Source organism: Paroedura picta, chromosome 5 (genome assembly GCF_049243985.1).
Source record: "Paroedura picta isolate Pp20150507F chromosome 5, Ppicta_v3.0, whole genome shotgun sequence".
NCBI classification, from domain to species: Eukaryota; Metazoa; Chordata; class Lepidosauria; order Squamata; family Gekkonidae; genus Paroedura; species Paroedura picta.
The window spans coordinates 12,275,220-12,845,826 of record NC_135373.1 but is presented as its reverse complement, the minus strand read 5'-3'; the positions used below and the strand labels follow the sequence as shown (position 1 = coordinate 12,845,826).

The following is a 570,607-nucleotide window of genomic DNA, read 5'->3' as shown; positions in this document are numbered from 1 at the left end:
GACTAGAGCCTAGATACTGGTGCTACCGGACCCCAGCCTAGAATCTGGGGCTCAAGAGAATTTTCTCTTCTTGCCCAGAACTATTTGGAGACACAGCCATTGTCAGCTGGGTTTATTTTCTCTTCTTGCTCTTGAGATTCAGCTGACGGGTCCTTTCAGCTTAGATCCTGATGCTACCAGTCCCCAGCCTAGATTTTGGTACCACTGACTCCAGGCGAGATTCGGGTGTTACTTGACTCGAGCATAAATTCTGGTACTACTGGACCCGTATCCAGCTTTGCTAAGTCAGAATACTAACGGAGGGGGACTGACTTCAGCCCTCCACAGCCTTGTCTTTTGCAGTTATCCAGTTCAGAAACCAGAAGAGCATGGGAAGCTGTCGCTGCCAAGGAACGCCATCCCAGCAGCCGCTGCCCCCTTCCCACGTGCGCACCTGTTCCTGCGGAGGTGAGCGGAACTCCCGGGTGCGGCGAGCCGTCTCCGCGGCCGACATGGTGAACGCCTGCATGAGGGTGTTGTAGCGCTGCCGCTGGTTGGTCTGCAGGTTGTCCATATAGCACTCCGAGAAGGCGATGATGGCTTCCACCCGGTGCTGCAGCTCCCGGTCACAGAAGAACTGCAGAAGGTGGCACATCTGCAGAGAGGAGGAAGAGCAGGAGAGAAGGGTGAATGGACACGGCCCTCCACCAGAAGCAGGAAATAATCTTCCCCCCTTAATAAAACAGTGAGGGCGGTTGGGGTGGGCTGAGTCTGGGATCAAAATCGCCGGATTGGCCCCTTGCCTCCAGACTAACAAGCGGAAAGGCCACTCCAGTTGTCAGTCCACCTCAATGGCCTAATCGAGCGGCACGCAAAGTGCGCCTTCCGATTCCCCCTTGGACCCACCCACACCACAGAGCCACCATTCTCCCCGGCCTCGCCCCCCCCTTTGCCGCCACGGCACTGGCCGCACTCCCTCCTGCTCTTCGCCCGCTTCCCAGGAGACACTCACGCCACTTCACGCCGACGCCCGCTGCCCTCCAAAGTATACCGCCCTCGGCACAGCTGGCAGATCAGAATCGCCAGCTGCGGCCACCAGCCACCACCTGCTGCCTTCCAGACACCCTCCAGTTCGCCGCCCCCATCAAACACTGCGACCCAGATGGCTCCGTCCACTGGGTCCGCCTCCCCGGGGCAGAGGCTGCTGGAGAACGGCTCGCCGCTCAGAGCAGGCAGGGGATGCACGCCTGGGTCCTTGGCCTGCCCCGACGCCTCCGCTCTCCCCTCCACGCCCACGCCAATGCACGGCCCTTACCCTCCCCTGCCCAATAAACACCTGCCAAGCCTTGGAGATGCCGCGTCAGGACTTTTGGGGTAGAGAGGAGGACTGGCAGGAGGGCTGCCCGGGGGCCGGGGGGAGGAAAGGGGGTGCTAGTGCCCATTCTAGTCACTCCATAAAAGCTGCTTGATCGGGGGGAGGGGGAGTCCTGCCTCTCCAGAGTCCATCTGATCTGTTTCTGAGGAGAGCTGTGTTGCTCTGCAACAGAAGAGTTGGATCCAAGTCCAGCAGAACCTTAGATACTGGCAAGATTTTACCACAAAGTTCCCAAGTCAGAATGGAGATCTCTCCTCTCCCAGCCAGGAGGTGGCAGGGGAGTTGCAAAGAAGGAGCTCAGGCTGCAGAGGGACCGTGACAAATGGAATCTGCTTGCTTCTGCCCTGCTCTAATCAAGCTGGTTACATTCTGCCTTGTACCTCCTGCACCCTCACTCCTTTCTTTGCAACACCTTTCCCACATCTTGATTGACTAATAAGGATCCATTCATATCTGATGAAGGGAGTTTTAATTCTCAGGAGACCATACCTGCAAGATGTTGGGTCTGAGGTGCTATGGGATTCAAGTCTAGCTTTTCTGTCTGATCTGTGCTTGGCTGGACTCAGGTCTCCATGTTATTTGCTGAGGTTCCTTCCTCCACCTGTATCTCTCAAAATGTCAGCTCAATTGAACTCCCTCATTTCCTCTGCCACCTTTACATTGACCCTCAGTTCTATGGCTCATTAATCTCACTGCTCTGGATGTATATCAGCTGGTTTTTGCGTTGTGCCTTTCAAGGTTTCCAGAGCTCTTCTGCAGAGGCTGCCACCAGGTTCTGCTCCATAGCTGCCAATCAGCTGGCCAGTGGGGGGACTTACCAGTACAAATAGGAAGGCCCAGATCACACAGGAAGTGATGACATCACAACATTGACTTCTGGGTGACACTCTGGTATTTGGGCAGAAACTCTATGGTAGGAACCAGTTTTACTGCAGAGTTGTTGCCCAAATATCAGAGCGTTGCTCAGAAGTCTCTTCCTATGTGGCACCAACAACATGGCTTGGGCCTTTCTTCTTTCTCCTCGTTAAAGAATCATAGAGTTGGAAAGGACTTCCAAGTTGAATTAATTTCAACCCATTGGTTCTGGTATGTCCCTCTGGGGCAAGAGAGAACATCTTGTACATGACAGCCCTTCAAGTATTTGAAGATGGTTATCACCTCTCAGTCACCTCCTCTCCAGGCTAAACAGACCAAGCTCCCCCAACCTTTCTTCATATGTCTTGGTCTCCAAAATCCTCACTGGACAAGCTCCAGTTTCTCTACATCTTTCTTCAGCTATGGTGCCCAAAACTGAACACAGTTCTCCAAGTGAGGTCTTACCAGAGCGGAGTAAAGCGGTAACATCACCTTGCATGATCTGGACACTATACGTTTTTAATACAGCCTAAAATCCCATTTGGCTTTTTAGCCACTGAGTCACACTGCTGACTCATGTTCAGTGTCTGGTCTACTAAGACCCTCAGATCCTTTTCAAACGTACTCCTGACAAGACAAATCTCACCCATCTAGTGATGCATATCGTATAGTGATGCATGGCCTGAGCTCTGGGGAGGGCAGTATATAAATAAATAAATGAATGAATGAATGAATGAATGAATGAATGAATGAATGAATGAATGAATGAATGAATGAATGAATGAATTATATGATTTTCCTTCCTAAATGCAGAACTGTACATTTATCACTACTGAAATTCATTTTATTCATTTAAGCCCTAACAGTAATAGGATTCATACTGCATTTTACCAACTTGTCAATAGGAATATCATGTGGTACGTTATCCTCATCCCCGACCAGATGCTAGGGGGACCTGGCACACCTACTGCCCTTTCTGCATTAGAAACTCCTCTTCCTTCTTTACTACAGTCTTTTAATCTGCCATCTCAAAACTTTGCAACCACACCCTTCTTGGCTGCACTCCCGCACCAACTCAATTTTCTTCCCTCTCCTCCTTTCCCCTTCCATTTGTGCTGGCTGAGTTTAAATTTTAAGCCTGCAGAAGAGGAGGAGGAGAGAGTTGTTTTTTATACCCCACCTTTTCACTGCTTAAAGGAGTCTGAAAGTGGCTTTCAATTGCCTTCTCTTCCTCTCCCCAAAACAGACACCCTGTGAGGTAGATGGGACTGACAGAGCTTTGCGAGAACTGCTTTGTGAGAGCAGCTTCTAACAGGGCTGTGTCAAGCCCAAGGTCACCCAGCTGGCTGCATGTAGATGAGCGGGGAATGCAACCTGGCTCGCCAGATTAGAAGCCACCACTCTTAATCATGCAGAGAGATTGAGAGAGAAAGAGGGAGAGACTCTCTTGTTATCTCTCTCTCTAATAGTAAACTGGCTGGCTTGTACAACAAATCACAAAAACCGCTAAACTGGGACACCTGCAGACACTCTCATGCTCTGAGGATTCTCTCCACTGGTAGACAGAAAAATATGACTTCTTACGTTTAACAAAAAGAAAAAGAAAAAAAAAACACCACCCCGAAGCATCCTGATGAGGAATAAATATGCTTCAAGAAGCAGGGAATATTGAGGGTAGCTAGGGGACAAAGAGAGGGCGGACCTGGAACTCTGTGGACTCAAAGCCCTGAACACAAGTGGGAGATTTTGTGGGGGGGATTACCAAACTGTTTTCCCCCATGATTCCTGGAATCCCCCCTATTATTTACTGTACTGCACACTGAGCAATTTCAGGCACTTCTCAAACAACATCTAGTGGTGGGAGCCAGGATTCCTGCACAAGGTGCCTCCTCCCTGCCTGGGACGCATTGGCACTTGCGTTCGCATTGACTCCCTTTTCAGAAGCATGGTCGGTGGACAGCCCACTCTTTGGGAACTGGACAGCTTGCTCTTTTGGCCCACGGGTTTGGAAATGGGAAGAGCCCCAAAGAGGAGGTGAATGGTCAGGGCAGGAAAGGACCCACAGCCAGTGTTTTACCTGCAACTTGACAGACTCCGGCAGAGTCATCTGCAACAGACCTTCCTCCAAGACCTCCTTGTCCTCCTTGTCTTCTGCCTCCCCAGCTTCGATGGCTTTCAGCTCCCTCATGTCTCCTTCCTCGGCTTCCTCTTTCTGCCCCCCTCCTGCCTCTTTCTCAGCCCCTTCTTCCTCTTCCTCTTCCTCCTCCTCTTCCTCCGCAGGCACCTCTTCTTCTTCTTCTTCGCCGGCCTCGGGTGTCTCCTGCTCCTCCTCCTTGGACTCACTGAACACATTGGGCTCGATCATCTTGAGGATGTGGCGGACATCCTCGTCCTCAAAGACGCCCATGATGAGGAGGGTGCAGGTCAGCTTGAGGACCGGCACAAACTGGAACTCCACACTGCCCCCCACGGGGTCACGGGTGTGCTGCCCGCCGTCTTGGACAGCTTCTGTCAGCATGGTGATCGCCTTGACCTTCAGGGCATCCAAGGGGATGGATGGGCTCAGCTGGTACAGCTCGGAGTTGGTGCTGATGAAGCAAGTGTCCGCAAAGTGCAGGGGAGGGCGCAGGCAAGCACTCATGCCCACGCCGGGCAGGCCGGGCTTCTTACTGCCGTCTGGGAAGAGCTTGATGGTCTTGGTCTCCTCCGTCATGGGGACAATGAACTCACTGTTCATCATCAGCCGAGAGCGCTTGGCTGACTCCAGGTGCATGCCGATCAGCAGGTCGTAGTAGCCACTGCGCAGAAAGCCTGGCAGGTGGTTGCTCTCAATGGTGTACAGCAGCTGCGACTCATCCACGTGGCTGCACAGGGCATGCGCCACCCGGTTGTTGCCCAGGGCGCAGACGGCACAGTAGAGTTTCAGGGTGTGTGAATGGAACTTCAGGAGGTCCAACCGTTCGGACAGCTCCAGGATATCGATGCACCTGGAGGAGAGGTGGGCAGGAAAAGACTTGAGGTTAGGGGGAAATAGGGGGCTGGATGTCTCACAGCAAGGGTACGAGCCACCAAAGGCAAAACTTCATCCTCTGGGATGCCTCCAGGGTTGCTATGGGAAGCCTCAGTGCCAAATGCCACCAGCCATTTATTTAGTTATTTTATGTCATTATACTAGAAATAAAGCTTGTAACTGATACAATGGGCGCTAGAAGGGGGGAGGGGGTGACTTCCCCCTTGGGCCAGGAAGCCCTCCAGCTGTCTCGGCCCAAGGGGGAAGGGAAGGGCTTCCCACATCTCCTAACCGGGCTTCCCCTACCCCCAGGCCCTCCCCCCCCCCCACTGCCACGGCCCAGTGAAGCCTTGGGAGTTGCTTGCGCGGCCCTCCGAGGCTTTGCCAGGCTACATCAGGCAAGGTCCTCTCCCCCTCTCATCATCAAAGGCCTTCCGTGGACTGGTGAAGTCTTGGGGGCCGCTTGCCCAGCCCTCCAAGGCTTCGGTGGTCTGCAGCAGGCAACCGCCTTGCCCTCTCTGCCCCCTGGCCTGCCCCTCCCACTGGGAGGCCCACTTACCTTTGGCTCCATCATCGTCCAGGGGCAAACTGGTGTCAGTGTCACCAGATTGCCCCTGGCCAGGTGGGAGGGGGCCCAAAGTCCAGAGAAAGTCCAGAGGGTCCAACGTCCACTCTCTGCCCAGCTACCCCTTACCTTTTTATTTATACAGCGAAAGCAGCAGGAGTCTCTTTCTTTCTTTTCTTGAATGTGGGGAGGGAGAGGAAGATTGGAGACAGCAGCCTCACAGGGGGAAATAAATCCAAGAGGCAAATCTCTGCTGAGAGAAGTTAGGACTCCTGAACTGCAGTCACTTTAAGACAAGCCTTGCAACCAGGAACCAGGAAGTCTTTGAACTGATGCCCTGGCCAATCAGGGAAGAATGCTTTGCTACAAGGCACGAGCAGGAGGTTAATTCTCAAAAAGCAGAAATCTGCACACTTACTGATGGCAATTTTTCAAATATCAAGGCTTATATCAACTTCTGGATATTGCAGGGGAAAGTAGGATCACTTTGGATCAATCATGCATGTTGCAGAGGGAAAATTTAAAGTGCCTAAAATCAAAATGGAAATTGAATTCAGTGTAGACTGGAGGTGTTTATTCAAGCTGGCAGTGGGTAAAAAGCCCCATGAAGACTACACCCTATTCTTTTAAATCAGGGTAACCAAGGAGGTGACGCAGGTCCGCTCTCAGAGACTGCCTAGCATGCCAGGGCTCATTCTACTCAGCTCTCTTCCTGCGGGAAGTTGTTGGCAGGAGACTCACCGACTCTCTTCAGGGATGTGGAGGGCCATCATAATATTTGCATCAGTACACTCCACCATCCATCCGTGCCGGTCGCTGACGCGTCCCACATCCACATTCAGGAAATCATTCGGCATGCGACTCCAGGTCATGGGGGTTAGCATCTGGATGACGAGCCTGGGCGGGCTCTGCGGCTCTGCGTTCTTCCGCTCGCTGCGGAACATGGCCGCTGAGATTGGCATGATGTTCTGTCGGGAGAGGAAAGGAGAGAGAAGAGCATCACTCCGAAAAGCCTGTCTGAGAGCTTTCCGCTGTTTCAATGGGCTAAGCACTCTATGGGGGGGGGGGGGGGGTGCCGCTTACCTTTAGCTTGCCCAGTTCAAACTGGACCACATTCTGGCTTGTGGGAAGGGTGAAGACGGCGGGAAACAGCTTGGTGTTTGGTTCCACCTGGGTGGTTGGCAGACGAGAAAGCACAATAGAGACATATAAAAGGAGGCCTACGGTCTCAAAAAAGGAGACTTCTCAGGGGCATAGCCTCTCTCCCTTTCATAGGGCGCTGGAAAAATTTCACGCATGCCAAGTGTCTCTGGTCTACAGATAACAGTTCCCCTGGAGAAAATGGCTGCTTTGGAGGGTGGAGCCTTTGCCATCACATCCCTGTTGACCTCTCTCCCCTCGCCCAAAGAGCAAGGCTTAGGTTTTGACCTTCAGGGCCATTTGTGGTCTAGGCCCAGCGTATCTGTGGGACTACCTAACTCCTTATGCCTCTTGCAGAGCCTTGAACTTTGAGAGTTCAGTTGGCGATCCCTGGCCCGCGTGAAGCACGCCTGGCCTCGACCAGGGCCACGGCCTTCTCGGTTCTGGCCCCTGCCCGATGGAATGAGCTCTTAGAGGAGCCTGATGGAACTCACACCATTTCACGGGGCCTGCGACCAGGCATTTGGTTGAGGCCAGGGTAAGGAGGATCTTGGCCCTCCTCTAAGTACCAACCCTGAGAAATATGGCTGTAGAAGGGAATTTTGAGGAGTGGGGGTGGGGGTGAGATTGTTTTTTGTTTTATATTGCCTTATTTTTAATGTATACTCCTATTGTTAACTATTGTGAGATTGCTGGTCCAGGAGCAGTGGTCTATAAATGTGATAAACAAATAAATAGGCAGAGCTAGAAATTCACAAGACATTTATTTATACTCTGCCTTTCCTCTTAACGGTTACTCGAAGCTGCTCCTACTGTTCTCCTGCTTCTCAGTTTTATCCTCACAACAACCTTGTGAGGTAGGCTAGGCTGAGAGAGTGTGACATACTCCAGGTCACCCAGGGTTCAAAGCTGGGTCTTCCAAATCCCAGTCTGGCACAAAATGCACTACACTACACTCGCTCTCCACACAGAAATAAACCAACTTAAACTGTAATGGTTTCTCATGAGGCGGACTTCCATTTTGTAAGGATGCTGAGACAGGTCGTGTTTAGCAAGTTCTCATAACGATCCCTCAAATTCAGCCATCCCAGGCTAAAGAAATCAAACTGGCGTCCACCATGCCATCATCAGTTAAAGCACGGGAATGGCTCAACTATATATTATGATCTCTCCTGATCTTAAACTTTATTTTCCCCCCTTTTTGCAAATGCAGCCTCTGGGAGTTGCTTCCTGAAGAGGGAAAACAACCCACGGAGAGAAGCATATTTAACTCTTTCCTTTTTTGTGGTTTCCTTGCCAGGAAAAGCTACCCGGGATCTGTATTTATGGCTCATGGGGGAAGCTCATAGGTTGCTTGAAGCAGCGCAAAGAAGTTTTTTTCAGGTGAGAAAAGAGCAGGGGAAGAAAGGGTTAAAGTCTCCCCACCCCCTTTCTCCCACACTGCCAATCTCCTTGTTGCCCAGACAATTCCAAAGGCTGCAGTTTGCTTTAAAACATGTTTCACTTAAAAACAGAGGAAACATTAACATATATTTAAACCCTTTAGGACAGGGGTCCCCAACGTGATGCCCATGGGCACCATGGCACCTGCCAAGTGTTTTTTGGAAAGTGGGTGAGGCCAGGGTGGGCTTTTGCCCAACACAGGACTTCTGACTAGCTGTGCAGTTTTTTGTTTTTTTTAATGTCACTTTGGCAGCAGCTGCCACCTTAGCAAAAGCATCTTCACTGTCAGACTGAAGGTCAGCTGAGGCAGCCCCTTTTTTTAGTAGCGTCCAGCATATTGCGTCAGAATTCCAAATGTGTGTAAAAGCTGAAAAAGTTTGGGGAGCCCTGCTTCAGGCAGGTGCATGCCAACAGCATCCTTCTCCTTCTCATAATCGTGAAGGTGGAGAAACCAGTCCTGCCTTCCCATCAATAAGGCTTTGCATCTCACCTGGAAGAAGGTGTTGACTTCCTTCCCATTGGCTGTGAAGGTCATCAGTCCCGTCGCCAGGTCAACGAGGCAGCCAATCACCAGGTCCACGGTGCTGACCCGGGTCTGCTGGGTACTACTGACAAAATCCCCTCCCCAGACCATGTAGCAGTTGCTTCTCTTGATGCTGTCGAAGAGACGGAGGGCTGAAAACGCCCCTCAATAGCATCTTTCATCAGGTGATAACATCTCTCCTCCACCTTTTACCTCACTGCTTTCATACATGCTCAGAAGCTCAGGCACACTGCTTTCATACATGCTCAGAAGCTCAGGCACACTGCTTTCATACATGCTCAGAAGCTCAGGCACACACCACAAGTTTTAGCAGCCATGGAGAAAGAGACTTACACTTGATAAATGGACATCTTCTATCTATTCCATTTTCATTGAGCTTATTATTTATAGAAAATTTTTTCCTATCTCACTGCCTGCATTTTCTAATGTATCAAGTGTATGTTGAGGATTAGACCTCTGAGGATGAGGTCAGAATACATGAGGTCTATCATTGCAGGTGCATGCACTGTGATTTCAGTTATTGGACTATGGGCTCTGTGTATGTTCTTAACTTTTTAACTTTCTAAACTGTGCACAATATATGTTAATTTAATTTGTATATTTATAGTTTGTGGACACCTAAACTCTTGGTTCCTAACTACGGGTTGACTAGTTTTCCTGTTTTTTTGTAACACTATCCCCTTTTTGATTTTCTTTTGTTCCCACCAGTCCATCTCCAGCCTTGGCTCCATCTTACTGTACTTCTAGTTAGGCACCGCACAGTCATAGTTAGGGTTGCCAACCTCCAGGTGGTAGCTGGAGCTCTCCTGGGATTACCTCTGATCAGTTCTCCAAGAGAAACGGGCTGCTTTGGACGGCAGACTTTAGGGCATTTTTCTCTGCTGAATTCCATCTGCTCCCCAAACCCCGCCCTCCTCAGGCTCCACCCCCAAATCTCCAGATATTTTCCAAATCAGAGCTGGCAACCCTTTCCATAGAACTGCAAGGTGCTGCCAAACACACTCACCTGTCGTGGATGTTTCCCTTGTCGTCACCCATGGTGACAGTGACGTTGCGCACCTTGGTGAGGTCAAAATTAACATCATGCTGGTGGTAATCAGGTGTGACCCAGCCCACCCAGACGCAGGTAGGCTCCTGGCCTGCAAAGATCCGGACTGAATAGTAATACTACAAAGGATGGGGGGAGATGGAAAGAGAGGGAGAGGAAAGAAATAAATTGTTATAATTTAGATTACAGATTACAGAATATCTTTATTGGCATAATAATGATCAAAAAATAGAAGATAAAATGGTAGAGCCAAAGTAATACAATTAAGTGATATGTACAATCTTTCAATAACATATATAAATATTATAAGAAGGCTGTATTGTGATGTGCAGTCTACAGTGGGCTCACAGAGTTTTGTTTTTAGCTACTACAGAGTTCAGATATGAGCAATTCACCCTTTGTATTGTTAACAATACCTTGGCTACTTCTCGGATAATGTCAGGATCACTTTCACCCAGCATTCTATGCATTGTGTCCTTCTCGTCTACACTAGTAGATTTCAATTTTCTCCAATATTTAACGAGTGATTTTTGCAAGTGGAGAAATCTAGGGCACTCCATCAGCAGGTGATATAAAGTGTCAGGTCCACCACAGCCAAGAAGACACAATCTTTCCGCAAAGGGAATGTCCAAAAGGCGGGGTCTGGATACACTGGAGGGAAAGATATTTAGCCGCGCCAGAATAAATGCTCTTCTAAGAGAACTATCATACAATACTCCTAAATATGCAGAGAAAGATCTATATCTGAAAGATGTGAGCCTTTGGGGAGGGTGGTATATAAATGTGAATAAATGTGAATAAATGCGAATAAATAAATAAATATATACGGGGAGGATTCCCCAGTGTTGAGGGAAACAGGTGCTGTTAGATGTTGAGCTCAGTGTCTGTGCATCTATATCCTCCATTCTCTGTGTTATTTGCCTCATGATTGTTCCTTCGTCTTGGGCAACTAGTAGACGGATATCCAGTATGATGCACTGCAGTTTCCCTGGTATCTTCTTGTTTACAGCCTCCCAAAAAAAGGGGTCAGGTAGCAGAGTAAGGAGTTTGGTGCTGCATGAAAGTGTATTTTGACCCAATACCAAAATATATTTAGAATCATTGAATCATAGAATCATGGAATCATGGAATCATAGAGTTGGAAGGGGCCACACAGGCCATCTAGTCCAACCCCCTGCTCAACGCAGGATCAGCCCTAAGCATCCTAAAGCATCCAAGAAAAGTGTGTATCCAACCTTTGCTTGAAGACTGCCAGTGAGGGGGAGCTCACCACCTCCTTAGGCAGCCTATCCCACTGCTGAACTACTCTGACTGTGAAAAACTTTTTCCTGATATCTAGCCTATATCGTTGTACTTGTAGTTTAAACCCATTACTGCGTGTCCTCTCCTCTGCAGCCAACAGGAACAGCATCCTGCCCTCCTCCAAGTGACAACCTTTCAAATACTTAAAGAGGGCTATCATGTCCCCTCTCAACCTCCTTTTCTCCAGGCTGAACATTCCCAAGTCCCTCAACCTATCTTCATAGGGCTTGGTCCCTTGCTCCCAGATCATCCTTGTCGCTCTCCTCTGTACCCTTTCAATTTTATCTACGTCCTTCTTATCCACGTCCTTTTATCCACATCCATAGCCAGGCTCGAGTTTCAAGAGTTTGTTGGCCAAGCTCTGCTGCAAACTTGACATTTGCAACACAATTTGATAATTCAACAGTTTTCTAAAGAACGAAATTGTTATGATAAACATGGACGGTTTCAAAGAATCCAAGATCCTCTAAGGCAGGGGGGTCCTCAACCTTTTTGAGCCTGTGGGCACCTTTAGAGTTTTGGGAGGGGGTGATGAGTGCCACTCCACAATGGCTGCCACAGGAGATGGAAACAAATACAGCATGGCTGCCTCAGGAGAATGAATCCCTCCTCATAGAAGAACGAAACTTAGAAGGGGAAATTAGGAATCATTAGAATTAAGGAAAAACTGTACAGTTCTGGCCACCGTATTTCAAAAAGAACCTTGCAGAGCTGGAAAAAATCCAGAAGAGGGCAACCAAGATTATTAGGAAGTTGGACCATCTTCCCTATGGGGAAAGGCTGAACTGGGAGCTTTCAGTTTAGAAAAGAGATGACTAAGGGGAGACATGAGAAAGTTTTATTAAATTAGGCTACCGTGGTGGTGTTCATGATGATCTCAGGATCGTCTCGGTCATCGGGAACCACCTCTTCCTCCAGGCGAGGCACTGTGGGCACCACGGGAGGTGGGGTGATGAACGTGGTTGCCTTCTTGGCTTTGAACAGGAAGCTGGAGGAGAAGCACAGAAGAGCAAGTGCAATCAGAAAGTGCTGGGCCCAAAATATCCAACTTAGTTACACTTATTTAGAAATAAGCACTAATAAACTCAGTGTAACTGACTTTCAAAAGTCAGGCATGGGATTGAGTGGGGGGAGCCAAACCCCAATGGGGGCCTGAGAATCGCCCTGGTTTGGCATCTTTCCCCTTGCTTCAGGGGTTTAATAAATCGGCAGACATACCTCCAAAAAACAAGCAAAACGTGATGTTTCTATGTTACTCAGAAGTGGCATCAGGATGTTGGTGATGTTGGGGACAGGAGAGGGGGAAAACACTCTGGAAGCAAATTCCACCATAGAGTTTTCCACAAAAACCAGAGTGTTGCCTCTGTGTCACTTCTGGGTGATGTAGAAACATCATGGTTTTTCCAGGCTTCTTCCCTCTCCACTCCTGGTAAGTCCCCCACATCCACTGCTGACTAGTCTGAGGGACCTGGGCTGGTTCTGCACTTAGTACTTTGTTTTTTCAGTTGTTGCTTTTGCTGAATTCAGATTGATTTGAACCCAGATCTTCCTCCTTCCTATTCCCTGAATTGAAACAGAAAGTGTCCTGTATTTGATTGGGGAAGCTCAGAGTGGGAACGGGAGTAGTGGTCACGAATCTGCTTGTTTATGTTTCTTTTCCTGTAACAAGGGGGGTCGGCATTAAAGGATAATGCTTTATTTCTTGACTTTTGACTCTGAGCCAGACAAGCTGGCGGAGGAGCCAGGCTGCTTGTTTCTCTCTTTTCCTGAAAGGGGGTGGGGGAGACAGCAGCAGCCTCACACAAACCAAGGCAAATCTCTGCTGAAATAAGTGTGGGCTTCTGGAACATAGTCAATTTTAAAAAGGGCAAAAATAAGTCTTGGGAGGGAAGACGTGCAAGTCTTTGAACTGATGCCCAGCCAATCAGGGACAGATTGCTTTGCTACGTCAGCATTGGAGGAAGTTAATATGGCAAAACACATTTAATACTGAGGGGTTTCAAAAACAGGTAGCTCAAATATAGCTGCTTATATCCACTTCTGGATATCATGGGGGAAAGGCAGGGTCACCATGGATCAATCATGGATGTTGCAGAGGGAAAATTTAAAGCACTCAAAATCAAAATGGAAATTGAAGAAGAAGAAAAGTTGGTTCTTATATGCTGCTTTTCTTTACCCAAAGGCTTCCATTCGTCTTCCCTTTCCTCTCCCCACAACAGACACCCTGTGGGGTGGGTGAGGCTGAGAGAGCCCTGATATTCCTGCTCGGTCAGAACAGTTTTATCAGTGCCGTGACGAGCCCAAGGTCACCCATCTGGCTGCATGTGGGGGAGTGCCAAATCAAACCCGGCATGCCAGATGAGAAGTCCGCACTCCTAACCACTACAATACAAAACCACTTCACTGAATACAGTGAAGAGGAGCAGGGTTTATTTGGGCTGGGAGAGGATAAAAAGCCCCATACAGACTCAACCCTGGTTATCCTAGAAATATGAATTGGGCCTTGAATATCTTATAGTGCGGTGCTTTTCTTTCCATAGTGCCACCGGGACATGTGTGCATCATGAAAGATGCATGATATTTCAAAATCACCCTCCTTCCCCGTAGTTTAAATGTAATTTTATACATTCAGTTTTGAACAAAACATATTATTCATTCAGGTGGGTTGCCATGTTGATCTGAAGAAGCAGAACAAGATTTGAGTCCAGTCTGGCACCTTTAAAACAACAGTTTTATTCAAGGTGTGAGCTTTTGTGTACATGCACACTTCCTCAGCGAATGGAACAGAAATTATAAGTATTATACACACATACATATACACACAACAATATATAAAAATCTTGACATTTTTATTCCCTCTACTGTTTTCAAACTGGTAAAATGATTTCGTTATTATTAATTTATTATTAAATTTATAATTTAATTCATATTTTTGTTGAAAATAACACTGTCAATAATTTACCTAATATAGTATTAAAACCTTAAAAACCATAACAAGTTTAAAGATCGATCGTGCCAGCTTTCCCACTACTTCTGGTGGCTTCCATTTCATTGTTTGAAGAAGTGCGCCTGGACACGAAAACCCACACCTTGCACAAAAGTTCTGTGGTTTTAATGGTGACGCTTGACTCAAACTTTGTTATATTAGTATTCAGTTACTGTAAAGGATCCTGGAGTTCTTTCCAGACTGGGGCCAGGACCTGTGAAGAGAACGGCTCCCGAAATGGATGGGGACCGACTGTCAGGAACCAACCAGTTGAGACCCAGCAAACTCATGCAACAGACCTCACTCTCGAGCTTCAGGTTGCAGCTTTAAGCAAAAGTCTTTATTTGGAGAACCAAGACAGGGATCAGCACATTGTGTAAGCTCTTAGACAGGAATCTTGACAGAGATGCCGGGAAAGGGGCTTGCATAGAATATATACCTTGGATTAGGGAGGGGGAACAAAGAGATTTTGGCGCCCAACCCTACTCTAGAATTCCCCCCAGGAAGATTCATCTGCCCCCTTCTGCAGTCATCTTCTGCCAGCTGTGGAGATCTTGTTTCATTTGGCTTTCCCTTAATGTTCCCTCCTTCCTACCCAACATTGGGTAGGAAGTCTTCAAGCAAAGGTTGGATACACACTTTTCTTGGATGCTTTAGGATGCTCTGGGCTGATCCTGCGTTGAGCAGGGGGTTGGACTAGATGGCCTGTGTGGCCCCTTCCAACTCTATGATTCTGTGATTCTATTCCTATGCTTTGTATGGAGGATATGGATGGACTTTCTGTTGTAAGGAGGTGACTTGGAGAGCAGGGTTGTTGCTGCATATTTATTCAGTCAATTTGACCCATAAAGATAAAACTAAAAGCCATAAAAGTAATAACAACAATAATAACAACAATAATAACAACAACAACAACAATAATAATAATAACAATAGGGATAGGATATATAAATATTGTTTATAAAGGTATTAGAATAGTAACACAAATTTAAAAGAAAAGAGAATCAAAAAAACATTTCCTGGATGGTCATATTCTCAGATATATGGGGGGAAATAAGAGTATTAGTTACAGAAATGAAAAATCAACTTGTTCACACCATTAACTCTTATGGACAGACATCTTGATAAAATCTTATTCTGGTAGAGATATAGTGGAATTTTACTACCATATGGGAGATGTTTGGGTCTTTATCCCTTAACAAGAATTAAAATATCACTATTATTAGGACTAAAGCTGAATTTCTGGTATGTGACAGCAAATGGTAGAATTAAACTATTCCTGATATAACAGGGACAATACAGATTCTGTGAACAAGTAAATAAGAAGTAAATAAATACAAATAGATCTTTACCCGCTGCACCACTTACCCTCGTTTGGTCTTGCTCTTTTCTGTGGAGGAGTCCTTTTCGTTCTCCACTTTGGGGGGCTCCTTGGGGGGCTCTTTCGGGGTGCCAGGCGGAGGAGGGCCCTGCTTCTCCTTCTCGGCCTCCTCGGCCTCTTTTCGGCTAGCCGTTTTCTTCAGCTGCTCAAACTCCGAGTCGAGGTCGACATCCTTGACCTCTTCTTCCGGGATGGTGAGGGCACGGGTGAGAGGCGTGGTGCCCGCCGTGATCTTGAACTTCTCGTGGAACTCCACAGGCATGCTGAGGCGCAGGAAGAGGAGCTCCACCACCGCGTTCTGGGAGCCGAAAGTCCGGTGGGTCAACTTGAGGCATGGTGGGTTGTCTACGGTGCCATCAATCCGTGATACCTGCCAGCGAAAGGGAGAAATACAAGGAATTTCTGTATGGAGGTGTAAATGCGGGTGGCTTCCTGCTGGCAAACACAGGATGGTAAATATCGCATCTGCAGCCCTCCTCATGGGGAGACCCCTCTCGCGTTTTCCCTCTGCTCCGTCGCAGCTTTTTGCCTCCTGACGAGGCTGCAATGGAAAACAAGGCAAATTTCTCCCTCCTCTCCTTGGCTTGACAATCACAGCAAGCCACCAATCATAGCACAGCAGTTCTCAAGGGGACTGAAACTTTCTCCCCACCCCCCAGCCCCCAATTTTTTTTTAAAGTCACTTCCACATTGCTATGCAGCACTGCCATAACACAGATGCATCTTTAATAAAATCCACATTGCCCCATTTCTTTTAGGAATGGGGGATAGGAAGGAGATTTTATTATTGCACCACCATGTTGTGATGGTTTTAAGTCTTTTAATGGGAGTTTTAATGGGGTTTTAAGACATTGTAAGCCGCCATGAGCCATTTGGGAGTGGCGGGAAATAATAATAATAATAATAATAATAATAATAATAATAATAATAATAATAATAATAATAACAACAACAACAACAACAACAATAATAATAACAACAACAACAACAACAATAACAATAACAATAACAATAACAACGATAACAACAATAACAACAACAACAATAAATGCCAGAACGATACAACATCCCCCCCCCACCCTTTGGGGGATTTATATTTTTTGTGCTTTTTTTGCAGCATCTCAGAAATCCACCCTAAAAGAAATACTTTTGGGTAGATTTCTGAGATGCTGCATATTGTTCCTGGAGCCCAAAAGGGCATTAAGTGATGATTGTAGGCTTTAAAACAAGTTGTTCAGACCCCTGTAAGATCGGCAAAAGGCAACCAGATCACCCGTCTTCCCCCCCGCCCGTTCCAGGTTATTTCCTACCTCCAGAAGACACAAACAGGACTGTTTTTGCCTGCCCCAGTTGTGAGAAGGCTGGACAGGTAGCTAAAGCCCAAAAAGACATTTTAAGCTAATGGAAGGCTTAAAAACAAGCTGCGTTGACCGCCCTGTAGGATTGGGGGAGCCCACCCCCCTCTTTCTACATTCATTTCCCACTTCCAGAAAATGTAAACAGGACTGTTCTTGCCTGCCCCAGTTGTGAGAAGGCAGGAGCGAGGGCAGGGCAAAGCTGCTGAGACTATTGTGTGTGTTTCCCTCCATACAGTCATTTCCCTGGTGGCACACTGGTGGCTCACCGGTGGTTTGAGCTATTTAGGGTGGTAAATCCACTTTCCTGAATTTACCGCATCATGCTTTAGAAATGGTGAAATTGCGAGCCACCTACTAAATTGCCTTGGGCTGTTGCCGACGTCATGTGGAAGGGCCTGAATATGCTGCCAACATTCGGAGGCTGCCCAGCTACATTTTGCATGTGCAGAAATGCCCACAGAGTTATGGCAGGTGAGGGCTGGTGTGAGGGTGCACTATTTCCCCGGCTCTTCCTGATCTTGCATAAGGAGGGTTGACCTGCTCTGGGGGCCATTCCGCACGACTTTAATATAGCACTAGCCTTACATTTTGTTTTCGCCACTAAAACTACGTTCCGCATGACGTCGTGAGCAATCTGCAACACTCCTGCAACACTAGCGCCAAAATCGCTTCGTTGTAGCGATTTCCGGGGAATTGGGAAAAGTGGATTCACCCTCAGAAAATAGCTACACTCCTGCCAACAACCTGCAACACTTGCGAAAAAGACCTGTGCGTTCTCAATGTAGCAGCTGCAGCAAAGTCCCTCCCCCTGGCTCTCTCCTCCGAACTTCTGGCAAACCAGACTGGCCTTGGATTCTGTTTTTTGAGGTGGGGTGGGGCATCATCTGGGCATGAAGTTGGGGTATTTGTGGTGGGCAGGTAGCTGTGAGTTTCCTGCACTCTGCAGGGGATTGGACTAGATTACCCTGGAGGGCCCTTTCAATTCTATGACTCTGATACTATGAAGTAACAAGATCTGAACAAACAATTAACATAGACCTGTGTCTGTATGCAATTAAACAATTCATTCACCCAGCGAGACTTCTCCGGCTACAGCCCCTCCAGAAGTGCTTTAAAGCTCTCCTAAGTCCCCAAGCACAAGACAGCCCCCTGTTTGCCATTTCCCTTTAATTTTGGCCAAAAATTGCGCCCGTGCGAAGGGGGGGTTTCCACTTGGGGGAGCGTGGTAACGACGAATCACCAGCTCACACGCCAGCCAGCTAGATAGGTCTCTCCATTGCAACAAATCAATGCATATTCGTTGCAACATGTGTGTGTGTGTGTGTTTTTTTAAACCTGCGTTTAAAGAGAAAGGGGCTTTTTGGGAGCATTATAACAACCGCCCATTGGCTGTTCCATTTGATTGACGGCCAGGGGCGGGAACAAGCACAGAAAAAAATTGCTTCCTTTCTAGTGATTCCTGCGAGACCGGAAACCTGTGGGGAACAAATGAAACACTACTGGATTCCACTACAAATGAAGGTATGCGGAACACCGAGATTCCACTATTTAAAATAGCGTTTCCACTTTGTGAAAGCAATTGGCAACATTGTTCCTTGTGCGGAATGGCCCTGGGTTGAGAAAGACCTGGAGATTTTGTGAGTAGAGTTTGAGAAGGGCAGGGTTTGGGGAGGGGAGGGAATTCAATGGGGTATAAATCCATCTTCTAAAGCAGGCATTTTCTCCAGGGCTGTTCTCTGTTGCCTGGAGATCAGTGGGAATCCCAGTAGATCTCCAGAACATCACTTGGATGTTCTGCTCAGTGTATAACTACAAACAGTCCCAATTTTTGTTTATTCTCACTTGGATGTTGGCAGCTCTACTCAGCAGCCTCTTTCTTTGACAATGAGACGCGAGGAATCAGAAGCTGCCCCAGTGGAATGCATGCCTAAGCAGCTGGATTTAGAGGCAGAAGAGGCAAAGGAAGCATCAAGGGATGAGGATGGTTCTTTCTGGCAGGGGGCAAAAGGACAGAAAACAGTTTGTTTCTCACTTCTGGGGTCTTCTGCGCCATATTTGTAGACGAAAATAAGATTTACAGCTCAGGAGAGGCAAAGAGGCAGAGAATCACTGGGCTATTAGCAGAGCATCACTCAGCCTTGGCTCCCAACACAGAGCTGGTGCAGGACCAAGGGCTTGATGAGTGAAGCACACCTGGGCTTCAGTGATTAAACTGATAAAGGCAAAGATAGGAGGCAAAGCCAATCTGTACAGCTTTTGCAACCTCTGCTCTGGTTTCCAACTCTCTTGGTAAAACAGAGTATTACTATATTGTATTTATTTGTAAGGAGAGGTCATTCCTGATACCTGTCTTGCCTGTAGACATTGAATCCTGGTCCTCTCTACTTCCTTGGTCAAAACACTTGGCTCCCTGAGCTGTGGTGAACTGTGGCTAATCCTGCTTTCTTCTTTACCTTGTGATCTTGCAATTGCCTCTGGGCCTCCCAGAAACCCCCAAGCAGAATTAAAGCGTCAGACACCGGCCTGAACTTGACAGCTGATTTATTATTCTTGCTTGCATACGTTCTGAAGACTGACAGCAAACACCAGGCGTAGCCTTGAATGCGACACCTACACAGGCATGGGAATGCAAACCAGGGTGTAGTCTGCAAGGGGCTTTATACCACTTCCAGCTTGAATAAATCCATCCCATCTATACTGAATTAAATTTAAATTTTGATTTGGGGCGCTTTAAATTTTCTCTTTGCAACATACATGACTGGTCCAGAGTGACCCTACCTTTCCCATGCAATATCCAGAAATTGATATAACCCTCGATATTTGAAAACCCGCCATCAGAAAATATGCAGATTTCTGCTTTTCGCTAATTAACTTCCTTCTCCATGCCTGGTAGCAAGGCAGTCTTCCTTGATTGGCCAGGGTGTCAGTTCAAAGACTTCCCAGTTACCAGTTACAAGGCTTGTCTTAAAGCGACAGCACTCCAGAAGCCCTAACTTCTCTAAGCAGAGATTTGCCTGTTGGATTTATTTCCCCCTGTGAGGCTGCTTTTTCCAATCCTCTCTCCCCCTCCCTTGTTCAAGAAAAGAAAGAGACTCCTGCTGCACTTGGTTCTCCTCCCTGCTCTGAGCTTTCCCAATCAAGTGCAGAACACTTTCTGTTTAATTGGGGGGGGGGGGTAGAGGAAGACCCAAGTTCAAATCAATCTGAATTCAGCAGGATCCACAATGAAAAAAAAACAAATTAAGTGCAGAATTAGCCCAGGACTACTGAGGGCCATTGGGCTTTCCAGCCCAGAACTGGAGATGGGACCCAAAGCCCCTCCTCTAGTTCTCTCGCTTCCATTTCCCAGAACTTAGGAGAAAACATAAAAGAAGACCAGATCTCTCCCCATTATTAATGTACACTCAGAGTTCACATACAATGGGGACTGGAATTTTGGAACTGTGCATTCCGTGACTTTCTGAGAGAAGCAAATAACTCAGTTTGAAAGTTTATCAGGGTCCCCTGACTGGTAAAGTCAGTAGTAGTGAGCGACCTTCCCTCAAAAAGAGCTCACTCAACTGCTGTTGACCTTCCCTGTTGACCGGGGGTGCTCAAGGTTCCCACAGCAAAAACTGAGGTGAAGTTCCCAAACCCTCAGTGTTATGCTCAGCAAGCAACCCTATCCCCCCAAAAAGTCTACCCTCTTTGTCTCGAGGGTTCATGGCCAATCCTTCCCCTTACTTAGGGTCCTCAGCTCTGAGTTGGGAAATTGCTAGAAATGTTGGGAGTGGAGCCTGGGGAAGGCAGGGTTTGGGAAGGGGACGAATCTTGGCCAGGTATGATGCCACAGAGTCCACCCTCCAAAGCAGTCATTTTCACCAGGGCAACCTATCTTGATAGCCTGGAGATCAACTCTAACGGCAGGAGAACTCCAGGTGCCCCCTGGAGCTTGGCAACCGCATCCTGATCCCCTTCCAAACAACCCCTTGGCAACCAAGGTCCTGATCCCCTTCCAAACATTCCTTTTGGATTCGGATCATAGGATCATAGAGTTGGGTCATAAAGGCCATCTAGTCCAACCCCCTGCTCAACGCAGGATCAGCCCTAACCATCCTAAAGCATCCAAGAAAAGTGTGTATCCAACCTTTGCTTGAAGACTGCCAGTGAGGGGGAGCTCACCACCTCCTTAGGCAGCCTATTCCACTGCTGAACTACTCTGACTGTGAAAATTTTTTTCCTGATATCTAGCCTATATCGTTGTACTTGAAGTTTAAACCCATTACTGCGTGTCCTCTCCTCTGCAGCCAACAGAAACAGCATCCTGCCCTCCTCCAAGTGACAACCTTTCAAATACTTAAAGAGGGCTATCATGTCCCCTCTCAACCTCCTTTTCTCCAGGCTGAACATTCCCAAGTCCCTCAACCTATCTTCATAGGGCTTGGTCCCTTGGCCGCAGATCATCTTCGTCGCTCTCCTCTATACTCTTTCAATTTTATCTACGTCCTTCTTGAAGTGAGGCCTCCAGAACTGCACACAGTACTCCAGGCGTGGTCTGACCAGTGTAAAATGGAACTATGACATTTTGTGATTTTGATGTGATGCCCCTGTTGATACAGCCCAAAATGGCATTCGCCTTTTTTACCGCTGCATCACACTGCCTGCTCATGTTTAGCTTACAATCCACAAGTACAATCCAACGTCTCGTTCACACACAGTATTACCTAGAAGCGTATCCCCCATCCAGTAGGCATGCTTTTCATTTTTCTGGCCCAGATGCAGAACTTTACACTTATCTTTATTAAATTGCATCTTGTTCTCATTTGCCCATTTTTCCATTGTGTTCAGATCTCGTTGAACTCTGTCTCTATCTTCCGGAGTATTTGCCAGTCTTCCCAATTTGGTGTCATTTGAAGACTTGATGAGTATTCCCTCCACCCCCTCGTCTAGATCATTAATATATATGTTAAAAAGTACCGGGCCGAGCACCGAACCCTGAGGTACCCCGCTACTCGCCTCTCTCCAGTCTGATGAAACACCATTGACAACAACTCTTTGAGTGCGGTTCTCTAACCAATTCCCTATCCACCTAACTATCTGAAAATCCAGATTGCAGTCCTTCAACTTATCCATCAGAACATCATGGGGAACCTTGTCAAAAGCTTTACTAAAATCCAAGTAAACGGCATCAACCAAATTTCCACAATCCAGCAAACCTGTCACTTGGTCAAAAAAGGAAACCAGGTTGGTCTGACAGGATTCCTCACAAACAAATCCACCTAAGTCTCCCTCTCTTCACACACCCGTCTTACAACCTTCCCCAAAGCCCCCTTCCCTTTCTATTGATTTTGGATATTTCTGTTCTCCCTCTTCAGACTCCTACCCAAGGCAGCTTACCATGGAAACAATGAAGCAATATGAAAGGCATGAAAAAAGCATTAAAACTAGCCATGAAACAGAGCAGGCCATTAAATGGCTGCTACAGTAAAACCCCTAATTGAAAGCCTAGGTTAAAAAGAGGAGTTCTGGCTTGGGGCCTAAAGAAAGTTCTGTCAGCCCACGCATCCATTAGACGTATTATTTTCCTCTGCGTAATTGGCATCTCCGTTTGGGCACTGTGTAATATGGGAGGAAAATCACCGATCCATTTTCCTTCACAAACACTTTTCTCCCTCATAAACATTATTACAGATTTTTTTTGGAGGAGGGGTGTTGCCAATCTCCAGGAGCTGTCTGGAGATTGTAGGGGATTACAAATGATCTCCAGGCAACGGAGATCAGTTCACCTGGAGAAAATGGCCCCTTAGGAAGGTAGACTCGATGGTATTACAGCCTGTTGAAGTCCCTCCCTTCCCCAAACCCTCCGCAGGCTCCCCCCCCCCCAAATGTTCAGGTATTTCCCAGCCTGGAGCTGACAACCCTAATAGGGAGGGTTGTCCCCCAGTGAGGCCTGGGGATCCCCTGGAATTACATCTTATCTCCAGACTACAGAGATTATTTTCCCTGCAGAAAATGGCTGCTCTATGGAACTGCATCCCACAAAGATCCCTGCCCACCCCTTGATCCACCCCCAACTCTCCAGGACTTTCTTATCCTGCAGATGGCGCCCTACCCTACCCTACCCCCATCCCCTCTCTATGGCCAGAGGACCCTGTCAACCATTCATTCATTCATTCATTCATTCATTCATTCATTCATTCATTCATTCATTCATTCATTCCATTTGTATACTACCCTCCCCTGAGGCTCGTGTGTGTATGTTATTGTTGTGTATGTTATATGTGTGTGAGTTATTGTTGGCAACTTCGAACTGGGAAATTGGTGGTGGAGGAAAGGCAGTGTTTGGGGAAGGTGAGGAAAACTGCACCCATGCATGAACAGTGCTCTAGCGTCTACCCCAGCCTTTCTAAACTTTTTGATGTGGAGCACATCTTCTGGCGTGTCTTGTCAAACAGAAATGCTGACGGATGAGACGTCCGTTGTCCCGCCCACGAAGTACGGCAGAAGATGGAGGGCATGCCCAGCAGCTATGCTGGCCCCTGGGGCCTGGGCAGCTGTTGCTCAAGCCGCTGGGGCCAAGGCAGCGGCTGCCCTACCTCCAAGGTATTCGAAAGGGTTGCACTGGCCCCTGGGGCCTGGAAAGCTGCTGCACAACCTGCAGGGGCCGAGGCAGCAAGGGAGGAACAGGTAAGTGGGAGGGGGGTGGGGAAGGGAGTGAGTGAGTGCGGCCACATGTACTCGCGCGTGTAGAGGCTTGTGGTAATTGTAGCCCATGGACATCTGGAGAGCCACAGTTTGGCTGCCCCAACTCTAGGGGAACTGATCTCTGTCAGGAAATCCCAAGGCCCCATCCGGAGGCTGGCAACCCTTGTGAGAGTGCCAGGCTCCTTTATGGCTCAGCCTCTGCCCAAACATTTTCCCCAAGCTGTTTTCCTGTGACTTGGTGCCCAAACTCTTGGCCTCCTGTTACCTCGTAGTGGGGGTGCTCTGGAGGCACCAGGGCAAACTGAGGCAGGCTCTTGCTGAACCACATGGTGATGTCCCGCTTCATGTTGATGGCGAAGGGCTCGAAGCCTTCCTGCAGGCCGCATATGGTGAAGTAGCGGAGGCTGCTGACATCCTGGCCCAAGTTGAGCCGCCCAACTTGCGACAGGCCCAGGCTGCAAACTGGGATGAAGCCTGCGAGGGACAGAGAGAGGGAATCATGTTTTAAAAACCCTATCTAGCACTGCCAACCTCCATGCGGCCTGAGAAAATCCCACGAGAGACAGACGATAGGAGAAAATGTAGATTGTATTATAGTTTGTTCTGACTCAAGAGTCTTTATGCAAAAACTTCCAAGTGTGTTCAGACTAGTAAATCCTTCCAAATGTCTCCTGCTGGTGATCAGCATTTAACAGGGCTGAACAGCAGGGAGTTAATGCCTAGAGGGAAGGGAAGCATTAACTCGAGTTCAGGGTTTCTCAACCAGGGTTTCATGAAGCCCTGTGGATTCTTGTTCGCCCTGGTTTTCCTGAATGGGTGGGAGTGGATCAATGCATTTTAAAAATTTACTAAACATTTATTAGGTCATATGGCCCTATCATGTTGACCTGCCCCCTCCATCTCAAAATGGCCAGTGAAGGGCCTGGAGGGGATGGGTCCTGGGTGGGCATGTCCTCAGCTAGGCTCCCCAACCATATTTTGGACACTTCTGGGGGTTCTCGGAGCCTGAAGAATGTTTCAGCTGCTTCTCAACAGTAAAAAAGTTCAGAAAGGTTCAACTCTTCTGAAACGGTAAGAGGGTTTTTTTGATGTTGCATCTATTGTTTAATTGCATACAGACATAGGTCTATGTTAATTGTTTGTTCAGATATTGTTACTTCATACTATCATAGAGTCATAGAGTTGAAAGGGCCCTCCAGGGTAACCTAGTCCAATCCCCTGCAGAATGCAGGAAACTCACAGCTACCTGCCCACCACAGATACCACAACTTCATGCCCAGATGATGCCTCACCCCACCCCAAAAAACAGAATCCAAGGCCAGTCTGGCTTGGAGGAAATTCACCTCCAGACCCCAACGTGGCAATCAGCATTTCCCTGGGCATGCAAGAAAGGGTCACAAAAGCCAAGCTCGGGCACAATTCCTTTTGCCTACCCTCTTACAATTTGCCTAAATTCACAAAATCAGCATTTTTGGGAGGTGGACATCTAGCCTCTGTTTAAAAACTTCCAAAGACTTGCCACCAACACCCTCTAGATCAGTGGTTCCCATCCTTTTTATCACCAGGGACCGATCAACGCTTGACAGTTTTACTGAGGCCCAGGGGGGTAGTCTTTTGCTGAGGGACATTGCTGCTGCCACCTGAGCCCCTGCTCCACTTGCTTTCCCACCAGCACCCCTGACTTCCCGCTACCCACTGGGGGGCACTGCCTGCAGCAGCTGTACAGTGCCATGCCAAGGGGGAGCTCCAGCCATGGCAGCCGCCGGAGAGCACCAAAGGTGAGCCAATGGCAGAGTGTCAGGGCAGCCCCTGAGGGAGCAGCCGGGGAGGAGGACAAGGAGGAGCCACAGCCCGGTACCAACTGATCCATGGACTGGTACCGGTCCCCGGACCGGGGGTTGAGGACCACTGCTCTAGATATCAAATACTAGAGTCTAGTAAAGAGTGAAACAAGTAGTCACAATAGGTGATAGTAGAGGTTCCTGGGCCAGAATTCTGACTTGCCAGAGAGGTGATGAACCTGCATCAAGGCAACTCCCCTAGCAGTGGGAAACACACTCCGCTTGACCCATGGGTTGGATCTGAAATGCAATGTGCATTTTCCATTTCAAATTGGTAAACGCCATGTCCAGGAAACCAAAATGGAAAGGGGACCCTTATGGGTTACGAATGCAAAAAAGGCCTTTTCGGTCCTGGCCCCGACCTGCTGGAATGAGCTCCCGAAAGAGCTGCGGGCCCTGCGGGAACTTTCAACGTTCCGCAGGGCCTGCAAGACGAAGCTCTTCGGCCAGGCTTTTGGTTGAGGCCGGGCAGCAAGGGAGATCCGCCCCCCCCCCACTCACAAATGTGGCGGTTGCGTGTGCATTCAGCCCCCACTTTTTTTCCTTCCTTTTAGTGGGGTTATAGAAATTGGGTTAGTTGCATGAACCTGGCCGCCATTCTTGTCTTTCCTTGTGCTGATTGGTGTACTGTGTTTTATTGTTCTTGTTACTGTTTTTAGGGGATTGTTTTTATGTGACCCGCCTCGAGCCTCCGGGGGGAGGCGGGATATAAATTAAAGGATAATAATGATGATGATGATGATGATGATGATGATGATGATGTGCTGATGGCCCCAAGTACAGTTAGCATCTTCTCCTGCATCAAATGAGCACCCTGGCTAGTGTGTATGCTTAGGGTGCTTGGTGATGACCGTTGAATGCAACTGAGAACATTGTTTAATTTATCAGACCCACATAGTAGGTGCAATGTGAAATCAGCAGAAAGCACATTGAGGTTCCTCAATCATGTAGATAACAGAGACATAAATAAAGGGCCTGGCTGTATTTCAATATAGCCTCAAAGAACTTGGGTCCACCATGGCCAGTCCACAGGCTGGTTGTGGAGTCATGAGTGAGCATAAAGGGCCACTGTTGTTGATTAATGCATATGACATAATCAGGGGCCTGTTCTGTAGTCCTGAGATTTGAGAGTCTAAACCAGGGGCAGTCAAACTGCAGCCCTCCAGATGTCCATGGACTACAATTCCCATCAGCCCCTGCCATCATTCACTGGCAGGGGCTGATGGGAATTGCAGTCCATGGTCATCTGGAGGGCCGCAGTTTGACTCTAAACTCATGTGCTGAACAGGCAACTAGTCTGACCAAATATTGAACCATTGCTGAGGAATTCCAAGGTATGGGGGACAGCACAGTGGTGACCCCTCCCAGCAACTGGATGTGTTCTAGGGGTAGAATGTAAGGCTGCCAGTCAAGAGACCAGCTCCAACTCCCACTCTGCTACCAACATTTGCAGGGAGAGTGTTCCTTAATGTGGTTATACCCCACATGGATGTCCTGTGGGGCAGAAGTAGGCTAGTATGGTAGAGACATTTGGGGTATCGTGCAAATAGTTTCAGTAGATGGAGATCCCTTAAAGTCTCTATTTTTTCTTTCCCTTGTTCTTGGAATCCATATAGATCCATAATTCCGTACACAAACGGAAATAATCTCAGAGTGCCCATGAAGAATGGAGAAGCATGCCTGAACACTAAAATAGAATCAAAATGTGCCAGGAAAGTTGTTCTAGTAGTCAGTCATGGAAACCCATCAACTATGCAGCCTGGAGTATGCTACTACCGTTGCAAATAACCTAGTTGCAGATGCTAGGCAAAAATCAATGAGTTATGAACACACCAAAGCATTGTGCCGCTGAATGCTTACACCACCAGAGGCCTTGAAGCCATAAATCTCCTGATAAAGGAGATATTGCTGATGACATTTTGAAGTCCTGGACCTCTCTAGTCAGTAGGTTATCTAGGATCCAGAGTAGGTTCATTGACTATTCTCTTTAAAAGGTAAAGGTATCCCCTGTGTAAGCACCAGGTCATGTCTGACCCTTGGGGTGACGCCCTCTAGCGTTTTCATGGCAGACTCAATACGGGGTGGTTTGCCAGTGCCTTCCCCAGTCATTACCGTTTACCCCCCAGCAAGCTGGGTACTCATTTTACCGACCTCGGAAGGATGGAAGGCTGAGTCAACCTTAAGCCGGTTGCTGGGATTGAACTCCCAGCCTCATGGGCAAAGCTTTCAATTGGCTGCCTTACCACTCTGCGCCACAAGAGGCTCTTATTCTCTTTAGGATTACTATTATAATATATATATATATGCATTAATATATATGCATATAAAAAGTATATGTTTAATGAACACAGCCCTGTGTGGGAGTATGGCTGTCAGTTCATCAATTAACAATGATGACTGGTCAAAAAAGGGTAATCCAAATACTCTGCCTTATTGTTTCCTCAACCTGGGAGTGAGAGGGTAAGCTTTCAGAATGGAGCCACAATACTGGGCATGATTAACTCCATTTCCCAAAGAAAAAAGGAGGGGAGGGGGAAAAGAGACAGATCCAACATCCAACATAATGAGTTCAGCTCTGGGATGCTTAATTTAATATAATTTATTATATTCTATCCTTTCCACTTATGCATCCCATTTTGTAAAGCAGATGTGAATGCATGTTAAGTAAGAGCCTTTATCGACAGAGGGCTAATTATACCCTTGGGGGTATAAAAACACCAATAATTTACGGCACGAGTGTCAAGCTGTGTAGAAAACAAAGTGAGATGCAGAGTCTTTGCCTCTAGAAAAAAACAGTTCCTAGGCTGTGACAGATCCTCAGCCAGGCAGCTACAACAAAATTGACTTACAAAAGGCAATGGCCCCTAACCAATTGTAGTCTCTGCATCACACCTCCCTCCCAATGTGTCCTGGGCATTGAGAATGGGGGTTGCACCTAGCTTCAGACCTAGTGCTATATGCCAGTGTGGGGGTGTGCATTACTACACCCTGAGGTTTCCCCACACTCATGACCGACCCTGGGCAGCATGTTTTACATAACGCCTTCACTCATGCGAGCGTGCTGGGGCAAAAATCCCAGGCAGTGACCAAGTATGCACTTATAATGCTGTATTCCAGTAGCTTCCGTTATGATACTGTCCAGTTGCATCCCCACCATACTTAGAAAGCCAGGGGGCAAAGTGTTTAGAATGCACATGGTGCACAAGAGACCCTCAGCAACGGTAGCCCTGGCTGTAGAGCTTGCCCTGTAGCCCCCAGCAGTCTGCCGAGGCGCCCAGCGTTACGCACTGAGTCAGGTACTCACCAGCGGCGCTCAGTCTGGTTGCCCAGATGGCAGCATCCCGCCCCAGGGTGGGCGGGCCCCAGGGCTTGGGCTGGGCATGGTGAGAAGTACCCATCAGCGGCATCTGGCCCTGGTGCTCGTTAATAACATTCAGGCGTGAGGCTCGGCAGGCATGGGCCCCAACGGCGGCTGCATGCAGCAGGATGCACCCACTGCCGGTGCTCATCCACAGCGCCCGGCAATGGCAGCACAGACAGAGCTTGGCAGCTGCGGTGCCCAGAGCTGGATCATGGCGGGATGGACCCGAATGTGGCACTCGCCGCTGCTCAGCTCACTGGCAGGGCCTGACCCCAAGTGGGCCAACACGGCTGCTTGTTCGTCCCTTGAGCTCTCTCTCAGTGTGGCTCAGGGGCCCCAGACCCACTCCCAGAGAGCTTGCAGGGAAGCCACTCGCTCTTCCCTCGCATTGGGAGGCAATTTTGTGTAAGAGTGAGTAAAGTAAAATCAAAACAGGTCGCATCAATGAACTCAACAACTATAGAAATCTCCTTCAAGTCCTAAATCCTTGTTTCCTGACTCCATCCACTTAGGCCAAGCTTTTTCAACCAGGGTTTCCCGAATGAGCGAGAGTTAATTTATTTTAATATATTTTTTAACTTTGTCAAACGTATATCAGGAAATAGGACCATATATGGTCATGTCAGCCTGCCCCTCCCCAATGGCCAATGATGGGCCTGGAGGGGGTGGGAAGGGGAGGAGCCTCGGGTGGGCGTGCACACAGCTATGCTTCCCAACCACATTCTGCACCGTCACACCACTTCTGGAGTTTTTCAAAGCATGAACAATGTCTCAGGGGTTTCTCAATAGTCAAAAAGTTGAGAACGGCTGTTCCAAATCCTGTTCCAACTTTCCTTCATTCAAGATTAACCATCCTGCACCCAATGAACAAGGAAGAAAATCCGTGTATCTGTGTGTGTATCTTGAACGTACCGTCTCCAATCTCAATTTCTTTGAAGGCCAGTTCTGACCCCGAGTCACTGATCAGCATCTCTCCGTTGAGGGTGAACATGATGTTATTGTCAATGAAGTCTATCATGCAGCCAACCACGTCACCTGACTGCCAGGGGCGACCGAAGGGCTCACTACCTATGTGCCAGCGTTGGCCCTGGAAAGGGGGACGAGAGTACAACATTTAACCAATGGTCGCTAAAAAGGGGAAGTACATAGGGTCAGTAACACTGGAAAACATGGCCAAAGAGGGGCCTCCAGATTAAGGGGACATCAGCCAGTTTTCCCCAACTCACCCGGTGCCCATTGAAAACATAGGACAACTCATCTGCTCCGAGTTCCACGTCAGGCCGGACGTTGGGTCTCGCCCATCCCACACGCATCTCTCCAGTGGTGACTGCCTCAAATTCAAAGTACCACTTGCCCGACTTCACTGCATAGAATTGTTCTGCCCGGAAGATGCGCACCTTCTCCGATCGCACCTTGGTCAGATCTTGACCGGCTGTGTCCAAAGAAACCAGAAAGAGTGAGACAGTGGGCTTGTCTACAGACTGGCCTCACTCCTCATTGAATGCACTCCATTCTCAGTAAAGCCAAACTTCACGTTCAGATTGACCACAAGATAGATTCATAGAATCATAGAGTTGGAAGGGGCCACACAGGCAATCTAACCCTGCTCAATGCAGAATCAGCCTAAAGCATCCAGGATAACTATCTGTTCAGCTGCTGCTTAAAGACTGCCAGTGATGTCACCACCTCCTTAACCAATTCCACTGTGGATTTTTTGCTGATATCTAGCCGATATCATTCTACATGTACTTTAAACTCATTACTGCAGGTTGTATCCTCTGCTGCCAAATGAAACCTTTCCCTGCCCTTCTCTAAGTGACAACCTTTCAAAGGCTTCAAGACAGTAATCCCTTCCCCTCTCAACCTCCTCTTCTCCAGGCTGAGCATTCCCAAGTCCCTCGGCCTTTCCTCGGCTTGGTCCCCAGGCCCCGGATCATCCTCATTCTTCTCCTCTGGACCCTCTCCATTTTGTCAAGAGCAGGGTTCCCCAGCATGGACCTTCAAAGTGTTTTCTGAAAGGGGGTGGGGCTAGGTATGAAGTTTGTCCAGCAGGGTTTCTGACTGGCCACTGGAGCTTTATCTGGCTGTGGAGATTTTTCAAAATGTTCCTTTGGCATCCGCTGCCATCACAGCACCGGAATCTTCGCCATGTCACTGAAGGTAAACTGTGGCGAGATCAGCTTTTGCACCAGCCATTTTAGAACAGCCATTTTGGTGCTGTGGCCACCATCAGATGGGTTCTCCATCTTTGGAAATTTTTAAGCGGAGCTGGATAGCCATCTGACGTAGAGGCGGATTCTGTGGAGGTTCAAGAGGGTGGCAGGTGACAGTGGAGGAGCGAAAGGGTTGTGAGTGTCCTGCATAGTGCAGCGGGGTGGACCCCAGAGGTCCCAATTCTGTGATTCTATGATTCTACACTGCACCAAAATTCCAAAACTGTTTGTTGTGCTATTTCAGACCCTGTAAGCAGAAATCACTTCTAAATAAAATGAGTAGCTAATGAGTACGAGCTAATGATGATGTATTTCTCATCTAGCTTTTATACTCATGCTGTATTGGGTATTTTGATTTTGTTTCTGCAATTATGATGTAGTTTTTATACATATGATGTTGTGCAAGGAATTTACTTAGTAGAGGGGTGTCATACCAGAATTTTATTTTGCCAATTAAAAACAATTATGCTGGACTCTTATGGGTCAATGACCGCATCAATAAAATACTGGTTATCTCAGTCCACTGGTAGGGGTCACACCATTGATTCTCCCTGCCTACGGAACCTCACTGTGGGGAGAGAGGAATTCTAAGGTAAGGCCTCTTTTAAAATGAGTTAATGTAAGCATAGGACAGTCCTGCATACTGAGAGCTTACTATTACCTCGCAAAGCTAGTTTTATAAGTGCATCACATTGAGGAAACTTTCAGTCCTCCCCTTCAAGTGGTACAGGCCAGTGTAAGGACAGGCTAGCTTACCTCTAGATTCCACCCCCATCATCTTAAGGACAGCCTAGCTCACATCTAATTACCCCCAACACAAACACTCAAACGGCATGTCAGGCCTCCCCTGGAAGGATCTGTGATAACATCTAACAGCACAGTCTCTTCCTGCCCCGTCACAACAATCAACACTGGGCCAAATGGTCAAATCTACATATCTTTTCTATTGCCAACCAGAAGACCTCAAAAATGCCTTGTTGGATATAAAGGGAAGGGTTGCTTAGAACGAAGGCCTCATTCTCACATATCCTAATTTCCATCGGGAGGAATCCTGCTAGAGAACTACATTTAACCCGAACCTCACCCATCTCCCGGCTGTGAGGGGAGACAGGATTAGACAAGGTCTTCCTTTACTTTCTGTCACACAGTGTTTCTGTACTGATTCCCTGATCTGTGCTTATTTAACTCTGGAATGATCTTTTAAGTAAATCCTTTTTCTTTATCAGCCGTCTGGTCTCAGCATGGTTATTAGCCCTCTGCAACCGGTAGAACCCACGGAGGTTGAAGGGGACCTCTACAGGCAGCAAGAGTCCTGTGCGATGTGCCTGATCGCGTAACCCAGCCTGGTTCTGCTGGTGAAGAGGGCAGAAAGAGCAGGGGAGAGGCAGGACAAGACTCACTCGTTTCCTGGTCTGGTGGCTCGATGTTGTATCCATAGCCAATCAGGGTGCGCACTGCCTCACGCAAGCTGTCTCGGTTGGTTTTCTTGGTCCGCTCGTCCAGCAGGCTATAAGGCACCAGGCGGGGGTTGCGCTTGTTTTTGATGTCCTGAGAGGCCCAAGAGGGAGAGGAATGCAAATGCTCACATATGCGGGGCAAATCAAACATCACAGAGCACAATGTTCCTGGACAGAAAGCAAAGGGTCCCCAACTGGCATCATGGTATCCGCCAATTATTTTCTTCGTGCCCACCAAGTGTTTTGAGAAAGCGGGCAGGGCTCAGTGGCTCCCTGGTCTGCAAAGGTGCCACTGGAGGTGCAATTGGTCGTGCAGATTTTAAAAAACAGCACTGGTGGCACAACTGCTCCCACAGCAGCCATTTTGTGACAGGCTCCACCTTCTGTGCCGGCCATTTTGCAGCTGTGCCCATCACAGAATTCCAAAGGAGCCAGCAGGCTGAGAAAGGCTGTGGATGTCCCAATCCTGGGGACGCAGTTGCAAAAATTCCTTAAGACAAATATGCAGGCGTTCCAGGCATTGGGGAAACTGAAGGCATTCTTATTAGGACAAGGCAATCCGGGACAACCGATAGGCATAACTGAGGATGGGAAACAAAAAGAAACTTGGCTTGTTATACCCTCGGAACCCACACCCCTCGGAACCCAAATTCAGGTGGGAAGTCTGCTTTCCCAGGGGAACCACGTTTATAATATTTTTTTTTAATTTGTCAAACAGGATGTCAAAACAGGAGAGTGTGTCTATCTCACACCCTGGTGCAAGAGCCAAGGCAGGATTGTGATGCTTTCCAAAGGGGAACTGAGAAGAGTCTACAGGGTCTCTTTGAAGGTTAAAGTGAGGAGGGAGGAAGGGGTCCTTCAAAAGGCCACAGAACAGCCAGGCCAGCTGCCAGATGGGAGAAAACATCCAAGTTAGCATGGGCCAGGCATGGCCCATGACCGGGGCCCCCTACAGTAGGGTATTCCCTCTCTGTGTCTGGCTCATACTTCCCTCTCTGCCTTAGACCATAAGATCTCAGTTTTCAGCTCAGTCCTCTAATATCAGACTCCTCTTTCTTCCCAGTCTATGCATGCACCAGGCTTGGCCCACCATCACCCACTTGACCTTATCTTTGTGTTCAGCACTGTCCCCTCTGGAATCCAGTACCTGCACAGCGCTGTAAGTCCACCCCTGCTGGACACGGTCTCTTGCCCAGACATTGTGCCCATTCTCAGCCAGCTTGTCTACCAGGGTATTCTGGGCTGGAGTCAGTTTGACGTGGTTGAGATCCAGTGGCGCCGGCTTGTAGCCATTGGACATCATATATCTGTCAGAGAGGAGGTCAAAGCTGGATTTTATCACATCTCAGAAGGCATATTCATTGCCCACTCATATCTACTTCGTGGGGGTGTGCCAAAGAAAACTGTATTATGTATTGAAACTACATAATATTGGCGGTATTGAGAGTTGGTAAGCAATCGAGAATGCCAAATTTTTCAGCTGCATAAACCCAAGGCATTTAAAGGGCTCACTGGCACCTTTTCTAGTGACCCGTGCAGATTTGATTGGCTGTGCATATTTTTAAAAACATCGCTTTGGCAAGAAACTGAAACACAACACAAGGATCTTCTCAGTATGATGGAAGGTAAGCTGTGGTGGCTGTTTTGTGTCTGGCTTTGCCTACTGTGGTAGCTATTTTGTGGACATGCCGACCACAATGCCAGAATTCCAAAGGTGCACACAGGCTCAAAAATGTTGGGGAACCCTGACCTACTATCTGGTCCTTTTAGCCGAAGAGACTGGGGATTGAACCTGGAACCTTCTGCATGCCAAGCAGCTGCTCTACCACTGAGTCATGGCACTTCCAATGAGATAAAAGAACACTCTCTGCATCTACAGATTGGAGCAAGAGCATCAGCAAGCTTGGTTCCATCTACAATAAAAGTTGATATCATTTTATGTATTGACTAGTAGTAAAGCCCGCTGCATTCTGTAATGCAATGGTCGCTAGCTCATGGTTTGGTGTGGGTTTAGTGCCACACTTAGAAGCTGGCAACCCTAAGAAGAGGTCTCTCTGTGCACAGCAGTTTTGACCCTAGTCAGGTTTATGGTAGTGTGGAATTCCAGAACATGAACCTACACCAATTTAGCAACCTTATCTCCTCTCTGCATTGTTTTCTTGATCTGAAATAGGTCAGGGGGTGCTATGTGGCTGGTTAGGTGGCAGAGAGCCAGTTTGGTGTAGTGGTTAGGAGTGCGGACTTCTAATCTGGCGAGCCGGGTTCGATTCTGCGCTCCCCCACATGCATCCAGCTGGGTGACCTTGGGCTCGCCACGGCACTGATAAAATTGTTCTGACCGAGCAGTGATATCAGGGCTCTCTCAGCCTCACCCACCCCACAGGGTGTCTGTTGTGGGGAGAGGAATGTGAAGGCGACTGTAAGCCGCTTTGAGCCTCCTTCGGGTAGGGAAAAGCGGCATATAAGAACCAACTCTTCTTCTTCTTCTTCTTCTTCTAAAGAGGCATTATATACTTTTGAAGCCCCACTTCCAAACTTCAAGGAATATGTTCAGCCAACCTCCAGGTGGGTCCTGGAGATATCCTGGAATTGCTGCTCATCTCCAGACTATAAAGATCAGCTGCCCAGGCAGAAATGGCGGCTTTGGAGGGGTGACTCTGCAGCATTGTATCCCACTGAGGTTTAGGGAGGCCAGCATCCAGGTGGGTCTGGGGATCCCCTGGAAGTACAGCTCATCTCCAGGCATTTAGGCTGAATGGAAAGCTCCCCCCCATGCACCCCTTCAGAAGGAATGCATGTGGACCCAGACACCCCTTGGCTAGCACAGTCTGTTGCCCGGCTGGTGATGTCTGCTCTTCTGAAGCCTGAGGCCTACTGATGGCAACTGCAGTCCCTGTTGTTGTCTGCAAGGCCAAGTCATTGCCTAATAAAAGTGGATCACCTAGTCCCCCCCCCCAAAGCCTCACTGTCTACTTTCCTGTAAAGCTGAAATTCTGGGTCACTTATGCCTTTGATTTACTGATTTTTATTTACCAGGCCAAGCTTGAGAAAAGTCACTTCAGTTCCTGTGTCTCTCCAGCCCTTTACTTGTTCACCATTTGCAGTTTCAGGCTGTAAATATTCTTTATTTAGATCTTCCTGAACTTTCCAGACTTGCACGACTCATGCTGGTCTGTCTGTTTTGCCTCCTGTACCACCATGCTTAGATCCTAATAAAGAGCGGACTGAACTCCCCTGTGCCGGGCTTCCTTCGAACCCACGGATTTAATGTGTAAAGCATAGCTTTAAAAGGGCCAACTCTGTTGGCCAGAACCAGAGTACTTACGTTTTGGGTAGCTTTGTCTTCTTGAGGTTTTCTTCAGCTTTCTCATCTGCCATTCCCACGTGGCAGCCCAAAGCAAGCAGGGTCCTGGTTGGAGCACGGAAAAGGTTAAATAAGCTCTTGCAGCAGCCTCAGAGCCACTCCTGGGGCACCTGTCTGTGGCCAGCTCTCAGTCAAGGAAGGTGCAAAGCCATTTGATTCCTGAGGATAATCCCACTGTTTTATCAGGATGCAAAATGCATCTTATCTCAAAGGAGTAAAAACACAGTCACCTTAATGACAGCCTTCTGTTTATACTATGACTTGATTCACAGATCCACCCTGCCCCTGCAGTTCCACTTGCCTTTATGGACTTTATTGTTGCCAAGGCATTATCGCCAAGGGTAAAGGGTGTATTAAGCAATGAAGCATATGCCATTCAGGTATCTTTGGCTCCCACAAAGAGACTGGATCATTTCCCTTCTTGACGAGACAATGGAGCTACCACCAATTTAAATTGACCCCCAATCACTCCTGTATGCTCCAGGGCTTTCCCATAGTCCACTCACTTGAGTGTCTCTCCCGACATCTGCAGGTTGTAATTGCGTTCTGGTTCGGGCAGGCTGTGGAAATCTAGCAAACATGGATGCAAACGTTTGTTGTCGTCCCGAATCTGAAAGGGGAGGGAGAAGCACAGATTCTGGTTCAGGTACCCCTGAAAACCTGATCTCTCACTTCCAGTGAGTTAAGACTGACATGGGATTCTGGTTTGGGGTTGGGGGGGGGATCATCTGGGCATGGAATGGGGTCACTGTGGGTGGGCAGGTATTTTCACAGTCAGAGTAGTTCAGCAGTGCGATGGCCTGCCTAAGGCAGTGCTGAGCTCCCCTTCACTGGCAATCTTTAAGTAGCGGCTAGACAGATATGTATCATGGATTCTTTAGGCTGATCCTGCACTGAGTAGAGGGTTGGACTAGATGGCCTTACAACTCTATGATGCTATGAGGGAGGGGCATTCATTCATATTTTTCACCTACAAGGGGCAGAAAAACTCACCAGCCCATATGTCCATCCTTGCTCAATGCGCGTCAAGGCCCAAAGTTCATGGATATTCTCCGCCAACTTCTCACGGATCCGTTCAAGATGGGGTGGCAAAACAATCTGCAAAGAAGCAAAGAATAATGGTTTAACGGGAGGAATACCCTAAAAAAGATTCCTGCCTGCTGAATATTTATGCTGAAGAAAAGAATCCATAAGACTGAACAATAAAGTACTTTAAAAATTGTAAAGATACTTGTATTTATTGCAAATAAAGGAGTAACTAAAAAGAGTCCCTAGATATAGTACCTGTTTTCAGTTACATGATTAAATGTACATGTGGACTTGGTTACATGGGTATTTCCACAAGACCTCTTAAAAGTCAGAATGATTGTTGTTATTGTTGTTGTTGTTGTATTTCTTGGCTGCCACTCTCGGCAAGCCAACTCGTGGTGGGTTACAGCATAAAAACTCTACAATAATCCCATTAAAAAACCTATTAAAGAAATACAAAACACAATATTAGAAAAGCAACCTGGCGGAAAACCCTCAATCCATCCCAGGTATTCCTGCCCCCATGGGGTTCTAGCAGGCGACGTAGCTTCCTAAGGGGGGGGGGCGACCAGATCTTCCTCTTGCCAGACCTGGCGGAAGACCTCCATCTGCAGGCCCTGTGGAACATTTGTCCAGAATTCGCAATGGTATACAAGAGGCCCTGTTAATGACCCACTGGACGATTTAACTTTTGTTCACATTGAAATTGTTACTTCTGGTCACTTTTGTTCTAGGATGTAACCACTGAGGAAGGTTTCCATTTTGAAAATGGGTACTATACCAAGGAACTCTTTTTAGTTACTCCTTTAACTGATATAAATACAAACATCTTTACAATTTTTAAGTACTTAATAGTTCAGCCTTTTGGATTCCTTTCTTTCAGCTTGTCTCTCGAAGAATAGATGGTACTGGACTCTGCTGAATATTTATGCCTGACCCTTGTTCAATATGTTATCAAGAGATGACAATGAGAAAGCCCTCAACTTTTCTGCAAGCACAAGACATAGGACAAGTTGGATAAGAGACTAGCCATGCCAATTTATTGTAGGAGAAATGTTATTTGTTACACTAGAATATTTATTGTGTCAGAAACTTTGGTGACTCACAGCCTTCTTCATCAGATGCACTAAACTTTACCTGTTAATTGGCAGAAATATATATACACACAATACAAAAAGAAAAATGTGAAGGGATATAAATACAAAGGGCAGTCTGAAGGACAAGCAGTCCAGGATTTAGGGATGTGACAATACTTTATGGACCACAGATGAAAACAAGATCTGGTCAAAAAAGCAAAACGATTCAGTCGAGTGGGACTAGTTAAATTTATTTATTTAATTATTTATTTATTTAATTATTTACTTAGGGTAAATAACTTATTTACTTAGGGTAATAACTTAAATTATTTATTTAGGGCGGTTTACAGAAAACAGGAAGAGATACAATTAACATATGGTAACAGGTAACAGTAATAAAAATATAACAATACTCAAAATACTCAAATACTCAAAATACCACAGAAATACCACTTCCCAAGAGCCCTCCCCCTGAGCCTCCCTCCTATGTGAACTGCAGTTCTGCCCAAACCACTAGGCTACCAGTATGCGCTAATATAATGTTCTCCATGTTTTTCTATTGTACTACTGTAGTTATATTGTTAAATTGAGTTATCTGTATCATTTCTGTTTCGTGTGAACCGCCCTGAGCCTTCAGGGAGTATACAAATATAATAAACAAACAAACAGAAGTCCATAGTTTCAGTGGGTAAAGAAAATATACACACACATCCATCCAGATCATCTCTAAAATGTGCAGGAGTTTTAAAATGGCCTAAACCAGAGGCACACATTCCTACCGTGCCAAATTGGTTCAAATGTAGCCCACCCTACACCTGTCTTCCAAATCCACCTTCCTACCCTTTGTGCCTGCTTGCTATGGCACTGAGCCACCTCACCTGGATGGTGTCAACGGGGTATGGGGTGAAGGCTGTGTGGGACAAAGACTGGGTAGGACCTAGAAGATTCCGGAACCCGTTGAAGTCATGTTTGTACTCCTTGATGGGCTCCACACGCATCTTTTCGCGGGGTAAAAGGGCTTCATAGCAGGGGGCGTATCCTGGAGGGGGCAGGAACTTGAAGTCCCCGTGACGGCCCCCCAGGAGGAATCGCACCCTGGCAGAGGAAAAGAAAGTCAAACACTAATATGGGTTGTAATCACGCCATCCAGCAGATGCACTGATCAGCAGTAACTTTCCTAGGTTACTTTGTTCCATCAGGCCCTGATTAGTTTCCAAAATCTAGCATTCTGATTCATTGGGATTTGTTTGTGAATGCCTTCCTTGTCCAAACCCTCCCCAATTCTGCACAAGCTCTTTTGTCCAAGATGGTCTTGTGAGGTTTCTCACTTCACTGGAGTCCTCCTGCTCCCTGCTGGCCCTTCCTCTGACTGCTCAGGTGAGCAGTGGGGGGCAGATGTTGAAGGAAATGGCAGGAGTGTTCTCCCAACACCATTTGGCCACTTCCAGCATGACTCAGAAATGACATCACAGTGTGAGGCAAGACTTTTGCCTTTGCTGCTGACACAATGACATCACTTCCAAGTCATGCCAGAATTGACATCATTCAACCAGGCAAGGGTTGTTTCTCTTTGTTGTCAGCTATGGACTGGTGCCTTGGCAAGTCACCCTCTGCTACCACCTGTTTAACTACCCTCAATGTTGCATCTGTAAAGCCAATGCCAAAAAGCATCCACCAGCACAGCCCAAATTTTAGGCCCACAACCCTGTTGAAGCAGGAAGCCACCACATCAAATGCAGCCCTATCAGGGGCCTAGCTGATGGCACACTATGTTGCCTGTGAAGGATTTCGGAAACAAGGACCTTGTCAAAGCAAAAGCTGACTCTCCATGTTTGCTGTAGGTGCTTTCAAAGGAAAAAACATATTGCCTTGATTGTTATGATTCATTTCCTATTGTAATGTGAGCCACAGCTTCGATTAGTGGAATTAAGCCAAGTTTGAAAGGCTGAACTCCCTCTTCCTTCCCTGTACAGCCCTGAGGCAAATTGAGGCTGAACAACCCGCTAATTTATACCTTGTAGATGGACGGAAATGCGCAAATCCCATTTTGTTTTTCCCTGTCTCTTTTCCACCCTACCCTTGCCCATCCAGAGTTGAGCTTACTTGATACCAGCAGAGAAGCTGACCACGGGGAAGAAGAGTCCATCCAAGTTAAAGTTCTCAAACATGCCTTGGACGGGGAAGCCATTGATGCGGAAGGAAATGCTGGGCACACTCAGGTCCAGGCAGCAGCTCACCACGTCATCCGCTCCTAGCATGTGCTCCCCAGGGGAAGCCACGGGGCGAGCCACACGGCCTGCACCAAAGAAAGATGCAGCAAGGAATTAAAACAGGGCGGGAAAGCTTGGGCTGTCTCCCTAAGGACCAACTACACAAAGACCACAGAGACCTAAGAAGCCAATGGCGGGGTTCTTTTCACAAATTAAAAATGTGCATGTGCTTTGCCTTAAGAAGAGCAAAGTTCGGCAATGCATTTTGAATCTGCAGTTTGTGCCTCTTGGAGGTGGAAAGTGCTATCCCGTAGCGGCTGATTTATGGTGACCCTGCTGGGTTTTCAAGTCAAGAGAGTGGTGGTTTGTCATTGCCAACTTCTGCATGGCGACCCTCAACTGCCCTGGTGGTCTCCCATCCAAATGCCAACCAGGGACCACCCTGCTTAGCACCTGAGATCTGAAGAGATTGAGCTAGCCTGGGCATTCAACTCACAGCTTGTTCCTCCTAATTTATGCATCATTTATTCAGCTTTTTAAAACTTTTAGCTTTTACAAAATAGATTGCATTTCCGCCGGTTACTCAGTTGCCCTGATTGGTTTCAAAGATTCGGCCAATCTTTGCCTGCCTACCTCAAAGTCTCACTTAGACATGTACCTGACCAGAGGTGCAATCCATCAAAGGCGAAGGAGTAGAGGTCGTCCCCGACACCATTGCCTCCCCAGCCTTCCCCGCCCCCAGGGTAGGGGCTGTAGCCTTCGGTCATGGCCCAGCCAACTCGCAAATGGGTCGCCTGGGCAGACATGAATGGTTCCACGTAGTCAACCATCAGCTCGTAGTACCACTTCTTGTACTGGGTGGAGCCCTCGTGCGTGCCCAGAAAGATGTTGGGGCGCATGCTGTCAAAAACAAGGGAGGTGTTAGAAGAGGCAATTGGCTCCTTTCATCACATGTGCTGGGCATGCAATTGTGTTAAAAAGTATTGGATAAGAATCCATGAAGTAATGGGGGGAAAATAAAAAATAGGTTCCCTTTATGTTCCATATTTTGTTGTTAAGGACCTTTTCTTTCCTGCCTGAAATGCCAAAGAATTCTTCTTTCATGCAGCTACAGCAGCTAGACTTTCAGTGGCCCAAAAACGGAAGCAAGATTTGCCTGGTGAAGACACAGAAGATCAGGGAGTTCTCAGCCACGGCAGAACTAACTAATTTAGTAAACATCCGAAGAATTTTATTAACATTGGAATTGTTTCTTAGAATTTCAAAGTAATTAACATATTTTGCCTGTCTGTTGTATTAATATGGTTGTTAATAAATAACAGGTTACTGTATCTGTAAGAAATATTAAGGGAGAATCTCACTGGGGTAAGAGAGAGGCCTTGTCTATCATAACTCTTTTCTATACTTTAAGAAAATAAAGTATACTAAACTAAAATTATATATATAAAGAATAAGCAAGAGCTGTGGTGTGCACGATTTAACAGCATTAGAAGAATATCTTACAAGAGGCATCAGGGGAAGATGTGTAGTTAGCATATTTAGATTAAGAACTTTCTTATATTTCCTTGATTGGCTCAATTGGGAAGTTGCAGGTCCTCTGAGCACATTTCCTGCCTGCTTTCCCATCAAAATGAACACAAGCAAAACATAGGCTCATGGTACCTTCTAACAACCCTGACTGGCCTCCAGTGAATGCCAATCCTTGAGTGAACCGATGAATTAAAAGTCAGTAAGTCTCCTGGATCTGACAACCTCCCAGCTGAGATTTTGGAGAGAAAAAAAAATCTCTTTCTGATGGTCTCTTCCACTGGCCAATTAATTTGCTCTAATAGATCATTTTGGAATAATTCCAGACTGATGGCTTAATTAAATAATTATTCCAATCTTCAAAAAAGGGCAATCCAAACCTGTCTGAAAATTTCCGCCCATTCCATAGTTGGTAAACTTTATGCCAAACATCTTGAGCGAGATCTCACTTCATGGATGCATTCTTCTGGAATTATTGGTCGAGAACAAACTGGATTTACCAAAGGGAAATCTGCTTTGGATCACTGTTTGGTTCTGTCTTCCCGAGCTGGAACTATATGAATCTGGAACTATATGTAGCATTCATGTATCTGAAAAATGCCTTTGACTTCACCCCAAGGGAGGACTTATGGGTAAAACTGAAGTTTTCTAATATTGACACACATTTATTATTCCTTCTTTTCATACCGGCACTTTGTGTCAAATTAAATTTCTTCCCAGGGCCATCTGACTGCTGAATTGCCAGTCACCAAAGGTGTGAAGCAGGGATGCGTTCTCGCTTCACATCTTTTAAATTTGTATTCGTCTGATTTGGCCCAGAATTTTAATTCTATTAATGGGCATCCTCCAAAGGTGGATTTCCATCCAACACCCTTGCGATTACATGCAGACGACACAGCCATTCTCTCCTATTCAAGAGTGGACTGTTTCCATTCATATTTCCAAAACATTTCCTTATTGATTAACTATCTGAAATCTAAGGTTTTGGTTTTCTCTGCTTCATGAGGGGATAACCATAATGGAATCTTATCAATTAATTTTTCCTATATTTCATCCATACCTTGTGTAAAGCAGATCTCGAAATATGTTGCCCAAAATGTTTATTAAATTTTCCTTTACCATACCGTATATAAACATGCCAACCAAAAGTCTGATCCTATCCCTCTAAATGCAAAAGTCTTTTGATTATTTAAAATTATCCAGTCTTTTAATCAGTCAGTCAGTCAGTCAGTCAGTCAGTCAGTCAGTCACCTTTTATTGGCATAGAATATGTATAAGACATATAAAATAGGGTCTAAAATTCAACAAAATAATAAAATAGGCCATGGGGTTACATAACCAAACAGATCTTAAAATGATAAAATAAACTATAAAAGATAAAATACAAGGCAGGCAGCACATTATAAAAGCATCTTAGTTAAAACTCTGGCAACTAAAATGGTTACCTCTGGGTCTTTGTCAGAGAGCAGAAATTGCAAGGTCATAGATTTACTTACAGAAGGCTTGTTTCCCAGCAAAGCAACAAAGCTGTCATCCCGACACTGCTCATATAAGGGGCAATCTAACAAAATGTGTGAGACAGAGTCAGGGCAGCCAGAACCACACGGACAGAGTCTCGCATGGTATGGGATATGGTGGAATCTTCCCTCTAAGACCTTTGAGGGGAAAGCATTCATTCGTGCCAGGAGAAAAGCTCTTCTCAGGGGTGGGACATCAAGGAGATGCAAATATGTAGGCATAATATTTCTCTGCATAATGATGCCAAAGAATGCTGCTGAGCAGACTCGAGGCTGGGTAGGTATGAGTTCTTGTTGCTCATGTATTCTCTGTTTAATAATTCTCTGTATACATGTTGCTCATGTATTCTCTGTTTAATAATCCGGAAGATACATTTTTCTTCCAGAGGTAGTAGGGAGTTCAGATCAATGCCAATGGAGACTAATTTTTGTTCAATAGCCTGGAACCATCGAAATTTAAGAGGGTCACTTTTTAGACAAGTTAAAAGGCTGCCAGTTTCTACTCTAAAATAGAGTCTGACCCAAAATTTAGCTATCCAGGCCCTTGTCTCTACCCTAATTTGGCCAGTCTTTTAATCAAGTCAAAGCTATCACTTCAAAAAATAATTTGGGTACTTTTAGGCCACCCCTTTATACATGATCGCAAAGATCTTTCATTTTAATCCTGGCCCTATGTCCTTGCCAAATACAATTGGCTACATCTTGTTGCCAGGTAGTTAATATTTTATTCAACTTTAGAATAGGCAGGTTCTGAAATAGAAATAAGGTTTGTGGCAGTATGTTCAGCTTTATAGTCAAAATTCTACCCAACAATGATAAATGTAAAATTTTCCATCATGCCATATCTTTTTAAAGATCCACCCACATCTTAAAATAATTATTTTGAAAAAGGGTCAGATTAGTGCTACTGACTTAATCCCAAAGTACTACCCTGAAACCTGATTTCTCTTGGAGTACTTTCTGATAATTTAAGGTAATATCCTTAACAATAAGTTTAGACTCCTCATTATTAACTTTTAAACCAGATATTTTACCAAATTCCTCCAGCTTATTATTTAAAAACTCAATACTCTCATCTGGGTCTTCCAAAATTATCAACAGGTCATCAGCATAGGCTTTAATTTTGTATTCTTCCTTTCGTATCTTTTAAACCACGTACGCGTCTCTCTAATATGTTTAATTACTACTTTCAAAATTAAAATAAAAAATAAATCGGACAAAGGATAGCCTTGTCTTGTACCTCTACAAATGTTATAGTTTGGAGTAACTTCCCCATTTATTATTAGGCTAGCCAAACATTCTTCACATATTTGTGTCATGTACTTTATAAAATTATCCCCACAATCCACTTGTTGCAGCACTTTAAACATAATATTCCAATTTACTGCATCAAAAACTTATTTAATATCCAAAAAAAGCAATGCCAATTGCTTATCGGGATGATTGTAGTAATAACATTGATCAGTATCATCATATTATCTTTTATTTTATTTCCTGGAAGAAATCCAGCTTGATCCTCGTGTATTAAATATTCCAAAATCTTTTTCAATCTGGATACCAGTATTGAAATAAAAAGCTTATAATCAAGTTTTAGTAACAAAATATGTCTAAATTCATTAATTTATTTTTCTGATTTATTTTTCTGATTAATATAATGTTTACTTCTTTCCATGAGTTTGGAATTCTTTTATTCTTTATTGTATTAAATAGCCTACATAAGATAAGAGATAAAGTCTCAGAAAAGCATTTGTAATATTTAGCCATAAAACCATCAGGTCCTGATGCTTTCCCCATTTTCAGTGTTGTTATTGAAGTTTGTAGTTCTGGTGGGGTAAAGTCATTATTCAGTTTTTTTTTATATTCCTTGTTCAGCCTATTGAATAATTTATTATTGAGACATTCATTGTGTTCTAAATTCTTAACTTCCACCTTTTGATAAAATAACTTGGAATAATATTCCTGAAGTTTAATTTTAATTTTAAAGCTCTCTTCAATAATTTCAGTCCCATCCCTGATTTTGTCTATCCATTTTTTCTTGGCATGATTTCTTAAATTCTGGGCTAATAGCTTACCAGGTTTATCAGCAAATTCTAAATATTTTTGTTTTGTCAAAGTAATTTGTTTAATTCGTAGGTCAAAATTAAATCTACCTGGTGTGGACTAGAAGTGATATTCTTAAACACCAGGTAGAAAATAGATTTCATTTAGAGGCTTTTTTCATTAATTTTACATTTCTTTTAATCTTCTGAAGTTCCTATAATTCTAGCTCTCTAATCTTTTTCTTTCTAACATTATGTGCAATCATAATGCCTCTTATATATATTTTACTGGCATCCCAAACTATATTATCTTCAATTACTTTATCCAAATTATTATTTTTATTTTTTAATTATAAGGTTCCCAGAAGGCTGAATTCTGCTCCTAGTTTTGTACTGTTCCTCTGTTTTATCAGGAAATGAGAATAAAACCTGGTAAAATACCAACCTTGTAACATAATTGATGAGTTTGGTCTGGAGGAGAAGTTCCCTCCCTGGGAGCAGGTTTTCGGTGATGAGGTTTTGGTTGGAACGGACAGCCACACCGTTACAGACACACAAAGAGCAGAGGACGTCCAGGACCTGATGAAGGAAGGAGGGAAGGGATGCTACAATGTAAGACCAAAAGTGGCACATTTAAAGTAGGGGATAGAGAAAGAAAGGAAAAGGTACCAATCAGAGGAACACTGATCTAGCTGCTGGGTTCCCAATGTCTTGAGACTGTGACAACCTTTAGAATACTAAAGCAATATGGTGAGCACAGCCACAAAATGACCACCTCAGGAGGTGGAGCCAAACTCAAAAGGGCTGAGGCATCTTGGCTTGGGAGGGGTAGCAAACACAACCAAAGACAGAAACAGAATACAGGACGATCTTGATAGGCTCGAGAGGTGGGATAAACTGAATAAAATGAAGTTCAATAGGGACAAATGTAAAGTTATGCATTTAGGTAGGAAAAACCAAATACACCAATATAAGATGGGGGAGGCTTGTCTTGGCAGTAGCATGTGCGAAAAGGATCTAGAAGTCTTAGTAGACCATACATCGAGCATGAGTCAGCAGTGTGACTCAGTGGCTAAAAAGGCAAATGGGATCAAAAAGAGTATCATGTCCAGATTACAGGAGGTGATGATACCACTTTAGTCTGTTCTGGGATGAAATTAAATCTCTCTTGCCCCAGAGGGACAGACCAGAACGAATGGGGTGAAATTAATTAATTCAAAAGAAATTCCATCTATACATCAGGAACACCCTGACAGTCAGAGCAGTTTCTCAGTGGAACAGGCTTCCTCGAGAAGTGGTGGGTTCTCCGTCTTTTGAGATTTTTAAACAGAGGTTGGATAGCCATCTGATGGAGAGGCTGATTCTGTGAAGGCTCAAAGGGGGGGCAGGTTACAGTGGATTTGCAATAGGTTTGTGAATGTCCTGCATAGTGCAGGGGGTTGGACTAGATGACCCACGAGGTACCTTCCCTCTGTTATTCTATGATTCTATGATTTAGACATTTCTGTTAGGAAAAGAGTTGGGAGGGCAGGTAGAATATGCATGGTTCACCATACCTTGTGATTGCGCCCATGTTTGTCCAAGAGTGAGATGATAGATTTGATGTGGTTCTCCTGAATTATGTTTAGCACTTCCGGGCTTTCAATGAGGACACAGTATAAAACCTCCAGGATGCCTGGAGAAGAAGACTGAGTAAGAAACAGTATTCATCTCCCTTCTTGTCGGATCAGACCAACAGGACCACAGTGGCCAACCAAGATGCCTTGGTCTGCAACCAAGGCACAGAGCCTGAATCCTCCCCTTATTTTCACTGACCCAGCAACCATCTCTGTTCACAGGCATACTGCCACTCAACACGGAGGTTCTATTTAGCCATCAAAAATAAATGGAATCTCTGTTAGGCAGTCTCTCCACCACCCCTTCAGACTGCATGGCTCAATTAGAATGGTATTGTAATCATCTTAGTTGTTGACTGAATTTTTAAATTCTAATCTGCTCTCAGTCCCAGTGAGAAAGATGGAATAGACATGAAAATTAAACAATAACAATGAAATTATTATTATTGTATTATAATAATAAGTATTGTAACAACTTTAATTTATGTTTATTTTTACATTTATCTTCCTCCTTCCCCATTGGCTTAATCCAGTGTACTGTGTTTTTATTATGTATAGTACAATGGTCTTTCTCACTTGGTTTATAATTCTGAACCATCCTTGAGTTTCAACTAGGGAGGCAGACCATAAAGGAAGTCAAAGAAATAAAATAATAATTGATCATTGTAAATCCTTGATGAAAATTGTAAATCCCTCATTCCCTTTTCAAATTAGTGATCGTCTTGTGGCTGTAAGTTCCACAGCTACTTATATGCTTTTCTCTTGTTTGCCCTGAATTTGCTACCCTTCTTTTATGATGATGGTGATTAGATTTATAGACTGCCCCTCTCTGTTAGCAGGCTCAGGGTGGTTTACAAAATAGTTAAAAATATAATGGTCAAAATTTAAAACATCCTACAATTAAAACTCCCAAGCCAAACCCCCTCCCCCACCCCACCCCACCCTAACCGTCTTCCATCTGGCCTATAGACTGGCTGTTGGCCAGGAAAAAATATCCAGCCAAGAAGAGAAAAGGCGGGGGGGGGGGGGGGACCTGGAGAGTAGAGGTAGGAAGGCCACATTATGGCAGAATAGAGTCATCTTACATGCCCTGTGGAACTGAGATAGCCTCACCAGGGCCCTAACCTCAGATGACAACTCTCTCCACCAGGCTGGGGCCAGGACCAAAAAAGTTCTGCTCATGGTTGACGCCCCAAGGATCTCTTTGGGGCCAGAGATTACCAACAACTTGGTGAATTCAGTGTTATCCGAGGGGAGAGAGACGGTCCCTCAGATACACAGGACCCAGACAGCTACTCAGATTCTAGCAACATCAGAGCTGCAGCTCAGTGGTAGAGTATCTGATTGGCACACAAAAGGTCCCAAGCTCAATAATGGCATCTCCGGTTAAAGGACCTGGCAGCAAATTATGTGAACGCAGCTTGAGACTCTGGAGAGCTGCTGCCAGTCTGAGTGGATGAACAAGTTGCCCGTCATGCACCCCCAGTTTCCCTGCCGCTCACCAGAGGAGGCCTCCAGCCGGTCCAACTTGCTGACCAGCCAATCCAGATTGTTGGAGAAGAGAGCGCAGTTGGAACGATTCCCGCGGATGAGTGAGGCTGCACAACAGGACACAAGAGGGAAGCCAGAAGAGGTGGTGGAGACAGTGGTTAACATCTGAGCAGGGACAGTGGCAAAGTTTCTCTTGGACACGATCCTGATTTTTATGGCTATGCATGTTTTCATAGAATGCATAGCACCCTGTGAGGACACCACACACTGTAGTTATCCCTTGGGCTCTTCGCCGCTCCTGAGTTTCATTCAGTGGCCAAAAGACCAGGGAAACAAATAAAGAGAGCAGGTATTTACTAAGTTAATAACATCTATGTGCTTCACATTAGGTTCATCAGGGAGACAAAGAAATGTTAAATATGTAGGAGTTATTAATTTTACAAATATCTACTTTCTTTTATTGCACCACTGGTCTTTTGCCTCCTTTTTAACTTGGAGATTAATCTGGCCATTTTGTTTTCTACCTGAATTCTACTCCAAGTGTAAACATGGAGGGTCCTCTCACTCCCTGCTACACTTCCAAGACACCCTTTTTGGCCTACAGATCTGAGGAATTCAATCGGGAATGCATCGTTTGTGCAAGGTACGGACAAATCCAGACCAAACCAGGATTAGAATCAATCCTTCTTTCTTTCAGCTGTGGAAGAGATTTCTGCCTGCAGGGTTGGGGGGTGGGATGGGGACAACTTCTCCCCACCAGAAGAAGCAACACAGCTGCCTGTTCTGTACAGACCACCCACCCACTTTGAAACACTCCACTATTAGGACACCCTCCTCCTCTACCAATGGGGAATCTAATGCCCACCCCGTTTCCCCAGCCTTCTGGCTGCAAGAGCAATTCACTTGTAACTCGCTGAAGGCAGCTCCCCCACCCCACCCTGCCCCCCAAAAGCGGTCGTGCTAGAGCCCCACTCTTGGCCCACATACCGAGCAGCTCATACAGCAGGTTCACAATCTCCTTCCAGGACTCGGCCGCTTCCTCTCCCGCATACTCCGCAAAATGTGCGGCGGTACTGTACACGTTGAGGCGGTCGATGCAGTTCAGGACGAGTGTGATCATGCCCTGCAAGAAGCCAGAGAGGGGCTCAGATCTGGGGATCGAGACAGTGGGTCTCCTTCCTCATTCCCCCCAGCCCAGCCCGCCCACGGCGAGACCCACATAGGTAACTCAACTGGCCCAAAGCAGGTTAAATAGTGACTCGCTAAGTTATTTTCAACAGGCTATCCTTTTCTAACATTTAGTCATTCATTCATTCGGCTTATAGACCACCCCTCACTTGACGCCTCGGGGTGGTATACACAGAACATAAAAATACATTAAAACATTTGCAACCATTTAAAGTTAAAAACAATGAAATATAATCTTTAAAGCGCTCCTAAGGAGCGGTATAAATAAAAGACCTGAGCTCAGAGCTCACCTCCTCCTGGAAGAGATTTTGCCTGTTCTTCAGTGACCGGAGCTTCGTCTGTTTCTCCTCGTGCTGCAGCTCTTCTTCGGGGTGCTGGAAGTAGTTGATCAGGTCCTGCAAGCTGAGAATCATCCCATCGATGGGAAGGGTCACGGGGGTGCTTGACTTGGACTTCCCGCTCAGTGTGTCCAGGCCCCTGGATTGGGGGGGGGGAGAAAAGGGGAGCAGTGGTGAGCAGGGGGACACGGGGGACGCTCAATGGATTCAGAGGTAGCAAGAGGTAGCAGGAGGTAGCAGGAGGCTGACCCCCAACCCACATGGTCAGCCTCTAGAACAGGGGTAGACAAACTGCGGCCCTCCAGATGTCCATGGACTACAATTCCCATGAGCCCCTGCATTTGCTGGCAGGGGCTCATGGGAATTGTAGTCCATGAACACCTGGAGGGCCACAGTTTGACTACCCCCACTCTAGACAGAGATATTGTCAGTAGCACAAAGCCCCCGCTCACTGCTAGACCAGTGGCCCCCGATTTGGCACTCATGGGGGCAACGGTGCCCACCAAATGTTTCTGAAGAGTGGATGTGGGGGTTTCAGCAAGGAGTGCTTTTGACCTGAGTGAGCAGATTTTCGTTTAAAAAGCTGCTTTGTAATCAGCTGCCACCACAGCATCAGGCGTCACTGAGAGCTTGCAGATAAGCAGTGTATATATGAAAACAACATTTTAAAGAAGTGTGTACACTTTAGAAGGCATCCTGTTAAACCGAGGTTACGATTACAGATCTACAAAGCCTCATTCCCTTACCATTTGCAGTTGGCTCTGCCTCCCACAGCAGCCGTTTTGCAGTGGTGCCGACCACACTGGGTCAGAATCCCGAGGGCATCTGTGGGCTGTAAAAGGCTGGGGACCCCTAGGCTAGACCCAGAGAGCTTCCCCCTCACCCCCCTCTTCCTTTTGCCTTGATCCTTCTTCTGTTCCAAGAGCCACTCTCAATATAACCCACCTCACAGGGTTGTTGTGAGGATAAGGAGGAGAGGAGATCCATGTCAACCACTCTGGGGTCCCTTTGGGGAGCAAACCAGGGTACAAATGAATTAAATAATGTAACACCATCTTGTCTTATTGTGTCTTATTGTATTCTATTGTTATGTTTATTTTATTAGAGTAGAATTTAGGGATTCTTTTTGTTATAAGGTTTTATGTACGATGTTTTATATATATGCTGTAAACCGCCACGAGCCAGTTCACTGGGAGCAGCAATCTAGAAATCAAATTATAAATTTATTTGTTTGTTTATAACTTGATTTCTCTTCTCGTCTAACCAATGCCTCCAATATCCCCTCTTATGAGAAGTCAAGATTAGGCTTTCTTCCACAGCAATAATATGTTGGCATCATGGAATATTCATGCACAATAGAGCAGCTGATGGCCAAGGGGTGAGAGAGCATAGCACCAGCAGGCCCCAGCCAACAGTTGGGTCTTAGCTTCTTGATCTACGCAGAAGGATGACGTGCAACTCAAATGAACTAAATCAGAGTCCAGGAGCACCTTTAAGACCAACAAAGATTTATTCAAGCACCCTTTGGGTGCTTGCACTCGAAAGCTCACGCCTTGAATAAATCTTTGTTGGTCTTAAAGATGCCCCTGGACTCTGATTTTATTCTACTACTTCAGACCAACACGGCTACTCATTGAATCCACTGAACTAAATTTCTCATCTTCCCAAGAGCTGGATTTGCTTCAGACCCACTTGATGAATTGGTTGTAGAGGCCAGAAGTGCTGTAAATCATGCGGGCAGCTTGTGATTCCTCGTGTTGGCAGCGGGTCAACGAAAGCGCATCATCCATATGTCCTTCTTGGTGCAATATGGCCTGTGAGGGTGGCAGATAGACCGACCGACAGATAAGCACTAAGCAAGACTTAATCGTAAGATCCAAACAGCTTCTTTTCATTGAGATTTATAAAATAAGATTATAAGCTTAAAAACTACAATACTAGAGAACAGGGGGAAATGGGGGGGGCTTGGTTAGAACCATAAATTAAGTGATGTTTTTACTTTACTTATATTTGTCATAGATAAAAGCGGAAGTCTTCACTTTTTCTCTTTTAGTAGTATAGTTTTAATCCTTTCTGTTTAAAAAAGATCCCAACAATTTCAAAACTGGGGGCTCAGCCTCTTACTGTCTGCAATGGGGGTCTCAACATGCTGCCCACCAAGTGCTCTTTAAAAGCGGGCAAGGCCCAGCAAGGTTTCCGATTGGCTACTGGAAAGTTCATTGGCTGTGCAAATTTCTTTAACCATTGCTCTGCCAGCAGCTGCCACCACAATACAAGGATCTCCACCACAGGGATGGCTTGAGGTCCATTTGGGAGCGGCTCTACTTCTCGTGGCAGCCATTTTGCAGCAGCACCCAACACACTGTATCCAAATTCTAAAGGCGTCCAGAGGCCCAAAAAGGTTGGGGGAAACTGAACTGTACCATGGACACAAACAGGGTGACCAACCCTCCAGGTTTGACGTGAAGATCACCCTGAATTACAACCAGGCTCCAGACTGAAGCACTTTGCTCACATGCTGAAAATGACTTGATTTGGAGGGTAAACTATAGAATCATGACCTTCAGAGGTTCCTCTCCTCGCCCAACCCTGCTCTTTCTAGGCTCCATCCCCAAATTATCCACGTATTTCCCAACCAGGAGTTGGCAACTCTAGCTGCAAATGAGTGCAGGGAACTGCTGCTCTGTTCTCTGCTGGACTGCACTGCCCCCACTGCTGGTGGCCACAGGAGGTATTGCAGTTATAAACAGTACTGCAGTGGTCCCCAACCTTTCCGAGGCTGGGGACCGGCAGGGCATCGGGCCGCGCCCATGCGGACTGCGCCTGCTCATCGGGCCACGCCCGCGGGCCGCGCCCCCCACGGGCCACGCCCGCACATCGGGCCGCACCCGCGGGCCGCGCCCGCATGGGCCACGCCCGCGCATCGGGCCACGCCCGCGCATCGGGCCGCGCCCGCACGGCCGTGCGGCCCGGCCCTGATTCCCTCTCCCCACCCTCCCACAGTAAGAAGCTTCCCGAGCCGCAAGCTTGCGGCCTGGGAAGTTTTTTACTGCGGGGGGAGGGGCGGGGAGAGGGAGAGGGAGCCGCGGCCCGGCGCCATGGCCTTCACGGCCCGGCACCGGGCCGCGGCCCGCAGATTGGGGACCACTGCAGTCCTGGGATCAGGGGATGCAAAGGGTGAACTGGGTTCCAGTTAGTCTGGTGAAGCTGGCCACACTCCTCCCTCTGAGCTGCCTCGTAGGACAGCTTGGCTGCAGGACGACCGGCCAGCCATGGACTCACCCTTCTCTTCACCAGTCCGAGGCGTAATGCCTTGGCATCAGCTGCTGCGTAAGTCACCCAGAGGCCACTGTCGACATGCTGCACGAAGCACATGGACTCGCCATACTTGATCTCAGGGGCTCCCATTCCTTCCACATCTCGCTTCGGAGCTTCATGCAGTTTTTCCTAAAAGGATGAGAAGGCCAAGTAGATGGACTTGGAACAACGCAAGGTAGGGGTGGCCAAATGGTGGCTCTCCAGATGTCCAAGGACTACAATTCCCATAAGCCCCTGCCAGCACTGACAATGGGTGCAATTAGGCACGAAGAAGAGATATGAAGTGCCGCCTCCTTTGTCCCAGGCCAAACACTAACTACTGCAGGACATGTAAAGAATTCCACACAATTGCCTCCACAGCCTCTTCCGCTTTGCCTTGTATAAGCCAAGACTCTTTTGCATCTTGGGGAATGGAAAAAAGAGCATTTTTGTACCCTATATGGCAGGGGTAGTCAAACTGCGGCCCTCCAGATGTCCATGGACTACAATTCCCAGGAGCCCCTGCCAGCATTCGCAACACCCACCAAATGATTTTAGAAAATGGAGGGCCATGCTGGGCTTTTCTCATTCGTTCTTTTATGAGCCACTCGAGATCTGACCGCTTGTGGTGATTACAATATTGATGCAGCTGCAGTAGCCACCACAATGGCCATTTCTATAAAGCAGTCAAATGCACTCTTGGGCTGTAGCAACAGAGGCATCACAGCCAAATCACAAGTCGTCATAGTCCTGCTGCAGACCGCATTGGTCAGACCCCACCTAGAGTCCTGGGTGCAATTCTGGAGTAAAGGTAAAGGTATCCCCTGTGCAAGCACCGAGTCATGTCTGACCCTTGTGGTGACGCCCTCTAGCATTTTCATGGCAGACTCAATACGGGGTGGTTTGCCAGTGCCTTCCCCAGTCATTACCGTTTACCCCCCAGCAAGCTGGGTACTCATTTTACCGACCTCGGAAGGATGGAAGGCTGAGTCAACCTTGAGCCGGCTGCTGGGATTGAACTCCCAACCTCATGGGCAAAGCTTTCAGACAGCTGCCTTACCACTCTGCGCCACAAGAGGCTCAGACCTCACTTCAAAAAGGATATGGACAAAATGAAGAGGGTTCGGAGGAGAGCCTGGGGACCAAACCCTAGGAGGAAAGGCTGAGGGGAATGTCCAGCCTGGAGAAGAGGAGGCTAAGGGGACATGATGGCTCTCTTGAAATATTTGAAAGGCCGTCTCTTAGAGGAGGGCCGGGAGCAGTTCCTGTTGGCAGCAGAGGAGAGGACCCGCAGTAATGACTTTAAACTGTTTAGAATAATATCGGTTAAATATCAGGGGGGAAATCTCACAGTCCGAATAGTTCAGCAGTGGAATAGGCTGCCCAAGGTAGTGGTTAGCTTCTTTTCACTGGTGGTCCTCAAGCAGTGGCTGGACAGATGCTTGAGGCTTATCCTGCATGGAGCAGGGGATGGGACTAGATGGCTTGTGTGGCCCCTTCCCACTCTAGGATTCTAAGAGTCCTAGTTCAGCAGTGGGATGGGCTACCTGAAGAGGTGGGGAGCTCCCCCTCAATCATAGAATCATAGAGTTGGAAGGGGCCATTCAGGCCATCTAGTCCAACCCCCTGCTCAACGCAGGATCAGCCCTAAGCATCCTAAAGCATCCAAGAAAAGTGTGCATCCAACCTTTGCTTGAAGACTGCCAGTGATAGTCTTCAAGCAGCAGTGATAGTCTTCAAGCATCCTTATCCTGGATGCTTGACGCTGATCCTGCATGGAGCAGGGGGTGGGACTGGATGGCCTGGATGACCACTTCTCACTCTAGGATTCTATGAGTATAGTCCAGCAGTGGAAAGGGCTGCCTAGGGAGGTGGGGAGCTCCCCCTCACTGGCAGTCTTCAAGCAGCAGCTGGACAGATACTTATCCTGGATTCTTGAGACTGATCCTGCATTGAGCAGGGGGTGGGACTAAGGGCCATTCCACACAAAGGTCAATGTGGCTAAATCTGTGCGCTATTGAAAAGCACTGCAGGCAAAAGCGGCAGGTCTCAATAACGCACACAGCTGTTTCTAGCGAAAAAAGGCTCTCCCACTAGCGCTGTCCTCGTAACGCACAAGTTTCCCGTCTCGCCAAAATTGCAATAGGGGAGGCAATATTTTTCCACGCTTCCTCCCGTCCCTTAACAGCCAATTAACTGTTGTGTTCGTGCTTCCCTTTAAGAACTCTTTTTTTAAAAAACCAAAAATACCTGTAGCAACACATATTCGTTCCTTCAATGTATCTCAAAGACCTTTTCCGCAGGCGTAGGAGCTGGCGCTTAATCGTTTACAGGCTCCTCGAGTTAAAAAAAAAAAATCCCGCCCCCCATGGGCGAGATTTGTGGCCGAAATTATGGGCAGTGTCGAACAAGGGGCTGTATTGTGCTTAGGAACTTTAAAGACACTTGCAGTAGGGAGCTTTGTTTAACTTTTAATCACTTCTGTGGTTTAGCCGGAGAAGCCTCTGAGAAGCCTCGCTCGTTCGTTGCTTTCCCAGTCTAAGGGGAAAAAATGGCGATTGCTTCGCCAGAAGTTTGGCGTCGAGAACGGGGGAGGGACTTTCTTTCTACCGCTACATTGAGAACGCACATGTCTTTTGCTGATGTGTTGCAGCTTGTGCACAGAAGTGTAGCGGTTTTCTCAGGGGGAATCCACTTTTCTGGATTTCCCGTAAAGCGCTACAACGAAGCGCTTTTTGCGGGAGTGTTGCAGGAGTTTTGCAGATTGTGTGCAACATCATGCAGAACCTTGAATTAGTAGCATTTACCAAAGGTAAGACTTCTGCTACATTTAAGTCGTGCGGAATGGCCCTAGATGGCCTCTATGGCTCCTCCCTATAATTCTATTATCTCTCATTCCTCTTTCCCATTGTACTTTTAAATATCCCCCCTTCTTCTCCTACACTTGGGGTTCCCATGTGAGGCTGGCTCCGCTTTCGATGGCAGCCATTTTTTAGCTACTCTCACCACCCCCTAGCAGATTTCTAATGGTGTGCACAGGCTCCCAAAAGATCAGGGGACCTCTAGACCCCAAAGTAGAGAAGCCTTTCTCACCTTGGAGATACGGAAGCTAAACGCCGTTGCCTTGGTGTTGGCCTTTTCTGCATCCACTACGACCAGACCCTTCTCCTCGGTCAGTGCCAAGTAGTGGCCAGTGGTGACATGACGGACCCGGAAGGGTTGGCCCCACTTCATGTGGCTGCCACTCCAGCTGTCAGGATAAAAAGGAGGCCTGTTACTCTCAGAAATACGGTACATCACTGGTTTCTAGAGCTGTCCCTCCCTGATGTTATCCACAACCGACAAGTCAGGCACTGCACCCCCAGTTGCAAAACTCACAGATGCCAATATTGGTGCGTGGCAGACCTGTAGTGTGTATGATTCAAAAGCATATAAAGAATATTCAAAAGGGACAAAAGAAAAATAAAGGAAATTGGATGGCTGTTGAATAAATTCTTCCAAACTCAAAATATTCTCCAAATTATATATTCCAATGTCACGAGTAATCAAAAAAATGGGTTCCTAGGTAATAAATCTGTTTTCAAGAAGCTTCCTCAGTGATCACTCCTTGGTATATGGAAGGCTTATCACTTTAGTAATTAATTTCATGATACCACTTAGGCAATAGCTCAAAATGTCATGGAGGCTGTTCTAGGGTTGGGCACTTTGGCGCCCAAAGCAGCCGGTCTCTCCAGTGCAGCCAGTGCCTCCCCCCCTCCCTCTGCGGTGCAGTGCTGGCTGCACCGGGAGAGGCCGGCCGCTTTGGGTGCCAAAGTGCCCAACCCTACTCTGTTCCTTTGAGCCTCCCCAATATCATTTGATTGACGTCAGTGACAACATCTATTAGCCTTCAGAACCGGCTTTCCCATTCTGATATGCCCATTAACCTCCTCATGGACAGTCCTGATCTGACTCCTCTGAGGGGTCATGATTGAAATGTTACAGTTAACCGTTCAGCAGTGATTAATCAAATGTTCAATTGTTGTTGTCGAGGTCAATCAGGTTGTTGTCTCTTAAGATCAAAACAGACAATGGCTTCAGGTCGTAGGTTAGCTTCAGCCAATAGCTTCAGGATCGATAACGTATAGATCTTATCTTCCACACTTTGCACACCTGTTTCCAATCTCACTCTAGCATTTGAAATGCATTTGGGGAGGTGGATGATCTTCCTTAGAAATGCTGGCTCCACCCTTTCCAGTAGAACAACACTAGATCTTGGGGCTCTCAAAAGGAGCCATATAGCAGCTGAGAAAGTATCTTGGTTCTGTAGAGCTCTAGGGCAGCTGGCACAAAATATCTTCCCTTCGTTCGATAGAATTTGACAATGTTGTTAGCCGATCTTTGGGCTTGCTCAGCAGCATATTGAAAGAGAGCAGTCCTGGCACATGAAGATTGTAATACAGCTCCCAGGTACTTGAACCTACTGACTTCTTCGATTTTATAGTCGCCTAGTTTCCAAAATTTTGAATGAGACTGTTGTACTGTTGAGGGTGTGGTTACCAAACTTATATTGGATTTGTAACACAATTTTCATGTTCTCTATAAACTGTCCTGAGCCGCAAGGGAGGGTGACAGCTAAATGTAATAAATAAACAGATAAACAAATAGCCCCCTCCTGTTTCCTGACTGGCTCATTTGAGGACTGAGCACATCCCTTCCCTGCTGGCCTCCAGAAAGACTGAACAAATGCTGAAAAACAGATAGTTCGCTAGGACTGTCTCTCCTCCCTCTACACCACATTTGCTTCTCTGCACAATAAAATGATTTTATTCTTTTTTGCATATTTAGACTTTGCCAACAGCTGAGCTAACACGAAGTTAGAAAGCAGACCAGACGCTTGACCTACCTGATGCGCAGGGGCTCCAAGCGCCAGAGAGAACGCGCCTGAGAACAGACAGCTCCACCTTCGTAGTTCACCACCCTGCAGAAGGAGAGGGAAAGGAAAGAGATCCGGAGAGATGCCACAGCAAGCAAAGAACATGGGAACCACCACCCAATTGTGCTGCCCAACTGCTTCCGACTTGCAACAACCCTATAAACTGACAGTTCCGATCTGGAAGGGCCAAAGTAGCTGTCAGAAGCTAAGTAGAGCTGGCCCTGGCTAGCATTTGGGTGGGAGACCAGCAAGGAAGTTCAGGGTTGCTACGCAGAGGCAGGCCAGGGCAAACCACCTGTCTGTCTGTATCTGCCCTGACCTAGATGGCCCAGGCTATCCCATCTCGGACGTGAAACAGATAATGAGTCAACAAAATGAGAGTCCAGTAGCACAGAATCATAGAATAACAAAGTTGGAACGGACCTCATAGGTCATCTAGTCCAACCCCCCGCAGTATGCAGGACACTCACATCCCAATCGCTCATCCACTGTAACCTGCCACCTCCTTAAACCTTCACAGAATCAGCCTCTCCATCAGATGGCTATCTAGCCTCTGCTTAAAGATTTCCAAAGATGGAGAACCCACCACCTCCCAAGGAAGCCTGTTCCACTGAGGAACCGCTCGAACTGTCAGGAACTTCTTCTGGATGTTTAGATGGAATTTCTTTTGAATTAATTTCATCTCGTTAGTTCTGGTCCATCCCACTGGGGCAAGAGAGAACAATTCTGCTCCCTCCTCTATATGGCACCCTTTTAAGTATTTGGCTATCAGATCCCCTCTCAATCCTCTCTTCTCCAGCTAAACAGAACAAGCTCTCACAACCTTTCTTCATATGTCTTGGTCTCCAAACCCCACACCATCTTTGCTGCCCTCCTCTGGACACGCTCCAGTTTGCCAACATCCCTCTTCAACTGGGGTGCCCAAAACTGAACACAGGACTCCAAGTGAGGCCGAACCAGAGCAGAGTAAAGCGGTACCATCACCTCCCGTGATCTGGACATGATACTCATTTGAAACAGCCCAAAATCCCATTTAAGACCTACAAAGATTAATTCAAGGCATGAGCTTTCAAGTGCAAGCACTCTGCCATCATGATAGTGGGAATATAAAGCAAGTTAATTCTGTTAAATTAGTAAACTGTGTCACACATACACCCATATGATAATTCTTTGCCAAAACAGCCAATAAGTCCCCTCAAATTAAGATGTAGTTCACAAAAACATAAGCAAAATAAAACTGTCTGTCAGTGATCAACGGCTCCCACCCCACCATTTGCTGCTGGCCGCATCTGTCTCCATCGAAGTGTGAAACATTCCTGCCAGTGAAATGCTGTGCTGGCAACTATCCCATCCCAAGACCAGGGAGTTAAACTCAAAATTCCATTACATATCACTACCATCACCTTACATTGTCCCAAATAAAATAAATTGTGATGAATGTGGATTCATGAGTTAAACAAGGTTAACATGCATAGTGAGATTAAAAAAACCTATGTCCTTGTCTCTAGACTGTGATTTTCTGAGGCATCAATGACCTCATTCCAAATCCTTGACATATGTTCCCCAATATGCAATTTTATGGGTCTAGTACTTTTACCAATGTAATATTTACCACATATATGTTTTAGAATGTACAGTTTTTTGTATAACAGTTGGTATGTTCTGATATAGATAAATGAAAATGAATGGTTGTGAAACAACTTGTTTATGAAGGTCAGTTCTATGCAGTTTCATCTCTTACTCCTTTTGCAGTGTTGATTGCATAACACCAAGTGCTGGAATGGATGAGCCACTGGCCTGAACCTACATGGATTCTCTCCTGTTCTTAAAAGCCTTCCAGCTCTGCAAAGCTGGAGTACACGAAACCCACCTGCGCTGCTCTTCATTCTGGTCCGTGGTGGAGATGGTAAGGCATTCGTCCATGTGCCCGTGGAATAGACGCATGACGTGCCCACCGGTCACATATCCTGCCCAGATAAGAAAAACAAGTGACTCCAATGCAATGCTTGACATGGGAGCATGAGAGAGCTGTGTATGGGGTGAATAACTGGCAGGGGGCAGGAGGGGCTTGTGGCCAGCAAAGCTTCTGATTAGCCACTGAAAATGACCCTGGAGGACACTCTGCTCTTGGTGGAATGAGCTCCTGGAAGATCTCGGGGGCCCTGACGGAGCTGGCTCTGTTCCAGAGGGCCTGCAAGATGGAGCTCTTCCACCAGGCATTTGGTTGGTGCCCAGCCATGGGCATAGATGTCATTTTGGGACCCTCCACTAACCTAAGACATTCCTCTGCCGGTTAGATGATAAAATCATGGAGACAGTGGTGAAGTGTACCTATTTGCTTGTATTAATTCTGCAGAACAATGCTATTGGTTTCTTTTAATTTTTATAGTATGGTTTTAACGTTAGCATACTAATTTAAACTTGTTGTGAGCTGCCATGGGCCAGTGAGTGGCGGGATATAAACTGAATGAATGACTGTGCAATGTCATTCATTTTCCTTTGTCAGTGGCAATGCTTCACTAGGTGACTAAAGGCAAGCTGCAGCAGCAACAATGTGGCTGGTTCGACCCTTTGTGGCAGCCATTTTGTGGCATTTATGGCAAGCATTTTGTGACTGTGCCCACCATGAAGGTTCAGAATCCCAGTGGTGCCAGCTGGCTGAAAAAGGTTGGGGACACCTGGTCTATACCGTTTATGTAGCCGTGGCAGCAGACATATGAACCTGGGGATGGGAGGAAGTTTTGCTAGGGGAACCTGCAACAGGAGCCAGCAAAATTCACTCCCTTCCCAGGGGGAAGCAAAAATGGCAAGAATCAGATTACTTGGGAGTTATGCACAAAATGGGTCCTTTGGCCTCTCAGAAGCTGTAAAATATGTGGGTTTGTAGAAAGAACACCAGGCTGCTTGGAAAACGAACGGCTCTTTATTGGTGATCTCAGCAGCAAGTACATGCTGAAGGACACAACAAGACTGAAAACCCCTGAGAAAACCCCAACTTATATACATGCTACAGACAAAAGACTCTCCTGTGGCTGAGCCCAACTGGATCGGATGCACTTGATTGATTTAAAGGGATTGGCTCCCACAGCAGGGGAATCTCACAACACATTAGCTGGTTTTGCATCATATCGGATCCTGCCTCAAACCTCAAGCTTGGTCCTTGGCAGATCTGCATGCACAACACCCCTCCCCCCTTAGATAGTCACTTAGGAGATGGTGGACAAAGTCCTGCAGATAGCAGGGTGTTGTGCCAGCCCGTGGGGACACGGATCCAGCTGCTGTGTGATGGTGGCCGGGATCCAGTTGGGGCCATTGCTGTAGTTCCGGACGTATACTGGGTCATCTGAGATGAAAGTGTGGGGCACAAGGGAGGCCTCTTGGCGTGTTGACTGGGTAGCATCATTGTCCGGCTGCAACCTGTCCAGGAGGGTGCAGAGTCTCCAGCTCATCAGCAGTTCTGCTGGGCTCTTCCCTGTTGCAGGAATGCCATTGTGTGCTGGTGCACCAGGAAACAGCCCTTGTGGGTTGACAACTCAGCTTGCCAGGCAATGTAGGGTGAAAAACCTGAGTCCTATTTGCTGCTAGGCCACCCCCTTAACATTCAGTTGAGCAGCTGGGAGATGAGGTGGTCCTTGGCGGAGTAAGCAGGAATGTCCACAGAGTGCAGCAGGGGCTGCGGGAGCCAGTCGAGTAGCAGTGCCTCAGTAGCTGGGGCATGATCCGCGTTGACCTGAAGCAGTGGCAGGAGACTGAGTGCATTGACATGTTCAATGGATTTTCTGGGTCAGTGCACAAGGCTGAAATCATAGCCACGGAGGAAGACGGACCACCGCAGCATCCGTAGGGAGGGAATCCATGATAATTGACATCCATGGTAAAAAGGCTGAGCAGCGGTTTGTGGTCCATTATGACGGTAAACAGGCAGCCATAGAGATAGTCATGGAACTTTTTTATTCTGAATATTCTGTTAATTTGCATGTAGTTGTACTCAGCAGAAAATAAGGTCCATTACTAGAATGACAATGGAGCCTCTCGCCCCTCTGGCATGCGGTGGCTCAGGACAGCACCAATTCTGTGTTGGGAAGAGTCACAAGTGAGGACAACTTCCTAAGACTTCTCGAAGGGCATCAGCATGCTGTCTGAAGGGATGAGGGATTTGACAGCCTGAAGGCAGACTGTTGCATGGGCCCCAGACCCAGGGCATCTTCTTACTGAGGAGCTGATGCAGAGGCTCTGTGACGGTGGCCTTGTTGGGCATGAAGGCAAAATGGTAAAAGTTCAGAAGGCCCAGGAAGGTTTGCAGATCGTATCTAGACGTCAGCGGTGGCGTGTTCTGGATGGCCGTCCCCTTGTCTGTGGTTGGGTGGATTCCCACAACGGCGATGAGAAACCGCAGGAACTCCACCGATGGAACACCAAGACGACATTTCTCTCGCTGCACCTTTATGCCAGCTGCCTTGAAGCAGTGCAGGACCTCTCGGAGACAGTCAGTGCGCTTGGGGACTGTGTTCTCCGCAAGCAAAACGTCATCAAATTAGGGAATGACCCTTTAGGAGATCTTCCATCGAGTTTTGGAAGATCCCTGGTGCAAGCTGACACCAAATTGCAGGCACCTGACCCAAAACCCCCCCTATAGGAGACAACTGTCTGGGCCTCAGCCAATGCGTCTTCAATAGGCAGCTGGGTAAGCTTGGGCAAGGTTAACTTTGGCAAAGACCTTGCCCCTGCCAGGGACACTAAAAGGTGGCTAATCAGCCACTGGGTGAAAGCGCTGTTGCAGCACCCTGTTCAGCAGGCACTTCCAGCACATGGAGCTCTTCCGCCAGGCATTCGGTTGAGACCAGCCATAACCAACAACGTCTGAAGGGCCCCTGCTCCCTCCCTCCCAGAACTCCATCAACACGCTCTGGACCTGCTGCACTGTTATAATTATCAGTTATTAATACTATTGTTACAGTTATTTATATGCTATGGATTGTTTCATGTATTGTTTAGATGTTTTATGTAAACCACCCTGAACCTTCGGAGAGGGCGATATATAAATAATAAAATAAAATAAAATAAAATAAAATAAAATAAAATAAAATAAAATAAAATAAAATAAAATAAAATAAAATAAAATAAAATAAAATAAAATAAAATAGTCCGCACAGATGCGGACATCCCCATTTGGCTTGATGGGGGTTACAATTGGGGTCTCCCAATGCACATTCGGAACTAGCTCAGGAGACCCTGTGCCAGAAGCTTGTCAAGCTCCTAGTCCATGCAAGGCTTTAAAGTGAAGGGAACCTTCTTGGCTTCAAGGAGGATGTGCATCATCTGCGGGTGAAGAGCCAGGGCAACCAGCGGACCCGTGTAACGGTCAGGAAAGTTGTCAAAAACATGTGGAAACTCGCCACAAACACCCTCTAAGGATGTGGCCTGGAGCTGATGGATCCTGCTGATGGTGATCCCAAGCAGCTCAACCCCGTTAAGGCTGAGGAGACTGGTGCACTCCCCCTCAACAATGACCAGTGGCAAATGGCCTCAAAAATTCTTAAAGTAATCATGAAAATTGCCCACATCTTGTATGGAAATGAGGCCACCCCGATAGTCCTTGACTATGTAGTCCAAAGGTTTGAAAGGGGGACCCCCATCTGGGCACACATTTGAGGGTCGAGCTTGAAATGAAGGACAGTGAGGGCCCAGTGTCCAATTCCATGGAATAGGGAGCCCCCTCTGTGGTCACCAACAGATTAATCTTCTTCTTGGGGCCATTCTGCATGGAATTGATGAATACCGTATGGGCGCTGGTCTTCAAACGCTGTCAGTGGCTCGATGCGGCAGGATCACGCTGTGAAGTTAAAGTTGTTTTCCCCGTTGATCCCCTTGGTGGGAAGCATCCCTGGTGGATTATTGCTAGAACACAGTGGCAAGATGTGAACGGCACACTTGGGTTATGTGCCACTTTGAAGGACAGGCAAATGGCCTCGCAGAACTTGCATGTGCTCTGCGCATGCTATGCCCCACAGGTCCTGATTTGGCTGCTGGAAAACAACAAGGACGTGCAGCAGTACGACCCACTTTGTCCGCATCTTCCTCGGAATCCTCAACACCCTCATGGTGGACTGCAGCGATTGGGCGTACTGTCTGGAAGTGCCGGGGCAACACATGGCCTCAGGTGGCCCTGGCACGGCAAGCAGCGGCTTTGGCACTGGCGTTTTCCTACAATGCATCTTTGAATGTCAGCCCTTTCTTTGCACAGAACCGGCGCTGGGTATACTCATCATGGAAGCCTCAGATGAATCCGTCTCGGATGTTGGAAAAATGGCAATCTCAAGCAAGGTTGAGGGCAGCAGCAGTAAAGTCAGTGAGAGACTCCAGTTGGATGCATTGGAAAAATTTGTGACCGCTGTCGATTTTTCCCAGCTGGGAACTGCAGAGTTCCTAAAGGCACAGGAGAATCTCGTCCACGTCCACAGTGTCCACGTCATCCAGCATGGAGGTCTTGTGCGAGGCCGTAGGTATCTGGCCCACACAAACTCAGAAACACCAACTGTTTCCTGGCTCTTTGGTGATGCCGTCGGCCACGAGGTAATGGCAGGATTGCCTCTCATGGACTGCCAGCTGAGATTGAAGGGCTCGATCCGGCCAAGGGTAGCCACAGAATTCATTTGCCGGATTTACACTCTGGGCAGCATGTTCAGGAATTGGACAGTCCTTTCCCTCGAGGTCGGACACCAAATGAATGATGATCCCTACCTAGCTGGCGGCTTGTGGCCTCTTGGCGGCAGGGTTCCGCTCCAGTGACTGAGCAGCTGTGGGAGATTGCTTACCAGGATTTCATTCCTAGCATCGCCATCCCACCTTCTTCGCCAGCGTAAAATATGTGGGTTCGTAAGAAGAACACCAGACTACCTGACAAACAAATGGCTCTTTATTGGTGATCTCAGCAGGGAGAACATGTTAGAGGAAGCAACAAGAAGACCGAAAACCTCCGAGAAAACCCCAACTTATATACATACAACAAACAAATGAATCTCTAGCAGCTGAACCCAGTGGCTCAGATGCGCTTGGTTGATTTTAAAGGATTGGTTCCCATAGCGGGGAAAGCTCGCAGCACATTGGCTGGTTTTGCATTGGGCTGGATCCTGCCTCAGACCTCAAGCTCGGCCCTCAGCAGATCCACATACACAACAGAAGCCTTGTAAATACTTAACACATTTCTCTCTCTCTCTCTCTCTCTCTCTCTCTCTCTCTCTCTCTCATGGGACAAGGTTTGGGAATTACTGAGTGGGCAGGGGGGAGCCTGTTCTTCTTCACACATCATCTTTTCGGTGCTTTTATGGGTGTGTCCAACTGCAGTTTTGGTCAGACTACCAAAAGGAGATTTCTTCTGTTTTTCTGTATACAATGCAGCGATTGGCTCCTTACCACGTCTTACTATTGGTGATCTGGACACGGCAAGGAAGATGCATATATATGTCAACCCTGTGGGATTTGCCATGTTTGATACAATCCTATTTGGTCTGATTCCTTGCCTCTAGGATGGCACCCTGTTGCAATGTTTGTGGTATCGATCCAACCTCTTTTGTTTAGAGTAAGGCAGCAGCCATCCAGTCCTGGGATTCTCATGCATAGCTCACTTCTCCTGGTCGGTTCCCTGGCCCTCTGGCCAGACCCCTCGCTTTGCACCCCTTCAATAGCTCTCGTTATCTTGGACAGCCTGGCTGCTCCTGCTGCCTACTGAAGTCCTCTCCCCCAGGGAATGACCACCCCCACCCACGGCCTGAGAGGGCACCACCCCACCGGTCATCTGCAGCTCAGGGTAAAGCTATGCCTTGTGGGGAGTGGGGCTATATAGAGCCCGAACCCAGGGTCTTTCCTCAGTTTGAGCAAGGAGTGTGTATGTTGCTGCTCCAATGCTATCCAATAAAGGAGGCTGATTTCACAATCATGAGCCTCGTTGGTGTCTACGGGGGGCAATCCTCACATTATACAGTCACTACTTTACTTCTACTGTATTCAACCAGGGACCACAGTGAGAGAGACAGAGGCCATGCCAGTTCCTGCTTAGCTCTGGGTCACAGTGGATAGGGCTACAATTTCAACAGGGTCCTTTTCACTATCTGACAGAATGTAATAGAAGCTAATATTTTACCATTTGTGTTTGCATAGCTAAGCCTGACCACTGAAGAAGGTAGTTGTGCCGAAACATGTCTGATCTAGGCCACTGGGTCCCTGTTTGCTAATTCTCGAACTGATTGTACATGTGAGGCTAATACTGAGGCCTGTTGGTGTTTTTAGCCTTTACAAATAAACACATGTACTTTCATATATTATAACATTTCTAGTTTTTTAATTGGTTTTTGAGCAGGCATGGGGAGCTGGTTCTTCCGACAACCAGTTTCAAAAAGGTTGAGGCTCCCAGAGGGTCCAGAGTACGGGGCTAGGGGTGGGGGGTGGGAGTGCAGTATAATCACACACCTTCTTCACAGCCCGAGCAGATGGGATTCATGTTCCACAGTGTCTGCATGAAGGAGGCGTCTGCTTGGAGCTCTCCGCTGGCCGTAGACAGGTGCTGGAGGACGATAAAGAAACTGGTGAGAAGAAGGAAATTGGGGGAATGACTGTGTGTGTGTGGGGGGGGGGATCATGGGATTCAGTATACAATCAGGGCTCTAGATATGTAGCCACAGGTCTCTCGATCCATATTGGTCTGGCTTCCATCCTGGCCCTGGGGTGGAAATGCTGTTGGTCGCCCTGGTGGATGAACTCCAGCTGGATCAGGGTAGAATCATAGAATCATAGAGTTGGAAGGGCCATACAGGCCATCTAGTCCAACCCCCTGCTCTACGCAGGATCAGCCCTAAGCATCCTAAAGCAATTAGCAGATGGGCATTCTCATAATGTAAGACCTGTCAGCCACCTTTGATGTGTTCAACCACGAGTTATTGGCCCACCACCTCGCCGGTACAGGAATACGGGGTACAGCTCTTTGCTGGTTACACTTCTTCCTCCAAAACTGAACCTAGAGGGTTGTAGTGGGGAATGCGCTGCTGCACCCCTGTCAGCTCCCTTGTGGAGTTCCTCAGGGGGTGATGCTCTCCCCCACTCTTTTCAACATCTTCATGCGCCCTCTAGCTCAGCTGATCTGGAGTTTCAGATTGGGTTGCCATCAGTAAGTGGATGACACCCAGCTCTACATCCTCATGGACAGCTGCCCAGACTCCCCCCCTCCAGAACCATTTGTCAGATGATGGGTAAGAAGCTCAGCCACGTTAGCAATACCTCAGCTGCCTTTGTCTTTCTGATTGGGGTCAATGAGAAAAGGGATAAACAATTAAGTTCTGGGGCTAAATCTGACAAGTGGGAAAGAACACAGCTTGATGGGGCAGAGATGCTCTGAAAGCTTCATTGGCAAGGTATGCTTTCCTGAGATGGCCAATACCTTCACTCACACACAAGCACGCGCATACTCACCAGGTACCTCTCAGAAGAGACGCTGACGAGGATGAGGTCATCACCTACCCGCACCTTCTCCCCTTCTGAGCGCTGCTTGGAGGCGGGGTGGATGGTCCACCAACAGGCTTCCCCTGGAAATGGCAGAGAAAGGATGGATGGCTGTGAGCATGTAGAGGAAGCACACAACGAGGCAAACAGCCCCATGGAAAAGCATGTCTCCCTACTCAACCAAGCCCTACACGGCTGTGATTGTGTGCATGCCATAGTTCTACAGAAGCGCTGCTCATAGTGTCGGGTGAAGAGAATGCTAGTTTTCATTGTTTGTAAGAGTCACAGAACAATAAACTAAAAGGAAGGCAAAAACTCACATTATAAGGATCTTTGGGCTTTCCACATTCTCTTTTTACTTGCTTGTAAGTCCCTGCATGGGTTTTGCCTCCTCTATGGGTCAATTTGATATTAGACCGGTTTATGTCCTGCATACCTCTCTGCAGTTTTAAACTACAGGTTTTTTACCAGGCACTATTATTAAGGCCTGTTGTAACAGCAGGCTCTAGAAAACTGAGGCAATGTTCCTCCCAGGGATGCCAGCGGGCAGAAGGGAAGGCAGTGAGTGAACATGCCAAGGCAGTTGATCATAGGGCTGCCCCAGCACTGTCTGGGGATAGGAGTTTGTGCCCCTGGGCCTCTGGAGCCCTGAGTCAGCTCCATGATGGACGCACTCTCGGGCATGACACCCTTTTAAGGATCCATTCCATCCCTCCCCCTCCCCCCCCTCTCTCTGTGAATTATGCCCGCACTCTTCATTGGCAGCAGGGGAGAGGAATCCTGGAAGCTTACGATAGGAGTGAGGAAGGTGCAGGTGCTGAAGAAACAGGAATTTACCAGCAAGAAAATGAGATGGCGGAAAAGCCCTTTGCCTAGTTTGAGAGAAACAATAACTTTTGATTCAGACCATGAAGGCAGCAGAGATTCCACACTATGATGATGATGATGATTGGATTTGTTACCCGCTGCTATTGGCAAACCGTCTTGTGGCAGGTTACAGAATAAAACCCCACATAAAACAATCATATAACCCTATTAAAATATAACACAAACCCTGGCAGCAAAAATATTCCCACCCCACAACAAGTAATCTCCTCATGGTCCGCCATGGAGGCATCAGTGGATGGTGATGGTTCAACCCGGTGATGGTGTGACCTAATGTAGACTCTCCTGGAGTCTCTCCTGACCTTCCGTGCCATGGCCTCGACCATAAACCTGGTAGAAGAGCTCCATTTCACAAGCCATGCGGGATGCAGCAAGCTCCTGCAGGGCCCTCAGCTCTTCTGGGAGCTCATTCCAGCAGGTTGGGGTCAAGGCTAGGCAGGCTTCCCAGGGGCCAGGAACCACCAGCAAGTTGGAACGCACAGAGGCCTGCAGGGGGCATAGGGCAAGTGACCTCTCAGATATGTGGGTCCCAGACCACAAAAGCCTTAAAGGTCAAAACCACCACTTTGAACTTAATCCGGACTAGTAACCAATGCAGCTGCCGCAGCACAGGCTGGATATGAGCCCTCCGAGATGTTCCTGGGAGGACCCTGGCTGTCGCATTTTGCACCAGATGCAATCTCCGGGCCAGAGGACCCATAGAGATGTTAAACGAAGTAGGGGAGAGTACCGCCCGCTGTGGGACCCCACAAAGGAGTTGGAAGGGACTAAAGATCTTGTTAATAGCAGCACACAAGGCATTTGCTACAGCTTCTTTAGAGACTGAATAGAATTTGGGTAGATTCAAATGAGTAGCCGTGTCCAGTAGCACCTTTAAGAACAAAAAAGATTTATTCAAGGTGTGAGCTTTCGAGTGCAAACATGCTTCCGGTGCTTCCACTCGAAAGTTCACGCCTTGAATAAATCTTTGTTGGTCCTAAAGGTGCTACTGGACTCTGATTTTATTGTAGAATTTGGGTGTGAACCCAGCAAGTCCTGGGGATTTGGTTTTGGTAAAATGCTTAATCACTTTAAAAATGTCTTGAAAATGTATGGATTCATTCATTATTTATTTGGTGCTTAGTTTATCCTCTCTTTTTTTGGTATTTAAAAAAAAAAATCTTTAACCTGATTCAGATCTGGATTTTGTGAGGAGCAGAAGTAGAAAGGGTTGTCATATCACGTGGGGACCTCCTGGAGATATTCATAGGTAGTTTGCAGCAATCTCATTGTTATTTTAGAAAGCAAGTTTCTAGTCCATAAGCCTAAAAAGATTTGCCTGAAAATGTTTCAGGTGGGTAGCTTTGTTAGTCTGTAGTAACTAAACAAAATTAGAATCCAGTAGCATCTTACAGACCAACAAACCTTTTCCAATAATAATAATAATAATAATAATAATAATAATAATAATAATAATAATAATAATAATAATAATATCTGACAAAATGAGATTTGACTCACAGAAGTTTAAACCCTGAAAAAATGTGTTGGTCTCTACAGGACTCCAGTTTTGGGCTGAAGTGTATGTGGGCTAGTCCTGCTGAAACACTGGAAGACATCAGGAGAATAAGAATCTCAACAATTGGAAGTAGAATTTTCGGTCTGGCCATAGATCCTTGCCTGTCTCCATGAATAGCAGAGACATAAAATAATATGCAAAATAACAGAAAGCTTGCTCAGTTTGCATAATTTATGCAGATTGCAGAATTCCAGTTTAGTTGGTACAGCAGTTCACTTGTCAGGATGCAGAATTCGGGGGGGGGGGGGGGGCTTCCTTCCCAAATCCAGCTATGGGCACTACCATCCTAGGGCCTTTTTCAGTGCTGAGACTGGAATTCAGGATGAATTCTTTCCGCGCCCGGCCACCACTTCCATGGCTTTCCCACATACCGGTTGCATCCTCCTGAAGGCCCACGTCAAAGGCAAGCTTATCGGTCAAGGAACGGGATGTGGTTAGGCAGCTTAAGTACTGAAAGATGAGGAAGGAAAGAACACCAAGAAAGATTCTTTGAAATTCTTAAAAGAGAAGGAAAAATACCCTTAAAGCTTTCTCTGAAAATCTGCAGGTTAAACAAACACACAATTATCTAAATGTATCTAAGTAGTCATAATAGCCTGAAATGATAGCCATGCTGTCCCAGAACATGTGCAAAGTACAAATTGAAGAAGGAGGATCTGGTTTTTTTGTACCCTGCTTTTTACTAACTGAAGGAGTCTCAAAGTGGCTTGCAATTGCCTACCCTTCCTCTCCCCAAAAAGCACACTCTGACCATTTCCACACTGGGAGATTCATTGCCTTGGCTCCTGTGCAGGAGAACTAATTTGGGCCAAATGCTCCCCCATGTGGGAGCAGGAAGAGTTAGAACACCCTGCCCTGGCTCAAACTCAAGCCTGCAGCCCAGCACGAACCCTCCAGTGCAGAAACAGCCCCTGTGAGGCAGGTGGGGCTGAGAGAACTCTGATTCCCAGTGTCAGGGGGAACCATCAGGAGAAGGCCTCTCTGCCCTGTCATTGGCCCACTCTGTGACACAGGATGCTGGACTAGATGGACCCCTGGTCTGATTCAGTTTTCTCAAGTTCATATTTTCCTAACTCCATTTGTAAGGGACCCCATTTCTGTACTGCTCCCTCAGAAACTTCTGCTGTACCCTATTGCTTTATTTCTACACCAGTTTTTTGTTTGTTTGTTTGTTTGGCTTTTTTTGCCAAGGGTCCCTGGAGTGAGCAGCTGTGCCGGCTTTATAGCTGGGTTGGAGCTAGCTACTTGAATCTGAGAGCGGTTGTAATTCCCAGAGATCTCAAGGTGCCACCTGGAGGCTGGCAACCCTGTGTGCCAGGGGAGCTTTACTGAAGAAAGACTGCTTCTGCTAAGAGACTCTGGGTCTAATCCAACATGACAGTTCCTCTGCTCCACAGTCACTCCTCCACAGTCTCTGAACACTAAACTCTCCCTGATCAGGGGCCATCAGCATTTAGTGCAGACACGCACTGTACTAAAAGAGCAGCTGATACACACACTCACACACACAGCCTTTAGAGGAATTTTGGCACAGATGGAAAGTGCAGCCAGCATCGCCCCACCCCGAATGACCTCAGCTCCTTGACTTAGAACTTAAATAGGGACTCCAGAACGCCTCTCAGCTCTTTCGGCGTTTGACACCTTCTTGGCCGAGAGGCTGCCCACCTCCTCAAGCCCCGTTCGGGATTCTTTGCGGTTTCCGCATCCTTGGAGGAGAACATCTGATACATGGTTGAAAATAAATCTGCTTGGCTCCAGGATGGAGACATTAAAAAATATATAGGGCTCAGTCAGAGCTGTGGGGCAGCACCGGTCCTGAATGCTCTCCTGAGACGTCCACCTGCCATGCTCCCCACTCTTAGTGTCCAAACCATCCCGATGTGTCCTTTCCCCCTGCGGCGTACCCAAAGACGCCCACCCGCACCCTTGCTTCCTCCTCACCATGCCGCTGTGGGAATGCCGGAGGAGAATAGCGTGTCCGTAGAGCAGAGTCCGATGACCACCGCCTTGTGAAGACTGAAAACGATAAAGAGGGACACAAGTCATGCTGTGCATCCAACCACCCCTCTTGCAGAGTGCCTAGTAATATGCCTCCCTCCCTGTGAACCCCCCCACAACAAGGCAAGCAGCCGATTCCTTCCTTTTAGGAGGTCAGGAAATGTACTTTTCAGTGCCGCAAGGGGTTCCATGCTTCATGGTCGCTGATGCAGACACTCACGGGGAAATAACGGCCCGTCGACCACCTACGGTGACTCGGGTTTGGCCCATGCAAACCGACTCCATCGCCGCGAGTTTAAAGTGGATGTTAAGAATTGGCCCAGGAACATCCCAGAAAGAGCGTGAGGAACAGGCAGAGACAGGCCAACACTTTATCCCACAACTGCACCTGATGCGTGGGAATGTTCTCCTCAGAGCTGGTGGGGACAATGCAGCAAGAAGGCTTTCCAAATGAGTGCACACGCATGCTGTGAAATGTTACCCCTTGGAAAAGAGTTGGCTGAATACATCCAATGAGCCAGAGGAGAAGGAGCTGGGGTTTTTATACCACACTTTTCACTACTCGAAGGAGTCCCAAAGCAGCTTACAAATCACCTTTCCCTTCTTCTCTCCACAACAGACACCCTGAGGTAGGTGACGCTGAGAGAACTGTGAAAGGACTGCTCTGTGAGAAGAGCTCTTATTAGGACTGTGACTAGCCCAAGGTCACCCAGCTGGCTGCATGGGGAGGAGGAGTGAGGAATCAAACCCGGCTCTCCAGATTACAGGCCACCACTCTTAACCACGACACCACGTTGACCTCCAAGGGCTCTGCTGGTAAGTCTTCTTCCAGGCACTTTCTTCCATGGGACTGAAGCAGGGGCAGAGAAGAAGAAGAGCTGCCCCACGTAGGGCAGATGATTATTGGCCTCAGAAGGCCAACTATACAGATCTTTGAAGATGGATGACCCAGACATGTCAGGAGGAGACTGTACTTGGTGGGCTTCCCTTTCGCCACACACAGAGATTATTGGCCAAAGCCAAAAAAACAGAACGGCATATTCTGGCTTCATCACATGGCCTACTCCTGCAGCTCATCAAGGTAGTGTATTAAATACACCTGTAGTGTATTAAAGCAGGACTGATGCCACGGGAATACGTCCTGGGGTGTTTACTAGGGTTGCCAACTTCCAGGTGGCACCTGGAGATCTCCCATTATTAATATCGGCCTCCAGATGACAAAGAGCAGTTCCTCAGAAAGAAATGGCTGCTTTGGAGCCGAGGATGTCCTCCGGCAGCTGCACTGGCTGCCAATTGTATTCCGGGTCAAGTCCAATGCTCTGGAGTTAACCTTTAAGGCTATACATAGCCTGGACCCTGCATGTCTACGGACTGCCTCTCCAAACACATCCCCAGAAGAGCCCTGCACTCAGTCTATGCATATAGGCTTGTGGTCCCCGATCCCAAAGAAAATTAGCAGGCCCAGACCAGAACCAGGGCCTTCAGGGCCTCGGCTCCAGCATGGCAGAATGAGCTCCCAGAAAACATCAGGGCTCTGCCAGAGCTCAGTGAGTTCTGCAGGGCCTGTAAAACGGAGCTCTTCCACCAGGCCTACAGTCAAGACCAGTAGAACAGTCAGCATCAGTATCTACCTGGCTTCCCTCCAGTATGCCAACCCACCCTGGGTTCTGGTTCTACACCCAGAGGCAGGTTTTAGAATCGATTTCAGATTTGTTAACTGTGATTTTAATGTATTGTTGAATTTGCATTGTTCACCGTCCTGAGTCTGTTCGAGCAGAGAGGGCGCTCTATAAATGTAAATAAAATTAAAAAGGTCTCACACCAAACCCCATCCTCGCCAAACTCCAAGGGCCCTCCCCCAAGTCTCCAGGTATTTCCCAGCCCAGAGATGGCAGCCCTAGCAGGCATATGTTCAGCAGGTAGACCACTGAGATATACATGGGCATCAGTGCATTGGTCACATTCCTACAGTCAATATGATCATATTTACCCAGGCGACCATTACGGCAGGATTACAATCATCGTTGCTCATGTATGTCTGCCATGCGACGCGCCATCAGCACTTACTCCATGGCATTTTACGTACCTGTGGTCATTACATGGTCACGAGAGAGACCATCTTACCATGGACATATGTACGGCCATCCATGATTACTGCCATGTATAGGATCATACATGGGAGCATACTATAGGATTGAAATTCCTTTTTCGCCTTCCTAAATTCAAACTGGAGGCCCATTACACAAGGCAGATAAAACATTTTACTTTGGGGGTGTCAGAAATTTGGCCAGTGTACTTTATTTCTGACACCCCCGAAGTAGGGGCTCAAGGGAATGGTAGGTAGTCCATAGACATCTGGAGAGCCACAGTTTGGCCAACCTGCTGTAATCACGCTTGGTGCAAAGATGCAGCGGAGTCTGATTGACCGAAACAGGTCTACTGGGCAGCACAAGTGGTGACAGCTATACAGCAAATCCAGAGTCCAGTGGCATCTTTAAGGCCAACAAAGATTTATTCAAGGCATGAGCTTTTGAGTGACTCAGACTGTTTGTTTGCAAGCCTCGATTTGTTCTCTGGGAATTATTGTCAGGTGCATCTTACAGCAGCACTGACGTCCACATCACTGCAACGCAAGCTGCCAACAAATACAGGCATTTTGAGCAAACAGTTACAAGCTTCTGAGCCTGCCCAATGGAGAGGCAAATAACTCTAACAACCTAAACAAACGCCTTAATAGCAGATCACATGTGGTCCATATTAACACATGGTAGAAAAATAAGAAAAGCTGTTTTTTTTATAGCCCACTTTTGACTACTCAGAGGAGTATCAAAGTGGCTTATAAAAGCCACTTTTCTTCCTCACGGACACCCTGTGAGGCATGTGTTGAGAGAGCTCTGAGAGAACTGCTCTGCAAGGCCAGCTCTAAGAGAACTATGACTGACCCAAGGTCACCCAGTTCGCGGCATATGGAAGAGTGGAAAATTCAGCCCAGTTCTCCAGATTAGAGGCCGCTGCTCATATCCTTTACGCCATGCTGGCTCTCAGTAGATATGATGGTCACTGCAGAGAACCACAGTATTTTATTTGGGCTGCAGAAACAGCCCCAGAAGCAACCAGGCCGAGTTTCTTATTTATTTATGAACTTTCTTCACTGCTCTTTGTCCACAGCGCTCAGGGCAGAGTACACGGGATAACTGCATTTTATAATGTCTTAGCACACATCCCATGGTAAAGCTGCTTCCAGTCAAGATTTCATGGGCATCCTCTAGGGAGGGCACATGATCATCATACAGCATGCTACATTCTGGGATCATTAGAACACCACTTCCTCTTTAGAAGTACGACACATATCACCTTGTAAGAAGGACCACCCACATTCCCAAGCAGTGCTCCAACTGGGGGGAGGGGGGGTGTAAGGCCAAAGACAGCCAGCAGGAGAGCCAAACCTGAAGGCAGCATTGCAGGGTGGAATGGAGGCCCATGGCTGCCCACCAAGCCCCAATAACCTCTGCAACCTCGTGGTGCCCCAAGACCACGTTCACTTCCAAACCCCAGGTGGGAACATACGCACCAATGTGGGGGGAGGCCCTCCACTGTTCACATTCAGGAACCATGCAATGGAGGAGACAGTGGACGGGGTGGAAGGAAGCAGTCACGGCCAAGGATGGAGAGTTCAAGTGAGAGAGGAAAGATGCTGGTGAGATGGGGTGAAGGAAACACAACTCGGGGGACAAAAGGATGTGGAAGATTATTAGGGAAAAAGGAAACGGGGTTTCCACCAGGTTTTTGTCTAGGGAGAAGGGACCTGCCTTTGTTTCTCGCTAGCTTCCCTTCCAGTGATGGTCCCCCCAATTCTTAACCAATCAACTCTTTCATACTTTAATGAGAAATCCATACAGAAGTGTAGGGCAGTGTAGGATTTGACCCTGTGAGAGTAGAAAGATGAGCATGCGATGCTGGGTTTCTCCACATTCTTGTTTTCATTGCTTGTAAGTTCATGTTTATTCAAGGGCGCCCTGAGGCTCATGAGAACTATAGTCCATGGACATCTAGAGAGCTACAGTTTGGCCACCCCTGCACTAATATTACATCTGTTCTTGTTCAGCATATCTCCCATCAGATTTAAAAAGCAGGATTTTATGCTGGACATAACCCAATGTAATGTTGAATTGGCCAACAGAGGCAGCAAAACCCATGCTGAACAGGGGGGGGGGGGGGGAACCTAAAGAAACAGGAATTTATAAGCAAAGAAAATGAGAATGGGGGGATGCCCATCGATTGGTACCCCAGTTCGACATGTTTTGGGACTGCCTTGAAGGCAGGAATAAGACAAGCCACTAAGCATAGCACTGCAGAACAGAGGCTGAATAGTTGAGAGGAACCTGAGGTGAAATTATAGTTCTTGCATAAAACTCTTTTCTCACAATGGGCCTAAGTTTCCTTTCTCCTTTAACAGGGATCAGCAATGTTTTCAAGCCTGTTGGCACCTTCAGAATTCTCACTCAGGGCGGCAGGAGCAACTCCAAAATGGCTGCTGTAAGAGGCGGAGCCAGCCACAAAATGGTAGTGTGGTCATGCATAACTCTAATTGTAACATCTCAACGTTTCAGGCAGAAGCTCACCTTAACAGAATGAACATCCTGTTCACAAATATTTTCTTGCACGCACACAGCTTCACTGCATGACCAAAGGTAAGATCTTTGGGCTGTGGTGGCAACTACTGCCGAAACAACTTTAAAATAATCTGCACAGCCAATCAAATCCTCAATGGCCAATCAGGAGTCTTGCTAAGCATCTGGCCCCACCCACTTTCTGAAACACCTGGTAGTCACCAGGAAAGGAGTCAGAGGGTGCCATGGGCATTCGGTTGGGACCCCCAGCCATGCCAGTAGAAAAAGGCGATTACTGGATTTAAAAAAATGTATTCATTTGATGACAGCCCCTGAACTAGACAGGCTAAAAGCATAACAAAAAGTCGGCCATCTTAACTAGTGGACAATGGTCCACTGGGGATTTCTAATGACACCCAAAGTGCCTTAAACAGAGAGGTGAAAAGGTGGGTTCTGCCCCCTTATATCCCTGTCGAATGCTCTGAACCTTCAGAAATCTGTGGAGGTGGAAATCCCCGGGAGCAGGAGAGGAGATGGGTGCAAACACACCAAAAACATGGCACGGAGAGGAGGAGCCGAGAAGGGAACAGGTGTGGGTGGGGTCACGACAGCGAAATCAGCACCTACCCACTTGTCCAAGTCAACACCCTAGAGGGCCAGCCAGCGGAACAGAGAAGCCAAAGAGGAAAGAAGAGGAAGAAAAGATGAAAGCAACATGGGGAATAGGAGGGCAGCTGGGCTCCCCTGCCCCTATTGGCATCCTGGCAACACAGCCCCTTGCCTACTCACCCATACCTCCTTCAGCACTCCCCTTTAAAAGGGGGGCCCTGCCTGACCCTCTCCCCCCCCCCCTGCGCTCCCTGCAGGGACATGGAAATCTCCTTAGGAGGAGTTGAGGGAGACCTCCTGAGATCTTTCTTTGTGTCCCTGGCCACTGGGTGATAGGCAGGTGTTTGGCAGGTGTAGCTTTCCACAGCACAGAGAGGAAGCCTGGATGATCAGAATGCAATCTGGGGAGAAATCTTTCAAAGGGACGCCAGCATCATCCATATTCCTAGTGGCTACTGCTCCTCCACTTTGCACAGCAGCAGAATTGCCAGATGTTAGCAAGGCGCAGCAATACACACATATCAGGGCCGTGAAAAGCTACAGCTGCTGATCCTATGAAAGGCACATACAGCCTAGGTCAGCCAGCCACCAGACTGGCCACTGTAAACAAGATGGGGCTATGGATATCCTCAGGCTGCAACATGGATCAAAAGAGGGATCAAAATTAAAATTGCATGTTTCTTCTCCCCCTCCCCCATGAGTCCTTTTCCCCACCAGCAGGAGATACAGAGATTTAGCAATCAAAATGTCTCTCCAACATCTACTTGTCAACCTGCTGTCTAGACACAGACTTTGATCCTGCCCCCTCCTCTCCAAGATCAAGGTGGTATGAAAAGTAGCCTGATACTACTTTATGTCGACAACAGTCCTGCAAAGCAGGTTGGGCCGAGCAAGAGCCACTGCCCTCAGCTCACCCTCTGAGCTTTGTGGCTGAGATGGGGCATTTGAACCCAGACCTCAGCCCAACTCTCCAATCACAGGCCATTCAGGCTCTGGACAGAGCCGGTAAAATGTGGGGGAGTGGATTGTCAAACAATAACATCAAATGGGCCTCCCCCAGACATTCTCCCCCCCCCCCATGGAGAATGTCCTCCAACAGGGTCACTGGAACACTGCTGAGTTGTTGAGATTTTAATATTCTGATTTATTTATTGTTCTTAAGTTTTGAATACTCATGTTTATTGATGTAATGTAGATTTTACCCCGCCCAGAGCCACATGGGAGGAAGGGATATAAATTTTAAAAAATAATTAAAAACAGTTCTCCTAGCCATCTAAGCTCCCAATATTTTCTGCCCCAAGACAATTTTGGAGCTGTAATTCCCACCATGTGTGTGGTTTACGGGCCCACATTGTGACGGACAAAGGACACAATCTTATCATCTGGGAATGTGAGGGGAAAAACACCTCTGTTTGGGCACAGTTCCTGCCAGTTGTCTTCCCTCAGGACAGCCCACCCACTTTGCTCCCCCTAGGCAGATTCAAAGGCTGCCTTCCTTACCTCCACACCCACCTCTACAGTGTTTGCTAGCATCTCCTGCAGGGCTCGGACGGACAAGGACTGTTCCAGGCTGAAGCAACAGATAGCCAGATCTGGGGGGACTTTCTGTGGGGGAAAGAAGGAACAAATTAGTCTGTGATTGGGGTCCCGGCTGCTGAGGGAGGTGGGAGGGGAGGTCGCGAGAAGAGAATGCTTCTTCCTGTAATGCAAAGCGGAGCTTTAGAAATCACTGCCATAGGCCGTAGTGACACAGCCACTGACTCAGTGGTGGTGGAAAGCACTAACAAGTCTCATCTCACTTACAGCGACTCTGTAGGTAGAGTTTTCAAGGAAAAGGGACATTCAGAGGTGGTTTTCCATTCCCTAGCTAGATGGAACCTCCATAGTCAGAGGTGGCTTATATCTGAACACCTGCATCTAGCAAGCAGCAGCAGCTGATCTCGGCTTCTGCTCATGGCCCTTCCAGGGCATCTGTTTGGCCACTGTAAGAAACAAGATGGGCCTGGACGGATCCTAGGAGGCTCTTCCATCACTCTATCTCCCAACACGTACAATGGATTCAGTGGACCCATCAAAGGAACAGAAGCATTTCAGTGCAATCAACAGCATAGAAGAGGAGTACTCTGCTGCCACAATGACTACTGGTGTAAGAATTACTGTTTGGGGCTGCAGGTTTAAACCTTCTCAATGACTCTCATTGTGCCGTAGCACTCAGGATGACTATTAGAATGGCTGTGGCTCAGTGACAGAGCATTTACCTGGCATGCAGAACGTCCTGGATTCAATCTGGGACCTGCATAGCTGAGGGACCACCTCTCTGAATATGTCCCCCGGAGGGCTCTTCATTCAACTATCCCCAACCAGCTGATGGCCCCAGCCCCAAAGAGGTGTGCTTGGCCTCGACCAGCCGGTGGAATGAGTTGCTGTCTGAGGTGCAAGCCCTTACACAGCTCCCAAAGGTCCAGAGGGCACGCATGACGGCACTCTTCCACAAGGCATTGCATTGAGGACAGAGTCCTCCATCATCATCTAATGGTGCACCCAGCCAAGTCCCCATTATCCTCCATTTTGTGCCTGACCAGTAATTGTGAACATTTAATTGCCAGGCTATAGGGGCGTTGGAGACAGATATATGAATTGGGTTTAATGTATTTTTTAAATTTTAAACTTTGCATGGGTTTTTTAATCTTGCTAACACAAGCCGCCCCAAGCCCATCTGGAGAGGGCCGGCATACAAATCGAAGTATAAATAAATAAGTGAATAAATAAATGAAATCTCCAGTTAAAAGATCAGTTAGTTGGTAGTGTAGACCGTGCAGAGCTGCTGATCATACTGACCTTGATGGACGAAGGGTCTGATTTTCTGTGCCAAGAAGTCACCTTCTTGGCACAGAAAACCCAGGTTATAAATTTCCTACTAGCACCTCCCCCCCCCCCCCCCGGTTGGTTCAGGCCAGATTTGGCTATGGGCCAGCTTGACCATGGGAATTGGTTTCCTTTCTGGCACCGCATACCTGAGCATTGGTGGTAGGTTCTAGGAAGCATAGCCGGTTCCCGAAGCCTTCGGCAGAAAGACATAACTTCAGCTGTTCCTTCTGGATTGTGGCTGAGCACTGGAGGACCACTTCGTCTTCCTGAGGGAGAAAAAGAAGGACTCAGAATCGTACAAAAGAAAGGCCAGGCCCACTGGATCGCCTCCTCTCACATGGTGGAATATTTTATACCCCAAATCGTTCCTGATATCCTGTCGGCCTCTTCTTGATAAAGGGTCAAGCACATATCCTGCCACACCATCCAACACACCAGACACAAGTAATATGTGAAATGCTCAGGAAAAAGAGCCATTGAGATGTCAATCATATTACTCGGGCTCTCACACACAAACATTGCAGTCTGCTCGACCTGCGACTAATGATTAAACTACACATTACATAAGGGAGGGGTGGCCAAACTGTGGCTCGCCAGATGGCCATGGACTACAATTCCCATGAGCCCCTGCCAGCTGGCCATGCTGGTGAAGGCTCATGGGAATTGTAGCCCATGGAAGGGAGTGAAGGCCAAAAGCGCCTCCCTCCCTCTAAATTGGGCTTCCAGGACACTTGGAAACGTTCATTCCCTGACATTGCAACCATCTGCAAATTGGCCCCAGTCAGGCCAGAGACACCCCAACGCGTTTCATGTCAGAGGTGATGTGTTACTATAACCATTCCAGGAAGCTTTGGACATGTTCCCCCCCCCCCCGTGGGAGACTGGTGGGAGGTCACCCAGAAATGGGGGGCCTGGGAATTCTCTGTCTGAAGTAGGGATGCCAGCCTGGGGACCCCTTGGCATTACACCAGGTCTACAGACGACAGAGTTCCCCTGGAGAAAATGGGTGGTTTGGATAGTCAACTCCGTGGCCTTGTTCCCTACTGAGGTCCCTACCCTCTCCGGGCTCCATCCCCAAATCTCCATGAGTTCCCCAACCAGGCTGTGGCTGGGGGTGGATGGGACTGGGTAACCCTACTCCCGGGTCCCTCAAAACCTGGAACTGGGCCTGACCCTCAACTCTTTAAAAAGCCCTATTATACAGCTTTTGCCATACAAATAGTTGACCACAATCCCTTCCAGCAGCCACCTCTCAATTTGCACTGCAGTCCAGACCATGCAAGATTCGGCACACTTTCCTGCTCAAAAAGAAGATTCTGGAACCCACTGGCCCCTCAGCCCCCTCCCCAGCCCAGGAGGGAGGGAACAGATCCCTATGAATGACGGGCAGAAGCAGGTGGACTTCGCAACTTGTTTATGTCCCGGCTAGAGTCCAGAGGGGGACAGAGAACTGCCTGTCCAGGTACTGTGGGGAGTGGGTTGCTTTGCAGAGCTCAAAGGGAGCCGAGTGGGCCCAGGCGTCTTTCAGCAACCCCTCCCTGTTCAGGAGGTTATTTTGATGCAGGGAAGAACATGGCTGTAAAATGGAAGTTTCAGGAGGTAGATGTATTATTCTGCAGTGAAAAAGCAAGATTCAAGTCCAGGGCACTATAGAGGCTGACCAGATTTTTGTGGCATAAGCTTTTGAGAGCAGAAGCTTGCTTCGTCAAGTATCAGGAGGTTGAATCTTAAAATCTTATACATCCCCAAATCCTCTTGGTTTCTAAGGTGTGATTGCACACAAAATCTACAATTGTAGGATTGTCTGGTAGCCAAGCATAAGATGTTTGGAGGTAGTTTGAAGAAGAAGAGTTGGTTCTTATATGCCGCTTTTCTCTAACCGAAGGAGTCTCAAAGCGGCTTACAGTCGCCTTCCCACAACAGACACCCTGTGAGGGAGGGGAGGCTGAGAGAGCCCAGATATTCCTGCCTGGTCAGAACAGCTTTATCAGTGCTGTGGCGAGCCCAAGGTCACCCAGCTGGCTCTGCATGTGGGGGAGCGCAGAATCGAACCCGGCTCGCCAGATTAGAAGTCCGCACTCCTAACCACTACACCAAACTGGCTCTCTTTGCCATTGCCTGTCGCCGTGTCATGATCCTAGTTTTCCTTGGAGGTCTCCCATCCAAATACAAATCTTCTTAGCTTTCAAGATCTGATGAGATCAGCATTCCTGGACTATCACTACTGGAGGAAAAGGCCCAGGCTATCCCCATTGGGGAAAAAGGTATACATAAAATAAAAAATAATATAAAGACGCTTCTTCAGAACCACCAGTTAACCCTTTGCCACTTAGAGAGCCAGTTTGGTGTAGTGGTTAGGAGTGCGGACTTCTAATCTGGTGAGCCGTATTTGATTCCACGCTCCCCCACATGCAGCCAGCTGGGTGACCTTGGGCTCGCCACGGCACTGATAAAACTCTTCTTCTTCTTCTTCTTCTTCTTCTTCTTCTTCTTCTTCTTCTTCTTCTTCTTCTTCTTAGGCCTTCCAAATTCATTCATAGAAAGCGAGCCTCAAAGCATCTATTTGATACTTCTTAGAGAGAGTTTACAAGAGAGACTGAAAAGAGATTTCTTATAGAGAGGTAACTAATCTTCAAAAATTCTTCCCCATTGCTATCATAAGACCAAAGAGAGGTCCTAACAATTTTTCTTTTCTTTTTGTACCGTGTCTTTGACTATCAGGGCAGGGGATGAATTTATGTGCAAAATCAATGGACAAATTGCAGACTCCAATTTCTTTGGCTAGAAACCACAGTAGGATTTAAAAGGCACATAGCAACAGAATCCCTATGCCCCGTAACAATCTGGTGACACCTAGGGTTGGGAACTCCAGGTTCAGAAATAACTGGACTTATGAGGGTGGTGCCTGGGGGTGCTGGGTTCAGGGAGCAGAGAGACCCTGGGTAGAATAACAAAAATAGAGTCCAATAGCACCTTTAAGATCAACAAAGATTTATTTAAGGCGTGAGCTTTCGAGTGCATGCACTTGAAAGCTCATGTCTTGAATAAATCTTTGTTGGTTTTAAAGGGACTATTGGATTCTATTTTTGTTGTGCTACCTCAGACCAACATGGCTACCCACTTGAATCTATCCTGATTAGAATAGAACACCATGCAGTACACCTTTCAGAGCAGCCACTTCCTCCAGGAGGCACATAATGAAGAAGAAGAAGAAGAAGAAGAAGTCGCCTTCCCATTCCTCTCCCCACAACAGACACCCTGTGGGGTGGGAGAGGCTGAGAGAACCCTGATATCACTGCTCGGTCAGAACTGTTTTATCAGTGTCGTGGCGAGCCCAAGGTCACCTGCATGTGGGGGAATGCAAAATAGAACCTGTTATACCCTGTTACCTCTGTTATAATTAACTAGATTTAAAGTCCATTTTATCTTGAAATAAAATGGGCGCTAGAGTCGGGCCCCCGCTCCCGAGTCCCAAAGGCCTCTGTTTACCTGGGACTGGGGTGCGGCAGGTCAGGGCGGTGGGGCGCGCCGTCCGTGGGTGCGCAGAGGCCTGTATATTCCCGGGGTCCCGTAGCGTGGCAGGCTTGTGGCGGCGCGGCTTCATGTTGGGCAATGGCGGGCGAGTAGCGGTGTGCGGGGGCGGTTGGAGAGCGTCCACGAGCCGTGGCAGGGCAGAGGCGGTCTGGGATGTGCGTTGGCGAGGTTGGGCCAGTCGGGTGATGGCAGGCAGTGGTCTGCTGATGGCCGGTTGGGGTTCCGGGGAGTGGGAGGGGAACAACACATGCTCCGGATCCGGCGCATGTGTGGTCTCTTGAGTTCCTGGGGGGGGGAGGCAGCCACGCATGCGCGGGATTCAGTACATGCATGCGCGGGATTCAGCACATGCATGGCTCAGTGTGTTCGCGCGGCCTGCCGGCGCTGTTGGAGTGTATTGGAGCGTGGCGGGGGAGACTGGGCCAGTGTTCGAGGGGGTGAGTAAGGGGTGGTGGGGCGAAGGTTGGTGTGGGGGGGGTAGGGTTTGGAGGGGTGAAGTGTGGCGGGGTGGGGGGTGGTTGTTGTGGGGTGTGTCGGCGCGGGTCGGGACGGAGGAGGGGTGGATGTGCAGGAGTGTCGGTCGTTGCGTGGTGGTTGCTGGTGCGGGGAAGGTCGGGGGAAGGGGGGATGTGGGGGGTGTCAGGGGAGGGTGGGGGTTGAAGGGGTGGCGGTAACGCGTGGGCGGCGGCTGACCTGAGTCTTGCGGCGGCGGCAAGGTTCTTGCGGCGGCGGGAGGCGGCAGGTAGCTGGGAGGCAGCGAGGGATCCAGGCGAGTCGTAAGCAGCCCCCAGGCGAAGTGTCGAGGGTGTGCAGCTGGAAAGGAGCAGGGACGCGGCGTCGAGGACGCGGCGTCCCTGCTCGTTTCACGGCAAGTTGGGAGGGTGCGCGGCTGGAAAGGAGCAGGGACGCCACGTCGAAGACGCGGCGTCCCTGCTCCTTTCCCTGCATCGAAGCGCAGTCTGTGGCAGCCAAGGAGGCAATCCAGGATTGACACTCAGAGGGTTTTTATCCCAGACAGAGCCCGCCCTGACTCCTCCCAACTTGCCCTTACTCTTTTATTTAATAACCGCGGAGCGGTTTACAGATGTTACTGTTATTGTGAAAATCTGTGTTCCATGTACCGTTTTTTACGTTTTATGTAAATTAATTAATTAATTCCGGGAGAACTCCACCTCAGTCAGGAGGTTGACAGCTGATTTTTTTTTAAGGTACTCATCTCCATTTCCATCTTGCATATACTGGCCCCATGCTCTGGCGATTTTCACTGGATGTTCATGGCTTCCTTGCCTGAGAAAGGAAGCCTGACAGGGAGGAAAGAGGGCTCAACTGCCTTTCAATACCACCAAATGATTCTTGTTGGCTTCTTTTGCCCCAGTCTTGTATGTGCCATTTCCTCTCTAATGCCGCATGTGCAAATATCCGTAGAATCATGCACTAACATGATGCTTCTGAATAAGCAGCCGTCACAGCCATCCTGTTGATGGACACAACAGGAGGCAGAAAACTGGAGTCCATGGCCAGCTGGCCAGCTTCACAATGCATGATTACGGGAAGGGCGGAACTCACGGGCATTACTTTTAGTTGAACAAACCTGATTTAAACAAGCGTGCCTGTGGCCAAAACTCCCCACACAGTGCTTTGTTAACACGCCGAAGGAAGCGTTCCAAAAAGCAAATGGTTCATTGAAAAGGCAAATGAACATGCTGTGGAGATCCATTAGCTAGGAGCCTTCTCGATGGAGTCTCCCGGCCTTCCTTTATGCCAATGTGTGAACATTCCCATAATGTGCTTTTATTTAAACAAGAATGGCATTCAAGGGTGAAGGTAGCAAGAAAATGCATCCCCCTCAGCTTTAGAAATGGGGGAACAGGGTTCAACGTGTTCCTCGTGCCCCCTCCAATTTCTGGAAAGGTCTTGGCACCAGCTTGCTAAATTTACGATGGGGGAAAGCATTGCTGGTCCCCACGCCCACACGCTGCTTAAAGGGCTGCTCGGTTTGGATTAAAGCGTGGGCCAGGCCAGGAACGATTTCAGTAATAATAATAATAATAATAATAATTTCTTCCATGCTTTTCAGAGGAACTCTCCACAGCTAAGGCTTTCTCCACATGTTTCCCATCACCCCAGCATTCAGGCAGGCCTGAGGCGGCCATTTTGGGAGCCATTTTAAAAGCAGCGATTTATCAGGGGATTGGTTTTATTATTACACTTTGGCCAGCAAGGGCAAATAAATCTTGATTTTCTGCCTCAGATGCTAAAATATGCGGGCCTTTATCATCTGCTTGTTACTGCATCCCTGCAGTTGTGTGTGGTGTACACGCCTGAAAGTGCACACGTGAATGTGCTTTGACACATTGCCTCAAAATAAAATGTTGTTGGTCTTAAAAGGTGCCACTGGATTCAACCTTTGCCTCAACTAAAAGCTCTCTTGTGCCTTTAAATTACCTTCCAATTAGGGATGCCAGCCTCCAGGTGGGACATGGGGATCCCCTGGAATTACAGCTCATCTCCAGACTAAAGAGATCCATCCCCTTGGAGAAAATGGCTGCTTTGGAGGGGGGACTCCACAGCATTCGACTCCAATGAGGTCCCTCCCTGCCCCAAGTCCCGCCCACTCCTGGCTCCACCCCCAAAGCCTCCAGGTGCTTCCCAACCCCGAGCTGGCACCCCTCCTTGAAGCCCACAGCTGAGGCCTGAGGTCTCACACTGCTGATGCTTTGTTTCTATTCTGGAGAGAAAGCAATGAGTCAAGGCCGACATTTCCTGCCAGGGTGACACCTTTCTAATTCAGCCAGAAACCACCAGGAATCGTAACTTTTCACCAAAATGCAGAGCATTTCCCACAATTTTTCTTTTATAGTCCATAATTTTCTCTTATTGGCTTTGTTTCCTACCTCAGCTAACAACCGCCCACTTCACAGAAATTTTAGCAAAACAAAGTTTGAGTCCAGGGGTACCTTTAAGACCACAAACACTCAAAACCCAGAATTAAACTTTTTTGGTCTTAAACGTGCCACTAGACTCAAATTTTGTTCAATTACTTCAGAAATACCGGAAGATGGATTTGGAGAGAGTAGGGCTAAGGAGGGGGAGGACCTTAGAAGGGCACACCGTCCCTCTGTGAAGCCAGGTCATCAGGCTCCCCATATGCCCCATATGCCAGGACGGCGTGGGGGGGGAGGGTTAATGTCGCTGCCATGGGTGGCTGAATTGCTTGTTGTAAGGGGATTTATTATGGGTTTTCATCTGGATTGTTACCTGTCACGAAATACTGCGTGGAAGTGGAGGGGCATAAATTAAATGAATGAATGAATGAATGAATGAATAATTTAGTTCACCTCCTAAAGCAGCCATTTTCTCTAGGAAGAAGAGCAATAAATATTTCAAATAAATATCAGGGGATCTCCCGCTCCCACCTGGAGGTTGGTAACCCTACTTGCAGAACAGGTAGCCATTAACAGGTAATGCTTTCCCCCAACTTGGGGACAGTGAGGTTCAAGACCCAGGGCCTGCCTCCCTTGAATGGTCCCAGCATAGTCTTGGCCTTAAATTTGGGGGAAACTGGGTTCCAATATTAAAATTCAGGCCTAAACTTATCGTGTAACCTTGGACACCACAGCCTCCTCAAAGGAGAAGTCTACCTGCCTAGGTCTTCTTGAATCAATAATGAAGGAGAATATTGTGTGAAGGACAAGATGTATGGTTACCCTCTCTGGATTGGCAATTATCTGGAGACTTTGGGGCTGGAGCCAGGAGTGGGCAGGATATGGGGCAGGGACGGACCTCAGTGGAGCTATGAAATCAACCCTCCAAAGTGGCCATTTTCTCCAAGCGAACTGATCTCTGTAGCTTTATGCTCCACTTTGTACCCTGTAGCTGAAAATGCCTCTGTAGCTTTGTATGCTGAAAATGTGTCTGAGCACGTGCAGAGACAAAATGCCTCTGAGCTTGTGCAGAGACCTCCCATCCATGGGCAACCAAAGTCAAATTACCCAAAGACAAGGGATCAAAAAGGGCAGGCATTTCCAGATTGCGTTTGTGCCTCGGGGTTGGAATATTTCTTTAAAGTGCTTTTACAAGAGATAAAGATTACTGTGCATTGTAAGCAAACTGCTGCATCAGTGAATGATAGCAGTCAAGATCAGCAGGCCTGAAACTCCTCAGCAGTGACATCCTGCAGCCGCCATCAATCAAGGGCACAGAAGCATGACAGAGCAGGAACAATTCCAGAAACAAACAAGAGAAAGGGCAGGTTGGCGAAAGAACACCAGAGATGAACCTCAGGGGCCTCTGGTGCACACCCAAGTGACTCAGAAATCAATCGGGAAAGAGAACGCGGCATCCGTGACACAACCCTCCCTTCAGCTGCTGCTTTTTGGCAAGAGGCGCTGCTGAGAATCGCCACGCAGCCAAGAATTCCTAATCCAGGGGGAAGGGGTGCCCGGGGAGCTGGAGCTGGTCCCAGCTTCTAGAAGCAAGTTTTAGATTTGTTCTACAAATGTCAGTTTGGAAGTTATCATCTGCCTGAGAATGGGTGGCCCTTTGGTTTCAGGGATGCCAGGGATTTCAGGGATGCCAGCTCCGGGCTGGGAAATCCCTAGAGATTTGCGGTGTGGCGTCTAAGAAGGGCAGGGTCTGTGGAGGGGGGCAGTTCAGTGGGATTTAACGCCACAGTCCATGGGAGAACTCATCTACATTGCCTGGAGGTCAGTTGCAGTCCCAGGAGATCTCCAGCCACCACCTGGAGAATGGCAACCCCATTTAAACAAATCTTTGCAAAGAACATTTGTGACCTAGGTCAGGTTCACTCATGGAGGGGAAAGAGGTGGTAAAGAAGTGGCAGGGTTCACTGTACCACTGGAAGGCAGGCAGGCAAGCTGACAGAGAGACAGACAGACATGGGTGGATGGCTGGGTAGGTGGATATTTCCGGTTTATAGCATTCTTCCCCACCCCTTCATTTTAGCCTGGCCAAAACAACCTAGTTGGGTAGGCTGGGAGAGCTGATTGACCCAAAGTCACCCATGAGCTGCCCAGGCAGAGCGGGGATGCCACTTGAGTCTTTCCGCGTGTAGTTTGAGCACAGTAACCACCATCATGCTGTCTTCTGCAAATTAAGAAAATCCACACGAAATACTTGTGAGCCTTCCAAAATATTGTCTTCCTTGAGACTTCGGGGCAGACTATTCTTCCACCACACCCTCCCATAGGTGTGAACCAGACCTCAAGGTAAGGGTTGCTAACGTGCAAGTGAGGGCTGGAAGACCCCCTACGGTTACATCTCAAACAACCTGCTGGAGACCTGCATCGGTTACATCTCAAACATTAAAGGAACCATTGAAAGAAAGATACCATCCAAAGAATGGAAACCCCCTTCAATGATCGAGTTAATTGGCGGATACAAAGGTAACTCTAAAACGTTTTAACTGTTTTAGGAAACTTTTAATGTTATTTATGACTATTTCACTAACTGATGTTACCTACTTTGAGCCTCATGGGTAGGGCAGGGGAGAAAAATGAAGATTTTGATGATGATGATTTGATCTCCAGGCAACAGAGCTCAGTTTCCCTGGGGGGAATGGTTCCTTGGGAAGCTGGGCTCTGTGCTGGGATACTCTGTTAAAGTCCCAGCCCTTCCCAGGCTCTGTCCCCAAAACCTCCAGAGCAGGCAATGCTACCTCAAACTGAACGTAATTCCAGATTTTTTCTAGAATTGGAAGACATACAGATGCATCCTTTTTCTGGAATTGGAAGACATACAGATGCATCCTTTCAAGGATGACAGAAGGAGGAGGAGGGAGAAAATAAGAGTTAAGACCCCCTCTGCCCAGTTAAGAATCACAGAATCATAGAGTTGGAAGGGGCCATACAAGCCATTTAGTCCAACCCCCTGCTCAACGCAAGATCCGCCCAAAGCATCCTAAAGCATCCAGGAAAAGTGTGTATCCAACCTTTGCTTGAAGACTGCCAGTGAGGGGGAGCTCACCACCTCCTTAGGCAGCCTATTCCACAAAGATTAACCCACAAAGATTAACTGGGACAGATTTCTAACCACAATAAAACCTGTAGGCAATTATTTGTGCCTATCTAACCTTGCAGCCTTGTTATTTTACCCAGGCAAAGACAGAGCGTTGTGATTTAGGGCAGGGGTCCCCAACAGTTTTAAATCCGCAGGCCCCTCTGGAATTCTGGAGCCGCCGCAAAATGGCGCCTCAGGAAGTGGAGCCAGCCGCTCAATGGCGTCCACAGTTTCCCTTCCACCGTGAAGATTGTTAGGCTGCGAGGGCCACTGCCGCCAAAGCAACATTTCCAAAAATCTTCACAGCAAATCAAATCAATGGCTAATTGGAAGCCTTGCTGGGCAACACCCCCCCCCCCCAAAGCCCCACTGCCAAACACTTTCTAAAAACACTAAGTTGGGGGTCTCCAAATTAGGGGATTCCTGGTTTAAATCATACAGCCTCAAACTCCCTCCATGAATCAGGGGACATGGGCACAGCCTTCAGTGTCTGTGTTGGGAGGAGTAATATTTTTGAACTATATTTATTTAGCACATTCTTCCTTCCAAGCTCAAGATGGCAAGCATGATTCTTCCCCTTCCACTCTTTGTGCACAACAACCCTAAAAGGTAGGTTCAGGTGAGCAAGAGTTAGGGATGCCAGTCCGGGGGGGTGGGGGTGGAGATTCCCCAGAATTACAGAAAATCTCCAGGTGACAAAGATCAGTTCCCCTGGAGAAAGTGGCCGTTTTGGAGGGTGGCCTCCATAGCATTATTCTTCACTGACGTCCCTCCCCACCCCCTCCAGTTTCAGAAAGCAATTAAACGTCTTTTGTGCTTTTAACCAGCACAACTTTGCGAAGGCCTTCACTGTCCCACGGAAGCCCACACAAGGGCTGCAAACCTTCAGGAGGGGCCTGCAACAGAGATCAGTAGGCCTGGGGAAAATAGCTGTTTGGACAGTGGACTCCACAGCGTCCCACCTTGCTGGCGTCCATCCTGCAGACCACACTGCCCTCAAATCTCCACAAATTTCCCAACCAGAGCTGACAGACCTAGGTGCTAGGGATGCCAGCCTCCAGGCAGGGCCTAGGGATCCCCTGGAATTATAGCTCACTTCCTGGCTACAGAGCTCAGTTCCCCTGGAGAGAAGGGCTGCTTGGGAGGGGGGACTCTAGGGCATTGCACCCCACTGAAGTCCCATCTTTCCCAGGCTCCACTCCCAAATCTCCAGGTGTTTCTACCCCCCTCTCTTGCCAGCAGCCGTGTGGGGGGGTGCTAGGCATCCTACTAGGTCTTAGAAACCCGTGCATGCCCCCACAACCTCCTCCTCCTCCGAAGAATTAAAAAGCCAGGACTTCTAAGACTTCTTCACAAAAGGAGGTGAAAGGAGCTGCCTCCTTTGGAGTCCTTTGCTGGAAGAGCAGCTGCCCTCCCCCACAATCTTTCTGTCTGTTAATGAGCCTTCTTGCCAGCCACAAGGTGGGGGGGGGGGGCGAGAGCTGGGCCTTAATGGTGTCTGGGGGAGGTGAAATACAAGTTGTCATTCTTCTCGTTCCACCGATTCCAGACTGCCTGGCGAGCATGTCAAAAGGGTTGTGGCTGGCTCTGGGGAGGGGCAGCTGCTTGAAATGGGAATATATTGCTGCCTCTGGGGAACAGGCAAGCCACTTTCAGAGATGCAGAGAAGAGTGGCCTACACTTGAGGTGCTTCTTGGGAAGGTGGACCTGGCCAGCATTGATACTGTCACCAACTCCTTCCACGAGTTACCAAGGCAAATTTGTCAAGAGAGAGAAAAGAAGCCCAGTTCAGAATGGTATCAGCTGAGAAGACAGGATTTGGGAGAGAGCATGGATCAGGAGCACCTGAGCACCTTTACCTTTGGAAAGACTGCAGTTCAACCCCTGGTGCTACTAGCTCCAGGTTTGGAAATACCAGGAGATTTGGAGGGGTGGGGGGTTGACCTTGAGTAAAGTGACCAGAATTAAGGGAACCTAAGGCGGGACACAGCACCGTGGTACATTTGGGAAACACAGTGGGAAGCGGAGCAAATGCCCCAAATGTGGCCACCTTAAGCTTGAGGAAGGTGGGATTTGGGGAACGGAGGGGCTTCCATGGGGTATATAGCCATACAGCAGGGGTAGTCCAACTGCAGCCCTCCAGATGTCCATGGACTACAGTTCCCATGAGCCCCTGCCAGCATGGACATCTGGAGGGCCGCAGTTGGACTACCCCTGCCATACAGCCATCTTCCAGAAATCCCAGGATTACAGCTGAGATCCAGACTACACTACTTTGTTGGGTGGATTCTATGGCATTATACTCCATGGAATTCCCCTCTTCCCTAAACCCCACCCTCCTCAGGGTCCACTTCCAAATCCCCTGGAGTTTCCCAACCTGAATCTGGCCACCCTAGGAACAGTCTTGCCCGTTCTAAATCACCTTCAGATGTGCTTTCTGCCTTCAGCGGATGAGAACATTAGAGAATCCACGTTGGATCAGGCCAATGGCCCATGCAGCCCACCACTCTGTGTCATACAGATGCCAGTCCCCAAATCCTGCCCACTCCCAGCTCTGCCCCCCCTCCCCCGTCTCCAGTTTCTTGGGACCCAGAGCTTACAACCCTGGTCTGCATAGCGACTCCAGGGCCGTCAAGAAACCCTGGCTGAGAAAGTCTGTACTACGTCGTATTTTATGTATTGTTGATTGAAAATTTTTATTTTCTTCCTTACAGCATTAAAGCAGCTTAAGGCAACAAACACATCAACAAAACACATTAAAAATAGAAAACGCAATCACTGCTTAAGACTGCAAGTGAACTTTAACAAATGCAGTCCTAGAATCAAAGAATAATAGAGTTGGAAGAGACCTCATAGGTCATCTAGTGCAACCCCCTGCACTATGCAGGACACTCACATCCCAATCGCTCATCCACTGTAACCTGCCACCCCTTTGCCTTCACAGAATCAGCCTCTCTGTCCGATCCAGCCTCTGTCCGATCCAGCCTCTGCTTAAAGATTTCCAAAGATGGAGAACCTAACACCTCCCGAGGAAGCCTGCCACCCCCCTTGAGCCTTCACAGAATCAGCCTGTCCATCAGATGGCTATCCAGCCTCTGTTTAAAAATCTCCAAAGATGGAGAACCCACCCCCCCCCGAGAAAGCCTGTTCCACTGAGAAACCGCTCTAACTGTCAGGAACTTCTTCCGGATATTTAGACGGAATTTCTTTTGAATTCATTTCATCCCATTCGTTCTGGTCTGTCCCTCCAGGGCAAGAGAGAACAACTCTGCTCCATCCTCTACATGGCAGCCTTTTAAATACTTGAAGATGGCGATCAGATCCCCTCTCAGTTGTCTCCTCTCCGGGCTAAACAGACCAAGCTCCCCCAACCTTCCTAAATGAAACCCTCTTCAACTTCCTTCTGAGAATCAACACTGAGGGGGTTGGGCGCACTGTCCCAAAGGTAAGCTGCTGGCTTAACTGAGGGAGAGGAAGGACACCTGTGATCTTAATTCCTAGGCAGGAAGCCACTTCCAATATAAAGGGTGATTTGCAAGCATCTGAAGACCTTTGCCTAGCGTTCTAAACCATTGCCAAGGGACACCTCTCCGTTCTTTACTGCGTTAAAACTGCAAACACATTTTATCACTGGCACTGAGAAAGAATTACTTTTAACATATGTGACAATAATAAGTCTCAAAGTGTTTTTAAAAGGGTGGCCACTCTGGGCTTACCCCTCCTCGCCTACTGTGGTGGTTCTTATGCAGACACAACAAAGCACTCTGCTCGGAGAATGGAGTTGTGCCGCTCCTCCACCCCAGTCAAAGATGATGATGATGATGATGATGATTTGTTGATTGATTGATTGCTTTGATTTGATTTGATTTGATTTGTATGACCACCGCTCTCGGAAACCGGCTCGTGGCAGTTCACAATATTTTAATACAAATACAGTACATTAAAACCATTAAAATTCCCCATGAAAACCCTATAAACAATGACTCAGTCATAATGATGGCGATTAAGAAAAAACTATTCCCATACAGGCCTACTGGATGAGCGGATGGATAATTGGGCATCAGGTGGAACGTTCGGGGGAACCAGGCCAGTCTAATAACGGCCTCCCCCTCCAGAGAGAGGGGCTCGATCTTAGCCCCGGGCCATCACCCGGCCTTAGACAAACGCCTGGCGGAAGAGCTCCGTTTTGCAGGCCCTGCAGAACTCAGAAAGCTCCGACAGGGCCCACGGCTCTTCAAGGAGCTCATTCCACCAGGCAGGGGCCAGGACCGAAAAGGCCCTGGCCCTTGCCGAGGCCAGGCGTGCCCCCCGAGGGTTGCTCCACAGACCAATGCAGACAAAACAGGCAGACTCCTACAAGGATGGATAACCGGCATGGCATGGAGGTGACTGTTGGACCCATCTGGGAGACCCAAGTTCCGACCCCCCAGCTGCCACTGCAGCTTGCTGGATAACCTTTGGACGGCTGTGCACTCAGCCAAGCATACCTCACAGGGCTGTTGTAAAGGCAACATGGAGAAGGGGAGAAGTATGTACGGCAATTTGGATGCTGTCCTGACTGAGGAATTCTGTCAAGGCTCTCTCAGCCTCACCTACCTCCCAGGGTGCCTGTTGTGGAGAAAGGAAGGGAAGGCAATTATAAGCCACTTTGGGACTCCTTTGGGCAGTGAAAAGTAAGGTATAACAACCAACTATTCTTCTATGAGAAAGAAAAATGGAGTATAAATAAAATAAGTAAATAAATAATCTCAGGGTCATTGGAGGCCTGCTCTCTCACCTGGGCAGGGCCACAACCTCGTCATGGATTCACATGGAAACTCAGTTGCCCTGCTGTAAAATGGGCACAATGCGGCCGATCTCACTGAGCTTTGGCAGGAGCATGATGCAGTGCCACCGTCCCCCCTGCCTCCATGCCACCCACCTGACCTCCTCAGTGCAGCCCGCCTGCCGCATCCCTTCCCAGAGGTCGGGTTTCACAGCCAAGGCCTATTTCTGCCCGTGGAATGTGCTGCCTCAGGTCTCTGAAAGGCTTACGGAGCCCGGATTTGGGGAGCGGCCTCTTGACAAAGCTCTCCCAGACCTGCAAGCTGAAGGCTGCCGTTATATCAATAGAGTTTATGCTACAACTTTGAGTTGGATGAACACTAAAATATTGGAGACTTTGGGGGGGGACCAGGAGTGGGTGGGATCTGGGGCGGGAGGGATCCCAATGGAGTATCATGCTATAGTCTGCCCTCCCAAGCAGCCATTTTATCCAGGGGAACTGGAGATTAGCTATAAAACCGGAACATCCCTAACCACAGTTACTTTGGCTTTACTTTCTCCCATTCATCTTTTTTGGGTGTATTTTTTGCATTACCCCTCTTGTCCCCTGTACTTGGGCATCCTGTGTGTGTGATCCTGCCCATTGTGGCAGCCATTTTGTATCTGACTCTGCCTCCTGCAGCTGCCATTTTGCTGGCTGTGTCCACCACCCGTGTTAGAATTCCCACAAGCTCAAAAGGTTTGGAGATCCCTGTCCAAAAGTACTGGTCTTTGGAAAGGATAATTTAGGTTAGCAGACGGAGGCCACACAGCATCCCTTGCCATTTTTATTTATTTGCTTCAGTTTTGACCCATCTTCCCTTCCAACTGGGACCCCAAAGCAGTTTCTCTGCTCCTCCATTTTTATCCTCACACCAGCCCTATGAGGTAGATTTCACCATGACTATGGGACTGGTCCATGGTAACTCAGGAAATTTCCATGGCAGAGGGAGGATTTGAACCTTGGGCTCCAGAGCCTAGTCCAGCACACCAATGCTGGATCTCTCTCAGCTGTTTGAAAGTTTACAGGCACCCTCTGTTTTCCCCGGTGGGGCAAATAATAGTTCCCAGTGGGCTATTCAAATGTAAGGGTTTTTTTCTAAAAAGAAGAAGAGTTGATTTTCATACCCTGCTTTTCTCTGCCCTAAGGAGGATCAAAGGGGCTTACAATCACCTACCTCTCCCCTCCCCGCAACAGACAACCTGTGACATAGGCGAGATTGGGAGAGCTCTGAGAGAACTGTGACTTGCCCAAGTTCACCCAGCTGGCTGCAAGTGGAGGAACAGTGGGGAAATCAAGCCCCATTTTCCAGGTTACAAGCCACCACTCTTAAGCACAACACCACGTTTTATAAAGAGGGTTAATTGCCCTACCATATCCCCTCAGCCCAAATCCACAGGCCCTGTGATGTTGATCCATTTAAGAATATTGAGGAGATGCATTCATGGACCCCAGATGTTGCTTGACTTGGTGTGAGACCAAAGACTGGCCCAATATCCCAGTGGAGTCTAATGGAGTGTAACTTCCAGAGCAGTTATTTTCTCCAGCAAAACTGTTCTCTCAGAACAATGGTGGGTTCCTTTTATCTCTTGCTCTTCTGTGCAATTTAAAGTAGTTAAGAATGGAGTGGATCTGCTAGGACTGTCTCCCTAGACAAAAGAACATCTTTAGTTGAAACAACATACATAGTACTCCCTTCTTCCTTTCAAAAGCACAACAACCGTATAAGGTAGGCTGTACCAGGAGGCAACATCAGAGGAATGCCCCAGCCTCTGTGCCCTGTTGTTGACCCTTCAGAGGAACTGGTATGAGTAAGACAGGATGCTGGACTGGATGGGCCACTGGTCTGAATCATAGAGTTGGAAGGGATCTCCTGGGTCATCTAGTCCAACCCCCTGCACTATGCAGGACATTCACATCTCAATCGCTCATCTACTGTCACCTGCCACCCCCCTTGAGCCTTCACAGAATCAGCCTCTCCGTCAGATGGCTCTCCAGCCTCTGTTTAAAAATTTCCAAAGATGGAGAACCCACCACCTCCCGAGGAAGCCTGTTCCACTGAGAAACCGCTCTGTCAGGAACTTCTTCCGGATATTTAGATAGAATTTCTTTTGAATTAGTTTCATCCCATTCATTCTGGTCTGTCCCTCTGGGGCAAGAGAGAACAACTCTGCTCCTTCCTCTATATGGCAGCCTTTTAAATACTTGAAGATGGTTATCAGATCCCCTCTCAGTCATCTCCTCTCCAGGCTAAACAGACGGAGCTCCCCCAACCTTTCTTCACATGTCTTGGTCTCCAAACCCTTCACCATCTTTGTTGCCCTCCTCGGGACACGTTCCAGTTTGTCAACATCCCTTTTCAACTGTGATGTTCTTATGAAGGCCTCAGCCTCTGTGCCCTGTGGCTGGCCCTCTAGAGGAACTAGCCGGCCTCTGTGTAATACAGCAGGCGTAGTCAACCTGTGGTCCTCCAGATGTCCATGGACTACAATTTCCATGAGCCCCTGCCAGCAAACTCTGGCAGGGGCTCATGGGAATTGTAGTCCATGGACATCTGGAGGACCACAGGTTGACTACCCCTGTAATACAGGATGCTGGACTGGGTGGACCCTCACTGGTTTGATCCAGCAGGTCTCTTCTGATGTTTTTATGACGGCCTCGGCCTCTATGTCCTGTTGCAAGACCTCTAAAGGAACTGGCAGGCTGCTGTGTGAGACAGGAGGCTGGACTGGAGGGACCCCTGGTCTGATCCAGCAGGGCTCTTCTTATGTCTTTACGAGTATTGAGCATTGCAAAAGCCTTAAGACTTCTTAAAAGAAACATTTCACACAAAGCCACTAAATCCCCAGCTTGGCATCCATGAAAGCCAATCCCCCAAACAAGGAAAAACTTACTGACTTTGTATTTTTCCCCCCTTTAAACAAATCCTTCTGGCTTCACTTGTTAAGGAGACACAGGCGGCTTAAAATAGGAAACATCTCTCCACGAGGAATAGCTCGCTATTCGAGGTTTCCGAAAAAGCAATTAGGTAGGCAGCAGCCTTTGCAGCTCCCCCCACCCCACCCCCCACTTGGTCCAGGGAAGCACCTTCCAGAAATGGAGCACGAGGACAGAGCTGCAAACAGTCAAGCAGGCAAACTGCTCTCTCAGGGAGTGACTTCTTAGGAAAAAAGGGGGGCTGGGGAAAAGTTGGGGGTAACAGAGAAAGCAGCCCCCCCCTTTTGTCCCCTTATCCCCCCAGTCTAGGTCAACGCCCTCCCCGCTCATCCCCCTTTGCCCGCCTGCATTGCGGGCTGGGGGAGAGGGGGGGAGAGGGGTATTTTTGGAGACAGCACCTGTTCGAAGCATTCCTGCCATGTCTGGGTAAGCACATAGCTCAGAGCCGAACTGGGGGGGGGGGGGACTTGCTGACAGAGACGGTCTCCCATTGAGCAGGGCTCAAACAAGCCTTTTAGGCCCAACCGCAGAGGAGTCGGCTGTCCCCAAGAACTCCCACGGAGGCAGCATGCCCTGGGCCCCTTCTCCGGCCAAGTAGCCGAGCAACTGCTTGAGGAGGCAGAAGGCACTGATGTTCCACAGGGACTCAGCTCCCTCCTGGGCAGCATCTCTGGGCTCCCACTGGCACTAAAGAAGTCCTACAGGGCTTGGATGAGGGACGCCAACCTCCAGATGGGGCCTGGGGATCCCCAGGGATTACAGCTCGTCTCCAGATGATAACGATTGGTTCCCCTGGAGGAGGCCAGTTTGGAGGGTGGACTCTGTGACGCTGAGCCCCACTGAGGTCCCTGTCCTCCCCAGGCTCCAATGTGCAGGGGGGACCTGGCAACACTATCTGGGGCTGAGAAACTAGTTTAAATTTGCTTTGGTCCAGATGGCAACACACATCTGGGATCACATCTGGGGTCCTGGAACAGGATGTGTTGCGTCAGGCTGAGAAGAGATTTGCAGGGGCTGAGGCCTGCCCCATCATGGCACGGGCCTAGTGAGGGGAGGGGCCGTGGCTTAGTGTCAGAGCATCTGTCTCCTATGCAGGAGGTCTCAGATCCAAACCCCGGCAGGGAGAGAGGCGTGTCTCAGTGGCACGGCATCAATCCCTGGCTTCTCCAGGTAAGACAGACCGGGCAGTAGGTGATATGAATGACCTCTACCTGAGACCATGGAGAGCTAATTCCAGCCTGAGTGGCAAACTGGGACCCTGGAGAGCGACAATACCTGAGACCTGGGCCTAGTCTGCACACAATAGATAATGCACTTTAAATGCACTTTAGAAGTAGATTTTCCTGTTCTGCACTGGAAAATCCAGCTGCCAAAGCACATTGAAAGTGCATTATCCTTTGTGTGCAGACTAGGCCCTGGAAAACAGCTGCTACTCTGAGTAGACAATACCTGAGACCCCAAATAGCTGCTGCTGGTTTGAAAAGACAATACTTACCTTGATGGCTCAATGGACTGCTTCAATATAAAGTGATAGTCAATCAACAATTCCTTCTCTTCCACAGTATTAGGGAGGAAGGGAGGAAGAAGATGGATGCATTCAAGAATTTGTTGTGAAGTTCAAAAACAGGAGGTGCTTGAGCTCAGGGCTACCAGGACACTGTGACCTCTGACCTGGAAGCAAAACTTCAATTAAGCCATGGCTTCCTAGGTCAGAGTCCCCTGCATGGGAGCCTCTTTCTTTTCTTGGAGGGGTGGGGGAAAGGATCGAAAAAGGCAGAGGAGGGAGGAAAAATCCAGGACCGACAGAAGTTGAGAGAAATTAGGGGCTTCTCCTTTAAGGCAAGTGTGTCACATGACCAGGTATAGCCTATCAGAGCTTTCTTTCCCAAATGGATATTTAGGATTAAAAGCAGTCTGAGATATCGCACAATAAAGGTAGGGTCACTCCAGATCAATCCTTCTTGCTGCAGAAGGAAAATTTAAATCGCCCAAAATCCAAACGGAAATCGCATTCTGTGTAGAGGGCAGGGACTGAATCGACCTGGGGTTGGAATAAAAGCTCCGTGCAGTTTACACCCAGGTTTAATTCTGGGCATAAGCTTTCATGTGCATGCACACGTCTTCCTGCTGTATAGCCTTCACCCTTTCCCCCCAAACAGAGACTGAGTTTGGAGTCTGGAGAACTGAGTTTGATTCTCCACTCCTCCACATGCAGCCAGCTGGGAGACCTTAGGCAGTCACCGTTCTCATGGAGCAGTTCTTTCAGAGCTCTCTTACCTACCTCACAGGGTGTCTGTTGTGGGGAGAGGAAGGGAAAGGTATTTGTAAGTCGCTTTAGGACTCCTTCAGGTACTGAAGAGCAGGGTATAAAAAAACGAGCTCTTCTTCTCCAAACAGCAGCAGAGTCCTTGGGAATCGTAATAGGCGTGGGCAAACTGTGGTCCTCCAGATGTCCATGGACTACAATTCTCATGAGCCAGTGGCAGGGGCTCATGGGAATTGTAGTCCATGGACATCTGGAGGGCCACAGTTTGCCCACCCCTGGTTTAGATCCTGCCTTAGTCTTCAACAGGGACTCAAAACCGCTCTTCTCCCCCCCCCCCATTATATCCTCACCACCACCCTGCAAAGTAGGTCAGGTAGAGAAGATGCGACTGGCCCACGTTCACCCAGCAAGCTTCCATGGCAGTGTAGGAAAATTCAAACCTGGGCCTCCCAGATCCTCATCCAGTACTTCAACCACTATACCATGCTGCTGCTGTCAAACTCAGCCTTTGTTAATTCCATTTGTAGAAGTTTTTTATGCCCTGCTTTTCACTACCTGGAGGAGCCTTAAAGCAGCTTACAGTCACCTTCCCTTCTTCTCCCCACAACGGACACCATGTAAAGTAAGTGGGGCTGAAAGCTCTGAGAGAACTGCTCTATGAGAACAGCACTGTTAGAACTATGACTACCCAAGGTCACCCAGCTGGTTGCATGTGGAGGAGGGGGCTTGCCGGATTAGAGGCTGCTGCCCAAGTTGGCTCTATCCCCCTGTTCTTTCATCACAGAGCCTGAGTTGGATTTCCAAGCATTTATCCATCCAGGCCATAAGTCGACTTGGACCTGCTTTTCTTTCACAAGGCTTCTGTCCCATATGCCCTTCAGACTGCCCCCTGGGACTACTTGGGAGAAGGAAAATGACTTTCCCCCAAAGTCAAAACATTCATCTCTAAGCTCTGGGGAAGAACAGACTGTTCCCTGGCACAGAAATGCAACCTCATAGCCCAGATCCACCACCTGGAACCACGGTAGATATACGGACATTGGCAGAGCGGGAGAGGATATAGGGAAGCCCGAGATCTTCCCCTTGTCCTGTGGGATGGGGGCACAGAAGCTGGCAAGCCCGTCACACCAACTTCCCAGCATGCCTTGCAATTGGCCATTTTCATAGCCCAAACAGGTGGGCAACGGATGTCCCCTTCCCTGTCCACGTGGCATTTCAGCCTTCAATGAATTATACACAGAGAGAACAATCGTTGCTCCAGTTCCTGCAGGGCAGAAAAGGGATGCCAGCCTCCAGGTGGGGCCTGGGGATCTCCTGGAATCACAACTCATCTCCAGACTACAGAGATCCGTTCCCCTGTTGAAAAGAGCTACTTTGGAGGGTGCATGAGAATCATATCATAGAATCATAGAACCATAGAGATGGAAGGGACCTCCAGGCTCATGTAGTCCAACCCTCTGCACAATGCAGGAACTCACAACTACCTGCCCACCCACAATGACCCCAATTTCATGCCCAAGTGATCCCCACCACCACCAAATTCAGCCTGGCCTGGAGGGAATTCACCTACCATCCCACAGTGGCAATCAACAATTCCCTGAGTATGCAAGGAAAGGCCACAAGAGGCAAACACTGGCACATCCCTTCCTGCCCACCCACTCTCCCTAAGTCCATAAGGTCAGCCTTTCTGTCCAATGGCTATCTAGCCTCTGCTTAAAACCTTGCAAAGGAGGAGAATCACCACCTCCTGAGGAAGCCCGTTCCACTGAGGAACCCTCTAACTGTCAGGAACTTCTTCCGACTGTTTAGCTGACAAGCTTTTTGATTTAATTTCAACCCATTGTTCTGGTCCAACCCTCTGGGGCAACAGAAAACAACTCTGCTCCATCTTCTCTATGACAACCCTTCAAGTGTTGGAAGATGGTCATCATATCACCTCTGAGTCGTTCTCTCTCCAGGCTAAATGGACCAAGCTCCCTCAATCTTTCCTCCAAACCATTCTAAAGCATTATACAGAGGTCGCTGACCACCCCAGGCCCATTTCCAAATCTCCAGGAGTCTCCTAACAGGATCTGGCAACTCACCCCTCCCTCGCCAGTGTCCACAACCCTAGTCAAAGTAGACCAGATTTTGCAATTTAATCTTCAGCATCCACACAAAAGCAAGCCTTAGCCATGGGTCTGGCCCCCTTTTATATAATCCCTTTCCACCTCACAGCCAAAAAGTCTTCAAGCATGGCGAAAGTGGTGAAAATTGAACCATGGTTAGAGCACGAGTCCCCAACATGGCACCCATGGGTGCTGTGGTGCGTGCTGACCCCATTCCTGACGCCTACAAAGTGTTTTCAGAATGTGAGTGGGGTTAGCTGCGACTCTTGCCCAGCCTGGTTTCTGATTGGCTATTGGTGACCTGATTAGCTGTGCCAGCTAAAAGAATTTTGCTTTGGGGTGGCTACTACCGCAGTTTTATTTTCCCTCTCCTTTGGCTCCTTCAGCCTAGCCTACCTCGCAGGCTTGCACTGAGGATTCCATAGGCAATGTTCTAGATATATCAATGCACAACTTGAGAGAGGGCCAGAGTTCTACAGGGGCCTAGCTCAGATTTGCTAGCCTGTTAGAGGAGGTTTTGGGCAAGGCAGGGATAGTTCTTTTGAGAAGCAGAAGTCTGTCATTTTATGCTGTAAGCACAGAAAGGGGCAGGGTGTCTCACCTTTGCTTGGGGCCCAGATAAATGATGTTCATTTATCTAACCCGCTGTGGCAACTTGAGGCAATGCTCTTACTTGTCTCCTGTTCATGATTCCTACTTTGTCCCTCCCTATCTCAATCCAAGCAAACAGACTACGCCCAGCTGGCAGGGGCTCATGGGAGCTGTGGTCCATGGACATCTGGAGAGCCAGTTTGGCCACCCTGGACACTGTCCCCTCGCAAAAGCACCCTGGGCGGCAGAAGTGGGAGGGGCTGTCGGGAAACACTATATAAGAGGTTGACGTTTTAAGCATGTTTGTACTTTGAGTAAAAAAGAACATTGTTAATTGGCCTTGCCCATGTCCTTTATAAAGCTACCTCCATTCCCAAGCACTGCATTTGATGGCAAACATGGCCGATGAAGCGACATTTATGTCAGATCCCTAACAAATGGGTCTGACACCTTTAGAGTATGGCTTTTAGTTCCTGCAACAGCAGTAAAACCATAGATATATAGTTTTGAAAAACATGTATGCAGGAACAGTGCATCACTGTTCAGGAGAGATGATGATGATGATAGAAGGAGAAGGAGAAGGAGAATAGAGGTGGTTCTTATATACTGCTTTTCTCTACCCAAAGAAGATCAAAGCAGCTTACAGCGGCCTTCCTGTCCCCACACCTGTGAGGGAGGAGAGGCTGAGAGAGCCCAGATATTCCTCCTCGGTCAGAACAGCTCTATCAGGGCCGTGGCGAGCCCAAGGTCACCCAGCTGGTTGCATGTGGGGGAGCGCAGAATCAAACCCGGCTTGCCAGATTAAAAGTCCACACTCCTAACCACTGCACCAAAATTCTGAGACATTCTCGCCGGATTCCTTTCAACTGGCCCAGAGTTCCATTGAGCCTCCATGACCTAGGCCCCCCAATCCAGCCTCCTGGATTTCATAAAATCCTGGAATCATAGAGTTGGAAGCGACCTCCAGGATCATCTAGTCCAACCCCCTGCAGAATGCAGAAACTCACAACTACTTGCCCACCCATGGTGACCCCAATTTCATGCCCAAGTGATCCCCCCACCAAAAATCTCCAGAATCCAGCCTGGCCTGGAGGGAATTCACCTACCATCCCATGGTGGTGATCAGCAATTCCCTGGGGAGGCAAGGAAAGGCCACAAGAGACAACACTGGTCCATCCCTTCCTGCCCACCCACTCACAATCTGCCTAAGTGCATTATTATTATTATTATTATTATTATTATTATTATTATTATTATTATTATTATTATTATTATTATTATTCCCCGCCACTCCCTGGCTGGCTCGTGGCGGGTTACAGTGTCTTATAAAATCCCCATTAAAACACCCATTAAAAGACAGAACAACCCAACATGACGGAAAACCCAGTCCAGAACCCCACTACTAACGGGGTGGAGAAGGAGGCCTCATGATGTACTACTCAAACCCCAGGGGGGGGGTCGATCTACCCCGCCGATCTACCTCATCCAGTCAGCCTTTCTGACTCTCTAGCCTCACTTATCCCTCACTTATCCCTCATTTCCCACTTATCCCTCAGCAGAGTCACCAGTTCCAAGGATTCATCCTTCCCGGACCCCGTTCAGAGTCTCCTGCCTGAGAAAACACGGGCAAAGGGCTCTCCTTCCCAGCACAACCAGAGGCCTTATCTGCGTCCTCCGCTCCCTTCGGGGCACCAGGCAGGAGTCAAGGCACCTGAGAGGCCTCAGGGGGAGGCCTGTGCTGCTGTTCTGGGAGGGCAGGGAAGAGCCTTTTGCCCACCTCCACCGTCCTGGGAGTCGTGCAGGAGGCACAAGTTGTGCTCCATCCCCGTCTGGCTTTGGTGAGTAACTCCTCTGCTGGCCGAGGCCTGCTAGACCTTTGCCCCCCCCCCCCCCGGCCGTCTAGACAGCCTTTCGCCACCCCAAATGCCCCCAGTTTCCCAGGCCTGCCACCCAGGAGCCCAAACCCCGACTTCCTGCTGCTTCCAGCCGGCAGACTCGCCCAGCTCCACCTTGACGTTCAAGTCCTCAAGCGAGAGGCCAGTTCCGACTCCCCGGCTGCAGACAGAGCTCTGCGGGTCAAAACGGGGCTCCCCAAACCCTGCCCAAACCCCACAAGCTGCAAACAAAGGTTGATAACCCAGAGGCAGGTCAGCCCAGGGGCATAGCCCTTCCTTGGGGCAAAGGGGGGGGGCACTGACTGGCACATTTGGGTTCACATCCCCACATCTTCTCCATCTCCCCCCCCCCCCCAGCACAGGAATGAGAAAACTTTTTCTCCCCCTCAGGCGGCCCTGCCACAAACGGTCCGGATCAGAGACCTGTCCCCTGAGAAAAACAGCCCAAGAAAGTTAGGGCCACAACAACCTTCCAAGGGGGAAGAGGCCAGCACGGGGCAAACCCCGGGACAGCCTAGTGGAGCCTCCCTGCCCAGAGGCAGTGTACCTGGCCCTACGGCGGCCTGGGGAACAGCCGCCCTCGGGCCACTGCTGGAGGCTCAGACGGCCCCTCGACGCCACGCAGCAGCCCCGGGCGTCCGAGGCGGCCCCCTCCGCCCTGCCCCGGGATGACCACCTGTTGGCGGCCGGCAAGCGCCTCAGGGGCCGGAGGGCCCGCTCTAATTTTAGCCCAGCGCCGGAGGAGGAGGAGGAGGAGGAGGCCGAGCCCCACCCGCAGGCAGGCAGGCAGGCAGGCAGAAAGGAGCCGCGTCACCCCCCCCCACCCCCCCCCCCACCCCCGGCGGCAGCAGCAGCAGCAGCAGCCCTCTCCCGTTGGCCTCCGGCGCCGTCCAGGAGGCGACCCCCGCCCCGGGCCCCCCCCCAGTATCCAATGGGCTTTCTTGGGGGGGGGGCTGCACGGCAGAAAGAAGTCCTGGAGAGACGTCCAGCTGGGAGGACCCTTCCCCCCGCCCCTCCCCCAGTCTCCCCTCTTTGCAGACCCCCCCCCCCCGGGCCCTGCTCGCCTCGCCCCGCAACTTTCTCCTGGCCTGGCCTTCCAGTGCCCCCCGCCCGCCCCGGGGAAACTCACGGTCCGGAGGAACTGCACGTCGTCCTCGCCCTCTCCGCCGCCTTCGGCCATGGCTGGGCGGGCGGGCTGTCGGGGCCGGGGGCCGAGGGGGCCGGGGGGGTGTGGGGGGCTCGGGCTGCCCGCCTCGGCTCGTCCGCAGCTGCCGGGCGCCGCGGAGACACTGAGCCCGCGTCCCGGCCGGCCGGCCGGCCCCGCTTCCCCGCCCCCCGGCCCGGCCCGCCCCGCCCCCAGGCGCTCGGCGCACGGCGCGGGGGAGTCGCCGCGGTGCTGGCCGGACAGCTCCGCCGAGAGAGCCTCCCGGGGCGGCAGGTTCGGGGCCCGGGTGCTGGCCGCCTGCCTCGCCGAGTGGACACCGGCCGCCTGGGCACTGGCTGCTGGCTGGCTGCCTTTTCACGGGGCAGTTTGTGCTGCCGACCTGCCTCGCGGGGCTGTTGTTCGCTTAAGAGGCTGGAAACACCTCGTGACTTTGCGCCGATGGCTTGCAAGGCTGGGAACAACGAGCCTGCTGTTCATGGTTCTTGGGTCATTGTGCCAGCCTACCTTGCAGGGCTGCTGTTTGCTCACAGGGCCAGAGGCCAAGGGTCAGGGAGGGGGCTGGGCCAGGCTGGTCCCTGTTGGAAGCAGGCTGTGGGGCTGAACGAGCCAAACCTCCGAGGCTCCAAAAATCCTCTTTTTGAAAGCTTTCTTCTGCTTCAGCAACCCCTCCACGACCCTCAGAGCACCTTCAAAGGCATCTAAGCATTTTAGAGAAGGTTCAAAATGCTTTGTGGCCATTTCCTCTGCTGTCCTCCAACAGCCCTGAGAGGTAGGACACTTTTGCAGGTCAGACAGGCATCAGCCGAAAAATGGGAAACGTGGCCTGACTAGCGGCCGAAGAGCATGGTGACACCATCTCCTGCTCAGAGCTGCCAGGCTAAGAAAAATGCTATGGGGGGAGGGCAGGTGAACGGGGGGGGGGCACATTAGGGAGAGTTATAGAGTTGGAAAGTATACCAACCTCCTGCAAAATGCAGGAAATACACAACTACCTGCCCACCCACAGTGACCCGAATTCTGTGCCCAGATGATCCCCTCCCCCCAAAAAAAACCCAACCCAGAATCGCTGGCCAGTCGGAGGAAAGGACCACAAGAGCCAAGCACTGACACAATCCCCTCTGCTCCTAAATTCACAGATTCAGCACAATCTGCTTAACTTCACAGAAGCACGATCCCCCCTGAAAGAATTCTTCCCCATATAAATTGAATTCTGTCCTAGCTAATTTATGTATAACCAGCTTGCTATAAACCAACAGAATTTATTCAGAAAGCAGGTGACTGTCTGAGGAAGACAAATTTGCGGCTTAGCTTCTGAAAACAGCCAGAGCTGAACAAAAGGATGGGTGTTCCCATAGCAGATTATCTGCTATTTATTTATTCCGTTCCTTCCTCAGACAGCAGGTGTGTCAGGTAGCCAGGAGATGCTGTCTGGCTGTCAGGCCAGTGACGTTTGGGGGTGGTGGCCATTGCATGCCCCCACATCACAATCCCAAAACGTATCCAACCCCACACAAATGAGCAATACAGAGATTGTCCAGGGAGGGAAACTCCAGGAGATTTGGGGTGGAGGCTGGGGAGGACAGGAACCTCAGGAGGGGGCATGGGATCCACCCTCTACAGCAGCCGTTTCATCCTCAGGAAGTGGAGGTGAGCTGGGGTTGGACTAGATGGCCTGTATGGCCCCTTCCAACTCTAGGATTCTATATCAATAATAGGATGAACTCCAGACATTTGCCAGTAATGCAGGGAGACTGCCCCAGTCTAAACTAATGTATGCCTATCAGTTTCATGAAAGTTTTGCTTTTGCGAAGAAATATTGCTGATGTAAATCAGAAAAAGAAGAGCTTTTAAAATACATATATTCCACTTTTCCTTATGCAAAAGATTCCCAAAGTAGCCTAAAAAGCCCTTTCCTTCCCTCTCTGAGAGTGGGGAATCAAACCTGGCTCTCCAGATTAGAGTAGACTGCTCTTAATCCCTGCTGGAAAAAAACACATCATTTGGGTTGACAGAGAAGCCAGCCTCCACAGAAGCTGCCATAGCGTTCTGTGGAACTGCCCGGTCTGCATACTCCTCTGCCAATCATCCATCCAACAAGCAGTTTCCGGCTCTGCTGGAGTTCTCCGGTACTGTGATGCCCTCCTTGCCGCCTAGTTCAATGAGGACCTTTGGGGGTCCAAGTTAGAACCCTGACGGGCAAGGGAAAACTAGTCTCAAGCTCACTGTTCAAATCGTCTCCCACCAAGAAATGAATTGAGGGGGAAAAGAGGCTTCCAAGTAATTGATTCTTAGATTAGGAATTAGGGTCTCCAGCCCTGAGTTGGGAAATACCTGGAGAATTGGGGTTGAGGAATCATAGATACTGTTACCAACCTTCAGATCACACCCAGAGATCTCCCGCTATGACCATTGATCTGCAGATGACCAAGATTAGCTCTTCTGGTACAAAATTCCTGCTTTGGAAGGGGGGCTCTGTGGCATTACCCCCCCCCCTTCCTCTTCTTCTCAAGCCCTGCCCTCCCCAGGGTTCCCTCCCCCTCACTTGTACTACACAGTTTTGGTTTTTTAAAAAACAGTAATTTGTTTCAGAAAACTGGATCAAAAGAGGAGAACGGAGGGGCAGAAAAGAGAGTTATGCAGGCTTTTTATAGAAGCAGAATATTAGTGCCGTTCCCGGGGGGGGCACAGAATGGCCCTTCTCCTCTCGGTTCCTTTGCACCCATTTCCAAAGCCTCCATCCATTAACTGGGGCAGTCCCCCCCCCACACTCCCAAACCTCAAGGAATTCGGGCTCTCCTCTATGCCCCCCCCCCCCGAAAATCTCCCCTCCACCGGGGAGGGGGAGATCCCGAAAATTAACCTCTCTGCCCTCCTATTATTTTGATTGTGCAGTTAATTAGGAGGCTTGGAGGAGCCATGCGATGAGGCAGCGTCAGGGAAGGCCTCTTTGCCAGAAGCCCGGCTGGGAAAGCTCTTGGCAAACCTGCAAAAGGAGGCTGCTAAAAATACAATAATTTAATAGCACAACGGGCGAGGATTTTGCCACGCATTTCACGCTGACAGGACCTCCAGCCTCGGGAAACTTCCTGTACACCCCCCCCCCCGCCACATAACCCGCTCTTCTAAGGTTGCCAATTCTGCATTGGGAAACACATTGGGGGGGGGGTGTTGGAGCCAGGGGAAGGTGGAAAGGAGGGAGTTCCACAATTATAAAGCCACGCCATCTGTAGACCACATGAATACATGAAGATGACTTCTACATGGTCCATCAAGGTCAGAATTGCCTACTCAGACTGGCAGGGTCTCCGGCAGAGGTCTTTCTTTCCCATCAGCTGCCACCGGTTCTTTTAACTGGAGACGCCAGGGATCAAACCTGCGAACCCCTGCATACCAAGCAGACACTCTACCACTCAACTACAGCCCCTCTTCATGCCTCTCCAGGGTCTCAGGCGGAGGCCTTTCCCATCCCCTCCTGTCTGGTCCTTTAACTGGAGACGCTGGGGATTGAACCAGGGACCTTCTGCATGCCAAGCAGACTCTTATAAGGAGTCCCAAAGCTGTTTATAATCGCCTGCCCTTTCACTCCCCTGTGAGGCAGCTGGGGATGAGAGAACTCTAAGGGAACTGAATTGTAAGTCAGAAGAAGAACGTTCTAACTATGAGTTACTTATTGCTTCTGCAGATGTGAGAGCTTCCTCCTTCTTTGACACTTTGGTAGAGGCTGGAGATTTCCTGGCATTACAGTGGATCTCCTGGTGATGGAACTTAGCTGCCCTGGAGAAATGGAAACTTGGAAGGTGCAGTTGGCCAGCTGGGCGATCACCAAAGCCCGAAGCCCACATAGGAGGCCAGCGCCACGGCACGGAGAGCAGGGCTTTGGTGATCGCCAAGGCCACCGAACCGCACCAAAGTGCCCCACCCTACTACCAAAACCTCACCATCCTCAGGCTTCACCACCCAAAATCTCCAGGTATATCCCAACCTGGAGCAGGCTGTCCTATCCACACCTTGGTCCTTTGCCTAAAAAATAACCAACATAAAAGGAAAATGCATGAAAATGAATTTGTTTTTCAATGTCAGAAGGGTGGGGAAGAATATGCCAGACAGCTAACAGTATGGTATTCCTTGCTTTTAATTATTTACTGTTAGGATTAGGAAAGACAGCACACAAAGCAGGCCATACGTTTCCAAAACGGTAAAATAAAATTAAAAAACACAGACTAGTTTGGAAACAATTGAGGTACCTGACTGCCCCCTGGAGGGCTATCCAGGAAACTCCTCATAGGCACCCTAATCAAAGAGAAAGGACGTTTTTAAAAATCCCCGCTACCAAAAATTTGAAGGAGATGGACTCAAATAGAGTTCAGCCGTGCTCCCTTTCCCACACTTTGGCTAGAAAAGCAGCATGACAAAATGCGCTTTGAGGAGCCTGTTTTAAAGGATTTGCCCGCCCCGCAGGATTGTGTGCGTTACCAGGCAAGCTTGGTTGTCGAACGAACCGTCGAAAGGTCAGGAAACAGAGGTGAGAAAATTGGTTCGGAATCTCCGAATGTTGGCAGGGCGAGTGCCCGTGAAAAGAACGTCAACAGCGTGACCCCGTTGACAGGAAGCGATAGGCAGGGAGGAGGTAGGCGAATGGCCTTAAAAACCCACAACCTGGCCCCATTAGCAGTGCCCACAGGGGCCCCACTCGCAGAATCTGAGCCAAAGCTCAAGCATGAGGAATTGCTTAGGGCAGGGGTAGTCAAACTGCGGCCCTCCAGATGTCCATGGACTACAATTCCCAGAAGCCCCTGCCAGCGAATGCTGGCAGGGGCTCCTGGGAATTGTAGTCCATGGACATCTGGAGGGCCGCAGTTTGACTACCCCTGGCTTAGGGTAAAGCATTAGGACGGGCGTGGTGAACTTGTGGCGAACAGTCTGGCCACCGCTGCATTAGGAGCTGAACGCGACTTAAGTACCCCAGCCTGGCTGACTAGCAATTGTGAGTGATTCTTCGCTCTGCTGCCCACTTCCAGTTCATCTACAAATCCAGGGAACTTTGACCAGTCATGAGTTGAGGTTCCACCAAGGGGAATTTGGGAGAGCGGCTAGATCCATGCTGTTCTCCCTTCAGCCGGCAGCCCAAGATGGGCTCCTGGCAATCCGCTGCAGCCCTTTCAGTTTCCTGTGATGCCGACTCCTTCCTGCCCCGCATCCCTCCCAAAGTCACGGCCCAGTGTTTGTGGGTGAGGAAGATCTGCCGCCCATACGCCTTTAAGGACCACAAAGGGCTCTTGGGGGGCTGCAGGGCGGCCCCTTTCTTCTTTGCTGCACAGCCAGCCCCCTCCTCCTCCGCTCGCAAGGGGAGGCCGCTCTCATGGCTCAGAGACCGGCCAAAACGACGCCCCCCTTTCCCCTTGGGCCTGCCCGCGTTTGGCCCCTCGTCCGGCTGCGGCGAAGTCCGCAGGAGGTTGAGAGTGAAACGCTTGAGGCTGCTGGGGGGCACCTTGTCGAGGGGACAGAAGCCGTCAGCTCGGGCGCTGTGACAGTCAGACAGATCCGGTTGGGAGGAGCCACGGCTACTTGGGAGCACACAAGGCTCTTTCTCTGGGCAGGCAGCCCCGTAGCTCTCAGCCGGCGTGACACACACTGCGGGGATACCCGCCCGTCTCATGCCTGTCGCCGTGACTTCCGCCCCCGGCAGCTCTTGCTCGACTAGGCCTAAATGGTCTCCAGGAACGACAGTGGCCTCGTCAGGGAGAGAATCCGTTTCCCCTTGTTCTGCGGCTCCCCTCCTGGACACGCCTTCAGGCCAGCTCAAGGAACGACGTAGAACGTGGGGCCGCTGCGGTGGGGAAGCAGCCTCGGTGGGACAGCCAAGTAAACCCTCAGCCATCCCCGAGGCCCGTCCTCGGTGCCCGCAAGAAGCACCACCCAAACCGGGACTGGCCGTGCTTCCATTTTTGCGTCTCGCAGCAGTATCCGGGGCTGCTTGGTCTTGGTAAGGAAGGACCCCTTTGTCGGATGACTGGCTCTCGGGTCCTGGAAAGAGAAATCCCAGAGAGAAAGCTTTATCAAGGCAGAGGCAGAGAAACGGGGGTAGCCAGTTCCCGGCAGGCCAGGCACCACAGAGTCGAAAAAGGGGCTGAGCCCCATCAATCATTTGGCTTGGCGTGAAATCGGTCCTCAGTCTTTCAAATGTAAAGAGGATGTCTCTCAGCCTGAGCAATGGTTAAATAAATCTTCAGCAATCACATTTCTGCCCAGCGGAGCACAATAAGACCCCAAGTGAATTCAGCTGATTCAGACAAAAGGCATCTTGGAAGGGGGAGGCGGGAGAGACCTGGTGTTGGTTGTGCTGCTTGCAACTAATTCTGAGTGAACCAAGAGGGAAGGCAGAGTAGAAACATTTTAAATAAATAAATAATCCACCCAGAAGCCAGGCCCATTTGAGGAAGAGGGGGAGTCATCTCTGTCCTTTGGAAGCAGAGCAGGAATTCCAGGAGTTCCCCAAGTCCCCCTTGGAGGCTGGAGTCCCTACAAGTTAGTGTTGCCGGCTCATGATTGGGAAATAGCTGGAGATTTCTGGGGTGGAGTTTAGGGCGTGTGGTATTTGGTGAGGGAGAGGGGCTTCAGCCAATTTCTCCAGGGACTGATGAGCTGTAAATCCAGGGGACCCCCAAGTCACCCCTGGAGGCTGGCATCTACATGCAGGACAAGATTCCAGAATGATGCCCTCCTCAGATCTTGCTGTCGAAGAAAGTGACAGTTCGTACTAATTAACTCCCCAAGGGAGGAAAACAGGAAATTAATACAATGCACCACTCAGAACTTGTCCATTGGGTTTTCAAGTTCAAGTCAAGGCTATGATTTAGTCAAGGCTATGGTCTTCCCAGTTGCAATGTATGGCTGTGAAAGTTGGACCATAAGGAAGGCCGAGCATCAAAGAATTGAGTCTTTTGAACTCTGGTGCTGGAGAAGACTCTTGCGAGTCCCTTGAACTGCAAGGCGAACAAACCGGTCAGTCCTAGAGGAGATCAGCCCTGACTGCTCCTTAGAAAGCCAGATCCTGAAGATGAAACTCAAATACTTTGGCCACCTCATGAGAAGGAAGGATTCCCTGGAGAAGAGCCTAATGCTGGGAGCGATCGAGGGCAAAAGAAGAAGGGGACGACAGAGAATGAGGTGGCTGGATGGAGTCACTGAAGCAGTCGGTGCAAACTTAAATGGACTCCGGGGAAGGGTAGAGGACAGGAAGGCCTGGAGGATCATTGTCCATGGGGTCGCAATGGGTCGGACACAACTTCACACCTAACAACAACAACAACCACTCAGAAGTTGCAACACATCAGGGAGTGACACTCTAGTTTTGGAACAAAACTCTATAGTTCTAAGGTTGGGCGTTTCAGCGTCCGCCCAACCCTACTTAGAAGCTAATTCTACCACCAAGCTTTCGTCCAAAAGCCAGAGTGTCACCCCTGACATAGCTGATGTGCCGACGTCGTTTCCAGGGATATTACGCATTTTGGCACCTGGAAAGCAGGTGGGGAGAACCTGGGGCTCCTATCCCTGGCCCAGGAGGCGGCAGTTTCGAAAAAAGGGCCTTACTCTCTTCAGTTTCTTTGGGACTGTGGGAACCGGGACCTTCTGGCCTTCCTCCTGCCATCTTCTTTGTCAGAAGCAAGCCACTTGGTTCTGCGACCTTGAAGGAGGGAGGGAGGGAGGGAGGGGGAGAGAGAGAGTGGATGCTGAGAAAGAAGACAACGGGATTCACATATCGTGTCAAACTGCATTTTGTCCAGCAGAAAAGAGCAAGAGCTCTGTAGCACCTTCCACCAGTCCCTGCTCACTTCTTCGGATACAGCTAGAATGTATCTGCCCTTCTCCCTTGGGGAGTGGAGCGATTTCAGATGGTGAATGATCTCTCTCCAAGATAGAAGGACAGAGGGACTCACATTTTGGCTGTATCTGAAGAAATGAGCAGTGGCTCATGAAAGTGCCCTACTCTGCCACGAATTCTGTTGGTCTTGAGCAGGGGTAGTCAAACTGCGTCCCTCCAGATGTCCATGGACTACAATTCCCAGGATCCCCTGCCAGCATTCGCTGGCAGGGGCTCCTGGGAATTGTAGTCCATGGACCTCTGGAGGGCCACAGTTTGACTACCCCTGGTCTTGAGGGTCCTCCTGGACTCTTGACCCTTTCTCCTGCTACAGATAGACTAACATGTCGCCCCATCTTGAGCTATTTGCTTCTGACCACTTCCCACACCTATCTTGCTCCCTTGTGTGGTGAATTTGATATTGCACAGCTTCCCCCTCCCTCCTCTAACATATCTTTGGGCAGGTTTTTATGCTGGCAAAAAGCTGTGAGATATCAACTCGGCCGCTAGAGGGGGCAAAACACATGCAGAACCAGAACAAAAAAGAATCCAGAAGAAACAGGGACTTCCCAGCCAGTAAAATGAGAATGGGGGAAAGTCCCCAGACAAGAAAGATCAATATCACTCTCAACTGATTTTTTTCATTCTCTTTCAATGCAAATTATAAGAAACAGCAACACTTTACACCTGCAGAAAATGCACAGCCAATGGTAGCTTTATTTATTTATTTTTAAATGTCCATTCAAGTTGTGCATGTGAGGGTGGTCCCTATGGTCTGGAATCAAATTTGGTGAAGTTCTAGAGAAGCTCAAAACAACAGCAGCTGCATACTAAGCAATTTGCTGCCCCTGCTGGTTGGAGTGGGAAATGCAGAAAGTGCAATTTCCCCCGACAGAATGCCAGAGTTTCTAGCCTTTCATTACCTCCCCAGGACATACCAGATCTTTGCTGCCCCAGAAGAAAACGCGCAAGGATTTCCGCTCCATGTCCTTCCGCTCAAAGAGTGCTTGGGAGCAGGAGGGTGCAGTGCGGGTGGAGTGTTTCCTGAAAAGGAAAGGGAAATCAAGGCATCCATTGCAGTATTTCACCTAGCCTATTATACAGATTTAAGGAGGAAGGGTTTACCAGGGACTACAAACCATCATCTCTACTTGGAACCTCCTGCTTAACAGACAGTGTCTCTAAGATCACCAAATGGGGCAAAAATTGGAAGAGTGTCAGGCAACTCCTCATAAACTTCAAGATGTAGCCGAGAAGTTCAAAGCAGATTGACCTACAGGGCTTTTCCGCATTCCCGTTTTCCTCACTTATAAGTTCCTGTTCCTTTACTGGGCTCCTCCCCCATTTCCACACTTGGTTTGCTGCCTCTAGTGGTCAATTTGATATTACACACTTTAACCAGCAGGGGCAGCATAAAAACCTGCAATTTAAATCTGGATATGCTGGACACTAACTCCAACAGAGGGAGAAAAACCTGCGCAGAACACACACAAAAACCCTGAAGAAACAAAACTTTACAAAACAGGAAAATGAGAATGTACAAAAGCCCACCTTCTGATGCAGTCCAAGAGGATGTATGATAAAGATTCATTCAACCACATTACTGGATGAACCTAGATCTGGTTCAAGGCAGGGGAAGTTATCTCCTATTACCTCCTACCCCAAGAAACTTTATAACTGCAATAACCATGGACTGAACCCAGGATTCTTGGTTGCAAAGCAGATAAAATAGCTGATAGTGGGATTCGAGGTACTTGTTTCCTACACTTCATGTCATAAGACTATATGCCATAAACTTTGTGCAGGAGCTCATCTCCAGCTGTGAGTTCACAACAAGCAGAAATTCAAGAAGTGCAGCTTTCTGCTGCTTTCCTTATTGGTTTATAGGCCCCTGCAAGGGGAAAATGAGGCCTTTTCAATAGTTCCAATCCGGGAAGCATAATTGAAAGCATTCAATGATGCTGAGACTCCAGGAGGTAGACAATGCCCTTTGGATTTCAACCCCCCCCCTTGCTATTGTCCCCCACGGAAAGAACTGCCTTCCAGCAGACCTCTGAGTGTGTGTCCTTCCGCTGCTCCGCCTCCTCACAATTTTCGCAGGGGAGATTTGTGGGCTGCCTGACCGGCGTCCTATCCCAGAGACTGGATTTGAGGGGTTGTTGGAGAAGACCAGGGCAGGGCTTACAGGACCTAAGATTTAGGAAGATGGAAAGGAACACAGAAGACAATTGAAACTGGCTATTTTATTGATCACTCAATTGGTTTCCTTAAAGAGGAGCCAAAGAGAGCCACGCATAGCATTTGACATGAGGGCAGCCACTTGTGTGCATTTCATACACACACACACACACACACACACAATACCTTTATTGGCATAAAGCAGAGCATTCCGAAAACCAATCATATCCACGAGTCTCCACAGGCGGACAAAAATGCGTCCACCGCCCAACTGGGGAGGAGGTGGGATCTTGAGCCGGGCCCGCGGGGCATCGTGGTCCACATCCAGACCTACCTCCATCCCCGCACCAAAGATCAGGTCGAGGGTGTGGCTGGCCTGATCAGTGGGCTCGGCAACAAATTGCAAAAGCCCCCGTGTTGCCAAGGCCGACACCAGGTCTGAGCCAAGTCCTGAGGGCGGTGCGTCCGAACGGATATTGAAGTCCCCAAGGATCAGTAACAAGAACTGCCTCCCAAAAGCCTTGTGGCTTCCTGAAAAGTCCTCCCGAAAGGGGAGGCTCAGTGGCAGAGCATGAGCTTGGCATGCAGAAGGTCCCCGCCTCAGTCTCTGTCATCTCCAGTTCAAAAGAACTAGATGCAGGTGAGGCCTGGAGAACTCCTGCCAGTCTGAGTATGCGATGCCTGAGGCCCTGAAGAGCTGCTGCCAGTCTGAGTAGGCAATGCTGACCTTGATGGACCAAAAGCTCTGATTCAGTAGGAAGCAGCTTTGTGCATTCAAAGCCCTCCATTTCTAGAAAGCCCCTCTCACAAAATGGTACAGGCACTACAGGTAACCGAGTCCTTTGCAAAATGATACTAACACAGCAGCTAAGAGTGAGACCTCCTGCCAAATGGTACAGGCACCACAGGTAACGGTGAGCCCTCCCACAAGACAGCACAGACACTACAGGTAACACTGAGGCCTCCCGCAAAATGGTACAGATGCTCCAGGTAACAAAACATGATTGCCAAGCAAGCAGGGTTCAAAGCCGTTACCTTGTACACAATCCGCATCCACGGGCTGCTCCAACACCAACACCTCCTCTTTGGAGGAATTTGAGCATCCAGAATCCAAAGTTGATCTCCTGTAGTGGGGGGGGGGGGGGGAGAGAGCCAAGCATTAACCTTGGGAAACCCACATGCCCCACAACTGAAGTGCCTTGAGAGCTCAGGGCAGGCAACAATCAGCAAGACAGCCAAGTTCTGCAATGTACCACTCAAAATGCAAAGAACAGTATTTTCCCTCCAACCCATAAAGATTCTCAATTTCCTTTGGCTTTCTCCCAAGAACAAGTTTCTAGACCTCAAACTTGTGGGGACACTTTTTGAAATGAAAGCTGTCAATGAACGTCACTGGGAACCAGGGTAAGTATTACTCTTGGCATAGAAGACACTCTGGGCTTTTCTGCACACCATAAATGTAGCATCATCCTTACCCTCCAAAGACGCTATATTCCAGCCGCTCCACATGACGTAGCCAGCCTCCTGCATCTGGCCAGCAAACTGCTCGCTACAGCTGTCATTTTAAAGCTGGAGAATCCCAAAAAGTGCTATCACCCGACAGACAACCAGCAGACCACCAGCAAAAGAAATGTATGGAGGCGAAGAAGTGCTACATCCGCCTCCAGTGTCCTACCCTCGCACCCGCCTCCCTCTCCCCTCTTCCTGGGGCAGGAAGTTCTTTATAAAAATGGAGAACCGCTTGGAACGACTAGGTGGACATGCACCTCAGCTGTGATTGTCTGTGAAGATTCAGATAGGCATTTAAATGAATAAGTCTATTAAAAAAAAATTCGGCAGTCGCCGGATGTGCATATGTGGTGTCAGTGGTAAGCAGGCCAAAGCGAAACAAGACTTTGCCCTCTCTTCTCGCATTTCCGGCAGTGAGTGAGGAGCGCAAGACGTGTGAAAAGAGCCCAGAAACATTTGAGACAGCTCGAGAGGTGTGGAGTGCCAGTGAGCCAGGATTATTTCTCACGCTTTGCCACACAGCTGGCTTCACGAAATAATGTGCGGAAAAGCCCACAGAGAGAATCTCAAGGTGGCTGCCATGTTAGTCTGCAGAAGAGCTAAGCTTAGAGAGCGATGAAATTGTGTGTGTGGGGGGGGGGGCAGCTTTCGAGAGTAAGAGCCCTGGTACCTGACGTAGGGAGATCTGTCTCTCGAAAATCTTGTCTATCTTTCAGGTCCTAGCTGACTCCGGCCTAGAAAAGGCAGCTGGCTTGTCCTGGACTGACTTGGGTTCGTGTGGAAGTATGCAAACTTCCATAAGTAACAGAGCTTTTCCTCAGGCCGAGTTCTCTCACCCATCTAATAACGGTTGGGGGGGGGGGTTGTTTCGTAATGCTTCCTCTGCTTTAAACACTGGGGGAATTCAGGATGCTCGGAGGATGCTAGTTTCTCCCAAAGGGGGAGAAGGAAGCAGAGAAAATGGTGAAGACTTGGCCCATCTGTTTGCAGGCTGGGTGGGAATTATTATTTTATTACTAGCGAGGAAGCCCATTGCAAGCAGGAATACAATGGATGCTAGGACCCAGGGGACACCTGCAGGCACAGATCTCTCTCTCCCAGTAGGAGCCATAGGAGGTAATCAGGGCTCCTTCCTAGCAGAGAAGCAAGTGTCCTTTGCAGTTTGGGGCTCATTTGCAGTTTGTCTCTGTCTCTCTTCTCTCTTTCACGGCAGGAGCCATAGCAGGTAATCAGGGGTCATCTGTGGTTTGGCAGGGCTCTGTGTGTCTCTCTCAGGCATCTGAGAGCAAAGTGGCTAGCGTCCAGGGAAGGAGATTGGGAGCTGGAGAGGGAGGGCCAATCAGGGTACAGCCAGGAAAGCTGGCCGCACCCTGATTGGCCCTATTCCAACTCGGACAGCCAGGACACTCTCCACCCCCAGGGCTGTTTCACAAATATTTAGAGGAATGATGGATGGATGGATTTATTTAGATTTGGAATGCCAGAGAAGACTGCTTGTACCAGGCCAGTTAAGCCTGCCAACTTTGGGTGAGAAATGCCTGGGGATTTTGGGATGGAGCTTGGGGAGGGTGGGGTCTGGGGAGGGGAAAGACCCTAATGCCATAGAGATCAGGCTCCAAAGGAGCTGTTCTCTCCAGAGGAACTAGAGAACTAGTTACAATTGTGGGGTATGTCCAGATCTCACCTGGAGGTTGGCATTCCTACCATACAGTGACTGCAGACCTCCAGAACCAGCAGCCTCTCTTCCTAGCCCCCAATACAGAGAGTTCTTCTGGCCATTGCCCGCCTCCTGGCCAATCCTCTACAGGGGATGGAAAAGACCAGGCACTGTCAATGGGTCCAGGAAGCCAGCCAGGCAAAAAACCAAGTTCGCTTGGGTGAAACAGCAAACCTAACTGTTGATACAGCCCAAGTACTGTGTGCAGTTCTGGAGGCCTCACTTCAAAAAGGAGGTAGAGAGGATTCAGAGGAGAGCGACAAGGATGATTTGGGGCCAAGGGACCAAGCCCTATGAAGATAGGTTGAGGGACTTGGGAATGTTTAGCCTGGAGAAGAGGAGGCTGAGAGGGAACAGGATGGCTCTCTTTAAGGATTGTATTCATTTATTTGGATTTTTATACTGCCCTTGTCTATGGCTATGCACGGTTTTCTGAGAGATTGTCACTTGGAGGAGGGCAGGGAGCGGTTCCTGCTGACAGCAGAGGAGAAGACCCGCAGGAATGGCTTTCAGCTATGTGTAAAACAGGACCAGCTATATAGCACGGGGTGGGGGGGGGGGTCATACTCAGAGTAGTTCAACAATGGAATCAGCTACTAAGGATAGAACTCAGGACTTTGGGCGTGCACAAAGCATGCGCTCTACCAGCTGAGCCACAGACCCGGACTTCCTGTCAGGATCACATGATCACTGCCATGATTTACGCTTGACCTGAGTGGTTCCATCTTGTATGTCTGTTTCACTTGCTGTGTAACAACCCTGAACTGTGTAGTGGATTAGTTATTGTAACAATTATGCTAGATTGTGTTATCTTTGGGGAGGGTAGCTGTATAACATCCAAGGCCAAGAAGACCCAGCTCTCACTCCTGGCCCCGAGCCCAGGCTGGCACCTGCAGGAGGGGGCTTTTTGCTCTCTGGGAAAGTGGGCGGCTTTGGGCGGGAAAATGAACCAGTAAAACCAATACAATTCTGTGCATTGATTAGATTCGACTATGAACGTCTAGGTGTTCTGATCTGCTTAGCAATAGAGGTTTCTATTAATCCAGAAGTATTGTTGCTAGTCTGTCAGACCTGACACTTCCGCAACTCTTACCTCTTCTTGACTGAAAGCTCAGACACCCACAGGATATCATCGGAAGCTTTCCGCTTGGAATTAAAGGATGTTCTCAGAGCTGAGTCCTTCGGGAATTCTGGAGTGCAGGAGACAAGGAGGAAAACTCTGGTCAGACCTGGAATCCGGACCGTTCCACTTGCTCTTGGGGGGCCAAAGACGGGCAGTGAGACCTGCCATGTCCACAAGCCTGTTTTCCGGAAGACCCGGACTCAGCAACCAAAAGAGCGTCACAGCAGACGGGGAAATCCATTAAAATCTGGAACTGAGGCAGCTATGAATTCACCGCCACTGAGTGACATTGTGATTTACGGCCTGCAGGCCTCTGCCCGGAGGAGTTTACAGTCCCGAGCCTGGCAACAGGAAAGACGAGAAAGGAGCAGTCGTACGGCCATCGATCCCAGGATGGCTACAAGGTGTTGTTGTGCTGACCCTTCTATCTTGCTGGGTATTTTGTGTATCAAAGCAGCAGAGTTAATAAATGATGAGGCCAGGGAGGGCAGTGCTAAAGCATAATGGACTACCAGGGTAGGGGAACTGGGTACAAAGCAAGAACATGCATGACTTCCTAGAGCTCACTCAGGGGCTGCTGATCTTGGATGCTACCTTGAGAGAGTCTAACATGGATCTGCCCACAGCAGTCCAGAAACAAAGGGAGGACGGAGAATTACCTTCTCTTCTGGTTACAGTTCCTTATGTGAGACAAGAAATGTAGTCAATGGAGAGACAACATTTTACATGCCAATAAACAAATCACATGGCCCACTCTGCCTGTCCCTCTAGCAATCCCAAATGTTAACAAAGGTTAACCCTTTCCTGACAGACAGTGGTTCACTAACAGCTTCGTCTATAGCCTTCCAGTCACCTTACAATAGGAGGCGGAGTCAGACGCAAATCGGCTGCCTCAGGGGGTGGAGTGAGAGGCAAAATGGCTGCCCCAGGAGGTGGAGTCAGCCACAAAATGTGTGCTGCTGCAATTTACCTTCAGTACTACAGTAAAGACCCTTGTGCTGAGGTGGCAGCTGCTCCCAATGCAATGTTTTTAGAAATCTGCACAACCAGTCAATGACAGGCACAGGTTCAGGAGTGTATAGAACAGACCCCTTGATGCTCTTCCTATGTGCCTTCCAAATTATGTGCAGACTGGACTTAGGGAGTCTGAGTTATGGCCCCCCAAAAGATGCCCCCAGGAAAATGCTTTGGGGAAAATGTCAAGTGCATATTCAAAAATCCATGGAATGGGCCCTGCTACACACACTAAAGGCACAGGTTGGAAAATTCCATGCACAAACTTTTCCTCTGAAGTTTGGCAAACATTGATTGAGCGGAAATAGTCTGTCTGGACAATTCACAAACTGGCACAAATTGAAACCACTTGGAAGTTTACAAACCACAGCTGGCGGAAATTCGCCACAAACTTTCATTTCATGAGCCAGTCTGTGCTCCTCCTGAGGGTTTTGGGGGCACCAGTTCCTTTCATTCAGCTTATCCCTTGGTGACACCGACTCCCCTCCCATCGGACCACTCACCATTTCCTTCTTTGGTCTCCGGGCAAGGAGCAGTCCGGACTGCTCGACCTGACTTGAATCTGCTCAGAGCTTCAGTGACAATATCTGAAAGGGGGTGGGGAGACAAGAACCGGCCAAGGAGGCAAAGGTCAGGCCGCTTCAAGCTCTCAGATGTTCAATTTATTAAAATACATTTTTCACCCTGCTGTGCCCCACACAGAAAAGGGGTCTACCTTTGTTCCTCTTCAATGCCCATAGTTCAAGTCTATGCCTCATGATCTCCAGAATCGAGTTGGAGCAGTTAGTTTAAAAGACATGAGGCGCACCGCAGCTCTATGTTGAATGTAGGCTAACTGAACATGGCCCCTTTGAGCTCCAAGTGGATGCATGCAATTAAATTAGCATATGCAAATGAGAAGGGTCCTTTCCTTGCTCTTAGAAGGCCAGCAGTCCAGGGTTGAGTCTGCATTTTGCTATTTACCCTCTCCTAGCCCGTATAAGCCTCTCCACTCTGCACTGTATTCGATTTACATTTTGATTTTGGGTGCTTTAAATTTTCCCTCTGCAACATCCATGATTGATGAACGGTGACCCTACATTTCCCATGCAATACCCAGGAGTGGATATAAGTCACTATCTCTGAATAACCAGCTTTGAAAACCCCTCGTATAAGAGTAGATCTTCTGCGTTTTGCCAGATTAACTTCCTGCCCCGTGCCTCCAATGCTGATGTAGCAAAGAAGTTTGTCCCTGATGGTCAGGGCATCAGTTCAAAGACTGCCTCGTTCCTGGTTGCAAGACTTCCCCTGCAAGAAGACTTATTTTTGCCCTCATTTTGGGATGTTTTAAAGTGACTGTGCTCCAGAAGTCCATACTTCTTGCAGCAGAGATTTGTTTCCTGGATTTATTTTCCCCTTCTCGTTCTCTGTGAGGCTGCTGTCTACGATCCTCTCCCTCCCCCCAACTTGTTCAGGAAAAGAAAGAGAAACAAGCAGCCTCCTGCTGCACCTGGCTCCCTCCCCCCTTGCTCTGGCTCGACAGTCAAAAGACAGAAAGAAAGTTCTCTCCTTTAATGCTGGCTGGACATCACCCGACCCCCCCCCCCCCGCTCTTTCAGGAAAAGAAACATAAATAAACAGCTTCACGCCCACCACTCCCGTTCCCGCTCTGAATTTCCCCAATCAAGTGCAGAACACTTTCTGCATCAATCTAGGGGATAGGAAGGAGGAAGACCCAGGTTCAAATCTATCTGAATTCAGCAGGATTGACGATGGAAAAAACAAAGGAAGTGCAGAACCAGCCCATGTAGACCCCAACAACTTCTGCACTGCAGATGAGAGTATATGGATTTCATCACGGAGGGTCCTGGGTGCAGCCTGAGTGCAAAGGACGCAGCTCCGATCATTCCGCACAACACCTTTGGGATAATAGAATCATAGAATCCTAGAGTTGGAAGGGGCCATACAGGCCATCTAGTCCAACCCCCTGCTCAACGCAGGATCAGCCCTAAGCATCCTAAAGCATCCAAGAAAAGTGTGTATCCAGCCTTTGCTTGAAGACTGCCGGTGTAATAATAAAATCCCTTGATTGCATCCCCAAGTCTTAAGAGTAACAGGAGCAACTAGGAGCATAAAACAACTATGGAAGAGAGACAAGGACTTCGCTCCACAGCGATATCACGGCACTGCGATACTCACTGCCCACGCTGCGCCTGCGTTGCCTCCTCCTCCTCCTCCTGCTGTCTGCCTCCCTGCCTCTCCCATCTCCTGGTCCAGGAGGAGACTGACTTTTATGTTCCGTGTCTGGAAAGGCAGCCTGCACGTTCTCCAGGAGAGATTGGGGCACAGCGCCTGTGGCCGAGGGTGAGCGGGCAGGGGGAGGAAGAGGACAGAATTAAAGGCAGCGATTTTTTTTGTTTGTTTGTTTTGTTTTGTTTATATACCAACCTCTCCGTAGGCTCAGGGTGGTTTTCAGGGAACAAGACAAGATAGAGATAACATATGGTAACAGGTGATAACAATAATAACAGTAATAACATTATAACAACAATAACTTAACATGATCATAACAATAACATTAGAAAATGGAATTTCAAGAGCCTCAGCTCAACTCTTACTGGGAGCCAGTGGGTTAGGCAGATTGGTGTCAGTCGTAGGAGGGGGGAGGATTGGGGGGCCAATTGGAAGCAATGGTTTGGGTCGGCCTCAACCAACTGCCTGGCGGAGGAGCTCCCTTTTGCAAGCCCTGTGGAACTGTTTAGGTTCTGTCAGGGCCCTGATCTCCACTGGGAGCTCGTTCCACCAGGTGGGGGCCAGGATGGAGAAAGCTCTGGCCCTGGTTGAGGTCAAGCGGGCTTCCTTGGGTCCAGGGATCACCAGGAGATTGGAAGTAGTAGAGCGCAAGGCTCTTTGAGGAGTGTAGGTGGAGAGGTGGTCCCTCAGGCATACTGGGCCCAGACCGCATATGGCCTTAAAGATACTAGATTAGTATCTAGCTATCATGCATTGGTGAGGGAAAGTGGCATGGTCTAGCCCAGGGGTAGCCAAACTGTGGCTCTACAGGTATTCATGGATTACAGTTCCCATGGACACTGGCAGAGGCTCGTGGGAATTGTAGTCCATGGACATCCAGTTTGGCCACCTCTAGCCTGATCTCTTCAGATCTTGGAAACTAAGCAGGGTGAGTATTTGGAAGGCAGGGAGACCCCCAAGGGAGGTGCTGCAGAGGAAGCCCAGGGCCAGCCCCGTCTGCTCCTCCCTGGCCTTGGAAGCCCCTGGCTGGGTGGCCATAAGTGGGAAGCTAAAGCAGAGTCACCACCTCTGAACATCTCCCTTCTTGAAAGCTATACAGCAGAGTTTCCCAACTATGCCACTGTGGTACTGTACTGTAGAGCAGGGATAGTCAACCTGTGGTCCTCCAGATGTCCATGGACTACAATTCCCACGAGCCCCTGCCAGCGGATGCTGGCAGGGGCTCATGGGAATTGTAGTCCATGGACATCTGGAGGACCACAGGTTGACTACCCCTGCTGTAGAGTACTGTGAAGGTCCCTCAACGGTACCGCAATGTGGGGATTTTCACAAGCCCTCCCCTCCCCAGGCCTGCTGCTTCTGGCTTCAAGCAAAGAGGAAAGAAAAAAGTTTTTTTTTTTTTAATTCTATCCTTATTTGGGCAGGTTGCCCACCCACTCCCAAATAGCCAATGACGGGCCTGGAGGGGTGGAAAGAGGAGGGGCCCTGCCCATTTAAACCTTTGCCACCTGAGGCTCCTCTCAGTCCTGGGGCTGCATGGCAGGGAGGCATGGCCAGATGTCATCACTTCCTGGCATCTCCAAGCCTCAAATCTATTTCAGTTGGAAAAGGCCACCTGCAACTTTATAATACTCTCTACCACCCATTTACAGAAAAGGTGGCAGAGCAGTAAATAAACAGAGAGCGCAAACAATTAAGCAAATGTGTTTAGTTGGAGCTGAGTCACATGGGCTGCAAAATCCTGCTTTTCTCAGGAGAAAGTTATTTGGAGTTTTTTGGGTTCTTTGTTGTTTTGATGCAGACACAATATGACCCACCCAAGTCTCAAGGGTTAACATTGCCCAAGAGGGCATCACCATTCCAGTTCCACCCAGCAGAGGGCAGCAGAGGGATTTTAGTGCACACACATTTCAGTGGCTCGTCAGGTTAGTCAGAAGCAAGCAGGGGTGGCCGAACAGTGGCTCCCCAGATATTAATTACAGTCCATGAACATCTGGAGAGCCAGTTTGGCCACCCTGCGTGGCACCTTTAAGACCAAGGAGGATGTTGGGATCACAGCTTTTCCTCTTTTCTGCCTGATTAGGAGCTGTGCATGGGGAATGCTGAAGCAGTGCCCGGACCCATCCCAAACAGAGTACATGTTTATGCAGCCTCGATTTTCCCAGAGGAGATCCCCCCCTCCCTCTCCACAGTGGGCCCCTGGAAGAATCAGACTCACCTATCTCTGACGCATGGACAATCAACAGCTCCACCACGGCAGCCTGGGTCTGCAGCACCTCCTCTGCTCCCCCACCCAACTTGCTGCTGGGCTCACTGGGGAAGAGGTTGGGAGCAAAGACGACAGCCAAGTTGGCTGCGTCCATTTTGTTCTGAGAGCACCTGCAGAGGAACAGACACAAAAAGAGCTGGCTTTTTAGACCCCGTTTTTCACTACCTGAGTGGCTTAAAAACACCTTCCCTTCCTCTCCCCACAACAGACACCCTGTGAGTGAGGTGGGGCAGAGAGAGCTCTAAGAGAACTGTGGATAGCCCAATGGCCCCCAGCTGGCCACCCGTGGAAGAGTGGGGAATTGAACCCAGTTCTACAAATCAGAGGCCACCACACAGATTGGGTTTAGGGAGAAGGGAGAGCTTTGGCCTGAAATGCACAAAGCTAGAATTATATTTAACCTCCCTGCCCAACATTTATTTATTTATTTATTTATTTATTTAGATTTGTGGTTAGCGGCACCCTCTGATGTTATAGGGTTACCAACCTCCAGGTAGGGCCTGGAGATCTCATAGAATTGCAACGGATCTCAATACAGAGATCAGTTCCCCTGGAGGAAATGGCTGCTTTGGAGGGTGAACTCCATAAAATTATACTGCACTGAGGTCCCTTCCCTTCCCCAGTCCTCCTTCCCCAAATCTCCAGGACTTTCCTGACAGAGGGCCATTCCGCACAAGGACCAATGTTGCCAGATGTTCACAGAAGGCAGAAACGCCGTATTAAATAGTGGAATTTCATCATTCCGCATACCTTTATTTTTAGTGGAATATAGAAGTCCCAGTAGCGTTTCATTCATTCCCCACAGGTTTCCAGTCTCGCTGGAATCGCAACAAAGGAAGCGATTGTTTTCTGCGCTTCTTCCTGCCCCTGGCCGTCAATCAAACGGAACAGCCAATGGGCTGTTGTGTTCATGCTCCCGAAAAGCCCCTTTCCCTTTAAGAACTGTTTTTTAAAAAACCAAACACACCCGTTGCGACGAATATGCGTTCAATCATTGTATCGGAAAGACCTTTTGCTGGCATAGGAGCTGGCTATTAATCGTTTATAAGCTCCTCAAGTAGAAAAAAAAAATCCCCCCCCCCCGGGCGTGATTTGTGGCTGAAATTACGGGCAGTGCCGAACAGGGGTCTGTGTTGTGCTTGGGAACTTAGGGAGCTTTGTTTTACTTTAAATCACTTCTGTGGAGGGACTTTAACCAGAGAAGCCTCGCTCGTTCATTGCTTTCGCAGGTCTAAGGGGAAAAAATGGTGATCACTTCTCTGGAAGTTCGTGGCATGAGCGGGGGAGGGCCTTTCTTTCTACCGCTACACTGAGAACGCACATGTCTTTCGCTGGTTTGTTGCAGCTTGTGCACAGAAGTGTAGCGTTTTTTTTCAGGGGGAATCCACTTTTCCCGATTCCCCGAAAAGCGCTACAACAAAGCGCTTTATGCAGGAGTCTTGCAGGAGTGTTGCAGATTGGGTGTGACGTCATGCGGAACGTTGAATATGTAGCGTTTACCAAAGGTAAGACTTCTGCTACATTTAAGTTGTGCGGAATGGCCCAGAGAGTTGGCAACCCAAAGGCCATGCACCTACCTGGCTGCCACGTCCTGCAGGAAGCCGAAGAAGTAGCGCAGGGTGTTGGCACTCACTTTGGGGACCAAGCAGGTGAGCAAAAGGGTCAGGGGGCGCCGATCCTCCTCTTGGCGCTTCTGCACATGGCACATCAGGCCCTGCAGTTCGGCCGGGATCAAGGGCTCCGGCAGGTCTCTTAGAAATTGCTTCACAAGAGCCGCCACATCGCACGGCAGGGCCATGTGCAGGCAGTTTTCGCCGGCTTCCAACCGGGTCTGCATGAAGGAAATGGCACAGGTCACTGGCTAGGGTGGCCAACCTCCTGGTGGGACCTAGAGATTTTTAAAATAATTTATTCTGCCTTTCAAATAATTCTTGGAATTAATTAATCACTTGGGCGCTCTCTGGTCTGCAATATGCCTGCAAATGTAACATCATTCTAAGTTCCTAGTGGTGTTGTGGTGGCTCTTGCCAGTTTAAGAGTACTCTGTGCATGCCCAGAAGTTCTGTTTTTTAAACATTTTTTTGTTATCATCTGATGTGTTTTTACCAACTCACAAAGAGAAATAATAGAATCATAGAATAATATGGAAGGGACCTCCTGGGTCAAATAATACAAAAAGTGTTTTAAAGGGTTTTTCTTTTCTCTTTCATTTTTAATAGCTGTGCAGAACCCCCCAAGGAAGTTCGGCGTGAAACACGCAGGGCTGATACTTGCAATAAAGAATTCCCTTTCCTGCCGCCACAAATGCACCATCCCCCCCCCCCCCACACACACACACCCTTTGTTCCTTTGCTGGAATATATGAACCTGTTCAGTCAAATCACTTGTCCAACTCCTGGTTGTCAACTCTGTCCAGGAAGCACTCCTAGGGGCTTTGAGCAGAGAAGGTTTTTCTCTATCCCTTAGAGCCTGCAGCTGGAAATGCAGAAATTGAATCTGGGACCTTCTGTCTGCAAAAGAGATGCTCTGGCACCTTTCCTAGTGTAGAAAGCTAGCCCAACCAAGGACATTCTGTATTTACTTCCTTCCTTTATACCTAACTGAAACTGCTTACAGCATTCTCCTCACAACAACCCTATGGGGAAGGTTAGTCCGAGAGGGTATGACTGCCCCCCAGGTCACCCCACAAGTTTCCATGGCAGAAAATTTGAAACCGGGTCTCGTAGTTCGATACACTAACCATGAGACCAGGTGGGCTCTCTTTCTCATTCTGCAGTTACTCTTCTGTTCAACTGCTGTTCTGGAGGCAAGTGGGGAGGAAGAGTGCTCCAAAAGCAGGAAGTCTCCTTTTGAGCCAATCAGGACTCCAGAAGAGATAATCTGAAAATCATCAGGAAGCTCCTATCCTATCTATGCAAAATATTCATTCCCTCTGATGCCCCCTGCAGGACACCCTTGATAGCCTGCTTTTATATAATCCAGGGGTCCCCAACACCCGGGCCACGGCTCCCTCTTCCCGCCCCCCCCCCCGCAGCGAGAAGCTCACCAGGCAGCAAGCAAATTGGCTGCCGAAGCAGCCAATTAGATTGCGGCCCGGCAAGCTTCTTGCTTTGGGGGGGGGGGGGAAGAGACGCTTGCTGGGCCGATTCGGCGGCCGATTTCCTTGCGGCCTGGAGGGGCGGGGAGAGGGAGCCGCGGCCGCCTGCATGCCGGCAGCGCAAATGCGCATGCACGGACTTGCCGCGCATGCACGGACTTGCCGCGCATGCACGTTTGTGTCCAGCGTTTGTGTCCAGCGGCGAGTCTGCACATGCGCCCTCTCCCCACACCCCGGCGCAGCGGTCCGTGGCCTGCAAAAGGTTGCGGACCGCTGGTCTAATCCTACCCTAAGTCTCAGAAAAACTTTATAAGAAAATGGCGTCAAGGGCTAAGCTTGCTGAAAGCCAGTATCTTGTCTGTATCTTGTGGCAAGGAGTTCTGTAAGCCAACACTCTGCGCAAAAGAAAAAAAAATCCATTTTGTTGGCCTTTCTTGAGGTGACGGCCAATCAACTTAACTAGGAAGCCCTGAATTCTAATCTTGTGGGGTGGGAATGAGAGAAGCTGCTCTCTTCTAAAGTCGCTGGGTTGGAGGACAGTCACGGTTTCAGAACTTCCCTCCTCTCTCTTCTTTTCTGGCAGGCTGGTCAGCTGTGCATGGCGAGCGCTCCAGAAACAAAAGCAGGGGCCTGATAAGCCGGTCTCTGAGCAGTTCTCTGGTCACGTGTGACAGAGAGGAAATGACTTTCTCTCCAGCCTTTTTCAAAGCCTGCTTTTCCCCATGGGGAGACCGAAGGGGGACAAACCGGGAAACCTTTACTGTGGCAACACAATGACTCAAGTTCCCATCCCTTTTAGCAACCTTTTGTCTCGGAGACATTTCAACACCCCTCCCGGACACACCACTGTCAGGAAAGAGAGCGCAAGGCAGGGCTTTACCCCAGGCAAGTGGAGGATGCAGGGATGCCAACCTCCAGGAAGGATCTGGAGATCCCCTGGCATCACAGACTACAGAGATCAGGTCCCCTGAAGAAAATGGATGCTTTGGAGGGGGGACTCTGAGGCATTGTGCCCCACCAAGGTCCCTGTCCCTGTCAAGCTCCACCCCCAAATCTCCAAGAGTTTCTCAGCCTGGATCCACTCCCCCACTCCTCCACCAGTGGCCAACCTACAGCCCTTGGAGGACAGCCCAGGGCACTCTTCTAAGAAAGGGTGGAGAACAGTGTGGGGGAGCAATTGGAAGTGTCAGACTAGGAGCTGGGCAGCCCCCATCTGAATCCGCACTCAGCTCTGAAGTTCACTATGACCGTTTATGCACTGAGAACTTCATTGCCCCAGCTCCCATGCAGGAGCAGAAATAGAGGGTGGCTGAGGTGCACCAATCCAAATGCTCCCCCGTGTGGGTGCAGGAAGAAGTGGGGCAATCTGCCATGACTAAAACTCCAGCCTGCAGCCCAGCATGAAACCTCCAGTGCATAAATGGTCTATGTGAACCTGCAGTCTAACTCAGCATTTTAAAATGTTTTTACCAAAGTGAAACCTCTGAAACAATCTCCAGACTTCAAGAAATCCCAGAAGTGGTGCAATCGTGCAGGAGATGGTTAGGATGCATAGCTGGTTATACACCTACCCAGGGCCCCTCCCCACCCACCCCAGGCCATCATTGTGCTTGAAAAATTTTTCAAACATGCTGAGGGCCTAATAATAAGACATCTTTTTGAGGACAGGCATACATAAATCTCACTAATGCGTGCAAAGTTTTGCCATACAATGATCTGCAAACACAAAGCGCTTTTAATAAAAAGGTAGAGGTAAAGGTATCCCCTGTGCAAGCACCGAGTCATGTCTGACCCTTGGGGTGACGCCCTCCAGCGTTTTCATGGCAGACTCAATACGGGGTGGTTTGCCAGTGCCTTCCCCAGTCATTACCATTTACCTCCCAGCAAGCTGGGTACTCATTTTACCGACCTCGGAAGGATGGAAAGCTGAGTCAACCTTGAGCCGGATGCTGGGATCGAACTCCCAGCCTCATGGGCAGAGCTACTTTTAATATCAATGTCATTTTATAACATTTATTATATAGTATTATCTATTTCTTATTGGAGCTTTTTAAAAATTGTTATTGACATATTATTAATTATGTATCTTTCCCTTATTGATTTTATCCTTATCCATCCATGGTTCCTCTATATATTTGTGAAACAGCCTGGGGGGTGGAACGTGTCTGGCTGTCCAAGTTGGAATAGGGCCAATCAGGATTGGCCCTGCCCCTGCAGCTCCTGCCCTCCATCCCTGGACTCTAACCTCTTTGCTCTCAGATGCACCTCAGTGCCTGGAGCCAGCAGCAGGTAAGAGCAGAGAGCCCTGGGCAAAGGGTCGTGGTGGAGGGCCTGCTAACGAGAGCCTCTTGGCCTGCTAGGCTGGACCTACTAACAAGGGCCTCCTGGCCTGCTGACTGCCTGCTAAAGAGCTCTGTCCTGGCCCAGCCCCACTTGATCCGGCTATGAGCTGTGGCCCAAAGCCACCTTAAGCTGTCTGGAGGGGACCATTTCAAGACCCGTTCTTAGGAGCGGGCTTTGAAGTTAGGTTCTATATGTATTGCTTTGTTTAGTATTATGTTTAAGCAAATTGTATCAATTTTTTGGAAATTGCTGGTCAAGGGACTATACGAAAATGAACTGGAAATTGGCTGGGGGAGGGCGCAAATATGGTCATATCACCTGATAAATTTATAACATTTTTAAAATATATTAAAAATTCCCACCCATTTAGGAAACCGTTCCATGGTGTTCAAGAAACCCTAGGGTTTCACGAAACCTTGGTTGAGAAAGCCTGGTCTAACCTACCTGCTAGGGTTGTTGTAAGGACATCACAATGAACTACCACCGAGAGCATCTGAAGGGAGGCAAGAGATGGTCAATTATTGCTGAGGACAGCTGGCCACAGGTTTGACAGGTGAGGAGGGTGGGCTACCCTGAATCAGGCAAGCAGTTCTGCTTACCTTGCTCCATGAGGTGCTACTTTTCTCAGTGCAGGGAGCTCTCTTTGCATTCAGGAAAGGGTTCTGACAAGTTATAAGGGCTGTTTTCTACACATGGTTCTTGGGGTGGACATAGGTGCAATTTTCCCAGCTGCCAACATGGGCCACTGTTTCCAGCAGGTGGGTGGGGCTTTGGCTGAGGCAGACATCTGATTGGCTGTGCAATTTTTAAAAAAAATATCATTGCTTTGGCAGCGCCACGGTTTACCTTCAAAGCTTTGATTCGGGTCACTGAGCCAGTTTTCCGGAAGAGTCCCTCAACGTGAAGGTGCAGGCGTAGTAACTCGCAGGCATCCACGAGGAACCTACGGGGGCAAAGGGGCCGCGGGGAGATGGTGGGCAGAAGAGGAGGACAGGGCCTTGGGAAGGAGAGAGCTGTGCATTGTCAGCAAAGCTCACTTCGTCTGGAGAAAACGGCCACTTGAGTGGCATCCTACCCCACGGAAGCCCCTCCCCTCTCCAAGCCCCACCCCACAAATCCCCAGGTGTTTCCCAGACGAGAGCGAGTTTCATCACGTTGGGGACCCCCAGTGCAGGTCGTCCTTGGCTGCAAGAAACAACTACCATGGAAATGCCTGTGGGGTGGCCAAGGGTGGCCAAGCTGTGCCTCTGCAGAGGTCCGCAGACTACAGTTCCCATGAGCCCCTGCTAGCAGACTATCTCTGCAGTCTGGAGAGGAACTGCAATTTCGGGAGGTTATAAATGAGAGATAGAAGAAGGGCACAAAATACTTACCGTGGGACTCCTCCCGCAGGCTTCAAAAGGGGCAGCGAGCAAAGCGGGACCCCAAACAGGCGCCTGGCTGGAATGGGCATCGCCTTCCCCTGCAAGGAAACCAGGAGACTGAATGGGTTTGTTTGTGATCAAGAGTCCGTATGTCATGGGCAAGCTCCTTGGCGTGGAGACCCTTTTGCAGGGCACCTGCAGCTGCCTTATCCCTGAACCAAGCCCGGAGTCCGTCAAGGTTAGGATCGTGTACTCTGACTGGCAGGTGCTCTCCTGGGTCTCGGGCAGGTCTTTCCCATCACCTGGTCCTTTTAACTGGAGATGCCAGGGACTGTCACCTTCTGCGTGGCCAGCAGAGGCTCTGCCGCTGAGCCACAGTTCCTTGCCCACTTCTGTGCTGGAAATGTTCTAAAATAAATCACCCTCTTTCATGAAAGTAATTGTACTGTTTTGTTTTTTAAACTGGAAGTTTTAATTTGGACCATCCAGGTCCTGATGCAGAGCCACCTCCCACCCCCCAGCCCCTCCCAGGAAGAAGGAAGGGAACCTGCCACTTGACCCTATTATTATTTTCCACTTCTATTCACAAACAACTCCCTACAGAAAGGAAGTTATTCTGAAAGTTAAAACCCTATAAAGACTCAAACAATGGCAGCCTCACTATAAAATCAGTTGTACAGAAGGCTGTGCACTGAAATGCATTGGCAATTCTCATAATTGAGAATTATACATCAACTAACAACACCCTATGAAGCCACTTCCCAAGAACCCAAATTGTGAATTTCCCACATTCTGCAGGGAGAGGGACTAGAATTCAGGGGAAGTCAAACTGCAGCCCTCCAGATGTCCATGGATTACAATTCCCATGAACCCCTGCCAGCGTTTGTTGGCAGGGGCTCATGGGAATTGTAGTCCATGGACATCTGGAGGGCTGCAGTTTGACTACCCCTGGACTAGATGGTCCTGGAGGTTTCTTCCAACTCTGTTTCTATGAAAACTGGACTTGCCTTTTGCCTTTGTCTTTCCCACATCCTTTGCAAATAGGCCTGGGATTTCTCTTTCTCCCAGGGCTTGCAAGTCTCCAGGTGGATAGCTGGAGATCAGGTGACAACTGATCCCCACCTTGACAAATGCCTGTTTCAGAAGGTGGGCTCCCTAGCACTGCACTCCACCGAAGGCCCTATGCAAACACCACCCCCAAATCTTCAGGTATCTCCCCATCTTATGCCATTCCCTCCTCAGAACTAACCAATGAGAGACCAGATGTCTGAAGAAACCACTTCAGGGTTACCAATCTCCAGACGGGAGCTGGAGTTCTCCTAGAATTAAAAGAGGGATCAGCTCCCCTGGAGAAAACAGCCACTTGAGGGCAAACTCTATGGTAGATTCTGCATCAAAATTCTCCCCAAATCCAAAGTCAGAGTTGGCAAGCCTATTCCCCATCTTCATCTCATTCCGCAGGACCCTCAAAAAAAGGGAATACAATTTGGAATGTACTCTGTGAATAATACGTTCTAATATACGTATATAAAATTTGTTGCATAGGTACCATTTATACCAGGGGTAGTCAAACTTCGGCCCTCCAGATGTCCATGGACTACAATTCCCAGGAGCCCCTGCCAGCATTCGCTGGCAGGGGCTCCTGGGAATTGTAGTCCATGGACATCTGGAGGGCCGCAGTTTGACTATCCCTGATTTATACCCTCTATTGTTCTGTATTCCCTCTATGTCTGTACTTCCTATTTTTAAAAACAATAACAATAATACATTGCCTGGGGATACAGACCCAGAAGGACAAGCGTTTCTCCCACTCACCTGGCTCGGGCTGAGTTTCCCAGGGCGGACGTGAACCCCGACACTGCGCAGGTAGCCAAGGATCGCCCGGGAGAGATCCCCTGTTTCTGCACAGGCCATTGCTTAACTCCCACACACAACACGGCTGCCCGCTGAAGAATCCGGAGGCCTCGTTTCAGGATGCCCCTCCTTCCCCCACAGGTTTTCAAAAAGCAAATGCACTCCAGCCTTGCTGTGCCGGGGTGGCCAAAGCAGGCAACCAACAGGTCAAATTCACCCCCAGGCCAGCCAGGCCGGCCTCACCACTGGTAGCTCCCTCCCCACCCCTCCCACCGCCTGAAAGGACCTTCAAAGACTCCCCAACGCCCTTAACTCTGCCCCTAATCTTTTGTCTAAAATCTGAACCTCTACAATGCCTTCCTTTGCCCAAGTGATGGTTTTGTCTGAGACCACCCCCCCCCCTCAAGGAGGGTCTGGAAACTGCCCCCCCTGCAGCCCACTTTGGGAGTAGAAAAAAAAAACCTTTCAGGACCCGGATGGAGGAGGAAATGCTGAGAGGCCACCGTGGTCTTTAAAGGGACCCTGACCTCCCCCAAAGGAAAGGCTGAAGCCTAGGCTGAGCTGGGGGAATTCATGCTGATGGTTAGAGGGCGACACAGCAAGTGGAGGAGGCAGGGTTGCTATCTCCAGTCTGGAAAGAACCTGGAGACTTGGGAATGAAGCCCGGGGAGGACAAGAACGTCAATTGCATAGCGTGGAGTCCACTCTCCAAAACATCCATGTTCTCCAGGGGAACTGGTCTCCATAGTCTGGAGATAAGCTGCCATTCTGGGGGATCCTCAGACCCCCTAGAAGAAGAGTTGGTTTTATGCCCCACTTTTAACTAGCCTAATGAGTTCCCAGAGCAGCCCTCCCTTCCTCTCCCCACAGCATGTGAGGTAGGTGGGACTGAGAGAGCTCTGGCAGAACTGCTCTGAGGGAACAGGTCTAACAGAACTGTGATGAGCCCAAGTCACCCAGCTGGCTGCACAGGGAGGAGGAATCAAACCCATCTCTCCAGATTAGAGGCCGCCACTCTTAACCATGACCCCATGCTGGTTCTTGTTGCCAACCCCAGCTTCAGAAAATTCTGGATATTCAGGGACAGAACAAGGGAGGGGTGGAAGCACAGCGGGGGGCATATGCAGCCCACTCTCCAAAGCTGCCGGGGAAGGGGGACTGATCCACTGGACATCAGTTGTCATCCTGGGAGAATGCCGGGCCCCACGTGGAGACCCACAACCACCATTTCCATTTCTGAGAAGTTCTGACGCAGTGTGGAGAGGAAACGCTTGGCCTGTTGAATTTCTACCTGACTGGCTGCCATCAAATGCACAGATGCCAAGCGGCTGACATGGCCCACCCTGCAGAGCCGCTGCGCTATCGGCCTTCCCATCTCTCGCTCGCTCACCCGGACGTCCCCCGCAGGGGGGGCCCAGTTCCTCTTTGCTCCGCTGAGGCATGAAAAGCAGCACATTTGGGGTTTGACTCAGCCGCCTCCTGTGCTTTGCCTCTCTCCAGGCTAGACCAGCACCCGGTGGAGAGACCTCAAGGCAGAGGCCAGGTCTGGGAGAAGAAGTCATGATCCGGCGGGAGAGTAAGAGGTAAGCTGCGCTCCTAAGTGGCTTCTAAATCCGTGTCCTCTTGGCATGGAAGGGGAGCTGGGTGTTGCTCCTAGTTTATTTAGTTCTTCTTTTTAAAGTTTCCTACGCTCTGGGGTGACTGGGATACTTTTGCCCCAGAGACTGCTTCGGCTGTGCTCTGTCTTGCTGGCACAGTAGGCAGAAATTCAACTGGGGATGCCTCAGCCCTCAGACTGCATGTTCACACGGTGAGGATTGAGTCCAGATCTGGCAACCCTAAGCGGTGGTCTGCTTGCTAATACTCCCCACCCCACCCTGTTCCTGAGGCCTGAGCAGATGGAAAACACCCTTGAAGGGTTATTAGGCAGATTCATGGAGAGAAGGTCCATCAAGGGCCACTTCACGGTGACTAAAGGGAACCTCCATGTTCAAAGGCAGTCAACCGCTGAACCCCAGTGCCATGAAGAATGTCAGGGAAAGGCACAGGTCTCTCTTACTGAACCTCCAGAGCAACCGGCTGGCCCCTGTCTGAGACAAGAGCCTGGACTGGATGGCCCCTCCCTGGTCTGACCCAGCAGGGCTTGATTTATACTCTCATCATGGAAGGCCTCAGCATCCTGAGGGACCGCCTCCCTGCCTACGCCCCCAAAAGAGCTCTATGCTCCACCAACCAGCTAAGGGTCCCTGGCCCTAAAGAAGTTAGCCTGGCCTTGACCGGGGCCAGAGCCATCTCTGTCCTGGCCCCCACCTGGTGGAATGAGCTTCCAGAGGCCCTGACGGAGCTCAAACAGTTCCGCAGGGTCTGCAAAAGGGAGCTCTTCCACCAGGCATATGGCTGAGACCAGGCACAATTAATCAACATCTGCAAGGACCCTGCCCTCCCCCCCCCCCCCCAGAACCCCACTAAGACTCCTGGGCTTGTTTGAACTAATAATGTTTATGTTATACTGTCACCCAGTTATTACCAGTTAATAATATGAATGTTATAGTTATCATATGTATGGTTCCATATATAGTTCAGTTCCAAGTAAATAGCCCTGAGCCTTCGGGAAGGGCGGTATATAAGTAAATAAAATAAAATAAAATAAAATCCCTGCCCTATTTCTGGCCCTCCAGGGGAACTGGCTGGCCCCTGTGGGAGATGGGAGGAAGGACTAGATCAGCGGTTCTCAACCACCATCAAGCCGCGAGCCCTACTGTGGGGGTGGTGGGGCGGTGGGGGCGGTGGGCACACAACAATGTGGAGGCGGCGTGGAGACAGACAGTGCCATGGCTCCGCTGCCACTGCCAGCCACCAGCCACCAACCTGGCAACCCTGCAGAAGGGCCAGGTGACCCCAAATGGGGTCGGGACCTCAAGGTTGAGAACCACTGGACTAGATGGGCCCTCCCTGGTCGGACCAAGCAGACCTCTCCTGATGTCCTTATGAAGGCCTCTGCCTCTCTGCCCTGTGGCTGGCCCTCCAGGGGAAGTGGCTGGCCCCTGGGTGAGACGGGAGGCTGGACTGGATGGGCCCTCCCTGGTCTGACCCAGCAGGGCTCCCCTGATGTCCTTAGGAAGGCCTCGGCCTCCCTGCCCTGTGGCTGATCCTCCAGGGGAACTGGCTGGCCCCTGGGTGAGACGGGAGGCTGGACTGGATGGGCTCTCCCTGGTCTGATCCAGCAGGGCTCCCCTGATGTCCCCTTAGGAACATCAGGCTGGACTAGATGGGCTCTCCCTGGTCTGACCCAGCAGGGATCTTCTTATATTCATCTCAGGGCCCTCCAGAGGAACTGGTTGACCCTGTGTGAGGCAGGAAGATGGACTAGATGGACCATCCCTAGTCTGACCCTTAGATCCCTGCCTGTCATGGCTGCTTAAGTGCTGCGATAAGGGAATAGGAGGCCCCCTGAGGAAGATTGTGAACCTCTCCCTTCTATAGGGAGAATTCCCTCAGGGGCTTAAGGTTCACCCCTTACTGAAGAAACCATTGGTGGACCCACAGGACCCTGCCAACTACTTCCTGGTACTGCATCTTGCGTTCCTGGGCAAGGTGGCTGAGAGGGCCACAGCGGACCAGCTCCTGCAGTTTTCGGAGGAAACTTTGGCCCTAGGCCCATACCAGTCTGGCTTCCATCCTGGCCATGGGGTGGAGACCATGCTGGTTGCTCTGATGGATGGTCTCCAACGCCATCTGGACCAGGGCGGATCAGCCATACTCGTAGAATCATAGAATTATAGAATCACAGAGTTGGAAGGGACTTCCTGGGTCATCTAGTCCAACACCCTGCACTTTGCAGGACACTCACAATCCTATCGCTCATCCACTGTAACCTGCCACCTCCTTGAACCTTCACAGAATCAGCCTCTCTGTCAGATGGCTCTCCAGCCTCTGGTTAAACATTTCCAAAGATGGAGAACCCACCACCTCCCGAGGAAGCCTGTTCCACTGAGAAACCGCTCAAACTGTCAGGAACTTCTTCCGGATGTTTAGATGGAATTTCTTTTGAATTAATTTCATCCTATTCATTCTGGTCTGTCCCTCTCTGGCAAGAGAGAACAATTCTGCTCCATCCTCTATATGGCACCCTTTTAAATACTTGATGGTTATCAGATCTCCTCTCAATCATCTCCTCTCTAGGCTAAACAGACCAAGCTCCCCCAAACCTTTCTTCATACATGGGATGGGATGTAAGTCTCCAAACCCCTCACCATCTTTGTTGCCCTCCTCTGGACATGTTCTAGTTTGTCAACATCCCTCTTCAATTGGGGTGCCCAAAACTGAACACAGGACTCCAAGTGAGGCCAAACCAGAGCAGAGTAAAGCGGTACCATTACCTCCAATGATGGTACACGATTCTCGTGATGGACACGATTCTCCGTTTGATACAGCCCAAAATCCCATTTGCCTTTTTAGCCACTGAGTCACACTGCTGACTCATGTTCAATGTATGGTCTACTAAGACTCCTAGATCCTTTTCGCACATGCTGCTGCCAAGACAAGTCTCCCCCATCTTATATTGGTGTGTTTGGTTTTTCCTACCTAAATACAGAACTTTACATTTGTCCCTATTGAACTTCATGTTATTCCGTTTCAACCAGTTATCGAGCCTATCAAGATCACCCTGTAATAGATCGTCGTATTAGATCTATCGGCTGCATTTGATGTAGTCAATCACAAGTTGTTGGCATGCCGCCTAGGCAACACAGGGATCAGAGGAACGGCCTTGAAGTGGCTGACCTCTTTTCTTACGAACTTGTCACAGGGTTGTGGTGGTGGAAGAGTTATCAGACCCCTTTGTACTTCCTTGTGGGGTACCACAAGAGGTGATACTCTTCCCCACACTTTTTAACATCTATATGTGCCCTCTGGCTCAGCTGCTCTGGAGTTATGCGGATGATACCCAGCTCTAACTCCTGATGGATGGATGGATGGATGGATGGATGGATGGATGGATGGATGGATGGCGAGGTCTCCCACCGGAGACATTTGCCAGTTGTTTGGAAGCCGTGGCTGGATGGATAATGCAGAGTTGTCTGAAACTCAACCCGTCCAAGATGGAGGTCCTGTGGCTGGGGAGAAGTGTACAGGACCAGGAAGAGCATGGGATGTAAGTTACATCTGCACCATAGGCCAGGAATTTGGATGTGATTTTTGATGCCTCTTTATTTATGGAGGCTCAGATCACGAAAGTAGCCCGGATGGCGTTTTTCCATCTGCACCAAGCACGGCTACTAGTGCCCTACCTGTCCTCAGAACACTATCCACAGTGATCCATACAATGGTTACTTCCAGATTAGACTTCTGTAACTTGCTTTACGCGGGCCTACCCTTGTTCCTGACTCGGAAATTGCAGCTAGTACAAAATGCAGAGGCAAGGGTCCTCACTGGGTCATCTTGGAGGGCCCATGTCCAGCCGTTGCTGAAATACCTGCACTAGTTACTGGTCTGCTCCCGAATTAAGTTCAAGGTATTGGTTTTGATCTTTAAGGCTATATGCGTTTTGGGTCCTACCTATCTGCGGGACCACTTATCTCCTTATGCGGCCCACAGGGCACTTTGTTCTGTGGGTATGAATTTGTTGAGGGCTCTAGGCACACAGGAAGCATGCCTGGCCTCAACCAGGGCCAGGGCCTTTTTGGTCCTGGCCCCCACCTGGTGGAATGAGGACCCTGTAGAGCTGAGGGCCTTGTCGGATGTCTCTGGGTCCTGCAGGGCCTGCAAGATGGAGCTCTTCGCCAGGATTTTGGTTGAGGCTGGGCCGAAAACCGGGGGATAAGAGTGGGTCCTTTCCAATCCTTGTACCCCCTGGACCCCCTGGGAGGGGGCCTACCATCGCCCCCAGATCTAGACCTACATCTGGTAGCCATAGTTGGGAACAGATGATCTGAAGATGAAGGGCCTAATGAGGGATTGTTGTGATAGCCATCTGTACTATTCTCATCTGTTTTATATTGTGTTTTTATGTTTTTATTATGTTGTGAACCACCACGAGCCAACTTGTCTGGGAGTGGCAGGATAAAGGTCCAATTAATAAATTAATAAAAATAATATTTTTATCAGGGAAGACCTCAGCCTCTCTGCCCTGTGGCTGGCCCTCCAGGAGAACTGGGTGGCCTCTGCGTGATATAGGATGCTGGACTGGAGGGACCCTCCCTGGTCTGACCCAGCAGGGCTCTTCTTATATTCTTATCAGGGGAAGGCCTCAGCCTCTCTGCCCTGTGGCTGGACCTCCAGAGGAACTGGCTGCCCCTGTGTGAGACGGGAGGCTGGACTAGATGGACCACTGGTATGATCTAGCAGGGCTCTTCTTGTGTTTTTTTGTGTCAAAAGCAGGAAGGGGATTTTGAGTATGGAAGTGACTACCCATGGTTCCATTTATAAATCTGGTGGTTCAAGCAGATTGGCTAGAGATTCTGGTTTGGGGTTGGGGTTTGGGGTTGGGGTGGGGGGCATCATCTGGGCATGGAACTGGGGTCGCTACGTCCTCTGCCAATGGCCAAAGGGTCAACTCTTGGGGCCTTTTCGCACGGGGATCTTTGTTGCAAATTGTTTGCGGAATGAAAAATCGCCATTTAAAATAGTGGAATTCGTCGTTATGCATACCTGCCTTTGTAGTGGAATCAGTTGCGTTTTTTAGCGTTTCCCACAGGCTTCCGGTCTCGGCAGAAATCGCTAGAAAGGAAGCACTATTGCCAAGCTCGTCCCGCCCCTGGCCGTCAAGCAGCCAATGGGCAGCCGTTAGCATGCTCCCAAACAGCCCCTTTCCCTTTAAGAAAGGTTTTTTTAAAAAAAAAACAGACCCATAGCAACGAATCTAGGTAGATTCGTTACAACGGAGAGACCCATCCAGCTGCCTAATGTGAGCTGTCATTTGATCGTATGATCGTTGGCACGCTGCCTCGAGTGATAAAAAAAAAATCCCCCCCCCCTCTCACGGGCCCGATTTTTGGCTGAATTAATGTGTGAAAAATAAAGGGACTTTATTTCAGCAAACGGGCTTTTATGTGGTTTGTGCTTAGTGACTAAAGGTAAAGGACTGAAGCCAGGGAAGCCTCTAAACAGAAAGAGGCTCGCTGGTGCGTTTATCCCCGCTCGCTCGGAGAAAAAAAAATGGCGATCGCTTCGCCGGAAGTTTGGAGGACAGGCTCAGGAGGAGGGACTTTGAAGAACCCGCAACAATGGTAACGCACAGGTCTTTAGCGCTAGTGTTGCAGATTGGTTGCAGGAGTGTATCGCTATCCGGAGGGTGAATCCACTTTTCTGGGCCATTTCGCACGGCTTCAAAATAGCACAATGGTTGCTAATTGAAAACGCTACTAATTTGCCTTAACGCACGACGTCGCAGACAATCTGCAACACTCCTGAAACCAATCAGCAAAAAGCGCTTCGTTGTAGCGCTTTCAGGGGAATCCAGAAAAGTGGATTCACCCTCCGGATAGCGATACACTCCTGCAACCAATCTGCAACACTAGCGCTAAAGACCTGTGCGTTACCATTGTTGCGGGTTCTTCAAAGTCCCTCCTCCTGAGCCTGTCCTCCAAACTTCCAGCGAAGCGATCGCCATTTTTTTTTCTCCGAGCGAGCGGGGATAAACGCACCAGCGAGCCTCTTTCTGTTTAGAGGCTTCCCTGGCTTCAGTCCTTCACCTTTAGTCACTAAGCACAAACCACATAAAAGCCCGTTTGCTGAAATAAAGTCCCTTTATTTTTTACACATTAATTCAGCCGAAAATCGGGCCCGTGAGAGGGGGGGGGGATTTTTTTTTTATCACTCGAGGCAGCATGCCAACGATCATACAATCAAACGACAGCTCACATTAGGCAGCTGGATGGGTCTCTCCGTTGCAACGAATCTACCTAGATTCGTTGCTATGGGTGTTTTTTTTTTTTAAAAACCTTTCTTAAAGGGAAAGGGGCTGTTTGGGAGCATGCTAACGGCTGCCCATTGGCTGCTTGACGGCCAGGGGCGGGACGAGCTTGGCAATAGCGCTTCCTTTCTAGCGATTTCTGCCGAGACCGGAAGCCTGTGGGAAACGCTAAAAAATGCAACTGATTCCACTACAAAGGCAGGTATGCATAACGACGAATTCCACTATTTTAAATGGCGATTTTTCATTCCGCAAACAATTTGCAACAAAGATCCCCGTGCGAAAAGGCCCTCTGGATTCCCCTAAAAGCGCTACAACGAAGCACTTTTTGCGGGTCGGTTTCAGGAGTGTTGCAGATTGTCTACGACGTCGTGCGTTATGCCAAATTAGTAGCGTTTTCAATTAGAAACCATTGTGCTATTTTGAAGCCGTGCGAAATGGCCCTTGGTGTAACAACATTAACCTGAGATTCAAGTGGGGAGCCGTGTTCGTCTGAAGTAGCACAACAAAATCAGAAAAACAAAATCAGAGTCCAGGGGCACCTTTAAGAACAGCAAAGATTTATTCAAGGCATGAGCTTTTGAGTGCATGCATAGTCTGAGGAAGAGTGCTTGCACTCAAAAGCTCACGCCTTGAATAAATCTTTGTTGATCTTAAAGGTGCTACTGAACATTAACCTTAGAGAGCCAGTTTGGTGTAGTGGTTAGGAGTGCGGACTTGTAATCTGGCATGCCAGGTTCGATTCTGCGCTCCCCCACATGCAACCAGCTGTGTGACCTTGGGCTCGCCACGGCACTGATAAAACTGTTCTTACCAGGCAGTGATATCAGGGCTCTCTCAGCCTCACCCACCCCACAGGGTGTCTGTTGTGGGGAGAGGAAAGGGAAGGCGACTGTAAGCCGCTTTGAGCCTCCTTCGGATAGGGAAAAGCGGCATATAAGAACCAACTCTTCTTCTTCTTCTTCTTCTTAATCAATATGCAGGAGGTTGGGTAAAAGAGGTGCTTCCTCATGAGTTTGGGGGTACGAGATTCCCCCCAATCTAGCTTAGCCAGGCTGACCAGAGTTTCTTGATATTGGGATGGCAAAAACAGGGGTTAAATATTCTGTATTCACGAAAGCAAGACGATAAAAGAGTTTTATAAACATATATTGAGCTTACTGTTATTCTTTGGTGACAAATCCATGCCAAAATTTAGGTCGACATAGACCAGAAGAATTCAGCCTGGTGGAAGGGTTTCACCATATCTTTAATTACAAAAACCCTTTAATAAAGCAGCCCCTAAAAGGCCGGAAGAACTCAGGGGTTATGCAGCTGCAAGTTTACCAATTGGCCGTGCGCCCTGACCTTTTGCACCCTGGGCCCAAATTCTAAGTGTATAATAGAAATCAAGCATAAATGAAAATGGGTTACATTAGCAGACAAGCAAAACAAATACTAACACTTCAGCAAGTATAAACCTTCTATGAAAAAGGGGACAAAATTGACGTTTTTATTAAAATGAGAGGACAGCAGAGAAATGTGGAGAAAAGGAAACTGTCCCCTTCATAAAGGTACGTATGGTCAGCCTAAGCTAAGTTATTGGAAAGGGAATGGGCAGAACGTCCACACAACCGGAAGTCAAACAGAACCCGCACGAAGGCAGGAAGAGCAGATTTCAAAAAGTCAGAGAGGAACTTGGGCAAGAGACAGGAAGTGCGAGGCAGAATTTGGAGCTTCCAAGTATAACGGGGTTGCTGTTGGAGGGGGGGGGTGCTGGTAGTGAGGGAAGGTGGACAGGATCGGAAGGTAACTGAAGGGCCTGGAAGGCTTTGTCAGGCTCCAGGGAACCAATTGATAAGAATGCCCGGCTTCCAAGTGGTGGCCCTGGACCTCCCAGGATGAGAAGTGATTTCTAGGTGACAGAGAGAAGTTCCCCAGGAGGAAATGGCCGCTTTGGAAGGTGGACTCTGAGGTCCCTCCCCTCCCCAAGCCCCGCCCTCCTCAGGCTCCACCCCCACTGCCCTAATCTCCAGACATTTCTCAACCAACAGCTGGCAATCCTATGCAGTGCTGCGAAAGACAACGCAAGAGAAGGGAGAACAAAAAACAATCCCCACCTGAAAAATAGGGAAGAAACTCTGGTTGAGAAAGACAGGTGTAATATATGCCCCATACGTCCAAAAATTTTTGACGTCACACGTTTTGATCTGCGAGATCTTTATCAGAGTTCAACACAATTGCACACAGTTACAAATCTTTATCCATCCATGGTTCCTCTATATATTTGTGAAACAGCCTGTGGGTGGAACGTGTCCAGCTGTCCAAGATGAAATAGGGCCAATCAGGGTGCAGCCCTGCCCCTACAGCTCCCTCCCTCCCTCCCTGGAAGCTGCCCCAAGCTGCTGACAGACACAGAGAGAGCTGAACCTGCTGCGACAGAAGGAGAGAGAGACAGAGACAGAGAGCTGCCCCAAACTGCACACCAGCCCTCCTTCCCTCCTACAAACCAGCCCTAATTACCTGCTCTGCTCCTGCTGCCAGGCACACTCAGGGAGAGAGAGACACAGAGAGAAAGATCTGCACCTCCCAGTATCCCCTGGGTCCTTGCACCCATTGCATTCCTGCATGCAATGGGCTTTCTTGTTCGTACAATATAAGTATAAAAATACTTTTTTTCAAGCAGGAAGTGAAAATGTTTACTTAGGTTGAATGCCTTTACCTTTCTTCGTGCCACAATTTGCTACTGTTTTAATTACCTTGAGCTCTGTCAAACAAATTGATCATTTAATTTTTTAAAAATCCTTTTGGGTTTCTCAGGCTCTCTGGTTCTCACCAGTGCTGGGGCAGAGAGATGCCCTTGTGGTCCAGCATCCTGATTTCTCTGGTATCTCTACCTGAGGAACCACCACAGCTGTTCATGTGTTACAGGAATACATGTACCATCTACATATATACGATTTAAATCACTAGTCAGTGAGACTTGATTTAGGATCACGTTTTCCTATGTAAAGGCTTCCATGGGGCCGGCCTTAATATTTACAACTTTGGTGATGGTTTCATTTTAGTGCAATAGCTTTTCAAGTTTGTTTTAGTGCCATCAAGAAATTAATAATTGTTTATTTACCACTTGAGATAGATAATTATGAAATCGTTACAAGGTGAACTCTCTCTGGTTTAATAGGTTAATCCTTCATATTTGGACAACTTTTATGCAGTACTTGATTGGGAGGAGAAAAATAATAATTAACAATAACAGTTTAACTAAAACAAGAATATTACATAGCAAATGTATTCTTGTATTTGCTTAAACGCCTATGAGAATACACTCACAAAGTTCACAAGAGTCATAAGTTAAGAGCAGTGGCTTCTAATCTGGCAGGCTGGGTGTGATTTCCCGCTCCTCCACATGCAGCCAGCTGGGTGACCTTGGCCTTGTCACAGTCCTGTTAGAGCTATTCTCAAAGAGCAGTCCTGTCAGAGCTCTCTCTGCCCCACCTACCTCAGAGGATGCCTGGTGTGTGGAGAGGAAGGGAAGGCGATTGTAAGCCGCTTGGAGGCAGTGAAAAGCAGGGTATATAAACCAACTCTTCTTCTGGAGTATTCTGCTCAAAAATGTTTCACTTTTGTTTGAACTGCTTGCCTTTCATTCCTCACTCTCACTCTTAACTCTCAATATCTCTTTCTTATCCAGACCTATTCCACCCCAAACAATTTTATATTCGCTGGATTTCTTGAAACTTAGCACTTGCACAATAAGGGGTTAGTTCTGTGTGCATAGATTTGCAGAGAGTCTCTTAACTGTGTTTGCTTATTTTATAACATTTTTCTGGTGAAGAAGAGGCCTGTTATCTCTGCAGTCACAAATTCAGAGTTTTGAGAACTGCAAAACCAAGAACCTGTGATAATATCTTCTAGAATCTAGATAGAGAAATTGCCCCAAATAATCTTACGGAAACATGATATTGTTGGGAGAGCATGACATTGTGAATGGATTAATAGAATTAATTTTATTATTAATTAATAAAATTAATTAATAAAACATTGCACAAATGTACATAATTAAAAAATAAATCCATATTTCATTATTAATAACATCTTAAAGAGAAAACTATATTCGGATAGATTTTTCCCCAAGAAGCATTCTATTTTTTAAAAAATCCAATTTAAATTTTAAAACTCTTATTTAAATTTTTTAAATATGCTTTTTGTTTATTTAAATAATCTTTGATTTTTATCCATTTCAATAGTACAAAAATCCATAAATGTTAATACACCTAACTTTGTCAAGTCAAAAATTATTTAAAATAAACATATACGCTAGTTTTTCAATTTGCTTTAGATTTTTAAGAAGTTTTTAAACTGCATTGAGAGCATGGTATAGGGGGACTTCGCAGGCACTCCAGTGTGACTGGAATTAGAGATTATTACCTGGGACTTCTGTATATAGACTAAAAAAAAAAGGGAGAGGGGAAGAACTTGAGATGAACAAATAAAAAACGTAGACAAAGTGACACACCTTGATCAGGAATTTTTCTGACTCCCACCCTGGATACAGAGGCTGGATAGAGCAGCAGAGTGTAATTTATAGTCAGGCCTGATGCAAAAGAAGTCAAGGCTCCCATTTAATCCCAAAGAATTTTTTTTGTACTCTGTTTTTTTAGCTACCTGGAGGCGTCTCAAAGCAGCTTACAATTTCCTACCCATCCTCTCCCCACAACAGGCAACCTTGTGAGGTGGGTCGGGCAGAAAGAGCTCTGAGGGAACTGTGACTGGCCCAAGGTCACCCTGCTGGCTGCATGTGGAGCAACGGGGGGTCAAACTGGGTTCTCCAGATCAGAGGCTGCTGCTGGCTCTCCATAAAGAGTTAAAGATTTCAATCACGCTCAGTCATTATTACCTGGACTTTGTCAAATGGCCCCTTGGTATTTTCACTTTGCCCCAAGGCAAGCGGGGCTAGAACCGAGCTTGGTTGAGCTCCTGGTCCATTTTAGCGTCTAAATGCAGTTCGATATCTGTCTCCGCAGCAGGAAATCACGCGCAGAAGCTCCTAACTCAACCGATGGCGGCATCATCCTGGGCACCGGCAAAATCCGCCGTCGGAAGAGCTGGCGCCGCATGACCTGTCCGAACCCCAGGGAAATCAACCAAGCATTGGCCTCCATCCCCCTGGGGGAACTGAACCACGCCTGCACCCTCGACGACTTGATTGAGAAATGCCTTCGCTCCTTTGGTAAATGACAGGGGAGGGGGTTGAGGCATCGGTGCCCTCCGCTTAGTGGCCTCTTGCCTGACCAGATCAATCACAGACAGATGCCTCCTTTAACCAGAACGATCCCTGTGGCAGAGTCAAGCTGGCAACTAAGAGAGCCCGGCCTCTCCTCAGATCTCCAAAGGGAAGCCGGATCAGCCCAGGTTACTTAGTGCTGGGATGGGAGACCCCCCCTCCCCCTGCCCAGAGGCAGCCCAGGGCAAAATACTGCTGCATGTCTCTTGCCTTCAAACCTTAGGGGTTGCCATGTGCTGGATGCTTGAGGCTGATCCTGCATTGAGCAGGGGGTTGGACTAGATGGCCTGGATGGCCCCTTCCCACTCCATGGTTCTAAGAGAAGAAGAAGAGCTGGTTTTATAGACCCCACTTTTCACTACCCGAAGGAATTCCAAGCCGGCTTACAAACACCTTTGCCTTCCTCTCCCCACAAACCACGCACCCTGTGAGGCAGGTGGGCTGAGAGAGCTCTAAGAGCCCTAAGAGAACTGCTCTGCAAGAACAGCTCTAAGAGAAATGTGACTGGGAGCATGTGGAGATGCAGGAAATAAAACCCGGCTCTCAAGATTAGGGGCTGCCAGCCTTTAACCCAGAATTTCGTGAAACCCTGAGGTTTCTTGATAGCCCTGGAAGAGTTTACTGAAAGGGTGGGAGTTAATTATTTTTTTTAAATTTATGAAACATTGATTGGATGGTATGACTATATACGGTCATGTAGACCCCTGAAAAATCAATCAATCAATCAATCAATCAATCAATATAAATATAAGATTGCCATTGATGGGCCTGGCGAGGGGAGGGGGTCCGACGTGGGTGTGTCCACAGCTCTGCTTTCCAGCCATAATCTGCACGATCTTCAAGTTCTTCCCCTTCTGGAGTTTCTTGAAGCCTGAAGAATACTTCAGGGGTTTCTCAATGGTAAAAAAGCTGAGAAAAACTGCTTCATGTTTCACCACGCTGTCTCTCAGCCTGCTGCAACTCGCCGCATTTCTCCCAGCGTAGAGACTTCAATGCGCTTTAATATTGCTAATTATCCATAATCCATTTTCAGCAAGAATTGCTGGAAACCGTGTTAGTGACATGGAGCACCTGTTAGCCGTCATCTGTCCCAGTTTCAGTGCTTGACTTCTCTGGAGCCCAGCATGTCTCTCTGTCTTCATGCACAAATTAATCCACCAACTTCTTCTGCTCCCTTTTCCAGATTTGGACGGCAATCTATGCACCACTGACTTCATGGTAAACATGACATTAACAGTCCATAGCTGGGTGGTTCCATCGGCCGAACTGGCCCATCAGCTCTTGACTTTATATCCTTTGTATGGGCACTTTTCTTGCTTCTTCATCCACCACAAGAAATGAGCTCCTTAGGGTTCAAAAGAGCTTCCAGTATTGAGGTCAGGGAGATGATGGTCACAGATAATTTGAACTGAGAGCAAGCTGTCTTTTTGTACCACGCTTTTCACTACCCAAAGGAATCTCCAAGCAGCTTAAAAGCACCTTTCCCTTCCTCCCCCCACGACAGACACCCAGTGTGAGAACAGCTCTAAGAGAACTGTGACAGGCCCAAGGTCAGCCAGCTAGCTGCAGGTGGAGGAGTGAGGCTTCAAACCTGGTTCTCCAGATTAGAGTCTGCCACTCTTCAACTTCTGCCCAATGCTGCTTTTCAGCACGGATCAGAGAGTGCAACTGCAGAGATGGAGAGCAATCCCGCCGTCTCTCAATTTGCCTCTTGAAACTAACCCTTGGAGGTGACAGCTCCTTCCCAGGAGAACACCTCAGCAGCTAACCCATTTAAAATGGGTAGATAGGGTGGGCCCTCATTGGGTGGCAGGTTCAGGCAACAAGCCCCCCAGCGTCACTTGATACTTTGGAAGTAGCACAAAAGGATAATGCTCAGTTGTGTGCGTCTCAATCTGCTCTTTGACAACCCCCAGGATCTTGAGGCCGGCCCAAAGACATGTCCTTGCTCCCCAGTGACTTTAAGCCAGGGGTCTCCAATGTGGTGCCGGCCACAACACTGTGCTTCACTGGGTCACTGGGAAGCCACGTCAGCCATGACATATTGGGTTGGGAAATTCCTGAAGATGTTGGGGGTGGAGCCTGAGGAGGGCAGGGTTTGGGGAGGGGCCTCAGTGGGGATAATGGACACCTTCCAAAGTGGCCATTATCTCCAGGGGAATTGATCTCTGTTGCCTAGAGATCTCCAGCTACCACCTGGAGCTGGAGAAACTGACAGACTGGCTATGAAGAAATGTGAAGAAGAAGAAGAAGAAATGGCTTTAATTCAAGTTAGTCCACGATGCCATAACGTGGACCAGTAAACGTGGACCAGTTTGGTGTAGTGGTTAGGAGTATGGACTTCTAATCTGGCATGCCAGGTTCGATTCTGCACTCCCCCACATGCAGCCAGCTGGGTGACCTTGGGCTCGCCACGGCACTGATAAAACTGTTCTGACCGAGCAGTGATATCGGGGCTCTCTCAGCCTCACCCACCCCACAGGGTGTCTGTTGTGGGGAGAGGAAAGGGAAGGCGACTGTAAGCCGCTTTGAGCCTCCTTCGGGTAGGGAAATCGGCATAGAAGAACCAACTCTTCTTCTCCTTCTAAAAAGAGATTGCCTCAGTGGCTTCACTGAGTAATAACGTATTTTACATGCAGTAACAATGCTGGCTTGCAAATGTCTCTGAGCAATGTAGCTGAAATCACAAAGTATAATAGTTGTATGCAGAGAATTACTGGAGGAGGACTCCCGAGGTCTGTAGGCCATGCCCCCGCAAGAAGGATTTTTGGCCAGTAATTCTCTGCATGCAACTATTTTATTTTGTGATTGCAGATGCATTGCTCAGAGACATTTGCAAGCCAGCATCATGGCAACATGTAAAATACATTATTACTCATTTAAGCCATGGAGGAAAGCTCTGAAAATGTGTCTTTGAACTGGCCCACATTTGGGCCTCGTGTGCTAACTAACTTGAATTAAAGATGTTTCTTCTTCACTCTTCTTCATAGCCAGTCTGTCAGCTTGTGGCTACTGACAAGGCACTTTCTCCCTACTGCCTGGAGGTTGACAAGCCCAAATGTATGGCTGCCTTTGCCTCCCATGGCAGCTGAATTGTAGCTGTATCCAGAATTCCAAGGGCACCTGCATGCTCAAAAAGGCTCTGGACCTCAGCTCTAAGTTGTTAACTCCTAGAAGAATGCAAGAGGGAACTAGACTGCAACTACTGAAAGGCCAAAACCATGAGCCACTGAAACCTTAACTCAACTTGCTACGTTCCAGGAAGCATCACGAGAGAATCAGCCAGAACGCCAGCTGAGGATCTGCTACTTTCTCCGGTCTGAGTTCTGCTTGCCTCATCTCCACAACCCCCCAACCATGATCCTGGCTGCGTCCACTCCTCAATAGGGTCGCCAGGTCCACTTTGGGCAATACTGAACCTGGAGATTTGGGGATGGAGCTGGAGGAGGGTGGGGTTTGGTGAGGGGAGGGGCTTCACTGAGGTAGAATGCCGTAGAGTCCATCTAGTGATAGTGGGAGATCACCCAGAGAGTAATGGCAATGTGGGATTCACTGCCACAGGAAAGTGGTGATGGCTACAAGTGTAGACACCTTCAAGAGGGGATTGGAGAAACATCTGGAGCAGAGGTCCATGCGTGGTTATACGCCACAAGGGGTAGATGGAAAACTTTTTCTGGGGCAGGGGTGCTCTGCCTTCATGGTGCTTCAGAGGGCAATAGTGGGAGGACTTCTGGAGTTTTGGCCCCACTGGTGGACCTCCTGGTGGCCCCTGGGATTTGGCCACTGTGGGACAAAGAGTGTTGGACTGGAGGGGCCACTGGCCTGATCCAACATCTCACATGTTCTTATGAGATCTCCAACAAATACCCGGAAGTTGGCCCCCCTCTTGACTGTCCTGGGCAGAGTTGGCCCTGCCCATGTGCGATCCAAACTGACCAGTTTCCTTTCCGGCTTCAGGTACTGGCTCCTCCACTACCCCGAGGCCTTCCGGGTGGACCTGCAGTTGGAGGAGGCCTTGGCTGAGATTTGGGAGGTGGTGAAAAAAGAGGGCCAGGAGAGATATTGCCAACTGCTCGATATCTCCAGCAGGTGAGGGTTGTCTCCCAGCTCAGGAATCGAACCCTGTCATGCAACGACGGGGGGGGGGGGAGGATGCCAAAGAGTGGAGGTCCTGACAGAATGTTGGGATGGGGTAAGCAAGAAGAAGGGTTAAAACGGCACAGGCAAAATGGTCGAGACATTCTGGCCAGCAGCAACTGGGCAGGGAGCTGTACGTTGGGTGTGTTAGAGTGAGTGACTCACGGGGGGGGGGGGGGAGGCTGTGTCATCTCTTTGAATGCAATGCCTCTCTTTTTCCAACAAGCAAGTCCCAGTGAATTCCTTGTTTCTGTATACTTCGTCAGTGTATAACGTAACAATCCTCATCAAAACGAAAAGAGACAATGAATATGGCACCACTTACAAGAGGCCAATAATTGCGGAGATGCAGCTACCACTAACGACTCTAAACTGCCTGTTTGCTTTGTATTTAAACTTGTAAATGGTGGTTGTAGTTTGAATGGCATGAACAACTGACACGGCACATTCCTGAAGATGGAGAGAAGATGGAGATGAAGACGGTAAAGCATTTGCTAATTGTATCTCTTTTCCTCCACTGGTAAGGATTGTAACCTCTTTTGGGGAGGGATTCAGAGATTAGTGGTAGCAACATTTCCACAATTACTATAAACCTCTTGTAAGTGGTGCAATATTGTCTTTTTTTTTGGTCTTTTTTATTGTCTTTTTTTGACTAGCCCGAAAGCCCGTTGCACCCACCTGGTCGTCCCGCTGGCGACTGGGCCGACGGCTCCACAGCCAGGCGGCTTGCTGCACATGCTGGGTTGAGTAGCGGGTGACCCAGGGCACCGCAGGAGCGCCCTCCTCAGCGAGCAGGCAGCATCCGGCTGTGAAGCTGCATGAGCGTCTCACGGCTGGCTTCTGGGGGCGGGTGCTCCAGGGGCCAGCCCAATCCGGGTGCACCCAGCTTTGCTGGGCATGTCCAGATTGGCCCATGCATCCAGAAGTGGAGTCTGGACACTCGGATATGTCCCAGACACCGCTCCTCCCACAGGGACTCTTCACAAATATTAGAGCCATAGATGAAGAATATGAAAACAAGGGTAATTCACTGGGACTTGTTTGTTGGAAATTGTGCTGGGGATTGGCCATTCTCCTGTTAGGAAGTTCTCTCATTAAACTGTTTAATGGGCCTTCATAGATTCATAGAATTATAGAGTTGGAAGGGACCTCCTGGGTCATCTAGCCCAACCCCTACACAATGCAGGAACTCATGACTCACAACTACTCGCCCACCCACAGTGACCCCAATTCTATGCCCAAATGTTCCCCTCAATCAAAAATTTCCCCAAGAATGCCTGTTATCTGCTGGTCACCAGTTTTGAGTAACCAAGGCGGACAGGGGTCACTTTGTCATAGCATATTTCATTGGCACAGACAAAAATTGTAGCGGTATAGTAACCTGCATTGCATGGATCCAGTCTGTTGCAACCTTGTTGGATATTGGAATAAAGAAGACAACTTTTATATGCACCTTTGAATTTTTTGGTTGGTTTTGCCAGCTATGCCACAATGTTTCCTCCCCCTCCCTGCACTTACAGATCCCACAAAGAATTACACTCTGTGTGTGTGTGTCGGGGGACCCACCATCCCAAAAGAATTTTACCGTTAAGTAAGAAAGCACCATACTCTGGTGCCATTCCTAAAAGAGCCTACACTTACCCAGAGGTTCGAAGACAAAGGACTCACCTCTACAGAGAGAAATGGGGGCTTTCTGTGGGGAGTGGGAATCTTGTGTCAGAACAAACAAAAGAATAAATGAGGATTTCTTACTGGACAGTGAGATCTCTCTGTGCTATTTGATCATGTAAACTGGCTGTGTGCCTGAGAATTCCTTCCCATTCTTTGCTTTCCCCCATTACTCCTCGTGTCATGGAAGCGAGAGCCTCTTTTCTGTCTTCACAACCGTCCTGTGAGGATGAATTGAGAGGATCTGCCTCAAGGTCACCCATAGTTGGGTGAGCTTCATGATTGTGTGTGCATTCGAACCCAGGGCTTTCTGGTCCAAGTTGGGTACTCTTAATCTCTACACCAGACTGTGACGCATTGATCTTTAGGACATGGACCCTGGGAGTTCTAGATACTGACATTCCTGAAACACACCAAGAAAACCCCGAGACGGTTGGTTCTCAGTAACTCACCTCTGTTGGCAGAGGTGCAAAGAGGTGCAAAACACCAAGCTGTTTAAAGAATAAAAATAGTTTCATTATGAAGAAAAATGAAATAGAATCATAGAATCATAGAATCTATGTTGGAAGGGGCCATACAGGCCATCTAGTCCAACCCCCTGCTCAACGCAGGACTAGCCCTAAGCATCCTAAAGCATCCAAGAAAAGTGTGTATCCAACCTTTGCTTGAAGACTTCCAATGAAATAGAGAGACAGTCCTAAAAAACTTTCTCAGTCTTTCTCAAATGTTTAATGTTGATAAATCCCTGAAACATTCTTCAGGTTTCAAGAAATCCCAGACATGGTACAATCATGCAGAATCATAGAATCACAGAGTTGGAAGGGATCTCCAGGGTCATCTAGTCCAACCCCCTGCAGCATGCAGACACAACTACAAAAGACAGTTGGGAAGAGGCCCCTCCCCTTCCTACCCCCTCCAGGCCAATCACTGGCCATTTTGGGAGGGGTGGGTTGATATGACCATATATGGTCGTATCACCCGATATATGCTTAACAAATTTTAAATTATATTAAAAATAATTAACTCCCACCCGTTCAGGAAACCCTTCCAGGACTGTCAAGAAACTTTGGGGTTTCACAAAACTCTGGTTGAGAAAGCCTGATCTAACTGTTCTGTTCCCTGTTCAGGAGGCAAGCGTGTGTGTGTGTGTGTGTGCACTCAAGGGAACAGGAAGTCCTCAACTGAGCCAATCAGAATGCTGGAGAAAACTATCAGGCAGTTCCTGATCTAACTATGCTAAATATACCTCTCTCCCAATGCCCCCTGCAGGACATTCCTCATATGCTGTTAAATCATGCACACTTCTTGCATATGCCAACAATCTCCTCACAATGGAACCCAGGCTCCCTAATCTCTTTCTCCCAGCCTGGCATAGGACCACAGGAATCAGGGTTCAACTCTCCACCCTTCCATAAAGCACAGCAGGCAGCCCAGGACCAAGCAGGACCAAGCAGCCTAACTTACCCCACAAGGTTGCTGGAAGGATAAAAGGGCGGAAGGAAAAGGAACAATCAAAATGCAATAGATTGCCCTGGCCATGCTAATGCATTGAGTGGGCTTCTCTCTTCTCTGTTCCTTCTGCATGTCTGAGCAAGAGTTTCTCTAAACGTGCTAAGAGTTCCTCTGAGAGCGCCAAGCTCTGAGCACGTCTCGAGGCCCGACCTAACCTGGCTTTCATTCCTTGTGTTCCACCAGCCTCGACCACATCCCTCTGCACAGCTTCCAAAACAGCCCCAGCTGCAGCAAGAAGCGGAAGGTGTCGCTGCTTTTTGATCACCTCGACGCAGGCGAGTTGGCCAACCATCTCAGTTACCTGGAGTTCAAGGCCTTCTGCCGCATCTCGGTAGGAACCGGCCGACACCACTGGGCATGCAACTGTGCAGGCTTCTGGACTAGCTTGGATGTTGTTTTTGCCTGCAAGTTTCCCTGGCTAGACGGGCCACCTGAGCTCTCTCGAGGACTTGCACATTGGATGGCATTTCTGACACATCTGAAGGTGGAGGGAGAGGTTTACTAGCCAGGCTCCTGTTCAAAAAGGAGAGAGAAAACGAGAGCTACATTTCTAATTTCTTCCCGTCTTTTCCAAAACTGTTTCTTGACACACAGACATATTCCTGGAATTACAGTTCACTAAGACGTTTAACCCCATCCCACAACAGGGTTAATAAAGGACTTGGGATTTCTTAGACTCTATCAGCTTAGCTTCTTAGACTCTATCTCTCTTAGCTTTCTCAGCCCGGGTTTCATGACCCTGGGGTTTCTTGAAGACTGTGGATTGGAATTAATTTTAAATATTTATATGGTTGTGTTGACCCACCCACCCCCTCCCAAAACAGCCTGGAGTGGTGGGGAGGGGAAGGGAGGGGAGGGGCCCCAGGAGGGCGTGTCCACAGCTCTGCTTTACAGCCATAATCTGCACTACTTCTGGCCTTTCTTGAAGCTTGGAGAATGTTTCAGGGGTTTCTCAATGGTAAAAAAGTTGAGAAAGGCTGCTCTTTCCAAAACTCCTCATTTATTACAATACTAGATTTAAAGCCCATTTCACATGCAAATGAAATGGGCGCTAGATGGCCTGGGAGAAGGCCTACCCCCCACCCGAGGCTCTCTGCAGCCTTCTCCTGGCCGGCGGAGCGGCCGGGAGAAGGCGGCGCAGCCCACCACTCACCCGTGGCTGTCTGGAGGATCCAGGCAGATTCCCTAGGCGGGTGAAGCAGCCAATGGGAAGCCGCGCTTCGCTTGGGGCTGCTTGGGGCGGGATGGACACTCGGAGGGGCCAATCAGGAGCCGCTTCGCGGCTCCCGATTGGCCCCTCCGAGTTTTTATCCCGGACAGGGCCCACCCTAACTCCTCCCACACTGCCCTTACTGCTTTATTCAGTCCGTGGCGCTCCACGCCACGGGGCTGTTTAAAGATATCCTTCCGCAACCTTTTTCCCATTGAGAAAACCCGACACTTTCTTCAGGTTTCAAGAACCCCCAGAAGCAGCACGATCATGCGGAATATGGCTGGGAAGCACAGCTGTGGACACGCCCACCTGGGGCCCCTCCCCTTCCCACCCCCTCCAGGCCCATCCTTGGCCATTTGCGGTGCGCGTGAGTCAACATGAACAGTTTCGTGCCTGAATTAAGGTTTGAACCCAGGCCTGCTTAATGAAATTCCTTTACAGCCTTACATTCCTCTTTAGAATCGGTTAGGCTGGGAAATTCCTGGGAAACTGGGGGGTGGAGCAACCTCAACAAGGCCTAAAGCCAGGGATGTCAGTCCCCAGCTGGGAGCACGGGAGCCCCCTGGTTTCACAGCTCACCTCCAGACTGCAGAGATCCATCTCCCTGGAGAAAAGGGCTGCTTGAGAGGCGGGACTCCATGACATTCTAGTCCACTGAGGTCCCTCCCTGCCCAAATCCCTCCCTCTCCTGGCTCCACCCCCAAAGTCTCTGGGCATAAGGTGTTCAAAGAACTTGATACCACAAGATGTAGTGATGCCCACTAGTTTAGATTACTTTTTTCGAAAAGGATTTGCTTGATGGAGAAGTCTATAAGGAGCCTTGGTGGTTTCATAGAGCAGTGGTCCCCAACTTTTCTGAGGTTGGGGACTGGCAGGGCATCGGGCCGCGGGCTGCGCGGTCCACACCCACACATCGGCCGCGCCCGCGGGCCATGCCCGCACATCGGCCCAGCCCTGATTCTCTCTCCCCGCTCTGCCGCAGTAAGAAGCTTCCCGGGCCACAAGCTTGCTTTTTTACTGCGGGGGGGGGCGGGGGGAGGGAGCCGCGGCCCGGCGCCATGGCCTTTGCGGCCCGGCACCGGGCCGCGGCCCGGCACCGGGCCGCGGCCCGCAGGTTGGAGACCACTGCCATAGAGCCTCCAAGCCCAGAGGCAGTCTACCTCTGGATAATGTGTTGTGATGGCCTTTGTTGTGACCCCCGTGCTTGCCAACCTCCCTTGTGGGGCATCCAGTTGAGAACAGAATGCAAAACCTTTCCTCTGATCCAACAAGCCAAATACTCATGTCCTTCTCTGCCGGACAGTACCGGGACTTCCAGAGTTACGTTTGGAACGGTTCGGTTCGTGGCAGCCCGGCCCTGGAGCGTTCCATTGCCCTCTGCAACAGCATCTCCCAATGGGTGCAGGTCATGATCCTCAACCGGCCAACCCTGCAACAGCGGGCAGAAGTCTTCACCAAGTTCATCCACGTCACTCAGGTGAGGCTGCATTCTCTGGCTGGGCTGGGCATCCCAAGGAAGAGATGGAGCAGGAGTGTTTGGAGGAGGAGAACCCACTCCAGCTGAGAGGGCTTCCGATTCTGCTGACTCATGGCAACCTGTAGGGCTTTCAAGGCAGGAGACCGGGACGATGGGGAGTCTGTGTGTGTTTGAAGGGTGACATGGAGGAAAAGAAGGTCAATGCACTCTTGGGCTGTAGCAACAGAGGTATCACAGCCAAATCACAAGTCGTCATAGTCCTGCTGCAGACCACATTGGTCAGATCCCACCTGGAGTCCTGCATGTGGTTCTGGAGGCCTCACTTCAAAAAGGACGTGGACAAAATGGAGAGGGGGCACAGGAGAGCAACTAGAATGATCCAGGGCCTGGAGACCAAGCCCTGGAAGGAAAGGCTGAGGGGAATGTCCAGCCTGGAGAGGAGGAGGCTGAGAGGGGACAGGATGGCTTTCTTGAAGTATTTGAAAGGCCATCTCTTAGAGGGGGGCAGGGAGTGGTTCCTATTGGCAGCAGAGGAGAGGAGCCACAGTCATGGGTTTAAACTGCATAGAGAATGATATCGGCTAGATATCAAGGGGGGAAATCTCACAGTCCAAGCAGCTAACCAGTGGTATAGGCTGCCTAAAGATCTGGGGAGCTCCCCCTCATCGGGGGCTGGACAGTAGCTAGACAAATCCTTCTGGATGCTTGAGGCTGATCCTGCACTGAGCATGGGGTGGGGCTAGATGGCCTCTGTGACCTCTTCCGTCTCTAGGATTCTGTGAGTTTAATTCAGCCATGGGATGGGCTGCCTCAGGAGGTGGGGAGCTCCCCCACACTGGCGGTCTTCAAGCAATGGCTGAACAGGTACTTATCCTGGATCCTTGAGGATGATCTGTCACTGAGCAGGGGGTGGGACTAGATGGCCTGGATGGCCCCTTCCCACTCTAGGATTCTACCTGTAAGCACAGCAGAGAGTGTTTGGATTCTCTTTCTTTCCAATATTCATACCAACTTCCTTACTTCCCCTTCTTCCTATTTCTTCTCTTGTTCCAGAAGTTACGGCTGTTGCAGAATTTCAGCACCCTCATGGCAGTCGTGGGGGGGCTCTGCCACACGGCTATTTCCCGCCTCAAGGAAACCCGTGCTCTCTTGCCCTCTGACGTCACCAAGGTAGGGAACGTGGGGCTTGTGAAAAGAGAGAAACCTTTGCCTATGGGGGAAGGCAGGTGAGGTTCCCGTTTACCTGCTTATGGCAGGAGACCTTCAGGTAATGGCGGCTCTTAATTGCCAATTGTCCTCGAGAAAATCATGAAAAAGAAAAGGAGGGCGATGTTTATTTATAGGACGTTTTTCCCATAGAGTTCTTGACAAATCCTAGAGTTCCATTTGTCACTTCCTGGCCACCCTAGAAATCCCAAGGAACTCTAACTTCCTGTAAATAGATGAGATCTTGTTTTTCTTTTTACTTTTTTCCTCGGACATTGCCCCCCCCCCCACTCCACCACTACCCTCTCTGTATGTGAGCCATTTCCTGCACAGAAGAAGATTCCCAATTGCTGGGTGTCTTGCAGCCTGATGAGCCTTCAATGCCCAGAATCATTAGATGCCATTTTGAAAGTTGGTACTAGTTTTGATGTCATGGGAGGAAACGGGATCAACCCCTGCCCCCCCCCCCACTGACCACAACATCCTCTTGGCTTTTCCTTCCCGTTCCCCAGACACTCTCTGAAATGACAGAGCTGCTCTCTTCGTTTGGAAACTATGGGGCCTACCGACAGGCGTATGCTGATTGCAGCGGCTTCAAGATCCCCATAGTGGGCGTCTACCTCAAGGACCTGGTCTCCCTGCACGAGGCCCTGCCAGACCGGGTGGCCGGGGGCCAGCTCAACCTGAGCAAGCTGCAGAGCTTGTATGAGCCAGCACGGGAGCTACGGACGTTGCAGCAGGCCGAACACCCCTTCCGAGCCAACAAGGACCTTGTGGATCTGCTCACTGTGAGAGGCGCTCGAGGATCTCACGTGCCATGAGAATAAATGGGGACCCATGGGGCTAGGCCCACAGGGAATAGGAGGCTGTTAGTGGGGTTGCCAACCTCCAGGTGGTGGCCGAAGTACTCCTGAGGTGACCATTGACCTCCCCCCAGGCGACAGAGATCATCCGCTGAGAAGGGCCACTTTGGGAGGGGGAGTCCATGGCTGAGGCCCTATCCTCTACGCCACAAAAATTAAGCATGCTGGCAGGGCCTTATGATTAGTCCACGGATGTCTGAAGAGCCACAGTTCTGCCCCTCCTCAAATCCCGCCCTCCCAAGGCTCCACCCCCAAAATCCCAATCCTTTCCCACAATCAGGAGCGTGTTTAGCCCTGTATTTTGTCACGTTGTGCCACCACTGCTGCGGAGTATGTGACTGCGTGCGTTAGGGTCACAACGTCTGTGTTGCTTAGTAACTACCCTGAGAAGGAAGGAGCCTCCGCCACCCTGTCACCTAGCAACCGGCACAAGGAAACACATGCCTGTTCCTTGTGCAGCTTGGAAATTGGTTGTTATGTGGCTCAGCATCAGATCGCCTAGCAACGGTTGCTGTAGAGGAACAGAGCCTAACAGCAGGCTCTTGCGTGGCCTAGTAGTCACCATAGGGTGCTGCCCCCTCTCCTGCGTACCCTGCTGTGGATCAATGCCCTTCCTCCTTCCTCTTGCGTCTTCTGCAGCTCATAGGTCATGGCATCGAGGCCACCAGTGTTGGAGGGACCAGGGAGGAGGATGATCAATACGTTGCTTGGCAACCAAAGGAAGAACATGGCAACTCTGCCTCTTGCAGGCCACGGCATTACCTCTACAGGATATGTAGCAATTCTACCCAAGCACACAATTTAAGCTCGCAGAGAATAATAGGGTTATGTTGGCCTCCCTAGGGAGGAGCAGGTCCAGAGAGCGTTACCCATTCCCCCTAATTTGCAAAGCAGCCTTCCTAAGGGCAGAAAGGCAGGTCACGGATTTTGGAAATAAACTGAATAATTTTCTTCTGACTCAGCTCTCCCTAGACCTCTACTACACAGAAGAGGAAATCTACACACTCTCATATGCTCGTGAGCCCCGCTGCCCTAAATCCTTGGTAAGAGGGAGGGGAAGGGAAGGAAACTGGGTAGGGCAGGAGCCCCCAATGTGGACACCACTGGGGCTGCCCGCACCTTTCATGGTGCCTACCAGGGTTGGGACTTCAGCGTCCGAAGCTGCTCCGGGCACAACCGGCCACTTCGGACGCTGGAGCGCCCAACCCTACTCGGCTCTTAGAAAGAGGGCGGGGTGAGGCAAAGCTTGTGCCCAGCAGGGGCCCTCATAGACTGTGACAATTAGAAGCAAACAGAGTTACTATGGGAGTTCTGTGTACCCCGAAATGTTGTGCTTGGATCCGCCTCCTGCGGCAGCCATTTTATGATGATGCTCATCACTGTATGTCAGGATTCCAGATGTGCTCCCAGGCTCAAAAAAGGCTTAGGGATGCCTGGGCTGGAGGGTTTGTCCATCTCATCTCTTAACTTCAGTCCTCTAACTATGTCACAGCCACCTACCCAGTTTAAGCCTCCTGTGGTAATGGAGTGGGTGCCCAGGGTGGCCACAAGACCGGACAGGACCACCATCAGGAAGCACGTCCAGCAAATGGTTGAGGTAAGGAAAACCTGGAGGTATTTTGCACTGAGCGAGAAATCCATGTTGATAGGAGGAATATAGGATCAAGAAGATCCGCCACCTCCTGACAAAATCCTAACCTTCTAAAAATGGTTGTGATAATATTTTGCTACTCAGGGCCAAGGAGACAATCCTTCAGGAGCATCCCTGATAACAAACCGCAAATAAAGTTACTCCAAAACCACAGAAATGTCTTAACCGTAACCCATGTAAGAGCCCTGTTGGATCAGGCCAGTGGTCCCCAGCCTCCCGTCTCACCCAGGGGCCAGCCAGTTCCTCTGGAGGGCCAGCCACAGGGCAGGGAGGCCGAGGCCTTCCTAAGGACATCAGGGGAGCCCTGCTGGGTCAGACCAGGGAGGGCCCATCCAGGCCTGCCTCCCCTCTCACCCAAGGGCCAGCCAGTTCCTCTGGAGGGCAGCCACAGGGCAGGGAGGCCGAGGCCTTCCTAAGGACATCAGGGGAGCCCTGCTGGGTCAGACCAGGGAGGGCCCATCCAGTCCAGCCTCCCATCTCACCCAGGGGCCAGCCACTTCTTCTGGATGTCCAGCCACAGGGCAGGGAGGCCAAGGCCTTCCTAAGGACATCAGGAGAGCCCTGCTGGGTCAGACCAGGGGTCCACCCAGGGGTCCATCCAGTCCAGCCTCCCGTCTCACCCAGGGGCCAGGCAGTTCCTCTGGAGGGCCAGCCACAGGGCAGGGAGGCCGAGGCCTTCCTAAGGACCTCAGGGGAGTCCTGCTGGGTCAGACCAGGGAGGGCCCATCCAGTCCAGCCTCCCGTCTCACCCAGGGGCCAGGCAGTTCCTCTGGAGGGCCAGCCACAGGGCAGAGAGGCCGAGCCCTTCCTAAGGGCATCAGGGGAGCCCTGCTGGGTCAGACCAGGGAGGGTCCAGCCTCCCATTTCACTCAGTGGCCAACTAGATTTTGGAGGAGAAGCCTTGAGGAGGGCAGGATTTGCGGGAGGGAGGAACCTCGGTATGCCATAGAGTTCAGAGCAGCCATTTTTATTGATCTTTGTTGTGGGAAGATCTGTTGTAATACTGGGAAAGCCCCAGACCCCACCTGGAGATTGATGACCATACGTATCCTGCCATGGACCATGGAGGCTCCCTTTAAGTCTCCATGGCTAGCATCCCAGCCATCTCAGCCTTCGTAGCAATCAATATGTTTCAAAGCCCCAGTTAGGGCTGCCAACATCGAGGAGGTCTTCCACCCTTAGGAAAGGTTTCAGGCAACAGAGATTGGTTCCCCTAGAGAAAATGACTGCTTTGTTGGATGGACTCTATGGCATTGCACCATTTTGAAGGCCCTCCCCTACCAAACCCCACCCTCCTCAGGCTTCACCTCTGAAATATCCATGTTATTCCTAACTCAGAGCTGGCAACCCTAGGTTCAGTGACTGTCAGAAGCCAATGCAAAACATCTAAAATTCAGTCATGGCCAGACTGTGGCTCTCTAGGGCAAGCCACTCATTATAGACTGTTGCAATTTAACCCTGGGAGTCTCCTCTCTGAATGAAAAAAGCCAGGAGGCAATTACAATAGCCTAATATACAGCGATATGCAGAGATCCACAGCTCCATGAGATTTCTGTTTCTCAAGCTAGTGAAGGTTGATTGGAATTAACACACTGTAAACCAGCTTGGAATAGTGGTTAAGAGTGGCATCTTCTAATCTGGGCAGTTTGGTTTGTTTCCCAGCTCCTCCACATGCAGCCAGCTGGGTGACCTTGGGCTCCTCACAGCACTGATAGTGCTGTTCTCACACAGCAGTCCTGTCACAGCTGTGAAGGTATCCTTTGTGGGGAGGGAAGGGAAGGAGATTGGAAGCCACTTTGAGCCTCCATCGAGAAGTGAAAACCAAGATATAAAAACCAACTCTTCTTCTTCTAAACTGTTCAGCCAATGGCTAATCCAGGAACCCCCTCATTTCTTACCTTCTTCTCTCTGGGGTGGCCTGAGGAGCCATTGGACAGAAGCTCCAGAGATAAGAGTTACTGGCAACTAGAAATTATCACTAAGCAGGATGGAGAATCGGGTTTTGTTATCTTGATGAGAGATACTAAGTAAGACAAATGGAGTGTGGAACTTTTAAAACGGAGACCAGTCACATCAAGCAAGTCAAAATAGGGAAACTTCTGGCCAAGAAACGCTTGTGGCTGTTTGTAGTGCACTCAAAGGTTGTCCTCCGCACAAGCTTCCTCCAGTCAGGATAGCTGAGAAGGGGGATCCATCCATAGGGAGATGTTTAGGGAGTGTTTACAGGAAGAAAACGGCCTTTGGGGATGCACAAGTCCAGTTTTCTCTAGACTGAACCATGCAGAAGTATGCGCTAAAAAAGGATGGCAAAAAGAGCATTAATTCAGGCGGGCAGACATGTTGGTCGGAAGCGACAGAACAAAGGTGCCCATGGCACCTTTAAGACCAATGACCCTTAATTCTAGGTATAAGGTTCTTCCTTCAGAATACCTCAAATTGAACTTGTCTACCCTGTTCCTGCAAGCCGACAAAAGCACATTTTTATTGGCTTCTCTTCCACGCTAGGGCTATGTGATGCCGTTTTAGCTGACAGAATCTGGGTTGTTTTGCCAGTAGACGACCCTCTCTAGATGACAGGGCCCTCCAAAGGGGCACCGTTTCCAGCACATCTCCTCCCCTTCCTTGTAGCACAGCCCTTCTCAAATCCGGCCACCTAACCACTTCCTTTTCTACAAATAAAAAGTTTACTACTGAAAACAAATGGTGCACGCTTTGGTGGAGAGGGAAGGGCAGAAGAACTAGGGCAAGGAGAACTCCGCAAGGCTGGGAGTGGAGCGATTCACAAAGGGTGGCTGCTAGCCCTGAAAAATGGCTGGACTCACTCATGCGTGGAGGACATGAAGCTGCCTCCTAGGGCATTCTATCCCTGATGGGCGGAATTTCCACTGGGTGACCAAAGGCACGCTGTGGCAGCCATTTTGTGGCAGGCTCCACCTCCTGCAGCAGCCATTTTTATGGCAGCACCCACCACATTTAGTCAGAATTTGAAAAGTGCCGGCAGGCTCAAAATGGTAGGGGACCCCCGCATAAAGCACCCAGCCCTGTTTCGAATAATAGAACCAAAGAGTTGGAAGGTACTGAGTCATCTAGTCCAACCCCCTGCTCTGTGCAGGACACTCACAACCCTCTCGCTCATCCACTGTCACCTGCCACCCCCCTTGAGCCTTCACAAAATCAGCCCCTCCTTGCAAGATTGTTTTTCTCAAACAGGTTCCTGGAGGACATTTTTGGCATGGGAATATTCTCACCCAGCTGGTAATAGTTGAGGGTGAGCAGTCATATCTATGTTCATAACACACATGCTTACCCAGAATGCCTTGCTCCAGTTCCCTCAGCCGGTAACGCACAGGCAAGCAGGAAAGAGTCTATATTCAATTTCTCTGGATTTTAATACTGTATTTAATCTTCTTGTGATCCGCCTTGAGCCACCAGGAAGGGGGGACGACAAGAGTAAAGTTCAGTTAAATGAACAAGACCCCCATACATCACCATGCCCTGCTCACCTGCTACTGCCTTCTTGCTCTCTGCCTGCCCCCAGGCCGTGTACAAGAACTATGATCCGGATCAACGGGGTTACATCTCCCAAGATGATTTTGAAACCATCTCCACCAGTTTCCCCTTCTCCTTCTATGGGCTGGAAAGAGACCGGTAAGTCTTGGGGAGGGGACGTGTGTGTAAAAATGGGAGGGGTTAATAAGAACCTGAGAGAAGCCCTGTTGGGTCAGGCCAGTGGCCCATCCAGTCCAACACTCTTGGTCACGCAGTGGCCAAAACTCAGGAGTGGCTTTGTGAGCACACGGTCCCCTTCTTCTGAGTCTCTTTGTGGCAAGGTCCCAGAATCCTTAGCAAGACCTGGGGGTCCCACCTCAACACCACAGTCAATGTGAAGGGGGCTTCCTGCAACCAGCAAGCAGAGGATTTACAGAGACTCAATTATCTGACAGAAAGGCTGATTCTGTGAACTTAGACAGAAGGGGCTGTGTCCGTGCTTGGCTCTCGTGGCCCTGTCTTGCATGCCCAGGGAAATGCTGATCGGTACTTCTGGGTCGGGAGACAAATTTCCTCCAGACCAGACTGGCCAGGGATGGCCACCTCTGTGAAGTTGCCACATTTTCTCCAGGGGGACTGATCTCTGCAGCCCAGAAATGTTGTAATTCCAGGCCCCACCTGGAGATTGGCAACCATACCAGGAGCTCATCCATCACAGAGATGCCTGGAGACCCCACTTCTGGGAAGCCCCTCAAGGGTTAAGGCTCTTCCTCTGTACCTCTTTCCCTGCACAGTGAGGGGCCGTGGAGCCGGGAAGAACTACTGGAGTACTTCATGAGGGCCTGTGCCATCTTCTCCAAACTGGGCCTTGGTTTTCTTCATGACTTCCACGAGACCACCTTCAAAAAGCCCACCTTCTGCGATAGCTGCAGTGGTTTTGTGAGTATGCAGATCTCTTCTCAGCCTCCCCCCCCCCCACTCCACCCCCCTGCAACCCAGTCCTTCACAGTGGCAGAGAGGGGGGCAGCTGGTGACCTGAGCAGCTAAGTTTGGATCCCCCAGCAGGGTGCCTGAGAAGGAAGAGTGCAAGAGAACTAAATGAGGGGCCCGGTAGGGTATTTAAGGCAAGAGATGAAGAGAGGCCGCTTGCCTATGGTGGACAACACTGGGCAGGGAATTCCCTGGAGGCTCTGGGGGTGGAGCCAAGAATGGGTGGGATTTGGGACAGGGAGAGACCTCAGTGGAGCCCCCCTTCCAAAGCAGCCATTTCCTCCAGGAACTGATCTCCGTCGCCTGGAGAGGAACTATAAGGCTGAGAGATCCCCAAGTCTGCCGCTGCCTGGCTCTGCTGTGATCCTGGAGGGTCTCCCGGCCAAGTGCTAACCCTGCTTAGCTTCTGAGACCCGGTGAGATCCGGCTAGGCCTGGGCCATCCAGGTCAGGGCAAGAGGTGCTGAGGGCATTGTCTACCTCTGCCTACCAGCCCTGGTCTTCCTGGGTGGTCTCTCATCCAAGGACAAACCGGGGCCAACCTTGCTTGGCTACCAAGATTAACACTTTTGCGCTAGCTTGGGCATCTAGGTCAAGGCAAGAGACGTACAGAGGTGGTTTGCTGTTGCCTGCCTCTGCGTAGCAACCCTGGGCTTCCTCGGTGGTTTCTCAGCCAAGCACTAACCATGGCTGACCCTGCTTAGCTACCAGGTCTGACAAGATCGGGCTATAGCCTGAGCCATTCACGTAGGGGGCCCCTCCCATAGAATCCTGGAATAGCAGAATTGAAAGGGACCTCCTGGGTCATCTGGTCCAACCCCCTGCACCACGCAGGACACTCACAACCCTATCGCTCACCCACTGTCACCTGCCACCCCCTTGAATAAGGTGACCAGATGGTGGCGGACGTAAAGCGGGGGGGGGGGGCAGCGGCAGCAGGGGGGTTGGCGGCGCCTCCTGCTCATGGCTTGGCTTCAGCGGTGGCAGGGGAGGGGCGGGGGCAGCAGCAGCCTCCCTCCCTCCCTCCGACTGGGCTCACCGTCGCTTCCCACGGGCCTCTCCCGCGAGCCTGCTTTGTGCGCCTGTGCGGCCTCCATCAGTGCAGGTCAAGTGGGGGCCAAGGGCGGGCATCTGCCTGGCTCGTCTGTGCAGGCCAGCCACAGGGCCAGCCAGGGCAGAGCGCCGCTGCCGGCCATCCTGCTGGCTGGGAGGCAGGGAGGGAGGGGGCTCCAGCTGGGCCATGGCCAAGAGAGGCGGAAGCAGGACTTGAACGGACCTGGGTGGGACGTGGGACAATGTCCTGGAAGGCGTGAGTGTCCAGCGGAAATCAGGACAGATGGGCAGCTTACCCTTGAACCTTCACAGAATCAGCCTCTCCGTCAGAGGGCTGTCCAGCCACTGTTTAAAAATTTCCAAAGATGGAGAACCCACCACCTCCCGAGGAAGCCTCTTCCACTGGGAAACCGCTCTGTCAAGAAACCGTTCTGTCCCATCAGAAGACGTCTAGTTGCTCATGCCAGGAAAGATTTTCTCTCTACCAGAGGAACAAGCCCAGGACTTCTCCCCACGTCAGCTTAAGCTCAACTTCCTCTCCTTCAATGCTTGAAAAAGCAGGGATTCCCAGAATCAAGGGGCCACCGCAGTACTAAGAATTTGCTCTTGTGACTAATTGTGTGATTGTCAAGCTGTGGGTCGAGCCTGAGGTTAAACCACACTCAGCTTGCCTCAGAACTTGCGCACCCAGGCTATGGAACAAGTCTGCAATGCTAACCGGCTACTTTCTTTGCAATTCTAGCTCTGGGGGGTCTCCAAGCAAGGATACCGGTGTCGGGGTAAGCATGCCCCCTGTTGGACTCAATGGGCACTGCAGACTGCAAGAAACCCAGGGGTGGCAAACTTTGGCTCTCCAGGTATCTGTGGACTACAATTCCCATGAGCCCCTGCCAGCAGGAGCTCAGGGGAACTGTAGTCCAGACATCTGGAGAGCCATGTCCTGGAGGTTTGTGTCTGTTTGCGCATGTTTTGCCCTTGCCCTTGCTAGACGCTGGTAGCCCTGTTCAGACAGGAGGCAGTTATGACGTCACAGAACAGACCCCAACAGTTCAAGCTAGAAAGAGGGCTGCCAGCTCTGGGTTGGGAAATACCTGGCAACTTTGGGGCTGGAGCCGGGAGTGGGTGGGATTTGGGGCCGGAGGGGACCTCACTGGAGTGCACCCTCCAAAGCAGCCCTTTTCTCCAGGGGAACAGATCTCTGTAGTCTGGAAGGGAGCTGGAATTCCAGGAGATCAAGGGGGAAAGTGAGCAGGGAGAAAACACTGACTTTGGCTGCTTTTCTGCCTTGCAGATAAATCCACCAAGACCCAAGCTAGGCATTGAGCTGACTGTCCATGCAACAACTATGCCAAGAGTTTGTTTGTAATTCCAGCCTGAAGTGAGAGAATACAGAACAAACTGCATCTATTGTTGCTGACAAGATCTCTCTCTCTCTCAGGGCTGCTTCAGACACTCCCCATAAGCAGCCCGAGGGGGGTCCATTCCCTAGCCACATGCTGTAGCATAAATGCTGTGTGCAGAGCAGGGGTGCCCAACATGGTCCCCCCATTCCTGGGCCACACAAGTGTTTATAGAAAGTGGGTCTTTCACCCAGCGAGGGTCCCAATTGGCTGTGCAGATTTCTGAAAATGTTGCTTTGTCAGCAGCTAGGTCCCTTTAAACCCCTCCATTTGCAGCCTGCCCATCTTTTCCCGCTAACACCTTTCTGTCTTCCGCAGACTGTGGGATGGCCTGCCACAGGCAGTGTAAGGACCAGGTGGAAGTGGAATGCCAGAGGCGCTTCCACTCCTGTGCTTCCGATGGCAGCATGCCTCGGACAACCACCCCGGCACCCACTCCGAGCTTCGGTAAGGGGAAGGGGGGGCACTAGTCGGGGGGAGGGGGGATCTGAAAGCGGTTTGCCTTGAGTGCCTTCTGGATTGCTTTAGCCAAAAGAGGATGCCTGCTTTGCGGTCTCAGCCACATGTTGCTCCTGGGTCCCTTTCTTCAGGACTTGCTTTGGACTAGGGCTGTCATTTCTGTAATGTGCGGTGTCAGAATAGATTAAGGCCCCAGAACATGTGCAGAGTGCATGCTCCTCACTGTTGAATGGTCAAAGAGGAGCCTTAAAACCACAGAGATTTATTGTAGCGGAATGAGGAAGTTTTATCCGTCTTCATCCCTAAGGGAGCATCTTTGTCCACCAGGACTTGCATTCCAGAGGATGCTACTTCCAGACATAATTTTGCCCTGCTGGAACCACTAATGGGTCCTGACAGATGTCTCCAACAGATGCCCCCAGCTCCCTTCTAAGCAACTTTCCAGTATCCCCTTCTTTGGAGATGCTGACCAGCTGCTTACCCACCATAGGGTTTTCTCCAGAAATCAGCAAAAGCTAATTAGAGAGGGGACCTGAGGGAGGCAGGAGGGCTTGGCTCAGGTGAAATTGGGTAGTGACTGTAGAAGGATAAACTCATTTGCCTAAGCAATCCATTGTTCTGCAGAGCGCTTACCCACCTCCATTTCTCCAACCAACCTAAGATCCACTCTTCCAGGTCTAAAAAGGCCAAATTTCTGAGAAGCCATGGCTGAGTGGTAGAGCCTCTGCTTGACACACAGAGGCCCCAGGGGCAATCCCCAGCATCTCCACTTAAAAGGACCAAGCAGAAGGGGCTGGGAAGGACCCTGGAGAGCCATGAAGTGGGGCTGGAGCTCAGCTTCTGCTTGGCATGCTTCAATCTCCGGCATCTCCAGTTAAAAGATCAGGCAGGAGCTCCTCCACTGAGCTCCAGTCACCCTGCCTTGGATTCAGTACCAGGTAATTTCAGGTATGTTTAAGGTTTCAATCCATCTCGGCAGGTTCCGAGGAAGAAGTGTTTCCCTTCCCTCCTGGAAAGGCGCAGAACAAGAGTCCCCGAGTCCTGTCCACAAGCAGCCTAGGCAGACAGCCAAGGAAACACGCCTGCACCCAGACGGAGGACCAGCAGCTAGAGCCCCACGGTGGAGTCGGGGTTACCAGCCAAATTGAGAAGCAGCTCCTGGAAAAGCTGAACGCGCTGGAAGAGGTGAGGAGATCCTGGCCTAGCGTTTAGCACAAGGGCTGTCGGCCCCGGCGAGAGTGCGGGCAGCTTGGAGGATCCGGCGGGCAGCTTGGAGGATCCGGCAAGGGTGCTTTGTGGTCACTTGAAGAATGCCGTGCACCCCAAAGTGCTTACCTGGCACACTCAGCTTGGGACATCTCTGGCTAGTGTTTTGAAATTTCTATTTCCCAAATCCTCATTCTAGATGTAGTGGCTGATGCCTGTTATTCTCCGCAAGGGAGTGGCGGGCTATAAATCTAATAATAATAATAATAATAATAATAATAAAAGAGGGGTTCTCTTCCCGTACTAGTGCAGTTGCTTTTATGTTATATGCAAGAAGATGGGAAGGCATTGCCAGTCTCTGAGCATGTGCAGAGTGAAATCCTGAAATCCTGCAGTCCCCTCCCCTTTCCGGCCCCTCCTCACATTTCCCTTTGGTGAAAATGGATTTGAACCTGACACCAGATCTCTAAGAAAAAGGAAATGGAACGGGATTATTGGATTTCAGGGAGGAGTTAAAGAGGAGTGCAGAGAATTGCTCAGAGCCATTAGCTGATGGGCTTCTTCCGCTCCCAGTGCAAACTGCCACGTTGGCTTCAAAGCCTAAGGAGGAAGGGGACTTTGCTCCCCACCCGTCCAGTCCATGCTGCCTCCTAAGGAGGCAGGCAGGCAGGCAGGCAGGCATCAAGACCAGAGAAACGGCAGAGCCGAGGAAGGCACAATTAAAAATGTGATAGGCACTCTCCTGTCTCCTTCAGCCAAAAGTAAGGCAGCCAATGTCAAAGGAGGGGATTTTTTTAAAATTCTCTCATTCAGGTGCAGTTGCCAGCTCTGGGTTGGGAAATATCTGGAGACTTTGGGGCTGGAGCCAGGAGTGGGCAGGAATGGAACAGGGGGGGACATTGGAGTAGTGGCTACTCATGGCTCAATCGCTCCCCCCTTGCTCGGGACGAGGACCCTGCTTTAAGGCCCCAGGGCCTTGCACATCAGCCCCCTCCCTCCCTCCCTCCCTCCCCCCCCCTCACCACTGTTGTGATGCTTCCTTTACAGGAGCGACAGAGGCTGCTCCTTGCTAACCAGAAACTCCAGCACCACAGCTTGGAACTGGAAGTGGAGAACCGGCGGCTCCTGAGCACAGCGCAGGTTGCCCCAAGAGAGTCCTCTGTCACTCTCCTCCGGGAAGGGATGGACCGCCTGCACCTCCCGCGAGCGTCCAAGGCCTAGGAGCCCCAAAGGAGCAGAGGACAACTGGTGGCTTGGATCAATGGAGTTTTTTAAAGGGCTGTTCGTTGAGGGGCAGGGGTGTCCTAGCCCCTGTGCTCCATCCCCCCCATCAATGGCACAGAACGCAACTGGGCTCACTTGCATGAGCCGCCTTCGTTTTTGTGAGTGAGTCACTCCCGCGTTGGGACAGGACTGGCTTCTGGCCGTGGCAGACCAGAATGAGTCTAGAGATATCGTGCAAGGCCTGAGACCTCTCCTCGCAGGAAGTTAAAGCATTAGAGCAGCTGGGGCTCCCACCTCCAAATCCAGCAGTCAGTGTGGAAAATGGGCAGGGCTGAAGACCCCAGAGGAAACAGCTTGCAAAGAAAGAGCAGACGGTTGGCAGGTGGGGAAGAGAGGCCAGAGGTGGTGTGGGAGTTTTGGGAATAATTTATTCACTCTCCTACCAACACCTCCTTTCCCAGGCTGAGGCTTTTGCACCTTGGTTACAATCAGGTACTTGGAGAGTTCTATTTATCATTCTCGAGCAAGCCTTTCTGCTCAGTTCCTTCTCAGCTGTGCTCTGCAGCCAACTACTGGCCTCCATTCCTAGCCATGGCTCAGGGGCAGAGCATCTGCTTGGTGTGCAGAAGGCCCCTGGTTCAATCTCTGGCAGGAGAAAGTCCCCTGCCAGTCTGAGCTGGCAATATTTTGGTGGACTGAGGTTCTGATTCAGTCCAAGAGAACATTGTGTCATTCCCCTTAGATGCCAAACACCCAAAATAACTACATGAACATGGAACTGCCTTATAGTGAATAGCCTAGACCAGGGGTAGTCAAACTGCAGCCCCCCCAGATATCCATGGACTACAATTCCCATGAGCCCCTGGCAGCGTTCGCAGTTTGACTACCCCTGGCCTAGACTCTGCTAAGTTTTCACCAGGGGAAGTAATCAGAAAACACCTGAATCTGTGAGAGCCATCCCACCACCGACGCTGGGTAACTCCCCCCCCTTGCCCGAAAGTAATGACTTTGGTTCCAAAGTCGGTAGCTAAACCTGGCAGCATCTGCTGGCAAGTCATATCAAATGCAGACACATTTCAGGCTCAAAGGTGGACTAAAGTGACAGCCTCGTTTCCCCACACAGCAAAAAGGGAAGCTTTGCAGCCAGCCACAAATCCTTCTTGCACCTTGCAGCAGATTCCTCCTCCAATGGACGCAAGGCCCTGCAGGCCCCCCCCCCCCAATAAAGCAAAACAGCCTTGAGGGCACGCCATTTGGAAGAGGGCTGCAAATCTTGGCTTTTATTTCTTCTTCTTCTTCCCCCTTTTGCCCCAGCGTTGGTGGCCACCATCCCCTCCTCCCCCCTCCCTCCTCTTCTCCCACAGGGGCATTGGGCGCTCGATCTCGTTCGGACGCCCACCCCGATCCGGAACGCTGCCCGTCATCAGTACCTGGGGGGCGGAAGGGAGGTGTTATTCCAGAAGGGGGCATCAAAGAGCAGACAGGAAGTGCTAATGCTGGTGACCAGCTCAAATGCTCTGGCTTTTGGACAAAAATGTTATGGTAAAATTAGCTTCTTACCATAGAATTTTGCCCCCAAACCAGAGCGTGCTGTTTCCAGGTGACATCAGCACATCACCTTTACTTCTTGCTTCTTCCTTCCCCAGGTCTTCCTTCCCCAGGTCTAGTGAGTTCTCCTGGTTTCTCAGACCCCTAAAACTGGGGGGAGAGGCTCCACATTGGGAGATCCCCAGGCCCCTACTAGGGACTGGCAATCCTCCACCCGGGGAATTTCTAGATCTGCCCCAGGGGGGCTTGACCAAAGTAATATTTCTCCCTTGGTTTTCTGCGGAAATCAGCAAAAGCTAATTAGAGAAGGGACCTGAGGGAGGCAGGAGGGCTGGGCTCAGGTGAAATTGGCTAGTGACTGTGGAAGGATAAACTCATTTGCCTAAGCAATCCATTGCTCTGCAGAGCGCTTCTGCCAAAGCACTGCACAGGCACAGGCCTATGGGGTCCCCATCCCAGTAGTATTATTCGGGGTCCCAGACTTCCTCCTCGGGTCCATACCTTGTTGATGGCACAACTGGTCTTGTCCCGGGACATCCCACTGCTGGTCTTGACGATGCACGAGAGGTTGCCTCTGGCTGCCAACAGATGTGCAAGGGTGACCTGGGAGTCCCTCCGCAAAGACTGCCGCAAAGGTTGGAAGGCCTCCGACATGGCCTCGCCACGCTCCTAGCAGAGGCAAGAAGTGGAAGAAAACAGGCCAGCAACTCGCTCCCGGAGAGCCCTTTTCTGAGCTGACAGCAGGCTGAAAGTACTCAAATGGAGAGGGTCATTCCAGCATTTCTCCTTCTGAGGCTAAGGAAAAAATCCATGCGGGGAGCCCTGGCTGCTGACCTGCCCTCTCTCTTACCTTTGCTCTCTCTGACCAATAGAACGACTCGATTGTGACATCGAAACGGGTGATCATCATACATTTGCGAGACTGGTACTGTGCCCGCAACACTCCGTGGATCTTCTCTAATGCGTTCTACAAGGCAGATGGAGAGGGGTCGCTGCGTTAGTCCGTAGCCACGGAAAAAGAGTCCAGGAGCGCCTAAAAGACTAACAAAATTGGTGGCAGCGGAGGCGCTTTGGGGAGTCACTGGACATCTATTTGGGATGGGTTGCCTTATCTGCAGCAGGAGAAAAAAGCCAGAGCACCTTCCAGGACCTTTCATGAGCTTTCTCTAGAAGAAGTGAGTCGTGACAGTTTGGCCACCCTTGAGGTTTCTTTATTCCTTTGCGGCAGCTGTCAGGTGGCAGCAGATTTATCTGCTTTTGAAATATTTCTATCCCGCTCTCGTGTGGCTCAGATCACTATCATTGTTCAAGCAAAGGTACCAAATTCGGTTTATCTCCATTTTTCTTCTCCACTCCCTCCCTCCCCCTTCTGTATGTGTGTATGTATACACACACACAGAAACACATATGTCTACACACACACATACATATCTATTTATATATAGATATATAGATATATATATATTTCCCCCCCTATAAACTGCAGGAAGTGAGTCGTGACTCCCGAAAGCTCCACCCCTGCTGCACATTTTGTTACTCTTTCAGGTGCTCCTGGACTCTTGCTCTTTTCTCCTGCTTTCTAGAAGGCAGAGGAAGAGACAAAGGCAGTCTCACAGCAGCTTTGCCTCCCCCTCACCCTTGAGGGCCCCCACCCACCCCAAACAGGGCCAGGGCACCATGGGCCCTCAACCAAGGAGGCCCAGGGCTGGGCAGAAAGTCCACAGCAGAAACTTCCTCCTACCCATTCCTCCAAAGTCAGCGGCATTTTCAGGAGTGGTGCCATCTGCTCTAGAGACAGACTGGAAAGCAACCCCGAAATCTAAGAGGGAGACCACAAGTTTAGCTGTTTGGGGAAAGAAAAAGAAAACAGATAATTTACATAATAGCAGAGTACCACCTAATAGAAGACTGGGGAGACAACTTTATCATTTTTAGGGGAGGGGAGGAGGCATCCCTATTTCTCTCTGTTCTTAACTTTACTCAAAAATAGCTTTGACAAAACCCCTGAAGGTGGAGGCTAGTTTTATTAAGTCAAGACTTAGTATGCATGACAAACTGAAGTAGAACACTTCTATTCAAGTCTGGTTGCACTTTAAAGACCAAAGTAATCCTTTGTGGGGAGAATGATCTTTTGCATGTCAAGTCCCTCCCCAAGTCAGGTGGGAGGGATGCTGCAAAGAAAAGAATGGAGGTACAGAGTTCTAAAGTGGAATGGAATCAGCTCAATTCTGCTTTGTAACATTGCTTCCTGGCTTGTTTTGTGGGAACCCCCCCCCTCTCCCACCTTCTAACTGGTATATAAGGACCCAGGAATCTCCATACCTGCTTGTATCTGATGGAGTTTGAACTTTCTAAAGCTCATCCCCCCCAAATCTCCTTGGTCTTCCAGGCAATGCTGGACTCAAACCCAACTCTTCTCCATGTTTTATGGGGGCAGCACTGAAACTCCACCTGCCCACATGGACCTACTCCGCAACTTTGAATGAAGCTGTGAGGATTCAGTCGACTGCCCCGAATAAGCAGCCTTTGTTGAATAAAAACTCTTTACTGAGGCTACAACAATGCTAACATCTCTAAACCTTTACTAAGACAAAACACCTAGAAACCCATTGCCCCTTCTTAACTTCCAGTCCCCCCAGCTCCCCCCACCTGCCAATTTGGGTGTGAAACACTCCATGGCCAGACCAGGAAGACACAACTGGTGCCTCCAGCTCCAAGGTTGGAGGGAGATAACACATTCCCACACATCAAACAACTTTACAGCCAGAATTCCTATTCTGCCCTAAACCAGCTACATCCTTATCCATTGTTCCTCTTAAGAGCCAGTTTGGTGTAGTGGTTAGGAGTGCGGACTTCTAATCTGGCGAGCCGGGTTCGATTCTGCGCTCCCCCACATGCATCCAGCTGGGTGACCTTGGGCTCGCCACGGCACTGATAAAATTGTTCTGACCGAGCAGTGATATCAGGGCTCTCTCAGCCTCACCCACCCCACAGGGTGTCTGTTGTGGGGAGAGGAATGTGAAGGCGACTGTAAGCCGCTTTGAGCCTCCTTCGGGTAGGGAAAAGCGGCATATAAGAACCAACTCTTCTTCTTCTTCTTCTTAATATCTGTGAAACAGCCCTGGGGGTGGAGAGTGTCCTGGCCGTCTGAGATGGAATAGCCAAACTGGCCGCACCCTGATTGGCCCTCCCTCTCCAGCTCCCGCCCTCCTTCCCTGGATGCTAGCCACATTGCTCCCAGATGACTCACAGAGACACAGAGAGCCATGCCAAACCATAAACGACCCGATTACCTGCTATGGCTCCTGCTGAGAGGGAAAGAGACAGTCAGGGACAAACTGCAAAGGAACCCCAAACTGCAAATGACCTTTGCTTCCCTGAAGGAGCCCTGATTACCTCCTGCTGCAAGAGAGAGATCTGCAGCTGCCAGGGTCCCCTGGGTCCTAGTGCCCATTGTATTCCTGATTGCAATGGGCTTTCTTGCTAGTTTATACCTAATGCAATTCATTATACAGAAGGAAAGACAGGCAAAAAACAGCAAATGGCAATCACTGGGATACATGGTTTTGACATCCACATGAACACAGGACAGGATAAAGCAGAGACCATGAGAATGATCTCAGCTGTTATTACCAATGTAAATTGTGGCCATCAGAAAACACTATTAACTGCTAGTAACTGCTTCTCACTTTTAAAGGTGCAAAAGAGAGCAACCACAGCGCAATATGGCTAAGAAGCTAAGAAGGCAAATGCAGTATTAGGCTGCATTGCTAGCAACACAAAATGAATAGCAAGGGAAGTTATAATATTACTCTGTCTTACAGAGACCTCATTTGGAACACCATGTCCCATTCTGGCCACCGCAGTTCAAGAAGGATCTTGACCAGCTGGAGCAAGTTCAGAGAAGGGCAACAAGAATGGTTGAGAGGTTGGGATCTGTGCCTTACGAGGAGAGGCTGAGGGAGTTGGGTATGTGCAGGTTGGAGAAAAGGAGTGCAAGGGGTGATTTGATAGCTGTGTTTAACTATGTAAAAGGTAGATAGTTTGGGAAAGAAGCTTCTCTTAACCTCTACAACTTGTTTACTGTGGCTTTGGAGACAAGATCCAATGGGCTCAAATTACATGAGAGGAAGTCTCACAACTATCAGAAAGCATTTTCTGACCACGAGGGCTCTTCATAGATGGAATATGCTGCCTTGAAGGGGAGGGGAAAGTCTCCTTCGTTGGAGGTTTTTAGAAGACTGGATAAGCACCTGTGAGGAGGGGGTGATTTTGTTAGTCCCAGAGAAGGTGGGGGGCCTGGGCTGGATGGACCTTGGTGGTCTATTCCAGCTCTGTGTGGGATTCTGACCAGGACAATCCAGGCCCTGGAGGCCAAGAAACCCTGTGAGGAAAAACTGAGGGATTTGGGAATTGTCCGTTTAGGGAAGACAAGGTGAAAGGGGGATGTGATGAATTTGAGGAAGGTAGGGAGCAGTTCCTGTTGGCAGCAGAGGATGGGACTGGACAAATACTTGAGCAGGGGGCTGGACTAGAGGGCCTCTGATGGCCCTTTCCAACTCTGTGATTTTATGATCCCCAGCATACTAGAAGCTCCCCTAGAAGATAACCCAGTTTGACCTCTTCTGCCTTGAAAGGGATTTGTGAAATCCTGCTTTATTCCCACCCTATCTCCCTCCCTGTGGCTAGAGGTCGGAAATGCAGATGTGCGCAGTAGCCCAATCCTCTGCTTCTTCTTGCTCCAGTAGAGCCCGCAGCCCCAATCCAGCCCCTCTCAACAAGAGGCAGAAGTGCTCCAGCATAGAGGTATGCCTAGGCTGGGTTGGTCCCCTCTGCAGCCAGCCATCTGCTCCCACCTTGACTTTTAGATCGGCCATGAGCTGAGGAACCGGGCAGCCTGGATTCGCTTCTGGCATTCCCAAGGCCTGGCAGATGCGCTGCAATTCATCAATGGCGTCCAGAGACTGCTTCCCTCGTTCTGGCAAAGGGGGTCTCTTCCGGGCTTGGAGCCGGGCAGCCAGGAGTTCTGAACTCAAGAAATCTGGAGAGACATTGAGAGATGGTATGCATGTTTATAGGCTGGTCTGACAGGTTTGAGCTGGGTCTGAGCAGGTTTGAGCTGGGTTCCTGCAGGATCACCATTTCTGCCCAGATTGCCATCTGAACAGATTAAGGGGCTTCCCACTGTGCCTTACCTTTCTCCTACCTCTTTTCTAAACAAACTGGGGGGAGGGGGGAACAAGGGGTGTAGTTCATCTCCACCCAGGGTGGCAGCATTGTAGACCCAGGAAGTGACGCCCTTCTGCCACTGACATCTTCAGGAAGTGACACCGGTCTGCCACTGCCAGGTTGCAAGTGAGCCCAGCATCCTGTGATCCATCCGCACCCTCCTTTATGGGCCACCCCCATCAGTTGTTTGGACCAAGTATGGCTCCCAACCCCTCCGCTTGAAGCACTTCACCCTCCTGCCCGTTCGGTGCTCAGGAAAGCCCAGATAACCAATCCTTGCCTAGACTCACAGAGAAGCTGGAGGCAGTTCTCCGGTGTGCAGAGCCTGGTGGTCACGTCCCCTTTTGTCAGCGAGGGGTATGGGCAGTGCAATTCGCCAAGCAAGCCACTCATCTCAATCTGGAACGTCTCTGCGTCTTCAGCACCTGAAGGAACCTGGTGTTAATAAAAGTCTCCCTCTCTTTTAAAGAATGATGTATGATTTTTATTTGTTCATGTATGTTGTTTTATGCTTTCCTGCCCCGGAATTAAGATCACTGGGGAAAGCCCTCCTGACTGTCCCATCAATCAAAGGAGCTCACTTGGGGGGGGCTGTTCAGTGGCAGCCCCACAATTATGGAAAACTTCCCCCCTCCCCCACTTTCAGTCTTCAGGAGGCAGCTGGGAATGGTCTTATTGACAGCTGTATTTGATTAATTCCAGTGCATAGCCATGTTGGTCTGAAGTAGCACAACATTTGAGTCCAGTGACATCTTTAAGACCAACAAAGATTTATTCAAGGCTTTGTTGGTCTTAAAGGTGCCACTGGACTAAATTTTGCTGTGTTTGATTAAGTTTAAGTTTGTGACTTTATATTTTCCGTTTTCTATGTCCCTGTGTACTTTTATGTCATGTGTTTTATCTATGTTGTAAGCCACCTTGAACTCCATAAGGAAGAAAGGCGGCTAACAAATGTTTTCAATAATAAATAGTTCATGAGAAATTATGCCAACTAGGGTTTCTTGAAACTCTGAAGTTTCTTGAAGGCCCTGAAAGGATTTCCTGTATGGATGGGAATTAATTAATTCTTAATTTGAAAAAAAAAAAAAACCCGTTGAACATTTATTGGGCAATATTACCATATATGGTCATATAGACCCATTTCTCCCCTTCCAAAATGGCCAATGATGGGCTGGGAGGGGGTGGGGAGGGGAGGGGAGGGGAGGGGAGGGGAGGGGAGGGGAGGGGAGGGGCCCCGGGTGGGCGTGTCCACAGCGCTGCTTCCCAGCCCTATTCTGGGGCTTCTCAAAGCCTGAAGAAGGTTTCAGGAGTTTCTCAATGGTAAAAAGGTTGAGAGGCTGGATTATGCAGTGGAGGTCAATGCAGGGTACAGTTGTAAGATGAAAGCAAACAAGGATTTAATTTACCTTTGAAATGCATGACTGTGACTCAGTCAGTTTTACAGCTCTGATACCGTTTTATTGCATTCTTCCCCAATCCAGTTCTCAAAGCCTGTCAACACTTTATCCTCCTCCCTTAAGAGGTGGACGTCCCACTTTTCACTGCCCAAAGGAGTTCCAAAGTGGCCGACAAACCCCTTTCTCTTCCCCCTGGGGGTTAGGTGGGGCTGAGAGGCACTAAGAGAACTTTAAGAGAACTGTGACTAGCCTGAGGTCCCCCAGCTGGCTGCATATAGAGGAGTGGGGAACCAAACCTGGCTCTCTAGATTAGAACCTGCCGCTCTCAACCACTACACCAGGCTGGATTTCCAGCGCGGTGGTGACGATCTGAATCAATAAAATACAGTGGCAAGCAGTTCCATGCGTTGCCTGCCGAATGCGGGCACAGAATCCTGCTGACAGAGCATCAATGATACTCAGCTAGGTCACATTTCCTCTGCTGCTTTTCAATGACAAGCAGCCGCATGCTCCCCACCCAGCCCCAATTCTACTCCTTAGCCAGGTACATAATTAAACTCAGTGGCAGTGGCTTCAGGCTCTCTAACTAATGAAATTGCAGTAAGGAAAGGGGTAAAGCAGGGGTGTGTATTAGCCCCTCTGCTTTTCAATATTCATATCAACGATATAGTTCAAAGACTGTCAGGCCCAGAATTCGTACCCCCTTCTGTTGGTCAGCAAAAGGTCTCTATTCTGCTTTATGCAGATGACATGGTCCTGGTGTCCCTTACAAGAGCTGGTCTGAAAAAGCTACTTAACAACTTGGGTACTTATTGTAAGGACTTTCCATCAACTACACAAAAACAAGAGTTATGGTTTTTGGGAAAAGACCTACAGATTTTTTTGGAGTATAAACAATATTCCTATAGAACAGTGTAGTGCATTTAAATATCTTGGAATCACTTACAGTGAGACCCTAAACTGGAAAGCCCACCTTGTAACTATAAAGGCCTATAAAGGCCTAAAGGTCCTTGTAACTATAAAGGCCTAAAGGTCTAAAAAGGTCTAAAAATCATTGGAGCCATTCTGAGATTTTTTTACACCAGGGGAGGGTTTCTAGTTGACCCAGCTCTAAAGCTCTTCGCAGCCAAGGTCATTCCTCACCTACTATATGGCATTGACATGTGGGGCTGGAAAGAACAAATAATCAATAGCTTGGAGCCCTTTCAGAACTTTTTTTCAGATGTATCCTGGCTCTTCCAAAAGGGTCTCCTGCAGCCCTGATGAGAGCAGAGCTTGGTTTTCCCTCACTCAAAGCCCGTGCCCACTTAGCTATTCTGAAATCTTGGAAGAAAGACATCACAACTAAATTAGATTCTATAAGCCATCAAAGTTTTAAGCTCTTATTGAGGAAAGACAGGACTTGGTTGGATTTTTTTAGCTCCATTCTTTCACGCTATACCAAAACAGATGACTTACTGCATACATCAGCCAATATTTCCGATTTACGTGATTGGGTGTTCAAAGCTGACTCACTGACTGACCACTCTTCAATTCAGCCATCACAATCAGCCCCATGGTATAAAACAATTAAAAAAGACCATTCTAGAGCATCATATTTAGTAAATATAACAAGATACTGGAGTGGTTTGCCATTTCCTTCTCCAGTGGATCACCTTTTGTCAGAGCTCTCAGCTATGACCTGTCCGTCTTGGGTGGCCCTGCACGGCATAGCTCATAGCTTCCCTGAGCTACGCAAGCCCCCTTGCCACGACAAGGCAGCGATCCTTGAAGGGGGCTCAAATATTAAGAGCAGCTAAGTGGTACCGATGTGTAAATAATATTGTTTGTGAGCAATTTGGATAGTCCTGTAAATAGATATAAGATCTTTATGCAATTCTTTGAATAAGTGATGGTGCTGGCCTCATTGTGATGCATGATATTGGATAATTTTTGTACAACTTGGATTTTTAGAATTGCCTTGTAGGTGTAGAAATATTTAATAAGGTTGTATTTTGGACATTAAAGCATTATGTTGGATGTATAATTGTCCTTTCTAAACACCGGGCTTTTTTATCTAGCTGATATGCAGAAGAGCAGCTGCACGTCTCCCGGCATAAGGGAGCTTCAGGTGTGTGACAACCCCCCCCCCCTCCAATACCCTTCAGCTTTCACCCCAAGGATACTGCCCATCACATCTAGCTTTGGTTCCTTACCGCAAGCAGGACTGACGTCCTCCTCTAAGGGGCAAAGGGCTCGGAGCTCTGAAACAAGCCAAGTGCAGAGAGAAGTGAATTGGGGGCTGGAAACGCCAGCTTCAGCCACTTTTGCAAAAGTCTCGATGGACAGGCACCTGGGAACAGAACATACAACAGTTGGTTGTCATGCCCACGTAAAAGGAACAGCCAGAACAGTGAGCATTCTTTAAATATTCCCTCCCCACTACATTCATCTGTCTGGATATTCCCAAACCCAGCAGGCTAGACACAAGCCTTGGAGAAAAGGCAGGGGACTAAAAGAACGTATTATTATTCCTCCAAGGACAGCATATGTCATTCTTTCCTCCATTTTGTTCCCACAGCTGTTGGCAGTGAGAGCTCCGGTTGCTGAAAGAATAGCTTTTTAGTGAAGAGAAACAACTTTGTACCAAGAGAAAGGAACGAGAGAGTCATAGCAGTCTGACTGCCTAACTCAGGCTTTTTCAACCAGGGTTTTGTGAACGGGTTTGTCAACCCACCCCCCTCCCCAAATGGCCAGTGCTGGGCCGGAAGGGGGTGGGACACGGAGGGTCCCCAGGTGAGCGTTTCATTTGGTGTCATCTACAAACCTGATGAGTAGTCCCTCCACCCCCTCATCTAGAACATTAATAAATATGTTTGTTTATGCCTTTCTGCTTTCTCTGCATCCTCCGTTAAGAGTTTGTCCATCCGCACCCAACAGTGGGCCTATTGCCTCCTTTATTTTACGTTTGCTCCTCACATAACTGAAAAATTTTGAAGACCAAAAGAGTTTTACTCAAGGAATACACGGCTTCCAAATTGCCTGTTTTTCTTTGTTTGAAGGCAAGCCGGGAGGGAGTTCGCTCAAAGGGGCAGGAAGTCTCCAGCTGAACCAATCAGGATACAGGAGGGGATTATTTGAAACATACCTAGAAGTTCCTGATCTAACTGTGCTAAATGCACATCTCCTCCAATGGCCCCTGCAGGATATTCTTCATGTGCTCTTTAATCAGGAACACGACAGATCCGGCATATTCAAACAACAACCAACTGACATGGACAGAGAGGTTGTCGAGAGGCATTTAGCTGCACTGGATGAGTTCAAATCCCCTGGGCCGGATGAAATGCACCCGAGAGTGCTCAAAGAACTTTCCAGAGAACTTGCACAGCCCTTGTCCATCATCTTTGGGACCTCTTTAAGGACTGGAGATGTCCCGGAGACTGGAAGAGAGCAAACGTTATTCCGATCTTCAAAAAAGGGAGGAAGGATGACCCGGGAAACTACAGACCAGTGAGTCTGACCTCTGTTGTGGGGAAGATAATGGAGCAGATATTAAAGGGAGTGATCTGCAAACTTCTGGAGGACAATTTGGTGATCCAAGGAAGTCAGCATGGATTTGTCTCTAACAGGTCCTGCCAGACCAACCTGGTTTCCTTTTTTGACCAAGTGACAGATTTGCTGGATTGGGGGAATTCAGGTTTGCTGGATTGAGGAAATTCGGTTGATGTCATTTACTTGTAAAGCTTTTGACAAGGTTCCCCATGATGTTCTGATGGATAAGCTGAAGGACTGCAATCTGGATTTTCAGATAGTTAAGTGGATAGGGAATTGGTTAGAGAACCGCACTCAAAGAGTTGTTGTCAATGGTGTTTCATCAGACTGGAAGGAGGCGCGTAGCAGGGTACCTCAGGGCTCGGCCCAGTACTTTTTAACATATTTATTAATGATCTAGATGAGGGGGTGGAGGGAATACTCATCAAGTTTGCAGATGACACCCAATTGGGAAGCCTGGCAAATACTTCAGAAGATAGAGACAGAGTTCAACGAGATCTGAACACAATGGAAAAATGGGCAAATGAGAACAAGATGCAATTTAATAAAGATAAGTGTAAAGTTCTGCATCTGGGTCAGAAAAATGAAAAACATGCCTACTGGATGGGGGGATATGCTTCTAGGTAACACTGTGTGTGAACAAGACCTTGGGGTACTTGTGGATTGTAAGCTAAACATGAGCAGGCAGTATGATGCAGCGGTAAAAAAGGCAAATGCCATTTTGGGCTGTATCAACAGGGGCATCACATCAAAATCACAAGATGTCATAGCCCCATTGTATACGGCACTGGTCAGACCACACCTGGAGTCCTGTGTGCAGTTCCTGATCTATCAGGAAAAACAGAGTAGTTCAGCAGTGGAATAGGCTGCCTAAGGAGGGGGTGAACTCCCCCTCACTGGCAGTCTTCAAGCAAAGGTTGGATACACACTTTTCTTGGATGCTTTAGGATGCTTAGGGCTGATCCTGCATAGAACAGGGGGTTGGACTAGATGGCCTGTATGGCCCCTTCCAACTCTATGATTCTATGATTCTATGACAAGGTAGGCTAGGCCGAAACAGCAACCGGGCCAGTGTTATCTACCGCAGGGGTCGTCAATCCCCGGTCTACGGCCCGCTACTGGTTTGCGATGACCTCGGTAACGGGCCTCCACCGGCCGTGCCTGCCTACGCTGTCGGCCACAAACACGCATGCTCGGAGCTGCCACACGTGCAGGTTTGCGTCCCCCTGCTGGTGCAAACGTGCATGCGCGGCAACTCTGCGCATGCACGTTTGCACGCAGCTGCGATGAGTGCGTGGCACCCGGGCCACCGGCTCTCCCCCACCCCCAGAGGCGGTCCTCAACCGGAAAAAGCTTGGGGACCGCTGATCTACTGTAGTGGTTCTTGACTGGTGGGATTGGTGGGATGCAGGAATGCGGTTTTTAATAACAACTTCTGGGAACTCGGTCTATCTGTCCCTGTGCCAACCTGCGAGTGAAAGGTGCAATCTCTTGGCAATGCCACCCACCATGGATTATCCATCTGTGACCTTCCTGACGTCACTGGTGAGGTACAAGAGAGGAGAACCACAAGTACAGGCAATGCCACTAAGTCTGACAATCGTATTGCCTAGTTCTTTCTCCTATTCCCATTTCCACCAGCAAGCATATTTGACTCACCACTTCCTGCCAATCCGACCTGCCGGAGATTATCTATTAATGCGGCAGCAATAAAATTTCCACAGACACACCCAGCAATGCAGTTGAAATCTGAACGTGCCATAAGTGATAAATGCAGACATAGAACATTTGTGAATATATGTGTCTTTCTTGTGAGGGGAGGGGACTGGACGTTTTGCTTCTATTGTGGTGGGAGCCAAGCCCCTTGATAGAGGGACCAGGTGAATTAATTCAAGAAAGGATGCCACAGAGTTCAGTTTGAGAGATCTGACGTTTTGGTCCTGGCCAGGAAATAATACTGAACCTGCTTAAGTAACAGAGTGGCGGGAAATACATTTAGTAATAATAATAATAATAATAATAATAATAATAATAATTTCCACCATTCTCTAATGTTATTGTTGTTATCACCTTGTTATTGCTATAAATGGAGTTACCTGTATCATTTCTTGTTTCATATAAACCACCCTGAGCCTTCGGGGAGGGTGGTATAGAAATACAATAAATAAATAAGCCATCCATCCACCAAAATCCATCCAACCCTGTCTACCCCCGTGAGAAACTATTTTAATGGAAGAGGAAACAGCTTTTAAGACGTTTTAAAAACGTAAATGAAAAATTATAACTGATAGATATATTGTCTGTTAAAACTTGTTATCAGACCTGAACTCAACAGAGATATAAAAATAAAATTGACTGATTGATCGACAACTGTTGATCCAGTCAGCATTCAACTGAATGGAGATTTAACTCCCCCCCCCAATTTCTCCCTAGTCTCTATGTTAATACTTCTGGCCACCACAGCACACTGGGGGTCTCTGGGAGAGAAAAAGACCATGCTTTGGGAGCAAGGGCACCCCCCTCCGGCTTTTTTCACCTTTATTTGCATTACGCAACCTGTGTTATTTCACGTACCTTACTTCCCTTTTCCAGGGTGGCCTTAATGACCTTCGCAGACCTCAGCACACACACCCGGCTACAACACAGCATTTAACGACATCACCACCATTTTATTTTGTAGCCTGCCCTTCCCAGTTGGCTCAGGGCAGGTAACAACAGGCATGTACATGAAACCACGTTACAAAGTTACATTGATAACAAACTTTTAAGATTAAATTATTAAACCACTTTTATCTTGTTAAAGGGAACTTCATTTCTCCGGGTGATTGGTGAGGATGGTGCATTACTGATTTTGTGAGGCGGGAGTCCAGCATTTTCTCGGTGTTCATTTCCTGGCCTCAACCGTAGGCCTGGCGGAACAGCTCTGTCCGGCACTGTGGCAGGTCCCTCAGGGCCCCGATCTCACAAGTGTCCAGAATCGAGGCCAGGTTTTTTTTTGTTTTTGCCTGGGGATCCAGAGCAAGTGCTCTTCACTGGATCTTAGCACTCTTTGGGGGGTATAGCGGAAGAGGCAGCTCTGTAAACACGGGGTTCCCAAACTAGTTCCCGATCTGGAGCCAGTGCAGCTTGGAGAGCCCAAACTATCCTGCCTCCCAGATTCCAGCAGAGAGCAGTGTTGCCAGATGCAGGGTGGGGAAAACCTGGAGATATGGGGGGGGGTGGAGTCTGGGGAGGGCAGAGGCTCCAATGGGGTATAGAATCATAGTTGGAAGGGGTTCCAGGGTCATCTAGTCCAACCCCCGGCAGCATGCAGGAAACGCACAACTCCCTGCCCATCCGCCGCCAGTTTAGCCCGGCATTTCCCTGGGCGTGCAAGGAAGGGCCACACGAGCCAGGCCCTGACACACACCATGCTTGACCTCATGGAGACCACCTACCAAGGCAGAAGTTTTCTCCAGGCGAACGGATCTCTGTAATAGTCTCAAGCAACTGTGCCTCTTTCAATGCACGGCTGGAGTTGGCAACCATGGACTGGGGAGGGCGGGGACCGCAGCCGCGTGTATTGCCAGGGAGTCCGCCCTCCCAGACCGCCCGTGTTCCCTAAGGAGTCCGAGCCACGTCACCCGCGGACCCGTGGTGATTCCGGGAGATCCCCAGGCACCACCGGGAGGTTGGCAACCCTCCGAGCTCAGCCCTCCCTTTGCATCAGCCCCTCCCTCAACCTCTCACCCTTCCACTCCGGCGCCTTCCATGCCTGGCGGCCAGCGTCCACCTGCCTCTTCCTCTTCACGACGCATGCGCGTAGCTGGAAGGGGAACACAGACAACGCTACCCGTTGGCTGACGACGCGCAGAAGTTGGACAGAAGTTTTTTGTCATTGGATCAATCATGCCAAGAAGCCCCGCCTCCCAGCCAATCCCGCGGCTCCCTGATGGGAACGCAAACATCCTCGCCCCTCCGCTCGTCCAGACGCCCGCAGGCGGAACTCAAAAGGACCCGTCACCGCTAGGCGTCTCTGACTGGCTGTGCGTTCTCATAGCAACCGGGAGAAGCCCCGCCTTTTGGCCAATCGTAGCCTCACCTCAACCAGGGAATAGGGCTGATACATACGCTCCTCTGGGTTCACCATGGCAACCAGCCAGGCTGTAGTTGATGGCAAACTCCCACCTGAATCTCAGGAGAAGCCAGGCCCAGGCCCTGCCACACACACCTGAGTCCACCTGTCATGGCTTTCCTTCATTTTTTATTTCCTTTTGTTTATTTCCGTTATTTACACCCTGCTTTCCTCCTCAGGGGGAATCTCAAGCAGCTTGCGTGGTTTTCCACTCCTCCCTTTTGTCCCACAACAGCCCTGCAAGGTAGAACAAAGGTGCTTTTAAGATCAACAAAGTTTAAATCGGGGGATAACCTGTTGTGTGCTTCTTCAGATAACAGTGAAACATGGAATAACTGATAGATTCAGGTGGGCAGCCATCTTGGTCTGAAGTCGCAGAACAAAGTTCAAGTCCGGCAGCCCCTTGAAGACCAGCAAAGTTTAATTCTGGGGATAGGCTTTCATGTGCATGCAGACTTCATCGGATACATGAACATGTGTATGCACAAAAAAGCTTACACCCAGAATTAAACTTTGCTGGTCTTCAAGGGGCTGCTGGTTTTGGTTTTCAAATTTTGTTCTGTTGCTTCAGACCAACACGGCTGCCTACCTGAACCTGTAAGGCAGGTTAGGTTAAGAGTGTAAGACTGGCCGGAGGTCACGCAGGAAGCTTCTGGGGAGATTCAAACCTGGGTTTCTGAGATCCTAGTCCGGCATTTTAACCATGGCACCGTGCTGACTCTCCCCAGGGCACTTGGGTGGCCAGCCGGGTTTTGCAGGGAATAAAAGGTTGCTTTGCCAGTTTGATTTTATAGACGTGTCCATCAAATGAGCGCCGAGGCCTCTTCCAATTCAGGTGTCCAGCTGTGGGCTGGGAAATGTTTGGGAGAAGGAGACCTCTCAGCAGGAGCCACCTTCCAGAGCAGCCATTTTCTCCAGGGGGGCTGATCTCTGTCATCTGGTGACTGGTTGTAATTCTGGGAGATCTCCAGCCCCCACCTGGAAGTTTATTCTTTTTATCTATCTATCTATCTATCTATCTATCTATCTATCTATCTATCTATCTATCTATCTATCTATCTATCTATCTATCTATCTATCTATCTATCTATCTATCTATCTATCTATCTATCTATCTATCTATCTATCTATCTTTACATTTCTATCCCGCCATTCCCACAAGGGCTTGCGGCAGCTCACAATATAAAACCCCAATACGTAAAATCCCAATGCCTAAAAAACCCAGTAAAAACATAAAAAACAGTAATTAATCCACCAGTAATTAATCCACGCACACAATCCAAGCACAGTGGTAAAAAACGGGGGAAGGATCCCCTTCCTACCAACACTAACCTCAGGATGGATGGGGGCTGATGACTTCAGTCTGCCTAGCAGCCCTGCAAGATTTCGAACGCGGGGCAGAGCAAGGGGGGCCCAGGTGTTCCCTTGCGCGCCGACCTCAACCATAGACCTGGCGGAAGAGCTCCATCTTACAGGCCCTGCGGAACGCCTAAAGCTCCCACAAATCCCGCAGTTCTTCCGGAAGCTCATTCCACCAGGTAGGGGCCAGGACTGAGAAGGCCCTGGCCCTGGTCGAGGCCAGGCGTGCTTCCTGGGGGCCGGGAATGAACAACAGATTGGACCCCGCAGAGTGCAGAGCCCTGCGGGGGACACAGGGCGAGGTGGGAACACTACCTAGAAGGGAGAAAAGCAGTATAATGTACCTGTATTTAAAATACTGCAGTCAAAATAGCCAAGGCTCTTAAAGATAAATGCATTAACTCTAGAAGGAGATTTTGTCAGCCATAGTTTGTCTCTCCTTACAAAAATTTCAGAATTACAACTCATCTCATCAGCTTCCTGGGAAGATGGATTCTACGGCATTTTACTGCCTTCTGCAAGCTCCACCTCCCAAATCTTCAGGAATTTCCACCCTTGAGCTGGCAACCAAATGGATGCACTCAAAAACTGCTCAATCATTCTTGTATTTTTTTTAAGCATTTATATAGAACTTTCAGGATATTTTGTATACATGCTCATGGTAGTTTTCACAACAAACTTGCAAAGTATGTCAGTTACCCTGATGTTGAGGGTGCCTAAAGCCCTGTAGTGAGTGTGTGGCAGAGAACAAAATTGGAGGGGCCTCTGCCCATGGTCTCTACTGTCTGAACCAACAGAATCTTGTGGCAAGCAGTTCCATTGGTGGCTCACCTGTTGCAGACAGGGAATCCTGTCAGCAAATCCCCAGAGAAGGTGGACTAGGTTTGTGCAGAGACCTTTCTCTCCTTTAAGGGGAGAAAATACTTTTCTCCTTCTCAAAAGATCCATGGCATTACAGGGGCTATGTGCAGATAGCTTTCCTAATTTGTGAGTCTAAACAAATATCTAGGCAATCAGCTGCAGTAAAGGAGAGGTTCATGTAATCGTGCCATATCTGTGTTAGGAAATTTGGGAGGTGGGTGGACTTCAGACAGGTATAATACCACAGAGGCCACCCTCCAGATAAGCTATTTTCTCTAGGGAAACTTGGCATTTCTGACCAGTCTGGAGGTCAACTGTAATTCCAGGAGATCTCCAGACACCCCCTGGGAGGGAACAGCTCCTAGATCAGTAGCCAAACTTTGGGGGAGCAGCTACTGAGCTTCATCTAAGGGCTGGGGTTTTATGTGTTGCAACTCGCCTCAAGCCTCCAGGGAGAGGTGAGCAATAAACAAACAAACAAACAAACAGTTCCAAAAAGTCACTGGCAAATTGTGGTAGGTCAGCAGAACGGTCCAGAGGGACTCACTGAGTTGTGTGTTTGGGGAGGGGTGTCTTTAATGGGCTGTAAGGCCCAGTTTAATTCCCCACTCCTCCACATGCAGCCAGCTGGGTGACCTTGGCCTAGTCACAGTCTTGATAATGCTGTTCCAACTGAGCAGTTAGAATCATAGAATAATAGAAGAATAGTTGGAAAGGACCTCATGGTTCATCTCGTCCAACCCTCTGCACTATTACTATTACTATTACTATTACTATTACTATTACTATTACTATTACTATTACTATTACTATTACTATTACTATTACTATTACTATTACTATTAGATTTCTAGCCCACCGCTCCCCTGAGGTTCGCAGATAACCACATGTAAAACCCCCATAAAACCCCTAGTACATAAAACACCTAAAACAATCCCCAACCCACCCGACCCTCCCTATCTGATGGTGATGGAACTATCCGAAAAACCAGGGGTCACTGCTAATGTAGATGTAAAGGGGGGGCGATCTAAAAAGGGGGGGGGGGCGCTGGCCTCAACCATAGGCCTGGCGGAAGAGCTCTGTTTTGCAGGCCCTGTGGAAGGATGGCAAATCCCGCAGGCCCCGCAGCTCCTCCTGGAACTCATTCCACCAGGCGGGGGCCAGGACCGAAAAGGCCAGACGTGCCTCCCGGGGGCCAGGAACCACCAATAAATTAGTCCCCGCCAAGCGTAACACCTGGCGGGGGGCATAAGGCGTCCGGCGTCAGGCGGTCCCTCAAGTATGTGGGTCCCGGACCGCGGAGGGCCTTAAAGGTTAAACCAAAACCTTGAACCTCATCCGGCTTGCGATCAGTAGCCAATGCAGCTGCTTCAGCGCAGGCTGGACATGGGTCCTCCAAGCTGTTCCTGTGAGGACCCGAGCAACTCATTTTGTACCAGCTATAATTTCCGGATCAGGCGCAGGGGTAGGCAAGTTACAGGTAGAGCAAGTTACAGAAATCTATTCTGGAGGTAGCCGTCGCATGGATCACAGTGGCTAGGTGGTCAGGAGACAGGTCGGGCGCTAGTAGCCAGGCCTGACGGAGATGGAGAAAAGCCAAGCCCGCTACCTTCTTGACCTGGGCCTCCAGTGTTAACGAGGCGTCCAAGGTCACCCCCAAATTCCTTGCCTGGGGTGCGATGGCCAGTTGCATCCTGGCCAAGGTGGGCAATCGCGCTTCCTTCCCCCCAAACCACAGGACCTCTGTCTTGGCAGGGTTGAGTTTCAGACGACTCTGCTCGAGCCATCCAGCTACGGCTTCCAAACATCTGGCGAATGGATCCGGGGGGGAATCCGGGCGGCCATCCATCAAGAGATACAGCTGGGTGTCATCAACTTACTGATGGGAACCCAAGCCGTAACTCCTGACCAGCTGGGGCAGAGGGCACATAAAGATGTTAAAAAGCATGGGGGGAAGCACCAAGCCCTGTGGTACTCCACAAGGGAGCCCAAACAAGCTCGATAGCTCATCCCCCAATGCTACCCTCTGGGTCCGGTTTAGGAGGAAGGAGTGTCCTATGCAGGACACTCACATCCCAATCGCTCATCTACTGTAACCTGCTACCCCTTTGCCTTCACAGAATCAGCCTCTCCTTCAGATGGCTAAAAGGATGAAAGAGAAGCCATGTTGGATCAGGCCATTGGTTCATCCAGCAATTCGCTTTATGTAAGGTTACCCTTGAAAACGCTTTGGAAAACTGCAGCTGGTCTGGAATGTAGCTGCCAGGTTGCTGACTGAAGCATCATGGTCAGGATGTTGTTGCTGTAGTAGTAGTAGTAGCAGTAGTAGTAGTAGTAGTAATACAACAACAACATAATTTTTATAGCCCACCCTTTCCGGTGGGCTCAGGGTGGGTAACACCAGGAAGTCATACAATTAAGATTACATAGATGAACTGTCTGTGTTTAAATGGTCGGGCAGTTGATGGTTTTTTGTTTGTTTGTTTTCTGTTTTCAAGATAGGGAAGCCAGTGTTTCTTTCGTGTTAATGTTTCTGGCCTCAAACATAGGCCACAGAAGAGCTCTGTTCTGCAGGCCCTCTGTAACTATTTATGGGCTTAGATTAAGGTTGTGCGGAGCGGCATCCAAATCGGCCATTCCAGGCCGACGTAGCCAGCGCCGGGGGGGGGGGGGAGGCGGAGGCGGAGGCGCCGGTGCGCAACACGGTGCACACATGCAGGTGCAGAGCTCCATGCCTGCGTGTGTGCACCGACTGACGCACTAACGCCCGCGCCTCCCCCCACCCTAGCTGCGTCGGCCTGGAACAGCCGATTTGGACGCTGCCGCACACAACCCCCCCCCCTGCACACAACCCCCGCTGCACACAACCCCCCGGCACACAAGCCCTGACCTCCTCAGGGAGAGTGTTCCATCAGGTTGGGGCCAGGACCAAAAAGGCCCTGTCAGTGTAAAAAGATCTTAGCAGCCTGGGACCCTTATACCCACCGGACCACCTCTTCTGTCACTACACACACACACACACACACACACACACACCTGTTCCCTTCTGCTACTGCCCTGGGGTCTCTTGAGCTACCACCGGGGAAGGGCCTTCTCAGCCGTGGCCTCTACTCTGTAGAATGTGCTGCCAGCTGACACCCGTGTCCAGCCAGACCAGCTTAGTTTCCAAGGGGCCTGCAAAGCTGAATTGCTTACACTGACCTTTGGAGAGTAACCACAATGCGTGCTTTAGTTTAATTTTTAGGATTTTAAAGCTTTTATTGTAAATGTATTCTGTTGTGGAAAGAAGGAATGCAATAAATAAATAAATGATTGGACAATTGTAATAGCGGTATGGTGATCGCCACATATGTTGATACTTTAATGCTCACAGTTTATATTTAGTATATTCTTACATTATTTTTACCTTATTGGTTTTAATGTTGCAAGTCACTGCAAGACTCTTTCAGTGCACAGTGACTTTAAAAATGTCTAGTAAATCCATAGATAAATAGAATGGGGATGGATGAGATCCCAAGAGGTAGCTAGGTGGGAGGCAGAAATCCAGCTTGGTGCTGCTGCTTGAGGGTGCGTTTTTTTATCCTCATCCATCGAGACGGGGCAGTGTGATTAGCCAGAAAGGAACGTAGAATCATAGAGTTGGAAGGGACATCCCCTGCACTATGCCGGACACTCACAACCCTATCGCTCACCCACTGTCACCTGCCACCCCCTTGAGCCTTCACAGAATCAGCCTCTCCATCAGATGGCTCTCCAACCTCTGTTAAAAATTTCCAAAGATGGAGAACCCACCACCTCCCGAGGAAGCCTGTTCCACTGAGAAACCGCCCTAACTGTCAGGAACTTCTTCCAGATGTTTAGATGGAATTTCTTTTGAATTAATTTCATCCCATTCATTCTGGTCTATCCTTCTGGGCAAGAGATAACAATTCTGCTCCATCCTCCATATGGCACCCTTCTAAATACTTGAAGATGGTTATCAGATCCCCTCTCAGTCGTCTCCTCCCTAGACTAAACAGACCAAGCTCCCCCAACCTTTCTTCATACATCTTGGTCTCCAAAGCCTTCACCATCTTTGTTGCCCTCCTCTGGACACGTTCTAGTTTGTCAACATCCCTCTTCAATTGGGGTGACCAAAACTGAACACAGGACTCCAAGTGAGGCCGAACCAGAGCAGAGTAAAGCGGTATCATCACCTCCCGTGATCTGGACACGATACTCCGTTTGATTGTCAGAGCTCTATCAGTCCCACCTCCCTCACAGGGCGTCTGTTGTGGGGAGAGGAAGGGAAGCTGGGAATGTTATTATTGTTTTAATGGGGTTTTAACGGGGATTTTAGGATGTTGTAACCCGCCACGAGCCGCAAGGGAATGGCGGGGAATAAATATAATAATAATAATAATAATAATAATAATAATAATAATAATAATAATAATAATAATAATAAAGGTGATGGTAAGCCACTGAGACTCCTTCTGGTAAAGAAAAGCAGCATATAAGAACCAACTCTTCTTTTTCTTCCTTCCAAAGTGGCCATTTTCTCTAGGTGAAGGATCTCTGTCACCTGGAGATCTATTGTAATAGTGGGAGATCTTCAGCCAGTACCTGGAATCTGGCAACTCTAAACTTGTGAGATAAATGATCACTAGTTTGAAAGAAAAAACAGAACCAGGGTAGGGAGTGATAAAGGTAGGAAACAAGAAACAAACAGAACACCCAGCAGTGTCTATGTTTTAATTTACAATGCACATTTGTTTTTAAATAATAGAACATTCTTTTCAAGTGTTCTCTGTACTTTGCTCTCTCTCTTTCTTTTAAATACACAGAAATTACAATATTGAATATACAAATCTGATAAAATACTTAAAACGTGGGGAAAACCCCAAATCAGCAACCTCCCCACCCCAAAAAATATTCTTGCCACATTAACCTCCGTCCCTCCCCTATTTTGGTTGTCTGCTAACCCTTCCCCTCCTGGTTTTAAAAAATATATAAAAGAGAATGAAAACCATTTCGGGCAACAATATACACGGCTATTTTTTCTCCACGGTGTTGTGTTTCTCCCTTGGTGACCTAACCAGTGTGCCGATGGCAAAGAACCCAAAGGACCCCTGGGTACCCTGGCCCCTGCGTACTCACACTCTTGCTTTTCGTAAGTGTGCAAAATGTTTCGAGAAGAAAGCAGCCAAGTAGACAGACCCCCAGTGTTGTGGTGCGGAGTATCATTCACACAGCCCATCCACAAAGGGGTAAGTGGGATATGTTGCTTGATGGGGAGGGAGTTGTATTTGGACACTGGAGGGCAGACAGGGACATCCCGTGGTGACTCTCATGCAACTCCTGTCAATTGCACTGAGCTGTGCACTGGAGAACTTCATAAGAACATGAGAGGAGCCATGTTGGATCAGGCCACTGGCCCACAGAGTCTAACACTCTGTGTCACACAATAGCCAAAACCCAGGGAGCCTCAGGAGGTCACTGACAGGGCCAGAACTCCAGAAGCCCTCCCCCTGTGGGCCCCCCCCCAAATACCAAGAAGACAGAGCATCACTGCCCCATTCAAAGGGCTCCCCCTATACCACCTTGTGGCTCATAGCCACTGGTGGACCTGTTCCAGATGTTTATCCATAAGAACCAAAAAGAAGCCACGAAGGAGACAGAGCATCCTTGCCCCTGAGAGTGTGTTCCATCTGTCACTTGTGGCCACCGAGGGGGCTCTGCTTCGGGGTGGCCTGGCTCCCGCGTGAATCAGTGAGAGGTTGGTTGCTACTAACAGCACCAGTATTTGGGGAGGGGGGCTCAGGCAGGACCCCCCTCCAGTGAGCCCTTCATTTGAAAAAGATGGAAGATTCAAACCTGAAATTTCCTCACGCTTCTGAGCTTCTGGGACACGTCATGACATGCGAGGCATTTTGGTGACAGTAGCAGAACTTCTCCTAAGACGGCCAGAGGGCAATACGGACATTTACCCAACTGACACACAGAACGAGACTTGAGCCAGTTTCAAGACTTGGGTAAATGACTGATCGTGACCCATGGTCCATTAGGAGATCCAAAACATCTCAGGCCATTTCTGCCCTACTGCTAAACCTGGTGACAGAAGCGTAACCCTCCCCCAACCTTATCCATAACCGTGATTAGCACTAGAGGGGTATCCATGTTGGTCTGAAGCAACAGAATGAAGTTGGAGTCCAGCAGCACCTTGAACACCCTTTGTGTGCATGCACGCTTCTTCAGCTATCTCCCTGCCACCAGACAGGGCCAAAAGAAAGATATCTGGAAAAGTGTGCATGCGCACGAAAGCTCATGCCTGGCTTCTGGAATTAAACTTTGCTGGTCTTAAAGGTGCCACTGGAATCAAACTTTGTTCTGGGGTTAGGACTGCCCTTGCTTGGGAAGAAACAGCACTGGGTTCTTCACCTTTGCCTCACAATGGCGCTGCCTGCCAGAGGGGAGGGTCCAGGGCTCCGGAGGCCCTGGCATTCCCATCAGGAGCACGGGAGAGGCTGTGACAAGACATGACAGCTCATGTCACACCAAAGTGCCCTTTTGCAGCGCTGCTCACCTTTAACGTAAAGCCAAGATTGGCATCCAGGCATCTGCCTTGGAAGTGGCTCTCACTCTGCAAGGCAGAGGCCCAGTTGTGCTTTTATGGCCAGCCCTTAGCGCAAAAACCCTTCTATGGATCTTCTTGAAAGGGATTGACAAAGTTGGGTTTGGTTTGAAGGACCCTCCACTAGCTAGGGTTTCCAGACCCCCCGGGGGAGGCTAGGGTCCCCTATCTCCAGGCCCTGCCACCAATCAGCTGGCTGTCGAGAGGGGGACTTACCCACAAAAAAGAGTGAGGCCCAGTTGATGATACAGTGACGTGTCTACATCACTTCCAAAAGAGATGTCATCATGTCAATCATGTCAAGTTGACACTCTGGTATTTGGGCAAAACTCTATGGTAGAAGTCAAATTTACCATAGAGTTCCCCCCCAGAGCATCGCCCTGATGTTGTAGTGAGATAGACACATTGCTCCCCCCTGCTATCAGTAACCCTGTCCCTCAACCAGATGTGGAGAAGGTCATGGCTCATGGCCGAACATCCGCTTGGCACACGGAAGGTTCCCGGTTCAATTCCCGGCATCTCCAGTTAAAGAATCTGGCTGTAGGGGAAGTAAAAGACCTCTGCCCGAGACCCTAGAGAGTTGCTGCCCATCAGAGTTGACCATTCTGATGGTGCTGGACTTAGGGTCAGATTCAGCACAAGGTATCATTACAAGAGAGAGTCCTAGCTTTCCGGGGGGGGGGGGTAGCATCTCTGGAAGCAGCTTTGCAAATACTAACCCTCCACCAGTATCTACTGAATTCTCGATAGAATCTTTTTCCTTATTGATGGCTCCCTCATTGCCTCAATCTTTTGCGTTCATAAAATGGGAGAGTAGCAATCTAATGCCCAGAACAAAATGGAGGAAGCAGTGTTGGGACTGTAGAAGGACAGATTCACATATTGTCTAGGATTAGGGACGGGTCGATTCACCCAGAAAGGGACAGCTCCGTTAATGGGATTAATTGAAATGAAGCGCTTCGTAAAAGGCAGATCCATCTCCGTTCAGATAGTCCAATGCAATGCAGGAAGGGCCTCAGATGGCTGAGCTGTATAGGGAGTCACTAAGGGGATGATCCAGAGAAGGGCTCCCCCCCCCAAAAAAAACCTTTTTGAACCTGAGGGCTTATTTGTGGTGGGTGCTGCCACAAAATGGCTGCTGCAGGAGGCGGAGCTAGCCACAAAATGGCTACCACGGCTTTCTTCCTGCCACACATTGAGGATCCTCGTGCTGTGGTGGCAAACTTGCACAGCCCAATAAATCTCTAATGGCCAGTCTCTAATGGCCAGCTTTGATGGCCAAAGCCCCACTTGACCTCACGCACCCACAACAACAACTGAAGGCCCACAATTCGAACTGGAGAACAGTGACTCCCCCTTTCCCATTTAGCTTTGTCTTTTCACCAAAGGGCATTCCTGTTTTCTCCACGGCATTCATAGATTTCAAACCTTCAAGCAGGACTGGGCAAATGGCGGCTCTCTAGATGTCCATGAACTACAATGTGCTCATGGGAACTGTAGTCAATGAACACCTGGAGAACCACAGTTTGGCCACCCCTGCCCTAGAGTCTATGTGGGAATGCGTACACTGAAAGCCAAGTGGGGGTGTGCCACCCATATACCCTGTCAACCGAACCCTGTCTGTGTAAGCACCCTCATTTAAAGAGCACTGTGGCATTAAAACAACAAAACAGAACTATCCTGGATTACACTTAGGGAAAATCCCACCCCATCCCTCATTGCAGGAACAAGTTTATCGCTCTGTGCACATGGAGTGCAACATGATACCTAAGTAAGGGCATTTTGAGAAATATAGTCTAATGTCATTCTCTAGTAGAGTAGTCCTCCAAAATGGCTACTCAAAACTTACCAACAAATGCATGATACCCCCACCCCTTTCTTCTTTGCATATTCTTTAAAACTTTCAGTGTGCTGCAGGAGTTGGGACTAATCTTAGGACATAAGTTGTTGCTTTTTATGCTGTGTCCACAAAACTGTTTTCTTTTTAAATGGTTTTGATTTGTTTTCACTTTCAAACAGAAAGAACCCCCAAACACCAAATTCCTGTTTCAACCGTTTTGATCCCCCTGCCATAATGAAGAAGGCAAGAAGTTAAATACCTTTTAAATAAAAAATCAAGTTTTCCATCCATTCTTTTCTATTTCCATCTGAAAGACTGAAAATATAAAAGCTTAGAATCTTTCAAAAGAAATGGGGGGGGGGGTATCCCTGTGCTAAACACAGATGGGTCCCTTCGGTGTTCTGTGTCGGTCTGCTTTGGGGAAATCCTAGTTGTTAAAAATACAAGTTTTAAGGAAACTTGCCTGAATGTTGAAAAACCCAGTGGTTCAAGATTCATTTACAAAAGGTCAAGTGTGGATTCTTTCCTCTGGATTTAAAACGGAGCAGCAATGTAAATTCTGGTCCCAGACTATCTTCTAATACTGAAGAATCTATGAAGTGAACATTTATTTTATGTTTTGTAATAAATTATGCCAGTTGCAGCCAAGTGTGTGGCTTGGGTAATTCAGCGCAATCCCTTGGTGTCTCAAAGATCTGGGTTATTCAAGAATTTTAGATTTAGTTTGTTTCCAAGGAACAGAAGAAAACAATGAGGAAAGGGTGCGGGAGTGGATGGCTAGGGACACCCCAAGGGATATCAAGGGAGAAAGGAGCTAGGTGCTTCACCATTGGCTCTCTACAATCCTGGGTTGGCTATGTCCTAGCAGCATGCATATCATGGCTCTTTTAAGAACATAAGGGAAGCCATGTTGGATCACGCCAATGGCCCATCCAGCCCAACACTCTGGAACAAGAAAGCAGAAAGGCTTAGTGCCTATTTTACATCTGTTTTTTCCCACAGGTCTAAGTGTTTAGGCACATCTAGAGATGGCTGTAGCCAAAGGATAGTGTCTGGGTGGCAGGTTAACATGGATAGAGAGGTGGTCGAGAGGCATTTAGCTGCACTGGATGAGTTCAAATCCCCTGGTCCAGATGAAATGCACCCGAGAGTACTCAAAGAACTTTCCAGAGAACTTGCACAGCCCTTGTCCATCATCTTCGGAACCTCTTTAAGGACTGGAGATGTCCCGGAGGACTGGAAAAGAGCAAACGTTATTCCGATCTTCAAAAAAGGGAGGAAGGATGACCCGGGAAACTACAGACCAGTGAGTCTGACCTCTGTTGTGGGGAAGATAATGGAGCAGATATTAAAGGGAGCGATCTGCAAACATCTGGAGGACAATTTGGTGATCCAAGGAAGTCAGCATGGATTTGTCTCCAACAGGTCCTGCCAGACCAACCTAGTTTCCTTTTTTGACCAAGTAACAGGTTTGCTGGATCGGGGAAATTTGGTTGATGTCATTTACTTGGATTTTAGTAAAGCTTTTGACAAGGTTCCCCATGATGTTCTGATGGATAAGTTGAAGGACTGCAATCTGGATTTTCAGATCGTTAGGTGGATAGGGAATTGGTTAGAGAACCGCACTCAAAGAGTTGTTGTCAATGGTGTTTCATCAGACTGGAGAGAGGTGAGTAGCGGGGTACCTCAGGGTTCGGTGCTCGGGCCGGTACTTTTTAACATATTTATTAATGATCTAGATGAGGGGGTGGAGGGACTACTCATCAAGTTTGCAGATGACACCAAATTGGGAGGACTGGCAAATACTCCGGAAGATAGAGACAGAGTTCAACGAGATCTGAACACAATGGAAAAATGGGCAAATGAGAACAAGATGCAATTTAATAAAGATAAGTGTAAAGTTCTGCATCTGGGTCAGAAAAATGAAAAGCATGCCTACTGGATGGGGGATACGCTTCTAGGTAGCACTGTGTGTGAACGAGACCTTGGGGTACTTGTGGATTGTAAACTAAACATGAGCAGGCAGTGTGATGCAGCGGTAAAAAAGGCAAATGCCATTTTGGGCTGTATCAACAGAGGCATCACATCAAAATCACAAGATGTCATAGTCCCATTGTATACGGCACTGGTCAGACCACACCTGGAGTACTGTGTGCAGTTCTGGAGGCCTCACTTCAAGAAGGACATCGATAAAATTGAAAGGGTACAGAGGAGAGCGACGAAGATGATCTGGGGCCAAGGGACCAAGCCCTATGAAGATAGGTTGAGGGACTTGGGAATGTTCAGCCTGGAGAAAAGGAGGTTGAGAGGGGACATGATAGCCCTCTTTAAGTATTTGAAAGGTTGTCACTTGGAGGAGGGCAGGATGCTGTTTCTGCTGGCTGCAGAGGAAAGGACACGCAGTAATGGGTTTAAACTTCAAGTACAACGATATAGGCTAGATATCAGGAAAAAGTTTTTCTCAGTCAGAGTCGTTCAGCAGTGGAATAGGCTGCCTAAGGAGGTGGTGAGTGCCCCCTCACTGGAAGTCTTCAAGCAAAGGTTGGATACACACTTTTCTTGGATGCTTTAGGATGCTTAGGGCTAATCCTGCGTTGAGCAGGGGGTTGGACTAGATGGCCTGTATGGCCCCTTCCAACTCTATGATTCTATGATTCTATGAACATACAGTGGTCAAAACCCAGGTCTACTAGTGTGGCCAGAACTCCAGAAACCCTCCCAAGCACCAAGAATGCAGGGCATCACTGCCCCAGGCAGAGCCTTCCATCATGGATCAGGCCAATGGCCCATCCAGTCCAATACTTCGCGTCACACAGTGGCCAAAACCGAGGAGCCATCGGGAGGTCCACTGATGTGACTGTTGAAGGGGGCATCCTTTAAAAATACTCCCTAAACCCTTACTCCATAGAACCCAGTGAAAAATCTACTACTATATGTAGGTGAATGGATTTGGGCCTGGTGCTCAACTGGATAAAACCAGCACACAGAAAAGACTCCTGGTGTTATTTTTCCCCAAACTGAAAGGCTGTGGGATGAAGAAGAAGAAGAGTTGGTTCTTATATGCCGCTTTTCCCTACCCGGAGGAGGCTCAAAGCGGCTTACAGTCGCCTTCCCATTCCTCTCCCCACAACAGACACCCTGTGGGGTGGGTGAGGCTGAGAGAGCCCTGATATTACTGCTTCATCAGAACAGCTTTATCAGTGCCGTGGCGAGCCCAAGGTCACCCAGCTGGCTGCATGTGGGGGAGGGCAGAATCGAACCCGGCATGCCAGATTAGAAGTCCGCACTCCTAACCACTACACCAAGCTGAAGGGAAGGTCTTGATGTGTAAAGAGGAGCTGCCCTATCCTGCCCCCAGGGATTGGCTGAGCAGCATGCATGGGCAAACATACGCTTTATGCCAGGTTCACTTAGCTTGTGATTCACCACCATGAAGGCTGTCCTGGAAGCCAGTGATTTCTGCTTGCCGGCCCATTTGTTTCCCCACATTCAGGCAGGAATCAGCTCCCTGCTGACTCCTTCAGGCATTCACTGACAATCCAAGGTCTCCCCAGTGTTCCAGGAGTAGTCTGAGCTGATGGGAGGGAGAGCTCTGTTGACTTTCAAAGGATATTCCCAATGGGAAGGAAGGACGTGTTTTCCACCGGCACAGGAAACAGGATGAGTTGCCAGCCAGTTCGAAGTGCTCAAAACCAGGTGAATATACAGATGTGGCCCTCTCCTTCCACTCCCTACAAACCTCAACCCTTGAGCTCTTGTTTGAGTAAAACAGGCCAAGCATTTCAACAAAATGTTAAATAACGTAGGAGAAGTCTATCAACAGCTGCTAGCCATGGGGGCTGAGGGGAACCTCTGCCTTCAGAGGGTCTGAACCCCAAAGTCAGGAAGCAACCCAAGAGGAAACCCTCAGCCTCTATAACCTGTTGTTGGCCACTGGGTGAGATGGGGAGCTGGACTGGATGGATCCCTGGTCAGATCCAGCAGGGAGGCCTGTTACAAATCTGTACAAATCCTGGCCTGGTTGCCCCCGCCCTTCAGAGCCATCAAAGAATTGGAAGGGGTCTCCAGGGTCATCTAGTCCAACCCCCCTGCAGAATGCAGGAAACTCACAATAACCTGCCCAACCACAGTGACCCCAATTCCATGCCCAGATGATGCCCCCCCCAAAACCAACAACAACAACAACAGAATCCCTGGCCAGTTTGACCTGGAGGAAATTCATCTCCTGACCCCATATTGGTGATCAGCATTTCCCTGGGCATGCAAAGGCCATAACTTGGTATAGTGGTTAAGAATGACGGCCTATAATCTGGAGAACTGGGTTTGATCCCCTGCTCCTCCTCCACATCCTCCATGACATTGGGCTGGTCCCAGTTCTCTCAGAGCTCTCTCAGCTCCACCTCCCTCATAGGGTGTCTCTTGTGGGGAGAGGAGGGGAAGGCGATTGGAAGCCACTTTGGGATGCACTCAGGTAGTGAAAAGGGGGTTAAAAAAACCAGCCCTTCTTCTTTTGCTGCCTGCCTAGGGCTGCAAATAGGGAGAGCTGGGGGGACACACAGTGGTCTAGGCAGGTGTAGTCAAACTGCGGCCCTCCAGAGGTCCATGGACTACAATTCCCATGAGCCCCTGCCAGCGTTTGCTGGCAGGGGCTCATGGGAACTGTAGTCCATGGACCTCTGGAGGACTGCAGTTTGACTACCCCTGAGCATCACACCACACAGGCCTGCATCGGCCTAAATGTGGCAGTGTTTCTACAGACAGTGGAATGTGATAGGAAAGCCCACCAGATTTCATGGATATCACAGGTAGCATTCAAATTTTGGGTTAAAAATTCACAGGTAAACATTGGTTCCCTTCCCTGCTGCGCATTAATCCCCTCCCCCCATAATATATGTGTGTGTGTGTGTGTGCATGTATGTATTTATAGATAGGTTTAATCTCTATCCCCCACGGGGTAAGGAGAACAGGAGGGCCGCCCTCGCTAGGAGAGCAGGCTGCTGAGCCCAGGAGCACCTTGCAGCAGGGTTTCCTGAGCCCTTCCCCTCTCGCAGCCTTTTCTCATTTCTGCTATATTGTTCTAAGTCCGCCGTTTCCAATCAGGGAAAATGAAAAACGAAAATCCCACCTAACAGCCTTGAACACCATCTCCTCTTTCCCAAAAGTGACACGAGAGGAGAGGGAGAGAGAGGTTGGAGGGGACGGATCCCCAGCGAGCCTCTGGCTTCCCCACAAGCCACCCGGCCCCTGCCAACCGCCCCGTGGCTCTGACCGAGCGCCCCGCTTCGGATCCGGCCGGGCTCACCGCACTGCCTTGTGCTTTCCTCCGCAGCAGCCGCAATGCTCCCCGCACCAGTGGCAGGCGTGGAGGGGTAAGTAGCAGCACATGCACGGGACCACGAGGGACAGCGTGACCAAGGCCATCCAGCGGACGCAGAAGTGCGGGTGGCCGGTGTCACAGGAGCAAGGGTCCGAATACTCTCCTTCTGAGTCCGACATGCAGTGGTAGAGCATGCTCTCGGCGCACCACATACAGGTGAACTGGTAGACGCACCGGCCAATGGGGTCGGGTGCATCCTGGCACTGCCCACGCCCGTTGTCTTCATTGTTAAAGACGTCCTGGCAGTAGACGCAGCGCGAAGGCACCGTGTCTTCCTCCACCCCGCCGGCCCCCTGTAGCTGCTGCTGGTCCTTCAGGGATTTGTGCTTGGGGGGTGACGGGGCACCGTGGATGCGGCAAGAGGGAGAGGCCTTGGGGTCCTTGAGTCGCCCTTCTGCGCCAGGTGGGAGGCAATACTCCTTCTCTCGCGGAGACTTGCTGCCGCTCACCCCGGCCTTCTCAAAGTGCACGCACATGTCGATCTTGTCGGGGTCGGGCTGGCGCTTCTGAACCACGGCCCGCCGGTAATCCTCATAGCCCTTGGTCACCCACAAATCTTTGCAGGGGGTGATGCTCTCCAGGTCCTCTTCATCCGGGAGGGTCAGCTGCTGTAGAAGCTGCGGCTGGACCTGAAAAATGGGGCAGGGAGTGACGAAATACAGAAATGATATAATGGCTGGTTTGCACTAAAAAAGTAGAACTTGAACCCAGGTCTTAAGAGCCACAGGCTCAAGCCACTCTGGGCAAGCCAAGACTTCAGATAGATGGGTAGTCCTTCCTTTTCTTCTGGGAGTATTGGAATAGTAATCCTATGTGTGTGTGTAGGGCGGGGGAAGGATCCCTAGCTGTGACCCTAACAACATCCACTGCTCCTCCTCCAGCATCTTGTCTCACACCATAGCCAACCATTCCCTTTGAAGGGCCAGCCACTGGGCAGGGAGGCCGAGGCCTTCATAAGGACATCAGAGAGCCCTGCTGGGTCAGACCAGGGAGCGTCCACCTAGTCCAGCCTCCTGTCTCACACAGGGGCCAACAAGTCTGCCTGGAGGGCCAACATCAGGACACAGCCTCTGTGTCCTTCCCCTGATGCTGCCTCCTAGCTCAGGGATTCAGAGGACTAATGCTTCTAATTGTGGAGGTTCCGCACAGTCACCATGGCTAGTAGCTACTGATAGACTTGTTCCCGATTAATCTACCTAATCCCTGTTTAAAGCTGTTTATTCACGTGGACATCCTGACATCCTCTGGCATTGAATTCCATGGTCCATTCCGCACAACTTTAATATAGCACTAGTCTTACATTTTGTTTTCGCCAGTAAAACTACGTTCCGCATGACGCCGTGGGCAATCTGCAACACTCCTGCAACACTAGCGCAAAAATCGCTTTGTTGTAGCGATTTCCGGGGAGCCCAGAAAAGTGGATTCACCCTCAGAAAATAGCTACATTCCTGCCAACAACCCGCAACACTTGCGAAAAAGACCTGTGTGTTCTCAATGTAGCAGCTACAACAAAGTCCCTCTCCATGGCTCTCTCCTCCGAACTTCCGGCGAAGCAATCGCTATTTTTTTTCCTTGGAGTGAGCGGGGAAAGCAACGAACCAGCGAGGCTTCATTCACCCAGCGAGGCTTCTCCGGCCACAGTCCCTCCACAGAAGTGCTTTAAAGCTCCCCTAAGTCCCCAAGCACAACACAGCCCCCTGTTTGCCAGTTCCCTTTAATTTCGGCCAAAAATCGCGCCCGTGCAGGGGGGGGGATATTTTTTCCACTCGGGGGAGCGTGGTAACGATGACTCGCCAGCTCACACGCCAGCTAGATGGGCCTCTACGTTAGGAAGAATCAAGGCATATTCGTTGAATCGTGTGTTTGTTGTTTTTAACTGTGCTTAAAGACAGTGGTCTGCAACCTTTTCCAGGCTGCGGACCGACGACAGCGGGGAGGGCGATCGCCCGGCGCGCATGCCACATGCACGCTTGTGTGTACACGCACACGCGGCACTCCCACGCATGCGCACTTGCGGTACTCCCGCGCATGCACATTAGCGGCACTCCCACACATGCGCATTTGCGGCCGTGCATTGCGCATGCACGACCCGGCCACGCATGGTGCAAACGCGCATGTGCAGCTCGGCGTGGCCCTACGGAGGCAGGGAACCGCAGCCCAGTGCCAGGGCCTTCGCGGTCCCCCTTAGTTGGGGACCACCACTTAAAGGGAAAGGGGCTTTTCGGGAGCATGATAACAACCGCCCATTGGCTGTTCGTTTGATTGATGGCCAGGGGTGGGAACAAGCACAGAAAAAAATCGCTTACTTTCTAGCGATTCCTTCGAGACCGGAAACCTGTGGGGAACGAATGAAACACGACTGGATTCCACTATAAATGAAGGTATGCGGAACGCCGAGATTCCACTATTTAAAATAGCATTATTGCTTTGTGAAACCAATTGGCAACATTGGTCCTTGTGCGGAATGGGCCCATGTTTTAATCACTGTCTGTGTAAAGTAGTATTTCCTTTTGTCTGTCCCAAACCTACTGCCCATCAGCTACTGCCCTGGAGTTCTAGCTTTTTAAAAGAAGGAGAACCGACAAGAATGCTGGAAGGGAAGGGAGCATGTGAAAGGTGGGTGCTACTCAAACAAGAGCTATTGCATGCTCAATCAATGACTATCCCAGAAAGAAGAAAACACTGCAGGAGCTTTATCTGGATGAACAGAGAACTTCAAGAGGAACTAAGAAAGAAAAGGAAAATGTTCAGGAAATGGAGGGAAGGACAGAGCTCTAAAGAAGAGTACCTACAGGTTACTAGGCACTGTAGATCAATCATCAGAAAGGCCAAAGCTGAAAGTGAGCTAAGATTGGCCAGGGAAGCCCATTGTAACAAGAAAAGATTTTTCAGTTATGTGAGGAGCAAACGTAAATTAAAGGAGGCAATAGGCCCGCTGTTGGGTGCGGATGGACAAACTCTAACGGAAGATGCAGAGAAAGCAGAAAGGATAAGCGCCTATTTTACATCTGTTTTTTCCCACAGGTCAAAGGGTTTAGGCACATCTAGAGATAGCAGTAGCCAAAGGATAGTGTCTGGGTGGCAGGTTGACATGGATAGAGAGGTTGTCGAGAGGCATTTAGCTGCACTGGATGAGTTCAAATCCCCTGGGCTGGATGAAATGCACCCGAGAGTGCTCAAAGAACTTTCCGGAGAACTTGCACAGCCCTTGTCCATCATCTTCGGAACCTCTTTAAGGACTGGAGATGTCCCGGAGGAGTGGAAGAGAGCAAATGTTATTCCGATCTTCAAAAAAGGGAGGAAGGATGACCCAGGAAACTACAGACCAGTGAGTCTGACCTCTGTTGTGGGGAAGATAATGGAGCAGATATTAAAGGGAGCGATCTGTAAACATCTGGAGGACAATTTGGTGATCCAAGGAAGTCAGCATGGATTTGTCTCCAACAGGTCCTGTCAGACCAACCTGGTTTCTTTTTTTGACCAAGTAACAGGCTTGCTGGATTGTGTTAGGTGGATAGGGAATTGGTTAGAGAACCGCACTCAAAGAACCGTTGTCAATGGTGTTTCATCAGACTGGAGGGAGGTGAGTAGCGGGGTACCTCAGAGCTCGGTGCTCGGCCCAGTACTTTTTAACATATTTATTAATGATCTAGATGAGGGGGTGGAGGAACTACTCATCAAGTTTGCAGATGACACCAAATTGGGAGGACTGGCAAATACTTCGGTAAATAGAGACAGAGTTCAATGAGATCTGAACACAATGGAAAAATGGGCAAATGAGGACAAGATGCAGTTTAATAAAGATAAGTGTAAAGTTCTGCATCTGGGTCAGAAAAATGAAAAGCATGCCTACTGGATGGGGGATACGCTTCTAGGTAGCACTGTGTGTGAACGAGACCTTGGGGTACAGGGGCATCACATCAAAATCACAATATGTCATAATCCCATTGTATACAGCACTGGTCAGACCACACCTGGAGTACTGTGTGCAGTTCTGGAGGCCTCACTTCAAGAAGGATGTAGATAAAATTGAAAGGGTACAGAGGAGAGCAACGAAGATGATCTGGGGCCAAGGCACCAAGCCCTATGAAGATAGGTTGAGGGACTTGGGAATGTTCAGCCTGGAGAAAAGGAGGTTGAGAGGGGACATGATAGCCCTCTTTAAGTATTCGAAAGGTTGTCACTTGGAGGAGGGCAGGATGCTGTTTCCGTTGGCTGCAGAGGAAAGGACACACAGTAATGGGTTTAAACTACAAGTATAACGATATAGGCTAGATATCAGGAAAAAAATTTCACAGTCAGAGTAATTCAGCAGTGGAATAGGCTGCCTAAGGAGGTGGTGAGCTCCCCCTCACTGGCAGTCTTCAAGCAAAGGTTGGATACACACTTTTCTTGGATGCTTTAGGATGCTTTGGGCTGATCCTGCGTTGAGCAGGGGGTTGGACTAGATGGCCTGTATGGTCCCTTCCAACTCTATGATTCTATGATTCCATGATTCTAACTCTTCTTCAGTAATATCAGGGCTCTCTCAGCCTCACCTCCCTCACAGGGTGTCTGTTGTGGGGAGAGGAAAGGGAGGGCGATTGTAAGCTGCTTTGAGACTCCTTTGGGTAGAGAAAAGTGGCATATAAGAACCAACAGTGATATCAGGGCAGGGCTTTCTCCGCCTGACCTCCTTCACCGGGTGTTTGTTCTGGGGAGAGGAAAGGGAAGGCGATGGGAAGACAATTGGAGACTCCTTCTGGTAGAGAAAAGCGGAATCTAAGAACTCTTCTTCTTCTATCTGTACAAAAAAGACCCACTCAACCAGGGTTTCATGAAAGCCTAGGGCAGTAATTGTCAACCTGGGAGTTGGGACCCCTTCGGGGGTTGAATGTCCTTCTCACAAGGGTGAGCAGCTTGGCCGGGGTAGATTGCGACAGAGTGTTTGTCTGTCTGGAGCAGCGGAAAAGAGCGAGATCGGCACGGTGGGACAAGAGGCAGAACTGAACTGAGAAACCCTTGGAAAAAAACAATTTACATACAATCCTGAACAGTGGATCTTCACGCCATTGTTCAGTTTCGGTTTAATTTCTGTGAAAGAACCCTTGCATCATTTTATGGTTGGGGTCACCCCAACATGAGGAACTGTATTAAAGGGTCGCGGCATTAGGAAAGTTAAGAACCACTGGCCTAGGGCTTCTTGATGGCCCTGGAAGGGTTTCCTGAATGAGTTGGAGTTAATTAATTTTTGAACATATTTTTAAAATTTGTTAAAACTTTTATTGGGCAATATGATCATATATGATCGACTCACCCACCCCCTCCCCAACCAGTCAATGCTTGGCCTGGAGGGGAGGGGCCCTGGGTGGGCGTGTCCACAGCTCCGCTTCCCAACCATATTCTGCATGATTGCGACACTTCTGGGGATTTCAGGGGCTTCTCAGTGGTAAAAAATTGAAAATGTCCTAAATATTTTTCTTATTAAATGTTTCTTGCAATACAGCATTATTGATAACTACTTCCTTGCATATTGCTTTCCTTATCTCCTTCCTTGTCTCTTTTTTTAAGAAAGTGACTACCTTGCAGGATCAGGGGAATGCCATGTACATAGTTTATCTGGATTTCAGTAAAGTGTTTGATAAGGTTCCGCATGATATTCTTGTTGACAAGTTGGTATGGATCCTAATTCTGTCAGGTGGATCGATAACTGGTTGACAGATCATAACCATAAACAGAGAACAGTGGCTCACCTGGAGGAAGTTTCTACTCACCGTAACTGACGGCCTACATTGCAAGCCTGCTACAAAGTTTTAGAAGATTCCTCGATGTAGTGTGCGTGTGTGTGTGAACGACACGACCACCCATCCCCAGCCATGTACCTGCCCCGCAGACACTGCCCCTTGCGCCGTGCCAAAGGAGAACTCTTCTGAGACAGGCGAACGCAGGTAGCAGCTGGACGAAGACTCGCTGGTCACAATAGTGACGGGCTTGGGAAGCATTTCCTTCCGACTATTAGATGAAGACTCACTGTCTGTGTGCACCTAGAGAGAGAGAGAGAGAGAGAGAGAGAGAGAGAGAGAGAGAGCACTGCAGAGGTCGTGTTATCCAGAGAGTGCCCACTTACCAATGTCCTTGGATGGCTCCCTTAGACAACCTCCTGCAGCACAGCGCCCCCTAGTGACTCGGAGGTGGTGGAACAAAGTCTCCAGTCAGATTCTGAAAGTGAACATTCAGTTCTAAGGCCATTAGCAAAGGCATGGCAAGCCTTGAACTGCTTCTTCGTGTGGGAGTGGATCTGATTAGGGGCCCAAGGTTGGAATTCTAGGTACCCCTGCTCTTCAGCCTAGTCATTCCCCTGAAATTTCCACGTATGCTGGCAACACCCTTTTTACCCTCTCTATATTGGATAAACATACGGAACAGAGGTTGTTAACCACCAGGTCTAGATGGAACACCCTGATTGGAGCAGTGATGTTCTTTGTGTTTCTCGTGCTTGGGGGCCACAACGGGAGAGCTTCTGGAGTTCTGTCCCTGTGGTGGACCTCCTAATCTTCCCTGAGTTTTGGCCACTGTGTGACACAGAGTGTTGGGCGGGATGGACCACCGGCCTGAGCTCAGATGGCTTCTCTTAGAGACTAGGGCAGACTCTGCACTTACTTTGTTTATTCCATTGTCAATCCTGTTGAATTCAGATCGCTTTGAACTCGGATCTTCCTCTCCCCCCCCTCCCCATTGAAACAGGAAAGTGTTCTGCATGTGGTTAGGGTAGTTCAGAAGGGGGGGGAGCCATGCCTCTTTCTTTCTTTTCTTGAAGGGTGGGGGGAGAGGAGCCAAGCAGGGAGCCTCTTTCTTTTCTTGGAGGGGGTGGGTGGGAGAGGATCAAAAAAGGCAGAGAAGGGAGAAAAAATCCAGGACCGACAGAAGTTGAGAGAAATTAGGGGCTGTTCCTTTAAGGCAAGTTTGTCACATGACTACCTGCGGCCAATCACGAGTCCTCTGCCACGGAGGAGAGCCCAGATTCGAAACAGCCTTTAAATATTGAGTATTAAAAGCACTCTAAGATATCGCACCATAAAGGTAGGGTCACTCCGGATCAATCCTTCTTGCTGCAGAAGGAAAATTTAAATCGCCCAAAATCCAAACAGAAATTGCATTCTGTGTAGAGGGCAGGGACTGAATCGATCTGGGGTTGGAATAAAAGCTCTGTGCAGGTTACACCTAGGACAGATAGAAGCATTTTGTTCTTTTTTAAAGCAAAGATTTCTCTGCATTGCTGCCGAATTTCATTTCAGGCAGAGGAGAAACGTGCATAGAAGGAGCCTGCACTCAGAAAATGGCCACTTACTGCAAGAGCTTCATCCATTCCACTGGCGTCACCCTGCGAGGAGGAGGAGGAGGAGGAAGGCGAGAGGGACCCTAAGAGAACAGCAGAAGAAATAACATTAGAAGTAAAATTTTAAAAAACATACCTGCACAGAGAAATCTGTGTCATAGAATCAGAGCTGAAAGGGATCTCTAGGGTCATTTAGTCCAACCCCCTGAAGAATGCATTGGTACCCTGCAGGTCCTCTCTGCTTCTATGTCACCCGCACAACAACCCTACTTGGTAGGCTAAGCAGAGCTCGGGGAGTTTCATCCTTGGCACTCTTACCGGCTGCACTGTGTTGCCTCTTTAGTGAACTTCCCCAGGGCTCTTTGTCAGCAGCCAGATGCCTGTCTAAACTTAAGAGTCATCTAAAATGTTGTGAAACACTGCAAAGGATCCTGGGATGTATCCTGGACATGCTTCCATCAAGCAGAGGGCACTGGCCAGGCATAGTAAGAATAGCAGGGGTAATAATGGTCTATTTCAAAAGCTAACATATTTTAGTTCAGCAGTGGAATAGGCTGCTTAAGGAGGTGGTGAGCTCCACCTCACGGGCCGTCTTCAAGCAAAGGTTGGATACACACTTTTCTTGGATGCTTTAGGATGCTTTCGGCTGATCCTGCGTTGAGCAGGGGGTTGGACTAGATGGCCTGTGTGGCCCCTTCCAACTCTATGTTTCTGTGATTCTGTGATTTTTTTTCCTTATCACATCAGTGTTAGTGTAACACTTTGGAGCATGTATAGGAACCGCCTCAGGGAAGAAACAGGTGTTGGAAATCAATGACTGGAACTCTGTTCTAACACGGCCACTACCTGTGGTACAGGCCAACATGGCTATCCTGTGAAGCATTCTCTTTACGTTTCTAGGAATTGTTTTCTTTAATACAGTCCTTGTCTACACTCCTCGTCTGAAAATCTCCTCCCCAAACTGGTTCTTAGAATATAAACACGGTAACCAAAACAGGATATTTTTTTCCTATCTGAACACAGCGCTTGTGCGGGTGGGGAATCTGAATATGGAAAGTGGCAAACAGGAGACAGCAAAATCTCTCATCTGCTCCACACCCTGGCCCTGATCCAGTTCATCTCTCCCTCCTTTCCAGCAATGTAAAGAGACAGGAGATGCAGTCGCAGATCGATTAATGTTGGCAGACCTCCCTGGTAGAGTTTCCGCTTTCAGAACACCCCGTGATATAGGCACAGGGGGGGGGGGAGATGCTATGGTTCGGGGGCAAAAACTCTATGCAAGAAGCTAATTCTACCACAGAGTTTTTGCCCCAAAGCCAGAGCTTTACTCCCCAACATGTCTGCATCACTTCTGTTCCTTCCTGCTCCCCGCAGGGGTAGCTCCAAAGGATCAGGAAACCCTACCTACCTACCTTCCTACCTACCTACCTTCCTACCTACCTACCTACCAAGTTTGTTTACCGCTGCTCTTGGGCCAGCTGGCTTGTGGCGGTTTACAACAGAGTAAACTACAAAAATGCAATACTATAATAATACAATAAAATGAAACTTCTAACAGCAAAAAGGCACCCCGAATTTTCTAAGTAAACAGCCTTCCTTGAGGCTGCCTGGTACGCCTCTATCTGAAGAGGGACTTCAGTGGACTGGTGAGCCTTCCGAGCTCACAGTCTTCGCCCTTCTGCTCATTTCCTCCTCCTCCTGGCATGCTGGCAGGCTCCAAAAACAGCAGAGGTGCCTCCCGCAACCCCCCTTGCGCCTCTGCAATCCCCCTCCTGACCTCTCACCTTCTGCCATCTCCTCCAGGGCAGCTTGCACTGCTTTTTCGAAGGCCACAGCATCTGCAGAGCTTTGAAAAGTGAGGCCAAATTTGCTGTCCCCCACTTTCCAGTGGTGGAAAATGGGGTTCACCTTGTTGTAGACAAGGTCCCTCTTCAGGGTGCACTCCAGGATGGTCTGCGGGAGGTAAGGGAGAAGGGTAAAGGATAGGCAGATGACCACAATCCGAAACTTGGGTGGAGGCCTGAAGATTTGGAGGTGGTGCCTTGGGAGGGATGTGTTAGGGCAGGGGTAGTCAAACTGCGGCCCTCCAGATGTCCATGGACTACAATTTCCAGGAGCCCCCTGCCAACGCTGGCAGGGGGCTCCTGGGAATTGTAGTCCATGGACATCTGGAGGGCCGCAGTTTGTCTACCCCTGTGTTAGGGGATGGGAGGGAGGCTCAGTGGTAATATGATGCCAATCGAGGAATTACATTTCTCCTAGACTCTATGGTGTACCATAGGGCCACTTTCTGAAACTGTTGTTTGCTTCAGGGGAATGCATCCTCTGTAGTCTAGGGGCAAGTTATCATTGCACACTAACTCCAGACGCTGCCCTTAGACTGGCCACACGACTGTCTCATACTGCGATAACAGATGGCAGATAAATAGGGGCAGGGTGGCCAACTCCAGCTTAGCAAATTCCTGGAGATCTACGGTTAGTGACTAAAGGGAGGATGGATTTTGGAGCAGGGTAGGAGCTCTGGAGAGACGGACTTCCACAGCATCCCTCCGCAGAATCTGCCATTTCCTCCAGAGGAATTGATCTGTGAAATCAGGAGACCAGTTATAATTCCAGGAGAACTCCAGAGGTTGGCAACCCAAGGTGGAGAAGAGATGCTACCTCCACCCCTCGGTGACGGAAGCCCTGGCCTTGGGACCAAAAGCTCCAGCACCAAAGCAGCAGGCAACCCAACGGAATTGCCATCACTGCTTCTTCACATGCACATCCTCACCTGCCGTTTTGAAAAATGTATTTTCTTAACTTATATTGTTTATTTGCTGTCTTTCTTCCATACGGAGCTCAAAGCAGCTTACCATACGGATAAACCGCATTCAGTAAAGGATAAAGGATAAACCCAAGATCCACCCAAGATCCAAACCCCCCCCCCAAAAAAAACCCAAAATTCAAAACCACCTCTCAAAACTGCTAGTAATAACCTTAACCAATAAAAAACGTAACCGATAATATTGTTTTCAGCTGTCTCCTAAAAATCAGAAGTGGGGAGACAGGTGCACCTCCCTGGGGAGGTTGTTCCAGATTCATGAGGCGACCACCGAGAAGGCGTGCCTACACTGGCTGCTTCAATGGATGGGACAGAGCCAGGCTGGTTTGACACAGGAGTGCTGCATCCCCCCCCCCCAAAAAAAAGGTCCGTCCTCCCACCTCCACCAACCTCACCGTCTGGTCCCGCAGGCGCTCCCCGCTGATGAGGTACTGCCGGTGGCGCCCTTCCTCCAGGCTGCGGACCTTGCAGATCATCACATGGCTCAGGCCGCCGCCACCCATGGGCACCCAACCCCCGCTCGAGTCGTCTCGGATCATCACCACGGCCCGCACCCGCACCATGTAACTGGGTGGAAAGACAGGAGAAGGGCTGTCAGGGAAAGGGGCTGCCAGCTTTGGGTCAAGACATTCCTGGAGAAGAACACGCATCTGATGGTGAGTTTGGAGGCAGGACTAGGACCCCAACCACAAACACACGAGACTGCCTCATAAAGGACTGGATTCTTGTAACTCTGCATGTGATCCAGCAGGGCAAGCACAAAGTCCCACCCTCTCATGGGCTAGAAGCCTTTTTCAACCTTTTGACCATGGAGGATCCCCTGAAATGCTTTTCAGGCCTTGAGGACCCCGGAGGTGGTGCCAGGCCCCTTCAGAGAAGTGGATGCAGAAGTCAGAAGCGGGAGCCAGCCAAGCAATCTATCATTTACAGTTTCCATAGTGCAGCAACAGGGGAAGGCAGCTCCAGGGACGTCTAGTGAGGTCAGCGGCCACCCAAACTTCTTGGAAAGGCCACGTATCCCCTGGGGAGCTCTCCTGTAACCCCAGGGTTCCCCAGAACCCTGGTTGCCAATCCCTTGCTTGCCTTCTGTGTTTCATCTTATATATAAAACCTTTTCTTCTTCTTCTCTCTCTTACTTGGCCTTGGAGCTGTAGCAAATTAGCCTTTCTGGAATTAATCTGTTCTCAATCAGTTAAATGTCTATATGTGAATATGACACTTAAGAGGCTCCGTTGGAGTCAGATCATCATTGTAATTTGCTTAAGTGTCATATTTTGCAAGTAAAATTTCCTTCTCTTGTTTCCGTTGGAGTCAGATCATCTTTGTAATTTGCTTGAACAGCATATTCCCCTTAACTGGGGAATTTGAAGGATCAAGGATATTGTGTAAAGCTTCTGTACTTCCACAGCAATGGATTTTTTAAATATTTAACCCAATACCTACAAACACACATGACACTGCCTTATGCTGAATTAGACCCCTGGGCCATCAAGATCAGCATTGTCTACTCAGACTGACAGCAGTTCTCCTGGGTCTTTCACTCACCTCCTAGGTCCCTGTGGTGGATCTCTGCAAATTAAGCCAATGCTTTCCCACTAAACCACACCCCTAATTTAATTATTATTATTTATTTTAATGGATGCTTTTATTGTGTTAACTGCCGTGAGCCAGTTATGGGAGTGGCAGTATAAAAATCAAATAAATAATACTTTGGGGGTGGAGCCTGGGCAGGGCCGAGTTCAGGGAGGGGAGGGGCCTCAGCGGGATATCATGCCACATCTCCCAAAGCAGCCACTGTCTCTGGAGGGAACTCGAGTCTGGAGATGATTCCAGAAGCTCTCAAAGCCCCACCTGGAAGCTGAACACTCAAGCTGGGGAAACTGTGGTGATTCTGTACCCAGAACTAGCACCCAGAACAACTGGGAGGCAGAGAGGGACATTTAAAAATATGCAATAAATAAACTGGGTTTCCCACTGCGTGTGCCTGCTTTAGAGAGGAAATACGGGAAAACAGGCTGTTCATACGTGAAGAGTTTTTCTTCTTGACTTCATTCCCACCACAGTCGTCATTTCCCTGTCTCTTAACCCTCAAATCGACCCATCTCCTGCATGCATCTTCCTCTAAGGTCAGGATTTGTCATTTTCCAAAGGAAGATTCTCCTACTCTACTTATCAAGGCCCGTCTGCAAAGTCAGTCCAAGCTATTCTTTTCCTCCCTGAAAATGCAAGCCAAACAAGTATATTTTTTTCATTTTTAGCATTTATAAATATATAGGCCAGGGGTGGCCAAACTGTGGCTCTCCAGATGTCCAGACTACAATTCCCATGAGCTCCTGATGGCTCATAAGCCCCATCTGGAGAGCCACGTATGTGAGCTGTGGCTTGATGGCCCTTTACATATATCCAACCAAGAGAGGGTCTACTTTCAAAAGCTTATACCTCCACCATGGTATAAAGCAGCGGTTCTCAACCTGAGGGTCGGGACCCCCTTGGGGGTTGAATGATCCTTTCACAAGGGTCGTGGCAGGGCAAGAATGTTGTGTGGATGGAGCCAGGGGGGCTCCATCCACACAACAGCCTTGCGGGGTAGATCGAGATAGAGCGTTTGTCTGTCTGGATCAGCGGAAAAGAGTGAGATTGGCATGGTGGGACAAGAGGCAGAGCTGAACTTGAGAAACCCCAGAAAAAAAACCAATTTATATCCAATCTTGAATAATGGATCATCATGCTATTGTTCAGTTTCAGGTTAATTTCTGTGAAAGAACACTTGCATAATTTTAATGTTGGGGGTCACCGCAACATGAGGAACTATATATAAAGGGTTGCGGCATTAGGAAGGTTGAGAACCACTGGTATAAAGGATGGTACAAGACTAGCTACAGACACAAATATACAAAGGTATATAAAAAACTATTGAAAAAGAGTTGGGTTTTATATCCTGCTTTTCACTGAAGGAGACTCAGTGCAGCTTACAATCGCCTTCCCTTCCTCTCCCCACAACAAATGCCCTGTGAGGTGGGTGGGGCTGAGAGAGCTCTGAGAAAACTGCTCAGTCAGAACAGCTCTGAGAAAACTGGAACTGACCCAAGGTCACACAGCTGTCTGAATGTGGAGGAGTGGGGAATTAAACCTGGGTCTCCAATTAGAGTTCACCACTATTAACCACGACTCCGAGCTGGCTCTCAACCACTGAACCAAGCTGTTTTTATCAGGGTTGCAGTTCACATGTGCAAAGCTTTCTTCCAAGCAGGACAATGGACAATCTTGCAGGACAATGGACAATCACAGGGGCTTATCGTGAAGAAGTTTAAAGGAAACTGCCAACTGCATCGGTGAGAAAAAGGCCGGGAAAGTTGTAGCCGAGGAATTATTCCCACCTGGACAATGCACCTGCCCATCCTTAGAGGTTAGCAAGGGCTGTCCTATGAGAACTTCGTCCTATGACCCCGTCCACCCGATAGCCCTGATTTTGTTTTTATTTATTACATTCACATACTGCCCTCAGGGCGGTTTACATCGAACATCCACTTTGTGCAGACAGCAAGGGGTGCCCAGGCACACTGGGCCCACACCGCACATGGCCTTGAAGGGATTTCCAAGACCTTAAGTCTTGCCCCTCCTGGGCCCATTCTGCCCCTGTTTGATAATGTGCTTTTGATGCCCTTTAAAAGTGGATTTTCCTGTTCCGCACAGGAAAATCCAGCCGCAAAAACACAGTGAAAGTGTATTATCCAACATTTGCAGAATTGGTCCAGTCTTCTTTCTGTTCCCGAAACTCAAAGAACGTTTAAGAGGAACACGATGTGAATCTCCCAAAGGTGCTGAAACTGCCATTTTGACGTGGTGTAAGTTGAAGAGTACAGATGTCTATGGACTACAATTCCCATGAGCCCCTGCCAGCGTTTGACTACCCCTTCAAGTGGCAGATATGTCGAGAAACACCAACTTCACATTTGGATATGTTCGTCTAATAAAGCTTTCTATGATTTTGTAGCGATACTTTCTGACTTACCCTCGTCTAGCACTACTGGACAAGAGGCCTCGTTCCACAACTGTTTCACATAAAGGGAACCCAAATTTGCAACTGAGCATCCCAAAACTGCCTCTCTCATTTCTGCCCAATTATTTCCTGTCCTAATGACCAACCAGTGAGAGCATCATGTCCCAGCTGAGGGTCCTGATCCCCAATTTGGGAGCTCCTACTTGAAGAGACTCAGAATGGGGTTCAGGGCTTTCTGCCATGTTATGACAGTCTTGTGAGAAAAGTGAGGCTGAGTGGGTGTTAGGATCCCACGGACACCCAGCGAGCTTTGTGGGAGCGAGAGATTCAAATTCGTTCCGAAACTCCAAGCGCTTGAGCACTAAATCACAAGATGTCATAGTCCCATTGTATACGGCACTGGTCAGACCACACCTGGAGTACTGTGTGCAGTTCTGGAGGCCTCACTTCAAGAAGGACGTAGATAAAATTGAAAGGGTACAGGGGAGAACGATGAAGATGATCTGGGGCCAAGGGACCAAGCCCTATGAAGATAGGTTGAGGGACTTGGGAATGTTCAGCCTGGAGAAAAGGAGGTTGAGAGGGGACATGATAGCCCTCTTTAAGTATTTGAAAGGTTGTCACTTGGAGGAGGGCAGGATGCTGTTTCCGTTGGCTGCAGAAGAGAGGATACACAGTAATGGGTTTAAACTACAAGTACAACGATATAGGCTAGATATCATCAGAACAATAATTTCACAGTCGGAGTAGTTCAGTAGTGGAATAGGCTGCCTAAGGAGGTGGTGAGCTCCCCCTCACTGGCAGTCTTCAAGCAAAGGTTGGATACACACTTTTCTTGGATGCTTTAGGATGCTTAGGGCTAATCCTGCGTTGAGCAGGGAATTGGACTAGATGGCCTGTGTGGCCCCTTCCAACTCTATGATTCTAAACATTTCTAAAAGACATTTTTACCCGGGCCTGCTCTCTAAATAGACTCCCCAACTGGGGATGTTGGTCAATGACCAACTTCACCACGTCATTTGCTGAGTGATTCAGAATAATGCCTCTGAGCACATGTAAAGTGCTATGGTTGATGGAGAGTCTGGGGGGAGGGGAATCCCAGAGGTGGATATTATAGCTGCCAGCCGACTGTCCCACTTCCTGCATTTTTGTGGAATACACTCCAGGACCGACACCTCAAAAATCACGTGCATCAAGGTGATAAGCAAAGCAACCGTCTCTGCGGCAGAGCAGGTGGCCTCAATTCCCAGCATCTGCAACAATTTTCCCACATGGGTCAATCTTTAGGGTTGCCAACTCCAGGCTGGGGAATTCCTGGGGATTTGGGGAGGATTAAGGCCTGAACAGTGACCCTTGGAAGCTTCTAATGCCTACAGGACACCCTGCAGCCATTTGCTCCAGAGAACTGCTCTCTGTCATCTGGAAGTCAGATCTACTAGAAGGAAGGAAGGAAGGAAGGAAGGAAGGAAGGAAGGAAGGAAGGAAGGAAGGAAGGAAGGAAGGAAGGAAGGAAGGAAGGAAGGAAGATATTTGTACCCTGCATTCTGCTACCCAAGTGGGTCTCTAAGCAGCTTACTATCACCTTCCCTTCCTCTCCCCACAACAGGCATCTATGAGGTAGATGGGTTGAGAGAGCTCAGAGAGAACTGTGACTAACCCAAGGTCACCCAGCTGGCTGCATGTGGAGGAAGAATGAGGGAATCAAACCCAGTTCTCCAGATTAGAGGCTACTGCTCTAAACCACAACATCAAACTGGCTGCAGCCCCACCTGGAGGCTGGCAACCCTAGGTGCAGCCTCCAGAAGATATGATTGGAGGAGGGGAGAGTCTTCAATGGGGCTCCTAAAGTCCATCCTCCAAAGTAGCCATTGTGTCCAGAGGAACTGGTCTCTGTCTCCTGGAGAGCAGTTCTAAGTCCAGAAGAGCTCCAGGTTGTACCTGGAGGTTGGCAGCCCTAGATGCAGCCTCAGGAGGACAGAGCTTGGGAGGGGAGGGTCGTCAGCATGGTCGAATGCCTTAGTCAACTTTACAAAAAGGGGGGGAAATACTGTTCAAACAAAAAACAGCAGCAAATCTGCCCCCCCCCCGCTCCCTCCCCCGCCTCTCTGGCCCACATGCAGTTGTCTCTGTCTGCCTCAGCGGCAGGCCATAGTCTGAGCAAACAGGGGGCTAATCTGATTTTTTGCAGGAAGCAGATGCTCTTCCGATACCTCACGCAACAAAGTTAATCATTAAGCTGCGGTGTGGGGAGGGGGACTGAGCAAGAAACCCTCCTCACACAGCTCGAGAGCCCTTGATATCTGACGGAGAAACACACACGCACACCCCAAAAAAGGAAAGGACAGGAAAGGAAAGGACAGGAAAGGAAAGGAAAGGAAAGGAAAGGAAAGGAAAGGAAAGGAAAGGAAAGGAAAGGAAAGGAAGGGGGGTGAGTGTGCCAATCAATTCCCAAGCCAGCCAAAGAAGCCTCAAAGAAAATGGCCAAGGGAGGCTCATCCCTTCCTCACCCCACATCTTCCCTTCAAGGGCTGCGTGCAGGACAGCCAATATCTGAGTCCGCCATGCTCCAGCTGGCATTTTTGGCACAGCTGATGGTGGCAGCACCGCACAGGTGTGAGTCAGAAGTATGCCTACTGCCCCAGCAAATGGTCTCCCGGCTTCTCTCCTCCTTTCTGGCACAAGCCAAGGAGTTCACTCTGTGGCCGTAAAGTCAAAGGAGGAGGCTCTGTCATCCTGGCATCTGATGAAACACGCTTGGTGGCCTGGTGCAGAGAGTGGTGGCGCTGTCCCCGCCAGAGGCTGGCCACCTCTTCCCCCTTTGCTGTTCTGACTCTGCTGGCGAAGCCATGCCACGTAGAGCTATTGGGGCCACCTTCGAGAACACCCTGCTCACAACCTGACCCGCCATTACTTATAAGGGCCTTGGTACCTTCTGGGCTGTGTTTCTCACACCCCAAGATAGGCTTTGGTCGAGATGCACAATGCAGGAACTCACAACTACCTGCCCACCCACAATGACCCCAATTTCATGCCCAAGTGATCCCCACCACCACCAAAAATCTCTAGAATCCAGCCTGGCCTGGAGGAAATTCACCTACCATCCTACACTCGTGACCAGCCACCCCCTTGGTATGAAAAGAAGGACCACAAGAGACAAACAATGGCACATCCCTTCCTGCCCACCCACTCACCATTGGCCTCAGTTCATAAGCTCAAACCTGTGCTCTGCAGGGCAAAGCCAATGGGGCCCACAAAATAAGTCTGTGCCACAGGCTGTGGTCCTTCACAAGTACAGCTGTGAGGTATCATAAAATCATAGAGTTGGAAGGGATCTCCAAGGTCATCTAGTCCAGTGTTTCTCAACCTTCCTAATGGCGCGACCCTTTAATATAGTTCCTCATATTGTGGTGACCCCCAACCATAAAATGATGCATCATGCAAGTGTTCTTTCACATAAATTAAACCCAAACTGAACAATGGTGTGAAGATCCATGGTTCATGATTGTATATAAATTCTCCCCCCCCCCCGGGGTTTCTCAGTTCAGTTCTGCCTCTGTCCCACCGTGCCGATCTTGCTCTTTTCCCCTGCTCCAGACAGATGAATGCTCTATCTTGATTACCCCACAAGTCCATTGTGTGGATGGTGCCCCCTGGCCAAGCTGCTTGCCCTGCTGCGATCCCTGCGAAAGGGTCGTTCGACCCCCAAGTTGAGAACCGCTGATCTAGTCCAGCCCCCTGCAAAATGGAGGAAATTCACAACTACCTTCCCACCCATAGTGACCCCAGTTCCATGCCCAGATGATGCCCCCCCCCAAAAAAAAACAGAACCCCCTGCCTGAAGCTTCGTGAACTCAGGATGAGGCCTAGCCTAGCTCAGGGGTGCTTACAGCCTGCATACTGGTGGCTTGAACAAATTTTCCTTCCTTCTGTCTGGTTGTCATATCATATCATATCATATATATATATATATATATATATATATATATATATATATATATATATATATATATATATATATATAAAAGGCTACTTTTCTGGATGCTGCAGCTGTCTTTGGCTGTTCTCTGAGTCAGGGAGAGCAATCTGCCTTTGATGACTCTTTGGCTCTATCCTTAAATCTTACAACTGTGGTAGAGTGGTTAAGAGCAGCGGCTTCTAATCTGGCAAGCCAAGTTTGATTCCTTGCTCCTCTGCCGGCAGCCAGATGGTTGACCTTGGGGGTCGTCACAGGGGTATAAAAAAACACTTTTCTTCTTTGGCTCCACTTGCCCTAGGTGCAGCTTGCCCCTTGCCAGAGTTGTGCCGATGAAGAGCTAGCAAATCCAGCACAGGGAGGCAGCGGACATTCTGTGGCCTAAGACAGTGGTCCCCAACCTTTTTATCACCAGGGACCGGTCAATTTTACTGAGGCCCGGGGGGGTAGTCTTTTGGCGAGGGAGGTTGCTGCCGCTGCCTGAGCCCCTGCTCCGCTTGCTTTCCCGCCGGCGCTCCTGACTTCCCACCGCCCGCTAAGGGGCGCTGCCAGCAGCAGCTGCGCCGTGCCATGCCGAGGGGGAGCCCCAGCCATGGTGGGCGCTGGAGAGCACCAAAGGTGAGCTGGTGGCAGAGTGGCAGGGCAGCCCCCAAGGCAGCAGCTGGGGAGGAGGACAAGGAGGAGCTGCAGCCCGGTACTGACTGATCCACGGACCGGTCCCGGTCCCCGGACCGGGGATCGGGGACCACTGGCCTAAGACGTTGTCAAGGTCAGGGAGAAGAGGGCAAAATCTGTACGGGGCATCGACTAGCTGTGTGAAGGCCTTGTATGAAGGAGGCCTGGTAGAAATACTGGGAGGCCGATTATTTAGCGTCACCCGGTTAAAGGAGCAAGGCCTCCTGCTGGCTGCAGAGCAGGTTCAAACAACCCCTCTCCCACCCCGGGGGGGTCATGCCTTGTTTGCTAGAATTTGACTTCAACTCCCACAGTCCTGGCAGTAAGCAAAGCGTCGGGCATGTTGTGACGTAACTTAGAACTAGAAGGTAACATCACAGAGACTCTCTGCCACAGTGATCCATACCACGGTCACCTTAACTTAGCTGTACGGGGGGGCTACCTGGAAATTCCAACTAGTGCAGAATACCACTGCCAGGTCTCTACTGGGACTCCTCAGAGGGCACATATCCCACTAGCCCTCTGGGAGCCGCATTGGCTTCCAGTTGAATTCTGGATCGTGTTCAAGGTGTTGGTGATGACTTTTAAAGCCTTTTTATCTTAAGATAAAATGTTAAGAAACATTTTTCAGGCTTCAAGAAACTCCAGAAGCAGCACGATGGTGCAGAAGAGGGTTGGGAAGCAGAAATGTGGACACCCCCAACCCAGGGCGCCTCCCCTTCACACCCCCTCCAGGCCCATCATTGGCCACTTTGGGAGGGGGGGGCAGGTCGACACGATCATATATGGTCATCATCTTTTCCCTCTTAATAAAACAGTAAGGGGTGTTGGGGTGGGCTCAGTCCTTGATGGGGAGGGCCAACAATCGGTCCCTTGGCCCTGGACTGACAAGTGGAGGGGCCAATCGGAAGGTGCGAAGCCCCTCACCAGGACAGACCAAAATTCCATCCAGCCAGGGGCAATCTGGAGAAATGGCTGCCAGTCTGCTCCTGACCACCAAAGGGAGAGGAGGTCAGCAAGGCTGCCAAGGGGGATGAGAACAGAGGCTGTGCCAGCCCTTTTCACCCCAAGGCTGTCCTAACTGTCATGTCCAGCTGCAAATTGCCTCAGAACCCTGACAGAGCTGGTCGGAGGCTCCAGAGTGCTTCCCCCCCCCTGCGAAGGAGCCTCTGACAGGCCCTGACTGAGGGGAGGGAGGCCTTTTCCTTCAGAGAGCAACGCAAGGGAGCCTGAGGGCCTTCCTTTTGAGGGGGGGGGGCTTTCCCCTTCTGCCAAACATTTGGCTGACAGGGAGGCCACAGAAAAGCCCCTTCTCACTTAAAATACTGCTCTGGCAAGGGGTTAGACACAGCCAAGCCTTTCTTCTTTGCAACTCTGCAGATTTGAGGCCACTGCACAGCGTTATTCTGCAGACGAAATTGGATGCTTTTGCAAAGTTTCTTTTGGGTCCTGTTTCATCTGCACAACAACCCTGTGCAGTAGGCCTCAAGTCTTTCAATTCAACAACAACCTGTGCGGGAAGCCTTAAATGTTTCTTCTCTACCACAACCCTGTCCAAAGTAGCCCTTTCTGCCTGGGGAGCTGATCTTTATACTCTGCAGGTGAGCTGTAACTCCAGGAGCTCTCCAGGCTCCACCTGGAGGTTGGCTACCCCTGTGTTGGAAATATTCCTGGAGGTTTGGAGGTGGGACTTCAAAATTGTATAATGCCTCAGAGTCCAGCCTTCAAAAGAGCCATTTTTGCCTGCAGTTGGGAGGGAGTGGTGCAGGTGTGTCCCTCCTGGGCTATGGGCTATGGCCAGCCCTTACCAGCAACTGTTTGTATTCTGGGGCACAGACCAGGCAGACCAGCATCAGTCCTGTGAGTCTGGAAAGTGCAGGAAGATCTAAATAAATACTTACAGCCTGAAACTGTAAATAGTGAGAGGGAGAGGAAGGGAAGATGATTGGAAAATGCTTTGAGACACCTTAGGCCTCCTGGGTCACTGCAGCCCATTCCCAGTTCTCTCAGACCTCTCGCAGCCCCACATACCTCACAGGTTTATTGTGGGGAGACGAATGGAAAAGGTGTTTGTAAACCGCTTTGAGACTCCTTTGGGTAGTAAACAACAGGGTACAAAAATCCGTTCTTCTAAAGAACAACCATTAAAGAAGCATGTGGGCACATAACATTTTATCAACAGTGAAAAAATGGAGAAGAAGGAACAGGGTGGACACCTGTGTACTGTGACTACCCCATGTGTATTAGGGCAGAGGGGCATTTTTGTGCCTGTGGCCTAATTCACACAAGAAGGGAAATGACGCAAAACTGGGAGGAATTGGTTGCCATGTAATCTTCCCCTAAGAAGAGTCTCCAGTCTGTTTTTCCTTCACGTATCTGAAGACATGGCTCTGGAAAGCTCATCTGTAACCACTCTGCCACAATTCCCAAAAGTCAGTCCTCTCCCACAATCAACGAACATTCCACACCACGGGTTCTTGACACCCATATCTCCACACCCACGCCCTCATTTGCCACCACAACCTCCCACACAACACACACATTCAACCCCATGCCCTTACAGACTGGACAACTCCTCCCCTTCCTCTTCCCACTGCCAAGCTCTAGCGCCCGTTGTATTCTTGGATACAATGGGCTTTGCCCCTAGTACTCAATAAATTAATAACAGATATTAAAAGTATATTCAAAAATTAACTTCTACCCGTTCAGGAAACCCTTCCAGGGCTGTCAAGAAAACCCAGCTGGAGAATGTCTGATGGAGAAAGCCTGCAACCCTAGCTCTGGCACAGAACTGCAGCTCCCATTCTGCACATGCTGAGGATCACAGGGACAAGGAGCTTGCCTGAGTCTGCCCAGAGCATCCACGGCAGAAAACTCTTAAGGGAATCCGGTTCTTCAGTGGCCGAAATGCATCAAGAAGGCTTCTGCTACCACACAGCCAAATAATCAAAATCATAAGAATATTCTGCCCATTAAGCACCAGTTATGCCCACCTCCGAAACCTATTACATATTCCACATTGCCAATACCAAAGCTATCCTGTTCTCAAAGGATGCAAGCCTAATTTAATTTAATATTGTATTTCCATCCCGCCCTTTCCCAAAGGGCTCACGGCGGGTCACAGCTTTTCAAAATATTCAGACATTTTAAAATTCTATTTTTTTTAAATGGAAGTTCAGCTACAGAATTGTGAGCACCAAGCTCTAAGGGCCACGTCAGCAGGCCTTGCACTAGTGTCACCAGCTGGGGTTGGAAACAATGGAACGTTTTGGGGGGGGGGAGTGGAATCTGGGGAGGGCTGTGATCGGCATGGGACTTGGTCAGAATAAACCACCAAAGTGCCCACCCTCCAAAGCAGCCATTTTCTCCAGGGGGCTGGATCTTGGCCATTGGAGAACAAGTGTCATTTGGGAGATCTACAGGTGTGCCCTGGAGGTTGGCCACTAGGGTTGAGCACTTCGGTGCCTGAAGCGGCCGATCGCTCCCACGCTGCAGCTGCGTCCAACCCTGGTGGCAAGGCCTTGGTGCTTCCTTCCCATTGCTATTGCAGCTGCTGGTAAATGACAGGAGCTCTGCAGCGCCACCATGCTGAATGGCCGCCGAGCGGTATTGTAGCTTCTACCTGGGCGGTGGTCAGGTGATGCAAAAGACCAGCAGGGAGGATTGTGCGCTTCGGCGTGGTTCGGCGATCACCAAAGCCCGAAGCGGAGAGGAGGGGCAGCAGCAGCGGTGTTGGCTGAAGCGGCCAAACCGCGCTGAAGTGCATAACCTTACCAGCGGCTGTATAAACCTGCTGAGTCTCCAGCACCCAGCAGCAAACTGAGTGGCTTCTAGGGTTACCAGCTCTGGGTTGGGAAATACCTGGAGACTTTGGGGGTGGAGCCAGAAGTGGATGTGATTTGGGGCGGAGAGGGACCTCAGTGGAGGACAAGGCTGTGCAGTCCCCCCTCCCAAGCAACCATTTTCTCCAGCGGAATGGTTCCCTTTAGATGAGCTGTAATTCCAGGAGATCCCCTGGTCCCACCTGTGTAGCCTACGGGCAGGGGGGTCCTCCCCTGGACCTCGGTGCTGAGACACACCTCAAACGATTCAAGAGTGGCTGGGAACATGACAGGCTGCACACGACGTCTCAGCACGACTAGCCTCGATGGACCGGAAACCACAGACTCTCTTTCAGTCAAAAAGAATCCTCCAAAGCCAGGCCCAAAATGATCCAAAAGGGACTGCTGCCACCCATCCCAAGTGGCTACTCTGCTGGGATGTCACAAACCTGGTTCATGCCCAGAGGCCTTTGGGTCCAAGCCCAAAATGCAGTCGGCGCACACCACAAGCAGGAAAAGACAGACACACCTCTTTTGTCTCCCAAGACATGAGCCAGGTGGGGCCTATGTTCCCAATCTGGTCCCCTCTGGCCGAGGGAGGCTCACCTGTTCTGCTGCCCTGCTAGGATTTTCCCCTCCGAGGTTTCGAACACAGCAGACTTCGAGACTGAGTATCAGCCTCACGTTGGCTCCATGGTGATGGAGGAAGCTGCCGAGCAAATCGGCCTACAAATCTGGGGCAGGATCCAGCCAGGAGACAGATCCCTGGTGCCGACCCTCACAGCACAGGTCCGGGAAGCAGCTCGGGATGGATGGAGGCAGCCAACAAAGGAGGCCGTTTATTCTATACCAAGCTGGCAGGCTGCACCGGCACAGTGAAAATCGTGCCCTCTCATTCTAGGGGATATATACGTCTGTGTATATATACATATATACTCATTTGCATTGAACAGAAGCTAACAGCTGATTTAAAAATTTTTAGTCGATCAACCGCCTGGGTAGCAAACAATCAGGTCGAAACATAATTTGCACATCCCCCCTCCCCTCCAATGACATACCGTTCCCTTTTGAAGCACCAAAAGGAATGCAGAAGAGCCCACCCTTTCAGAATCAGCAGTCCCCCTCTGCGCTCAACAGAAAGGCCATCCTGGAGAACCTTCGTCTCATTCCATGCTGTAGCCACCCACGCAAAGCTGAGACTATCTTGGTGACCGAATGGCACACAGGTCCTGTCTGGAAAGCCCTGCCAGCTTAAAAACTCCCCCCCCCCCCCGATTAAACCCTATGAAGATTCACCTGAATGATCTGCCACATTCTGCCATGCAAAAAAAAAAAAAAATTCGGCACAGAACAGGTACCAAATTGCCAGCGATGGATGTTTTGATTGCCAGTTGTCTCGTACAGTTTTCTGTCCCGGTTCACAGGCACTTTCCGCTTTTATGGCCAGCTAGAGTTTTTCAAACCTTTACATGGTCCATTTTCTTCTCTATGGTTCCTTTTCTCCCCGAACGTCCTCCCTTATTCAATGTCCTCCCCCCCCTCCACCAACTTTAACAGAATTTCACACCACTCATCCGACGGAGCCATTTTCTTGCACAGCCACGACGGACGCCATTTTCTCCTCTTTCTCCCAGACCTCCGTTCACTGCCGTATGCCTAACAATGCTTTAAAAGAGGTTGTATTTCTGGCAGTCTACAAAATGATGCACTTCTCGAAAACAGAAAAGGCGAAGGGAAGAAAGAGGGGCCCGGCTACTAGGGGGGGACCAAAGATGGCCTGTGTGGTCAAAGAGGAGCAGACGCGCACGGACATGGTTACGGAGCAAACCACACCAGATGAACGCAGAAATAGGGATTTGCCAATCCAAGGGATGGCCAAAGAAGCAAGCCTCAACAGACTAGGAGCAAATGCAGAGACAGAAGCCTAAAGAAAAGCAGGAAAGGGTGGGCACGAGGGATGCCAGACTAAAGAGATCAGTTCCCCTGGAGAAAATGAACGCTTTGCAGGGTGGACTCGGTAGCATCCTCCCAAGGCTCTATCCTCAAATGTCAAAGGATTTCCCCAGCCTGGATCTGGCAACCCGAGCCCACCCATCACCTGCCAGAGGCCAGGGAGGACCTGGCCAACCCTACAAGAAGAGCCACAGATCCAGATATACAACATGGAAGAAACCTGGAAAGGATGGGCTAAGGGTCTTGCCAACAACCACACTCCAACACACGGGGGCCCAACTGTGGCTCTCCAGATGTCCATGGACTACAATTCCCATGAGCCCCGCTCAGGGGAACTATAGTCCATGCATATATGGAGAGTTGTCACACAGACCGCACTAACATGCACAAGGGAAACCAAGTCCATAAACCTCATAGAGACCTCCAGCTGAGGTCCGAAGCACTCCTGAAATTACAATTGGTCTTCAGACAACAGGTCAGTTCCCAAGAAAAAGCTACTTCATAAGGTGGACGAATGGCATTAAACCTTGCTGAGGGTCCTCCACTCCTCAACCCCCCCCTCCCCAATTTTAGGGGTGCCAGCCTCCTGGTGGGACACGGGGATCCCCTGGAATTACAAGTAATCTCCAGATGATAAGTTTTCCGGGAGAAAATGAATGTTTTGGGAACTGATGTCTATACTAGCACTGCAGCCCACGGAGTTCCAGGACCTCTCCAGGCCTCATCCCCAAATCTCCAGGCACAAATGACCCAACCTGAACTGAGAAACACCCCCCGTTCTCTGTCAGTGCCCAGGAGGGTCCTGGTAACCGTGCCCAGTCACTATGCCCAAATCTTCACTTATTTCCCAGGAGTGGCCAAACTGTGGCTCTCCATGGACTACAATTCCCATGAGCCCCGCAGGGACATCTGGAGAGCCACAGTTTGGCCACTCTTGCTATATAACCAAGCTAACCTATTTTGACATGAGAGAAACAAGCAATGGAATCCGACGCAGAGTTACTCAATTTAGGCATAGATCTATGAACACAGAAGGCAAGGAGCAGATGGATTCCTCGGACTGCTTGGCCCATCTGCGCTCTGTTTGCCTGCCCTGCCTCACAGGGATGGTGTCAGGATGACATGGAGAAGCACCTCGGAGGAAGGTGGGGGTAAAGAACGTGATCCAAAGAACGGTCAGATGACTGAAGGCTCAGTTGTGACTGCCGCCTCCCCCTCAGTTGGGCACCGAGCAGAGACGACCAGAGTGAGTCTGGAGGAAGACCCACGATCAAGCATCGAGAACACCTCATAGAAGGGGTAGTGAAACTGCAGCCCTCCAGATGCCCATGGACTACAATTCCTATGAGCCCCTGCCAGCTAATGCTGGCAGGGGCTCCTGGGAATTGTAGTCCATGGACATCTGGAGGGCCGCAGTATGACGGCCCCTACCTTATAGAATTCAGTGGAGAGCCCATGAGATGGCGGTGAAGTCAGCAAAGCGCCTCTTTTACGACTTCCAGCGCGTCCACCAACTCACACCCGGCACAGTTATTTCGGATGGTTCGGTCGCTCCCTGCCCTGGAGGAAGGGCACCAGAACAATAGTCAGCCTGAACTTAGCTGTGAGGCGCTTGCGAGCCACTTTGCGGACAAAATCTCGACACTCCGCCATGACCTCCCTCCTACCTTGAACACCGACCACGAACTGGAGGCCCTTTGGTCACCCTGGAGGAAACGCTGAGCGACCTCAGATGACTCCTGCTGACGGGACGGGACGGGACGCTAGCCTCAGCACAGTCGGCCACATGCCCAGGAGGCCCTGCCCATCGTGGCTCCTTCAAACAGCCCACATAAAGACAGCCCCCCCTTCCAGGAGCTAATCGCTCCCCTCCCTCCCAACGGGAGAATTCCCTGAGGGGGGAAGGAGGCAGTGGTGTGCCCACGGCTGAATAAAACACCTCTGGATCCGTTGGAGCCTGCCAAAGACCGACCCGTCTCGCATCTAGCATTTCTGGGGGAAATGTTTCCACCATTTCCTGTGGGGGGCCAATTAGCAGCATACCTGGATGAAGCTTCAGTCCTAGACGAGTCCAGTCAGGCTTCCAGTCTCGCTGTGGGATAGAGACAGCACTGGCCGCCCTGACAGATGACCTCCGTCACCAGCTGGACCAAGGCGGGTCAGTGCTGCTTGTGCTCCTAGACCTCACAGCAGCATTTGACTGATGCCAGGGTACGGGGGACAGCCCTCCTTTCTCCGGGGTTGCAGACAGAGGGCAGCAATTGGAGAGAGGCAATCAAGCCGTTACCAGCCCACACGTGGAATCCCAAAGGGAGAGGCCCTCTCTCCAATGTAGTTTAACATCTTTATGTGCCCTCTTGCCCAACTGGTATGGAGGTTCGGGCTGGGATGCCATCAATATGCAGGGGACACCCAGCTCTTCCTACTAATGGATGGCTGCCCTGATTCGCCCCCAGAATCTTTAGCCAAATGTCTGGAAGCAATGACAGGATGGCTCAGAGCAGGGGTAGTCAAACTGCGGCCCTCCAGATGTCCATGGACTACAATTCCCAGGAGCCCCCTGCCAGCGAATGCTGGCAGGGGGCTCCTGGGAATTGTAATCCATGGACATCTGGAGGGCCGCAGTTTGACTACCCCTGGCTCAGAGAGACAGAGGTCCTGTGGATGGGGAGAAAAGGTCCAAGCGAGGAAGCGCGATTGCCCATCCTGGATGGGGTACAACTGTTAGTAGCTCACTCTGCCAGGAATCCGGGCATGATCCTGGATGTCTCTCTCGCCATGGCGGGACAGAGTGCAAGAGGAGAGCGGCTGGCCTTCTACCACCTTTGCCAAGCCAAACTACTATTGCCCTACTTGGCCCTGGAACAGTGAGCAACAGTGATCCATGCGACGGTCACCTCTAGGCTGGACTTCTGCCACTTGCTCTACGCAGGCCTGCCCTTAACCTTGATCTGGAAACTACAGGTGGTCCAGAATGCAGCGGCCAGGGTCCTCACAGGAACATCATGGAGGTCCCACATCCAGCCTGCCCACCAGCAGCTGCACTGGCCACCAGTTGAATGAGGCTAAGGTCTTGGTAATGCCCCTCAAGGCCACCCGCAGTCTGGGCCCAGTGGACCATTGCTGGGAGCTGCCCTTCATGCGTCTCTCTGATCCCATTGAAAGGCTGTTTACTCCTGCAGCTCCCCTGGAAGGCCAACAACCCTGCGGTTGCCTCCTGGCTTTGGGATTCAGAGGATTTGTGCCTCTAAATATGGTGGTTCCCCTCCACTGCCATGGTTAGTAGCCACCCACAGACTTCTCTCTTCCGTGAATCTACCTAATCGTACCTATTAATCACTCTCTGTGTAAATCAGTCTATGCTGAACCTCCTGTCCAACAAATTCATTGGGTGCCCTTGAGTTCTAGTCTTTTGGGAGAGAAAGGACATAGTCTCCTTCTCAACTCTCCCCACCCCATGAATCATTTGATAAACTTCTCCCATGTGCCCCCCTCAGTCACCTCTATCCTAAATGGAAAAGCCCCAGACTCCTCAGCCTTTCCTCCCAGGGAAGGGGCTCCAACCCCCTTGGCCTCTCGCTTGCCCCCTCTGCATATGACACCTTTGCTTTGGAACGTGGTATTTCCTTCCCCTTTTGTCTGTCCTGAATCTCCTGCCCACCCATTTCACGGGAGGCCCTCTAGTCCGAGGAATTGATGCCCCAGCGGTTCTGCCGGCAGCCCCCTCCTCACTCAGGAAAAGCAACTGACTCGATAAGCAGCCACCAGCCACCGCCACTCAGACCCCCCCCCGCTGGGTTTAAATTCTCACTCCCAAACAGCCAGGGGGTGACTTGGGAAAATGGGTTCCCTAAAAGACACCTCTGGACCGGAAATTATCCCTGGCTGCTCAAGCGGGCAACTCAGAACCATCTGGAAGAAAGCAATGGTGTTGAGGGGAAAAAAACTAACACCCCCCAAGGGGGGGAGTCCTGGTTTTGGCAGCAGGGGCTGAATGGCATGGGGCAAACCCTGGGGACCAACTTATATCCGTTTGACACTGCCGTTTCCTTCCAAGAAGTCTGGACATTGTTCCTTGGCAAGAGTGCCAGGAAATCTTGCCTTGGGTCCATTTGCAAAATCTTGAGTAACAGAACAGTGAAGAATATTATGAAACTAGTTGGGGGTAGAGGGGCTTACTTGGGGCAGGGGGAGATTCTGGGCTGTTTTTGTACAGGTCAAGCTTGTGATTCCACTCCGAAGCCAAAGTGGTTCTCCAAAGTGGATAAGGCATGTAAGTGTTCATCAATACATGGCCTTATGCCAAGCTAGGGTTTGGAAATACCTGGAGATTTGGGGGTGGAGCCTTTGAGGGGGAGCAGGGTGAGGAAGGATTTGCAGCCCACTTCCCAAAGCAGCCAGGAGAACTGGAATCAATGTTTAAAATTATTAGAAATGATTTATGGAGTGTGGAGATTACATAAGAACCTAAGAAGAGGTCTCCCAGATCAGACCAGGGGTCCCTCTAGTCCAGTGGTTCTCAACCTGGGGGGTCAAACGACCCTTTCACAGGGGTCGCAGCAGGGCAAGCAGCTTGGCCAGGGGAGCACCATCTACACAGCAGCCTTGTGGGGTAAATTGAGAGAGTGTTTGTCTGTGTGGACCAGCGGAAAAGAGCGAGATGGGCGTGCTAGGACAAGAGGCAGAACTGAACTGAAAATCCCCGGGGAATATACAATTTATGTACAATCATAAACAATGGATCTTCACGCCATTGGTCAATCTCAGTTTAATTTCCATGGAAGAACACTGGCATAATTTTATGGTTGGGGTCACCCCAGCATGAGGAACTGTATTAAAGGGTTGCGGCATTAGGAAGGTTAAGAACCACTGATCTAGTCCAGCCTCCCGTCTCACCCAGGGGCCAGCCAGTTCCCCTGGAGGGCCAGCCACAGGGCAGGGAGGCTGAGGCCTTCCTAAGGACATCAGGGGAGTCCTGCTGGGTCAGACCAGGGAGGGCCCATCCAGTCCAGCCTCCCGTCTCACACAGGGGCCAGCCAGTTCCTCTGGAGGGCCAGCCACAGGGCAGGGAGGCTGAGGCCTTCCTAAGGACATCAGGGGAGCCCTGCTGGGTCAGACCAGGGAAGGCCCATCCAGTCCAGCCTCCAGTCTCACCCAGGGGCCAGCCAGTTCCTCTGGAGGGCCAGCCACAGGGCAGGGAGGCCGAGGCCTTCCTAAGGACATCAGGGGAGCCCTGCTGGGTCAGACCAGGGAGGGCCCATCCAGTCCAGCCTCCCGTCTCACCCAGGGGCCAGCCAGTTCCTCTGGAGGGCCAGCCACAGGGCAGGGAGGCGGAGGCCTTCCTAAGGACATCAGGGGAGCCCTGCTGGGTCAGACCAGGGAGGGCCCATCCAGTCCAGCCTCCCGTCTCACCCAGGGGCCAGCCAGTTCCTCTGGAGGGCCAGCCACAGGGCAGGGAGGCCGAGGCCTTCCTAAGGACATCAGGGGAGCCCTGCTGGGTCAGACCAGGGAGGGCCCATCCAGTCCAGCCTCCCGCCTCACACAGGGGCCAGCCAGTTCCCCTGGAGGGCTGACAGCAGGGCAGTGAGGCCTTCCCCGATGTTGCCTCCTGAATCTGGCGTTCAGACTCCTGACTCTGGGAGTCTGAATGTGAAGGCTCACATCAGCTGCCATAGCTAATAGCCACTGATAGACTTATTTTCCACTAATCTCTCTAATCCCCCTTTAAAGATGTACATTTCTGCAGTGGCCATCCCTACATCCTCTGGCAATTTCCACAATTTAATCACTCTCTGCGTGATTAAAGAAATTAGTTCCTTTTGTTCATCCTAAATTTACCTACTAGCAATTCTGGGAGACTTCTAGCCTCCACTGGGAGATTCCCAATCTTAGTCACTACCTGGTGTTGTCTGATTGCCAGAGGCTTTCTAGGGTCTCTGGCAGAGAAATGCTTTTTCCTGAACCTGAGCTGTTTAGGGGACGGAGCCTCTGCTCAGCATGAATCTGCTCTGACCGTCTCACAATTCTACATATATGCCTCAATGGAGCCTCCATTCCCAGAGGCAGTCTAACTGAGGATACTGAGGATAACAAGGGAAAGGCTGCTGTGTCCGTGGTTTCCTTGGCATCTGTACAAGAACGTTCAGAAGCTTTTGATACAGCGGGCAACTCTGAAAACACCGGAAGCCAGTTCGTACAGGACTTCAGTTGCAAGTGATGGCCTTGCAGATGTGACGTAAAGCAGCATCTCTTGACTTTAAATAAGCAGCAGATCAGTTGCTTTGAAAGTAAAACATCCGTGAACTGGTCCAGTAAAAGAGAAGATTTCCTAAATGTGAAGCATAAGATAACATATTCTGTGTTGGGTGAGAGATGGAAGGAAGATGTTACTCCTAAGATGGCATCAGCCACATGTGAATTTTGAAAATATTTGCCTTAAGATTACTTAACAATTAACATTTTTTTAAAAATGCAGCTTTATTAATTAAGCACATCTTTTTCAGTGGATCAGGAGAGCTTGGTTAGAATCGATCCCAGAAATCTAACTGATTATTCAGCTCTGGGTTGCAGCCCTGAGTTAAATACGACTGAGCGAAAAAGAACAAGCTGGCTCAGACCACACTATGAGTCAGCAGTGCCATGGGGCATCTACACCACAAGCAGATCCATGGCTCCCTGCCGTATCAGCCGTCATGGCTTCCTCCCAAAGGATCCTGGGAAGACATTCTTCCCAAGGTACGATTCCCCTGGGGCAGAGGGACGACTGCTAGACCAACTGAAGTCTGTGTGGTGAAGCTACAGTCCTGATCTTCCCGAACCTAAACACTGAACGCTTTCCCAGCATGACCCTAGGCACCGGCCTGCATACCCCTCCACTCCAGCCGCAGCTTTAATCTTGCTCTAGCTACTGAACCACCATCTTTTTGCTGCGTGCACAGCACCTACTTGCTCACAAACCCTGTGGCTGGAGCATTCTCCTGTCATGTAAAGCTTCTCTCCCTGCCGGGCCTTCCAATCAGCTACTAAGGGAACCAAATTTCAAGGCACCCAAACTGGAAATTTGCTTTTAAAAAGAAAAAGAAAATCTCATGGTTTTGTTGTTGTTGTTCCCTTTCAAGATCCTTGTTTCTCCTCCTTTCTTTATGTTCTAATGGCGCAAAAGGAGGTTTACGTTACAAGGAGGAGAAAAAGGAGACAGGTGGAAGAAATACATAACCACGGATCTACGCCATATATGTCCCTTTCTCCACAATGTTAGGGATTTATAACGGTGTCCAGTTCTCCAGGATGGAAATGCCAGATTTATTTTTTATCCCCCCCCCTTTCCCAAATCGTTGCTACAAAAGTCAAAGGCAGGAAAAGCAACAGACGCCCCCCACTCATATATATATTAAAAATAGCTCAAAGTGTTTTCAACATACAGGTGACATCATAACGCGTTGCCATGGGAAAATGACATTATGTATTACAAGATCAAAGATGTTGAAGCAAAGTCGAGAGACATATTCCCCATTTTGGAAGCCAAGTTTGGGTGGGGGAGAGATGAGGAAAACGAAGGGAATTGTCATTTCCCCCCCCCAAGAGATGAGATCTCTTTTATAAAACCTGAAAGATTGCCCTCTCACAAATATGCACAAGCGCCAAAGCCAGTCCCCTGTTTTCTAGGACAACACATTTCATCCCTTTCCTCATCATTGACAGTTGCTACCTCTCCTTCTTTAATTTTTTACCAATAAAAAAGACAACATTAAATGTATTCAATGCAAAGTTTTCTGTTTGTTCTTTTTTAAAAAAACTAATAATGGTCAAGCATCAGAAAGTAACAAAAATACATATTCAGGGGAGAAAAAAATTTGCCACCATTATGATGAAGGGGGAGAATTCAGGAAGACTTTTCAAATTATAGGCAATTTCCAAGCACAAACACAGGCAAAGGCGACAATCAAAGATATCAAACACGCCACAGAAGAAACCTGATGTCCATACACACCTGCCTCTCTCTCTGGCTTTGGCACAGGCAGGGCTTGATTCCAGCGCAAATGGAGGGGGGGGTCTCAAAATCAATTCACAACCCACCCGCCCATTCCCCTTCTCAAGAAAGATGGGCACAGCATCCTCAAGACTCCTTGAGAGGAATGACCCTTCCCCTCATATATAATCTTAGGAGGAAAAAATGACACAGAATATCACATAGGAATCGTTGCTTTCAGACTTACATAGCTCCCCCCTCTCCCCAGAACATGCAAGAAAAGGCGATAACAATTTATCTAGAAATACGTACTTCCAAATTCAAACCTTTTTTTTTTTGGTGTGCAGAAGTGGTTGTCTATATTTTATAGAACTGCAGAATAATAACAATAATATACTTTCTGCACCCCCCTCCCCTATAGAACCCCCCCCCCCACCTGGATGTATGGATGCCGGCTATTAACAGCTTCTGCTTGAAATCTGCAAGCCCACTCACCCTTCCTCCTCCCTCCCTCCCTGCCTCAGCCCCCGTCTCCCACCCCCAGCCCTCCCAGCACAACCCCCCCCCCGCCCCCATTGCCTGCACTCTGGAAGAGGACTGGGAAAAGGTAAGGTTCTCTACGGCCCGGCAGCTCGTTCCTTCAGCCCATCTCAATGGAAACCCTGGGCTGGTTTTTTGTGAATGGAGGGTCACATGACCCAGACTAGGTTCTTTGTCCCTGTTTCTTGAATAAACAACAGGTGAACAGAAGGGGGGGGGAGAGGATTAATATTGGATATCACACGTCTCTATATAATCTATATAATAATATAATAATAAATATAATAATATAGATGTAATATAGATCCAACGCAAGACAGAAGATGAAGAGAATATACCGAAAGGGAAAAGCTTATCCCCCGGCTTCATGCCGGCTTTAAAAAAAAAAGCCAAAGAAACGCTCAGATCTGTCACCGCCAGCTTCAAAGACCCCCTTCCCTGCCCCCCCTCACCAAAACTGACAGGCGAGGAAAGAAGAAGAAGCCCACCATGATGCGTCTCATGGCTCGGCTGGGCCATTTTTTTATGAATGAATCCCAATGCAAATCGCACTGATTCACAAACAAATAGACCCCCCACCCTCTTTTTTTTTTTTTTTGGGTGGGATTGAATTTCATTCATAAAAAAGAGACCCACCATCACCATCAGGGGAAAAAAACCAAGTCTCATTGAAGAAAACACATTCACAGAGAGAGAGAGAGAGAGAGAGAGAGAGAGAGATACATACATACATACATACATACATACATACATACATACATACATACATACATACATACATACATACATACATACATACATACAATATATATTTTCATTCAGAAAGAGAGAGATACAGATATGCATGGAAAACATCATTTCCTTAAAAAGAAAGAAAGAAAATAATACAGTTACAGATGACAGGCAGAAATTTAATAACAGAGAAAGAAAAATGGAAACGTGAAGCAAAGTAAGGGTTTTAATAATGGGCACAAGGATATTTTTTTCATGAATGGAGATATTTGTCTTATTCCCCCACACCCCAAGGCTGTTAATTAAAATGACATCTCTCATTCTTTGGTAAAGAATTAAAAACACACCCCCACCCCCCCAAACACACACACACACACACACACACATTTTTGTAGAAGGAGGTGGATGGGTGGGGGGTGCGGAAAAATAAGATATTGAAAGAATGACTCACAGTTAATCGCTGTCCGTTATTGCCTGCTGTTTGCAATTTCACCCTGATCAACTCTCCCGTGCCCATTATTTAGAATTCCCTAGGCACAGATGCATGGAGAGATGCATGGATCTCGATTTATATAGATGTAGTTTGTAAGCAGCATCATAAAGATGAGAAACTAGCAGCCATCCCCCCCACCCACTCACGGGAATTAGCATCGTCTCTTAACACCCCCCTCCCAATCCCCACCCCTCACCCCACCTTGGCCCGATTCCCCCAGCCCCTCCTGTTTCCCCTCCCTGCACTGTTCAGAATTGCCTTAGTGCACCCCCCCCCCAAAGATACTAACCAAACACCTGGGTGCTAAGAATGGATTTCTTACACGGATGATGCAGGGCCACAAGCTGGGGGGGGGGGGAGCAGCAGACTCCAAAGCTAAGAAAGGAAGACAGAGAAAGTGATTTCCACCTGGTCCTAATGCCCTGGAAGAATTTGCAAAGAGATCAAAAGAAGGGGGGAGGGCAGGCAGGGCTGGGGGAAATATTATTCATCTCTGTGTCTCTTCCAAAAGGGAAGCAAGCAAATGAGAGGAGCAGACCTTGAGGCATATTGGTGTGTAAACACTAGTTTCTGATCCAAATGTTACACCACCCCCACCCCTCCAAGGCCTGTTCATGGGAGCTTGATTCCAAGAGGTTCCTGGCATTTTCCATCTGGCTCACCTGTACCCTGGAAGTCTGGCTTTGCCAGAGAAGGTCTCCTGTGGGAAAGGATGCAAAACAAATTAAATCAGAGTTTTAGGGCATATGTTTGTTGGTTCTTAAGGTGCCATTGGACTCAAATCGAACTGCTCTACTGCAGGCTAGGACAGCTACCCTCCGGGGGAAAAATGGAATACATGTTTAAATAATCCCTCCAATTAATACTTTTGTAATGGTAGCTGGCCTGCCGTTCTGGTGGGGTGCTCACCCAACACGGTTCAGAAGTCGACCTCTGCCTTAGCTCTCCCAACATGGAGTGGGAAAAAGATGGTCAAAGAACGTTCAAGACCTAAGGAGCCAGCAATGCGTGGTTTAGGAATCTACAGGTCCAGGTGGGCAGCCTTGTTCAAGGCCAGTGACTCCTTTCAAACCAATAGTTTTACTTGAGGTATAAGCTTACCTGTGAGAAAGCATGCCACGTAGACAAATTCCTCTGGAGAACATGGCTCCTTTGGACGGTCGAGTCTATTAGGTCATTATACCATACTGAAATCCCCCCCTCCCCTTGAAGAACATTCTCACAGTATCCAGCTAGATAGATATATATGTATTAATAAGTACTAACAAGTTAGTAAGGTAAACTGATTTGTCATGGTATTATAATCTTTTGTTCTCTTTTCTTTCTGTTGTTTTCTTTCTTAAACTTTCTTAAACTTAACAAAGGCTGGAGTTATCCAGCATATTAAAAAAAATCCTCCCCTCCCCACCCCCCAAATATTTCCCAGGTATTTCCCAACCTTAAAAGGCCCACACATCTTGAATGTCATGGACTTCTGCCATCATCCACAAATAGTCTCCCATGGACAAGAGAAAGAATGTTTCCTTGCAGTCTTCGAACGTTTTAGTACACAGTGTATTTTTTGGCCTTAATGATATCTATTGTCCCGTGTTGTTTCCTAATTCCCATCCACTTACATACTGTATTTTAATTTTTTTTCTTCTACTTTCTGCTCGGTATCTTTGCTGTGTTGGAAAGAAGGCAACAGACTACAGCCCAGCCTCATGAGGTCTCAAAAGCTAAGCGACGTGAATCCGTGGATGGGAAACCACCAAGGAATACTCTGCAGAGGAAGGCAAGGACAAACCACCTCTGCTTCGCCCTTCCCTTGAAAGCCTCTGGCTGGGATATCTGGTTGCAAGTAGGAAGGGTGGTACAACCTTATCTTCTCAGATCTTGGAAGTTAAGTAGGGTGGATATTTGGATGGAAGACCACCAAGAAAGGCTCTGCAGAGAGAGGCATGGATGTTATGCTAAGATACAGCCTTGCAAAGGAGAACCTTTATTGTACAAGGCAGTAAACTTTCATATCTTGCCAACAAACAACCTGTTACGTTTCATGTCCTGGTGGTAGAGTTACCAGCTCTGGTTTGGGGAATACCTGGAGATTTTGGGAGCACAGCCTGAGAAGGGCTGGGTTGGGGGAGGGGAGGGACTTCACCTTCCAAACCAGCCATTTTCTCCAGGGGGACTTCTCTCTGTTGCCCGGAGAGTGGCTGCAATCCCAGGAGAGGTTGAAACAACAAAGGGAAGAACCTAAAATGGCTGTGCAATAGAAGTCAAGATATTCAATATTTTCTTATTCTGTTTTCATTTTATGGTAGCAGACTTCAAATTCAAACGTTGGTATTTGAATTTGAAGACTGCTACCATAAAATAAAAACAGAATAATTAAATACTTTTACTTCTATTGCACAGGCACTTTTGGTTCTTCTCATTGTTGTTTCACCGCCTTTGGACCAATAGGATTTTGTTTGGGGCCACCTGGAGGTTGGCAACCCTCCTAGTTGATGAGCTTGTAGAGCCCCCTGGCCAGATTAGAGGGACATTTGGTCTCAGTTGCTGGGCAATCCGAATTTATTCTAGCCACATTTAGGGTTGCTAAAACCAGGAAAAGAATAATAAACCCAGTCTCTTTAATTGTAGATGCAAGGATATAATTACCCAAGTGAGATTCTCTACCTGTGTCCTAAGACCAGCTTCAGTGCAAATCATAGAATCATAGAATCATCTTTAACCGCTCCTGTGGTTAAATAAAAGAGTAAGGCCACCTGGGGAGGAGTTAGGGTGGGCCATGTCCAGGATAAAAACTCAGAGGGCACATCCAGGGCCAAGCAGCCAATGGGGAGGCACGCAAAGCGCCTTCCTATTGGCCCCTCACCAGGACAGACCAAAATTCCATTCACCCAGCCCAGTCTGGCTGCCAGTCTGCTCCTGACCACCGAAGGGAGAGGAGGTCAGCAGAGCTGCCAAGGGGGATGAGAACAGAGGCTTGGACAGTCTGTGCCAGCCCTTTTTGCCCCAAGGCTGTCCTAACTGTCATGTCCAACTGCAAATGGCCTCAGAACCCTGACAGAGCTGGCCGGAGGCTGCAGAGTGTGCTCCCTCCCCCCCTCCCTTCAGGCCTGCTGCGAAGGTGCCTCTGACAGGCCCTGACTGAGGGGAGGGAGGCCTTTCCAAGAACAATGCAGGGGAGCCTCAGGGCATTCCTTTTGACGGGGGGGGGGGGACTTTCCCCTTCTGCCAAACAGTTGGCTGACAGGGAGGCCACAGAAAAGCCCCTTTTCACTTAAAATACTGCTCTGGCCAGGGGTTAGACACAGTCAAGCCATGTGTCTTTCTTTTTTGCAACTCTCTGCAGGTTTGAGGAAACTGCACAGCGTTATTCTGCAGAGGAAACTGGTTCTTTTGTCTCCTGTTTCATCTGCACAACAACCCTGTGCACTAGGCCTCAATATTCAACCCCTTGCCCTTACAGACTGGACAACTACTCACCTTCCTCTTCCCACTGCCAAGCTCTAGCACCCGTTGAATTCTTGGAGACAACGGACTTTGCCCCTAGTAGAATCATAGAGTTGGAAGGGGCCATACAGGCCATCTAGTCCAACCCCCTGCTCAACGCAGGACCAGCCCTAACCATCCTAAAGCATCCAAGAAAAGTGTGTATCCAGCCTTTGCTTGAAGACTGCCAGTGAGGGGGAGCTCACCACCTCCTTAGGCAGCCTATTCCACTGCTGAACTACTATGTGAAAATTTTTTTCCTGATATCTATCCTATATCGTTGTACTTTGGTGTCATCTGCAAACTTGATGACTAGTCCCTCCACCCCCTCACCTAGATCATTAATAAATATGTTAAAAAGTACCGGGCCGAGCCCTGAGGTACCCCGCTACTCACCTCCCTCCAGTCTGATAAAACACCATTGAGAACAACTCTTTGAGTGCGGTTCTCTAACCAATTCCCTATCCACTTAACTATCTGAAAATCCAGATTGCAGTCCTTCAACTTATCAATCAGAACTTCATGGGGAACTTTACTAAAGCTTTACTAAAATCCAAGTAAATGACATCAACCGAATTTCCCCGATCCAGCAAACCTGTTGGAGACAAATCCATGCTGACTTCCTTGGATCACCAAATTGTCCTCCAGATGTTTGCAGATCGCTCCCTTTAATATCTGCTCCATTATCTTCCCCACAACACAGGTCAGACTCACTGGTCTGTAGTTTCCCGGGTCATCCTTCCTCCCTTTTTTGAAGATCGGAATAACGTTTGCTCTTTTCCAGTCCTCCGGGACATCTCCAGTCCTTAAAGAGGTTCCGAAGATGATGGACAAGGGCTGTGCAAGTTCTCTGGAAAGTTCTTTGAGTACTCTCGGGTGCATTTCATCTTGACCAGGGGATTTGAACTCATTCAGTGCAGCTAAATGCCTCTCGACAACCTCTCTATCCATGTTAAACTGCCACCCAGACACTATCCTTTGGCTACTGCCATCTCTAGATGTGCCTAAACCCTTTGACCTGTGGGAAAAAACAGATGTAAAATAGGCGCTGAGCCTTTCTGCTTTCTCTGCATCTTCCGTTAGAGTTTGTCCAGCTGCACCCAACAGTGGGCCTATTGCCTCCTTTACTATACGTTTGCTCCTCACATAACTGAAAAATCTTTTCTTGTTACAATGGGCTTCTATTAAAGTCTATTAAAGGGCCAGGCTACTTTTCTCCAGGTCAGTTGGCAACCCTTCTGCTATTATGCCATTTGTTATTGACAAACAAGCTATGAGAGCAATGAGGCCGGAGTTTGGAAGGCATGAATCCCACGTGCCTCTTCATTACACATTTATTTTAATAATTTCTGTCTACAGGGAAAGAAACTGCATGTGAGCAGAGATGCTGTGTCCTTACGTCTTTCCAAAGGGGGAAAAAATCTTCCTCACTTCCCCCTAAGCCAGCTTTCTCAGCTTTTTTACTGTAGAGAAATCCCTGAAACCTTCTTCAGGCTTTGAGAAACCCCAGAAGTGCCCAGATTGTGCAGAATAGGGTTGGAAACAGAGCTGTGGACACGCCCACCTGGGGCCCCTCCCCTTCCCACCCCCTCCCAGTCCAGCATTGGCCATTGGGGGGTCGACATGACCATATATGGTCACAGCATCCAATGATTGTTTAACAAAATTTAAAAATATATCAAAAATTAATTAACTCCCAGTCATTCAGGAAACCTATCCAAGGTCATCAAGAAAACCTGCCTTCAAGGCAAAAGCACTCTGGACATGCTTGGAGGCTTGAAAGGGCTGGAATGTTACCCAAGGAGGGGGCAACCAAAATCAGGGGCTCATGGGAATTGTAGTCCATGGACATCTGGAGAACTACAGTTTGGCCATCCCTGCCATAGACACTTGGAGCTGAGAAAGAGGCCCAAACCAAGGGCAGCCAATGGTTATGGGTCACTGGACTACCACCACCACCTCGGCCCTGTCCTCATGCTCTTCACTGCAGGCAGGAAAGAAGCAGGCAATCCCCCCCCCCCCCCCGAGGCAAAGGCAAAGTGGTCAAATCCCTCATGCAGTGATGTCAGTCAGAGCTCTGGGAGCTGGTGCTGAGCACGAGGCAGCAGCCGAGGGTAGGATATGCAGCCCATGAACATATGCAAAGGAAAGGGAGATGCTGTCCCCATAATTTCATTGAGTGCTGCTTTCTCCCTGCAGCTCCAAGAAGCTGAGCTTGGCCAAAATGATCTCTTCCCATTTAATTTATTTATTTAGATTTTTATATCGCCCTTCCTGGGCGGTTTACATGAAACATTTTGGAACATTTACATAGAACACTCTTAAAATCAATATAACAGTATAACAATAACAACAACACACCAGCTGGAACAATTAGAACAGCACTTCAACAATAACTTTGACATTCCCTCAGCAGGTTCGATCTCTCGGTCTGGGTGGGAGGGACCTGTAGGTTTTATGGGTCAGTCTGCCCCACCAAATGCCTGGTGGCTCCTTTTTGCAGGCCCTGTGGGATTGTGGAAGTTCTGGCAGGGCCCTGATCTCTTCGAGGAGCTCATTCCACCAGGTGGGGGCCAGGACTGAAAAGGCCATGGCCCTTGTTGAGGTCCGACGTGCCTCTTTAGGGCCAGGGATCCACAGCCTGTTGGAGGTGACAGAGCGTAGCGCTCTTCTGGGGGTATAGGCAGGGAGGCGGTCTCTCAGATACACTGGGTCCAGACCACGTATGGCCTTAAAGGTGATTACCAAAACCTTAAGCTTAATCCGGAAGCCAACCGAGTTCTTGGAATACCGGCTGGATATGAGAACTCCATGATGTCTTAGTGAGAATCCTGGCTGCGGCTTTCTGCACCAGTTGTAGTTTCCGGATCAAAGATAAGGCTAGGCCTGCGTAGAGTGAGTTGCAGAAGTCCAGTCTGGAGGTGACCGTCGCATGGATCACTGTGGCTAGGTGCTCTGGTTCCAGGTAGGGCGCTAGTAGTTTTGGTGGGGGCCAGGACAGAAGAAGCTCTGGCCCTCATTGACGACCAACATGCTTCTTTGGGGCTAGGGATCCACAGCCAGTTGGAGGTGGTGGAGCATAAAGCTCTTTGAGGGGTATGGGCTGAGAGACAGTCTCTTAGGTACACTGGGCCCAGACCATGTATGGCCTTGAAGGAAAGAACCAAAACCTTAAGCCTGATCCAGAATTCAATTGGAAGCCACTTGAGTGGTTGAAATATAGAGATCTCCAGGAATTAGCTCCAGACCACAGAGATGAATTCCCTGGGGCACATGGCTGATCTGCAGAGGGGGCTCTAACCCTGCTGAAGTCCCTCTCCACCCCAAATTCAATCTTCCCCAAACTCCACCACCAAAACTCCGGGAACCCTCCCCCCCCCCAGCACATAGATGGGAGCTTTAGCACGAGACAGTTTAGAGTGCAATCAGTCCTATGCAGAAAGAATTGCTCCTCTTGAAATCAATGGGTTCAGATGGGAGAGCCGAGCCTCTGCATAGGATCGCGCTGCTTCACGGCGCACAACCCGATGCTTTTAAGCGCGCAGCCTTTAAATCCCAGGCCGATCATTTGGAGGCGGCCTCCTTCTCCCCTAACGGGGCCCGCGCAATGGGGGCTGCGCCGGATCTTAAGCACCCCGACCGGCTCACTCGCCCCTCCCTTGCCCAAAGCGGGACTTGCTCCGGCGTCAGCGCGCGTAAGATCTCGGGCAGTTCGGTTCCCCCGGATACCCTGCAGAAGCACCGCCCACAATACCGGCGAGGCCACGCCCACCAACCCCTCCCACATAGAACCCCGGGGAAAGGGGCGGGGCGTACGTTACGGCCGTTGCGGCACCGCTCACTCCCTGCATTCCCCCCCTCCCAAACTCTGTCCGGGAGCCTCCGCCAAGCCGGGCGGTGAGGAGAGGCGGGGCAACGTTTGGGGGCGGGGACTGAAGGAGCGGAGGGGCTTCGGGGCTGGCTTGGAGGGGGAAAATCCATATAGGGAAAAATAATTAACAAACCATGTCAGGGGAAACGATCCAAATGGCATCTTACTCCAGGTGTAGGCTATATCTGTCTATAGACTAGGCATATAGGTGTGCATACCTATTTAATGAGTAGGATGGGGGCAGGATCATTGCATCTGGGTGCTATTAATTCTTAGGACAATTACCCTGCAAGAACCCCACAAGTACCCTCTTCCTTCCTTCAGCTTGTGCTGCATGGTGAAAGTTGGGAACAAGAACCCTGCAGGGGTGATTTTTATCTGCCTGTAAGGATTAAGTGGAGCTGCTTTGCATGGGCGGGCATTCCTGTCCCCCCCTCCACTGAAATGCAGGCATTTAGTAAGCAAAACTCTTCTAGAATGGAGTCAGCTCCAGGACAGAAAATACTGGCAATTTGGGGAGTAGAGCCAGGGGAAAGTGGGGTTTGGGAAGGGGAGGTGGCAGTTTGATGTAGCGGTTAGGAGTGCGGACTTCTAATCTGGAGTGCTGGGTTCCATTCTGCACTCCCCCACATGCAGCCAGCTGGGTGACCTTGGGCTAGTCACAGCACTGATAAAACTGTTCTGACCGAGCAGGAATATCTGGGCTCCCTCAGCCTCACCCTCCTCACAGGGTGTCGTGGGGAGAAGAAAGGGAAGGGGGATATAAGCCGCTCTGAGACTCCTCCGGGTAGAGAAAAGCAGCATATAAGAACCAACTCTTCTTCTTCTTCTATGCCATAGAATCCATCTTCCAAAGTGGCCGTTTTTTCTCGAAGTGCTCTCTGTTGCTTGGAGATCAGTTGTAATAGCAGGAGATCTCCTGCCACAACCTGGAGGGTAGCAAGCCTAGAACTGAGAGAAAGCTCACCATGTTAAATATTCATTTATATTCTGCTTGGCTCACAACAACAAAAATGCTGTGACATGTGTTAGGCTTGGAGAGGCACTGGACAAAGGCCACCAGCAAGCTTCCATGGATAAGAGAGGATTTGAACCTGGGGTTTTCAAACCCTAGTCCCAGAATCTCACCACTATACGTTACTGTCTATCAGAAGATCCCTGCTGGGTCAGACCAGGGAGGGCCCATCCAGTCCAGCCTCCTGTCTCACACAGAGGCCAGTCACTTCCCCTGGAGGGCCAACCACAGGGTGTTGCCTCCTGGCTCTGGGGTTTAGAGGATTAGTGCCTCTGCATGTGGATTAGTGCCTCAGTTCCCTGGACTGATAGATTCATGGAAGACAGTATTAAAAGGCATAGACCTATGCCTGTGCCTGGACAAAGTTTGAGTCCAGTGGCACAAAGTTTTATTCAAGGCAGAAGCGATTTCTGCAGCCTCTGACAGAAGATTCCATATTTTAATTTATGTAAAATGGTATTTCATTTTGTCTGGCCTGAATCTGCTGCCCACAAGCTTTATTGGGTGCCCTCAAATTCTAGGCTTTTGCAAGCAGGGCCGGGGAGGGGGGGGGCACCTCTGTTCCAATTGGAATGAAGTGTAGCTGGCGCCACCATGTACCCGCTGTTGCATTGGCATTCCTATGATGCCACAGGCTGTGAATCGGGGCCTCATGTCCTGCGCTCTAATCTCTTGCCCTCTCTTTATCCCCAAGGTGACTGACTATAATGGGCAATGTCCAATCAGAGGCAACGCAAGAATCCGAGACTGCCAAAGATGGGGAGGGAAAAGCCAATCCAGACAGGAGCAAACTTGAGCGGGGGGCAGGCAGCACGAAACGAGAGATGGGATGCCAGCCCCCCAGCCCTCAGACCATTGATCTGGAAGACAGCCGTCAATCACGAAACAACGAGCCAGGGGGAGGGGACCGGCAGCCGGGGGCGGCAGAGATGGGCAAGAACAATTCCAAAAAGTCTAAGCTGAAGCTATCGTCCATGTGGGCCCAGAATTCATCATCCAGTGGTGGGATTAAGGAAGCCAGCCTCTCTGATAAGGGCTCGGTGACAGAGAGACAGGGGCCACCTGGTTTGAGCAAAGCTGACCTCCAGAGCAGCCAGAATACGGGACCTCTTCTTCCAGAGGAGCAAAAAGGTCTGAAGGCTGCACTAAGACCTCCGCCACGGGTGCCTTATGACCATAGGGACCTGATCACTAGGAAAGCAGCGTTCAAAGGGAAATGCAGGGCAGACAACGCTTCCCCAGGTTTCTTACTGCCGCCAGAGAGACTGCCGGTAGCGGAGCCCATGATAGTGGTGGACAAGGAGGTGCTGGAAACCAAGGCCTGTTGGGCGCAGCCGATCAAACCGAGCCCAAAGGAATACTCGGAGCATGAAGGGCGGTTGCCCAGTTCTGAGCCTCACCCCCGGAAGCAGCCCACGAGCTCACTGCACGGCCCAGTGCCTTTGAACGTGAATGAGGATACCCCAGGGCCCCCCAAATTTCTGAGCGAGAGGAACACAAGTAAGCCAGCTTCTTCCTGCGGAGGAGCTTCGCCAGGAGGGAAGAAAGTCCTCCTTTCATGGGGGTCTGGTCATCGGGAGAAAGAGCAGTCAGGCCATCGGGACAGCGCACCTGGGAGTGATGGTGACTCAAAGGGCCCAGCTCCGGCTTCCCAGTCACCAACCGAACACAGCATAAGCTCCCCGAGCCCCATGGAGAAGTGCTTGGCCTCTGGGAGTGATGCCAAGGCCGGAGGAAAGAATGAGGCCGTGGGAGCAGAAGCTGTCAGTTCTGAGACGATGCAAGAGCTGCTGGAACGGGGCCTCAACTTCCTCTACAAAGTGACCATCCAGCCAGGGCAGTGGCCACCCAGCATTAAGGCCGTGAAACAAAAAGCAAGCCTCGTCCCCCCAGGCGTTTCCTACGCTGATGTCCTCAAGCAGTGTCCTCAGAAGAAGGCCCCTGTCAGTGCCCCGGCCCTGCCGAAGGGTTTGCATCACCTCACGGCAACGGGGAAGAAGCTGCCGACCATCAAAGGGTTGGAAAAGAGCAACCCTGAGGACTTCTCCTCGCTCAGCCAGCTGTTTCTGGAGCACTTCAAAAAAGTCACCCCCAAAGAGCCTGCCAGCCCCACACCCAACCAGCAAGTGGTCACGTTCCTAGAGGAGCTCTCCACCGCCAGCCCCAAGAGGCCCGAGTGGCAAAGGCCTCGGCCACCGACTCCATACCCGCAGCGCCGCAAAGGGCAAGTCAGGAAGTTGCCCAAGTTTGGTGCGGCGGTGTCCCAGGTGGTTGCCTTCTTGGGCAGCGACTCCAAATGCGATTGGTTTGTGCACGATGAGAGCCAAACACAGTTGGATGAGGCTGCCATGGCGGTCGAAGAAGAGGGTGGGGACCCCCTTGAGCTGTCCAGCACAGGTGACCAAGGGGCTGAGGAGGCGGGCTCCTCTCCCTCTCTCGCAGCTTGCTTGTGGGATGAGGAAATTCCAGTGGAGTTTGATGAAAACGTGCAGGTATCACACCGGAAGCCATCAGGGCTCCTAGAGGGTGGAGCAGGAATGGTTCTGCTGAAGTCGCCACCGTGTAACTCAGCTCAGGGTGTTGTACCCCAACCGATCACTGCTTGGGCCTCCCAAACAGAAGACCCACCCTCAATGGCAGCCCTCGAATTACCTTCTGCTGAGACTCCAGAGGTGTCGAGCCCAATGGGCTCAGCCCCATCTGCTCCTGTGCGGCCAGCTCCAGAGCAGAAGGCACCAGCCACGACCCAAGCAAGACCCAAGGTCCGGAAGCAGGGCCCTGCTGCCCCCAAATCAAAAGAGAAGCTCAAACCCTCAGGGCAGCCCAAGGCAAAGGCCCCCAAAGGGAAGGGGCAGAAGCAATGGCCCCGTGGCGGCTGCGGATCGACCTCCCCACTGAGGTTTGAAGGAGTTCCTCTCTTTGTGCCTTTTGAGAAGGTTGTGAGGCCTTTTTATTTTGGAGAGCCTTTGGTGAGTCTTGTTGGGTCTAACTTCTTTTTTTAAATAGCTCGCTTTGTTGATTTGCTGCTCGCAAGCTCTTTCAAGTGGGCTGAAGAGCAGTTTGATGAAGAATTGGGGGAGGGGGGAGAGGGACAGGGTATGTTTTGAAATGCATAAATCTCTGTCTAGGAGGCTCCCCTTTCTCAGGACAAGACAGCAGCCACCAAAGAGGATGTCGCCACCAACCGGGACATCCCCGAACAAGACCGAGAGGACTGCCGCCCCATCGAACGTCGTCGGTGGCCGGCTTTCCAAGTGGTGGACTCATGCCCCAGGAAGTGCTACTGCAGGCACCAGGACGAGAGGAAGCTGCCCAAAAATGTCATGGCTTGGTGAGTAGGTGGAGGGCGTGGCTACATGCAGTGTTCCAGAGGAGGCTGCACCATAAATCTGTAGAGGGGCATTCAAGGAGCAGCTGTTTTATTCTCAACCCCTTTCCTAGTAATTCCTCATGTAGAGTTTACCTTTATCATGGCCTCCGCACACTGAGTGAAGATCAAGCCCATTTTATCTGCACGGTAGATATGGGCAAAGGGCTACAATGAGTTCAAACACAATTGGGGAGAGGGGCCCCATACCCATCAGCATGCTGAGTAGCTCACTCCCTCCCTCCCACCACCAACCCTTTTAACTATTTGTTTATTTTATGTGTGTATGTATTGTATGTGTGTAGTGAAGCCAGGATTGTAGGATTGTTTGGACCGCCAGGCAAGATGCTGGGAGGTGGTTTGCCGTTGTCTGCCTCCACATCGTGACCCTTATTTTCCTGGGAGGTCGCCCATCCATCTACTAATCAAGGCCTACCCTGCTTAGTTTCTGAATTCTGACGAGATCAGGCATGCCTGGACTATCCAAGTCAGGGTTTACCCGGACTATTGTGTTGTACATTGAGAGTAGGTAAATTTAATGGTGCCCTTTCCTCAGTAGGGTGGGCTGACCAAGAATGTGGTCAAGCACCTCAAGAAAAACAGACCTTTGGTGCTCCTGATAATGCAGGCAAATTCATGAGGTTTGACGCACATGTACTGGATGACTTAGTACACCTCTGTCAAGACTGCACAGTCAACAATGTGACTGGCCAATTTTTAGCTGTGTACAGAAGTTCCACTGCTGAATTCTCTACCTTCCACATTTCTGTCCAGGCTCAACCCCTCTGCCAACCATCTGGCCGAACCCCCTTGGGTTGCTACTGCTCTGCTGGCCGTCTCACTGGTCGCTGGAACCAAGTTTTGCCTGGATTCCTACAAACAGCAGCACGTTGCCCACGAAGACTGATACCCTATCCCCCCTCCGGGGTAATAAAACCTGGCCTATCAGCTCAGCCTGAGTCTTTGTTTGTGGGGGAAATTGAAGTCTTGCAATGCTGTTTGAGGGGGAACCACACTGACTTGGCCTGCTGAGACCCAAAGACCTTAGAGGGCTAAAGGAGGCCCTAGCAGTAGAGGGGAAAAATTCATAAGTGGAGGGTGAGGAAGGAGACAAGAGGCCTGGATTCTACTCCTTGGACAAGACCATGCCTACTAACAGACCTCTCCTTGACTCCCCCCCCCTCCCCGTTTCTAATCTCAGTTGTTTTTGCTCTGGATGGCCTGGCAGAGGTGACCAAACTGTGGCTCTCCAGAGCTACAATTCCCACAAGCCCCTGTGGCTTATTGTGGCCCATGAATATTGGGAGAACCTCTGTTTGGCCACCCTTGAATAATTCCAGCTCGGCAGATTGTTTTTTCTGCTTAAAAACATAAAAGGTTCTGCTTAAAAGCAGAGCGTTCCCTTTGCTTCCAAAACTACCAACTAGGTTAGATGTTTCAATGCTTGCAGAATTCCAGGCAGTCACACAAAAATCAGAAAAACTATGCTGGATCAGACCAGTGGTCCCTATTTTCCAGCATCCCGCCTCACGCGGAGGCCAACCAGTTCCCCTGAAGCGCCAACAACAAGCCACAAAGGCTGAGGTCTTCATAGGAACATTGGAAGTGTCCTGCTGGTTCAGCCCAGTGGTCCATCTAGGACAGCATCCTGGTCTCACACAGTGGCAAACCAGTCCCTTTGGAGGTCCCAGAACAGGGCTTGGAGGCTGAGGTCTTCCCGAGATTGCCTCCTGGAGCTGCGGTTCAGACGCTAATGGCCTCTGAATATGGAGGTTCCCCTCAATCACCATGGCTAGCAGCCACTGATACTCCTGCAGGGTAGGCTGGAGGTCTGCCAGGCATGGACTCCATGTGGCTCACCTTTTGCAGGAGCTTAGATGTGCCCTGGCAGAGAAGGCATGTACCCGCTATATCCGCACCAAGAAACATGAGCAGCCCCCCCCCCCACTCAATTAATTCCCCCCAGAGCAGTAGGCAGAGACAGACACACTGGCAGGACTTTGGTAACCACAGGGTGAGTGGGAGGTGGCTTGAAATCCAAAGATCTAGAGCAGGGATCCTCGATGTGGTATCCAGAGGTGCCACGGTGCCCACCAACACCTTTTCTGATGCCTGCCCAGTAGGGCCTCTCATTGTCCATGCAGATTACAAAGCATCCTGTTCAGTCAAGCTCCTTTCTTAAGTGGCTAGGTGAATTGTGCACATCCTTCCTCCCTGACATTTTGTGGCTGGCTCTGACCCCTGTGCGGACCATTTTGTGCCTGTGCTCACCACCCTGTGTCCAAAATCCAAAGTGGCCCTGCAGGCTCAAAAAAGCTGGGGGCCCCTAGAGATACCAATGTCTGATTTCAAGAAGAAAAAACACCCTCTGGTGCATAGTTCAATGATCAGAAGTGTTTCGAGAGGACAGATGCACTGCCAGAAGAATGCTAATGGGTGCTGTCCCACTTATCGGCTTCCCCCTCCACAGTGGGGGAATCCACCCCCAAATTACAGGGCCACAATTAAACTGGGGCATGGGCAGGCCAACCTGAATCTCTGCAGCACAAAGCCTTGGTGCCTTCATGGCCACATGCACACAACAGGGTTTAAACAGGCACGCTGCAGGAAATGCTGTTGATCGCTGAACTCAAGACATCCTTAATTTCAGGGCTTTCACACACACAAAATCTTGAACTTACTCAAGGTGGAAAGATAAAAGGCAGCTGAGATTCTTCAATACAAGCTAGGACAGGCCAAAGAAAAATAAAGTATCTCTTTCTCTTTGACTCTTCAATAACTGAAACTATTATTGAACATGGAGGTTCCTCTTTGTTAACAAGGCTCTTTGCCACGGAGGACCCTGTCCAATTCTTGAGCCTCCTTCCCTTTTAACAACTGTGGAGTTTATTTACAATGCACTCAAAAATAACATTTGTAGAAGAAATGGTGGATTTATTTAACCTGTGACTGTCCCCCATAATGGAGGACTGCACCAAAAGATGGCAATTTACCAAACAATAACAATAACAATAATATAAAAGGCTGAGATCATCAGTCAAGGAGACAAATTGAACCTGGCGTTGACCAGGGAGCGGAGGAATTCCACTTCCCGACTTGACTAGAACCGTCTGGGGCTATTTCCGAATGACAGGCTGGTACGCAACATTTTTTTTTAAAGCTGAATTTCCTCAGAGGTCGGATTAGCCTGAGAGCGGCCTGTTCCCTGCGCTGTCTGGGACGTCTCCCCACGCAGGAGTAAGGAACAACACAACCGTGTGCTGCCTTGCCACTTTTACTCCAGTGTCCCTGGGGGGGTGGGGGGGGGGAATCAAACATTTGCATATACTGCCTGTTAAAGTGGGAACTGGAGTAAAAAAAAGGGGGGGAGGGCTAAAATAAGGAGAAGGGAGAACAATCCAGTCCCGGCCCGCGGCGACCCTGCTAGACAATCATCTCCAGCTGCCGAGCATATTCGATCACTTGTTTGGCGAGCTCTGTCGAGGGGATGGTTGCATCCTCAGGTTTCTGCTGTTGGCCCATGAAGCAGTAGTGGTTGTGGGAGCCCAGGACCCAGCCGCGCTGGACATTTAAGAGACCAGGATGGGGCAGAAGGGACAAAAAGCATAGTTTTATGCACTGATGCAAAGACCCCACTGCAGACATTCAGCTGATACATTCTGCCATGGCATAATCACAGTAGGGGCTCAAGGAACAGCACGAGCCCTATTCTCTCCCCATCCCCCATGCCACGGTGGGAGGTGGGCACTGAGTTGATGGACCGTGCCGGACAGACCTTCCTATGACGCGTGAGGTCCTGCCAGCTAAGCCAGAAGCCTTCAGTGATAAAAGGCAAGAGTAGGCACAGAAAGGAGGTGGCCGTGGAGAAGGTTCTCTTGGCAGCCACCAGCCTGATGGGCATGCCACTTAGGACACACCTGCATGGAGAGAGGATTACTTGGAGCTGCTCGACCCCCAGTGGATGGCTCTCTGGGAAAGGACAAAATATCGAGATGCCCTTGTCCTGCTGATTTGAATATCCCATTAATTATGAGCTGCCTTGGGTGTATTTCTTATGGAAAGGTGATTGTTTAATACCTTTATCCATCTTCTATTTATATATAAATCACCTTTCCATAAGAGTTGGTTTTTATACCCCACTTTTCGCTGCCTGACAGAGTCTCCAATCGCCTTCCCTCCCTCTCCAGAAAGCAGACACCCCAGGAGGTGGGTGGGGCTGAGAGAGCTCTGACATTACTGCTCTAAAAGAATAACACTATCAGGACTCGTGACTAGCCCAAGGTCACCCAGCTGGCTGCATGGGGAGGAGGAGCGGGGAATCAAGCCCACCCCGCCAAATTAAGAGGGGCAGCTTCTAACCAAGACAACACGTTGGCTAGTCTAACAGACAGAAACAGCAGCTCTGCCAGCCTCACCTTCTTGGCGTAGTCTGTCATCTTCTTGGGGTTGAAGAAGAGCATCCTTGTGGCTTCGTTGAAGAGGATCTTTTCGTAGGCCTTCTCGATGCAACTGGCTATCTCGTCCCTGGAATGGCGGGGGGGGGGGGGACAGAAGCAAGCCCATCACCAAGGTCAGATACTTGCATGGCATTTGCTGAACACTTAGACCAGGCTATCTCAACCAGGGTTTTGTGAAACAATGGGGAGTTTTGATGGGATTGGAAAGATTTCTGAATGGGTGGGAGTTAATTTTAATATTTTTTTAAATTGTTAAACATTTCTCAAGTGATATGACAATATATGGCCATATTGACCCACCCACTCCTTCCAAAATAGCCAAGGATGAGCCAAAAGGGGTGGGAAGGGGAGGGGCCCCGGGTGGGCGTGTCCACAGCTATGCTTCCCAGTCACCTTCTGCATGATCATGCCACTTCTGGGGTTTCTCAAATGGTAAAAAAAGGCCGATTTAGAGTGTTCATTACATAATTATCCCAATTGGTCTAAGGCCTCCTTTTCACTTTGGGCCAGGGTTGCAATGCTTTGGAGCCCCTCCCACTGCCCTCCTCCCCCATAGCAGTTATAGCATTTGTAGGCTTTCATCTTGCAGAGGCAATAGAAGCTTAGGGCAGTAGGAAACACAAGGGAAATCTGCACAGGCTTCTCACTGCCTGGCCCCGTTGGACGCTAAGAACTGGGTTACTTCCGTGGCACCTCGCCAGTAGGAATGGCTGAACCAACACGTCTGATGGTTCCTCCCCACCTGTAAGGCCGGGCCGCAACTCATATGGAGAGGCAACAGGAAGTCTCCTCAGGGTAGAGAAACCCGCAACTTAAAATGCTTCGTAATGCACATTTGCACAAAGAAGCACCAAGCTCTTCAGAAACCATGACAAAAATCATGGTTTGTGCATGGCACGAAGAACTCCAAGGCGGCAAAGAAGGGAACGGCTCACCTCACTGTATCCAGCAGGATGTCGATGAAGAAGGCATAGCTCTCCGCAGGGATGTTGCCTTTCGCCAGGAAGACTTTGTTGTAGCTGCCTTCCATTAGGTACTGTTGTGGGATGGGGATGGGGGGAGAATCACAGGTTTGTGAAAAAGGGCTTGCCATCTGGAGAAACCCAGCCTAAGTCACATACAAGGGAAGATGCAGCAATGCAAATGGAGTACTACCCAAGACCAGCAATGGGCAAACAGGAGTCTTATCAGGAATCATCTGAGAGCATTTTATTGCCACTGACCTCCATCTGATAAGAGGTCAGTTCCCCTGGAGAAAAATGGCTTCTTGGGAGGGTCAGCTGTCGGACTAGGCAACTGGGTGTATGCACATCCTCCAGGTCCAATTTGGGTCCCGACTGCTCAGGAAACACTTCCTGCTCTTTGACACATTCCCTGTTGTGGTTTCCAGGTGCATGGGCAAGGCTCAGTTTTATGAGTTGCCTTTTCAGACGTAGGATTGGCAGAAGATTTCACTGGCTCCACAGAGGCCCTTCTTGCTTTGCTTTGGTAAACCAATGAACCCATTTCTTTATTCTGCCAGAAACTTGGGTAATATACTACACTTGATCTTAGCCAAAAGGCCGAGAAGCGATAACTTGGGTAATATAACAGGGAGTCAGTTTTTATGGTGGCTTCTGAATCTTTAATTGTTTCACACATTAAAGAAATATTTCTATTCTCAATCTACAAGACAGAGACGTGGCAAATACAGGCTCTCTCCCCACTTTGCCAATAGTTATGAATTAATTATCCCACTTGTGGGGAGGGACAGTATAAAAATCAAATATATAAACGGCAGAATTGGACCTACCTTCAGAATCACACAGAGCTGGAAGATACCACAAAAGGCCATCCAGCCCAGCCTCCCCCCCACCTTCTCAGGAACTTAACAATCACTCCCTCCTAACAGGTTCTCATTCAATCTCCTCCTAAAAACTTCCAACAGAGACTCCGCCACCCTCCGAGGCAGCATATCCCATCTATGACCATCAGAAAATGCTTCCTGACATTTAACAGGATGCAGTTTTCCTGTAATTTGAACCCATGGCTCCTTTGCAAGGTGTCACCAACATTGCGATGCAGGAGAGCCAGAGCAGGAGAAACTGAATGTAGCAAGATGTCACCTGCTCCAGAGAGACTGGGTGTTTGATGTAGACATTGGTCTGGATGTCCTTTGCCGGCAGCCTCTCCAGTTCTGTGTGGAACTCAGCCACACGGTTCTGGGACAACAGGAAGAGGAGGTTCAAGCCGAGGAGCTGGTGCTTGTAGGCTGACTCTGGCAGCTCATCCCTGCGAGGGAGAGTAGGAGGGAAGAAGCAAAGGAAAAGGAGGCTGAAGTCACGGAGAACTGGTGTAGCACAGAAGTTAAGAGAATTAAGGCTAGATACTGGAAGATCTGGGTTCCAATCTGCAGGCTGCCATGAAGCTTGCTGGGTGACCACTCTCAGTTTAAGATTAGAGTGGCTGCCACTCTCATCTTAAACTGCCTTGCAGAATAGTTGTGAGGATAATAATGGAAAAGGGGAAACGGCATGAGCTCCCTAGAGGAAGACTGGTGCAAAATGGGCTGGGAATGATAGACTAGGAGAATGACAAGCTGTGAGCAAGTAGCCCATATGCCATAAAGAGAGGGGCACGCGTGCAGGATTATTGTCAAATGTATTCTGACCCCCAACCCAGTGCTCCATCCTCCACATGCCTCAGATCTCTGTCTCTCTCAAGGTGTGCTGAATCTTGAAGGCTGCCATGACACAGCCTAGAGTGCAGGGAGGAGATCACTCCTCCCACTGAAAGGATCTGGGGAAAAGGATGTGCTCGCTTTGCCACAGACAGACAGACAAGGAAGGCCAGAGCCAGGAGAGGGAAGCATTGATTGGGTGCATCTGGCTGGATGGGGGCCTTGACAGGGCACTCTTCCACAGTTCAAGAGGGCTTGAAAGACAGCTGTTCCGAAAAGCCAAGGAAATACTGGCCTCCCTCCCCACCAGACAACAAGATACCACCCACAAAAACACTAAGTGGCCCAACAGAAATGAGTTCCCCTTTATGAGGTTTTTAAACAGATGGTTTAAAAATATAACTCATATATTTTAATTTTAAAGCATTTCACAACTGTTTATCTATGTAAATTAATTATTTTAATGTAAATTAATTATTTGTACATAATAGAATCATAGAGTTGGAAGGGACCAACAAGGGTCATCTAGTCCAACTCCTGGCAGAATGCATTAACCTGCCCTGAGCCAATCCAGGAGGACTATCAAAATAAAGGAGTAGTTGTTACTAGGGATCGGTGATTCGGAAACGTCCGAATCGCTCGAATCGGGCCCGATTCGGACGTTTCCGAATCAGAAACAGTCCGAATGGGGCCCCTAGATGTCAAAAATGGTCCGAATCGACGAGATTCAGCTATTCGGGCTGCCGAATCGATTCAGCAGAGTTTGAGGCCAGGCAGCTGTTGCCTGTAGCCTCTGGCTGCCCTCCCCACCCCTGATTTTTTGCTGCCTAAAATAGTGGCGGGGGAGGGGGGGAGTGAGTGGCCAATCCGAATGCCTGTAGCTTTTCAGCTCAGGCATTCTGGCCACTCACTGAAGACTTTTGATTTTTAAATCCCCTTGCTTTGTAGCCTGCCCAGGAGGAGGCTACTTAAAGCAAGGGGCTGCTTGCTGGAGCTCACTTGATCTCTGGCTGGCTGTGCTGCTCCCAAGCTCCCTGCGTGGTTGAGTCGACGAGATTCAGCTATTCGGGCTGCCGAATCGATTCAGCAGAGTTTGAGGCCAGGCAGCCGTTGCCTGTAGCCTCTGGCTGCCCTCCCCACCCCTGATTTTTTGCTGCCTAAAATAGTGGCGGGGGAGGGGGGGAGTGCCTGCCGGACCCTCCTGGACCTGGCCTGGACATCACTGAAGAAGACAGCAAACAGTTTGTTTTAGGGTTTTTTTCCCTCTCCTTTCCTATTTTTTCTCTTTTTTTCCCTCCCTCTTCCCATCCTCTTTTCCAAAGTTTTGTGCCTTTGGGTTTCTGTGGGTAGGGGCCTGGGGGGGGGGGGTTGGGGAATTGTGTTTCCTGTTTTTATTGTGTTTAAAGTGTTGTTTGCTGTTTGGTTTTATTTAAAAGTATTTTGGGGGTTGGGGGCTTGTATATTTAAGTTGTACTGTTTTTTTTTGGGGGGGGGGTTGTTTGATTGTTTTGGGTTTCCTCAGTCAGGTTTTCTCAGTTGCCACCTTTGGGGGAGTGCCCTGGGTGGCTGCTGGTTGTTTGGTAGTTGTAGGTGTTTTTTGGTGGGGGGCTAGTTTCAGTTTGGGGGGGGGGTTGTTTTTGTTAGGTTGGTTTAGCTGTTAGGGCCTTGCAGGGCCAGTTTTTCTTGATTGCCAGCCACCTTTGGGGGAGTGCCCTGGGGGGCTGGCAGCTGGTTGGTGTTTTAGAGATTGTTTCCTGGGAGATTTGCTGCGTTCTTCTTGGGGTGCCCAATTAGTGACCCTTTAAATAGGCAGTAAAATCCATAGTTTCAGGAATTTTTTAAAGTGCTACTAATTTTTTTGAATAGTTTCTTTCCTAAGTAGCTAGATAGCATTTTTATAAGATAAAAGTGATTTGGGATCTAGGCTAAAAAGAACTTTCTTAGTAGTTTAAAAAACTTTAAACCAGCAGGGGCTGTGCCTTATTGAAGGCCAGCTTTCCTGGTAGAGACAGGAATCAATTTAGAGGCCAACAGGTTCAGGGGTTCTTCTTAGCATATCAGGTAGGGGCTTGGTGCACAAATCTGCTCCAGCCTTCCTTCTAGCTAGTAAAACTCAGGTAGCTTAAAACACTTTAAAAGTGTAAAAAGGTTTTTTTTTCTAATTTTTCCCTGCTGTAGGTTAGGTAGGGCCAGTTAAACTTAGCTAGGCCCAGACAGGTTCCTTAAGTTTAAAAAAAACAAAACAAGAGAGAGAACAGGAAAACTCCATAGAAGTTAGGTCAGCTTAGGGTCTATCTAAAAAAACTAAACAGGTACCTGGTGGGAGGTTTTATAAGTTGCAAGGTTTCCTTAGAAACAGGTGTTAGGGGAGTTAGTGGTAGGGCCTCGAAATTCCCTGTCTCTTAGATTAGAGCTAGAAACAGTTTGTCCAAGGGAACACGAGTGGGAAGAAGGAAGGTCAGGCTAGGGGCCCTGGGGGAAAGGCCCAACAGAAAACTAGAGGGGTGGAGGGGAGTGAGAGGGGGAAGGAAGCGTCCTTCCCCCCACCTGAGAAGAGGCCTGTCTTGGATCGACCTTCCACCACTCCGACCTCTGGCCGGAGTGGTGCAATAAAGAGTGTCCGCAGGGGTCTCTTTATTGAGGCGGCTGCACGGGCGCCCCCTTCTAAGGTGCGTCAGGCAGGGGTCTTTGCTGGCACTTCGGTGGGGCCTGCTGATCAGGCAGCCCCTTGTCACTCCTTTTGCTAGCAAGGCATGGGGGCGTCAGGAGGAGTTGCCTGATCTCTCCCTCGGGGTGAGCCTTGGGGACATGAGTGGCTTGTCCTTCATGTCCCCAGGAATCACCTTGGGGGTGCAGAAAGCCCTGGAGGAGTTGGGTGAGGGACTGGCCCGCCAGTCTACTCCCCTTCTCCTCCAGGATCCAGCAGGCTTCAGTTGGGGGGGGGGGGACACAGGAGCAGATGGTAGAGGTGGTGCAAGAGGGAGAGATGGAGGTGGCACCCCCTGCCCCGCCATCTCGACCCCTTCCCCCTCTCTCACCTCCTTCTGTCCCCACCTCAGGACACGGTGTGTCCGGCCCGAGCTCTTCACAGGAGGCAGCTCAGGGGACTTTGCAGGCTGCGAGCCAGCCTGCGTTGTCCAAAGGCTCCAAAATCTGGAATTACTTCCAGACAGTGGAGGGAACCCACCTAGTCGAGTGCCAGCTCTGTAGGCAGAGGTTTAGTTGTGGAAGACAAGAGACAAGTGGAAGACTACACGACTAGCGGCCTCCTGAACCACCTGAAGAGGCACCACCAGACTGTCCTGCTTCAGGGGGAGAGACAGGCTGGCAGTGGGGTGACTGCACAGGCACAACCTACCAGCACGGGGCTGGAGAGTCTACCTGGGACCTCCACCTCCAGAGCTCTCCCTAAGAGTTCTGCTCAGGGGGCGGGTGGAGTTAGAGGGAGGCAAGCGACCATGGTGAAGATACCTGCCCAGGCTGGCAGCGGCATGCCAAAAGGGGGGTTTGAGGCAGGGTGTAGGGCTGCGAACCATGAGCTAGCTGCGCTCATGGCCGTGGGTGGGTACCCCTTTCGTCTAGCCGATGACGTGTACTTTCACAGACTATGCCGTCGCATATCCACCTGCTACACGCCTCCTAGTCGTACCACGATTAGCAGGTCAGTGTTGCCCTCTTTATAGGGAAGCCAGGTGCTGAGTGGAGGTAGAGACGTTCTGAGCTTCAGGGACCGTACACTTCACGTTGGACATATGGGCGTCATGTCATGCGCAAGATGCGTACATCTCGCTGACTGCGCATTGGTGGGACGTACGGGAGGTGCTGGGTGGGGTTGAGCCTGTTAGGCAGGGTGAGGGCTGCCGGGCAGGCTATCGCCATGCCTTGCTGCACATCGAACCCTTCGATGTGCGGCACACGGCAGACAACATCCAGGGCACCATTCGTAGAATGGTAGATGGGTGGGTAGGTAGTGGGACGGGGGTCACCAAGGGCTTCTTGGTGACAGATGGTGCCCTCACATGACCAAGGAGGTCAAGGGCATGGGCCTGAAGCACATCTCCTGTGCGGCCCACCTTCTCCACCTCATGGTTAAGGATGCCCTTGGGATCGGCTCCAAGGGAACCGGTTCATCCACTGAAGCCACTGACTTCCGGCATCTCATCGAGAAGTGCCAGAAGATCGTGGCGCATTTCTCTCACAGCTCGTGTGACGACTCGAGGCTGGAGAGAAAGCAGGTCCTGATCGGCGTGCCGCAGCACTGCCTTATCAGAGACGTCAGCACACGCTGGAACTCCACCCGCGCCATGCTTGAGTGCTTGGTGGAGCAGAGAGCCTTAGACGCCCTTGTCCAGGAGACAAGGATGTTTATGTCTGGGGAGTGGCTCACCCACCGAGAGTGGGAGATCATTTCTCAGACCGTGGAAGTTCTTGGGCCCTTCAAGACTTTCACGGAGATGCTCTCGTCTGACACGGTGAGTTTGGGTCTGGTTGTGCCCATGGTCCACAAGGCCCGTGTGGTGCTGGCCCCCTTCCTGGACCCGGCTCGAGGACGTGCAGACACTGTTCCAGCCGTGCACGCGCTTGCGAGGAGGCTTCGCACCTCTCGCTGCGTCAGGCCGCCGGGGAGGGAGTCCCCGGCAGCCGCGCTCCGCGAGACTGCCGGGGACTCCCTTGCCTAGCACCTGCTGTATTTTTGTTACAGCGGGCTTGATTACTAGTACTAAATATAAACTGTGAGCATTAAAGTATCAACATATGTGGCGATCACCATACCGCTATTAAAAGTGTCCAATCATTTATTTATTTATTGCATTCCTTCTTTCCACGATAGAATACATTTACAATAAAAGCTTTAAAATCCTAAAAATTAAACTAAAGCACGCATTGTGGTTACTCTCCAAAGGTCAGTGTAAGCAATTCAGCTTTGCAAGCCCCATGGAAACTAAGCTGGTCTGGCTGGACACGGGTGTCAGCTGGCAGCGCATTCTACAGAGTAGAGGCCACGGCTGAGAAGGCCCTTCCCCGGTGGCAGCTCAAGAGACCCCAGGGCAGTAGCAGAAGGGAACGGGTGTGTGTGCGTGTGTGTGTGTGTAGTGACAGAAGAGGTGGTCCGGTGGGTATAAGGGTCCCAGGCTGCTAAGACCTTTTTACACTGACAGGGCCTTTTTGGTCCTGGCCCCAACCTGATGGAACACTCTCCCTGAGGAGGTCAGGGCTTGTGTGCAGCGGGGGTTGTGTGCAGCGGGGGTTGTGTGCGGGGGGGGGGGGGGGTTGTGTGCGGCAGCATCCAAATCGGCTGTTCCAGGCCGACGCAGCTAGGGTGGGGGGAGGCGCGGGCGTTAGTGCGTCAGTCGGTGCACACACGCAGGCGTGGAGCTCTGCACCTGCATGTGTGCACCGTGTTGCGCACCGGCGCCTCCGCCCCCCCCCCCCTGGTACTGGCTACATCGGTCTAGAATGGCCGATTTGGATGCCGCTCCGCACAACCTTAATCTAAGCCCATAAATAGTTACAGAGGGCCTGCAGAACAGAGCTCTTCTGTGGCCTATGTTTGAGGCCAGAAACATTAACACGAAAGAAACACTGGCTTCCCTATCTGGAAAACAGAAAACAAACAAACAAAAAACCATCAACTGCCCGACCATTTAAACACAGACAGTTCATCTATGTAATCTTAATTGTATGACTTCCTGGTGTTACCCACCCTGAGCCCACCGGAAAGGGTGGGCTATAAAAATTATGTTGTTGTTGTATTACTACTACTACTACTACTGCTACTACTACTACTGCTACTACTACTACTACAGCAACAACATACTGACCATGATGCTTCAGTCAGCAACCTGGCAGCTACATTCCAGACCAGCTGCAGTTTTCCAAAGCGTTTTCAAGGGTAACCCTACATAAAGCGAATTGCTGGATGAACCAATGGCCTGATCCAACATGGCTTCTCTTTCATCCTCAAGTGTCAAAAGCCTACATGTTGCCAATCTCTTTTTGATGATGGCAACTTTCTCATAAGGGAGGCTGGCTTCTGAACAGTATTCACGGGCAGCAACAGAAGCCAACAGATGGGAAGCATTCAGATGGGACTCTTCAGCACTGCAAGTCCACCCAGATGAGAAACACAACCCCACTCTCTGCATGCAGCAGAAGCGCTTACTTGTAATCGAAGTAGTAGCACTTGAGTTGAGCCATGTACCTCTCGAAGGAGGGGATGTCTTTCTTCAGGATGCTCCACTGGGCTCCGATTTCTAGAATGTCTCCTGCAGTGGAAGGGAAGCAGGAGCTTTAAGAGCGGTAGTGGAAATTGTAGGGTTACCAGCAAGCAACCGGAAGGCCTCGCCTCACCCTTTGGCTCAAGGCATGCAGTCTATCTGCTGGGTGAGACGGCAGCGAGGGAGATGGAGCTTTTAGCGTCTTGCAAAGCTGGTTTGAACTTTACCTCTGCCGTCACCATCTGTTATCGAGAGGACAAGCTTAGTAATAGAGGGAATAATGACTTAAAAGATAATCTTTGTCAGATGTTCTTAACACCTGAAGTGTTCTCTATACATGCTTTTTTGGCAGTCAAGCAAGAGCACGCCAGAGCTTCTAGAAGAAGAGTTGGTTTTTATGCCCCGATTTTCATTGCCTGAAGGAGTCTCAAAGCAGCTTACAATCACCTTCCCTTCCTTCCCCCACAACATCATCTACACTAGCGATCCCCAACCTGTGGGCCGCGGACCACATGTGGTCCTTCGACTAATTGGAGGTGGGCCCCGAAGGACGCCTTCTCTCCCCCCCCCCCCGGCCCTTTACTTCATCCCCCCCGGCCCTTTACAACACACTTCAGGTGTCATTGTCTCCCATCACTCCCAGATGGGACTATCTCGTTGCAGAGAAACAAGCTCAGGGTTCCCACTGATGTCATTGTCATGAGTTAAAATTTCCATCAAAATAAAATGTTCCTTATGTTCATTGTTGTGGCGTGTCTGTATCTTATTTTGAAGGGATGTTTAAACATGACCATAGCGATCAGAGAGCGTTAGGGCAGTGGTTGAGAGTAGAGGAATAAACTATCCCCCCCCCCCCCCGGCCTCAGTAAAAGGCGTTGAGTGGTCCCCGGTGATAAAAAGGTTGGGGACCACTGATCTACACCATCAAAGGCTTATACAACTGTTCATCTTCCAACATTGTATATGCCATCAAATGCCAACAATGCCCCTCTGTTCTCTACATAGGGCAAACAGGTCAAACTGTCCGCCAAAGGATTAATGGACACAGGTCTGACATCAAAAACCACAGAACTGAAAAACCTGTAGGGGAACACTTCAACCTTCCAGGACATTCAATAAGGGACCTGAAAGTAGCTGTTTTATTGCAAAGGAACTTCAAGAACAGGCTAGAAAGAGAGATTGCAGAAATGCAAGTTATTACAACACTCAAAACAATGACATAGGTTTTTTTTATCTCACTATGCATGCTAACCTTGTTTAACTCGTGAATCCATATTCCTCACAATTTATTTTATTTGGGATAATGTGCGTGTAAGGTGATGTTAGTAACATGTAATGTAATTTTGAATTTAACTCTCTGGTCTCAGGACAAGATAGTTGCCAGCACAGCTTTTCACTTGCAGGGATATTTCACACTTGGGTGGAGATGGATGGGGCCAGCAAAAAATGGTAAAGTGACAGCTGTTCATTACTAACATAGACAGTTTTATTTCTCCTATGTTTTTGTGAACTATGACTGAATTCGAGGGGACAGATTGGCTGTTTTAGCAAAGAATTATCATATGGCTGTATATGGATGTTGTGACACAGTTTACTAATTTAACAGAATTAACTTTTGCTTTATATTCCCACTGTCATGATGGCAGTTGATAGTCTGAGGAAGAGTGCTTGCACTCGAAAGCTCCTGCATTGAATAAATGTATGTTGGTCTTAAAGGTGCTACTGGACTTGTTTTCCCCACAAAAAACACCCTGTGACGTAGGTGAAGCTGAGATAGCCCTGACATTACTGCTCTGTGAGCTCTAACAGGACTGTGATGAGCCCAAGGTCACCTAGGTGGCTACATGGGGAGGAGCAGGGAATGAAACCTGGCTCACCAGATTAGAAGCCATGTTCTTAACCACTATACCATGCTGGCTCTCTAGTAAGAGTGGCTATGGCTGAACTGCAGAGCATTCGCCCAGCTTGTAGAAGGTCCCAGGTCCCATCTCCAGTATAAAGGGTGAGGTAGGAATTGGTGTGAAAATCGCCTCCCTGAGATGTCCAAGAGCGGCTGCCAGCCTGAGCAGACAATTCTGACCTGGATGAACTGATGGTATGATTCATGAGAAGGCAGTTTTGTGAGTCATGCTGCATATTAGCCTGGGAGGACCTGGACAAGGAACGGAACAGAGATTAAGGCCAGGATGATGAAAGCTTTGTGTGTGCGTGAACGGAGCCTTAATCTTGATTGTAAACCAGTTTGAACCATGAGGAAAGGTGGGATATAAAGGTTTTAACAAATAAACAAATCTAGCCGGAGACATAATGGGATGATACTCACTAGCCAAGATGAGCTGCTGTTTTGTCAGTTTTGTGCCTGAGGTGGGCAGAAAGTTAAGCTCCAGTAGGGCTAACTGAAACAGGAAAAGAAAAGGAGTTACACATTCAAGGCGCTACTCTCATGACAACCAAAGAAGAGCCCTGTGGGATGAAATCAATGGTCCCTCCAGTCCAGCATCCTCACACAGTGCCAACCAGTTCCTCTGGAGGGCCAACCACAGGGGAGAGAGGCTGAGGCCTTCCCCTGATTTTGCCTCCTGGTTCTGGGATTCATAAGTTGACTGCCTCTGAATGTGGAGGTTACCCTCAGTCACCATGGCTAGAAGCCACTGACAGACTTATCTGCCATAAATCGAATCCCCTTTTCAAGCTGTTTATTCCTATGGCCATTGCTACCCTTTCTGGCAGCAGATTCCACATTTTAGTCCCTCTTTGTTTCCTTTTGCCTGTCTGGAATCTGTTGCTTCATTGAATGCCCTTGAGCTTTAGCATTTGAGGAGAGGGAGAACAAGTTCACTTTCTCACCCCCCCCCCAGCATCATTTTATAAGCTTCTCTCATGTTCCCCTCTTAGTCATCTGTTTTCTAAACTGAAAAGTGACAGACTCTTCAGCCTTAGATCCTAGGGGGCTCCATCATCTTGGCTGCCTCCACTTGACTTTTTCCAGCTCCGCCCATATCCTTTTGGAGATATGGTGACCAGAACTGTACACAGTCTTCCCAATGAGCCCACACCTATAGATCTACACAGGGGGCATTCCAGAATTGACTGTTTGGTTCTCAATTCCTTTTCCAATAATCCATAGCATAGTTTGCCCTTTTCACAGCAGCAGCACACTGGGTTGATACTCATCGACCTATGGCCCAGATTCCCCCCCCTTCTCAGCCTTCAGGTCAGACCACATCAGCCTACTCTTGAAATTGCTATTCCCCCCCCCCCCCATATTCATCACCTTACAGGCCCACCCTTGCTAAGTTTATGGTATGCCCAGTTATAAGGCAAGAGACTGAACTGCATCAATCTCAGACTCCCATGGCTCAGTGGGTCATAGGAACCAGTGACAGACAACGGGAGTGGAGCCTGCCCTGGCAGACCATCCTCTTAATGTCTCACTTGCTCAGGCTCCTTTAAGCACCTAATCAGCCACGCAGTCCATGAAAAAGGCAAAGGCAAGAGGAATCATAGGGTTGGAAGGGATCTCATCTAGTCCAACCTCCTGCAGAATGCAGGAAACTCACAACTAAATGCTCACCCACAGTGGTCTCATTTCCATGCCCAGATTATACCCCCCCAAAAAACAAACAAACAAACAAAAACAGAATCCCTGGCCAGCCTGGCCTGGAAGAAATTAGCTTCCTGATCCCAAAGTGGTGATTAGCATTTCCCTGGGACTGCAAGAAAGGGCTGCAAGACCCAAGCATGGATACAGTCCCTTCTGCCCATCCACTCACAATCTACCTAAATTGACAGAGTAAGAATTATTGGTCAGAGGGATTCGGGCACCATGAATAGGTTGCCAACTGAGCAGATCAGCCCCTGCCAGGAAAGCAGGGCAAGGGACCAGACAGGAGATGGCTAGCTATCCTTACCACTCCTACTCCATCTTGCCCTTTCAAGGAATGGCTTTCAGATGAGAACTGGGGAAGACCCCAGCATTTTCTGAGGCAGGGAAGAGTTTTCTGGGTTGATTTGTCTTCTAAGGGTTTCCAAAACCAATCTGGAGAGATGTTCAAAGGGGCACATTCACCACCAAGACCCAATGAAAATGCACCGAGGTGCGTAGCAGGGGAAAAGCAGTGCCTGGATGGCTCAGGCAGAGTGGCCTGAAACTCAACCCCTCCAAGACAGAGGTCCTGTGGCTGGGTTGAAGGGAGCAGGTCCAGGAAGCATGACAAGATGGGGTGCAGATAACGGCTGTGCCTGCGGCCAGGAATTTGGTGGTGATCTTTGATGCCTCCTTATCTATGGAGGCACAGATCATGAAGGTAGCTCAAGCAGCGTTTTACCATCTGCTCCAAGCTAGGCTATTAGTATCCTACCTGTCCCCAAAACACCTGGCCACTGTGATCCATGCAACCGCCACTTCCAGATTAGACTTCTGTAACTCACTCTAAGTGGGCCTTCCCTTGTCTCTGACTCGGAAACTGCAATTGGTACAAAATGCGGCTGCTAGGGTACTCACAAAGTCATCTTGGAAGGCCCATTTCCAACCGTTGATGAGGCAGCTGCATTGGTTACCAATTGGTTTCTAGATCAGGTTCAAGGTTTTGGTTCTTACCTTTAAGGCCATCTGTAGCCTGGGTCCCACATGTCTTATGCCCCTCGCAGGGCTCTTTGCCCCTCCCAGGGCTTTTTCAGTCCTGGCCCCGACCTGGTGGAATGAGCTCCTGGAACAGCTGAGGGTGACGACAGAGTTGTCAGTGTTCCACAGGGGCCGCAAGATGGAGTTCTTCTGCCAAGCGTTTGGTTGAGGCCAAGCTTGGAAGATCAGGTCCATCCCTGTATAGCCCCCAAAGGCTAGGCATCGCCAGAAGATGCCACCCCCCCCCCTACTGGGGCGGTGGTAGCTGTTGTGGTAGGGCACGGATGGGTGGGAGAGGGAAGTCTGCAGATTAGTTTTTGTCTCCAATATTACATTGTTTTTCCAGTATTATGTGGGCTTTAATGATTTTTATTGTAAACTCCCACAAGATGCCTGGGTCTGGGAGTGATAGTCAATAAAATGTGAATATACAAACAAACAAACAAATAAGGGAGCAGTGAGCCTGCTGTCTGATATGACCTATCAAGGTTTGAGTCTAGGGGCACCTTTAAGACTAACAAAGCATCCATTCACACAAGAGCTTATCTGTTCCATTTAATATTTCTGGTAGGGTCTTGGAGAAGGAGCATGTCTCATGGCTAAGCACTTAACACCCACTCAGGATGGCTGTCCTGCCCGTGAGTGCCTCCTCCTCCAACTGGCTTGCCTGTCTGTCCAGCGGCCAGCCAATCACCTTCCACCCCCCACCCCTGACCACCCCCTCCTCCTTCCACTTCCCTCTGAGGCGGCAGATCCCATGGAGTTCCATAACTGCTACCTGAAGCCTTTCCAGGTCCTGGAGGGAGGGGGAGGCCACTGGATTCCTGAATGCGGGTTGGCCCCTAGTATTATGAATAAATGTTGTTGGTTTTAAAGGATCCCCTGGTCTCAATCTATATGCTGCTGCTTCAGATCAATGTGGTTACAGACCTGAATCTATGGTCAATCAAATGATGGAAGACCTTGTGAATAATCACAGAGTCATAGAGTTGGAAGGGGCCATACAGGCCATCTAGTCCAACCCCCTGCTCAACGCAGGATCTGCCCAAAGAATCCTAAAACATCCAAGAAAAGTGTGTATCCAACCTTTGCTTTAAGACTGCCAATGAGGGGGAGCTCACCACCTCCTTAGGCAGCCTATTCCACTGCTGAACTACTCTGACTGTGAAATTATTTTTTCTGATATCTAGCCTATATCGTTGTACTTGTAGTTTAAACCCATTACTGCGCATCCTTTCCTCTGCAGCCAACGGAAACAGCATCCTGCCCTCCTCCAAGTGACAACCTTTCAAATACTTAAAGAGGGCTATCATGTCCCCTTCTCAACCTCCTTTTCTTCAGGCAGAACATTCCCAAGTCCCTCAACCTATCTTCAACCAGGAAGGACAGGCTATAAAATATACTGTTGTTAATCATAACAACAGTATATTTTATAGCCTGCCCTTCCTGGTTGTTTCAGGGTGGGTAAAAACAAAATAAAAACAAATAATATATACATTTAAATTATTTTCAAAATCACCTTCTTAAAAACCTTATTAAGGAGGGATTAATTAATATCGGTTGAGTCAGTATTTTGTAAGTGGGGTTCTTTGGCAGGGGGGCCAGATTTCCTCAACATTAATTCCTGGCTTCAAACACAGAACTGATGTAGCTGCTCTCTCTTACAGGCTCTCTGGAATTCCTGAAGGGGCTGGAGGGCTCCAATCTCACCAGGGAGAGTGTTCCACCGGACCAAGGCCCGGTCTGAAAAGGCCGTAGCCCTGGTTGAGGCCAGTCTTACCTCATTCAGGCCAGAGATCTTGAGTGGGTTCTGATCCTTTGATCTTAATGCTTCAGGGTGGGGGTGGGAATAGCAGAAGAGGCGGTCCTGCAGCTAACAGGGGACCTAGATCATTAAGGGTTTTATATGTAGGGGCAAAACTCTTGAATTTGATTTGGTCTCCCAGTGCAGTTGGGAAAACACTGGTGCAATATGTGCTCTCCACTAAATCTCCACTGGAGAGGACTGGTGCTGCTACATTCTGGACCAGTTGGGACTTCCAGACCAACTTCAAGGGCAGTCCTGTTAGAGTGAGTTACAGAAGTGACAGAACTAGTTACAGAACTTGTGCAGTTCCCTGGAATGTAGCTTGAGAACCAATGTGGCAGGAAAATTTTTCTGTATCTGCTTAATTTATCTATACCAATTTCAAAGACGTGAGTCCAAATGAAGGTACTATTGTCCAAAGCTGCAACAGCTGCTCATAAAGGGTGTGTAAAAATGTTGACAAACCCATGAAACAGGTGAAGCTCTGTGTACGATAGGCCTTTCCCGCAGGGGGATTGATCTCTGCAGTCTGGAGCTGAGGCCTCCGGTAAACAAAACCGGAGGCCTCTTGACTCAGCAGGGAGGCTTGCAAACAGGTTCCGGCACCAGCGAAGGCACCCAGGCTGCGTCACCCGCCAGAAGCCTCCAAGGGCATGGCCACCAACCCCCCCCCCCCCCAATTGGTTTTCACTTGCCCTCTGCGGGCTCCACTAGGCAAGGAAGCCCGCCCCCCCACGAGTGACGCTTCCGCCGGGTCCCCCTTTCCCTCCCTCCCTCCGTGGGGATGGGGGGTTGTTCTGCACAAGGGAAAGGCGGCGGTGTATTTATTTCAGGACGGCCGTCCCTGGCACATGCCGTGTTGGTCTGAGACGGCCCAGCCCCTCCGCCCGGGCGGTTTCCAGGCCCCCCTCCTACCTTGAGGCGCCCCAGCAGGTCTCCGCACTTGCCCAGGTTGAGGTTCTTGCGGTTCCACTCGGCCCGCAGCTGCTCGTACATGCCGGCCGCCTCCTTCAGCCCCGCGGCGCCCGCGTCCGCCCCGTTCAGCACCGGCCCCCCGGCCCCGGCCATCGTCGCGACGACTACCGCTGCCGCCGCCGCCATGAATCGGCAAACCAGGAGAGGGAGCACGACCGGCCGCGCTTTACGGCCGTCGCCGCCTTCTAGCGCCCAGCTCCCCGGTCTCCCAGGGCAACGCCCCCTCCCGAGAGGCGCGCGCGCTTCAGTGACGCATCGGGTGGCGCGCGCATGCGCGGGGCCGGGTTCACCGGCTGCAGCAAGCGGAGGTGTTGGATGGAGGGGGCGCGAGGGAGAGCGAGTGACGTCACCAGGAAGGGGTAGAAGGATGGGGAGTGGAGGGGGTCGCGAGGTGCCGTGACGTCACCCGCGAGCGGGCGTAGGTCGGCCAGCATCGTGACGTTACGGAGGGAGTGACCTCACGACGCAAACGGTGACCTCACGACGCAAACGTCTGTAGTGGCTGCTTAATTGGCTTCATAGGCAAATTTGATTGAACAAACAACAACACGCTGCCTCATCAACCGTCAACAATTTGGGTAAAGAGAGGGGGAAAACCGCGGGATCGCGTGGTATCCCAGTCATGTGATATCCCCTGAAAGGGGACTGGTGCCAACCGCCAGTGCCGCGGCCCCGTGCTTGGGTGACGGGCAGTGACATCATCACAGGCGTCAGAAGCGGACCCAGGAGAAGACGTCTGAGCGTTAGGTCTTCCCTTTTCTGATCCCACTACTCTTGAGAGCCATTGTGGTGTGCAGTGTGGCTTTCTGGATGGCCATGGACTACAATTCCCCTGAGGCCCTGCCCGCATATGCTAGCAGAGGCTTATGGGAATTGTAGTTCATGGAAATCTGGAGACACTGCTTGGCCGCCTCCCCCCCCCCCCCCCCCGTGGGAGAAACAGGATGGAGTCTCAGCTGCAATGGAATACCGCTGGGTGACCCTGGGCCACTCACACCTCTCAGCCTAGCCTACCTCACAGGGTTGTTGTGGGGATAAAATGGAGGAGGGGAGAATGATGACCCCCTTTTTTAATCACATGTGATTAAATGTGGAACTTGCTGACAGAGAACATAGGGATGGCCTTGGACAAAATGGGATTGGATAGAGTCATAGAGTAGAGGTCTATCTATGACAACTAGCCATGATGACTGAGGGGAACCTGCATGTTCAGTCAACCTCTGAATATCAGAGCCAGGAGGCAATATCAAGGGAAGCCCCTAGACCCTGATGAAGAACTGGCTGGCCCCTGTGTGAGACAGGAGTCTGGACTGGATGGGCCCTCCCTGGTCTGACCCAGCAGGGCTCCCCTGATGTCCTTAGGAAGGCCTCGGCCCCCCTGCCCTGTGGCTGGCCCTTCAGAGGAACTGGCTGGCTCCTATGGAAGACGGGAGGCTGTACTTGATGGACCCTCCCTACTCTGACCCAGCAGGGCTCTCCTGAGGTCCTTATGAAGGCCTTGGCCTCTCTGCCATGCTGCTGAGCCTCCAGAGGAAATGGTTGGCCACCATGTCAGGCAAGATGCTGGACGAGGTGGAACACTGGTGTGATCCAGCTGGTCTCTTATGTTTGTAAGCCACATCTGTAATCTGTAAACCGCTCCGCGGTTATAAATAAAAGCCTAAGGGCAAGTTGGGAGGAGAATGGGCTTTGTTTCTAGTTGGTAAATAAATAGGCAAAGCAACAAATCCCATCCAGTTTCAAAGCCCTTATATTTCATTTTTTATTTTATTATATATTTCTTGTTTCTTTCATGCTACTGGGACATGACATTTCTCCACATTTCAAAGTGAAAAAGGATAAATTTGCAGCTCAAAGTTTCTTTGGAATCCAAATAAGTGCTTAATCTTGTTACAAGACTGCTCCCATACATCCGAAACCCAGCATAATCTCTCCCCTCATGCCTCCATCCCAACTACGGAAAGCTGAGGGTCACCCCCTGCCAAGAAGCTAAAATTTGTATTTGTGGGATGATGACTTGGGATTCAGATGGTGGAAGAAAATTTCACACTCTGACCTTTTCTTTCTTTTTGATGTTAAATCATAGCTGACATTCAGAGGTGGTTTGCATTGCTTGTTTCATTTATGCCAGTGTGGTTAAGAACAGCGGCTTGTAATCTGGCAATCCAGGTTTGATTCCCCACCCCTCCACATGCAGCCAGCTGAGTGACCTTGGGCTAGTCACAGTGCTGTTCTCACAGAGCAGTCCTGTCAGAAGCTCTCTCAGCCTCATCTACCTCACATGGTGTTTGTTGTGGTGAGAGGGAGGGAAAGCGATTGTAAGCTGCTTTGAGACTTCTTCGGGTAGTGAAAAGTGGGGTATAAAAATCAACTTCTTCCCACTCTGGTATTCCTTGGTAGAGCATTTAGAACAGTGGTTCTCAACCTGGGGGTCGGGACCAATTTGGGGGTGGAACAACTCTTTCACAGGGGTCGCGGCAGGGCAAGCAGCTTGGCCAGTGGGGTGCAATCCTTACAACAGCCTTGTGGGGTAGATCTGAAGCATCAGAAAAGCGTGAGATTGGCATGGTGGGACAAGAGGCAGAACCGAACTGAGAACCCCCCCCCCAAAAAAAACCATTTATATACCATCATGAACAATGAATCTTCACACCATTGTAATGTGACCAGATTGCCCCACTTTTGGAGGGACATTTGGGGGTACCTGGCAAATTGTACTTATGTTGAAATTTGCATTCTATGAAACTTTTTGTTGCTTCATATAGACCAAATTTTTAATCAGGAACCCCACCCGGTCAAGGGTGTCCCGCTTTACCAATGTTAAAATCTGGTCACCTTTTGTTTGTTTGTTTGTTTGTTTATTTGTTTATGTATTTATTTATTATATTTAGATACCGCCCTCCCCAGAGGCTCAGGGTGGTTTACATAAGAACAAACAACAATACATAAAACAGTCCATAAACATCTGAATAACTTTACAATAATAACTAATGGTTGTAACCATATAACAATGTAACAGTATAAACAATATAGACAATACAACAGTGCAACAATACAAACAGGTCCAGAGCATATTGGTGGAATTCTGAGGGGGGGCAGGGTGGGGAGCAGGGGCCTTTCAGTCGCGGTTGATTCCGTCTGGTCTCAACCAAATGCCTGACCATTGGTCAGTTTTGATTTAATTTCTGTGAAAGAACGCTTGCATAATTTTATAGTTGGGGGTCACGACAACATGAGGAACTGTAGTAGAGGGTTGCAGCATTAGGAAGGTTGAGAACCACTGCTTTAGAGAATTGCTCTCCCATTTTCTCACAATGACCATAACAACCGTATGTAGGCCAGGCTGAAAGGATCTTAGTGTGCCACAATTCTAAGGTGACCAGATTTTATATATATATATATATATATATATATATATATTGCCAGGTACCCCCAAATGTCCCTCCAAAAGTAGGACAATCTGGTCACATTACAATGGTGTGAAGATTCATTGTTCATGATGGTATATAAATGTTTTTTTTTGGGGGGGGTTCTCAGTTTCTCAGTATTGCAATATATATTTTTTCATTTCAAACATAAGTACAATTTGTCAAGTACCCCCAGATGTCCCTTCAAAAGTGGGACAATCTGGTCACATTACCCATTTCACTACACTGGCTGTAGTATAAGGTCCTCAATTTTTCTGAGCCTAAAGGCATATTCAGAATTCTTGCACAGCATGGAGAGTCTTGGCCCCAAAATGGTTGATGCATGAGGTGGAGCCAGCCACGCAATGGCCACTGCTGCTTACTTCCAATCACACAATGCCCTTACGTTCCAATGGCAGCTGCTGCCAAAGCAGTTTTTTAAAACTGAATTTCCAATCAAATCTGTAACATCCAATCAGAAACCTTGCTGGACAAAAGCCCCAGTCATTTTTTAAAAGCAGTAAGTGCCAGGAAAAGTTTTGCTGTGAGCCGAGGCAACCAGAGGCACCATGTTGGGGATCCCTAATCTATAATATAATGATTAAAGGTAAAGGTATCCCCTGTGCAAGCACCGGGTCATGTCTGACCCTTGGGGTGATGCCCTCTAGAGTTTATAATGATTATAATCCTTTAAATTGCCAGAGTTCATTTATTTATTATTGGATTTCTGTACCGCCCTGCCTTGAAGTCTCAGGGTGGATTGTTGTTGTCGTTAGGTGCGAAGTCGTGTCTGACCCATCACAACCCCATGGACAATGATCCTCCAGGCCTTCCTGTTCTACCATTCCCTGGAGTTCATTTAAGTTTGCACCGACTGCTTCAATTCTTTGACGCTCGGCCTTCCTTATGGTCCAACTTTCGCATCCATACATTGCAACTGGGAAGACCATAGGCTGGCGGGTGCTCCCTGGCCGGCGGCTTGACGTGTGGGGAGGCGCAAAGCGCCTCCGACGCGTCAGGCCGCCGGCACGCGGGACATGGCGGCCTGCCGACTCGCCGGCCGCGCGCTGCCCCGCTAGCGCCCACTGTATTGGGCGTACAGCGGGCTTGCTTACTAGTTTATTATATTTTTATACCGTCTCCCCCAAAGGCTCAGGGCGATTTACAGGGAACAGGAAAAAGATACAGAATCACAGAATCATAGAGTGGGAAGGGGCCATATAGGCCATCTAGTCCAACCTGCTGCTCAATGCAGGATCAGCCCTAAGCATCCTAAAGCATCCAAGAAAAGTGTGTATCCAACCTTTGCTTGAAGACTGCCAGTGAGGGGGAGCTCACCACCTCCTTAGGCAGCCTATTCCACTGCTGAACTACTCTGACTGTCAATTTTTTTTTCCTGATTTCTAGCCTATATCATTGTACTTGTAGTTTAAACCCATTACTGAGCGTCCTTTCCTCTGCAGCCAACGGAAACAGCATCCTGCCCTACTCCAAGTGACAAACTTTCAAATACATAAAGAGGGCTATCATGTCCCCTCTCAACCTCCTTTTCTCCATGCTGAACAGTCCCAAGTCCCTCAACCTATCTTCATACGGCTTGGTCCCTTGGCCCCAGATCATCCTCGTCGCTCTCCTCTGTACCCTTTCAATTTTATCTACGTCCTTCTTGAAGTGAGGCCTCCAGAACTGCACACAGTACTCCAGGTGTGGTCTGACCAGTGCTGTATACAATGGGACTTTAAACTAAAGCCACAAGGGGAAGGAGACGATCAACATAGGGACAGTAAAGAAGGAGAACGATCGGGGGCAGCCCAACCGGCAAGGCCAGCTCAGAGGGAACCAAAAGTAAAAGGATTCAGATGTCTTTATACTAACACCCGAAGCATGGGCAATAAAAAGGAGGAGCTGGAACTCCAGCACAGAACTCCAGTGCCGTATACAATGGGACTATGACATCTTGTGATTTTGATGTGATGCCTCTATTGATACAGCCCATAATGGCATTTGTCTTTTTTACCGCTGCATCACACTGCCTGCTCGTGTTTAGCTTACAATACACAAGTACCCCAAGGTCTCGTTCACACACAGTGTTACCTAGAAGCGTATTCCCCATCCAGTAGGCATGCTTTTCATTTTTCTGACCCAGATGCAGAACTTTACACTTATCTTTATTAAATTGCATCTTGTTCTCATTTGCCCATTTTTCACTGTGTTCAGATCTCGTTGAACTCTGTCTCTATCTTTTGGAGTATTTGCCAGTCCTTCCAATTTGGTGTCATCTGCAAACTTGATGAGTAGTCCCTCCACCCCCTCATCTTGATCATTAATAAATATGTTAAAAAGTACCAGACCGAGCCCCGAGCCCTGAGGTACCCCGCTGCTCACCTCCCTCCAGTCTGATGAAACACCATTGACAATAACTCTTTGAGTATGGTTCTCTAATCAATTCCCTATCCACCTAACTATCTGAAAATCCAGATTGTAGTCCTTCAATTTATCCATCAGAACATCATGGGGAACCTTATCAAAAGCTTTACTAAAATCTAAGTAAATGACATCAACCAAATTTCCACAATGTAGCAAACCTGTTACTTGGTCAAAAAAGGAAACCAGGTTGGTCTGAAAGGAACTGTTGGAGACAAATCCATGCTGACTTCCTTGGATCACCAAATTGTCCTTCAGATGTTTGCAGATCGCTTACTTTAATATCTGCTCCATTATCTTCGTCACAACAGAGGTCAAACTCACTGGTCTGTAGTTTCCCGGGTCTTGTTATAATGGGCTTCCCTGGCCAATGTTAGCTTACTCTCGGCTTTGGCCTTTCTGATGATTGATCTACAGTGCCTAGTAACCTGTAGGTACTCTTCTTTAGAGCTCTGTCCTTCCCTCCATTTCCCTTTTCTTTCTTAGTTCCTTTTGAAGTTCTCTGTTCATCCAAATAGGCTTCTTAGACCTCCTCAGTATTTTCGTCTTTCTGGGGTAGTCATTGATTGAGCATGCAATAGCTCTTGTTTGAGTAGCGCCCACCCTTCACATGCTGCCTTCCCTTCCAGCATTCTCGTCCATGGTATGACACTCATCATGTCTCTGAGTTTATTAAAGTTTGCCCTACGATAATGCAACATCCACGTCTGGCTGCAAGCTTCCTTTGCTCCCAATCTCAAAAGGAATTCTATGAGGACATGGTCACTTCCCCCTAGGGTCCCCACCTCCTTCACCTCATCCACCAACTCTTACCTGTTGGTCAGTATTAAGTCCAGTATGGCTGAACCTCTTGTGGGTTCATCTACCATTTGATAAATGAAATTGTTAGCCAGGCAGGTCAGAAAGTTGCATGACTGAGGACGCTTTGCAGAGTTTGTTTCCCAGCACACATCTGGGAAATTGAAGTCACCCATGATGACAAGGTCCTTCCGCTTGGATATTTTCTCAAGCTGCTCTCAAAGTGCAGCATCCACATACTCTCGTTGGTCAGGCGGTCCAGCAGACACCAACCACCACACTGTTTGTTTTCCCCTCTCTTATTTTCACCCAGATGCTTTCCACTGGAGATATGCTCTCCTTCACTAGAATTTCCTGACAGGTAAGCCCTTTCCTCACATACAATGCTACTCCTCCACCTCTTTTATCTATTCTGTTTTTTCTGAATTCATATCCATCCACTATTACAATCCAGCCATGAGAATCATTCCACCAAGTTTCTGTGATGCCTACTAGATCATACCTTTCCATCAGCATGAGAAGTTCCAGCTCTTCCTTCTTATTGCCCATGCTTCAGGCGTTAGTATAAAGGCATATGAATCCTTTTACTTTTGGGTCCCTATGAGCTGGCCTTCCTGGTTGGGCTGCCCCTGATCGGTCTCCTTCCTTACACTCCATCTCCTTCCCCTTGTCGCTTCAGTTTAAAGCTCTCCTGATGAATCTCCCCAGGTTCCTGCCAAACACATTCTTCCCCAACTTCGACAAGTGCAGTCCATCAGGTGCTAGTAGGCCTTCTTCAAGAAAGCCTATTCCATGGTCCCAGAAACCAAATCCCTCCTGCCGGCACCAACTACGCAGCCACTGATTCACCTCCATTATCTTCCTCTCCCGATGCATTCCTCTTCCCTTGGCAGGCAAGATTGAAGAGAATACCACTTGTGCCCCCATTTGCTTGAGCTTCCTCCCCAGATCTTCATAGTCTGTTTTAATAGGAGCGATGGTATTCAAGGATAACATATGGTAACAGTTGATAACAATAATAACATTATAACAACAGTAGCCTTAACATGATCACAACAATAACATTAGAAAATGGTGGAACTACAAAAGAGCCTCAGCTCAACTCTTACTGGGACCCAGTGGGGTGGCCAGATTGTTGGCAGCTGTAGTAGGAGGGGGGGCTTGGGGGCGAATTGGAAGCGATGGTTTGGGTCAACCTCAACCAAATGCCTGGCAGAGGAGCTCCCTTTTGCAGGCCCTGTGGAACTGTTTAGGTTCTGTCAGTACCCTGATCTCCTCTGGGAGTTCGTTCCCCTAGTTGGGGGCCAGAATAGAGAAAGGTCTGGCCCTGGTTGAGGTCAAGCGGGCTTCCTTGGGGCCAGGGAACACCAGGAGGTTGGAAAGGGTAGAGCACAAGGCTCTTGGAGGGGTGTAGGCAGAGTGGCAATCCCTCAGGTATACTGGGCCCAACCTGGGTTATGGCCTTAAAGGTGATAACTAGAATCTTAATCCTGATCCGGAATTCAACCGGGATCCAGCGCAGCTGCTGGAGGATGGGCTGGATGTGGGACCTCCAAGGTGTTGCTGGGAGGACCCTGGCAGCTGTATTCTGGACTAATTGTAGTTTCCGGATCAAGGATAAGGGCAGGCCAGTGTAGGGCGAGTTACAGAAGTCCAGCCTAGAAGTGATAGTTGCATGGATTACTGTGGCTAGGTGTTCCGGTGCCAAGTAGGGCGCTAGTAGTTTGGCTTGGCAAAGGTCGTAAAATACCAGCTGTGATACCGTCGTGATCTGAGCCTCCTTTGAGAGGGAGGCATCAAGTATCACTCCCAGGTTCCTAGCGGAGTGGGCCACTTTTAGCTGCACTCCATCCAGATTGGGTAGGCGCGCTTCGTCACTTGGGCCTTTCCTGCCCAGCCACAGGACCTCCGTCTTTGAAGGGTTGAGCTTCAGACCACTCTGCTTGAGCCACCTCGTCACTGCTTCCAGGCAGCTGGCTAATTTTTCTGGGGGAGAGTCAGGGCGGCCATCCATCAAGAGGAAGAGCGGGGTGTCATCAGCATATTGGTAACAACCTAGCCCAAACCTCCACACCAGTTCGGCAAGAGGGCGCATAAAGATGTTAAATAAGGTTAGAGAGAGAATTGCCCCTTGGGGGACTCGGTAAGCCAGTTGGTGACAGCTTGATGAGCTCTCTCCTAATGCTACCCTCTGTCCGCGATTCCAGAGAAAGGACATCAGCCACTGAAAGGAGATCAGCCACCGATCAGAGGACAGTCCCTCTGATCCCGGCATCGGCGAGGGGTGAGGTAAAAAGCTCATGATCTACTCTGCTAAAAATGCAAACTCCGTTAAATTCTTAACTTTTCTTGCCGACAGCTTCATTTCCCAGAAAGTAGAGAGGGGAACCAGGGACTCAACATATTTATACATGATTTGGATGAGGGATTAGAGGAGATACTCATTAAATTTGCAGATGATACTAAACTGGGAGGGGTAGCAAACACAACTGAAGACAGCAACAGAATACAGGATGATCTTGATAGGCTCGAGAAATGGGCTAAACTACAAGTACAACAATAAACTACAAGTACAACGATATAGGCTAGATATCAGGAATTTTTTTTCACAGTCAGAATAGTTCAGCAGTGGAATAGGCTACCTAAGGAGGTGGTGAGCTCCCCCTCACTGGCAGTCTTCAAGCAAAGGTTGGATACACACTTTTCTTGGATGCTTTAGGATGCTTAGGGCTGATCCTGCATTGAGCAGGGGGTTGGACTAGATGGCCTGTGTAGCTCCTTCCAACCCTATGATTCTAAATGTAATAAAATGAAGTTCAATAGGGACAAATGTAAAGTTCTGCATTGAGGTAGGAAAAACCAAATAAACCAATGTAAGATGGGGAGACTTGTCTTGGCAGTAGCATGTGCAAAAAGGATCTAGGAGTCTTAGTAGACTATACATTGAACATGAGTCAGCAGGTGTTACTCAATGGCTAAAAAGGGAAATGGGATTTTGGGCTGTATCAAACAGAGTATCGTGTCCACGGGGGGTGATTGTACCACTTTGCTTCGGTTCGGCCTCACTTGGAGTACTGTGTTCAGTTTTGGGCATCCCAGTTGGAGAGGGATGAAGAGGGATGTTGACAAACTGGAACGTGTCCAGAGGAGGGCAACAAAGATCGTGAGCGGTTTGGAGACCAAGACATATGAAGAAAGGTTGGGAGAGCTTGGTTTGTTTAGCCTAGAGAGGAGACGACTGAGAAGGGATCTGATAACCATCTTCAAGTATTTAAAAGGGTGCCATATGGTGGATGGAGCAGAATTGTTCTCTCTTGCCCCAGAGGAACAGACCAGAACGAATGGGATGAAATTAATTCAAAAGAAATTCTGTCTAAACATCCGGAAGAAGTTCCTTACAGTTAGAGCGGTTTCTCAGTGGAACAGGCTTCCTCGGGAGGTGGTGGGTTCTCCATCTTTGGACATGTTTAAACAGAGCCATCTGATGGAGAGGCTGATTCTGTGAAGGCAAAGGGGTGGCAGGTGACAGTAGATTAAGGTGACCAGATGGTCCCACTTCTGGAGTGACACCTGGGCTTACCTGGCAAATTGTACTTATGTTGACATTTAAATATATATATATTACAATACTATTTTTGTTTTCTATGCATTGTTTAGAGCCTCTTGTGGCGCAGAGTGGTAAGCGGCAGAAATGCTGTCTGAAGCTGTCTGCCCATGAGGTTGGGAGTTCGATCCCAGCAGCCGGCTCAAGGTTGACTCAGCCTTCCATCCTTCCAAGGTCGGTAAAATGAGTACCCAGCTTGCTGGGGGGTAAACGGAAATGACTGGGGAAAGCACTGGCAAACCACCCCGTATTGAGTCTGCCATGAAAACGCTAGAGGGCGTCACCCCAAGGGTCAGACATGACTCGGTGCTTGCACAGGGGATAACTTTACCTTTATGCATTGTTTGAAACTTTTTGTTTCTCCATATAGACCAAATTTTTAATCAAGAACCCCCACGGTCAATGGTGTCCCGCTTTACCAATGTTAAAATCTGGTCACCTAACAATAGATGAGTGATTGGGATGTGAGTGTCCTGCATAGTGCAGGGGGTTGGACTAGATGACCCATGAGATCCCTTCCAACTCTATGATTCTATGATTCTATACTGTGTTGTACGCTGTTGAGAGATCTAATAATATAAGCAGCGCTGACTCGCCCCAGTCCAGCTGGCAACATAGATCATCCATCAGGGCGACTAGCACTGTCTCTATCCCATGGCCAGGCTGGAAACCAGACCACAATGGGTTATCATTAACCAGCCCTTGTGAATTTGGAATTAGGGATGGGCTTGCAAGTCCAACTTGTGGCCCCAAACTGCGCAAACTTCCCCATGCCTTCCTCCTGAATTTTATTAATCCAAGTACTTCTTTATGTTCAAACTTCCCTTCGAGTCTTTCTCTAGTTGTACAGTTATACAAGGGATTAGAAGAAGTAGAAGAGTTGTTTTTTATACCCTGCTTTTCACTAGCTTAAGGAGTCTCAAAGCGGTGGACAATCGCCTTCTCTTTCCTCTCCCCTGTGAGCTAGGTGAGGCTGAGAGAGCCCTCATATTGCCGCTCAGTCAGAACAGTACTATCAGGACTGTGACAAGCCCAAGGTGACCACAGGTGAAGGAGTGGGGAATCAAACTGAACTCACCAAATTAGAAGCTGCCCCTCTTAACCATTACACCAGAATAGAACAACTCTCTGTGCTTAGATTTCTGTTTGCCACCCATGTTGTTTGGTGGGCTGGCTTGTCACAGCAGTGCCTTGTTACTAACAGGAGAGAAGTCATGTTGGACCAAGTCATTGGCCCATCCAGTCAAAAACTCTGTATCACATAGTGACCAGAACCCAGGGGCCACCAGCAGGTCCACCAGCAGGTCCACAAATATAGAAGCCCTCCCACGGTTGCCCCCCAAGCACCAAGAAGACAGAGCACACTGCCCCAGACAGAGTATTCCATCTATCCCTTGTGGCAAATAGCCACTGATGGATGTTTGCTCCATATGTCTATTATATGTCTATTCCACCATCTCATTCAGCCCGTACGTTGAATCAGTCCCTACATCTCCATAACATGCACAAGGTGTTTTGTGCTTTAAAAATAAAACTGCTGTTTGGGTTGAGGATCCTGATGAGGCTGGTCACTTCCCTGGAACGCAGGGCAAGTGCTCTAGGGAGCATCGCTCTGGGGTGTTATGTCAAAGCTACGTGAGGCTCCTGTGCCACTGATTTGTGGATTCAAATCCCCATCTTGCCCTGAAGCTCCCTGGATGGCCTTGGACCAACCTCTTTTAGCCTAACCTACCGCACAGGGTTGTGGTAAGAAAATAAAGAAGGGAGAATTACACGGGCTCTTGAGGAACAACAGGATAAAAACAGATGCCTGATGTCTCTACCCTCCCAACTTTTTGTAGGTGTGTCTTTGTATGCAACATTCATGATGCAGCCCCCCTCTGCACTGAATGCCTTCCTCCTCCTCTTCCTGTGTGTTCAACGTTGCCTCTTGTTAACGGACTGCACATGGACAGTTGTAGTCAACAGTTTCAATAAGCTTGGTTCCAGCCGGCATGTGTTTTACACACAGACCGAAGTTAGGAAGGTGGCCGAGGTCTTTAAAGAACTGGAAGATTCTGCCATCGATCCCAATGACAAGAATGCTGTGAGTATCAATGGGCCAGCAACCCCCTCGGCAACCCTGAACTTTCATGGACCAGAGCTTGGTTATTTTCGTGGATTGTGTGCCCTGTTGTGTCTCTCTGTAGTGGATGCTTTGATATTACATCATTGTTATTTCTGGTTTAATAAGCCGAAGATACAGTAAAGCAATATCGAAGTGACCACAAGAAAGAGCAAATCATGCCTGGAAAAGAAAACAAACCAACTAGAGCAACCACCACATACAAGCCATGAAATTCAGTGTGCACAAAAAGATTCCTACGTAGAGACTCAAACTGCTTGGGTACCGTATATACTCGCATATAAGCCGACCCGGATATAAGCTGAGGCACCTAATTTTAAATATGGGCAAATTTATTGACTTGCATATAAGCTGAGTGTGGGAAATACAGCAGTTACTGGTAAATTTACAATAATTGAGGCACCAGTAGGTTAAATGTTTTTGAATATTTATTTCAATGAAAAACATTAAACTAGCTCTGTCTGTGCAAAAGAGGGCCAGCAAACCAGAGCAGAACAACAGTACCCGAAGTTGGCAACCTATTACAACAAGTACAACAGCTACCAAACTGGGAGAATGGACTACTCTAACTACAGCTATAGTGCCCCTCCAGAACAAAACACTGAAATAAAGAACTGTAAAACTCAACACTGAAAGAAAGAACTGTAAAAATCAACTTTTAAAACAAACACAACCCCAAGAAGAAAAGGCAAACAATGCTGCCCCTCAGAAAAAAAGAAGAAATAAACATTAGGAGAAACAGTACATCCCAAAGCACCTCCAAAACCCACCTCACCCCGCCCCATCCACAGAAACTAAAAGAATAGTTTGGAAGAAGTAAAGGCAAAAGGCAAAAAAAGATCAGAGTCCCTCACTCAAACCATTGCTGTCCTACAAGCAGCCAGAGCAAGCAAGCTTCAGCTTGCAGGAGGTTTGCAGAAGCAATGTGACAACTGGCTGACTGGGAGCAGGCTGTTAGTTCAATTACTGTATATACCCACGTATAAGCTGAGGAGGACTTTTTCAATGTGAATACTGTGCTGAAAAACTCAGCTTATAGAATCATAGAGTCATAGAATCATAGAGTTGGAAGGGGCCATACAGGCCATCTAGTCCAACCCCCTGCTCAACGCAGGATTAGCCCCAGCATCCTAAAGCATACACGAGTATATACGGTAGTCTCTATTGGCAGAGTTTAAATTTGCAAAGGGTTGTAGCGCCAGCTGCTTAAAGAATGAGAAGCTTTACTGAGAACTGAAACAACGTTGTAAAGTGAGGGGAGCGGGAGTCCTAGCTGTCTAACTGACTAGCTGCTCTTCTTCATCCTGGAGAGAATGCAGAGAGGAAGTGTCATCAGAGGAGCAGGAAGTCTCCAAGTGACCCAGGAGGAGGTTATTTGATAATCCTAATATAAATATGCTCACTTCACATCTCCAATGACCCCTGTAGGATATTCTTCACCTATGCCAGGATTGGTCAAACTGTGGCGCTCCAGATGTCCATGGCAGGAGCTCATGGGAAATGCAGTGCATGGAAATCTGGAATCATGCACACTACAGATCTTGCATATTGCAATAGTTTCATGGACAAGGGGAGAGGTCGGAGAATTTGGCCTCTCTTATGTCTGTATCTGAAATAATTTACCTCTTTTTTTCAGCATTACTTTGGATTTCCGTACTTCCTGAAAATCAACATTACTTGCCAAGTACAGGTAAGGAAAATAACCAGGAAAATAACATGGATTTTAATTTAAAGAACAGTTTCCTCTGTAGTTGAAATAACATGCATCTCTTTACAATGAGCAGAGACGAATTTTCTGCTTCTGCCTTTCATGCAGTTTTAAAATCTTAAACTCTTGCCATTATGGGCTTTTCTGCATTCTCATTTTACTTGCTTGTGAGTTCCTGTTTCTTAAGGTCCCCCCCCCCCCCCGTGTTCTGCATGTATTTGGCTCCCCTAGCAGTTGATTAGACCAGTTTATGTTCAGCATAAAAACCCACAGTTTAAATCTGCAGGAGATATGCTGGGCAGAAACCAATGTAATAGCAAAGCCACCACTGGCGAGTGCAGTAAACATTCAGAACAGAACTAGCCCCACTGAAGAAACCGGAGCTAACAAGCAAGGAAGGCAAGAATGTGGAAAATCCCTATAACAGTTGGACGCTGCTGGTGATACGCCTGGGGAAACTTACATGGAATGGATTTGCCTCCAAAGAGGAGTGAAAGCTGACAGTAACATGTGTGGTGATTTTGAGGCCAGGCTTCGAGGCCGCTGATTGCATCCCTACCCCTCCTCCAGAGCGCTTCACGAGCCATTCGGACAGCCCACTACACCGGCCTGACCCCAGTGGTGACCGTTACGTTTCAAGAGCCTGTCCACTCTGTGCGTCAGAAACGGGAGCAATTGCAGATCACAATGAAGGCTGCACCGGCACGGCTTACAGGTACTTGTACCCATCAAGAGGCATTCATGAGGGATCCTGACTGGCAGAGGTAGCCAGAAGACAGGGAAATTAATATGAGACTGCCCCAAGAGCTGCTGCTGCTGTTCTGCAAAACAAGTTTACCATGTCTCTGTGGGTAGCAGAGCTTGGCACAAACTTGCAAGAGGTTCTTCTGCCCTAGGAGTGCTGTTCTGTCTGCACAGTTCTGTCGAACTCTTTCAGCCTCTCCTGCCTCGCAGGGTACCTGTTGTGGGATGACGAAGCGAAGGCAGTTATCAGCAGCTTTGAGATTTCTGTGGGCAGTGAATAGCAGGGTATAAAAATCAACTTGTTGTTCTTTGAAGGCAATCATTACACAAGACCAGCTATGGTAGGTTTTGATGTGCTACACCAGGGGTAGTCAAACTGTGGCCCTCCAGATGTCCATGGACTACAATTCCCAGGAGCCCCTGCCAGCATTCGCTGGCAGGGGCTCCTGGGAATTGTAGTCCATGGACATCTGGAGGGCCGCAGTTTGACTATCCCTGTGCTACGCAGTAGCCACAGAAGGCTAGCACTGGTGCATTTGAATGGGCATGCTCAATAGCCATATGGAAATCTGCACGGCCAATCAAATCTCCAGTAGTCTATCAGAAGCCTTGGGGGGCAAAAGCCCTACCTGGTCCCAACTACTGGATGGGGACTATAAAAAGTGCTGTTGAGTGCAACTCTGGGGACCCCTGATCTACATCATAGATATCTGAGTTCTTTTCCTTCACTGGGTTAGCCTGGTAGTTTCCGCGTGTTTCTCTGTTGTTTCCCCAAGCTCTATCTGAAGCTGCAACAGACTTTCCCTCCTCCTCTTACCCCCTTCCCAAAAAGTTTTGCAACCTCTCATTGGCTGGTGGCTGCTTAATATTTGCAGGGATTTGCTGGGAGGCCTGAAGGGCAGAAGTGGGGGGTGTCTGTCACGGGTAGTCTTCTTTATTCTGGGACCTCAGGAAAACTCGAGGATAGGACCTCAGAAACACTCAGGCAGCATGGATGTGAAGCCCATCAGTTGCAGGGCCACCCCACAATGAAAATGGCGAGGGGTTTGGAGACCAAGACGTATGAGGAAATGTCTGTTTAGCCTGGAGAGAGGACGACTCAGAGGTGATAGGATAGCCATCTTCAAGGATGAAAGACTGTCCCATAGAGGATGGGGCAGAGTTGTTTTCTGTTGCCCCAGAGGGTCTAATCAGAGCCATTGGGTTGAAATTAATTCCAAAGGATTTTTGGCTAAACATCCAAAAGAAGTTCCTGATAGAGAGGTTCCTCATTGGAACAGGCTTCCTCAGAAGGAAGTGGAGGCTCCTTCCGAGGAAGTTTTGGCTAGATAGCCACCTGACAGAAATTATTATCATCATCATCATCATAGAATCATAGAATTGGAAGGGATCTAATGGGTCATCTAGTCCAACCCCCTGCACTATGCAGGACTCTTACAACCCTAATGCTCACTCACTGTAGGGGCCAGGACCGAAAAGGCCTTGGCCCTAGTCGAGGCCAGGCAAGCCTCCTTGAGGCCAGGAATGACCAATGTTGAAATCCGCAGAGCGCAAGGCCCTGCGGGGAGCATAGGGCAACAGGCAGTCTCGCAGATATGTGGGTCCCAGACCGCGTAAGGCCTTGAACGTAGGCAGATTGTAAGTGGGTGGGCAGAAGTTGATTGTGTCCATGCTTGGCTCTTATGGCCATTTCTTGCATGTTCAGGGAAATGCCAATCACAACTTTAGGGTCAGAAGGCAAATTTCCTCCAGGCCAGACTGGCCAGGGATTCTCACAATACACAATCTCATGGGCATACTCTGTGAAATGAATGAATAAGTATTAGACTTAGAACAGATAAAAGGAAGTTCTTCACCTGAAGAGTAATATACATGTGGAACTCACTGCTATAGGAACTGATGGCAACTACAAACCTGGATGCCTCTCATTTTGGACCTTTTTGGAGAGAAGCACATGGCAGGATTTTCCAGTTCCCAGGGGAGGAAAAGGAAAAATTTGCTGGTTAAGGATCCTGCCAATATGAATACTTTGCAGGACCAGAACCAGCCATAACAGATTAAAAAGTCCACCGTTGTAAATTGAAAAAAACTGGTTATATACAACTGTGTTTATCTGTATATTGACCTCCGATGAAGATTAGTATGATCCAAATGCGTTAGGTCTGAACTTGTTGGCATTTGTGGTGTACACACTGAGATATTCTTTTATGTTTTTTAAACATTTTTGAGATCTAATAGTAAATTGTTTCTATTTTTCTATATTTCGTTTTATCCCTAACTTTTGTGATTCTCACCAGTTTTCCAGGTTGGGTTTTTATTTCCCTTTATGTCATTTGTTGTCACCCCGTCTTAAGTCAGGCCCCAATAAATATTCTTAGCATGTGACCCCAACTTTTCTAGTAACCTCAGAGGAGCCTGTCACCACTTTTGCTAGTCCACCTGTTCACCAAGCACCTTCCGCTTTACGAAAGCTTCTTGGCTTGGTCACAGAGAAGAGGTGACCAGACATTTACCAGTTTCAGTGACTGTTATCCTGTCCCCCACACTCACCCCCAATTCAAGGCAGATGCGACAGTGAGGAAGTTTGTCTGATGTGCTGGTTCACACCCATGCCGATGATGAATGGCAGCGTGGTGATGGAAGTCTTGGTGAAGAGCAATGGCCTCGGCATCTTGATGGAAGACAAGAGGTGAGGGAGACGTCTGCAAACTCCATCCAAAGCATTTCAGGTTATGCTTTGCCCGTGCACGTCCCAGAGGACTTCTTAACCGAGGGCTATCCTCTTGGTTCCTAGGTTCTCCATCAACATCAACGGCTTTGCAAAGATGGATAAAGAGAAAAAGAATACTGTGTACACAATTGGAACCAAGGTGAGGTGATAGTGGATTCTGAAGCATGTAGGGGTTGCTTGTGAGGTGAGCCAGGAGGCTTGATACCAGCCATTCTCAAAGTTTAGCAGATGGAGAAGTCCCATTTAAATTCCCCCCTAACCCCATGTCTAAGTAAGGGCCATGTAACAAACAGCCTCAGGGTCAGAGAGGAAGGTGTGAACTGCCCCTTGTTCTGTCCTCCTTCACTCTGAACACCCCCCCCCCCATTATGCAGACAATGTCAAGCGTTGCAAGAACTCACAACAAGCTTCTTTAATAAAGAAAGCTTTTTATTGAGAAGTTACTGACATAACAGGGCGCACAACATAGTATCCGTTTCAAGCAAGCATGCAAGCATAATATATGGGCCTGGGGCCTAAAGTACAAAGCAAAGAAAAAGGTTAAACAAATATTCATGGAGAGACTTAAGCTAATTCATGGCAGGATACAACAGCAATTCTGACAGACAGGAGGCGAGTTATCCCCTCCTCAGCTACGATCTACAGACTACAGAGATCAGTTCCCCTAGAGAAAATGGCTGCTTCAGAGGGCACCTGCTCTGGTCCCTGTCTATCTCGGGCTCCATCCCCAAATCTCTAGGAGTTTCCCAACCTGGCTCTGACAACCATATACCTTTATCCCCTGCCAGTGGTGAGGAGGGACCTGGCCAACCTTGGTGCCTCAGCCACCATCCTGGGCTTTCCTCCACCACTGTTGCTGCTGTCATGGCAGGCAGAGGGAGCAGTAGGATGGCCAACTTCTAGGTGTTGCCTGGTGCTCTCCCAGTATTATGCTTGATCCCCAGACTAAAGAGATCAGTTCCTCGGGAAAAAAATGGCTGTTTCAGTAGGAGGACTCTATGGCAGGTGTGGCCAAAGGGTGGCTCGCCAGATGTCCTTGGACAGGTGCTGGCAGGAGCTCATGGGAATTGTAGACTCTAGACATCTGGAGAGCCACCATTTGACCACCCTTGTTCTATGGCAGCATACCATTCAGAGATCCTTCTCCTCCACATACGCCTCTTTCCCCAATCTCCAACCCTCCTCCAAATCTCCAGGTATTTCCCAACCGAGAGTTGGCAACCTTAGGCAGAGAGCCCTCACTCCCCACCCATTCTGACGAGACAGTCAGGCACGACTCTCAGATCTTGTGAAGCAGAACAAACTGAGTCAAATGGCACCTTGAAGGCCAATCAACTCAAACTTTGCTCTGCTACTTCAGATCCACATGGCCACCCACTTGAATAGGTCTTCCAAAACCTCGGCAGTGACCCTCGGGGGTTATGAAACGCTGCTTTATAGGGGAGGTCTCCTTTCCTGAGGTAAAGATGTGCGAAAGACCAGTTGGCTGATCTGTCTAATGGAAACAGCCCACACTGTGTCATGGCTAGGGCATGCGGAGGTCCCTCAACAAGCCTGATGCCCTTGTCAGGCTGGGTCCTAAGTCAGGTTTTCTTTTCCTGTGGCCCCTTTGCTGTGCTGCCTGAGTAGGCCAGCCCCAGGCAGAGGGGAAATATGGGGCTAGGTTCATCCATCCGCTGGGGCTGCATGAAGCCATCTGGCCTCAATGACACCAAGACCATGGAGTGTTTGGCCCATCCACCCACCTCAACTTGCCAAGATAAAGAATGAAAGGGGTTCTCCAGAGAAGGGCAGGGGACAACTTCCAGTGGCTGCCATGAACACAAGGGCAGGTTCACGTGTTCAGAGAGCCTTGGGGGAATCTCAGCTTGGTGTCATGGTTAAGAGCAGTGGCTCCTAACCTGGTGAGTGGGGGTTGAGTGAGGGCTAGTTACAGTCCTGTTAGAGCTGTTCTCACAGAGAAGTAATCTCAGGGCTCTCTCAGCCCCACCTACTTCTCAGGGTGCCTGTTGTGGGAAGAAAGAAAGGAAGACGATTGTAAGCCAATTGGAGACTCCTTCTGATAGTGAAAAGCGCGGTATTAAAACCAACTCTTCTTCTCTATGCCTTGCCTGGTATTTTGAGCCCAGTTTATACCAGCAGCAGAATCAAGTAATAAAGCTTTTCCTGGGCGGTGCCTGCTTCAAAGTGTTGGTGGAGGACAGCATATTAAAAAGCCGTTCTCTCTCACACATGCTCGTGCACAGGCGTGTGCAGAACTGTGCTTTGTCTGTAGGCTGGCAGGTCAAGGAGAATGTGTGTTTATTTTCTCTCTGGCATGCTTCCCCTCCCATATACATTGCCAGGGAGCAGTGCCGAAAACACACAGACTGCTTCCTGCAGCTGTTGTAAAAAAAATAAAACGTAATAATAATTGCATGTATAAGTTAGGCCTTGTTGTGAAATACAGATGATAACCATGTCCTTGTGCTCTGCTCTCATCTCTGGTCTCTCCAGGTGACCAACATGAAGGATGTCCTGTCCTTGAAGGAGGTGTCACGTCCTTTGTGGGCCACTTACAGGCAGGCCCCAGTGGTCATGATCGGTCAGGTGCCCGGCAGCAAGATCATTCTCTTGTCAGATACATTCTTTGACGATTTCTCCGCAGTAGAGGTAAAGAGAAAACAGGCCCTTGCATGGTACACCTCTGACATTTTGTGGATGCAAATGCCTTCTCTGTGGTGGCACCCAAGAGTGGCCAGCTCTTGGTTTGATGAAACTGGCTAATTTTTAAAAATGATTTATTATTGAACTTCTAGGCTGCATTTCCCAGGAGGCTCAGGGCAGATTACAACATATCTTCTCTCTTTGAAGCAGCCCTAGAGGTGGTAGAGTTCATGGCAGTTGAGAACTCTCAGCAATGCTACACATGTAGAGGATGCCAAGGTGGCTTCCCAACATGGCGCCCACCAGTATTTCACTTGACAGCCACCAAGTTTTCAGAAAATGGGTGGGGCCAATGGAAGCCCGTGCTCGCTACTGACTGCCCTCACCCAAAGGAAAGCATTTTCCGTGGCTGCAATAGCAGCTGTGGCCACTGGAGGATCAGGTCGTAGTCAGTGCATGGCTCCATTCTTTTGTCAGGCTTTCCTTCTAATTCCATCCTCACTTTCTCCAACCTAGGGGGCTTTCTTTGGCGACCTTCTCTTATTTTTATTATTATATTATAATTTATTGCATTTATTGTTGGGTCCTTTGGGGTCTCCCATGTTGGTTGGCGCCGCCGCATTGGCTGCCCAGGGAGGAAGGCTCGTCAGCTGGAAGAGTATTTGTAGAAACGAGGTCTCAGAAAGGGGTGGCCGCGTTACTCGTCACGCTTCTGGATCTCCCCTGGGCCGGCAGCAGTTCCGCCACTATTGCTCGGCCCCGCCTCCTCACAGACACTCACTCTCCTCCCTTTCCGGCCTCTAGCCCCCACCCCTACAGGCATAAGGGAGAAATCTCCTGCACCTGCCTCAGCATCTGTCCTTAGATGCTGAGCCTTCTCTCGGCGCACGCCCCTCTCTAAGCTATGCCCCAAACCAGGTCGCGGGCTAGCCAACAAGGCGTCGCCTCCTTCGTCACTGGACTTCCTTCTATCTTCACCGGCTCATGGCAATGGTCCGGAGGCTTCGTTATGCCCCCAAAAGTCTGTGGGTGAGCATTGGTGATGCAGGAGCGGGTTGGTAAGTCAACACCCCTTTCCTGCTTGGCATCTCTCTCCCCAGGATTTGGTATAGGCTCGGGGTCTTGTGGATTCCCCGACATTTATATACCACCATCCCTTGTCGCTCAGGGTGGTTAACAATAGAATGCAATATAAGTCCAGTAACTATATCGTCAGCAATGAGGCATCATCCACATTAACCGTAACATAAGCAACAGGAGAACATTTACAACTGTAACCCCACAGAGTGGAAGTATCTGAGTGGGAGGGGGGTTCTGGGGGCTCAAGAGATATTGTCAGTGACCTCAACCAAATGCGAGGCAAAATAAAGAGGGCTTAATCTCCTGCAGTAGCCATTTTGGCTTCAGCTCCTGCAGCGGCTGTTTTGAGGAGGTGCTCACCACATGCACTCACAATTCCAAAGGTGCCCACAGGCCCAGAAATGTTGAGGACCCCTTGAATAGTGGATGGGGATGCAAAGGCCCTTGTAAGCAGGGCTTGGTGAACTCACATCTTCAGGAACTTGTGTCCTTGAAGAACCTCTGTCAATAGGAACAGCTCATGTCTCCCCTCCTTAGCCAAGTTCCAATCTGCCATTGCCCCCCCCCCCTTCTGCTGCAGGTGGCCATTGATAGCTGCTGGATCGGCTCCCTCTCATGCCCACAGAAGAATTTCTCCTCCTCCATCATGGACACCATCGCCACAGAGAGTACCCTCTTCATCCGACAGAACCAGCTGGTCTATTACTTCACGGGAAGTTACAGTGCTTTGCACATGGAAACTTCAGGGTCTGGTACGTGAGCTTGAGGAAAACCTACCCCTCCACATCACTTTGACCCTGGAGACATTTTCTGGATTGTCCACTGTCATTTCCCCTGCCTGTGTCCCTCCAAGAAGTCCAGGGGGCCAGGATATGTGGTTCCCACCCCCTTTTACCTCATAACAAACTAAAAAATGTGTCAGATCAAGAGAGGCTGACTAGCCCAAGGTCATGAGGCGAGATTCATAGCTGGGCAGGGATTCGAATGCAGGTCTTCTAAGTTCCTTATCTCAGCACTCTTAACTGGCCACTGAAAAAGAACTAGGCTGGAAGGAGACATTTCAAAGTGTGTGTGTGAGAGAGTTGGCCATCTAGTCCGACTCCCTAAAGCATCTTTAAGCCGGCTACATTGGCTCCCAGTTGAATTCCGGAGAAGATGAAGAAGAGGAAGAGGAAGAAGAGGAGGAAGAAGAAGAAGAAGAGTTGGTTCTTATATGCCGCTTTTCTCTACCATCCACACAACAGCCTTGTGGGGTAGATCAAGATGAAGCATTTGTCAGTTTGGAGCAGCAGAAAAGAGTGAGATCAGCAGGGTGTGACTAGAGGCAGAACTGAACTGAGAAACCCTGGAAAACCCCCAATTTATATACAATCATGACCAATGGATCTTCATGCCATTGGCCAGTTTCGGTTTAATTTCTGTGAAAGAAGCCTTGCATAGTTTTATGGTGGGGGGTCACCACAACATGAAGAACTGTTTTAAAGGGTCGCAGCATTAGGAAGGTTGAGAACCACTGTTCAAATAGGAGATGCCAGGGATTAAACTGCAGACCTTCCACATGCCAAGCGGATGCTCTACCCTTCTGAGCTATCCCCATTCTGCTTTTTGGCTCATGTTTTAACTTAATAGATGTCTTCTCTGCCCTCTGAGCTTTTCAATGAGGGGGTCTCTGATTGATTGATTAATGGATTTAGGACATTTTAATGCTGCCTGTCTGGCTGGTGGCTCATAAGTAAAGCATCCACAGTACCCCTGGGCTTCCTGAAAACACCACTGCTTTCAAAAAAATCATTCTTCTCTCCCTGATGTTTCTTCAGTGCTGTGGACGCGCATATTGAACAACATCTGCGTGAAGAAGCTGAACCCAGTGCCTTTCTCTGTAAACAATACCGAATACGTGATTGCGATCGGCGGTGGCTGGCAGGACGGAGAATTCTTTCTGATTAGTGTGAAAGGTACACTCCCCTTGCCACAGGCCCCAGCACCCTCTCATTATTGGCTGCTGGGGAGCCCCAGGACTTCAGGCCAGGCTTGAATGGGGATCAGATGGAGTTGACAAGCACCAGACATCCAGGAACAGGTTCTAGAGAGCTGGATCCAAACAACAGAGAGAGCCTCCAGAGCAACGGACGGTTTTATCTGTCTGCTCTTTCAAGTTTGGTGGGTAATCGGGGGGGGGGGGGTGGAGTCCCTAGGGCAGGGGTGGCCAAACTATGGCTCTCCAGATGTCTATGTACTACAATTCCCATGAGCTCCTGCAAGCACATGTGAGGATGTTTTGGAGCACATCAAGTCATAGGGGAGCCATAAATCAGAAGACTTGCTAGCGCATAACTCGCACTCCATGTTCATTGATGTAGGTGATATATATATCTTTAAAAACTCATTGTTTTATCATTCCCCATCACTTCAGGCTCTAATGAAGAAGAAGAGTTGGTTCTTATATTCCGCTTTTCTCTACCCGAAGGAGTCTCAAAGAGGCTTACAGTCACCTTCCCTTTCCTCTCCCCACAACAGACACCCTGTGAGGGAGGGGAGGCTGAGAGAGCCCTGATATTCCTGCTCTGTCCGAACATCTCTATCAGGGCTGTGGTGAGCCCAAGGTCACCCATCTGGCTGCATGTGGAGGAAGAGTGGGAAATTGAACCCAGCTTTCCAGATTAGAGGCCACCACTCTTAACCACAACACCACGTTGGCTCTCTCACTAAATTGTAAAGAATACAAATCCCACATTCATTAAATAAATGTCAAGAAGGGGGAGGCAGAGCCAAGGAGTGTGGCACAAATCTACTAGCTCTTGGATATTTTGTCCAATGGGAAAGGGGAGATGGTGGAGTGAGCCAGCCTTTTTAACCCCTCCTGTTCTTTCCTGTGCTTTGCAGATGGCATCGTGTCGGTCTCTGGATCCATGAAGCCAAAGAATGGGACAGTGTGCGAGTTTATACAATGTAGGTCCTTCTTGGTCCTCCTTTCAGTTCATGGCATCCCCAGCTTTTATTATTTAACTCATATGATGCCCTCCCAGTGGACCAGCTCAGGGTGATGTACATCATATTGTCCAGCATCAACAAAGTTAAAACAGTTTGTTAAAATTCAGTTTTAAAATATAAAATAGGTAAAATTTAAAACTGAGCAATAATTTAGTTTAACATCAAATGGCAAATATCAGAATAGCAGCAACCTCCAAGTCTGATATATCACTGGTAGGCAAAATCACGAAAACTCCGGCTCATTTACTTTGGCTCATTTCATAGAATCATAGAATCATAGAGTTGGAAGGGGCCATACAGGCCATCTAGTCCAACCCCCTGCTCAACGCAGGATCAGCCCTAAGCATCCTAAAGCATCCAAGAAAAGTGTGTATCCAACCTTTGCTTGAAGACTTCCAGTGAGGGGGAGCTCACCACCTCCTTAGGCAGCCTATTCCACTGCTGAACTACTCTGACTGTGAAAAATTTTTTTCTGGTATCTAGCCTAATTTGTTGTACTTGAAGTTTAAACCCATTACTGCGTGTCTTCTCCTCTGCAGCCAACAGAAACAGCATCCTGCCCTCCTCCAAGTGACAACCTTACAAATACTTAAAGAGGGCTATCATGTCCCCTCTCAACCTCCTTATCTCTCTGCAGCCCATTGTATAAATCTATTTCATTTAGCAGCATATGAATGCCGAGTGGAAGGCCGGCGGGCAGCCTCCAAAATCTGGTCTACTCTCATAGAATCATAGAATCATAGAGTTGGAAGGGGCCATACAGGCCATCTAGTCCAACCCTCTGCTCAACACAGGATCAGCCCAAAGGATCCTAAAGCATCCAAGAAAACTGTGTATCCAACCTTTGCTTGAAGACTGCCAGTGAGGGGGAGCTCACCACCTCCTTAGGCAGCCTATTCCACTGCTGAACTACACTGACAGTAAAAATGTTTTTCCTGATATCTAGCCTATAAACCCATTACTGCGTGTCCTTTCCTCTGCAGCCAATGGGAACAGTATCCTGCCCTCCTCCAAATGACAACCTTTCGAATACTTAAAGAGGGCTATCATGTCCCCTCTCAACCTCCTTTTCTCCAGGCTGAACATTCCCAAGTCCCTCAACCTATCTTCATAGGGCTTGGTGCCTTGGCCCCAGATCATCTTCGTTGCTCTCCTCTGTACCCTTTCAATTTTATCTACATCCTTCTTGAAGTGAGGCCTCCAGAACTGCACACAGTACTCCTAGGTGTAAACTGCACGGAGCTTTTATTCCAACCCCAGATCGATTCAGTCCCTGCCCTCTGCACAGAATGAGATTTCCGTTTGGATTTGGGGTGATTTAAAATTTCCTTCTGCAGCAAGAAGGATTGATCCGGAGTGACCCTACCTTTTTGAATCGGGGCTCTCCTCCGTGGTAGAGGATCCGTGATTGGCCGCAGGTTGTCATGTAATGAATTTGCCTTAAAGGAGAAGCCCATAATTTCTCTCAACTTCTGTTGGTCCTGGATTTTTTCTCCCTTCTCTGCCTTTTTCGATCTTCTCCCCCTCCCCTCCAAGAAAAGAAAGAGGTTCCCTGCTTGGCTCCTCTCCCTCCCCTTCAAAAAAGAAAGAAAGAGGCTTGGCTCACCCCCCCCCCCCTTCTGAACTACCCTAACCACGTGCAGAAGACTTTCCTGTTTCAATGGGGGGGGGGGAAGGAAGATCCGAGTTCAAAGTGATCTGAATTCAACAGGATTGACAATGGAATAAACAAAGTAAGTGCAGACTCTGCCCAGGTGTGGTCTGACCAGTGCCGTATACAATGGGACTATGACATCTTGTGATTTTAATGTGATGCCCCTGTTGATACAGCCCAAAATGGCATTTGCCTTTTTTACCGCTGCATCACACTGCCTGCTCATGTTTAGCTTACAATCCACAAGTACCCCAAGGTCTCGTTCATACACAGTGTTACCTAGAAGTGTATCCCCCATTCAGTAGGCATGCGTTTCATTTTTCTGATCCAGATGCAGAACATTACACTTATCTTTATTAAATTGCATCTTGTTCTCATTGTCCCATTTTTCCATTGTGTTCAGATCTCGTTGAACTCTGTCTCTATCGTCTGGACTATTTGCCAGTCCTCCCAATTTGGTGTCATCTGCAAACTTGATGAGTAGTCCCTCCAGCCCCTCATCTAGATCATTAATAAATATGTTAAAAAGTACCAGACCGAGCCCTGAGCCCTGAGGTACCCCACTACTCACCTCCCTCCAATCTGATGAAACACCATTGACAACAACTCTTTGAGTGTGGTTCTCTAACCAATTCCCTATCCACCTAACTATCTGAAAATCCAGATTGCAGTCCTTCAATTTATCCATCAGAACATCATGGGGAACCTTATCAAAAGCTTTATTAAAATCCAAGTAAACGACATCAACCGAATTTCCACGATCCAGCAAACCTCTTACTTGGTCAGAAAAGGAAACCAGGTTGGTCTGGCAGGACCTGTTGGAGACAAATCCATGATGACTTCCTTGGATCACCAAGATGTTTGCAGATCGCTCCCTTTAATATCTACTCCATTATCTTCCCCACAACTGAGGTCAGACTCACTGGTCTGTAGTTTCCCAGGTCATCCTTCCTCCCTTTTTTGAAGATCGGAATAACGTTTGCTCTCTTCCAGTCCTCCAGGATATCTCCAGTCCTTAAAGAGGTCCCGAAGATGATGGACAAGGGTTGTACAAGTTCTCCGGAAAGTTCTTTGAGCACTCTCGGGTGCATTTCATTTGGACCAGAGGATTTGAACTCATCCAGTGCAGCTAAATGCCTCTTGACAACCTTTCTATCCATGTTAACCTGCCACCCAGACACTATCCTTTGGCTACTGCCATCTCTAGATGCGCCTAAACACTTTGACCTGTGGGAAAAAACAGATGTAAAATAGGCGCTGAGCCTTTCTGCTTTCTCTGCATCTTCTGTCCATTCGCACCCAACAGTGGGCCTATTGCCTCTTTTACTTTACTTTTGCTCCTCACATAACTGAAAAATCTTTTCTTGTTATAATGGGCTTCCCTGGCCAATCTTAGTTCACTCTCAGCTTTGGCCTTTCTGATGATTGATCTACAGTGCCTAGTAACCTGTAGGTACTCTTCTTTAGAGCTCTGTCCTTCCCTCCATTTCCTGAACATTTTCCTTTTCTTTCTTAGTTCCTCTTGAAGTTCTCTGTTCACCAAATAGGCTTCTTAGAGCTCCTGCAGTGTTTTTGTCTTTCTGGGATAGTCATTGATTGAGCATGCAATAGCTCTTGTTTGAGTAGCGCCCACCCTTCACATGCTCCCTTCCCTTTCAGCATTCTCGTCCATGGTATGACACTCATCATGTCTCTGAGTTTATTAAAGTTTGCCCTACGAAAATCCAACATCCGCGTCTGGCTACAAGCTTCCTTGCCTCCCCATCTCAAAAGGAATTCTATGAGGACATGATCACTTCCCCCTAGGGTCTCCACCTCCTTCACCTCATCCACCACCTCTTGCCTGCCTTTCCCTTTACTGGCTGCTTTAAGACCCTTTCACTGGAGGATCCTGGAAATTTGAGAGCTAGGGGAGAGTAATGGGCTTAAATATTGAACTAGATTGGGGTCCCCCTTGTGCCGAACAAGTAAATGGCAGGACCTGGTGAGGTTGTGAGCTGTACAGGTGTTAAAAAAAATGTCACTTTGGAGCAGCTCCCAATATTGTCTCTGAAGATAGCTGCGGCAGCCATTTTGTAGCTGGCTGTGCCTCCGCCTCTCCCCCCGCTGCAAAAAGAATCTTGTTGGGCCGCAAGCTAATCGGCCGCTTTGCTTACGGCCTGGGAAGTTTCTCACTGCAGGGGGGGCGGGGACAGGGAGCTTCGACCCGATACCGGTGATTGGGGAACACTGAAGTAGATGAGCAATTGGGATGTGAGTGTCCTGCATAGTGCAGGGGGTTGGACTAGATGATTCATGTGGTCCCTTCCAACTCTATTATTCTACTAGAAAATAAGCCCACTGTGGAATAAATACAGCGGGTGCTAGCTGGGGCACTCAGTGTGGTGTGGAGGCTTACCAGCTCGGCGGGCCCCTCCATGGCTGTGGAGGACACTCGTGGGGCGGCGTCGGCCCGGTGTCCTGGTGTTCTTGCAGTGCTGTGGGGCCGCAGCGTGGTCTGCCTCGCCAGGTGTGGCGGGTGTGTCCGGGTCGGGTGGCGTCTACGGTGAAGGCAGGGGTTGCTGGCGTTGGTGGGTGGCGGCGTGTCCTGCTGGCGGCAACGCAGGCTGGCGCCGAGGCCTGAAGTGACTGGGCGTCGCTGGAGGCGGTGGCACGGGCGCAGGGACGCAACGGCGATGATGCTGCTGCTGCAAAGCGGCTGGGCTTGCGTGGGGCGCAGCACCCCAAGCCGTTCATGGGCGTCAGGGGTTCGTGTCAGGCGCAGTTGGCGGGCTGGAGGAGAGAGGCTGCCTTGCGCTGGCCGCAAGTGGCGCTTGGCCACTGAGGAGGCGCCCCAGGCCGGGCAGCGGCCTCCCGCGCGCCCCGCCCTGCCCCTGTGCAGACCGCTTGGAGTGCGCACTGCCGGCCGGCGGCCTGGAAGTGAGCGAGCGGGTCGCCTCAGCGCTGGAGCTCCTGGCCAGGCATCTTGCAGGGAGCCCGTAAGTGTGTCGGTCGCACGGCGCCGTCTGGGGTACGGGGAAAGGCCGAGGAGAGGCGGCCGTCAGCCAAAGCCTCCTCCGCGGTGGCCAGGGAAACCTCTCACCTCTTCTCCACCCCGCGCCTTCCGCAATGCAGTGGGGCCCTCCTGGGCTGGCGGGGGGAGGCGGCAACGTCCGTTGACGGAATGGAGGCGGGTGGCGGCATGCTGGCGGATCAGGAGGAGGTTAGCGCTGCAATGGGTAGGCTCCCCGGGGTGGGAAAGGAGCAGGGACGCCGCGTCTCCGACGCAGCGTCCCTGCCCCTTGCCGAAGATGTAGGAGTGCTGGGTCAGAGGACTGTCGCTGCGGGCCGCCATCGCAATCTGCGAGGCGAGTTCCCGGCCCGGCAGGCGAGGCCGGGCTCTGGATGGACAGTCGGAGGGCCCAAGTTTTTATCCCGGACGGGGCCCACCGTAACTCCTCCCCAACAGCCCTTAGGCTTTTATTTAATCCACTCCGCAGGAGCGGTTTAAATATGATTCTATGATTCTATGAGGGTTTTATATGTAGAACATTGGTGCTTGACCATAGATAGCCCTTCCCCTGAAGTTAGGTTTCAGAAACTGCCCTATCCCAAATCTAATTTATTTATTTTTATTTATTCATTATAAGATATAAGATTTTTATTCCGCCCTCTCATACGGCTCAGGGCGGCTAACAGAACATTGCAGGAGTAATACATAGAACAGTCTGAATGCATAATACATTCATAAATAATATATCAACAATAAACTTCAAGTAGGGGCTTCAAGTAGAGCAACAACTCAGATTGAATGACAGCCTCCAGGGAGGTTAGGCTGCTTCAGGACATGGAGGGGGTTTCTGAGGGGGGGACCAGTGGATGTTATTGGGTCGGTCAGAGCCAGCTGAGTTGTTGGAATACAGGCCGGATGTGGGATATCCATGGTGTATTAGTGAGGATCCTGTCTGTGGCGTTCTGCACCAGTTGCAGGATCAAGTATAAGGATAGTCCTGTGTAGAGCAAGTTGCAGAAATCCAGTGGTGACAGTTTTTGAAATATCGAGGCTTATATCCACTCCAGGATATTGCGGGGCAAAGGTAGGGTCACCACGAATCAATCATATATGTTGCAGAGGGAAAATTTAAAGCGCCCAAAATCAAAATGGAAATCAAATTCAGTGTAGACTGCAGGGATTTTGTCGATCTGGGAGTAGGTAAAAAGCCCCGAGCAGACTAAACCAATGACCCAACTCTGTTATTCTATGGTTTTGTGAATTGTTCTTCACAAAATACTTGAAAAAGTAACCTCACCATGTCAATTGTTTACCAAAAGAACTTAAACGCTCTTCGTAAATTGGTTGCCAGCTGTTCCTGTTTTCCATCCTTTCCTCAGAAGTACGTTTCCTGCGCCACAGAGTTGAGTTTGAAGTTTTTCCCTTTCTCTCATTAGGAGTAGGCGACTGCCTGTTTGTGAAGAGTAAGTCCTTTTGCTAAACAGTTGTCATCATTAAGGTGATGTTACTTTTTCAAGTATTTTGTGAAGAATGCTCACTAAAATACTTAAGATATCCAGTTACTGAGAAGCTTATGACTAATACTTAAGAAATAATTTTTTTTTTACCTCACACAGGATTACCTCACACCAAGTGGCCAGATTTATACCATGTTCCCACCTGGGGACTGGCAACTCTGATTTCTGGACATACACATGTGCACACCACCTCCTACCCTAATGCATTTACAGCCCACATTTGACGTTTCCCCCCTTTGTCTTGCAGCCCAGGAATGTGCCATCCTTTGGATCGTCTTTGCTACTACAGGAAACAAATTTGTTCTGCTAGTGGAAGACTTGGTTAGAGGCGGCTATTACATCGTATCATACCGCCAAGGTTGGGCCAACAATAGAAAGATGTGATTTGATTTGATTGATACAGAATTGGTGAACAATCCAGTAACTATCAGGCTGTGGAAAGGAACTACCAAAGCAAGGTTGCTAGGAGCTGGGTGCCTTCAGAACGCAGCAAATAGCCACAGCTGGGAAAATGCGGCTGATTGTGGCATGTCTGGCTTGTGAATCACAAACTGTTGTGGACTTTTAAGGGCTAAATGAACCAGTGAGATTTGTGTCTTTGTAGAGTGCCCCCCTTTGTAGACACTTTGTAGAGTGTCTTTGTAGATGAAACTTTGTAGAGTGATGCAGGTGAAGGAGGAGAGTGCAAAAGTTGGCTTGAAACTCAACATCAAGAAAACAAAGATCATGGCATCCGGCCCTCTCAATTCCTGGCAAATAGATGGGGAAGAAATGGAGATAGTGACAGCAAAGAAATTAAAAGACGCTTGCTCCTGGGGAGGAAAGCTATGGCAAATCTAGACAGCATCCTAAAAAGCAGAGACATCACTCTGCCAACAAAAGTGCGTTTAGTCAAGGCTATGGTCTTCCCAGTTGCAATGTATGGCTGCGAAAGTTGGACCATAAGGAAGGCCGAGCGTCAAAGAATTGAGGCTTTTGAACTCTGGTGCTGGAGAAGACTCTTGCGAGTCCCTTGGACTGCAAGGCGAACAAACCGGTCAGTCCTAGAGGAGATCAGCCCTGACTGCTCTTTAGAAGGCCAGATCCTGAAGATGAAACTCAAATATTTTGGCCACCTCATGAGAAGGAAGGACTCCCTGGAGAAGAGCCTAATGCTGGGAGCGATCGAGGGCAAAAGAAGAAGGGGACGACAGAGAATGAGGTGGCTGGATGGAGTCACTGAAGCAGTAGGTGCAAACTTAAATGGATTCCAGGGAATGGTAGAGGACAGGAAGGCCTGGAGGATCATTGTCCATGGGGTCGCGATTGGTCGGACACGACTTCGCACATAACAACAACAAGAGTGCCCCCACCCCACCCTGGTATCCTAGAGACAACAAACTCACTGGGATTTCCGGTTGCCTCTCCTTTACCTACCCTCCAAGTTTGGTGGTGATTGGATTTGCAGGGTCTGAATTATGGCCCTCCCCCAAGAGGGGGCAACTTAGGAAGTTTGATTTCCCCCCCCCTCCACATACAGCCAGCTGGGTGACTGTGGGCTAGTCACAATTCTCTCAGAGCTGTTCTCATAGAGCCAGTCTCTTGGTACTCTCTCAGCCTCATCTAACTAATCGGGTGTTGGTTGTGGGGAGAGGAAGGGAAAGGTGTTTGTGAACCACTCTGGGACTCCTTTGGGTCATGAAAAGTCTACTTTTGACTACCACAGAAAGCACGACAGTTATTATTATTACTAGCAAGAAAGCCCATTGCAACCAGGAATACAATGGGCACTAAGAACCAGGAGACACAGGAGGTGCAGATCTCTCTCTGTCTCTCTCTCTCTGTCTCTCTCTCACTCTCTCTCTCGCTGCATGTCTTTTGGTGTGCCTCGCAGCAGGAGGCATCGCAGGTAATCAGGGCTTGGGTGTAGGAGGGAATGAGGGCTGGTGTGCAGTTTGGGCCAGCTTTCTGTCTGTCTCTCTCTCTCCCTCCATCGCAGCAGGGGTGGGTCTCTCTGTGTCTCTCTCTGTGGCAGCAGGAGCCATAGCAGATAATTAGGGCTCGTTCTTAGGAAGGAAGCAGGGCTGGTCAGCAGCTTGGGGCATCTCTCTCTGTTTCTCTCTGCCTCCCTCGCAGCAGGAGTGATAGGAGGGAATGAGGGCTCGTGTTCGGTCTTTCAGGGCTCTGTGTCTCTCGCTCTGTCTCTGGCGCATCTGAGAGGAACGTGGCTAGCGTCCAGGGAGGGAGGGCGGGAGCTGTAGGGGCAGGGCCAATTAGGGTGCAGCCAGTGTTGCTGGCTGCACCCTGATTGGCCCTATTCCAACTCGGACACCTGGACACGTTCCACCCCCCCAGGCTGTTTCACAAATATATAGAGGATATATAAGATAAGGATTTATTGAATTGATATACCCCCCTCCTGAGTTTTGACAGCTCAGGGCAACACACATCAAAATCAGACCATACAATAAAAAAACATATAAATATTCAATTTACCATATCTAAATAAACACATTTAAAAACAAGAGTTAGTTTTTATTCACTGCTTTTCACTGCCAAAGCAGCTTACTATCGCCTTCCCTTCCTCTCCCCACAACAGACACCCTGTGAGGTAGGTGGGGCTGAGAGAGCTCTGAGAGAACTGAAATAAAATGCTTTATTGAACAGCCGTTGTTGGTTCTTCTCTCGACTTGCATCTGTGAAACTCTGACAAAAGGGCCGTGGGTACAGCCACAGAATGGCTGCCCCAAAAGGTGGAGTCTATCACGAAATGCCAGGGAGCAAGATTTCATATGACTGTAATAATAGCTCTGCAGCATTTTAGACAGTAGCTCTGTTTAAGTGGATGCATTTTAATTTGCACAGCCAATCAGAAACCATGTGGGACAAAAACCCCATGTTGCCTGGCCCTTGAGGGGCACCAGGAAAGGTGTCAGTGGTTGCCGTGGTGCCCAGAGGGGACTCCTGCACTACATATTAGCAATGTAGTCCATGTTCTAACCTAGAGGTTTCTTTCCCCTTGAATTGCAGCACAAGAAAAATTTCAACTGCTGTACCAGCTTCCTAAATTCATTCCCAAGGGTAAGAGCCACTACTTTATCTAATTTTCACCCTTCATCTTTCCTTCATGAAGCTCTAGATAGCATTGATCAGGGGTCCACAACCTTTTTGAGCATGTAAACACATTTTTTCGAAAAGAGGGATTGTTGATGGAATGCCAAAGAAGAAAACCTCTGGCAGAAGGTGACAACAGAAGGGGACAGATGAATCTCCCTGGTTAGAGAGTTTTGGTGCCTCAACCAAGAAGGTGTTCTACCATTTGCCACCTGCCTAATTTCAAAAGGTGGGGGTACCCAAACCAGGGCCTTGGAAAATGACCATAAGATTTGGGCTGATTCATAAGGGAACAGATGGTCCTTCGGGCATGTTGGGCCCAAACCATATACAGCCCAGCACCTAGAAACGTTTTATCACAACTTCCTTAATACACCCCACCCCATTTAGGACATTCCAGTGAGGACATCCAGCTATAACGGGTAGATTGACTAGCCTGATTTTGTCAGATCTTGGAAGCTAAGCAAGGGAGACCCTGGCTTATATTTGGATGGGAGATGATGGCCTGATGGTAAAGAAAATGATTGCAACCATCTGATTGATCATGCAGTAATTAGGGATTAGCTATAATTCTACATCCTGTCCTGGTTCAAGTCTTTGGTTCTTACCAGGCCGAGAAAACGGCCTGTTCTTCTCTGGAATGTAGTTTTTTGTAAGCTCTATCACAAAACCAAAGTTTATCTTATAGCTGAGGTAGTCCTTCTCAAAGCTAGAGAAATGGAAGAAGAGCGTGTTGCTACTGTTTATATAAACAGTTGGAGGTTGGGGGGGTAAAGCATGCCAGCAGCTTTTTGGACCTGTCAACAGTTCCTGGAAGGCTGGCGTAAGAGCTGAAAGTGTTCCCAGGAGGTGGAGTGGGGAGGTAGACACCCCAGGCTATTGGCTCATCCTGCAAGGCAATCCTCTTCCTGCCTCCAAGGAAAGAGTATTTAACACTATGTAATCCTATTGTTCATCTTCGTGGTTTCTGTGCAGTCCCGCAGGCCTGCTACGGAGAAATAACTAGCCAGCTCAAAGAAAAAAAGTCTCCCAAGAGTGCTCCCCCCTCCCCTCACAGAGTGACTTTCCCTCCCGAAGTCACGTGATGTGGGAGGAGCCAGCACTCTCCCCTCAGTCCTTTTTCTGCTGCTGTGGAAGAAGGATGCTAGCCTATTAGCTCTTTAATTCCCCCAGAAAATTCTGTGAGGTTAAACTTTTCGATTTGAGAGGATTTTGGAATTTTTATTCAATTTAAGAGTGTAGTGCCAAGATGGCCCAAATGGATCTTCACTTCTCTTGCCTCTTATATTTGGGTGAGGGGCATCTAATAGGCAACTGCCCCTCATGCAAGAGGCTTACGCTGTGTTGTGGGAGAAATCTCTGAGACCTTCAGAGGCATCTGGCCCTTCTACATCTGAGACTTTCCCTTCTGGTAAGATTGTTGTGGAGAAGCAAAGGGCTACATCAGAGCCACTTAAAAAGAAAAAGAAGAGGGCTAGGGAATCCTCACGAGGACATTCCCCTTCAGTTTCGCCTGAAAAATCTCTGAGTTTATTAAAGTTTGCCCTATGAAAATCCAACATCCGCTTCTGGCTACAAGCTTCCTTGGCTCCCCATCTCAAAAGGAATTCTATGAGGACATGGTCACTTCCCCCTAGGGTCCCCACCTCCTTCACCTCATCCACCAACTCTTGCCTGTTGGTCAGTATTAAGTCCAGTATGGCTGAACCTCTTGCGGGTTCATCTACCATTTGATAAATGAAATTGTCAGCCAGGCAGGTCAGAAAGTTGCATGACTGAGGACGCTTCGCAGAGTTTGTTTCCCAGTACACATCTGGGAAATTGAAGTCACCCATGATGACAAGGTCCTTCCGCTTGGATATTTTCTCAAGCTGCTCACAAAGTGCAGCATCCACATCCTCTCGTTGGTCAGGCGGTCGGTAGCAGACATCAACCACCACACTGTTTGTTTTCCCCTCTCCTATTTTCACCCAGATGCTTTCTACTGTAGATATGCTCTCCTTCACTAGAATTTCCTGACAGGTAAGCCCTTTCCTCACATACAGTACCACTCCTCCACCTCTTCGATCTATTCTGTTTTTTCTGAACAGTTCATATCCATCCACCATTACATTCCAGTCATGAGAATCATTCCACCAAGTTTCTGTGATGCCTACTAGATCATACCTTTCCATCAGCATGAGAAGTTCCAGCTCTTCCTTCTTATTGCCCATGCTTCAGGCGTTAGTATAAAGACATCTGAATCCTTTTACTTTTGGTTCCCTATGAGCTGGCCTTGCCGGTTGGGCTGCCCCCGATCGTTCTCCTTCCTTACACTCCCTATGTTGATCGTCTCCTTCCCCTAGTGGCTTTAGGTAAAGCTCTCCTGATGAATCTCCCCAGGTTCCTGCCAAACACATTCTTCCCCAGCTTCGACAAGTGCAGTCCATCAGGTGCTAGTAGGCCTTCCTCAAGAAAGCCTATCCCATGGTCCCAGAAACCAAATCTCTCCTGCCGGCACCAACTACGCAGCCAGTGATTCACCTCCATTATATTCCTCTCCCGACGCATTCCTCTTCCCTTGACAGGCAAGATTGAAGAGAATACCACTTGTGCCCCCATTTGCTTGAGCTTCCTCCCCAGATCTTGATAGTCTTTTTTAATAGAAGCGATGGTATTCAGGGACATGTCATTGGTTCCCACATGGACCATCACAAATGGGTAGCGATCCATAGATTAGAGGAGTTTGGGCAGCTGTTCTGAAACGTCTTTAATTTTTGCCCCTGGCAAGCAACACACCAGGGGTTAGGGGGTCGGGCCCAGCCACATGGCGATCCATTCCTCTTAGCAGGGAGTCTCCAATTACCAGTACTCTCCTTTTTTTGTTCATCTCAACTCCATTTCCTTCTGTCCCCGTGGACTCTTCCCTTTGTCTTGGACTTTGTTTTGGGACCTCTTCCCTTGTTGACCCTTGCACCTCCTCTGCAAGGGCCTGAAATATATTCTGGAGCTCCAAAGGCCCCGAGAACTGTCTTGCTCTTCGCCGTTGAGTCTTTTTCCGAAATGTCTGCCGAGGCTCCATAGTGAGGTCAATCTCCTAATCCTCTTCAGCAGTGGTCCCCAACCTTTTTGAGTTTGGGGACCGGCAGGGCAACTGCCCGCCTGTGCATGCCATGCATGCACGGCTGCGCCCGTGCATTGCGCACATGCGAGCCGCGCATGCGCACATGCACCATGCCCGGCTGGAATTGCACACACGCTGCACTTTCACACATGCGCAACAGTGCCGTGCATGCGCGATTCCGGCCACGCAGGCGCGGCCCTATTCCCTCTCCCCCCCCCCCGCAGTAAGAAGCCTCCCGGGCCGCAAGCTTGCGGCCTGGGAAGTTTTTTACTGCGGGGGGGGGGCGGGGAGAGGGAGCCGCGGCTGTATCCTCTTTATTCCGAGTTGCATGGTCTATGAACGCTTCTAGGTAACACTGTGTGTGAACGAGACCTTGGGGTACTTGTGGAATGTAAACTAAACATGAGCAGACAGTGTGATGCAGCAGTAAAAAGGCAAATGCCATTTTGGGCTGTATCAACAGGGGCATAACATCAAAATCACAAGACGTCATAGTCCCATTGTATACGGCACTGGTCAGACCACACCTGGAGTACTGTGTGCAGTTCTGGAGGCCTCCTGGAGAAAAGGAGGTTGAGAGGGCACATGATAGCCCTCTTTAAGTATTTGAAAGGTTGTCATTTGGAGGAGGGCAGGATACTGTTCCCATTGGCTGCAGAGGAAAGGACACGCAGTAATGAGCCAGTTTGGTGTAGTGGTTAGGAGTGCGGACTTCTAATCTGGCATGCCAGGTTCGATTCTGCGCTCCCCCCACATGCAACCAGCTGGGTGACCTTGGGCTCGCCACGGCACTGATAAAACTGTTCTGACCGAGCAGTGATATCAGAGCTCTCTCAGCCTCACCCACCTCACAGGGTGTCTGTTGTGGGGAGAGGAATGGGAAGGCGACTGTAAGCCGCTTTGAGCCTCCTTCGGGTAGGGAAAAGCGGCATATAAGAACCAACTCTTCTTCTTCTTCTCTTCTTCTAATGGGTTTATAGGCTAGATATCAGGAAAAATTTTTTTACTGTCAGTGTAGTTCAGCAGTGGAATAGGCTGCCTAAGGAGGTGGTGAACTCCCCCTCACTGGCAGTCTTCAAGCAAAGGTTGGATACACACTTTTCTTGGATGCTTTAGGATCCTTTGGGCTGATCCTGTGTTGAGCAGAGGGTTGGACTAGATGGCCCTTCCAACTCTATGATTCTATTATTCTATGAGAGTAGACCAGATTTTGGAGGCTGCCCGCCGGCCTTCCACTCGACATTCATATGATGCTAAATGAAATAGATTTATACAATGGGCTGCAGAGTCCGGCCATGATGCCGATTCCTGTTCCCTCTCAGTGATTTTTTCTTATTTAAGTAAATTAAAAGACAGAGGATTCTCTAGCTCCTCTATCAAAGTACATTTCGCAGCTATGTCCGCATCTCATGAGATGATCAAAGGTAAATCAGTTTTTGCTCACTCGTTAACTTCAAAGTTTCTGAAAGATTTGAAAAATATATTCCTACCTATTGTTCCTGTAATTCCACAATGGAGTTTATCCCTTGTTTTATCTCGTTTAACTCATAAACCTTTTGAATCTTTGGCAAAAATGGACTTGTCTTTTTTGTCTTTTAAAGTTGCTTTTTTGGTTGCAATAACCGCAGCTCGTAGGGTGGGGGAGCTTGAAGCACTGTCTTCTGAACCTCCATTTTTACACATTTTTCCTGATAAGGTTATCGTAGAATCATAGAATCATAGAGCTGGAAGGGGCCATACAGGCCATCTAGTCCAACCCACTGCTCAATGCAGGATCAGCCCTAAGCATCCTAAAACAGGATGTTTTAAAGCGTTATGTTACGCTCTAGCATTTCTTTTCTCCCTAATGTGGTATCTAAATTTTATTTGGGCCAATTTTTGTCCTTCCAGTGTTTTTTCCACATCCCACCTCTCAGTTTGAAAAACAGATGCACACACTAGATGTTCACAGATCCATACTTTTTTTATTTGGACAGAACAAGAGACTTTAGACAGGACAAATCACTTTTTGTCTGTTTCCGGGGTGCGAGGAAGGGTAAGGCTGCATCTGCTTAAACTATTTCACGATGGATTGTACAAGCAATCTCTCATGCATACAAGGTTGCCGGAGTAGACTGCCCATTGGGTATTAAAGCACACTCCAGCATTCGCAGCTCACCTCCCAATGCGTGATATTTGCAGAGCAGCTACATGGTCAACACCTGGCACCTTCATACATCACTACTCCATTGACGTTGATTCCGGAAGAGATGCAGCAGTGGGAAATGCGGTGTTAAAATCAATAATCCGCGAGTAGCCCACCCCAAGTCCATTGGTGAGTCATCTTGCTAATCTCCCATGTGGGACTGCACAGAAACCACGGAGATGAAAACAGGGTTGCACTTACCTGTAACTGTTGTTCATCGAGTGGTCTTCTGTGCAGTCATACAACCCTCCCTCCATCCCCGCTGGGCCGCTACTTATTGATACCCCACTGAGTGGCAAGGGGAAAGGACTGAGGGGAGAGTGCTAACTCCTCCCACATCACGTGATTTTGGGCGGGAAAGTCACTCTGACGGGAGGGGGGAGCACTCTTGGGAGACTTTTTTTCTTTGAGCTGGCTAGTTATTTCTCCACAGCAGGCCTGCGATCTTCGCTGAACCCATGTGTGACTCCACAGCGGGGAAGGAGGGAGGGTTGTGTGACTGCACAGAAGACCACTCGATGAACAACAGTTACAGGTAAGTGCAACCCTGTTTTCTCCCCTGTGTCTATATTTCTTCGTCAGTAAAAATATAAAAAGGTTTTTCTCCCAGTGTGATTCATTGGGACTGAGCAAAAGAACCCTAATTTGGCCATTTGGCTATCTGAGACCACCAAGGAAGACCAGGGTCATGACATGGTGACAGGCATTGGAAAACCACCTCTATTAGTCTCTTTAGAAAAACCCACAAGGGGTTCCTGGAAATTGGCTGGAACTCAGTGGACACCTCTTTACCCCCACCAAAGAGGGCAGGCCTGTCCATATGATCCTCTCCCTCCCCTTTCCTTTTCCCTTTGCAGGTTCAGATAAAGGTTTCGTAATGCTCCTGGGAACAGAGCAGTATACGAACCATACTCTCATCCCCAGAGGCTTGGCCTTGAATCCTTTCACGATGATGCTGTACATCTGGGGGAACGTGGTTTTACAAAGGTAGGATGCCATGCCCTGAACCTGCCACTTGGAGTGTTGCTGCTATATTTCCTTCGCCTCTCTTGTCAAAGTCACAAATTCTCCACCCCTCCTTCAGGAGCCATGGAACAAAATTGTCCAGGGCTTTGTGATTGGATGTCATCAATAGGTGGATAATTTCATTGAGTAGCCTTGTTGATCTAGATTTGAGTTCAGCAGCTCCATAGAGACCAACAAAACTTTTAGGATATCTGACATGGGGAGCATTGACCCTCAAAATCTTATATCTTTTTGATCTATGAATCTGTCAATATGAAGATGACACCTACTTTGTAATAATCTAAGCTTCTGTGTGTGACCTCACAAAAAAATTAGGGAGGGCAGAGACTTCAGTGGGATACAGTGCCCCTGGAGTCTACCCTCCAAAGCATCTGTTTTCTCCAAGGGAACTGATCTCTGTAGTCTGGAGATGAGGTGCAAATTTGGGGGATCCCCTGGTCCTACCTGGAGGCTGGCATCCATGGAACCAATGCTTGGAGGCCACAAACCTTGGAGACCATGATCCAAAGCTTGGAGGCTGTGGTCAGATGTTCATGGCGGAAAAGGTGAAACTGAATCCAGATCAGAGAAAAGTGGTGCTGGTTAGGAAAAGTGGGCAAATGAGGACAAGATGCAGTCCAGTAAGGAGAAGTGCAGATTTCTACACCCGGGTGACAAAAGTGAGAAGCATGCATCATGGATGGAAGAGACACTTTTTGGTAGCAGCATGTGTGAATAAGAATCTTCGGTAATGGTGGACTGTGAGCTAAATATGAGCAGACAGTGGGATGAATCCAGTCAGCATGGATTTGTCTCCAACAGCTCTTGTCAGACCAACCTGGGTGTAAACTGCACGGAGCTTTTATTCCAACGCCAGATCGATTCAGTCCCTGCCCTCTACACAGAATGCTATTTCCGTTTGGATTTGGGGCAATTTAAATTTTCCTTCTGCAGCAAGAAGGATTGATCCGGAGTGACCCTACCTTTATTGTGCGATATCTTGGAGTGTTTTTAATCCTGAATATATTTTAAAATCTGGATTGGGAAACCAAGCTCCATGGTAGAGAACGTCTGATAGGCCACACCTGATCATGTGACAAACTTGTCTTAAAGGAGAAGCCCCTAATTTCTCTCAACTTCTGTCGGTCCTGGATTTTTCCTCCCTCCTCTGCCGTTTTCGATCTTCTCCCCCACCCCCTCCAAGAAAAGAAAGAGGCTCCTTGCCTGGCTCCTCTCCCCCCCTTCTGAACTACCCTAACCACGTGTAGAAGACTTTCCTGTTTCAATGGGGAGGAGGGGGGGAGAGGAAGACCCAAGTTCAAAGCAATCTGAATTCAACAGGCATGACAATGGAATAAAGAAAGTAAGTGCAGACTCTGCCCTGGTTTCCTTTTTTGACCAAGTAACAGGTTTGCTGGATCGTAGAAATTCGGTTGATGTCGTTTACTTGGATTTTACTAAAGCTTTTGATAAGGTTCCCCATGATGTTCTGATGGATAAATTGAAGCACTACAATCTGGATTTTCAGATAGTTAGGTGGATAGGGAATTGGTTCAAGAACCGCACTCAAAGAGTTGTTGTTAATGGTGTTTCATCAGACTGGAGGGAGGCGAGTAGCGGGGTACCTCAGGGCTCGGGGCTCGGTCAGGTACTCTTTAACATATTTATTAATGACCTAGATGAGGGGGTGGAGGGACTACTCATCAAGTTTGCAGATGACACCAAATTGGGAGGACTGGTAAATACTCCAGAAGATAGAGACACAATGGAAAAAATGGGCAAATGAGAACAAGATGCAATTTAATAAAGATAAGTGTTAAGTTCTGCATCTGGGTCAGAAAAATGAAAAACATGCCTACTGGATGGGGGATACACTTCTAGGTAACACTATGTGTGAACGAGATCTTGGGGTACTTGTGGATTGTAAGCTAAACATGAGCAGGCAGTGTGATGCAGCGGTAAAAAAGGCAAATGCCATTTTAATGATTATTAATGATCTAGATGATGTGATGCCCCTGTATCAACAGGGACATCAGATCAGTATCACAAGATGTCATAGTCCCATTGTATACGGCACTGGTCAGACCACACCTGGAGTACTATGTGCAGTTCTGGAGGCCTCACTTCAAGAAGGACATGGATAAAATTGAAAGGGTACAGAGGAGAGCGACGAGGATGATCTGGGGCCAAGGGACCAAGCCCTATGAAGATAGGTTGAGGGACTTGAGAATGTTCAGCCTGGAGAAAAGGAGGTTGAGAGGGGACATGATAGCCCACTAAGTATTTGAAAGATTGTCACTTGGAGGAGGGCAGGATGCTGTTCCCGTTGGCTGCAGAGGAGAGGACATGCAGTAATGGGTTTAAACTACAAGTACAACGATATAGGCTAGATATCAGGAAAAAAATTTTCTCAGTCAGAGTAGTTCAGCAGTGGAATAGGCTGCCTAAGGAGGTGGTGAGCTCCCCCTCACTGGCAGTCTTCAAGCAAAGGTTGGATACACACTTTTCTTGGATGCTTTAGGATGCTTAGGGCTAATCCTGCGTTGAGCAGGGAGTTGGACTAGATGGCCTGTATGGCCCCTTCCAACTCTATGATTCTATGATATTGTTCCTAAGGCTGTCTTTCTTTCAGCATAACTGATATTCTCCTGTATGTGATGTTGTTTGTTGATCACACTGGTTTGGACCCTGTGGCGGAAGCATTCTGTAGAGGTCCAGTGTGGTATATGGGGTGGGGGGTGTCCATGTCCACTCTATGATTCTATGATTCTATGAAGCAGCAAAGAAGGCAAATGTAGTCTTGGGCTATATCAACAGAGGCATCCCATCAAAATCACAAGATGTTATAGTCTCACTGCATGCCACATTAGTCAGACCTGGAGTCCTGTTGCAGTTTTGGAGGCCTCACTTCAAAAAGGTCTTCAAACAGCCCTGTACAATGAGTGGGGGTGGTGGAGGTGGTTACCCAGAGAAACTGTATTGTAGCTCCTCCCGGAGTTGGCAACCAGCCAGAAAAGAGGGTGGAGAAGGTAGAATTGGGCTTGCAAAGCAAAAACAGGCATGTTCCTCCACAGACTGTTTTATTTGCTTGGACTCTGAATGGGGTTTCCTCAGCAGTCATTTTCTTGGGGGTGGTGGGGTGTGATTCGATTTTCTTGTATTATAAATGGTTTTAGTTGAGAACTGCAAGTTCCCTTGAGCCGCCCGAGCCAGCTTGGTGTAGTGGTGAAGAGCATCAGCCTTTGATTTTGAGAGTCTGGGTTCAATTCCTCAATCCTCCTCCACACAAAGCCTCCTGGATGACTTGGGGCCAGTTCCACTTCTCTTAGAGTTCTCTCAGCCCCACCTACCTCACTGGTTGGTTGTTGTGCGAAGGGGAAGGTGGCTGTAAGCCACCTTGAGACTCCTTTGTGATAGTAAAAAGATGTAAACAAAAGAATCCAATAGAAACTGGGTAACACACAATCCTTCTGCCCCTCTGTTGAAACATACTCATAGAATCATAGAGTAATAGAGTTGGAAGGGACCTCATGGGTCATCTAGTCCAACCCTCTGCACTATGCAGGACATTCACATCCCAATCGCTCATCTACTGTAACCTGCTACCCCTTTGCCTTCACAGAATCAGCCTCTCCGTCAGATGGCTATCTAGCCTCTGCTTAAAAATGTCCAAAGATGGAGAACCCACCACCTCCTGAGGAAGCCTGTTCCACTGAGAAACCGCTCTAACTGTCAGGAACTTCTTCCAGATGTTTAGATCGGATTTCTTTTGAATTAACTTCATCCCATTCGTTCTGTTCCATTCCTGTGGGGCAAGAGAGAACAATTCTGCTCCATCCTCTATATGGCACCCTTTTAAATACGAAGATGGTTATCAGATCCCTTCTCAGTCGTCTCCTCTCTAGGCTAAACAGACCAAGCTCCCCCAACCTTTCTTCATACATCTTGGCCTCCAAACCCCTTACCATCTTTGTTGCCCTCCTCTGGACACGTTCTAGTTTGTCAACATCCCTCTTCAATTGGGGTGACCAAAACTGAACACAGTACTCCAAGTGAGGCCGAACCAGAGCAGAGTACAGCGGTACCATCACCTCCCGTGATCTGGACACGATAGTCCGTTTGATACAGCCCAAAATCCCATTTTCCTTTTTAGCCACTGAGTCACACTGCTGACTCATGTTCAATGTATGGCCTACTAAGACTCCTTTTCGCACATGCTACTGCCAAGACAAGTCTCCCCCATCTTATATTGGTGTATTTGGTTTTTCCTACCTAAATGCAGAACTTAACATTTGTCCCTATTGAACTTCATTTTATTCCGTTTAGCCCACTTCCTGAGTCTATCAAGATCATCCTGTATTCTGTTGCTGTCTTCAGTTGTGTTTGCTACCCCTCTCAGTTTAGTATCATCTGCAAATTTAATGTATCCCCTCTAATCCCTCGTCCAAATCATTTATAAATATGTTGAACAACACAGGCTCCAGGACAGATTCTTGAGGTATTCCACTTGTCACTCTTTTCCAAGAAGATGCTGAACCATTAACAAATAGCCTTTGGGTACGATTTGTCAACCAGTTATTGATCCACTTGACAGAATTAGGATCCATACCGCATTTTACCAACTTGTGAACAAGAATATCATGTGGAACCTTATCAAAAGCTTTACTGAAATCCAGATGAACTATGTCCATGCCATTCCCCTGATCTAGCAAGATAGTCACTTTCTCGAAAAAAGAGATAAGGTTGGTCTGACATGACTTGTTCTTGCAAAACCCATGCTGAGTCTTTGAAATCAAAGCTCTCAGTTCCAGCTGCTCAAGGACCAAGTGTTTGATTATTTGTTTCAAAATTTTGCCAGCTACAGATGTCAAGTTGACGGGTCAATAATTGCTCGGATCCTCCTTTTTCCCTTTCTTGAAGATGGGGACAACTTTTGCCCGTCTCCAATCATATGGCACCTCACCTGTTCTCCAAGAAGTGTCAAAAATAATGGACAGAGGTTCAAAGATGACATCTGCAAGTTCTTTTAGTACCCTTGGAGTACTCTTTTAGTTCATCTAGCCCAGAAGACTTTGTTTCATTTAAAGAAACTAGGTGTTTATGGACTGTTCCAACAGTCATCCTAGGCCACCATTCCCGTCTCCTGTGTTGTGTTACGTTTTTGCCACATTGATCACTATTTCTCTCACAAGAGAAGACCGAGGAGAAATAGGAGATAAGCAGTTCAACCCTCTCTTCATCATCTGTTATAATTTCACTTTCTTGTCCTCGTAGTGGTCCTATGGTGTCCCTATTCTTTTTCTTGCTTGAAATGTAACTAAAGAAGCCTTTTTTTGTTATGTTTAGCATTTCTTGCTAGCCTAAGCTCATATTAAGCTTTAGCTTTTCTACCACTCCGCCTACAATTATTGGTTATTTGTTTATACTCATCCTTCCATTTCCTAAATGACTATTTTTTATTCCTCAAATCTTTTGAAAACTGCTTATGGGGCCAACTTGGCTTCCTTAGGCTCCTTCCATCTTTTCTTCTCAAGGGAATTGTTTGTGATTGAGCCATCAATATTTCACTTTTAAGAAACTCCCAGCTCTCTTGGACTCCCATCTCTTTTAGTCTTTCTGATCACGGGACACTACGCAACATACCTTTAAGTCTGTGAAAATCAGCTTTCCTGAAGTCCAGTCTATACGTATGACTACATAAAGGCTTTCTCTTTCCCATAATTGAAAATTCCAAAGGCACATGGTCACTGCTACCAAGTGTACCCACTATTTCCACCTCATCTACCAGTTGTTCCCTGTTGAGAATCAAGTCTAAAATAGCAGAGCCCCTGGTTCCCCTCTCTACTTTCTGGGAAATGAAGCTGTCAGCAAGACAAGTTAAGAATTTAACGGAGTTTGCATTTTTAGCAGAGTTGGTCTTCCAACAGATATCTGGGTAATTGAAGTCACCCATGAGCACTGTTTCCCCCTTTTGAAAATTTTTGTAATTTGGTCTAGCAGTATCTCATTCAAGTCCTCTGACTGGCTCGTTGGTCTATAGCAGACACCCACAATAATACCACTCTCATTTCCTACTCTTTTTATATTTACCCAAATACACTCAACTGAAATTTCATGCTCGGGTACCTGTATTTCTTCACAAGTATAAAGATTCCTAACATATATTGCTACACCCCCCCTTCTTTTTTTGTCTGTCCCTTCTGAATAGATTGTACCCCTCAATTTTAGTATTCCAATTGTGAATGTCCTACCCAGTTTCTGTGATTCCTATTAGGTCATAGCCCCCTTCCTCTATTACGACTACTAGTTCCTCTTACTTGTTTCCCATACTCTGTGCATTGGTGTAGAGACATCGTAGTCCATCCTTTGTGTGCCTCATGGTTTTGGTTTTTGATCTTCTTTGTAAGCTAGTAGTTCCCTGCTTATGTAACATTCCCTGTAGATTTGAGATCTTCTCATGTTCAGATCTTGCCATCACACCAAGTTCTGAATTTATGTCTCGCTCCCCCTTTGTGTCTAGTTTAAAGCTCTCTTCATGAGGTGTGCAAGGGTTCTCCCAAAAATACTTTTTCCGTCCCTTGTGAGGTGCATGCCGTCTCCTGATAATAGCCCCTCATATTGACATAGTTGACCATGATCTAGAAATCCAAATTGTTCCCGTCGACACCATTGACGTAGCCAGTCATTTACTTATACATTTGACTAGCTTTTTCCTGAAGGTTTTACATTCTTGGTCAAACCAGCCATTATTAGGGTAGGATAATGGCTTTAAAGGTTTATTGTTAATAAGCAAAGGTTTGATTAGGCTAATGATTTTGTCGTAGTGTTCTATGGCATCATGGCCAGGCTGTAAAAGGGCTGAATGCAGGGATGCATTTACTTGCATAATTTTTCTCTCTCTTCCTATGCCTCAACCACTTACAGGAAGGACTGATGAAAACACAACCTGTGCTCCCAGGTCCTTTACCTTTTCCCCCAGATCCACAAAGTCTTTTTAAATATTTTCCATGTTCTGCTGGGCAGTATTACTTGTACCTACATGGATGAGCAGGAAGGGGTAATGATCTGTAGGATTGATGAGCCTGTCCAGCCGTTCTGTCACATCCTTGATGCGTGCACCAGGTAGGCAGCAGACCTCTCGAGAAAACATGTCTGGTCTACACACTTCGGCCTCTACACCTCTTAGCAAGGAATCCCCAAATACCAGTACCCATTTCTTTGTACCCTTGGGAGCAGAACTAATACTCTTTCTTGTGGGAGACTGTGAAGTGTTTCCTGAGCTTTGTGGAGTCGGCGGGGGAGAAGAGCTAGGATTCTCACCTGTGGGGGACTGTGACTTTTTTCCTGGTCTACGTTGCTGCTTGTTCTTCATAGGGGATTGCACATGCTCCTGGGTTCCTGAATCAACCTCTTCAGGCAGACCTTGGAACCGATTGCTGAACATCAGTGGGTCAGACCTTCTCCTTAATCTTCTACTCCTATGTGTAACATTCCTCCAATTATTACCCTCCTGTATTAGGTGCTCCTGATTTTGTTTTGATAGATTTCCCTCCTCCTGCAGTGTAATCAATTGTTTCTCTAATCCCTGGACCTTCTCCTCCAGCAGAGCCACTAATTTGCTCTTGCTGCATTTGTTGCCCTGAGATAAAAATTGTTCCCCTGAGGTAAAAAGATAAACATTTCGCAGATGGTACATGTCACTACGCAACCTTCTTCAGTCTTCATGCCACTTTGATCCATCTGAACTGCTCCACAAACAGTCCTACACTTCACTGAAACCTTCGTCTTGATCCTCAGGCGAAAAGCCAACAGCCAAGAGTCTTTTAGCTCTTGCTCTTGGCGCCTTACAGAGTATTATGGTTTAATTCAGACTCGAAGAGTCTTTTGGGTTTTGTTGTGTTCATGCTGTATTCTAATTCTGTCTTCTTCTTGTGTTTGCTACCCCTCCCAATTTAGTATCATCTGCAAATTTAATAAGTATCCCCTCTCATACATCATCCAAATCATTTTTAAATATATGTTGAACAACACAGGCCCCAGGAGAGATCCCTGGGGCACCCCACTTGTCAATCTCCTCCAAGAGGATGCTGAACCATTAACAAATACCCTTTGGATATGATCTGTCAACATAAATTATACATCTAAAGTACCACGAAAACATAGTAACATTCTAAACATACCTTCAAATATCATATAGGCAATCGCGCAAAGTATGGGGTTGATCCACCAGTAGGATATGCAAATCCAATTAGCAGCAGGAATGTATTCATTTATACAAAGTTAGCTCCGAATAAGTCGGTGCGTAGAGGTGCTTCCAATCATCCTAATTAAAGGGCTGATGTCCAATATATTAATCCTCAAAAACAAGAAACAAGATAAATGCCAAGTAGAATGTAATCCATTTGAAAGATGAAGAAGCATTGTCACTGTAAAAGGGATTGATTGATGTTGCAACCTTGAAATTTGCCAGCAGTAATCATTTTGCTGCCAAAAAAAAGAAAGGTCATCCAGCGAATTATGTACAGTAGGATACCAATAGAACTTCATGGATACCATTATGGGTGCAGGATAAATGTTCCATAATTATAATCTTTAAAGGTCTGCTGGAAATGCCGATGTAACCCACTGCACATGTACACTTGATCACTTAAAGCCCAGACCTTTAGGAAAGAAATTAGTGTATATAGATATGGATTTTCTTGTATTTTCTTAAAATATACGGAGATGTTAAAAGAGTATAAAAAGAAAAAAATTAATAATGACACTAGAGATTATGGACTCCGGGGAATGGTAGAGAACAGGAAGGCCTGGAGGATCATTGTCCATGGGGTCACGATGGGTCGGACACGGCTTCACACCTAACAGCAACAAAGAGATTATCGATCTGACATTGTATATCCCTAAATCCTAGGAATCCTAAATTTAAATCAAAAACGGTCACCTGGGTCCCGAACACATTTTGTAGTTTGGAGGCTGATTCTGGCAGCCCTATGAGCTCTTCCTTAATGTGCCACTCCGCGTCCAGCTCACCAGGCAAGACAGCCAGTTAGATTTCAACTGGATCTTCCAAGGGTCAGACAGCTAGGCAGACTCAGATAGTATTTAATTTATCAAACAGGAAAATGAGGTGTTGAGTAAAGGTCTGAGTTTGGTACACTATAAATACAATGCATTTAAAATGTGTGTGGAGCTATTTAAGCTAACTCGACTGCTTAAATTAATACACTCTTTTGCTAATTCCCCCATATCCACATTAGATACCTTTAAGGATTAAATCCAACTTTATCCTTACTCAGGAGGTAAATGAGATCTCTGTGTTTGAAAAGGTTGTTTTAAGAGATCTTAAACACATGGAAATTGGCAAGAAAAGGCATGCATTTAAACCTTCAACATGAGTTTGAAGTGTTAAGGCTACAACCTGATAGTTTTATCATTATCAAACCTGCGGATAAGGGAGGGGATGTGGTTGTGCTTAACAAAACTAAATAAGATTTGGAGGTCCAATGAAAATCAGTATAAAAAAATTGATTTCAACAGATTGAATACCATTTCCAGGTTGATCAGAATTTTGATCCATTAAGGGCTGAGACTTGATTACATTTAAAGACTTTCTATACAGTTTCTATAAAATAAACACCCCAAGGTCCCTCAAGAGAGCCAGTTTGGTGTAGTGGTTAGGAGTGCGGACTTTTAATCTGGCATGCCAGGTTCGATTCTGCGCTCCCCCACATGCAACCAGCTGGGTGACTTTGGGCTCGCCACAGCACTGAGAAAGCTGTTCTGACCGGGCAGTGATATCAGCGCTCTCTCAGCCTCACCCACCCCACAGGGTGTCTGTTGGAACCTTTGTCAAAATATCTAGACTTTCATTTACAAAAAAATTCACCACAATGTAACTTGATTCTACATGATATTACTCACTTTATTAATTCTATTAGAATAGTTAAAATTTCATATGGGGCTTGTTTGTTGACACTTGATATTAATACTCTTTATACTAATATATACCCCACAAGGAAGTTCATTTAATGGTTGAGAAAAGTCTTAACAAATGCTCTAATCTGTTTCTGCCTCCAAATGCTCTGTTTCCACAAATGCTCAATATGTTTTTTTCAGACTTATTGGACATTATTTTGGAGAACAACTGCTTTATTTATTAGGGTAATTTATATTTGCAAATGTGTGGTTTGGCCATGGGTGCATCAATTGCATCTATGGTCGCCAATTTATTTATACTACATATATTTTTTTATAATTTTATTATTTATTATTATATGAAGCATTTACAGAAAAATTAAGAAAAAAGCGACCAGCTGATATGGTTTGCCATCCTCTTTTAACATACATATTCAGTTCCCATCACATATTATTCCTAATCTAGAAGTTTTTACCATTTTTCTTAGCAAAGTGATTGTTAATACATATGAGAATATGATCTATTAAAAGAAGATATTCTGTTATTATCTTAAATGATATAAGGTCAGTCCCCTTCATAAATTGGCCCTGACCTAAGAGTTACTGCTGCCGTCTTGTTAATACCTATGAAGTATAGTTTGTCATCCTCTTTTAGCATATATATTGGCATACATATTCAGTTCCCATCACATATTGATCCTGATCTAGAAGTTATTACCATCTTTCTTAGCAGAGTAGTTGTTGATACATATGAGAGTATAATATATTATAAGGATATATTCTATTATTGCCTTAGATTATATAAAGTCAGTTCCCTTCATATATTGGTCCTGTCCTAAAAGTTACTGCTGCTGTCTTCCCCACAGGAAACCAGGAGAATACTCCACTGTTGTACTCATCCTTCAGGTGGTCGCAGAAAATGAAATTGTGTTTTTTTCCATAGTAGAGTGTTTCTGATTGTCCTTCTGTCAGGGCCAAAGAAGTCTCTTACTTGATTCTTGCTTGCAGTCGCCTTTGAGTAGGCTCTGTATACTTTATCTATCTGGATCTCTTCCTCTGATCGCTCAGAAATATCTCCTGATAGCTTCCTGGGTGCTGTCGCTTTTGAATAGACTCTTTTTATTTTGCTGATCCAAATCACTTCCTGCTCTAAATAGACTTCCAGGTTTTCGGTGCTTTCCTTCCTTAAATCTGTTTTCCCAAGTTCTTCAAAGGTACTTTGAGTTTTTACATCCCTAGCTCTCTCCCCCTCCTGTTGATTAACTTCCAAACATTGAATTTTCGTTTGATTTATTGTTGGCTGAGCTGCGTCATCAGCTGCTCTCTCCAGACCATCGGCTCCGTCCAAAAGCTCCCCCTTAATCCCACGGATTTCCTTTTCCAGCTTATTGACTGCTTTCAGTATCTTTGAGTTTCCTTCGCATAACAAATGGAAAAGCTGTGCCTTAGTTAATTCTTCCATAGTTCTAGGCAGTCACAAACTATAAACAGAAAGTCTCGTGAGGTCTCGCGGGAGCACGAGCGATCTCCGTATCAAGTCAGCTTCCCCCACTGAACTTTCACCAACAAAACTTCAAAGCTCTCTCTTTGTTTGGTTAGTGGGTATAATTAGCTGGGAGTCTCTCACTCGACGAAAGAGGGAATTCACTTGTAAATTGGTTGGGGGGGGGGGAAGAGCTTGTGGGAAAAGAAAAGGAAAAGCCAGAAAGCTTTCAATCCTTACTGTTGTAAACTTCAACTCCTGTCAGCGCTCCTGTCAGTCTGGTAAAAGATGGTCTGGGAAGAATGTAGGGTCAGCTGGTCGTTTCAAGCTTAGAAAGTTGTTTGCGACAAGGGCGCCATCATGACCTTGAGCACACGCCGCTGTTGATCCGGAGAGCTCGGTCTCCCTACCTCCCCACGAATCTGTAGGACCCTCAGGATGCCGTTCCCGGTCCCTGGGGCGACTGGCGAGCAGATTTGCGTATCTGCTCAGGTCTGCCAGGTGCAGATGCTCCTGACCCTCGGCATGGCTTAAGAGCTGGATAGAAGTCCAGCAATTACGGCGCCATCTTCAGTCGACTCCTCTATTTATACTACATATTGAACAATCTTGGCTATGCAATGCATCTGTAAATCTTTAGAATCAGTGTACCTTTATTGACATAAACTGTAAATCTGTATTTTTGTGATATATTATTTTTCGCTAGCTTTCTTGACAGCATATTTTTAGTTTTGGTGAATTGTAATCATACTACTGAATTTTAGTCTTGGCTTAATTCACAGCATCCCACCATTATATTTATGGCAGAATTTAATGAACAACAAATTGCCTTTTTGGAACAAAGGTCCATGTAACGTGAGAGATTTTTAGTGGTTTCCTCTTACAGGAAAGAAACTGATCAAAACACCCTGCTACATTTTAAGTCCCTGGCATATGAAAACTAATTTTCCAATTGGACAGTTTTGTCTTTCATTTATTTTATTATTTGTTCTTTAACTCTTGACATTAAAATTTTTGTTTTGGGATAATTTTATATCCCAAAATGTTTCTAAGTCTAATAATACAGGGAGAGAAGTTTCAGGTCTGGACAGCATAAAAACAACAACATCAGCATAGCTTCTTAGGTTAAACTTTTGTTCATCTACCTTTAGAAAAACTTCTCCACAGTCTACCAGTCAAAGCATTGCTTGTAAAAAATTCCATGGAATGTTGTCAAAATCTTTTTCAGCGTCAAGAAAAACAAAGGCAGCACCTTTGTGCATCTTAAAAGGATATTCGATTGTGTCTTATTGGCATGAAGCCTATTTGGTCATCATGAACCACCTCAGCAATACACTTCTTAAGTCTCTCAGCTAATATCTTAACAAAGATATTATAATCCACATTTAAGAGATAAATCTGTAAGATTGTGGAGTAGATGAGTCTGCACCTTCTTTGTGAATCAGTGTTATAGAAGCATGTTCCCATGCTTCCAGAAATATGCTATCCGTGTTTTCAATCATTTCATTGATTAGTTGATTAATGGGTGCTTTACCAGATTTCATCACCTTAATTGCATCATTAACTTTTTGTACCATTTCTTTGTGAATTAATATGCGCTGGTACTCTGGAGAAAACCTCTTCAAGGGAATATCTTTTAGATATTCCATCTCCGGACTGAGATCTTTATCATTCCAAATAATATAATGTTTGGAAAAACTTTTACTAAGCACTGTTGGATGTCCTTTGTCTGATATTTTTGCCAATTATTCTTCATGCATGTGTTTGAAATTCTTTTGTTTTAAAAAGTCTATTTTTTTCTTCATCTCTTCTGTTGCAAGCAAATCTCTTTGATGTCTCAAAGATGTGATTTGTGTCCAAACTTGTTTTTTTGATGTTGCTCTTTAAGTTTTTGAAGTTGGTTAGTTATAAAACTCAAATCTTGCCTTTTATTCTTGATGGCAGAATTGTGTCAGATTAAAATCCCTCTCATAAAAGCTTTACTTGCTTCCTAAATTATTGAGGTATTTACAGTTGGTGTGTTATTAATTTGCTAAATTTCTTTAAGATCTGCTTGACATTTTTCCAGTCCTTGTTTGTCATCTAGGATATGGTCATTCATTCTCCTTCTCACACCAATTCTTATATAATTCAATTCAATGTCAAGGGGATTATGATCTGCATATGTATTTGGTAATAATTCCACATTAATCACTCTGAGCAACAAACTCTTCAATAGCTAGAATTGATCAATGCTTGAAAAAGATCTATGCCCTTCTTAAAAGAATATATACTTCTGCTTTTTTGGGTTGAGTTTTCTCCAGACATCAGTTAGTGACAATTGTTGAAAATTCAATATAGCTGACTTTGGCAGCTTAGCTCTGACTTTCTTATATGATTTTTCCTAAAAGGGGTCCAGGACCACATTAAAATCTCCAGCCAAAATTACTTCAGCATCAATAAATTCTGGGTGCTTTTCCCATTAGTTGACGCATAAATGTTCATCAAAATTAAATTCTTTCCCTCTGGTAATTGAAGTTTGCGAATAATAAATTGACCATCCAGATCCAAAATCTCAGGTTCAACTTAAAGATTGAATTTTTTTAAGTATATCACCACTCTTCATTTTTTTTACTTTAGCAGCCACCACCTGGGTTCTTCCTAACTTCTTCGCATTCAAACCTTTTTCATGTTCCCGTTTGATATGTTTTTCTTGAAGGTAAATTATATCAGCTTGTGACTTCTTGAGTTGATTGAAAAACGTGGATCTTTTATTTGGTGCATTTAAACCATTGACACTGACTGACAGAATCTAGATTCTCTCCATGTTTCCTCTGCTTGTGGATTAACAATTTTAATTGGTGTTCAAAGGATCTGGTTGCTGTTGATCTGGATGTGGTAGCTGGTCTGGAGGTTGTTTGGTGAACATTTGCTACTTCTCTTTTTTTCCTCCTAACTCCTATGAAAATCGGTTTGCTAATTGTTGAGCTTGTTGGAGAGTTTTTAACACTTGTCTTCTTCCTGGTAAAAGAACTCCGAATGCAAAGGGAGTTTCCAAAAATATCTAATCTCTTTCTGTATAAGCTTCTGTCATTAAAAATGAAATTGTGCTCTTTTACAGAAGATTTAATTTGAAAGATCTTGAAATATTCTGATTTCTTGTCCTTCAACTATATGGCCCATTATGCACAGAGTGGAAGGTCCGCATTCGGGGTGGAATGGTGGCGGCTAAAATCACCAATTATGGACGCTGCAGGTGGCAATCAGGCGCAGAGTCAACTGTCTTCCAATCAATCCAGGCAGCCAATCCCCTTTCTCCATATTTTGAAGCCGTTTAAATGTCCCACAATATGCGTCAACACACACACAGATGGGAAAGAGAACTGGGGAGGGGAGCTTGCCCATTCCTTCCCAACCCCTTTTGAAATCTCAACTCCGGCTTAGGCTTCTTCTCCCTGCACCCCTGGCGAAAGAAAGATGTGGGCAATAGTGTAAAAATCCCCTCCCCTGGTCAGTCATGCTGGATCATGAAATCTTCAGTGTCATCAATGGCATGGAGGGGCAAGAGTTTCACTTCCTTGAGGACAACAAGATCTGGGGTCAATCTTTCCTCCCCACAGCATGGTTTTTCAGCATGACCCAAAAGACGCGACTATCCACAGGGATGCACCACATTACCCTTCAGTGGAGCTGCATGAGTTCCAAGCACCCTGGCAGCGTCCCACAGGCTGCCTTCTACTTGAACCAGAGTGTGCGCCCCATCCCCATTGCCTGTAATGGACTCCCTTCTCTACCTGGTCCCCTACCCAAGCTCCCGGTGTTTAGGGTATGGAGGATGATGAGCAAACTGCTCACCTTCTGAAGGTCCTAGCCTGGCCTTTCCTGGGCACGCCCCCCCTCCACCCAGTGCCTGTCTGGTCTTTATACATCACTCAGGGCACCCTCACTGCCTTCTCTCCCTCTGCCACGTCTGTCTCTGTTCCAGGTTGTTGCAGCCTTCAACATTACATATTTTGCATCCCAAAGTTAAAGCTGAAACCGGTGCCAGAGCAGGCAGCTGGTCACCTGCAGCAGGAGAGGGGGGAGGAAAGGCAAATTCTCTGGGCAAGCCTGGGAGCCCCGCAATCAGCGCAGCACTCCTCAACCGGGCAGTTCTTTCATTTCTGGCATTGCCTGCATGCTTGTCCACCTATGCGTTTCTCCAGGAAGTTTAAAAAAAAGAAATTGCTGTCCCCGAGAAAGGGAGGCGGGTGCAGTTGCGGGATGTTGGAGGCAGAGATAGTGCTTCTTCGCCTCCATACCTTCTTTGGCTGGTGGGCTGCTGGTTGCTGTCCATTAGCTAGCGCTACATAGGTTGGTGAATCCACCTTTTGGGATTCACCAACTAGTGCTTTAAAATGGAGGATATAGCTGGCTGGTTACTGCACAGGAGCTGCATGTTGGCGACGTCATATGGAGGGGCCAGAATATAACAACAAAATGTAAGCATTTCACTACATTTAAAGGGTGTGAAAATTCCCAGTGTATCTCTCACATAGTCCCTCCTTCCTAAAATACTTGTTTAACTTGCCCTTATTAAGGAGAGTGTCAATTGAATTTAAAGGGTTTTTATAATGTTCAACTTATTAAGGGGGAGATTTCGACTGGGATTTAAGTCACAGTTCATTCAGTCCAAGAGCATCGGCATATGGTTTTCTCAAGTTGTCTTCTCAGAGTAGTGAATCTCAGTCATTTAGCTAAAAATGGAAAACAAAAACAACAACAAAAAGAAAAAGGGTAAAAGGAAAGAAAAGAAAAAGTTGGTGAAGAATAGTGGGTGGCCGTTGCCTGGGCCCTGCACACAGGGGTCTTAAGATCCAGAGGATTAAACCTCCACAGGTTAGCTGAGGGCCTCTGATGCCCCCATAGGGCTACTGGAGGAGATAGTGGTGGGGACTCACGCGTCTCCCCCATTTCTGCCAGTCACCCCTGTGATCTGCCCATACTTGGTTTAGAAGCTTGCAATGAGTAAACTTAATGAAACACCAAAACGGAGCTCTTCTGCCAGGCTTTTGGTTGATGCCGGGCAGCAAGGGAGATCCGCCCCCCCCCCCTCAAAAATTTGGCGATTTTTTCTTCCTTTTAGTGGGGTTATGGAAATTGGGTTAGTTTGCATGAACCTGGCCGCCATTCTTGTCTTGCCTTGTTGTGATTATTGTACTATGTTTTATTGTTCTTATTACTGTTTTTAGGGGATTGGTTTTATGTGACCCGCCTCGATCTAAATTAAAGGATAATAACAATAACAACAACAACAACAACAACAACAACAACAATAATAATAATTTTGCCCTATCCCCTAAACACTGGGATTTCTTGACAGCCCTGGGAGAGATTCCAAAATGGGTGGGAGTTAATTTTTTAATATTTTTGAAAAGTTCTTAAACAGTTATCAGGTGATTGACCACATATGTTCATGTAGATCCCTGCCAAAATGGCCAGTGATGGGTCTGGAGGGGATGGGAATGGGAGGGCCCTTCTGAGGGCTTGTCCACAGCTATGTTTCTTAAACATCTTCTGGGTTTTCTTGAAGCCTGAAGAATATTTCAAGGGTTTCTTAACAGTAAGAGGAGAAATGCTGCCCTAACTGGATAGAATGTATGGGAAACGAGAGATGTCTATAAGTGAAGACCTCATCAGGGCTTCTATTGAAGTTCTGCATATTATCCCCAAATTGTTTGGGCTGGGGGAAACTACTGTTAATCTTTTTTTTTTTTTACACTTGCTCTTTCATCTCTTTTACTTTCCAGCAGCGACATGGTGAATTATATATACCTCTCCAGCTTCCCGAGTACTTCCTTCATCAAATATTTTGTTCATTCATATCAGGGCCACTATGCCTGCGTGACAGATAATGAGGAGGTATGACTGTTTCTTAAATCCCGGGGGCTTCTTGACACTCCAGGGTTTCCTTAATGGGTAGGAGTTTTTATATATCTAGATCTAGATAGATCTAGATCTAGATCTAGATCTAGATCTAGATATAGATATAGATATAGATATAGATATAGATATAGATATAGATATAGATATAGATATAGATATAGATATAGATATATTGCTTCCGGCAATGCTGGCTCATAGTAGTTTACGACAGTTTAAAATTATAATATTCAGCAGCTCAATATCCTTCAGCTGACCTCCTATCTGCTGGCCACTCCCTTTGAGCAGCTGACAGGCAGGGATCAAGCGGACAAGTAGTTGCAATCACCCATCTCAGCAACTTGTCCACTTCGGTTAATGAGAGCCACCTGAAGCCATCAAACGTCACCTCCAAAGGCAGCCAACAAGCCTCCAGTTCAATTACTGTACCAACCGTGGCGGGAAGGTCGCAGCAGAATGACAAGACTTTATCTGCAAAATAGTTTGCTAATGCCTCACAGCACTAGTCCAATTTACTAAAATTTTGGCGCCCCTCTTCGAGAGCGATCAAGGACCGAACTGCCCTAAACAATTGTGCCAAGCAAGAGCTAGTGGTTGCAATTTCCATGGCAAAAACATCCTGTTTTGTCACTTTCACTGCCAACACATCTGCCCTTATAAGCATTGAATAAGATGCTCTTGTTGCTTCGTTGCGAGTTTTCTGCCACACTCGCTTCAGTTGTCTCACTTCCCTCTTCCTCTCCCGAAGCTCCCTGGTATACCAAGGGGCCCAACTGAGGCCAGGGTGGAGAAGACCTCTAGGGGCAATCTCGTTAATGGTCATCATGTGGGACTGGCAGTCCTTTACCAGCGCCGTCAACGAGTCACCAAGAGACATCAGGTCCCGCAGAGCAGGGGTAGTCAACCTGTGGTCCTCCAGATGTCCATGGACTACAATTCCCATGAGCCCCTGCCAGCGTTTCCTGGCAGGGTCCCATGGGAATCGTAGTCCATGGACCTCTGGAGGACCACAGGTTGACTACCCCTGCCGCAGAGCATTCCAGAAACCAATTGGATTCATGAGTGGGCTGAAATATGCCCCTCGCCCAAATAGGGAAGGGATGGTATCTTGAGCTGAGCCCACATGGTGTAGTGGTCTGACACAGAACAACCTCTATCCAAGCACCAAAAATCAAGTTGAGGGTGTGGCCCGCCTGGTGGGTGGGCCCAGCAACAAACTGCGAGAGCCCTAGTGTCGCTATGGAGGACTCCAGGTCTGAGCCATGTCTTGGAGATGGTGCATCCATGTGAACATTGAAGTCCCCCAGGACTATAAACCTGGGGTATTGCAACACTCAAGTGGCCACCACCTTCAGCAGGCTTGGCAGGCCATCTGGCAGGGCACTGGCCAGGTGGTACACCAGCCAGATAGCCAAACCTTTGACCGAATCCCATCCAGTGTTGACACACTCTACTCCACTGATTTGTGGCGCTGCAAGGTCCTTGTAGGAGTAAGCCTCCCGGACCACAATTGCCACCCCTCCATGGATCCGGGATTGGTGCAGGATTGAGAACCTAGGTGGGGCCAGATCTTTCAAATGACTGTCCCCCCCCCTGCACCTAGGTCTTGATCATGCAAACAAGGTTTGCTCCTGACTCTGCAAATAAATGTAGTATCGAGGCCTTGTTTATTGACCTTGCGTTGCAAAGCACCAAAAACGGATCCTCACTAGCCTCCACCGTCACACATCTGGGGATGGGACGGAGATTAGAAGAGGAGTGAGCATGCCCAGGGCCACAGCCGTGTCTCCATATTAGTTTGCAGTGTTTCTATTGTCCCATCTCCGTCCCCCATAATATTGTCCCTGGCCCATAATGGTTGGGATCCCAGCTTCAGTCATGCCCTCCCCCAGTTGACAAAGCATCCTTCTGCATGCCCTCTGCAAGCATGGAGACATCAACACCCTAACCCCACTATCTAAACCAGCTACCCACCAACTAGACATTAAATCTTCCTTACACCTCCCAGCCCTTTTACAACCCCCTAAACCTCCCTACTCTACCTCCCCCCTTCCTCTATATTCCCACCAGCTGATAGCTAACTCCCTGAGGTGGAAGAGCAGGGTCAGATCTCACCTGCAAAGCAGACCTACAGACCATCCCCCAGTCTTTACCTGAGTCTAGCCCTCCCCCTTTTGGCCCCCCTCTAACCACCCCTAGGATCCTAACAAAAAGGAGAAATCAGCAACAAAGAAATAAAAGGGGGGAAAGGCTCAACCTGCCAGCTCCATTGGGCTCCAAATGGCTTCGAGTGCCCCACACTCCTGGCTCGAAATCCCATGCCCAGCCTGCGCCCTGCCACAGCACAGCCACGCAGCCAGGGGGCAGCCGGCAGTCTAAATTATGTTAGTCTTTAAAGTGCTTCTGGACTCTGGCTCATTTCTCCTGCTGTAGGCAGACTATCTTAACGTGGTGTTGGGATTAAAAGTGGCAGCTTCATAACCCCACTCCTCCACCTGCAGCCAGCTGGGTGACCTTGGGCTTGTCACAGTCCTGTTAGAAGCTGTTCTCACCAAGCAGAGCTCAGCCCCATCCGCCTCACAGGGCATCTTTAGCGGGGAGAGGAAGGGAAGGCTCCTTCGGGCAGTGAAAAGTGGGGTATAGAAAACAACTCTTCTTCTTAACACTTTGTGGTTGCTGTTTTCCAATTTTCCTCCAAGGCTTCCTCAGTACTTTTTCTCTCGTTCTAGATCTGGGTCTCCATGGAAGGCAGCTCGCTGCTTGTCAAAGTGTATCCATCAGATCCTTGGAGACTACACAGAACTTTAGAGATCATTAGAAAGGCAATAGAATATGGGGATAAGGAGGCCATCATCAGTGTTTTTTATGACCGAGATGGGCTGAAACAGGTGGGTGCATTGCAAGGGTGGCCAAACAATGGTTCCCCAGATGGGACTACAATTCCCATAAGCCCCTGCCAACACCACCTCTGGTGTATTGTGTATTGGTGTAAGTTCTACTGGTTGGGTAAACTCAGGGGCCTGCTAGAAATTAATTATTGGACATGATGACTGCTGCTTTCAGGCCAGCCGGCTCACGGCAGTTTACAATCTTTAAACCCGACCTTAAAGGAGTAAGGGCTCTGTGGGAGGAGTTAGGGTGGGACCCGTCCGGGATAAAAACTTGGAGAGGGCCAATCAGGGGGCAAGTGGCGCGCCTCCCTATTGGCCACTTGGCCCGCCCCGGACTCCGCACCCACACTCTTTCCCCATATGGTTCGTTGCCGGGAAAGGAGCAGCCCTGCACCTTTCCCGGCAATGAACCATCACCCCTCCCCGTTTCGACTCCCTGCCGCTACGAACAAAGACTCCCCTCGCCATGGCCCCACCGCCCTGCACCCACCACACGAACAGACCGCTCCCTGCCCAGCCTCTACCGTGCCGAGCTGCTCCACCGCCCAGACGTGCTCTCAGAGCCACACCGACACCACTGCCGCTGCTGTTCTGCCGCCACCCGCGCGGCCCGCAACATGGCCGCCCACCTCAGGCACGCCTGCGCGACGATGAACCTCCCGGCCGCTGAGGAGCCGCCGCCCGACGGTCGGCGGCTTCCCCACCATGCGAACCCCGGCCCTGCTCATACCTTCTGGAGGGAGGGAGGGAGGCTTATGGAGGGGGAGGGAGGCTTCTGCGGCCGCACCAACGCCGCGGCTGCCCTCGCTCGCCCGTGCACGCCGTCCTTAGGGACTCCGTGCGGCCCGCTGCTGCCAGCTAGCCGCTGCCAGCTAACGAGCCGCAGCAAGGCTGCTCCCAGGGCACAGAGAAGGCTTTGCAAGCCTTCGGGGTGGGAGGGGGTGCTGCCGTTGGCCTTCTCTGCTCACGGGGCGCAGAGAAGCCTTTGCAAGCCTTCGGGGTGGGAGCTGGGGCGCCCGCCGGCCTTCTCTGCGCCCCGGGAGCGGCCTCGCCGTAGCTCCCGGGACGCAGAGAAAGCTTTGCAAGCCTTCAGGGACGAGGGCCTAGCGCCCATTTTATTTACGTATAAAATGGGCTTTATTTCTAGTAGGATAATAAAACCACAATAAAATCACAATAATCAGTAATGAAACCCTGCCCATTCAGCTCAAGCAAATTAGCCTGGTTCCATGCTTCAGGGTAGGTGTTGAGATGTTTAATTATTTAGATGTTTAAAAATTACAGGCCATCTAGTCCAACCCCCTGCTCAATGCAGGGTCAGCCCTAAGCATCCTAAAGCATCCAAGAAAAGTGTATATCCAACCCTTGCTGGAAGACTGCCAGTGATCTTCCTTGCCCCGGCCTCAGCCAAACGCCTAGTGGAAGAGATCCATTTTGAAGGCTCTGCAGAACAGCGACAGCTCCAACAGGACCCTCAGCTCATTCCACCAGGTAGGGGCCAGGCCCAAAAAGGCCCTGGTTGAGGCCAGGCATGCCTCACGGTTAGAATTCACAGAGCTGTACGAGGGGCACAGCTAGTTAAACAGTCCCTCAGTTGAGGAGGCACCACAGGCTGAACCTAAACATCTAAATAAGAAGGAATGGATAGTTCCATGAAAGAGGCCACCGGGTGTGCTGCAGCGGTGAGAAAGGCGGATTCCGTGTTAGGGATTTTGGGATTGTTGCGAAAGGGATTGAGAATAAAGCAGCTGATATCGCAATGCCCCTTTATAGATCTACGGGGTAGCTTCGTTTGGAATAGTGTGTACATTCCTGGTCACCATACCTCTTAAGCCAGGATTCCTAACCAGGGATCCGTAGATCCCTGGGAATCCCTGGGACCTCCGGAGGGGGTCTGCAGCCCTTCCCCTCCTACCTTACTAGACTTGGCCACAAGCTAGGGAACTGGCTGCTTCCACCCAGAGGGCTCAGTGGTTAAGCTGTGGGTGTAAGAATCTAAGGGGGAAGTCGGTTGGGTTGTTGTATGGGGGTCTGGGCTGTCTTCTCGTCTGTAGTCATTTTTTCAAGCCAACATGACACAGAGCTGCCGTAGCAGAGAGCAAAAGGAGGGCAAAGGGTGCAGGGGGTGATGTCACCTTCAGTGACATGTCCCTTCTGATGGGCGTGGCAGAGAGGCCTGGCCAACTTATAAGAAAACAAACAGACTACTTCTGGGGATCCTCGAAGACTGAAAATTTATTTCAGGGGCTCCTCCACAGTGAAAAATTTGAAAAGGAGTGCCCTAAAAGAATGAGATGGCTCAAGCAAAGTAATCTGAAGTTCAGTAGTTCAAAGATGGAGGTCCTATGGCTAGACAGGAAGGGTCCTTGCAAGGAAGCACACATGCCCAACCTGGATGGAATTCAAATATCAGCGGCTCTTTAAGTATTTGAAAGGTTGTCACTTGGAGGAGGGCAGGATGCTGTTTCCGTTGGCTGCAGAGGAAAGGACACTTTGGGCTTATCCTGCGTTGAGCAAGGGGTTGGACTAGATGGCCTGTATGGCCCCTTCCAACTCTATGATTCTATGATTCTATGATATTGTTCCTAAGGCTGTCTTTCTTTCAGCATAGCTGATATTCTGCTGTATGTGATGTTGTTTGTTGATCACACTGGTTTGGACCCTGTGGCGGAAGCATTCTGTGTAGAGGTCTAGTGTGGCATCTGGTGTGGGGGGTGTCCATGTGGAGTCTTTTTTCTTGTAGCGTTGTTTTGTTTGTATGTGATGGCCAGCATCCTGTTCTTCAGTGGATTGGAGGGAAGGTAGATTTGCTGCAGTAGATTCTGTGATGGAATGGTGTGTAGATGTTATCCGTTCTTGCTTGTTCTGCTCACATGTATGTTGAAAGAATTCCATTATTATTATTATTATTATTATTATTATTATTATTAGTAGTAGTAGTAGTAGTAGTAGTAGTAGTAGTAGTAGTAGTAGTAGTAGTAGTATATTTGTAACCTGCCACTCCTGAGAGGCTTGTGCCGGGTTACAGAAAGTCCAGCTAAAACCCCATTAAAACCCATAAAAATGGATAATCAACAGTACAATAACAGCATATCAACAACAACATGGCAGGAACCCCCAACCCCTCCCCCACCCTACTTGAAGAGGGAGGAGGAAGGAGAGATAATAATCACAGATGGCATTTGACATTAGGTGGAAGCATCAGCATTCTCCCTTCAGGTTCCCTTTATCTAACAGTGGCTGACTCTTGCTAAAGACACAGTCTACCAAGTGTTAGGTTCAGGATGGACAAAAGGAAATCCTACTTTACACAGAGAGTGGTTCAGACATGGAATTCATTGACAGAGGACGTAGTGATGGTCAGAGGAATAAACAGCTTTTTAATAGATAAATTCATGGAGGATAAGTCTATGAATGGCTACTAGCCCTGGTGGCTGGGGGGAAACTCCACATTCAGAGGTGCTAATCTTTTGAACATCGCTATGAGGAATGGTCTGTCCATGAGGGCAGAAAGCGAAATTCTTATCAGACAAATTTTCATTCCTCTCATGGGTGGCAGTTTATTTGGTTTACCTTGAGTAATAACATGAATCTTTATTGGCCCTAAGTAATGAAGCCTTCATTTTGTAGTCCAGGAAAGTTTATTTGTCATAGTGAGAATTTATGGTTAAAATGGGATTATTTAATTTATGTTTACATTTGGGTATCATCATCATCATCATTATTATTATTAGCAATTATTATTACTAGCAATTAGCAGGCTGGTGATCCCTGGCCCCAAGGAAGCACGCTTGGCCTTAACCAGAGCCAGGTTGTTCTCTGTCCAGCTCCCACTGGGTGGATTGAGCTGTCAGCTCTCCAGGCCCTGTCAGAGCTAGCACAGTTCTGCAGGGCCTGCAAAATGAGGTTGTTCCACAAAACATTAATTGAGACCAATGAATTGACAACATCTATTGGACATTCCAGAACCCCCCTCCTACCAGATCTGGTCATAATTCCGATCCAATCACTCTACTGGGTTATGGTCAGAATGTTAGTAGTTAAATTAGTGAATAATTGTGTGTCAGTGTTTTTGATGCTGTTGTTGTTAATACTGTTGCAGTTGCTGAATGCATATAGACTTGTCATATTGGCTTTCATGTTCCCTGTGGACTGCCCTAAGGGAGAGTGGTACAAAAATGTGGAAAATAATTAAATTAATAAAATAAAATAAATTTACAGGCACACCTCTTGAGCCAGCCATATTGGGGCATTGCACCCAAGTAACACAGCTGGCATTCCACCATCAAGGCAAACTACTAGCTCCCTACTTGGCCCCAGAACACCCAGCCACAGTGATCCACTTAACGGTCACCTCTAGACTAGACTTCTGTAACTCGCTCTATGCAGGCCTGCCCTTAACCTTGATCTGGAAACTGCAACTGGTCCAGATAGCTGCAGCCAGGATTCTCACAGTAACACCATGGAGGTCCCACATTCAGCCCATCCTGCAACCAACTACACTAGCTTCCAGTCGAATTCTGGATCAGGCTTAAGGTTCTGGTAATCACCTTTAAATCCAGCTGTGGTCTGGGCCCAGTGTATCTAAATGATCGCCTCTTTGCCTACACCCCTCAGAGAGCCTTGTGCTCTGCTACTACCAACTGCCTAGTGATCCCTGGCCCCAGGGAACCTCGCTTGACCTCAACCAGGGCCAGAGCTTTCTTCATCCTGGCTCCCACCTGATGGAACAAGCTCCTGGAGGAGATCAGAGCCCCAGCGGAGCTTAAACAGTTCCATAGGACCTGCAAAAGGGAGCTCTTCTGCCAGGCTTTTGGTTGAGGTAGACCTGAATTCAATCATTTCCCATTGGCTCCTGAGCCCCCCTCCCATGACAACCACCACTGATATGTCCATCCTATGGTGCCGTCAGTATGTTACAGTTAAAATTGGATATTCTCACCATGTTTATTATGTTACTGTTCTCCTGTTATGACTCTATTGTTCAATTTATCATGTTATCTGTACTGCTTTTATTCCAGTTCTGTGTAAACCACCCTGGGGAGGGTGATATATATATAAACAAATAAATACAGTTGAAACTACTAAAAAGCTAGCAATATAGCATCATGAGCTGAGTTACCCCCCATAGGAGAGGGTAGGTGGGAGGAGAACCCCAGCTGCTAGGGGAGGCCCATGCTATTCTGGTTCTTCCAGGCATACTGGCTTCAACCACATGCCTGGAGGAAGAGCTCCATCTTACAGACCCTTTGGACCTGATGTTCCCTGGGAGCTCATTAAGGGGGTGGCAGGTTACAGTGGATGAGCGATAGATTGTGAGTGTCCTGCATAGTGCAGGGGGTTGGACTAGATGACCCAAGAGGTCCCTTCCAACTCTATGATTCTATGATTCTATTCCACCAGACAGAGGCCTGGGGTGAGATGGCACTTCTTTAGGGCCAGGGAATACCAGACAGACAGCTGTAGCTGACCATAATATTTTCTGGGGGATACATTCAGACAGGCAGCCCCTTAGCTAAGCAGGTCCCAGACTGCAAATGGCCTTAAAAGTTAACACTAAGACCTTGAATCAAACCCAGAACTTGATGGGGAATGTATTACAGTTCTCTGTAGTTTCAAGTTTTTTCAAGGTCTTTAAGGTTGATGTCCAGGAGCTCAAGGGGAGTTCCTTCCTCTCGGAAAAATGCTTTTGCTCCACCTTCCAGTCTTAGGCACCTGGACCCAGCCATGAGAAGACCAGAAATTCAACAGGTAAGGATTTCCTTTTTCTTCTTTTTTTTGGCGGGGAGCAAACTGCCTGGGTCCATCAGTCTCTCTACCCTTTGTTTTTCAGCTGCTCTATATAGAAAACAAAGAAGGCAAAGCAAGGGTGATCAAAAGGGGGGTCCCTCTGGACAGTGTCCTGACATACCGGCAGCTGAACAGTGCCCCATACCACCAGATGACGTATGAGTGAGTGGAATGCCCACCGCATGGCATCAGCTTTCGACTTGTGCCCAACACCTGGCAGCTCAGGAAATGTTATGCCAGTTTTGTTGAGAGCCGGAAGGGATTGACAAGCCCCAGTTGAAAGCTGGATGTGAATTTAAGCCTATACAGCAGGGATGGCCAAACTGTGCTTCTCTAGAGGCCCATGAGCTCCTGCTAGCACATGTTCACATGCTCGTGGAAGTTGGAAGTTTCTCAGGCAACGTATTTTTGAGGGTAGCCAAAAGTGTTTAGGCAACAAGCAGAATTCCTTGGGAGGAAGAGGGGTCTCTCTTGTCTCTGTGATATTGGGAGGAAGGATTTGCCAAACTCACCTGAAGCTGGTTGCAGGGAGTTAGTGCCGCAGTGGGATCATTCAAATATGGAGTGATTTATTCTGTAAACCACCCCGAGACAGTATGTCCAAGAGGTGCAGTATATAAATCCCTTAAAATAATAAACTCCCCGTGCCCTGATGTGGCATAGTCCAAGAACTGCTTTACTGTCTGATTTTGCTACATGGAGAAACTAGACTTGTGGTACAGTCCAGGTAGGGGAGACTGGGGAAGAAAACAAGCCGGAGCTTTCCAAAGCATGTTTGTTTGTTTTTTTGCCACATCCTGTAAGAAACTGCTTCCGTGTGGACATTAAAGAACTAGTATTGGGCCCCTTTTTAGCCCAAAAGCAGAAAATATTAATACTGTATATCAGGAGTCCTCAATGTGGCATCCCAATGCCAGCTGACCCCTTTCCTGAGTGCCCTCCAAATGTGTTTAGAAAGTGAGCAGGACCATGGGAGGCTTGTGCCCAGTGAGGCTTCTGATTGGCTGCGCTGATTTTTAAAAGCTTCACTTTAGCAGGAGCTGCCACCACAGCACAAGGACTTTCACTGTATGAAGGCAAGATGTGGCCACTGATTTGTGGCTGGCTATGCCTCCCAAGGCAGCCGTTTGGAGGTGGCCATTTTGTGGCTGGGTCCACCTCACAATTTCAGAATACCAAAGCTCCTGCAGGCTCAAAAAGATTGGGAACTCAGCTCTGTTGGACTGCACTACAAATTAAATGAACATTTTTATTGGCACGGGTGCTTCAGGGAAGATTGAGATGGGCCTGTGACTGATGTTTAACAACCCCCTTTCTGGTGTCTTGGCTCCTTGATCTCCAGTGGAAAAGAATACATCCAATTCACCCACCGCTGTCCGTTTGCCGTGATGCACATTGTGGACCAGCCGCTCCCACAGCGCTTCACCCGGATGGAGCATTACCGTGCTGAGCCACCCAAGGTCATGAATCCCACCAAATTCCACAACGTAAAGTCGTTGTCCGTGTACCAGGGCCTTATCTTCCAGCTGCTCTGGCTGCATTCAGCATACAACAGAGTGAGAACAGCACTGGGGATCCCCATAATATGCTGGCATGTGCATGCCGGGGGGGGGGGGGGGAGTCAGTGGTCTCAAAAGGGAAAGGGTCCTGTTGGCAGCAGAGGGCAGGACCTGCAGTAATGGTTTTAAACTATCTGTTGACGGATATCTGCTAGATATCAGGAAAATAATTCACAGAGTAGTTCAACGGTGGAATGGGCTGTCATAAGAAGGTGGTGAGCTCCCCCTCACTGGCAGTCTTCAGGCAGCAGCTGGATAGATCCTTATCGTGGATGTTTCAGGGTGATCCTGCCTTGAGCAGGGAGTTGGACTAGATGGCCTGTATGGCTCCTTCCCCGTCTAGGATTCTATGACTCTCCTACAGCCTGTGGGGACCTGGTTCCTGGCTTATTATTATTATTATTATTCGATTTATTGCCCGCCACTCCCTTGCGGCTCGTGGCGGGTTACAACATTCTAAAACCCCATAAAATCCATTAAAATCCAGTTAAAACAACTACAGTCCAGCAATTATTAGTTAGCAAGCTAACCCGGCAAGATTGGCTAATCCACTACCCTTTTCCCCTTCTAGCAGGTGGAGAGGAGGTATTGGTGGTACCCATCTCTAATCCCAATCCCAAATCCCGAGTCCCGGCGGGGGGCATAGATGTTAGCCTTGGCCTCAACCGTAAACCTGGCGGAAGAGCTCCGTCTTGCAGACCCTGCGGAACGATGGAAGATCCCGCAGGGCCCGCAGCTCACCCGGGAGCTCATTGCACCAGGCAGGGGCCAGGACTGAAAAGGCCCTGGCCCTGGTCAAGGCCAGGCATGCTTCCCTAGGGCCGGGAACGATCAACAAATTTTCTCCCGCAGAGCGTAAGGCTCTGCGGGGGGCATAGGGCGATAGGCAGTCCCTCAGGTATGTGGGTCCCAACTCGCGTATAGCCTTAAAGGTTAGAACCAGAACCTTGAACCGGATCCGGGCAGCAATTGGCAACCAGTGCAGCTGCCTCAGCACCGGCTGGATGTGGGTCCTCCACGGTGTACCAGTTAGGACCCTAGCAGCTGCATTTTGCACTAGCTGAACTTTCCGGATCAAGGACAAGGGAAGGCCCGCGTAGAGTGAGTTACAGAAATCTATTCTGGAGGTGACCGTTGCATGGATCACCGTGGCCAGGTGTTCGGGGGACAGGTAGGGCGCTAGTAGTCGGGCCTGGTGAAGCTGGAAAAATGCCTGGCCCGCTACTCTTTTGACCTGTGCCTCCAAGGTCAGGGAGGTATCAATGATCACACCCAAGTTCCTGGCCTGGGACGCGATGGTAAGGTGTGTCCCTCCCAGGGTGGGCAAGCGCGCTTCCTGCTCCCGCCCCCTACGTCCCAGCCACAGGACCTCCGTCTTGGAGGGGTTGAGTTTCAGGCGACTCTGCTCGAACCATTCTGTCACCGCTTCCAAACATCTGGCAAATGGTTCCGGGGGAGAGTCCGGGCGGCCATCCATGAGGAGATAGAGCTGGGTGTCATCAGTGTACTGGTGGCAACCCAGCCCAAAGCTCCGCACCAGCTGGGCCAGAGGGTGCATAAAGACGTTAAACAATATGGGGGAGAGGACCGTGCCCTGTGGGACTCCACACGGAAGTCTGTAGGAGCACGAGAGCTCATCCCCCACTGCTACCCTCTGGGTCCGCTCCTGGAGAAAGGAGCGTATCCAGCGTAAAGCTGTGCCCCGTATCCCCGTTTCGGCGAGGCGGTGGACCAATAATTCGTGGTCCACGGTGTCAAAAGCGGCCGACAGGTCCAGAAAGACCAGCACTGCCGATCCGCCCCTATCCAGCTGGCGGCGGAGATCATCCAACAGGGAGACCAGCACCGTCTCCACCCCGTGGCCAGGTCGGAAGCCAGACTGATATGGATCGAGTGCCGAAGTTTCTTCCAAGAATGCCAGGAGCTGGTCTGCCGCGGCCCTTTCAACCACCTTGCCCAAGAACGCCAAATGCGATACCGGGCGGTAGCTGTCTGGGTCCCGCGGGTCCAGCGTGGATCTTTTCAGGAGAGGGTGAACCACTGCCCCCTTCAGCTGCTCAGGGAACTCCCCGGAATCCAGGGAGAGGTTGATAATATCCCTGAGCTGGCCTCCTATCCTCTGGCCACCTCCCTTGAGGAGCCATGACGGACAGGGATCGAGGGGGCAAGTGGTCGCCCTAACTGAACCTAGCAACTTGTCCACTTCGGGTAGGGAGAGCCGTCTGAAGCCATCGAACGTCACCTCCAAAGGCGGCCAACGGGTCTCCAGTTCGTTTACTGTATTAACTGTGGCGGGAAGAGCGCGGCGGAGCGACGAGACTTTGTCCGCAAAATGGCTCATTAAGGCCTCACAGCCTAGTTCCAATTTTCTACTATTTTGACGCCCCTCAAGGGTGGTAAGTGATCTAACTGTCCTAAATAGTTGGGCCGGGCGAGAGCTTGCGGACGCGATTTCCGCGGCAAAAAACTCCCATTTTGCCACTTTCACCGCCATCTCATATGCCCTCATAAGCGTGCGATGAGATGTTCTCGTAGCTTCGTCGCGAGTCCTCCGCCACACTCGCTCCAGTCGTCTCACTTCCCTTTTTCTCTCCCGGGGCTCCCTGGTGTACCAGGCTGCCCGTTTGAGTCGAGGGCAGAGAGGACGTTTAGGGGCGATCTCATCTATAGCAGCCGATAGGCGGGACTGCCAGTCCGCCACCAGGGCAGCCAGTGAGTCGCCAGGAGGCATCGGGTCCCGCAGAGCATTCCGGAATCCAATTGAATCCATGAGTCTCCGCGGGCGGGCTAAAATACGCCCGCCGCCCCACTGGGGAGGGGGTGGCATCCTGAGCCAGGCCCGCAGGGCGTAGTGGTCTGACCACGGCACAGCTAAAGCTGTATCCAGATCCACTTCTATCCCAGCGCCAAAAATCAAGTTGAGTGTGTGGCCGGCATGATGGGTGGGCCCAGCAACAAACTGCGAAAGTCCTAGTGTCGCCATGGATGACACCAGGTCTCCACCATGGACTGAAGAGGGCGCGTCCGCTTGGACGTTGGTCACCCAGGATCAAAAGCCTGGGGTACTGCAATGGCCAGGCGGCTGCCGCCTCCAGCAGGTGGGGCAGGACATCTGGCGGCGCGTTGGACGGACAGTATACCATCCAGATAGCCACACTCTCGACCGAGTCCCATCCAATACCGACACACTCCACCCCCTCGATTTCCGGCGCCGGGAGAGCCCTGTGTGTGAGGACCTCCCGGACCACAATAGCCACCCCTCCCCTCTTATGGGTCCAAGATTGGTGGAGGACCGAGTAACCTGGTGGGGCTAGTTCTTTCAGGGCCACTGTCTCACCTTCCCTCACCCAGGTCTGCCTTCGACTCTGCGATGAAATGTTGCAGGGTCGAGGCCTTGTTCTTAATCGACCTTGCATTGCACAAGACCAATGTCGGACCCTGTACCCTAGCCTCCACCCTCACATTCCTGGGGATGGGCCGGAGGTTAGAAAGGGATCGAGCACACCCAGGGCGCCGGCCGTGTCTCCACGGCCGGGCCCTATATAGTTTGTTACCACATCATCCTTAGGAGTTACATCCTTCTCATTGAAGCCAGGGGGGCTTAAAAGGGGGTAACACTGCTTAGGGAAGTTTCAGAGGGTCTTGGTCTGCATTAGAAGAGCTAGATTTGAGTCCAAAGCTCTTTTCATGAGATACAAGTGGGAGTGGAGATCCCTGAGCTCCTTATATCCCGGTCAGAAGGTGGGAAGGGTGCTGCAAAGAAGGAACACAGGATGCAGAGGTACAAAGCACATTGGTTAGAGCAGAAGAGAAACACTTGGGAGCAGAATCTGTGGTGAAAAAAGAAGGGTGGAGGGAGGCAGTCCGTTCTGAATTTGTGAATCTCGTGTTCAGCAGTCTCACACTGCAATCTCCCTTGAAGCTTTTCTGCTGAAGATTGCCTGTTCTCATCTGAGTCCTTAGAACAGCCATTTTCAACATTTTGACCATGGAGGAGCCCCTGAAAGAAATTTTAAGACTTCAGGGAACACCCAAATTGATGTCAGCTGGCCATGCTTCCCTGACATGCCCCTGGAAGTGACATGTCACCAGAAGTAACAGCATCACCCTCACTTTTCACCCTCCTTTTGTTATCTCCACTTGCCTTTACTACTGCTATGGGGGCTGTGCCTCATGTAGGCCAGAAAGAAGGACAGGAGCTGAGAACACAGCCAGGACTCCCCATACCATGCCACAACCAATTCCCCGCTTTGATATTTACACTCATGGCTTACCCTCCGAGCCCTCTGAGCAGAGGCAGCTAGTTCCCTAGCTTGTGGCCAAGTCCATTAAAGCAGAAGATGGAAGGCTGCAGACCCCCTCCAGAGCTCCCACAGACCCCTGGTTGGGAATTCCTGCCTTAGAAAATCCATTTTCAAATTCTAAGGGAAGGGTTGATTTGGTCATTGCTCACTCTCCATAGAGTTGCCAGCTCTAGGTCAGGAAATGTCTGGAGAGGTTTTTTTTGGGGGGGAGGGGGGAGTCTGGGGAGGGGAATGTTTGGGGAAGGGAAGGGAAGGTGGGAAAGCTGAGTATAATGCGAAGGTAGCTGTTATGGTCGTCTAGAGCGAGGGTCTAGACCCCTTGTCTGCAAACCGGTATTGGGCCGCAAAGGTATCGGGCCTACCTTCCCCCTGCACAGTGAGAAGCTCACCAGGCCACAAGGGAATCGGCCGCCAAAGTGGCAGGTGCGGCCGCTGGCACGCTGGTGGGCGCAAATGCGCATGCATGGAACTGCCGCGCATGCATGTTTACACCTCTTGCTGGCGTAAACATGCATGTGTGGCAACTTTGTGCATGTGCGTTTGCACGCAGCTGCCACGCGTGCACGGTGCCCAGGACGCTGGCTCTCCCCTACCCCCGGAGGCGGTCCTTAACCACAAAAAGTTGGGGGACAGCTGGTCTAGAGATCATTTGTAATAGTGGGAGAGTTCCCTGTGCCTCCTGGAGGGTGACAGCACTATGCTCTGGCCTCACCCGATCCAAATGCAGTTGTAGTTGCCAACTTCCAGGTGAGGGCTGGAGTTGTCCTGTAATTACATCTCATCCCCACACCTCCAAGATCAGTTCTGAAAACAGGCATATTTGGAGCATGGAATGCAGGCGTTTAAATCTCTGCTGAGCTCTTCACCCTGCCCATATTGCCCTCCTCAGGCTTCACTCCCCAAACTCTTGAGAACTTCATGGCTCCAAGATGTTAAACCCACTTTCTGAATTCCTAGGTAAGAGCAGCAGCATTTTTATTTCCTCTTGTTTTGGACCCCTTGCCCCTAACTGAGCCATGTCTTTTTCTAGCCTTATGCAGACCCAGTCCATGACCCCACGTGGCGCTGGTGGAAGAATAAGGAACAAGATGCGGTAAGGGAGATATCTTTTTACGGAAGTGCAGGAAGCCCAATTGACTGGCATGTCAGAATGCTGGCCGCCATTGAGGAGATGCCTCCAGACATCCTCTCTAACCCCGTCTCAAGTGGGCCCCCTGGTGTACCAAGGAGCTCCACAGGAAGAAGTGAGAAGTGGGATTAGTGAATCGTGAACATAGAATGCAGTTAGGAGCCTGTGAGATGGTGAAGAGATGGGCCCTCCTCCAGGAAATAATGAATCTCTCCCTTTCAACAGGAGAATTCCCAGAAGGTCTAAAAGAGGTAGTGGAACATCTCAAAAAAAACAAATCTTTGGATCCATAGGAGCCTAACAACTACCACCCTGTCTCGCATCTAGTGTTTCTGGGGAAGTTGGTTAATAAAGCTGCTTGGTCCAAATATCAGCATTCCTGGAGGAAACTTCAGTCCTTGACCCATTTCAGTTGGGGTTCCGGCCTGGCCGTGGGGTAGAAACAGCGCTAGTCACCTTGACGGATGGCTTCCTGCACGGGTGTTTTTGGGTTTTTAAAAAAGAGTTCTTAAAGGGAAACATGAACACAACAGTTAATTGGCTGTTAAGGGATGGGAGGAAGCGGGGGAAAATATCGCCTCCCCTATTGCGATTTCGGCGAGACCAGAAACTTGTGTGTTACGAGAACAGCGCTAGTGGGAGAGCCTATTTTCGCTAGAAACAGCTGTGTGTGTTACTGCGATCTGCCGCTTTTGCCTGCAGTGCTTTTCAGTAGCGCTCAGATTTAGCCACATTGCCCTTTGTGCGGAAAGCCCCCCAGTTTCGTCAATGCCTTGAATAAGTGCACTTGCTGGCTTAATAAATGTAACCTTTACTTACGTAAAGAGTGAATTTTTGGCCTAAAGAAGATTTTTACAGCATGTTTCCTCCCCCCGCCCCTGCTTTCCCAGGAGTATTACTTCTACGTGGCGGGAATCAGGAAGTCCTCGGGAGGTGTCTATGTGAACATGGACAAGTATGTCAAGGTCTACAAACTGAAGGCTGACCACGAGCTGCCTCCCCAGATCTACCTGGACAAGAAGAATGCCTACAGCTTCATTGTGTTTCTGAGCATCAGGACAGCCAAGCAGAGCTGTAAGTGACCCAGAGGGGAAAGATGGCAGGTCCTGTCACTGAGGGCATAACTCAGGGAGAAGTCGTCATCACACAAAGCGGGAGAACCTGAGCCGTTGGGGTGCAATGCAGTAGTTCCATATCAAGAATCATAGAATCATAGAGTTGGAAGGGACCACCTGGGTCATTTTTTCCAACCCCCAGCACTATGCAGGACACTCACATCTCAATTGCTCATCTACTGTAACCTGCCACCGCTTTGCCTTCACAGAATCAGCCTCTCCGTCAGATGGCTATCCAGCCTCTTTTTAAAAAAAATATAAAAGATGGAGAACCCACCACCTCCCGAGGAAGCCTGTTCCACTGAGGAACCACTCTAACTGTCAGGAACTTCTTCTGGATGTTTAGATGGAATTTTTTAAAATTAATTTCATCCCATTCATTCTGGTCTGTCCCTCTGGGGCAAGAGAGAACAACTCTGCTCCATCGTCCATATAGCACACATATGGAATCCACATATGCATAAAGCTAAACACAATCATAAATAGAAATCCTCAGAAAATGAAGCAACCATTGAGTTCTTCTAAGCTTCACTTAGCTTTCAGTACACCAACTGATGCTTCTTCTTGGCCTTCAGGACTCTTAGCTGTTATGAGTAATAAATTGTCTCCTGAGAGGCGTGGCCAATGCTCCTGTTCTTAAGACCCTTTTTATCAGCTTTTATTCCTAACACGTGTGATTGTTTCTGTTACAAGTTGATTTATTTGTTTCGTGAGATAGCACTTCATTTTCTGAGGATTTCAAGACATGTGTTATGGTTTTTTGCACCTTCTTTCTAAACAGTTTCTATTTAGGATGGTATGTAGCTTTATGCATATTTGGATTATGTTATTAAATTGTCTTCTGTTGGTACATATTCAATATATTCATTTATTTTTTTCTGAATACTATTATTAGTGTTTACATTTATGCACAATGGCTCTGCCTCTAATTTTTCTGTTCCATACTCTGTGTATCCCCTTCTGCCTAAGGAGGTGGGGAGCTCCCCCTCTCTGGCAGTCTTCAAGCAGCGGCCAGACAGATCCTTATCCTGGATGCTTGAGGCGCATTCTGCATTGAGCAGGGGGTGAGACTAGATGGCCTGCATGGCCCCTTCCCCCTCTAGGATTCTAGGATTCTTTATTTCTCTCTCATTCCACTTCAGCAATGTGAGCACCTCTCTCCCCCATTTTGATTTGAAATTTTTGGTGTCTCCTGAGCCTCTATCTCTTCTCAAACCCATGATGATGGACAGGCCTTTTTTTTTTCAAAAGCCACAAATGCTCCATATGAAGTAGGTTTACCAACGTCCAGGTCTCCTGGAATTACAACTGATCTCCAGATGGCAGAGATCAGCTCAGCTGAAGAAAATGCCCCCTTCAGAGGGGGGCATGATACCCCTCTGAGGTCCCACCCCTGCCTAAAGTCTGCCCTTCCCAGGCTCTACACCCCTATCTGTCCCTGCTGAACTGCGGTGGCCAGTATTATGCAGTATTATGCAAATGAAGAGCCCCCCAACCTTCCACAATTTTTATGGATTGATGGATTTTCTTTTTACATTGTAGTGGGGGAGACAGCGGCAGAAAATTCCCTTGACGCCATTTGGATAACTGTCATTTTATCTCATCCAAAATATGTCGCGGTCAAACTGGAGCGGCAGGAGCTCATCAGTAGAGGCTCAGTGCTGTATGAAGTAAGAAATGGGTTGTCTCAAAACTGAATCAACTGTTGGATTAAGGCAACTCCCTGGAAGGATCCAGCCTGTGGGAGGAGGAGTCCTCAGATGCAAAAAAGCAAAGCATGCCAACAGAGCAGAGAGGCTAAGGCCTTAATAAGAATACAGGAGAGCCCTGCTGGGTCAGACCAGGGAGAGCCCATCCAGTCCAGCCTCCCGTCTCACCCATGGGCCAGCCAGTTCCTCTGGAGGGCCAGCCACAGGGCAAGGAGGCTGTGGCCTTCATAAGGACATCAGGAGAGCCCTGCTGGGTCAGACCAGGGAGGGTCCCGCCAGTCCAGCCTCCCGTCTCACCCAGGGGCCAGCCAGTTCCTTTGGAGGGCCAGCCACAGGGCAGAGAGGCCGAGGCCTTCCCCTGAGAAGAATTTCAGAAAAACCCTGCTGGGTCATGCCAGTGAGAGGGTATCTCGCCCAGCATCCTATCTCACGCAGGGGCCATATCCAAAATAAACATGAAAAGTAAAAGAATCTGGAGAACAACCAGAACAGGAATCTGTGTTTGCTCTAAACGTCCACATGGAATAAAGTTCATGCAGAAAAGCTTGCATATTAAAATGTCTTCTTTCTTTTATCCTGATAAATCTTGTGAAAGACAGAGTTTCCGGATTGGAATTCTTCTACTGACAAGGTGTAAAACATGCAATGTGATAATTACAAACAGAAACAAATACTCACTGAGGGCTATTGGGGAGATGTAGCTCCAGGCAGAGCACATCCCTGGAGGTGAGCTCAGCAGCCAGAAGGACGGGGTAGGAAGGAAGACAAGGGGTGGAGGAAACAGGGATGCAGACCTCTGTGCTTGAGGGTGGGCTAAGGGGACGGGGGAAGAGTGAAAAGGAGGTGACGTAGGAAGTGGGGCCTGAATGTCCGGGCCCCCTCCCATTCTGAGGCCCATTCCGCACAAGGTTCAATGTGGCAAATTGCTTTCGGAAAGAAAAAACGGAATTTTAAATACTGGAATTCGGCGTAACGCATACCTGCCTTTGTAGTGGAATCCAGTTGCGTTTCAATCGTTTCCCACAGGTTTCCAGTGTCGGCAAAAATCGCTAGAAAGGAAGCGTTTTTTTCCGTGCTTTGTCCCGCCCCTGGCCATCATTCAGGCGAGCAGCCAATGGGCGGTTGTCACCATGCTCTGGAAAAGCCCCTTTGCCTTTAAGAACAGGGTTTTTTTTAAAAAAAGAAAAACACATTGCAACGAATATGCCTTGATTCCTTGCTTCCTCCTAACGTAGAGGCAGCTGGCGTGTGAGCTGCTGATTCATCGTTGCCACGCTCCCCCCGAGTGAAAAAATAATCCCCCACCCGTGCACGGGCGCAATTTTCGACCGAAAATAAAGGGAACTTGCAAATGGGGCTGTGTTGTGCTCGGTGACTTGAGACGAGCTTTAAAGCAGCTCTGCGGAGGGACTGCAGCTGGAGAAGCCTCGCTGGGTGAATGAAGGCTCACCGGTTTGCTGCTCTCCGCTTGGTCCGAGAAAAAAAACGTCGCCGGAAGTTCAGAGGAGAGAGCCAGGGGGGAGGGACTTTGGTGAAAATGCAACAATGTTAACGCACAGGTCCTTTTTGCTAGTGTTGCAGATTGCTTGCAACAGTGTAGCGCTTTCCAGAGGGTGAATCCACCTTTTGGGATTTCCCTGGAAGCGCTACAACGAAGCACTTTTAGCGGGACTGTTTCAGGAGTGTGGCAGATTGTGTACGATGTCGTGCATAACTGCGTATTAGTAGCAATTACAATTTGCCACACTCCTGCAACATTAAACTTGTGCGGAATGGACCTGAGACTCAGCCATCCACTCCAGCCGTTCCTCCTCTTCCACCTGCCTCAAGAGCCCAGCCAGGCTGGGTGGCGCCCAGGACCCTGACACTAAGAATTAGGTTTTAATTAAATTTTAGTATTCTTGTTGTATTTTATATTTTGTACTCTTTTACTGTTGCACACCACCCAGAGCCCATATTTTGGACAGGCGTGGTTTAGAACTCAATAAAATCATGCATTTTAATTCTGCACTATTTCTCTTTTCCCACTGCCCCCCCCCCCCCCAAATCCCTAGGTGATGATCAGTGACACTGGCCTGTTTCCTAACCAAGACCTCAGTGGCAAAAACCTTCTGAAGGGCTCCGTAATATTTAAAGTAAGATGGTAACCTCCCAAGGTCCCTACTCTGGCTCTCAGGCTTTTTGGTTGGTTTACTAAAGTCTCGCAGCTGCAAGCCAGGCTCCTGCTTCCTTGAGGGGAGGCACCTATGTCTTGCTGTTCCTCTTTCCCAGAGACATCCTAATGTTCCTTCCTTTCCACTTCTCAGGTGGCACATTCCTCAGTGAACTGTTACCACTACACAGCAAATGGACCGCGTATAAAGGTAATACTCATAAGAACATCAGGAGAGCCCTGTTGGGTCAGACCAGGGAGGGTCTATCCATTCCAGCCTCCTGTCTCAAACAGGGGCCAGCCAGTTCCTTTGCAGGGCCAGCCACAGAGCAGAGAGTCCAAGGCCTTAATAAGAACATCAGGAGAGCCCTGCTGGGTCAGACCAGGGAGGGTCCATCCAGTCCAGCCTCCTGTCTCACACAAGGGCCAGCCAGTTCCCCCGGAGGACCATCCACAGGGCAGAGAGGCCAAGGCCTTCTCTGATATGAATATAAGAAGAGCCATGCTGGGCCAGATCAGAGATGAGGTCCATCCAGTCCAGCCTCCCTTCTCACACAGGGGCCAGCCAGTTCTTCTGGAGGGCCAGCCACAAGGCTGAGAGACTGAGGCCTTCCCCTAGAGCCAGTTTGGTGTAGTGGTTAGGAGTGCGGACTTGTAATCTGGCATGCCAGGTTCGATTCTGCGCTCCCCCACATGAACCAGCTGGGTGACCTTGGGCTTGCCACGGCACTGATAAAACTGTTCTGACCGAGCAGTGATATCAGGGCTCTCTCAGCCTCACCCACCTCACAGGGTGTCTGTTGTGGGGAGAGGAATGGGAGGGCGACTGTAAGCCGCTTTGAGCCTCCTTCGGGTAGGGAAAAGCGGCATATAAGAACCAACTCTTCTTCTTCTTCTTCTTCTTCTAATAAGAATATAAGAAAATCTCTGCTGGGTCAGATCAGGGAGGGTCCATCTAATCCAGCCTCCCATCTCACACAATGGCCAATCATTTCCTCTGAAGTGCCAACAACAGGGCAGAGATCCTGAGGCCTTCAAGAGCCAAGATGGATCAGAACAACAGTCCATCTAGCCCAGGGATTTCCAACCAGGGATCCAAGGACCCCCAGAGGTCCATGGGAGCTCCGAAGGTTGTTCCTCTCCTTTGTTAGTGGACTTGGGCACGAGCTAGGGAACTGACCACTTTGCTCCCTCCTCCTGAGCGAGTTCCCTTGTGGTTTCTGTGCCAGAGAGGAGGCAGAGCTTGCATACCTAGTCCAACATCCTGTCTCACTCAGTGGCCAGTTCCTCTGGAGGGCCAACAACAGGGCAGAGATGCCAAGGCTTTCATGAGAACCTAAGAAGAGCCCTGCTGGATCATACCAGTGGTACTTCTATTCTACCATCCTGTCTCATCCAATGGCCATCCAGTTCCTCTGGAGGACCAAGAAGCAGGCAGAAAGGCTAGCACCTTCCTGAGAACATCAGAGGAGCCCTGCTGGGTCAGACCAGTGATGATCCATCTTGTGCAGCTTCCTGCCGCATGCAGTGGCCAGCCTGGAGGGCCAATGACAAGAGTCATAGAGGCTGAAGTCTTCCCCTGAAATTGCCTGCTGGCTCTGGGATTCAGAGGCTTGGTGCCTCTGAATGTGGAGGTTCCCCTCGGACCCCATGGCCACCGATAGATTTATTTATTAGATTTTTATGCCACCCTTCCATACAGCTTAGGGTGGTTTACATATCTTTTATAAATCTGTCCAATCCCCATTTAAAACTGTTTATTCTGGTGGCCTTCACTACATCCTCTGACAGCGAATCCCACATTTCAACTCCGTGCAAAGTAATATTTCTTTTTGTCTGTCCTGAAGCTACTGCCCTTCAGGTTTCCTATTGCCTGCTTGTCATGGCCATTGAATTCAGCCCTGGTGTTCCGTGGAGGTCTCCCCTCCAAATTCTAACCTGGGCTGACCCTGCTTAGGTTCCAAGATCTGGCTAGCCTGAGCCTTTCTAGCTTGAGTGACTCAAAACTGGAGGTCTCCTGAATTTAGTTGGAGGAATTAGCAAATTACTTGGAGACTTAGTGAGAAGCGGATAACTATGGGATCTCTACCTATGTGTGCTGGGTTATTTTCTTTAGAACAGTGGTCCCTTTGGGCGTTGAATGACCTTTTCATAGGGGTCACGGCAGGGCAAGCAGCTTGGCTGGGGGAGCGCCATCCAGACAACAGCCTTGCAGGGTAAATCGAGATAGAGTGTTGGTCTGCCGGGGGGGCGCCATCAACACAACAGTCTAGCACAGGGGTAGTCAAACTGCGGCCCTCCAGATGTCCATGGACTACAATTCCCATGAGCCCCTGCCAGCGAATGCTGGCAGGGGCTCATGGGAATTGTAGTCCATGGACATCTGGAGGGCCGCAGTTTGACTACCCCTGGTCTAGCAGGATAGATCGAGATAGAGTGTTCGTCTGACTGGAGCAGCGGGAAAGAGCGAGATCAGCATGGTGGGACAAGAGGCAGAGCTGAACTGAGAAACCCTGGAAAAAAACCCAGTTTATATACAATCCTGAACAATGGATCTTCACACCATTGGTCAGTTCCGTTTTCATTTCTGTGAAAGAACACTTGCATAATTTTATGGTTGGGGTCACCCCAATTTGAAGAACTGTATTAAAGGGTCGTGGCATTAGGAAGGTTGAGAGCCACTGCTTTAGAAGCTCTTAAATAAGCCAGTTTGAAGTGAAATGGAAAATTGTTTTATAAAGAAGAATTTAAAGCAAAATACACACACAAACTACAAAGGTGCACATAAGAATGTATAGTTGCCAGCACAATGTGGAGAAGTCTGCAGGTTCAGCAAAATGGCATGCCTGTGGAAAGGAGAGAGAAGGCTTCACGCAAATGAGCATTGTAGGCAGAGTACCCAGAGAACACACACAGACAGACTGGTGCTAGGTGGGCAGAAGGGGTGGCTTGGCTGTTGTGGCCCTTTCTTGCAAACCCAGGTAAATGCCGATCACCACTTTGGGGTTGGGAGGTGAATTTCTTCCAGGCCAGGAAGGCCATGGATTATGGGGGGGGGGGGAGGTTGAGGGGGATCATCTGGGCATGGAATTGGGGTCACAAAATTCACATAAAAGCACACTATATCCCCATTAAAAATCCCCATTATATCCCGGCAGAAAAAACTATCACACACCCTTCAGTCCATGGCAGCTGCCTCTCGGGGCGCTAAGGGGACTACACCTACTGACAACCACTGGCAGCGATAATCTGGCATGGTGGCATTGTCTTCCAGAGGAGCCCATCTGATCATCCATGTCCTGGCCTCAACCATAGACCTGGCGGAAGAGCTCCATTTTACAAGCCCTGTGGAATGCAGAAAGTTCCCACAGGGCGCTCAGCTCTTCCGGGAGCTCATTCCACCAGTTTGGGGCCAGGGTTGAAAAGGCCCTGGCCTTGATTGAGGCCAGGTGAACTTCCTGGGGGCCAAGAATGACCAATAAGTTGTTACCCACAGAGCATAAAGCCCCATGGGGTGCATAGGGCAACAGGCGGTTCTTCAGACATTTGGTTACCAGACTGGAAAAGGCCTTAAAGGTCAGAAACCAAATCCTGAACCTGATCTGGATTGCAGTCAGTAACCAATGAAGCTGCCTCAACACTGCCTGCATATAGGCCCTCCAAAATGTTCCTGTGAAGCCGCATTTTGCACCTGCTGCAATTTCCAGGTCAGATACAAGGGCAGGTCCGCATAGAGTGAGTTAAATAAGTCAATTTTGGAGATGATCGTCAGTAGCCTCACCTGATGAAGATGGTAGAATGCCTGGTGGGCTACCTTCATGACCTGTGCCTCCATGGATAGTGAGGCATCCAGAGTCAACCCCCAAATTTCTTGCCTGGGGTGCAGCATTCAGTTGCATCTCAGCCAGAAAGGGGAAACATGCTTCCTGTCCCACCTTCTTCCTTCCCAGCCCTAGGACTGGGGTTGAGTTTCAGACGACTCTGCTTGAGCCATCCAGCTATGGCTTCCAAACATCTGGCAAATGGTTCTGGCTAGGAATCCAGGTGGCCATCAATGAGGAGAGAGAGCTAGGTGTCATCGGCATATTGATGAGAGTCCAGTCCAAAACTCCAGACCAGCTTGGCCAGAGGCCACATAAAGATGTTAAAAAGAGTGGGGGATAGCACCACTCCCTGAAGGAATCCACAAGGGAGTCAGAAGGGATGTGACAACTCATCCCCACTGCTACCCTCTGAGTCCAGTTCTGCAGGAAGGAGCACAGCCAATGAAGAGTTGTTCCCCATCTCAGCAAAGCGGTCCTGGCATTTACTCAGAAACACAAGATGTGAGACTGGGCGGTAACTGGCTGGGTCCTGTGGACCCAGCAATGGTTTTTAAAGGAGAGGGCAAACCACTGCCCCCTTCAGCAGCTCAGGGATCTCCCCAATAGATAGGGAGAGATTAATAATATCCCTGAGCTGGCTTTCTCTCTGCTGGCACCCCCTTTGAGCAGCCCAGATGGACTGGGATAGAGGGGACAAGTGGTTGCCCTCACTGACTGCAGGAACTTGTCCATTTCATATAATGAAAGCCATCTGAAGCCATCAAACGTCACCTCCAAAGGTGGCCAACAGGCCTCCAGTTCCCTATCTGTATCAACCATGGAATGAAGGTCCCAGTGGAGTGACTTCTTTGGGTAGTAAAAAGTTCCAGCTCTTCAAGACTTTATCTGTGAAAAAGCTCGCTAATGTCTCACAGCTAAAGTCCAATATACTAACATTTTGGCACCCTTCCCTGAGGGCGGTAAGAGATCAAACTACCTTAAACAATTGTGCTGGGAAAGAGCTTGCAGGCACAATTTCCATGGCAAAAAAGATCACGCTTTGCCACTTTCTCTGCCATCTCATATGCCCTCATGCGATAGGATGTTCCTGAAACTTTGTCGTGAGTTTTCAGCCATACTCGCTCTAGTCGTCTCACTTCCCTCTTCCTCTTGGCCGCCAATAGGCAGGACTACCAGTCCCCCACCAGCGCTGCCAATGAGTCATCAGGAGGCATCAGGTCCTGCAGAGCATTCTGGAATCTGATTGGATCCACAAGTCTCTGTGGGTGGGTTAAAATGCACCCATCATCCACATAGGGTATCCTAGTATCTTGAGCTGAGCCCACAGGGCATAGTGGTCTGACCATGGAATGGCTGATGCCGCCTCCAGTTCTACCTATATCCCAGCGGCAAAGATCAAATTGAGGGTGTGTCCAGCCTGATAGGTAGGACCAGTGTGAGAGCCCCTGTGTCTCCATGGTCGACACCAGATCTGAGCCGTATCCCGGATCCAGTGCCATCTGCATGGACACTGAAGTCCCCCAGGACTATGAGCCTTTGAAACTTCAACGCCCAGACAGCTACTACTTCCAGCAGGCTCAATCAATAAATATTTATTGTCTTAGTTTCTAATTGCATGTATTTGAATTTTGGTCTGAATGACTGTCAATAAATATTTATTTACAGTGATTCAGACCAAAATTCAAATACATGCAATTAGAAACTAAGACAATTTAAAAAGAGAAAAACAGTAATAATAGTATAAAAAATTAAAAGATCTGACAACATAAAAACTTTAAGATGTTAGATTCAATATTTAAAACATAGTTTGTTGCCAGTGACAATTGGCTTTGTACTTTTGAAATTGGATCAGAGAGAAATGTTCTGATCCACATACATAGTAAGCAATTTCATGGCGGCAGTGCGAAATTTAGCTGTGCAGAGAGTTATTTTCCTATCTTCGTCTTGAAGCAGCACCTTGACTTTCTCCTTTGGGGAAGATCTTGGGTAGGTGTTCAAAATTGGCTGAATGAAGTTACATCTGATGGCATCATAAATGGGGCAGAACAGAAGGTCATGTTCATCTGACTCTATCCATCTGCTGGGACAAGGACAGAGACGCTGAGGAAGGGTGTTTTTTTGTTTGTTTGTTTTTTTGTAACGCCCCTCCAGCACAGCTGTAGGTAGAGTTGAGCATCTCACTTGAGTGAAGGCCCTTTTTTAGGTGTTAAGTTCTAGGTCTGACAGATACGGGGCTGGAACAAGCTTGTATCAGATCCTATCTGGACACAGAAACTGTGGTGTTTTGGCTAGGTTGCTTTGCCGACTAATGTCCTTGGCCCTTTGTTTAATTATGGATTTAGCTTGATCTTGGTGTAAGTTGGCTAGCTCTTGTTCCATAAAGCTGAGCTGTGATAGTTTGTGTCTCTTAAGATCAAAGCAGGCAATCACTTCGGGTCGTAGGTTAGCTTCAGCAAATAGAGGATTGATAACGTATAGATCTTATCTTCCACACTTTGCATACATGTTTCCAATCTCATTCTAGCATTTGAAATGCACTTGGGGAGCTGTATTCCTTAGAAATGTTGACTGCACCCTTTCCAATAACATAACACTAGATGTTGGGGCTCCTGAAAAGGAGCCATGTAGCAAGCTGAGAAAGTGCTTGGCTCTGTAGAGCTCTAGGGCAGCTGGCACAAAATATTTTCCCTTGGTTTGATACAATTTGACAATGTTAGTAGCCTATCTTCGTAGCAATCTTTGGGCTTGCTCAGCAGCATATTGAAAGTGAGCAGTCCTGGCACATGAAGATTGTAATACAACTCCCAGGTACTTGAACCTACTGATTTTATAGTCGTCTAGTTTCCAAATTTTTGGTTTTGTCCTCTTGCTGAAAACTATGACCTTTGTCTTTTGGTAGTTCACTTGGAGATGATCTTCTTTACAGTAACTGCTAAGCCTCCTTAGCATTCTTTTGAGTCCTACTGCAGTTCTGGAAAGTAAAACTACATCATTGGCATAAAGGAGAATAGGAACAGGACGATGAGCTAAACTAGGAGGATGAAATTCCTTGTCCTGGAATGATTTAATTATACCGTTTATGTAAATGTTAAACAAAGTAGAAGCATATGGTGTAGCATTGGGTGGGTAGTACACCAACTAGATGGTCAAGCCCTCGACTGAGTCCCATCTAATATGATACACTCCACACCAGAAATCATAGGCTCCAGGAGAGTCCTGTAGGAGGAAGCCTCCCAGACAAGAATGCTTCCCCATGGATCTGAGATTGTTGGAGGATCACAAACCCAGGTGGGGCTAGTTCTTTCAGGGGCACTGTTTCGCCCTCCCACACCCAGGTCTCAGTCATGCAAGCATAGAATCATAGAATCATAGAATCATAGAGTTGGAAGGGGCCATACAGGCCATCTAGTCCAACCCCCTGCTCTACGCAGGATCAGCCCTAAGCATCCTAAAGCATCCAAGAAAAGTGTGCATCCAACCTTTGCTTGAAGACTGCCAGTGAGGGGGAGTTCACCACCTCCTTAGGCAGCCTATTCCACTGCTGAACTACTCTGACTGTGAAATTTTTTTCCCTGATATCTAGCCTATATCGTTGTACTTGAAGTTTAAACCCATTACTGCGTGTCCTCTCCTCTGCAGCCAACAGAAACAGCATCCTGCCCTCCTCCAAGTGACAACCTTTCAAATACTTAAAGAGGGCTATCATGTCCCCTCTCAGCCTCCTTTTCTCCAGGCTGAACATTCCCAAGTCCCTCAACCTATCTTCATAGGGCTTGGTCCCTTGGTCTGCCCCTGACAGCTTGAAAATATTCTGCAGAGTCAAGGCCTTGTTGTGGATTGCCCTTGCATTGCAAAGCACCAAAATCAGATCCTCCTTAGCCTCCACCCTCACATACCTGGAATGGGACAAACTTTAGAAGAGAAGCGAGCATGTCCAGACCTACGGTTGTGTCCCCATGACCAGGGGGTCTGAATAGCTCCCAGCTATTGAGTAGCTCCCAGCTATTGTCCAACTTCCACTCCCCAGTCCCCATGATATCGCACCCAACCCATTATGGTCAGAATCCTGGCCTCCTCTCAGGCTCCCATGCCAGGCATGCTGTTCCCCTGCATGCTCCTTGCTCTGGTGATCTGCTAACTCCCACTTACCATGGAGTAACTCGCCCAACTAACAACAATTCAACTGCAATGACCACCCTCCCAACCCACGCCCACCCAACCCATAACCTCACTTGTCAACCCTCCACCCTCCCCAACCTATTCTAGCAGCTGAATAACCCAACTAGTAGAGGGTATGGGGCCGGATCCCGCCTGATGAGAGGAGCTGACATTGACTGTCAAGCAATAGGTTGAAAAATAGTTCTTCCCAACAATTCCTCTAGCCACCAAGAGGTGATGTTGTAAGATTAGTTCACAAACTCTTCCTGGCAACCTCTGGGGCTAAACCGATAGTCTTCAGGCTAAAAGTCCCACCTTCTCTCACCAGGCAGTCAGCGGTCCAGTGAAGCAGCTCCACGATGTCTGAAGGATCTCAGTGCAGGGGGGTGGTGGTCCTAAAAGTCTTCCCTCTCCTGTCCCATCACATCTGTTTCCACTCTCTTCTCCAGCAGACACTGGCTGATGGAATTCTTCCATTGGGTCCACCTGGGCTCTGGCTGCCCCCAAGCCTCCTGAACTCTCTGCCCAGGTCATTGTGCCCAGCCCCAGCCCTGCCACAACCAGGTTAGGCAACCCAGGAACCAACAGAGAGTGAATCGAGATATCGTTGGCCTCCAGTAGTCCACAGCAAGGGGGCAAGACCTTTTCCTCAGGCTCCAGTGGATGGTTGTTGATGTTTTTCCCTCACATCCTCTCAGCTTCTGGGGGGAGAATCGCCTGGGAGATTCCCTGTGCTCAGAGAGGGAGGAGGTTCAGGTGATGGATCCATCAGGTGATGGATTCACGACCACATACCATTCTTTGTTCTGGGAGGTTTGCCTCCATTATGGCTCCTACCACCTCGCACCGGTTCCCTCTCCAGGCTCTGATGTTGTTGAGCCTGGACCCTCCGGTATGTGAGTCTGAGGTCTCACTGAACGCAGAGAGCCTTCAAACTCCATCCCGTCGCTCTACCAATTCTCAGCCCTTGTTGGCTCCCTATTTCAGCCCGGAGAGAGAGATTAGGATGCTTTGGGCTGATCCTGCATTGAGCAGGGGATTGGACTAAATGGCCTGTATGGCCCCTTCCAACTCTATGATTCTATTATTATTCTCTATCCTAGTAGCTCCAATGACATTGGGCTGGGACCCCTGGTGGAATTGGGGGCCAAACTGCAAACAAGCATTCACAGTACCGCTAGAAAACCCTAATCTCCGGTGTCCGTCTTCGCCGCCATTTGGGATGTTATTTTTGTTTGTGCTAGCTATAAACTATCCATCAAGATGAGAGAGGGTTCTGACCACAAACAGGGTAACAGACTTTAGACTATCCCACGGTGTTTAATTTGTACAATTCCACTGCTGTGAGTAGGTTCCTACTGTATCAACTTTGAATTTGTTTAATGTGTCATATTAATACTTGGGGAGGAGCTGTGGTTCAGTTAAAGAACCTCTGCTTTACATCGGGCATAAGTGCTGATTCTGTGACCTTAGGCAGATTTTCATTGGGTGGGCAGAAGGGCTGCCATGGCCTTTTCTTGCATGCCCAGGGAAATGCCGATCACCACTTTAGGGTCAAGAGGCAAATTTGGTGGATGAGTTGAAGGAGGTGGGGACCCTAGGGGGAAGTGATCATGTCCTCATAGAATTCCTTTTGAGATGGGGAGCCAAGGAAGCTTGTAGCCAGACGCGGATGTTGGATTTTCGTAGGGCAAACTTTAATAAACTCAGAGACATGATGAGTGTCATACCATGGACGAGAATGCTGGAAGGGAAGGGAGCATGTGAAGGGTGGGCGCTACTCAAACAAGAGCTATTGCATGCTCAATTAATGACTATCCCAGAAAGAAGAAAACACTGCAGGAGCTCTAAGAAGCCTATTTGGATGAACAGAGAACTTCAAGAGGAACTAAGAAAGAAAAGGAAAATGTTCAGGAAATGGAGGGAAGGACTGAGCTCTAAAGAAGAGTACCTACAGGTTACTAGGCACTGTAGATCAATCATCAGAAAGGCCAAAGCTGAGAGTGAGCTAAGATTGGCCAGGGAAGCCCATTGTAACAAGAAAAGATTTTTCAGTTATGTGAGGAGCAAATGTAAAGTAAAGGAGGCAATAGGCCCACTGTTGGGTCCGGATGGACAAACTCTAATGAAAGATACAGAGAAAGCAGAAAGGCTTAGTGCCTATTTTACATCTGTTTTTCCCCACAGGTCAAAGTGTTTAGGCACATCTAGAGATGGCCATAGCCAAAGGATAGTGTCTGGCTGGCAGGTTAACATGGATAGAGAGGTTGTCGAGAGGCATTTAGCTGCACTGGATGAGTTCAAATCCCCTGGTCCGGATGAAATGCACCCAAGAGTACTCAAAGAACTTTCCAGAGAACTTGCACAGCCCTTGTCCATCATCTTCGGAACCTCTTTAAGGACTGGAGATGTCCCGGAGGACTGGAAAAGAGCAAACGTTATTCCGATCGTCAAAAAAGGGAGGAAGGATGACCCGGGAAACTACAGACCAGTGAGTCTGACCTCTGTTGTGGAGAAGATAATGGAGCAGATATTAAAGGGAACGATCTGCAAACATCTGGAAGACAATTTGGTGATCCAAGGAAGTGAGCAATGGTTTGTCTCCAACAGATCCTGTCAGACCAACCTGGTTTCCTTTTTTGACCAAGTGACAGGTTTGCTGGATCGCGGAAATTCAGTTGATGTCGTTTACTTGGATTTTAATAAAGCTTTTGATAAAGTTCCCAATGATGTTCTGATGGATAAGTTGAAGGACTGCAATCTGGATTTTCAGATAGTTAGGTGGATAGGAAATTGGCTCGGCCCGGTACTTTTTAACATATTTATTAATGATCTAGATGAGGGGGTGGAGGGACTACTCATCAAGTTTGCAGATGACACCAAATTGGGAGGACTGGCAAATACTCCGGAAGATAGAGACAGAGTTCAACGAGATCTGAACACAATGGAAAAATGGGCAAATGAGAACAAGATGCAATTTAATAAAGATAAGTGTAAAGTTCTGCATCTGGGTCAGAAAAATGAAAAGCATGCCTACTGGATGGGGGATACGCTTCTAGGTAGCACTGTGTGTGAACGAGACCTTGGGGTACTTGTGGATTGTAAACTAAACATGAGCAAGCAGTGTGATGCAGCGGTAAAAAAGGCAAATGCCATTTTGGGCTGTATCAACAGAGGCATCACATCAAAATCACAAGATGTCATAGTCCCATTGTATACAGCACTGGTCAGACCACACCTGGAGTACTGTGTGCAGTTCTGGAGGCCTCACTTCAAGAAAGACGTTGATAAAATTGAAAGGGTACAGAGGAGAGCGATGAAGATGATCTGGGGCCAAGGGACCAAGCCCTATGAAGATAGGTTGAGGGACTTGGGAATGTTCAGCCTGGAGAAAAGGAGGTTGAGAGGGGACATGATAGCCCTCTTTAAGTATTTGAAAGGTTGTCACTTGGAGGAGGGCAGGATGCTGTTTCTGTTGGCTGCAGAGGAGAGGACACGCAGTAATGGGTTTAAACTTCAAGTACAACGATATAGGCTAGATATCAGGAAAAAGTTTTTCACAGTCAGAGTAGTTCAGCAGTGGAATAGGCTGCCTAAGGAGGTGGTGAGCTCCCCCTCACTGGAAGTCTTCAAGCAAAGGTTGGATACACACTTTTCTTGGATGCTTTAGGATGCTTAGGGCTAATCCTGCGTTGAGCAGGGGGTTGGACTAGATGGCCTGTATGGCCCCTTCCAACTCTATGATTCTATGATTCTATGAAAGGACTTCTGTTTTTTTGGGGGTGGGGGTGGGCATCATCTGGGCATTCCTTGACATGACGAAGGGGCGAGCTAGCCTATTGCAGAGGCACGACGATCTGGGCATTGAACTAAGGTTACTATGTGTGGGCTGGTAGTTGTGAGTTTCCTGCAATGTTCAGGTGGTTGGACTAGATGGCCCTGGAGTCCCCCTTAAACACTATGGTTCTATGAAAAGGTCTATGGTTCAATCCCCAGGACCTCCAGTTGAAAGGACTAGGCAGTAAGTGAAGTGAAAGACCTCTGCCCAAGACCTTGGAGAGCTGCTGCTGGCCTGAGTAGTCAATACTGATCCTGGTGGCCCACAGGTTCATTCCATATAAGAGAGCTTCATGTATGTACTTGCTTCAGATTTCTACAAGTCAGTCCTTATTGCTCTGTCTGTTGGATGTCCCCCCTTGACGGATTGTCATGATTCTCGTGACTTGATATTTGTAATCTGCCTTGATTCCCAGCAAGGAAGGCAGACTATAAATAACATTAATAATAACAATGCTGGTGATCAATTTTCTCAGAATCCACAGCAGCCCACGGAGGCCCTGACCTTGGCATATTTTGGAGAAAGGCTGGCTCCTCTAGGACACTCACTGGGCACTGGAAGTGCCCCTCTGGACCAGGGCCTGCTTTAGAAACATAAGAAAGAATTTCATCTGGCCTTCTGGTCCATGGAATTGATTAAGGTCCTTAGTGTCCTACATAGTTAACATATTAGATCACTGTATGTACAGGAGCCAACTGTATAGTCAATATTTCTGTTCCTGTTTTTTATGGATGCTGCTTTTCTAATTTATGCCTGACCACTGACAAAGGCAGCTAAGCCGAAACGAGTCTGGTCAGTGGTGGAATGAGCATTAATGTACACTTGGATTTTAATGTGAAGCCAGGAGCAGGCCCTGTTTTCCTCTCTCTCTCTCTCTCTCCCAGGGCACCAAGATGATGCTCATCAATATCGGCTGCCCCCCAGGCAAAAGGTTGGCCTTCGACATCACTGGTACATTGCAGTATACCACCAAGAAGAACAAGCGCTACTTTGACTGCATCAACCCAGACCCAGAGATGCCCTGCTTCTTCTTTAGTGATGGTGAGGCGGCAGGGAGGGTGGAAGCACAGCAGGGTTGGGGTGGAGATGGTGCCACAGGGGCAAGGCTCCTGCTTGCTCCCCATGGGGCCTGTGGTTGGTGTCAGGCTGTGTCCCTTGCTCTGTTTGCAGCGTTCTACCCTTCCTTTCTGATTCAAGACATGGTGACGGGACACTCGGGCCCGTTCGAGGGAAGGTAAGGGCTGAGAGGGTCTTTTACCAATGCGGGGCAGTGTGGGCTCAGAGGATCACTTCCAGGTGATCTCAGCATGTTGGGAAGCTCCCAGAATGCCCCCCTCCTTCCTTGACAGCCCAGATGGACCTGGCAACCCTAGATGGCCAGAATGGTGTTGGAGTTCCTCATCTGTCTTAAGAGTGGAGATGTGATTATAGCAGCTTGACTCAGTATTGTTGGGGGTGGGGGGAGGTGGAGGCAGTCAGGTAACTGCCAAGACCTGAGCCTCACCTGCTCAAGGTCATTGGCCTTCGTTTTAGTAGTGTTCTTCCCTGCAAGCCAATCAGGACACCCAGCTGTCTCTGGACTTCCCAAGTGTTCTATGATGGACAATCAGAGAATGCCCAGGTTAGCATGGCCTATCAGAAGGCTGCAATGGCACTGGTCTGGGTTAAAACAGACTTGGAAGTGGAGTTTTGATTGAAGTCCTTTAGCCCAGTTTGCTCTTCTTTAGGTAGAATTTTGGACAGGCAAAACCTGTAACCCCCTCCTTCCTCCCTTCTTTCCTGTGTTCTGGTGGCAGCTACATCTTCAAAATTATTGGTGGGGGAGCGTTTTCCCAAAAGGAGATCCGCTACTTCACTGAGAAGGATATTCTGCGCTACAACTCAGTGCACGGCGGGTGAGCAGAAGGCCTGGGCTGAGCCCTCGGCAGATGCAAGTGCCCCTTTTCCTTGTTTGTTTGAGAGGCAGCCACCATTAGGCCTGCCAAAGGGTTGGGATCTTGGAGGGATTCCATTTTGATTCCACTTTGGCTCCTCTGAGAAATGGTTCCTTCCCACCTGCTTTTCTTTGTGCAACATCGTGTTTCCTTTAGACCAGCATTCTGAACCTTTTTGTTACTGTGGGCACCTTTGGAATTCTAATACAGGGCAGTGAGCAAAATGGCTCCCACAGGAGGTGGAGCCATCCACAAAATGGCTGCTGCAGGGGGCAAAGCCAAACACAAAATGTCAAGGAGCCAGGTTTTCTAGAAAACTCTAAGATGCTCTGTTTAACAGGATGCCTTTTAATCTGCACAGCCAGCACTGCAAAATACATCAACAGGTACCAGGGCACCCTTGGGACCTCTGCTTGAGATCCATTTTCCCCATATAAAGGACTCTTTTTCAATGCTATTGGGACATCCATGTCATAAAAGAATTATCAGTGACTGCAGCAAAAATGAGACAGAAATATACTGACAGCAATTATGCAGTTAGAAATGGAGGTGGCCAAACCAACTCATCCCTACTAGTGCACCCTGTGAAACACTCTAGCAAGAGCCAAAATCTTTCCCTCCTGCCCCCCCTCCCGAGGAGGCTGTCTACTGCATTTCTGCACGAAAGGCCGTTCTACCTCCAGCCAATTTCTGATGGCTGTTAATTTTGCCCTCTCTGTGCATCACTTGCAATTGGATCATTCAGTTGCTGTTGCTTCAACGAGGCAACAAAATGCTTTGCCCTCTGATGCAGCCCACTTTTTGTGTCTCTACAACCCATTATGCACGGGCCAGAATGCCCATGCTGGCGGCGGCAGGACATCGGGGAAAATCCCCGATAATGCACACCGCCGCCACCAACGCAGGTGTGTCCCAGCCCAGGCCCTTGGAAGACCCATGTTAATGAATAATAGAATCATAGAATCATAGAGTTGGAAGGGACCTCATGGTTCAACTAGTCCAACCCCCTACACTATGCAGGACACTCACATCCCAATCGCTCATCTACTGTCACCTGCCACCCCCCTTGAGCCTTCACAGAATCAGCCTCTCCATCAGATGGCTATCTAGCCTCTGTTTAAAAATTGCCAAAGATGGAGAATCCACCACCTCCCGAGGAAGCCTGTTCCACTGAGAAACCGCTCTAACTGTCAGGAACGTCTTCCGGATGTTTAGGTGGAATTTCTTTTTAATTAATTGCATCCTATTGGTTCTGATCCGTCCCTCCGGGGCAAGAGAGAACAATTCTGCTCCATCCTCCATATGGCACCCTTTTAAATACTTGAAAATGGTTATCAGATCCCCTCTCAGTCGTCTCCTCTCCAGGCTAAACAGATGGAGCTCCCCCAACCTTCTTCATATGTCTTGGTCTCCAAACCCCTCGCCATCTTTGTTGCCCTCCTCTGGACACGTTCCAGAGGGTTAACATGGGTTATTCTGGAGTCCCAGGACTCCTGAGGGCACAGGCGAGGGCCAGGCTGCCTGAGCCTCGTGCATAATTGGAGGAGCTGGGCTTTCGGCCCGGCTCCTCCCCTGACCTACAGCGTCTCTGCAGGGACACCTCTCATCTCTACTGGCTCTGCAGAACTGATGGGCAACACCCCTCCCCTGCCATGGTGGGAGAGCAGCATGCTGTTCCCAACCATCCTGCAGTGGGGGACCCCTGCCCCTACTTCCCCCCCAGCCGCTGCCGCTGCTTACCTGCACTCTGGTGCTTCCGGCCCTGAGTTTCATGCGTCCGGCCATTGCGGCAGGACAGCTGTTGGAGCTCTTTTCCGTGTGTACATGAGGAATGGCAGGGCTTTTTGCCCTGCCGCAACAGCACAGCGGCCATGTGAAGTAGCTGCCGCTGTGCATAATGGGTCAATTTCAGTAATCATTCTGGCTTTTCCTGCAAGCAGGAGGCACACCCAGAACAGTGAACTGTGCTGAAGAGACAGGCTGGGCTTCAAATGGCGGATCAGATTTGCAGGAGCCAGTCAGAAACCATGCTGAGCAAAAGCTCTGCCTGGCCCTGCCTACTTTCTGAAAACACTTGGTGGGCACCAGGAAAGGTGTTGGTGATGCCATGGTGTTCATGGGCACCATGTTGGGGACTGCTTCTTTAGGGAATTCATCTTCTGAACAAACCCCATTGACACTCAGTTTCCTCCCCTCTGTTTTCCTAGGACATCTAAGAGTCTGATCTGGCTTAGGGAGGATACCACATTCGGTGAAACAGATGAAGAAGGCTTCCATATCCTTTCTGGGGCTGACAATGGGATTTTGTAAGTAATTCTGTTAAAGATGCCATTAGGCAAAATTGCATCAATCTGCTTAATTGTCCTTCAGTGCATCCCGAAACCAAATCCTTACCAAAAATGTCCTATGACTTCCCCGTAGGATCCTAAAGCCAGCTGCCGCACAATCTACTCTGTTGTTGGAAATAACTCTCTGTACAATGTCTCCTGACTTGAGACTCTAACAGGCACTCTCTTCACTGTAGAGTTAGTGAGATAGATAGGAACACTGACCACACACCTTCTGATCTTACTGACCTGTCCCTAGAGGGTCATTTTCCTGTTCATCTTCTTGGCTTCTGTGCATTCCCACCTGAATAATGTGAAATTGCAGGCCTGCCACAGAGAATGAACTTGCAAGTTAAACTTCTGGAAAGCTCCCAAGATTGTTCACCGGCCCACCACTGAGAGACTCTCCCCTCAGTCTTTTCTTTGCGAGCTATGTGAGCAATTGCCTCACAACGTCTATACTACTATCTGCCTGGAATCTTTGGACTTGACCCTTTTTTGGACTTTGACTGTCTTCTCTGTGATATTTCTTGATTATTACAGCTATTTTCAAGAAGTGTTCACAATGTGGGGGAAAGATGGCACAGCTGGATAACCATAATTCTTGCCTCCTATGTGCAGGAGGAGGAGTGCACTTACCTCTTTAAGCATCCTAATCCAATTTCACTTTTCTCTGTAATTCTCCCTGAAAAGGAGAAATTGGATCAGCTTTCCTCCCCTCTGGATAGAATCACAGAATCACAGAATCACAGAATCACAGAATCACAGAATCATAGAGTTGGAAGGGGACATACAGGCCATGTAGTCCAACCCCCCTGCTCAACACAGGATCAGCCCTAAGCATCCTAAAGCATCCAAGAAAACTGTGTAACCAACCTTTGCTTGAAGACTGACAGTGAGGGGGAGCTCACCACCTCCTTAGGCAGCCTATTCCACTGCTGTACTACTCTGACTGTGAAAAATTTTCCCCTCATATCTAGCCTATATCGTTGTACTTGTAGTTTAAACCCATTACTCCGTGTCCTCTCCTCTGCAGCCAAAGGAAACAGCATCCTGCCCTCCTCCAAGTGACAACCTTTCAAATACTTAAAGAGGGCTATCACGTCCCCTCTCAACCTCCCTTCCTCCAGGCTGAACATTCTCAAGTCCCTCAACCTATCTTCATAGGGCTTGGTCCCTTGGCCCCAATTCATCTTCGACGCTCTCCTCTGTACCCTTTCAATTTTATCTACGTCCTTCTTGAAGTGAGGCCTCCAGAACTAAACACAGTACTCCAGGTGTGGTCTGACCAGTGCCGTATACAATGGGACTATAACATCTTGTGATTTTGATGTGATGCCCCTGTTGATACAGCCCAAAATGGCATTCGCCTTTTTTACCGCTGCATCACACTGCCTGCTGATGTTTAGTTTACAGTCCACAAGTACTCCAAGGTCTTGTTCACACACAGTGTTACCTAGAAGCGTATCCCCCATCCAGTAGGCATGCTTTTCATTTTTCTGACCCAGATGCAGAACTTTACACTTATCTTTATTAAATTTCATCTTGTTCTCATTTGCCCATTTTTCCATTGTGTTCAGATCTCGTTGAACTCTGTCTCTATCTTCTGAAGTATTTGCCAGTCCTCCCAATTTGGTGTCATCTGCAAACTTAATGAGCAGTCCCTCCAACCCCTCATCTAGATCATTAATAAATATTTTAAAAAGTACCGGGCCGAGCCCCGAGCCCTGAGGTACCCCGCTAATCACCTCCCTCCAGTCTGATGAAACACCATTGACAACAACTCTTTGAGTGCGGTTCTCTAACCAATTTCCTATCCACCTAACTATCTGAAAATCCAGATTGCAGTCCTTCAACTTATCCATCAGAACATCATGGGGAACTTTATCAAAAGCTTTATTAAAATCCAAGTAAACGACATCAACTGAATTTCCACGATCCAGCAAACCTGTCACTTGGTCAAAAAAGGAAACCAGGTTGGTCTGACAGGATCTGTTGGAGACAAACCATTGCTCACTTCCTTGGATCACCAAATTGTCTTCCAGATGTTTGCAGATCGTTCCCTTTAATATCTGCTCCATTATCTTCTCCACAACAGAGGTCAGACTCACTGGTCTGTAGTTTCCTGGGTTATCCTTACTCCCTTTTTTGAAGATCGGAATAACGTTTGCTCTCTTCCAGTCCTCCGGGATATCTCCAGTCCTTAAAGAGGTCCCGAAGATGATGGACAAGGGCTGTGCAAGTTCTCTGGAAAGTTCCTTGATCACTCTCGGGTGCATTTCATCCGGCCCAGAGGATTTGAACTCATCCAGTGCAGCTAAATGCCTCTCGACAGCCTCTCTATCCATGTTAACCTGCCACCCAGACACTATCCTTTGGCTACAGCCATCTCTAGATGTGCCTAAACACTTTGACCTGTGGGAAAAAACAGATGTAAAATAGGCACTAAGCCTTTCTGCTTTCTCTGCATCTTCTGTTAGAGTTTGTCCATCCGCACCCAACAGTGGGCCTATTGCCTCTTTTACTTTACGTTTGCTCCTCACATAACTGAAAAATCTTTTCTTGTTACAGTGGGCTTCCCTGGCCAATCTTAGCTCACTCTCAGCTTTGGCCTTTCTGATGATTGATCTACAGTGCCTAGTAACCTGTAGGTACTCTTCTTTAGAGCTCTGTCCTTCCCTCCATTTCCTGAACATTTCCCTTTTATTTCTTAGTTCCTCAACATTTTCCTTTTCTTTCTTAGTTCCTCAACATTTTCCTTCCTCAACATTTTCCTTTTCTTTCTTAGTTCCTCTTCAAGTTCTCTGTTCATCCAAATAAGCTTCTTAGCCTATTAAGACTTCTTAGCCTATTAAGTATGTGATTAAGTATGACCTTCTCTCTTTTACAGAGATCCTTAGAGGGAAAAGGGTTTCTTGTCTGGCTATAGACAACATCGCAGCTGCCTATTACATTTTTAATTGAGGAGGGATGAGGTCCTGCAGACTCTGTATGGAGGCAATGCAAATTTGGCACTGGGCTCTCCAAAAACACATTGTGCTGTCAGCAGTACATATACTAGGTCAAGCAAACATATTGCCCGATGCTCTATGCAGGGATCCCTCAAGTCACAAGAGTGGGTTCTCGCAATCAAGTACCTGTCTCCCATATTCCAGCTGTGGGGTCACCCAGAATAGATCTCTTCGCTACTCAGTTGAACATGGCTTTTTGTTCAAGGGGCCTCGGGCACAACTCAAGAGGGGACGCTTTTCTCATGAAGTGGGACACATTCCGTTCCCATGCCTTCCCACCCTTTGGTCTCCTCACTAAGGTAGTGGCAAACCCAGGAAATAGTAATTGCTCAAATTTGGATGCAAAAGACCTGGTTCCGCTCCCTGTTTGGTCTGTCCAGGGTTGCTTCATGTACTTTCCACAGCAGACAGATCTACGTACTGTGGCTAGAGAACCTGCATCACCCCAGTCCTGTACAATTGAATCTGATGGCATGGCTAGTGGGGTACCAGAAGCCAAGACACTTCAGGAGATTCTTAAAGAGGCTCGCAGACTAGCTTTAAGAAGGTCTTATGGCTCAAAATGGAAACATTATACATTACTAGTAATAAAGCCCGCTGTATGCCGAATACAGCGGGCGCTAGAAACTGACCTTGTCGGGCGGCGGCTCTCTGCCTAAGTAGGCAGCCCTGGCTAACAACTGAAATCATTGTGCACTCTGAAATCTGTGCACTCTGTAATGCAGTGGTCCCCAACCTTTCTGAGGCTGGGGACCGGCATGGGCCGCGCCCGGGGGCCGCGCCCGCGAGCCGCGCCCGGGGGCCGCGCCCGCGAGCCGCGCCCGGGGGGCGCGCCCGGGGGCCGCCCGCAAGCCGCGCCTGCACATCGGGCCGCTGGCTGGCAGGGCCGCTGGTGGACTGTTTCTTCCTGGAACCTTGTTGGCTGCACGATAACGCGAGAGGCGGCGCTGCAGAAGCCGGGGCAGGAAGCGAGCCGGGAGCGGCTGCGAGGACATGGCGGAGACCATTGTAAGTTGGGGGCGAGGGGGTGGTGCGCGGGGGCTGCGGCCTGCGTGGGAAGATCGGAGCCCCGGGAAGCTGCACTCTGCTGAGGTTCCCTCGGAGGTTCCCTCGGGCGTCAGGCCAGGAGCAACTGCAAGCCGCGCTGCGCGCGGCTCGCAGTTGCTGGGGCTGGGAATCAGAGGGAACAATCGGCAGGCGCTTTGCGCCTGCCGATTGTTCCCTCCGATTGTCTGTCATGAGGAAGGGTCCAATCCGGACCCTTCCTCATCCCGGACACATCCCGCCCCAGAACGTCTTACTCTTTTATTTAGTCCGTGGCGCCCGTGGCGCCACGGGTGGTGTTCAGATGGGGAGAGAGCAGGCATCTGTCTCCAGTGACTTGTGAGATTTCTGATGTTTTGACATATTTATTATCTCTAAAAGATGCTGGTTTGCCTAATATGTCAATTAAGGTTCAGTTAGTAGCGATTCCGGCTTCTTGTGTCCAGGTTGGAAATGCCCCAGTGTTTTCGCATTAATTGACTAAGACTTTTCTGAAAGGGTTAAAGAATGTTTTTCGCAGTTACGATAGTTGTCCTGCAATGGAACTTGTTGCTCATGCAATCAAAGTTGTGACAGGCGGACTTGACATTTTTTATTTTATTTATTTATTGTATTTATTTAGATTTTTATACTGGCCTTCCCTACGGCTCTGGGCAGTTTACAAAAAACATTTCAGAACATTTACATGGAACAGTATCAGTATCAATATAACAATATAACAACAATAACATACCAACTAGAATAAGAACAGTATTTCAACAACAATAACTTTGACACACCCTTGTCAGCCTCGCAGTCTGGGATGGGGGGGACCTATAGATGATATGGGTCAGTTGGCCTCAAGCAAATGCCTGGTGGAAGAGCTCCTTTTTGCAAGCCCTGCTGGAAGTTCCAGCAGGGCCCTGATCTCTTCAGGGAGCTCATTCCACCAAGTGGGGCCCAGGACTGAAAAGGCCCTGGCCCTAGTTGAGGTCCAACGTGCCTCTTTAGGGCCAGGGATCCACAGCCAGTTAGAAGTGGCGGAGCATAGAGCTCTTCTGGGGGTATAGACAGGGAGGCGGCCTCTCAGATACACTGGGTCCAGACCACGTATGGCCTTAAAGGTGATTACCAAAACCTTAAACTTAATCCGGAATTCAACTGGGAGCCAACCAAGTTCTTGGAGTACAGGCCGGATCTGGGATCTCCATGACGTCTTAGTGAGAATCCCGGCCACGACGTTCTGCACCAGTTGTAGTTTCCAGATGAAGGATAAGGGTAGGCCTGCGTAGAGCGAGTTGCAGAAGTCCAGTCTGGAGGTGACCATCGCATGGATCATTGTGGCTAGGTGCTCTGGTCCCAGGTAGGCCGCTTATATAAAACAGCTTTTCTGGTAGCTATAACAAATACATGCAGAGTAGGAGAGCTTTCTGCTCTGACCTTAGAGCTGCCTTTCATGCAAAGTTTTAAGGACAAGATTCTTTGCCCTCGTGTAAATTATCTCCCTAAGGTTGTATCCAAGTTTCACCTAGGACAGGATTTAGCCCTTCTTGTGTTTTTCCCAAATCCTGAGTCAAACTTTGAAAAAAAAATTGCACACCTTGGACATCAGGAAAACCATCCTTTTTTAATTTAAACAGCATCAAGCCCCTTTGTAAAGGCAAATTCCTTTTAATCTGTTTTCGTGGACCCAACAAGGGCTGCAAGGCTTCTTCGCAGACAATATCCAGGTGTCCTTACAATTTAACATGCTGCAGCAAAGTTGGAGAGTACATCAGGTTTGACTGTGCATTCAATGCATGCCCAGGCATCATCTGCAGTGTTTGCAGTAGGTCTTCCAATCCAGGTCATCTGCAGAGTGATGACTTGGTCCATGCCTGGCACCTACCTGCACAATTATTCACTGGGTGTGGACACTGTAAAAGAAACTGCAGTGGGTGAAGCAGTCCTCAAAAAATCTTCCACATAGCCCACTCCTACTGCTTACATGAATGATTTTTTTAATCTCCTAGGTGGGAATGCACAGAAACCAAGAAGATGAAAACAGGGTTGCATTTACCTGTAACCACTGTTTATCAAGTCGTCTTCTGTGCATTCACACAACCCTCCCTCCTTCACAGCACTGGGATGCTGATTATTGTTGCTTGCCTGCACAACAGCAAAGAGGTTAGGATTGAGAGGAAAGTGCTAGCTCCTTCCACATCACGTGACCTTTGGCGGGAAAGTCTCTCGGGGGGGGGGGGTGAGCACTCTTGGGAGCTTTCTAGAAGTTTAGCTTGCAAGTCCACTCTCCGTGGCAGGCCTGTGACTTTGCAGTACCCAGCTGTGTATACACAAAAGACCACTTGATGAACAGCTGTTACAGGTAAGTTCAACCCTGTTTTTCCTGAGTCTTCTCTCTCCTCCTCCATTCCTCAAGCCTGCAACATGATGGATGCATAGATGCCCCCAGCATCAATCATAATCCAGCTATTTAGATTAGAACAGGAATCTTCTCATTATCTCTAAATATGTAGAATTAAGTTCACTATTAAATCATTTCTATATTAGTTGTACCACCTTGATGAATGTGTTTTTCTTTGTTTGTTGTTTTATTTCTGCATGCACTCTGCACATTGTGCTTATCAGCCATACTTGGTACTCTGCTAACTTTCAGGATATTAAGACTTTACCACAGTCTACCAGAATTTAGTATTCTTCATCTGTCACCCAGTCTCTTTCCTCCCCTAGATTTGTCTGCCAGAAGAATTCTCCATGTTATGATATCACTCCCCGGGATATGGCTGCTCCCGATTACTTTTTTGTGGTGAAAGTGTCAAACAGGTAATGGGGACTGCAGGCCTAGAAGATGAGCAGAAGAGCTAGGCTTTATTAGACCCCATTTTTCAGCCCCCAAACAGCTGAGAAACAACTTTCCCTTCACCTATGAAGAAGTAAGTTTTTACCCCTACTTTTCACTACCCAAAGGAATATGAAAGTGGCTTACAAACACTTCCATTCCCCACAAAACACCCCTGTGAGTTAGGTGGGGCCTTGATTGCTCTAAGAAAACTGCTCTGTGAACATCTAAAAGAACTGTGACTAGTCCAAATTCACCCAGCTGGCTGCACCTGGATGCGGGGGGACAAACTCTGTTTTCTGGATTAGAGTCCCCCACTCTTTAACCTTTACACCAGAGGTCCCCAACCTTTTTCGGGCTGGGGACCGGGGGGGGGGGAGAGGGAGGCACGGGCGCCGGCGTGCCAGCGACTGTAAACCAGCAGGCATGCCTCCTCCCTCCCCCCGCGGGGCAGCGCTCGCTGTGCCAGGAGCGATCGGCCGCAAACGTGCCGGCGCAGCAGGTCCACACCTGTGCGTTTGTGGGTGCAGGTGCGGCAGGTCTGCGCCCATGCCTCCCCCCTGCCACATGGTGCTCATTGTGCTGGGAGGTGGCGATCGCTCCCGATGTAGCGAGCACGCGCCACAGGGGGGGAGGGAGGCGTGCCAGCTGGCATGCTGGCACTAGCGCCTCCCTCCCCCCTGCCACAGCCCGGTATCAAGGCATTCATGGCCCGGTACCGGGGAACACCGCTTTACACCATACTGGCTCTTCATTTTGAAGGGAAAGAACCATAAAGACCATTTCCGTAGCCTGCATCAGTGGGTTCTGTGGAATAAGCTACGTTGGCCATTTCTACACATTTGGGCAAAGGCCTTCCCAAAGAGGAGAAGTGAGCCCGTTTCTTGGAGATCATCAGGAGATACTGCTAGACCTGCCTGTTTTTTCATGGCTTTTGAATGGTGAGCATCTTCTAAAGCAGGCAGAGGCATGAAGAGTGTTAAATCTGTTGGTTTGAAGGAAGCCGAGATATTGTGCATGCAAACAGCTCTTTTTATTAAGATCTTAGCATGGTACAAACTGTGAATGAACTGAACTAAATTCCCCCAAACACCCCAAGATATATACACAAGCCACACTAGATCTTCCTGCCAGTGCACACTATAGTCAGTTTCACTTTAAACTGGATCCTGCAGTCAGGACCTAGCTGCACACTGGTCAGTTACGAGGTGGCTAGGATTCTGCCTAGGACCTCAAGCTTGGTCCTCCACAGCAGTGGTCCCCAACCTTTTTATCACCGGGGACCACTCAACGCTTGACAATTTTACTGAGGGTAGTTTACTCCTCTATTCTCAACCACTGCCCTAACACTCTCTGATTGCTATGGTCATGTTTAAACATACCTTCAAAATAAGATACAGACACGCCACAACAATGAACATAAGGAACATTTTATTTTCATGGAAATTTTAACTCATGACAATGACAAATCAATGGGAACCCTGAGCTTGTTTCTCTGCAACGAGATAGTCCCATTTGGGAGTGATGGGAGACAATGACACCCGAAGTGTGTTGTAAAGGGCTGGGGGGGGGTGAAGTAAAGGGCCGGGGGGGGGGGTGAAGGCGTCCTTCGTGGCCCAAATGTGGTCCGTGGCCCAGAGGTTGGGGATCCCCCTCAACCTATCTTCATAGGGCTTGGTCCCTTGGCCCCAGATAATCCTCGCGGCTCTCCACTGTACCCTTTCAATGTTATCTATGTCCTTCTTGAAGTGAGGCCTTCAGAACTGCACACAGTCCTCCAGGTGTGGTCTGACCAGTGCCGTATACAATGGGACTATGACATCTTGTGATTTTGATGTGATGCCCCTGTTGATACAGCCCAAAATGGCATTTGCCTGCCTCACACTGCCTGCTCATGTTTAGATTACAATCCACAAGTACCCCATGGTCTCGTTCACACACAGTGTTACCTAGAAGCGTATCCCCCATCCAGTAGGCATGCTTTTCATTTTTCTGACCCAGATGCAGAACTTTACATTTATCTTTATTAAATTGCATCTTGTTTTCATTTGCCCATTTTCCCATTGTGTTCAGATCTTGTTGAACTCTGTCTCTATCTTCCGGAGTATTTGCCAGTCCTCCCAATTTGGTGTCATCTGCAAACTTGATGAGTAGTCCCTCCACTCCTTCATCTAGATCATTAATAAATATGTTAAAAAGTACCGGGCTGAGCACCGAGCCCTGAGGTACCCCGCTACTCACCTCCCTCCAGTCTGATGAAACACCATTGAGAACAACTCTTTGAGTGTGGTTCTCTAACCAATTCCCTATCCACTTAACTATCTGAAAATTCAGATTGCAGTCCTTCAATTTATCCATCAGAACATCATGGGGAACCTTGTCAAAAGCTTTACTAAAATCCAAGTAAATGACATCAACCGAATTTCCACGATCCAGCAAACCTGTTAAAAAAGGTAAAGGTATCCCCTGTGCAAGCACCGAGTCATGTCTGACCCTTGGGGTGACGCCCTCTAGCGTTTTCTTGGCAGACTCAATACGGGGTGGTTTGCCAGTGCCTTCCCCAGTCATCACCGTTTACCCCCCAGCAAGCTGGGTACTCATTTTACCGACCTCGGAAGGATGGAAGGCTGAGTCAACCTTGAGCCGGCTGCTGGGATTGAACTCCCAGCCTCATGGGCAAAGCTGTCAGACGGCTGCCTTACCACTCTGCGCCACAAGAGGCTCTAGCAAACCTGTTACTTGGTCAAAAAAGGAAACCAGGTTGGTCTGGCAGGACCTATTGGAGACAAATCCATGCTGACTTTCAAATTGTCCTCCAGATGTTTGCAGATCGCTCCCTTTAATATCTGCTCCATTATCTTCCCCACAACAGAGGTCAGACTCACTGGTCTGTAGTTTCCTGGGTCATCCTTCCTCCCTTTTTTGAAGATCGGAATAACGTTTGCTCTCTTCCAGTCCTCTGGGACATCGCCAGTCCTTAAAGAGGTCCCAAAGATGATGGACAAGGGTTGTGCAAGTTCTCTGGAAAGCTCTTTGAGCACTCTCGGGTGCATTTCATCCGGCCCAGGGGATTTGAACTCATCCAGTGCAGCTAAATGCCTCTCGACAACCTCTCAGTCCATGTCAACCTGTCACCCAGACACTATGTTGAACATCACAGGCCCCAGGACAGATCCTTGGGGAACTCCACTTGTCACTCTTCTCCAAGAGGATGCTGAACCATTTACAAGTACCCTTTGGGTATGATCAGTCAACCAGTTATTGATCCACCTGACAGAATTAGGATCCATACCACATTTTACCAGCTTGTCAACAAGAATATCATTGGTGGCTAAAAAGGCAAATGAGATTTTGGGCTATGTTAAAAGTAGTATAGTGTCCAGATCACGTGAAGTGATGTTACTGCTTTACTCCACTCTGGTAAGACCTCAGGAGTACTGTGTTCAGTTTTGGGCACCACAGCTGAAAAAAGATCTAGAGAAACTAGAGTAGGTCCAGAGAAGGGCTACGGAGATGGTGAGGAGTTTGGAGACCAAGACGTATGAGGAAAGGTTGAGGGAGCTTGGTCCATTTAGCTTAGAGAAAAAACAACCAAGAGGAGATATGATAACCATCTTCAAATACTTGAAGGGCTGCTGTATAGAAGATGGAGCAGAGTTGTTTTCTGTTGCCTCAGAGGGTTGGATCAGAACCAAAGGGTTGGAATTAATTCAAAATAATTTTTGGCTGAACATCCAGAAGAAATTCCTGATAGAGCAGTTCCTCAGTGGAAGAGGATTCTTTGGGAGGTGGTGGGTTCTCCATCTTTGAAAGTTTTTAAACAGAGGCTAGAAAGTCACCTGACAGAAATGCTGATTTTATAAACTTATTTATTTACTAGGGACCAAACCTGTTGTACTTGTAAATACAACGGGCGCTAGGTGTGCTTTTGGGGCCAAGGGGAAGGTTTCCTCCCCCGCCCTGGGCCCAGAAGCGTAATTGCGGCCTCCTCGAAGGCTGGGCTCTGAGGCATTGTACGATTTTGAAGTCCCACCTTCAAAACACGAGGAATATTTCCAACCCAGTGGTAGCCAACCTCCAGGTGGGGCCTGGAGAGCTCCTGGAATTACAGCTCATCTTCATAGTATAAAGATCAGCCCCCCAGGCAGAAAGGGCTACTTCGGACAGGGTTGTGGTAGAAAAGAAAAATGTAAGGCCTCCCACACAGGCTGTTGTTGAATTGAAACACTTGAGGCCTACTGCACAGGGTTGTTGTGCAGATGAAACAGGAGACAAAAGAACCTCTGCAACAGCATCCAGTTTTGTCTGCAGAATAACGCTGTGCAGTTGCCTCAAATCTGCAGAGAGTTGCAAAGAAGAAATATACAAGGCTTGGCTGTTTCTAACCCCCGGCCAGAGCAGTATTTTAAATGAGAAGGGGCTTTTCTGTGGCCTCCCTGTCAGCCGTTTGGCAGAAGGAGAAATCCCCCCCTCAAAAGGATTGAGGCTCCCCTGCGTTGCTCTCGGAAATGCATCAGTCAGGGGCTGTTAAAGGCTCCTTTGCAGCAGGCTTGAACGGAGGGGGAGGGGGAGCACTCTGCAGCCTCCTGCCAGCTCTGTCAGGGTTCTGAGGCCATTTGCAGTTGGACGTGACAGTTAGGACAGCCTTGGGGTGAAAATGGCTGGCGCAGCCTGTCCAAGCCTCTGTTCTCTCCCCCCTTGGCAGCCCTTCTGACCTCCTCTCCCTTTGGTGGACAGGAGCAGACTGGCAGCCATTTCTCCAGATTGCCTCTGGCAGGGCTGGGTGGGTGGGCCGACTGGATGGTCTGTCCTGGTGAGCCCCATTTCGGAAGGGCTGAGTCCAAGAGGGCTGGGAGTTTCTTAAACGTGAAATACTGAAGGTTCAATCACAGACAATTTCCTTGAGAAGAAAAGGAGCCTAAGGAAGCCAAGTTGGCTCTATAAGCAGTTGTCAAAAGATTTGAGGAATAAAAAAGAGTCATTTAGGAAATGGAAGGAAGGCCTTATTACCAAGGATGAGTATAAACAAATAATTAATAATTGTAGGGGGAGTGTTAGAAAAGCTAAAGCTCAATATGAGCTTAGGCTAGCAAGAAATGCTAAACATAACAAAAAATGCTTCTTTAGTTATATTTCAAGCAAGAAAAAGAATAGGGACACCATAGGACCACTGCGAGGACAAGAAAGTGAAATTATAACAGATGATGAAGAGAGGGCTGAACTGCTTAACTCCTATTTTTCCTCAGTCTTCTCTTGTGAGGGAAATAGTGATTAATGTGGCAAAAAATGTAACACAACAAGGGGGACAGGAATGGTGGCCTAGGATCACTGTTGGAACAGTCCACAAACACCTAGTTTCTTTAAATGAAACAAAGTCTTTCGGGCCAGATGAACTGCATCCAAGGGTACTAAAAGAACTTGCAGATGTCATCTGTGAACGTCTTTTCAGTATTTTTGACACTTCTTGGAGAACAGGTGAGGTGCCAGACGATTGGAGGCAGGCAAATGTTGTCCCCATCTTCAAGAAAGGGAAAAAGGAGGATCCAGGTAATTATCAATCTGTCAGCTTGACATCTGTAGCTGGCAAAATTTTGGAACAAATAATCAAACACTTGGTCCTTGAGCAGCTGGAACTGAGAGCTGTGATTTCTAAGACAGCCTGGGTTTCGAAAGAACAAGTCATGTCAGACCAAACTTATCTCTCTCTCTTTTTTTTTTTTTTGATAAAGTTACTATCTTGCTGGATCAGGGGAATGCTGTGGACATAGTTTATCTGGATTTCAGTAAACCTTTTGATAAGGTTCTGCATGATATTCTTGTTCACAAATTGTACCCAGAGGGTACTTGTTAATGGTTCAGCATCTTCTTGGAAAAGACTGACAAGTGGAGTACCCCAAGTATCTGTCCTAGGGCTTGTGTTGTTCAACATATTTATTAATGATTTGGATGAGGGATTAGAGGGGATACTTATTAAATTTGCAGATGATACTAAACTGGGAGGGGTAGCAAACACAACTGAAGACAGCAACAGAATACAGGATGATCTTGATAGACACAGCAAGTGGGCTAAATGGAATAAAATGAAGTACAATAGGGACAAATGTTCTGCATTTAGGTAGGAAAAAACAAATATACCAATATAAGATGGGGAAGACTTGTCTTGGCAGTAGCATGTGCGAAAAGGATCAAGGAGTCTTAGTAGACCATACATTGAACATGAGTCAGCTATGTGACTTAGTGGCTAAAAAGGCAAATGGGATTTTGGGCTGTATCAAACGGAGTATCGTGTCCAGATCATGGGAGGTGATGATACCGCTTTACTCAATTGAAGAGGGATGTTGACAAACTGGAACGTTTCCAGAGGAGGGCAACAAAGATGGTGAGGGGTTTGGAGACCAAGACACATGAAGAAAGGTTGGGGGAGCTTGGTCTGTTTAGCCTAGAGAGGAGACGACTGAGAGGGGATCTGATAACCATCTTCAAGTATTTAAAATGGTGCCATATAGAGGAAGGAGCAGAGTTGTTCTCTCTTGCCCCAGAGGGACAGACCAGAATGAATGGGATGAAATTAATTCAAAAGAAATTCCATCTAAACATCTGGAAGAAGTTCCTGACAGTTAGAGCAGTTTCTCAGTGGAACAGGCTTCCTCGGGAGGTGGTGGGTTCTTCATTGGAAATTTTTAAACAGAGGCAAGATAGCCATCTGACGGAGAGGCTGATTCTGTGAAGGCAAAGGGGTGGCAGGTTACAATAGATAAGCGATAAGGGATGGCCCCCAGGGAGGACAGGGCCCCCGAGAAGGAACAGTTTGCTGATAGGAATGTGAGTGTCCTGCATAGTGCAGGGGGTTGGACTAGATGACCCATGAGGTCCCCTCCTACTCTATTATTTGATGATTCTATGATTCTATAGGATTCTATAATAGCATACGTAAGGATTATATAGGATTCTATAATAGCATACGTAAGGATTATATAGGATTCTATAATAGCATACGTAAGGCATGACAGATTTCCAATAACAAACTTTTAGCATAATTTGCATGTTGTGACACAATATTTGGCTACCTGTTTGGAAACCTCAGTTTTCTTCCAGAAAGGAGGCTCTTACTTTCCCCTTCCTCAGGGGCTCTGGGAATCCATATATAGTGGATATCTGAAAAATACCTGGGACTCCAATTCCCCACCTCCACATGTACAGATTCTCTCTGCTTCTGTTGCTTCCACAGAGACGTGGACCAAACCACCTACTGTGACTACGCCTTGGAGTTCATCATCCATGTCCATGGCCTGCGCCTCAGCCCCACCCGAGCCATCTTACTCATGCAGGTAGATGCAGCCACCTGCTGGTCCTCATCACCACCAGTGAGCCATGGCTGTGCCAGCTGTACCAGCCCTGTCCTTGTGTGCACAAGCAGAGCTGGCGTCAGCAAGCCCTGAATGGGGCAACTGCCAGAGCAGTTTTGGCAGAGCTGACTGATGCCAACTCTCCACTTGCGTATCGGTTCCGCTTCCCGCTTGTGAGCATGGTGATGTCTGAGGAGTCAGCATCCCTGATAGCTACTGTAGTGCCACTCTGAGCTGTCCCCAGCAACATTGGGGAAATGCCACATGGACGGGGTGGGCAGCTGTGCCTGTAGGCTCTACGAGAGCTTGCCAGCAGGTAGGGAAGGGCTCTCAGACAGTTGGAGATCTGTGGACAAGAAGGGAGGCATGGTAGTTGGCATAGGTAGTGGGCACTTTCTATCCAGGGCTGTCTAAAACCTGTATACTTAGAGGAGCAGCCCTGACCCTTAAATTACACCTCCCCAAGTTAAGTTGGGTACTTTCCTTCTGTGGGGCTTTAAAAACTGAATTCCAAAGCTTCACAGCAATTCTCTCCATATCACTCTTCGTAAGCCTGGCCAGTGTTCCCTGAGAGTTGGAGTGACACAGTGGCTGTACAGAGGCACGCAGCCACCCTCTAGTCAGACCTGCGATCCATTGAGGTCAGGTTCAGCTTCATGACTTGTGTGGAACTGCACTACAGCAGGCTTGCTATGGTGAGGAGCTAGTGAGCTTTTATTCTACAGAATTTCACTCCCAGAGTGCTAACCCTTCCAACCAGGAGGACGAGAGTGACTTTCCTAACCTAAGTTACATGATATGGGAGTGGCCAGCATTCCTTGCTCAGTTCTCTCATTGTACTACCATGAGATGCTGAATTCCTCAATTACATCAACACATGGCCACAGCGGGGATAGGAGGGAGGGATGCGTGCCTGCACAGACCATTGGATCAGCAACACTTATGGGTAAGTACAACCCTGATTTTTGGCCACTGACAGTGGCATTCCAGAGCCTCTGCTAGAGGTCTTTCACATCACCTGCCATTGGATCCTTTGAACGGGGCATCCCAGGGATTGGACCTGGGACTTTTTGGATTCCAAGCCAGTGCACAAGCTCTGACCTGTGGCCCTGCACTCAAGTGTGTGTGATAATCATGCTAGCCAGCCTTAAAGGGTTGTTGCTCTTGAAGCTGGGAATGGCAATATATACAGCACTATCTGGCATTGTAGCTTACTGAGCATGTTTTGGTGGAAGCTACTTTTCATAAACCCACAAGCCCAGTTTGGTGACTGAGGAATCACAGAATCATAGGGCCATTCTGCACAACGACCAATGTTGCTAAATGTTTGCAGTATGCAGAAACGCTATATTTAATAGTGGAATTTAGTCATTCCGCACACCTTCAATTATAGTGGAATATTGAAGTCCCAGTAGCGGTCTATTCATTCCCCACAGGTTTCTGGTCTCACCAGAATCACAACAAAGGAGGCAATATTTTTCCATGTTTCTTCCCACCCCTGGCCGTCAATCAAACAGAACAGCCAATTAATTGTTGTGTTCGTGCTCCCGAAAAGCCCCTTTCCCTTTAAAAACTATTTTTTAAAAACTCGAAAACACCAGTAGCAATGAATATTTGTTAATTCAATGTCTCAGAATGTTTCAGAAAGATCTTTTTCGCTTGCGTAGGAGCTGGCACTTAATCGTTTACATGCTCTTCAAGTTAAAAAAAAATTCCCCCGATAGATGCAATTTCTGGTCAAAATTATGGGCAGTGTCGAACAGAGTGCCCTGAGTACCTGAGGGGCTGCCTCTCTGCCTACACCCCCTCCCCCCAAGCATTACGCTCTACAGGCACCAACCAGCTAGTCATCCCTGCCCCAAGGAAGCATGTCGGACCTTAACCAGGGCTGGGGCTTTCTCCGTCCTGGCCCCCACCTGGTGGAATGAGCTCCCGGAAGAGATCAGGGCCCTGCTGGAACTAAAACAGTTCTGCAGGGCCTGTAAACAGGAGCTCTTTCACTAGGCTTTCGGTCGAGGCCAATAAAGCCATTCTACCAATTAGAGCCCAGAGACCCTTCCCACCACCAGCTACAGGTGTGCCAAGTGCCAGCATCAAAATAACATCAGATAGCGAACTGTGATGTCAGAACGTTATGGTTAAATGTTGAATATTGAACATTTTATTGTTATGAGCAAAGGTATTGTATGATCCCAATCATGACGTTCTTTGTATTGCCTATAGCACCTGGTATTCCCAGGTGGTCTCCCACCCAATTACTAACCGGGCCCGACCCTGCATTGCTTCCGAGATCAGACAAGATCGGGCGTGTTCAGGGTGGTATGGCCATAGACACCACAAATTTCAATGTAAATTGCCTTGAACCACAGGGTAGGGTGGTACATAAATGAAAATGTCCCTTATTATGGGAGAAATTAAAGAAGTTGGGAATAGAACACCGTCTCCTTTTTTTACTTCAAAAATTACATTCCTCTAATTTTTGCCAAATTAGATTAGATGGCTTGGGTACTTTATCCCATAAAATTCCTGTATCAAAAGGTGTAAAGCAGGGTTGTGTACTAGCCCCAAGCCTGTTCAATTTGTTCCTTGCCAATCTACCACAGTGGACGGACATCCCCCCAAATTAAAATCAGCTGAGGTTCCTATATTATTATATGCTGATGATGCAGTGGTTCTCTCAGTCACAAAAATTGGTCTTAAACGTGCTTTACATAAATTCATCTCCTTCTGTGATTTGAATTCCCTAGTTATCAATTTTGATAAGACCAAAATTTTTATATTTTCCAAATCTTGGAAGCATACCACTTGGAGAGTTGCAGGGAAAAAGATTGAACAGGTTAAGTCCTTCAGATATCTGGGGCTTCTTTTTCATTATAACCTAAAATGGTCTACCCACAGTAATACTAGTCTTTCCTTGGCCAAGAATAAATCACAGGCCATTTGTTGCTTCCACTTCCAGAAGGGCAACCAACGCGTGCCTGTGGCTCTTGGGTTTTTCAAGCCTCCATGATCCCTCGGATGCTCTTTGGGGTTCCAGTATGGATCCAGTCTCTGAATAAAGAAGCTGACTGTATGTCTGCGGCCTTTCGCCACAGAATTTTAGGCTTACCGAATTCGGTAACCTATTTGACTCTATGTGCCGAGCTGGGTCTACACACTATCGAATCACGTGCTTGGATTTTATCCATCAAATCCTGGCTCCATCTTTTCTTTAGCCCTCTGCCAAACAGTCTCCTTGCACTTCTTCCATCTGGCCATTATACTTCGAAATGGTCCCAGGCCGTTGCCTCTACAATTAAATCCACAGGCATTGACCTTGATTCTTTAGCTAACTCTGGAGAGGATCATATTTTTCAAACTATCCAAAGAAGACTCCAGAATATTGATCTCCAGATAATTTATGCTGGTGCAGGGGGACCGTGCTCCCCACGAGCTTTTGGTCTATCCTATACTCCAAACACTATGGCACACTATTTTTCCAACCTTATAATACCTTCAAATCGCAGAGCATTTATGTTAGCCAGACTAAACGTATTTCCTTCTGCAATGGTTGAAGGCAGGTATAGGAGAATTCCCCGCAATGAAAGAATTTGCAGGTATTGCCATACAGAACCAGACTCAGTTTGCCATATCATTCTGCGATGTGAGTTGTATGACTTGATCTCCCCACTTCTACCCTTCCCTAATGTCTCAGAGGGCAGGGCTCTTGAATGGCTGCTTACCGATAATTGCTCAGAGACCACTGAACGGGTAGCCAAGTTTTTATCTATAGTAATGACCCACAGGGTAAAGAAGTAAACGTCACTGGCTTCATCTTTTTGTATTTGCCGCTCCCTTGCCTTTTGTAACTTCCCTCACAGTTTTTTAGAGTTTTATTACAGAACCGATTGTATATTGTTTTATATTGTGAATGCCATTAAAGGTTTTGTATTGTATTGTACATAAATGTAAGCAAGTAAATAAATAAAATCTTCTTACCAGAGAGTTTTGCCCCAAAACCAGAGATGTTGGCACATCACATTAATTTGTGCCACTCATCTGGTTTGAAAAGGGCTTTTTTGAGGGGAGAAGTGCTTCCTAAAACCAGGAGGATCCCTGCCTGGACTAGGGGATCCAAGAACTCTGCCTGTGGGATTTTCAAGGCAGAGATGGTTTGCCATTGCCGGCCTCTGCGTCACAACCCTGGCACTCCGATGGTCTCCCATCCAAATACCAACCAGGGTTGGCCCTGCTAAGCTTCCAAGATCTGACTAACCTCTCACTCAATCATTCATGTCTGTCACTTTCCCTACCCCACTCCAGGTTTCGCTGTTCTCGTTAATTGGCATGGTACTGGCCTACATCTTCATCCACATTGTGGGACCGAGCATCAAGAACTTTGCCAACAACCTGTACAAGAGAGTCGAGGAGGCCATTGTTTTTCGGGCCGGTGAGTGGGCAACCAGTATGACAGCTGGCGAGGCCTACTTTGGGTTTTAGGGACTGTGTTGCCAGCATGGGTGGCTTTCGATGTCCATAGACTAGAATTTAGCACTGGCAGGAGCTCATGGTAATTGTAGTCCATGGACATCTGGAGAACCACAGTTTGGCCAGCCCTAGTGTAGCGTTTCCTGGGAGTTTTCACCAGGTCCAGGAGAGGCTGGCCTTGAGGTCCTCCTGTAGATCAGGCACTGGCAGGGCCCAGTGTTGCATGGACCCTTGTGGGCTTTGCTGGAAGGGGCTGATATTGATGCCCTCGCAGGCGGACCAGTAGGATTGGTTGAAGCTCCCCATGGCCGTCCTTTGTCTCTGCTCTCGGACCACTCACAGGGTGGCCACAACTTCCTGGAGATTTATTGTATGGTATGTGCAGTATATCCAGAAGATCCAAGCATTGCCTGGCAGCTGTGCAAGGGACATTCGGAAGTGGTTTGCCAGCCTCTGTGTCATGACCCCGGGTGTTTCTTGGAGGAGGAAATCTTGGAGGTTCCCCATCCAAATAACCTCCTGGAGAAATGGCCTGTTTGGAAAGTAGACTCTATGGTGGGGGTTGCCAAACTATGGCTCTCCAGGTATCAGTGGACTACAATTACCATGAGCCCCTGGCAGCACATGCTAGCAGGGGCTCATGGGAATTGTAGTCCATGGACATCTGGAGAGCCACAACTTACCCTCCCTCACCCTGCTCTATGGCCTTACACATCATTGAAGTTCCTCCCCTCCCCAAACCCCACCCTTCTTAGGCCCGAGCCCCTCAAATCTCCAGGTGTTTCCCAACCCAGAGCTGGCAACCCTATACCCCTTCCCCTCTCAGGATAGACAGCTTTCCTTCTTATCATCGTTGGGGTCCCCTGACCTTTCTACTGTACAAAGAAGTAAAAATCGGGGGTCTGTGTCCCTGGAATCCTATGCTCTTCCGCACTATGAGCTTATTGCCAGCAGACACTGAAGTCTCTGTGCTTCTTTTAGGCTGCAGATCTAAGCTTTCCTTCCAAAGCCAGGAGTCCTTGCCCACCAAGTGAGCAGCCCCAGCCCTCTCCATGCCAAGAGACCCAGCTAGAGCCAGAATTTCCCAGGAACCTACTTGAACATCTCTCCCCTACTCTTTCTCTCCAGCATCCAGCATCACCTTCTCGTCTTCGCTGAGCTCCCAGAGCTCCCTGTCCAACTTACAGTCAGAGCGCAGCAGTCAAAGCTCGCCAAATTTGGTCCACACAGAAAAGCAGTAATGTCAGCAGCGCCAGCTGGGACTCCTCGCCCACCGCCAGGGCACTTGTGCAAGGAGCTCCGGTTTTGTTTAGGTCTTCCATGCCCTCTCGTCAGCATACGGGGGCAAGCCGCTTGCTCTTGTGACATGTGAATTCTGAACGGTGATACTGTGAACTGCAACGGAGTTCAACCAGCATCGCAGCAGTGTGCATTCTGCCCTGTACCAGCATGCTCTTTACCTGGCTGAGATCCATAAAATTCCTCTGCTACAGCTCTGCCTTCTCTGACCACATCCCCAAAAGGGCCTCCTCTTCTTTGCTGTTGTTGGGTTACCAGAGATGATGGCCCCTGAAGTTATTTAGTCATGGGACTGCCAGCTGGAGGGCAGCTGCTCAGTTCTGGATATAAGAACTTGTGTTACTTAGTGGACACCCCCACCCCATCCCCAGCTTGCTAGTAGATGAGCCCCTGGCCACAATTTAGATATTAGTTGCTTGTAATTTCAGCACCTGGCGGTAGAATTTGAAAGGGGATAGAAAATCTTTCCACAGCCCTCCCGTCTACTGGGGAGGCAGATGTCTTTCCCACCTGTGCAAAAATTGCTTGGTTATCTTTTATCTATTTCAGTTACCTGTTCATTCCACCTCCCCCCCCCACACACACACACATTTGTTTTTCCTCAGCCATTTGAGAATCCAGTTACCTTGTTCAATAAAATTACTGTGCAGTTTGGTTTAATTTACCAAGAAGGGTTTGTTGCTTATCCAGTTTTTGAATTCTGTGAACAAAGCCTAGCCATCTTAGGCACTTTACATATTTTAAAAAAAAAGTAGTTGATAGGACCCTGTGTGCTGAGATCCTGAAGCTTCTGCTCCCTGCATCATGTTTCTCAGTCTGCTGATCCCACCAACGTATTCCCCCTTGATAAAGTTCCTTGTTCACCTGTACAGCAACTCAGCACCGCAGCAAAGTTCAAATTTCCACCATACACCATGCAAACTTAACTCATTGAACTAATCATAGTAGAAAAGAGCAAGAGTCCAGGAGCACCTTAAAGACAAATGAAATTTGTGGCAGTTTTCAGGTGTCACTGCTCACTTCTGCAAGATGGGTAGCCATGTTAATCTTGTGTGCAGCCGGAGAAAAGAGCCAGAGTCCAGGAGCACCTTCAAGACCAACAAAGAGTAACTTTGTTTAAAGCACATGCAGGATTAGTGTGCCAAGTGTTTTGTCACTCTCCCTCATACTGATAGTTTAAAAATGGAAAATAAAGGACAAAGAGCTTTTCGTTAACAAAGAAGTGTAGAAGGCAAGTATACAGAGGTTCTAGGTCCAAAGAAAAACGTGCAGATCATATAATAGGGTCTAGAGAGACCAATCACAATCACACCAAATAGCACAGGAGCTTTTGAGTTTAATCTCTGAGCTGGAGGGACAAACAGGGTCATCTAGTCCAACCCCCTGTCAAAGCAAGAACAATAAATTATAAGCATTCTGTAGTGTCTTTAAAGGGGGGTGGACATGCGTTTATCTTATCTACCAATTGGAGGTGCCAGCCTCCCGGTGGGGCTTGGGGACGGCCAGAATCAGCTCCCCTCCAGAGATCCGATCCCCTGGAGAAAAGGGCTGCTTTGTAGCCTTGGAGCCCACTGAGGTCCGTGTCCTCCCCAGGCTCCATCCCCAAATCTCCAGGGGTTTCTCCCCCCGCCGGTGGCCGCGCGTGTGTGGTCGTGGATGCGGGGCGGCCGCTGCTTTGGCTAAGGGTGGCCAGCTCCAGGACGGGAAATTCCTGCAGATGCTGGGACGGAGCCTGGCGAGGGGCCGACTTTGGACAGGGGCTTCCCCCAGGAGACCATCCCGTACAGTCCAATCCTCGCAGTCACCTGGAGATCTGTTGCCATTCCGGGGGAGGTGGCAACCGCATGGAATTCCCGGATTGGGCGGCTCTACGACCAGAACTAGACGTCATCCTAAAGGCACCGCCCCTGTCTCCAGGGCAACCTAACGCCCGCGTCTAATAGCGCATGCGCTTACGGGAAAAGTTAAGGCCGTTACGTTGAGTGATGCCACGAGGCGCCTCGAGGCTCCATGGCAACTAGAGACCGCTAACTGTTCCTCTTGGGAACGCGCGCAGAAAGGACGAGAGTGTGCGTGCGCGGGGCCGCAGTCGGTTTCAGGCGAACCAAAGGGCTGAAGTTTTCCCCCTCGTGAAGGAGAGAGTGGGGCTTCGGCGAGGGAGGAGCGGTGTGTGATGAACGCGGCCTCTGCGGTGAGGACTGCGCCCACCTGGCCCGTGACGTCACGTCCTGACTTGACCAAAGTCGGTGACGTCACCGGGTGGGGCAGGAAAGGAAGGGTCTGCGAGCAAATGAAGGAGTCGCAGAAGGGAAATCAGAGTGGTTCAGCAATGGAATCAGCTGCCAAATGGTGGCTTTCCAGACGTCCATGGACTACAATTCCCATGAGTTCCTGGGAATTGTAGTTCATGGACATCTGGACAGCCGTTTCGCCTGCTTTAGGCAAATCTGCATTGAGCTGGGGGTTGGACTAGATGGCCTCTATGAATGCTTCCAACTGTATGATTCAGTCGTAAGGTTGCCTGCATGTCCAGTGCCTTTTGATAGGGGTGCCGACCTCCAGGCAATCGCATGGAAGTCCTGGATTGGGCGGCTCTACGACCAGAACTAGACGTCATCCTAAGGGCACCGCCCCTGGAATTACAATCTCCTGGAATTACAATTGGTCTGACTATAAAGATCATCTCCCTTAAAGAAAATGGATGCTTTGGATGGTGGGTTCAGTCTCTGTACCAAGCTGAGGCCCATCCCCACACTCCACATCCAAATCTCTAGGAATTTTCCAACCCAGCCTTGACAACCCTTTCCTTTAGTTACAGGAAGAAATAAACAACTAAAACTTTTATCGGCATGCAGCTAAATAACATCACAGAGAAAATACTGCTCCCAGGAATTCTCTAGCTACTGGGTACCATCCCCTAATGTGTTAAGTGCCATGAAGTTCCTTCTGGCTCAGGGTGACTCTGTGAATTAGTGACCTCCAAAAGGTCCTACCGTTTGCTCAAGTCTTGCAAACTGTGGCTTCCTTATATTTATTATTTATTTATTTATTATATTTCTATACCGCCCTCCCCGGAGGCTCAGGGCGGTTTACATTAAACATATAAATAATACATGGAATGATTGAGTCAGCCCATCTCATGTTGGGTCTTTCTCTTTTCCTGATGCTGTCAGCTTTTCTTAGCTTAATTGCCTTATCCAGTGACTCTTCTCATAATCTGAGCAAGTTACGGTAGTCTCAGTTAAGTCATTTTAGCAGCCTTTCTCAATTTTTCTTACTATTGAGAAACCCCAGAAGTGGTGTGATGGTGTAGAATATGGTTGGGCTAGCTGTGGACATGCCCACCCATGGCCCCTCCCGTTCCCACCTTCAGGTCCATCATGGGAGGGGAGTAGGGGGGGAGGGTCAACATGACCATATATGGTCATAACATCCAATAAATGTTTAACATATTTAAAAAATATATTAAAAATGAATTCACTCTCATCCATTCAGGAAAGCCAGGACTGTCAAGAAACCCCAGTGTTTCATGAAACTGGTCGAGAAGCCCTGGTTCTAGGGGGCATTCAGGTTCAATTTTTTTAATTTGATCTAGAACCCATGGATTTGCCTTTTTGGCAGTCCATGGTTTCCATAGCACTCTTCTCCAGTACTACATTTCAAATGAATCCCCTTCCTGCCAGCTGGCTTCAACTTTCACACCCATGGGGATGAATTAACTTGACCTGGATCCCTTTGAGAACCAGCATAGTGTAGTTGTTAAGAGGGGTGGCCTCTAATCTGGAGAACTGGGTTTGATTCCCTATTTTTCCATATGCGGCCAGCTGGGTGACCTTGAGCCAGTCACATTTCTCTCAGAGCTTGCTCAGGCCCACCTACCTCTATTTATTGTGTGCAGTACAATACATGTGACTGGTTCCACCCCATACCCTGTTATTTATTGATCAGGGCACTGCATGCAACTGTATCTAACCAGGGCCTTCAGTGATATAAAGGCCTCTTCAGTTCCAACCTAACCCTGTGTCACGATACTACAGTTTCTAGCATCCTCTCATTGTTTGAGAATATATAATATGTCTGGAGCCTATGTACTTTATAAATTCATGTATGCTAACATGGGCCTGATCACTGAAGAAGGTGGTTGTGCCTTGTCCTGCCAACTCTTGAAGCTTGATTTTGGTCAACAGTGTAATGTCAGATATGACTGTTTTCTTATTTATTTGATTTGGTTAAGTAGTTTCTCCACTCAGACTCAAGCCAACATAATCAACTAAATATTATATATATAATTGTTACTTTTGAGCATGTAGGGTTGTCTCTCCCCACCTCTACTGAGCCTTAGCCAGCCCTGGGGCATCTGGAGGGAGGTGAATGACTTCTCTGCCTGCCTAGGTGCTCCCTCTTCTCCATGAGGCATAGCAGGTTGGGTGAGAGAATAAGGTTGCCAAGGTGTATGACCTGCTGGTAGTGGAGGAAGGGGACTGAAGCCACCATCACTGTGACCAGCTTTTTCTGCCACAGTGGTCTTGCTCTCTCTCTTCTCTTCAGCTAGCTTACTCCCCTCCTGACAGCTGCCCTAGTGCTGGTAAGAGGTCTGCAAAGAAGTTAAAGGATCTTTGGAAAGGACAGATTTTTTTAAGTGCCCCAGGTACAGATAGCATTAAAGGGGGATTAAAGGGGGGGCACTAGTCTTTTACCAAGGGATGTTGCCGCCACCTGAGCCCCTGTTCCACTTGCTGTCCTGCTGGCACCCCTGACTTCCTTCCGCCCACTAGGGGGCACTGCCAGCAGCAGCTCTGCAGTACCATGCCATGGGGGAGCCCCAGCCATGGCGGCCACTGGAGAGCACCAAAGGTGAGCCGGCGGCAGAGTGGCAGGGCAGCCCCCGAGGCAGCAGGTGGGGAGGAGGACGAGGAGGAGCCGCGGCCCCGGACCGGGGATTGGGGACCACTGGGCTAGATGGACTCACACTGATCTGATCCACTAGGGCTCTTCTGATGTTCAGATTGGGGGAGTCCTTGGTCTCTATGCCCTTTCACTTGACCTCCATAGGAACTGGCTGGCCACTGTGAGACTGGATACTGGACTAGATGAACCACTGGTCTGATCCATCAGGGGTCAGCTGATTTTCTCATGAAGGAAAGAATTGAGAACCAGAAGTTTAAAGAAGTCAGAATGTGATGGCTCGATAGCTCTATATCTAAATAGTACCAACTATACAAAAGTACAGGTATTTATTACAAATTGGATAAAAACAAATGCAGGCCCAAATAGTAGCCTCAGAATAAAATCATACATTTATCTCAAACAGGCCATTTTTAACCCTGACCAAATGTGTTTTGGCCAATTGGCCAAACAAGGCTTTGTTATACAATGGCAGCAGACATCTTTAATCTTTAATCCGCTCCTGCAGAGCGGATTAAATAAAGCAGTAATGCCTGTCTGGGAGGAGTTAGGGCGGGCCCTGTCCGGGATAAAAACTCGGAGGGCCCAATCAGGAGTGTCCATCCAGTGTCCATCTGAGTGTCCATCCAGGCTCGCCCAGCTTTGTGCGGCTCCCCATTGGCTGCTTCCGCCCGGCCAGAGACTCACTGCGCACACTAACCTCGCAGCCGACGCGGTGAGTCCTTCGCCTGCGGTACTCCTCCTCCTGCTTCTCCCGGCCGCAGGACCACCATCGCCACGTCTATGACGTGGCGAGGCCGCTCCTGTGGCCGGGAGAGGCACCAGCCATCGTCGTGGGTGGGTGGGGAGCCACTCTGCCTTCTGGCTGCTCCAGCGGCTGGGAGAAGGCTGAAGACGATCGCCGCCGGTGGGGGGGGTCGGCCACTCCGCCTTCTCCCGGCCGCTGGAGCGGCCTCGCCACGTCAGAGACACGCCGAAGGCGCTCCAGCAGCCGGGAGAAGGCTGCTGATGCTCGCGGGTGGGGGGGGAGCCGCTCCGCCTTCTCCCGGCCGCTGGATCGGCCTCACCGCGTCGCAGATGCGCCGCGGCCGCTCCAGTGGCCGGGAGAAGGCCAAAGACGATCGCTGCCGGTGGGGGGTCGGCCTCTCCTCCTTCTCCCGGCCGCTCCAGCGGCCGGGAGAAGGCAGCGGGTGGTAGCTGGTGGGGGGGGCACTACGTGGACGATGGGGGGTGGAGCCCGGCTCTAGCGCCCGCTGTATTAACACTACAGTGGGCTTTAGTTCTAGTTGAAATAATAATACAGTTATTTCTTAAAACTGGACCAAGTTGAAATTGTTTTATAATCAATATATCTATGACCTAGGGCAGAGATATAATTCACAGGCCTTATTTTAAGTAACAGGTCAGGTACACATGTCTTGACCAGTAATTCAGTTGTGTACCATCCTCTCCTGATCAAATTTTTTTTTTTACATGCAGTCTCGAGCCAATAGTATGTAATAATATTTATGGACCTGTATGGCGCTCCCAACATACTGAGTGAACGTTATTGTCTTGTGGTGTAGATGTGCCCACAGCACAAATTCTGATTAGGCATGTGCAATTTGGTCTGGATAGTCCAAAAAGTACCTGAATCACTGTTGATTTGGACACTTTTTGGACTAATCCGGTTTGAATCAACCTTCCCTTGCAGTTAAACTGACTGAATAAGCCCCAGCGAATTGCCAAACCATGATTTAGTCACAATTTGGTCATGCAGAGATCATGCAGTTTGAAGGAATCAAAATTTTATTTTTTTTTTATGGAGGGGGCAGGCGTCTGATGTAGTGGCACCAAATTTGCAGCATAGCTGCTGGAGCCTTTCCTCAAAAGAACCCCCAAGTTTCAAAAATATTGGACCAGGTGGTTCAATTCTGCAGGTACCCAAAGAAGATGGCCACATCCCACCTCCATCGTTTCCAATGGTGAGATAAGAACAGAATCTTTCCCCCCTTGCCATTGGAAGCCGTGGATGTCAGATGGAGGACCCCCTGTAGATGGAGGACCCCCTGTAGAATTGGACCCCCTGGTCTAATATTTTTGAGGAGAGGCTCCCGCAGCTATGCTCTACCTCAAATCTGCCCCCCCCCACCATGGAATAGACAGGGGAAATTTCCCATTGACTTTAATTACTCTGAAAACAAACCAGGGAAGGGTGCTTCAAGTGCTTTGGATTCAGCCCAAATCTGAAACTGTTTCATTCCCTCCCCTCGCACATGCCTAATTATTATGATTATTTGTACTTCACATTCTGGTATTCAGGAGAACTCATTCTCTCGTGTTCCATCAGCACAATGGGAATAATAATAATAAAAATAAAATACTGTTCAAGGGTGCTATAATTATAACAGCAAAATAAAGTCTGTGATGATCTTTGGTTGCCTTGAAAGCACTATACAAAATCAAAGCCTAAGTTAGTAGGATTGTTTTTACATCTCCTTAAAACAGGTCCTTTCTTCTTTTAGGTCCGTGCTGTTATATTAATGCACTAGAGGGCAGCGTCCATCCACTGATCCCCTTTGGTTGGAGGAACGGGATACAGTAAGAAAAAAATTATTTTGTAGAATCTTGCACACAAAGACTCCTTCCCCTCAGGGTGGAACGTCTGGAGAAGGTAGCAGGTGGTCTTGCCCAGCAATTTCCAAACTTATGTTAATAGAAGTGAAAGTTTCTGAACTAAAATTAGGGGCATGATTTTAAAAGCCAGTCTTGTGTCTGTGCATGCCTGTTCAGAAGTAATCCCTACTGATTTTGGAAATAACTTGCACTGATTAAACAACTTACAGTTGTGAAAGTACACAAAGGAGGGTGCCCACTCATTGGCGTCTGTGCTTGCTCACTGGAAGTAAGACCTGCTGACTTAAACAGGGCTTGCTCCCAAGTAAATATGCACACAAGGAGTATCAAGAATGACTCACTCTCTGGACCACCTCTGTGTGAGTTACTGATGTGGGTGTGCTGCCACAGGTACTCATGGAGAGATGTGGCAGGAAGCTGCCTCTGGGGCAGACCAGTTTTCAAATGCTCACTGGAAACCTTGTACAGGGATTGGAAATGTCTGGAAAGGGCTTGTTTGGCAAAAGTGGTAAGGGTTACGTCCTTCCTGTGTTCCTTCTTTGCTGGAAGGATGGCTGACATTTTTTTTAAACCCTGCATTTGTGTGTAAAAATTGTGTGTAAAATCTAAAGTATCTGAGTGTGCTAAGGCAGACTAACAGTTTAGTGTGGTCTCTGATGCTCAACTCCACTCCAAGCCCTCTTGGCAGAGGTCTTCTCCTGCCCCTGCTGCTGAAGATGCTTCTCCTTGGAGAGATACTGTGGAAGTTTAATTCTGGAAATAAGCCTTCCTGTGCACACACATGTCTTCAGATGCATTAAAATAGAGTCACCAGCCATGACATGTTGTAATGTATCTGAAGAAGAGTGCAGGCACAGGAAAGCTTGGTTTGTGTTTAAGAGCTATGGCTTCTAATCTGGGAAGCTGGGTGTGATTCCTCACTTTTCCACATGCAGAAGTCGGGTGCACATTGTGGGGAGAGGAAGGGAAGGCTGCTTTGAGACTCCTGGTAAAGGAAAGAGGATTATAAAAACCAGCTCTTCTTCTTATACCAGAGCATTCACAACCAGGGCTCCATGGGGGTTCCCTGGCCTTTCCCCCATATCCTGCCACTGGACTCAGCCACAAGCTATTCCTGGCATTGCTGTGAAAGCAGAGAACTGGCTGCTTCCATTGACCTGGGAGTGGTGTTGTTCCGCTCCATTCTCCATATGGCACCCTTTTAAATACTTGAAGATGGTTATCAGATCTCTTCTCAGTCGTCTCCTCTCTAGGCTAAACAAACCAAGCCCCACCAACCTTTCTTCATATTTCTTGGTCTCCAAACCCCTCACCATCTTTGTAACCCTCCTCTGAACACGTTCCAGTTTGTCGACTCTTCAACTGGGGTGCCCATAACGGAACACAGTACTCCAAGTGAGGCCGAACCAGAGCAGAATACAGCGGTACCATCACCCCCTGTGATCTGGACATGATACTCCGTTTGATACAACCCAAAATCCCATTTCGCTTTTTAGCCACTGAGTCACACTGCTGGCTCATGTTCAATGCACGGTCTAGTAAGACTCCTGGATCTTATTCGCACATGCTACTGCCAAGAGAAGAATCATAGAATCATAGAGTTGGAAGGGGCCATACAGGCCATCTAGACCAACCCCCTGCTCAACGCAGGATCAGCCCTAAGCATCCTAAAGCATCCAAGAAAAGTGTGTATCCAACCTTTGCTTGAAGACTGTCAGTGAGGGGGAGCTCACCACCTCCTTAGGCAGTTTAGCTACTTCTCGAGCCTATCAAGATCATCCTGTATTCTGATTCTGTCTTCTGTTGTGTCCCCCATGTTGTGTTTTGTTTTTGCCACACTGAGCACTATTTCCCTCACAAGAGAAAACCGAGGAGAAATAGGAGTTAAGCAGTTCAGCCATCTCTTCATCATCATCTGTTATAATTTCACTCTCTTGTCCTCACAGTGGTCCTACGGTGTCTCTATTCTTTTTCTTACTTGAAGTAGAACTAAAGAACCCTTTCTGCTATGTTTAGCATCTCTTGCTAGTCTAAGCTCATATTGAGCTTTAGCTTTTTTAATACTCTCCCTACAATTATTGGTTATCCTTATCCTGGATGCTTCAGGCTGATCCTGCACTGAGCAGGGGGTGGGACTAGATGGCCTGAGTGGCCCTTCCCACTCTAGGATTCTAGGAGTCCAGTTCAGCAGTGGAAATGGGCTACCTCAGGAAGTGGTGAGCTCCCCCACACTGGTGGTCTTCAAGCAGCAGCTGGACAGATATTTAAGGCAGCTTATTCAAGCAGGGCTTTCATGAACCACTGGGGTTTCTTGATGGCCCTGGAAGGTTTTTCTGAAGGTGTGGGAGTTCATTAATTTTTATTTTTTAAATTTGCTCATGTTTATCAGGTGATATGGCCGTGTCAACCCACCCAGCCCTCCCAAAATGGCCAGTGGTGGGCCTGGAGGGGGTGGGAAGTGGAGCGGCCCTGGGTGGGTGTGTGCTTCCCAATCATATTCTGCACAGTCATGCCACTTGGGTTTCTTGAAACCTGTTTCAGGGGGTTCTTAGGCTGACCCTGCATTGAGTAGGGGGTTGGACTAGATGGCCTGTATAGCCTCTTCCCACCCTCTGATTCAATGAAGGAAGAAGAAGGTTTATCAGTACCGCGGCGAGCCCAAGGTCACCCAGCTGCCTGCACACAATTGAACCTGGCTCGCCAGATTAGAAGTCGGCACTTCTAACCACTACACCAACCTGGCTCTCTAAGGAATACCTCTCTTAGGTCTATAAGTGTTAGCCATTTTTGTAAGAAACTTACTGATTCTGTGGAAGAAACATGGGTTAAAAGCCCAGTGGATCGAATCAGCAGCGGGTGCTGGCCCAGTTAGGCCTCCCAGAATTTGTGTCGGGTCTCGGCAACAGGGTAGGAAACAGAGACTCCCAAACTGAAGTTCTGCTCGCTTCATGCAGGACCACCATGCTCTCGGGCCCTGGTGACAATAGACATGAATGCTTTGTTTGCAGTGTTCTACCCTTCCTTTTTGATCCAAGACATGGTGACGGGAGACTCAGGCCCATTCAAAGGAAGGTAAGGGCCTAAGATGCGCTCTTAAGTAGATCTGAGCTGGGGGCCTCACAGGCTCGGGGTCCTCCTGGGGGGGAAGAAGAAGAAGAGTTGGTTCTTATATGCCGCTTTTCTCTACCCGGAGGAGGCTCAAAGCGGCTTACAGTTGCCTTCCCATTCCTCTCCCCACAACAGACACCCTGTGGGGTGGGTGAGGCTGAGAGAGCCCTGATATCACTGCCCGGTCAGAACAGTTTTATCAGTGCTGTGGCGAGCCCAAGGTCACCCAGCTGGTTGCATGTGGGGGGAGTGCAGAATCGAACCCGGCATGCCAGATTAGAAGTCCGCACTCCTAACCACTACACCAAACTCGCTCTGGAAGGTGGAGGAAGCTGGGTCACCAGGACTAAGGCATCACCTGATCCAGGGTATTGGCGCTGGTGGGCTTCCTGTCTAATCTGACAGCCAGTCAGGAAGCCCAGATGTCTCCTGACATCCCAGGTGCTATCCCGTAAGAAGATGCTCCCGTCAGAAGGCTGCAATGGTGCAGGAGTTAAAAAGGACCATTCTACTTTGCCCCCAATACCTCAGGCTGACGGAACAATTGGGATCCTCCTCCCTCCACTGCAGAAGTCCTGTCAGTACAGTTCTTTGGAGGCTACCCAGATGCATATTCCCACCCCCCACCCCCGGGCCTAGTAGGTTAGATCTCCTCCCCATCCTCCCTGCTGCTCTGATAGCAGGGGTGGGAATAATGAGAGTTTCCACCATGTTGGGATTGTTTTAAGGTCTTTTAATGGGTATTTTAATGGGAATAAGCCTACTGTGACCCGCCACAAGCCTACGGGGAGTGGCGGGAAATAAATCTAACTAACTAACTAACCAACTAACTAACTAACTAACTAACTAACTAACTAACTAACTAACTATAATAATAATAATAATAATAATAATAATAATAATAATAATACTTATATTGGTGTGTTTGGTTTTTCCTACCTAAATGCATTATTTTACATTAGTCCCTATTGAACTGCATTTTATTCAGTTTAGCCTACTTCTCAAGCCTATCAAGATCATCCCGTATTCTGTTGCTGTCTTCAGTTGTGTTTGCTAGCCCTCCAAGTTTAGTATCATCTGCAAATTTAATAAGTATCCCCTCTAATCCCTCACCCAAATCATTTAAAAATATATGTTGAACAACACAGGGTCCAGGACAGATCCTTGGGGTACTCCACTTGTCACTCTTTTCCAAGAAGATGCTGAACCATTAACAAGTACCCTCTGGGTACGATTTGTCAACCAGTTATTGATCCACATGACAAAATTAGGATCCATACCACATTTTACCAACTTGTAAACAAGAATATCATGTGGAACCTTATCAAAAGCTTTACTGAAATCCAGATAAACTATGTCCACAGCATTCTCCTGATCCAGCAAGGTCGTCACTTTCTCAAAAAAAGAGATAAGATTGGTCTGACATGACTTGTTCTTGTGAAACTCATGCTGAGTCTTAGAAATCACAGCTCTCAGTTCCAGTTGCTCAAGGACCAAGTGTTTGATTATTTGTTCCAAAATTTTGTCAGCTACAGTTGTCAAGCTGATGGGTCGATAATTACCCGGATCCTCTTTTCTCCTCCTGGGGTGAGGACATCTTGCTGGGTGAGATTCCACCGTCGGATCAAGGGAGGCAGGAACTTAACAGTTCTTCTTCGACCCTAGGTGGCGCTCACCCGGCTCCCTCAGTTCGGTTTCTGCCTCGGAGGGAGAGCAGGGAGCTAGAGACTGGCATAGAGATTTTCCCAATTTGTTGAGCCAATTTGTGTAATCGTTTGGTTTATTTGTCTTTCGTTTGTCTTAAGTGTTGCCTTACTTCTCTCCGCAAAAAAAAAAAAATCCCCCTCACCTTCGTGTGTGTGTGTGTGTGTGGCCTGCTCTGGGACAAGCCATTAAAGGCAAGCTTCCCACAAGCTAGAAGGACAAGCTCTGCTCCACTGCGATGGCTGACGACCTCCTGTCCGAAGGAGAGCTGGAGGCACCAATGGAGCCCACGGAGCAGGAGCCAAAAAAGCTGGAGGGCATGCCAAAGGCTGTCCCCAAACCAGCCGACGAAGAGCCGGGCCGCCACGCCGCAAAACGACGCAAGAAGACTGACACGCGGGAAAAGAGCAAGGAAAAGACGCGCAGTGGCCATTTTGAAGACGATCGGGCGGGCGGCTCTGCACATTCAAGCTGGTCCCCGCTTACCCGCGAGGAGACCCGGGGAGAGGAGGAGAGCGACGGAAGGCATTCAAGGAGTACAGTAAGGCCCAGTGGGCAACATTTATTGTCTAAAGAATTAATTGCTTGCATTTCAGAGGTGGTTCAGGCCCAACTAGATAGAAGAGAAAGGGAGTCTGTGGAAGGTAGAAATTACAGACAGGCCTCCCCTGATCCAGAGAGGGAGGATAATGTGGAGATGGGATCTCATAGTGCCTCCTGGCCCACCAAAGCAGCACGTAAAACGAAACACTGGAGCCCTGACAGGTAATCCTCTCCATCTACAAAGGACAATTCCTCTGTGTAGGACAATGGGGAATTTTTGTCAGATGAGGAGGTGATTGAAATTATGGAACTACCTGAAGTGTCAAAGAGGTTTTTTAAACCTGAGGACTACCAATACCTACTGTCAAAGTATTTGAATGCACTAGACTTGAAGTGGAAGCAAGGGATAGATGATCCAGCAGATCAGGACCCTAGAAGGCCTTATGGAAATAAAGAGTACTTTCCTCCAGAAGAGGATGTACCTAGGAATTTTCCATTGCCAATATTCTTTGAGAAAAAATTCAGAGCGGAATGGGAGAAGCCCATGGTTAACAGACAGCTACCAGTTTATGCTATGCCTGATTATGCGGGGGAGATCCATGGAAATTCCTGTTGTTGATGCCCCTGTTGTAGGACTACAGTCTTACGGTCTTCTCTTTGAGGATGGTCAGGGACATGGTAAGGATGGTAAGAGACATTGTGGATAGGAAAGCTGATCTTGCTCTACGCAAAACACACGAGACTCTTGCTATGTCATTAAGAGCTTCGTCTATATTATCCATTGTGGCAAGAGCAACAATAACGTGGATCAAGAAGTTGATTCAATTGTTGCCAGAATCTGATAAAAGTATTAAAAGGGGCTTGTTTTTCAGCGGATGCAACACTGGATGCTTCCATCTTCAATGCCAGAGCCATGGCCACAGCAGCGGCAGCAAGGTGGACATTATGGCTAAGAGCGTGGCAAGCGGACACAAGAGTGAAGTCTATCGTCACTGCATATCCTTTCCACGGGGAAAAACTCTTCGGGGAGTCCCTGGAAACGTTTCTGGTGGTGACACGAGATAAAAAGCGTGTGATGCCCAGAACATTGCGCAGAAAAGACAGAAGGTTCAATAATTCTTCAGGCAGTTCCTTTCGCCCCTACAATTCATACAACAAACAAAGACAAGACAGAAGGTTTAACTGGTCTTCATCCAGACAAAACTTCAGAGGTGGTTACTTCAACAGGTCCCAAAGAGGAAATCCCTTCCAGAAGCAAGATAGGGAGGGAAAAACCTCACAAGGCGTGACTCCATTGTTCCGGTGGGAGGTTGGCTAACCTTGTTTCTAGTGGGAAAGCAGTGAAGCAGACGGCTGGTCACTAGAAATAGTGAAACAAGGTTATGCAGTAGAATTCAGCAGTGTGCTTTGTGCAGTCTCCTTACCAAATCGCTTTGTGCAGTCTCCTTACACAAAAACAAAGGCAAAGCTGGAAATAACTCAGTCAGCCATCCAACACCTTTTGAACATTCGAGCAATAGAACCAGTGCCAACAGGGGAGGAAAAAGCAGGTGTCTACTCTATTTTCGTCACGGTCCCCAAAGCCAACGGGGACTGGAGAGCAGTGTTAGACCTAAAGTACATAAATCGCTTTATCAGACTCCATCAGTTCAGGATGGAAACTCTCAAGTCAATCTCGGAGGCACATCAGAGAGGAGAATTCCTCACATCCATGGACCTGATGGAAGCGTACCTGCACGTGCCAATTCTAGAAGGTCACAAGAAGTTCCTCAGGTTCTGTGGGGGCCCACGCCACTATCAGTACAGGGTGCTACCTTTTGGACTATCAACAGCACCCAGAGTCTTCTCCAAATTGTTAATTGCCCCAGTAGCCTTCCTCAGAAGTCACGGGATACACCTGCATCCGTATTTAGACTGAGAGCAGAGTCCCTCCAGCAGGTGCACGAACACACCAGGTTTGCAATGCAAACGCTTCAGGACTTCGGATTCCTAGTGAACATTCAAAAGAGCTCACTGAAGCCCTCTTCAACATCTAGGAGTCCGAATAGACACAGTGGCATCCAGGCTCTTCATGACAGAAAAGAAAATTCAAAAGTTTCCCCCTGCAGTAAGGACCAGTCTGTCCTGGGGGACAAAGATAGACAACCTGTCAAAAGGAAAATTATTCAGTCCTCGACAGGGAAAGCAGGTATTCATAGATGCCTGACTGAAGGCCTGGGGTGCGATGGTAGAGAGGCAGTCGGCCCAAGGAAAATGGACCACTGCGGAGGCAATTCTTCCAATAAATGTTCTGGAAATGAAAGCGGTGTTCAGGGCCCTCCAGTTCTTTCATCATCGCCTAATGCACTCTCACGTGGTGGTGAGGACGGACAATGTTTCAACAAAAGCATACCTGAACAACCAAGGTGGGTCCAGATCCTCGGCTCGGCACAGGGAAGCGATGAAAACCCTGTGCTGGGCGGAAACGCATCTGCAGTCGATAAGAGCAGAATATATAAAGGGAAAAGAGAACATCTGTGCAGACTGGCTCAGCAGAACGACCATATCACCAACAGAATGGTAATTAAAACCAGAACTGTTCAGGTGGATAACATCAAGGTTAGGTCAGCCAATATTGGACCTGTTTGCATCAGCGAGCAACAGTCAGCTTCCCAGATTTTTCTCACGGTACTCCTACCCATCGGCGGAGGACACGGATGCACTGATGGCTCAGTGGCCAAGAGGTCTGCTGTATGCATTTCCACCCTTTCCGGTAATCACACACCTATTCTCTGACAAATGAGGAGCTCGGAGCTCTGATAGCTCCAAGATGGCTTCGACAGCCATGATTCTCAACACTGATCAGATTGTCGGTACAGGAACCACTGCAGATACCAACACAACCAGATATGCTCGAACAAGGGCCCATTTGGCACCTGGATCCGGAATGATTACAACTGTCCACTTGGAGGTTGAGTGGGGCCAATTAAGCAGAGAAGGTTATAGTTTAGAAGTGATCAATACAATGATGGCTTCTAGAAGGCAATCAATGAACAGGCTGTACAATACATCTTGGAAAGGGTTTGTACGATGGTGCAGGAGGAAGAAGGTGGACCACTTGTCTCTTAGACTACGGGATGTTCTTCAGTTTCTTCAGGATGGCTTGGCTCAAAAATTGAAGGTAGCCACATTACGAAGCCAGCTGGCGGCCTTGGTATCAGTTCTGCCAAAGTTCAGAAGAAAACCAATTTCGAGGCATCCACACATAGTACACTTCCTGAGAGGAGCGGCTCAACCCCAGGGCCCATCTTCCCACTGGTTTCCTACTTGGAATTTGAATAGAGTGTTGACAGGAATGACACAACATCCCTTTGGACCTATAATGGAAAGTTCCATGAAGCATCTGAAGATGAAGACAGTATTTTTGGTAGCGATAACTTCAGCTAGAAGAATACCGGAGCTAGCGGCCCTCTCGGTCAGGAAAGAGCTATGTATTTTCCACAAAGACAAAGTAGTGTTAAGGACAGACCCGGCGTTCAAACCAAAGATTCTGTCCAGCTTCCATCACAACCCAGATTTAGTCCTGCCCTCATTCTGTCCTAAACCGGTACATCCAAAAGAAGTAATGTGGCATTCTCTGGATGTGCGTCGTGCTCTGAAAGCTTACCTGGGTAGGACAGAAAGCTTTAGAAAGTCTGATTCTCTCTTTGTGTCACTGGCAGCCCCGAACAAGGGTTTGAAGATGTCCAGCAGAGCCATAGGAAGCTGCTTACGGGCAGCTATTGCAGAGGCATATCGAGTTCAGAAGATGTCTCCACCAGCTGGCATCACGGCTCATTCTGTAAGGAGCACAGCAACGTCAGTGGCGCTGTTTAGCAGAGCTTCAATTGAAGAGATTTGCAGGGCTGCAACTTGGTCAAATGCCTCGACATTCATTCGACATTACAAAATAGACGCATACAGCTCAGCTGAAGCGGCCTTTGGATGTAGAGTACTACAACATATAATCATCACAGATGATGATGGCCCACCCTAAGAATCTTACTGCTATGGGAGGTCCCAGCAAGATGTCCTCACCCCAGGAGGAGAATGACCATTGAATACATACCGAGAAGGGTCCTTCTCTCCTGGGGTATAAGAGAACATCTTGATCCCTCCCTTCCATCGTCAAGAAGGCAAAAAAGGTCATCTGAATTCAATACAACAGGAAGTAGTGTCTCAGAGCAGACCTTACGGTATAGTGTGTCACTCGTTTCGCTATTTGCTATATGTTTATTCTTGGTTCTTCTTCATATGTTTTTAAGGTTCCTAGGTTGAGTGAAGTTATTATAGTTATTATAGTTATTTGATCCTGGCAAGAGGATGGCTTTGGCAGTGGCCGAACTGAGGGAGCCGGATGAGCGCCACCTAGGGACCGGAAGAAGAAGTTCCTGCCTCCCTTGATCCGACGGTGGAATCTCACCCAGCAAGATGTTCTCTTATACCCCAGGAGAGAAGGACCCTTCTCGGTATGTATTCAATGGCCATTTTCCCTTTCTTCAAGATGGGGACAACATTTGCCCACCTACAATTGTCTGGCACCCCACCTGTTCTCCAAGAAGTGGCCAATCAGAAGTCTTGCTATCCAGATGCCCCCCTTGGCCTTGCTCACTTTCTACAAATGATTGGCAGCTGTAGGAAAGGGGTCCATTAGAACTGTGGGGCCCTGGGCCACTGCATTGGGGATCCCTGCTATACGCCCAACCTGCTGAAGGGAGATGTTGGATCTGCCCACAGCAGCTCTGTGATCCATAGACTTTCATTCCCTACTAACCACGGTTGACCAAAGAGAAATATTGCTGCCCTGCATATACATTTCTCTGTTTATAGTTCGTGTTCCTGATCTGAGATTTCTTTCTTAGGTCCCTTTGCAACTAAGGTCCATGATCTGGCAACCTCTCCTTGCCATCCTCAGCCTCGTCAGGCTTGGCCTTCCTCTCCGCGACTGCCATTTTAAAATGGTGGTCAATCGCTTCGATGCCCTTGGGGGGGACCGAGAGTTGTTCTTTAAGCAGGAGTCGCTGAAGAACCAGCACGAAATCTTCAAGGAGCTTGTGGACTCTGCCATAGACCCGAATGATAAAAATGCTGTAAGTGCTGTTATGTAAGCCGGGCCCCGCTCCCCCAATCTTTTTTGAACTTCTGGGCCCCTTTGGAATTCTGAAAAATTATGGTGGGGGCAGGTGCACAATGGCTCCCACAAAATGGCTGCCACTTGCCTTCAATCACACAGTGAAGATCCTTGTGTTGCAGTGGCAGCTGCTGCCAAAGCAACCTTTTAACAAGTGTGCACGGCCAGTCAAATATCTAGTGGCCAATCAGAAGCCTGCTGGGCAAAAGCCACACTTGGCCCTGCCCACTTTCTCAAAACACTTGGCAGGTGCCAGGAAATACATGGCGGGGGGGGGGGAGCCTGGCACCCCTGCTTGGGACCCATGCTTTAAGTAGATCAAGAGCGGCTAGTGTTAAGTCTTAGCCTGAGCTGTTAGCTTCCTTATTTCTTCTGTGCAAAACTCTGCAAAGTTATCTAGTGCAGGAGTTTGGGTTCCTGAAGTTGAGCTTTGAAGGAGTGCTGAGGACCATTAAGACCAAGTACAGGAGTCTTGAAACTAGGAAGCCAACTTTCAAGTTCCCCTGAGCATCAGCTCAAGATAAAAAAAGCCCCACCCCTTTCTGGAGTGTCATCGTCACTGGGTGAACAGGAGTCCTTAGTGACCAAGGAGTCCTTAGTCCTTGGTCCTTAGTGACCAAGTGACTTAAGGCTCACCTTAGTGACCTAAGGCTCATCTTAAGCTTTTGTGGGTTTGAACCTACCTTCAGCTGAAGGGCGAGGGGAGGGGAGAGTGAGGAAGACCTTCCTTCCCTGTCTGCTTGTGAAGTGAGGAGGAACAAAACTGGTGAATGTCAGCTGTCCAAATAAAGAAGAAGAAGAAGAGTTGGTTCTTATATGCCGCTTTTCCCTACCCGAAGGAGGCTCAAAGCGGCTTACAGTCGCCTTCCCTTTCCTCTCCCCACAACAGACACCCTGTGGGGTGGGTGAGGCTGAGAGAGCCCTGATATCACTGCCCGGTCAGAACAGTTTTATCAGTGCTGTGGCGAGCCCAAGGTCACCCAGCTGGCTGCATGTGGGGGAGCGCAGAATCGAACCTGACATGCCAGATTAGAAGTCTGCACTCCTAACCACTACACCAAACAGCCACACTACACCAAACAAAGCCACATGAACACACATGAAACTGCCTTCTACTTAGTCAGGCTTGCAGCCCATCAAGGTCAGTCTTGTCCACTCATACCGGCAGCAGCTCCCCAGGGTCTCAGGGGGAGGTCTTTTCCATCACCTACCACCTAGGGATGCTGGAGATTGAAGTTTGGACCTTCTTTGTGCCCAGCAGATCTCCATCACTGAGTGACTCCAATTCCATGCCCAGGTCATTCCCCCCCCCTCCCAAAAAGCAGAATCCCTGGCCAGTCTGGCCTGGAGGAAACTTGCCTCCCATCTCCAGAGTGGCAATGTGCATTTCCCTGGGCATGCAAGAAAGGGCCACAGGAGCCAAGCACCGTCCCTTCTGCCCACCTACTCACAATCTGCCTGAGTTCACAGAATCAGCATTTCTGTCAAATGACTAGCCTCTGCTTAAGTTCTCCTTCAAACATTTTAAACCACCTCCCAAGGAAGCCTGTTCCAATGAGGAACTGCACTCTCAGGAACTTCTTCCAGAAGTTTAGCTGAAAATTCTTTTGAATTAGTTTCATCCCATTGGCCCCTGTCTTTTCTTGGCCAGAGTTAGCTTCGCAGTCATGAGAATTTTCTCGGCCTTGTGCTATTCTGCAGGCAAAACCGCCCTCTGAAAGGAGTATCTTTTAATTTTTTCCAGCATTACCTGGGATTTCCGTACTACCTCAAAGTCAACCTGAGCTGCACCCATCAGGTAAATGGGCTGTTTGTAGCAGTGGTAGAGAGCAAACATGGCAACTCCTGAGTCCTGCTTGAAGAGTTGATCAGTATTCTGCTGGGAACCTGCCAGTTTGCTGGCCCTTGCAAGGCTCCTGGGGGTGAAAGCTCAAAACGATAAGATGCTCCCCCCTTACAGGCAGCCTTTCACTTCCTTGGCAAAACTGTCAGTGCCTTTACATAAGAGCATAAGAGAAATAGTCTTGGATCAGGCCAGTGGCCCATCCAGTCCAAAACACAGTGGCCAAAATCTAGGGGACATCGGAGGGTCCACCAGTGGATGAGTTCAAATACCTCAAGGGGTACCTCAAGGCTCGGTGCTCGGCCCGGTACTTTTTAACATATTTATTAATGATCTAGATGAGGGGGTGGAGGGACTACTCATCAAGTTTGCAGATGACACCAAACTGGGAGGACTGGGAGAAATACTCCGGAAGATAGAGACAGAGTTCAGCGAGATCTGAACACAATGGAAAAATGGGCAAATGAGAACAAGATGCAATTTAATAAAGATAAGTGTAAAGTTCTGCATCTGGGTCTGAAAAATGAAAAGCATGCCTACTGGATGGGGGATACGCTTCTAGGTAACACTGTGTGTGAACGAGAGCTTGGGGTACTTGTGGATTGTAAACTAAACATGAGCAGGCAGTGTGATGCAGCGGTAAAAAAGGTGAATGGCATTTTGGGCTGTATCAACAGGGGCATCACGTCAAAATCACAAGATGTCATAGTCCCATTGTATACGGCACTGATCAGACCACACCTGGAGTACTGTGTGCAGTTCTGGAGGCCTCACTTCAAGAAGGACATAGATAAAATTGAAAGGGTACAGAGGAGAGCGACGAGGATGATCTGGGGCCAAGGGACCAAGCCCTATGAAGATAGGTTGAGGGACTTGGGAATGTTCAGCCTGGAGAAAAGGAGGTTGAGAGGGGACGTGATAGCCCTCTTTAAATATTTGAAAAGTTGTCACTTGGAGGAGGGCAGGATGCTGTTTCTGTTGGCTGCAGAGGAGAGGACATGCAGTAATGGGTTTAAACTTCAAGTACAACGATATAGGGAAGATATCAGGAAAAAATGTTTCACAGTCAGAGTAGTTCAGCAGTGGAATAGGCTGCCTAAGGAGGTGGTGAACTCCCCCTCACTGGCAGTCTTCATGCAAAAGTTGGATGCACACTTTTCTTGGATGCTTTAGGATGCTTAGGGCTGATCCTGCGTTGAGCAGGGGGTTGGACTAGATGGCCTGTATGGACCCTTCCAACTCTTTGATTCTATGATTCCACTGTAACTTCTAGGCAGTGCATCTACTAGGGAAATATAATCTACTGATTCTAATTGCTCGGCCAAGAACCCCAGGGTAAGAGCCACAGGCCAAGGCTTGCGCCTCTGGGAAGGAGCAGCCCTTTTTTATCCTCCCAGCAATCACCTCACCCAGTCACCACAATAGCCTCACCTGGTCAGCAGCAACACTCCCCAGTAGCTCTCTCCACGTGCTCTCAGTTGTCTCAGTTTTGAACCAATCAGTGATTCCATGTTCAGTTCTCACTGTTGCTTCTTGACCTGCATATATGTTTCTCAAGAGACAAATAAAATGCTCTGGTATTCCTATCTCTTTAAGAACTTGCCACAATTTCTTTTGCTCCACACAATCAAAGGCTTAAGCATAGTCAATGAAGCAGAAGTAGATGTTCTTCTGGAACTCCCTAGCTTTCTCCATGATCCAGCGTATGTTGGCAATTTGATCTCTAGTTCCTCTGCCACTTCGAAATCCTGCCTGTACTTCTGGAAATTCTCGGTCCACATATTGCTGGAGCCTAGCTTGTAGGATTTTGAGCATAACTTTGCTAGCATGAGAAATGAGTGCGATGGTGCGGTAGTTTGAACATTCTTTGGCATTGCCCTTCTTTGGGATTGGAATGTAAACTGACCTTTTCCAATCCTGTGGCCATTGTTGAGATTTCCAAATTTGCTGGCATATTGAGTGTAGCACTTTTACTGCATCGTCTTTTAAGATTTTGAATAGTTCAACTGGAATGCTGTCACCACCACTAGCTTTATTGTTGCCCAGACTTCCTAAGACCCATTTGACTTCACATTGTGGTTATCAGGGATGTTAAGCTCGCTCTTGTATAGTTCTTCTGTATAATTTTGCCACTTTTTAAAAATCTCTTCTACTTCTGTTAGGTCCCTACCATTTTGGTCCTCTATCATACCCATCTTTGCATGAAATGTTCTCTTCATATCTCCAATTTTCTTGAAAAGATCTCTGGTCCTCCCCATTCTATTGTTTTCTTCTATTTGTTTGCACTGTTCATTTAAGAAGGCATTCTTATCTCTTCTAGCTTTTCTCTGGAATTCTGCATTCAATTGGGTGTATCTTTCTTTTTCTCCCTTGCCTTTCACTTCCCTTCTCTCCTTAACTATTTGTAAAGCTTTCTCAGACAGCCATTTTGATTTCTTGCATTTCTTTTTCTTTGGGATGGTTTTAGTTGCTACCTCTTGTACAATGTTGCGAACCTCCATCCATAGTTCTTCAGGCACTATCAGATGTAATTCCTTAAATCTATTTGTCACCTCTACTGTATATTCGTCAGGGATATGATTTAGTTCATACCTGAGTGGCCTAGTGCTTTTCCCTACTTTCTTCAATTTAAGCCTAAATTTTGCAACAAGAAGCTGATGACCTGAACCACAATCAGCTCCTGGTCTTGTTTTTACTGACTGTATAGAACTTCTCCATCTTTGGCTGCAGAGGACATAGTCAATCTGATTTCTATGTTGACCGTCTGGTGATGTCCATGTGTAGTCTCTTGGGTTGCTGGAAAAGAGTGTTTGCTATGACCATTGTATTCTCTTGACAAAATTCTACCAGCCTGTGGCCTGCTTCATTTTGTACTCCAAGGCCAAACTTGCCTGTTATCCCGGTTATCTTTTGGCTTCCTACTTTAGCATTCCCATCCCCCATGATGATAAGCACATCATTTTTTGGCGTTGCTTCTAGAAGGTGTTGTAGGGCTTCATAGAACTGATCAACTTCATCCTCTTCAGCAGCAGTGGTTGGGGCATAGACCTGGATCACTGTGATGTTGAATGGTTTGCCTTGGTTTCGAACTGAGATCATTCTGTCATTTTGGGGATTGTATCCCAAGACTGCTTTTCCTACTCTCTTATTGATTATGAAGGCTACTCCATTTCGTCTGCAAGATTCTTGTCCACAGTAGTATACCTGATGGTCATCTGAATTAAATTCACCCATTCCTGTCCATTTTAGTTCACTGATTCCTAAAATGTTGATGTTCAGTCTTGTCATCTCTTGTTTAACTACGTCCAGCTTGCCTTGATTCATGGATCTGACGTTCCAGGATCCTATGGAATAAAAGTCTTTACAGCATTGGACTGTCTTTTCGCCACCAGTTACTTCCACAACTGAGCGTCATTTCGGCTTTGGCCCACTGGCTTCATTCATTCTGGCGCTACTCGTACTAGCCGTCTGCTCATCCCCAGTAGCATATTGGACACCTTCCGACCTGAGGGGCTCATCTTCCGCCGTCATATCGTTTTGCCTTTTGGAACTGTCCATAGAGTTTTCATGGCAAAGATACTGGAGTGGTTTGCCATTTCCTTCTCCAGTGGATCACCTTTTGTCAGAGCTCTCAGCTATGACCAGTCCGTCTTGGGTGGCCCTGCATAGCATAGCTCATAGCTTCACTGAGCTACGCAACTCCCCTGGCACGGCAAGGCAGCGATCCTTGAAGAATGTCCTTCCGAATGTCCTCTTGTTAATAGTCTTGCTCCTGTTCTTGCCAACTGAGGGCCCTCATGGTTTCCTGGATGGATTCAGTCTACCTCCTGTTCCCTTCTGCTTTTCTCAGTGCGACTGCCTTTTCCGCTGACTCTCATCTTCTCAGAATGTGACCCAAGTACCAGAGCTGCGATTTCTTGAATGTCACTCACTTGAAAACTGTGCTGGGAGATCCCGTTGCACCAGCTGCCACCTGTCCTCTCTCTTCCAGGACTCTGCCAGAGCCGTTCGGAAGGCTCACTACAGCGGACTCATCCCTATCGTGACCATCGCTTTTCAAGAGCCAGTCCACTCCGTGCGGCAGAAGCCAGAGCTGCTGGAGATTGAAATGAAGGCCGCTCCCTATAAGATTCCAGGTATCGTCCGGGGGAAGGGTTACGACAGGTCTGACTTAGGCCAGGTAAAGGTCTGGGGAAATGAGGCGTGTGCAGGAGACACAGAAGAACAGAGTGAGCTTAAGTGCAAATGCCTGGCCTTCACCAACAGATGGAGTTGGGATGGGTAGGGACTGCAGGGGGACTTTAATATTGTGTTAGAGAGGGGCAAAGTATGCTGGGCCCAGCATACCTGATGGACTGTTGCGCGCTGTGAGTTTAAACAGGCTGGTGGTTCCTGGCCCAAGAGAGGTCTGCCTAACCTCGACCGGGGCCAGGGCCCGACCTGGTGGAATGAGCTCCTGGATGAGCTGAGGGCACTATCGGAGCTCTCACAGTTCTGCAGGGCCTGTAAAATGGAGCTCTTCCGCCAGACATTTGGTTGAGGCCAGTGGTGGAATATCAAACACACCACTATAGGGCAGGAGAGGTGGTGGGTGCTGTTCAATGAGCTGCAGGGAGGGGAGGGTGGGGTGGGGTGGGTGAGGGCCGTACATGATACGGTTTTTATCTTGAACCAGCTGGGCAGCAGTGATGGTAAACAAAATCAATTAAAACAAACGCAGCCAAAGTTATTGGCCTAGCTTCTGGGAAAGGCCCTTTGTACATTGGCCTTGTAGACGGCCTGCCTGCTGATGAAGTATTTCTCAGAGCGAGGCAGCAGCTTGACCTCTAACACACCTTGAAGAGATCAGTGAGGACTTGGACCTGCATGGCCTTGGCCTGATCTTTGGAAGGACTATGCCAGGCAGGCCTCGGCCTCAGCAGAGTTCCTCTTTAAAATTGCAGCAGGATTTTGTTGATAAGCTTTTGATAAGGTTCCCCATGATGTTCTGATGGATAAATTGAATGACTGCAGTCTGGATTTTCTGATAGGTGGATAGGGAATTGGTTAGAGAACCGCACTCAAAGAGTTGTTGTCAATGGTGTTTCATCAGACTGGAGGGAGGTGAGTAGCGGGGTACCTCAGGGCTCGGTGCTCGGCCCGGTACTTTTTAACATATTTATTAATGATCTAGATGAGGGGGTGGAGGGACTACTCATCAAGTTTGCAGATGACACCAAATTGGGAGGACTGGCAAATACTCCAGAAGATAGAGACAGAGTTCAACGAGATCTGAACACAATGGAAAAATGGGCAAATGAGAACAAGATGCAATTTAATAAAGATAAGTGTAAAGTTCTGCATCTGGGTCAGAAAAATGAAAAGCATGCCTACTGGATGGGGGATACACTTCTAGGTAACACTGGGTGTGAACGAGCGACGAAGATGATCTGGGGCCAAGGGACCAAGCCCTATGAAGATAGGTTGAGGGACTTGGGAATGTTCAGCCTGGAGAAAAGGAGGTTGAGAGGGGACATGAGAGCCCTCTTTAAGTATTTGAAAGGTTGTCACTTGGAGGAGGGCAGGATGCTGTTTCTGCTGGCTGCAGAGGAGAGGACACGCAGTAATGGGTTTAAACTTCAAGTACAACGATATAGGCTAGATATCAGGAAAAAGTTTTTCACAGTCAGAGTAGTTCAGCAGTGGAATAGGCTGCCTAAGGAGGTGGTGAGCTCCCCCTCACTGGCAGTCTTCAAGCAAAGGTTGGATACACACTTTTCTTGGATGCTTTAGGATGCTTAGGGCTAATCCTGCGTTGAGCAGGGGGTTGGACTAGATGGCCTGTGTGGCCCCTTCCAACTCTATGATTCTATGATTCTAAGGGCCTCTCTGGCTTGGGGCTGTGACTCTTCCCCGCATGCATAGAGCCACTGGCTCAGGCCTGCTCTCCTCCCTCAGGGAACTGTGACAGCGAGGATCTTTGCGAGATGTGCTGGTACACACCTATGCCGATCATGAATGGCAGCGTGGTTATGACGGCGACGGTGAGGAGCAACAACCTGGGGTTTCACATGCGCGGGAGGAGGTGAGGAAGAGGAGCCCGGAATCCGGCCAAACCCCCCCCCCTTGCCCCAGGTTGTGTTGACAGAGGTTGCAGGGGGGTGGTCTCCGTTAGCCTCTGCTTTAGCCCTTACAGCAGTAACTCCTGACCTGGGTTCTGGGTTGGATTGATAAATGGCCTTGGTGGTATTAAGTCTTGCTGAAACCCCCCTCTCCAAGCCCCCCTCCCTAAGGCTCCACCTTCAAATAGCACAGGAAGTGCCGAGGGGTAGTATTTGCTTCAAGTGTGAAAGTATGTAAAGGAGGCTTTCTCAGCCAGGGTCTCATGAAACCTTGGGGTCAAATCGGTGGGAGTTAAATAATTTTCAATATATTTTTTAATTTGTTAAACATTTATGGCTTATATAACCCCCCCCCCTCAAATAATATCCAGTGATGGGCCCGGAGGGGGTGGGAAGGGGAGGGGCCCTGGGTGGGCATGTCCACAGCTCTGCTTTCCAACCTCCATATGAAAAGACCCCCCCCCCAAGGATTCCAGGCCCACAGTTTATGATTCAGACATAGCTACAAATTGTGAGCTGCTCTAAAGCAACAAAGTGGACGGCTGAAATCACACGGAGAGGCCAGCGCTGAAAGACGCCCCCCATCCCCAAGCCAGGATGGTGTGGTGGTTAAGGACTACAAAAACAATCAAGCAGCTTGTTCAGTAAAATACAGAAATCACAAAAAATCCTGAACAGGGGCTGAAGAGAATATTAAAAGTAAAAGTAAAGCAGTATTGTCACTGTATTTAAGTAAATGCTTGTATCTCTGTTTTAGAAAATTGCTTTATCTGGCCATAGTGCTATATCAGATAAACAAAAAAAAACAGCGGTAGGATTAAAAAATGATTTTGGGCTGTTTTTTTTCTTATTTCTAATTTATTTGTAGTCTTCACCATAGCACCGTCTAGTAACAGCTACTTTCAAAATAATTTCCTCAGTGGCAAGGACCTCACAAGAGTTCTAATAGACCCTGAAGTACATTTCAAACAGTCAACACCAATTTCTCATAGAAAACACCTACAAACCATTGCTTGCACTTATGCAAAATCCTGTTCCTGAGGGGGACCTGCTTTCAGCATGGCAGAAAGCCTAAGGAGAAGCAATGATCCTCCTCCGTTCACTGCTCTCCTTTTATTATACTCTATTCAGCCCCTGTTCGGGATTGTTTGTAATTTCTGTAGTGGACAAGGGCGGCAGTCTTTGATTTGGACATTGGGTTAGATTCCCTACTTGTCCTCCCCTTGAAACCTACTGTGGGTGACCTTGGGCCCATCACAGTTCTCTCAGGATTCCCTCAAGCCCACCTGCCCCACAAGGTGTCTCTTGTGGGGAGAAGGAGGGAAGGCAGATGGAAGGGGAGGGCCCCTGGGTGGATGTGTCCACAGCTCTGTTTCCCAACCACATTCTGTACCCCACTTCTGGGGTCTCTCAAAGCCTGAAGAATATTTCAGGGGTTTCACAATGCTAAGCCATTTAAGAAAGGCTGGCCCTAGGAGAAGAGTGCTGGGGGGGGGGGAGGTGGCCCATTTCCCCACCATCAGTCCTCCTTCTCACAAGCCCTCTCACCACCTGTAGTTACACCCAAATGTGCCACATTCATGCCTTTCCCTGACAGCAAGAAGAACAGGAAGCAAGGAGCAGAGGTGGTGGACAGGGAATGGCACACAGACGGGTGGCAAGGGGTGTGTGCCCATGACAGTGGGCTGCCCCACCCGAGCGTATGCTGACACTGGCAATGCAGCAGATTGGTGAATGAGCCAAGGCTGTAGAATGGTTGGCAAGTGACAAATACGTGCAGGTTTCATCATCAGAGGAGCACCTACATCTTCTAGATACCAGGAGGGGTGTAATGAAGGGTCAGCTGCAGGCAGCCGCATACTTGGCTTGGGGAGATCCTTTGGCCCGGCTGTATTGGGGTAGATGCTGATCCAAGATCCCTCTCCCTGCTTTGCCCCCTAGAGTCTTCATGAATATTAATGGCTACGTGAAAGAAATACACTCCCGCCCTGAATTCAGCATAGGAGAGCAGGTGAGTGGCTGAGACGAAGGGCAGTTCTGTGAGCCCCTTGCCTGCACATCCATCACGGAGTCTGCCTCGTACCTGTTGTCGCAAGAATGAACAAAAGAAGAACTACCCCCCCCCCGAGAAATTTAAAGAAAGAATAAGGGATCTTTCTTTATGAGTGTCCAGGCAAAAGGCGTGATGGGCAGGGGGAGATTCCCAAGCAGAGAGACTGGGTTGACCATGCTCCCATCTCAGTGATGGGCAAGGAGGGGCTGTTAATTGCCCATCCATTCGAGGGGGGAAGCGTAGCCAAGAGGCTGTGCTGCTGGTCCTTGTTGGCACATCCTCCTTCCCTTCCTCCTCTCGGTGCTTGCCTTGTCTCAGTACAAACAAGTACTCAGTACAAACAAGCTGTTCGCTTACAGGGGAGGGGGGAAGTCCAAGGCTGCTTCTTGGGGACTGGACACATGGAGAGACGAAAGTCGCTTGAGGCTTGAACAGACCCAGCCGGCTGATAATCAGTGTCCCTCTCTTCCGTTGTCCCCCCTCCCTCCTAAATGGCTTTCAATTGCTCTGTCCTCCTGAAGGATAGTCATCATATTGGGAGGTCCCCCCACCCCCCATTAATTTGCATGCGTCTTACGTACACAACTGGCTTAGGGTGACTCCTTAGGACAGGCTTGATGGCCCTGGAAGGGTTTCCCGAATGAGTGGGAGTTAATTGATTTTTAATATATTTTAAAAACGTTTGTTGGGTGATATGACCATAGATGGTCATGTCGACTCCTCCCCCCCAATGGCCAATGGCCTGGAAGGGGTGGGAAGGGGAGGGGGCCTTGGGTGGGCATGTACGCAACTTCCCAAACATATTTTACCACTTCTGGGGTTTCTCGAAGCCTGAAGAATATTTCAAGGGTTTCTCAACAATAAGGAAGTTGAGAAAAGCTGCTGTATGGTTTTCAGGGGTGTCCTCCCATTGACTGGCTCTGCCCTAGGACTCTGTGCTTCCTCGGTTGCCTTCCATCCAAGCAGAAACCAGGGCCAAAACCTCAACTTCCAAGAACTAGCGAGACTGAGCTAGCCTGGGCTAACCAGGTCAAGGCCGGTTCATTTACAAAGTCCTAGGCCCATTCCGCGCAAGGATCAATGTGGCAAATTGCTTGCAGAAAGAAATAACGGAATTTAAAATAGTGGAATTCGGCATACCTGCCTTTGTAGTGGAATCCAGTAGCGTTTCAATCGTTTCCCACAGGTTTCCATTCTCGCCAAAAATCGTTAGAAAGGAAGCGATTTTTTCCGTGCTTTGTCCCGCCCCTGGCCGTCAATCAAACGAACAGACAATGGGCGGGTATTATCATGCTGCAGAGAAGCCCCTTTCCCTTTAAGAACAGGTTTTTTTAAAAAAGAAAAACACGTTGCAACGAATATGCCTTGATTCCTTGCTTCCTCCTAACGTAGAGACCCATCTAGCTGGCAGCTGGTGTGTGAGCTGCCGATTCATCGTTGCCACACTCCCCCGAGTGAAAAAAAAATCCGCTCCCGCCCAGTGTGCGGGTGTGATTTTCGGCCGAAAATAAAGGGAACTTGCAAATGGGACTGTGTTGTGCTTGGTGACTTAGGGGAGCTTTAAAGCAGCTCTGTGGAGGCACTGCAGCCAGAGAAGCCTCGCTGGGTGAATGAAGGTTCGCCGGCTCATTGCTCTCCACTCACTCCGAGAAAAAAAAATGGTGATCACTTTGCCAGAAGTTTGGAGGAGAGAGCCAGGGGGAGGGACTTTGCTGAAACCGCAACTAAATGGACCGTATGGCCCCTTCCAACTCTATGATTCTGCGTGGATCTCTCTTCCTCCACTGCCCTTTTATCCTCTCAACTACAAGTTAGTTTAAGCCGAGAGAATGACTATCCTGTGTGCTTCAAAGCAGGGGTAGTCAACCTGTGGTACCCCAGATGCTTGTGGACTACAATTCCCATGAGCCCCTGCCAGCAAACACTGGCAGGGGTTCATGGGAATTGTAGTCCATGGACATCTGGAGGACCACAGGTTGACTATCCCTGTTTCAAGGGATGACTGGCACTTGAACCCAGTCCTTCTGTCTCTGCCTGTGACAAATGTGTCAACAGACTGTCAGAGAGCCAGGATCCTTGTGAGGAGTTGTGGCTGTGAGGCCATGTATTTATTTATTTATTAGATTTTTATACTGCCACTCCTAGCAAGCTGGCTTGCGGCGGTTCACAATATAACATCATAAAAACATCTAAAAACATAATACAATACAATTACTAATATCCCCACAATATACAAATAGATGGCGGTAATAAAGATTTAAAACTCCTCCCCCCTGCAACTCATAGCCCTGGTCACCAGTAGGGTTACAGTCATAATGCATTCGTGTTGGAAAGACCAGGGGATAGTCTAATACTGAGCCCAGGAACCAGGGGGAGGGAAGACCTGATCTTAAACCCCAGGGCCTCATCTTGGCCTCAACCGAACACCTGGCAGAAGAGCTCAATTTTACAGGCTCTGTGGAACCCTGCAAGCTCCATCAGGGCCTGCAGCTCTTCTGGGAGCTCATTCCACCAGGTAGGGGCCAGGACCGGAAAAGCCCTGGCCCTGATTGAGGCCAGGTATGTCTCCTGGGGTCCTGGAACCATCAGCAAATTCATACCTGCAGAGGTCTGCTCCCAGTCCCTCCCTCACCTTCCAAAGTGTCCCCTGGCATCCAGAAACTGGTATCCCTGGCTTTGGCTGAGCTTGAATAGGCAACAATTCATACATGCCAAATAATGTACTCATTTTGCAGTTGGCTAGGACTGTGTGAAATGGGAAACCCCATGGGCAGAATCAACCACTGCCCATACCATATGCCTTCTCTGCTGTGGCCCCCACCTTGTGGAATGTTCTGCCAGAGATCAGGAAGGCTCCCATTCTCTTGAATTTCTGCCAACTACACTAAAGCGAATTATTCGGGGGCTTTTCTACACAAGCATAATACCTGATTCAAAAAGTTAGTTGGACAAACGATTGGGACTGTGGCCCAGACTACAGAATATAAATTGGATCGTGCTGTTTGACCTGCTCTGTAATTCCAACAAAAGGCTGGAACTTTTTACTACCCGAAGAAGTCACGGCTTATAATTCTAAAGGTACTCTGATTCTGATTCCAACAAAAGGCCTTGCCATCTGGTACAATAACAGAAGGTAACAGAAGTAGAATCTGACATTGGTGAGGTTGATCTTAATTATTAGTGCAACATAAAATAATATGATAAAGTAAATCTGGGTCATTACAGTAGTAGTAGCAAAGTGTTTCATTGCAAGGAATGTTCCTGTATCAGCTCGTAACCATATCTCTATGATAAGATGGAATTGTTAGACTAGAAAAGTAGGGGGCCATAAAATCTTGAGGAGCATGTCCCACCCATGGGAAGCCTGTCCCACCCATGCCAGGACATCTTCCGTAGGAGGGATTAGGTGACGGTCACCACTCCTTTGTGCACAGGGCTAATTCCCACTTTTGCATGGCATCGGGCCTGGTCCAGGGCAGTCCCAGGCCTGGCCTGACTCAGGCCCTCAGTTGCCCTGCAGCAAGGGCATGCGGATAAATCTGTGTCCCCTTTTTTGCCCTGGGATCCATCAGTGTATATTTCAGGGCAGGACCGTGCATAAGGGGGAGAACCTGGGACTTCCTCACTCGAGCATTGCTCCCCCCTCTCCTCAAGACTCACTTCCCTTATCTACCATCATGTTACAACACGATTCCAAAGTAACGAAATAGCAACACCCACCCACCCCGCCACCACATTTGGACAGCACCTTTCCTTCCTGTCTATTTTTTTCTTGGTTTTACTGAGATTGAGACAGTCTGCATATGTGTGTGTGGGCAAGATGGTGCCCACATTTTTCTATCCCCTTGTTTGTGTTGTAATGGTTTTGCGTTTTACAATGCAATTGTGGCAATTTTTTGGAATTATTTTGGATTTGGAGGCGGGCGTTCAAATGGTGAAGTGATTGAGGAGTTTCTGCCATGTGACAGTGATTGACAAGTAAAACAAACGGCAGGAACTTTTGACTTCCTGTCCTTTGGCTATCCTGTCCATACATGAATCCTGGGGCAAACAGTGGAGAGAATGGGCTCCTTGTTCGGTCATGGGAAAAATCAGGGCGACTATCCCCAGGCCAAAAACCAGGGGGCAGTTCAGCAAAATGCCTTCCATGTGATCACGTCCATCATAGTTTGACTGGCCTTCAATGTCCCAAAGTGACCAAAATATGTAATCATTACGAGAATTGGCCAAGGAGTCCAGGTCGAAGCCTAGAGATTTGATTTTGGAAACTATTAATTGGGAACATTTCAAAATAGGTGGGTCAGCAAATACAAGTGCAAGAAGGCTATTTGGTGTTTAGCTAAACTATAACAAAAGCCAAATATTGGGGGTGATAATCCATGCGCGAGATTCAATTAAATGGTAACCCAACTCAGCACATAACAGTCCCAGCGAGAAAGAAGGACTATGATAAAATTAAATAAAGTACATTATTCAGTATCTCTGGAAGCCCGCCTGAGGAGAGGGAATGATGTCTGGCCCATGCCTCTTTATGCCCCGCAAGTCAACATGGCTGTTTGGCTGCAATTCTTGAGGCATAGCCTCACATTGAATCTCCCCCTCCAAGTGTCACCTTTCCAGTTCCACACTGCGCATCCCAAAGAACCCTCCCTCCAACTCTTAACACTCCTTAAGAAAGGACTGCAGTGAGTCAAAACATCGAATCTACTGAGGGAAGCTAACCATGCCCTTGTGTTCTCTTTCTCTTTCTCTCCTCCTGCTGTCTCTATGCAGATGACCAATGTAAAATCTTACTTCACCCTGAGGGATTCATCACGTCCATTGTGGTACACTTATAATCAAGCCCCCGTGTTAATCCTTGGTGAAATTCCCAACAGCAAAGCCATCATCCTGTCGGACACGGCCTTTGAGGATCACTTTATAATAGAGGTAAAAAGGGAAAAATGTGCTGGCATTACTCTCTTACTTATTTAGGCTGTTTAACATGCTTCTGATGACTGCACTGGCTTAAGAATTTGCCGTGGGAGGGGAGAAAGAGGCAGACTCTGTAGTTCCCCCAAGTGGCACAGGATTCCAGAAGTTGGTCATTTATCAGAAATGCACAACTTGAGCATGGAGGGTATTCTGGAAAGCATTATCTGTTATAAGGCCAGAAGAACCCTGCCTGATGAGACCAGCAGGCCATCTATTTCTGCCTCCTGTCTCACATGGTGGCCAACCAGTTCCTCTGGAGGGCCAGCAACAGGGCAGAGAGGCCGAGGCCTTCATGAGAATATCAGAAGAGCCTTGTTGGATCAGACCAGTAGTCCATCCAGTTCAGCATCCATCTCACACATTGGTTATATTTATAAACTGCCCCTCTTGGCACAGCTATCTCGGGGCGGTGTATCACAGTTTAAAACCAAAAGGCAATAATTGATCACTTAAATCAGTGGTTCTCAACCTAGGGGTCAGGACCCCTTTGGGGGTCAAAAGACCCTTTCACAGAGGTTGTGTCAGGGTGAGCAGCTTGGCTGTGGGGGGGGGGCACTGCCACTGCTGCCACTCCTTCTGCAGATGCCTTCACTCAGCTGCCCGCTGCTCCAGCAGTGCCTCCAGCACGGCGCAGTCTCAACCAGGGCCAGGGTGTTCTCAGTCCTGACCCCCTCTTGGTGAAATGACAGGCCCTGTCGGAGCTGTCTCAGGTCCACAAGGCCTGCAAGAGGGAACTCTTACGCCAAGCTTTGGCTTGGGGCTCAAACATCCTGTAATATCAGTTGGGGCCTCCCACGGAGAATGACTACTGACAGTTTTACACCTGAAAGACATGGCACTGTTGTACCGAGATGTTTGTAGTTTCAATTTTATATGTTTTTACTAATGTTTTAAATTAATATTTATGTTTTATTGTTGTTAATAATGGCTACTGTTGTTCACCACTCTGAGCCAATAGGAAGGGTAGTGAGTAATTAATAATTTTTTTTCAAGTAAAATATTTTTAATAAATTAACACCATTCTACAAAAATGCCCTATATAAAGCTGATTTTTCAAAACTGGGGGAGAGGGGAACCCCCCAAAACCAGCAAAACACTGGAAGTTCTCCTGGATCTGCCCTCCTGTGTCTGCCCTCTTCAGAAATAAGTAAGCAAATAAGAAAGATCCATGAGCCGGCTCCCAAAGGTGGGTCAGCCTGTTTGCATGGCTGCTTTCAAACACCATCCTCTGTCATTCTCCATATTCTTCCTGAGATCCAGAGGCCATCCAAGAGCCTTGGCCCATGGCAACAAAGATGGGAGCCATCTCTTTATTTAACAATATTTATTTGTTGCCTTTTCGACAAGCCCTCTGTGTGAGGCTGCTGGCCCACTAGTCCCTTTTTGTCTCCTTTGGTGTCTGCCACAGGTGGCCATCGACAGCTGCTGGATCAGTAGCCAGAAGTGCCCCTGGGATAAATTCTCCTCCAGCATCTTAGACGCCATCGCCACGGAAAGCACCCTTTTCGTCCGCCAGAACCAGCTGGTCTATTACTTCACTGGGAACTACAGCGCCTTGTATATGAACACCTCGGGGTCTGGTGAGCGGATTGGGAGAGGCCTTAAGGAGCCGGTAATGAGCAGTAAGGATGAGGGCTGAAAGTGCCCATTGGATCCAGCCAGACAAACAACTGCCAGGTGTTCATCTCAGCACTCTGGATTCCATTCCTCCTGCAAATGGAATTTCCCAGTTTGAGAGTAGGGTCAAGGGCAAATCTACCCAGATAGCAGTTTCAGAAGGAACCCAAGTCTCCATGGAAGGAAATACCATCAGTATATTCCACCCTACCCCTAAGAATGGGTGCATTTTCATGGATTTGGAGGGAGATCTCGATCAGATAAGGAAAATGGATTGAAAATTAAATTAATTTATTTTAATATTGAATCTATACCCTGCCCCTCCCGACGTGTCGGCTTGGGGCGGCTTATGAAAAAGGCACAATAGCCCAATACAGTAAAACAATAAAATCAATACTCCCCCAATTAAACATAAAACAACATTAAAACCACTCAACAGCAACAAGATGGCAGACAAAAATCAGAAAATACTACCCATCCCACCGCCCATATTCCGCCAACACGGCATGGGATGTAACAACAGGAAATAAGATGTACTGGCCAGCATCTAAGCTTGGCAAATTAATGTAGGGCAGGACCCACAGATCGACCTCCCCAGGATCTCCCCTTGGCCTCAACCAAAAGCCTGGCAGAAGAGCTCTGTCTTTCAGGCCTGCGGAACACTGATAGCTTCATCAGGGCCTTCAGCTTTTCCAGGAGCTTGTTCCACCAGGCAGGGGCCAGAGCCGAAAAGGCCATGGCCCTGGTCGAGGCCAGGTGAACATCCCAGGGGCCCAGGAGATTTATAAACACAGAGCACAGTGCCCTATGGGAGGCATAGTCAGACAAGCAGTCCCTCGGGATCCAGACCGCATATAGCCTTAAAGGTTAAAACCAGAACCTTGTACTTGATCCGGAAACAGACTGGTAAGCAGTGCAGTTGATGCAGCACAGACTGGATATGGGCCCTCCAAGGAGTTCTGGTGCGGACCCTTGCAGCCGCATTTTATACCAGCTGTAATTTCCGTGTCAGGGACAAGGGCAGGCCTACGTAGAGTGAGTTACAGTCTGACCTGGAGGTGACTGTTGCATGGATCACTGTGGCTAGGTGGTCCAGGGACAGGTAGGGCTCTAATAGCTGGACTTGGTGAAGATGGAAAAACGCCGACCGAGCTCCGTTCGTGACCTGAGCCTTCATTGAAAGGGAGGCATCAAGAATCGCACCCAAATTCCTGGCCGCTGGTGGAAGCGTTAATTGCACCCTGTCCAGGCATGGAAGATGAGCTGCCGAATCCTGACCCTTCCCACTCAGCCACAGAACCTCCATCTTGGAAGGGTTGAGTTTCAGGCGACTCTGCCTGAGCCATCCAGCCACTGCTGCCAAACAGCTGGTAAATGTATCCGGGGGGGGGGGGGAGGCCAGGCAATTGTCCAGCAGAAGATAGAGCTGGGTATTGATGATATCCCAGCCCCAAACCCCGAACCAGCTGGGCCAGAGGGCGCATACAGATGTTAAAGAGTGTGGGGGAGTGGATCGCTCCCAGTGGACCCCACATAGGAGCACCACAGAAGCTGACCTTTCCTCCCCCACCGCAACCCTCTGGGTCCAGTTCCGGAGAAAGGAGACCAACCATTTTAAGGCTCTACCCCTGATCGCAGCAAGGTGGTGGGCTAACAACTCCTGATCGACCCACGTCAAATGCTGCCAACAGATCAAGCTAAATGTGGATCGCCATCTACTAGAGCAACTAGCACAGTCACCACCCCGTGGCCATGATGGAAGCCAGACTGGTATGGGTTGAGGGCCAAAATTTACTTTCTTGGATCCTGGGAGGCTAGAACAACAAACTTTATAATTATGATTTGTTTGTTTTTTGAATTATTAAGGAAATTTGAGATTATTTGCCTCCAGTGTCAAGACACTGAGTTCCCAAATCTTCAAGGATATGGAGCTTATACCTAGTCTTAGGGGGTGGGCTGTTCAGACTAGCTAGTGACCTGCAAACTCGTTTACAGAGACTGGGAAAGGTTGGAGATGGCCCACAAATCCCCAGGTGCCCTCGGACCACCCCCTTGCTACCATCCACTCTTAGTGTGACTGTCAGCCTTCGTCTTCCTGACTCTTGCCCTGGCTTCCCTCTAGAGCTATGGACCCGCATCCTGGGCAAGAAGTGCGTGAGGAAGCTGAACCCTGTGATCTTCCCAAAGAATAACACGGAGTACGTGATCGCCCTGGGTGGAGGATGGCAGGAAGGCGAATTCTTCCTCATCACGGTGTCAGGTAGGGTCAGGTTTGGGTCCTGTCAAGCCACTGGGGATGGTCCCTGGGTCATTGCTGGAGAAAGTAAACAGAGCCTTTTGGTTTCTCAGACTTTCCTAGAGCTTTGATGAAGGGCTAGGGCGGAGTCCCTAATGTTACTGAGCCTGCAAGCACTGGTGGGATTTTGAAAGGGAGAGGAGAATACTATCCTAAAATGGCTGCCACAGGAGCTGGAGTCAGTTTCTAACATGGCTGCTGCAGGGGACAGAGCCAAACACAATACTCCCCTCCTCGCTTTGGTGACATGGGCAACCCTTTCATCTGAATGTGGAGAGCCAGCAACAGGCCCGGTGTCACAGTGGCTCCACCCACTTTCTGAAAAATTCAGGAAATATTGGCAGGCTTCATGGTGCCTGTGGGCATCGTGTTGGGGAATCCTGGGGCAGGGAATAGCATGACTGGCTCAGGTTTCTGTGCAGATCCCTGCTTGCACAGGCTGAATCACAGACCTATTGAGGAAGCACTACCGAGAGGCCCTGACTCCCTCCTGCCAACGGCAGCACTCAAGCTCCTGGGGAGCTGTCCAGCAAAATCAGCAAGACTTGCGAGTTCTGTTCTAAGTCCCAGTTGCCCAGACGGTGGGGAAAATGGCCTTACCGGGTAGCCAGGGCTAAAGGAGGAGACTACGGGCCAGGAAAAGTTTTATACCTGGCCTGAACTGCCTCGTTTTTCACCAGATGGGATTGTGAAGCACGCCTCATCTAGCAAGAAGTCAGTCTGTACCGTTCTGGGAGGTAGGTCCTTTTGGTAATCTTTGTATTCACCTTTTATTGGAGCAACAGCAGAACAGTGGAAAGGGGATTCCTCTTTGTGGTTTCTGTGCAGTCACACATCACAGGCATGCCACAGAGAAAGAGCTAGCCAGCTCATAAACTCCTAGAACAGTGGTTCTCAACCTGGGGGTCGGGACCCCTTTTGGGGGTCGAACAACCCATTCACAGGGGTTGCGGCAGGGCAAGCAGCTTGGCCGGGGTAGTGCCATCTACACAATAGCCTTGTGGGATAGATTGAGAGAGAGCATTCATCTGTCTGGAGCAGCAGGAAAGAGTGTGATTGGCATGGTGGGACAAGAGGCAGAACTGAACTGAGAAACCCTGGGGGGAAAAAACAATTTATCTACAATCCTGAAAAATGGATCTTCACGCCATTGGTCAGTTTCGGTTTAATTTCTGTGAAAGAACCCTTGCATCATTTTATGGTTGGGGTCACCGCAACATGAGGAACTGCATTAAAGGGTTCTGGCATGAGGAAGGTTGAGAGCCACTGTCGTAGAAGCTCCCAAGAGTGCTCACCCCTCCCTTCACAGAGAGACTTCCTCCCCACAGGCACATGCTGAGGGAGGGGCTGGCACTCTCCCTCAGTCCTTTCTTCGCCACTGCAGGAGAAGGACGCTAACTAGACTATCTTACCTCAAACACCTTTCTGGAGTAAGAAAATAAATAAATGGACAAGTAAAATAAAAAGAAGAAAAGTTTACTATGGCACTTTTAAAAGAGTGCTCTCAGTGTGGGGCCAAGATGACCCAAAGTGATAACCATTCTTCTTCTCTGCTCTGTCTGGGAGAAGGGCATTCGACTACTAACTGCCCTTCGTGGGGACGGCTGACCCCGAAAACCAGGGATGACAGAGTGAGAAGATTGAAGGCTGCCCTGTGAGAGAGAGGTCTAATGGCTGTAGACCCTCCTCCCCTGGACTTCAGCCCCTTCACGGAGTGAGAAGGCTTCTGAGCCTCAAAGGGCAGCTTCTGAGCCCCTTGGAAGAGAAAGAGGGCTGTGGCACCGAGTGCCCATTCCCCGCCTCAACCCTTCCTGGAAAGGCCGGTCGGCGACTTTCACCCTTCCCCCTGAGGATGGGGTTGGAGTTGAGAGTCTTGGGTTCGAGAGTCTGCCCCAGTATTGCTGGCGATGAGCAGAGATGATTCGCACCCTTGATGTCAGCAGTGATGGGGCTGCAAAGCCGAGAGCAATGGGCGCCGAGAGACCAAGAGTTGCCAGCGAGATCATCTGCGCAGCCTTTGGTGCCAAGGGCCCATTGTTGGGAATCATTGTCATTGCATCACCAGCATTTTCTGCCAAGAACATTCACTGTTGACATTGGATGGCGATGTAGCAGTTGCCATGAGATCGAAGTGTCGTTGACGCCTGTCGTTGTCGGAGTCTTCTACAGAGTTGTGGGTTCTGATGATAGTACCAGCGCCCTGAAATGCTGTGGTAGAGATACCCCACCATCAGGAAAGCGCCACAACCCCTCCATTGTCAACACACATCTACGCCAACACGACAGTTTTGCAAGACAATGATTCCAATGGTGATCAGCCTTGACGCCGTAATGACGACGGAGACAAGGCTTTGGATTTAGATTCCTAGACCGAGTCAGTGTATGGAGACACTGATAATTCTGTATTGCCTTCCCCTTCAGATATTGTGGAAGAGTCTACTGGGTTTTCTCTCATGGATGAGAATAAGCCCTATTCTCACCAATTAATTGGTATGGCTAATGCCCTAAAGCTCCAGCTGTTTTACCGGAGCTCATCCTCCTCTGCTCCCCTGGACAAGGATGGCAGCTACGTTGATGCGTTTGGCTGTAAAATCTATATATCTATGGCTATGGGCATGGACAAATTCAGACTCTTATGAGCTAATATCACTCTGGGAGAAGTTGGAGCCCTTTATATCTGCTCTCCCTGATGACCAGAGGCCTTTTGTGGAGGCAAAGGCCTAGCACACCAACAAGTTAACACCGCCAGACATAGTGTGGATTGCCTAGGGAGGATTATGGCCACTGTAGTAGTTATGAGGAGTTTTCATGGCTCAGATCATCAACACTTCCTACAGATATTAGGGTCAGTTTGGAGGATCTCCCCTTTGAGGGGGGAGACCTGTTTAGTACCTAGATGCATGAGATCCTGGAGAAAATGGGGAAATATCAACTACAGGCAAAATCTTTAGACATAGGGAGGTCTTCCACGGTGCATCCCCATCCCAGGCAATGGGGTAGAGCTTACTTTCATTCCCAGCCCCTTTGTTATTTTGACAACAGGACTCGGGATTTCTCCCCTGCCCTGCATAATCAATAGCAAACAGGCAGGAGGGGAGGGGGCATAGCCACCAAAACACCTCTGAGAGGGCCAGTTGTCCCAGACAGACACAGTCCCAATGCCTGACCATCTGTTTCAGTTGTTAGCAGGTTGGCTGACTATTTTGAAGTGGGGTGTTCAGTAACCCAAAACACTAGGTTCCATTCGATAATAAAATGGTTATTATTTGGAATTACGGACACTCCTAGGTTTAATTCTCCCCCTGTAGGGTGGGATAATCAAGAGCCAGATGCTGTTTCTCAAGTGGAAGAGCTCCTGTGTAAGGGGAGGTTGTAGGCCTAGGTCCATCTCCAATCTCAGAGTGGTTTTGGTCTAAATATTTTCTTATATATCTGAAAGGGCTATTTTGGATTTATGTAATTCAAATTATTTTGTATCTATGAAAAGATTCCAAATGTTATCACTCTTTGAGTTGCTTCCCCTCCTATCTGGGGATTTATGGTTTGCCAAGGTAGACCACAAGGATGCATATTTCCATGTGTCTATTCAAGCATTCTGTACCGAATACCTTTGCTTTTGTGGGGGAGGTGTCCATTATACTTACACTGTGCTCTCCTTTGGCCTCGCATCTGCCCCAAGGGTTTTCACTAAGGCCACCAATGTGGTGGTGGCTCACCTTCAGAGGCAGAGTATAGTAGTTTACCCATATCTTGTTGACTGGCTTTTCGTTGGCCACTCCAGAGATGAGCTCTCTTCCTCTGTTTCGACATCGGTTAATCTGTTACAATCCTTGGAGTTCATTCTGAATTGGGATGTCATACCTTACCCCTACACCTTCCCTAGAATTCATAGGAGCGCTGCTAGATGGGGACGAGAGGATTTTTTTTTTGCCCCCTCCTTGGGTGGCGCTACTCTCCTCCTTAACACACAGGAGTAGTAAAATCCATTCCCTCTCAGTGGTCATACCTCATACCAGGCTACATATGAGACTGCTTCTGCTATGGTTCTTATCCGTTTGTAAGCCTCATTTGGTCCATCATTGGAAACAGTTTTCAGTTCCATGATCTCTTTTACGATCTCTTTTATGGTGGGCCATTCCCCTTATCTAAAGCGATTCCCCTGGGAGTCCAGGAGGAGGAGATAGTTTTATACACAGATGTGTCCCTTAGAGTAGCAATCCCCAACCTGTGGGCTGCGGACCACATGTGGTCCTTCAACTAATTGGAGGTGGGCCCTGAAGGACGCCTTCTCTCCCCCCCCCCGGCCCTTTACTTCATCCCCCCCAGCCCTTTACAACACACTTCATTGTTGTGCCGTGTCTGTATCTTATTTTGAAGGGATGTTTAAACATTACCATAGCGATCAGAGAGCGCTAGAGCAGTGGTTGAGAGTAGAGGAGTAAACTACCTCCCCCCACCGGGCCTCAGTAAAAGGCGTTGAGTGGTCCCCGGTGAGTGGTTCCCTGTGTTGAGTGGTCCCCGGTGATAAAAAGGTTGGGGACCACTGCCTTAGAGGGTGAGGTGGTGGGGAGGCGCACTGTTTACACCTTTCCACCAGTTGCCACTGGTCAGAATATGAAACCTATTTGCAAATTAACATTTTAGCAATGTTCTAAAAGGAAAGTGGGTGATAATTACTACAGACAAGTTGTGTTGGGAAGCCACCAAAATTTGGAACTGGACCATCACCAATGGGGCTATTTTATCCACAATTCACATTGCAGGGGAACTGAACACCTGAGCAGATGCCCTAATCTTTTCCCTCTTAATAAAACAGTAAGGGGTGTTGGGGTAGGCTCAGTCCGTGATGGGGAGGGGCAACAATTGGTCCCATAGCCCTGGACTGACAAGTGGAAGGCTTCGTGCCTTCCGATTGGCCCCTTACCAGGACAGACCAGAATTCCATTCAGCCAGGGGCAATCTGGAGAAATGGCTGCCAGTCTGCTCCTGACCACCAAAGGGAGAGGAGCTCAGTAGGGCTGCCAAGGGGAGTGAGGCTTGGAAAGGCTGTGCCAGCCCTTTTCGCCCCAAGGCTGTCCTAACTGTCATGTCCAGCTGCAAATTGCCTCAGAACCCTGACAGAGCTGGCAGTAGGTCCCCCCCCCCTTCAGGCCTGCTGCGAAGGAGCCTCTGAAAGGCCCTGACTGAGGGGAGGGAGGCCTTTCCAAGAGCAATGCAGGGGAGCCTGAGGGACTTCCTTTTGAGGGGGGGGGGACTATCGCCTTCTGCCAAACAGTTGGCTGACAGGGAGGCCACAGAAAAGCCCCTTCTCACTTAAAATACTGCTCTGGCCAGGGGTTAGAAACAGCCAAGCCATGTGACTTTCTTCTTTGCAACTCTCTGCACAGCGTTATTCTGCAGATGAAACTGGTTTTTTTGTCTCCTGTTTCATCTGCACAACAACCCTGTGCAGTAGATCTCAATTCAACAACAACCTGTGTGGGAAGCCTTAAATGTTTCTTCTCTACCACAACCCTCTCCAAAGTAGCCCTTTCTGCCTGGGGAACTGATCTTTATACTCTGCAGATGAGCTGTAATTCCAGGAGCTCTCCAGGGCCCACCTGGAGGTTAGCTACCCCAGGGTTAGAAATATGCCTGGAGGTTTGGAGGTGGCACTTCAAAATCGTACAATGCCTCAGAGTCCAGCCTTCAAAAGAGCCATTTTTGCCTGCAGTTGGGAGGGAGTGGTGCAGGTGTGTCCCTACTGGCCTATTGGCTATGGCCAGCCCTTATCAGCAAGACCAGCATCAGTCCTGTGAGTCTGGAAAGTGCAGGAAGATCTAAATAAATACTTACAGCCTGAAACTGTAAATAGTGAGAGGGAGAGGAAGGGAAGATGATTGGAAAATGCTTTGAGACACCTGAGGCCTGCTGGGTCACTGCGGCCCATTCCCAGTTCTCTCAGACCTCTCGCAGCCCCACATACCTCACAGGTTGACTGTTGTGGAGAGCCGAATGGAAAAGGTGTTTGTGAACCGCTTTGAGACTCCTTTGGGTAGTAAACAACAGGGTACAAAAATCCATTCTTCTAAAGAACAACCATTAAAGAAGCATGTAGGCACATAACATTTTATCAACAGTGAAAAAATGGAAAAGAAGGAACAGGGTGGACACCTGTGTACTGTGACTACCCCATGTGTATTAGGGCAGAGGGACATTTCGGTGTCTGTGGCCTAATTCACACAAGAAGGGAAATGACGCAGAACTGGGGGGAATTGGTTGCCATGTAATCTTCCCCTAAGAAGAGTCTCCAGTCTGTTTTTCCTTCACGTATCTGAAGACATGGCTCTGGAAAGCTCATCTGTAACCACTATGCCACAATTCCCAAAGGTCAGTCCTCTCCCACACTCAACGAACATTCCAAACCACAGGTTCTTGACACCTATATCTCCACACCCACACCCTCATTTGCCACCACGCCACCACAACCTCCCACACAACACACACATTCAACCCCATGTCCTGACAGACTGGACAACTCCTCCCCTTCCTCTTCCCACTGCCAAGCTCTAGCGCCCGTTGTATTCTTGGATAAAACGGGCTTTGCCCCTTGTCAGGGACATACCTGCTCCCCATCTTTCACCAATGGGGATTTCCCGACATAGATCTTTTTACCAATGACAGCAACACAAAGTGCTACTTCTGCTCCAGGGGTGGTATGGATACAGCATCTCTAAGGGACGCCTTTCTCCAGCGCTGGGAAGGATTCCTTTTCTAGGCATTCTCTCCCTTTCGTCTCAGAAGCAGAATGTTGACAAAGTTAAGCATAGACAACATGCAGTGCATAGTGATAACACCCTTTTGGACCCCCAAATCTAGTATCCCTCCCTATTTCATCTGTCCCAGGGAAGGTTCATTCACCTGCTGGACCAAGAGGACCTCCTCCAGTGGGGGGATCGCCTCCTCCCCAAACCTCACCTGCTAACTGGGGGATTGGGTGGAGTGGATTCTCGAAGCTGCCAGGTGCCCTGCTATGAGATGCTCATACGCTGCTAAATGGTGCAGGTTTGTGGAGTGGTCAACAACCTTTGGTCATACTCCAGAATCCTGCTCACTCCATGAGATTTTTACTTATTTGGCTACTTTGAAGGACTCAAGACTTTCTAATTCCTCCATCAGGGTCCACCTAGCAGCTATTTCAGCTTCTCATAAGTTTGTAGAGGGCAAATGACCTGAAGGAAGGGAGGTTCTGAGGAGATGGCCACCAACTCCCCCACTCTTTGCACTGACCTTATAGCAATGAGGAAAGCTGTTTTGTATGACAAGTTTGCCGTAGCCATCGGTTCAAAAGGCTTGTGTGTAAGGTCAGAGAGAACATATGACAAACTCCACTGATGAACCACAGGGGAGACGGGTGGAAATAAATTTCTTAACCCTTTGAGAAACATAATACTCAAAATATGCGAGAACACTGGTTTTATGCCCCGGCGTTGAGTTTGTGCCTAAAGTGGCATCAAAATTTCATTTGGGACAGAGTCTGGCCTTACCTGTGTTTTTTTCCTAACCCAGAATCGCACTTTGAAAGACAAATGCACACGTTAGACATGCACAGATCAGTTCTTTTTTATTTAGACAAAACTAAAAACTTCAGGCAAGACAAGGCATTCTTCATCTGTTTCAGAGATGCTGACAAGGGCAAACTACCGCATCATTGCACTCATTTCTCATGCTAGCAAAGTTATGCTCAAAATCCTACATGCTAGGCTCCAGCAATATGTGGACCAAGAACTTCCAGAAGTACAGGCAGGATTTTGAAGAGGCAGAGGAACTAGAGATCAAATTACCAACATACGCTGGATCATGGAGAAAGCAACCGTGAGAACTGAACATGGAATCACTGGTTCAAAATTGAGAAAGGAGTTCGGCAAGGCTGTATACTGTCGCCTTGCCTATTTAACTTGTATGCGGAGCTCATCATGAGAAAGGCGGGATTAGAGGAGTCACAAATTGAGATCAAGATTGCAGGGAGAAATATCAACAACCTCAAATATGCAGATGATACCACTCTAATGGCAGAAAGTGAAGAGGAACTAAAGAGCCTGTGGACGCGGGTGATGGAGAAGAGTGCAAAAGTTGGCTTGAAACTCAACATCAAGAAAACAAAGATCATGACATCTGGCCCTCTCAATTCCTGGCAAATAGATGGGGAAGAAATGGAGATAGTGACAGATTTTATTTTCCTGGGCTCCAAGATCACTGCAGATGGGGACTGCAGCAAAGAAATTAAAAGATGCTTGCTCCTGGGGAGGAAAGCTATGGCAAATCTAGACGGCATCCTAAAAAGCAGAGACATCACCCTGCCAACAAAAGTGCATTTAGTCAAGGCTATGGTATTCCCAGTTTCAATGTATGGCTGCGAAAGTTGGACCATAAGGAAGGCCGAGTGTCAAAGAATTGAGGCTTTTGAACTCTGGTGCTGGAGTCCCTTGGACTGCAAGGCGAACAAACCGGTCAGTCCTAGAGGAGATCAGCCCTGACTGCTCCTTAGAAGGCCAGATCCTGAAGATGAAACTCTAATACTTTGGCCACCTCATGAGAAGGAAGGACTCCCTGGAGAAGAGCCTAATGCTGGGAGCGATCGAGGGCAAAAGAAGAAGGGGACGACAGAGAATGAGGTGGCTGGATGGAGTAACTGAAGCAATAGGTGCAAATTTAAATGGACTCCGGGGAATGGTAGAGAACAGGAAGGCCTGGAGGATCATTGTCCATGGAGTCGCAATGGGTCGGACACGACTTTGCACCTAACAACAACAACAAGGGCAAGGCTGCTTCGGTCCCAACAATTTCCAGGTGGATGGTTCAGGCCATTTCTCATGCTTACAAGTTTTCTAAGCTGGACTGTCCATTGCAGGTGATGGCACACTCTACTAGGGCTCAAGCAACATCGACAGCCTTTGCAGCAGGACTTCTGATGTCCGACATTTATAGGACAGCTACATGGTCTACTCCTGGCATCTTTGTCCGTCATTAATCTCTTGAAGTAGACTCTGTAAAGGAAATAGCAGTGGGAAAAGCAGTGTTACAATCAATACTCTGCACATAGCCCACCCCACCTCCAGGGTGAGAGATCTTGCTAATCTCCCATGTGGGACTGCACAGAAACCACAAAAACAGGTACAGGTAAATGTTCATTGAGTGGTCTTCTGTGCAGTCACACAACCTTACCTCCATGCCTGCTGTGGGCTGCTGATATGGATTGACTCACCTGTTCTGGCTGCAGGAAGAAGAGCTAAGGGAGAGTGCTAGCCTCTCCCATATCACAGGACCTTGAGTGGGAAGTCTCTCTCTGTGAGGGGAGGGATGTGCACTCATGGGAACTTCTAGAAGTTTATAAGCTGGCTAGTTATTTCTTCGTGGCAGGCCTGTGATTTCGCAGTACCCATGTGGAACGGCACAGAAGGCCACTTGATGAACAACAGTTACAGGTAAGTACAATCCTGTTTTACACCACTTACAAGAGGTCTGTAGTACTAATGGAAATCCAGCTATCACAAATAACACTAAACTACTCTCCAAAAGAGGTTATATTGCTTACCAATAGACGAAGTGAGATCATAGAATCATAGAATCATAGAGTTGGAAGGGGCTATACAGGCCATCTAGTCCAACCCCCTGCTCAACGCAGGATCAACCCTAAGCATCCTAAAGCATCCAAGAAAAGTGTGTATCCAACCTTTGCTTGAAGACTGCCAGTGAGGAGGAGCTCACCACCTCCTTAGGCAGCCTATTCCACTGCTGAACTACTCTGACTGTGAAACATTTTTTCCTGATATCTTCCCTATATCGTTGTACTTGAAGTTTAAACCCATTACTGCATGTCCTCTCCTCTGCAGCCAGCAGAAACAGCATCCTGCCCTCCTCCAAGTGACAACCTTTCAAATACTTAAAGAGGGCTATCATGTCCCCTCTCAACCTCCTTTTCTCCAGGCTGAACATTCCCAAGTCCCTCAACCTATCTTCATAGGGCTTGGTCCCTTGGCCCCAGATCATCTTCGTCGCTCTCCTCTGTACCCTTTCAATTTTATTTACGTCCTTCTTGAATTGAGGCCTCCAGAACTGCACACAGTACTCCAAGTGTGGTCTGACCAGTGCCGTATACAATGGGACTATGACATCTTGTGATTTTGATGTGATGCCCCTGTTGATACAGCCCAAAATGGCATTTGCCTTTTTTACCGCTGCATCACACTGCCTGCTCATGTTTAGTTTACAATCCACAAGTACCCCAAGGTCTCATTACCTAGAAGCGTATCCCCCATCCAGTAGGCATGCTTTTCATTTTTCTGACCCAGATGCAGAACTTTACACTTATCTTTATTAAATTGCATCTTGTTCTCATTTGCCCATTTTTCCCTTGTGTTCAGATCTCGTTGAACTCTGTCTCTATCTTCCGGAGTATTTGCCAGTCCTCCCAATTTGGTGTCATCTGCAAACTTGATGAGTAGTCCCTCCACCCCCTCATCTAGATCATTAATAAATATGTTAAAAAGTACCGGGCCGAGCACTAAGCCCTGAGGTACCTCGCTACTTACCTCTCTCCAGTCTGATGAAACACCATTGACAACAACTCTTTGAGGGCATTTCTCTAACCAATTCCCTATCCACCTGACTATCTGAAAATCCAGATTGCAGTCCTTCAACTTATCCATCAGAACATCATGGGGAACCTTGTCAAAAGCTTTACTAAAATCCAAGTAAATGACAATCTTGGATACAATGGCAAATACTCTGTGTTTTCTCTATCTCCAGGAATGTGCAGTGGCAATTGTTCATGCTGTTCAAACTACAATAGCCATTTAAAATTTAAATACAAAGAAAACAGGCAGCCATGTGCATAGAATACAGGAAGATCTCAGTTTCTTAAAGCAAAATGCTTATAGAATTTTTAAGGGACATTCCATATACAGTATAGGACTAATTCTGTGAAGGCAAAGGGGTGGCAGGTAACAGTGGATGAGCGATAGGGATGTGAGTATCCTGCATAGTGCAGGGGGTTGGACTAGACCCATGAGGTCCCAACTCTATGATTCTATGATTGACAAAGTCTTCCGAGACACGGGTAATTCACCAGGACTTGTTTGTTATTCTGTTGAAAATTGCACACTGTTGTTGGGAGGTTCCCTCATTAAACAATTTATTGAGCCTGCATGGTTTCATTTGGTGGCCCATGATATCTGTCAAACTTTCCTCCAATGCAATCTGTCAAACTTTCCTCCTGTCAACTTTCTTCATTGTCCAACTTCACACCCATATATGGTGATGGGGAATACAATCTGATCTTGGTCCCCAGTGTAATATCATATATAACCTTACATATTTCTTTCTGTTCCTCTTGGTGGATTTTGTGCATTCCCACATGGGTACTGTGAAATCGCAGGCCTACCATGGAGAAAGAACTTGCAAACTAAACTTCTAGAAACAACTCCCCAAAGTGCCAGCCCCTCCCATCACTCTCCCCCCAGTCTTCTCTTTGCTGCTGAAGAGAAAGGGCATATTTGTGACTACTGTGAGTACTTTCACAACTTCTTGACTATTCTTTGGAAATCGATTTGGATCTGAAATCTTGGTGCATTTGGAAAATGGCTCTGTTCAAGAAATATTCCCAATTTGGAGGCAAGATGGCCCAGCAGGATAATCACAGCTCCTACCTTTAATGTCTGATAGGGGACCATTCACTCTCTGGCTGTTCAGCACATAGGAAGCTTACACCTCAATGTCAGACACCTGGTCATGGGTCATGCTCATCCCAAACCATCATACCAGCATTTACTAGGCATGTTTTCCTCCACTGCGTTGCCCCTCCCTTCTGTGCATTCACACAACCCTCTTTCCTACCCCACAGTGGGCCGCTATGTTTGCCTTCTTGCCTGCCAGTGGCAAAGGGGTTAGGACTGAGGAGAGAGTGCTGGCTCCTCCCATACCATATGACTTTAGGCAGGAAGGTCCCTCTGTGATGGGAGGGGCTGCATTCTGGGGAGTTGTTTCTAGAAGCTTAGCTTGCAAGTTCTTTCTCCGTGGCAGGCATGCTACTTTGTAGTACCCATATGTGAATGCACAGAAAGCCACTTGATGAAAAGGGGTTCTGGTAAGTGCAACCCTGTTTATGTCTTAATGCCCAGTGTAAGTCACCCATGCAGAGTCTCTTGTGGCGCAGAGTAGTAAGCAGCAGAAATGCTGTCAGAAGCCATCTGCCCATGAGGTTGGGAGTTCGATCCCAGCAGCAGGCTCAAGGTCGACTCAGCCTTCCATCCTTCCAAGATCGGTAATATGAGTACCCAGGTTGCTGGGGGGTAAAATGGTAATGACTGGGGAAGGCACTGGCAAACCACCCCGTATTGAGTCTGCCATGAAAACGCTAGAGGGCGTCACCCCAAGGGTCAGACATGACTCGGTGCTTGCACAGGGGATGCCTTTACCTTTTAAGTCACCCGTGACACATGCACACACTTAGGAATCCTTTTTAGTTCCCTTGTGGCTGCCTTCCTTAGTCTCCGACTCCTTCTGATTTCTGGGTTGTAGTCACTCTTTTGTTTGATGGTGGAACGAAGGCACAGAAAATCCTGAACAATTTTGGTTTCTTGTCAGCCTTCAAGTTGTGCAGTTCGCCGGTAGTCCTGACTTTGCTCTCCTTGACCTTCTCTGTTTCTAGGACGCTGCCGCCTCATACAGGTCGTGTATGCGACAGAACAAAACAGGTTCTTCATGCTGGTACAAACGATAACTGACCGCAACGTCTCCTCCTACTACATCATGGCCTACCCCCAGGGTGAGGACAAGAAACCGATGGACTCTGTAGGTCAGGGGTAGCCAAACTGAGGCCCTCCAGATGTCCATGGACTACAATTCCCATGAGCCCCTGCCAGCAAATGCTGATCCTGATCCTGGAGGGGGTTGGACTAGATGGCCTGTATGGCCCCTTCCAACTCTGTGATTCTGTGATTCTGTGATTCTATGACACCTGGAGGGCCGCAGTTTGACTACCCCTGCTGTAGGTAGAAGCGAGCTGGGGGTCCCCCCGTGCTCATGTCTGTGTGTGGCTTGCTGGTCTAGTCATTTTGTGATGACTTTGTGAGGGACATTAAGCCAAAGTGATGACCACTGAGAAAATCTAGGGTCATGACATGGAGGCAGGCAAGTGCACTGCAGAATACCTCTTGCCTTGAAAACTGTACTGGGCCACCATAAGTCAGCTATGACTTGGAAGCATTTTACTCACAGAGAGCCATGCAGTCAGTTGTAATTTTGGGAGGTCTCCAGCAGCCATTGCCGTTGAATGGACATAGAGCCTGGGCCTTCCTGTAACGTAGCCTAGCCTAGCGGTGGTCCAGAGCAGGTGGTCCCTGAACATCTTTGAGGCTGCGAGCACCTTTGGAATTCTGACACGGCATGGTGTGAACAGCCACAAAACGGCTGCCACAGGAGGCAGAGCCAGACAGAAAATAGCCACCGCAGCAGCAGCATACCTTCACGCAAGCTGTTCAGATTCTTGTGCCGTGGTGGCAGCTGCAGCCAAAGCAACATGGTGCCAAATCTGCATGGCCAATCAAATCTCCAGTTGTCAGACCGAAGCCTTGTGGCGGGGGGGGGGGGGGTATCATCAGAGTCTGGGACTAGTATCTTAAAAATCTCCAGGACTGCAGCATTAGAAATTGGGCTCTCTTTGGACGTGGGGAGAGGGGGATAGATGTTTTAATAAATAAATTGAGGATCCCAGCCTGTTAGAAGCCACTTGCTTCTGAGCTGTGGACCGCTTTTCACTTCACATTACTCACTTGGGTCTCCTCCCCCCCCCCCTTTGATTTGCAGACACGGAGCATTACGAAGTTCTTTCCCTTGTTCCAAAGTTCATACCGGAATGTAAGAGTCAGTATTCTCTGATACCCATTTAAAACCATGAGGGTAAATTTAAGGCCTCAGCCAGCAGTTCTGCACTGAGTTGTACAACCTAGATTGCGGGACGTATCCCAAGTTTGTCATAAGAATAAAGCAGGGGACCCCAACCATTTTTGAGCCTACAGGCACCTTTAGAAGTCTGACCCAGAATGACAGGCTCAGCTGCAAAATGGCTGCTGCAGGAGGTAGAGTCAGCCACAAAATGGCTGCTGCGAAGAACAACCTCTCCTGAGTGTGGAAATTTCCAGGATGACATTCCCTTTTTTTCAAACAATGCTTCTTCTGGGACCCTTAACTTGAGGCTAAAAGTATGCCAAGGGGCGGGGACACAAGGGGGCATTCTGCTGGATCCCATGCCTGGTGGAACTGTTGGAGAGAAGAGAGCAATCTCCTTAGCCCCACCTTCCTGTTTCCTTTAAGGACCAAGAGCAGTGGGTTCCAGTGACAGGAAGGCAGGCGCCACTTAATTATTAGAAAGCATTTTCTGACGTGAGACCTGTTTGTAGATGGAACGTGCTGCCTCAGAGGGTGGTGGAGTCTCCTTTGTTTAAAGTTTTCAGGAGGATATTGGGTGAGCCCCTGTCAGGGGGGGTTGGATTTTTATGTCCCTAAGAAGGGGAGTGGCTGAACTGGATGGCCCTTGGTGGTCTCTTCCATCTGTGTGTGATTCTGATTCTTTGCAGCCAATGATCAAGGGTTTGTGGTGATAATCGGGCAGGAGAAAAACACAGACATCCCCATGGTACCCAAAGGCATCTCCTATAATCCTTTCAGCCAAATCTTCTACATCTGGGGAAACATGATCTTGCAAAGGTAAGAGCCCCATGCCATGGAGCACGCTGCAGCTCTGTGGCCTCCTTTTGGTGCCCCAAATGCCATGTGGGGACAGGGATGGGGGGGCTCCTTCCCTTGCTCCTGTCTTCTTTCTGCATCAGAAGAAAGTTCCTGATTTCTCTACATGAGAAATAACGCTAGCAAAACTTTAAAAAGAAGTAGTATTACGTGAAGTCTGGTTAACCCAGACTCTGTTTGCAAAAGGGATTCCGAGGTGATGATAAATGATTTCTCTCTGTCTTTCTGCCTTTCTGTCTGTCTGTCTGTCTCTCTCTGTCTCTCTCTCTGTCTCTCTCTCATATCCTTCTTGCTTTATAGTAACGACTTGAAGAATTACCTTTACCTCTCCCATTTCCCCAGCACTTCCTCCATCAAGTATTTTGTTCAGTCCTATGCTGGGCACTATGCCTGTGTGACTGATGATGAGCAGGTATAGAAGCACAGAAACATGCCGTTGGAAGGCTTGGCAAGGGAACTCGCAGCTGCCTCCCCACCTGCCCCAGTGACCCCCGTGTCTGGTTGGCCTGTTTCGGGTCCTGCTTCTTACGACCCGAAGGAGTCCCAGAGCAGCTTCCAAACCCCGTTCCCTTCCTCTCCCTGGCAAGGCAGTTGGCGATGAGAGAACTGGGACTGGCCCAGGGTCACTCAGCTGGCTGCATGTGGAGGAGGAGTGGGGAATCGCACCGGTTCTCTGGATGAAAGGCCACTGCTCTTAACTGCTACACCCCATTGGCTCTCAACCTATCTGGGAATGAATCAAGAGCAGAGCCGTTTAATTAATTAGTTAGTTAATTAATTAACCACCTTTCTTCCCTAAGGAGTTCAAACAGCTTCCCATATAGATAATATGTAAAATTGATTACAAATATATATGTAAATACATAAAACAAAAATTTAAAGACACAATAGGACTGCTTTAATAAAATGCAGTGCTAAATGAAACTGCCTTCGGCTGCCTTCTAGAAAGGGAGAGTGAGAGGGGGTCAGGCACCCCCCCCCCCGGGGAAGTTGTTTCACAGTTGTGCGGCTGCCACCAAAAAGGCCCCCCAAACGAGCTTCTTGGATGGATGGAACAGGCAGAAGGGCTTTCCCTTGCAATCTTAAATTCCTGGGCAGGAAGACAGCAGAGAGGCAGCATGGTGCAATGGTTCAGAGCAGCAGAATCTCATTGGGACATCTGTATTTGTCCTCAGTTGTCCTCCCCATGAAGCCTGAAAGATGTCCTCAGGCCAGTGACCATTTCTCAGAACTCTCTAGGCCCCACCTGCCTACCTGGCACGGTACCTGCTGTGGGGAGAGAAAGGGAATGAATTAGTACCTAATGCAGTGGTTCTCAACCTGGGGGTCAGGATCCCTTTAGGGGTCGAATGACCCATTCACAGAGGTCGTGGCAGGCTGGCTAGGGGGGTGCCATCTACACAACAGGGTAGATCAAGAGAGAGCATTTGTCTGTCTGGGGCAGCAGAAAAGAGCAAGAGCGGCATGGTGGGACAAGAGGCAGAACTGAACTGAGAAACTGTGGGTGGGAAATCCAATTTATATAGAAAAACAATGGATCTTCACGCCATTGGTCAGTTTCGGTTTAATTTCTGTGAAAGAAACTTGCATAATTTTATAAATGGTGGTCACCACAACATGAGGAACTTCATTAGGAAGGTTGAGGACCACTGACCTAATGCAACTGCTTTAATATCAGGGGTTGTACCCTCCAGGTAGCTGTGACCCAGTTATGGGCCAGCCACTGCAGGTGTGAACTTGAGAAGCCATCTGATACATAAGTGTTGTTGCACTAGGTACCAATTAAGTCCCAAACCCAGTTCCAGGTGTTGGCTTTGACCTTTAAAGCCCTACCAGGTTTTCTCTGTCTTAAAGTGTCTCAGTGCAGCTTACAATTGCCTTTCCCTTCCTCTCCCCACCACAGGAGTTCTGCCAGCCAGGTTAGTGTGCCATGTGCCCTCCAGCTGGACCCAAAATTGTCGTCCATTCTGGAGGGGCATTATAGCTTGCTCACTCCTTCTCCATGGCAGGATCTGCCAAGACAGAGGGGAGGGGAGGGGAGGGGAGGGGAGGGGAAGGGAAGGGAGGGGGCAGAGGCTCCGGAGACTGGCTGCTGTTGTTGAATGGGGAGGCTGACGTGAAAGTGTTCCATACATCCTTTGAGGTCTGCTTCTGGTTGAGGCGCTCTGGGAGGGAGGCCTAGGCTGCAAAGAGAAGGCTTGGCACCCATCAGGACTGCAAATCTTGCTGCTTGACCCTTCCTTCCTTTCTTTCTTTCTTCCTTCCTTCCTTTCTTCCTTTCTCTCTCTCTCTCTCTCTCTCTCTCTCTCTCTCTCTAGGTCTGGATCTCCAATGAAGGCAACTCCATCATCAGAAAACTTTACCCGTCCAGGGCATGGAAACTGCACATCAACCTGCAGCTGATGAGTGCATCAAGGCAATATACACGGCACGAGGCAATGATCACCCTGTTCTTTGACAAGAATAGCCTCCAAGAGGTGAGACCGGGCAGCCTTGGTTCATCTTCATGGTTTCTGTGCAGTCACACCTGAGGTGGGCATCTTGGCAGAACCTACCACAGAGTAGGGGTGAGCAGAATTGTATGGAAGGGTGGTGTAGAAATCTAAATAAATAAATAAAGTAATAAATATATACATATGTACACATAAAATTCTAGAAGCTCCCAAGAGTGCTCACAGATTCAGATACATTTATTTCGGTCAACAGTAAAACGCTATATAAGATTGATTAAAAGTTTCAAAATACTTCATGTGTTCAATAGATCCATCCTAACCCTTGTACATATTCAGCCAGGCACTTCTACGTTTAATTGCTAATCTTGCATATTTGGCAATAATATAGGATAAATTCTTATTTTTATCTGAATGGAGTTCCTTTAATTTGGCTTTGTCTTGAAGTAGCCCTTAAGTCAGTGAAGATGGAATACAGTAATTCCTGACGCAATTGGTTGCAAACAAAGCAATCAAAAATCACATCTTCAGCGTTCTTGATGTTACCATCCTGGCATATGCAAGTTCGTTCCTGGGGTGGAAGCTTATTATATTTTCCCTCTACCCATGCTGAACGGAGAGCATTATAGTGCAACTAGTAATATAGCCTGCTGTATGAGGAAAACAGCGGGCGCTAGGAACTAACCTTTGTGCGTGTCCCCTGGCGGCGGTCCTCTGGGTCGGCGGCTCTTTGAGGGGGCGTCAGGCCACCGGGCAGGGAGCCCCCGGCAGCCGCGCTTTGCACGACTACCAGGGGCTCCCTGGGGCAGCAGCCTGACGCGGTGAGAGGTGCTTTGCGCCTCTCACCGCGTCAGGCCGAGAGCAACTGTGAGCCGTGCTGTGTGGTTCATCTTCGTGGCTTCTGTGCAGTCCCACATGGGTTCTGCGGAATCGCAGGCCTGCCACGGAGAGGAACTCGCAAGCTTTTATACATATAAAATTCTAGAAGCTCCCAAGAGTGCTCACCCCTCCCCTACAGAGGGTGACTTTCCCGCCCAAAGTCACATGATGTGGGAGGGGTTAGCACTCTCCCCTCAGTTCTTTTTCTGCCGCCTCCGAGAGAGGACTGTTCAGCAAGCTGAAGAGAAATTTTACCTCAGATTCAGAAGGAAGGCGAATGACTCAGAATTCCGATATTATGGGCCACTGTTTTAAATATTAGCGGCCTTGTTTAAATAAGTAATTAAAATAATTTAAATAATTAAATAATTTTTAAAAAAGAGAGAGAGAGAGAGAGAGAGAGAGAGAGAGAGAGAATAAAGTGGGGTGAAATATCCCCAAATGAAAAGCTGAGTCCTTCGCCTCTGTTCTGACAGGGGACAGTGCCTCAGCCTTGCTGCCAAACCACCCCGGAAGTCGAGGGGAGGAAGAGCAGTTTGTCTGGAAGTTCTCTGAGAGACGGCCTCGGCGCCTCAGACCTGCGAGGAGAGAGAGCGCCGGCGGCTGATTTATGGCCAGCAGCCACAGTCGGTGTGCTCAGGGCCAGTCCCAGTGGTGCCTAATCGAAGGAGGAGTCTGCCCTGTCTAGGGCCACATCTTGCCCACTGGTGAAGGAGAGCCCCAGCGGCTGATTTATGGCCAGCAGCCACAGTCGGTGTGCTCAGGGCCAGTCCCAGTGGTGCCTAATCGAAGGAGGAATCTGCCCTGTCTAGGGCCACATCTTGCCCACTGGTGAAGGAGAGCCCCAGCGGCTGATTTATGGCCAGCAGCCACAGTCGGTGTGCTCAGGGCCAGTCCCAGTGGTGCCTAATCGAAGGAGGAATCTGCCCTGTCTAGGGCCACATCTTGCCCACTGGTGAAGGAGAGCCCCAGTGGCTGATTTATGGCCAGCAGCCACAGTCGGTGTGCTCAGGGCCAGTCCCAGTGGTGCCTAATCGAAGGAGGAATCTGCCCTGTCTAGGGCCACATCTTGTCCACTGGTGAAGGAGAGCCCCAGCGGCTGATTTATGGCCAGCAGCCACAGTCGGTGTGCTCAGGGCCAGTCCCAGTGGTGCCTAATCGAAGGAGGAGTCTGCCCTGTCTAGGGCCACATCTTGCCCACTGGTGAAGGAGAGCCCCAGCGGCTGATTTATGGCCAGCAGCCACAGTCGGTGTGCTCAGGGCCAGTCCCAGTGGTGCCTAATCGAAGGAGGAGTCTGCCCTGTCTAGGGCCACATCTTGCCCACTGGTGAAGGAGAGCCCCAGCGGCTGATTTATGGCCAGCAGCCACAGTCGGTGTGCTCAGGGCCAGTCCCAGTGGTGCCTAATCGAAGGAGGAATCTGCCCTGTCTAGGGCCACATCTTGCCCACTGGTGAAGGAGAGCCCCAGCGGCTGATTTATGGCCAGCAGCCACAGTCGGTGTGCTCAGGGCCAGTCCCAGTGGTGCCTAATCGAAGGAGGAATCTGCCCTGTCTAGGGCCACATCTTGCCCACTGGTGAAGGAGAGCCCCAGTGGCTGATTTATGGCCAGCAGCCACTGCAGGTGAGCTCAGTGCCAGTCCCAGTGGTGCCTAATCAAAGGAGGAATCTGCCCTGTCTAGGGCTTCAGCTACCCCACTGGTGAAGGAGAGAGAGCTGGTGCAGCTGACTTATGGCCAGCAGCCACTGCAGGTGTGCTCAGTGCCAGTTCCGGTGGTGCCTAATCGAAGGAGGAATCTGCCCTCTCTAGGGCCTCTCGTAGCCCACCGATGAAGGAGACAGAAGAAGTTCGGCATCGGCCTGTTTATCATTCGCATTTAGAGGCGATTTGTCTCCTTGATGCCAGCAGGCACCATTTCCTTGATGTCAAGATCTGCTGCTGCTGGCTGATTCCCAAGGGCTGCCTGGCACTGAGAGTCCTTGATCACGTAAGTCATGACTCCATGTGATGATAAATGTCATAATTTGGTGCCAAGGGGTGCTGTGTTGACACACAACTCACCAATTTGTCAGCTCTCTGACAATGAGACCCTGAGCATGCTTGCCTCCATAGTATTGCCACCAAGCGCTGCTGCCAAGCATCAGCACCAATCATCGTTGCCCAGCAGTGCCACTGAGCATCACTGCCAAATGTCACCACAGACTGTGGGGAAATCCAAGGGACAGGCAATGGTGCTCTCCCCCTGTCCCCGACTTTGAGCGTCAGCTCTGCAAATAAGCTCTGCCCACATTCCCAACACCCAGGAAAGATTGGGAAAGAGATTGGACATGTGGTCCTAGGCTATATAGATGCCATTACCTGCTGCCACCACAAGTGAATCTTTGACACAGTTGCTGGCAAAGGATCTGAGATAATCTCAGAACTGATTATTATAAAAGCAAGTGTATTATAGCCTTCTGTCTACAGAGGCCCTGAGTAAACTTGCATTCACACCTACATTAGCAGAAAAACAGGATGTTTAGACTCAGGAGGAAAGGCTGTTCTTATTTTGGATTGTTTTAAATTAAGCATCTCAGAGCCACCTCCATCATTCTGGAGGCTTCACTTCAAGAAGGACATAGATAAAATTGAAAGCGTACAGAGGAGAGCGACAAGGATGATCTGGGGCCAAGGGACCAAGCCCTATGAAGATAGGTTGAGGGACTTGGGAATGTTCAGCCTGGAGAAAAGGAGGTTGAGAGGAGACATGATAGCCCTCTTTAAGTATTTGAAAGGTTCTTACTTGGAGGAGGGCAGGATGCTGTTTCCATTGGCTGCAGAGGAGAGGCTAGATATCAGGCAAAATTTCTAACCCAGGGGTAGCCAACCTCCAGGTGGAGCCTGGAGAGCTCCTGGAGTTACAGCTCACCTGCAGAGTATAAAGATCAGCTCCCCAAGCAGAAAGGGCTACTTTAGAGAGGGTTGTGGTAGAGAAGAAACATTTAAGACTTCCCACACAGGTTGTTGTTGAATTGAATGACTTGAGGCCTACTGCACAGGGTTGTTGTGCAGATGAAACAGGAGACAAAAAACCCAGTTTCATCTGCAGAATAACACTGTGCGGTGGCCTCAAATCTGCAGAGAGTTGCAAAGAAGAAAGTCACATGGCTTGGCTGTTTCTAACCCCCGGCCAGAGCAGTATTTTAAGTGAGAAGGGGCTTTTCTGTGGCCTCCCTGTCAGCCAACTGTTTGGCAGAAGGCGATAGTCCCCCCCCACCCTCAAAAGGAAGTCCCTCAGGCTCCCCTGCATTGCTCTTGGAAAGGCCTCCCTCCCCTCAGTCAGGGCCTGTCAGAGGCTCCTTCGCAGCAGGCCTGAAGGGGGGGGGGACCTCCTGCCAGCTCTGTCAGGGCTCTGAGGCAATTTACTGTTGGACGTGACAGTTAGGACAGCCTTGGGTCGAAAAGGGCTGGCACAGCCTGTCCAAGCCTCACTCCCCTTGGCAGCCCTACTGACCTCTCCCTTTGGTGGTCAGGAGCAGACTGACAGCCATTTCTCCAGATTGCCCCTGGCTGGATGGAATTCTGGTCTGTCCTGGTAAGGGGCCAATCGGAAGGCACGAAGCCTTCCACTTGTCAGTCCAGGGCCAAGGGACCAATTGTTGCCCCCCCCATCACGGACTGATCCCACCCCAACACCCCTTACTCTTTTATTAAGAGGGAAAAGATGGATTGTACATTCTTTTTGTACAGTACATTCTTTTTGAATGGCCATGGATTCGGCCTAAAGGGTTGGAAAACTTCTCCTTAAATAAATGGCCCTCTTTTTTCTAAGATTTCATTGGGATGGGTAGTTTATAACCAGGCATGGGTTTTCTTCCCCAAATGGTTTGTAGGTAACTCTTAAGTCAAGAGCTCTTCTGATCTGACAGCCAGCTCTGAAGCAGAGAGGGCTCTGCGTGCCCCTGGGAGATGTGCCCAGAGCTCTACTCTTTTTTAGTTTAATGGAATGGGATGATACATGTACTGTATTAATCCTTAATCACCTTCCTGATCCAGGAAAGGGTAGAAGGGCCTCAGTATAGACGTTATCATGTTGAATGGTGTTTCCACTAAACTAACAAACTTTATCTCTGCCTGTGGTGGTGGTGGTGGTGGTTGGCAGCCATTCAATCATGTCCGACTCTTTGTGATCCCATGGCACAGCTTTCGCCATGATCCCCGATCCCACACCGCCTCCCTCAGCCATGGTGTGTTCTGGCCGGTGTCCATTTTGAAAGTGGTGTCCATCCTGATCTGTCAGTCAGTTCCTTACCTTGTTTATCTTTGATCATCCTTTTGCAAGCAGCAAATGTCATTTGGAACCTCTTTACTTGTGTGAAATCATTTATTGTATAATCTTCTGCTTGCATTTTTTACTCCAGTAAACATCACTGTCTATTTTTGCTGGCCTTTGAAAATACACATTTTATTTTCTTCTTCCTTTTTTCCTGCAGATTTTGCTGCTTTTTTGCATTCAGTTATTCTTATAATTTCATCTACCTGAGGTAGATAGCCCCATTGCTATCTCACTGAATTACACATGTTCAGAGTTTTTTCCTGCAGCTTTCATGGCTGGATTTCTTCTAATAGACATCTGCAGTAGAGCGACCTGGTCGAATGAGCCACATTCGTCCACCACTGACCCCTAGATGTCAACTCCTGGAGAGAAGTTACTGTGGGTTGAGCAGTAGGTACTTCAGTCTATTTTTCTGCTGTATAAGCCCACACCCTCCTCCACAGTGAGTGATCTTGCTATTCTCCCAGGTGTGACTGCACAGAAACTACGAAGATGAAATGAGAGTAGCACTTAGCTGCAACTGTTGTTCATCGAGTGGTCTTCTGTGCAGTCAAAAAATCCTCCCTCATTCCTGCTGTGGGCTGCTGCTGATAGATTGCCTTACCTGTTCCAGGATAGGAAGAACTGAGGGGAGAGTGCTAATCACTCCCACAACATGTGACTTTGGGTGGGAAAGTCACCCTTCATGAGAAGAGGGGTGAGCACTCTTGGGAGCTTCTAGAATTTTTATATATATATATATAGTTTGCTTCTCCGTGGCAGGCTCTGCAAAGATGAACAAGTTATAGGTAAGTGCAACTCTGTTTTCCTAACTGTGTGATTCATAACTGCCTATTCAGTTGATAGACAATAGGCCTCACCCCCCCCCCCCCAGGCCTTTCTATGTCATCTGCTCCCTTATTTCCCTTGCACTGACATTGACCAGTCAGAAGACCCACATCATGGCAAGGGGACTCTCCTCTTGACATTGTAAACACCTGTGCAAAGGGAAACTGGACTGGAAATCTTATAGGGAATGGTGGTGGGAAATCAGGGCTGGTTGTGAGCGATCGCCATGTGACACCCCATTGTCACCATGATTGCAGCAACAGGAGATACAGGAAAGATCCTTGTTGGCCCTCCAGGGGAACTGGGTGTAAACTGCACGGAGCTTTTATTCCAATGCCAGGTCGATTCAGTCCCTGCCGTCTACACAGAATGCGATTTCCGTTTTGATTTTGGGCGATTAAAATTTTCCTTCTGCAGCAAGAAGGATTGATCTGGAGTGACCCTACCTTTATTGTGCGATATCTTAGAGTGCTTTTAATGCTTATAATTTTAAGATTCGGATTGAGAAAGCAGGCTGTTTTGAATCTGGGCTCTCCTGGTAGAGATGCCCTGATTGGCCAAAGGTGCCCATGTGACAAGCTTGCCTTAAAGGAGAAGGCCCTAACTTCTTTCCACGTCTGTCAGTCTTGGATTTTTTTCTCACTCCTGCCTTCTTCGATCCTCTCCCTCCCCCCCCCCCCAAGAAAAGAAAGAGGCTCCCTGCTTGGCTCCTCTACCACCCCTTCAAGAAAAGAAAGAAAGAGGCTTGGCTCCCCCCCCCCTTCTGAACTACCCTAACCACATGCAGAACACTTTCCTGGGGGGGGGGGAAGACCCGAGTTCAAATTGATCTGAATTCAACAGGATTGACAATGGAATAAACAAAGTAAGTGCAGACTCTGACCTGGTTGGCCCCTGTGTGAGACAGGATGCTGGCTTGGATGGACCGCTGGTCTAATCCAGCAGGGCTCTTCTCATATTCTTAATGTCCTCTGGGACAAAGGTTCTTTGCAACAGTTGCTCCCCTTCCCTCTCCTTTTGAAGGTCCCTCAAAACGTTTCTCAATGGAATCAGTCTCCTTTTCTTCCAGATAGTTTATATGGAGGATGACCTTGGCAATGGAAAGCTGATCAGGAGAGAATTCCCACAACGGTATATCCTGACCTACAGCCACATCATTGACTACCCTCACCAGTTGTTATCTTCTGAGTGAGTGAACTGACTTCCAGATGAGCAGAGGATGGTATGTGGGTTGGTGGGACAGCATGGGGACAAATCCTTGCACCAGTCGACAGGAAGCTGGAAAGCTGCAACTATTGTTGTGCAGGTGCTTAGCCCCCAGTGAAAGCCCCGTTTCTTTTTCCTTGCTGATAAGTCAGAAGGGGGCAGCCTGAGCCAAGGCAAAAGGATGAAAGCCCTTTTGAATCACAGAATCATAGAGTTGGAAGGGGCTCAACGCAGGATCAGCCCTAAGCATCCTAAAGCATCCAAGAAAAGTGTGTATCCAACCTTTGCGTGAAGACTGCCAGTGAGGGGGAGCTCACCACCTCCTTAGGCAGCCTATTCCACTGCTGAACTACTCTGACTGTGAATTTTTTTTCCCTGATATCAAGCCTATATCGTTGTACTTGTAATTTAAACCCATTACTGCGTGTCTTCTCCTCTGCAGCCAATCTGACAAAGTCAGTCCCTGGTAGACACCAGAAGGGTCTCTGGGTGGGTGACCCAGGTGCTTCTCTTGGGCTAAGAGTGCCCACATCCATGCTTATGCACTCCTTGCCTGGTCAGGTGATGCATCTGCAAAAGCAAGGCACACAGAACTCCTCTATCCTTTGGTGGCATGGAGAGCTGTTCTGCAAAACTGCCTTGACCTGTCTGGGTGCTCAAGAATTTGGCTGAAGAAAACACTTTGGTCCATAGCAGGGTAAAGAGGGGAACTTCTGGCCAGATCCTTGCCTGCCTCTGAGGAAGGCAAATAAAAAATAAATTCACTGCCCACCCCTTAGTATGGTTGAGTTGTACCTTGGCTCTTGGCAGAAGACCTGTTTTTCATGAAGGAGGCCCCAGGGTCAATTTCTGGAAGCAATACCAGTGAAAAGGCACAGGGGGACTAGGTGTCATCAAAGGGATCCACTAGATCCCCTGGAGAGCCACTGCCAAACTGAGGAGGCTTGACTGATATTGATAGGCCAAGGCAGCTTAGTGTGATAGAATCACAGATTTGGAAGGGCCCTCCAGGGTCATCTAGTCCAACCCCATACGAAAGGCAGGTAATTCACAACTAGCTGCCCACCGAAGGATATTAAATCCTGGTAGACTTGTGGTAATGCCTTAATATCCTGAAACTTAGCACAGTACCTTGTATGGCTGATAAGCACAGCATGCAGAGTGCATGCAGCAAGAAAACAACAATGAAAGGCACATTCTCCAAGGTTGTACTTAACTAATATAGTAACTATTTATTAGTTAACAATTCTACACACTTAGAGGTAAAGAGAAGATTCCTGTGCTAATCTAAGTAGCTGGATGGAGAGAGATGCTTGAGGCATCTCTGCTCCATCATGTTGCAGGCTTGAGGAAGGAGGAGGAGAGAGAGAAGATTTAGGAAATAAATTACCCTCTAGGGACAGGTCAGTGAGATCAGAAGGTGAGTGGTCAGTATTCCTGTCTATCTCACTAACTCTATGGTGTTTTCGTTTCAGTCTTAAGTCAGGAGACATCGCACAGAGAGCTGTTTTTAACACCCACCAAAGTGACCCCAAACAGGGGCAACCTCTGTTTTCCCCCATTGGTATCCAGTTTCCTTTTCTGTTAGGCAGGGCCCCCAGGCTTTGATGCTCTCTTGATCCTGCTCCTGGTTCCTAGGGGCAATGACTACATCAAGTTCAGCCACAGCTGCCCATTTGCCAGGGTGCGAATTGTGGATCTGCCGCCACCTCAGCGCTTCACCCGGAAGGAGTATTACCATACTAAGCCTCCAGACATTATGGATAAAACGGGCTTCCACGACAAGAGGTCTCTGATTGTCTACCAGGGACTGATCTTTGAGCTGCTCTGGCTGCACTCAGCATACAACAGGGTGAGAAAACGTCTCCTTCATCTCCTTTCCCCTTTGAGCTCTCTGGGAGGGGTGTGTATGTTTCTTTAATTGCATCACAAAAGGCAGCACCTAGCTCCTGGGGCTTTCCCGGGTTCTCATATCCTTCACTCATTTCCTGTTGCTTTGGGGTTTTTGAACAAGAGTTGGGTTTATATCCCACTTTTCTGTAACCAAAGGAGTCTCAATGTGGCTTCCATTTGCCTTCCCTTTCTCTCCCCACAACAGACACCCTGTGAGGTGGGTGAGGCCAAGAGAGCCCAGATATCACTGCTCGGTCAGAACAGCTTTATCACTGCCGTGGTGAGCCCAAGGTCACTCAGCTGGTTGCATGTGGGGGAACCTGGCATGCCAGATTAGAAGTCCACACTCCTAACCACTACACCAAGCTGGCTTTCCTGTGTTCCACATGTTCCCCTCCCTCTAGTGATCAGTTTGATATTAAATCCCTTTATGTTCAGCCTATATTCCTGCAGATTTAATAGTTTCATTTTATGCTGAACGTAAAGCACTATAATATAGAATTGACCACTAGAGGGAGCAAAAAATGGGTGGTCCTGAAACATCCCACCCGCCTCCCAGCAACAGGAATGCACAAACAAATGGGAAAGAACAAGAGTCCAGTAGTATTTTAAAGACGTGGCTGAGTAAGAGCTTTCATGAATCACTGCTCACAAGTGAGGAATAATAATGCAGAAGAGGATTTGATCTCTGTATGCATGAAAAATGTAGGCTGCAAAGCAGTCTGTGAGCAGTCTCTATGAAGCATGGGCCCGTGGCCTCATTCTGCCAGTCTTTTGGGATGTTGCTGTTTATCCCACGTAGGGAGGAAGGGGCATGCATGCATGTGGTCTATGCCTTCTCTATACTAGGGGCCCTCAACCTTTTTGAGCCTGTGGGCATCCTTGAAATTCTGATCCAGGGTGATGGGGACTGTTATGAAATGGTAGAGCAATTTCATGTCACCTGCAGTTCAGTACTTTTAACGGGAGATGCTGGGGATTTTACCTGGGACCTTCTGCGTACCAAGCAGATGCTCCACCATGCCATGGCCGCTCTGAATGCCAGAGGGTTGGGGTATTTCTGGATTCTGTTGCCAGCATAGAAGAGTCCAGTCCTAGAGTGTGAGGTTGGTATCTTCTTGGCTAGCCCTAGGCGATCCTGCATTCATAGATGAGAAATGGAGAGCACTGGGAGTTTGGACTGCTGGGATATCATAAGAAAAACAGGCAAGACCCTGACTAGTGCACCCCCTCACCTCCAGCCCAAAGCAGCAATGGCACACATGGTGCATTGTGTCCTGAAAGACTGTTCCTGTGCAGAAGGAGAAGACTTGGTGAGACTCACAAAGAGGACCACATACCCAGTGTGGTTTCGATTTGTGCACGAAAAAGCCAGAAGTGTGTTCCTGAAAGGTGGCAATTATTCTTGCTAGCACAGTTGCCTTCTTTCCCCTTTAATTTCCACATCTCCCGAGCCTTCTTAGTTACTGAATGCTGTGTTTTTCTCAGCCATACGCAGACCCCGTCCATGACCCTACATGGCGTTGGTGGAAAAACAAGATGGAGGATGCGGTAAGGAAAGGAAGGTTGGAAAGATTGTGCCCTCTATCCATGGTGTTAATATCAGATCCCATGGGAGAGCTATTTATCAAAAGAACAGGAGAGCCATGTTGAACCAGCCCAATGGCCCGTTCAGTCCAACATTCTGTGTCACACAGTGGCCAAAATCCTGGGACCTTGAGGAGGTCCACCAGTAGGGCCAGAACTCCAGAAGCCTTCCCACTGTTTATTTTCATTTATTTATTTTAGTATTAGATTTCTATACGCCACTCTCCGGAGACTTGTGGCAGGTTACAAGATAAAATCCATAAAACCCCATAACAACCCCCTCCAACAGTAACAGCAAGATTGGCGGCAAGAATCCCTCCCTAACCCACAGTAGTCACCCTGGGTGTACGGTGCACAATTATTAATGCAGAACCTGATTCTGTGGAGGGGCCTGGTTGATATTAATCCTGGCCTCAAAGATGTGGCAAAAGAGCTCCATCTTACAGGCCCTGGAGAACTGTGATAGCTCTGACAGGGCCTTAAGCTCTTCTGCGACTGAAAAGGCCCTGGCCCAGGTCGAGGCCGGGTGTACTTCCTTTGGGCCAGGGACATTCAGCAGATTACCACTCACAGAGAGAAGAGCCCTGCAGGGGGCCTAAGGAGACAAGCGGTCCCTCAGATAGGTTGGGCCCAAGCCATGGATGGCCTTGAAGGCTAACACCAAAACCGTGAACCCGATCCGGACCAGAACTGGCAACCAACGCAGCTGCCTCGGCACAGGATGGATATGGGCCCTCAAATGTGTCCCAGTGAGAACCCTAGCAGCTGCATTCTGCACCGGCTGGAGTTTCTGGATCGAGAACACGAGTATGCCAGTGTAGAGTAAGAATAATCTTTAAACCACGCCCGTGGTGCAGCACACCGCGGACTAAATAATTGACTAAGGGCTGTGTGGGAGGAGTTAGGGCGGGCCCCGTCCGGGATAAAAACTCGGAGGGGCCAATCAGGAGCCACGAAGCGGCCGGGAGAGGGCTCCGGAGACCTGCCGGTGGTGGGGGGTGTTGCGCCGCCTTCTCCCAGCCGCTGGAGCGGCCTGGCCACGTTGAAGGCGGGGCCAGGCTGCTCCAGCGGCCAGGAGAGGGCTCCGGAGACCTGCCGGGGGGGGCTGCACCGCCTTCTCCCGGCCGCTGGAGCGGCCTGGCCGCGTGCTCGACGTGGCCAGGCCGCTCAAGCAGCCGGGAGAGGGCTCCAGAGACCTGCCGGTGGGGGGGGGGACTGCGCCGCTTTATCCCGACCGCTGGAGCGGCCGGGAGAAGGCTCTGGAGACCTGCCGGTGGGGGGGGGGGCTGCTCCACTTCCTGGACGCTGGCGTGGCGCAGCCAGGCCGCTCCAGCGGCCGGGAGAGGGCTCCGGAGACCTGCCGGTGGGGGGGGGACTGCGCCGCCTTCTGCCGGCCGCTGGAGCGGCCTGGCCACGTCAAGCACGCGGCCAGGCTGCTCCAGCGGCCAGGAGAGGGCTCCGGAGACCTGCCGGGGGGGGGGGGGCTGCACCGCCTTCTCCCGGCCGCCCTTTTCACCTTTAAAATGGGCTTTATTTCTAGTCATAGAATAATAGAGTTGGAAGGGTCTTCCTGGGTCATCTAGTCCAACCCCCTGCACTATGCAGGACACTCACAACCCTCTTGCTCATCCACTGTAACCTGCCACCCCCCCTTGAACTTTTGCAGAATCAGCCTCTCCGTTAGATCCAGCTTATGTTTAAAGATTTCCAAAGACGGAGAACCCACCACCTCCCAAGGAAGCCTGTTCCACTGAGAAACCACATTAACTGTCAGGAACTTCTTCTGGATGTTTAGTCGGAATTTCTTTTGAATTAATTTCATCCCCTTGGGTCTGGTCTGTCCCTCCGGGGCAAGAGACAACAACTCTGCTCCATCCTCTACATGATGATGATGTTATCCATTCAGTCGTGTCCGGCCCTTGGCGATTCTATAGGAAAGTCTTCACCATGCACCCCTGTCTCTGACTGCTTCTTTTAGTTGGTTCATGGTTATCCTTGTGTTGGCTTTGATCGTGTCAAGCCACTGGATCCTTTGGCTACCACGTTTCCTTTTGCCACTGACCATGCCTAGCATTAATTATCTTTCTATTGAGTTTGGTCGCATGATGTGTCCAAAGTAAGTGAGCTTTAGCCATAATATCTTCCCTTCTAATGACATAGTAGGTTTGCTCCTCTCTAAAACTATCTTGTTGGTAACTTTGGCTGTCCATGGTATTCACAGCATTTGTCCCCAACACCATAATTCTCCTCCCTTCTTCAGGGTCCAGCTTTCGCATCTATGTAGATTGAGCAAAGAGGCTGCTAAGTGATGAATCCCCCCAGGTGACAACTCAGCTGGCTAAGTTTTGTGCCGCCGCCATGAAAATCCGATGCTCTAAAGTATAATCATTTTAAGTTCTATTTTATGATCTGTTTTAAATTGCATTATATCAAATGACCATATTATTTTGGTCTTTTATGTATTAACTTCATACAGCTTGGTCTGAACGACTGTAATAAAGTTTGAACTGAACTGAACACATCCATAGGTTGTTATGGGGAAGATAACAGCGTTGATTAGCCGGTACTTTGTATTAAGGCTGATATCCTTCCTCTTCCATATTCGGCTCATGCCTAACATTGCGTTCCGGCCCAGTGTTATTCACCATTTGATTTGATGGCTGCATTCACCAGCCTGGACATCTGGTAGCTGAGCATCAATGGTTGATTTGAGACGGTTCTGGATGATCTTCAATAAGATTTTACTTGCGTGGGAGATCAGAGCTATAGTTCGATAGTTTGAGCAGGTGTGAGCATCACCTTTCTTTGATAATGGGATAAAAACAGACCTTTTCCAGTCTATCGGCCATGTGCCAGTTTCCCAGACTTTTTGACATAATACTGTGATTGCTGCTGGTGGAACAGATCTGAGTAATTCCACTGGAATGCTATCTGTGCCAGGAGCCTTATTATTTGGGAGCTGTTTCAGAGCCCAGATCACTTCTTCTTCCAGTATAGGCAGTTCCACTTTGTGTCGGGTGTTTTTGGATGGTGACTGAGGCACCTTGGTGTTTGCATATAATACTTCTGCATATTGTCACCACTGATCCTTGATGTTGGTTTGGTCAGTCAAGTCTTTTGCCATTATTGTCTTTGATGGTCACTTTATGAGCAGTGCAGGTGCTCTGAACTTGTTTCACCTGAGTAAAGAGGCTTCTAGTGTGGCCTCTAGTACACTCCTCTTCCAGTCGCTTAGAATCATAGAATCATAGAATAATCTTAGAATCATAGAGTTGGAAGGGGCCATACAGGCCATCTAGTCCAACCCCCTGCTCAACGCAGGATCAGCCCAAAGCATCCTAAAGCATCCAAGAAAAGTGTGTATCCAACCTTTGCTTGAAGACTGCCAGTGAGGGGGAGCTCACCACCTCCTTAGGCAGCCTATTCCACTGCTGAACTACTCTGACTGCGAAAATTTGTTTCCTGATATCTAGCCTATATTGTTGTACTTGAAGTTTAAACCCATTACTGCATGTCCTTTCCTCTGCAGCCAACGGGAACAGCATCTTGCCCTCCTCCAAGTGACAACCTTTCAAATACTTAAAGAGGGCTGTAATAGAGTTGGAAGGGACCTCATGGGTCATCTAGTCCAACCCCCTGCACTATGTAGGACACTCACATCCCAATTGCTCAATTACTGTTACCTGCCACCCCTTTGACTTCAAAGAATCAGCCTCTCTGTCAGATGGGTCTCCAGCCTCTGCTTAAAGATTTCCAAAGATGGAGAACCCAACACCTCCGGAGGAAGCCTGTTCCACTGAGAAACCGCTCTAACCTCACCATCCTTGTTGCCCTCCTCTAGACACGTTCCAGCTTGCATCCTTGCATCCAATATGCTTCCTTATCTTGTTTAGCAGCACGTTGAAAATCTGCATTTATCCTCCTGAATTCATCTCTCATGCCGGCAGTTTTTGCGGCTCTTCATTTTTCAGCAATTTTGATGTTAAACCATTTGCATCTTCTTTCCAGCTTTTTATATGTTCTGAAGCAGCTTCTATGACATTAGACTGAAATTCTTGCCACAATTCCTCAGGTAGCTTCTCAGTAGTATCAAGCAGTTCGAATTTGTTGTTCACTTCTATGGCATATGTTGGCGGAATCTACATGGCAGCCTTTTAAATACTTGAAGATCCCCTCTCAGTCATCTCCTCTCCAGGCTAAACAGACCAAGATTCCCCAACGTCCTTATTGAATTTCATTTTGTTCAGTTTGGCCCACTTCTCAAGCCCATCAAGATCATCCTGTATTCTGATTCTGTCTTCAGTTGTGTTTGCTACACCTCACAGTTTAGTATTGCCTGCAAATTTATTAAGTGCCCCCTCTAATCCCTCATCCAAATCATTTATAAATATGTTGAACAACACAGTCCCCAGGACAGAAGACCAATTTAGAGGTGACTGTCACATGGATCACTGTGGCCAGACAATCCGGGGGCAGGTAGGGTGCTGGTAGCTTCACCTGGTGAAGATGGAAAAACACTCATGATCTGAGCCTTCATAGAGAGGGAGGCATCTAGAATCACCCCCAAATTGCTTGCTGAGGGCGAGATGTTGACCTGCACCCTGGCCAAGGAGGGTAAGTGCGTTTCCTGTCCTGCCCCTCTTCTGTTCAGGAATAGGATCTCCATCTTGGAGGGATTGAGTTGCACCCCAGGCACAAGGGTACAGAGCATCAGTGCCCCAGATGTAAGAAGGGTGAAACTACAGGATGGAGGTACTCCTGCCACTTTGGATTTAAAGGATTAGTGCCTCTGAATGTGGAGGTTCATCTTCATGTAACTAAGGCACAGGTGCATACAGGTGGCTTGGATAGTGTATGGCCTCTGGCAGCTACCCCACCTCAGATTATGCTGATGCCAGCCTTAATGAGGGGGGCTTGAGGGGGGATTTAGCTGCCTTTCCTAATGAAAAACGGCCTTGGTTTTCCAGCAATACTATTCCTATGTGGCCAGCAATAGGAACTCTTCAGGGGGTGTCCATGTCAACATGGCTAACTATGTCAAGGTCTACAACCAGTTGGCGAGCAATGCGATGCCTGAGACGATCTACCTGGACAAGAACAATGTCTACAACTTTTCCGTGTTCTTCACCATCAGGACCAAAGAACAGAGCTGTAAGTGGCAAGATAGGGGGGGGGGGGTGCTGGAGAGAAAGAGGTCTGGAAGCACCACACCACTGGCACCAACAAGCTTATATCTAGCCAGTGTCATTCTACATGTATTTTAAACTGGGGGTCCTATCCTCTGCTGTCATATGCAGTGGTGTTGGTGGTGGCGGGGGGGTTGATTCACACAGAAGGCAAGATTGCAAGGACACTACCCTGAACAGTTTCCTGATGTTCACTCTGGTGTGGCAGGACAGAATGCAGGAAGCTCTAATAATGAGTGTGTGTTTATATGTGAGCTGTATGGTGGGGATGACTTATGTTTCTTGGACTGATCTATTGCTTCTTTGGCTAAATGATGCCGTCTTTGGCTTTTGCAGTGGGGGAGTCAGCAGAAGAAAACTCCCTCAGCTTCGTGTGGCTGACCATCATTGTATCCCATCCTGAGTATGTGAACGTGTTCCTGTACAGGACGGAACTGATAAGCAGAGGGGCTGTGTTATATAAGGTGAGGGGGCCTTTCAGGAGCTGAAATATAGGCATTACCACAAGCAGCGTGGAAGGACAACAGGATGGAGTGTAGGACGTGGGGAGGGGTGGAATCTAGTGATCACATGCACAATATGTAAACCAGGTAGGCATGTTTTTTGGTAACATTCCCAGGTCAGAGGAGACCGTTATGAAAATACATAGCTGCCCCACTGGCTCCAGGGCTGGCCATCAGTATGAAGCAGGGAGTTAACAAGCATTCCACTTCCTGGTTCTCTGAAATCACGAGGCCTTCCCCACAGAGGAGAGAGTGCTCATCGCATGTGGAAAAAAACTGTAGAGTCTCATTTCAGGGAGGCCTGGCTTCTCCCTCTAGTTACCTGGATTCACCTTCTGGCTTTGCAAAAGGGAACTTCTCTAGATTTCTACAACTCTGCTTGGCAAGCAGAATGAGCTGAATTTCTTTACTGTCAGGGTACATAAAGAATGGGTGTCCTCTGGAGAGCCAGCTGCCATTCAGAAGGCAGATGAGGGGCAAGAGATGTCTGTCCAGATTTGTTCTAGATCAGCAGGTGGAACAACTGTTTCTTTCCCTTCTAACCCCCCCCCCCAAAAAAAAAAACCCCACAGGTGACGGTTAAGGACACCGGTGTCTTCCCAAGGCAGGACCTCAGTGGGAAGAAGCTTGTGAAGAGTTCAATGATCTTCAGTGTAAGATGTTTGGGTCATCAGTTCTGGGGAGCGGTTCAGAAATGGGACCTTCTTGCGGCTTACTCAAGTCTCCTGGGTCAAGCTGGGACCTCCCTTCCAGTGGCCCATAAATTGTTTTCCCACGATAGAATGATGCCGTCTCTCTTCATGGATGTTGTCCTTCAACTTCCCAGGTTGCAAATGCAGTGACCCGGTGTTACGATCACACACCGCTTGGACCAGCAATAAAGGTAATGATTAGATTTCTTTGGAAGGAAGGAACCATCTCCACCTTGAATCTGTCACAGAGCTCAGGGTAGCATGCCTGACATCCCATCTTGTCCCCCACCCAGGCACTGACTAGACCCCCAGGCCACTCCCTAAATCTTGTTGGCTGTGCCTGGCTCGTGCTTTTCAGAGCATAGTCTGAGAAATTAAGACATGTGATGTGAACATTTTAAAAGAAGCAAAACACACGAGGTAAAGTTAGGAACAACTGTTCTCCTTCTGAGGGGAGGACATCTTGGATGGGTTTTCCCACCATTCTCTTTGGGAGGCAGGATAAAAACTTCTTAACTTCCTAGCTCCAATAGGGGGATAGCCCCTGACAACCAGTTCTCTTCCTGCCTTTGATGGGAGCGCACCTTTTCCAGGCTTGCTCTGACTAAACTGTATTTCTCCTTCTACTCAGATCCTCCCTTCTACCTTTATTCCACTTTTTCTTCTAATTTTTTCCTGGTCTTGGAACCTCTGTCCCTTTTCTGTCTCTTCCTTCCTCGGCTAGAGAGCTATTTAGACCAGTGTGTGTGTGCGTGGCCTAGCAGCAGGCCAAAAGCCTTAGGCGCGCTTTTCAGCCGCCGCTCCCCCCCTTCTTCCATTGAGATGGCATCGCGACGGGACAGCTTTCTCTCTGACGGAGACTCTCCCTCTCCCATGTTCCTCGACTGTGAGGAACCGACGGTCCCGGACGGCATGTTCCCTTTAAGGGCTGCATCGGCTGAGGCGGGGGGCAACGAACTACAAGCTGCTGGCAGCAGAGATGCCGGAGGCGCACTTCAACGCGGGCAGCTATCTCGCAGTTCTGGTGCCGCCGGCCCTTCTTCTGAGTCGGCCATTTTGGGCGCGAGGGGCGCTGCCTCTCTACAGCCCTCTACTGCGCAGGGACACGTGAGTGGATTGAATCCCCTGACCTCCCCTGCTGACTGGGCGGATTGTATCCGCAGCACTGTGAGAGACCAGTTTGTCTCGATGGCTCGGGAGGGTTTCTTAACTCCAGCCCCTCAGCTCCCTTTAGCGGCTGCTTGCGCTCCTACTGCACCTGGGTCTTCCTTCACCCAACAAGCACAGGGTATGTCCTGGCCTACCAAAGCAGCTCAAAAAAGACCCAGGGCTGAGTCTGAGGATTCTGATTCGGTTGTCAGCTTACCTGACTCTCAAGAAGGACAGGAAATTTTATCGGATGAGGAAATTGAGGAAGACTTTAAAGTACCTGAGCCTTCTAAATGCTTCTTTAAGCCTGAGGACTATCAGACCTTACTGTCTAAGGCCTTAGCTGCTGCCAACCTTAAGCAGCCGGCTCCCCAGGCCCCTAAAGAAGAGGATGCCAATGTCAACAGGCTGGGCGACCCTGAATTTTTCCCCACGATAGAAGCAGCTGAGAGACTGTATCCCTTTCCACATTTTTTTGAGAAAAAAGTGAAGGAAGAATGGGCAAGACCTATGTCCAATAGGCAATTCTTAGGTTTTGTCAAAAAATTGTACACCTTACCACAATATATCCTTCAAGTTCCTATTGTGGATGCGTCTTTAGCGGCTCTTCAAAGTCAGGGTTTATTGTCAGAAGATGGTCAAGGCACTATCAGGGATACCATTGACAGAAAATCAGACTTTGGATTAAAAAAGGCACACGAGGCCATGGCCATGGCTGTCAGGGCCTCTTCTATTCTCTCTATTGTTAACAGAGCTGCCAGAGTGTGGTCCAGGAAGCCCCTACAGATCATTCCTGAGGAAAACAAAAGGGAATTAGAGGGCGTTCAGCGTCTGTGGCAGTCAGCCTCCTTTTCAGCTGATGCTTCCCTGGACATTATGATTTTTTCTGCCAGAGCCTTGGCAGCGGCAACTTCAGTTCGCAGAGCAGTGCGGCTGAGAGCCTGGCAAGCAGACTACAACTCCAAGTCAATTGTCATGGCGTACCCTTTTCAGGGGGATATGTTAGTGGGCGAATCCCTAAATAAGGTCCTGGTGGAAACTAGGGACAAACATAAGGTAATGCCTAAATACATTCGTAAGCCCGACAAAAGAGGCTTCTCTCACTCTTTTCGCACACAAAGCACTTTACCAAAATTTAGACAGGATTTCCGCAGGGGATCTTGGTCACACAACAGAGGCCAGAACAGAAGAGGTTCTTATCAGGCAAAATTCCAAAGGTTTCAAGCCTCTCAGCAAGACAAATCAGACACCAAACAGCAGAGGCCCTGACTATCCATCAATTCCTATAGGAGGGCGTCTGTCCCAGTTCAAGCATATGTGGACAGGCGACAACATAGATGCTTGGGCAGCAGAACTAGTGGCCTTGGGTTACAAAATAGAGTTTCAGTCATTCCCTCCCAACAGGTACATAACTCCTCCCAAAATAAAAAACACATTAAAAAGAGAAAGGACTTGGGCAGCAGTGCATCATCTGCTCCAGATCCAGGCCATAGAAGTCGTTCCAACTACTGAAGAGGGTCAAGGCGTGTACTCCCTTTTCTTCACGGTCCCAAAGAGGAATGGCGATTGGCGGGCCATCCTAGACCTGAAATTTGTCAATCAGTACATCCAACTCAAACATTTTCGCATGGAAACTCTACAATCCATAGCGGAGGTGCTGCAGGAAGAGGAGTACTTGACTTCACTCGACCTCACGGAGGCTTATCTCAATGTTCCCATTTACCCCCCACATCGGTGCTTTCTACGTTTCATAGAATCATAGAATCATAGAGTTGGAAGGGGCCATACAGGCCATCTAGTCCAACCCCCTGCTCAACGCAGGATCAGCCCTAAGCATCCTAAAGCATCCAAGAAAAGTGTGTATCCAGCCTTTGCTTGAAGACTGCCAGTGAGGGGGAGCTCACCACCTCCTTAGGCAGCCTATTCCACTGCTGAACTACTCTGACTATGAAAATTTTTTTCCTGATATCTAGCCTATATCGTTGTACTTGTAGTTTAAACCCATTACTGCGTGTCCTCTCCTCTGCAGCCAACAGAAACAGCATCCTGCCCTCCTCCAAGTGACAACCTTTCAAATACTTAAAGAGGGCTATCATGTCCCCTCTCAACCTCCTGTTCTCCAGGCTGAACATTCCCAAGTCTCTCAACCTATCTTCATAGGGCTTGGTCCCTTGGCCCCAGATCATCTTCGTCGCTCTCCTCTATACCCTTTCAATTTTATCTACGTCCTTCTTGAAGTGAGGCCTCCAGAACTGCACACAGTACTCCAGGTGTGGTCTGACCAGTGCCGTATACAATGGGACTATGACATCTTGTGATTTTGATGTGATGCCTCTGTTGATACAGCCCAAAATGGCATTTGCCTTTTTTTTTAGCGCTGCATCACACTGCCTGTTTCCAGGTAGACAGCTATCATTTTCAATACAAAGCTCTTCCCTTTGGCCTCTCCACTGCCCCAAGAGTTTTTTCCAAGTTATTAATCATCCCAGTGGTCCTCCTCTGCAGGGAGGGCGTTCACGTACACCCTTATTTGGACGACCTGCTAATCAGGACACCTTCAAGAGAGCTGTCCCTGGAATACACCCAAAAGACAATTCAGATTCTGCAGAAATTCGGTTTCCTTGTGAATTTCCAAAAGAGCTTTTTGGTCCCATCCCAACGCCTCGAACACTTGGGAGTAATAATAGACACAACACAGTCACAATTTTTCCTACCTTCCACCAAGCTTTCAAAGATGGCTTCTACAGTGAAGGAGCTTCTGAAGGGCAGGTCTGTGCCCCTGGTGTGCTTAGCCAGTTTGTTGGGGTCCATGGTAGCCCATATGCAAGCCCTGCAGTGGGGCAGACTACATCTTCGCCCCTTGCAGCTTTTACTGAGACCATATCAGAGCGAAATATCCAACAAGATCCAAAAGAACATTATTCTCCCCTTAGGGGTGAAGCAGGCTCTATTGTGGTGGACCAAATGCAAGAACCTGTCCCAGGGCAGAACCTACCTTACAGATCGGGAACACCAGCTGTTCACAGACGCCAGTCTGTCAGGCTAGGGGGCAGTGATGGAACAGCTCACTGTTCAGGGCACCTGGTCAGAGAGGGAAAGCTCACTCCCCATCAATCTTCTGGAATTGCGGGCCATTTGCCTAGCACTTTTACACTTCAGAGACCTAATCTCCCAGTCCAATGTTCTAGTCAGGACAGACAATATAACAGCCCGGGCTTACTTGAACAACCAGGGCGGGTCCAGGTCCTCCAGACTTCACAAGGAGGCCATGGTGATTTTAAATTGGGCAGAAAGCAATCTGAATACGATCAGGGCCGAACACATCAAGGGGCTATTGAATACCCAGGCCGATTGGCTGAGCAGACAGCAGATTTCAGAGGGGGAATGGTCCCTACATCCAAGGGTGTTCAGCATGATAGTACAGCAGATGGGTACTCCAGTTATGGACCTCTTTGCAAGTCACCTCAATCGACAGGTGCCTCGCTTCATATCAAGATATTATCACCACCAGGCAGAGCAGACAAATGCTCTGATTTCTCCATGGCCCCAGGGCCTATGGTACGCCTTTCCTCCTCTCCCCATTATTCCCCAAGTCATCAAGTGTATTCGTCTCTTCAGAGCCAGAGTCATTCTAATTGCTCCTCGGTGGCCACGCAGACCATGGTTCTCATTCAGCTACTAGACGGAGAACCCATGACTCTACCAGTTTCACCGGATCTCCTCATACAGAGTCCGATTTGTCATCCCAAACCACAGTGGTTCGAACTGACCGCCTGGCCCTTGAACGGGAGGGTCTCCTAGGTTCAGGTTATAGCTCTGAAGCGGTAAATATTATGTTAGATTCTAGAAGGCAATCTACAGTGAGGATTTACAATTCCTCCTGGAAAGCCTTTGCTCGTTGGTGCCGCAGAAAGCATAGAAACATTGAGCCTGTTTCCTTAAATCTTATTTTAGATTTTTTAGTAGAGGGACACAGTAGGGGACTTAGATCGGCTACTCTACGTAGACAGGTAGCCGCCTTGGCTACTGTTATTCCCAATGTACAGGGTTTGCCTTTAGCACGACATCCACATATTTGCAGATTTCTCAAGGGGGCGGCTACCAGAGATCCACCGATTAGACACCATTTTCCCTCATGGAAATTACATACAGTCTTATCAGCACTCACTAAATCCCCGTTTGAACCTATTCAATCTATCCCACTTTCTTTTTTGAGATTAAAGACAATTTTTCTTGTGGCGATTACATCAGCTCGCAGGGTGTCCGAATTGGGTGCACTGTCCATTAAGTCTGAGCTTTGCGTCTTCCACAGAGACAAGGTGGTCTTGAGGACAGATCCATCTTTTCTCCCTAAGGTAAATTCGAATTTCCATCGTAGCCAGGAAATTAATTTACCATCCTTCTGCCCCAATCCAAAACATCCGGAAGAACGTGAGTGACATACATTAGACGTAAGGAGATCACTCAAAGCCTTTCTCATTAGGACTGAAGGCATCAGGCAGTCGGAATCGTTCATAAATGTTTGTCCTCCTAGGCTGGGCCAAGCCATGTCGCGGCCAGCAACAGGGCGTTGCCTGAGAGCATGCATTCTGGAGGCTTACAAGGCTCAGGGGGTGCCTTCCCCCCAAGGCGTCACTGCACATTCGGTAAGATCAGTGGCCACTAATGCGGCCTTCAGCAAGAGGGTCTCGATTCAGGACATCTGTAAGGCAGCCACTTGGTCCTCGATTTCCACCTTTGTTCGCTACTATAAGTTAGATTCATACAGTTCTGCTGACGCTGCGTTCAGCAGAACAGTTTTGCAACATGTCCTACAGTTTGACGGAGATGCCCCACCTGGGAATTAGTACTGCTCTGGGAGTTCCCATCCAGGATGTCCTCCCCTCAGAAGGAGAACGACCATTGATTACTTACTGAGAAGGGTCTTTCTCTTCTGAGGAAGGAGGACATTTTGCCCCTCCCAGCGCATCTCCATTAGACCTACAGGACGTGTTGCCAGATCTAGTTGTTTTTTGGTCACAGGTTACTTCTATTTCTTTGCCTTGTTCATACCTACCTGATGGGGCTGGATCTAATTCTGTCAGAGCGCTATTGCTTGGCCTTCCTTGTTCTGTATCTAACTTCTTTCTTCCAAAAAAAAAAAAAGTTAAGATTTTGTTGATGGCTCCTGGAGTCCCGAACTGGTTGTCAGGGGCTATCCCCCTATTGGAGCCAGGAAGTTAAGAAGTTTTTATCCTGCCTCCCAAAGAGAATGGTGGGAAAACCCATCCAAGATGTCCTCCTTCCTCAGAAGAGAAAGACCCTTCTCGGTAAGTAATCAATGGTCGGTTTCTCCCCAACACTGGGCTTTTCTGCATTCTCATTTTCCTTGCTTTTAATTTCCTGTTTCTTTGTGTGTGTGTGTGTGTGTGTGTGTTTGTTTGTTTGTTTCCATTCTATATGTGTTTTGCACCATCTAGTGGTCTATGTGATTTCAGACTGGTTTATGTCCAGCATAAATCCCTGCAGTTTAAATCTGCAGGTTTTAGTGCTGGACATAAACCAGTACCATTCCAGCAAGATGGAAACGTGATAGAGGATCCATGAAGTCTGTTTGGATGAACAGAAAACAGGAGGAGCTAAGGGAGGAAGTACAAGAAATGGAGGGAAGGACAGACTTCTAAAAGAAGAGTATCTGCAGGTTCCGAGGCACTGTAAGTCAGCCATCAAAGAGGCCAAAGCTGGAAGCTGAGAATGGCCAGGGAAGCCCACTATGACAAGAAAAGCTTCTTCAGATATGTAAATGAGGCAGTAGGCTCGCTGTTGGGTGAAGATGGAGAGACTCTGACAGCTGACAGAGAGAAAGCAGAAAGGCTCAGGATCTGTTTTGTCTCTCTTTTTCCCCAGAAGAATATGACCACATGTAGGTATAACGTTTGTGTGATAGTTGACATGGACAGAGAGGTTGTCGAGAGGCACCTGGCTATAATGGATGAGCTCAAATTCCCTGGGTAAGATGGTGTGCACCTGAAAGAGCTCAAAGAACTTTCTGGAGAGCTTGCAGAACCTTTGTCCATCTTTAGGACCTCGTGGAGGACTGAAGATGTGCCAAAAGTCTGGAGGAGGAGCAATCTTCAAAAAAAAGGACAGGGTACCCAGGAAACTACAGGCCAGTAAGTCTGAGCTCAGTTGCAGTGAAGATAGTGAGGCATATTTTAAAGAGGCAATCTGCAAACATCTGAAGAACAATTTGTTGATCTGGGGAAGTCAGCATGGAGTTGTCCTCAATGGGTCCTTCAAGTCCAACCTGGTTTCCTTCTTTGATTGAGTGACAGGCTTACTATATTGTGGAAACGCAGCTGATTTTGTTTACCTGGATTTCAGTAAGGATTTTGACAAGGTTCCCCATGATGTTCTGATGGGTAAACTGGATGACTGCAGACTGAATTTCCAGATGGTTACATGGATAGGAAACTGGTTAGACAACCACCCCCAAGAAGTGGTTGTCAATGATCTTCCTTGCTTCCTTCCAGCTCAGAGCAGTACAAGTCAGCACCAATGTCAAATAAAACAACAGTAGCCATGTCAATTTCAACAGCATTCCAATATTGGTAACAATATTAACCTGTTAACTAAATTTGCAGGTGACACCAAATTGGGAGGCTTAGCCAACACCCCTGAAGATAAAGATAGAGTTTAATGAGATCTGAACATGCTGGATAAGTGGGCAAATGAGAACAAGATGCAATTCAATAGTGAGAAGTGCAGAGTTCTAGGTCACAAAAATGAGAAGTATGCATCATGGATGGAGGTACATTTCTGGGTAGTGGTGTGTCTGAATAAGATCTTGGGATACTTGTGGACTGTAAGCTAAATATGAGCAGCCAGTGTGATGCAGCAGTAAAGAAAGTGAATGCAGTCTTGGTTTGTATCAACAGAGGCATCATGTCAGAATTGCAAGATGTCATAGTTTTGTGGCATGCCACATTGGTCAGACCACACCTGAAGTCCTGTGTGCTGTTCTTGTCACCCACCCCCAAAAAGTGTGCAACATTTGTCTTTGTGATTCATGGGTGGTATGAATCTCCTGCATTGACAGGTCTGCACTAAGTTATTTAAACCTGTTTCACTAAGTTCTGATTCCAGCACGAGCCGTAGCCCTCAGGGAGCACAAACAAAGTCCGTATCTGAGTACTGCTGTCCACTATCCCTGCATCTCCTTCTCCCCGCTATGCAGGTGTTTGCTCAAGCAGCCGTAGCCCTTTCTGAACAATGTGTCCTTCCCTCTCTCTCCGCCCTCCCATCTTCTCTTGGAACCTTGAATTTGCCTCAACATAAGCACTCAAACAAAGTTCGGTGCCACTTTTCATCCCGTCCCCAACACTAGGGCTACCGCGTGCTGCCTGTCATTATCGGTTGCCCCCCGGGCAGGAGGCTGGCCTTTGACATCACAGGAACCTTGAAGTTCAGCATCAGGAAGAACAAGCGCTACTTCGACTGTGTCAACCCGGATCCTGAGATGCCCTGCTTCTTCTTTAATGATGGTAAGAGAGAATGCTGGGGTAGGCTGTGCCCTGCAGAGCCACTTTGAAATCTGAGGGTAAGGGGGCAGGATTTGAATGCATGTTGCCAAGCTGTGAGTTCTTTCCCAAGTCATGGAATAAGGATGGTCAAAGTGAGGGACCATGCCACCAAGGAGGGAGGAAGAAGCTGTGGCAGTGTACCGCAGATTAAATCACAGAGGTTTTCCAAATCAGCTGCAAACATCTCAGCATGAGCAGATATTTTTTGTCAGAATGTAGCTGTCAGTCTGAAAAGAGTGCAATGACCCTTCCAGGTTCACTGGCAATATTTGAAGTGGGATTCCGCGGGGGAAGGGGGCGCTGCAGCATTTGGGGAAGACAGTGGGTATCATCTGGATGAGTTAAATCCCCTGGGCCGGATGAAATGCACCCGAGAACTTTCCGGAGAACTTGCACAGCCCTTGTCCATCATCTTTGGGACCTCTTTAAGGACTGGAGATGTCCCGGAGGACTGGAACAGAGCAAACGTTTTTCCGATCCTCAAAAAAGGGAGGAAGGATGACCAGGGAAACTACAGACCAGTGAGTCTGACCTCTGTTGCGGGGAAGATAATGGAGCAGATATTAAAGGGAGCGATCTGCAAACATCTGGAGGGCAGTTTGGTGATCCCAGGAAGTCAGCATGGATTTGTCTCCAACAGGTCCTGCCAGACCAACCTGGTTTCCTTTTTTGACCAAGTAACAAGTTTGCTGGATCATGCAAATTCGGTTGATGTCGTTTACTTGGAAATTAAGTAAAGCTTTTGATAAGGGTTCCCCATGATGTTCTGATGGATAAATTGAAGGACTGCAATCTGGATTTTCAGATAGTTAGGTGGATAGGGAATTGGTTAGAGAACCGCACTCTAAGAGTTGTTGTCAATGGTGTTTCATCAGACTGGAGGGAGGTGAGTAGCGGGGTACCTCAGGGCTCGGTGATTGGTCCGGTACTTTTTAACATATTTATTAATGATCTAAATGAGGGGGTGGAAGGACTACTCATCAAGTTTGCAGATGACACCAAATTGGGAGGACTGGCAAATTCTCCAGAAGACAGAGACAGAGTTCAACGAGATCTGAACACAATGGAAAAATGGGCAAATGAGAACAAGATGCAATTTAATAAAGATATGTAAAGTTCTGCATCTGGGTCAGAAAAATGAAAAGCATGCCTACTGGATGGGGGATACGCTTCTAGGTAGCACTGTGTGTGAACGAGACCTTGGGGTACTTGTGGATTGTAAACTAAACATGAGCAGGCAGTGTGATGCAGCGGTAAAAAAGGCAAATGCCATTTTGGGCTGTATCAACAGAGGCATCACATCAAAATCACAAGATGTCATAGTCCCATTGTATACGGCACTGGTCAGGCCACACCTGGAGTACTGTGTGCAGTTCTGGAGGCCTCACTTCAAGAAGGACGTAGATAAAATTGAAAGGGTACAGAGGAGAGCGACGAGGATGATCTGGGGCCAAGGGACCAAGCCCTATGAAGATAGGTTGAGGGACTTGGGAATGTTCAGCCTGGAGAAAAGAAGGTTGAGAGGCGACATGATAGCCCTCTTTAAGTATTTGAAAGGTTGTCACTTGGAGGAGGGCAGGGTGCTGTTTCTGCTGGCTGCAGAGGAGAGGACGTAGATAAAATTGAAAGGGTACAGAGGAGAGCGACGAAGATGATCTGGGGCCAAGGGACCAAGCCCTATGAAGATAGGTTGATATGATTCTGTGATTCTATGATTCTATTATCTCTGAGCCAGATAGCAGCTATTGAAATTAAAATATGAATGTAAAAGGAAGGCTCTGTGGAGTAGCCAGTTCTTAATCCTTCTGGTCTGGAAAATTCTGGTCATACTCTTGCGGGGTGGCAGCATAGGAAAGAAGTGGATATACAGGATAGAGGATAGGACCCACAGTAATAGGTTTAAACTACAAGTAGACTGGAAATAGACTGGAAATGGCTAGTATCAGGGGAACGTTTTCAATATCAGAGTAGTTCAGCAGTGGAATAGGCTGCCCCTCACTTCAAGCAGTGGCTGGACAGATCCAGAATCATAGACTCATAGAATCATAGATTTGCCACCCCTTTGCCTTCACAGAATCAGCCTCTCCAAAGATGGAGAACCTTCCACCACCTCCCAAGGAAGCCTGTTCCACTGAGAAACTGCTCTAACTGTCAGGAACTTCTTCTGGATGTTTAGACGGAATTTCTTTTGAATTAATTTCATCCCATTCATTCTGGTCTGTCCCCCTGGGGCAAGAGAGAGCAACTCTGCTCCATCCTCCATATGGCACCCTTTTAAATACTTGAAGATGGTCCCCTCTCAGTCGTCTCCTCTCCAGGTTAAACGGATCAAGTTCTCCCAACCTTCCTTCATACGTCTTGGTCTCCAAACACCTCACTATCTTCGTAGCCCTCCTCTGGACACGCTCCAGCTTGTCTACATCCCTCTTCAACTGGGGGGTGCCCAAAACTGAACACAGGACTCCAAATGAGACCGAGTATTCCGGTCTCCATTTGTATACCATTTGTATACAACCCCAAATCCCATTTGCCTTTTTAGCCACCAAGTCACACTGCTGGCTCATGTTCAATGCATGGTCTAGTAAGACTCCTAGATCCTTTTCGCACATACTACTGGCAAGACAACTCCCCCATCCTATATTGGTGTAGATGGTTCTTCCTACCTGAATGCAGAACTTTACATTTGTCCCTATCGAATTTCATTTTATTCAGTTTAGCCCACTTCTCGAGCTTATCAATATCATCCTCTATTCTGATTCTGTCTTCTGTTGTGTCCCCCGTTTTGTGTTTTGCTTTTGTCACATTGAGTACTATTTCCCTCAGAAGAGAAGACCGAGGAGAAATAGGAGTTAAGCAGTTCAACCATCTCTTCATCAGAGAATCAGAGAATCATAGAGTTGGAAGGGGCCATACAGACCATCTAGTCCAACCCCCTGCTCAACGCAGGATCAGCCCAACGCATCCAAAAGCATCCAAGAAAAGTGTGTATCCAACCTTTGCTTGAAGACTGCCAGTGAGGGGAAGATCACCACCTCCTTAGGCAGCCTATTCCACTGCTGAACTACTCTGACTGTGAAAATGTTTTTCCTGATATATCGTTGTACTTGAAGTTTAAACCCATTACTGCGTGTCCTTTCCTCTGCAGCCAACAGAAACAGCATCCTGCCCTCCTCCAAGTGACAACCTTTCAAATACTTAAAGAGGGCTATCATGTCCCCTCTCAACCTCCTTTTCTCCAGGCTGAACATTCTCAAGTCCCTCAACTTATCTTCATAGGGCTTGGTCCCTTGGCCCCAGATCATCTTCGTCACTCTCCTCTGTACCCTTTCAATTTTATCCACGTCCTTCTTGAAGTGAGGCCTCCAGAACTGCACACAGTACTCCAGGTGTGGTCTGACCAATGCCGTATACAATGGGACTATGACATCTTGTGATTTTGATGTGATGCCCCTATTGTTACAGCCCAAAATTGTATTTGCCTTTTTTACCGCTGCATCACACTGTCTGCTCATGTTTAGCTTACAATCCACAAGTACCCCAAGTTCACACACAGTTCACACACAGTGTTCACACACAGTGTTACCTAGAAGCGTATCCTCCATCCAGTAGGCATGCTTTTCATTTTTCTGACCCAGATGCAGAACTTTACACTTATCTTTATTAAATTGCGTCTTGTTCTCATTTTCCAATTTTTCCATTGTGTTCACATCTCGTTGAACTCTGTCTCTATCTTCTGGAATATTTGCCAGTCCTCCCAACTTGGTGTCATCTGCAAACTTGATGAGTAGTCCCTCCACCCCCTCATCTAGATCATTAATAAATATGTTAAAAAGTACCGGACCGAGCACCGAGCCCTGAGGTACCCCGCTAGTCGCCTCCCTCCAGTCTGATGAAACACCATTGACAACAACTCTTTGAGTGCGGTTCTCTAACCAATTCCCTATCCACCTATCAGAAAATCCAGACTGCAGTCATTCAATTTATCCATCAGAACATCATGGGGGGAAATCTGTTATAATTTCACTCTCTTGTCCTCACAGTGGTCCTACGGTGTCTCTATTCTTTTTCTTACTTGAAATAGAACTAAAGAACCCTTTTTGCTATGTTTAGCATCTCTTGCTAGTCTAAGCTCATATTGAGCTTTAGCTTTTCTAATACTCTCCCTACAATTATTGGTTATCCTTATCCTGGATGCTTCAGGCTGATCCTGCACTGAGCAGGGGGTGGAACTAGATGGCCTGAGTGGCCCTTCCCACTCTAGGATTCTAGGAGTCCAGTTCAGCAGTGGAAATGGGCTACCTCAGGAAGTGGTGAGCTCCCCCACACTGGTGGTCTTCAAGCAGCAGCTGGACAGATATTTAAGGCAGCTTATTCAAGCAGGGCTTTCATGAACCACTGGGGTTTCTTGATGGCCCTGGAAGGTTTTTCTGAAGGTGTGGGAGTTCATTAATTTTTATTTTTTAAATTTGCTCATGTTTATCAGGTGATATGGTCATGTCAACCCACCCAACCCTCCCAAAATGGCCAGTGGTGGGCCTGGAGGGGGTGGGAAGTGGAGGGGCCCTGGGTGGGTGTGTGCTTCCCAACCATATTCTGCACAGTTTCTTGAAACCTGTTTCAGGGGGTTCTTAGGCTGACCCTGCATTGAGCAGGGGGTTGGACTAGATGGCCTGTATAGCCTCTTCCCACCCTCTGATTCATGAAGGAAGAAGAAGGTTTATCAGTACCATGGCGAGCCCAAGGTCACCCAGCTGCTTGCATGTGGGGGAGCACACAATTGAACCCGGCTCGCCTGATTAGAAGTCGGCACTTCTAACTACTACACCAACCTGGCTCTCTAAGGAATACCTCTCTTAGGTCTATAAGTGTTAGCCATTTTTGTAAGAACCTTACTGATTCTGTGGAAAAAACTAGGGTTAAAAGCCCAGTGGATCGAATCAGCAGCGGATGCTGGCCCAGTTAGGCCTCCCAGAATTTGTGTCGGGTCTCGGCAACAGGGTAGGAAACAGAGACTCCCAAACTGAAGTTCTGCTCGCTTCATGCAGGACCACCATGCTCTCGGGCCCTGGTGACAATAGACATGAATGCTTTGTTTGCAGTGTTCTACCCTTCCTTTTTGATCCAAGACATGGTGACGGGAGACTCAGGCCCATTCAAAGGAAGGTAAGGGCCTAGATGCGCTCTTAAGTAGATCTGAGCTGGGGGCCTCACAGGCTCGGGGTCCTCCTGGGCGGGAAGGTGGAGGAAGCTGGGTCACCAGGACTAATGCCTCACCTGATCCAGGGTATTAGCGCTGGTGGGCTTCCCGGCTAATCTGACAGCCAGTCAGGAAGTCCAGATGTCTCCTGACATCCCAGGTGCTATCCCGTAAAAAGATGCTCCCGTCAGAAGGCTGCAATGGTGCAGGAGTTAAAAAGGACCATTCTACTTTGCCCCCAATACCTCAGGCTGACGGAACAATTGGGATCCTCCTCCCTCCACTGCAGAAGTCCTGTCAGTACAGTTCTTTGGAGGCTACCCAGATGCACATCTGGGAAGCTTCCAACTGAGTGGATGAAGGAATATACCACAGCCCAAACATACGCAGGGTGTGTGTGTGTGCTTATTCAGTGGCCTGCCTCCTGGTCCAGTCGCTGGTGCTTCACTTCCATTTGAATCTGGCCTGGCCCAGATATTTAATCTCCACTGAACTACTTCCTCCAGGCTTCCCCCCCTCCACAATTTTTTTCCAGGCAACCAGATTCGTGGTTGTTGGCATGACTATTTTTTTTCGGCCTCCCCCTCAGGTTACAACCAATCAGGGATAAGGTAGTGAGAGTCCCAAGGTCACAGAGCAGCATAGCCAATTAGATCACTGGAGGCCAACTAAGCTAGTTCAGAGCAAGGTGATGCTTCCTGCCCCAGTTTGAATAGGTGGATAGGAGACTATGCCCCAAACAAAACAGGTATTGGGGGGGATGGGTGCCTTTAGGCCATGAGGCCAGCTGTCCCACCTCATCCTTTATCCCCGGTCTGACTACCACTCAGTCATTGTCCATGCACCAAGTAAATACTTTGGCCCATTTTTGAATACTGTCCTAGTGTGGACTGCAGTGCAGCAGCATAGAGCTTTTGTTTCAAAATGCTCTTATCAACTGTTCATTGGAGCTTCACTGGGGCTTATAGAATCTTGTGTTCAGTTTGGAGGAGAAAGGAGGAGGCACAGAAGAATTTGGAGGGCTGTTTTTGGACCAGATGTTTAGGACATCCCCCCCCCCCCAAGCAACCAGCTCTGATTCCACAAACTGGTGTTTGTGTGTTTAAAATTTGTTGGCAGCTACATTTTTACCATCATTGGTGGGGGACCGTATTTGAAGGAGAACATCCGCTACTTCAGCCCGGAAGAGATCATGCGCTACAACTCAAACAATATCAGGTGATTCCCCCCCCCCCGATAACTCCCATAATGCTTCACAGTAGCTGTGTTCTCAAACATGAAATTTTTGTTTGACTTGGAAGGACAACAGAGTTGCTTACCATTTACGGTAACTGTTGTTCATTGACGTCTTGTGTACAGGCACACATTGGGACTGCGCATGCGCAGGCCGGCCGCTCGGAACATTCCCTAGCTAAAAGTCTCCAAAGAGGGAGCTCCGCACCGCTACCACGCATGCGCCGGGTTTCCCGCGCACCGATCACGAGGACACGGGGCGGAGCGCCCACCCTCCTCAGTTCTCTGCCGCCGCTCATCGGAACGAATCCGATAAACTTTCAGACTCAGCGGGGCAGGCGGGAGGGAATGTGTGCCTGCACACAAGACGTCAATGAACAACAGTTACCGTAAACGGTAAGCAACTCTGTTTTCATTTTCCGTCTTGTAGTGCAGTCCCACATTGGGATTTTCACGAGCTCAATACCTGTGGAGGTGGGTGAGTCCTTTGAAAAAAAAAGTGAATGCAGAACCGAAGTTCCAAATCGAGCCTCTGATCTTGCCGACAGATCGATCGCATAGTGCTTGATGAAAGTACTTTCATTAGACCAGGTCACTGCTCTGCAGATGTCACGAAGAGGAACCTGCCTGAGGAATGCAGCAGAGGTGGCCTGAGCTCTCAACGAATGTGCCCGCAGGTGTAATGGGCATGGGAGTGCTGCAGCCTTGTAAGAGGCACGAATCGTGGATACCAGCCAACGAGAGAGGGTCTGGGAAGACGCCTTGCATCCCTTCTTGGGCCCCCAATAACACACGAACAGGGACAGTCCCTTGTCCTATCCAAATAATAAAGAATCGCACGTTTGACGTCTAAATTTTGTAGTTCCCGTTCACCCTGTGATTGTGGGTTTGGGGAAAAAAAACGGGAGACCTCTTGTGAGAGATGAAACTGTGAGACTACCTTGGGTAGAAACTGCCAATCTGGATGGAGGACAACCCTGGAGGGAAAAACCTTCAGGAAGGGGGAATCTATCCTAAGTGAGGCTAGTTCACTGACTCTTCTCGCAGAGGTAATGCCGATTAAAAAAGCTACCTTCATGGTTACAAAGCCAACGAAATGGAACCTATGGGTTCAAAGGGAGGACTCATTAAGGCCTGCAGGACTACCTCCAAAGACCATTGCGGGACTGGTGGTTGACGGTGGGGGAAACAAATTCGTAAGACCCCGGAGAAAACGTTTGGACAATTTATGGGCAAATACTGAAGTGCCCTGCACCTCGGCGTGGTAAGAGGCCAACGCTGTCAAGTGAGTCCTGACAGAGGTAACTGCCAGACCAGAGTTTGCTAGTTCCCACAGGTACAACAGGTCCTGTCGCAAGGGACAAGTAAATGGGCAAAGATGTCGTGATAGGCACCAACGCTCAAATCTAGCCCACTTATTCCCATAACTCCGCCTAGTAGAGCTTTTTCGGGATTCCAACACCTCCCTCACGCTAGGTGGGAGGGGTCCGTCAGTGGCATAATCTGCCATGCCGTAAGGTGAAGCCTGGATAAATCCGGGCAAGGTTGGGACTCGGAAGTCAGGAGGGCAGGGTCCAACGGGAGTCGGATCCACATGCCGTTGGCCATCAAATTCAGCTTGGTAAACCATGGCTGACGGGGCCAAAACGGGGCAATCAGTATCGCATCCGTATTGTCCGCAGACATTTTCACCAACACCCTCGGGATAAGAGGCAGCGGGGGAAAAGCATAATGAAGAACCCCTGTCCATGTGATCTGGAACGCATCTCCCAGAGACTGCGGGTCTATCCCCCCTGACGAGCAAAACTCGTGGGCCTTCACAGAATGTGCCCTGGCAAAAAGGTCAATCTGGGGGGTTCCCCATAGGGAAAACAAGCGGCTCAGGACCAGGTCGTCTAGTGTCCAGTCGTATTCCTGAGAAAACACCCTGCTCAATCTGTCTGCTCTGGTATTCATGGAGCCCGCTATGTGTATAGCCCTCATGTCTGCCTGAATCTCGAAAAGAATCTGCCACACTCTCAGGGCCTCGGAGCATAGGGCCAAAGACCCGGTGCCCCCCTGCTTGTTGATATAGAACAGAGTCGCAGTGTTGTCCGTGCGAAGGAGAATCCGCTTGCTCCTGCATAAATCTGAAAAAACAGTCAAGGCCAAAACCACAGCACGAATTTCCAGTAAGTTAATATGTAACGTACATTCCCAAGGGGACCAACGACCCTGAGTTGACAACTCGCCGTAGTATGCCCCCCAACCCTCTAAAGACGCATCAGTAGTAAGAACTAAATCATGCGTCCAGGAGCCAAAGGGTACACCCCTCAACAGGTTAGTTTCCGAGGACCACCAGTGAAGGGATTGGACAACTGATCTTGGAATCGAAAAGTGTCAGAACTGTGAGTGTCTTAATGGGTTAAAACGCCTGAGAAACCAGGATTGGAGACCCCTCATGTGCCATCTAGCATAGGGGACTACAGCTGTCACTGAGGCCATAAGGCCTAGAGCCCGTTGAAGTTTGTATGCAGGCTGCCATCGGTTCCGTCCAAAGGACCCCGGAATAGAAGACAAGGGCCGTATTCTATGGACTGGCAAGGAGGCGGTAGCAGTAGCCGAGTTTAGGAATGCTCCTATGACCTCTACCTCCTGCGACGGGACAAGGCAGGACTTGTCTCTGTTCAGTGCCAAGCCCAGTTGGGCACAAACCGATAAGGTAAATTGGCCTTGGTCCGCGAGCTCCAAAGCGTCAGGACCCACCAAAAGCCAATCATCCAGGTATGGAAATATTGTAATGCCTCTCAGCCAGAGAAAAGCGATAACTACTGCCATACACTTTGTGAAAACCCGTGGAGCGGTAGCCAATCCAAAAGGTAAAATGATATACTGATAAATCTCGGCTCCATGTCGGAACCAAAGGTATCTCCTGTAGGACCTATGAATACCAATATGGAAGTATGCGTCCTTGAGATCCAAGACTGCAAACCAAGCATCACGTTGTAGGGATTCGATAACGGAAGGTAACGAGACCATACGAAATTTGGAAATGTATAAGCATTTATTTAGCTGCCGAAGGTCTAGGGTCGGACGGACCCCGCCATCCCTCTTATCTACCAAGAAAAAACGGGAGAAAAAACCCAACTCTTGGGCACCTGTTGGCACCAACTCTACAGCTCCCTTGGACAATAGGTCAGAGAGCTGAACACTAAGCTCTGGGAAGGGGTTGTCTGGGGCAGAAGAACCCAAGACACAGACTGGTGAGAACTGAAACTCCAGGCGATAGCCCTCAACAATGATAGACAAAACCCAGGTGTCCTGGGTAATACTGAACCAGATCTCACGGAATTCGGCCAAACGAACACCCAAAGGAGAGGAACGACTGAAGATGGCGCCGTAACAGCTGGGCTTCTGTCCGGCTCTTAAGCCATGCTGAGGGTCAGGAGCAACCGCACCTGGCAGACCTGAGCAGATACGCAAATCTCGCTCGCCGGTCGCCCCAGGAACCGGGAACGGCATCCTGAGGGTCCTACAGATCCGTGGAGAGGGAGGGAGACTAAGCTCTCCGGATCGCCGCGGTATGTGCTTAAGGTCATGATGGCGCCCTTGTCGTAAATAACTTTCTAAGCCTGAAACGACCAGCTGACCCTACATTCTTCCCAGATCATCTTTTACCAGACTGACAGGAGCCGAAGTCTACAACAGTAAGGACCGTGAGCTCTCTGGCTTTTCCTTTTCTTTCCCCACTAGCTCTCCCCCCCCCTCCTCAACCAATTTACAAGTGAATACTTTTGTCGAGTGAGAGGCTCCCAGCTAATTATACCCACTAACCAAACAAAGAGAGAGCTTAAAGAAAAGAGAGACTTTAAAGTTTTGTTGGAGAGAGTTCAGTGGGGGAAGCTGACTTGATACGGAGATCGACAAACTGATAATTTGGGATCGCTCGTGCTCCCGCGAGACCTCACGAGACTTTCTGTTTATAGTTTGTGACTGCCTAGAACTATGGAAAAATTAACTAAGGCACAGCTCTTCCATTTGTTATGCGAAGGGAACTCAAAGATACTGAAAGCAGTCAATAAGGTGGAAAAGGAAATCCGAAAGACTAAGAAAGAGCTTTTAGACAGAACCGACGGTCTGGAAAAAACAGCTGATGAAAACACAACTCAGCCAACAATACCTCAAACGAGAATTCAATGTCTGGAAGTTAATCAACAGGAGGGGGAGAGAGCTAGGGACGTAAAAATCCAAAGCACCTTGGAAGAACTTGGGAAAACAGATTTAAGGAAGGAAAGCACCGAAAACCTGAAAGTCTATTTAGAGCAGGAAGTGATTTGGATCAGCAAAATAAAAAGAGTCTATTCAAAGGCGACAGCACGCAGGAAGCTATCAGGAGATATCTCTGTGCGACCAGAGGAAGAGATCCAGATTGATAAAGTATACAGAGCCTGCTTAAAGGCGACTGCAAGCAAGAATCAAGCAAGAGACTTCTTTGGCCCTGACAGAAGGACAACTAGAAATACTCTATGTAGGAATCATCAGGCATTACTAAGGAAAAAAACACAATTTCATTTTCTGCGACCATCTGAAGGATGTCATGAACAGTGGAGCATTCCCCTGGTTTCCTGTGGGAAAGACAGCAGCAGTAACTTTTAGGTCAGAACCAATATATGAAGGGAACTGACTTTATATCATCTAAGACAATAATAGAATATATTCTTATAATAGATTATACTCTCATATGTATCAACAATTACTCTGCTAAGAAAGATGGTAATAACTTCTAGATCAGGATCAATATGTGATGGGAACTGAATATGTATGCCAATATGTATGCTAAAAGAGGATGGCAAACTATACTTTATATGTATTAACAAGACAGCAGCAGTAACTCTTAGGTCAGGGCCAATTTATGAAGGGGACTGACCTTATATAACTTAAGATAATAATAGAATATATTCTTATAACAGATCATACTCTCATATGTATTAACAATCATTTTGCTAAGAAAGATGGTAAAAACTTCTAGATTAGGATTGATATGTGATGGGAACTGAATATGTATGTTAAAAGAGGATGGCAAACCATATCAGCTGGTCCCTTTTTTCTCTTTACTTTTCTGTAAATGCTTCATATAATAATAAATAATAAAATTATTTATAAAAAAACGATCCCCAAAGGACGGAACTACGGGGTCGGGCTGCGGGCATAGTCAGAACTTTTGTTGGGGGTGGGGGTGGCTTCGACCGAAAGATTGGTTCAAAGGATGCTGACGCTGAGGATGTTTTCAGGCTTGGAACTGGGGAGCAGGGTGGATACTGGGATGGGGGACCTGAGGAACGTTGAGAGTAGTAGGGCGTAGAAAACGAGGCCTGATGTTGGAAGCGCTGCTGGTAAAAATTCTGAGAAGGCAGAGGAGGGAAAGAATTCAAGTATCTCCCTGACTGCCGGGTCTTCCTCAAGGAGAATAGGAAATCATCCGTTTTAGCAAACAGCGAGGATTTCTGGAACGGCATGTCTTCAACCTTGATTCTGGTTTCAAGAAGAAGGGATGTATTTCGGAGCCAGGAATGGCGACGAAGGACAATAGCAGAGGCCATGGATCGGGCCGTGATATCTGCAGCATGCTTGCCTGAGTTGATACCTTGTTTAGAAGTTTTGATCGCCTCGGCTTGGATCATGCGGGCAAGGCTTCGTTGCTCTTCGGGAATCAGCTCGATATACTTCGAGAAACTCTCCCACAAACAAAGTTGATAGGCGCCTATGATGGCCTGGTAATTGGCTATACGGAAACTGAGCGCCGAGGAGGAGTAGACCTTCCGTCCCAATGTATCCAAGCGCCTGCTCTCCCTGTCTACCGGGGAGGAATGCTGGCCAGGTTTGCGTTTCAACTGCATATCGTCTATGATGGACGAGGTGGCAGAAAGATGGATGGAAAGGTACTCCGAAGAGTCAGGCTTCACCCTGTACAGGGATTCAATTTTCTTCGGTGCCGGTTGCACCGACGCAGGTTTGTCCCAGATAGGGACCGTCAGATCTTCGAAACCCTGGATAGGCAGGGCAATATTCGACGGGGTATTAGAATAGAGTGCTCAGAATCTTGTCCTTGGGCCTTGCATCCGACGTTGAAACGTCCAGGTCAAGAGCCTTCGCCATGCGTAGGAGCTGCTCTCCATACATTCTGTAGTCCTCAGTAGGCGAAGCTGAGGTAGGGTCTGCCAAGGCTTCATCGGGGGACGGATCCGATGCGGACTCTGGGCTGGTGGGCATCGGAACGGACTGGGGCTCGAACGAACCCGACGGAACAGCCAACATCATAGCCGAAACGCTGTCAGGGAAGTCCAAGACAGGATCTTCCTCCTCGGCCATAGGCCGGTCCCATTGGCCGACATATACTGGTGAATGCCCCACAGGGACCTGGGTCAACGGTCTCCACTGTGTTGGGGGAGCAGAAATGGATCGAGGCAATGCCACCGAGGATCCATCGTCCTGCACATCCAAGGAATAGGATTGCGTTAAAGGCTCTCGCAACGGAGGCGTGGAGGACCGACGAACGGAACCCATGGATCCGTGTTTCGGAACCGAGGGTTTGTCCTTGTGCTTGGACTTTTTTGCCTTTTTAACAGGAGGATCGGCTGAAGCTCCCCGTTCCGAAGGCAGTAAAACCGGTGCCGAAGCAACGTTAGGAACCTGGGGGTCTCTTAGGAGGTTTCGGAGAGCCTCTTCATGGCTCCATGGCAGAACGGACAGAGGAAGGTCTGGCTTCAAGAACGGATGGGGCCTTCGATGGTGCCCGAGATGGAGTCAGCTCAGACTGGGGACGTGGAGGTTCTGCCGAAAGGGCCTTTTCCCAAAGTGCCGCCTTGAGCCTCGCGGCTCTATCAGAGCGGGCCTTCGGTGTAAACTTCTGGCAGATTAAACACGAAGGTACGGAGTGGCCCTCACCCAGACGAATAAGGCAACGGTCATGCTCGTCCATCACCGGCATCTTCACAGCACACTGGCTGCACTTCTTAAAAATAGCTTTAGAAGCCATCCTGAAGAAAATGTTGAAAAATATAGCTGACGCAGTAAGAAAAGATAAGGAGACTTGCAAAGGACGTCCACCTATCGCGGCGGCAAAAAGAGAACTGAGGAGGGTGGGTGCTCCGCCCTGTGCCCTCGTGATCGGTGCGCGGGAACCCCGGCGCATGCGTGGTAGCGGTGCGGAGCGCCCTCTTTGGAGACTTTTAGCTAGGGAAGGTTCTGAGCGGCCGGCTTGCGCGTGCGCAGTCCCAATGTGGGACTGCACTACAAGACGAAAATGAACCTGAAACTGCCTCTAGATCCCATACCCTGGAGTATCACTGCAGGGACGATAGGAAAGTAAGACAGGAAATGGAAGACATCCCTTCCTGCTCCGCAACTGAAGAACTGCCTTTTTGTACCCTGCTTTTCTCTACCCAGCTTACAATCACCTACCCTTCCTCTCCACTCAAAAAACACCCTGTGAGGCAGGTGTGGCTGAAAAAGAGCTCCAAGAGAACTGTGAGTGGCCCAAGGTCACCCAGTTGGCTGCAGATGCAAGAACCTGCTAACATTTTCAAATCCAAAAATGCCATTGTGGAATGGCAGCTTTTTAGACATTGTCTTTTTGAATCCTGAGAAATTTATTTGTTGGATTTCTGAGCTGCTCCTCTCTAAAAATAGATGTTAAATTCTCAAGGAAGATATTGCTTTGTCAAACTCACATGACATTTCATAGATTGAGTGTGTGTCTGTGTGCATGTCCTGTTTTGCCTCTTTGTCTTGTGAAGGAGTACTTTAATGATAGCCATGAAGAAAACACACATGAAGCTAAAGGAATTGCTTCTTCACCCAGGAAGTGATTAAAATGTGGAATTCGCTGCCAGAGGATATCTTCATAGCCACAGGCACAGATGTCTTTGATAAGGGTGTGACGGATCTGGCCCGCTTTCACTTTGGAAGCCCTGTTCCACCTTGCTCACCCCTTTCTGGCTGGTTGCCAACTCCAAGAGAGCAGTGGATAACACACTGCCACCACTTGGTTGTAGTACAGGACTGCTAGCTGAGAAGACCAGGACTCCTAGCTGTCCCTTTCACTTCTGAGACCTCACCTCTGTGTCTTCCACAGGCCTAGCATGTGAGCACCGTGGGGACAATTTACTGCAGGGTACACCCCTCCAGAGGAGTAGCTGCTTGCCAAGTTCCCTCTCCTGACCCTAGGTTTTTTCCCTTGTACTGGGCTAGCATTTCCGTTATAGGGAAGAGGGGAACTTGATATAGCCATACAGCCATGTCCAGCTTTCAATTTTATAAAAGATTTGTTAAAAGAATAAGGTTCATAATCAGATCTTTAGCACAGCACAGAGTTAAGCAAGTCAGGCAAAAGAAACTGGATGCAATCCTTCTGTCTCTTTGCTAAAACAATACAGGATAGGTGACGTAGGTGCCTTTGTTTAAGGCATTCCCCAGTTCTCGTGGTATTGTCAGCTCACCTGGCAGCCACATGGTCCAAGATCGCTGCTTACCTCCCAGAAGCAAGCTCCTACTTTGGTGGTCAGCAGGTGAAACAAAGAACCCCTTTCCTGTGACCAGCTGCAGAAAAACCTCACTCTATCCTCCCACAGGAAGCTCCTTTCTCCTAGGGAATTTGGGGAAGAAGAAATCTTCCCCGCTCTTTCAGGTCCTTGTTTCTTGGTAGCATCTGAAAGGATGTGATTAGCCACCCCTCCCTTCTCTCCATAACACAGAAGAAAAAAACTGTCCTTTTGATATACGGGGGGGGGGGGATCTTGCAACAAGGGGATTGGACAGATTCTTGAAGGAGAGGTTTATTACCAGTGACCGGAGGCAACATCATCAGCAAGTCTCGGCCTCTGTGCTCAGAGGAACTAGTCGGCCCTTGTGTGAGACAGGAGGCTGGTCTGGATGCTCTTCTGACCCAGCAGGGATCTTCTGATGTTCTTAGGAAGGCCTCAGCCTCTCTCCCCTGTTGTTGGCCCTGACTGCTGGGTCTTATCCAGTAGGGCTCTTCTTACATTTCTACTTAGCTACTATATCGAGTCTCTCAAGGTCAGAATCATCTGTTCAGTTGTCTGGATCTCCACTAGAGATGTTTTTGCATTGCCTACCACTTGATCCTCCAGGCTGAAAATGCTGGGGTTTGAACCTGGGAGAACACCCAGTGTGTTCTCTCCTGCTAAGCCACAGCCCCTCCCTGCTGGGTTAAGCATGGCCTGGCTTGAAAAGAGAGTCTTTCAAAGAGGGGACCTTTTACGTGAAACCTCCATCGACCCCTATATTTCTTTTCCTAGTGAATTGTGGGGTCACATCTGGCTCAAGGCTGACACCAAAGTGAATAAGACAAATGATGGCTTCCATATCCTTAGCGGGGCCGAATCTGGGATCCTGTAAGTAAGGAAAGGCTCTTGAGTTCTTTATTTCCACACAGAAATCCCAAATTAGAGTCTAGCCCTGGGGTGTGGGTGGGCCACAAGGGATCATTTGATGGACTCATTTGGGGTTGGAACATTTGAAGTCAGCTGCGGATTGGGGGCCAGTACCTTATGACAGCTGCTGGGGGTTGCTTTCCCTGAAGGGAACACTCCCCCCACCCCCCCCCACCCCCCAGGCAATCGGAAAGGTTTGGGCCCACTTTGGGCTGGCCTGCACTAGTTGATCCTACCAGTCAGGAAGGAAAGGATGCTCACACAGTGCATAAGTGGAGTAATACCACTAAATATGAAATCTTGGATACTTCTCCAAATCACAAGGAGCAGAAGGAAAAGACAATTTTTTTCATCCCACAGGTGGGTCTGCCAGGAACACTCCCCATGTTACGATATCTTGCCCCGAGATATGTTGGCTCCTCATTATTTCTTTGTGATCAGAGTGACAAACAGGTAATGGGGATGTGGGGGAAGGGGGAGTGGGATGAAGGAACATCTACATTCAGCAGCTAGAATCTGGAATTCTGCATTTTGGACTAAATCAAGTGAGGAAATGTTCCAAGTTCCCCCTCCCAACTTTTAATTTTCTTCCATAGTTGGTTCCAGGATATGCACTTCACTTCCTCTTTCATACCCAAGCATTTATTCTACACCCACCCAAATGTAGAGAGTGAGGCAGAAGGAGCACATCATACTGTACTCAGTGGGAAAAAAGGATTCGGAGGATCCCCATGGAGTGCATTTCAGTGGTAGGGCTAGAGTTGTCTCCATCTTGGTGTCTTCACAAAACTACCATTCATCTTGGTGGTCTCAGTGGAATCCCAAATGGGATCTGCGTGTTCCACAGGGCCTGCCATGTAGAAAGAACTAGCCAGTTTAGTAAAAATTTCTAAAAGCTCCCAAGAGTGCTCACCCTTCCCCTCATGGAGAGTGGTTTTCCCGCCTAAAGTCAGGTGAAGTGGGAGGAGTTAGCCGTCTTCCCTCAGCTTTTCCCCCTTGCCACCATGAGGCAAGGACACTAGCCAGTTAGTGTGAGGCAATGACCTCAGCAATTTTTCCCTATAAGAAAAAAAAAGAAGTATTACTATTTATACTCTATCTGATGGCTTTAATTAAGAAGTCTGCCCAGTGTGGGGCTAAAATGGCACAGGCAGATGAGCACTTAGCTTGTTTCTTGTGCTTAGGTGAGACACATTCTACCTCAGGATGTGCTGCCTGTAAACTTCTAACTCCCCAAACAAGACATGACAGTGCCAGAAGATCGTTAAAAAGCCAGTTCCATCTACTAGCTCAGCTCTGCCACAGAGAACCACGGAGACTCAGAGAGCAGTCTCAGAGCGAAGAAGAAGAAGAAGTTGGGCTGATATTGCTTCAATGCCAGTGGCTAAGTATCCCTCTGTGTCAGAGGACTGGCCTCACTCATCCCTGAGAGTCAAAGGCTTGTTAGCAGCAGGCTTCTTTGTCGTCGTGCTGTTTGCCACTGATGCTCAGTGCCATAGAGGGCATTTTTTTCGCTCGATGCTAGGGTCCTCACTAGGACACCCAGCCCCAGGGAAGGGTGCCTAGCCTCAACCAGAGCCAGGGCCTTCTCGGCTCTGGCCCCAACCTGGTGGAATGAGCTCCCGGGTGAGCTGTGGACCCTGCAGAAGCTTATGGCATTCTGCAGTGCCTGTAAAATGGAGCTCTTCCGCCAGGTTTATGGTTGAGGCTGGGATCGGTGAGGTAGATCCATGCCCCCTCCCTCCAGGTACGAGGAGGGGTTTTCTGCCATGTTGGGGATTATGGGGGTTTTAGTGAGGATTTTATGACAATGTAACCCGCCACAAACCATTTCGGGAGTGGCAGGAAATAAAACTAATATAATGATGATGATGATCTATGGTCCTCCATTTTGACCTTTGTCAAGCATTACAAACTGAACGTTTACAGTTCTGCTAAGGCAGCTTTAAGAGCCTCTTGTAGCGCAGAGTGGTAAGGCAGCAGACATACTATCTGAAGCTCTGCCCATGAGGCTGGGAGTTCAATCCCAGCAGCCGGCTTAAGTTTGACTCAGCCTTCCATCCTTCCGAGGTCGGTAAAATGAGTACCCAGCTTGCTGCTGGGGGGTAAACGGTAATGACTGGGGAAGGCACTGGCAAACCACCCCGTATTGAGTCTGCCATGAAAACGCTGGAGGGCGTCACCCCAAGGGTCAGACGTGACTCGGTGCTTGCACAGGGGATACCTTTACCTTAAGGCAGCTTTTGGCAGAAGGGTCTTGCAGCATGTGTTGGAGACTGACAGTGGTGCCCCACCCAGGGTTTAATCACTGCTCTAGGAGTTCCCATCCAAGATTTCCTCTGTCTCAGAAGGAGAACAACCATTGATTACTTACCAAGAAGAGTCTTTCTTCTCCCTCCCAGTGCATCACTGCTTTTTCTTTCCCATACATGCTGCAAGTCTTCTTGAAAGGTCATCAAGTTATGTGCATTGGCATTTGGTAGTGTTTATTCCTCAGATATAGGTATCCTTGAGCTAGAGCAGAACCTATGATTGTCTTGTTCTACAGTTGCATCTTCTTCCTGTTCTTTCAACCCCTTTAAAAAAATTAGTGTGGTTTGAGTTCAGATTTAGTAATTCAGAACTGGCTTGGAAGACAGAGACTGAAAGTTAAGAAGATTCGTCATCCTGCCTCCCTGGGACAATGGTGGGAAAATCCATTCAAGGTGTCCTTCTTTCCTCAGAAAAGAAAGACCCTTCTCAGTAAGTAATCATTGGTCGTTTTCAACTATGGGGGTATCCTGTACCCAGAGATAGATCTGTTCACGACCAGCAAAAATGTAAAGTGCCCTCAGTTTTGTTCAAGAGTGGGTCTTGACCTAACCTCATTGGGGGATGCAATCTCCAAGAAATAGATTGCATACCGTATCTATGCCTTGCCTCCATTTGGTCTCACGCGCCAAAATCGCCACAGACAGTCCCCAATGGCATAGTAATGGCACCGTTCTGGACCCAAACAACATTGTTCCCGTCCCTATATCACCTCACCAAAGAGCGCTTCATTCACCTGCCCCCTCTTGGGGAACATCACCTACACCCCAACTCTCAACATCTCCACCTCACAGCATGGCTGTATGCAAGGCATTTTGGAGGCTTCACGGCATCTGTCCACCAGGCATTTCTATGCTTCTAAATGGAAAAGGTTTGCAATTTAAGCTACAGAAAGAGGGTTTGTTCCATTTTCTTGGACTCTGCATAACATATTTCAGTACTTATCACCTTAAAGACTTGGGACTTACTAATTCCTCTGATAAGGTGCACCTGGTCTCAATATCGGTGTCACATGTACCTGTTGATGGGAAATCTGTTTTCTCACATCATTTAACTGTCATATTTTTAAAAGGTCTGAAGAATATCCTCATGTTATATCTCAATGGTGTTTATTTTTGGTTTTTTCGAAGAGTGCCCATAAATTTTTTGAACCAATCGCTCAGGCAGATTTGTTCTTTTTGTCTTTCAAGACAGCTTTTTTGGTTCAGCATGTATGGTGGGAGAATTGGCTGTACTTGCATCTGAACCACCTTGTTTTTCCTAAATCTATAATCCTACAAGCTAGGCTCCAGCAATACGTGGACTGAGAACTTCCAGAAGTACAGGCAGGATTTCAAAGAGGCAGAGGAACTAGAGATCAAATTGCCCAACATACGCTGGATCATGGAGAAAGCTAGGGAGTTCCAGAAGAACATTTACTTCTGCTTCATTGACTATGCTAAAGCCTTTGATTGTGTGGAGCACAAGAAATTGTGGCAAGTTCTTAAAGAGATGGGAATACCAGAGCATCTTATCTGTCTCTTGAGAAACCTATATGCAGGTCAAGAAGCAACAGTGAGAACCAGGCATGGAATCACTGATTGGTTCAAAGTTGAGAAAGGAGTTAGGCAAGGCTGTATACTGTCGCATTGCCTATTTAACTTGTATGCAGAGCACATCATGAGAGAGGCGGGGTTAGATTAGTAACAAATCAGGATTAAGATTGCAGGGAGAAATATCAACAACCTCAGATATGCAGATGATACCACTCTAATGGCAGAAAGCGAAGAGGAACTAAAGAGCCTGTTGATGCGGGTGAAGGAAGAGAGTGCAAAAGTTGGCTTGAAACTCAACATCAAGAAAACGAAGATCATGGCAAATAGATGGGTAAGAAATGGACGTAGTGACAGATTTTATTTTGCTGGGCTCCAAGATCACTGCAGATGGGGACTGAAGCAAAGAAATTAAAAGACGCTTGCTCCTGGGGAGGAAAGCTATGGCAAATCTAGGCAGCATCCTAAAAAGCAGAGAGATCACCCTGCCAACAAAAGTGCATCTAGGCAAGGCTTCCCAGTTACAATGTATGGCTGTGAAAGTTGGACCATAAGGAAGGCTGAGCGTCAAAGAATTGAGGCTTTTGAACTCTGGTGCTGGAGAAGACTCTTGCAAGACCCTTGGACTGCAAGACGAACAAACCGGTCAGTCCTAGAGGAGATCAGCCCTGAATACTCTTTAGAAGGCCAGATCCTAAAGATGAAACTCCAATACTTTGGCCACCTCATGAGAAGGAAGGACTCCCTGGAGAAGAGCCTAATGCTGGGAGCGACTGAAGGCAAAAGAAGAAGGGGACAACAGAGAATGAGGTGGCTGGATGGAGTCACTGAAGCAGTAGGTGCAAACTTAATTGGACTACGAGTAATGGTAGAGGACAGGAAGGCCTGGAGGATCATTGTCCATGGGGTCGCAATGAGTCGGACATGACTTCACAACTAACTACAAAGAGTCTTTGTTTGAGAGACAGTTATTCACTTTAGACATTAGGAGAACTATTCTTTTTTATTTGGACGCAAGACAAAAGACTTTAGAAAGAATAACGCTCTTTTTGTCTGTTTTTGTGGTATGAATAAGGATAAACCAGCCTCATCACAGACCATCTCTCAGTGGATCAGCCAAGTTATCAAACACTCCTATAGCTTAGCAAAACTTGACTACCCTCTAGGAATTACAGCACATTCCATGAGTGTACAGGCATTTGCTGCAGTCCTGCCAATGATGGACATCTGTCGGGAAGCCACCTGGTCTCTTGATGCGGGTGAAGCACCTTTGTTCACCATTATTCTTTGGATGTGGACTCTACAAGGGAAAAAGCAGTGGGTAATGCAGTGTTACAATCAATACTCCACACATACTCACCCTTGGTGAGTGATCTTGCTAGGCTCCCATGTGGGACTGCACTTAGACCTCAAAGATGAAAGTGTTGTGCTTACATGTAACTGTTGTTCATCAAGTGGTCTTAGTGCAGTCACACAACCCTCCCTTCTTCCACATTGTGGCTGCTACATATTGATTGTCTCACATTATGTACCAAGGGGAAACGAGTGATAACTCCTCCCATTTCGCCTGACTTTAGGCAAGAAAGTCACTCTCTGTGAGGGGAGAGGTGAGCACTCTTGGGAGCTTCTGGAAATTTTTGCTAAAGGTAGTTCTTTCTACCTAGCAGGCCCTGTGGAACATGCAGATCCTATGTATGACTGCACCAAGATCACGATGAACAGCAGTTACAGGTAAGCACAAGCCTGTTTTCCCAGTGTCCCTGAGAAGGAATTTATGTTTAATCTAGGTCTATTCAGCATTCTTATTCTCCTCACTTGTGCTTTAGGGTTTTGTTTCTGTCCTCTAGTGGTTGATTGAATATTACATCACTTTATGTCTAGCATAAAAACCTGCAGCTTATATCTGAAGGGAGAATGCCAGACACAAAGAAATGTAAAATCAAATCTTCCACTAGAGGAAACAAAACACATGTGGAATAGATTTCACCCCTTGCAACAAGAACACACAAATGAGAATGCAGAAAAGCCCTTAGCTGAAAACCGGATGGAGTTTTATTGCCTGCATGAAATTGGTTGCAACCCCAAAACAGTAATTTGGAAGTATAATTCTGCCGTAATTGGAGAAACATATTTTTCATGTAAACTAATTTGGAAGTGTGGCTTCAAACAGCCTTAACAAGCCAAAATAGATTGGATGAGGAATGGTGATAAAAGCCCAGAGAGTGGAATTAGGAGAGGGGTAAAGTGGCAGCCCAGAGCTCAGACAAGGTGAGGCTGGGATGGTTCATGAAAGGTGTTGTGGATGAAAGAGGATTTGAAGAAGGGAATAGAGATGGGTGCAGTTAGCATGTAGCAGCTCTTGGCCCCTTGAAGGGTTCCATCCAGCCCCCCGGTTGTAAGGAAGGAAAGCCCTCTGACTTTGTCCTATCAGCCTCAGGCTACAGAGGGGGGTTTCTGCTTGTCTATACCTTTCTTTGACACTCACGTTCTGGGCCCATAACCTGATATGATAACCTGATATGATTAACTTGCTGCTAATCCTATCGCTCCAGAAGGAAAGAGTGGCCTTGAGTGGTTTGGGGAGGAGCTAGAGGAGAAGATGGCATTTTGTTCAGCTGCACCTCCCACTGATCAAATAAGTTACCAGTTGGTTGGTTGGAGAATGAAGAGAGGCAGAAGAGGAAATGGTCAGGCTCTACCCATTAATCTATTTCTCTTTCGGTTTCCCAGGGGGGTGGATCAAACCACCTATTGTGACTACGCCTTGGAGTTCATCATCCATGTCCATGGCCTGCGCATCAGCCCCACCCGGGCCATCTTCCTCATGAAGGTATATGTTGTTGTTGTTATATTAAATTTATTTCCCGCCACACCCGAATTGGCTCATGGCGGGTACATATCATAAAAACCCCACTGAAACCCTCAGTTAAAACATAATCCCCAACATGGCGGAAAACCCCTCCCCACCCCCTGCTATAGAATCATAGAATCATAGAATCATAGAGTTGGAAGGGGCCATACAGGCCATCTAGTCCAACCCCCTGCTCAACGCAGGATTAGCCCTAAGCATCCTAAAGCATCCAAGAAAAGTGTGTATCCAACCTTTTAGAGGTTCCCTATTAGAGGGAGGGAAGGAGGTGAGATGGATACTCGTACGTGGATACTCGTACCTGGAGGGGGGGGGTGTAGATCTACCTCGCCAACCCCAGCCTCAACCGTAAACCTGGCGAAAGAGCTCCGTTTTACAGGCCCTGCGGAATGCCGTAAGCTCCTGCAGGGCCCGCACTCACCTGGGAGCTCATTCCACCAGGTTGGGGCCAGGACCAAGAAGGCCCTGGCCCTGGTTGAGGTTAGGCATGCTTCCCTAGTGGATCCTTGTGCCACTTGGGCTGGTGGGCTAGACATATTCCCATCTGCTATGAGTTTCTTCTTGAAGATAGTGCCGGGTGAGAGATAACGTTTAAAAAATAGTGTTTCCCAAGTGGTACCTGCCCTTGGACACAATATGGTACACCCTACTGTCTTTGACTGCCACAGCCTATAACTCCAGACTGAGCACATAAACACCAATGCGTCATGTCTACTTTTGTGCAGTTGATTCTGAAGGGGGCCTTTTCTTCTGCTGCCCCAGTCCTAATTGCCCAGCCACCCCGAGGGCTGTCTGTCTTCCACGTTGGAATCCACACCAACCTTGGCAGTACCATCAAGGCCCATTTGAATACATGAAGCTGCCTATATTAAACCAGACAGTGGTCCATCAAAGTCAATCTTGTCTACTCACACTGGCCACTGCTTTACAGGGTCTCCAGTAGAGGTCCTTCCCATCACCTCCATCCTGATTTTTTTTTAACAGGAGGTGCCCAGGACTGAACCTGGGATCTTCTCTTCATCTGTGTCACAGCCTCTCCCTATTCATTGCTCAATACCCTCTTCCTTCTGTTCGGGGCCAGCTCACATGCACACATCTGCCACTTGGTGACAGTAACTTGGTGGCAGGTCATGCCACTCCAAAAAGGGCAGTCTTCATACGCATGTCCACTGCACAGACCCATGTGTGCCTGCACAGCAGACACTTAACAAACAGCAGCTACAGGTCAGTGCCATCATGTTTCGCCCCTGCAAAGCCTGATCAGTGATGGAAGCAGCACTGGCTGCGCAGCAAAGGGGTGTGCAACATGGACTCCCAACCTGCTAACCCAAAGGCAGAGCTTCTCCTGACTTCTTGTATCAGCCATTGTCTTTATGGCTACACACATGCCACAGGCCTTGGTCCTTCAGAGACAATGCTGCACTCTGAGGCCAATTGGAGCCAAGGGCTGGCTTTTGCAGAACAGCTGATGAGGCATTTCAAACACACATGCAGAGATGCATCCTTTCTTTGTCTCTGGAGGTTTCCATGAGTTCTGTGGTCGGTCTGGTCATCCTGTATATGGTGATCTACATCGTCACCCCCAAAGTCAAAGCCATCTCCTCCAGATTTGCCAGGAGACTCGAGGAAGCCGTGGTGTTACGGACTGGTGAGTGGCAACTGGCAGTGGGGGTGTCAGACTAGGAGGCCACATCAGGGGATGGTTGATTGCCCCTCTGGACTAGATGGGCCCTTGGTCTGCTGCCCTCGAGAGGTCTGCTCTGTCAAGGGGTGAGGTTTTGCTTTCTGCTCTTGGAGGAGCGGAGAGGCCGCAAACTTGTTCTGAGCCCATCTAGCTCACTGCCTGCTCTCGGTTTCCCTGAGCTCATGTCTGTGCTGAGACTAGAGTCTAGCGGCTTGGCTGGGTGGAGGTGAGCCAAGCATTCCTCCTGTTTTCCCCACTTGGTGACCTCGAAACAAACCTTGCCTGTAAGGTGAGCAAAGTGATACCTGCTCAACGAGAGGGAAGCGTTCATATTGGAGGAGGCTCTGTGTATACAAACCACACTCGCTTGGGATCTTTCTGATAGCAGATCCCCACTTCAGTGTCTGCAGAGGCAGGCATCAGGGCCCGTACTCCCTCCCCCCATCTGCATTTTGAGCTGTTGGAGAACGTCTTGGTCCTGGCATGGAGGAGAACCGCAACAAGGGCAGACACGGTTTCTAGTAGGGTTTCCCAGCATCTGCTGAAGCCTCTTCTGGCCTAGAATTACCCTGTAAGAAATCCTTCCTATGTCTGATCCAGAGACAACCCCTGAAGTCCTCTTAAGGCATTGCCAGGCCTTTTGGAATGTCAAACATGCACTGAAAAGGGACTGGATCCCCCATCTCCCTTGGAATGTACAGGACCTGAGCTAGAGGGGAGGGGGGATTGTGTGGGTCAATGTTCTAGTGGATTGGGCTCCTTGGATTGGGTGAGTCTCATTCCCACTTTCATGGCACTCCAACATTCACTGCTGTCATCTCACTCTGATTCCGGATTTTGCCAATGTTTGAAGATACAGGCGGGTATTTTTCATCCGACAGTCTCCCTTCTCCTTTTTGTATTTCCAGGGTCCAGTATGACCTTCTCATCCTCAGCAACCAGTTCCCAGAACTTCATGGCCACATCTGACGGCAGCCTTGCCAGCGGTCTGCCAGGTCACCAGAGCAAATAGCAAAACCGCTACTCCCTGCTGGCTTCTTCTTCTTCTTCCATTAGCCTTTTCCTCTGCCAGAAACCCATCGGGCCTTGACAGTAGGGTGGCTCTAGTCTGAATCCTGCAAGTGGTTTCTCTGGGCTCATGGGTTCTGGAAGTCAGTGGCCTCTGAAGTGACCGGCAGGTTCTGCACAACTTCATTTGGCTGCCACCTGACTTGCGGGCATTTCCTGCAACTGAGAGCGCCTGTTGTGTGGCTATACCAGAGTGAGAGTTTGCCTCTCAAATGCTTTTGTCGGAAATAAAACTCTTGCCACAGTGCTGTGTGTGATGCTGTGTGTGATCCATAGGTCATGATGGTCTACTTCCTCCCTTCCTTGGTTTACAGCATGCTAGTTGCCACTCCTCGATAAAGCATTGGACAGTCATGAATAACAGTAGCAAATTAACACAAGCAGAGAAATCACCACGCCATTAAAGACCCAGAAGGCTATTTTGAATGTCTCGTTCCTGCTGCTCTGGACCGAAAATTCCCCTCTCAGTTTCATTTCTGTTAGTGGCCAATCAGGTCCTGGATTATCATGCCACTTTTGGTTTCCCACACTGATCCCCCCCCTTCCCCAGGCATAGAGGCCTTATTCAACATGGTTTGTGCCTCAGTAAAACTTGATGGGTTGGCTCCTACAGGTCTGCATGCGGAGTCCCTCTTTGCTGCTAGCTCCCTGTCACAAGACAAAAGGTAAACTTCATCACTGCCCATCACTGCTTGGGACTCCAAGGCCCCAGTGCTTAAGACACTTTCCAGGCTTTGGCTGGCATCTGTGCTGCCCCTCCCCCCGAGCCCTCCCGCCTGCCATTCTCATTTGTGACTTTGAGGCGTCCCTGAACACCTGCCGGTGCCCCCCCCGGTGCCCCCCTGGTGCTGGGGCCGAGCCCGGCAGCCTCCACTTGAGAGCCCATCTCACGGCTGCGCATCCAGGGAATGGGGGCCGTCCTTCCTGCTGCTTTTCTGTTTGGCAGTCTGCATCTTGGCGACAAGGATCTTGAAACAGTGCCAGGCACCGCTCTGCAGGGCTCCATTTTATCTGTCGGGAACCGCATCCCATCTCTGCTGGCAGATCTCAACACAGCTGGCCCCAGAGACCCTGAGAGAGGCCGCTCCATTCAGCGCACTCTTTCCCCGGCCCGCTCCTTTTCATTGCACACTGCCGTTTAGTCTTCCAAGGCAGTTCTTTGAAAGATAAGGTGGCTTCTCAGTTAAAAGGATGAAAGTCTGAACTCCCAAAAGGAGAAGAAAAGAGCGAGAGCAAGCACAAGCAGAGATAAAGGACCCTGAGCTTGCATGGCGTAATGTCCTTCCTCCCATTCTTTCAGGGTCTGGGATCCTGAACTGGGTCTCTCCGTCAAGATGGAAGGGTTCCTTTTGCTGGTCAACTTCACAGAAAAGGGATGGACGGACAGAGGGTTCTGGGCAGAGGCCCACAACAGACCTGCTTTTTGCCGCAGCTCCCAGCAGTCAGGAGAATGCAAACCGTAGCCCCCCCAAAGGTGTGTCCTGCCTCTCTCATAGCTGAGTCGCAAGGCTCAAAGGCCTCTGCTTGGAGAGGAGGTTCTGGCCTTTCCCAGCAGGGTGAAAAGAGGGTCTACAGCCCCAACCATTCCCTGGAGGTTTAGCTTGTTCCCAGTCAGCAGCGGGGCAAAGGCTGTAGCTGTTGCTCCTTGTCCCCTGGGACCCACACTGCGGTGGCCAAAGGCCTGTCGCCCCAGATCCCTGCCAGAGCCCCAGATTATGGTGCCTCGGGGGTGGCTCCCAATAGGGAGAATAAACTTAGCAATCGAGGCCCACATCAGACATTTGCAGATGCCAGCTAACAGTTTAGTTCACTCGCATTATTAATGTCCATGCAAAAGGGAAGGAGATGTCTGCAGATTTTTCAGTGTTGTTTCTGGTGAATTTTGTGGTAGGTGGGCTTTGAAAGGGAAAATGGGAACAGTGGCCTTTTTATCTCTAGGCCACCCTACTGGAAGAATTCTCTCGTTTCCACCAGCAGCTCTGCAAGACACCGATAGTTATTCGATCTAGGCTGGCCGATGTGTATGGGGGTGCCCCACACCGAAAATGCATCAACTGGGCAAACTATCCTAACGGGATAAGCTTGATGGAGGGATGAGATACAATCACAGGTTACTGAATGCAGCACTTTGGGTTCTGGACACAGGTGCTCTCAATTCAGAAGGAGAAGAAGAAGAGTTGGTTTACCCTGCTTTTCACTACTGGGGACCTTGGATGACTCTTAAATTCTTGAACACCTATCTGGCAATTCCAGTAAATCAGGAGAGGATCACAACACTCCAGAGGAGGCAGCCCCTCAGTGTCTGGATCCACTTGACACTCTAAATGCTCCAACATGTATCCTAAATGGGCTGTTAACCCTAATGAGCATATTTTGTGTGTGTGTGTGTGAATAATTGACCAAGGGAGGTTGGCGGTGGTCCAAAGGAGTAGGGGCGAGGGTGAAAGAGACAAGACCCACTTAGGTTTCTTAAAATGCTTTTTGGCAGGGTTGCAGTCAGAAAGGTGCGGATCTTTCTTTTTAATTGGTCAACAACTTGGTGGACACTGCTGGCTTGGAAGTAATTTATTTTATTTATTTTATTCCTTCAGCTTATATACCATCCCTCACTAACCAATGAATAGCATGTAACAATAAACAGCGTAGAATATCCCTATATATCCGTGGTGGGTGTCAGTGATTCGAGTATGCTGGTGTTTGGGTTGTTTGGGGGGTCCTTGTCGCTTGTCTTATCCAAAAGCCTGGCAGAAGAACTCCATTTGAGTGCCAATAAGGCCTCCAGTCTCTTTGGAGAGCTCGTTCCACCAGGCTGGGCCCACAGATGAGAAAGCTCTGGCTCTGGTCGAGGGGGCCAGGGATCACCAGATTGTTTGAGTGGATGGAGCAAGGTTGTTCTTCAGGAAGTGTAGGCAAGCAGACGGTGCTTGAGATATGCAGGACCCTGACCGCATATGGCCTTGAGGGTGATCAGCAGCACCTTAAAGACTGATCCCACGAGATTGACAGCAAGTGCAGCTGCTGGAGGGTTGGGGTTGTGTGGGCTCTCCATGGCGTTTGGGAGAGCAGCCAGTCAACTGCATTTTGGACCAGTTGTAGCTTCTGGAGCAGGGATAAGGGAAGGCCCACATAGAGCAAGTTGCAGTAATCCAGTCTAGAGGTGACTGCTGCATGGATCGCTGTGGCTAGGTGTTCTGGGGTCAGGGTGCTAGTAGTTTAGCTTGGTGGATCCACAGTTGACTTTATGGCTCATGAGCCACATTCCTACCAAATCAAATTGTACTGCTTCCCAACTGTGCCTGGTACAATTGGCCTGTGTTGCTTTAATTACCAACTACAAAGGGACCCAGCTTGTGTAGGGGGCTACCATGACCCCCAGAAAAGGTTCCCTCCCCTCTAGGTGTTCATAATCCAAAACCTCAACCTAAATAGGATATGAAAGGAAACCCTATGACTTGCTCAGAATACATGACCCCCAGAATATTGTCGTCCTCGTCTTCACCATTTCAGGGACCACAGTCATACAGGCTCCAGGGATCCTGGCTCCCCAAATGCTCTCAAGGGGACCCCTTGCAAATGTTTTTTGCCTTTTTGTGTGCAACCAATGGGGGGTTGCATGTAAGGGAAGCTGCAGCTGTCCCGTCTGGCTAGAACCAGGGAACCGAGTCCCGGGAGGCAAGAGCTGGATGTCTGAGTGTTTAAATTCTTTGGCAAGTTGTGTTGGAGGAATCTCTCCATTCACTGGTTCACTTCCCATGACAAATCTTGAAAGCGATTAGCCAAATCAACCTGAGGGAGGGGGTTGTGGTCTCTGAAAGTTTAAACAAGAATAAAAATGGGTTAATCTTCCAAGAGTTGCAATATTCCTTCAATTTTTTTCATGCTTACTTCACTGGAATTCTAACTGAAGGGTTGGACACTCTGGAAAGACCGAATCCTTCCTATGTCCTCACCACTCCCTCTATCACAGCATGCAAGGGACATTTTTGCAAATCCTTTGCCCACGGACTCCCCCCCCCCCCACACACACCATTCAGCATAGAGACAGACTTTGCACAAAGTTCAGAAAGCCAATCCGTTTGTTTGTCAGTAAACAAAATAAAGGGGCACCAGTTCAAGAAGGACCGTGCCCTCCTGAAGCACCAGAAGGCCCTGGGTTTACGGAAGAATGTCTTTTGCTCTCTGTTTCCAACCGTTGGGCCTTACCAGAAAGCTATTTTTAGCTGCTATTAACCTCCCGCCTCCCACGGTTAGGGCCTCTCTCCCGTTGCTGGAGGCCGCAGCCAATTTGTCTAATTAAAGAGAATTAAGGGAGAAGTGTCCCCAATTAAAGCAGGAGAAATCGTCTATTTTGGAGGTAGGTTTTTGGCCACGCGTGTCAAACAGAATTAGCAGCGATGGAGACCTGCTCCGCCTTGGAAGGGGTTCAAAGGAAAGAGGACTTCAACTGCCTTGGGAAGAAGAATCTGGAATAATTGGAGTGGATTGTATTGCCGCAGGGGTGAGTTCCAGGCAACCCCCAAACGAAAGAATACCAGGGGAGGAACCTTTCGAATGTGAGTCGGCTCCTGGCCCACAGTCTCTGCATATCAGTTTGCAAAACACTTGGGGCCTGTGTCTATAATCAGGGGGATCTCAGCCAGTCTCAACCAGTTGCTGTTCAGATCCATGACTGAAACAGCCCACAAGCCCAGCATGCTTGTTCATACGCATTGAGGTTGGCCAACCTCTAGGTGGAGCTTGGAGATCTAGTGGATTTAGAATTGATCTCCAGATGTCACTTCCCCTTGAGAAAACGGCTGCTTTGGAGTGTGGGCTCAATGGCCGTGTGCCCGGATGAGGCTCTCCATCATACTCCACTTCCAATTTTCCAGGTATTTCCCAAACAGAAGACGGCAAACCTATGAGTGTGAGGTTTTTGAGTCTCTGGGAATAATCCTCATTTTGGGCATGAGCCGTGTGTGCAAAAGAGACTTGTGTGGTGGACTGTATACATATGAAGCTGCCTTATTCTGAACCAGACCATTGGTCCATCAGGGTTAAGCTGGTCTACTCAGGCTTGCAGCAGCTCTCTAGGGCAGTGGTCCCCAACCTTTTTATCACCGGGGACCACTCAACGCCTTTTACTGAGGCCCGGTGGGGGGAGGTAGTTTACTCCTCTACTCTCAACCACTGCCCTAACGCTCTCTGATCGTTATGGTCATGTTTAAACACCCCTTCAAAATAAGATACAGACACGCCACAACAATGAACATAAGGAACATTTTATTTTCATGGAAATTTTAACTCATGACAATGACAAATCAATGGGAACTCTGAGCTTGTTTCTCTGCAATGAGATAGTCCCATCTGGGAGTGATGGGAGACAATGACACCCAAAGTGTGTTGTAAAGGGCCGGGGGGGGAGGATGAAGTAAAGGGCCGGGGGGGGGGGGGGGGAGAAGGCGTCCTTCGGGGCCCACCTCCAATTAGTCGAAGGACCACATGAGGTCCGCGGCCCACAGGTTGGGGATCGCTACTCTAGGGTCTCAGGATGAGGTCTTGAGCTCTAGCCCCACTTCATGGCTCTCCATCGTCTCAGGCAGAGGTCTTTCCCATCCCCTCCTGCCTGGTCCTTTTTAATGCTGATGCCAGGAATCGAACTTGGGACATTCATGCCAAGCAGAGGCTGTACCACTGCACCACAGCCTTCCCATAGCATTGGGACCAGGTTCCTTCTGTCTGTTATGGCTGTGCTTCTCTGTTGTGCCAAGCAAGCAAGTGGAGCTCTGTTCTGAGGCTCCCAATCTGCATGTTTCTCAGCTTCCTTAGCCGTCCCACGTGTCTGTAGGGCATGGGCTGAAAATAGCAGCTTGAATATTTTGGATTGGAGCAGAGAGCAGGGAAATCATGTTGATTTTTCAGAGTGGATCAGGGTTGCCATCCTCCAGGTGATGCCTGTGTGTAGTCTGCACAGGGCTTTTAACCCAGCCCTAGTTTGAATGAATCTCTCCTGTCTACACTGAATTTGATTTGCATTTTGATTCTGGATGCTTTAAATTTTCCCTCTGCAACAAGCATGATTGATTCATGGTGACCCTACCTTTCCTCTGCAATTTTCTGGAGTGGATATAAGCCTTGATATTTCAATAACCGCCATGAGTAAATGTGCAGCTCTCTGGTCTTCTCGAATTAACTTGCTGCTGCCTCTGCCTTGTGCCTCCAATGCTGTAGCAAAGAAGCCTTCCCTGATTGGCCAGGGTGTCAGTTCAAAGTCTTCTTGGTTCCCAGTTGCAAAGCTTAACTTAAAGTGACTGTGCTCTAGAAGCCCTAACTTCTTTCAGCAGAGATTTACCTCTTGCTTTTTTCCTCCTCCTCAGCTGTCTCCAACCCTCCCCTTCCCCCCCTCATTCAAGAAAAGAAAGAGACTCCTGTTGCGCTTAGCTCCCCCCCCCCCCCCGTTCTGAGCTTCCACAATCGAGTGCAGAATACTTTCTGTTTCATTGGGGGGGATAGAGGAAGACACGAGTCCAAATCCATCTGAATTCAGCAGGATCCACAACGGAGTAAACAAAGTAAGTGCAGAATCAGCCCAGGATTGGAGTGGTATAGATTATATCATGCTTTCTCAACCCGCGTTTCATGAACCCGTGGAGCTTCCTGGTGGCCCTGAAAGGGTTTCCCAAATGGGTGGAAGTTAATTTTTTATATCTTTTTAAAATTTGAAAACTTTTTCGCATGATATGACCATATTTATCCATGTCAACCTGCCCCCCCCCAAGATGGCCAATGATGGGCCTGGAGGGGGTGGGAAAGGAAGGGGCCCCAGGTGGGTGTGTCCACAGTTCTGCTTTCCACCCATATTCTGCACAAAGGCACCACTTCTGGGGTTTCTCAAAGAGTGAAGAATATTTCAGGAGTTTCTCAATGATAAAAAAGTTGAGAAAGGATGACTTAAGCCTTATATGAGCAGAAGAAGAAGAAGAAGAAGAGTTGGTTCTTATATGCCGCTTTTCCCTACCCAAAGGAGGCTCAAAGCGGCTTACAGTCGCCTTCCCATTCCTCTCCCCACAACAGACAGAACAGTATACTGTGAAGAAGATTTCACCTAGAAACCTCAAGTTAAAACAGACACTTATTATTATGCCTCCAAGTGCCTCCAAGAATGAACTTCCATTCCACGACATTGCATCTGAAGAAGTGGGCGTGCCCATGAAAGTGCATCCGTGAGGCCAACCACATGCCCACTAGACCCCTGCCCATCGTGGTTCCTAAAAACAACTGATATAAGGGGCCCCCTCCAGAGATAATCAACCTATCTCTCACAATGGGAGAATTCCCAGAGGGACTGAAAGAGGCAGGCCCACGAGAGCCCGATAACTACTGACCCGTCTCACATCTAATGTTTCTGGGGAGGATGGTAGAAAGGGCTGTCACAAGTCAATTAACGGCATTCTTGGAAGAAGCTTCGGTCCTAGACCCATTTCAATCAGGTTTCTGGCCTGGCCACGAGGCATAGACAGCGCTAGTTGCCCTAATGGATGACCGTCGCCAGTTGGACCAAGGCGGGTCAGTGCTACTGATATTATTAGACCTCTCAGCAGTGTTTAACAGTCAGTCATAAGAGCTCACCACCTCACCGGAACAGAATACGACGGACACCCCTTCAATGGCTGATCTCCTTCCTCTGGGGTTGTGAACAGAGGGTCACCATAGGAGAGAGAGCATCAAATCAACTGACAGATTACTTGTGGAGTCCCACAGGGAGCAGTCCTCTCTCCAATCTTATTCAACATCTTTATGTGCCCTCTTGCCCAATTGGTATGGCTGGGTTGTCATCAATATGCAGCTGACACCCAGCTTTCCTCCTGATGGATGGCCGCCCTGACTCTCCCCCAGAAGCATTAGCCCGATGCCTGGAAGCAGTGACAAGATGGCTCAAGCAGAGTTGTCTGAATCTCAACCCTTCAAAGATGGTAGTACTGTTGCTGGGTAGGAAGGATCCGAGTGAGGAAGCATGTCTGCCCACCCTGGACAGTGTGCAGCTCTCAACAGCTCATTCCATCAGGAACCTGGGCGTGATCCTGGATGCTTCCCTCACAATGGAAGCCCAGGTCACAAAAAGACCGTGGCTGGCATTTTACCAGCTCCGCCAAGCCAAACTGCTAGTGCCCTACCTGCCCCTGAAACACAGGGATCCATGCAATGGATGGACTGGACTTCTGTAACTCACTCTATGCAGGCCTGCCCTTAGCCTTGACCCAGAAACTATAGCTGGTCCAAAACGCAGCGGCCAGGATCCTCACAGCAACACTGTGAAGGTCCACCAACTGCAGTGGTTGCCAGTTGAATTCCGGATCAGGCTAAAGGTTCTGTTAATTACCTTCAAGGCCATACGTGGTTGGGGCCCAGTGTACCTGAGGGTCCACCTCCCTGCCTATGCCCCTCAAGGAGCTTTACGTTCCACCAACAACAACCAGCTAATGGTCCCTGGCCCTGAAGAAGCCCGCCTGGCCTCAACCACAGCCAGAGCCTTCCCTGTCCTGCCCCCCCCCCCCCCCGATCGAATGAGCTCCTGGAGATCAGAGCTCTGACGGACCTAAAACAGTTCTGCATGGCCTGCAAAAGGGCGCTCTTCTGCTAGGCATTCAGTTGAGGCCAAGCGAAACCAGGAACATCTACAAGGATCCTGCTTCTTCCCTCCCAGAAAACGACTCATGCATTTTTGCAGTTATTAATGTTGTTACAGTTATTAATGTTATTATTATTGTGGTGATTATCTATCCGTTATGGAAAAACAGTTTCTTGTATTCTTCTACATTCTATGTAAACCACCCTGAGCCTCAGGGGATAACGGTATATAAGTATAATAAACCAAATAAAATAATATGAATAAATAAATAATCAAATAAATCACTTGGTTTATTTTAAAGGTGCCTGACTAGACTCTATATTTAGAACTATTCCGCACATTTTTAAAAATAGTGTTACAAGAGCAAAATGTTGTAGTGCTAAAAATTATCGTGCCTTCAGCCATTTCTCATCTTCTGGCTCTCCCGCTTTCATAGAATCATAGAATCATAGAGTTGGAAGGGCCATACAGGCCATCTAGTCCAACCCCCTGCTCAACGCAGGATTAGCCCTAAGCATCCTAAAGCATCCAAGAAAAGTGTGTATCCAGCCTTTGCTTGAAGACTGCCAGTGAGGGGGAGCTCACCACCTCCTTAGGCAGCCTATTCCACTGCTGAACTACTCTGACTGTGAAAAACTTTTTCCTGATATCTAGCCTATATCGTTGTACTTGAAGTTTAAACCCATTACTGCATGTCCTCTCCTCTGCTGCCAGCAGAAACAGTATCCTGCCCTCCTCCAAGTGACAACCTTTCAAATACTTAAAGAGGGCTATCATGTCCCCTCTCAACCTCCTTTTCTCCAGGCTGAACATTTCCAAGTCCCTCAACCTATCTTCATAGGGCTTGGTCCCTTGGCCCCAGATCATCTTCGTCGCTCTCCTCTGTACCCTTTCAATTTTATCGACGTCCTTCTTGAAGTGAGGCCTCCAGAACTGCACACAGTACTCCAGGTGTGGTCTGACCAGTGCCGTATACAATGGGACTATGACATCTTGTGATTTTGATGTGATGCCTCTGTTGATACAGCCCAAAATGGCATTTGCCTTTTTTACCGCTGCATCACACTGCCTGCTCATGTTTAGTTTACAATCCACAAGTACCCCAAGGTCTCGTTCACACACAGTGTTACCAAGAAGCGTATCCCCCATCCAGTAGGCATGCTTTTCATTTTTCTGACCCAGATGCAGAACTTTACACTTATCTTTATTAAATTGCATCTTGTTCTCATTTGCCCATTTTTCCATTGTGTTCAGATCTCGTTGAACTCTGTCTCTATCTTCCGGAGTATTTGCCAGTCCTCCCAATTTGGTGTCATCTGCAAACTTGATGAGTAGTCCCTCCACCCCCTCATCTAGATCATTAATAAATATGTTAAAAAGTACTGGGCCAAGCACTGAGCCCTGAGGTACCCGACTACTCACCTCTCTCTAGTCTGATGAAACACCATTGACAACAACTCTTTGAGTGCGGTTCTCTAACCAATTCCCTATCCACCTGATTGAGAATCCAAATTGCAGTCCTTCAATTTATCCATCAGAACATCATGGGGAACCTTGTCAGAAGCTTTACTAAAATCCAAGTAAATGACATCAACCGAATTTCCCCGATCCAGCAAACCTGTTACTTGGTCAAAAAAGGAAACCAGGTTGGTCTGGCAGGACGTGTTGGAGACAAATCCATGCTGACTTCCTTGGATCACCAAATTGTCCTCCAGATGTTTGCAGATCACTCCCTTTAATATCTGCTCCATTATCTTCCCCACAACAGAGGTCAGACTCACTGGTCTGTAGTTTCCCGGGTCATCCTTCCTCCCTTTTTTGAAGATCGGAATAACATTTGCTCTCTTCCAGTCCTCCGGGACATCTCCAGTCCTTAAAGAGGTTCCGAAGATGATGGACAAGGGCTGTGCAAGTTCTCTGGAAAGTTCTTTGAGTAGTCTCGGGTGCATTTCATCCGGACCAGGGGATTTGAACTCATCCAGTGCAGCTAAATGCCTCTCGACAACCTCTCTATCCATGTTAACCTGCCACCCAGACACTGTCCTTTGGCTATGGCCATTTCTAGATGTGCCTAAACACTTTGACGTGTGGGAAAAAACAGATGTAAAATAGGCACTAAGCCTTTCTGCTTTCTCTGCATCTTCCGTTAGAGTTTGTCCATCCGCACCCAACAGTGGGCCTATTGCTTCCTTTACTTTACGTTTGCTCCTCACATAACTGAAAAATCTTTTCTTGTTACAATGGGCTTCCCTGGCCAATCTTAGCTCACTCTCAGCTTTGGCCTTTCTGATGATTGATCTACAGTGCCTAGTAACCTGTTGGTACTCTTCTTTAGAGCTCTGTCCTTCCCTCCATTTCCTGAACATTTTCCTTTTCTTTCTTAGTTCCTCTTGAAGTTCTCTGTTCATCCAAATAGGCTTCTTAGAGCTCCTGCAGTGTTTTCGTCTTTCTGGGATAGTCATTGATTGAGCATGCAATAGCTCCTGTTTGAGTAGCGCCCACCCTTCACATGCTCCCTTCCCTTCCAGCATTCTCGTCCATGGTATGACACTCATCATGTCTCTGAGTTTATTAAAGTTTGCCCTACGAAAATCCAACATCCGCGTCTGGCTACAAGCTTCCTTGGCTCCCCATCTCAAAAGGAATTCTATGAGGAAATGGTCACTTCCCCCTAGGGTCCCCACCTCCTTCACCTCCAACTCTTGCCTGTTGGTCAGTATTAAGTCCAGTATTGCTCAACGTCTTGTGGGTTCATCTACCATTTGATAAATGAAATTGTCAGCCAGGCAGGTCAGAAATTTGCATGACTGAGGACGCTTCGCAGAGTTTGTTTCCCAGCACACATCTGGGAAATTGAAGTCACCCATGATGACAAGGTCCTGCCGCTTGGATATTTTCTCAAGCTGCTCACAAAGTGCAGCATCCACATCCTCTCATTGGTCAGGCGGTCGGTAGCAGACACCAACCACCACACTGTTCGTTTTCCCCTCGCTTATTTTCACCCAGATGCTTTCCACTGTAGATATGCTCTCCTTCACTAGAATTTCCTGACAGGTAAGCCCTTTCCTCACATACAGTGCCACTCCTCCACCTCTTCGATCTATTCTGTTTTTTCTGAACAGTTCATATCCATCCACAATTACATTCCAGTCATGAGAATCATTCCACCAAGTTTCTGTGATGCCTACTAGATCATACCTTTCCATCATCTGCTGCCTTCTCGCACTCCTTACACTCCGCATGCCTGCTTAAAATGACAGGAGAGAATAGTGGGCTTTTACACGCGACTCTCTTCCACATGTCAATCAAGCCTTTCTCCATACTTCAAAGGGCCCACAGTGCCAGCTACATTTTTTAAAGTAAGACTTCACCATTGAAACGCCTATGCATCTAATCACAGATGCATAGTGCCTTTTATAATGTCACCCCTTATGGAATCATGAGTCTGTAATCTTAAAAAAATTAATCTTGTTCCTGATTCGGGAGGGGGGACTTTAGACATGCTTTTTGTTTAAACTGTGGGGAAAACATCTTTTTGCTATGCCTGCACAATTGAATGCCAATTCGTTGCTCCAGGCAGTTTACTTTTTAAATAAAATCCCCCGAAGAAGAGAGAGGGAGACAGGTGTGAGGGCAGGACATTGGAGGCGGAGATAGCTCTACTTCGGCTCTGCACATTTCATTGGTGTTTGGCCTGCTGGTTGCTCTCCTGTAGCTTGTGCTTTTTAGGCTGGGGAATCCACTTTATGCTTGCACTTTAAATAAGACGTTTGCCACTTGGACGCTGGATGTTGATGACGTCATGCAAAATGCCAAAAATATTGTGTCTTCATAAGGTAAGCACTTCACTACATTTAACAGGTGTGGAATGGCTCTTGGTCTTCTTTTATCTTCTGAACTGTTACTTCTAAGGTGTGATGATAATCCTCCATCCATTATTAAAGAATCAACCAGCCCAATGTGTTAATACCGATATTACAGTCGGATAGCCTGACTTCATAACTATTTCAGGGGTGGGGAAAGCAGCATGAGACCTGCAGTGCAATTCTCAGATATTTCTTACTTGCGAAGGAATAGACCAGGCATCAGTTCACAATTCCATAGAGAGTGCCTGTTGTCATCACACTCCTGAGAAGTATCCAATTGCAAGATATCACATCATAATTCAGATTAACAATATGAGTGTCTGTTTTATCTAGAGGTTTAGAGGAGCGGTGGAACTTGTTTCTTTTTCTGTTCATATATGTAGGATAGCCAGTTCCAGGTTCAGAAATACCTGGAGATTTTTTTGGGGGTGGGGTGGGGGTGGAGCCAGATGGGGGTGGGGTTTAGGGAGGGGGCACTTCACCGAGGGATGAGGCCATAGATCAGGAGTAATCAAACTGTGGCCCTCCAGATGTCCATAGGCTACAATTCCCAGAAGCCCCTGCCAGCAAATGCTGGCAGGGGCTCCTGGGAATTGTAGTCCATGGACATCTGGAGGGCCGCAGTTTGACTACCCCTGCCATAGATAATGCCTGCCATAGTGGCCATGTTTCTCCAGGGGAACTCTTTCCTGTCACAGTGGGAGATCCCAGCCACCAGCTGGAGGTTGGCAACCTGAATTACTGCTGATCCTCAGGCAACAAAATATTTCCATTTCTGGAGCTTTGGCTCTTGCAAGCTTGTCCTGTGAAATTCTTGTCAGCCTCTGAGGCGCTCCTAGGCTTGACTCTACTTTGAGAACAGCTGCTTGAGAGGGTGGGCTTGACGGCACCGGGCCCTGGTGAATTCTAGGGATGCCAGCTGTGGGTTGGGAAATTTCTGGAGACTTTGGGGTTGGAGCTGAGAGTTGGCAGGATTGGAACAGGGAGGGACCTCAGTGGACAAGAACCCTCCACGGCAGCCTCTTTCTCCCGGGGAACCGATGTCTGTTGTCTGGAAGTGAACTGTAGAACCAGGGGATCATAGAATCATAGAATCATAGAATCATAGAGTTGGAAGGGACCTCATGGGTCATCTAGTCCAACCCCTTGCACTATGCAGGACACTCACATCCCAGTCACTCATCTACTGTAACCTGCCACCCCATTGAGCCTTCACAGAATCAGCCTCTCCGTCAGATGGCTATCTAGCTTCTGTTTAAAAATTTCCAAAGATGGAGAACCCAACACCTCCCGAGGAAGTCTGTTCCACTGAGAAACCGCTCTAACTGTCAGGAACTTCTTCCGGATATTTAGATGGAATTTCTTTTGAATTAATTTCATCCCATTCGTTCTGGTCTGTCCCTCTGGGTCAAGAGAGAACAATTCTGCTCCGTCCTCTATATGGCACCCTTAAAATGGTTATCAGATCCCCTCTCAGTCGTCTCTTCTCTAGGCTAAACAGACCAAGCTCCCCCAACCTTTCCTCATATGTCTTGGCCTCCAAACACCTCACCATCTTTGTTACCTTCCTCTGGACATGCTCTGGACATGTCAACATCCCTCTTCAATTGGGGTGCCCAAAACTGAACACAGGACTCCAAGTGAAGCCGAACCAGAGCAGAGTAAAGCTCTGGATCCCCAAATCTCCCCTGGGGACTGGCATCCTTTCTGAGTTCCCTCCCCAGCCCTGCCCTCTCCACCTCCTCTGCCAGACACTCTTCGGCGAAACAGAGCTGGCAACCATGGAACAGTCTCAGAAGCAGTCTTGAATGGAGGGCTGGGGGGGGGGGGTACCAAATTGTGCTTTGGTCCCTGATTTTTGTCCCTATCCCAGATGAAACTGTGAGCCCACCTGTTCAACCTGTGCACAGGGCATTGATCTGACTCCAAAGATTTCTCCCTTCTCAAAGGAAGCTGTCAAAGAGCTCTGCAGTAGCCTGTGATGTGGCCGAGCGGAGTAGCAAAACTCTTCTTTCTCACTGGAGCTGAGGACGCCATGACCCCAATCCATAGGGCAGGGCTTTGGAGTGACCGTGGGCAGAAGACTCTGTAGGCAAACATTGCTTCTGCATTCGGCAGCAAACCAAGGCAGTGGCCCCTCCTTCTCCCAACTGGCCCTGTGTTCAAATTCTCAAGGCGCACTTGTTTCAAAGGAAGGCTGCTTGGGGACGCTCGGAATCAACGGGAGCCTGGGAGCGGACGGCCAGGTGGGTATTCGGTTGGCAGCCACTGGAGGGCTCCAGGAAACCACGGACGACGTGCGGCGTACCTGACTGTTCCAAGGCAGCCTTCGGGCTTCGCTCAGACTTGCCCCGACTCGAAGAAAGAGTTAGAGCAGGGGTAGTCAAACTGCGGCCCTCCAGATGTCCATGGACTACAATTCCCAGGAGCCCCTGCCAGCATTCGCTGGCAGGGGCTCCTGGGAATTGTAGTCCATGGACATCTGGAGGACCACAGTTTGACTACCCCTGAGTTAGAGGCTCCGCTTTCCAAATGGCACCAGAGCAAAACTACAGAACCTTTAAGCGTTTTGGAGGAAGCCTGGTTGGAATGAGGCCATTGGTGGCTGAGAGGTGGGGGGACCAGGACGCAGAAGCACCCCCTTTCTTAAAGGGCCTTTGGGCCAGGGGTGAGGACACCTTGTCTATGAGGAAGGGCCTAAAATTAGGGTTCAGGCAGGGAGTGGAAATGTCCTGGAATTCCCTCCGCTCTCCAGACGACAGAGACCAGTTCCCAGGGAGAAAATGGCTGCTTTGGTGGGCGGACTCTGTGGCATTGTTCCCTCCCCCAAACCCAGATTTCTTGGGCTCTGAGAAGATCACCCAAGTCAGACCAAAGCCTCCCCCCCCCACGTTTTCTTGTCTTTGGAATTCCCTGCCACCTGAAGAACAGGCGTGCATTTTAAAAATGTGCTTCATTCGTACTCTGCTCTTCTCCCCTGAGGAGCTTTTGTCTTCTCCTTTCTGCCCTTTTATCTTCACAACAGTCCTGCGAGTGTCCCTGGCCCAAGGTCCTCCAGGGAGCTTTCCAACCTGGGTCTCCCGGATATTAGCCCCACACGGCACCACAGTGCCTCCTCATGTGTCACGTTTGCCTTCCAGTCTTCTCCTGCTCCCACAATAATTATGGGATGCCTTTGAAGGAAAGGGAGCCTTTCTCATCCTCCTGCTCCAGTTTGTCAGCCAGCTCCGGAGGTCTGCAGACCCGTGTTCTATTCAGCCTCCTCACCCAGGGAATCACCGTGGAAAGGCCCAGAAACAAAGAATCTCTGTGAAGAATGGCTGCTGTGTTTTGGAAGAGTCCTGACCTACTAACTGGAAGAAGAAGAAGGATACACAGCAGTCAGAGTGATCCCACTGAGGAAAATCCTAGCTTTGTGGTGCTGCAGAAAGGATTCTGCGATAAACTCAGGAGGAGGGTGGCCGTGAGGGTCCAAAGCAGTAGAACAAAGTTGAAGTCCAGTGGGCCATGAGGGCCGACAAAATTTGATTTTCCAATACATGCTTCTTCAGACACATTGAAATGGGGATTCCAAGTGCACACATAGGCAGAGGATAAGCCATGAATTAGTACACAGCATAACACGTACAATACATTGGACATGAATCAGCAGTGTGACTTGGTGACTAAAAAGACAAATGGGATTTGGGGCTGTAATCTCAGGGCTCTCTCAGCTTCACGCACCACACAGGGTATCTGTTGTGGGGAGAGGAAAGGAAAGGCAATTGGAAGCCGCTTTGAGACTTCTTCAGAGAAAAGTGGCGTATAAGAGCCAACTCTTCTTCAGTAATATCAGGGGTCTCTCACTCTCCCTTCCCTCACAGGGTGCCTATTGTGGGCAGAGGAAAGGGAAAGCAAAGGTAAGCTGCGTTGAGACTCCTTCGGGTAGAGAAAAGTGGCATCTAAGAACCAACTCTTCTTCTTCTTCTTCAGTAATCTCAGGGCTCTCCCAGCCTCACAAGATGTCTGTTGTGGGGAGAGGAAGGGAAGGCAATTAGAAGCTGCTTTGAGACTCCTTCGGGTAGTAAAAAGTGGTGTAAAAAAAACAACAGCTCTTCTTCTTCCTCTTCTTTTTTCAACTTAAGCTGTGGGCTGTGTCCACATATCTGAAGAGCTGTGCCTGCACACAGAAGCCTGTGCCTAGAACTAGACTTTGTCGGTCTGAAGGGTGTCCCTGGACTCACACAGTGATCCTCAGTGGGAGTACCTGGCTGCATTTCTAGTTTCAGCTGTCCAATGGTGAAGTGTCCTTGGAGCAGTCATCACAGGGGAATGCACTAAAGAAAGCCTGCTGGAACAAGCTCCCGAGGGAGGACTTCAAGCAATTCCACAGGTCCTGCAAGACAGAGCTGTTCTACCGGGTTTATGGTCAAGGCCCACAATCAAACCCACCAAACAGCTGGCCTCTCTGCTGGGAGGAAAAAGAGGAATTAGGCTAGCCTTTCTCGACTTTTTTTTATTGAGAAACCCCTGAAATATTCTTCAGGCTTCAAGGAACCCCAGAATCGGCACAATGGTGCAGAAGGTGATTGGGAAGCATAGCGGTGGACATGCCCCTCCCCCACCCCCTCCAGGCCCATCATTGGCCATTTTGGGAGGGGTCGTTATGGGTAGACATGACCATATACGATCATGTCACTCAATAAATGTTTAACTAATTTACAAAATATGTACAAAAATAACTCCTACCCATTTAGGAAACCCTTCCAAGTCTGTCCAGAAACCCCAGGCTTTCACGAACCCCTGCCTGAGAAAGCCCGAGTTAGAAGATCGGCTCCCTTTCTAGCAGACTCCCCTGGCTGGGTGGGTTAGAGGGGCTCATGGTGTAGGTCGATCGTTTTACAGTTTTTAAATTGTAGGTTGATTTTATTGATGTTACCTGCTCTGAGCATTTGGAAGGGCAGGCTACAAATAAAATGTTGTTGTTATAATTCTGTGCAGAGCTTCGGCCTTGTGGTCAGCTATTGTCCTCAGTGGTTGTGCATCTCCCACTAACAAAATTAGGGGCTATTTACTCTCCTGGGTTTCCCAGCAGGAACGCCAGGATTGGACAGATCTCTGATGCAGCTGGAAACAAGGCAAGGCAGGGTAGAAATGTCTCAGTGAAATAAAGCACCTATGGAAGGTGGGCTGAGAGCTCTCAGTCAAGACTCCTGGAAATTTGGGAGTCAGGCTTGGGAAGGAACCTTAACAAGGTCCAACGCCATAGTGTCCCTCTGCTGAAGCCCGTGTGTATTCCAGGGGAGCTGATCTCTCTAGTCATCATCCCAGGAGATCTTCAGGCCCTGCCTGGAGGTTCGCAGCCCTACACAGCTCTGAGGTTGGCACCCAAGTGGGGCTGATTCTCAGGCTCCCAGTCCAAAGCTTTGGGAGAAAGTTTCCTCCCCAGAGATATTATATTGGAGGAAGGGGGCGTGCACAGGAAAGCTCATCCCTTGAATAAAACTTGGTTGGTCTTAACAGTGCCTGACTGGACTCTAAATCTGTTCTCCCCAGAGAAGGGTGGCCACTCCTGTGGGGGTTACCAAAGACGCTGCCTCTTTCTTTCTCCTCCTAAACTGACTTCCCTGCAAGACCTGATTTGTCCCCCCCCCCGGGAGGATTTCCCGCCCATCTCCCCCCACCTTTATCTAACATGAGGGGGGGGGGGTTGGCTGGCCGACAATAGGAGGATTGTGAACCCAGGCAAGGCAAGGAGAGAGGCAGAATAAAGACATCTCGAAAGGATATGATTTTGCCGACATCCGGGCCTTGACCTCCGCTGCTCGTTCCATTGTGCGCTTTTATGCCCAAAATATGATTTCCAAGCGGGATTAACCACTTCAAAAGGCAACCGAGCTTTGATGCCCCGGCTCTTAAAACCTTCATTCAAATCTTTTTAGCGAGGTTCCATATATATTTTATTTTGAGCCAACCTGATTAAAGTTCTCCATTGTCCTTAATGACACGCTTCCGTCCTTTCCTTCTCTTAAATAAAAAAATAATTATAATATTTTAAAAGTGAGAGAACTTTTTATTTTTAAAAGGGGGGGGGCTATAGAAATGCTTTAAAAAGGTTACTTGGTGACTGTGAAGTGTCTCTTTCATTCACTTGCTCCCAATTGTGGGTAAAAGCACCACAACCTTTGTGTTTTCCAGTGGGTGAGGAGCAATGGGAAGGATGGGATCCGGACATCAGGGTGTGTGTTATGGGGGATTGCCTCCCTGTGACTCCCCGATGGTTCATGGCAGCTGCACTGATTACCAGTGTGAATTTCCTAGGACCAGGGCCTACAAGAAGCCAAGGTGCCAGCTCTGCCCCCATGTTTATTCGTACAACACACTCCCTGGATCTAGCAGCCCAGGTTAATTCCCTTGTTCTTCTCTCAAGGATCGTTTACGCCCTGGGAACTTCACTGCCCCAGCTCCCGTGCAGGAGCACAAATCGGGCAGATTGGGCCAAATGCTCCCCCATGTGGGTTCAGGAAGAAGTTGGGCAACCTGCCACAACCAAAACTCCAGCCTGCAGCCCGGCATGAAATCTCCAGTGTGTAAACGGTCAAGCTGACGCAGGCTTTCCATTTTGTACATTGGACTAACAGATCAGTCCCTTCACAAAAAGAATAAATTGATGTAATTCCAACATTAAAAGCCACAAAATTGGCGGGAGAACATGTGAATCCCCCAGGATATTTAAAGAGAGACTTAAATAGAGAAGCTTCCAACGTGGCATTGACAAACTTGAGCTCATTCCCAAGGTCAGAACAAGGGACTCCCACCTCAGCACTGCAGCTGAATAGGCACGTGGGATTCTGATCTCAGGGCAGATGCGGATTTTCTCCCCTGCTTTAATCAAGTGGATTACATTTAGGATTTATTTACTTCCTTTATTTATCTGGAATTTCTTCCCAATGCAGACCCAATGTGGCTTTCCATCATTCTCCTCTCCTCCATTCTATCCTCACAACAACCCTTGTGAGGTAGGCTAGGCAGAAAGGATGCGACCAGCCCAATTTCACCCGGCAAATCTTCCAGTGGGGATTTGAAACTGGGTTTCCCAGATCCTGGGCTGACGCTAACCACGGGCATTATAGCTTTGCATCCAGACTCCTTTCTTAGCAACACTCAGACATGGATAGAAGGACACAGTGACCTCCAGTCCTGCTTCTGTCTGAGGAAGGGATCTTGAATGCGGGCCGTCTAATGCAGACCAGTACAGGTCCTCCTCTGAAACTGGGGCTTTTCTGCATCTGTGGCCTCCTCCTTCCTCCCTTGCGGACAGACACTGCTTTTAGCCTGCTTCCAAACTGTTTATTCTGAATCCTTTCCCTTCTGGGGCAGAATCTGGCCCCCAGTGTGGGCGCCAGAGTAACGCTTGGCCACACCCCTTCCAAATATCACCTCCTGGCAAGTCTAGTCCTGTGCTGTGCTAGGTGGCGGTTAAGTTAGTGGCATGTAATTGAGAGAGGTCATGTTTCACGGGCAGGGAAAGACCTGATCTTTGCCCCGAGGGGCTCTGCGGGATTGATGGCTCCCATATGGGCAAAGGTGTCCGAGGACCCTCAACCGATGGTTGCTAGTAGCTCTTTTTTAAAAAAAAAGTTTTCTTGTAAGAAAGCATCAGCAAAGGGATTTCTTGAGATTATTCAACTGTGATTCTGCAGAGGGGCAGAAAAGGAACAAGGTCTTGGAATGTGGAATCCAGCTGCTGGAGAACTTGAACATTTAAAAAAAAATTAAAAGCAAGTAGCTAGACCTTATGGGCAAGCAGATGTGCTTGAAGGACCTCCTTCCTGACCATCCAGAGTTCCCAACCTCCAGGTGCTGTGTGGAAATCTCCTGCTATTATGACTGATCTCCAGAGAAAATATCCAGGTATTTCCTAACCGTGAACTCACAAGCCAATCCCAATTGGTTTCTTTGCGAGCAGGTGAAGTCTTTTTGGTTCATTGGAAGAGGAAGAGGAAGAAGCCTAGATGACCCTGGAAGTCCCTTCCAGCTCTATGATTCTATGATAAGAAGAGTAATAGAATCATAGAGTTAAAAGGGGCCATATACGCCATCATGTCCAACCACCTGCTCAATGTAGGATCAGCCTAAAGCATCCAAAATTTGAGTCCAATGGCACCTGAAAGACCAACAAACATACATTCAAGCCATGAGCTTTTGTGTGCACGCACACTTCCTCAGACAATGGAACAAGGATCATAAGAGTAAAGATATAAGGAGAAAGTACGCGTTTGCTGGCAGGGGCTCATGGGAATTGTAGCCCATGAACATCTGGAGGACCACAGGTAGACTACCCCTGCATTAAAGTATCACATCCAAAATATGCAGTATGATAATACCTTGCTAGAAAAAATAATCAGTTCTAGAAAAGCTAATCAGAAGAAGAAGAAGAGCTGGTTTTTTTGTGTCCTGCTTTTTACTACCTGAAGGAGTCTAAAAATGAATTATGATAGCCTTCCCTTCCTCTCCCCACAGCAGATACCTTGTGTGGTGGTGGTGATGGGGGCCTGAGAAGCTCTGAGAACTGGGACCAAGGTCACCAAGCTGGCTGCATGTGGAGGGAGAGTAGGAATCGAACCTGGTTCTCCAAGTTAGAGGCTGCCATTCCTAACTCCGATACCAGGCTGGCATCCCCCTCCCCCGCCCGTAATGGTTACTGGTCCTCCTTCCTAGTTCTGGTGTCATTTGTGTATTTTTATCGCAATATCGTTCATCACATCACATCAAAATCACAAGATGTCATAGTCCCATTGTATACGGCACTGGTCAAACCACACCTGGAGTACTGTGTGCAGTTCTGGAGGCCTCACTTCAAGAAGGACGTAGATAAAATTGAAAGGGTACAGAGGAGAGCGACGAAGATGATCTGGGGCCAAGGGACCAAGCCCTATGAAGATAGGTTGAGGGACTTGGGAATGTTCAGCCTGGAGAAAAGGAGGTTGAGAGGGGACATGATAGCCCTCTTTAAGTATTTGAAAGGTTGTCACTTGGAGGAGGGCAGGATACTGTTTCTGCTGGCAGCAGAGGAGAGGACACGCAGTAATGGGTTTAAACTTCAAGTACAACGATATAGGCTAGATATCAGGAAAAAGTTTTTCACAGTCAGAGTAGTTCAGCAGTGGAATAGGCTGCCTAAGGAGGTGGTGAGCTCCCCCTCACTGGCAGTCTTCAAGCAAAGGTTGGATATACACTTTTCTTGGATGCTTTAAGATGCTTAGGGCTGATCCTGCGTTGAGCAGGGGGTTGGACTAGATGGCCTGTATGACCCCTTCCAACTCTATGATTCTGTGATTCTATGATCCTACTTGTTCCAATATTTTCATATTTTTTCATGAGGAACTGGATTGGGTGGAAAGGCAGCTTAAGAAATGTTTTAAATGACAGCAACAACAATCACTGTATTCACTGAATTCATTTCTACTCCGCCTTTGGGGAGTGTATGCTGCACCCAATATGCTTCAAGCAGCTCATAAATCTCTCTCTCTCCTCTTTTTCATCCCCACAAGAACCCTGTGAGATAGCTCAGGCTGAGAGGGTACAATTGGCCCCAAATTACCCACGACAGAAGTGGGGATTCGAACCTGGCTCTTCCAGACCTGAGTTTGATCTTCTTAATCTCCACACTACTACTGGCTTTCAAGAATATAATCACGTGGGCAAGACTTGTTGAAATCTCAGCCTTTTATCAACTGGATCTCTGGGTTCCTCCCTTCTGCCTGCTCACATAACCACCATCCAATCACCTCCCCGCAATTGGTGGCGTGAAAGTCTGATTATGCTTGAGGACAGCATGTTTGCTCCAGTTTTGTGCCAGGGGGCAATTGTCATGCTTATGCCAAGCCAGACTAAATACAGGAAGCTGAGGGTCAGCCCCGGTGACCACTCGCCTGAGGAGGCAAGGAGGGAGAGGCACGGAGACTGAGCAGCGACCCCTGGGCGTTGGCTCTTGCCCCGGCTGGCTCCAGGAACCGCCAAACAAAACACTGCAAAATAGCACCATTTAAGAACCGTCTGAAATCCAAGTGGCCCCTCTCCTGCCCCTGCATAATTGGCATGAGGGAGGGGCTATGAGAGCAACATGCCCCCCCCCCAAGCCTGTTCCCTGGGTCTTATTCAAAAGGGCTATTGTTTGGGTCAGGGCGCCAGTATGTAGCCAAGGGACACAGAGCAGTTGGAGGGGATGTCTGCAGGCATGGGTGTCCTCAGGACTACAGATCTGGGCACATGCCCATGGATTTCCTCCAAACCCAGATGGGCCTCAGGAGGATCCCACTGGACAGGTTATTAATTTGGTGAATTTTATTAATGTGACATGACATTAAAAGGCACAGTATTCAGAAATACTCAACAGCAACGAAGGAAAACAAAATAGCAAATAGTTGGTGAGAAGAATGCATAGCCCCATTATAACCGATACTCGTATAATTAGAAGAAGCAAATAGTTGCGTGATTTGTAGAAAGCTGCTCAACACGCCCGGAAGAGTGGCTACTGAGTTGCCATTGGCTGGTCGCTGGTTCCAGCAGTGAGTCTGACCATTCCACCCGGCCGGAAGGGAGGACGTGATCAAATGCCGCCAACCCTCTGCAAACTGGCATTTCTGCTGCGGTGAGAAGATTCGAGGCAAGAGGGAAAGGTGCAGATTGGGCTATGCGACGAATTTGGAGGAGGATGACAGGCAAGCAGTCAGACCCAGCCACCAAGCTCACTGGCCGATTTTGGGGCACTCACACTTTCTCAGCCTTCGCTACCTCACAGGGCTGTTGTGAGGAACAAAACTGGAGGGGGCTGGTTGTGCGTGTAAATTCCTCTGAGCATTTTGCATGAGGGACGGAATAAACATGCACTGCAGAGGTTGGAAGTTTGAGGAACTACTTTGGCGATCTCCCTTCCAAATTCTGACCAGGTCTGGCCCTGTTTAGCTTCCAAGATCCAAGGAGATCCAGTGCGATCCAAACCAGAATTCTTATTGACCACTCCTGCGTCGGCCTGTCCTCCTCTCTCATTTTCAGGCCGGATCTCTCCATGACTGTGGTTTTGTTCCCACTGCCAAAGAAACCTAAGGGCAAATCTTCCCATCAGATCTTGGATTCTTTCCCTTGAATTCCCAACCCATCTGGCTAAGCCTTCTTATTTTCCCAACTCAAATCGAATCTTTATTAATGGTCATTTAACCAAAACGATAACCTTTTCCCAGTGATACATCTTCATTTTACTGCTCAGGGAAGAAGGAAGAAAACCTCCTGTTCTTTTTCGGCTTCTGGGAGTCCTAATCCCGTTGCTGGTACATCCCAAACTTAATCCCCCTCTAAGCTCTTTAGAGATTGTTTGGTTGGGAGGAATCCTTGAATTTGCAATTGGGAGAGGCGGAGATCCCTGGTTCCTTGCCAATCTCCTTTGGGTCTTCGCAGGATTTAAGCTTTCAGGGTCTTTCTTTCACAACTGCGCTTGGCGGATGAACAAGTGTTACCCCTCTGAAAGGCGGTCCGGTCCGTGCTGCCCTCTGCACTGGCATTTTCAGGGAGGCCATTCCCACGTGACCGGGGGGGGGGGGGAGTGTTACAGGAGTTCATAACGATGCGATTAAAGTCTAAATGTGCTGCCTCCAGAGATGAAATTGGCCTCGTCCAGCCCTTCTGCCTTGCTTTCTTCACCTTCTGCCTGGGGCTTCTGTTTGGACCCAGCATAACTTGGGGAAGAGTCATGGCCCAGCAGTGGAATGTCTACTCGGAAGGGCCCAGAGCACGCTCTGTCTCTCGTGGCCCTCTGCCCCAACCCCTTCGCGAAGCGGTCTAGGCTACCCCCACTTCCTGTGCCCGTGAATTCCACATGCTTGTTATTCTTTGGGTGAAGAAGGACCCCGTGGTCTGTTCTAGGCCCACTGCTCCTGCCTTCCATGAGACAAGGAGAAGAGTGTTTCTTTCTCTCTCTCATGCGTGATTTAGTAAACCTCTTATCACGTTACCCCTCCACTGTCATTTCTCCAGAGGCCGAACCTCTTTCACCTTTCTTCACAGGGAAGGGGTTCCAGCCCCTTCAGCATTTAGCTGCCCTTTTCTACATATTTTGTGAGGTGTGGGGACCAGAACATAGTCTTCCAATGAGGACTCACCATAGGTTGATACAGGGGCACATGTCTGTCAGTTTGGGCATTTGATTGATAATAGGAATTAAAAATGAATCAGCTCATGGGGGGGGGAGGTTTTGCCAAATTGCAGCTGGCAGGGGCGCTTGGGAATTGTGGTCTATAGATATCTGGAGAGCCATGATTTAGTCACACCAGCCCTAGAGCAGTGGTTCTCAGCCTGGGGGTCAGGACCCCTTTGGGGGTCGAACAACCCTTTCACAGGGATCACAGCAGGACAAGCGGGGGGGGCACCATCCACCCAACAGCCTTGACGGGTAGATCGAGATGGAGCATTCGTCTGTCTGGAGCAGTGGAAAAGAGCAAGATCTGCGTGGCGGGACAAGAGGCAGAACTGAACTGAGAAACCCCGGGGGAAAAAACCAATTTATATTGTTCATGAATTCATGAACAATGGATCGTCACGCCATTGGTCAGTTTCTGTTTCTGTGAAAGAACACTTGCATGATTTTAATGTTGGGGGTCCCCACAACATGAGGAACTGTATTAAAGGGTTGCAGCATTAGGAAGGTTGAGAACCACTGTCCTAGAGGAAATCCAGCTGTGGAGGGCAGACTCTGTGGCATCATGTCCCCAGAGAGCTCCCTCCCTTCCCCAAACCCCACCTCCAAAGCTCCAGGAACTGTCCAAGTTTGGCAACCCTAATTGGGAGACATGGCCCTACAAGCCTGTGGAGGCGTTAAGGTCTAGACTGGGTCCTTTTGCCACAGAGGCAGAATTGTCCAAAGCTTAAACACCGGCTTCCCAAGGCTTCATTTGAGGAGTCTCATGGGCTACGATCCGGGAGGTTGTTGAGTGCTCTTGCAGAGCTCCTTGTGCAAGAGATGTGTCTGATAGACTGCTTGCTGTCCTTCCTTGTCCCTGTGGCCCTAGTCCACTTCTCCCAGCCTTTTAACTGGGCCTGCTTGAGATCAAACTTGCAGAGGGGGCAGCAAGAGAGGGAGGCCTTGGACACTGTACCCCGTTTTCAGGGCTTGACTTTTGTGGGGCATCTGGTTGGCCCCTGGAAGAAACAGGATCCTGGACTAGATGGGCCCTTGAGCTGATCCAGTAGGGCTCTTGTGATATTTGGTCTCTCCTGTGTCACACATGCGAAGCTGTCATTAGTCCTTCCAAGTCAGTAGGCGGCAGCTCTCCAAGGTCTCTAGCAGAGCTCTTTCCCATCCCCTCCTGCCTGGTCCTTTTAATTGGAGATGCCGGGGATTGAACCTGGGACCTTCTGCATGCCAAGCAGAGGTTCTGCCACTAAGCTCCAGCCCCACTTCCCAGCTCTCCAGAGCTCTTTCCTATCCGCTCCTGCCTTTTGGGACCTTCAGCATGCCGAGCAGAGGCTCTTCCACTGAGCCACAGCCCTTCCCCTTTTCATCGAACTCCTAGTCCTTCAGGAATGCAAATGGGGTGGACTGGCACTTTTAACATCCTAAGAAAATGCAGGCAAGCCACCACCATGGAATAAGGTTGCCAACCTCCAGGAAGGCCAGAAGCTCTCCTAGGATTACAACTGATTCCCAGACAACAAATCATAGAATCATAGAAGGTGGATGAGGTGAAGGAGGTGGGGACCCTAGGGGGAAGTGACCATGTCCTCATATAATTCCTTTTGAGATGGGGAGCCAAGGAAGCTTGTAGCCAGACGCGGATGTTGGATTTTCGTAGGGCAAACTTTAATAAACTCATAGACATGATGAGTGTCATACCATGGACGAGAATGCTGGAAGGGAAGGGTGGGCACTACTCAAACAAGAGCTATTGCATGCTCAATCAATGACTATCCCAGAAAGACGAAAACACTGCAGGAGCTCTAAGAAGCCTATTTGGATGAACAGAGAACTTCAAGGGGAACTAAGAAAGAAAAGGAAAATGTTCAGGAAATGGAGGGAAGGACAGAGCTCTAAAGAAGAGTACCTACAGGTTACTAGGCACTGTAGATAAATCATCAGAAAGGCCAAAGCTGAGAGTGAGCTAAGATTGGCCAGGGAAGCCCACTGTAACAAGAAAAGATTTTTCAGTTATGTGAGGAGCAAACGTAAAGTAAAGGAGGCAATGGGCCCACTGTTGGGTGCAGATGGACAAACTGTAACAGATGATGCAGAGAAAGCAGAAAGGCTCAGCGCCTATTTTACATCTGTTTTTCCCCACAGGTCAAAGGGTTTAGGCACATCTAGAGAAGGCAGTAGCCAAGGGATAGTGTCTGGGTGGCAGGTTGACATGGACAGAGAGGTTGTCGAGAGGCATTTAGCTGCACTGGATGAGTTCAAATCCCCTGGGCCGGATGAAATACACCTGAGAGTGCTCAAAGAACTTTCCGGAGAGCTTGCACAGCCCTTGTCCATCATTTTTGGGACCTCTTTAAGGACTGGAGATGTCCCAGAGGACTGGAAGAGAGCAAAGGTTATTCCAATCTTCAAAAAAGGGAGGAAGGATGACCCGGGAAACTACAGACCAGTAAGACTGACCTCTGTTGTGGGGAAGATAATGGTGCAGATATTAAAGGGAGTGATCTGCAAACATCTGGAGGACAATTTGGTGATCCAAGGAAGTCAGCATGGATTTGTCTCCAACAGGTCCTGCCAGACCAAGTAACAGGTTTGCTGGATTGTGGAAATTCGGTTGATATCGTTTACTTGATTTTAGTAAAGCTTTTGATAAGGTTCCCCATGATGTTCTGATGGATAAATTGAAGGACTGCAATTTGGATTTTTAGATAGTTAGGTGGATAGGGAATTGGTTAGAGCAGTGGTCCCTAACCCCCGGTCCGGGGACTGGGACTGGTCCGTGGATCAGGCTCCTCCTCGTCCTTCCCAGCTGCTGCCTCAGGGTCTGCCCTGCCACTTTGCCGCCGACCCATCTTTGGTGCTTTCCAGCAGCTGCCATGGCTGGGGCTCCCCCTCGGTGTGGCACTGCGCAGCTGCTGCTGGCAATGGGCAGTGGGAAGTCAGGGGTGCCCGGGGGGAAAGCTAGTGGAGCAGGGGCTCAGGCGGCAGCAGCGAAACCCATCAGTAAAAGACTACCCCCCCCCCCTGGGCCTCAGTAAAATTGTCAAGTGTTGACCGGTCCCCGGTGATAAAAAGGTTGGGGACCACTGGGTTAGAGAACCACACTCAAAGAGTTGTTGTCAATGGTGTTTCATCAGACTGGAGAGAGGTGAGTAGCGGGGTACCACAGGGCTCGGTGCTTGGCCCGGTACTTTTTAACGTATTTATTAATGATCTAGATGAGGGGGTGGAGGGACTACTCATCAAGTTTGTAGTTGACACCAAATTGGGAGGACTGGCAAATACTCCGGAAGATAGAGACAGAGTTCAACGAGATCTGAACACAATGGAAAAATGGGCAAATGAGAACATGATGCAATTTAATAAAGATAAGTGTAAAGTTCTGCATCTGGGTCAGAAAAATGAAAAGCATGCCTACTGGATGGGGGATACGCTTCTAGGTAATACTGTGTGTGAACGAAACCTTGGGGTACTTGTGGATTGTAAACTAAACATGAGCAGGCAGTGTGATGCAGCAATAAAAAAGGCAAATGCCATTTTGGGCTGTATCAACAGAGGCATCACATCAAAATCCCAAGATGTCATAGTCCCATTGTATACGGCACTGGTCAGACCACACCTGGAGTACTGTGTGCAGTTCTGGAGGCCTCACTTCAAGAAGGACGTAGATAAAATTGAAAGGGTACAGAGGAGAGTTATGAGGATGATCCTGGGGCAGGGGGTTGGACTAGATGGCCTGTATGGCCCCCTCTATGGGCCATTCCACACAAGGACCAATGTTGCCAATTGCTTTCACAAAGCAGAAACACTTTTTTAAATAGTGGAATCTCGGCGTTCCGCATACCTTCATTTGTAGTGGAATCCAGTTGCGTTTCATTCGTTCTCCACAGGTTTCCAGTCTCACAGGAATCACTAGAAAGGAAGCAATTTTTTCTGTGCTTGTTCCCGCCCCTGGCCGTCAATCAAACGGAACAGCCAATGGGCTGTTATCATGCTCCCGAAAAGTCCCTTTCCCTTTAAGCACAGGTTTAAAAAAAAAAAAAAAACACGTTGCAATGAATCTGTGTTCAATCGTTGCATTGGAAAGACCTTTTTGCTGGCGTAGGAGTTGGCGATTAATCGTTTACATGCTCCTCAAGTAGAACCCCCACGGACGCGATTTGTAGTCAAAATCATAGGCAGTGCTAAACAGAGGGCTGTGTTGTGCTTGGGGACTTAGGGGAGCTTTAAAGCACTTCTGTGGAGGGACTGTGGCCGGAGAAGCCTCGCTGGGTGAATGAAGCCTCGCTGGTTCGTTGCTTTCCCTGCTCCGAGGGGGGAAAAAAAGGGCGATTGCTTCGCCGGACGTTCGGAGGAGAGAGCCAGGGGGAGGGACTTTGTTGCAACCGCTACATTGAGAACACACAGGTCTTTTTCGCAAGTGTTGCAGGTTGTTGGCAAGAATGTAGGGATTTTCTGAGGGTGAATCCACTTTTCCCGATTCCTTGAAAATCGTTACAACAAAGCGATTTTGGCGCTAGTGTTGCAGGAGTGTTGCAGATGGCTCACGATGTCATGCGGAACATAGTTTGAGTGGTGAAAACAAAATGTAAGACTAGTGCTATATTAAAGTCATGTGGAATGGCCCTATGATTCTATGATTCATTTAGCATCCTATCTCACGCAGGGGCCAGCCAGTTCCTCTGGAGGGCCAGCAACAGGGCAGAGAGGCCAGGTCCTTCCTAAGGACATCAGGAGAGCCCTGCTGGGTCAGACCAGGGGTCCATCCAGTCCAGCCTCCTGCCTCTCACAGGGGCCAGCCACTTCCTCTGGAGGGCCAGCAACACAGCAGAGAGGCCAGGGCCTTCCTAAAGACATCAGGGGAGCCCTGCTGGGCCCACTCAGTCACCATGTCTACTAGCCATTGATAGGTTTCTCCATCAATCTATCTTCTTTTAAAGCTGGTTATTCCTGTTTATTCCACTACATTTTATGGCAGTGAATTTCACATTTTAACCATTCGCTATGTAAAGTAGTATTTCCTTTTGTCTATCCTGCACCTACTGCCCATCAGCGTCATTGGATACCCTCAAATTCTAGTCTTTTGGGAGAGGGAGAAAATTCTTTGTCAACTCTTTCTTCCCCAGGCATCATTTGATAAACCTCTCTCATGTCCTCCCTTATTCACTTTTCCAAACTGAAAAGTCCCATGCTCTTCATCCTTTCCTCCAGGAATATTCCAACCCAGAGTTGGCAGTAGCCTTGGAAGGACGTGAAAACGCAAATGCAGGGTCTCAGTGGGGGGGTGTCAACACCCTGATCCAGTCTCACGGACAATGGCATCTTTGGTGCTCAATTTTTGCTCTCTCCATATTGGATGAAGGCTAATGGCTAGCAGACCACTTAAGCATGAAAGAAGCAGGGCCTTTATACCCCAAATCCTCCCGCATCACAGATGAACTTTTCGGGTGCTGGTGTGGAGTGAGGGTGTGGCAGTGCAGCTATGCCTCTGAGCTCTTGGCAAGTCTTGGGGCCCAGACAAATGCTCAACTTCTCCTGTCCCTGGAAGTCGCTTTGGTGCAGCTTCCTCTCCTCCCGGCTTCTGCCGTTCATAATCCTTAACCTATTTCTGACTCGACTCTGGAGTGCCTTAAGATCTGCCCCTTTCCGAATCCTTCTTTTCCCTTTTCGGTCTGCACTTATCTCTTATTGTTATGAAATCTTCTTTTATTTCCGCTGTGCCCCCTCCAAAATGATGATTATTAGAGGACGCACATACAAAAAAACCCGCAGAGCTGTTGTGGCTGCAGAGGCGGGAGGGGAGGGGGGGGGGGAGATTCGCAGCACCTGTCAGAGGTTTTCAGAAGGCAGCCAAGAAAAATGGAAGTGAAATCCGCCTTCATTAACATAAAGCCATTTCGGTGATCAATGGCTCCCAGCCATAAACAAGGATTTCAATCCATAGAGCGGTTGATTGGGCTTTGCCGCACTCTGGCTCAGGCTGACAGAAAGGAAGAAAAATGTTGCGATTGACCCAAGAGTTGAGCACAGCCTGGAAAATTAAAAGTGCCGGAGAGGGAGAGCGCGAGAGGGAGGCCGGGAGGTTGGAAGAGGGGGATGAGAGGATGGGCACTGGGATCTGCATCCAGGTGAGCCTCCCCCCTCCTTGGGGCAGATGGGATGCTGCTGCCGGTTTGCACGGGGAGCTCAGTGGCAGCGTTAGCTGGCAGCCCCCTCCGTGCCAAGCCCATTGCCCCCTTGAGGCATGGGCTCTGCGGGCTTCCGGCACCGCCCACCCCAGTCCCCCTGTGCTTTATTTGAATCAGGGGCCCCCAACCTTTTCGCGAACCTCCAGGCCCCCTCGGAACTGAGATTTCAGGTGGGGGCGCCAACACAAAATGGCCGCCCTGGGAGGAGGAGGAGGAGGAGGAGGAAGCACCACAAAGGGAAACCAAGTGCAGGCCACAAGAGAAGTCATTTTAAGAAAATGTACAGGGAAAAAGAGAGTAAAATGAACAGTGTGGGGTTAAGCTGCTGCCCAAACAATGTTATTTTAACTGGTGCAGCCCGTTAGATCTCCAGTGGCTAATCAGAAGCCCTGCTGGGCAGAAGAAGAAGAGTTGGTTCTTACCTGCCACTTTTCTCTACTCAAAGGAGGCTCAAAGCGGCTTCCAATCCCCTTCCCTTTCCTCTCCCCACAGCAGACACCCTGGGAAGTAGGTGAGGCTGAGAGAGCCCTGATATTCCTGCTTGGTCGGAACAGCTTTATCAATGCTGTGGTCACCTAAGGTCACCCAGCTGGCTGCATGTGGGGGAGGAGTGGGGAATCAAACCTGGCTTTGCCAGATCAGAAGCCACCACTTTTAACCACTACACCAAGCTGGCTCCCACCAGAAGCTGGACCCACTAAAAATACTTGGTGGGCAGTAGGAAAGGTGTTAGTGGTAGTGCTGTGGTGCCCCAGCGCACCATGTTGTAGATTTTTTTCATCGCGGATCCTCCTCTACAACTGTTTTTCAGGGAGGCCGGGGACCACCCCCCAAAGAAGCCATACATTGTTGTTCTTTCCCTCTTCCTGCATCGCCACAAGGGTTGCCCCACACATGCAGCGCAGGAGAAGAGGTCCAGCCAGCCAGAACTCAGCATGTGGAATGGAGTGGAGATCATAGAATCATAGAGTTGGAAGGGGCCATACAGGCCATCTAGTCCAACCCCCTGCTCAACGCAGGATTAGCCCTAAGCATCCTAAAGCATCCAAGAAAAGTGTGTATCCAACCTTTGCTTGAAGACTGCCAGTGAGGGGGAGCTCACCACCTCCTTAGGCAGCCTATTCCACTGCTGAACTACTCTGACTGTGAAATTTTTTTCCTGATATCTAGCCTATATCGTTGTACTTGAAGTTTAAACCCATTACTGCGTGTCCTCTCCTCTGCAGCCAACGGGAACAGCATCCTGCCCTCCTCCAAGTGACAACCTTTCAAATACTTAAAGAGGGCTATCATGTCCCCTCTCAACCTCCTTTTCTCCAGGCTGAACATTCCCAAGTCCCTCAACCTATCTTCATAGGGCTTGGTCCCTTAGAGATGGCCTTAGGGTGGGTGAAATATCGACCTGCAGATGAATTCAACATCCACTGTATTATTGTAAGTCTCCTAAAACAGACAAGCAAGGTGTAAATGTTTTATGTTAACTTAATTAAAAAATGTCCGGCACTTCCAGGTGGTCTTCAAGGGCAGCCCAAAGAGGAGAGGCCAGCAGCAGACCGGAGTTGATCCCTGAATATGTTTTTACATTTATTTTTTGTTATTTTTATTATTAGATTTATAGGACCTCCTCTTTCGGCCCAGCAGTCCCAGAGAGGTGCATGACAATTTAAACCAGCGTGAACTAAAACACAATAATCCTTAACCCATCTGAAACAACAACAATCAGCATCCCTTGCTCCGGGGCCCTGCCGCATTACTCTCCAACATTATTTGCCACAGTGAGGATGCTACAAGGAAAAGTGTTTTGAGGGGGAGGGGGGGTTCTTAGATGTTTTTCCGGCCCTTCCAAATTTGACTCAGTATAGGGTAAGAGATTCCTTCACAAATTTCCCAAGTTTGTAAGCATATCTGGTGCTCAGTTTTGATTGGCACGAAGACTGCCTCGTGGGTAGTCGTATCCCTGTCCCTGCCCACCACAGCCTAGTTTTCACAAAGCACACAAGTGCCCCCCCCCCCCCGATTCTGTCCTCGGTGCATGCTTAAATATCTGGCATTCCTGTGGCTGCTAGGAAATACAGGACTTAAGGGTCCCAGTATGGATGTACACATTGCACCTGGAAAGGTAATATGGCACTCAGTCTCTAATGCAGTGAAGAGAGTCCTACTCACTTTCCCCTTGCGCTTCTGTGGTGCACAAGAGATCCTGGCTCTGCCCAGTATGGACCTGTTTCAGGCAAGCACCTATGTAATACACATAGGGGACTCACCTACCAGTTACATACATACAGTTTTATTACGGTCATAGACCAGCATAAGAAACATCCATTAAAACCAGGAATTAAAACATCTTAAAATATAGAGAATACACCTACCAGTTTGGTGTTGCAGCTAAGAGCAACAGACTCTAATCTGGTGACCTGGGTTTGATCCCCCACTTCCCCATATGCATAAGTTCTCTCAGACCCTTTGCAGTTCTTTCAGAGCTCCCTCCACCTCACCTACCTCACAGGGTGTCTGTTGCTTGGAGGGGGATCATGAGCAAGGGGATCATGAGCCGCTTTGCGACTCCTTTGAGTAGCAAAAAAAGTGGCGTATAAAAACCAACTCTTTTTCTTCTACCGGAAGACACCAGCTTGGTGTGCTGTTTCCTTCTTAATGGAGCTTGACATCATCTCAAGTAAAATGCCCTTATGTATCCCAAATCTTTGAGGGAGGGGAAGGCGGTGGTAATAAATCTCCTGGCACGGGTCTAACCTCAACTGTGATCAATGCTGATCTCGGAGAACTGCAAGAGGCTATGCCATCTCCCGACATGGAGGACCCAGGTTTTATATGGCCAATGAGTCACAGTTGTCATCCCCCCCCCCCCCTTGCCTCTCCTCCTTCCCAGAACTTGAAGGTCAAAAGCAGTGTGGGACCCCTGCCACGTCTTTCTCTGCCACGGCATGGAGTGAACTTCAGCCACATTGGAGTTCCCCCCTTTGTTCCATTAAATGGCATAATTAAGAATTACGACGGAGAAGGCAGCTCTGTTTCCAGGAAAGCAGCAACATTCTCCTCAAAAATGCCGCCAAGAGAGCAGCCATGTTTGGGGACCTTTCCTCTTTCCGCCCTGCTCGCCTCTGCTTTGCAAGTACAATACACTTTTGCCATTAGGAAAGGTTCCGCCGAGAACCAGAGGTCAAAACCTAATAATGCCCTGAACCGGCCTCTGGCTCTCTGTGGCTTTGCAGGCCTCTTTGCCTCAGCGGGGGGGGGGGGGGGGGATAGGGGCTCATGCCTGCTAGGGAGAAGGTAAGGCTCTACTGGCAGACAAAGTCCTCCTAGGGGCACTGACAGGGGCCGTCCTGCGGCAGGTGAACTCTACGGAGCATCCATGGGAGTCCGTCATGCCGGCAGATGAGTTCCGAGAAACACCTGTGAGTAGTCAAGTTCTGTGGTCCGCCGGTAGATGAAGTCGAGGGGTCCTTATGAGTCCTGTTTCTTTCAGGGGGGTACAAGAACAAAATTGGGTACACAGTAAATGTAAAATATTAGAAGAAAGGGCGCTGTGTAATTGTGACTCTGAATCTGGAGTAAATAATGCTTCAAAACGTACAAAATAGTCATTTATAAAGTATCATCAAGACAATCATAAGTAATCAAACAATACTGTAAATTTGTGTACAATAATACAAGTGTAATACAAAAAATAGTTCAGGCAGCAGTTCAACAGGTTAGTTCCAACTTTATAAATGACTATCTCGCACTTTTGGAAGCATTATTCACTATAGTTTCTGAGTCACAATTACGCAGCCCCCTCCTCCTTTCAGGGGGATAAGCAGCCCCTCCATATCCCAGGGATGCAACCAGTCCCACAAAACTGGGGACAAAGAAGACAAATTTCGACTGCATCTCCCCTTTCCAATTTCACTTCTCCTTGTGAGAAACAAACCTGCCAAACCCAAATTGACACATTTGTTTCTGGAGTGTTTAAAATGTTAATGACATATAGAAAGCACAAAAGGGATTTCCTGCAAGGGCAACCCAGATGAGGTGATCCACCAACAACAGATGGAATGGATAAAATACCCACGACTGTATCACTCATCCCTGTGCCTGACTATCCCTGCATGAAAGCCGGGTCAGGCTGTTAAGTGTTCCAAAACCACGGGGGGGGGGGCAGGAATCAAGTTTTGGAGCATCTCTGTCCATCCAGACAAAACTAGAGCTGAGCATCAAGGCAGCAGTGCGCTGGGAGCTCCTATGTCTGGCGCTCCCGATGATTTCTAGAAGACGAGGCTTGTGGTTCGGCACCTGCTGACAGCTGAGTTTAAAAAATAACGGGGAACTCAGGCCGTGAAACTCTCAGCATGGCTCTCATTTGATCCTGAGCCTCTTGACAAAAGGGCAAGCTTGTCCATCACCAGCATCCTTGAAATTAGTTACCGGAAAGGAGATAGACAACTATCAGGGCAGAAGGCCAGAGGCCCAGTACTTATACTAACTCTGCACATCTAGAAGTTGATGCCACTTTGGGACTCCTTTGGGTAGTGAAAAGCAGGGCAGTCCAGCCCAACACACAGTGTCACACAGTGACCCAAACCCAGGGGCCACCAGGAAGTCCACCAGAGGGGCCAGAACTCCAGAAGCCCTCCCACACTTGCCCCCCCCCCCAAGCACCAAGAAGACAGAGCATCCCTGCTCTATACAGAAGGTTCCATCTACACCTTGTGGCCAAGAGCCACTGATGGACCTCTGATCCGCAGAAGAGCATAAGAGAAGCCATGATGGATCAATCCAAGACTCCTTCTCACACAGTGGACAAAAGGATGCTCCTTGATTTAAGAAGAAGAGGTGTCTGTAGAATGGCCAGCCACCAGGCAGGAACTATAAATCTCTTGGGATGACAACTATGCTCCAGACTACAGAAGTCCGTTCACTGGGAGGAAACAGCTGCTTTGGAGTGTAGACCTTATGGCCTTTTAGCCAACTGAGGTAGGTGAAGCTGAGAGAGCTCAGAGAGAACTGTGACCGGCCCAAGGGCATGCAGCGGGCTGCAGGTGGAGGAACCAAACCAAATAGGGAACCAAACTGGGCTCTCCAGATTAGAGGGTGCTTCTTGTAACATCTGAGAAAGCATGCCAGTCAAGACTGCGGTGTGAATAGAAGAAGAAGAAGAAGAAGAGTTGGTTCTTATATGCCGCTTTCCCCTACCCAAAGGAGGCTCAAAGCGGCTTATAGTCGCCTTCCCATTCCTCTCCCCACAACAGACACCCTGTGAGGTGGGTGAGGCTGAGAGAGCCCTGATATGACTGCTTGGTCAGGACAGTTTTATCAGTGCCGTGACAAGCCCAAGGTCACCCAGCTGGATGCATGTGGGGGGAGTGCAGAATGGAACCTGGCATGCCAGATTAGAAGTCCGCACTCCTAACCACCACACCAAACTGGCTGGGCTGGGCTGCTGATTCTCTCCCGCCCCGCAAGGGCTCTGCCTCCCTCCAGACGTCTCCCAGTTCCTCAGGGAGGCAGCAAGGATTTCTGCCCGGCTTCACAAACCCACACAGTGTCACATGCAGAGACACCCCCCACCCCCCCTGAAATGTGGACTGCCTGCCAGGCTGAAAGAATGCGAGTGGAGGCATTGTTGTTGCGGATGGGGCTGCTAAAGAAAGCGGGGGGGGGGGGGGGAGAAAAGAAAACAAATTAAATCTGAATAAAAATATGATTAGTGCCGGGGAGGGGGCGGATGACAAATTAGACCTGGAAAGTTTGCAATATAGAGCTATTTCCCATGATAAATGGGTCCAGACAGTAATCAATGGCTTTAATCCATTGGATGGGAAATAGCATCCGGGAACCTCCGCTTGGGGTTTGGGGGAAAGGGTGGCGCTTTATCCCAAAGACAAATGTTTCCTCCATTGACCGGCCCGGCCTGGAAGGGGCTGGCGAGCGGAATTTAATTACCAGCTTCCCTCCCAGCACGATTCATCCTCCCCTCGGAATGGAACTTCATTGCGAAGATGGATGGGGCTTCGGAGAGGTGCTGAGCGCAGTTCCATCTTAGCCAGATTTATGGCCTGTAGAAATTTCACTAGATTTGTTTTGTTTAAAAAAGAGGGGGGCTGAGGGGGGTGCAGGGATTTTCGTCTCTGGCAGCTGATGGATGGCTGTCCATCCTGAGCAGGAGAATCGGATCTGGGCAAGCAGCAGCAGCAGCAGCAGCAGCAGCAGAAGAGGAGGCGCTGGGGGCTGAACTTGGCTTCTCATTACCTGAAGGAGTCTCAGAGCGGCTAAGAAACACCTTTCCCTTCCTTCTCCCCACAACAGACACCCTGTGAGGTATGAGGGGCTGAGAGAGCTCTGTGAGAACTGCTCAGTAAGAAGAGCTCTCATCAAACTGTGGCTGGCTGCCGCTGGAGGAGGGGGGATCAAACCCACTTCTCCAGATTGGGAAAAGCTTGACCTAAAGATCTGCAAGAAAAAAAAACCTGTTTTTTTCGTACTCTGCTTTTTATAACCTGAAGGAGCCCCCAAGCAGGTAGGAGAGAGCTCTGATAGGACCGGGACTGGCCCAAGGTCACTCAGCTGGCTGCACGGGGAAGAATGGGGAGTCAAAACCAGACCTGAAGCCTCCACTCTTAACCACAACACCAAGGGTAGTGCAAGGACCAGGACAATACAGAAAATAGAACAGGGGTCCCCAAATTTCTCAGGCTGGTGGGTGCCTTTGGAATTCAGACACAAGGTAGAAGGCGCAACCACAAAATGACCCTCATGGGAGATGGAGTCACACTCTCAAAGGAAGGACAAATGCTGGGGGCAAGAAGAGGAATTTAAAAATATGCCTGATGTAAGAGATGCAAGAGAGAGCATGAAACCAACACTGGGATCTTAGCAGCCACTGGAATTATGTTATTTTAGTTTAATTATGTTATTTATGTTATTGCACAGCAAATGTGATCTCCAGTGGCCAGTCAGAAGGCCTGCTGGGCAGAAGCCACACCCACATTCTAAAAATGATTGGTTGGCAGCAGAAAAGGTGTTGGCAGGTGCCTCGATCCCCTTATCCAGAAATTTATCAGGTGATCTGAAGCAACAGAACAACATTTGGGTCCAGAGGCACCTTGAATCATAGAATCATAGAGTTGGGAGGAACCTCCAGGGCCATCTAGTTCAACCCCCTGCTCAGCGCAGGAAATTCACAACTACCTGCCCATCCACAGTGACCCCAATTCCATGTTCAGGTCATCCCCGCCCGAAAAGCAGAATCCCTGGCCAGTATGGAGGAAACTTGCTTCCCATCTCCAAAGGGGCGATGTGCATTTATCTGGGCATGCAAGAAGAGCCAAGCACCGTTCCCTGGAGCAGCCGCTTGTTCCACAAAGGCGGGGCAACCAGCTAGGGAAAGCCCCCCCCCCTCTGGATCAGAGGTACCAGGGAGCTGTGGGTGTGCCCTCCTCGCCGGCCAGGAAGCTTCTGGCAGTGCGGCTGGGCAAGCGGCTCAAGGAGGCGGGCGCTCCAGGGGCTGGCCCAACCCAGACGTGCCCAGGAGATTCCTGCCCCGGACAGTGCCTGGACAGGACCGCCCAGATGGCCATTTCCCTAATCTATGGAGGAACTATGGTGGGGATGAGCTTTCTGAAGAACGTCTCTGAGGAAAAGCGCCTGCATACAAAAGCTTGAATAACACTTTGTTGGTCTTAAAGGTGTCCCTGGACCCAAACTGTGTTCTAGAAATTTACCGTGGTGGTTTTCGGGTCACGTAAAACCAATAAAAACCATTTTTTTTTCAAGGGAATAATCTTACTTCCCTCCTTGGAAAACATTTAAGGGGATGGAGCTGAGTTTTGGACTTCAGCAGTAGAATTATGTCCTGAACGCGAGTACCAAGTTTCATTCTGGTAGCTCCAAGTTAGATGAATATACTGGGAGCCCCATGGAGAATGACCAACAAGCCCCAAGGTTTGTTGATGACCAAGGATATTTTCTTCTTTATAAACACTACCACTATTCTTTGGACTGGTTTCTGGAATGTTTCGTGTGTGATATCCCCCAGCGTTTGAAAAATGCCAATGACAACCAAATAGAAAAGTCAATACCATTTGGTTCACTTCAAAAGCCTCCTCCGTCCCTAGGCATAAATGTAATGGTCTGATTTGGGGTTGGGGAGAAGGAGTTTGTCATTTTTCTGAGCAGCCATCAATGGCAAGGACAAGGATCAACATGAATGCATGGAGAAACTGCATAGAATTACAAATTGTGCATATACAACATTGTTGACTATCAATTGATCTGCTTTTCAGGATGTGAAATGCTACTGGAAATGATATTCTGGAGGGAGGAGGGGGAAAAACTCTGATCCATCAACCCCAAATGCAAACTCTTTAGTGTTGTGGTTCATGATGAAGCATGAGGAAGAGGTTGTTTTGCACCCTGCCTTTTACTACTCTAAAGAGTCTCAAAGCGGCTTACAAACACCTTTCCCTTCCTCTTCCCACAACAGACAGGTAGGTGAAACTGAGAGAGCCCTGAGAGATCTTTTCTGTGAGAACAGCTCTAAGAGAACTACAGTTAGCCCAAGGTTACCCAGTGGGCTGCCTCTGAAGGAGGAGTGGGGAATCAAACTGGGCTCTCCAGATTCTTTTAACTGTCTGGGCTGTTCGAGGGTTGCCAGGGCTGGCCTTCATGGGGCTATTGGGAGATGCATGGGGGGGGGGCTGAGACTCTTTTGGGGACCTGAGTTCAAGAGGAGATCCTGGAGAGGGGGGGGACATGTGACCGCAAGGGAGGGGAGCTGGGAGGACAGTCTCCAAGTGGGAAGAAAGTGAACAAACCAGCGATGTGCAAGAATCTTCCTTGTTCAGAAGTTCTGGCCTTTTTACAGAATACTCTACAAGAATCCTACAAGAAAAGGATCTCTACAAGGATCTCTACAAGAAAAATGAAAAGCATGCCTACTGGATGGGGGATACACTTCTAGGTAGCACTGTGTGTGAACGAGACCTTGGGGTACTTGTGGACTGTAAACTAAACATGAGCAGGCAGTGTGATGCAGCGGTAAAAAAGGCAAATGCCATTTTGGGCTGTATCAACAGGGGCATCACATCAAAATCACAAGATGTCATAGTCCCATTGTATACGGCACTGGTCAGACCACACCTGGAGTACTGTGTGCAGTTCTGGAGGCCTCACTTCAAGAAGGACATCGATAAAATTGAAAGGGTACAGAGGAGAGCGACGAAGATGATCTGGGGCCAAGGGACCAAGCCCTATGAAGATAGGTTGAGGGACTTGGGAATGTTCAGCATGGAGAAAAGAAGGTTGAGAGGGGGCATGGTAGCCCTCTTTAAGTATTTGAAAGGTTGTCACTTGGAGGAGGGCAGGATGCTGTTTCTGCTGGCTGCAGAGGAGAGGACACGCAGTAATGGGTTTAAACTTCAAGTACAACGATATAGGCTAGATATCAGGAAAAAGTTTTTCACAGTCAGAGTAGTTCAGCAGTGGAATAGGCTTCCTAAGGAGGTGGTGAGCGCCCCCTCACTGGCAGTCTTCAAGCAAAGGTTGGATACACACTTTTCTTGGATGCTTTAGGATGCTTAGCGCTGATCCTGCGTTGAGCAGGGGGTTGGACTAGATGGCCTGCATGGCCCCTTCCAACTCTATGATTCTATGATTCTATGATCCCACCCCCAGTGGACCGTGGGTTCTGAGGATCCTCTTTTGAGGTAGGCTGTAGCCATGCCTGATTCTCTGTTAAAAATATTGGAACCTGCGTTGGATTGAGAATATTTTGTAAGATCACTGGCACTTCAGGCTAAAGATTCCTGGCTTGCACGTAGCCAGATCGTCCGCTTTCTACCTTTGGCCGACGGGCCATCTTGTTTGCAGCCTCCAGGTGGGACCTGGAGGTCCCCTGGGATGACAATTCAGCTCCAGACCACAGACATCCCTTCCTCCTGAGCAAAGGGCTGCTTTGGAGGGGGGACTCTCGGACATCATCCCCCACTAAGGGAGGGTGGGGGGACATTGCAACCCAACAGAAAGGAGGGGTCAGAATTGGGACTTGGAGGGGGGGAGACACACACACACACACACACGTGTGTGTGTGTGTGTGTGTGTGTGTGCGTGTGTGCATGCGTGCGTGCCGGAATGCCCCCCCCATCTGTCCTTTTCATAATAAGGGGGCCTGCGAAAATGACAGGGGATGGCTGGGAAGAAAGAGGAGGGACAATTAAGCCGTCAGCAGAGGCGGTGAGGGTGGGGGGGCGGCCTACCCCCCCCCCATGTTTCATGCCTGGCTTCCTCCAGGCGGTTAATTGAGTCGTCTCATTAAGGGGATGGGGAGAGCGAAAACCCTTGACAGCTTCTCAGACACTCATTCCTTAATGGGTCCCGCCTTCTTTCGGTGGCAGATCCTGGCCTTGTGCAGTCTCTCCTGCTCCCTTTTGGGGGAAAAGTTTTAAAAATAGAAATATAAAACCCACTTAACCCCTGCCACGCTGGCAGGGGCTCATGGTAATTGTAGTCCGTGGACATCTGGGGAGCCACAGTTTGGCCACTCCTGCCTTAGAAGGCTGCCAGTTTGAGTTTTCCAGAGAGGCTGGCACTCGGAGGTGGAGGGTCTCTGAGCATGTCACAAGTGTGTGCTGTTGAAACCAGGGAAGGAGCTTTTTGGAAGACATTCAAATGTCTTAATGACCTGGGCCGAAGGGGTGGAGACACGTCAGTGGGGGAGTGCACCTTTCGCACCTGGAACAGGGTTGATGCGGCTTCACCCTTGAAAAGGATCTGGCATTTCCAGGTTGGGAAGAGGTTGCATGGCGAGGGGGGCCCTGATCCACCAGTCTCTTCTTGGGCTGCCCAATTAGAGCTGCCAGCTCTGGGTGGGGAAGTATCTAGAGATGGAGGGGGATGCCTGAGGAGGGCGGGGTCTGGGGAGGGGAGGGATGTTGAGGTGGAACAATGTTGTAGATTCCACCTTCCATTTTCTCTGTCTCCTGGGAGTCCATCGTCACAGCAGGCGATCTCCAGGTCCCACCTGGGAGTTGGCACCTCTATGCCCAGCTATGGTGGTCAACTCCACATGGAGGAATTCCTGCAGATTTGGGGGTGGAGCCTATGGAAGGGGGCGTTGGGACCTCAACAGGGGGTCATGCCTAAGAGGCCACTTTCCAAAGCCTCTGTTTTCTCCAGGGCAGGGGTGGCCAAACTGGGCTTTCCAGACACTCAGGGACTACAATTCCCATGAGCCCCTGCCCTCCACAGAAGTGCTTTAAAGCTCCCCTAAGTCCCTAAGCACAACACAGCCCCCTGTTTGCCAGTTCCTTTTTATTTCAGCTAAAAATTGTGCCCATGCGGGGAGGGGGGGTTCCCCACTCGGGGGAGCGTGGTAACAATGACTCGCCAGCTCACACGCCAGCTAGATGGGTCTCTACGTTAGGAAAAATCAAGGCATATTCGTATGTGTGTGTGTGTGTGTGTTTTTTAAACCTGTGTTTAAAGGGAAAGGGGCTTTTCGGGAGCATGATAACCGCCCATTGGCTGTTCGTTTGATTGACGGCCAGGGGCGGGAACAAGCACAGAAAAAAATAGCTTCCTTTCTAGCGATTCCTGCGAGACTGGAAACCTGTGGCGAACGAATGAAACGCTACTGGATTCCACTACAAATGAAGGTATGCGGAACGCTGAGATTCCAGTATTTAAAATACTTATTGCTTTGTGAAAGCAATTGGCAACATTGGTCCTTGTGCGGAATGGGCCCCAGAATTGAGCTGTAATTCTGTAATGGAGCTGTCATCTCCAGACGGCCGAGATCAGCTCCCTTGGAGAAAGTGGCTGATTAGGAGGGTGGAATCTGGGGGCCATTCCGCACCAGGATCTATTTCGCAAATTGGTTGCGGAACAAAAAACACCATTTTAAATAGTGGAATTCGTCGTTATGCATACCTGCCTTTGTAGTGGAATCCAGTTGCGTTTCTATCGTTTCCCACAGGTTTCCGGTCTCGGCAAAAATCGCTAGCCAGGAAGCGATATGCTGAGCTTTGTCCCGCCCCTGGCCGTCTATCAAACGAGCAGCCAATGGGCGGCCGTTATCTTGCTCCCGAAAAGCCCCTTTCCCTTTAAGGAAGGTTTAAAAAAAAAACACGTTGCAATGAATCTTCGTTGATTCATTGCAAGAGAGCCATCTAGCTAGCAGGTGGTGTGTGAGCTGCTGTTTCATCGTTGCCACGCTCCCCCCGAGTGAAAAAAAAATACCCCCCCCCCGCATGTGCGCGATTTTCAGCCAAAAATAAAGGGAAAAATAAAGGGAAAATAAACCAGCAAACGGGGCTGTGTGGTGCTTGGTGACTTAAAACAGCTCTGGGGAGGGACTGCAGCTGGGGAAGCCTCGCTGGGTAAACGAAGGCTCACTGGTGCGTTGATCTCCGTTCGTTCTGAGGGAAAAAATGGCGATTGCTTCGCCGGAAGATCAGAGGAGAGAGCCAGGGGGAGGGACTTTGCAGAAACCGCACAGAACTTTCCCGCTAGTGTTGCAGATTGTAGAGTGTAGCGCTTTCCGGAGGGTGAATCCACTTTTTGGGATTTCCCTGAAAGTGCTACAACAAAGCATAACTGCAAATTAGTAGCGATTTCAATTTGCCACACTCCTGCTACAAAGGATCAGTGTGGAATGGCCCTGACATTGTAAGTCCCTGGCGTCCTGTGGCTCCAACCCCAAATTACCAGGATAGGGATGCCAGCTCACTTCCAGTCTACAGAAATCAGCTCCCCTGAAGAAAATGGCTGCTTTGGATTCTACACCTCCCCAGTCTCCATGCCCAAATCTCCTGGGGTTTCACAACTGGGATCCGACAACCCTCTCCCCTGCTGGCGGCTGGGGGGGTAACTGGATCCGTTGTCATTCCCAGATATTTCCAGGCCCCACCTGGAGTTTGGCAAGCCACAAGCACATCTGCACCTCCCAAAGTTTGCAGGAGCACAAAAGGCGCCTTCCAAGGGCACAGTCCCCAAAGGACATGCCCGTGGCCACTGCAGAGGGGGCTGTGTGCTGCTCTGTGCCGGGAAGAGTGTTCCGAAAGCTTTTAATGGGGCGGCTGCTCCTCTGGCACTCCTTGCGACGGTTTTACAGCTAAATGCAGACACTGGCAAGGCGCCCAGCAAGAACGGGGAGGGGGATATATTTTATAGCTCAAACATGGCAAGCAGGAAGGTCTGTTGCTCTTGTGATTCCAGCTCTGTCCTGCTGCCTATCCTTCATGGGACAACCTAGGCAGGTGGGTTGAAGGGAAAGGTGGCTTCTCTCTATTGTCCAGAAAGGAAAACTGAGGTTCGACTCATGCAACAAAGGGCTGTGAGGCTGCCTCCTGCAGCTGTATTGGGACAGACTGTTCTTTGCAGCAATTCACAGCACGCTCCAAATGTGCATGCAACCTGCAGCTAAAATCACGGTTTCAGATCTGCACCCCTATTTGCATATTTGATTCATTTACAGTCCTAACTTTCTCTCCAACAGGGATCCGCAGCAGCTTACATCATTCTCCTCCATTTTATCAACAACCCTGTGAGGTGGGTTAGGCTGCAAGCGTGTGACTGTCCTGAGGGCACCCAGTAAACCTCCATGGTAGACGGTGAATTCGAAAGTAGGTCTCTCAGATCCTGGTCCAGCAGGAGCGGGCTAAAAATCTTCTAAAAAATAATAACAACAAGGAGTGCTGGCATCCCTGCTCTCTGGCCCACTGCTCACACCTGGCTGAGTCACCACGCAAGACAGCCCTTGACTTGCGCTCTTCCCGTTTGTGCACACAGGTCCCTCGTTCGGTGGCCATACCTGCGGGGAGAGATGCACGCCTCGATGGCTCAGTGGCGCTGGCCACTTGAAACAAGTCCACCATTTAGTAGCCATAATATGACGTCATAATTTATTTATATAATTTGTATTTATGCTGTTGGGGTGGGGGGAAAGGCCCTCTTTTCTGGATTATTTTATACCCATGTTGTTCTCAGTTCTCTTATGTCATGAACTCTTGCGGAGTCATCACAGCAGATAGCAGATGGCTTCTACAGATATCTTGCTCTCTTCCCCCTCAGAAAAGAGAGCATTTTGTTTGCACCATGTCCTTCATTCCATTTATTTTATTTCATTTATATACTGCCCTCCCTTGCGATTCAGGGCGGTTTGCAAGGAAGATTCGTCATGCAATACAGTGAATGTCATGTTTGTGAACTTACAGCATTTTAAGGGCAGAAGAACTTAGGTGAACTAACAGTGAACATTGTAACTTTCTAGCAACCTTCGACAGAACAACTGTAATTCGATTTTTCTGCAGCATTGACCAATGTGGAGTGTTCTGTGCCTCTGTTGGTGGTGTGAGGGGCCTGGGGGGCTTTATTGGCCTCAACCGAAAGCCTGGTGGAAGAGCTCCATTTTGCAGGCCCTATGGCACTGCTTTAGTGGTGCCAGGCCCCTGATCTCTTCTGGAGCTTGTTCCACCAGGTGGGCGCCAGGACAGAGAAAGCCGTGGCCCGGCTCAAGGCCACACGAGCCTCCCTGGGGCCAGGGCTCATAGTGTTGGCACAGAGAGACGCACAGGAGTCACTTGGCACTTGAAGCAAGTCCCCTGTATAGTAGTCCTGATAACAACCCAGGGAGGACTAATGGTTAAAGCTGACCCAAGAGCTGGAGGGCTGGCTTGACTAGTCAGTCGCCAATTGGACCGAGGCGGGTCGGCACTGCTGATATTACTAGACCTCTCAGCAGCGTTCAACACAGTTGATCATGAGCTTCTAGCTCGATGCCTCATCGATGCCAGAATACAAGAGACAGCCCTTCAATGGCTGATCTCCTTCCTCCGGGATCGTGGACAGAGGGTTGCAATAGGAGAAAAAACATCAGACCGCTGACAACTTACTTGTGGAGTCCTCTCTCCTATCCTATTCAACATCTTCATGTGCCCTCGCACAACTGGTACGGAAGTTTGGGCTGGGTTGCCATCAATATGCAGATGACACCCAGCTCCTCCTCCTGTTGGATGGCCGCCCTGACTCCCCCCCAGAAGCATTAGCCAGCTGCCTGGAAGCAGTGACGGCTCAAGCAGAGTCGCCTGAAGCTCAATCCTTCAAAGATGGAGGTCCTGTGGCTGGGTAGAAAGGGCCCATGTGAGGAAGCGTGTCTGCCTACCCTGGATGGTGTGCAGCTCTCTATGGCTCACTCCGCCAGGAACCTAGGCGTGATTCTGGACACTTCCCTCACCATGGAAGTCCAGATCACAAAGGTAGCATGGCTGGCATTCTACCACCTCCGTCAAGCCAAGCTACTAGCGCCCTACATGGCCCCGGAACACCTAGCCACAATCCATGCAACGGTCACCTCTAGACTGGACTTTTATTATTATTATTATTATTATTATTATTATTATTATTATTATTATTATTATTATTATTATTATTATTTTGTAACTCGCTCTATGCAGGCCTGCCCTTAACCTTGACCCGGAAGCTACAGCTGGTCCAAAATGCAATGGCCAGGATACTCACTGCAATATCCTGGAGGTCCCACATCTGGCCCATTCTCCACCAACTGCAATGGTTGCCAGTTGAATTCCGGATCAGGTTAAAGGGTCTGGTACTTACCTTCAAGGCCATACGCGGTCAGGGCCCAGTGTACCTGAGGGATCGCCTCCCTTCCTACGCCCCTAAAAGAGCCCTGCGCTCCATTGCTACCAACCAGCTAAGGGTCCCTGGCCCTAAAGAAGTCTGCCTGGTCTCGACCAGGGCCAGAACATTCTCTGTTCTCGCCCCCACCTGGTGGAACGAGCTCCCGGAAGAGATTAGGGCCCTGACGGAGCTTAAACAGTTCTGCAGGGCCTGCAAGGAGGAGCTCTTCTGCCAGGCATTTCGTTGAGATCAGACATAACCAACAGCGACCAAAGGGCCCCTGCTCCCCGCCCCCCCTCAGAACACCCCCTATACACTCTGGACCTGTTTGTATGTTCCAATGTTGTATTATTTGTTATACCATTATAATGTTATATGTTTACAATTATCAGTTATTATTGCACGGTTATTCAAATGTTTTATAGACATGTATTGTTCTTATGTTATTGTGTAAACCACCCTGAGCCCCCAGGGAGGGCGGTATATAAATATAATAAATAAATAAATAAATAAAATAGTTCTCATGTGTGAGTTGGATAAAGGTGCAGAAGGAGCTAAGATTCTGAGGATCTTCCCCGGCTGCGGAAGGAACTGGGACAACAAGGGGAGAAACAGAGAGAACAAAATGTGCACGGAGGGAGGAGAACGCGTCGCCTTTCAAGGGAGAGACGTGAGAGCGGTCCCTTCCCCTTCCTCCCTCAACCCGCTCCTGCAGTGACAGCTCTTCCCCCCCTTGATGGATGGGACCCCTGGATGCTCTTTCCAGGTGGAACGTGGGTTGCTTCTACAGATAAGAAGCCACCTATAAATCTTAAGCAGAAAGGAACCCATGGGGGGGGGGGCAGAAGAGAGGCTGGAGATCTCTTCCAGTCCTGGCCAGCTTTCTCCCTGTGCTGTTTGAGGGCAGACTCCATTTTTTTTTCATTTTAACTGAGCCCTTAAAATTGTGCCAATGGGAGAGTGCTCAAGTGCAATACCAGAGAGTGAGGACTGGCCACGGATTCCTTCCTGACAGTCTCTACAGAGTGCAAATGTGTGAATGCAAAATCCTTCAGCAAATGAGGGGGGTTGGGCTCTCCAGTGGGCATCTGTTTGTGTGAGGTGGGTCAACATTCCTGGTTTTAGGAGCCAGCACGCGCGCACACACACACACACACATACACACACACACACCTCCACCTGTTGCTTATATCCAAAGAGCCATTCTGGAGTCAGGATGCATTCAAGGTAAGCTTTGCAAGAGGTTAGCTGCACATAAATATTAGATCTTGCTAAAAGAGCAAGAAGCATTTCGGGGTGGGGGGACAGTGACTGTTTTTTTATTGGCACGGGAAATGTTTGTGTTCCCTTGCAAATCAAATCAAACGCCTGGTTTAGTGGGTAACGAACACGGCCCCCAGTGGAAATTAGAGCTCAAAATGGCAATATAAAATTAGTGGTGACTGGGAAATGCTTGAATTATGGCTAAGAGTCTGAGCCATTAAACTCTTCTCTGCATCTTTCCTCTATGTTATGGAGACAAATGTGGCCTACCTCTCAGGGCTGCTATGAGGATTGCCATTTTTTAAAAGTTATTTATGCATTGACTTTTATTCCGCCCTTTCTCAAAAAGATGCAGGGCAGATCAGAATGCCAATGATCATTACAAAGTCAACAACCATCATAACTGATTGTGGGAAGTTTAGAACTACGTCTAAATCCAGGGGCACTTTAAAGAACCAAGAAAGTTTAATGCTGGGTACAAGTATACCTCTTCCGATACCAATTTAAGAGAGTTACTAATATATTTAAGCATAACGGAAGTATTGTAGCAGAAAAAGAACACAATTGTACTGAAAAAGTATGACCACACATACTTTATAATTAAAAAAAATGTTATGTCTTGTGCTTTGTTATGTATGAGGCGTGGGCAAACTGTGGCCTCCAGATGTCCATGGAATACAATTCCCATGAGCCCCTGTCAGTTTGCCCACCCCTGAAAGCCTGCACTGCTGATTTTGGAAATTTCCTCTTTCCTTGGGCTCCACTCCCCCCCCCCCACAATTCTACATTATTCAACAGGTGTAGTTTCCCCCACTGCCTCTGTTTGCTGGGAAATGTTGCATCTGTGGGACTTCTGCCTGCCATTGCCAAGAAGCCTCACCTGAAAAAATACAGTAGTAACTCAGTCACCATCAAACCTATGAATTTTCACAACCACAAACTTACCAGCGTTGTTTGACTGACTCTCTCCATACTGAGGCCTTGGGAAACTTGACAGGTTGCAGTAAAACAGGTAAAGCTTTGGGTGACAAGTCCCCCCCCCCCCCAATCCCGGTTTAGTTTCTGTCTGCAGTGCTGCTCTTGAAAGCTTAGGAGCAGGGTCAGCTGAGAAAGGTCACAATCCTCTCCATAGTCTTGGGCTTAACAGAGACTAATTGCTCTCTTTAAGCTCACTGGGATGGGGGACGCAATGAAACTCCGGATTTCTTAGTCCTCAAACTGCTGGCTACTCAACAGCCTTGACTGACTACCCCAACCCCTCTGCACCCCCCAACAACCCCCCCCCCCAACACTCCTTACATGATCCAGACAAACAGAGCCCCTCCTGTCCTCCTTGACTCCCCCGTCCCTTAAATGGTGATTTATGTGTGTTGTCTGCTGGGCGTCCCTGGAGAAATCACCAGAGTGAATTAAACTCCCCCTCCCAGTGATGTAGCCCCCAATCTAATGTCATCCAGGGGATTAATTAGTGACTGTTGATTAAATCCTAACTTAACCCTTTGCCTGCCGGAGCGTCTCTGATAGCTATAGAAGGGGCTCTCTCCGCTGCCCCTTCCGGCCTCCTTCACTCTTTCTCTGGCTTGAGCCCCCCCCCCAAAAGAGCCGGCTTTGTGCCGTGCCGGTAAACCAGAGCCCCCGGTTGGATTCCCCGCTCCTCCTCCACGTGCAGCCAGCTGGGGGGCCCAGGGCCAGCCCTGTTCTCTCAGAGCTCTCTCAGCCTCACCTACCTCACAGGGAAGGGGCCTGTTGTGGGAAAAGGAAGGGAAGGCGATTGCCAGCTGCTTTGAGACTCCTTCGGGCAGTGAGAAGTAGGGCACAGCCCCCTCCCCCAGTTCTTGTTATCTGGAGAACTGGGGGCTTTTCCGCAGACATTAAATGTAGCGAATCCTTACCTTAGCTAGTCATATGATATTCCGGCCCCTCCATATGACGTCTGGCTGCATCCTCCATTTTAAAACGCTAGTTGGGGAATTGCATAAAGTCTATTCCCCAATCTAAAAAGTGTGAGCTACAGGAGAGCAACCAGCAGGCCACCAGCCAAAGAAATGTGTGGTTTCATTCCCACTCCTCCTCCACATGCAGCCAGCTGGGTGACCTTGGCCTAGCCACAGTTCTCTGAGAGTTGTTCTATCAGTGCAATTCTCAGACCTCTTGTCATCCCCACTTACCTCACAGGGTGTCTATTGTGGGGAGAGGAAGGGAAAGGGATTTGTAAGCCACTCAGGGACTTGGGTATAAAAAGCCAGCTCTTCTTGAAGTCTCCTGTGGCGTAACTGGACCTTCCCTCTTGTTTGGCAAGGGAAATTTAATTTACTCTGATCGCTTGATTTGTGTTTTGCTAAGTAAGTGAGAACCTGCCGTGAAACAACAAAGATGCAAGGCACTTCCTAACCCACATGTTCTAGGGATGAGACCAGGTCAAAACATCTTCCAGAAATGTGCCAAAGAAAGCTGGGTGTGTGCCTGTGAATGTTTTTTCTGACGGCTTCCTCAGCTGCAAAAAGTACCTCCCGTTTCCTTCACTAGTTATGAACAAGGACAACGTTGACCTGGGGAACTTTGCCCTCTCTCTGTACTGACTCTGTAGCCAACTCAGAACTGGCATCATGGCTTTAGCTTGGCTCAACTGAATATTGAGCTGAAACAATTCCTACCCATTATACAACACTGCCTCCCTCCATGTCCCTCTGGAGCTGGTTGATGCCTTTCCCACACTAAGAAAGAAGACTCTCTTGAATGTGCAAAGGGTTTTGTTTGAAAACTAGGATTTGAACATGATGGAACGCTAGCCACTTAAAAAGAATTTTTAAAAAAATATTGCTTGTTTCAGAGTCCAAGGTTCTGCATATGTGTGTGTGCACATTGCACATTGCACATTGCACTGTCAGATCTCTCCAAAGACCTCTGGGATGCCACCTCCTGGAGAACATCTGGCACCGGGGTCCCTAGCTTTTTTGAGCTTGCAGCCACTTATAGAATTTGGCGCAGCCAGCAATGGCTGCCACAGGAGGCAGAACAAGCCACAAATGGCTGCCACTAAAGCATTAGACTCTACCCCCACAGTCTCCAGGTATTTCCCAACCCAGAGCTGGCAACCACATTGATAGTTGGCAACTCTGACTGAAAGTGTGGGGTGAGACTTGCCACTGGTTAGGGGGGTATCTACAGCATAAATTTAAAGTGGTTTAAGAGGTATTCCGTTTCCTCAAGGAGGCCCTGTTCCACAAAATTCTCAGCACCTTGACTGGACTACAGTTCCCAAGATCCTTTGGGGAAACAACAATGGTTCTATTTACACTTGGGTATTTTGACCATCTGTCCCTCTTAATAAAACAGTAAGGAGGGTAGGGGTGGGCTGAGTCTGTGATCAAAACTCCCAGATTAGCCCCTTGGCCCCGGACTGATTAGCCCCTTGGCCCTCACCAGAACAGACCAGAGTTCCAGGGCAATCTGGAGAAATGGCTGCCAGTCTGCTCCTGACCACCAAAGGGAGAGGAGGTCAGCAGGGCTGCCAAGGGGGGTGAGGCTTGGACAGGCTGTGCTAGCCCTTTTCAACCCAAGGCTGTCCTAACTCTCATGTCCAACAGTAAATTGCCTCAGAACCCTGACAGAGCTGGCCGGAGGCTGGAGAGTGTACTCCCTCCCCCCTCCCTTCAGGCCTGCTGCTGACAGGGAGGCTTTTCGCCCCTTCTCACTTAAAATACTGCTCTGGCCGGGGGTTAGACACAGCCAAGCCATGTGACTTTCTTCTTTGCAACTCTCTGCAGATTTGAGGCCTACTGCACAGCGTTCTTTTGTCTCCTGTTTCATCTGCACAACAACCCTGTGCAGTAGGCCTCATGTCTTTCAATTCAACAACAACCTGTGTGGGAGTCCTTAAATGTTTCTTCTCTACCATAACTCTGTCCAAAGTAGCCCTTTCTGCCTGGGGAGCTGATCTTTATACTCTGCAGGTGAGCTGTCATTCCAGGAGCTCTCCAGGCTCCACCTGGAGGTTGCCTACCCCTGGGTTGGAAATATTCCTGGAGGTTTGGAGGTGGGACTTCAAAATCATACAATGCCTCAGAGTCCAGCCTTCAAAGGAGCCATTTTTGCCTGCAGTTGGGAGGGAGTGGTGCAGGTGTGTCCCTCCTGGGCTATGGCTATGGCCAGCCCTTACCAGCAACTGTTTGTATTTTGGCCACAGACCAGGCAGCCTCCTCTGTGAATTAGGCTCAAGGGAATCTTTCTTCCTGTGATACATTTACTTCTTGAGGGAATTGCAGGACTAACTGGTGAATCTTAAACTCTATGTATTTCAATGGGCTTTATGTTCAGCCCCACATCGCCACACTGCCCCACTGCCTAGACATAGGCCTGACAGGAATCAATTTGCCTGTCCTGAAAAGCAACTCTCCCCTTAAAAACTCCTGTACTCCCTGAAAACTGCCTGAAAAACTCTTGCACATTCTTCTTTGTGTGTTTTGAATGCCCTCAGCAGAAACCCTCCCAGGAAATAATCCACTTCTGTCCAGATGGTTGTTGCTCTATGTTGTTAATCTCTCCTGGAGCGCAGCTTTCAGTTCTGGGTATCAAGGTGGTATGGATTGTGATTAAATCCCAATTAGTGCCTTCCAGTACTTGTTTCTCCCAGACAGGTAGGTTTCATTGGCTCCTCATGAATGTATCGATCCCCCAAGTCCATAATGAGACATTTCCAGCTGAAAATGGTGGCCTACCTTCACTCAAGGGAAGAAGGGCTCTCTAGCATATGGGGAGGGAGGGCCTAATTCCTCCTTCTTGGAGTAAACAGTTGAAGATAATTGCTTCTGTCCCACAACCTCAACCTGCTGCAGAATGTAAAAGGAGAGAAGGCAGGTTGGAGTAGAGTCTTGCTTCCACTTACAAGTGGGAGCAAAATTCACTGGGAAATGACATCACACAGGTACCCAGAAGTGGTGTCATAGTGTCACGTGACACTCTCCCTCTGATCTCTATGGTAAAAATTATAGAGATCTGGAGAATTCCTAGAACACGGTGTGATGTCAATTTTCTGACCTCCCCCAAAATGCTGCCATACCCCAAAACACTCCCAGCTGGCAAACTTAAATTCTAAGGCAGATATTTTTGGTAGAACATGGTTTAAAAAAGGGAAAGGTATCCCCTGTGCAAGCACTGAGTCATGTCTGACCCTTGGGGTGAGGCCCTCTAGCGTTTTCATGGCAGACTCAATACGGAGTGGTTTGCCAGTGCCTTCCCCAGTCATTACCGTTTACCTCCCAGCAAGCTGGGTACTCATTTTACCGACCTCGGAAGGATGGAAGGCTGAGTCAACCTTGAGCCGGCTGCTGGGATCGAACTCCCAGCCTCATGGGCAGAGCTTTCAGACTGCATATCTGCTGCATTACCACTCTGCGCCACAAGAGGTTCTTAATATATCCTTAAAAGGTGTTAAATATTTTCAGGTGATATGACCATATATGGTTATGACAACACTCCACCCATTCCCACAATGGCCAGTGATGGGCCTGGAGAGGGTGGGGAGGGCCCCAAGTGAGCATGTCCACAGTTCTGCTTCCCAACCATCTTCTGCACCTCTTCTGGGGTTTCTCATAGTCTGAAGAATGTTTCAGGGGTTTCTCAATGGAAAAAATGTTCAGAAAATCTGCACTAAAGGTAAAGTTATCCCCTGTGCAAGCACTGCGTCATGTCTGACCCTTGTGGTGACGCCCTCTAGCGTTTTCATGGCAGACTCAATACGGGGTGGTTTGCCAGTGCCTTCCCCAGTCATTACCGTTTACCCCCCAGCAAGCTGGGTACTCATTTTACCGACCTCGGAAGGATGGAAGGCTGAGTCAACCTTGAGCCGGCTGCTGGGATCGAACTCCCAGCCTCATGGGCAAAGCTTTCAGACTGCATATCTGCTGCCTTACCACTCTGCACCACAAGAGGCTCTAGATGATTGGTTAAGCAGTGTTAAAAGAAAAGCATTTTGAACAGTTCCATATTTTCCTCATATGTTTACTGTCAGCATGGAACAGTTTTGGCCTAAGCAAGTCTGATCCTGTCAGATCTTGGAAGCTAAGCAGGGTCCACCAAGGTTAGTCTTTGGTTGAGAGGCCTCCAAGGATCAGGATTGAGTTCCTTCAAGGAACATTAGGCATCTTCACATGGCAGGAAACAGCAAACCATCCCTGAACATTTATTTCGTAGATTTTTATACCGCCTGGCTACGTGACACACGCCATACAATAAATAAATAAAATCATAATAGGACTTTCCAAAGGGTCAGGAAACCATAGGGAGGGAAGGAGGGCAGATTTGGCTCCTACCACCTTTAACCCCCCCCCCCCCCGTGTGTTTGTCAGCAGTAGCCCGGACCTGTTTCCTTCCTTTTTGTTGTTTCTTGCATAAACCTGTAGAGATGCCATTGGGGCGCTGGAATCCAAGTGCTCTGAGTAAGGCCCAAGCCCCGGCCAGCAGTGAGCACTGGCAGCCATGTAATTTTCACCATCTCTGCGGTCCTCTTACCTCCTAATAAATCAATCACTGTGATGGATAACTGTTGCAGCCAACTGTATTATTAATAGACCGGGGGAGGCATCTTTCAGCTGGCAGGCGGCTGGAATGGGATCCAAGTCCCACTGCTGGGTGCTGGGCCATTCCAGGGCTGTTTCATTATTATTGTTATCACAGGCGGAAATCTCTGAAGTTTATTTAAAGGGGGGGGGGGAGCTAAATAATCTGTGTTCCAAGATAACTTTTTCTAGGGAGCGCTGCGCTGCTGACAGTCACTGCTTGGAGAAACTTCCAGGCCTGTTGAACGTCCCAATTAGCAACAACAACAATAACAACAACAACAACAACAACAACAACAACAGTTATTGGTTTATTAATTAGATTTTTAGGCCACACTCCCAGGAAGCCGGCTCATCTCAGGGTGGGTAACATAACATTTAACCAATGATGCAATAAATTACATATACAATAAAATCCATCCATTATGAATAAATAAGGTTTTAACATTATATTAAAATCTGCCTCTTTACAAAGAGTTCGCCAGTCGCCACTATACGGTTGAGACCGTTGACTGTATGGGTTTTTAAAAAGCAATGCCATGAAAAATAAATGTGAAGAAGTACTGGATTTTTATACCCTGCTTTTCACTACCTAAAGGAGTCCCAAAGCAGCTTACAAATAACTTTCCCTTCTTCCTTCTACATCCCTTGTGATGTCAGTGAGGCTGAGAGAGCTCTGAAAGAGCTGCTCTGTGCGAACAGCTCTAGGAGAATGGTAACTGGCCCAAGGTGGAGAATCAAACCCACTTCTCCAGATTAGAGTCTGCTGCTCTTTAACCACTACACCATGCTGGCTCTCATATGAAGCTATTTGCTACTGAGGTAGCCTATCCTGAACAAGTGAATATCAATGCAAACCTCCATTAATAAATAAAAACACCTCCATTATCAGGGGGAGTATTCCTCTGAGTACCATATGCTAGAAATAGGTCTATAGCTAGAACTGAAAAATGGAACCTCCAGTGTTAGGGGCAGTATTCCTCTGTTATGTGGTCAGTAATATAGGGACTTTAGCACAGCATAAAAGTTTGCATGCCTTGCAATGAACCTTGGCCAGTCCTTGTCAAAGTATTGCTTGGATGAATTTTGCAATAGTGCGCTTGTCCATTCTCCAGCCCCCCCCCCCCCCGACATCCTATTTTTGCCACGTTGCTGTTCAGACTTGGCCTCTAAAAACAGGAGAAATGAATGGGGGGGGGGAGGCATTTCCATTCTCTTCACCCAGTTCTGGTGAAGAGCAGCACGTGCCTGAGATCGGAGTTCGTAAGCACACGCAGGGACTGCCTTCCAACTTCCCGGGATTGCTAAACAAGAATTACTCAATCTGTCCAATCCCTGTTTCGGGGGCAACCCCAAGTTATCTGCTTAGATAACATTATGTTACACCTTGCCAGAGATTCGCTGCTCTGTCGTCACATCTGGAAATGACAACACAACACACTCTGGTTTTCAATTTGGACATAGCACAATGAAGAGCTCTCATTTGAAACCCTATTTTGGTGCCAGCCAACAAGCCCTGGCTTCCCCAGGCCCTCTGTGTTCAGCATCTGCCTAGCCACTTGGGTTCATTGTGATGTCAAACCCAGCACACAGCACACAGTGTAGTGTTTAAGAGTCATAGAATCCTAGAGTTGGAAGGGACCTCCTGAGTTATCTAGTCCAACCCCCTGCACTGTGCAGGACACTCACAACCCTATTGATAAGAGTGGTGGCCTCAAATCTGGAGAGTTGGGTTTTATTCTCCACTCCTCCTCCAAATGCAGCCAGCTGGGTGACCAATTTGGTGTCGTGGTTAGGAATGCGGACTTCTAATCGGGTTCAATTTTGCACTTCCCCACATGCTGCCAGCTGGGTGACCTTGGGCTTCCCACAGCGCTGATAAAGCTGTTCTCACCGAGCAGGAATATCAGGGCTCCCTCAGCCTCACCCACCTCACAGAGTGTCTGTTGTGAGAAGAGGAAAGGGAAGGGGAATATAAGCCGCTCTGAGACTCCTCTGGGTAGAGAAAAGCGGCATATAAGAACCACTTCTTCTTCTTCTTCTTCTTCTAGTCACAGTCCTGTTGGAGCGGTTCTCATACAGCAGTCCTGTCAGAGCCCCGCCTACCTCCCCAGGTGCCTGCTGTGGGGAGAAGAAGGGAAAGGTGCTTGTAAGCCACTTTGGGACTCCTTTGGATAGTGAAAGTAGGCTATAAAGACCAGCTATTCAAGGGGCCACGTCCTTCCTGTTCATTCCGCCCAACACTGCACTACATCTGCGCTCCTCATCCCAAACACTGGAGCCAACAAGGACAAAGGCGGAAAAGGATAAGGGGGGGGGGGATACTGCAGATGGAGAGCAGAGCAGAAGAACTGACTGTGATCCTTTCCAACAGCAATAAAGATCACGGGCAGAGAGAAGCAGTTCCCTTTGTATGCACTTAGCGGCCTCTTCCCCCATCTTTCTTCACTTCCCTCTTCCTCCTCCTCTCTCTCTCCCTCTCTCCCTCTCTCTGCAGTTCGATCCATCTTTGCAAGAGTTTATTTTCCTAGAGGAATCCTGACACTAATTGTCTTCCTAAATAAACGGGGACTGATAAATATTTAACAGGGCAGTGGGGAGGGGGAGCCGAGAACAGCAGGAGAACAGCGCGTGGGGGTGTTGCCCGATATTCTTGTATGGATCCAGTTGTTGTGGGCGTGTCTGGCTTTCTTGTTCATTTTTAAAATTTTGGCAACTGCAGCAAGAAGGCAGACCCCGGTCCTTGTCTGCCATGAACTGGCTAAAGCCCCTCTCAAATTTGGTATTAAGGATATTCGTTTTCAGTCCTCTAATTTCCCCCCATTCAGAAAGTTGCATGTATTTCCAAATCCTGTAGGATATTCTCCAGTGTAAACCTTCTAAAAATGACTGGGACCTGCTTGTGGAGAACTCCTGGAGGATTGGGCCCTGGGTCCCCCCCCCCAGCTGTTTCTTTCGTGTGGGCCAAAGATCAAGAATGAACAGACTGCAATATTTTCACTCCCTCTTTGTTTCTGCTGCTCCACATATTGGAAATGTTTTCAGAAAGCACCTTCTCGATTCTCCTGGCTGCCAAGGAGGTTAAATTTAGCTCCCTTTCTGCGCAGTTGTATTTTACACCATTGCCAAAGAGCCACAATTAACAGAATGTTCACTTTTTCTTTGTTTTTTTTTAAAGCAAGCATTACGGAAGGAATGCGTCAGCGCCAAGATGTTCTCGCAGCAATGCTCTGTGCTTTGGGTGAGTTGCCATCCCTTTTCCTTTTCCACAATTTTCTTCTCTCTCTGCCTTTGAAAGACCTCCTTGTAGTTGGGGAGCACAATCAGCAATTTTGTGGCCGATGAAAGTATATTTTACAGTAGGAAAAGGTCAGTTATCTTATTGATTTAAAAAAAAAATCCGGATTTGCAATATTTACTGATGCAGGTGAATCTGCCACTTGCATCCCAGGCCTTCTAGAAAAGCCTACCGAAATTATGCCAGGCCTGTGGCTATTGGCCTCTCAGAGGCGGCCTCAGCTCTTGCCTCTCAACTTCTCTGGCCTCTTCTTAGCTCCTTCCAGGACGACGGGTGTATGAGAGTGATTTATATAGCGGATTCTCCATTCTCTCCCCCCCCCCCCCCCTTCCAGTTTGTGTTTGCCGTTCAGGGGCCGCTTCAGGGGAGGGAAGGGCTCTGCAGGGAAAGGATAACTTAAGCCCAATACGTATGGGGCGAAATGCACATGAAACCTTTGGAAGAGGAAAAGGAACCCAATTCCCAGGGCCGGCCAGACTGCAAAACGAACCAGATGTCCAGAACAAACTCTATTTCCACAGGGCCGTGCATTGAATGCTACTCTTTAGTCATGTCCACCCTTTGCCCTAGTTATGGTTGCCAACTGTAGGTTGCAAGATTCCTGGAGATTGGGAGCTGGAGCACGAGGGGGTCAGGGTTAAGAAGGAGTGGTGCCTCAGCAGGATACCAGGCCACAGAGTCCCCCCTCCAAACCAGCCGTTTTCTCCAGGGGAACGGATCCTTGTAGTCCAGAGACCAGGGGTAATCCTGGGGGATCTCCAGGCCCCACCTGGAAATCTGACTCCTTGAAAAGCACCCGGGGAACGGGTCCTTCCTGTGGCTTGCTAGATTCCACTTGAATTCCTACGAGGCCCTTATAGAGGTTTATAAATGTACAGACTGCGTGGAGAGAAAAGGATTTTTTTCTCCCTCCCCTGAGACCCAGACATTCCACCCCATGAAGCTAGCTGGTTGTAAGTTCAGAAATACAAAATGGGGCACACAATATACTGCAGGTGTGCAAAAGAAGAAAACCCAGTGTGTAGTAACAACACAATTAAGAAAGGGTTTATACAGTACGGGAAAAGTTTATCCAAAAGAACAAACATGACATTATAATACTCCAAAAGTGTGTAACTGCAGGAACACTGCTGGAAATGGCAAATCCAAACAAGGAGCTGGCAAAGGCCACCTTTCCCTTGTACCTGCTTCCTCAGTGGACCCCAACCCCAAACTGTACTGCACAAGTGCCAGGAGGCCTCTAGAAAGACTCATTTCCTAATGAATGCCTTCATGATTCTATTGCAGAGCAACATGTGAAGGACAGCGAGGTTGTAAGTTCAGTGCTTAGCTGGCCACAGAAGAACACGCAGTTAGCTGTGGAACTCACTGCCACAAGCAAGACACGATGACCATTCACTTGGATGGTTTTGAAAATGGATTGTACAAATTCATGGAGGTTGAGGGTCCATATATATGGACCCCGATCTGTCATCCAAATCAGGGGTCCCTGGATAACCGCCAAGATTTTTTTTTAAGTGAGTGGAGCCAGGCAGGGCTGTTGCCTAACAGCTGCCACTACAACACAAGACTCTTTACCGTGAGACTGAAAGTTAGCCGCAGCAGCCATTTCGGAGCAGGCTCCACCTCCTGGGGTAGCCATTTTGGGCAGCCATTTTCCAGCTGCACCAACTACATGGTGTCAAAATTCCAAAGGTACCCATGAGCTCAAAATGCTTGTGGAGCCCTTAGTCTAAACGGAATCTCCATGTGCAGTGGCAGTATACCCTTGAATATTCTTATTCTTATTAGATTTATTTCCCGCCTCTCCCTATAGGCTCCCTATAGGTGCTGGTCTGGACTGCTGGCAACAGCAAAGGATGGTTGACTCCATATTCATGGAACTCCACATTTATGGACTGTTGACTCTATATTTATTGACTGTGCTTGTCAGCTCTGGGTGGGGAAATACCTGGAGACTTTGGGGGTGGAGCAAGGAGTAGGCAGGATTTGCGACAGGCAAAGTATTCCGTAGTGGAGTATAACATTATAGCATCTACCCTCCGAAGGGGGGATCAGTTCCCCTGGAGAAAATGGCCCCTTTGGAGGGTGGACGCTATAATGCTGCAAAACCAGGGGACCCTCAGGTCCCACCTGGAGGTTGGCATCCCTATTTAGACACCATTAGAAAGAGGAGGTCTAAAATGGCTAACTTCAGGAAGGGAGCTTCTTGGAGCTTTGGCAGCAGGGACTAAAGGTTTAGGGAAGGGACGGGAAGGATCTTACAGAGCCTGCCTTCCAAAGCAGCTGTTTTCTAGAGGGAAACTCGTCTCTGCAGTTGGGAGATGAGTTGAAATCCCAGGAGATCTCCAGGACCACCAGAGGTCTGCAATCCTAGATGAGAAGACCCAAAAAGATGGGGGTTTGGTTTGCTCCAACTGCTTTCCTCCCATTACCAGCAGGAGAGAGAGAGAGAGAGAGAGAGAGAGAGAGAGAGAGAGTCTACCTCTATACACATTCTCTCTCTCTCTCTCTCTCTCTCTCTCCTGCTGTCTTTCCGAGCCCCCCCCCCTTTTCTCCCCCAGAATTCAAAGTACATGGGCTTGTTTGTTTAATTGCCAGCCTGTAGCTTCCCATCGCCTTATCAGCCCCGGATCTGAAGGAATTAATTGAGTGTTAACGCATTTTATCTTTGAACAAACGAGGCCCCCAAATCTCTCCACTAATTGCCTTGGCCTGGCTGAGAGGCAGTAATTATCTCTACATTAGCTGGAAAATTCTCCCCTGACTTGGAAAAGAGCAAGGGGGGGGGGCGGAATAACTGCACAGCCCAGAAGCCGGGAAAAGGGGGAGGAAAGTCAACATTACAACAGAGGCCAATATCTGAGTTTAACAACATCTTGCTGGATCGGCAACAAGGGCCATCTATGTCAGCATCTGTTGTTGGAGAGTCCACAATTCCTTGGGATCCCAACCTCCAGGTGAGCTCCCAGAAGCACCACTCCGCTCCAGACAACAGATCAGTTTCCTGGGAGAATATCGAGCAGACTCCCACGCGAAGCTTCTGCAAATTTCTCATCTCGGAGTTGGCAATGCTATAAAAAGAAGTGCTTGATAGTTCCTCTTGTTGCCCCCCCCCCCCAGCCTCCAGGAGCACAGAAAGACTTGCTGGGCTGTGGAAGCTCTAGGATTCAGATTGCTTTTCCCGGGCAGTGACCTTGCCATCTGAAATCATCTTAAGGAAGCAAAACACCGTTTGAATAACACCTTAAGTGGCCATCGAAAGCAGGTCCGTGCCTTTCACATAGCATGGAGAAGGAACGCTGGAAGCCGCTTTGGGACCCCCCCTGGGGAGAAAGAAAGGGTTCAAACGGATTAAGCAAATAATAAACTAGCAACTGCCTTTGCCCGTCCGCACAGGATCTGTCATGGTATGCAACATTATACATTAATTCGATAGAAGTCCTACAAGCCTGCTTTCTCGCCCAAAAATCAAAAGTTGAAAATTCAAAGGCAATATTTGGGGATGGACGGGAAAAGGAGCTCCACCCAACATTTCTTCCAAGCCATATGTGGAGGAAGGCCCATGCGAACTCAGCTACACCGGAGGAGGTCTTTAGCAGAAGGGTGTTAAAGACTGGAGCGCCTGTGAACAAAGGGACGGTAATGTGTGAATGGGGCCGTATGGGGGCCAATTGGCAAAGTGGCGTTGATCCGAGAAGTCCTTGAGGGGCAGGGCCACTAAGCATTTTCATTCCTTTGAAACTTATCACGAGGCTGGTTCCTGATTCGCCTTTCTGAGTTCCTTACCAGTGAGCCCCGTTGCAAATACCCAGGGAATGTCGACCCTCTGAACGCCAGCGGTGTATATGCAGCCCCCACCTTCAGAGGGCTCTGCTCTCCAAGGGATGCCGGTCCCAGGCCCAAAGCCCAGTTCTTGAGCCAGCTGCACCAAAGTGTACCCCAGGACAAAGGTACAGGTGGACTACGGGGCAAAACCGCCCTCCCCAAAGCCATCTTTGGACCACCCTGAATCCCACCCCCCCACACACACACTCTTGTGCCCTGCACAAAGGCACACGGAGATGCCCCAGCCAGACTTGGGTTCTGGCACCACCAGGCTTGCAGCTCTGAGTTGGGAAATACTTGGTAAGTTTGGGGAGGGGAGGAACTTCAGTGGGGCAGAATGCCTCAGAGTCCGCCTTCAAAAGCAGCCATTTTCTCCAAGAGAACAGTTGCCTGGAGATGAGTCCTAATGGTGGGATAGCCTCCTTCTGGAAATTGCCATCCCACAGGCCAGTGAACTTCCATTGGGGTAGTTTATTTGACATAGACTTGAAAAGGGAAGGAAGAACACTGATTTGGAGGAAGCCCCTTTGTAAGCAACCCCCAATCTGATGAAGCCCCCATTGGGCAAAGGTTTCTGAAAGTAACTCCATCCCTCAGAGTTTTTTTTTAATTTTAAATAAACTACCCCCCCCCCTCGCCCTCTCTTTTTGCAGACATCCCTGCGGTTGCAAAATCCCCTCAGAGCAGAAACCTTCTCCAGGCTGCAGTAGAAGCACCCCGTCTCCTTGGGGGTCCAGGGAGAAGACCCTGTTTTCGAGGCACCCATCCTGCACGGAGGAAAGTCGGTGCTGCCCCCTCCACACCAGGCGTCCCGTTGAGAGGTTTGCATTTGATTAATCGTTTCCTTTTTCATCGACTACATTTAGACCAGCTTGTGGCTTTCCGAGAGATTGCAAGGAAGGCCGAGACGTGATTTGTAATTTAATGATCAAAAGGGACCCTGACTGAAAGACAGTCTTTTAACATTTCCGGGATGAATTAAACCAGTTATTGAATTTGTTTTAAAAAATCACATTTCTGCCTCCACCTGCCCTCCAGGCGGCTCACGGCATTCAACAACAAGCGCTTTCCAAGATGCATTGACGGGAGGCATTAAATCTAGAAATATTTGAAACAGCCAAATACAGAGTTTCTTGGCCTGGTGATGAAGTCAGAAATGTGGTTCCTTTGGGAAAAGTCTAACACCCATCCCTCCCCAAGCATAGCTCCACATATTTTTGCAGATTTTATAGAAAATTGTTTTGCAGGGGGCCAAAAGAAAATAAGGCCATGATTGGATGCTTTCACCCCTCTCAAATAATTTTTCAATCTGCTTCTAGATTTTGCTGTGTGAAATGAATTGGATTGAGATGGCCACTGAAGTGGATTCAAACTGCATTATTTAGTGTCTGTAAAAGCCCTCTAGGATTTATCAACTTGATTTAGCTGTCTTAACCAGCGGCCTTAGCCTTTTGCAGACCTGGTACCCACCAAGCTGCAAACATAACAGGAAGTCACATGATATCAGAGTCATATGACAGGAAGTGGGGGTGCCAGACCACGACTTCACTTGTGTCGAGGCCCAGACAATGGAGAGCAAGCGAAGAAAGATGGCAAGAGGAAACAACAAGACCCTTTCCACACCTGGAAAAACTGGTGCACTGGCCGTCTGAATGCTCCATGTCAGTGGTCCCCAACCCCCATTCCGGGGACCGGTCCTGATCCGTAGATCAGTTGGTACCGGGCCGCAGCTCCTCCTCGTTCTCCTCCCCAGCTGCTGCCTCGGGGCTGACCTGCTACTCTGCCGCTGGCTCACCTTTGGTGCTCTCCAGAGGCCACCATGGCTCGGGCTCCCCCTTGGCGTGGCACTGCGCAGGAAGTCTGGGGCACTGGCGGGAAAGCAAGTGGAGCAGGGGCTCAGGCGGCGAGGACATCCCTCGGCAAAAGACCCCCCCCCCCCGGGCCTCCATAAAATTGTCAAGCGTTCACCGGTCCCCAGTGATAAAAAGGTTGGAGACCACTGTTCCATGTAATTACAAGCATTCCACACAAAAATCTTGCGATTCAGGCACAGCACCAAATGCACTGCCTGTTTGCTGGACACTTTGAGAATGCTGCTAAAACCAGTGTCTCCCCCACCTGGTCCCCTAGGAGGGAATTCATGGTAACCTAAAGTGGAAGCTCAAAAAAAGTCTCATTGGCTACCTCCACTGTTTCCTGCTTCAAAATGCTGACATTTGAGATCCAGGGAAGCATCCTCTTGGCCTCCAAATGAACCTACTTTGCCTTCCTTTTACTCTTCTCAACTTCAGGGGTCCAGCCCCAAACAAAGAAGTGATCTCATGTCACCACGTTAACTGTGTGATGTCACTTCCTTGTTTGCCCCAGAAATGATATCACACCATTGGCACCATTGGTACAGCACTGATTTCTCCCTCCCCACTGTCCTACAGAGCTGAAGGAGTAGGGTCAGGGACTGATGATATATCGGAGGACATGACAGCCGCATGTAAGGTGCATGAAAAGAAAGGCGTTCTTGCTCTCTGTGCATGCGCACCTGCAGCATGATCTTTCTAAAACGCTGGAAACAAAATGGCGGCTCTAGAGGAGTGTGTGACCCAACAGGTGGGGTCCCAAGATCCCCCTGAGGGTCCTGACCCATGGCTTGAAAGACCTCTATTTGATTTTCCTAAGAAATTAAAGCTTGTGCAAAGAGCACATTGAGTATGTGCAGAGTTCCATCTCTGCTGCTCTAGCAAAGGCAGGTTTGAATGTAGGAGAGCATAGGAAGCGCTCAAGCTTCCTGGCCTAGGGTTGCCAGCTCTGGGCTGGGGAATACCTGGACACTTCAGGGATGGAGCCAGGAGTGGGCGGGATTTGGGGCAGGAGGGGGACCAAGTAGAGTAGATCAGCCCAAAACATCCTAAAGCATCCAAGAAAATTGTGCATCAAACCTCTGCAGCCAATGGGAACAGCATCCTGCCCTCCTCCAAGTGACAACCTTTCAAATACTTAAAGAGGGCTATCATGTCCCCTCTCAACCTCCTTTTCTCCAGGCTGAACATTCCCAAGTCCCTCAACCTATCTTCATAGGGCTTGGTCCCTTGGCCCCAGATCATCTTCGTCGCTCTCCTCTGTACCCTTTCAATTTTATCTACGTCCTTCTTGAAGTGAGGCCTCCAGAACTGCACACAGTACTCCAGGTGTGGTCTGACCAGTGCCGTATAGAATGGGACTATGACATCTTGTGATTTTGATGTGATGCCCCTGTTGATACAGCCCAAAATGGCATTCGCCTTTTTTACCGCTGCATCACACTGCCTGCTCATGTTTAGTTTACAATCCACAAATACCTCAAGGTCTCGTTCACACACAGTGTTACCTAGAAGCGTATCTCCCATCCAGTAGGCATGCTTTTCATTTTTCTGACCCAGATGCAGAACTTTACACTTATCTTTATTAAATTGCATCTTGTTCTCATTTGCCCATTTTTCCATTGTGTTCAGATCTCGTTGAACTCTGTCTCGATCTTCTGAAGTATTTGCCAGTCCTCCCAATTTGGTGTCATCTGCAAACTTGATGAGTAGTCCCTCCACCCCCTCATCTAGATCATTAATAAATATGTTAAAAAGTACCGGGCCGAGCCCCGAGCCCTGAGGTACCCCGCTACTCACCTCTCTCCAGTCTGATGAAACACCATTGACAACAACTCTTTGAGTGCGGTTCTCTAACCAATTCCCTATCCACCTAACTATCTGGAAATCCAGATTGCAGTCCTTCAACTTATCCATCAGAACATCATGGGGAACCATTGCAATGCCTACACATGGGATCATAGATGCATATTGCCTTTGAATGGCCACTTTCGAGAGCCACACTTCATACCACAAGCAAATCTATTCACGCTTGCCCCCCCGACACCTTCTCTCCCCCCACCGTGTCTATCTCCATTCAAGGTGTTTTATTTCTGGTATCGCCTAGATCAGTGGTTTCAACCTGGGGGTCAGGACCTTTTAGGAGGTTGCAGCAGGGCAAGCAGCTTGGCCTGCAGGGGGGCACCATCCACACAACAGCCTTGCGGGGTAGATCGAGAGAGTGTTTGTCTATCTGGAGCAACAGAAAAGAGCAAGATCGGCATGGTGGGACAAGAGGCAGAATTGAACTGAGAAACCTTGGGGAAAAGCCAATTTATGTACAATCATGAACAATGGATCTTCCCACCATTGGTCAGTTTCAGTTTAATTTCTGTGAAAGAACACTTTCATAATTTTATGGCCGGGGATCCTCACAACATGAGGAACAGTATTAAAGGGTCGCGGCATCAGGAAGGTTGAGGACCACTGGCCTACATGCACGTCTGCCTATTTGTTGCTCCAGGCATGTTGCCATTTTTTTAATGAAATTCCCGTCCCTGGGAGCGGGAGGCAAGGGCGAGGGCGGGACGACACAGACAACTCTAGCCCTTCATGTGATTCCCAAAGACGCGCTTCAAGAGGGAAGATGTAGCAACTTGTCAGCTGACCAGATGCTGGATGTGGGCAACGTCATCTGAAGGGGCCGGAATATAATACCTACATTCAACTGGCATGATGCGACATTTAATGGTTCAGGGGTTTCTCAATAGGAGAAGGTCAAGAAATACTTTGCTATGGAATCCACCCTCCAAAGCGGTCATTTTCTCCAGGGGAACTGATCTCTTTAGACTGGAGATGAGCCATAATTCCAGGGTATCTCCAGGTCCTACCTGGAGATTGGCATCACTATCTTGACCTTTTGAACCCTATTTTGAGCCCCAAGACTGCTTATAACTCTTGGACTGGCAGATCACCAGACATCCCCTGGGTTGCGCATCCTGACTTTGTCATATTCCTGTGTTTCACACATTTCTGTGGTACAGTTTGTCCCCCCCCCGCATGTATAATGAACATTTTTCTCTTTTCTCCTTTCTGCATAACTTCCATTCTTTCTGTTATTTTCCACTCATTGGGGATTCCCCCCTCCCCCTTCTTTTTTTGGCTGCTTTCTCCGTTTCTGCACATCGCTCTGCCGCATATGTTTTAATGAAACCATGTGGTACAGTTTAGGCTTTTGGGTATGAAGGTCTCTTCAATGAATGCTTCTCTCCCTTTGCGAAGGAAGGGTTTCCTGGTGCTCCACCCATCTTCTTGAGGGGGGGGATTCCCTGATGAGCCAATCACTCTCAGATGCCACGCTAGCAAAAAACAAACAACCCTCCACCACCATCACCATGCCTATGAAACATTGCAATCTCTCACTGGCAGGCTAAAAGAATCAGAAACAGATTGGATTTGAACCCAGAGCCAGTGAGTAGAAACCCGCATGGTGAGCTGCAGCTGGTATACGCCTCATGCCAACTGGTGCACACTTATGTACGCATATAGATAAAAATGATCCTGTCCTATTTTCAATTCTTTGGTAAATCTGGAGTTGATTACCATCATGGGGCTGCCCTTGAAGGCTGTATGGGATACTTTAGCTAGCCCAGAACGCAGAAAATGCCTTAATGACCTGGACTGGCCATTGGGAATGTCTTCCCAGTTTTGAAAGAGCATCACTGGCTTCCATTTTGTTTCCAAGCACAATTCAAAAGGCCCATCTGAGCTTACAGAGTAGCATTTCCCACCGAAGTAACACAGAACGCCAGGGTATCTCCAGAGACCTGGAGGGGTCACATGGGTTGAGTGAGATTTAATTTGGCCAGTTTGGTGTAGTGGTTAGGAGTGCGGACTTCTAATCTGGCATGCCGGGTTCGATTCTGCACTCCCCCCCATGCAGCCAGCTGGGTGACCTTGGGCTCACCACAGCACTGATAAAACTGTTCGGACGGAGCAGTGATATCAGGGCTCTCTCAGCCTCACCCTCCTCACAGGGTGTCTGTTGTGGGGAGAGGAATGGGAAAGCCGCTTTGAGACTCATTCGGGTAGAGAAAAAGCGGCATACTGCTTCTTCTTCTTAAAATCTTTTCCCTCTTAAGAAAACAGTAAGGGGTGTTGGGGTGGGATCAGTCCGTGATGGGGGGGGCAACAATTGGTCCCTTGGCCCTGGACTGACAAGTGGAAGGCTTCGTGCCTTCCGATTGGCCCCTCACCAGGACAGACCAAAATTCCATCCAGCCAGGGGCAATCTGGAGAAATGGCTTCTAGTCTGCTCCTGACCACCAAAGGGAGAGGAGGTCAGCAGGGCTGCCAAGGGGGATGAGGCTAGGACAGGCTGTGCCAGCCCTTTTCACCCCAAGGCTGTCCTAACTGTCATGTCCAGCTATAAATTGCCTCAGAACCCTGACAGAGCTGGCAGGAGGCTGCAGAGTGCTCCCCCCCCCCCGCTTCAGAGACTGTCTAGAAATATTCCTGGAGGTTTGGAGGTGGGACTTCAAAATCATACAATGCCTCAGAGTCCAGCCTTCAAAGGAGCCATTTTTGCCTGCAGTTGGGAGGGAGTGGTGCAGGTGTGTCCCTCCTGGGCTATGGGTTATGGCCAGCCCTTACCAGCAACTGTTTGTATTCTGGGGCACAGACAGGCAGACCAGCATCAGTCCTGTGAGTCTGGAAAGTGCAGGAAGATCTAAATAAATACTTATAGCCTGAAACTGTAAATAGTGAAAGGGAGAAGAAGGGAAGATGATTGGATAATGCTTTAAGACACCTGAGGCCTGCTGGGTCACTGCGGCCCATTCCCAGTTCTCTCACAGCCCCACATACCTCACAGGTTGACTATTGTGGGGAGATGAATGGAAAAGGTGTTTGTAAACAGCTTTGAGACTATTTTGGGTAGTAAACAACAGGGTATAAAAATTCAATCTTCTTCTAAGGAGCAACCATGAAAGAAGCATGTGGGCACATAACATTTTATCAACAGTGAAAAAATGGAGAAGAAGGAACAGGGTGGACACCTGTGTACTGGGACTACCCCGTGTATTAGGGCAGAGGGGCATTTTGGTGTCTCTGGCCTAATTCCCACAAGAAGGGAAATGACGCAGAACTGGGGGGAATTGGTTGCCATGTAATCTCCCCCTATGAAGAGTCCCCAGTCTGATTTTCCCTTCACATATCTGACAACATGGCTCTGGAAAGCTCATCAGTAACCACTCTGCCACAATTCCCAAAGGTCAGTCCTCTCCCACACTCAATAAACATTCCAAACCACAGGTTCTTGACACCCATATCTCCACACCCATGCCCTCATTTGCCACTATGTCACCACAACCTCCCACACAACACACACATTCAACCCCATGCCCTTACAGACTGGACAACTCCTCCCCTTCCTCTTCCCACTGCTAAACTCTACCGCCCGTTGTATTCTTGGAAACAACGGGCTTTGCCACTAGTTGTCCTGAATAAAATAAAAAGAAGAGGGGATTGTAAGGAGTGTGGACAAAAGAATTGAATGAGGTTAGCATTCGTAGTGAGATATGAAACCAATATCCCTGTTGTGTCCTAGGGATTCTGCAGCTTTCTGGATTTTTGTTCCATTGTCTAAGGAAGAGTATCTGCACATGAAAGCTCAGACCTTGAATAAATCTTTGTTGATCTTAAAGGTGCCATTGTACTTAAATTTTGTTGTGCTACTTTAGACCAACATGGCTACCCATATGAACCTAAAGCCTCCAGGATAAATATCTGTCCAGCTGCTGCTTGAAGACTGCCAGTGAGGGGGAGCTCACCACTTTCTTAGAAGATTGATTCCACTGCTGAACTACTTCTATGAGGAAGAAGAGCTGAATGAATTATGATGGCCTTCCCTTCTTCTCCCCACAGCAGACACCCTGTGATGCAGGTAGAGCTGAGAGAACTCTTAGCGCACAGCTTTCAGAGAACTGGGACTGGCCCAAAGTCGCCCAGCTGGCTGCATGTGGAGGAGGAGTGAGGAATCAAACCCAGTTCTCCAGATTAGAGGTGGTTAAGAGTGAGAATGAAGTCTCATTTCTCTCTCTTGTAGCTCCACACACCCTAGTTTATTCTGTCCTTTGAGAGCCCACTTTGGCTCAGGGAGAGGGGTGGAGGTTCAAGCCTTTCCTTCAAAGGGCCATCCGACCGAACATTCTGCCTCTTGACAAGAGCCTCTCACTTTCCATTTCTCCTCACCTTACAAGGGCTTTTTTGGCTACCCCTTGAGGACCGTCCTTTCCCTGTTTATTTTCATAAGCCCTGGACAAGTGGCTTTTTGTTGTGGAGAGCCCTAGGAACAAACAGATGGAGGGGGCTAAGGCTATCAGAACTTTTGTCTTTCTGTTTAGAGAAATGGATGCTTCCGCCCCCCCCCCCCAACCTAAGCAGGGCAGGGACGAGAGGGTCAGTCTGTGGTCAGATCTTATCAGAGGCCAAAGATTATCAGATGCTAAAGGACTGGTCCCTCATCCCCGCCTGCCCTCCCCCCAAAAAAAACTTTCACAGGAAGAAAGCTACAGAAATCTCTGGGCCTTTCCGCACAAGGACCAATGTTGCTAAATGTTTGCAGTATGCAGAAACACTATAGTAAATAGTGGAATTTCGTCATTCCGCATACCTTTAATTCTAGTGGAATATTGAAGTGTCAGTAGCGGTCTATTCATTCCCCACAGCTATCCGGTCTCGTTGGAATCGCAACAAAGGAAGCAATATTTTTCCTTGCTTCTTCCCGCCCCTGGCCATCAATCAAACAGAACAGCCAATGGGTTGTTGTGTCCGTGCTCCTGAAAAGCCCCTTTCCCTTTAAAAACTGTTTTTTAAAAACCCAAATGCACCAGTCGCAACGAATATTTGTTCGATAAATCAAAGGTCTTTTTCACTGGCATTGGAGCTGGCAATCATTTACACGCTCTTCAAGTAAAAAAAGAACCCCCCCCCCATGGGCGCGATTTGTAGCCGAAATTATGGGCAGTGTCGAACAGGGTGCTGTATTGTGCTCAGAAACTTTAAAAACAATTGCAGAAGGGAGCTTTGTTTTACTGTTAAGCACTTCAGTGGAGGGACTTTAGCCGGAGAAACCTCACTTGTTTGTTGCTTTCGCCGGTATAAGGGGGAAAAAATGGCGATCACGTCTCCGGAAGCTCGGGGGCAAGAGCAAGGGAGGGACAGTCTTTCTACCACTATCTTTCGCTGATGTGTTGTGGTTGTGCTCAGAAGTATAGCAGTTTTTTTCAGGGGGAATCCACTTTTTGGGATTTCCCCCTAAGCACTATAAAGTTCTGATTGTTGCTGGAATTCAGCGGGAGTTTTGCGGTTTGTTTATGACTTCCTATGGAACTTTGAATTAATAGCATTTACAAAAGGTAAAACTGTGGCTACATTTAAGTCGTGCGGAATGGCCCTCTGTTTTGGCAAAGATGGTCCCTAGGGAGGCCACAGTTTGGGGAGGGGAGAGTGGTCAGTGGGGTATAATGACAGAGCCACACTCCAAAGCAGCCCTTTACTCCAGGGAAACTGGCAAGAGGGTCTCAGGAAGCAAAAGGTCCTACCTACCACCTGCTATTTGAGGAGACAAAGTCATGACTGCTTCATAAACTCTACAAAGTCTTCACAAACTCTTCACAAACTCTACAAAGTCATGACTGCTTCATATCACAAGTCCATCATACTTGGTGGGGTAGCCACCTGTAAGGCCAGGATGTAGCCATCACTCAAGCCAAGACTAAGGCCGACCTTCTCCCATTTGGGCCACAAAGACCCTATGGTCGAAATCCAGACACGGTCCAACATTCTAGCCTAGATTCAGGTACCTTTCTCAGCTTTTCTACCATTGTGAAACCCCTGAAACATTCTTCAGGAAATCCCAGAAGTGGCACAGAATGTGGTTGGGAATAAAAACTGTGTACAGCTCTCGAAGGACAGAATAAACTGTGCATGAGAGTGGAGATACAAGAGACAGAAACGGGGAGTCATTTTCCTGTGGAGAGCCAATGTGGTGTAGCGGTTAAGAGTGGTTAAGAGTGGTTAAGAGTTGTTGTTATGTGCGAAGTCGTGTCCGACCCATCGCGACCCCATGGACAATGATCCTCCAGGCCTTCCTGTCCTCTACCATTCCCCGGAGTCCATTTAAGTTTGCACCTACTGCTTCAGTGACTTCATCCATCCACCTCATTCTCTGTCGTCCCCTTCTTCTTTTGCCCTAGATCGCTCCCAGCATTAGGCTCTTCTCCAGGGAGTCCTTCCTTCTCATGAGGTGGCCAAAATATTTGAGTTTCATCTTCAGGATCTGGCCTTCTAAAGAGCAGTCAGGGCTGATCTCCTCTAGGACTGACGGGTTTGTTCGCCTTGCAGTCCAAGGGACTCGCAAGAGTCTTCTCCAGCACCAGAGTTCAAAAGCCTCAATTCTTTGACGCTCGGCCTTCTTTATGGTCCAACTTTCGCAGCCATACATTGCAACTGGGAATACCATAGCCTTGACTAAACGCACTTTTGTTGGCAGGGTGATGTCTCTGCTTTTTAGGATGCTGTCTAGATTTGCCATAGCTTTCCTCCCCAGGAGCAAGCGTCTTTTAATTTCTTTGCTGCAGTCCCCATCTGCAGTGATCTTGGAGCCCAGGAAAATAAAATCTGTCACTATCTCAATTTCTTCCCCTTCTATTTGCCAGGAATTGAGAGGGCCAGATGCCATGATCTTTGCTTTCTTGATGTTGAGTTTCAAGCCAACTTTTGCACTCTCCTCCTTCACCCGCATCAACAGGCTCTTTAGTTCCTCTTCACTTCCTGCCATTAGAGTGGTATCATCTGCATATCTGAGGTTGTTGATATTTCTCCCTGCAATCTTGATCCCAATTTGTGACTCCTCTAATCCCGCATTTCTCATGATGTGCTCTGCATACAAGTTAAATAGGCAAGGCGACAGTATACAGCCTTGCCGAACTCCTTTCTCAATTTTGAACCAGTCAGTGATTCCATGTTCAGTTCTCACTGTTGCTTCTTGACCTGCATATAAATTTCTCAAGAGACAAATAAGATGCTCTGGTATTCCCATCTCTTTAAGAACTTGCCACAATTTGTTGTGCTCCACACAATCAAAGGCTTTAGCATAGTCAATGAAGGAGAAGTAGATGTTCTTCTGGTACTCCCTAGCTTTCTCCATGATCCAGCGTATGTTGGCAATTTGATCTCTAGTTCCTCTGCCTCTTCGAAATCCTGCCTGTACTTCTGGAAGTTCTCGGTCCACATATTGCTGGAGCCTTGCTTGTAGGATTTTGAGCATAACTTTGCTAGCATGAGAAATTAGTGCAATGGTGCGGTAGTTTGAACATTCTTTCGCATTGCCCTTCTTTGGGACTGGAATGTAAACTGACCTTTTCCAATCCTGTGGCCATTGTTGAGTTTTCCAAATTTGCTGGCATATTGAGTATAGCACTTTTACTGCATCGTCCTTTAAGATTTTGAATAGTTCAACTGGAATGCTGTCACCACCACTAGCTTTATTGTTGCTCAGACTTCCTAAGGCCCGTTTGACTTCACATTCCAGGATGTTTGGCTCCAGGTCAGTAACTGCCCCACTGTGGTCATCAGGGATGTTAAGCTCGCTCTTGTATAGTTGTTCTGTATAATTTTGCCACCTTTGTTTAATCTCTTCTGCTTCTGTGAGGTCCCTACCATTTCGGTCCCTTATCATACCCAACTTTGCATGAAACGTTCTCTTCATATCTCCAATTTTCTTGAAAAGATCTCTGGTCCTCCCCATTCTATTGTTTTCTTCTATTTGTTTGCACTGTTCATTTAAGAAGGCATTCTTATCTCTTCTAGCTTTTCTCTGGAATTCTGCATTCAATTGGGTGTATCTTTCTCTTTCTCCCTTGCCTTCCACTTCCCTTCTCTCCTTAGCTATTTGTAAAGCTTCCTCAGATAGCCATTTTGATTTCTTGCATTTCTTTTTCTTTGGGATGGTTTTAGTTGCTACCTCTTGTACAATGTTGTGAACCTCCGTCCATAGTTCTTCAGGCACTCTGTCTATCAGATCTAATTGCTTAAATCTATTTGTCACCTCTACTGTGTATTCGTCGGGGATATGATTTAGTTCATACCTGAGTGGCCTAGTGCTTTTCCCTACTTTCTTCAATTTAAGCCTAAATTTTGCAACAAGAAGCTCATGATCTGAACCACAATCAGCTCCTGGTCTTGTTTTTATCAACTGGATAGAACTTTTCCATCTTTGGCTGCAGAGCACATAGTCAATCTGATTTCTGTGTTGACCGTCTGGTGATGTCCATGTGTAGAGTCGTCTCTTGGGTTGTTGGAAAAGAGTGTTTGCTATGACCATTGTATTCTCTTGACAAAATTCTACCAGCCTGTGCCCTGCTTCATTTTGTAGTCCAAGGCCAAACTTGCCTGTTATCCCGGTTATCTTTTGGCTTCCTACTTTAGCATTCCAATCCCCCATGATGATAAGCACATCATTTTTTGGCGTTGATTCTAGAAGGTGTTGTAGGGCTTCATAGAACTGATCAACTTCATCCTCTTCAGCAGCAGTGGTTGGGGCATAGACCTGGATCACTGTGATGTTGAATGGTTTGCCTTGGATTCGAACTGAGATCATTCTGTCATTTTGGGGATTGTATCCCAAGACTGCTTTTCCTACTCTCTTATTGATTATGAAGGCTACTCCATTTCTTCTGCGAGATTCTTGTCCACAGTAGTATACCTGATGGTCATCTGAATTAAATTCACCCATTCCTGTCCATTTTAGTTCACTGATTCCTAAAATGTCGATGTTCAGTCTTGTCATTTCTTGTTTGACCACGTCCAGCTTACCTTGATTCATGGATCTGACGTTCCAGGTTCAGAAGGGGAAAGTCCCCCCCTCAAAAGGAAGGCCCTCAGGCTCCCCTTCGTTGCTCTCTGAAGGAAAATGCCTCCCTCCCCTCAGTCAGGGCCTGTCAGAGGCTCCTTCCCAGCAGGCCTGAAGGGGGGGGGGGACCTCCTGGCAGCTCTGTCAGGGCTCTGAGGCAATTTACTGTTGGACGTGACAGTTAGGACAGCCTTAGGGCGAAAAGGGCTGGCGCAGCCTGTCCTAGCCTCATCCCCCTTGGCAGCCCTGCTGACCTCCTCTCCCTGTGGTGGTCAGAAGCAGACTGGCAGCCATTTCTCCAGATTGCCCTGGAACTCTGGTCTGTTCTGATGAGGGCCCAATCGGAAGGAGCTTGTCAGTCCAGGGCCAAGGGACCAATTGTTGCCCCCCCCATCACGGACTGAGCCCACCCCAACACCCCTTACTGTTTTATTAAGAGGGAAAAGATGTGACTCTGATGTAAGCAAGTATGCAATGTAATTTCAAATCTAACGCTCAGGGCTCAGGACAGGATTCACCCAATGTTTTGTGCAGGACAGTTGAACCCAAATGGACTAGATGGCCTTTATGACTAGATGGCCTGTATGACAGTTGGACTAGATGGCCTGTATGACCCCTTTCAACTCTATGATTCTATGACTCTTCTTCTGATCATAGAATCATAGAGCTAGAGTCATCTATTCTTCTTCTTCTTCTTCTTCTTCTTCTTCTTCTTCTTCTTCTTCTTCTTCTTCTTCTTCTTCTTCTTCTTCTTCTTCTTCTTCTTCTTCTTCATTGATTTGGAGAGATTTCCTCAGGAGGTGACCAATGGCACTGTTCCACCTAGCCTAAGGTTGAGTCCAGGGGGGCGTAGAGCTGTTTTGGGCCTCCCTCCCCTCCAGATGATAGAGATCTGGAGAAAAGGTCAGCTTGGAAGGTCAGAATCTGTGGTATCATACTCTCTGAGCTTGGGATGCCAGCCTCCGGTTAGGACCTGGGGATCTTCTGGAATTAAAGCTCATCTCCAGGCTAAAATGATCAGCTCCCCTGGAAAAAATGGCTTCTTTGGAGGGTGAACTCCATAACATTATAATCTACTGAGGTCCCACAAACTCCTGGCTTCACCCCAAAGTCTCCAGGTATTTCTCAACTCACACCTGGCAAACCCATCATCCAGCTGATAAAAAGGTAAAGGTAAAGGTATCCCCTGTGCAAGCACCGAGTCATGTCTGACCCTTGGGGTGACGCCCTCCAGCGTTTTCTTGGCAGACTAAATACGGGGTGGTTTGCCAGTGCCTTCCCCAGTCATTACCGTTTACCCCCCAGCAAGCTGGGTACTCATTTTACCGACCTCGGAAGGATGGAAGGCTGAGTCAACCTTGAGCCGGCTGCTGGGATCGAACTCCCAGCCTCATGGGCAAAGCTTTCAGACGGCTGCCTTACCACTCTGCGCCACAAGAGGCTCTTTCATCCAGCTGATAGGGGAACCCAAATCCCTAGGAAATAATCATGTTGGAGAAACGCCACCCTAGGGGTCTGAAAATTAAAAACTTCTTTGCAACTATCAAGAGTTTTCATTTCCCTTTTTCTTTCAAGGTATTTGCCTCATTCTAAAAATCTTTCTTCTTCCCAGAACCCCAACTGTGGTTGTCCCCCATCCTAGTCAGACAAAAATATCGAGTTGCCAAAAAAAGTTGTGTTCTCCCTTTCCTGCAGTTTCTTGGGGCACGAAACCTCAGCATTTGGAAAGAATTCAGTAACTCTTTTGCAGAAGAATAGAAAGCACATTCTTTCCCCCCTGCCTTGACCCACATCCACACCCTCTCAATCCCCAGCTCCAAAGTGAGATTAAAAAAAACCCCAAAAACTTACTTGGCCAAGGGACCAAGCCCTATGAGGTTTAGGGACTTGGGAATGTTCAGCCTGGAGAAAAGGAGGTTGAGAGGGGACATGATAGCCCTCTTTAAGTATTTGAAAGGTTGTCACTTGGAGGAGGGCAGGATGCTGTTTCTGTTGGCTGCAGAGGAGAGGACATGCAGTAATGGGTTTAAACTTCAAATACAATGATATAGGATAGATATCAGGAAAAAAATTTCACAGTCAGAGTAGTTCAGCAGTGGAATATGCTGCCTAAGGAGGTGGTGAGCTCCCCCGCACTGGCAGTCTTCAAGCAAAGGTTGGATGCACACTTTTCTTGGATGCTTTAGGATGCTTAGGGCTGATCCTGCGTTGAGCAGGGGGTTGGACTAGATGGCCTGAATGGCCCCTTCCAACTCTTTGATTCTATGATTCTATAAGCTGATCCTAAATATTTGTGGGAGCTGGTGGGGGGAACTTCCAGGAAGTGTGGCTGGGATTCCTCAATGCGAAGATCAGAAATAGTGTACTTCCAAAAAAACTCGCTTTCCAAAGAAACCAATTTCCTCCTGCCTTGTGCAGATGTTGCCCCTCCAAGAAACAGCCACCTACTTATGGGGACAAGCCTTCCAACAAAGCCGCAACCTCAGCGGCCAAGCCGGCTGGAGGAGCACCAAAGCGAAAGGCCCCCGCCAAGAAAACCGCCCGCTCCCTGCTCGCCCCCCTAGGTGGCCCAGTGCCATTAGATGCCGCGAGTGACAGCGGGATGGAGGAGGTTGCTTCGGGAGAGCCGTCGGGAAACGAGGACGACCTGCTGTAAAGAAGCCCCGCCAGCCAGTCCCGGGTAGAGGCAAACGTTCGGTGAGTGCTCCTCCTTTAGTCTTCCTCCCAGTGACTCTGACTGTGCCAAAAACGGGGAAGCAGGTGGGGGTCCAGAGTATCGTGGATTCTGGGTGCACCAAAACTTTGATTAACCCCCCGTTAGCAAAGACATTGGGAGTGGGGCAGGTGGCCTTGGCCAAACCTCTCCGCTTCACCCAGATGGATGGGAAGTGCGCCCCGGGGGGGGGGGAGTGGTGAGCAAGACGCTCCCGCTGGAGATGGACGTGGCTGATCATTGGAAAAAGATCCAGCCCGTGGTGGCCTCCAGCTCGGCTTTTCCATGTGTCTTGGGTCTGGACTGGTTGCGTAAGCACAACCCTAGTGTAAACTGGAGCAAGGGAACTGTACAATTCCTAGAGCCAGGGTGCGAGAAGCATCACTGCTCAGCAACCAAGGGTGCCTCGAAACGGTTTGTCGCCTTGGCCAGAGGGATTGCCTAGAGAATATTGGGACTTGCAGGATGTATTTGCAGAGAAAGAGTGTGACCAGTTGCCCCCCCACTGGAAAATTGACTGTGCCATTGAGTTGAAACTGGGGGAGCCCCTCCCAAGGGCTAAACTGTACTCCATGAGCCCCAGGGAGATGCAAGAGCTCAGGGCATTCCTCAACAAGAATCTGGCCTGGGGTTTCATCCGCCCCACTACCTCCCCAATGGCAGCCCCCGTCTTGTTCGTAAAAAAAAAGGACAGGTCCCTACGCCTCTGTCCCTATGGACTACAGAGGGTTGAATGCGGTCTCCATGTGCAATGCCTACCCCCTGCCCTTATTCAAGGACTTGTTGGGCCATCTTGGGCAAGCATGCATTTTTACTAAGCTGGATTTGCGGGAGGCGTACTACAGGGTGCGGATAAAGAAAGGGCACGAGTACTTAACACCCCCTGGGACAATTTGAGTACACCCACATGCCCGTTTGGCCTCGCCGGCGCTCCGGGCGTGTTCATGAATGTAATTAACGAGGTCATGCATGATCTGCTGTACAAGGGTGTCCTGGTTTATTTGGATGATATTTTGTTGTATTCAGAAGACCCTGCTGAACACATATCTTTGGTGCGCAAAGTCTTGCGCTGCCTACGAACACACGACCTTTATGCAAAACTTTCCAAGTGTGAGTTCCACTGAGAGGTGGTGGAGTTTCTCGGCTACCGTGTCTCGTTCGCCAATTTTTACCGTTCATTTATCCCCAACTTTGCCAAAGTGGCCCTTCCGCTGACAGACTTGTTGAAAACCAAAAAGGGGGGGGGGACTGGCGGCCAAGCCCAGCGCGCCCCTGGCTTGGTCCTCCCAGTGCCAGGAGGCATTCGAGAGGCTTAAAGCCCTGTTTACCACGGAACCCGTGTTGGTCCACATGGACCCCCGCCGGCCCTTCACAGTGCAAGTAGACTCATCTGACGTGGCCATGGGGGCGGTTATCCTCCAGGAGGGACAAGGGGGGAAATTGCACCCGCTTGTGTAAATTTCAAAAAAATTCTCTGCCCCCCCCCCCAAATTGGGCAATTTGGGAAAAAGATGCGGCAGCGGTAAAGCTCGCTTTGACTACCTGGCGGCACTGGCTTGAAGGGGCTGCTCACCCTTTTGTCGTTTGGACGGACCACAAGAACCTGCAAGCCCTGAAACAGCCCCGGTCCCTGTCCGCTAAACAGATGCACTGGGCGGAGTTTTTCTCTCACTTCAACTTCACCCTAAAGCATCTGCCGGGGAAAATGAATTTTTTGGCCGAAGCGCTTTCGCGCCTCCCCCAGTATGGCTGTAAGCGTGACCGGTTGGTCGACACGGTGTTCACCCCCTCCCAACTGGGTCTAACGGTGATGACACGCAGTAAGGCGAAGGGGGGAGGGCCATTCCCGGGGGGCTGGGTTCAGAAGGATGTAAGGCTGGACTCTGAGTTCGCAAGCCTCCGCGCCCCCCTTCTTGAGAAAGAGGGTTTGTTTTTTAAGGAGGATCAGCCGTTTGTCCCTCTAGCCACACGGAAAGACGTTTTGAAACTGTGCCACAATTCCAAGCCTGCGGCTTCATGAAAACTTTGGCTTCATGAAAACTTTGCACCTGGTGCGCAGGCACTACTGGTGGCCCACTTTGAGAAAGGATGTGGAACTTTAGGGGTGCCCTGTGTGCCTATGGGGAGCAAAAGAAAAGGGCTATTGCAGCCATTGCCCACCCCTTCATGCCCTTGGAAAGACAGTACAATGGACTTTATTACTGACCTCCCACCCAGTCATGGGAAGACCGTAATCTGGGTGGTAGTGGATGCTTTTTCCAAACAAGCCCACCTCGTTCCGTGCACGGGTTTGCCATCTGCACCGAAGTTAGCATCCTTGTTCATTGAACATGTGTACTGCCTGCATGGGATCCCGAGGAGGGTTCTGACGGATTGGGGCCCCCAGTTCGTTGCCAAGTTCTGGCGGGAGCTTTTGAGGCTCCTAGGAGTAGAGCAGGCACTCACATCCGGCTATCATCCAGAGACAAATGGCCAAACTGAGAGAGTGAACCAAACTTTGGAACAATATTTGCGCTGCTTCATTAACCACCAGCAAACAGATTGGGTCTCCCTCCTCCCCCTGGCTTAATTCACCTATAACAATGGGGTCCACACGTCCACTGGAGTGTCCCCATTCAAAGTGGTCTATGGGGCCGATCTGACTGCGGTTCCCACTTGGGAAATCTCCTCTCTGGACGCCCTGGACATTCAGAAATGGGTGGGGGGAATTGTGAAGGCTTGGCCAGACATTGTAAAATGCCTTGAGGAGGCAAAACGTGTGTACAAAGCTCAGGCAGACAGGAAACGGGCAGAGGCCCCTACCTGGGCTGTGGGAGATCTAGCCTACCTGTCTACTAAGAACCTTCGGTGCCAGCAGCCGTCGCGAAAACTGGGACCGAAATTTGTGGGGCCTTTCCCTGTGAAAAGACTGATTAATGCGGTAACTGTGGAACTGTCCCTGCCTAAGACTTATAGACATGTGCATCCCGTTTTTCATTCCAGCTTGCTGAAACGTGCCCCGCCCCCAGACGACTGGCACCCGCCGACTGCTGCCCCAATTCCTGTTTTTGTTGACAAAGACACGCACTACGAAGTCAACAAGATCCTGGACTCTCGCTGGGACAAGTGGAAGCTACAGTACCTAATGGACTGGAAGGAATTCCCCATGGGGGACAGGGAGTGGGTGGAGGCGGGGGATCTCCGGGCCTCAAAGCTGTTGTGGGTGTTTCATCGGGAGTTTCCTCACTACCCTCGTCCCAAGGATGGTGGGTGAGGGGGAAGGATGTTTTTGGACCAGAGGAATGTCAGGATCAGCTTCTGCTCTCTGCCATGTTTGATTTCAGTGAACCTAAGAGACTCCATCTTGGTGTGCTTTGTTCTTGCTACCTTTCCCATGTAACCAAAATGCTTATGACTCTGTAGCATCTCTTTGATCCCTCCCCCTCTTTTGATCCCATCGCTTTCACACTGCATAGTTTCCCTGCTGTGATACATTGTTGACAGTGTTCCTGTAAACATCTTATCTGGTAGCCTAAGGCGCCGGCCTGACCAAGGCCGTGCTAACTCTGGCACCTTGGTAGGAAGCCTGGGATGGCACCTCGGTGAGAGAGTGACCACCTCCCCTTGGGAACGGGTCTGGTTTAGGCGGGAGAATTGTACTGATAACTGCTTGCATCCCCGATATCGAACAGTCTTGACTTTGAATGTTAAAGTGTTCAGATCTACTTCCAAGTAAAGCTTTCTTTCTATAGAAGCCTGTTTGTGAGTTTTGTCTGCCCTTGACATAACCCCTTATCCCTGGTCAAGAAGAACCTGGTAACCGAAAAGTCAAGGAATCCCTGTCCAGAGCCCTCAGTGGGTTTAACTACCACTTGCCAGCTCAGAAAACAAGCCAGGAGGAAAAGATGAATTGTCTGTGAGTTCACCTTTCAGTGCCTCTTGTGCAGGGACAGGACAGCAGGTGGGAGGCCTGGTGGGAGTCCAGCAACTAAGTCCACAAAAGCAACAAAGTCGATTGAACCTAACAAGAAAATGAAATTCCAGTGGGTAGCCATGTTGGTCTGAAGCTACAGGACAAAGTTTGAATCTAGGGAAAAGAGAGAAGAGAACCAGTTCTTACCCATTCCCCCCCCCCCCTTCTTCTCAGTTCGCTTGCAAATGATTTCAATTTGCCCCAGGTGAGCAGATCGGATACATTTCAGTTCTTCTCCACTGTTATCATGAAGCCTCAGAGCAGCATCCCAGAGCTATAAAAAGACCATGCAAATGGCGCATGGAGTGAGCAATGCAACAAAAATGGATTGCATACACTCAAGGACGCTGACGTGGCAACCTTTTAAAATTTATACTTTTGCTGTCAAATCGCAACTCACTTAGGGTGAACGCATCTGCACCACCCCCCTGGTATTCCTAAGTGGTCTCCTATCCAAACACTGATCAGGGTTAACTTGCATCACTTCTGTGGCCTAAGAAGAGCCAGCTACCCCGGGTTGTTTGGATCAGCACATGGACTACAGTTCTCATGGACATCTGGAAGAGCCACAGTTTGGCCACCCCTTGTTTAATGGCATTGCATCAACTTGACTTTGCAAATGGAAAACAATGACCCACTAAGCAGGATTTTGCAATCCTAAAATACTGATGTTCAGGCGGTATAATGGCGAAGTGTCAAGGGGGGGGGTCAAGAAAGGGGCCTGACATTTTCACAGGTAATTAAATCCAAACCTTTGTACGTTGGGCCTTTCCTGCAGAATTCTGTCCTGTTATATCCCTATTCCCTTTGGAAATGTCCACCTGAATTGTCCTGTTTTCTACGGTGAGAGGGGGGAATCTTTCCTATGTGGCTGGGCAGCTTATTCCACCCAGGAGGACCACGACAGAGAACACTTGATGTGTCCCGCAATGCTTGGCAAACACACAAGTCCTTTAAGCAAATCCACATGGGTTGTGGTCAGAGCATTGCACTGAAGGCAAGGGAGAGCTGGGTTGGGTTAGTTCCCAGCCACAAAGCTCACTGAGGTGACCTTGCATCAATGGTGGCCTCTCTGCCTCATTGTGGGAGGGGGGTGGGGTGGAGAAGGAGCAAAAGAATGTGGAAATATGCCATCAATGTAGCGTGCACAATTCAATTAAAGAATATCCTACAGGAAAATATTTGGATCAGGAACTTCCTGGTATTTTCCCCCCTCTTTCGTCCAGATTGGCTCAACTGGAGATTTCTTGCTCCTTGAACCATACTTCCTCCCTGATTGCCTCCAGAACAC

The 570,607-nt window shown here is 48.8% G+C and overlaps 9 protein-coding genes, 2 long non-coding RNA genes and 2 pseudogenes across 35 annotated transcripts in view; 5 read left to right on the top strand and 8 right to left on the bottom strand.

Moving 5' to 3' along the window:
• Positions 1-105,624, bottom strand: part of RYR1 (ryanodine receptor 1) — a 241,827-nt gene extending 136,203 nt beyond the window's left edge. For 6 of the 10 annotated variants that reach the window (XR_013230906.1, XR_013230910.1, XR_013230908.1 and 3 more), the window contains exons 1-37: positions 105,452-105,624; positions 80,316-80,435; positions 78,802-78,906; positions 77,320-77,340; positions 72,026-72,100; positions 70,456-70,534; positions 67,612-67,724; positions 66,616-66,709; positions 60,020-60,116; positions 58,120-58,194; positions 56,328-56,484; positions 53,220-53,384; positions 51,630-51,751; positions 49,890-50,076; positions 49,399-49,534; positions 48,423-48,518; positions 46,861-46,979; positions 45,750-45,883; positions 40,880-41,121; positions 40,115-40,307; positions 38,890-39,106; positions 36,900-37,004; positions 36,413-36,516; positions 35,868-35,951; positions 33,690-33,849; positions 32,486-32,633; positions 30,099-30,304; positions 29,785-29,959; positions 23,936-24,144; positions 15,616-15,998; positions 12,117-12,249; positions 9,918-10,078; positions 8,858-9,023; positions 6,868-6,954; positions 6,526-6,752; positions 4,287-5,196; positions 434-634 (exon numbers count right to left, since the gene is read on the bottom strand). Coding sequence is in view for 3 of the 10 variants with exons in the window: in XM_077336553.1 (XP_077192668.1) it covers positions 434-634; positions 4,287-5,196; positions 6,526-6,752; positions 6,868-6,954; positions 8,858-9,023; positions 9,918-10,078; positions 12,117-12,249; positions 15,616-15,998; positions 23,936-24,144; positions 29,785-29,959; positions 30,099-30,304; positions 32,486-32,633; positions 33,690-33,849; positions 35,868-35,951; positions 36,413-36,516; positions 36,900-37,004; positions 38,890-39,106; positions 40,115-40,307; positions 40,880-41,121; positions 45,750-45,883; positions 46,861-46,979; positions 48,423-48,518; positions 49,399-49,534; positions 49,890-50,076; positions 51,630-51,751; positions 53,220-53,384; positions 56,328-56,484; positions 58,120-58,194; positions 60,020-60,116; positions 66,616-66,709; positions 67,612-67,724; positions 70,456-70,534; positions 72,026-72,100; positions 77,320-77,340; positions 78,802-78,906; positions 80,316-80,435; positions 105,452-105,502 (6,057 nt within the window). In the remaining 7 variants the exon portion in view is untranslated. The remainder of the gene's footprint in view (positions 1-433; positions 635-4,286; positions 5,197-6,525; positions 6,753-6,867; positions 6,955-8,857; positions 9,024-9,917; positions 10,079-12,116; positions 12,250-15,615; positions 15,999-23,935; positions 24,145-29,784; positions 29,960-30,098; positions 30,305-32,485; positions 32,634-33,689; positions 33,850-35,867; positions 35,952-36,412; positions 36,517-36,899; positions 37,005-38,889; positions 39,107-40,114; positions 40,308-40,879; positions 41,122-45,749; positions 45,884-46,860; positions 46,980-48,422; positions 48,519-49,398; positions 49,535-49,889; positions 50,077-51,629; positions 51,752-53,219; positions 53,385-56,327; positions 56,485-58,119; positions 58,195-60,019; positions 60,117-66,615; positions 66,710-67,611; positions 67,725-70,455; positions 70,535-72,025; positions 72,101-77,319; positions 77,341-78,801; positions 78,907-80,315; positions 80,436-105,451) is intronic. The other 4 variants (XR_013230909.1, XM_077336555.1, XR_013230907.1 and 1 more) reach the window with 3 other exon arrangements.
• Positions 105,625-110,324: 4,700 nt separating this feature from the next.
• On the bottom strand, positions 110,325-134,503 carry LOC143837085 (uncharacterized). Its single transcript, XM_077336552.1, has 13 exons — positions 134,010-134,503; positions 132,204-132,292; positions 131,677-131,773; positions 126,968-127,221; positions 125,340-125,500; positions 123,068-123,220; positions 121,393-121,476; positions 119,846-119,942; positions 116,562-116,650; positions 115,400-115,538; positions 114,287-114,392; positions 113,078-113,171; positions 110,325-111,511 (listed from the first exon to the last, which is right to left on the bottom strand). Exons 1-13 carry the CDS (start codon positions 134,106-134,108, stop codon positions 110,511-110,513), a joined length of 2,463 nt encoding a protein of 820 aa, XP_077192667.1. The 5' UTR covers positions 134,109-134,503; the 3' UTR covers positions 110,325-110,510.
• Positions 134,504-135,491: 988 nt separating this feature from the next.
• Positions 135,492-171,878, top strand: RASGRP4 (RAS guanyl releasing protein 4). 2 transcript variants are annotated; one of them, XM_077336546.1, is made up of 17 exons: positions 135,492-135,631; positions 146,967-147,172; positions 148,410-148,515; positions 150,481-150,543; positions 151,184-151,315; positions 154,727-154,874; positions 157,060-157,233; positions 158,287-158,403; positions 158,952-159,227; positions 160,265-160,345; positions 160,795-160,899; positions 164,492-164,601; positions 165,237-165,381; positions 167,227-167,263; positions 168,203-168,331; positions 169,323-169,528; positions 170,597-171,878. In XM_077336546.1, exons 1-17 carry the CDS (start codon positions 135,609-135,611, stop codon positions 170,768-170,770), a joined length of 2,232 nt encoding a protein of 743 aa, XP_077192661.1. In that variant the 5' UTR covers positions 135,492-135,608; the 3' UTR covers positions 170,771-171,878. The 2 variants fall into 2 exon arrangements, with proteins under 2 accessions (XP_077192661.1, XP_077192662.1); XM_077336547.1 differs by lacking the exons at positions 146,967-147,172; positions 148,410-148,515; positions 150,481-150,543.
• A 147-nt stretch (positions 171,879-172,025) lies between these two features.
• Positions 172,026-186,733, bottom strand: FAM98C (family with sequence similarity 98 member C). Of its 3 annotated transcripts, XM_077336549.1 has the most exons (9): positions 186,689-186,733; positions 186,208-186,283; positions 181,143-181,190; positions 177,841-177,975; positions 177,178-177,362; positions 174,063-174,140; positions 173,172-173,288; positions 172,823-172,990; positions 172,026-172,203 (listed from the first exon to the last, which is right to left on the bottom strand). In XM_077336549.1, the coding sequence occupies exons 1-9, from the start codon at positions 186,716-186,718 to the stop codon at positions 172,054-172,056; spliced, it is 987 nt and encodes a 328-aa protein (XP_077192664.1). In that variant the 5' UTR covers positions 186,719-186,733; the 3' UTR covers positions 172,026-172,053. The 3 variants fall into 3 exon arrangements, with proteins under 3 accessions (XP_077192664.1, XP_077192663.1, XP_077192665.1); XM_077336548.1 differs by lacking the exon at positions 186,689-186,733 and having other exon boundaries at positions 181,143-181,279; XM_077336550.1 differs by lacking the exons at positions 186,208-186,283; positions 186,689-186,733 and adding an exon at positions 185,916-186,196.
• A 12,722-nt stretch (positions 186,734-199,455) lies between these two features.
• On the bottom strand, positions 199,456-237,283 carry LOC143837081 (sprouty-related, EVH1 domain-containing protein 1-like). Of its 4 annotated transcripts, none has more exons than XM_077336544.1 (6): positions 237,227-237,283; positions 213,177-213,348; positions 211,742-211,910; positions 209,970-210,040; positions 208,504-208,665; positions 199,456-203,271 (listed from the first exon to the last, which is right to left on the bottom strand). In XM_077336544.1, exons 2-6 carry the CDS (start codon positions 213,342-213,344, stop codon positions 202,564-202,566), a joined length of 1,278 nt encoding a protein of 425 aa, XP_077192659.1. In that variant the 5' UTR covers positions 213,345-213,348; positions 237,227-237,283; the 3' UTR covers positions 199,456-202,563. The 4 variants fall into 4 exon arrangements, with proteins under 4 accessions (XP_077192659.1, XP_077192657.1, XP_077192658.1 ...); XM_077336542.1 differs by lacking the exon at positions 237,227-237,283 and adding an exon at positions 236,896-237,077 and having other exon boundaries at positions 213,172-213,348; XM_077336543.1 differs by lacking the exon at positions 237,227-237,283 and adding an exon at positions 236,896-237,035.
• Positions 237,284-244,178: 6,895 nt separating this feature from the next.
• On the top strand, positions 244,179-249,623 carry GGN (gametogenetin). Of its 2 annotated transcripts, none has more exons than XM_077336540.1 (4): positions 244,179-244,314; positions 245,998-248,272; positions 248,432-248,634; positions 249,445-249,623. In XM_077336540.1, the coding sequence occupies exons 2-4, from the start codon at positions 246,011-246,013 to the stop codon at positions 249,575-249,577; spliced, it is 2,598 nt and encodes an 865-aa protein (XP_077192655.1). In that variant the 5' UTR covers positions 244,179-244,314; positions 245,998-246,010; the 3' UTR covers positions 249,578-249,623. The 2 variants fall into 2 exon arrangements, with proteins under 2 accessions (XP_077192655.1, XP_077192656.1); XM_077336541.1 differs by lacking the exon at positions 244,179-244,314 and adding an exon at positions 244,361-244,496.
• Positions 249,624-251,583: 1,960 nt separating this feature from the next.
• Positions 251,584-269,614, bottom strand: PSMD8 (proteasome 26S subunit, non-ATPase 8). The gene is made up of 7 exons (XM_077336539.1): positions 269,351-269,614; positions 264,328-264,400; positions 261,950-262,052; positions 255,233-255,398; positions 254,063-254,163; positions 253,086-253,194; positions 251,584-252,231 (listed from the first exon to the last, which is right to left on the bottom strand). The coding sequence occupies exons 1-7, from the start codon at positions 269,534-269,536 to the stop codon at positions 252,094-252,096; spliced, it is 876 nt and encodes a 291-aa protein (XP_077192654.1). The 5' UTR covers positions 269,537-269,614; the 3' UTR covers positions 251,584-252,093.
• LOC143839180 (U2 spliceosomal RNA) lies at positions 254,565-254,701 on the bottom strand (annotated as a pseudogene).
• A 179-nt stretch (positions 269,615-269,793) lies between the features above and the next one.
• On the top strand, positions 269,794-383,875 carry LOC143837076 (cation channel sperm-associated auxiliary subunit gamma-like). Of its 4 annotated transcripts, none has more exons than XM_077336530.1 (30): positions 269,794-269,988; positions 281,485-281,729; positions 283,405-283,458; positions 284,047-284,191; positions 286,783-286,909; positions 287,015-287,090; positions 289,448-289,603; positions 291,258-291,429; positions 292,495-292,632; positions 293,561-293,626; positions 300,079-300,189; positions 302,841-302,891; positions 309,070-309,199; positions 326,384-326,495; positions 329,246-329,404; positions 335,241-335,359; positions 336,540-336,657; positions 342,091-342,153; positions 343,080-343,263; positions 344,847-344,974; positions 347,068-347,148; positions 347,320-347,376; positions 359,870-360,026; positions 360,156-360,219; positions 360,782-360,880; positions 363,127-363,225; positions 370,011-370,103; positions 377,348-377,447; positions 381,768-381,894; positions 383,061-383,875. In XM_077336530.1, exons 2-30 carry the CDS (start codon positions 281,508-281,510, stop codon positions 383,171-383,173), a joined length of 3,321 nt encoding a protein of 1,106 aa, XP_077192645.1. In that variant the 5' UTR covers positions 269,794-269,988; positions 281,485-281,507; the 3' UTR covers positions 383,174-383,875. The 4 variants fall into 4 exon arrangements, with proteins under 4 accessions (XP_077192645.1, XP_077192644.1, XP_077192647.1 ...); XM_077336529.1 differs by having other exon boundaries at positions 336,540-336,753; XM_077336532.1 differs by lacking the exon at positions 281,485-281,729 and having other exon boundaries at positions 269,795-269,988; positions 286,787-286,909; positions 336,540-336,753.
• LOC143837079 (uncharacterized) lies at positions 284,190-314,877 on the bottom strand. Its single transcript, XR_013230905.1, has 4 exons — positions 314,861-314,877; positions 309,683-309,789; positions 286,771-287,035; positions 284,190-284,435 (listed from the first exon to the last, which is right to left on the bottom strand). It is a non-coding gene; the product is annotated as an uncharacterized LOC143837079 (long non-coding RNA).
• Positions 379,680-379,798, bottom strand: LOC143839178 (5S ribosomal RNA; annotated as a pseudogene).
• A 1,345-nt stretch (positions 383,876-385,220) lies between the features above and the next one.
• LOC143837077 (cation channel sperm-associated auxiliary subunit gamma-like) lies at positions 385,221-488,727 on the top strand. 5 transcript variants are annotated; one of them, XM_077336533.1, is made up of 31 exons: positions 385,221-385,422; positions 390,641-390,716; positions 400,988-401,215; positions 403,001-403,054; positions 407,091-407,235; positions 409,037-409,163; positions 411,142-411,211; positions 416,027-416,182; positions 417,636-417,807; positions 419,967-420,104; positions 420,821-420,877; positions 432,829-432,945; positions 433,986-434,036; positions 434,756-434,885; positions 435,225-435,336; positions 437,243-437,401; positions 444,465-444,583; positions 446,240-446,453; positions 447,983-448,045; positions 453,049-453,232; positions 453,604-453,731; positions 454,343-454,423; positions 454,597-454,653; positions 462,978-463,134; positions 468,273-468,336; positions 469,490-469,588; positions 478,900-478,995; positions 479,395-479,487; positions 485,607-485,706; positions 487,267-487,393; positions 488,338-488,726. In XM_077336533.1, exons 3-31 carry the CDS (start codon positions 401,009-401,011, stop codon positions 488,439-488,441), a joined length of 3,381 nt encoding a protein of 1,126 aa, XP_077192648.1. In that variant the 5' UTR covers positions 385,221-385,422; positions 390,641-390,716; positions 400,988-401,008; the 3' UTR covers positions 488,442-488,726. The 5 variants fall into 5 exon arrangements, with proteins under 5 accessions (XP_077192648.1, XP_077192650.1, XP_077192649.1 ...); XM_077336535.1 differs by lacking the exon at positions 444,465-444,583 and having other exon boundaries at positions 446,190-446,453; positions 488,338-488,727; XM_077336534.1 differs by lacking the exon at positions 433,986-434,036.
• A 56,693-nt stretch (positions 488,728-545,420) lies between these two features.
• LOC143837075 (uncharacterized) lies at positions 545,421-569,025 on the top strand. 2 transcript variants are annotated; one of them, XR_013230904.1, is made up of 5 exons: positions 545,421-545,560; positions 545,957-546,019; positions 550,558-550,725; positions 565,070-565,348; positions 568,347-569,025. It is a non-coding gene; the product is annotated as an uncharacterized LOC143837075 (long non-coding RNA). The 2 variants fall into 2 exon arrangements; XR_013230903.1 differs by lacking the exon at positions 545,421-545,560 and adding an exon at positions 545,572-545,858.
• Positions 569,026-570,607: the final 1,582 nt, after the last annotated feature.

Excerpts from the sequence above, each read along its gene's own strand:
- PSMD8 (XM_077336539.1), bottom strand. The coding sequence starts at position 269,536 with ATGGCGGCGGCGGCAGCGGTAGTCGTCGCGACGATGGCCGGGGCCGGG. Across the intron at positions 255,399-261,949 it reads TGCTACTACTTCGATTACAA|GGATGAGCTGCCAGAGTCAG; the intron begins GTAAGCGCTTCT and ends TCTCCCTCGCAG. Across the intron at positions 252,232-253,085 it reads TGACAGACTACGCCAAGAAG|CGCGGCTGGGTCCTGGGCTC; the intron begins GTGAGGCTGGCA and ends TTAAATGTCCAG.
- GGN (XM_077336540.1), top strand. The coding sequence starts at position 246,011 with ATGGGCAATGTCCAATCAGAGGCAACGCAAGAATCCGAGACTGCCAAA. Across the intron at positions 248,273-248,431 it reads TTTATTTTGGAGAGCCTTTG|GAGGCTCCCCTTTCTCAGGA; the intron begins GTGAGTCTTGTT and ends ATCTCTGTCTAG. Across the intron at positions 248,635-249,444 it reads CCCAAAAATGTCATGGCTTG|GCTCAACCCCTCTGCCAACC; the intron begins GTGAGTAGGTGG and ends ATTTCTGTCCAG.
- LOC143837081 (XM_077336542.1), bottom strand. The coding sequence starts at position 236,961 with ATGGGCACGGGAGAGTTGATCAGGGTGAAATTGCAAACAGCAGGCAAT. Across the intron at positions 213,349-236,895 it reads ATAACGGACAGCGATTAACT|TTACATGGTGCGGGTGCGGG; the intron begins GTGAGTCATTCT and ends CTTTCCACCCAG. Across the intron at positions 208,666-209,969 it reads GAATGGATGAAGCTCTTGCA|GTGCACACAGACAGTGAGTC; the intron begins GTAAGTGGCCAT and ends CTCTCTCTCTAG.
- LOC143837085 (XM_077336552.1), bottom strand. The coding sequence starts at position 134,108 with ATGGCCTGTGCAGAAACAGGGGATCTCTCCCGGGCGATCCTTGGCTAC. Across the intron at positions 127,222-131,676 it reads CCCGAATCAAAGCTTTGAAG|ACCCGGTTGGAAGCCGGCGA; the intron begins GTAAACCGTGGC and ends TCCTTCATGCAG. Across the intron at positions 115,539-116,561 it reads GGATGCGGATTGTGTACAAG|GTCCTGTAAGCCCTGCCCTG; the intron begins GTAACGGCTTTG and ends CCTAAATCTTAG.
- FAM98C (XM_077336548.1), bottom strand. The coding sequence starts at position 186,275 with ATGCGTCGTGAAGAGGAAGAGGCAGGTGGACGCTGGCCGCCAGGCATG. Across the intron at positions 177,363-177,840 it reads GAACTGCCTCCAGCTTCTCT|ATTTCTTGAGTTCAGAACTC; the intron begins GTGAGTCTAGGC and ends ATGTCTCTCCAG. Across the intron at positions 172,204-172,822 it reads CCAGTTGTGCCATCAACAAG|GTACTGATGACGGGCAGCGT; the intron begins GTATGGACCCGA and ends TCCGCCCCCCAG.
- RASGRP4 (XM_077336546.1), top strand. The coding sequence starts at position 135,609 with ATGATCCGGCGGGAGAGTAAGAG. Across the intron at positions 159,228-160,264 it reads ACCTTGTGGATCTGCTCACT|CTCTCCCTAGACCTCTACTA; the intron begins GTGAGAGGCGCT and ends CTTCTGACTCAG. Across the intron at positions 160,346-160,794 it reads CCCGCTGCCCTAAATCCTTG|CCACCTACCCAGTTTAAGCC; the intron begins GTAAGAGGGAGG and ends ACTATGTCACAG.
- LOC143837076 (XM_077336529.1), top strand. The coding sequence starts at position 281,508 with ATGATGCAGCCCCCCTCTGCACTGAATGCCTTCCTCCTCCTCTTCCTG. Across the intron at positions 292,633-293,560 it reads CTTTCTGATTAGTGTGAAAG|ATGGCATCGTGTCGGTCTCT; the intron begins GTACACTCCCCT and ends TGTGCTTTGCAG. Across the intron at positions 363,226-370,010 it reads GGGGCTGACAATGGGATTTT|ATTTGTCTGCCAGAAGAATT; the intron begins GTAAGTAATTCT and ends TTCCTCCCCTAG.
- LOC143837077 (XM_077336533.1), top strand. The coding sequence starts at position 401,009 with ATGATCTGGCAACCTCTCCTTGCCATCCTCAGCCTCGTCAGGCTTGGC. Across the intron at positions 407,236-409,036 it reads CGCTCCCTATAAGATTCCAG|GGAACTGTGACAGCGAGGAT; the intron begins GTATCGTCCGGG and ends CTCCTCCCTCAG. Across the intron at positions 420,878-432,828 it reads AGTCTGTACCGTTCTGGGAG|GACGCTGCCGCCTCATACAG; the intron begins GTAGGTCCTTTT and ends CTCTGTTTCTAG.